The sequence below is a fragment of the Polyergus mexicanus genome, unplaced genomic scaffold (assembly GCF_030449975.1).
Source record: "Polyergus mexicanus isolate NDT 795.1 unplaced genomic scaffold, iyPolMexi1.0 SCAF_16, whole genome shotgun sequence".
NCBI classification, from domain to species: domain Eukaryota; kingdom Metazoa; phylum Arthropoda; class Insecta; order Hymenoptera; family Formicidae; genus Polyergus; species Polyergus mexicanus.
The window spans coordinates 1,800,208-2,299,298 of record NW_027223336.1 but is presented as its reverse complement, the minus strand read 5'-3'; the positions used below and the strand labels follow the sequence as shown (position 1 = coordinate 2,299,298).

General features: G+C 33.3%; 18 protein-coding genes, 1 long non-coding RNA gene and 1 other non-coding gene across 51 annotated transcripts; 12 read left to right on the top strand and 8 right to left on the bottom strand.

Moving 5' to 3' along the window:
* Positions 1–658: 658 nt before the first annotated feature.
* Positions 659–6,713, top strand: Fancm (FA complementation group M). Its single transcript, XM_070308873.1, has 13 exons — positions 659–1,166; positions 1,283–1,450; positions 1,554–1,726; positions 1,799–1,888; positions 1,991–2,215; positions 2,290–2,443; positions 2,610–2,725; positions 2,799–2,918; positions 3,063–3,228; positions 3,357–3,511; positions 3,580–3,829; positions 3,971–5,991; positions 6,109–6,713. The coding sequence occupies exons 1-13, from the start codon at positions 998–1,000 to the stop codon at positions 6,316–6,318; spliced, it is 4,017 nt and encodes a 1,338-aa protein (XP_070164974.1). The 5' UTR covers positions 659–997; the 3' UTR covers positions 6,319–6,713.
* Positions 6,714–7,464: 751 nt separating this feature from the next.
* On the top strand, positions 7,465–8,729 carry LOC138940328 (uncharacterized). Its single transcript, XM_070309146.1, has 2 exons — positions 7,465–7,935; positions 8,517–8,729. The coding sequence occupies exons 1-2, from the start codon at positions 7,465–7,467 to the stop codon at positions 8,727–8,729; spliced, it is 684 nt and encodes a 227-aa protein (XP_070165247.1).
* Positions 8,730–9,771: 1,042 nt separating this feature from the next.
* On the top strand, positions 9,772–20,687 carry LOC138940145 (serine protease inhibitor 2). 3 transcript variants are annotated; one of them, XM_070308716.1, is made up of 15 exons: positions 9,775–9,951; positions 11,232–11,410; positions 11,605–11,787; positions 11,924–12,137; positions 12,435–12,652; positions 12,715–12,900; positions 13,111–13,261; positions 13,687–13,896; positions 17,562–17,620; positions 17,977–18,132; positions 18,391–18,604; positions 18,769–18,983; positions 19,475–19,669; positions 19,917–20,055; positions 20,138–20,687. In XM_070308716.1, exons 1-15 carry the CDS (start codon positions 9,936–9,938, stop codon positions 20,278–20,280), a joined length of 2,478 nt encoding a protein of 825 aa, XP_070164817.1. In that variant the 5' UTR covers positions 9,775–9,935; the 3' UTR covers positions 20,281–20,687. The 3 variants fall into 3 exon arrangements, with proteins under 3 accessions (XP_070164818.1, XP_070164817.1, XP_070164816.1); XM_070308715.1 differs by having other exon boundaries at positions 9,776–9,951; positions 17,977–18,159; positions 20,138–20,685; XM_070308717.1 differs by lacking the exons at positions 19,917–20,055; positions 20,138–20,687 and having other exon boundaries at positions 9,772–9,951; positions 17,977–18,159; positions 19,413–19,503.
* Positions 20,565–21,335, bottom strand: Ox (ubiquinol-cytochrome C reductase complex subunit oxen). Its single transcript, XM_070308718.1, has 2 exons — positions 21,068–21,335; positions 20,565–20,703 (listed from the first exon to the last, which is right to left on the bottom strand). The coding sequence occupies exons 1-2, from the start codon at positions 21,206–21,208 to the stop codon at positions 20,665–20,667; spliced, it is 180 nt and encodes a 59-aa protein (XP_070164819.1). The 5' UTR covers positions 21,209–21,335; the 3' UTR covers positions 20,565–20,664.
* A 2,450-nt stretch (positions 21,336–23,785) lies between these two features.
* Positions 23,786–42,799, bottom strand: LOC138940217 (fatty acyl-CoA reductase wat). Of its 3 annotated transcripts, none has more exons than XM_070308861.1 (9): positions 42,510–42,799; positions 29,432–29,943; positions 28,645–28,893; positions 28,214–28,359; positions 28,020–28,129; positions 27,573–27,768; positions 26,930–27,181; positions 26,338–26,595; positions 23,786–25,980 (listed from the first exon to the last, which is right to left on the bottom strand). In XM_070308861.1, exons 2-9 carry the CDS (start codon positions 29,741–29,743, stop codon positions 25,878–25,880), a joined length of 1,626 nt encoding a protein of 541 aa, XP_070164962.1. In that variant the 5' UTR covers positions 29,744–29,943; positions 42,510–42,799; the 3' UTR covers positions 23,786–25,877. The 3 variants fall into 3 exon arrangements, with proteins under 3 accessions (XP_070164962.1, XP_070164964.1, XP_070164963.1); XM_070308863.1 differs by having other exon boundaries at positions 29,432–29,755; XM_070308862.1 differs by lacking the exon at positions 42,510–42,799 and adding an exon at positions 42,283–42,324.
* Trnai-aau (transfer RNA isoleucine (anticodon AAU)) lies at positions 24,160–24,233 on the top strand. Its single transcript has one exon. It is a non-coding gene; the product is annotated as a tRNA-Ile (tRNA).
* Positions 42,800–46,282: 3,483 nt separating the features above from the next.
* On the bottom strand, positions 46,283–58,849 carry LOC138940155 (5'-3' exonuclease PLD3). 7 transcript variants are annotated; one of them, XM_070308727.1, is made up of 15 exons: positions 58,829–58,844; positions 57,978–58,283; positions 56,782–57,545; positions 56,601–56,620; positions 54,511–54,783; positions 53,537–53,773; positions 52,535–52,656; positions 51,796–52,141; positions 51,572–51,706; positions 51,112–51,303; positions 50,871–50,999; positions 50,631–50,770; positions 50,252–50,417; positions 50,036–50,177; positions 46,283–49,865 (listed from the first exon to the last, which is right to left on the bottom strand). In XM_070308727.1, exons 5-15 carry the CDS (start codon positions 54,622–54,624, stop codon positions 49,681–49,683), a joined length of 1,908 nt encoding a protein of 635 aa, XP_070164828.1. In that variant the 5' UTR covers positions 54,625–54,783; positions 56,601–56,620; positions 56,782–57,545; positions 57,978–58,283; positions 58,829–58,844; the 3' UTR covers positions 46,283–49,680. The 7 variants fall into 7 exon arrangements, with proteins under 7 accessions (XP_070164828.1, XP_070164829.1, XP_070164830.1 ...); XM_070308728.1 differs by lacking the exon at positions 56,601–56,620 and having other exon boundaries at positions 58,831–58,849; XM_070308729.1 differs by lacking the exon at positions 56,601–56,620 and having other exon boundaries at positions 56,901–57,545; positions 58,831–58,849.
* Positions 58,850–59,031: 182 nt separating this feature from the next.
* Positions 59,032–77,520, top strand: LOC138940132 (uncharacterized). 2 transcript variants are annotated; one of them, XM_070308683.1, is made up of 13 exons: positions 59,032–59,568; positions 66,348–66,448; positions 70,487–70,616; positions 70,722–70,795; positions 70,989–71,249; positions 71,683–71,782; positions 72,247–72,377; positions 72,457–72,709; positions 72,795–72,862; positions 72,972–73,046; positions 73,192–73,446; positions 73,552–73,803; positions 74,169–77,520. In XM_070308683.1, the coding sequence occupies exons 2-13, from the start codon at positions 66,349–66,351 to the stop codon at positions 74,297–74,299; spliced, it is 1,830 nt and encodes a 609-aa protein (XP_070164784.1). In that variant the 5' UTR covers positions 59,032–59,568; position 66,348; the 3' UTR covers positions 74,300–77,520. The 2 variants fall into 2 exon arrangements, with proteins under 2 accessions (XP_070164784.1, XP_070164785.1); XM_070308684.1 differs by lacking the exon at positions 59,032–59,568 and adding an exon at positions 63,931–64,174.
* Positions 77,521–97,488: 19,968 nt separating this feature from the next.
* Positions 97,489–132,714, top strand: LOC138940375 (uncharacterized). Of its 4 annotated transcripts, none has more exons than XM_070309219.1 (11): positions 97,489–97,596; positions 97,876–98,184; positions 99,707–100,221; positions 100,920–101,242; positions 102,274–102,339; positions 105,759–105,960; positions 107,014–107,265; positions 110,185–110,408; positions 111,316–111,407; positions 117,503–117,695; positions 118,241–123,259. In XM_070309219.1, exons 2-11 carry the CDS (start codon positions 98,113–98,115, stop codon positions 118,564–118,566), a joined length of 2,265 nt encoding a protein of 754 aa, XP_070165320.1. In that variant the 5' UTR covers positions 97,489–97,596; positions 97,876–98,112; the 3' UTR covers positions 118,567–123,259. The 4 variants fall into 4 exon arrangements, 3 of the variants coding, with proteins under 3 accessions (XP_070165320.1, XP_070165318.1, XP_070165319.1); XR_011447985.1 differs by lacking the exon at positions 97,489–97,596 and adding an exon at positions 126,550–132,714 and having other exon boundaries at positions 98,020–98,184; positions 118,241–119,178; XM_070309217.1 differs by lacking the exon at positions 97,489–97,596 and having other exon boundaries at positions 98,020–98,184; positions 110,206–110,408.
* A 1,324-nt stretch (positions 132,715–134,038) lies between these two features.
* On the top strand, positions 134,039–138,232 carry LOC138940268 (methylmalonic aciduria and homocystinuria type D homolog, mitochondrial). 2 transcript variants are annotated; one of them, XM_070309005.1, is made up of 5 exons: positions 134,039–134,190; positions 134,256–134,400; positions 134,911–135,323; positions 135,423–135,639; positions 135,813–138,232. In XM_070309005.1, the coding sequence occupies exons 2-5, from the start codon at positions 134,256–134,258 to the stop codon at positions 135,887–135,889; spliced, it is 852 nt and encodes a 283-aa protein (XP_070165106.1). In that variant the 5' UTR covers positions 134,039–134,190; the 3' UTR covers positions 135,890–138,232. The 2 variants fall into 2 exon arrangements, with proteins under 2 accessions (XP_070165106.1, XP_070165107.1); XM_070309006.1 differs by having other exon boundaries at positions 134,052–134,164; positions 135,813–138,231.
* On the bottom strand, positions 137,248–143,066 carry LOC138940267 (clavesin-1). 5 transcript variants are annotated; one of them, XM_070309000.1, is made up of 6 exons: positions 142,769–143,066; positions 141,080–141,550; positions 138,456–138,852; positions 137,792–138,102; positions 137,623–137,716; positions 137,248–137,544 (listed from the first exon to the last, which is right to left on the bottom strand). In XM_070309000.1, the coding sequence occupies exons 3-6, from the start codon at positions 138,847–138,849 to the stop codon at positions 137,393–137,395; spliced, it is 951 nt and encodes a 316-aa protein (XP_070165101.1). In that variant the 5' UTR covers positions 138,850–138,852; positions 141,080–141,550; positions 142,769–143,066; the 3' UTR covers positions 137,248–137,392. The 5 variants fall into 5 exon arrangements, with proteins under 5 accessions (XP_070165101.1, XP_070165100.1, XP_070165102.1 ...); XM_070308999.1 differs by lacking the exon at positions 142,769–143,066 and having other exon boundaries at positions 141,080–141,610; XM_070309001.1 differs by lacking the exon at positions 142,769–143,066 and having other exon boundaries at positions 141,389–141,610.
* Positions 143,067–145,939: 2,873 nt separating this feature from the next.
* Rhp (GTP-Rho-binding protein rhophilin) lies at positions 145,940–175,666 on the bottom strand. Of its 2 annotated transcripts, none has more exons than XM_070308997.1 (12): positions 155,873–156,285; positions 154,840–154,955; positions 152,960–153,091; positions 152,804–152,879; positions 150,080–150,157; positions 149,411–149,794; positions 148,972–149,070; positions 148,620–148,890; positions 148,248–148,442; positions 147,861–148,090; positions 147,566–147,718; positions 145,940–147,271 (listed from the first exon to the last, which is right to left on the bottom strand). In XM_070308997.1, the coding sequence occupies exons 1-12, from the start codon at positions 156,086–156,088 to the stop codon at positions 147,068–147,070; spliced, it is 2,154 nt and encodes a 717-aa protein (XP_070165098.1). In that variant the 5' UTR covers positions 156,089–156,285; the 3' UTR covers positions 145,940–147,067. The 2 variants fall into 2 exon arrangements, with proteins under 2 accessions (XP_070165098.1, XP_070165099.1); XM_070308998.1 differs by lacking the exon at positions 155,873–156,285 and adding an exon at positions 175,038–175,666 and having other exon boundaries at positions 145,943–147,271.
* Positions 150,310–152,954, top strand: Tilb (touch insensitive larva B). Its single transcript, XM_070309007.1, is given in 4 exon segments — positions 150,310–150,712; positions 151,048–151,333; positions 151,694–152,007; positions 152,275–152,954. Coding segments are annotated over 4 exon segments (1,362 nt in total). The 5' UTR covers positions 150,310–150,383; the 3' UTR covers positions 152,708–152,954.
* A 1,863-nt stretch (positions 175,667–177,529) lies between the features above and the next one.
* On the top strand, positions 177,530–180,549 carry LOC138940270 (uncharacterized). The gene is made up of 3 exons (XR_011447971.1): positions 177,530–177,644; positions 178,315–178,486; positions 180,295–180,549. It is a non-coding gene; the product is annotated as an uncharacterized lncRNA (long non-coding RNA).
* Positions 179,130–200,650, bottom strand: Dia (diaphanous related formin 1). Of its 7 annotated transcripts, XM_070308996.1 has the most exons (17): positions 200,305–200,642; positions 199,466–199,534; positions 188,910–189,092; positions 188,347–188,645; positions 188,230–188,250; positions 187,595–187,904; positions 187,048–187,394; positions 186,647–186,932; positions 186,213–186,557; positions 185,952–186,094; positions 185,613–185,880; positions 185,288–185,527; positions 184,956–185,210; positions 184,685–184,849; positions 184,371–184,614; positions 181,846–181,927; positions 179,130–181,343 (listed from the first exon to the last, which is right to left on the bottom strand). In XM_070308996.1, the coding sequence occupies exons 2-17, from the start codon at positions 199,496–199,498 to the stop codon at positions 181,322–181,324; spliced, it is 3,243 nt and encodes a 1,080-aa protein (XP_070165097.1). In that variant the 5' UTR covers positions 199,499–199,534; positions 200,305–200,642; the 3' UTR covers positions 179,130–181,321. The 7 variants fall into 7 exon arrangements, with proteins under 7 accessions (XP_070165097.1, XP_070165091.1, XP_070165094.1 ...); XM_070308990.1 differs by lacking the exons at positions 179,130–181,343; positions 181,846–181,927 and having other exon boundaries at positions 182,538–184,614; positions 200,305–200,650; XM_070308993.1 differs by lacking the exons at positions 179,130–181,343; positions 181,846–181,927; positions 200,305–200,642 and adding an exon at positions 190,678–191,063 and having other exon boundaries at positions 182,538–184,614.
* Positions 200,651–201,096: 446 nt separating this feature from the next.
* On the top strand, positions 201,097–204,244 carry Rab2 (RAS oncogene family member Rab2). The gene is made up of 4 exons (XM_070308845.1): positions 201,097–201,264; positions 202,004–202,143; positions 202,488–202,844; positions 203,226–204,244. The coding sequence occupies exons 1-4, from the start codon at positions 201,219–201,221 to the stop codon at positions 203,325–203,327; spliced, it is 645 nt and encodes a 214-aa protein (XP_070164946.1). The 5' UTR covers positions 201,097–201,218; the 3' UTR covers positions 203,328–204,244.
* Positions 204,245–205,657: 1,413 nt separating this feature from the next.
* Positions 205,658–210,769, top strand: Snx6 (sorting nexin 6). Of its 3 annotated transcripts, XM_070308672.1 has the most exons (11): positions 205,658–205,980; positions 206,124–206,174; positions 206,330–206,545; positions 206,631–206,752; positions 206,849–206,985; positions 207,093–207,400; positions 207,492–207,674; positions 207,940–207,957; positions 208,604–208,667; positions 208,909–208,994; positions 209,096–210,769. In XM_070308672.1, the coding sequence occupies exons 1-11, from the start codon at positions 205,975–205,977 to the stop codon at positions 209,144–209,146; spliced, it is 1,242 nt and encodes a 413-aa protein (XP_070164773.1). In that variant the 5' UTR covers positions 205,658–205,974; the 3' UTR covers positions 209,147–210,769. The 3 variants fall into 3 exon arrangements, with proteins under 3 accessions (XP_070164773.1, XP_070164772.1, XP_070164774.1); XM_070308671.1 differs by lacking the exon at positions 205,658–205,980 and having other exon boundaries at positions 205,990–206,174; XM_070308673.1 differs by lacking the exons at positions 205,658–205,980; positions 207,940–207,957 and having other exon boundaries at positions 205,990–206,174.
* Positions 210,770–220,861: 10,092 nt separating this feature from the next.
* Dpr12 (defective proboscis extension response 12) lies at positions 220,862–452,921 on the bottom strand. Of its 4 annotated transcripts, XM_070308818.1 has the most exons (8): positions 452,780–452,921; positions 452,168–452,680; positions 334,439–334,536; positions 303,906–304,096; positions 293,385–293,546; positions 256,937–257,071; positions 231,156–231,366; positions 220,862–221,969 (listed from the first exon to the last, which is right to left on the bottom strand). In XM_070308818.1, exons 3-8 carry the CDS (start codon positions 334,512–334,514, stop codon positions 221,857–221,859), a joined length of 888 nt encoding a protein of 295 aa, XP_070164919.1. In that variant the 5' UTR covers positions 334,515–334,536; positions 452,168–452,680; positions 452,780–452,921; the 3' UTR covers positions 220,862–221,856. The 4 variants fall into 4 exon arrangements, with proteins under 4 accessions (XP_070164919.1, XP_070164920.1, XP_070164922.1 ...); XM_070308819.1 differs by lacking the exon at positions 452,780–452,921 and having other exon boundaries at positions 452,168–452,769; XM_070308821.1 differs by lacking the exons at positions 452,168–452,680; positions 452,780–452,921 and adding an exon at positions 441,286–441,318.
* Positions 452,922–461,205: 8,284 nt separating this feature from the next.
* Mrps11 (mitochondrial ribosomal protein S11) lies at positions 461,206–462,707 on the top strand. The gene is made up of 4 exons (XM_070308822.1): positions 461,206–461,706; positions 461,904–462,132; positions 462,259–462,324; positions 462,400–462,707. Exons 1-4 carry the CDS (start codon positions 461,465–461,467, stop codon positions 462,505–462,507), a joined length of 645 nt encoding a protein of 214 aa, XP_070164923.1. The 5' UTR covers positions 461,206–461,464; the 3' UTR covers positions 462,508–462,707.
* A 699-nt stretch (positions 462,708–463,406) lies between these two features.
* LOC138940327 (prostasin) lies at positions 463,407–480,490 on the bottom strand. The gene is made up of 5 exons (XM_070309145.1): positions 480,406–480,490; positions 472,977–473,154; positions 467,441–467,745; positions 465,872–466,023; positions 463,407–463,616 (listed from the first exon to the last, which is right to left on the bottom strand). The coding sequence occupies exons 1-5, from the start codon at positions 480,488–480,490 to the stop codon at positions 463,446–463,448; spliced, it is 891 nt and encodes a 296-aa protein (XP_070165246.1). The 3' UTR covers positions 463,407–463,445.
* Between the last annotated feature and the right edge of the window lie 18,601 nt (positions 480,491–499,091).

Sequence of the window (499,091 nt, the reverse complement as noted above, 5' to 3'; positions counted from 1 at the left end):
TATGCGGCGTCTACAATAGAGATTTTAAGCCCTAAGCCTTAAGAAATTGACCAATCACAATCAAGTATGAGAAAAATACTCGATTGTGATTGGTCAATTTCTTAAGGCTTATGGCTTAAAATCTCTATTGTAGACGCCGCATAAGGTCCTACTTTGTGCACTTCACTTGACATTACAGATGTTTCGAAGCCTTTGATTGGATGGTTTCTATTTAGACACAAGTTGACTCCGACTAACTTCAATTAACCTAATAAATATAATTGTTTATTAGATTGCAGAATAATCAATATTTCTATTATATTAAATGCAATAATTACATCTTTATAAATTTTAGTGATTGATTATTCTAATTAATTAATGATTAAATGGAAAGCAGACAGAAAGCACCCATTGACAAATCAGAACGAAGAAATCCTCATCCTGATTGGTCGAACAAATCGAAACGTTTTGAATGTAGTATATACTGTAGGGCGCGTTCCACTTAACGACTGCAACGCTCGCGAGCATCATATGTCTTTGTTTAATTTTCGGTGAACAACAAGGATGAAATGATACTGTGAACGTTACGGTCGTTAAATGGAACGCGCCCGTAGTGTAGTATGAATAAAATTTAATACTTATAGAGATAGAGAAGTTGCTTCGCAAAAATCATGTTCGAACGTGGAATTAAAAATTGAGAGACGTCTTTTTATTTTCCATAAAGAAATTGTCGAAAAATTAAATTAAATTGATGTATATATATGTATATCCTCTTATAATTATTTATTAATAGTAAAAAATATTATAACATCGATATATTTTGCAAAGTGATGTCCATGTGATTTGTGTATACAAGTGATTATGTACTCGAGAACGCGATATATATGGTGTCATAACTGCAATTCTGTCAAATAAAAATATCTTTTTTCAAATTCATATCGATTATGTTGAAGAATTATCACTGCCAATTTATCAAATTTGTCGCTGAAGTACAAAGTTTGTACAAAGTTCTGCCAAAATGGAATTGTTACAAAATAATGAAATTTCAAACGATCCGGAGACCAAGGGTTTTAGTTTATCAGCTGGAAATACTTGGATATATCCGGAAAATTATCCAATCCGCCAATACCAGTATAACATAGTTAAATCAGCTTTATATCAAAATACCTTGGTTTGTTTACCTACTGGTAAGAAAAGAAATATTTGTTATTAACAACATAAATCAATTGTGCATAACTGCAATATATTTACAGTAATATATGTTATTATTTATATAATATTTTTGTCTTTGTTCTTGTTGCAGGTTTGGGAAAGACTTTTATCGCCGCTGTTGTGATGTATAATTTCTGGAGATGGTATCCATTTGGAAAGATTGTGTTTTTAGCACCGACAAAACCTCTTGTTGCTCAACAAATTGATGCGTGTTATGAAGTAATGGGTATTCCAAGTATTGACATGATAGAGCTTACAGGTTTTAATATTTTATTATCATTACTTTAATAGCGCACATAGGTGCTTTAAATATGATATTTTATATGCATTTATGCTACATAAATGTGTTATTTAATTTACAGGTGCAGTTAATCAAAAGAATCGTGTAATTGCTTGGTGCAAGAAGAGAATAATATTTGCCACTCCACAAGTATTTCATAATGATCTGGAGAAAGCAATTGTTCCCAGTCATTTAGTCAAATGTGTTGTTGTAGATGAAGCTCATAAAGCTTTAGGCAAACATTCATACTGTGAGGTAAAGAAACATAGGAAATATATGAATTGCAAATTATTTCTGTAATAAATTAATAAGATTTATAATTTTTAGTGTATTAGGATTTTATACACACAGAATCAGTATTTTAGGATATTAGCACTTTCTGCTACACCTGGAAATAGAATGGATAATGTTCATGAGGTAAGCAAAAATTTTCTGCTATATATGAATATTTATTTTTATTAGAGATTGATTTTAAAAAAGCAATTATTTCATTATTCTAATATATGTTTTGTTATGTAGATAATACAAAATTTACGTATTTCCCATCTGGAGTTGAGAGACGAGACTTCAATTGACATAATGCCATATGTTAATAAAAGAAAAGTAGATATTATTTTAGTACCGCTTAGCCATGAATTAGCTGTATTCAAAGATAGATATATTGTTATTATGGATCGCCATGTTAAGTTTCTTATGCAATGTAATGTATTACGAGCACAAACTGCAAATATATCGAAAGGAAGGGTAATTAAATAACTTATAGAAATAATAATAATTTAATGATATATAGATTTTTGAATGTTAACTCTATTTTTCAGATATTCCATTTATTAAAAGAATTCAAAGAAAAGACAGACAAATCTGGAAATTATGGGCAGATTATGAAGACATTGAATATATTATTGACTATGTATCATGCTTATGAACTTATGATCAGACATGGATTGCGTGCCTTTTGTAAATTTTATGAAAGTATGTTATTTGCAGTCTACAAACTATTATAATTAATTCTATATAAATCATTTTTTAATAATATATAATTAATTCTATATAAAGCACACACATTTCATTTCACACAATTATATTTATGGGAATATTTATCAATATAAGTCAAAGTTAAAAAAATTTTATCTTGCAGCTCATTCTGATAAGTTTTGGATGCATAACGAAAATCAATTGAAAGGTTTACTTCATGACATAGAAATTTATCTTGGACCGTTTCCGGACATACTTCCTAATGGACACGTACCTGAAGTTTGTAAAAGATTCTAATAATATAGTACAAAACTTTATAAAACATATAGTTTATAAAAACATATTATTTTAGATATCAGCAGATCTTGTATTTGGGCATAATAAGTTTCACAAATTAAAAGAATTGCTTGAGCATCATTTTAAATGCAAAAATGATGATCGACAAGACACAAGAGCTATAGTTTTTGTTGAAGTTTGTATATCAATCTTTCATTCATTTTATACATAACATATAATATTGCTCTTATTTAATAATTGGAAATTACAATAAAAACAAACATGCATATACAAAGTATTTAATATCTGAAAAATTTAACATATTACTCTACAAATCTAGTACAGAGACATAGTCAATGAAGTCTATATTTTGCTCTTGAAATCAAAACCAATGATCAGGCCACAGATGTTTGTTGGTCAAGCTAGTCAGAAACAGAAGCAACAAATAAAAGCATTGGAGGATTTTCGAAGCAATCGTGTCAATGTGCTGATTTCAACAAGTATAGGTGGGTAAAAAAGTAATTATTACAATAATATGCAGATCGTAATGTCATCTTAGTTAATCTATCATATTTATATTCATAACTCCTATAAATCTTGAGTTTTATTAATTTCTTCGTAATACATGATATAGGTGAGGAAGGATTGGATGTAGGGGAAGTAGACCTCATAATATGTTTTGATGTATCACAACATTCTCCAATAAGACTAGTTCAAAGAATGGGTAGAACGGGACGTAAACGAGATGGTCATATAATTGTTCTTGTTACAGATGGAAAGGAGCATGAGGTAATTAAAATGTTATATACTTTTTTACATACTTTCTTGTATTCCAATGTTACTAAAATATTTTGCAGAATTTGAAATCTACGCTTTCTAAAAGAGATTCCTTGAACAGTAAAATATTAAACACAAGCAATATATTCTCTTCCTTATATGAGAATAATCCTAGGATGATACCAAATCAATTTACTCCAGAATGTTACAAGATGCATATTATTGCACCACCAAAGACGCCAAATGTAAAGGGTAAAAGAAAAAAAAAGAGAAACGAGAAAAAGGAAATCAGTAAGAAAAATGAAATATTCATCACAAAACAGAAAGAAAGTGAGTTTTTTCCGATTAATTTAATTCAATTAATTTTTTTATATTCTATTATATTTCTATATGATTAGCAGAATTGTCTAATATCTTTTTTGTGAAAAATGTTATGTTGTATATTTATGTCATTATATTTATTTTACACAGTCTCATCTATAAAAAAAGATACAAATCAATCATCGATGATGAAGTTTCTTACTAATAATAAATGCAATGAAAAGAATCAGAATAATACATGTAATATTCTTACTCAATCAACAACGCAGTGTAATAATCTGCAAAATACGATAAATCCTGATAATGTCAAACTGTTATCTGATGATAATGCAGGAGTTGATTTTCTTACATTATGCGCAGTAAAGAGATCAGAGGAAGAAATATCTTCCAAGACTGTACATAAAATGGATACAACTTATATTCCTATAGCACAGCCAGGAATTAAAGATTTGTTCAATTTTGTATTGCCTGACATAGCAGTTATTGATTGCTTTTTTACAAACTTTAAAGATATTTCAGCAGCAGAATGTAAAGGCTGTGAAGATGATGTACCAACACAAAATAAAAATAATGAAGATGAAAATATTCATAACAATGATTGCATTGATATTGATGATAATAATTTTTGGTGTACTATCCGAAATGAAAACAACATTGATAACAACGAAATAAGATTTGAAGATATACTTGATGAGAGTTCCGATTCAAGCAAAACAACAATTTTATATCTAGACAAACAAATTAAAGATATTGAGATAAATTCGAATAATATCAAAGTTTCTATATGTCATACAAAAGATGATAATGAAGCTATGATTGATATAGGAGTAGAAGTACCAAATAACACAGCAGGTCCAGAATCTAGTTTATTTGAAAACATTTTAAATGAGTCATTTAGTTCAATCGAAGATCATTTAGAAAAGAAAGATATGTCACGACAAAATACAGTATCTTCAAACTTTTCAAATATTTTTTCAAATTTAAAAAAAAATAACGTTACTGATGAAAATATTGTTAATACCTTACATGACAAAGATAATACTAAATCTGATTCAAATCTATTATTATTTATGGAACCTGCTAAACCTAATCAAACGAATAAATTTATAGACGAAATACAAAATTTTGATTTTAATAGTGATGATGATATAAATGAATTTGTTAGACATGAATCAAGTAGGAATAAATCTAAACATAATTCAAAGACGGAAGAGAGTATGTTATCTATAACTCAAGCTATTAATAACATAGCAAAAATAAAGAAAGATTTGAAAATATCGCCGAAATCTTCTATATGTGAGGAAGAGTCAATTAACGAGAATAGCATTGGCTGGATTTCAGTGAATACCAATAATGAAATTAAAATAAAAAAAAGAAACACGAGTTCGAGAATAGAAAAAAAGTTATCAAATCTTTGCAATTCTACTGCGAAATCATGTGCTATCAAACAGGATTTTGATTTCCCGGACGATTCCGATGAAGACTTCATGATCACAGAGGATAACGCAAGGAAATTTAATGAACTTGAAAGCTGTTATTTTCGCGATATGTCGAAAAACCGGGAGGATAAAAATAGTTGTTTGCCTAGTACGTCGAGAAATTCGGAAAATAAAACCAATTATTTTGATAATATATCGAAAGATTCGGAAGCTAAAAGCTACTATTACGATAATATGTCGAAAAATATGAAACCGTGTGGTACGTCAACGCCGACCAATAACAAACGTGCGGGATTGTCTTTGAAACGAAATAAGATCCAACTAGATAATAATAAGATAGACTTGAGTTTATTTGAAGCATATAATAGATACATGAATAATACAAAAAATAAAAGTACTTTGGAATCTAGTTCATCAAAGCAAATGTTTTCTTTGGATAAACACAAACGTAGAAACAATATTAAAAACGAGTTTATAGATGACGAAGCGGAAGTAGATTTTGATGCCAGTTCGGATGAAACCATTATTATAGATGAAGAGGATCTTGCAGATTTCGTGAGCTATACACAATATCAGCAAGATGAAGTTGACATGCAGGCGCATTATCTGCAAACTATTAAAAGTCCAATCAAACGACCGGGCGCCTTTCATTTCAGAAAACCACAGTCGCCTGATTTAAATACAGAGATTTATTCACAGCCGTTGTCACAAGAGCAAGATTCGTATCTTTATGTACGTAAGTTATTTGATATATCACAAATTTTGTGTTTATCTTATTGTTAGATTAGTGCATATAATCGATCTGATTTTTATATACAAGAGAAACTAAATATTTAATTTTAATTTCAGGATTCATTTTGCGTTAAAGAAGATATCGAGCCAAGTATGCTCGTCAATAACGATACAATATTAGAAAGAGCTGAAAGGGAATTAAAACGTCGACGAAGACGTCTCTGTTTGGATAAGAAGACGAGAAATGTCAAAAGGCAAAAGACAAATTATTCCGAGAGTAGTGAGGATGAGATCGAACAATTGCGCATACAAGTGCAAGAAGATTAAGTAAAAGAAGAAACAAAAATTGAATCGAACTGTGATGCGTCGATGATAATTATATGCAATAAGAAATTTATTTTTAAATATGTACAAAGCATGTGTAAATACATTCGTTAAAGATTCGTTATTATTTTTATATAGTAATATTTTCGTAATAAAATTGTGTCGAGCTATCTTTACAATCGGATAACATAATGATTTATGAATAACAGTGTATTTCTCGTCTCTTTTTCCCGCGAGATACGTGATTCCCCGTCTCGTCCAAAATCCGTGTTCTTTTCCCATTACTTACTCTAATGATATTTTTATGATTATCGTCATTTTTCAGCGACATATTTTCATAATTTATATCCGCTTTATATCGAAGCTTTATTTTATTTATTATAAAGTTTTATTTTTTATTTACCTACAATAAAATTATGAATTTACCAATACTGTCTGTTTTTAAAAGTTACGATAATCGATTGATTACTTTCAATAGTAATAGGCCTCTGAGACCTGAATAAAATAATTGAAACATTATAATAAGAAAGTTAATTGGAAATTGATGGAAATTTGATTATTTATTTACTTATCTAATATCTATCTCTTTTAATATACGAATATCATGTTTATTTTAAAATATTAGACTAATATACATATCAGTGATATAGGGCATTTTTTAGCAAGCTATTCTTTCGAATTATACCCAAGTAGCAAAAGTAATCTTTTTGACGTCATTTTCATCTAATTTGACATCAAAGTAACGTCAAACTGGCTACTTTTGCTACCTGGGTAACTACGGAATGTGTAAAGCCTTTTTTCAGGTATAAGGGACAAGTCATTAAAGATAGTTAAGAAGTTAAATGCAATAGGCATATATAAGGACTGAACGCAAACGTCTTGCGTCAGTTCCGAATTCTTGCCGAGCGAAATTACTTCATCTTTCGAGATTATTGAAAAAGCGACATTACTACTAATAATAACGCATAAGTGCGAATTTTTTCTATGAAATTAAGTTAATAATTAAAACTAAAGTGTTGTGTTATAATTTAATCATTATATAATTTCTATATGATATTGATAATTGAAAATTTTAAATGTTTTTTCCTTCCAGATAGAGAGACCTTGACATATCTTTAAAATTTTTGAAGCTTTTCATTTTATAAAATGATGAATTCTGTTGTGATTATTTTGGTTTTGATTAGTATCGCGTATGCAAGAACAATGGTACCATTGTATCTTGAGGGCAAGGAGGTGCCAAAAGAGCAATCGGTAAACGAACAATTAACTATCAATGGCTCGGCTCATTTTTCCGCGCAAAATAATAATCCTCCACCGTCTTCGCATCTCTATCCGACTTATCCGGAATATTTGAATAATAAGAACGGAATTTCACTGCGTACGGAATACGAAAGCTACATTATCCCGACAACGACGACTGTACAGAAAACTTCCGGATGGTCGTACGAAAATATCGTTTCCAGTTTACTACCTTTCGTCACTAGTCTGATTCTCTATGGTACTCGCGCTGGCACCTTCGTGCTGCGATTTTTGATGGTCATTCTTGTGGGTGTTGCTTCTACCAGTTTGATTTGCATACATACGTCGATTTGCAACATCAGTTTCCCGGGTAAAACCGAGGTAAGCCAAAACATTTTTGCAAATAGATGCCAGAATCTTCCTCGGTAATGAACATATATATGAGAACAATATATATATATATATATATATATATATACTTAAGAGTCAAACTTGAAATAAAATTATGTTAATACACATTAAACCTATTAAAGAATCCTTTTTTTGTTCTTTCTTTTTAAAAGATAATATAATATTTATTTATTGTAATTATTATAAGATTTATTTTTTGAATTATAAAATTTTTTAAATGATCTTTTCTTCTTAAATTTTATATTTAAAATAATAATAAGGATATAGTTGTACAACATACTACATTGCTTCCATTATATACATACACATTTGTTTTTACAAACTTTTAATTATTTAATCGGTTTATTTTTATATTTTTGTACATCATACTTATATTTTCCGATAATTTTAATTATAAAGAAAATATACTTGTAACGTGCTAGCGAATGGAAAGATAATGTCTATTACTTATAAGAATAATGAATATATATTCATTTATGTTTGTAAGTTTTTCATTTATTCAAGTAATTATTTATATTATTTGATTTAGCGATTTCATTGTTTGTGTATAGGTAAAGGAATTAGCCCGCACGTATGTTACGCCGGAAAATTTGGACTTCTTCACTATGATGATGACTAGAGCGCTCGATAAATACAGTTCTATGCAATACAATATAGATAAAGATGATAACAAGGAAGATAAAAAGTCAAACAAGATAAACAAACAAGATAAAAGTCAGGAGCAATATGCAAAAGAATTATTCGACAATACGAAGATTCAGTAATATATCATTCAATTATCGGAATTTTTTATTTACTTTAAAAACCGCAATTGTTTAAAACGTCTTCCATGTCAGATTAAATTTTATCAAATACAAAAATCTCTCTGTTAGATGTGCAAAATTCTAAGAATTCTGAAGTTAGAGGAAATATGAATGTCGTAAATTAACGCTATGTACGCTTCTCTTGCTTTATGTTTTTTCTCCAAATAGGAAATATATAGAAAATAGTAAGGAACCCATGCAACATTGATAATTAAATGTTTTAATTAGCCAATTCATTATTAACATTAATAACGTAATTATAACAACAACATAATTATATATGTAATGGTTCATATTTTGCGAATATATCTATAAGCATTAGCATTACATTTTTCATACCAATCACAATCACATTTTTTTTCGATAGAGAGAACTATTTTTTATATCTATTTCAAATGATATCTTTTAAATAGAAATCAGAATCTTTTAAATAAAAATTCCAAAAAATTAAAAATATTATTCTTCTTATAACATTAAATAAGTGCACGCATATATTTTCAACTAATAAATTATAATATAAATAATTTATAATAAATTTTTTATCATAATTATTTATATTATAAAATAAATTATATTGTCAATAATTTATTATAAATAAATTATTGTTTTCATTTATTTATTTACAACGAGAAATGATTATTCAAGTGTTGAAAATATATTCAGTTGTATTCTACTCTTATGATTGAGGTCACATTTTTATTACAATAATCTTTTGATTTATCTAACAATTTTAAAAGAATTTTCATTTTAATGATACGCAAGTATAAAATTTCCCATGCAAAGTCAACTCCTACCCGTACATAATTCTGTAAAAAATTTATATATATATATGTAAAACGTTATCGATAGTGAAATCTGACGATTCAATACGTACAAAATTGTTCACTCTTGAGTCATGCCACTGTTTCCTTCTCCTGCCAGAGATCTTTCCGCGTCTCTCCGCACTTACCACTACTCTTTCTCGCGAATAGACTCTATAATACGCCGGATTGTCAAGCGCTGACCGGTTTTAATCTTTATCGTATACCATAGTCACATATAGCGAGCGCGTCAGTTCGACTATCGTGAGTGCACGATAGCGCTTCGTGAAAGGCTGAAAATCACGCAAATTTATAAAGTCCTATACAAGACTAATAAATTCTGACAGTACGCAGCAATTCATCAATCATGCGGTTCAAATTGGGTAAATAATATTTTTCTTTCTAAACTTTTAAAAATTTTAAAGAGATAATAATAAAATAACAAGATCGAGACATAGATACAACTACTAAAACTATATTTTTTAAATATATTTTAATTATTTTAATTATTTCAATTATTTTTTAAATTATTTTTTAAGTATTATAAAACTATATTTTTAAGTAATTTAATTAAGCATTTCTTTTTTAATGTCATTGAAAAATATAAATGTTCCAAGTATTGTATATGATAAAATGATTCTAGTTTGTTATTAAATTTGTATATATCAAAAAATTTTTAATTCTCTAAAATCTGCAGAAAAAACGTAAAGAAGTAAAGAACAATGGTTAACGTTGAAACTGGATTGAAGGTCAATGTCGAAATCTGCGAAAATTTTTCTTTTCTTGTAGACTATAAAAAGTTCAAGATCCTGTTTGTCAAGTGAGGTTGCTGACCGGCAACAAAATCGTGATTTGTTCGAGATTTCCGTTCGGATTATATCTGTGTGGTCTACTATTATCGAATCATGCTATCCGGAAATGTTATTAGAATTATGCATTGTGAATTATACAAAAAACTTTTGAAACGGAAAATTTATTATTAGATACATAAATGTAGAAAACTCTTGGGAACAACATATTATTTCATTTATTCAAGCGTTTGTATTAGAGGATTATTAATGGAAAAAAAATTATATCACTGCGTAATAAATAATTTAGTATGAAAAAGAATTTCTTTAGAGTCATCTTTTTAAAGACAACATAAAATATAATTATTTGTTCTACATAAAACTCTATTGCCATTTATATATTTATCTTCAATTATAAATTTATTAACTAATTGTTTGATATCTTAATGAAGCTTTAATAATATCGTTATCTCTTTTTCTTTAAACTGTTTTTACCTTTTAAAATAATTTTCAATTGTTCTTAAAGTGTATTGGTCATGTTAAACATTAAAATTATATGTATACATAATATTTTATTAAAGTTTACGTTTGCAATTAACTGAAAAATATAATCACGCTTTATTATTTTATTTACATTGATATATATTAAAATTTCTTTGTTTTCAAGGATTCATAATAGAAATATAATGAGAAACATAATAGAAATGTAATTGCCTTAATCGTTTTGTTAAGTAAAAAACTTCAAATTAAAAGAGAAAATATTGTAATTGACGAATGAATAATTTATAAATAATATTTGTGATTGCGTGTATATGTGTATTCTGGTACATTTTCTCTTCTGAGAATATATATAAATAAAAAAATTTTAATTACAGAATATCTAGTGTGCCTCTCAATCATAGTAATTTTTATGAAAAGATGTGTGTGCGTCGTGGCGTCAAATCTTACACAGACGAACATTTCTTCACAAATTACTCCCCAAATTGAAGATGACGAAGATTTCGTACCCTATCATGGTGAACGCTTCACTATCTTCGATTGGATGTTATTCAGGGTATTTAAAGACTCGTATTGTATCTTAAAAATTTATTAATGACAATTATCTAATTTAAATATCTAAAAAATAAGACGGAAAACATGTAAAAGGAATCTTTTAACATTCTTTAGAGCTCTTTCAGATACTTTTTAAATTTTTATTTTGCCTGACTGAATATTGCTGTTGACACTCTGCCTTTAACATTTCTTTAGAATATGGCCAAGGCGAATGCAGGAAATCTATTACTGTCACCAATATCCATAAAATTAGCATTAGTGCTTCTTTTTGAAGGAGCTCAAGATCAAACTGCACGTGAACTTGCAGAAGTCATGCAACTTCCGCTTACTGTGCCGGCAACTCGAGAAAAATTTAACAATATCTTAAAATCTCTGCAAGTAATTAATTTATAAACATGTATAAATATTCTCATATTATTTTTTTTTTCAAAAGATTTTGTGTATAGAATATATATATATATATATATATATATATATATATATATATATAGTTACATGCTATTTTTATTGACAGGATTTGTCTTCTGCGTATACTTTAAATATCGGATCGCGTATTTACATCGATGATAATGTGCTGATCAGACAACGCTACGCAGCGACAGTAAAAGCCTTTTACAATACTGATGTGATCAACACCAATTTATCCGATACGCATGCAATTGCGACTAAAGTTAATTCTTGGGTCAGTAATATTACGAATGGATATATTAACAAAATGATAGATGACGGTAGGTTTGCTTGAAGTTATCTTGATTTAGCTAACTAATATCTCGTTTTATGTCCCAAGGTTGATGATATAATCTATGAAACATATAAAAGTGCCTCATATTCTTCAGTTAAAAAATTTTCTATGATTAATATTTCATAATTTGACATATAATTGTACAAATATAATATATAAGTGTACAACTTGAATTTTTTTTAAATGTTCGTAAAATGAAAAAAATACAGTTATATAAAATACTTTTTTATTTTAATTACTAAGATTTATACAGCTATTTATAAATATTAATTTGATATTTCAGAGAAAAGTTTGGAAAATTCGGTAATGCTGATCGTGAATGGACTATTCTTCAAAGGTGCTTGGCGTCACAAGTACTTTGCGCCCGAGAACACTCACGTTTCCAATTTTCACATCAACGTCAACGAGAGCGTAGATGTACCATACATGCATACCATAGGTCGATTTTATTACGCCGAATCATCAAAACTCGATGCGAAGATTCTTCGGATTCCGTATGACGTATGTGACCGTATAACTTTATCGAAGATAATTATAGAAATAACGAGGACAAAATTTTTCAGGGTTCTAAATTTGCTATGTATATTGTACTGCCGCGCATGTTAACCGGTCTGGATCATATTGTCAACCAGATTAATCCATTCACATTGGCGAGCGACATGTGGACCATGCAGGAATTGCCTCTCGACGTTTATATCCCGAAATTCAAATTCGAATTCACAAGTCATTTGGAAAATATTTTGCGCGAGGTAATTTATTTATATTTTCTATATAAAAAGAACATTATATGTTATTATATTCAACAAGTTTGCAGCAAAAATAGATTAACAATTCAATGACGATTTTTGCTATGTACAAAATTTATTTTTTACACAAACTTAAATATTTATTAAAATATGTTTATCCCTACGATGTAGCCGCGATGATTATTTTACAAATTTTTTTCTTTTCTGTAACAGCTTGGTATTCGCGATATCTTCGATGACACTGCGCTGTTGACAGGTATAGCAAAAGCAAAACGAACTTCCAAACATTTAAAGGTGTCTGACGTGATGCATAAAACTGGAATAGAAGTAAATGAAGAGGGGACAATTGCTTATGCTGCAACAGGTATGTTTTATATATAATAATATAATGAATTTTGTTGAAAAATACGAAATAAAGTAAGTAAAAATAAATATATGTACGTCAAATGTAATATTCATATAATATTTTCGTAATTTCCTAAATAAATTTTATATCTAATTGTATTATTAGAATTTATCTAATCTTTTGTTTTATAAAATCAGTACATAGATGTTGGTCATCTACACATTTACTATAATATAATCAAATTTATGAAAGGAAATATATATATAATTGAATTGTACTTATTTTATTTGAATATTTTAATAATAGTTTTTTTTTATTTCAGTTATTTTATATATTTGATTATTTATAATATTATATTAGAAGCAAAAAAATTACACATTTTTATTTGCGTTTAACAAGCCTTTTTCTTTCATGTTATGCTTATACTTTTTTCCTTAATACAGAGATACAGATTGGAAATAAGATAGAAGAGAGCACATTCCATGCCAATCAGCCGTTTGTGTTTTACATCGAGGACGAAACCACTGGTATCATTCTTTACATAGGCATAGTGCAAAATCCCCTGAATGCATCTGGGACTACAGGGAAAATAAAGCAAGAATTTCCATCACGAGTTAATCTGAATACAACAACAGTAACTCCTACCAATCCCGGTAAACCATCATAAATATATCTATATTAATCGAAGATGTGTGGGAAAGGGTGGTGGTGTCTTTTATGGTAGTAATGGCTACAAAATGTAATAATTGTTTTACTCTGGTGTAAAAATTTTTCTTTATCGAGTAAACTCTCTGATTGATATTTTAGCTGCGTTAAAAGTAGAACCAAAAAGTTATAAATATTAATAATTATATGCTATTAATATTTAAGTTTTCTCTTTATTAATAGTGGTTTGGTGTTGAATTGTACAGGGTGTTTAGCCTTAAATTCGTATCATTTTAAAAAAGAAAAAAAGAAAAAAGATAATATAGAAAATGAGCTCCTTTCTAGATTCTAGATATTCTTTTATCCAAAATGAGATACTGTTTACCTAGAATGATATTTTTATCTAGTATAATATATTGTTTCTTTATCTTTTCAAAGATAAAACTTGAGGTCAATATTTGAGGTAAAATACCCTGTTAGTAGAAAGGGTCTACTTTAGAAAAAGGAATTGCTGGATAAAATAATTAACATAGTATTAACGCATTGCATGTATATTACTCTACATATTTGTATTATAGTATATAATTATATTTTGATGTGGTCCGATAAGAATTTCTGATCAAATCAGTTTTTAAGTTTAAATTCCATTTATTTAAATCCGTTAAATATATAAACAACTATTTTCATTCAATTCAATATAAAAAAAATCTATATTTTTTTCTTTAGATAGTAAAATCGAATACTTTTTTTTTGGATACTATCTTGCTTTAAATTGTAGCGTTATTAAATATTCTGCAGAGATTGTATATATATGACATATTATAATCGTATATTACTATCGGGAATAAAATCTACTCTATTCCCAGCGTAATGTTAAATTCTCGCATCTAAATTTCACGTAAATCTATTTATCTATTTTAATGTTTGATGTGCCTTTATTGCAAATGCCAATGTACCAAAGATATAATTTATTTATACCAAATGGATTTATTATAAATTTTAATAAATTTTATTGCAATAAAAACTTAGCATGCGCATCTTAAGAAGCTGAGATTATTTTGATAATTTTATAAATTCTCTAACATTATTAATTATTAACACAATATGCTTGCAAATTTGCAGAAAATGTAGTTTCTTCATTTATTTATATTTTATCGCTAAATAAAATATGTTATTTTCAACAGCAATTTTATGTATCATTTTAGAAATATCGGTAAGTATGAAATCAAATTAAATTTTCTTAATCTACACACATATAAATTCAAATTTAATCAACTAATTATTAATAAAATTAGTTATTGTACTATTTATTCAAGAATTGATCGATAATACTTTTCGTAAGTTTTCTCTGTTCCATTATCTGTTAGATATAAATGACAAAGTTATTATCACGCATGATTATATGAATTATACATGGATGTTACAATTATCAATGTTATTATTGTAATATAATCATATAGTCTATTACTCCACATTCTTATCTTTATCGTTAATATTATGATTTTGTGCTTCTTGTTTGCATTTATTTTGACATTTATATAATAACAACAACAGGTTTAGAGTGGGAAAACTGGCTGATAAGAGCCAAGTGCGCGAACCTATTATTATTAAATTTTAGTAACAAATGTGCACTAAAAATGTATTTCGGACTGTTTTTTGGTCCATCTTCAGCACAGATGTAAATATATAAATTACATTGGAATTTAAAAATTTTAAAAATATGATAAATATAATGATCATTCATTATGGTCATCATTATATTGTAAACCACCGACAGGTATGCGTGTGGCGATGGCGTTTGGACGTTATCCACTAATTTATGCAGATTCTTACGCGGATTTTAGTGAACCTTTCTTTCTGATTATTAATTTTAATTGGAAATTGGACTGCAACAATAAATATTATGTATGTCAAATTTTAAAATTCCGTAATGTAATCATTATATATTTATATCGATGCTGTGAAGATAGACCAAAAACGGTCCAAAATGTACATTTTTAATCATTTTTACGTATATTTATTAAAATTTAAAAATTATAATAAGTTCACGCACCAATACCTGCTCTTATCTGCTAGTTTTCTTACTTAATTGACATTTATATCTTTATCGATGTCACTACAAATATTATAAATGAGTGGGACATCCCAAGATGACGTTTCATAGTGGACGGAAATTCCGAGACCTTTTCATTCATGTTTCTTATTGTTAGTTATGTCCATCAGTTATAATCTCTTGATATTCAGTTTCTGTTTGCTTTTCTCAACAACTTCTATATTTTGTAATAAACGTTTTTATTCGTAATTAATAATTTTAATTCGTAATTAATTCGCAATTTCGTCTTAAATCTTTGATCTGATAATAAGTTGAATCAGTGCCTAAATTAAATTTTTGCTCAAGAGAGCAGTATAATTTTGTCTTCTTTCTTCACTACTTCTTCAAACATTACGATTACATCATCTTTGCGCACCATGTGTGCAACTTCTTCTCATATATATAAGCGACGACGGCGTTGGAGCGTAATAGTGTTTATACCGCGGCGAAGGAGGTATATAATAAAAGAGGATCCACAGCGTTCGTAAAGTGGGGATGACTTCAAGCCGGAAGTTTAACTATTAACACCTGCAGACACCCGTGTTTCCGTTATTTATGTTTATCCGTTTGTCGAGAGTTAATATGCGAAATATACAATATTCGCGTGCGTCCAACTGCGTCGAGTTTCGAATTGCGAAAATGCCATTGGCTCTGTGGATCCTCTGCTGTGCTTTCGCAGGTATCATTTATAAACAATGTATACATCTAAGAGATACTTAAACGATGTTTTTTAAAGGAGTTGTTAAAGTTTAGAATGTCTTCGATGCCTCTTAGAGTTTCTTTAAGTGCTTGTATTACGTTTGGATTTTTATTGCCTATAGGTATTTATTATTGCATCAATCACCGAGAGATTTATTATAAATCTCATTGGAATTTTCAATCTTCGAGTCTTTACATAATCTTCCCGTTTACTCTAATCACCTTTAAAATTATTATTGAATTTTTTTACACTTTGTGTCTGACGTTCGCTAATAACAGATCAATATTCAATCGATCCTTATCTTGTGCTTCATCATAAATTAAAAATCCGCTATGCGGACAATGTTTTATATGATGACGTAACCACTTGCACAGTCATGCAACACTCGTTAAAATCACTCGGCGAAACTCACGATTAGTTCTCTATCGTTATCCTTCTTTAGTATCTTGGCTGTTATTTCGTTCAGCAGAAGATAGGAATTCTATTAGGCATTTGACTTAGTAAACGAGAGGAAAATCTTTCTCGGTACGCAGAGTCACGTAATAGTCGTTAGTCATTCTAGGTCTACAACTTTAATATCAATAAGTATTAATACACAATAAAGTTAGATTCTTAACTATTTTTAAAACTGGTAGTTACTCGGTGGCATACGTAGAAACAATCCGTGAAATTTACGTACGATTATCTCAATTACAGATTTTATTGCTAATTGAATAAATTATTATTAAAATTTAAATGCGCTATTTTACTCAATGATGCAATGATAGAAGGTGTGAATTGTATAAGCATCTCTTGTAGAAGCATTTTTATAAGATATACACAAATTTTGTTATTAATGTAAAATGTCCTAATGTAAAATTATAATTATTAATCTACAATAGTTCCAGTTGCAACCAGTACCGAAGACCGATATGCCTTTTTCAACATCGATCTCCTGCAGGTGAGGAATATTTTAGAAAAATATAACTAATGAAAAATAATATAATATAATATTTCACGCACATAAATTTCGCAAAAATAAATTACTTGAATGGAATTACTAGAAGTAAATTATAAATATATGGAATTATCAATTTTTAATTTTTGAGATGTGAGAGAAGTTGTTAACTTAAATTCTTTTATGTTAATTCAACATTTTTTTGTATTTGTTTATATTCACACTTCTATTTATTTTAATAATTACGCTATGAAATAAAAAATAATTATTAATAAAAAAATTGAGAAAAAAACGTAAAATAATTTTTATAATTTTATATCAAAAAAAGTATATTGTTTATGTTCATAAAAATTTCGCAGAGAGTAAACGAGGACATCGAGGGTAATCTAATACTGTCTCCCTCCAGCGCGAAAATCGCCCTTATGAGTCTGGTGGAAGGCACGGGCGGTCGAACACGTCAAGAATTGCTTGCAGCTTTGAGATTACCACCGGATGAATATACTATCAGAAGAATAGCAAGACGAACTCTCATGCCCCTAAAAGTATACTAAAGTTATTGATTTAAATTTATTAAGAAACCGGTACGATTTTGCTGGATATGCGAAAATAATCCTTATTTTCGTGACATTAGAATAAAATTAGCGTAGGATATATTTTGCCATATCTATAACGTAGAAAATTTAATGAAATTATATCGAATTCAATCTCTGATTCTTCTTCTCCATCGAAAATTAGTTTCATTTTTCTCTTCAGGCATTTTATATTTATTTCAGAGTCATCAAAATGGTACGGACATCGATGTAGCGAGTCAGCTATGGATCAATCCAGTTCTTACGACATCTCCTAATTATATGAGTGCCTTGCGTAATTATTATGGAACCGATATCCAGCAGTTAAATTTCGGAAATACAAATGTTGCGGCGAGCACGATCAATACTTGGGTTCGTCAACAAACACGGAATAACATCAAGTCTATCATTCAACCAGGTATTTAAATCCTTTAAGAATAATGGATTAAAACAAAGAATTTTCGATTTTTACTTATATAATTTGAAAATAATTGGATATATATACATACTCAACTCTCTTTCCCTCTTGTGTGACACTTAAACCGATTAAAGATATTTTATCAACATTTTATATTGTTCTAGGTGCTCTTCCTGCCGACACTCAGATACTGTTAACTTCGGCCTTGTACTTTAAAGGACAATGGTTGAAATCATTCGATAAGGATGCTACGCGTGCACGGTGCTTCCGTGTTCCCCAACGCGGTTGCCGAGATGTTCCTATGATGGAGAACACTTCCCGGTATCGATACGCCTATATAGCTCCTCTTGATGCTGATGTCGTGGAAATCCCGTACTCGGTAAGAAATGATTCTGACATCATTAATAAAAAAGCTTTGGTGCTTTTATGTGAAAGAAAATTCGTATAAGATAATTATCCAATGTATACTTATGAATTCAAAATGCTTTTCGGATTTTTAAAAATGCATTATTGAATATATTGTTGAAATTAATTCGAAAATGAACCGATACTTGATTTCGCATGAACATATTCCATAAAATCATTAATAAGTAAATTTCTCTGACATATCGTCAGGGAAACGTAATTATTTTTATCTAAAGAAGATAAGATTTAATAAAAAAGAATACAAGTTCTACGTAATATTATAATAGATTACAAATGCATGAATGTATATATGATATTATTTATCTTTTCTGAGATTTCCTTTTTTAAAGGGGAATATATTAACAAAAATACTAAAGTCTAGATATAATGGGATGTCTTTAAGGATATCTATTCTACGAAAAAGAATATCTATTTAAAAACTGACTGATGAAATTGTTATTTAAGAATGGTAGGACATCTATGCTGGTATTCCTTCCTTCTCACGAGGATAGCGATCCATACCTTCAAACCTTGTTCAAAGATCTTTCATATGTGCCAATGAGAACTTTGCTGACTAGTCTCAAAGAAACTGAACTAGTGCTTTCTATTCCGCGATTCAATATTGAGAACAAATTGGATTTACGTTCCTCTTTAATGCGCGTAAGTATCAAAACTTAATTAAACTAGAATATTTAATTACCATTGTTATTGTTACGTTACTATTATTAATTCCAGTTATCAACAACTTTTTGTTATATATATATATATATATATATATATATATATATATATGTGTGTGTGTGTGTATATAATTATTATTGTTAAGAATATTATTATAAATATTATATTCACATCGGAAGTTATTTAAAAAAAGGTGAAAATGTATAAATATATTACTTTGATTTAGATGGGTGTACTGGACATTTTCGGTACAGCAGCAAATTTTACAGGAATTGTATATAATGATCATTTGCGAATAGGAGGTATAATCCAGAATGCTAAGATAGAAGTCGATGAAGAGGGAACTATTGCTGCTGCTGTGACAGGTAATTATCGGCATAATTTATAAGATTTCTTTGAATATATTGGAGCCTATAGATTCTCACATTCGTATTAATTCAATTACAGAATTCATGGTTATACCGCTTATGGGTAATACAGCACCAGCTTTTATAGCAAACAGACCATTTATTTTTGCTATAGTTGATTTGGTAACAAGCGAAACTCTTTTTGCTGGTCGTGTCATGGATCCTTCTATGAGCAATTCCTAAAGTATTTAGAAATAAGCCTAATATACTCAGCTATAGCTGTTTTTATACTTAAAAAAACTTCAGAAGTGTAAAAAATTATCATTTATGTACATATTACTTTTTATAACGCATCTATGCTTATAGTTACAAAGTAATGATTGTTCATTCTCTTATACTCAAATAAATGACAAATGAAAATAAATGGAAGTATATTTGATACTTCTGCCTCATGAAATATATCGTAACAGTATGCAAAATAAAAACATGTGGAGACTGATAAAGAACTCGCCACCATCATACAAATATAAATCATTTAAATTGTTATTTATTTATACATTTATTTGAAGATAGAGCACATATCTATTAAATATAAAGCTAACACACATTGTCTCTAAAATACCTCATTCATTTCTCATATTTGTCCTTTATGTCTTTCCATAGTTTCTGGAAAAAGAGACAATATCTGTTATGCAATCAATGTTCTATTTCATACATACATCAGAATGTGAATTAGGTTTTATTTTTATATAATATGTCAATAAATTAATAATAAACTAAAATAAATTAGAAATATGCGATGCAAATTCTTTGCACACGCACATTATTCAATATTACTTGCCATAATTGGCAGCAAATATTATTATATTGTTATATATATCAAATATTTCGCAATGAGATTTAACCTCATTTTAATTTTTGATAATCTCACAATCGCAAAATTCAGAATTGACATTTGACACTCAAGTGCCGAACGTAATTTCAAATAAAATGCAAAACAGATATAAAATGTAGAGAAATGTATATTTACCCCTTTGTTAATAGTGTCGAAAATCTGATCAGCTGCCAAATCAAATGCCCTTTCGAAAACGAAGGCGGAAGCTATAACGACGACCGTAAAAGTAGATGTACGTCTAAGAAAGACATTGTACAAGGTGGCACCGATTCCCATTATTGATTTTATTTCTTACAACGTCTTCGCGTTTAAAAGACAGCCACGTAAAAATCGAAACAGGAGCAACAGAAGCTAACGAGATTACGAGATCCGAGCGGATCCGAATGATTTTTACGTCTATGGTAATGCAGGATTCACACTAGAAAACTTTCGTCTTTAGATCCCAAAATATTGCTAGTTAGAATCACTAGAAAACAAGCTCTTCTATTGGATATCAGGCTTTGTACGTTAAATATTGGCTGCGGTCAGGAAGACACTAGAAATGTTTCGAAGCATGCGTTAACCAATCAGAATAAATAAATCTTTACTCTTTTTGTCCTGATTGGTCAATCAAACGCTTCGAAGCATTTCTAGCATCTTCCCAACCGTAGCCATCGAATGCAGTGTGGATCCTGCATAAGATACTTCTTTCTGAAGTCAGAGAGAAGAGTACGCTATGCTACGTGCGAGCGAGAGAGAACGCAAGGGGCACGAAACAGAGTATGTCCTTTTCTACGTTCATCTTTACCCCCACTCCTTAAATAAAGGTAAACGCTCGGTCTAGATATACTGTATACTAGTCGACTAGTCTATAGAGAGAAGCCTGAGAGGAGGGGTCACGCCGTTATTTTTCGAAAGACGCTTTTTCTAGCTGGTACAGTAACATCAATTGGATCCATTTTAGAGCCGGTGAAACTACATGGCTAGATTCATTTTGCGATGCCACGATAAAACGTCCGATTACGTATCCGTACTAAATTCATAATCGTGGATAAAAAATACGGAAAAATATAGAAATTTATTGTTTTATTAGCAGCGCGTGATGTCTTGTTATTATAGTATAAACTATGGACAGCGATAATAAATTATTATTGAAATATTTATACATATATACGTATATATATATATATATATATATAATGAAATAAATTTTCTTCGATCAATTTCTTAATAATTTTTTTTTCTAATTTTTGAATTTAATGTGTAGAAGATTTACAATAAATCGCTTTTACTTTTTTCATATTCTTGAAACAACATTTATATAAGCATAAGCAGTATAATTAAAACAATAATTACAGTCTTTTGAAAATAAACAAAACAATAAATACGCTTCGCTTAAAGTTTTTTTCATTCGAAGAACAAGATTTTTCGTCCTCCTTTGTCCATTAAATGTTTCGGAGCGAAAATAGTGTCTAATGGAGCGCATGTATTTTATAAAATCTTTTACAAAATTTTTATATTTTGAACGTTATTTTATTTGATTAACAAGATTTTTGTAAATGGAATGACATAAAAAAACACAACATTATTCCGATAAATTTTAATTAGATACAAATTTAAAAATTAGATAACTTTTTTTTTTTATCTAATGTAAGTAAAAATTATTCGAATTATATCGGGTTTGAATTTTAATCGTAAAAATCTTATTAATCCATTAAAATTATTTTCAAAAAATGTTACTTTCTAAAATAAAACATAAATGTTTTAGTTTTTATTACATAAGATTTTTTAATATTATAGATAAATAAAGATCTCCGAGATATCATCGAGAGCGAGAGCAGAGAGAGGGAGAGAGAACGAGTAAATAAGAACAAGCGAGATGACGTATCGTTAAAGAGTTTCGAAGTCTTATACGCGAAGGGCTTACTCTTTTATATAGGTATAGTATTTCACGAGTATATATGTATCATATTATCATAGAAAATAAAACTTTTATATTATACCTGTTTAAAAATAATTTTAATGGATTAATGATTTTTTGTGATTAAAATGATATCAAACACGACATAAACGGACAATTTTTAGTTAAATTTGTGACCAAAATTTTTATTATTAGTTTAACTAAAAGTTATCTGATTTATATTGTGTTTGATGTTATTTTAGTCACAAAAATCTCATTAATCCATTAAAATTATTCTCTAACCGTGAGATAAAATGCAAATAAGAATCTTTTTTAAAATAAGAATCGAAGTGACGGAAATCTAAATTATAAATTATCGTTTTGTTGCAATTCTTACAAATAATAATTATTTTTCTATTGATACTTACAGTAAAGATATTTTGTTCTGTGCTCAAATTTAAATATAATTTGGATCAAAAACGCATAATTAAACAATAGCATCGCAGGATCGAGTAATTAGCATAACGAAAGACTTTGTGATACGTTAACCGTTAAATATATATATATATATATATATATATATATATATATTTAATTCGCTTTTCCTATGTTCGTACAAGAGCCAATTTACGTACATCACCATGATGTTATAATTCAAGTCATCGTTGATTAGCTATGTCAATATTCTTCAGTTATTCTTGACAGGTCAATAATCTTTTAACAAAACAAAATTAATTTATGACTGAATTTATTTAATTGATGTAAGTTAATAAGATATATTTTGTCGATTCACTGATAATATCATTATTTCTTGGGAATATCAGGTGAGAATAGAAATGAATAAATCACAATACGGATATATATTTATGTATATATATATATATATATATATATATATATATATATATATATATATATACGTATATGTATATACAACAATATTTATTATACAAAGAGTTATTGCTATATATAACAAAATGTAAAAGATAAAGTATTTGCAACAATAACGGCTACTTATTATATACTAAATATATATCATACTTTCGACGCTCACATATTTGCCATACATTTTATCCTTTTATATATCTATCATTATGTCTTTATACATTCATAATTTAAATTTTATATATTTAGAAAAAATAAGAAAAATACATAGAGACCAATTACTCTCATTCATTTTGTAATTTTTTTTTAGATAATTTGTTGAACATAAATAGATAGGAATGACAAATCAAATATAACCCGCGAAATATTTATATTTTATATATCGTATTCTTATACATTTATAATTTTTCAATTAAAGATCATAAACTGGTGAAAAATATTATTATGAGGTAGTTCGATGTGCGGCCCATTAGCTCAGTTGGTTAGAGCGTCGTGCTAATAACGCGAAGGTCGCGGGTTCGATCCCCTCATGGGCCACATTATTTTTTGATTTCTGATCTTTTGCGAATTAAAATGATATAATATTGTTTAATTTTGATATTGTTTAAAATATGAAACTAAATAAATAGAATTGTTAATGCAGGATGTATCAATATTTTTTAAATTTTAATAATGTAGAATATAGAAGACCATAAGAATATTAGAGATATCTGTACTGTGACTTCAATATCGATTATATAATTATGGATTGAATTCTATAATCATTGTTCTATCGATAAAATTGGGTCAAATATATGTAATACAAGTAAAAGAACCAAAAAATGGTCACGTTGTTTTTTAAATTTTAAGTCTCTCCGGTACATTTGCAACGAGAGAGCGTATGTTACTTAAATAACTATTGTATTTTGATATAATCATTATGTATTACCATATACCCGTACATTGTCAAATAAACAGCTATGTACATACACGGCATGTGTTATCGTGTTATCGTACATGTTTATGTAATATACGTCATATGTATGCCGTACAATTACGTCAACGAAATACGCTTTCTCTGTCTAAGAGAGCCCTTTGGTTCGCTCGTATTTTGTGTGTATACTTAATATCCAACTCAGTATAAAAACAAACCGATTATATTAAATATAAATTATAAATACGTTTTTTCACGGGACAAAAACTTTTTGTATTCGTTAAATATTTTTTCTTTATCGAAGTATCGGGCACGCGTTAAATGCTGATTCATGAAATAAGTATAAAAAATGACAGGTGAGCGTGATTGTTGTGAACTTAATTAGATTGCGCAAATTAAGAACTCGCTCATTTTGTGAATCACACAGTTCTGCCTTTGATTTAAATAAATTATTTTAATAACTTTCTTTTATCAAAAGTAAAAAATTATTTTTTATTTCTAACTAATTTCTTTCTTATTACGTGATCAATATTAAAATTATTAATAAATTCAATTTTAATATTGTAGAAATGCAAAACATTTTGTGATAATCAAACTATAATTTTAAAATGTTAAAATAAAATTCAGATTAAATAGACAGAACAACAATTTATATTATCTATTTACGTTTTTGATTTTTTTAGCTGTATTCATTAAAATATTTTTATTAAAAAAGATATATATATATATATATGTATATTAATAAAAATCTTTTTTTTAATCAGAATCATTTTCAAAGCACAATCAATCGCCGCTACAATATATAACGAATACTCTATCCATCCCACAATAATTTGCTTATAATATAGTACAATAAAGCGCTCTAAGGCACAGCTATTAAATTCTTCTTTTTGATATAACATCTACAAATCTACTTTGGAAAAATAGAATAACATATAATTCTATACTTACAGTTTATTTGCGGAGATCTCCGAAGCTAGAATAATACGATCAAATTGTTGTCATTCAAATTCTTTTCTGTTTCTATCACATCTGGTACATTATATTTGTATTACGTAAATGTCTTGTCACATTTTAACACAGAGAATTACGATGCGACAAATCCCCGTTAATTTTTCAATTGTTTTCTTCTCAAGTTTTTCTAAAATTGCACGCTTATTTTGCTTCTTTTTTAAATTAAACATAAGATGCCACTTTTCATCATTCATTTTTGCGTTTCTAGAACGTATATCCTAAATTTCAGGATTCTCCTTATTTACTTTTATTTGTCACACTTTGAAAAAGTTGAAAAGAGTAGATATGATCATCCAGGAGAACCTTAGAGCAGCATAGGCCAGTATAAGTTTTAGCACTTGATGGCTCCAATATAATCTGTAAGTTATTTGATCAAATTGGTGTTTTTATAATTAAATGATAAAGTTAAATATAAGATACTTTTTATATATAATAATATTTTTTATTTGAAATCACCCGCGATTAGATTTTTATAAATTCAAAGCGTTGAAATATTTAAACACTTAAGATGTAATAAAATAATAAAGAAAAAAAAAATTAATCAGATCATTATATATATATATATATATATATATATATATATATATATATCATTATATGTAGAATTAAACATACGTATATATAATTAATTAAAAGCAGATAAAAACTAATTAAATTTTTTTTATTGTTTTTGAAATACCAGAATGCAACGTTAAAGATATATCAATTTTTTACCTTTGCCATTTGACGCGTGCCTGCGGTAAGGTGTCCAAGGGATCCTTAATGAGATATACCCTTATTCCACTAATATACGTTTCGAAGTAAACGTTCCAATCGAGATCACGTATATCGCAGAAGAAATTTTTGCGATCTTTAGATGTGAGTTTCATCATCAGCGCGTGCAATCGATCATTGGTAAACTTCCACTCTTGTGTGGAAAAATAGTTTAATACGTCCATAAATTTATGTATCTTTTTATAAACCTTAAGTAATCTGCAACATATGTACACAATGTGTATTAAGCGGTGAATTACATAAACGTAAAATTATTAATATAAAGGTGTAACAAGGTAAAAAACAATTAATTTTTCTATATAGTTTAAATGTGTATATATATATATATACATTTTTTTTCAATTAATAATAGTATTATATATATATATATTATTAATTTTTAAAAAATATTAAAAAATATTATTTAGTTTTTTAAAAATTATATGTAAATATTCCAATGCATTTTTTAAAATGTTAACGCTTTTATAAATATTAATATAAATAAAATTCGCGTTCTTTTATTCTTTTTATGTAAAGTCTCCATTTATATTACCTCGGTTGTCTTCCCATACAGACAGTCGCAGTGTCGACCAACAAAGCCGGGAATAAATGGCAAAAGTACACAAAGAATAGATGAATTATCCTGTGTTTATTGTTTCTGAAGCTGTAATACCAGATTGCTCTGGTCGAGGGAGTTTCGAGACCATATTTCGATGACATTTCTTTCAGTTCATCATAAGTTATCGGATTATCCTTAGACACATAATTATAAATCGGAATGTCAGAATGCGATTTGTTATTTGATCTGAAACGATGATGCAACGTTATATGATGACATCTTCATGTTTAGAAATACCTCATGAAATTTTTAAAATTTTTGTAAACCTGACTTTGCATATATATATATATATATATACTGGAATTTACATTACATTAAACAATTATTCACACGAAAAAAAATCTAAAGTGTTAATAAATCAATTAGTTTGTCTCAAACTTTAATTTTTTACGTGTCGATAATATCAAAAAATTTTGCATTGTATTTTTAATTATATTCATTTTATACGATTAATTCGTAATTAATATTTGATATATGTGACAGGTGACGTTTATTGATGAAAAAAATTGAGATAAAAAAGGAAAAAGAGACAGAAAGTAAAAGAAAAGAAGAGAGGAAGAAAAACGAATGACAGTACCTTCGTATGTTCGCTATATCCCACGCGCACGCGATTAGAGCGTTAACAGATAAATCGGCAGGTACCACATTTGCGTGAACCGAACCATTGCAATGAATTGATCGCAACAATCCAGTTCCAGCTCCAGCAGCAACTCCCGTCGGTCCATATAAGTTGTCGATCCAACCCCGCAACGGTTCTTTATACGTTGATATTACTAGAGGTAAAAAGATCTCGAATATTATTTGTGAAATTAATTATAATTAATAATATATCTTCCAATTAATTATATTTATTATTTAAATAATTTAATAATTAAATTAATGTTTTTTATAAAGAAAGATTTCGAGATTTTCTTAAAAATTTTTAATGAATTTTGATTTATGTACTGTTTATTTTATGTACTGTTAAAATACTCTGACAGTTTTAAATGTTTTATTATGAATAAATGATGAGATTTATACTAACCAATGGCAGGACGAAAGATACCGATTGGCAAGTCACCAGCCTGTTTCTTAATCACATTCTCAGCAACTGCCTTCGTATAGGTATAGGTGTTTGGCCATTTTCCTAATAATCTGTAAATAGTGAAAAATAAGTTCTTCTTCTCGCACGTTCCCTCTTTGAGTGCTAAGAATTCAAATAGAGAAGAGTCCACGTACTGCGGAGTGATGTCTTCAGCCAACTTGTCTTCCACACATTCCATAAGCGCAATTAGTTTGTCAGAGTCCATTGGCGGATCGTAAAACTTCTCCTCGATCACTCTTTGTGGACAGTTCGCGTACGCAGTCGACACGTGCACAAAGGACTGAGGAAATTGCATAAAATAATAATGGCGCCGCTAAGTTAAACACACGGACGCTTACATGAGCAATCGTATGTTTAGTATGTCAAGATACCCGACTAATAATAATCTCTGACTCTGTTATTTAAATTTCTATGAATCAAGCGTGTAGAGACATCATAATTTTTCAGATAGAGCTTATCCGGTTGACCAAATAAACGAGTCATACGTTTTATGCATAGATAATCGTCGCGTGATTTTATCATTTTTTTTTTTTTTTTTTTTTTTTACTTTTGTATATTGGAATACCTTCAGATTTGGAATCTCCTTGCAAAGATTCAGAACATCTCTCGTACTTCTGACATTAATGGGTACCGCTAGTTTCAACTTTTCATCGAATCTGACCGTAGCCGCGACGTGAAAAACGATTGAAACCTCCCGAATAATGGTAGCTCGATCTTGAGAGGACATTCCGAGGTTCGGTTGACTGCAGTCTCCCGCTATAGCGACAATTTGATGCCGAAACTTTGGCTGCTCGTCTCTAAGTTTTGTAAATAGCTATGCAAGTTGGAATAATAATTAATTATTGATTAGTTAAATTAAGAACGACATTTATTATTTTGTTAATATTAACATTTTAGAGATAGTACTAAAACTAACAGTAAGTGTTAAAATTTTTAAATTTTTTTACATGAAAATACGACAATTTTTTTTATAAAAAGCAAAATATAATTAGATAAATAAAATTAATATAAAAGAATTGTAATTTTATTTAAAAAATAATCTCTGAAAGAAATTAAATGGAACGTTGACGTCAATGTTGACTGTTAATTGCTGACGTGCGATGCACATATTATAGACAATTACGCACATATTATAGACATATAATAGACATATATGTCAAACGGTATAAAAATACTAAAGTTTAGTGTTCGTATGATTTGTTACATCTAATTATTATTATTTACTTCAATATTAAAATATGGGAATCATATTAATCTTTTCATTAAAAGTTTAGAGAAACGTAGATAGAAAACAAAGCTCGAACATTAAATGAAGTTTATGGGATAGGATCTCTGCGATTCTAAAGACTTACCGGGTCATCAAAGATCTCTTCGGTGCGTTGATGCACGTCTTTGCCCTTCTTTGGACGAACTAGCAAATAGATTGAGGCCACTCCAGGACACGTTCTGAGAAACTTCTCGATCAGCAGCTTGCCCATGAAACCAGTACCACCGGTAAGAAAGATGCTTTGACCATAGTAGAACTCCTGAATCGGCGACAGCTTCTCGTTGATCGCCGACGAGTTCTCCGTCGGCGAGCATTTTGTCGGTGATTCTGGTATGCAGTTCGAGTCGACGATGGCAACCTCCTGGCCGTCGATACGATCCAAAAGCACCTCCACCATCGTTTGTCCGGGCTGCAACGACGAAAGCCGCGTTTTTTCACCGAACCGATTCTAACTAATTCGTATTCACAGCCCGGCGCGTTACGAGCCGCGTCGTGTCGAATTTAAAAGATGATTGCCTTTTTTTGCAAGCCTTTCGCCGTTCACCCGATTGATTAGCCAATTGACGTTGCGTCGAGTTTTGCTTTGCTTATTATCACCTGTACGTGGACAAAAGAAAATTCGCGAATCCTATCATCGTTCATGTAACAGATACGTGTCGGACAAAAATCAATATCGCAATATTATCATTTTCTCGTATATACTTGAAGGATATTTCTTTTCTTGTCAAATTTATCTTGAAAATGAAATTTGTTTCAATCGTAAGATATTACATATATTAAAAATAGATATGATTGATTTGTGACGCAAGATTGCATGTTCCAAGAGTATGTTTAAACGATGTATATTTATAATTGATTTAAAAAAAGGATATATATTTATATATATATATATATATTTATTCTTTATATATTTTTCTTTTTCTTTTTTTTGAGACAAATTTTTTACTAAATAAAATAAAAAATAAAAGAAGAGAGAAATATTCTTTGAGAATTACTCACAGATATATATGTAGCCTATTTTGCATATTGTTTTCATTAATGATAGTTATTTCGATATCGTGGATATTCGACCTAATATCACAAAGAGTTTGCGGTTCATATTTTTTGCCAATTATCGTAATTTATTATATTATATTCACATCCTATTTTTAAAATAAATATGTCTATTTTATCTTGCCGTATATATATATATATATATATATATATATATATATATATATATATATATATACACGATGTCCATACAAAAGAAATTATGTAAAAAAATTAATGTCATCCCTATGGAATATCATTTCACATATGTATATATACGCAAATTTTCTTTTTTTATTTATCGAAGAATTTTTAGCAATATTCAAATACCTTATATTCTATTTATTGTTCGCGAAAAATAAATATTTTGAAGAGAATTTTTTATTTGAGTAAAAAATATACATATTTTAGAATACGTCCAATTTTATTGGCAAATTGTTCATTTCAAAATTAATACGACATCTTTGAAAATCTTCTGTTGGCGTACAGAAATATTCATTTATTACAAAGACGACCTTTTCGTGCTTTCAAAATTTTTGGTTAACGTGCTTCAGAATACGAATTGAATTTCGTGAAAGGCGTTAATGAATGGGAATCTTATTGTTTCACTGTATAATTCTTATGCAACAAGCCATCGATACGTCCATTCTCCGAATGCATACTTCGTTGGTTGAAGAAAAACAAATATTGCATAGGTGTCAATACCACAGAGAAATAAAAATACTAACACACCTTTGTGCGGAGAATATTCCGTTAGGAGAATACGTCATTTATTAAATATCACGCCGAATGAAAAAAAGCAAATATGTCCTCTCCACGAAGGACATCGTTCTTCAAATTCTACAAAGGACGTAACATTTGAACAAGATTCATACCTCGTACTCTCGTCAAACGACAATACATTTACGCCATATGTACATTCTGTCTCCTCGTCGGAGCGATATTTGCTAAGGTGATTTTTAAGAGCTCTTTCCAATGCCTACGCAAGCGCGCATAAAGTCGGTTAAGTTGTTAAGTCATTACAACAATAATGCAACTATTATGTTATCCATAATTAGTGTTCGATAAACGAGCGTGGATGCCTATTACACAAAAAATTAACGGCGCGATATATGCGCGAAATGCACAAGGGCGTCGGTCTTCGTTGCGTTTTAAACAAGACGTATCGCGTACGAAGATAGGTTTTCACTTTTAGAACGGGACAGAAAGATTACTATGCTTGTACCATTAATCTCTCGTCCAGTCAATTCTCTTTCTTTCTTTCTCTCTTCAATAGCTTTCAGTTTCTTTTTTTTTTCATGATACTATCCACATTCATTCCTCGCGTGAATAATGCATAACCGAAGCGAGATGTTCTTTCTGCGGCGATCACTAGAATATCTTTCGCCTTAAAAAAATTTTATTAGAATAAAAAAATTTAATTCACGAAAGATAAAAAGGAAAAAAAAAATTATTTTGTCTTTCAGATTAATACATCGTATCTTTGTTAAAGGAGGATACAGATTTTTCTACGAATCATTAATTGAAATGTCATCAAGTATGTCTTTTGGGATTTTTTAGATTTTTTTTACAAGAAAACAATTGGATTCAAACACGGTATAACGATTTAATGATAGATAATGAGTCAAATATGCATGTTAGAGAAATTCATATATCATTGCTTCATTTATTATCGTATATCATTGCTTAAAAACGAGAAAAATTACACCATGATCATGCTCCGTTTCAGAATAATAACGCAAATTGTCGAGAAGAGAAAGATAATTTGCATAACCCTTTATGCTTGTTCTACGCCACAAATCATTTCATTTTGTAAGAGAACCATAATCGTGACATAGCAGTTACGGATTGTGCAATGTTTGCAGTAACTGAATATTTTATATCAGCACATTAAACTTTTTGTACGACGTTCGTCATTTACTCGCTGCACATTCAATGTATCATAGAAATTGTCAAAAGACTTTAATTTTTAATAATTTGTGATTATATACAAGTATGAGAGATTAGAGGAAGTACCACAAAAAAACAAAAACAAAAAGAAATACGAATTATGAGTAGATATCTAATACGGTAAATGTATAATTAATGAATTATAATTAACTCGAAATACATTGGCAAACAAATAGAATTATGGCAAAAATAGAAAATATTATTCAAATGTCATTATTTCATGCGTGTGTTTCAAATCGATTATTTTTGCTTTTATTTACTGCTTTTACTTATAACTCGAAATACGTTGACAAACAAATGCTTTATAGTAAAAGTAGAAAATTATTCAAATGTCGTTGCTTCATGCATGTGTTTCAAAACGATTATTTCTGCTTTTACTTTCTGCTTTTACTTAATCACGTTTCACTTTCGTTTCAAAGCAATTAACATAAAAAATATATTCTACTATCTCGACAATACATCAAAATCTGAATTATATAAATTATAATACTGCTATACTGTTACATAATGATATCGTTAATTTTTTTTATTAATCCTTGAGCATGAGTAATTAAAAATATGTTAATTGACGCAATGTCTAACAATTATAATAAACGAATCAAAAGTAGGCAATCCGTCATGTGAATCGTTACGCATACTAGAAGCGCGGCCTGGTGAAAGTCGATCGTGAACTTCGAGCGATCCTTCCTATGGAATAAAATTCTGAACAGGCAGTCGTCTTTAACAACAGTCAAGTCGCATAGACGTAATGATGAAATGAAAAGAAAGCTTAAGCAGATGAGAAAACATGCGCAGGAGCGTTTAAAAAGGGCGAACTAGGGGAGATGCTAGAAATTAGAAATCTTCCTTTTTCATACTAGATATATAAATGAGAAATATAAATAGTTCTATTCTAAAAATCAAGAAATATAAATAGTAATCTAGAAAATAATAAATAGAAATCTAGAAATATAAATATAAATAGTAGAGTCTTTTGAATCTTTCTTAAAGTATATTGCGTATTATATGTTATTTTTCTTTCGCACACAAAAATTGTCTTCATTAATAAGTAAATAGAATTTTATTTTGCATTTACTATGTTGCTTTAAACACAGAAATTTAAAATATAATTGTTAAATATATTCACCTGTGATATCTTAAAAAATGAAATAGATATATATATATATATATGTATAGAGAGAGAGAGAGAGAGAGAGAGAGAGAGAGGGTATGTTAAAAAATTATTATAATGGCCTTTTAGATACGTGGAAAGAGATACATACATTGAATATAAAATTTGCTAATTAATATTTGAATTGCATCAATAATCTATACGTTATGGTCATTATCGCACTATTTAGTCAAATGAGAAAACACGGTGTGTTTAATTAACGACTGGTTTTTCGGAAAAAAATGCGCGTCAGAATAGCGAAAAAGATATATGTCAGACTAAATCTTAAATGTTTATTTGTATCCTGATAGATAAATTGTATTCCTTTTTAATTATTTTTACACATGTAATAAATATAATCTTGTACATTTTCATTCGTCTTCAAGTTCGTATAATATACGCAGAATTTTTTACGAGAGGTATTAGAACTCTGATGTAGCATCCATATGTCTTGGCAGATCTAAACGCACAACTGATTACATCACATCTGGAATTGAAAGAGCTCGGGTGCGGATAATTTCGCCGGATACACGGCTCTTTACTTTCTCCGATCGGTTACAGCTATCGGACTCCCGGAATCCGGGATGAGAGAAAATTCAATCTTTTCTCACACACACACATATATATATATATATATATATATATATATATATATATATATATATTTACGTCGAACAGTATCGGCAAATGTATATAAAATAGTCTTTTGATATAATGTTTCAATGCTGTCGTCGTTATTCAAAATTATAGATATTAAATGTGGAATTAAGAATAACGCTATATTCGTCTTTATAATCCGTCGAAAATATAAAGAATACTTTAGAAATATAATCAATCTTAAAATTTTGTTTTTCAATTAATTTTAAATCAATTTTATTGTAATAAAATATCTGAGGCTTTTTTTTATAAAGATATTTAAAAATATATGTATTAAAAAGAGTTCTTAAAAAAATGATGTTTTATTATCTCAATTTCTGTTAGTTTGAAATTGAACAAGAAATTTTTATCTATGGCAATCGATATGTGAATTTTGTACTCAATAAATGTTAAAGCGAGTTCTTTATAATTTTGATGAACAGTTTTTTGCAAAAAACAAGTTGGCATGAATTATTTTTAAAAACTCCGTTTTTTTCTACTTGACTAAATAACACAATTCAGATGGTAAGTAGCGCATTTGATATTTAGATGTATGTACTCAACGTCTTTGAAAGGCCATTATAATAATTCTTTAATGTCTTTATCATTTTCTCTATTATATCTATTATATCTATATCTCTATTATATCTTTAAAAACATTACAGATTTAAATTAACAATTATACGTAAATCTCTGTGCTTAATGCAATGTAGTAAATGTAAATGAAAAGAAAATTTTACTTACTTATTAATGAAGATAATCTTTATGTGCGAAGTGAAAATAACATATAATACGCAATAGATTTTTAAAAAGATTAATTTGTTAGCTGTTATAGTTAAATATATGTGAAATCTGGATATTACTGATGTCTAGAAATTGTTCAAAAGTTTTTGTCTAGAACTGGTATATGGCAGTATATTCTTGTATTGATGAGCAAATATTGTAATTTGTTTTCTAGAATATTTAAAAAATATTAATAGATTTTCTTGTTTTTTATGTAAAATAGATTTTAAATGTCTAATATTAGAAACTTAAAGAACGAACAAATTATCCTTTTAATTATTTTTGTTTTTACGATAATATAAAATAATATAAATAAGAACCACGATCTCATACAACTTACATAGAATTTCTAAGAATTTCTAATTCTAAAATGCTTAAATGCAAATACAAAACTACAAAATTTTTTCACTTCCTATCAGTTTAATTAATAGAGATAACCTCGAGAAATAAAATATAATCTTACTGTCCTTCTGAATTTTAAGAATACATTTATGTTTATGATGAAAACTTCCTGATTTGCTAATTTATCTAAAAATAATAATTGAAATTTTTCAAAATCAAGAAATTTTATTAGACTTTTTTAGCTTATAAAAATTTATAAACGATATGTTATAATCAATTTATTATCATATTATAATCAAAGTTATAATCATATTATAATCAAATATAACATGCATACTTATAAACTTAATTGTTTTTTTCGTAAATATGTAACCTGTCTCTACTACAACCGTTTTACTAATTTCTCTCTCTTTTGCTATTACATAAATTATCTTAGAAAATATCAACTTTTTCCTTATAATAAATATTTCAAATCAAAGCGATGAGATACAGGAAATATAAAAGAAATATGCAAAAATACATATGTATGAAAAACAGTAATAAAATTGAAATAATCTACTGGGTCTGTGAAATGCGCAGCGCAAATTTGTTCGCGAGAAAGGAAGGAAGGAATATGCATAATTAATTGTCGCAAATATTAACATTTCAGCCTTAAAGACGACCTTATTCAATATGCGTATCCGAGATTCGCGGTACATTGATGGCGATTCTCTCATCGATCGATCTAGCAATTTGCTTTCCAAGTATGGAAGGAGGTCGCGTGCTTGACAGGATATCACCCAGTATATTTGTACAACATTTGAGCGCGCGAGAATGCTCAAGGAGAAAAAGAAGAGAAAAAAATTCTCATTTATTCGATCCCACTCAGGCGTCCACGTTTATGCTTTCCTTCCAAAAAATTTAATTGGCTTTCGTATACACGGGAGGGAAGAAGGAGAAGGATGGCTTGGAGTAGGCATACTTCCGCATCGAGGAGTGACTATTCTAATATAACTTAGGCGTCGAGCTCAATTACGAGCCAACACGGAAGACTCGACATGGTGCTAGTGGTAACGACAAGGCTCAAACATTACGCAAACGCCTGAGAAAGATTCCACTTGCACAACACGCAGCGCGTTATTACGCTCACGTAACTGTATAAGCAGCATACACAATGTTGCACGATGTTGATACACGCGTTACTTTTATAAACATATTGTTTTAATCGCTCGTTAAAGAGCCACAAATCTTTATCTCGCGGTCACGTCCTCACGGGACGCGTGAAGGTTGCTTTCGGGATGAAGACAATCACATACGTAGTATGAGCTACGTCGGCAATCCTGGATGATACTTTCAAGGCTCTGAAGAGAAATGAGCCGTTAGTTGAGAAACGGTGAGGTACGAGACAGTTAAATTAAATTTTAACATTCTTTTCGCGCTCGTATATACATATAGACGATCATTTAATGTTTTATATATATAATTTTATATATAAATTTTCCTCTGAAATATAAAAAAATTATATTTGAATATATATATATATATATATATATATATATATATATATATATATCAAAATTATAATTTTTTTGAAAATAAAATTATATAAAAATAGAACAATAATATCTTACTTTCATACTATACTTCTTGCTTAAGAAGAAAAGAAATAAATTGATATATATGCGTGTACGTGTGTGTGGTGTGTATTTATTGAAAAATTGTTATATAATATATTATACAAAGGTGAGGGAAGATAATTAAGAGTCAGCGCGGAAATTTGTGTGCAAATTTTATTGTAAAAAAATTAAATTATATTAACATAAAATAGCGATAAATTTGATAATACAAAAAGTACGTTTCGATTATCTTTTTTGATTATCCTCAATGCAATCACAAATTAAATAAAAAAAAGAAACTGAGCTGTTTAACGTATTTTATTAGTAAGTTTACCGCTACTTTATGTTAATATAATTTGATTATAATAAAATTTGTGCACAAATTGCGCTGGTTTTTAATTGACTTTTCTCATCCCTTTGTATGATACATTTATAAAAGCCTTTATTGTTTAATTTTAATTTTAATATAATATATATATATATATAATAAATACACGGTCTATTATAAAATTGAAACTGCATATAATAATTTTTTTTTATGCTGTAAAGATTGATTATTTAATATGCTGATTAGAGCAATCTTTCTTTGAAATCGCGAGATTAGTCACATTAGTAACATTAATAAAAATGAATACTTCAATCAATTATGCTTAGGTAACCGTGCTTTCGCTATGATCAATTAACATTGTTTTGGCCTTCAAGCCTAATGTTTCGATTATGCGCAACAATAGCTACGATTATTATTTACGATCATCTTTTATCTTGAACATGTATCACTCTCGCAATCGCTTTGATGAGCTTGAAGTAACCATTGTAATCAATAGCAACAATGTTAATACGTAATCCTAATTGGATATTGAACGTCCCTGGCTAAAAACAAGGTTCGTTAATTCGTTAAGTGTTTAATGACGATGTTTCGTCATACGATCATCTCAATAGATAAATCGTTCAACATTTCCGCGTTCAGTGTTCCATACTACATAAATATCCGCAACCTTGTAAGAAATAGATGCTACTTTACGTTATTCTACGCATTCATTTACATTAAACAGTGTTACGCTCGTTAAATCTTAATGACATAAACTGTTTTATATATATATATATATATATATATATATATATATATATATATATATATATATATATATATTATTTTTTTATAATATTTTCAAAAATAAAATTTCTTTGTGTGTTATGTTACGATAGTATATGCAGGGAATTAAATGCAGATTAAATCTTTTAAATGAATACTCGAACTGTTTATAAATAATTACTAGCAAATATTGCACATATATATAATATCGATAAAAATAAACTGAAAGGTAAGCAATATAGATTACGTTTAACTAGTAAATCCATAAATTACAGATATATAAGTATACTGACTTATTATTAGAGTTAAAGCGCTTCGAAAAATAAATATCATGTTTAAAATTTATTTCATAGTTTATAATTTTGTTGCAGAAAATTAAATTAAATTCTTTACAAAGACAAAATGAACTAAATTTATCGGTTTCTAAAAAATGTTGCTTGTTCTTTATCTCAATACTAAAAAAAAAAAATTGAAAGTCCATAAAAATTGCATTTTATTATAAGTCATACTGATAACATAACGGTACGAAACATGGATGCTGTAAATGTTCGTCGATGCCTTAACGGTGCCCTAACGGTGCGTTCCATTTTTCTTCTTGCACTACTTCCACATATTTGAATCATGTCATTCTCATGACTTCTCGAGAAGCCGAATGGCATGAAAGATTCGATTTAATAAAGTTTGTAAAAAATCAAACCGTGGTATGTGGTCAAAAGTACGTGAAAGTACAACCAAGTATTATTGCGTGCTGTCCCCTTAAATGTCGTATGTCCATTCTTGAATTACACGCTGAATTGTAGAGAATTATATAGATACAGGCTAACGTGAAAAAATCAATAATCTTGAAAGATTAAACAAAAATGCAATATATATATATATATATAAATGATTAATGAGATTTAATATCTTTTAAAATATTTTTAAGGGAGCTTCGAATTTTAAATAAATTAAAATTCGAAGCTGCAAATTATATGTCTTGAAGACTTTATGTTTTAATGGTACTAGTTGTATATCTTACGTAAAAATGTTCTAACTTTCACACGAACGATTAACATTTAATTCAAGATCTTAACGCTTGAATAAATCAATCTTGCTTTTTTATTAATCAATTTGAATCATAGACATATTCTTAATTTTATTCTCGTTTTAAAAACTACAAAAAATTAGATCTAAAATGAACGTATAAATACAAAATATGAATATGTAAATGCAAACATAAAATTTTAACATCATTTTCCCTAAATAATCTGATTTAATAATTTCTTCGGCATCTCGCAATTATAGTTGGAATTATTTAAGTGATTTAAGGTACATTTTTTGGTACTTTATATTAATGAATTGTTTTAATCAATGGCATTATAGAATCTTAAAGATTATCAATTCATTTGATGATTTGATTATTCCATTTTGATGCATTATCAATAAAAAATAAAATAAAATAGATTATAATCCTTTTATTAAAAATATAAATGCGTCAAGAGAGACGCGTATAGTGTCGTCGCAAGTCATGCGAAGCAAAGATCGTACATTTTTAATTTACTGCAGCGCATGATAAGATGATTTAACAAAAAATAATTTTATCTCAAGAACACAATATCTATAAAACAACAAGTTTATTAATTTTATCAATATGTAGTTTAATTATTATAATTAATTGACTTTAACTACCGATTTAAATACGGTTCGTTACCAGTAATTATCATTACATAATTGCATGGATACTTTAATAATATAAAAATTGAAACGTGAAATGTATAGTGCGCACAATTAGTACGGCGATGAATATCTGTATCCACTAGAAGCAACACAACTGTCTTGGATATCTCCTTATGTAAATCATGGAAGCCGGTCGATTTCTCGTTGCGTGAAGAAAGGAGAGAAAAAGGCATCGTAACATGTCGAACATGTCTTCTAAAGTAGGACTGTTATGATCGGTTTATTAAATTTTCTGTATCGCAAAAGGTATCGATTTCATTGTGTTTAAAATATACGAGATAATTACTCTCTTAAAGAGAAAGCTGATTTTTTGTAAAAATAAAATTCAAAATTATATTTTGATAAAAAACTAAAATTTGAAAACTAGAATTTAAAAACTACAATCTAAAAACTAAAATTTAAAAATTGAAATTTTTGAACATTTTTACCTTTTGAAACAAATAAGAGTAATGACAAGTAAGGGTATAATCATATCTTATGTTTCTTAATAATTGTACAATTATCTTTTTCTTCTGTTTTTTAATTACTAAAATAGTAGTGGTATAACAATTGATCTTTCCGTAAATTCTGTACAAAATGTATATCCTTTTGAATTTGTTTATGAATTTAGTGTTAATATTTACTAAATGAAGATTTTTATATATAATAAAAAGTATATATATAATAAAAAACTGTTTTTCACAAGTTATTAATCTTTAATATTAAACATCTTGACAATTATTTAATCTTTAGATATCTTTCTTGTTAAAATCATTGTTTAATATTTTTCCAACATAATAAAGCATTTGTTTACGCCGTTAAATTAAACACTCCGTATATTATATTAATATTACAATGTTATATGTTAATAAATAATCGGTAATCCTTAATTTTATAGGTAACGAATTCAATTGATTTAACTTTATAAATAACGAGGTATGCACAATTAGCACAACGATGCAATATTAAGCAATCGTTTGTAACGAATACCTTCTTATGTAGGGTATCTTACATTTAACATATGTCATTATACTGTTACTGTTATTAAAATTAAGCCAAGAAGACCATTTTAATATTGAGGTATAGAGGTATTGAGGATAGAGAAAGTTACGAAATGATTTATCTCAAAACATATTGTACATACGGTTAATCTCTAACACAAATAAGATTAAAATTACATTATTTAAAAGAAAAAACATATATATATATATATATATTTATGTCTTATATATATATATATATATATATATATATATATATATATATATAAAGTTTAATGTTTTGATATATTATTGCTTTGAAATTTATTGTTTGTCACAAAATAGAAAATACATAAAATAAAAAATAAATTTGTTGAAATCGTAAATTTTTAAGTAGCAACAAAAATGAGAAGATGAATCGAGTATAAGATTAAATTAGAAATTATTGAATTTTGGAGAGAGAATTATTGAATTTTAATCTATATCACGTGTAAACCATATCATGTTACTTTCCATAATTACTGTTTTTAATGCGTACTTGACATTAATTTATTTGTCATTTCTGTATCCCATAATTTTCGTGTTAAACAACTGTTACAGCGCTCGAGCAATCAGAACCGCCACGAGTCGTTTTCCTTATGCGAAAAATGACACTAATCGTTTGTCAAACGAAATATCAAATAAAAAATAACAGTTACGAATTCCCACAAAGAATCACAAAGATTCTGAAATACGTGACCAAACTTACGTGATAAAATTTTTAAAAACGAAAGAAGTTCCCTATCGCTATGCGTGATTCCGTAGAATCAAGCATTGATATCGGAATGATAATATTCATATGACGCGATTATTATTGCGTGTTTAATTTGCGATTAAAGTCGTGCAAATCGAGAAAATTATTAAAAATGTTAAATATTTTTACTGCACTTGTGCCAAAGTAAAAGTATTATCGTATGTCAGTTAATCTAACGGAAAATACTCATAGATTTTTGTCAATGATAGATGATGAAAATATATTTTAATTTTTTTAAATGATCACAACTTGTATTCGCGTGAATAAATTTGTTTTAAATTTTTAGAGTTTGAAATCTTATGTTCAAGAGAAAGAAAAAGGAGGAAAGAAAGAGAAAGAGCTTGAAAAATGTGGCCCGAATTGATTATCAATATATCAATATATAATATATATTATATTATATTTTAACTATCTATCTTTTATTAATTTCTTTTAAATTAATAATAAGATTAAAATTAATCAACATCAGCAATCGCAAATCTCAAAAGAAAAACAGAAACAAGAGGCGACAATGCCATCTCTTAGATCATGCATAAATACACTATAATGTTCTAGTATCTCCATCATATATAGTGAAAAAATATTGATTGAAATAACATAAAGGGAAATAAAAAATAATAGAAAATTTTATTTTTTTCTCAACTCAATTTTTGGTTAATTTTTGGTATGTATCAGATTTGGAATGTATCGGAATAAAAAAGGTAATTAAATATACGAAACATAAATTGACACATGATATTTAAATGAAAAGATATAATTTTTGAAAGATGAAATTTATCTTAGAAAACATTTATTTTCGCGAGATTTAATTTTTGAATTTCATAATTTATCGAATTTAAATAAAAGAAATAAGATTTAATCACGAAATATCTATTAAAAGGGTGTACTTATTTCAACGAGATTCACTTATACTTCTATCGGCAAAAACGTTTCACTACGTCCCGTACTCGCGAGTAGTAGAAGTCGACTGGAGATCAACTTAACCGAGACAATATGACAGAGTAACGAGTGATAAGTTATAACTATAGAAAGAAATGAGCATGGCAAATTCACCGCACACGTTACGTGCGGACGTGTTTTGCGAATCAATCGGTTATGTTAATCTTCCACTAACCTTAATGTCGAGAGATGATTAAAGAAGGAAATCCCCAGATCACAGCGGCAACGGTACCGGGTATAGACAGGCAGGTAGGCAGGCAACCAAGACGGATGATCGCGCTGGCTTAAATGCTCGAGCAAGTAGTCAGGTAGTCAGATAGTCAGGTAGAATACCGGGCAGATATGTATGTAATAACTTTCTCCTCGCACGCGTGGATCTATCGATCCTCTTTTCTGCTTCGTCGACTTTTGGCGAGTAAAGCAATCCGTATTTTGTCACTCTGGTTGAGCCCCGCAGTGGTCCCACTTTTCCCACACCTACTTCTTTATACCCCTTCCTGATCGAGTGGTGTATCCCTCCTTTTGTGTTTGTCTTCTTCCTCCGCTTCCACCACTTGTACCACTGTTTACGCAAATAACTAAAGAATGGTCAAAGATATATTCTATGGATATTTTCTAAAAATAAATGGTATCTCGGGGAGAACGTGAATACGAATATGTGCGAATCGAAACGATTTCTTCGGCAAATCATTAATCTTAGAATAGTAGCGCGAGATTGAAAAAGATGTCAGCATTTTATTGTGATATTTTTCATACTTTTTATAACAAAGAATATATATAAAGTAGATAGAGAAGAGAATGATAAAGTAAGAGAAGATTTATATTATATTACAAATATAATTTTTTTATACACTTAATAAAATATTACAGAGAAAATTTATTGTTTATTATCTGTTTAGAAACGAAAATTATTCTTGGTTTGGCATAAGATTAAATCACTTTATTATGTACTATAAGCAAAATTTTATAAATTCATGTCATTAAAATCTTTATATAAAATTAATATATGAAATTATGTTGCAAATTTCAGATAGCGAAGAACTAATTTACCTTCAAAATATATATTTTATTTCGCAATGCGGCGATAAAAAAAATTCTACTCATGTATATACATATGTATATTATTACAAATGATTCTTATAACAAATTAATTTGGTTAATTTTTTAAATAATGTTATTCTGCTTCGGGATATAGACTTGAATTCTGGTTTCTTAGAGGAGATTCGATGGAGACGATTCGCGCTGATTACTAATATAAATGAAATGCGAACAAGAAGGAATAGTTATGCTGCTGGTACCGCAATACCGACTTGATGAAAATTTTGATTGGTTAATAGCGGTTACCCGGATAAAACGTTACTGCGGATACTGACTGGAGTCCCGTTCACGAGCAGGTAAAGGTATCTTCGCACACTCAAGAATTGCCGCAGATGACCTAAATACGTTCCTAATTATTTGGGTCTGGTATCGCTTCTTTGGAAAGATACTGAGAAGTGTAACAGAGCAAAAAATATGGATAGCAATAAAATATATACATGTAATAAAAATATATAAAACATGTAATAAAAATATATATAATATATATAATATATATATAATAATTTAAAAAAAAAATTACAATTGTAACTATCATATACAGATATAGCGATTCTTTTTGATATTTAAAAATCAGTTTTAAATATTTTTAAATACGTGATTATGTCTCGGTTAAGATCAATTATACAGGTTATTGGTTCGGTTCTCTGCGAAAGTCATTATCATTAATTCGTCTCGGAAAACTTCTCATTTAGTTATCATAAATGAATATTATCAGTAACAAATAACAGTCCAAGTCACGAGTTCAAATGTAAATGGGTTTTCTCGCTGCGGAATCTCTCATCACTCGCGAACCACATCTAATCAAATCTTGTAATATCTTCTTTTTTCCTAAAGCATTACGTATTGTAATGTTGTGTAATTATTACCGATCAAACTAGCGTGTAAGATTTTGATTTTAAGGATATTAATAAAGTAGACACAGTATTTTTTGAATGAAAGCAAGTACGGTTCTTTTCGCGAACCCCCCTCTGCATCGCACCGACACCGGACGTTTCCGAGTTCTTTTTCAAACATTTGGTATACGGATTAAAGATAATTAATGATAATGACTTTCGCAGAGAACCGAACCGATGAGCAGTATAATTGATTTTAACCGAAAACCGCTAATCAGCCCGCCGTTGGCCGGTGCAAACTTCGAGACTTGTTTTCGCGACGGGTACTCACTGAGAGTATTTTTAACTTATACATAATACATACAAAGAATATCTGGCAATCATTTTAAATTTCTTGCAGGAACTAATTAAAATAAGAAGTACGATGAGAAGATAGATAGAGAATAGACGAGTACAATATATGCTTTATTAGCATATTCTTAAGCTTTAATAAAAAGAAGTTGTTCGTGTATTCTATATTTTAATCTTACATAACATAAAGACAATTAATAATTATATAAAGTACCATTTCTAAAAAAAGACACATGTTACACGCATGTTACATGCATTATTGCCTCTTTTCCGTAATGTTGAGTGGTTGTCTTATTAGTCTGATAGTTTATGAAAAAAATGAAATTAAAGAAAATGAAGTTAAAACAAGCTGAAAATTGTGCAAATTAGAAACTTGCACATTGCTTCCTCATCATTTTATCTCACAAAGTTTAAGCTCTTTAAAGCAAGCAAGTTTTTCAATTTTTGCTTTTTCATAGAGAAAGCTTTATAAGCGAAATAAAGAATAAAGAAGCAATATGCTATTTTCTAATTTACATACTTTTTTTATTTTTATATATATTTATTGCGAAAGTTACAATGTGTATAGACATCTCTTAAAAAATTCAAAATTTTATAATAGAATAAACTTTTTCCCCGATTCCCACCAAATCCAATATCAACCATCCTTTAATAATATTCTATCTATGTAAAAAAATTTAACTAGATATCTCAAAAATTGCGGAAGTTAGAGATTGCACAATATATTGCATACATATATTGCACACATACATTTGTTAGAAACATGATTTCTCGATGTTTTCGAACATTCTGAACACATTGGCATAAAAAACTCGAAAAAAATTTTGTCACAAAAACAGCTTCCTCTATAAGGAAGCAAAAGATAAAGAAAAGGCAAAAAAGAAAAGAGATAAAAATAGATAGATAGAGAGAGAGACCCAGAAACCTAAAAACTATTGCACCTAACATAATGAAAAAATTATGGGTGACTCAAAAAGGCTAGCACTACCTAGTTCCAATATTGATTGAGAGATAATGCAATTAATACGTATTCCAAAAAAAATCAATTTCGGAACTTTTTGAACGCACTGGGTATATGCAAAATATATAAATGTGCTAATATATGCATAAATTCGTCTGTTAAGACATTCCTGTTGTTGTGTGTATCTTATAGATTAAAATATGAATATCAAGAGTGTACATGTATAAAAATTTGCTCAAATTTTACGTGTAAACGATTTTAGTAATGATTTTTTTTAGTTAAAAGGAATAAATGTTTAATAAGCACAATCAAAAACACATTTTGTTGCGATAAAACAGGTTAGCATAGCGTCAGTTTTTCCATTAGGATAGTTAGTAAATACTAAGCCAGAATTCGTAATACAACTAAAAAAAGAGATGATTCTACGCCTCAAAGTAAATTAAAATAATTCAATAATTTTTCTTCGATTGAAGCTTCGTTTTCAAGAAAAGTGAATTTGAAAATCTACGTCGTGAATACGCGTACATTTGATTAAAATTATTAATAATTTAATGAATAAAGAAGGAAATATAATAGCAAACTGAATTTGTCGAATTTCAATAACAGCCATAAATGACACAAGTCATAACATACAAACGAGACAACTGATCAACCTCGCGGAGAAGAGGCAATAATGCAAATTACAAGTAACATACTTTCTTGTCGCTTTGTATTATATTGATAATTACACTTATTAAAGCAAGGCACAAATATGGCGGAGGAATATTTATATAATTTCTATATGTATTCTCTATGTTCGCAATATATTACGGTATATTTCGAAAAGCAGAAGTTTTTATTTTAAGAATATATAAGTTTTATATCTTGAATTCATACATTATTCTACGTTTTTTGTTCCAAATCAATTCCACAGATATAAAACATAGATCGCAGATTGTCGTGATATTAACATTTCCTTATCAATAATTCTTTAATAGAGTCGCTCGATATCGCTCGCTGTTTGATGTTTTTTTTTATTTAATAAAGTTAGCTCTTTACCCCAATACTTTAAACATTATTATATAAATAGTAAATATTGAAATAGTTCAAATAAAGACGATATTAATTTATTCATTTCTTTTTCGATTTTGTTTCTTTTTTTTGTGTGATACGATTTGAGTACAATATACTGAAAATTTTAAATTTAGGTAAATCATAAGCCGGTATTTACAGTCTATTCTTATATTCAAGATCGTCTTAAGTGTGGTCTTGGAGTTGGTCTCGTCTTTCATGAAAGATCCCATTCAATCAATGAAATGGCCACACAACATCTTAAGATCATATTTGAGATAATCTTAAATATAAAAACAGATTATGAATACCAACCAGTTTTCGCCAAGTTTTTGAACAGTAGTCTTTGTTAATTTTTATTGCTAATATTTGTATTACTTAAAGCTGCATAGAAAAATGGTCTATACAAAAGTATTTTGGCTCCTTATTAAATCACAAAACCTTCTTGTATATATCATTTTTCTTTCTTTCTTTTTCTATAGCATTATGTAATCTTAAATAATATACATAACAAAAAGGAATAATAACATACGCATACTGCTCAAGAAATTTCTATTTTAACGTATAATGTATTACACAGATTTGCATGATTTTGCGCTCTGAAAAAGAGTAGTTTCCTATAGTTTTTTGTGCGCTAAATGCAAATCTGTAAGGTAAAATGGCCTATATCGTCAGATTTTCGAGAAGAATGGAGTTGAAATCCACCAAAAATGTATTTTTACCATTTTTGAAAATTCGTAGCAAATAAACCCGATCTGCAAGAGACTTCAGAAATAACTCAAATAAGCAATCGTTATACTTGACACAACTTGCGACAATACGGATCCCTAAAAACAAAGCGCACCTAAGGTTCGATGGTACATGCGATAAAACATTCGATATTTTTATATAAAAACACAATGTTCAAGCTTGAGCTCTTTTTGAAGTCTTGCACATCGGATTCGTTTCTATTTTGTCTGGCGGATTTGGATTCAGCGCACAAAAAACTATAGGAAACTTCTCTTCTTTTCCAGACCGCAGAAAAAATGTAAAATAATGCACTTATTGATATAAACTGCGCAAACAATTATCGTTCTTAACTGATAATTTAGATTTAGATATCATCGTCTCTTTTTCCCATTGGTATTATTGAATACTATTACAATTATATATTTTATTAATTCTAATCTAATCTTTAAGCAGTGGCTTTTCTGGTCAAAACCGATCATTTCGATACTTAGATTATATAAGATGTCTCTAAAGTCCGTTCTTACCTCCTATATTTCGGAAACGGTACGAAATTACCGTGAAACACGTATTTAATCATTTCGAGAGACTTCCTTGCTCTTTTAAGAGGGTTGGAGAAGATTGCCTCCTTAAGGAGTTGTCTCAAGGAAACTCCAACTCAAAAATTTCAAATAGAATCCTCCTTATATCATAGTCTATCGTTTGAAAGGGCATAAAAGAAGAAGATTTTTGATGCAAACCGAAGGTTGATACATTGACTCGTTCGGAAGTTATTTGGGGTCAAAGTTCGAAAATGATCAATTTCACAAAATCTGTTTGTCTTCTTCTCTGTCGGTCCCTCTGAAACATTTCCTTAAGAGGGCAAGTCTCTCAATCCCCTTAAAAGAATAACTCCTCGAAATGATCAAAAAAAAGTTTCACAGTTTTTCGTAATTTTAAACTGTTTCCGAAATACAAGAGGTAGGAATAATGGACTTTAGAGACACCTTGTATGTATTAGTACTATAACAAAAGTATTATAACAAAAACTAAATTGATATAATTATCATCTCTTTTTCATAACAATATTCAATTTATGCACATAAGATATATGAACATAATTATACACGAAGATTAATACCATATGCAAATATCTTAATTATTCAATTACGCAATATTACTTAATCTTATCAATGTCTTGCACGATTTGCAAGACTTGTTGTAGCCTCTTAGTTGCCATTATAGTAGCTTTTATTTTTAATCGGGATAAGAACCATTCCAGAATGTTTTATTGTTTTTAATACTTATTAAAACACCGTTAATAATCAGGTCCCATTTTTTGTATATATATATATATATATATATATATATATATATATATATATACTACTAAACAGGCACACACACACACAATACAAATAACAATTAAATATGAGTTCACGGAGGTTATGGATTATATGGAAGAACGCAGAATCGATACATTTTTTAAATGTAGATTAATATTGCCATGCCTGTCAATAATTTTTGTAAGGCACGTTTTATCCTTTTTGTTAAATGATATGCTTGTTAGGCACACAAGTGTACTTGCAAACGCACGATATGGATTGTACGGTCAAGAGATAAAAAGAGACCAGTATGAAGGAAGAACTGATACCGTCTATCATTTTAATCGGCGGAAATATTAAAGAGAAATAAAGGTTTAAAAATAGATTCAGAATGTGGATTTTGAAAAAAGAATTTGAAAGAAAAACTCAATTACTAACACACAGATGTAAAAAGATTGCATATTAAATAAAAAGTATTTAAAGACTAAATAGACTATAAATCTATTAATCTTAAATTAAAACTCACGGTTATGATAACGAAATTATACTTTAAAAAATATTTTTATAAAAAATGTAATATTAATTTACATATTCCTAAATATAAGCCAACTTATGCCGCTAGAACAGCCTCTGTTAATGCTACAATATTTCATAATTTAATTTCTGAAAATCAGTAAAAAAAGTTTCACACGTTATGTCACGTGTATATATAACATATAAAATCTCACAAATAGACAGTAACATATACAACGATAAATCCAGATATTACAATGATTCACATACTGCGCACAACCATAAATTTCATGAAAATTTTTAAAAAAATCTAAGAATTATTATATATATACACATAAGTCGAGAACATAATAAAGAAAAAGGAATTTTGTTTGTTTCTGAGAAATGACATGAATTCTCTTTCTGCAAATCGATACGATAACATTTTTTACAATGAAAAATCGTGATCAAGGCGAGTATATATACACATACATATATATATATATCATTATAATATGTATGTATATAAGTTTAATATAACAAACGCTGATATGTATTTCTCGATAAACCCCATGAGTTTTCGAAACGCGTCTCACTTATATTATATAGCGGGAACGAATAGTTAGAATACCAATCGCGGTGAAAGATATTTTCCAGCTGTTGTCTTATGTTATCCCTATTTTGACGTCCAACGCTTTCGAATACGGTACCGATACCTGAATTTAAACATTTGCGTTAAAATAAATTTTTGTAGAAAAAAATGATGAAATAATTATTTTTATTTAATATTTTAAGTAATTTATAAAAACGGCACACGTGTAGAATTTTATTACTACTTTAATTTGTGTTATCTTCTTTTCGTAAAAACAGCGTTGCAATAACTTACCGGCTGTGTCAATAAAGTAATCACCCGACCAATTGCTCGTTCCTATATAAGCCGCTATATCGGTGACCATATATTTATTGTGGTTTACTCTCGCGAACGGTATTCTATCTACGTCCGGATAGGTGGGTACGATAAATCTTTTCTGTAAAAATTAAACAAATGCTCGTGATCGACAAATTGACCGTACTTATATATACATGTGAAGGATATACTTACTACTTCAATTTTGACATTGGTGTAAGAATGCGTCAGATCTTGCAACGATTTAAGAAAATACGATTCGGACGGTCTTGAATGTTTCCACCAGGAAATCAAAAGGCGCACGTCTATTTTACGTTCGATGGCTGCCGCTCTCAGAGCATTGTCTATTATAGGCCAGTATCTGTAAAATGAACGTGAAACTGTTATTAGTAGAAGAAACGAAATAACACTACAGAAAGATAATGCTATATCATATGAAAGACATTCTACGCATCATTTCAGCTACCATTTTAATTTAAACTATAATTTATACTTATTTTATAGTATTTTGTTTAGAAATTGAATTACACACACACACATATAAACATATATAATTTTTAATCTTTATACATACTTTATTTGTGCAGAATATATTGTTAATGGGAAATAATCCATCACAGAGATATAAATAAACTTTTCCGCTTTAGCGATACAGTGCAAGATCGCGTCTAGATCGTTGCTTCTACCTTTCGGCGAAAATGGTGGAGGTGAGTTCTACAATATTTTAGTATTTACATTTCTCATATTTTTTATGGCTAATTCTAAAAAATAATTTCTGCGTTTCGTAACGCATTTATTAACGAATGCTACTAACCGCGATAAATATTTTGTACTTATTTTCCATGTATGTAAAATTCATAGGATTATCTATATTTATCTTTGTGCTGAAAGAATCTGGCCACGTGGAAGGCACTTTACCATCTTCGCCTAACTTCCAATATACCTGTAAAGCAAAAGAAAAATCAATTCTAATTATATGAAATAATTTCTAACACTCAAACACAATAAACATTACAGCGTATTGTTTTCACAAATTTATATATATTCCTGCTTACATCAAATATTTTAGCGTAATCGTTCGCTAAACAGGAACAATTCAACGCCACCAAACCGAGTTCCTTTACTTGTGAAAGGGATCTCCAATCCATATTGGCTGAGCCAACGTATACATGAGTACGATCGATGAGCCACAATTTCGTATGAAGTACACCGCCGCCCAACAATCGAGCAAAATTTAAATCCCTCACCTGAATTCGAATAAAAGTATATGTTCGCGTTTATAATTATGCAAAAAAAAAAAAAAAAAGAAAAGAAAAACTGTGTCGATCGAATCTTAATGAATAAATAACAAAGTTGTCTCTTACTTATACTTATATATACGCACACATGGGATCGTATTATTAATTATATATAAACTACGATTGATTGTGAGATATAAAAAAATTTATCGTATAATTAATTTTTATTTCTTAAGTGACACATCCATCTCATTAAAATATATGTTTAAAAAATTACCACTGCGTTAGCTTTTCTGGCCAAAATTTGTGTATCAATATTCGGGGACAAGCGAGAAGGAAGATTCTGTGCAATTTTTAACACAATCTGTCTATCTCTTCCAGCTTCTAAGAGAGCCTGGAACACTTCCTCTCCCTGTGGTGAGTTGATTTATTAAGCAAACGATAGTCAATAAACCGCACTTGTCGATATCCCATGATACCACCATATTACGTATTACTTACTTCCTTAGCACTGTTATCGGGAAGCACATCTTCCCCTTTCATCGTCCAATAAAGCGACGCGATTTCAATGGTTTCCTGTGCCATTCCAATAAGATCCAGCCAAGAATCATAGATAGTCTTATGTCGCGCAGTATTATTACTGTAATTTAAGCCTATGGGTATAGTTTCCACCAAGGATATACTGCAATGATCCATGCATGTAGATTCTAAATCCAATGCGGTGGAATTTAACGTGTATTTGTCTGCCGCGTGGTCCAACAATGGCAAAAGTACGACCAGGACGATCAAAATTAATATGATCGTTATTGGTATGCAACTGGGTCTGCACCAATTCTGCGCGCCCCATCTTTGGCAGAATTATATAAATTCATCATGTGCGATTATCATGATAATATTTTTTTATGCAAGCTAAGGTTTTTATACTTCAAGTAAATGTGCACTAGTTTTTTTAATGCTTATTCTTTTTTATTTTGTAAGAAATAAAAATAACGAACTCTTTGTATACGTATGCTTGAAATAATAATTTGTTCGTCCAACAATTAAAAATGTAATTATTAAAAGAGTGATATCGTTCTTTTGTAAAATATATTATCTTTATACAATTAAAAGAGGCTATATATAAAAATGTTTAATATAAAAATATTATCTTTCTTAAGAATCGTTACTATATATTGCGCGAGTATAATTTAAGTTACGCTACTTCTAATCTTTATGTAAAATGTGAAAATATGATACGTACTTTGTATTCGTGAGAGGATCGTCCATATCGTTCCTTAACATAAATCCAGACTGGTCCCATAATTCAAAGTCGTCGTCGCCGCCTGGAGAGTTCACGTCCAATCGTGCATTTTCAGACACTGTCTGCAATAGAATACATATATCACGCGTGCAACATTGTTGCATGATTCGAACTCTTCGGAAGATCTGCCCTCGCGATTTGGTGTAAAGAGGAAATTCGCTTTGTTGTCTCTTACTGACATTTTTACGTCACATTTTCGAATAAAGATAACATTGGATTTTATCTCGTTAATATGATATGTAGCGCGCGGACTTTGTCATCCGCGACAAGAACGCGTGACCAGAAAGTTGATTCGCTCATGATTCATTAGGAAAATGAATGAACTTGATGCAAAATTAATCGGTATTTTTTCCAACATTACAAAGAAACGTCGAGAACAGAAAAAGATTTTTATTCAATGAGATCATCACAAATATATATACATATATGTATATACTACATATATTGTATATATTACATTTTTTTTAAGATATAAAAATATTAATAATAAAAATATTATTTTCCCATAATAATGTATGTATCATGTCCCATCTTTAATTTTTACAGAAATTTTCACAGTTTTATTCAAATATACATCTATTATTACTTAATTTCTTCTGAATAATAAGCACATAATAAGTTTCTCGTTGACGTTAACATTAAATATACAACTAGTAAAATTACTTTTTTAGATATCACAGTATTTTTGAAAAAAAAATTTTTTTTTTTATTATAAGTTAATTTTATAGAGGCGAATAGAGAAAAAGAAAGGAAGGACGTGTCAGAACAATATTGGAACAGATCAATATAAGTAAGATCCATTTAAAGTACGAAATTGTAAGTAAAGTAATCTTTATAAATTAGGTATACTTCTTTCTGAATTTTTTATATAACACCATCATCGTTGTAACATAGATTTTATGTAGCATTTATATCTTATTCCAGTAACATGAGAAGACTCACCGATAATTTGTGCTTAAGTCGCGGTGCTCTGTTCTTGCGGTGTGGCAACAATACAACCACATCTTGGTCTTTATCTCGAGGCTCCGCATACTTCGGGTAAGTTTTGTCGACGGTTGTCCCTTTCGTTGATAATGACGTTGTCGGAGCGGTCGAACCGCCGGCCGTGGAATATTTCGAATACGCGATATTATTCACATTATTGCTACCCCCATAAGAAACATTGTGCGTGTTATTCACCTTAACAAAAAAAAACGACGATATATTTTATCATTTTATTTAAACGATAAATTATTTATTATAGACAGAAGAAAAAATTAAAGATAATGTTATATACTTAAAAAAATATTGATTTATTACTTAAGTAAATTAAATTTCGAGGCTACACATATATAATAAAATTTTGTTTTTCAGATAATTTCAAGTAGATATACATATATTTTACATTAATAAAATTTTAATTTATAATAAGATTTAGCAAATTTTCAATTGAATTTACTAGTGTAAGTTAATCATATTTTTTATAGAAGTTTCTAAAATCGAATATTTTGGGCAATAATAAAATCAGCTACATTTGAATTTTTGCTGAGAATCGATTTTAAATTTGTATGCAATCTTGTAAATATACACGAAGAATTCGAGATATATCCTAAGGATTAAAAAAAAAAATCTCCCAATTGATGCGGACCTGATGGCGTGTGTCGTAATCGATTCTCACAAACATCTCATTTATCGTATATTTTTCTCGAGCAGAAATTTTTTTTTATTTTTCCAGCGGATATAAAAAATTTATAAATTATTCGCATATATACACACATGAGAGATATATAAAAGATATATTATTCTCGGTACTATTTTTAATTATATTCTTTGCCTCTTGAATATTATTTGAAATATTTTATTTATCGACTTTTTGTGTTTATAAAAATTTCAATACTATAATAACATCGCAGACGTTTTTCCAGAGGTCAACTTACTTGCACTAGGATATGGCAAGCTTGCGACGCGATCTGAAACAAACCGTCCTGCAAGTTACGACCGGTATGCTCGGAACCTCCATCGCCACCCATTTTCCGTCCGAAGAATGACATTCCGATTGCGTGTGATGCATCCACGGTCGTCTAATGCATCAAGGCCGTGGCAAACAATTCGCGGTCGATGAAACTCGCGTGCGTGCGGAGGCCGGCATCGTGGACGGCGCCGTTTCCGTTATCTGACTTTTGCACCATGTTCAACATTCTCATCAATATCTGTCGACAAGAGAAATGACATCCGCCTTATGACCGTAGTGTATGTACATGTGCATAGACAACATTGATTCCGCCGCACGTTTAATATTTCACACGCGCGAGGCTTGAGATAAACGTTATGGCAAAAGTTCTATAATACCTAGTCACTAGTAATAAGGTATGTATGTGCATTATCGCTGTTTTATTTTTATCGTTCGCTATCTTTTGAAGTTACAACCGATTTAGAACCCAATAGATACGAGAAAAATGAAAATTTTCTTCAAGTAGTGTAAAATAGGAGCGTAAAGAAGAAAATTTCTCTCCTGTTTTATTTCACTTTCATCTTTTTAAATTAAAAGACGATATTTGATAATATATATACATATATAACGTTAGAAATGAATAATAATCAAATAACATATTTTGCAGAACATTTTCTGAAAAAAATTTACTATATAATAATAATAATATATGTGTGCATTTCGAAAAATAATATTGACAGTTGTTTCGGTATATTATTTTTTTTTTTCTAGTGTTATCGAATTTTAATGGTTTTTATGTTTAAAATTTAGTTGTGAAAGAAATAGAAAAGATAAAAATAAACAAAATTAATTTTTATTAAGAAAAGAGTCTTTAAAGTCGCGCGAAAAATTTTCTTTGTTAAGATAACAAATTAGTCTCGCGATATAAAGCTTAAAACGAAGGAATCTCGCGTGTCTTTTATCGTTAATTTTCATTCCCGTCTTCAAACAGAAACCTTATGTTAATTCGAAAAAGTACAACACTAATTTATAACACGCTATTTAATTCAATTAGCTTTAACCCCATTCTATCTTTCTCTCGGCCAAATATCAAATTACATCCTTCTCCAAAAAAAAAAAAAAAAAAAAAAAAAAAAAAAAAAAAATGGAGGCGTTTACGCAATGTCATAAACTGGGAATAATCGATAATAAAATAATTAGATTCATTCGCTATTCATATTCCAATGGGTCTGCCTTGTTTAATTCGTCGCGTCGGTTTAAACCTGCGCAACAAGACCACACGCGTCGCTCTCTTTCTCTCTCTCTCTCCCTTTGTTTTTTCTCTCTTTTTTTTTTTATTAAGATCGATTTGATCGGCCTGTTGCCGAGACGACGACGACGATCTATTAGACATAGGGATGACAAATATCTTTTAACCGAAAGAGAACGATCGAATGGTCTCGCATGCCACGCTAGGCACCTGCGCAGAGAATGTCCTCGTGGCCTCGATAACGCTGCCAATTGATAAAAAGGATGCGATTAACCCACTTCCAATTCTCATATCGTTATACGCCAAGAGAAATATTTTTATAGATTCCTTAGATTATTTTTCAATACATAAAAATATTTAAAAAAATTTTTTTTTTTAAATTTCTTAGATATATTACTCTTGATATATTGTTTCATAATTATATTGATAATTGATTACAAGCTAAATGCGATAGAAGATTATATGTTGTAAGATTTATAAATTTCTTTTCGCAATAACTAGCATCTTTTATTTAAATATAAAAAGATAAAATTATAAAAAATAACGATAATGCATATGTTATATATTAAATTATTAATAATGTATGTGTGATTATATATGTTTTGTATATCTCCAACATGTATCCAGTTGCACTTAAAATATTTTATTCATATTCATATAGTTATTATTAAAAATTATTCGTATAGTGATTGATGAATTGGACAATGAATCATTGAATCTTAAGTTTAAAAAATTAGCTTACCTCCGCTCGGAATAACATGGCTAATTTTGTGAATTTGTATTTAAATATTATTCTCTAAATTACATTTAAAAAATTTGAATTATACCATTCGAGATACACTGTTTGCTTCGGTTTTCACTAAAAGCACCACATGAAGATCAAAATTTAAAACAATAATTACATTTTTACACAAAATGATATAATTTGCAATAATAAATACTAAATATGCGTATAATAATTCGATATCTTTAATTATTACACATAGATGAAAAAATTATATACAATACACAAGCTTGAGCGTCTACTTCGAACACGACTCGATTGAGACGATCGCGGAAACGAAGTATAAAAATGACAACGAATATATGTACATATTTGCAAGAAAAGAAAGAGATGTGTCAATTACACAATTCGTGACGAATCGTTGTCATATGTAAACGGAGATCGACCGCGCGCTCACCGAAACGTTTTCGACTTTCGACGGCGACTGCGTTCGTTCGATCTGTCATCGCACACATATGAGCGAGGAATATCCTCGGTCGTGCATGCGCGCGGAGCATCCCTTCGGTGGTCGGCGCGAATCCAGAGAGTGAAATATTTCGTCGATACACGTCTCCCCCCCCCCCCTCCGTTATCGATCACGTCGGAATCCCGGCGCGTACCCGCCGTAGCAACCTCGCACGTGGTGCTCTCATGTCCTTCGATTTCGAGAAAATTTTTTTTCGACGCCGCTCTATTGTATGACCTTTTTTTTTTATGTATCGCTTCTCTTTCTCCTCGTTTTATCCCGTTATTTTCTAATCTTCCGACTTAGTTCCAACTTTTGGGAGTTTTCGGAAAATTACCGTGCTCAGCAGTATTTTACACTGTCAGGTCGCGCAAATACAATAGGATTGTATCGTGTATACGGTGAATTATGGGTCTGTTTTTTTTTGCTTTCTACAGTAATTTTTTTTACAATTCTTTCCCTCGCTTTCCTCTTCTTCCATACTCGACGGCTAAACGTATGCTCAGTTCGTTTTAAATGTTGAATGTGTAAGCAAGAGCAGAGCTAAAAAGAAAATGGATCTTATGGCTGAGACGGGAAGTTACAAAAATAGAGCACGCAAGTAAGATTATAAATTTTAATTAAGATTGTATTATAGTAATACCGCATAAAAATGGAGCGCATGTATTTTTCGACACAATTCTCTGTTTTGTAATATATTTACAACAAAGTCAACTTCAATTTTCCATCGATTTTTCATTCAACGAAAATCTTTATTTTCTTTTAAAGTTATTATCTCCGATAAAAATATTTTACAATTTTTTTACGAAAGCGATATCTCTCTTATCTCTTTATTTTTAATTTTTTAATATATAATTTGTATTTTCGCACATAAATATGAAAATAAAAAACGCGCAAAACATTTTGTTCGCGCTGCGTCACATTGCAAGTTGCCCATTGAGACTCGAGAAAAACGTAAATATGATTCCTACATACCGTTTATATTGGAGCACATGCTTTATCGGTGCAAATACGTTTTATAACGCACTCGTATTCAAAGCCTGTCTCTTTCACTACCGTCCTCTCGAGGTCGGGCGATAGACAGCAAAGTATTCGATCAGACACGTCGGTACTCGAAAAACGTAGAGTTCCTTTATATTCCTTCGTATTGAACGTCGTTTTTCATTATAAAATCTATTGGAGAAATGTTGAATTCTTTTTTTTTTCGCGTGCTTGAAACTAAATTGATTGCGATAATTGATGAAAAGAAATAGGAAAATTATATTTTTTCTCACGTATAATCTAGAATAGAATAATAAAATGACTAAGATAATTGTAAAATATCTAAAAACAGATAATACTTTAGCGAGTAAAATATTAAAACTGTGCCAGTAGTTTTATTCAATATAATACAGCAGCAGGCCAAAAATGATGACAGGTTAGTGACAGAAATCAATCTATTTTCGTTTTATTTAAAAAACATGTGTTCTTAAAACATTTTGTTATTCAAAGCTGTTTAAATAGAACAATTGGAGCATTATCAGTTACAATTGTTTTGGAGTTCTGAAACTTTAATAAGACATGTAGACTGAGACACACTTCTTAATTTTGCAAAAAATTAATAGAGAAAAATTCCTCGTTATTTTAACCGAGAGAAGATGCATCGATGCAAAGGATCGAGGCGCGAAATATCCTTTTACGTATTATTAGCATCGGGTAGGAGTCTTGATAAATAAGTCTTATAAATAAATAATAATAAGAAATAGAATCTTTAATAAATAATATAATCTTTTCAGCCTCTTACGAGGCAAATGGCAAAGAAAATAAATTCGAATAAGAGTACACACACAACACGCAACTTTTGACACATCTGCTCCGCTCCGGTGCACGACCGGAAGCTGACTAAGGCGCGAAACGGAAGAGCATGAGTCGAACGGAACGGAGCCGACAACGTGTACAGTTGCCGCCTCGTCGCGACATCTAGCGGTTCTTTAGTCAACTAGTTATCTCCCTCTCCTCTCTGCGCACATCGTACGCCGCCATTGTTAACCTGCCTCGCTTTGCGCCGCTCCGCGCTCCGCCGCTGCCTGAGAGACGACGTCGACGTCGACGAGGACGAGGACGAGGACGAGGACGACGCACGGGCGTACCGCGGTGTCAGCGAACCCCATTTCGTCGCTCGTGCGTACTCGTCAACGGGCGTGTAGCCAAGTGTCGGGTTCGCGTACGTCGCGAGAATCGTTTCGTTACGCTTTTGTGCATCTCGGGGGCCCCGTCGGACGAAACACCTCCTCCAGAGGGTGGAAGCGAGACAGAGAAAAAGAAAGGGAGAAAGAGAGGAAGGGAGAGTGAGAGAGAGAGAGAGAGAGGCGCCCTGGCCACTCGCGAAGGATCGTCCTGTACGTTCCCTTCTGTCACCTTCGTGCCGAGACCGATACGGATCGCGCGGCGGCCTCTCGACCGATGCCCCGTCGACGGATTCAACCCGGTGACGGTACGACCGTGTTGTGCGTCCGTTGTTAGTGCATCATGTGATTGCTTCCCCAGGGTATTATCTACGCCACGGTGACGGATACCCCGTGTGAAGGTTAGTTGCGCCGAGTTAATCCTTACGTCCTTGGGGCGGTCGAGCGGTAATCGCGATCGCACGGACTCTCCTTGCAATTCTCTACAAAATCGTCGATTTTTTCATTAGAGCCAATCGACCCGCTCGCAACGATCGCATCGTTCAGCCTTTATCTCTAGTTGATGATTGCCCACCCTTTTCTTGATTGTATCCTTTACTAGAGATTTCTTTTATTTAATTGTCTTAATTGTATCTTTTCTCATTGTATCAACAATGAAACGAATATGTGGTTGTACAATATATATATATATGATTTAGAAAGAGAAAACGGCTGAAAAGATCAAATTTTAAAGCGTATTTTTATTATGATTTTTTTTTTACGTCATAACCTTTTAATTATACATTCACAATACATTCATCATTTTATATATATATACAATTAATCATTATTTAAATTTAATCATAATATCGATAGAAATGAAGATTTGTAGAATCGATCAGTTAACATGATTTAGCGAATTCGCGAATTAATAAACCTACGTATAACATAGATAAAGAAAGAGGAAACTCGAACAAATTAAGATGCATTCGAAAAAAATTAAAAATTTAATATTATCATTAAGTATGTAACATGATTATGTCTAAACAGCTGTTATAAGGAATGTACTCCGGATAGGATAATGTTTTTGAATTTTGAAGTAAGATTGAAGAAAACATTTTTTAATGCGCCGATAAAAAAAAGATACTATATAATATATAAATATATATAAATTTCATTTAAATATACATTTCGTCAATGTAACTCTATTCTGTTTCCCTTTCTCTTCTATTAATTACACTCACATTTTCCGCTTCATAAATATAATTAGTGTATAAGATATCTCATATTCTTCCTATAATTTATTTAGAATTTTTATTTAGAATTTTTACGGAAATTATCTAATTTGCAGTTTACATTTTGTTTACGAAAACGTCAAACGCTAATATTTTTCCAATTAGAGAAGCCATTGTAAAGTCTATAAAAATATTAAAAAAAATACAGATATAAAAATACATGACAAAACTTTCTTTTTTCTTCGTTTAAAGTATCAAATATATTAACAGAAATTTAATTTTTAAGATTTTATTTTAGAAACATATTTAATTAGTATTAAAGTAAACAAAGATAATTTAACCCAATTTTTATTGAAAAAGTCATTGAATTTGTAAAACTAGAGAAAATGAGGGAAAAAAATTATAGAGAAATATATAAAGAATTTAAAAAGAATTGATTGAAAAGAACAGATTTAAACTTATCGATTCTATTAGTATTAGATTTAATCTTGTGCATCATTGGCATACCTTTTTTGTCCACCCTTTCAAAAATAAAACAGATATACCTACATTCACACGCAAGAGAACAAGAATTGAGTTAAAGTATGACTGAAAAGAGCAGGTCTAATGTCTATACAAGCGACCCATGGGGTTGATCAACTGTATCAAGCTTTGATTGGCTATTCAATCGGCTAGCGATATCTTCTTCCCCTTATTACACACGATCCTCTGCATCATACAATCGTAGCCGTAATAAAGATACAGAGGAGAGATTAAAGGCTAACCGACGTTGGTGCAACCGACTCGACTTCGCGGTTGCCTTTTGTCCCATTCCGGATAGTAGCCGACAGTTTTCTCTTACCGACCTGTTCCTGAGTCATCCTCAGGGTACCCGGAGATACCTGAGATCATCAGCAGTTTCATCCTTGATTTATGTTTTTTTTTTTTTTTTTTTTTTATTTTATTGCATTGTAGAGCCTCAATATATTATAACTGAGAATATTACCTTGTACTGCAGGCATAATTTATCGTCCTATATTTAAAAATGTGTCAAATATAATCTAGGCTTAAATATCATCTATGAAATATATTTGACACGGTTTTTTTGCGAAATTCATCATTAATAATTAAGTTAATTGTATATCTGCAAAGTATTATAAGAGACAAACCATTACAATCGTTATGGCAGCAGCAAAAATAATTATTATTTCATTATAGTTTATTAACGTATTTCATTTTTTTTTTAAAGCTTGCCATTATGTGCTATTATTATTACAATTATCGTTTATTATTGCGTTATAAGTATTATTTTTGTTATAATATATAAATTATGTTTCTTAAAATACAAATTAACGAAGTATAACGATACGAATAGCATATTACATAAAAATGTCAAAAGTCATCATCCATCACATTCTAATTAGAATCTAATGTCTTCATGACTGAGAAGACCACACACATTTAATTTGATAAACGATCATCGTTATTATTTCTAGAATCGAAAGATCGATTCGAGCAGTAAATGTAGTATATTGAGAGCAATAACTGCGTACAAAGCGACTTTAATGATAAAATAATGTTTGTTTTTTCCAACAACGTGAATCAGTTCGTCTCGTTTGTCATCAAGATATAAAACTGCTAATCATTATCATCACTATTTGAATCGCGTTATAGTGATTCACAGTGTGAATAAACAATATTCTATTTGAAATAATCGTGAGCATTAGTTAGAAATTAGAACGGTGTATATATAGATGTATGTGTACATGTATATGTGTTGTCTATCTGGTATTTATTTATTTTAGTCTTTATTTATTCAGTATGCCGAGTTGCGGCAGCCTTGGAGATCAATAACCGGATCACATTTAAGATAAATGTAACGCAAATATATCGGTGATCTCGTTGAAGCAGAGATGAGAAAACTTGTTCTGCATGCGTTCACATATATCGCGAAATGTATAGATTTTGAAAAGATTTATCGATGGAGTATTTTATACGACGAATGTGTGTGTGAATTAATCTTTTGTGTGACCCAAGATATTTTTTCAGATACAAAATATTAAAAATATTTTATATTTATGAGACTATATCGCTTAATAACAGAATCAGAATATATATATATATATATATATATATATATATATATATATATATGTATGTATATAATATATTGTTAATTATAATTATTCAATTTAAGTTATTGATGTGGCACTTGTCTTAGTAAATTTATTTAGATACGGACACAAACTTTTTTTATTTTACATCGCATATAATACACCAACCTTTAATGCAGATTTTCCGAAATAGAACTATTTTTCTCGTTTCCAAAGATGTCAACATAATGATTTGCGATAACCCTTCTGTATTGCGAATAAACAAATATATATAATAGCGCTATATTTTCCTCGTTTCCAGAAATGTCAACATAATTATAGCGCATACTATTCGTTGATTTGTTTATTCGCAATAATATAAGAGGGGTGATCGCAATTATTATGTTGACATCTGGAAACGAGGAAAATAGGTCTATTTTGGAAATCTACATTAAAGATTGATGTATTATACGCGATATAAAATAAAAAATGTTTCTGTCCATATTTAAATAAATTTACTACGTTACTATGACAAGTGTTTAGTCACGTCAATAACTTCAATTGAATAATTATACCTAGTTAACGATATATTCTTTGCCCCTTTCAGAATTATAGTCCTAGCTATAATACAGGTTCTCCCACTGCTATCAAATGTCGTTTCAGCCACACAGTTGCTATAGGACAGACAAGAATAATGACGATCGCGGAATAATTCAATATTGAAAGAACATTATTGCAATATTATAAAGGATAGATCCTCAGAGAGAAATAATGAGGAATAGAAATTAAATTATCGTTTTTTGATCGATTTCAAATGAAACGTAAAAGTAAAATTGCAATTTTCTAGAGTATTTAAAAAGCGTTTTTTTTTTTTTTCGGAGGCGTCAAATCAACGTCTTTTTTTTTCTAAGATCAGATCATACCAGAAATATATTTTTCAAATGAAAAATTAAATTAAGCTTATAAATTAAGATCTAAAAATTTCTTTTCCGTAAAATAAATTAAATTACATTATTGTATAATATTCTTGCATTTTTATAAACGATTACATAAAACCCTCTTCTTTTAGTACATGCAAAAATTATAAAATATGTAAAGGTCAAAAAGATGTTACATACGAGATAGCTCTCGATAGTTATATTGTATAACTCGAAATACACTTGTGCGTGTCCAATGATGTTATTAATATCAAGTATGTTAGCGTTCGATCGAGATTGATCCTTCAGTGCGAAATGTCACGATCGATACTGCGTGACGGATGCGTAAAACGTGCGTGCGGATATGGGCTACGAGTGCTCTCGCGTCCGCGGAACGCGAGACAGAAGCATTTTACATCGGTGTCGCATTGCTAACGTAAGTCGTGACAAAGCAGAGCGGTACACGTGTATCTTGTTAAATAATGCATGCAGAATGTTCTTTCCATTCACGTGGCAATACATACGTGGACGTTCGTCGTCGCGTCTCGAACTTTATCGCCGGGTAACCACCGGGATGCTCTTTTCGCTCTATAGCCGATCGTCGCAACTCGCTCTTATTTCGATGTGATAGATAGTGGACAGTGTGTTTCGCGTCGCGAAAGCTCGCTGTCATTTATTATTTTTTCGCGAGATTCGCGATCGTGGCGTCGATCCTTGGCGAACGTTTCGACTGTCTGTTTTCGACAATCTATGGCGAGGTAGCGCGATATAAGTGGTCAACTTTTTTCTCGCGACATACGTAAGGTAAATCTTGGATCTTCGTGGAAACGAATTATATGTTATCTTCTTATCCTGTTTCTTTAGATTCTTTGAATATAGTATACGTGTGTATCACAGTGACAATAATTATAATTAATGTTTTTATAAAATTATCGCGATTTAACGGGGTATCACGGTTAAATAATAACTATATAATAAAAATTCGATATTGATATTATAAAAATTGGTGATATTATAAAAACAATGCAATTTATGTTTACTCTCATAAAATCATTGGTGATTAACTGAGAAGATGTTTGATCTTCTTACATTTATCAATTTTTCTTCATGGAAATTTTTGTATATAAGACATATGTCAAAAGGACATAGAATTTTTAATCTGCAAGTCATAGAAGAGAGTTATAAAGTTGTTCTCTTTTCAACATATTGATTTTATCGAACAATTGATCAAGTTTCGAGACACATGAGCATATAGCGTGACGTAGCGTCGACTTTACTGGCGATGAATATAAGGGAGGTTTCCGTGGAACGAGAACGATTGTACGGCGAGGAAATGTTGTACGTACACGACATTCGTTCCTTTCCACGTCATAGAAAGGGATTAGTCGTTCCTTTTTCAAGATATCAATTTTATCAAGTAAATAATTCACTTATGATACCCATGATGAAGGACATTACAGTCATATTTTCAATGTATTACGATGTCAACTTTTTCCATGTCTGTATTTTAGTGTCCAAATAAGTAAATTATTGCGTAAATTGGAACGCGAATAAATATTATACACGCGCACAGGATCTATTTCGCAAACATTTTTGTAGAATAGAATTAGGTTATTCTGATTTTAATCAAACAATATGTATCGATTAAATCGAACAAATTGTATTAGAGTTGAATCAACGAAATCAAATTAAATTTGAGCAAAAAAAAAATTTCGATGATTATGCTGTTGTAGGATCGAAATAAATAATATGATCAATAATTAAATATTTGATTAATAATCCTACTTGTTTTAAATAAAACTAATCTATTATTTTTGTATCTACCTCCGTCTATTAATTTAAGAAACATTACATCTTTTTTCCAGATTTATGTTCAAAATTTTTTCTTTAATACAAACTAAAAATTTTATTATATTTTATATTAATTTAATTAATTAATTTATATACTTAATTTGTTGTTATTACACTATAACAATCGTAGCAGAGAGATACTATATATACTTCAATATATATTATTTTGATATTATTTTTTAGTTCTCTTATATTTGCTTAAATCATTTTCTAGGTAAATAAACCAAGTCATCTATTTATCTAATTTTTTTATACGTTGAATTATATCTGTCACTTTTTTTCTATCCCCACTATTCATGTTTCACGTTTTATGGTCGGACACGTGGTTCGTGCTACTTTATGTTACTTTACGTACCGATCTACTTTTAATATTCGCGCACGATGTCATTCGCGATTATTATCTGATCGAGGTACGTTCTCTCTTCCGTTTTTTAATATTATTTTAATAACACAAGGATTATATATCATATAATCTATATATCTCCTACGATAGATTTTACGCAATTAGTTAGTTTACGATTGCAAAATAATTAGTTAATGAAAAAACTTGAACGTGTATTGTTAATTGACTGAATACAAACAAAATTATTAAGCTAAAAACTAAGAGAAGATTACAATTTACAATCTCACACACACACACACACACACACACACACACACACACACACACACACACACATTGTATTTTGATACAATTTATCAATAGTATTCATAATTTGTTTAAATTATGTATCTTTTTAAAAGAGTAAATTATTTCCTCTGAGAAACAAAATTTTTTGAATGGATTAATTATTATAATTAATGCTACGTAACTTTACAATATCATATCGAGTAATAATAATGTAATGATAATGTGACATGCTCGAATTTTAATTTAAAGGTATATCGATATTAAATATAATTAGAGATCTGATCTTGCAATTGTATACCATGTTATTTTACACCAATATAGCGTGTGTAATTTACGATTATATTTAATAACTCATAACTTCTCTCTGACATGATGGAAGAAAAATAAAATGCCTCTGGAAATATTCTCTGTATATGCGTCAGAAATTCGCGCACGAGATCGCCCTGCATATTTCAACGTGCGTATAATCAAAGAGTATGTGCGTATATTTTCCAGGATGCAGGAACCGTCGTTCCCGCGCCGAAAAGGGCTCCTCACCCCAGTGTCGGTGTTGGTGCTGCTGATACTACCATTGGTCGATCTACCCTCTGCAAACGGTGAGTCACTTATAAACGCGCCGGGTATAGATGCGCGCGCGCGCGCGCGCGCGTGTGTGTGTGTGTGTGTGTGTGTGCCGTGTGCAAATATGTATATCTCGATCTTGCCGAGCATACGCTCACCGTCTTCGATAATGCGCGAACAATGGAGTAATAGCAAATAATTACGTCTACTCGTCCCCATATACGCGCGTCCTTAAATACCACTTACGTAAAACGTCTTCTTTTCATATGCCGGCGTATCATGATGTTCGCTGTCATTTTAAGTCTTTAAAATCTATTGCATCAATGGTGTCAAGCGCAATGTTATCGAGTGAAGTCACCAAGTCGTTGCGATGTCAAATGACATCAATTTTTAACGTCTAAGGAAATTGCTACTATTTATTTTGCTATATGTACAGCTGCGCCTTTTTTTTTTAAATTATGTACTAAAGATAAAAGGACAACAAAAATTTTTCGTAAAATTTATGAAAGTTATTTTGATAATTATGTGTGTGTGTTAAATTGTTCTCTGCAATAAGTTTGTATTGATTTAAAATTTGGCATTTAAAGCTATAAAGCTTTTATTTATTGTTTTTTTTATATAAATAAATAAAATGCGATATTAATCACTGGAATTTTTTTATTAAATTTGATTGCACAAAATGTAACGGCAAATTTCATGGTATTCAGAAATAAATGCATATTTGATAAATACATAGAATGATATTCTTCATTGAGAGTTGAAATAATTTGTCCTCTATCAGAATTTGATTTGACGTTTGCAAAGCGAAATTTTTTTGTCATTTCAGTATTTTTTAAAATTGTAATAACAGGGTATGACTATGATTCAAATCAAGAATTTATTGAAGTTATCTTAAAATTAATTTCTAAAAAATAAATTTTCATCACTCATTTTCGTGCGGTATTTCCGGAAGAGAATAACACGCTAAGAACCCCTTTTTCTTAATGAGTTACCGTTCAAGAACTATTCATGTCTCGACATTGTCAAGGGAAAAGTCATTTCGGTCTCAGAAATATTACCACGTGGACAGCCGAATGCACCTAACGCACATTGTACGAAGAGGGCATATTTAAATGTAGACTCGAGAACACACCCTACTTCCGTTAAGAAGTCTATTCGTCATGTTTTCCTCGAGTTAAGTCGTCTGCTTATATACGTTTTCTCCTGTCTCTCGCAAGCCTCTTTCGTCCGATTTGGACTCTCATACACGCGAGATTCGTTCGCGCCGCGCACAGATGAGACTCCGCGCGCTCGTTAGCTCGTTAACGAGTCGTCTCCCCCGCTTTCTACGGCTTCGCGCCTCGCTCTCATCGGGCCTCTCTCAAAAGGAGCTGTTAACCGGGCGTTCGAGGAGAGACGCAAGACGCACAAAACCGCCGCCGCCGTCTGTCGAGCGGCTGTCCGCGCGTTCGCGGTATCTGTCGCCTGTCGCCGCTTCTTCTCATCGAAGACAAATACGACAGAGATAGAGAGAAAGAAAAAAAAAAGAGAGGGTCGGGAAGCGAAATGTTCTATCCCTCCCTCTGCCTCGGGCCGCGTCGAGATAAATGATGTTCCTCCGACGAAAGATGCGTGTCTAAAACGGTCGACGGCTCTTCCTCGCCCTTCTTCCTTTTCGCTCGCGTTCCACGTTGCTGGCTGCTCGGTTCGCCGCGCGCGATGCACGTGCGCACACTGTCCGACACATATAAGGTGTCTTTAGAACCTTCATTATACAATTGATTTTTTTCTAGATTGAATTATAGACAGATATCGAATACGGAATAATCTTCGAGTTATAAACGCGATCGAAGATGAGTCTGCTTTTTTCGTGAATTAAAAAAAGTAGGAGTGCCTCGAGAGGGCGAAATTTCATTGCTCATTTAAATTTAAGTAACCCCGCCGCTTTTCTGAATACTTTAGCGCTCTAATTAGAGATGATTAATGTCGGTTGTTACTTTAATGGCTTTTCCCACGAAATTTCCCCTCGGAAAACAGCGACTACATTTTCGCCGATGTGTCCGTCATTAATATTAAGGCCGGATCGGTTCTCTGCGACACCCCGTAGACGTTGTCGCGTGTGTATCCCATTTCCCTTCGCGCACCCACCCTCCGGTTCCTCCGCCCTCTCTTCCCCGGCTATTTCTGACATTCGCCACCGTTCGCGTCGCCGAGCAAGCAACCACCCCGAAATGTACGCGCGCGTTCGATCGAACGCACTAAACATCGCGCGCCGGTAAATATACGCATTGCCGAACATTTGGACCTTAACCCTTCGGCCAAGGGCGTTTATCGCTTATTCTCAAGGGACCACGGCCTATAAGATGCATATTTTATAAAAAAACCCCAAAGGATGGACCGATCGAAATGATTCCATTTCTCGAAATAGAAAAGGTCTTTAATTCATGAAAGTCGAGTTGATATCAACTTTGAAGTCCAAAGTTATTATACACGCGAAGCTAAATATGACAATCTGATTTTTCAGATAATATTGTAAGCAATCTTTATGTGAGATAAAAAAGTTTAGTTTTTTTTCGATGATAATTTATATATTACATGCTTTTATACTTTATTAGTTATATTCTAACGAAATTGCAATATATAATGTTTTCTCTTTTTTATTTTTTTTTTTTTATTTTTGGTGATAATAATATTGCAATAATAATGAGATTAATATATATTTTTCAGCACATTTTTCTTCGATCGAATAAAGAGCATTGTGTGTAATATCTTTCTCTCTCTTCTTTATAATGTAAAATATATTTTTTATATGTTTTCATATATTTATCTCACATAATTATTAGGAACTGCTATATTTATCAGAATATATATGTTGTTGATTTTGCCAAAATATCTTGGGAAATAATAAAGACTTACTTTATCGGGACGCATCTGGCGAAATGCCTCCAAGAGATTGAAGCGCCTAAAGAGCTTAACGATACTCTTCTGCCATTTGGAATCCTGAGAATGAAGACGTTCAATCATCCACGAGAGGCTTTGCTCTTTATAAACTAGCAATTCTGCTTCGTATATCTGAAAATATTCCCGCTAGAACGTTCATGTCCTCTTGTCTGACAACTTTTCACTAGATCATCCTAGGCGGCCAGTGACTAAGACAAACAGGCGACGAAGGCTGGAGAAATGACGAGCGAGTCATTAACTTTTTTTAACTCGCGCATTCCGCGCGTTGCATCTCGCTTCGCTACGCACACGCAATGCAATGCAACGCAACGGAACACGCTGGCCAGTCTCATTTCATCATTTCGAATCTCACGCTCCGACCGCAGCAATCGTGATATTGGGTCCGATAGCAATTTTCTAATCGTCCGCTCTCCTCTTAATGAAAGCCCCGACCACGTGGAGCCTCTTAATTCCCCCAATCAAGCGATCCTTCGCCTTTGGATTCTTCACCTGAATCAAATTAACGTAGAGTTTAATCAAGAAGGAAATAATCTGTTTCTAAAGTAGAAGGATCATTATATCCGACAAATCAACAATCAAAACATTTTCACGATTCATTATGCGTCTTGTGATGCGTGGAACAAAACTCGTTTGTAACATCTGACTTTAGGTTCATCCTGCACTCAGAAGTACATGAAATACAACTCATGTTTTATAATATATATATGTAATATATAAAATATTAAAATACTTTTGAATACTAATGGCGTATATTGCAAATTAAGTTTTATGTGATTATTATTATTATTATTATTATTATTATTATTATTTTGGATTTTAATTTAACCGAATTTTAATTTAAGAAAAGAGACAGATTTAGTTACAAAAATATATTTAAATTTGGAATATTTTTTCCTCGATTCTTTCCTTAAGAAAGTTTTTTTTTTTTTTCAGAGAAAAAAAATTTTTATTAAAAATTTAAGAGAACTTTATGAAAAAATTCAAAACTAAACGCTATTGGCATTCTATAATACTTTATTTGATTTATTATATTACTATATGATTGTGTAGGAATAATTGTATATCTGCTAGAATTAATACATTAAAACTTATCACGACGAAATGTCTTAATGAAAAGTTCCCTTATGTTTTAGGATCTTGTGTGTTTCCATCAAGTTGGACGGGAGAATGGTACCAGTATGGGAAACCCGTATTCGCTATAAATACAACCGTTCTCGGAGATAAAGTCTGCGTCGAAAGAACGGATGACAAATATGTCGTTCTGTAAGTATCCGCTCATCTAAATATCAGAAAAAATATTAAATTAATCGTGTCTTTTTTTATTATCAAATATTCGTTCAGGATTAACAACGGAAATTTTGCTTACAGTTATAACACCGACAAATGCTATCATTGTATAATTATCAACGGACGACATGAGAACGTTATTCAATATCGTGAAGGTACGTTCATCCTCTAAATTTATCGATATTGAGATTACATTTGAAACGCGATATCACAGGTTTTTTTGAAAAACTAGCCTTTTTATAACGCATCGAATCTTTCTGGTTAGCTTTTTGTAAAGAGGCTAAATTTATAAAGAATCTGCGACATATAGAAATAAGAGGTCGTTAAAACTAAAAATATTTTCTCCAGGCCAGTGGTGTAGCACGGAACGAACAAGTTTGGAAGAAATGTGCGGTATGATTACCTCGGATGATATGCTCTATTCGATGTTCCGCATGAACTCCAAACCGATACCCTGCCCATTCAGCGGGTCATCATTCACATTCACGTATAATCGAGGTTACGGCGAATGTACAATGCCTATAAGTCTCGCGGAGAAATGTACAGACGAGAGTAAGCTTCTCCTCAAGTACCAGGCCTGTCCGGACGTCGAAGGGACCGAGAGTAACAGTACGTTGATCGTTGCTAAAGTATTATCTGTTTTGCTATATTGTTATAAGCTTTGGAACGATTTAATTTACCGCATTAATACGTTACATCATACTATTATTGTATAGGTATAAAACACTTTGTCAAATCGTTTTCGGACGAGTATTATAAAAGTAATATCCACATAATGAGATAATTTCAATGTAGTCTGTTTAATAATATTTTTATAGTCTTTGAAGAAGTATTATAAGTTTCTTTTTCACTTTTATGCGAACATTATTATTCTGTTTTTTTATGATAGTTTTAAAAAAGTTAACACATGTATAATTAAATATTTTGAATATTTAATATAATATACATTTTTAATATATAATATATAAAATCAATTTTATTTTGCAATATGTACGTGTAAAGTTATTTTTATGTTATATAAAATATATTTGATTATTTGCAGCCGAGGAACTACAATGCCTTGCCGTTTGGAACGATGGCCGAAATAAATATCTGGTAGGAACCTTGAGAGGGAGAAGTGTTCTGAGTGCAAAGATGTACAGGTGAAACATGTCATTTTAATTCCATATAACGTATTATTTTCAAGTCCGTGACAGCAGCGGCTTTTCGCTGTTGCGACTTTGTCATAGCATACTGTATGCATCAAGTTGCTTATTTACATCCATTGCACCTGTACGCTAGATGTTTGTGTATTGCGGTTTCAGCAAGTCACATTTTAGCATGATGTTTATGGCATTAGAAGATTATAGCTGATATTAGAACAAGGTGAAAAGATGATTAACCGCTTATTTGTCATCTTTTACGTAGCCATTATTGTCCTTCTTATGTCATTTTATTACTTTCATAAGGCGTATATAAATATGTATGCTTATAAAAACGCGAACTATTAGGTGTACAACTTTGCTTCCGCCGTTTTTTTTCCGAAATTCGAATAAAAAAAAAAGAATAAAATATAGCCTATGAAAAATTTGAGAAATCGTTAAATAATATTTTTACAAATCCATAGGTGTTTTCTATACGAAGAAAAGCCTCATCATCAGGGAAAAATGATTTATTTGCTTGCCCAATCTGGCGATCCGACTTGCAATGGTTTAACCACCGTTTCTGAAGGTTCACCCACCATAAAGCTTACTAAAGGTAATTGTGCGAAATGAAAATATCTCCTTCAGAATCAACAAAAGTTTTTATTTAATCTTCTATATCTTTTTGTTAACAGTCGATAAAGAACACAGTAGATGTAAATATCCGTCCTGGGCAACTGAGTACCATGACTGGCACTCTCTCGACGGTACGAAGGATTATCACTTCACAAACAAGAATGCTACTCTGAAAATAAAGGCACAAGCGCAGGATGTCAATGGCGAAGCGTTCCATGAGGAAAAAATCGTTTGTCATAATTTAGAAAAATTGTATCCGAACGAAAGCATGGGGAATAAAGTGAAACTAGTCGCTCATGTCACCAGTGGCTGGTAAGTAATTTCTCAATTCTCCTGTAGTTTCTAAAACGTATTATTCAGTTTTGTCAACGGAATCTATTTTTACTTATGATTGCAGCGACATTGGTTACGTTTGCATGATATTCCATAAAAGAGACAGTCATATTATTGAGATACAGCAATCAGGTAAATATACTTTAAGTATGCATTGAATTAAATTAAATTAAATTGCTGTATTGAATTAAAAATCGACTGCGCGATGTATACAAAATATTTTTCTGTTTTTTCATTGCAGATCAAAAAGCGATTATGCCAGACGAGGCGTGCTCCATCTCCGATCCTTCCACGATGCCGTATACGACTTTAATAAGTAAGTGCTAATCCATGTTATATCGTCGCTTATGAATATTTATATAGGATTGCGTATCGCGCATTTCACATTGTTACGGATTCAATGGAGTTAGTGGGCGAACAGCAAAATGCATATGCAAATTACATCTGTTTTCATTCTACAGCCACGTCTTTGCATCAGAGAAAATGTCCTAATCCAGGACGATATGAAATTATGGATTTTGCTCCATCGGATATGTTATCAGCTCCCATGTCAAGGCGACAACGGCGTAGTGACTTATTGAGGACGACCAAAAGGCGAATTTGGCAGGACAACACTGAAGATGCGGAATGCAGGAGTACGGATATTCAAGTAGGCTGCTCTTCGTCGGATCAAACTGAAATGATAATCGCCAATACATGCGAACACGAAGAGATTGGTAAATATGAACAAATTTGCACGATCGCTTTTTATAATCTATTAGAGATATATCCATACACACATGGAAAAGCAAGAAAACTGAGGACTTGATATATTTTGGCAGCCTATTTTTGTCACGGCAGTTGGGAGGAGAAAGGAACGTGGTACACGATAGCGTCGCAACGGAATTCCGAACTCTCAGCCAGCCCAGGGCAAACGTTTTGTTTTTCTATGCGTCTTGAAGGTGTCAGAGACAGAGTCTTGGGAAGAGGTGGCAGGCAGAAGCAACAAGAGCAAGAATTATGGCTGTCTAGGCCATTGCGTACTTGTCAGAGAGAATCCAAGGAAGAAGATATGTATAGACTGTCAAATCGAGGTAATTATAAAGATATTTTTACATAATTTTTATAAAACAGCCAACAAATTATCAACGGTCTTATATAGGTTACTTAATCATGAATTATTTTAATTAAAATCTTTTACAAAACTCATAAAAGGCATTTTAAAAGATATTATTTCTAATATCGCAAATATTAGATAGATGAAAAAATTGTAATAAATAATAAATAGATAATATAATATATCTTACTGGAATAATTTACTCATTTCTATTGTAATGTTGAAAAACAGCAAAATAATTACAGTACTTTGTCATAGCTTTAAGATATATTGCGTTGAGTTTAAATGCTTGCGAACATCCTAGATAGGATATAAATATTCAACGTTTATATTATGTTACAGGGGTGTGTGAAGATTTAACAAAGGCAGCTACTAGCGCAGCGTTTGTTCCATCGCTGTCCCAGCCTTTGTTTACCTTAAGTACAGCAGCTTATGCCGCTATTAATACGCTACGTGTATTACTCTGGAGATGATCTGCAGCTATTACATAAGAACTTGAGGTACTACAATTTCCAGCACGACTTCTCAGGTATTGCGTGTTTCTGGAAGTGTATATAGCTTACATACAGTTTGATAGCTATTAAACGATCGACGAGCTGTCAGTATGTAAGAACGATGTGGGAAGCGTGCAGCTAATAATTATTATCGATATATTCATTTCCGTTTTGTTGAAACAACAGCCTAATCATGCAAATTAGTAGTCACGATTGTTCCCAACGAGACTATTTGTATGTGTTCGCGAGTTTTGTACACAATTATTTTTTATAACATAATTTATCGTAATTTATCGCGAACTGTGGTATTCTAAACATTTACTTTAGAATATAAAATTGTTTTAAAATACATAATACGAAATGGTATTTCGTACTTCAAACAAATTTATGTCGTACATATGCATTTGGAATATTCTATTCTATCTCTGATAATATTTTTGAGATTACGAAAGTGTGTAGTTTATACGACAGCCTCGAATCACGACCACTTCTGAATATCTAAACTCGAAGACTCACATGTATATTCTTAAGTACTACCGCGCTACTGTAAATACGACCAGGGTATAAGTAATCGAAATATTTCAATTGAGTTATTTTCAAGTGAGAATTGGGATATGCTATGTAATTACAATTTGACAGATTGAACTCGTATCTAATATAAAATAAAGCAAGAGACATAGGTTTTATCTTTTAGCTAGTATATACAATAATTGTACATAATATAATTGAAATATTGTATAAAGACTGTTTTTAAAAGAGTATAACAAGTATACCGCTCACAATATTGCATATTGTCACTGAAAAGTGTGTGCATTTTCATGAAGATTCTCGAGATCGGCCTCGCAATCGAAGATCCGCGTACGTATGACACTCGTGTTACATTATTGTTCATAAGTTCATGATTCGGAATAACTCAAAGAATAGATAAAATTTAGCAACTAAAGAAAAATTATTTTATGTCAGTTTCTATAAAAATCGAATATGCATCAATACGAAATTTATCAAAAAACTGGAACTAAACAAAATTTAAGCTTTAAGTTTACAATTCTGTTAAGACAATTGTGTTAAAAAATATCAATTTTTTAATTATTACTCGTATAACTCAAGATTTGTTCATTTATATGTAGTGCTTTTATTCTTTAATTTATTAGTTAAATTTATTCTTGTTTTTTAAATTTGATTATATTATATACTGACATCCGCGTTAATTGCTTTTGCTCTTTTTAATTTTTGTAATTTTGCTCTCTGGAGTTTTTCTATATTGTATCCAATATTTCCCTTGATACATTTTTCTCGGCGTTACCGAGTGATGACTCCGACAGGCGATGGATAATCCGATTTGACGGACACGGTTGATCCTAAAAATGGAAATTATTATTTTGTGATTCTAAAATTAATAGTTTTAAAGCATCTTTGGAAAGTTGAAGGTAAAAATCATTGCTTTATCGCATTCACAAACTTATCGAACGACGCTGTCGCATCGTCGAAGATTTTCGATAGGCCTAACATATAGATGACTGAGTGTGGTACATTTGCGGATGCATTAAAACACGTACTCGTCGCGTGTGAATATACATAATGCTTTTGCATTTCTGACACAGAGCTAGTGGATGTTGGAATAAATCAATCGCGAATTTCGCTATCTCCTATTTATCATTGACGTCATCATACACAATTCGGCATATGTATCGCAATTTAGATGTATGGCCTCTCCATCGGTTTACATCATCGTGCTCAAATATCGGCAAATTTCGATCCGCGCCACGCTGGATTCACACATCACGAGATATTTCCTTTTAAATACTCGGTGATATATTGTTTTGACAATTTAATACGTATATAATCTCTTGCAAACGTAACGTTGACTGTACAAATATCAACGAGTCATTTGTGTGCTTTTTTCTATTGCATTTTCGAAAATTAAGATAACGTACAATTCTCACTAACGATACTTACATATAATCTGAAAATTAATATTTACATCGTATATAAATCGGATAATCTCGAGAAATATAATTTATATGTTTATCGCGTATCTCTCTACATTTCTTATAATATATATGGATTTTTATATGGATGTTGCAACACTCATTGTTATTTTTTGATTGAAAATTTGATCTATTTCGTGTTTTAGAGTATTTTCATATTAGCGGCAGTGTGTGTGACAGTATTAATAATAAATCATAGATTTTCATTGCCAACATTTTAGCCGAAGAGATAATATGGCTGGGGTGATAAGATTTAAAAATACTAATTGGTATAGCGTTGACTAAACAACATCCTGGAATCTGTGAAATTTGTACTGATTCGAATATTAAACAAGAATAACATAATAATCTATACGATATTACGAACGAGGGAGGGAAGCCGAGAATACGGTCCATCACGTGAAGCTCAATAGTTTTTTATTTTTATCAAATGGCTCTTTCACATACATACTACACACACACACACACATCCACACACACTGCAACTGTACATATATAAAGTTTTATTGATCATATGCGTATATATGTACACACAGATATATATATATATATATATATATATATATATATCAGATATATATTGCATATATGAAACCACACGTGTTAACTATAGGGGAAGCGAAGAAGCGATAGAAGAAAAAAGTACATAGTGGAACTCATGGATACACATTTTAGTACGTATTTCATCATCCATTAACTCTGTGATATCAATCTCATATACGCGTAAATGTGACAGCCAAAAGAGAAACGAAACTGAACTCTAAAAACACATTTTTATTGTATATATCGTATATTTTCTAAATAATGGACTGTTCCGGAATTCAGGAGATTTGTTGAAGTAAGCGAAAGTGTATGGATTCGAATTATATTAAATATTTGAGCATTTAAATAACGAAGACAGATTCTTATTTTTATACAGATAAGATGGATTTATCGCGATGTCCTAATCTCCCTACACACACGAAACTTCACACGATAAGCGAAAACGTAGTCAAATATTATACATACGAATAGATATTTTACGTAAGTTTTGTAATTACTGCATTTATATCGTTAGCATCTCATCTCCGAAAGCAAGAAGCAATTCTCGACTGTAGATGCCTAGTTCATTGCCGTCGCAAACATTTTTTATTATAATTATTAATATTTTCTCAGTATATATATTATATTAATATTTTATTATATTTTTTGTACGACTCTATTGTTTTATATATATATTGTATATATATGTATACATATATATACTATTTTGAGAGACACGAGATATCTAATAATAGTGACACAGTACAGGCCTTGTTACTTTATGCGCGTTTGAAAATGCGAAACAGAAACGACAACCGATATGCCTTAAATATACAATTTCTAATGCCTTATGCGAATCACAAAAGTATGAACGGTCGGTTACTTTTACACACTGGAATAATCCCGTGTACGATTTTCTTTGGCAAAATTCCACAGGACTGATACACATTGCATGCGTGCGTATATTAACGATATTAAATTATCATATCTACACACAGCGTGAACGTACGATCCCCTCATATAGTCGATACGACTGTATTGAATTCCGGAAACAGATATTACACGATGTAACTTTAATACTTCTAAAGTAAGCTCTAATTTATAAGATGTGGAAATGAGTAATTGAGAAAATCGCGAGAGAAACGCTCGCGCGAAAATGAGAGGAAGAGACGCGAAAGAGAGATGATAATTCACGAGTTTTGTACATCCACATGCGCACACGTATATTTTGTTTATTGCTGTGATGAATTATGTAATTATAAATATTAGTGTATAAGGCGGTTTGAAAATGCGACTTTCCTTGCCATTCAAATATAATTGCAAGCATTCTCCCCTCCCCCGCTGTTCGAATGTAAGCCTCTTTGAAAAACCTTACGGTTACGGAACAAAACGACCTATTTATCCTCGATGTATTTAATTGTACGATATTTACGGCATACTTGTAAAGCGCCTTGGATAAATGACTCGTCCAGAAGGCGATTCGCCGCAACGACAATTTCGTACAGGAGAAAAAAGATCTGATTTATTTTGCTACACGCGTGCGGGAATTATGCGAGAACAAACTACGCCGAGTGTATATGTTTATCCTCGCGCGAAACTGACACGGTACTTACTCAACGATGCTAATATAACAGGGAGACTTTTCTTAATAAATAAAAAGATTATTGCCAACACTTCTTTCGTATGTGTCGATGAAGTTTCAAACTATTTCCTTCACTTCTTTGTTACTTGTAATCAATAGCGTTGTGCTACTATCGTCAAATTATTTCTCGATGAGTTACAATTTCATAACGATTAATATGAAACAATCAGGGGTCGGTGTCGCCGACTCTCTATCTCTTACGAGAGTAGATCTTTTTAATTTCTCAATATCGAGTAAAATAATTGTGTTTTGAAAGATATAAAAAGAAAAGTAAAATCGATTGATTTAAATGAAACTTGAGATTAAAAAGTATTGTTATAATATAAGATTATTGGACCATAACAACTGATACATTTAACCGGCGCGAAAGGATTGATATTAACTTATATATATTGATCACTTAGATTATAAAGAAACTTAAAAAGACATTATTTGCAAGCGTTTGCGTATATCTATGATGTGAGCAATTCTCAAGGAATAGATATCAGAAAAATGAAAAATAATCACGAAGTAAAATTACGATAGAGGAATGCGAAACGCAAGTATAATAGAATTGTAATAATAGCAGGTCGTATATATAAAAAGAAATATATTTCTATCATCATGCACATTTTAATGGGGGCTAATTTTTGCAGAGCTTGATTTATTTCGCGAAAGAAATAGTAACTCATTCGCTCAATCTCGGCATGTAACGACGATTCGCGTGACTGCAGCGAATTCATTTTCTTCGCGCATGCAAAATTCCGAATGATTTAAAGTCCGCCGGTTTAACAGCTGCAACACAATGTCGATTAACCCCGTTATAAATTAAACTTTTTTTAGATAAGTTATGTTAAACGGAGAATAATGTTTTTATGATTAACTAATTTACAATTTGTGTTAAGAGAAAAAATTCGTTTCGCATATTCAATTAATTTTACAATAAATATTATTAATTAATTTTATAACAACATTAATATATTTAATTAATTTTACATTCTGTGTTGAATTTATATTATAATTGTTTGGATTTATTTATCTGAAGATATTAACAATTTTTTTCCATTTATTATATTATTATTTTTGCAATATTTATTATTGCAAGAGCAATAATATATACAAATAATTAATCAAATTTTTCATGGAAAGTTTCTATAATGTATTATTTAATCATCACTAAGATTATATGATTATGAGAGCTAGGACAATAATATTTTAAAGAATTTGTGTACTATTCCAGAATATATACTAAGTATGAACAAAAAATATATTTCTGCGATGGAAAATCACTAGGGCACAGAACTTAAAAAGGGTATAATCGCGGTCAAGACTCGCGCAGACGCATTCCTTTGATTTTCTTCGCGATTTCTTCAGTTCAATCGCAAAGATAGTAGCACTACCATCGGTAGTTAAATACAAGAAGTAAAATCATCAGCACCGTCTTCGTATTATCAGAACAGTGATAGTCCGCTGTGCGAATTCTTCCCGTCCAATATCGGTATTTTATCATTAAGGATATTTATTTCGATGTTCTTTTATAAAAAAAAGATCGTATAAAATATATATGGAGTCATATCAATTTATTGCATCGTATCAAGTTTAATTTTTTACAATGATTAATAATATCGATATATTAGCAGGATATGCCGTAAATATTTCCACAGGACGTACTTTTATGTCTCAGCAAAATATGTTTATCCACATCATTCGAATCTCGGAGCGACCGGATTCTTATCGGCCCACTTAAAGCGCCGAGTGAACGGCTGGTGCTCCTCGCCACCCTTCCACGGCTTCCACCCTTGTGATAGGGCGTAGGGTCGCGCGCACACTGGCCTAGTCGAAGGCAGGCACCACGTGCTGCTGCCAGACGTATAATCGATAGTGCACCGTGCTCTCTGTGCCACCGGCGGTCAATCAACCCTCGCGCGTTTGGGGCCGGCCGGATGTGCGATGCGCTTTAACGCAACGTAAGGTGTGCGACGTGGTGTCGAGGAGAGATCGCGGTCATCGTCTGAAATGACAACGGTTGAGCGCGTTTATTCGTTCATCGCATTGACTTTGACGTAAGTCACATTCTCATCTCAAAAACATCACGATCATCACGTTTGCACCGCCAATTGCACATTTTCTTTTTCTTCATTATTTTCATTTATTTCTTTGGCAATCACTTTGGATGACTAATTATTCCATATGCGTTCACAGAGTTAAATTTTGTGAAAATATTGTATATATATATATATTTTTTTTTCTTTTTTTAAATTACAACATTAAATTTATTAAAGATTCTTATTAAATATGGAGATACAATACTTCGTGTATTATACAGGCTATAATCTATATTGCAGTTTGCGTTAGAAAGGGAATTGCTACAGTTGATTAAGCTAAGCTGTCAAAGCAACAGGCCCGTAATTACTCGGATAGCACGATGACGCTTTACTTGTTTCGAGCAATCGGGTGATACGCTTATCGTAAGTCGAAGATACACGACCATCGTTTCTCTGCCATTGCAATTAGTGCAATTGGAACGGCATAAAATGACCGGCTTTGCAACAGAAGCTTTTGAAATAATATTAAAATAATAGCGCGATTATATTTATATAATAAGAAAACATTTACATTGGCAACACTGTGTTATGAAAACGTACTTGGCATTTCATCAATTTCGATATATAGTAGAGTATTTAAAATGTGATTTTGTGATGCAGCACTTTTTTTTCTGCTTTTCTTTTTAATTCATTTTACGTGCAAGGCAACAGGATAACAAATTGAATAACATAGTTTGATTAGCAGTCGCGCCGAGCGACCCAGTGGATGGGTTGCATTACGTCGATGCAGGATGCAATTAAAAGAAAAGAGTACAGTCTCACGAAGTTATCTACTTTGTGGCAAAGTAATATCGCGTGATTTCTCAAGAAATGAATAGCCAAAGGTATGTACGTACGTCATATTTAAAGCCTTTCACCGCCTATCGAGTTTAAAGTTTTACTAACCGTCAATGCAAAGCGAATATTGCATTCACGCAATGAATTGAATTTTATACAATTGAATCGATGATTTCGAAAAAAGCGCGACTTAATTTTCACATTAAATTATAAAAAAGGCTACTGTGAAGTTATTAAAAGGTATATAATAAAAGAGGATTTTTTTGAACACCTCCCTCAATTTAGAAAAATTACATTATGAAAACTGCAAACAATTCTCATTGATTGACAAGTAAATATCTCTTGACTCATGCTTTTTTCAACGATTCATTTATGATTTATATTGACATATATGATATCGAGAGCGACAATAATATGTTGACAATATAACTAATATGTATACGCGTTCATAAAAAATTGCGATATTCCTCATTCAATTACTCTTTTATATCGTTTTCTATATATAAAAAAAAAACTTATTAACATAAATTATATAATAATATGAATTATTAGGTTGATTCTTTGATATAGATGAGATAATATTGTATTTTTAGAAAAATAAATAAAAAGACTAGTACAACTCAAATTATTCAAATTTCAGGAAAATCAAGATTAAACATTCTTTTTTTTTTTTGACAAATTTTTCATCCCGTATAGAATTATGAATCTTATTCTTTTCATTTTAATTCGATTATAGTACTAATTTCTTTTTCATTAGAATATAGATATATTCGCGGGAATAATACTTGGTAGGATCTTACTAATTCTTCGGAGTAAAATCCTGATTCTGTTATGGAGATGAACACGCGATAACCAATCGTTCGGAGTGCAAAGCTAATTCTTAAATCAAAATATTCTTTTTTCGGATTTAATAGGTAATTTATAGTTTTTTTTTTTTTTTAGATTGCGCGATAAATATAAATTTCTGTATATATAATATAATCGTTTTTGTGCGTGTTTAAATTAATTAATTAATTAATAAAAAATGGGTATCATATTTTATCAAGAATGACAAGAAGATAAATCAAGAAATCTGACGCTCTTTTAATAACATACAAGAATTTTTCCAATCTCTCGGGTTCTTTACTTAAGGCTTAAATATATGGGTCACACGCATGCATTTCACGAGTTGACGCATATTTTTCGACGCATCGAGCGGCGGATCAAAACAGCGCCCCGATGTAGGGCAGATCCGTCACGGGGTGAACGGCACAAGCTCTCTCGTGCTCGGTAAGACATCGCGCATCTGCGCAAACGTCGCGAGTGTTTGCCGGCGAAGCTCAATAATTTGCTGCTAACGGCAGCGAAACTTCTCTTGCGAGCTGCGCTTCGAACCGATCGAGATTGGAAGACGAGACGATCGCAAGCCATTAAGTCGTCGCTCGAGTAACAAAGTCAATTAACCTTCGAGCAGGAAACTCACGTGAATAGTACTATAAATTTACTAATGATGCAACCATACATCTCCGGATTTTCTCCCCTTCGTCGTATTTTTAACGCTAATACTTTAGGATGATCGATTATGATGTACTGTGTTCTTTTAATAACGAACAATAATATTCTTGAAATAATGCTTTATTAATATTTGCTTGTTAGATAATAATTTGCTTTATCATTTATTTATTTCTTTTACGTATTTTTTTATCTTTTTATCTCGAGTGTCTTAAGAAAACTTCTGTTTCATAATATTTCGTTCCGCTCTACCGTGATTAATAATTCTGGACATCGATCATCTATTAAACTTTAGGAACTACGCGAGAGCCGATCCATTTAATCTATCCTATTATTAAATCCATGTATTTCAAGAATATTAATCGGTTGCACGAAAATTCCGAATTAGTCTTATCGATTGCGGTCCGTACATACACGAGCACTTTCGAAGTCGATTCGCCTTGCTCTTCCATCGATAAGTCGGAAGTGTAACAGGGTGAAATAATTCATCACGAGAAGCGCAATCTAGGGATAACTCAGCTCGCGATCGTTGTATCTCGAAGAGTTTAATCCAACGTAATTGGATATTCCGTCGGAAAATACTGTTGTAAGCATACCGATATATTGAGAAACGTTACTGAGGAACATATCTTAAAACGACGAGATGACTTGCAAGAGGGTTTTCTGTATATCTTTATCGGAGATATATATTAAGCTTATATATATATTCTCGAAAGATGAAAGGGGAGCCGCGACGATCGCTCGCAATACCGCCTATGGTTTCTCAGCTGTTTAATTAACCAGTCGATCGTATTTTGCCATACGTTTAATGCGTATATAAAGCTTGACCGACAGGGAAAAAAAATAAGGGGTCGTGTGCGCGAAAGGAGGAATATCGGCAGCTTATCGATCCGGCGGATAATTATACGCGGTCGATGTTAAGAATCCCTTAGAGAGACATAATAGTATCTAATACGGACATTATACGGCACATTATACGGTACTGGGACAAAGCAATGTCATCACATCATCAGTGACAGATTTAACAAACGCCGAGCATTTGTCGAGCGCAAAAAGTCGATGGACAAAAGAAATTGCATTAAATGATGACGATATTAAACGAAAGATACATTTCTATACACAGCGTCGTTATTATCTCATTTATAATTGTTATAATAGATAATATAAATTATATTTGATAATCTATACTCGATTTTAGTCATTACATACACAGAAAGAAATATATTGTAAATTATGTATGAATAATAATGATTATATGCAAATATTATAAGAACATAATAATTAAAGTGAATAGAATATTATTATGATAATAATATCCATCGCAATCCTTTTATGAATAAATTCGTTATTTGTGCAGTTGTTTCGCGACGTGCACGTATTGCATGAAATTGTGCAGAAAATCAGCACTGTAAATGTCATTTTATACGATATATAAGTACGTAGAAAATATTGAAGGAAGAAAACATTGCGCGATCACAGATATTTGAATAGCTTTCGCGCGAAGGCTTTCATAAAATATAAAAGAAACAAATCGTCTTCCTTATAGGTAACCCGCAAAATCGACCTTTATACTTCAAAAAGTATATGTAATAATCGTTGAAAGACATGTAATGCGACATATGTTTTTCATTTTTGTCCGTGATATTAAGTCATAAATATTGTTAAGTATTATTAAATTTTTCAGAATTAACGTCATTTTGTATTGTTTTTTCCTTGCGTCCCAGACAGCACAAGAAGGCCAAAAGACATCTTAAAAATGTCTTAAAAAAAGGACAATAAGACGTCTTTAAATCCTTTTAGATATCTTTTAAGGACACGTACTGTCTGGGGTAGTTTTACGCCAATTTATCACTGACCCACAATCAGTTTAAACATACATATAAAATATTTACGTCATCATCATTTCTTTCGTCATGTTGAATCTTTCCCTCCGACATGGCACGCACGCACGAATGTTCATTATACATATATATGCGAAATAAAAAATACTTTGTATTATGTCCCACATTTTTACGCTACATTCGATTAAAGACGAAACTTGTTCAGAGCTTCGGTCAGCCATCTTTACCCCAAATACACTTTGCTGTCGATAGATGATAATGCGGGATCGTACGGGTAGTTTACACTTACATCCTGGCATTTAAGTGTGCTATGTTTGCGAGCTTTTTTCCCGAAATTCTCTGTTTAGAGAAGAATAATGCTATCCTAAGGAGTAAATTTTTACCGATAACATATTTTAATTGTCATTCAAATCTTATCTTTACTAGAATGTATTTCTTGAGAATAATGAGATAATTTCTTGGAAAGATGGACACTCACTTTTTAAACTATCTTACTTTTCAAGTTACAGTATTTATCATACATTCTATTTTTGTTTATCTGACATAAAATTTTGTAGAGAGTATTACATAAATAATGTTAATGCGATCGAGGTTTAATAATAAATTGGAATATCTATTTTAATTTTTACTACTGTCACATTTAATATATAAAAAGAAATATATTTTATTGAAAAGATGATGTATTCCTTATTAATATTTCTGTTTAATAACAAAATTAACATTTAAAATTCGATAATAGTTCTGATAAAGATCCCGTTTCTTTGCAAAATGTTCAGAAATTCTATAGTATTAAAAAAAAAAATTTCAGGGCGATTACATTAAAAAATAAAGTGCTTTATACATCACTTTACACATTAAGACCACTAATAGTTCTGAAGAGTTTATTAAATTTTTTTCTATAAATTTTAAAATTTTTTATTAAATTTCGACGCTGCAAATAAAAGACAAAAATTTGAGAATTGGATTTGATTGAGTATAATTTTGATAACAAATTATAATTTCTTTACATATACATTTAAGGATTTTTGATAGTATTCTTCTTACGATTTTTTTTTTTTAATATCAAATATAATCAAAAAGCTATTTAACTATTTTATGTTATATTACTTGTATCTAGTTGAGTTTCTTTCAACTTTTAAATCACAAGTGTATAAAAGTTACATGTCGTCAAAATTTTTCCGTCTCTCATAGTTTCCCTTTTTTTAAAATTTAAAGTAGAACATCGAAATCAGCTCACACTGTCTCTCTGTTCTTCGTTGAGAAGATTCAATGAGAGACGCCGAAATCATTCTCCGTCTCTCTCTCGCTGTAGCATTTTCATCCCCTCTTTCTCCTCGATTGCGTATCACGATCACCCTTATCTTGCTACGAGATATTAGGACGCGAAATCGAAACGGCGAATCGACCGATGGGGACGCGCAAGAGACAGAGAGAGAGAGGGAGAGAGAGAGACAGGTGGAGGCAGCAAGAACAACAGCGGGATTTAACTTTAACCCGCGAGAAGGAGGAGCAGAAGGTGGTGGAGAAGGTGAAGCGCAGGCGTTCGCACGTTCCTGCGCATCGTTACCGTTGCTGCTGTTGTACCGCGATGCGACAGTCATACGTGGGGCGCGAGAGCGGGTGGTGCTCTCTGTCTCTCTCTTTCCCTTTCTGTGTCTGTTTCTCTCCTTCTCTCATTCTCTCAGCCCTGTTTTTGGGAAAGCTTTAGGTATTTGCGTGCGAGACCGCGTCGCGCGATCGTTTCGCGTGTTTACATCCCTTAATAGCCGTACGAGACGATACGCTTCCCACGCTCGTGCATGTGCATGCGCGCGTAACACGTGTACACAATATACGTACGTGTGCCTGCTTGCGTGCGTGCGTGCGTGCGTGCGTGCGTGCGTGCGTGCCTGCGTATGTGTGTGTGTGTGCGTATGTGTACATATGCATGTGTGCGCGCGTGCCCGTGCGAATGCTCGTTATTACTCGCGTGGACCAACGCACAGCTCGTCGCGACGCCTCTCTCAGCATCCCCTGCGACTCTGAGACTTGTCAACTGTATCTCAGCATCTATGAAAATCTAGATTCCTCGAGCTCTCGCGTATTCTAAACTCGACCGAGGAAAGATGCGGAGGCAGACGCGGAGATACGCAGACGTTGGCGCGTGATCGTTCTCCTTCCGGCAAGACTGCAATAAGGGTGAGGATTGTTTTTCTAAGCACTCTCTCTCTCTCTCTCTCTCTCTCTCTCTCTTTCTCTCTTTCTCTCTCTACCTCGAGGGGCGAACGGGTCAGCGCGCTTTCCTCACCGCGACGCTTCGCGGATTCTCGCCCCTCGTGATCGCGTCGTGAATCGGTCGGTGCACCGTTCGTGCGTCAAGGGGTGCATCGCAGCATGCTGCGAATGACGTTTCTCGATCGTCGTGACGAACTGACGCGTTTGGTAGAAACAGGATTGAAACCGATAGAAAAGGTAGGAGTATATACGAGATAAAAGAGATAGAAATTTCAGCCACCGCGTCTCTTCCCAATCTTCTTTTAAAAATATAAAAAAAAAATATTAATGTATACATGATATAATTTATATCTCTGTTGTTACTAATATTATCTCAGTGATATATAAATATAAATTATGTAAATGGCAATGTGAAATTCTCTCAAAAATATAATGATATATACTTGATAAATAAATATCTCATATTTCTATCTTTGGCTCTATTAATCTCGGACGATTCAATTTTTCGCAAAGCTTAAAGGCATGAAACAATTTTAATGCTTACTCACGACAATCGGATTACGAAACGGATTTCGAAAGCTAAAATCCAAAGCTTCGAAAGTTGATATCACCCCGTTTACATTGGCTTTAATTCCCGGTTACTAACCGCGTGAGAGCAGCTTGTTGTTGAACACGGCGGCCGATCGAATGTAGGTCGGGGCGATGCGAAACGTGCCTCGAGAGACTCTCAACGAAGTCGAGTTTTAGCTTCGTCGCGATCGTTTCCTACCTTTTCTCTGGATCGGAACTCGGACTGGATATACAATTTCTTACGAGTTCGAGACCAAGATGCCACTCGTACAAACGTATTGTGTTCGACGTACCCAGAGGTTCGACGTTCCGACAATCTTTTCCCGAGAGTCGAATGACTCTGCGAACTTACGTTAGACGAATGTGAATTGTGTGTATAATGCATGAGATAAAAATGCGAAAACCAAATTGTAAATTCTGTCTTCGCAATACATTGAATCGATCGTTTCAAAGACGCGCTACATAAAAGCCATTTTAATTTTTATATTGAAATAAATGTGACAAGAAAATATTTTTCAATGATAAATCTTTAATAATGAATATAATTAAATTGCTAAGAGAGGAATAGTATTTGTTTGAGAATATTAATTCTAATAAAATTGTTAATTAATCTCATTAGAGAATCAGTCATATGATTGGAAAGTGTTGCGATATTGTTTTACTCCGATTTATTTTTATTAATTGTTATTTTATTATTTTTATTAATTGTTTTTTCATTTATTTTGAGGTGTAAACTTTATACTATTTAATATATATATATATATATATGCGTATTTTTTGGTGTAAAAGTCTTATTAATCAATTTATTTTATAATTAATTTTTTTAATGTTTAGAGAAACATCTATTTTAAATGAATATCAGAAGAAGAAATTTTCATTTTTTTTTAAATTTTCCAATAAATGTCATAATGCTTATTCAAAAGTTATGCATATACTGCTCGAATAGCGTTGTAAATATCTAAATAGAAATTTGAACACAATAGAAAAGTTAATCTCGATCGAACGTAACTATCATTCCCACTTTAATGGCATTAGAGACACATAAAATGAAAAGAGATGAAATGCATACAAAATCAAAATGCATGAGTTTCAATTTAGCGTATTTTTGAAACGATCTATTCGATTAATTCGATTCTCGGTTGATCTGCTTCTCAGCTTTTCACTTCCCCCCTCTCTCTCTCTCTCTCTCTCTCTCTCTCTCTCTCTCTCTCTCTCTTATTTACGTTCTCAATTGTACTTGCTTTAGTGCAAACCTATTTGACGTCCAATTTATATGCAATGCATTTCCGTTTGACGCTCGAAAAGGATTCGCTTTGCAGTGCATAATAATATTCATGCCACCTCTGTTTCCTTGTGCGATAAATATCCCTATCAATCCTTTCTCGCTCTGTTATATACACATTCCTTTGCTTATGTTCCGTTGATTCTCTAATAGATTCCTTTTTAATATAAGAGATGCTCTTCTCTTATGTTTTCATTCTCTTGTTGTGATGTAATTACGTGTGTTTGAGTCACAAACCGTGTTACATCACCTCTATAATTAATTAGCAACGAGCGTTTGTGTATTCAAAATATTTGAACTAGTTAATTCTGATACTTAAATGTATGTGATAGAGAAAGGTTCAATAACAATAGTAAATGAAGTAATATTGATATATTCAAATGCCCTATAGAAGTAAAATCAGAATAATAGGATTGTAAAATGCTCGATATAAATTTCATGATTTTTAGTATTTACCATAGATTTTTAATATATTCCCATCCCCCAAAAAAATGTAAAAAGAAAATCATAATTTTGTATTAGAATGTACATTTTTATAGTGAAAATTGGAAATTTCTACGTAATTTCGCTTTATCGTCTTTAAAGTTATCTGTTTTTGTAAGTAAATATCATGCAAATCAAGAATAATTTGCAATTATGAATAGATTATCACAAATGTTGACCAATTTAAATATGTTTATTTTAATCTTGTTGTAAATTTTCTGTCAATTATGCCATTCTATTATTTTCAAATTTTTATTTAGACATTTACAAGGATTGTCCGAAAAATGTCACTCGGCAAAAACAAATTTTCGGAGAACAGATTACACGTTCTTAAATTACTCGAAAAATAAATAGATTCTGTCTTTCAAATACATTTCATTTACCGGATGACGCATGATATGAGTCAGTCAAACTTCGCATTCGATTCAGGACACGAGACTTTATAACTCGTATAATGTAGAAGTACTGTCATTGAAGTCACTTAATACTTTCGAAGCGTCAGTCCCTTTCTATTTTGTTTTAGCAAAAATATTAACTATGTAATTTTAAATGAATATTAAAAAAGTGGAATAATGTGTTTATATTTAGCATTGGAAACAATAATTTTGCAAATTTTCCATTGCGACACAGATCGTTTAAAATTACAAATCGTATCTAATTTATTTAAATATAAAACAACACTCTGAACGCGCAAACGCTCGAAAAAAAATTCATGCCATTATACCGATGAATTATCAGAGTTATATTTACATTTGGGCAATGATAAGCTAGTGAGAACGGGATAGGTCGTTGTAACGATCGTCCATTTATTGGGCAGGAAGAATTGAAGCGTATAAAAGCATCGGAGCCGCGACCCGTTTTGATGGTAACGAATCACCGATTCACGGAAACGCGCATGTTGCTGTGCGTTTTGCTGAGTGGTCAATTAATAGGATAGTTTTAATACAATACTTTATGCATTTATATAACCGATTCGCTTATATAACCGATACGTTCAAATAGTCTGGCGCACAAAATAATTATGAATCATTATCATGGCAATTTTTAGCGCACTATTATAAAATAAAATTAGTTATAGTTAACTGGAAGAGTTAATGTCCTCAAAAGGGAAAGAAAAGAGGAGAAGGGGATAAATTAAAAAGTTGAGAGGCTAAAATGATGGACTATAATTATACAGTCGCGAGAGATTCGATGTGAACTCGGTATCTATAAAAAGTGAGCCGTACGAATTATTGACTTACTCTACTCACGCTGTAAATCTCTTCACTTAACTTTAACTAATGTGCACAGATACGGCTTCTAAAGGCGGTTATATCAATGTCACTTAAAATTAAACTTGGCTAAGTAAATTTCCTCTTTCTCTTTCCTCATTAAAGGTAATGTATAATAAAGGTATAAGATAAAGGTATAATCTAATAAAGTACAGCGAATTAATAATTGTAAGCTAAGCTTATTTAATTCATGCTTGTTGACACAGTAGCTTTAGATTCGCGTTATCATCCACATTGCATACATACGGCTTGACATGATACACAGCGTCTATGAACTCAAAACGATGAGGATTAAAACCGATGTAATTTCCATAAATTTAACTTTGGTGCTATAAAAATAAAAAAAAATAAAAAATCTGAATCTTACGCGCCAATCATTGTTGTATTACACGAATAAACGTAGAGATCGTTTTCACGTGTTTCCAGCATCACGATCTGAGCACGTCGAACTTGTAGCAATCTCAATCCCCGATCCGCAACACGTCGCGTTACAAAAAGTCTTCGTTTTTTTCTCGGTGCCAATCATCTCGCTCGAGCACCGTACTTCTCTTCGCGAGGATAGATGATCGCCTCGGCTCAGTGTAGCAGAAGCTGACTTGATCGTCCAAGTCGATGGCGCCAACATGCGCCGAGTTTTCCACCTGGCCGTTCTCCCTAGTCAGGTAGAGAGAGAGAGAGAGAGAGAGAGAGAGAGAGAGAGAGAGGTAAAGACTGCCGAGGAAAACAGGCTGAGAGAGAATCGGATAAAGTTTTCTTCTTTGTGACATGAGAACGCCAAACGGCCAGGAACGAGGAGAGTATGAAGATAAAGAGAGGAGCATCCTTTCTTCTTCTCTTTCTCTCTCTTTCCGTCTCTCGTTCTATGTAGGTTAACCAGGTCGATCGGCCTACGTTCCCTCGTACCTAGTCCTCCATCACCTCAACCTACCTTTCCCCCCATTCGTCGTCGTAACTTCTCTCCCGCATCCTCAACCCCGTTGTTGCCCTCTACTAGTAGCGGATTTATCAATATGCAATATATAAAACACTAACTTAGGTTCCGACTACTGCGTCGTGCACAGATCGTATTCTGACCATTTAGTGATGTTATAATGATTATTATTAATAATTTATAAAAATATTACAATGTATTGTATAATGCATTGTTATGATTAAAATTTTAGTATATGAACGAACATCTCATTAATGTTACGTACATATAATATTTATGAAAGATAATTTTTTCATCAATATTTAATTATTTAAATGTCAATATTTAATCTATATTTATTTTTGTGAGAAAAATAAGTTTGATAAAATTTAATAAAATATTTCGTTGTTTTATTTTCAAATTATCTATCGAAAGAAATTCTATTTTTAAAACGCGAATTATATGTATTTATATCTAATGTAAATTTTTACTCTCTTTCTCTCTTATATGTATTGTGATTATTATATTTATTTTATTATATTATATATTTTTTTCATTATTTAATTTATATTATATATATTTTTAGATTGATATTTAAAACAGACTTTTCAAACCCTTGAAAATCTAAAAATCATTTTCATTTATCGCAAATAGATATAAAAGCACTAGAAATTAATTAACTTGTTAGATCCTAAAAAATATTTCTATTGTGAAATGATAAATGTTTAAATTTGTTTAGACACTTTTAGCAACGATTTAAAAATATATGATTGAAATTGTCATGTCAACTGTATACCGTAAGCTTTTAATATGATGAATGCCGTTGTGATTAGCACTTATTCATCTGTCACATTGATATATATATATATATATATATATACGTGTAAAATATATGATTAACATTTCTAAAGAGTCTTATATAAATTACTAATAGAAAACTAATCAAAATGTAATAAATGTGTTCTATTTCTGTTACCGTGTAAGAGAGCATATACAATATTTAGTTAAGCTCTTGTAAAGTTAATCGAATCCATCATTCGCGGCTCCGAGATTGGCGATATATGTTCTGCCGTGACGTAATTTTCGTCGCGAGAACGATCGGTCCCGATATTAATCTGCCAATTAATCGTCGCCACCTACGGAAGTTAATAGCCAGATTTGTCACGTGCGACGTGCGCTCGCGTACGCTTACCATCCGGCGAAATCAGAGCGCTACGAGAGCGCTCGAATATAGGAAATTCGCATTTGAAAAATGGATCGTACCTCTTCCGACGAGCTAGCTTATCGAGATCCATTCGATCAACAAGTTCGAAAATTCAATCAGATATCTACAAGTACCGAATCCATCCATGCAATAGTTAACATATTTTCTATCGCGCCCTGCTTTCGTAAAGCACTGATTTTGAAATAATTAGTGAACTCTTAATCGCGATAAAAGTGAGATAAAATATGATTTTGCAATATTTTATAAATAATTATAGTCATACACACACACACACATTCGAAATTTATAATTAATTATGGTCAAAGATATAATTATAGTTAATTAAAGAGATCAATAAGTCTTTATAAATTCATTAAAAATTTATAAATGCACTTCATTAATCAACGTAAAATGATATATAAGCTAACAATGATAAATTTTATTATTGAAAAATATTGTATTGTTAAATTTATATAAATTGCCAGTAGAATTGTAATATATATTAATATATTGATTTGGCAGAAAAAAAAACTTTGATTAAAAACTCCGTTCGTTATCGTTATTTTCGATATGAAATTTTTGTAGTAATGTTTAAAATTTGATTTGAAAATTGTATAATATTGCTTTTTCGCGTATAATTTCGAATGGTTATAAATTTTAGTGAAATGCAAATGTCAAAGTTTACACACATATACTATTTCAATATTAACAAATTTTACAATATATCGAAATTTTATTGGAGTATTTCAGCGAGCGAGTTCTTTTTTTCATTTATGAGTCTTTTGACCAATTTGGAGTTCTGTGTGATTCCGTATAACTAACGAAATACTCGAATATATACGTATTATACTCTTGTGTGTATTATTATAAATATTATTTTTTTTTTGTTTTTTTTTTATCGATGATTTCACTATCGGCCATGCTTTCACGCATTATGAGGTGCGTAGAAAGCAACTTGTTAGTGTAAAACCGTCATCCTCGGGGGAATTGTTCAGAGAAACGAGCGGCCGTACTGTAATTAATCGATGCGTTTACTCGGACTCAGCTCGCCGGACATGAGAGTGTGATTGTGTGAATACGGGTACTGTGTCCCACAGTACGTAGTACTGTATCCACGTGACCGTAATATCCGGATAAGCTAATTTATCATTTATATGACAAATGGTACTGAAAATATTTCCACGCTCTCCGCACTAGCTGCCTCAATATGTTTTCAATATAAACTTAATAGATACAAAGCGAAAATCAACGTGGCTCGTTAATTCTATAAAATAGTTAGCACGGGAGAGTTAACTCTTTAGACGATCGAAAATATTTTGGACGATAAACGATTCGCTATTTTATATCGGCAATAAAAGCTTTAATATAAATATAAAACAATAGTCACTATAATTACCTCTATCCATTTTGAAAGTTCGCGCAAAGTGGTTTCCATATTGTTACGAACGAAATATATCGGGTATTTTTTTTTTTTTTTTGACATTAATATTGTTTGACACAATAAAATTAATCTTTATCGTTTGCAGTACAAAGTTTGAAAAATATCTATTTATTTTTGAAAATTTATATTCCACACATTTGGAGCTTTTACAAATATATGTGTGAAATTGTTGTCAGTCACTATGTCAGTTCTATTTCAATATACGATTGCGGGATATTTGCTTTTACGTACCGCTTCCTAGTTAAATTTTTTTAAACAAATATAAACGAAATGCAATATTCACGAGAGAAATCCAAATTTCGATCAAAAAATAGTATAATAATAAATCCGTGATTTCGAAAACTAGGGCGGAAGATAGATTCTATTATATTTTACTTTGAATATAAATTCGCAGATAGCTGTGCCCTCCATTCTCAATAGAGAGTTCATAGATAGATACATGTTTTCTCCAAATATATGAGCGTAATATTTTATATCCTGATTTATGAATACAATATTTTTCAAGAATCGCGCGCGTCACATCGGCCGATTTCATCTTCTCGACTTTTATGTGTCAGATATTCCGTAAATTTCTAAGACGGAAGTGAATTGAAATTAGAGTAGAAATTAGGCTCGTCGTTACAAGCGAAGACTCGTAAAACATAGAAATGAGTGTAAAGCACAAACGCGTTCCATTTTGTATCCTCTTATGCGTCTCCTCGTTTCGTCTCGTCTCGTCTGATCCCTTTGTGCTCTTCTTACAGACGTTCGGAATTTACGCAAAGCTGACAAGGGACGAAAGAAGTAACGATGTTTCGATACCACGGTGTTTCGCGACAGAGTAACGCGTCTTCGTGTATACCGAAGAGATTGATGGATGATATATAAGGTAATTGGCAAGAGTTCATGTAATAACTTGCAGCAAACAATAGCGTCTCAAGCCCGGTGCAAGTCAATTTTAAATTCTTTTGTTTATCGAAAACTATAGAGAACATATTTCATAAAAATAAAACTATAAATAATAAGGCTTTACTATTTTATAGGCTGTTTCGATTTAAGTTTAATAGCAACTTTAAACTCTTTTACTTATCTCTAAATTATAAAGACTGTATTTGTTAAAATGAAATTACAAATGATAACGTCTTTTTATTCTGACGATGAACTGCGCGTTTATTTGGTTAGAGAACTTATAAATAATACAAGAATAGTATTGTTAAGAAAAAGGAAAAATTGAAATAGATTAAAAAATTTAATTTCTTTTAATGCATCAACAAATATAGAGACGTTTCACAAATATTTAAAAAATATTTAAAATTTTACTTTTCTCTGCAAATGTCAAATACATCATAGTAAGAAATGTAAAAGATGATTCTATGAATCATTATGGGGATTTTTATTTTAATTTATTCAACTTTCATCGACAACTTTAATTGACGAACACTAATTATTATGACATTTTTAATATTAAAAAATCCTATAGAAAATTGTTAGAAATATTACTAAAAATGAGGTATATTGATTTGATGCATTTCGTGTGACAAGATGGAGTTTCGTGAAAAGAAATCTCAGAGAATTATAGGCTTTAATTGATCGTAGTTAAATTATCACTTGCCGTACACGCGACTTCGATGTTTATTTTATCCGCGGCACATTATTGCGAGAGATTGTTAATAGAAACTTTTTTCAACGGTCTGTTTCCGATATGGTAAGTAGTAAGGCCACGTCAAATCGCGTGTACAGTGATTGATGTAAATCTGCAATGAAAACAGCCACACGACAGTTTACATTTGTCTCGCGTCAAACATGGGAGCTTTACCGTTTACCATACCTGAAGCGCGATACTGCAAAAATTCTTGAATTTCGTGCAGGCGATACAGACAGTGTGAATTTCAATATTCGCTCGTCGCACGTGTTTCGAACAAGGCTCACTCGAGGCTTGGTCGACAGAAATTGTTATTATTCTAACAGCTTAATCGGGTGTCTTTCACGGAGAAAATTTTACAATACGAATGAGATACATAAAAAATACATTCTCTCTTACACTTATTGTAAAACTGTAATATAATGATATTAAGATATTTATTATTTTAAAAAAATTGGAAATTACGTATTGGTATATTATTGTTTGTTAACAAATATGCATTTGTTTGTGCATCCAAATATTTGAATAAATACAATACTCCTTTGTATTATAAAATATAATACGTACATAATATTATCGATAATGTCGCGTGATTTTTTTTATACGTTAGTAATGTTCCAAAAATTATTTTGTAATTTTTACTATAATATTTTCACCGTGTTTAGGCAAATATGTAATTATTTTTATGATTATTAATAATTAATTAATATTTTGTCGTTCAATATTTCATATATGAATAAAATATAAACGCACCTCTACCTCCTTGTCGTACTTCTAATTTATAATAAAATATTTAGCGGGAATCGTAGTCGATAAATTTTTGTGTATTTAAAAATATGTGGTTAAAATTTATTATACGCAGAAATATACATATATTGAATGTATGCCGTTAATACAATCATTATAATTAATGTAACCATTAATAAGCATTAATCAGATGATTTATTAATCATGAGGTACATATGTTTATAATTTGCAGTTATCAATCAGTAATTATTCAATGTAAAGGGAATTAATGTTTTCTCTTTTTATTAAATATTTTTATTCCATATACTTGATTGATATCCCGCAATAAAATATATTTTCATTACATGTAATAATACCATAAATATCGTCGAGAATTTAGTTTCATATATAACAAAAAATGATATAAAAATTATTAATATGAATCTAAAATGAGAATATTAAAAGTATAGAATTGACTTCTATACAATATATACTAATTTAAAATATTTTATTTGCAATTAATAAATATATATAAACTTTATGAAAAATCATTATTATTTCTTCAACAATATTTTGTTATATATAATTTATTGAATCAAATTATAATAAAAAAAAAAAAAAAAAAAATCGCATTATCCCACTTCTCTACTTAATGACTAACAGTTTAATCATAATCGACGATTATCTTAATTTTAATTATTTAATTAATCATCGATTTGAAAATTCAAAAATCAATGTTTGATAATGATTGATTTTATTACTTTGCCCAATTATGTCCTTAGGTAAATCAAAAGACGGACAAAGGAGTAAAAGGGGGAGTCGGATCGCATACGAGGGTTCAAGTGTGCGATGGTGAATGTAACGATTGATAAACGGCGCGCGGCACGATCAGTGGCACGTGGCAGCGGGTTGGCGAATCTCTCGACTCCCACGCGGGCCATCATCCCTGCGGTGAGCGACGGTGGGTGGATTTCGTGCATCCAGCTGAGAGATCGTAAAGAGAAGACGGGTTTCGCGAAAAGAGAGCAACGCGCAAGAAGGTGGATGAAAGAAGCGGCGACGCGGGGAACGCTGGCGAGGAAGCAATAAAATAGCCTCGTGACGGAGGGGCTTCGCACGGCCCTGGCGCGACTGCGGCACTGTACCCCCGCGGGGGGCTCGCTGCCGACCACACCGAATCCACCGTCCACCCCGGAACACAAATCCCAAGTGGGTTTTTTTTTTTTTAATTATTTAAATCTTGATTTTCTTCCCTTCTCTTATTTTCATTAATCATAATTATTCGATAATGACATTCGAATCAAAGCAAATCGAAACGAAAAGAAGTAGAAGGTCTTCTTTTCCCTATTTTTCTTTATCTCATTATTTTAACAAATCATTGAAATCCGATGTGCGTCGCGCTGATTCATTATCGCGCGATGAACAACGGACGGAGGGATTTCGATAGAAACGCGCGCGCGCGCGAATCCGTAATTCGATCTGTCACAGGGGTGCTCGAGGAATCGCGAGTCGGCAACCAGATGTGGCAGTTTGGGAAGTAACGCGTGTGATCAGGGGGATACATCGCAGTCGCAGCCATCGCGGGGACAACATGGGACTGACAATAGCAGCGGTGGCGGCGGCGGCGGACGAGACAGTGATCTTCTTTCGTCCGCGATTCGGCGGTTTAACTTCAAGGCGGCGGGCGGCAGCCGCAGCTGCCGGACGGTGCCGAAAGTCGTGGTCATGGGCTCCAGCACGGCGTCGGAGACAACGATCAACACGAGCACCGACAGCGCCAACACGATGCTCACTATGGTAGGATGACGAGCATACGAAATAGATAATTTTGCAAAATAACGTCGGCGTGTAAATTTGATTAATTTAAACCGTGGGCGGTAAATAAAATGACAAATGAACGTTGTAAATGTTATATATGTATTGTATAACACACGCCCTTTCCATAATTAAATATGTTATTATAATAAAATAAGAACTAAAAAATTAAAATTAACATTAAAATTAAAATCGAAATTAAAATCAAAGATTTAAAATCAGAATTAAAATTAAATTTATGTCTATTATTATGAAATCAAGATTTTGTCCTGGGCTATCAATTTTGATTTATGAAATGTATATTACTTATTATTACATTGATTCTATATATAATACTCGGACATATATATAAAGCGTAACATTAGGTTTTCGATACATTGACATCAGCAATGAGCTATTGCTTTTACAAAGTTAAAGTTTAACAAATTATGAGCGTGTTAGTAGTTGATATTATAAATATTATGATATCAAGTATCAATTAAGTATTATAATTAATGTAGCGCACGCGCTCTGATATTCCATCGAGGAATAAAGTTAGTAAACTGTATGTCGAAATCGATGTAACGTGCCTCTATGTATGCTGCCTAACGAATCCATATTAAGAAAAATATATTTTTTGCGTTGGGATTTAATAGGTACCTTTGCGTGCTTAGTATCCATATTTCAGTATGCAGTTAAGCACGAAAGCAAGGTGCGAACCTCATATAACGCCTTTCGCGCTCAGGGTGTGATATTTTAAATTAATTTTAAATGAATTAACAAATGTGTCCTTGTATGTGTTAAACGAAGAATTACCGAGAACCGCGTTTTTTCTTCATAAGACGCGATTAAAGGGAATGTGTATTCATGAATCTGGGTTCGCGAAGATACGAATAACAAGCAAATATCCCTAAAATGATTTGATATATTGAACAATTCGATTTTAGATTTCTATTTCTCCCTCCTTTTTTGTTTCAAAGATATTTTCCTAATTTCTATTTTCCGTTTAGTTCACATGCATTAAATAGCTTTTTTAATAGAGCTTAATAAGGAATTATCTCTTTTTAATTTCATGCAAAAAATCTTAAATATTGAGATGATTGATTATTTTTTTTTATTAGATACAATAAATACAATAAATCTAAAATATTCTAAAATCCAGATTTAGTTTATGAAATGTTTTGTTACTTGCAACTTTAAATTTAATGATAGATATCAAATTAACTAAAAATTATTTGTACATCTTTTTTTTCCTTTTTGCTCGAATTTCTTCTATGTCAAGAATTCGATTTATTTATTCTAACCGTTTACAATTCAAAACTATTAAGATTTGGATATATTTTCGGTAAGAAAAAAGTTATTTCAATTTCGAACATGAAATATCGCTCATCAAATTCTCTGTATACGTATTTATGTTTCTTTTTATAGATTTTTGAATTTACATAAAATATAAAAAAATCAGCAATAATAATGTACATCGATAACTCATAATATCGTGGACACACGATTTTTTGCCATTCTTCAGGTGACGACGACGGACGGGGAGCAGCCAGACGACAGCTTCGACCTAATCGACGTGCCGGTCGAAATGTCGCCTCCCGCTACAGCCCCGTCGCAATCACCTATCCATCTCGTTGGACATTCCGACGATATAGCCACGGGTAGCCGTACTTCGTCACCGGCATCGCCTACGTCGCCCATTTCCGTCGCGGCGCCGGCAAATCAAACTACACCGCCGTTGTCGCTTCCGGTAACGTCGCCGACGTCGTCGCTTCGCGCCTTCGACGAGACCGAGGTCGCAGGTCCGTCGACCCGTTGCTCCCGCTCGAAACTTGACGCGGATCAACCGGAGAGCAATGCCAAAGCGACGATTGGCACCTCCATCGGTCAGGGACACATGGCGGGTAACGGCGCCGAGAGCACGTCGGCTCTACCGCCACCCACGCCGATGATCGGGGTGCATCAGGAGACCAGATTCACCTTCGGCGGCAGCGGCAGAACCCCGCCTCTCCCGGATCTCAGAACCGCGGATTTCTTCAGGTACGTAACTCGGTCGATCTTATCGATAAACCGCGATCCCAAGCCGAAAGATGTATATGATTAAACGAGAGACAGCGGGTGATAAAAAAAGATTAGCATTTTAAGTGAGCGATGTTCTGCATATAAGATAGATGCGGATCGACGCTATAACGCGATAAAGAAAATTTAGAGTTCAGAATCAGAAATATTGATATCTCCCCACAAAGGATATATCATAAAAATATTTTAAAAAGTTCTGTGCGCGCGCAATGTTCTTTTATCTTAAAATGAAAAAAAAAAAAAAAAAAAAAAAAGTTGCGAAGATTTTATAGAGAGAAGAATATATAATTTTATCTATATAAAACTATCTGTCAGTTACACACATCAATCTTCTCCTGATTTTGAATCGCTATCACGTGCAATAATTTCCCGGTTCAAGAACTTCTTCTTTACTTTGGGCAAGACTGAGATTTCTTGAGAGAATCTTACGTGCTATCTACTCACGCTATCTTTTTCCCTCGGGGTGAGTACGAGAAGTTTACGGCTAAGCTGAATTCCAAGAGCAATTTCCGAATTGATCCCAGGTTCTAAATTTGATCCGAGTTTGGCAAACAAAATTTAAAAACATTTATGGCTCGATTGTGAACTTTGTCAATCACTGCCTCTCGTTCAATCGCGACAAGATTATTCGTACTCTATAGTCCTGTTTTACGTCTTAGTACTCCCGTGAGGGGCTCCGTGGATGCGGGCCAACCTGATTCGATCGACACGCGCTCCTCGATTCGGAACTTGGTGGCCGCCCAGGAAAGGCAGAACGCCAGGATGGCATATCAGATCGATTACATGACCAGCGGAAAGGTCAACTCGATTCAGGCGAATGCGCTCGAAAAGGGCATTGCCGATCACAAGCGGAGTCAGAAGAGGCCCAACATTAACGTGACGACCAATCCGCTCGATATATCGCTCATAGGTGCAACTCAACCGTGCAATACTCAGGGTTGTAATGCCCAGGGTAGCACGAAATCACGAGGACGATCAACGGGTGAGTCTCTCGATAATATCTTCTTACTCTCTGAAAAAATACCACGCTGGTACTCACGTATGTATTCTGGTCGCTTAAGAACGCGACGTTCGGCGAGGTTCGCCGAAACCGCGACAATAAGAATGAACCACGTCGCGCGACCCTCTCGTCGATGATAAAAACAGAGATTTTTCGAATTTTCGCCCCCCGGAATTTCGCGAGTGGCGCGAGTGTTCCTCTCTTTCTCTCACTCTCCCTCTTTTTCATTCCGGTCTCATCGCCTTATTCGTATCCATAGTAATTTACTTGATGAACCTGGATCCTGATGGAGATCGATCGCTCGCTCGTGGCTATCATTACAAATTGAAAGATGGAAAACCGGCAACCTCGGTTAACATTGACCGTGAATCGCTGATTTTATTCTTTAGCTATATGTTACTCAGCCGAGGCTGTCGATTACTAACCAGAGTTATTTAACCAAGGTTATCGACTGCCTCCGTAGTCGAGTTCTTTAAAGTATTATAATTTCAGTTAGCGATTCGCTGTCTCTAGATTGTGTGTAAGAAGAGAGATATTATAGTCTATGATATATTCAAAGTTTTTTTTTATCTATAGTATAGAGAAAGAGACTCTGGAAAAAAGTATTAATTGACAAAACTGACACAGGATTCTTTTTTATATTATTGTTAAAATTAAATAAAATCTACTAAAGTTGATTAAATTATTAAAATACTATTATCTCGATTATTATTATAATTATCTCATTTATCTGAAAATATTATTTTACTTTATTTTGCGCTTTACTTACGCTTTTCGATGTCAATTTTACGAGAAGTTTCAAAGACCTCGCACGTATGGAGGAAGTAAATAATTTCACTAATCAAAGTTAGAGCGTCAATCGATATCGGTGTAAATCAATCCTGTGCGTATATAGATGTACGCCATGTGCGTGTGCATACGTGTATGTATATGCATGAGGGAGAGGAAACGAGAGGAGACGAGAGAAATGGACGATAGCTCTAAGGAAATGAATTGATGTTCTTTTCTTTCAGAATCTCATCCACTCGTTTCAGCCATTCATTCATGGGTCAGGCTCTTTTTCCCGTTTTGCGCAATAGGTATTACATAGTCCGGCAAATAGACGATATAGTCATTTCCGCATATCCACACAGGACGGCCGTCGAAAGCGCATGAGACCTTTTGCAATGACTACGATGACGACGACGATAACGACAATGATAATGACAATGGTGTGAATGAGTGAGAGCGGCGGGACACGATCCTTCCCGCCTTTCGGCGGCCGTCCTTCTTGGTGTTACGTGGATACAGTACGGTAACACACGTATGCGACTATATGCGAATGCGCTTGGGCTTCTTCTCCTTTGTTCTCCATCTCTTCTTTTCGCTGCCTCTCTGTCCTCTTTCCGCGTTGTCAATCACGCTTGCGTCTCTTTCGCGCGGGTCTCGGACAACGACAACGAGCGGCGGCGACGACGACGTTTATCGGCCCCGCGAGAAAGGAAAAAGGCAGAAAAAAGAGCAACGAATATTACAATACATCCTTGACGAAACTCGTCCTCGCGAGACTCGGTTCTTATAAGACGCGATGTTGACGTTCTTAATGTTGCCACTCGTTGTCCCGCGAATTCTGCGATGGTAATCGACAATGCCGTAGCCGAAGGGAATAATATCGCAGTTGCTTTGATCGTTAATTGAAAAAATTCGTTGCGTGTACAAAACACATCGATTTTAGTGTTTTTTAGTGTGATTTTTGTCGCCATCGCGTATAAGAGACCGTTCGCATACATAATTAAATTAAAAGAGATTTAAATAATTCTTTTTCTAAAAACATGAACAAAAAAAAATTGATTAAATCTCCACTAACTTGATTTAATATTTATGAAGGCGGCCTACATGAAGGAGGAGATTGGAACTGGATTGAAATATATTCATTATGCCGTTGAGAGAGAGATTCATAAAATTAACACGTATAATTTTTTATAGTTTATTATCTATAAAAATATTCATGATGTATATTTCTTAAACTCTATACACGTTTACATATATTTGCAATTATGCATCATATTATTTATATTATTTAAAATTTATATATTTTGTAAAATTTAAAATCATATCTCGATCTTTTGACATTTACAGTTTCTACCTCTTTTGTATATTTGCTTTCTATGTGTATCGCAAAATTTGAATTTTGTCACTATATATAGATAAATAAATAGAAGTAGATTCAAGTAGATAGAGCAATATTACCGTGATGTTGATCGAATCGGTATAATTTTGTTAAGATCTCAATTTTTAACGTTACAGATATAGAAAAATGCTTAAGCATGTATCATTTTCAATACAAAAGATTTTAATCATACCGAATGCAATTAAGATCAGTTTTCACGAGTTTGATTTTGGATTATAAAATACAATTGCTAACCGATTTATATGTTAAAAGAGAGTACATAGTTCGTTTTATAATTAATCTATTTTATATTTAATTATATATGTGTACGTATTGACAGTATTTTATATATTTAATACACAATATAATCTCTCTCCCTTTATTTAAATTTTAGTTAATATTAATTTAAGAGTACATTTACTCGATTATAAATATTATTCAAAAAGAAAAAGACATCTCTCTCGAGAGAATTAATCTTAATTTCTTGTCCGATCAGAATCATGTAAATCGGGCACGTAAGGTGAGATCATTTCACGTGTCTGTAGCGTCGAAATCTAAAAACTCGTCGGGATTAAACCGGTTTTAATCCATGCGCGATATATCGATCTTTGCGACGCGATCGGCCTTCTTCGGCTACGTCGCATACTATATACGTTTAATAGCGCGAAAGAGAAAACTTGGGAATGCCGCTTGCGTCTCTTGCTATCGGATCACGCTTTGTCGTTACCTGTTTGTTTTTATTCACTAGTATACACACAGATACACACATATACACACACCATAATGTCCGTGGGATCGCCGTCCTCGCTATCCACAATCCTCGTTATTATTCCATCCGTTAGTGCCGGATGGAATCTCGGTAATTGCAATTGCGCGAGTTCGCAGATTGCAGAACTTTTGTTTAAACGAGGAGTTTGTTCGTCTCAAAGATCCTTGTCGACCTTCAGGCTGGGTTTAAAATTACACAGAGAACAATCTCGAATGAAAAAAGTTTACGTGCCACGACTCTCTACCGTCTACGTAGTAGGATCATGCTGTGATCATTATTGTTAGGATTGTGATCTCATAAATCTAATTTATCTCGAAAGATAATTACGAAAGTTGTTTAAAGCGTAAACTAGCGAATGTCCAATTATGGATTCTCACGCCGATTATACACAATTTGAATTTTTTCACATTTTAATTTTTATCATTTCAAATGGCGTATGTATCTTATTCGATCGAATGTTTTATGCAAAAATGTAATTACTGAAATTGGTGTGAAAATGTTCACCTTGCACTTCTAAAAGAGGATTGTTTAATTGATTCTAAACACAAATTGGCTCTTTTGAACGAAAACTTAATTGGATGCTGATTATATTATATATGCTGATATACGGTACAGAACTGAGCAACCAAGTTTGAACTTTAATTCCAAACTCATCAAAAAATTAAAATGAGTTCATTGTATTACGACGTATTATATATGTACATTGCGAAAGTGTATAATATGTATTTAAAATTCGACGCTTTTAGATTACATCAAATTTCGATATTAAATTCTTTCTTCAAGCGAGCCGTAGATTAATATTTCTTGTCAGAATTAACCACAGAACAAACTTCGCTTTTATATCTTATTTTCAACTCTTTCATTTTCAATCGTTTACATATTTGGGAAACTATTTATATTTCGGCATGTCTTTTGAGAGGGAAGATTGATTCTCTACACTTTGACAAAAGACTCCGTAAATGAAAGTTGCAGCGATCGATTTGACATACTTTGTATAAATGTCAAATAAATGTAAACGAGATAATATCAGAAAATTAGTATAAAATATTGCATAAACGGTAAACAAAAAAATTACTTTAATTAAATTTTATCCCTCTTATTCTTTATTCGATAACAAATATGCAAAATCTTTTGGGATAATAATTCCTGACCCGGTCTGTATATTCGCCTGTATATTCGATATTTACTATCGAAACTTCTTTCGCTGTGATTGATATCAACCCTATCAAAACTCTGCCGCTATATCGGAAGCGAAGCTTCATACTATCATTAGCGATAATATACGCGAATGACGGCGGTTCCGGCGGGATATAATGGCGAATATGTTGTCAGGCACGCATCTGGGGTAAACACATCCTCTTGGCGATCTCGCCGAGGAGGAGAATGAAAAAGGGCGAGCTTAAGAATTTCGAAAACGCGTTCCGTGCCGCGCTAGGGTGGAATATGAGGGGGAAGGGGAGTCACGAGGAAACGGGGACGGGAGGATGAACTCTTCCTCTCCTCCACCGATCCTTCGTGACCCGCAAAATCAACAAACCCGGATAGAGGATAACGGATGGTGAATTTTTCATACCCGAAAGGCGGAAGCGCCGGCGGCGCCGGTAAACGATCGACCCAGGCGACAATCGTCGTACAACAGCCATCCTTATCGCTGGACGCGCCCGCGGCGACAATTTTACTGCACCCGGATGCCGATGCCAGACGGCGTGAGGAGAACATGCGGCAGTTGCTAGACGTCGCCAACACTCTCACCCTACAGGAGATACACGATTTCGAGATGAGGTGAGTGAATGATATTGATCATCGCTGCGGCATCTGCGGCTTTTCCTCGGCGGTCCCCGTGAAACGACACGGTCGATCTCGGTGATATAGACTTTATAAAGATTTGAATGTTCTAGGGGAATGTGTAACTAATGGATGACATTTGGCGAAATATAGTCAGTCTATTTTGTAGTTATTAGTATGATTATATATCTCTTGACGAGTAGATTAAATATTATTTTAGATCCTTTACCGCATAATTAATACATAGTAATATCTTTGAAATTAAACATTTTGTTGATAACGTTCTCAATGATATAGATTAAAAGATATTGAAGCAAGATGTTAAGATATTTAAAATAATATTAAACAGCATTTCATTTCTCTAATGTAATGAATCTAACAAATATTAATCAGTAGTTATATATGTGTATGAAAGAAAAGCTTAATAAATATATCATCTCTTTTATATTTTAATTCGAAGTGTTCTCGCGATCGCGGTAAAAGGAAAAGTTTCCTCTGAAATCTTGTCGGAAGTTTTAACCGGGGATATTCAATATTTACGGACTTGTATAGGATGTCCCAGAAGGAAAAATGCATACTTTAGAAAAACATCAAGCATTACGAATAAAAATACATATTCGACGAACATGTATTCAATTATGAATAATTTAGGATTGTATTGATTTAAATTGAAAGATATATATAATATTGTAAACAATAAAAAAAATTATTGACCAACATTTTTTAATAGTAAAATTCAGCAGCTTCTTAAATATTCTAAAGAGTTCTCCAAAATTCCACACTTTTCTTATCTAATCTTAATAGATGTTGTTCGTAGTTTATTTATCACACATATTTATCAGCTTTTTGCTCACAATTGTTCGAATGGTTGAAATAATTTCGAAAAAATTTCAAAAGAATTATTTTTAAAAATATATAATATTACTTTGAAGATACTTTATAAAAATCGTCAACACTGTATCTCGTAAAGTATTGATTTTTCTTTTTGTGGACCATCCTGTGCATATATTCAATATATTCGGGTAACAATCGTGTTATCCTCTATCGCAGATATGGAAGTCCCCATCATAGTCGGTCGCAATCAGTCAAGGCCCCCGGCAGTCGTTCTTCCGGTCGACCGAATTATCTGTGTCTTCCGCAACAGAGATCACGCGTGGCGAGCATGCCCAACACCGGCGTGGAGGAGGAATATTACAGATTACGGCATTTCAGTATCACGGGTAAAGGAGTGGTGAATCGGGGCGACTCCCTCAAGAGCCGCAGATCGCGTTCTAATAACAGCGTCGCATCCAGCAATTCCAGGTGAGTTTGATCAACGCAATTGAGGCGATATAGATCCCTCAACATTCTTATTAGACGAATTTTCGAATATTAGGAATCTAATATTTTTGAATGGTACTATATTCAAAACACTTCTCCCTATTTAAATAAATTATAGAAATCGAGATTTAAGCTCGATTTCTCTATACTTAACTAACCACTCGTTATGAACTAGTCATATTAGCTATTAATAAAATCGACTCCCTTTCTTCGAGTTTTTTATCATCGTCTTCAAGAAGTAACGTTCTCTATCGCGAACTTATTTTTTTTTTATATTCACGCGGTATAAAGATATTTTAAGAGAAAATTGCAAATATTAAGTGTCGATAGCTGTAGCAATATCGACAGTTCTACTTATTACGCTCGGTCGGCGATATCTGCGATTGTATCACTTCGTCTGCTCCGCTCGAAAGGAGCGCGCCGTAGAATATCTTCGATTTCACCCTCTTCTTGTCGCAGGAGCGGGTCGGGCCCTCGCTCTAGATCGAACGCGTGAGTTTACGTGTGGCGTTGATGTGACGTAGACACGCGCGTTGGACCTTAGAGCGTGGTCCTCGAACACCAAGCAAATTTAATATATCGAGAGGCTCTGAATATAGTATCTCAAATAAATATTATGCAGTTGACGTAAACAAACAGAGATGTAAGATATTATTTCATATCTCTCGATTTCTGCAGCATATTTGTATTTCATATTTCAAAACAGTATGTTATATTTTTTCTATGTGAAATGTTACGCACCGAATATACTGCAACTTGTATTTTGTATTTGAAATACTATATTTACGATGGATGGTTCGTGTATAATATGTTGATGTTTACTGAACAAAAAATTAGAATCCCGTAAAATGATTTTAGTTTTAAATTTCATCTTCTCGCGGGGATATTTATTTTTGCTTTTTACGGATAATATTTGCAATTAATAATAACTCTTTAAAACAATCGCTTTAAAAAAAACAATATGTATAATATAATCGTATAACGTTATTAAATATACTTGCATATATACAAGTATATAACAGCGTACAATATCAAAATAAATTTAACGAAATGCAGAATATTAGTGACTCAGATAACTAATCCTGTCGTCACGAACATTGATCTTATTATTCAGGTTCTGTCGACCGAAGTGCGAAACGTTGAATATTCCCGCGAGATTGAATAAACTTATTACGATTCTTTCTCCCTTTCTAGATGCAACCGTATTGAGTTTGATATCAATATATAAAACGAGAAGTAAAACGTAGTTCCGATACAATATATATAAAATATTTCTTGAAGTTTATTCTTTAAATAATATATTGTATAAATATATATACACAAAATATTCCCTAAAGTTTAATTGCAGGAGTATATTTCGTGATAAAATCGGAGTTGACCTTTCCTCTGCGAAAATTTAAACCGTAGAACGTAATTATAGATGTGTTTAACAACAAAGGCTTAAAAGCTTCAGTAAATTAAGCCGTCGAGTTGCGGGGTCCTATTTCTCGGTTAATTTCAAGTGAAGTTTAGTGAAATCTTGATTTGGAATTCCGTTGCTTAAAATATTTGACTGAAAATTTCGAAATTATTATATGAAAAGGCAGCACACAGCCGAAGAAATTTCCGTCAAGATAAAATCATCTTATATCCTGGCAAAAATATATCTTCTCGAAGTTTGACGCAAAATCTTCGAGATGTACGATTATATATAAGGTTTTTATTATTTATTTAGGATATTGCAGAGGAAAGGTTTGTTATATAAGTACATTAAGACAAAAATATAGCTTGTTACTCAACGATTCACATGAGTACTAAAGTCTAAAAGGCTTTAGTAAATAAAGCCCTAGAGCTGCAGAGTTCTATTTCTCAGGCATCTATTAAAGTAGTAAATTGGACTAAAATAGACGCTATATTTCTCAAAAAGTATTGTTGTTTATTTAAAAAGGAATACACACATACTCTATATAAGAGGAAAAAGAGATAGAAAGAGAAAAACAAGGTGTGTGTGTGTGTATGACATAATATATGAAATATAAAAATTTTTATAGATTGCTTCAAAAAGACGGATTTTCTCTTCATCCGTCTTAGATAACTTGTGCCATAAAACTAAATAATTTTCAGAAGATTTTCAGATTTATATTTTCTCGCCCGTTGATAAATATTTTCTTACGAGAGACAATTTATCTGATAACATTTCGCAGTCAAATGAAGACTCTCTCCCCTGTATTTTATTTTATGTCTTAACGTGCCCTTTTTCATCTTATTTTAAATATGTTTAAAAATGTGATAAGATGAATCAAAAGTGTAATAAAAATTTGAATCCATTTTCAACTAATGAACATTGAAAGAGAGAAGTATAACGTTTATTACTTTAAACTACATTTTTATTATAATGCAAATCACTTTTTATCGCAATCTTTTTTTTTTTAAATGTGCCTAGTCAAATAGTTTTTCAAATTCATTTTTATGATTGACAATCATTTTCTTTAAAATGAGATACTATAGCGTACGAAAAAATATTACGGTTTTCACATTTTCCTTACAATATTTTCTATAAAATGCATGCATTTATGTGGACATATGTAATAAATAAAAACATATAAAAGTACTTTTTTAATTTTTTTAGTAAAACACATTTTTCATTTTACGCGGTTATAACATTAACATAATTTTAAAAAGTTGTGGTATTCTCAAGTTAAATGTGCGTGGCAACCGTCTATTTTTTTCTAATGCATTTAAATAACTCGTGCTTCTTCAAAATTGTCAGTGGGAAATCTACAAAATAAAAGTACAATTTTTTTTTTTCCCCCGAAAATTCCCAGTAAATTGATTTCCCTTTTCGGGGGACCCCTTGTCCATCTCGAATATATAAATTCGACGGTACAGCCATGTCCCATGCTAATCTCGATACGCGCCTAGCCTTTCTTCTATTCGACGCAGCACGGAACACCTGACCGCCTCATATCCAGGATCGGCACGGAATTCGGCGGCGGGCTCGTTGGCGAGCTCGAGGGAGAGCAGCGCGTCCCAAGGTCCGGCACCGTATCGCGTCCTTATGCTAGGCGCCCCTGCCGTCGGCAAGAGCTCGCTGGTGTCCCAATTTATGACTTCCGAGTACCTGCACGCCTACGATACTTCGATCGGTGAGTCGACCGTGTTACGGCCGTAAAATCCATGGCCTTCTCCGTCCCCGGTCACAATGTGCCATCATGATCGATCGAGAATGCGACACGCGATCTTCGTGTAGATGAAAAAAATCATAAAAGTCAATTGAATGAATCGGAACGAAAACAGGCAGACCGTATTACTCTTTATCCGGTATAAAGTGTGATGCAATTATCTCACCTGGACAGACACGAAAAAATTGTACGTGCGCGTGCGATACGATGCAGTCCGGAATGGCACGCGATATTTCCGGATCCCTGAACATATTTCCGAATATAGATTCGTATGTACGCGAGCAGTTCCGCTTTCAAATCCGTTTTGAATACGGATACTCGTTTATTTCGTATCTCATTTAAAGGTTTATATGGTACATGCGAAAAGTTTACAACAAAATAAATAAAGAAAATAAATCTTTATTCTTTTTAATTTTACATTTTTCACATTTGTAATTGCAATATTCAAAATCGTTGCGGATAATGTCGGGAGTAATATGCTTGTCATTTAGGATTATTCCACTTCATCGGATAATCAAGTTTGTCTTGAAATCAATGAAAAAACTTCTTCGAATTCTATATTTTATGAATATCTCTAGTATTTGGAATGAATTAAAAACGGAAAGCATTTCACAGAGTGATTATTCGATTCGAGTATCTTCATATCTTTATAAGATTAGATCGTTTCAATTTTTTTTATGAATAAATTATTTAGTTTATTTTTACATTTTAATGAGAAATATATATCAAGTTTTATTATTAACATAACATTTCTTTTTAGTTATTATATTTTTTTAATATAATGAGAAAGTTTTACTTGTTTATGATATTATTTTAGAATTGATATGTTTAAAAATTTAACTATATTTTTGATACTCTTTATTCATTACAGACGACGAGTCTGGCGAAAAGACTGTCAGCGTGCTATTGGCCGGCGAAGAATCGGAATTGACTTTTATCGATCATTCCTGCGCCGAAATGACGGTGAGTTAATAGCTTTAGTGTCAAAAGTTATCAGGTTATCGCATACTATAAGTACCAGATAAAGACCGTGTATATTCTTAATTTTTGACATTTTTCTAAGATAAAAATCACAATATATTATGCGAATTATTATGCTTTGCAATAATGTTAAGAATATTCATTTCGATATAACCCGTAATATGAATTTCTATTCGATAAAAATTCCGATAAATTCCTTACGCTAAATACGAAAAGGAAGAAAAAGGAGATAAAAGTATACCCATACATACGCGCGCACACAATTGACGAGGAACAGGATAGTAAAATTGATCTCCGACAGAATTTTCCTCAGTCAATTGATTACCGATGTGCACGTCGTTAATTTTCCGTGCCCCTGAACTAATCATTTCTGCCGCAAAATCGCGATCTCACGCCAGCTCGTCTCCTCTCATTTTCGTCGAACAAACGGATAGGGAATCGCGCGCCTTGAACCTTCGACCAAGTACTCTCACGACGACAGGGACGGTATAATCGAGTTAATATAGAGAAGGGGAGAATTGAAAGGAAGGCTGCATGAGAGAGAGAGAGAGAGAGAGAGAGGTACGCGGAGTGTGTGCTTTTGTATCGCGAGAATTAAATTAAAATCCATTTTCCATGGCGAGCTGATGCGCTATTGCGGCGATACCCGCGCGCGCTGTCAATGTGGAGGAGTCTCGGCCGCGATGCACATACGTAGAGGTCTACGTTTTGGAGGGGAGGAAGGGATGAATGAGGAGGATTGGAGAAAGAGAGGAACGGGGTAGAACTGCCGCCACGCTTCGCCAGACAATTTCAATCGAATTTACCCTTTAATTAAAACGTATATACGTTCGCAGAAACGTATAACGCGGCTGATGTATACCGCGCGATCGCCACCGATCTCGCGTGCGTCGGCAAAATGATAAACGATTGCTACATCGTTGGGGTGCGATGATGATCGAACTTGGAGTTGTGAATTTCCCGAATTTCGGCAACCGAAGGCCGTGCCCGGTACGACTCGCTCGCCGCCGTTATTCTTGGTATTACCGAAAGTCAAGGCTGATCGCTAATCACGTTAAGCCGCGAGGCCGAGATCCTGATTTCCGTTGATAGTCCCGGGATTGTATTAGGAATTAGGTCTATTAAGTTAATGCGTATTTATTACGTAAAGATAAGCTCGCGGTGATGGCAATTTCTAACACAGATGAGGTAAAAAAGTTATCGATATTTTTTTAAGAAAAATTTTAAAACATTAAGATAAATTTTTGACAACAAAAGAATATATTATCATAATTACAAAAATACATTATTACTTAAATTTTTACTTATTTCGTTTCCATATTTTTTTTAAATATACGTCATTTTATGGCATGACTTTTGATATTCGCGCGCTAAGATTCGATATAAATTCAGATTACGCTATATATGATATTCGAGTCAATTTTTATCAATTCATCCTTCGATAAATCAATATAAAATAACTTTTGTCTTCACAACTGGAGCAATCGATAATAATTTTTGTACAATAAGCAGTAAGGAACGGACAAATCTTGATTATTTAAAAAACAAAAAAATATATATATAAGAATAAAAAAACTAGATTTATGCAATGTTAAACTTTAATGATGATAAAATTAATTGATGAAATAATTTGCAACATCTTTACTTGAAATTGGCAATTAAAAAATTGTAAGACAAAAAAGAGCGCCCTATACAATTTTTCGTGAAAATTAATTCTGTATTTTAATCAAAGAATCTGTAAACGAATAGTTTTATCGATAATTATGGAGGAATCTATATAATTTAAAGTATTAAAGATTCAACTAGAAATTACAGCATTGTTATTTCGTAAAATATAACATGTAAACAGAGCTGTAATAGTATACCTATAAAGATAAATTACCTAAAAATGAGTATATATTAGTGAAATAATATCGCGTACAAGCTATAATAAGCAGTTTGCGGCAATTCATAGTTATATACATGCATTATTTATAATATTTAACATACATTTATAATATTAACTATATAGCCACTATTAAACGTGTGGTTAATTCGACAATATATATAATATTAAAATGTATGCCCCATAACGCGCTTCTACAGAGCTAATTTTAAATTTAATAAATTAATTTTGTTGCTCGATTAACTTTAATTCCAAATGGATTTTATTTTAACGACATTTTAACTTGCAATCTAGTTACCGTAATGATTGAGGTTGAAGATGGAAAAGCTACAAAGAAAGAAAGCACGTCATGGCCGTATTTCAAAATTCACTGCCAGTACTGAAAATCTATATAATTCAATATATAGTATTATAGATTCAACGTATATCATAACGTATATTATAGATTTTCAGTATTGGCAGTGAATTTTGAAACACGGCCTTTATCTCCAAATTTTCATTAAAGAAGATTGATTAAATTAAATAATAAGTAGATGAGAGCAATGATAATATGTTTCGCTTATTTAAAAATACAACTCATAAAGAGAGAAAGTTGAAGAGAGAGAGAGAGAGAGAGAGAGAGAGAGAGAGAGAGAAAGTGAAAAGAAAGCTCTATGAAAGAAACTTATGATCAAATCTTGAGGAAACATTGACTATAAATTTAAAAAAGCGAGAAAGAAAAAAAAGGGGGAAAAAAAAGAGGAGAAGAGGGAATTTAGAATACTCTCGTATTTATTTCGCAGTTATGTGAATTCGTTAGCGAGGTATATCAACAAAGTTAAAGCGTAAATGGGTCAGTGCTTGACCATACGTTGTGGTTTTAGAGTCGAACTTCCGCGTGCTTTATTTAATCATCGTAAATACGTTAACGAGTGACGTGTCCGAGAGCATCGATGTTCTCTTTTATACGCAGTTTCTTATCATATCGTTGTAATTGCGTTTTTTATCGCACGCGTCGGAACTTGTAAAATAAACGAGATGAACACGCAAGCATTGATTTTCTGTATACTATTAATATAATCTTTTTTCTTCATAACTAGAAAATGTAATTAGTAGATTGAGAAATGTAATTTTGTACGTGTTAAAAAAGAAAAAATATCTATGTAAAAAGATGAAAAATCTTGTTTTACACAAATTTATCTTTTTCAAAAACAGGAGAAGTCATAATGCAAAAACAATTGTAAAAGGATAATACTTAATAAAAATAATCTTTAAGATTAAATAATCATATAATATATATCTTCAAATTATTTATAATAATCATAAAATATACATGAATATTAAGTCAAATAAAATATATATATATAAGAGGGAGAAAACAAGTTGAATTAAAAATTCCCAACATGTTCCTTTTTTAAAACCAGTGTCACGATTAACTTGACCGACATTACTTTTCACATTAACGGCGCGAGTACGTTGTGCGAAAACTGCCATTTAGAGCAATATTATCTAAGCTTGTGGTCGCCGTCTGGCATCCAAATGCGTCGTGACAGTTCGATTTGCGGTCTGTGTGTAACCAGCCAAGTAAGAATTATCGCGTGACGAGCTAACTGCAAGCTCTGCCGCGTGAATCTCAGAGGGGTAAGAAAAAGGACCCCGAGGGTGTAACGAAGCGTTCCTCTTTCTCTTCTGCCTTCGTTCAACCAGGCGTGCTCCGTGTCATTGACGAGCATCGAGCCATACCGTGCGTTCGACCGTTAAGAGCGGTCGATCCCGTAGATATATTCGATATCACGAGACGAGCCGCGCCTTTGATACGGTTCAAGATAATTCTTTCGTATAATCGTTCGAAAAATCGCAGAACCCGCTCTCGTTGCGATCTTAACCTTTAACGGTTGGCTGCGTTAATGTGGTTTAGCGCTAACCCCGATTAACCTCCTTAGTCGAACACATGCCGGACTTCTATTTTTGCTAATAATAAAAAAAAAGAGAGAGAGAGCAATTGAATTTATTTATATTTTCAATGTGTCTGCGAAAGATTTTCATATTCTTATGTATATTTTATGATCATTATTTTATGAATTGTTTAAAAGTATTTCTATAAATATTTTAAGTGTTAAATATTCCAGCGAACGTCGTTTGCGTTTATACAAGAAGAAAGATTTAAACAAACGTTACGTAATTTTTTTGTCTCTGTTTATATTAAACCGATATTTAAGTTAGAAAGAGATATGGCGAATTACTAAGGCAAATTTAGACAGCCAAGATAATCGTTCCAAATTAATCTGAATATTATTCTCGATTTTACTTTTGCAAAGCTCCACGGAAATATAATTTATACCCCTTACAGTAGTTTGAAGCTGGTCTCGTTTCCGTTTCTAAATCTCGTTTTAGCTGGACTTCGTTACAAACACCAATTATAGAATATATCAGCGAAAAATATTGTCCAGAGATTATTATTTATACCCTATAACATCCTGAGTGGGTGTCGCAATTACGCTGCGATTGCAATTATATGTTCCAGGAACTTTTGCGCCACTCGAGTAGGCAATGATGACCGGCAAAATTCAATTGCATTTTGAACAAGAAAAACATTTTAAATGAAGAAATAGATATCGCTTTTTAAACCATTTGGTCTTGCTTATATGATACCGTAATAGTGTCCTAATGATCTCAAATTTAATTAAAACGATGTAATTTACGCATCAATAATTACGCGCTTTCTCGGCAATAATGCAGAATAATAATTATTTAAAATAAATATTTTTTTTAATATCTTAATTAAATGTCAACTAATTATATTGGCTCTCTAGTAAAAACTGAAAAGTATGAAAGCCAATATTTTCGAACGGAGAATATAATAAATATAAAATGCAAAAATTAAAGAATTAACTTTATTTACGTATTGATTGCAAAAAATCAATCGAGTTACTCAATATCTGTAATGAATAACGAATTGCTTTTACCGATCCCTTAATTTTTTTTTCTTTTCTTTTTGGTCTAATTAATTTCAATTGAATATATATTTATATTACATTTTATGCGATGATTTATAAGAATATTTGTATCTTTCAATTTTTACATTATTAACAATAAGAACATCGAGATCGTAATTTAAAGTATTCGGAAATATGAAATCACAGTTTTATAATACAAAGCAGATTTAAACTTTTCACAATATTTTTCGATTTTTGTTCCATAACTATAAACATAACTATAAACACGTATTATCATAACTATAAACACGTTACAATGAATCTGTATATATTCCTTTTGTAGAAGTTTCGCCTGTAGCACAATGGCAAACTGTTCAAGCTTGCTTTTATATAATATTTCTATATAGAAGTTTTCTTTTATAATATTTATATAAAAGAAATGCGCTTCTTTATAATAAATCTAGCCAAAAAAAATCTCGTTGAATTAAAAAGAAATGAAAAATATAATGCATGTGAGCTTTTATCGGATTTGAAAAAATTCAATGGAAAAAATGCCTGAGATATTTCGAAAGAATATATTTCTTACAAAGATCTTACACATACTTTGAAAATAAATACAATAACAAATAAACGATAAAAAGATTTTAAAACTTTTTACAATAAAGAAAATATGTATATTTATTTATTTATTTATATTACAGAATTATAAATACTTTTTTTGTTTCTGAAAATATGTATACTTTAACCAAAATAAGATATCCCAATTAGATATTAATCAATTTCTTTAGAAATTATCAAAGTTTGTTATGAAATGATCATTTTATGCGTGACAAACGACAAATAAATCTCATAAATTGGAGATAGACTGCTAAGTTCCATTATATCATCATTAATGTTTAATATTTCTGTCATAATTAATGCTCGGAGCCAAGTGTATTGTGTGTATGAATATTTAAGAAAATATGCTTTTTTATATAACATTAGAACACTATTTTACATATTTTAAGATAAAAAATAAAAACATTTAGAAAAATTTTTATATCAAAATAAGATCTTAAAATTACTTTTCTACTATACAAAAAAACATACGACTAAAATGTCATTTTGGATGTATATTTAATTTTGTGTAAGATTTATTCGAAGATTACCGATATGAAACAATTGTGTTGTATACATAATGATCAATTAATGAGCTTCATAAATCGGAGATTGCCAGACTCGATGGACGGTCATTATTTAGTATTAATAAAAAAATCTGTCATTATTAATGCTTGCAGGCGGAGAATTGCATCGCGACGTACGAGCCGCACGCGTATTGCGTTGTTTATTCTACGACTGATCGCGCGTCAGTGCGTGTCGCCGAGGAGGTTCTCCAATCTTTATGGAGGAGCGATCACATGTCCGCGAGGGCGGTCATTCTCGTAGGGAACAAGGTCGACCTGGTTCGCAGTCGACTGGTATCGACCGAAGGTAGGGAATTTTTTCTCAGTCTGACCCCGATAATCGACGTTCCCCTCGCGATATCGTTTGTTTGGATGGTTTGCGAGGACACGCGAGAATGGAAATTCGTACGTGTATTCGACAAACGAGGAGTCTATCTATCATCGACCTGGCATTTAACGTGAAACGCTGATAAAGCGATCGCAGATAACGCAATGTATGTATCTAAATGTACTGACGCAGCATCTTGCTGTGTCCTTGATGCAAATTCTCCGAGGGTAGCGGAGCGAAGGAAAACCATTTAAATCCTCTGGCGAACGCGTCGATGCATAAAATATATCGTTTCTATACGATTAAACATGTTTAAATTAGTAGCATCTGCCTTGTAATTAAGCTTTATTTCTATGATAAATCATCATTTATTATATACTATTATATTATATGTACATATATATCGTATACATTTATATTTATATATGCAATTTATATTTGCAAAAGAAGGAGAGAGAAGAATAGTCGACAATTAGCATTCATCCTCTTTAACTTTGTAATAAATGATTTCAATGCCGTTACAGAGGGTAAATCCATGGCGACATCTTACGATTGCAAGTTCATCGAGACATCCGTTGGCATCAATCATAACGTCGACGAGCTACTAGTCGGCCTGCTCACGCAAATTCGTCTGAAGCTAGAGAACCCCGAGAGGACTAGAGAAATGTTTCGGAAAAGATCGCGGAAAAATCGCAGCAAGTCGCCGCTGGGTTCGTGTTCGGAGAACAACTCGCCTAAAAAGTATCGCGGCAGTCGGACCAGCACCAGCCTGAAAGTGCGCAATTTGCTCGACAAAGTCTGGGCACGCGATAGTAAGTCGAAAAGTTGCGAGAATCTTCACGTTCTATAAAACTCGAGGATCGATCGCTTCGATTCGGAAGAATAATCTAGCAAGTCTGGCGAGTTGCAACGGACTTCCATTGAAACGTCTTACGCTTCGAAATTGTCTTCGAGTACGAGGGAGGTCAACGAGGCCGACCCTTGGCGAAGAAGAGGACAAGTATTGACCGCTCGATATTCCCGACTTGGCGGAAAAAGAGGAGAAGACACGTGCGTATCGCTTTGTAGCGACCTTTCCGGCCGCGTTTCACGACATCGCATGTCGTGAGCCCTCTGTGGATGATGCAAACTTTTGTTGCTTCTGTGAAACGAAGCACATGCAGAATCCGATTATCGAAATGACTAATCTAGAAAAATAATTTTTATTTTCTTCTCATGACTTTAAGAGCATTAACAGTAAATCCCGATTAGGATATTTTATTTTGTAGCATATCGTGACATTTCCATTACGTCCTAAATACGCGCTCGAAACTACACCCGTCAACTTAGATTTTCTTTCATTTTTTTGATTTAATCAAATTTTTGAAGGAAATTAATCTCCCTCTTTCTCTCTCTTATTGAACTTTTCACAGCTGCTATAAACTACAAGCCAGTGAGAAAACGCCCCTAATACCGAAATCTGGTAAGTGTACAATTTTTATGATTACCGTAAAATGTAAATATAGGCCACAGGGGATTGTGTTCTAAGCGCATATTCTGCGAGGTGCGTCGTTACTGCGAAGAGTACGTTCGCGAAAGAGAAAGTCGTAAAATAAAATACCCGTAAAGTAAAGTGAAAGGTAACACCGAAGGCAGCAATCATCGTAGATTACTATGGACGGACTCGTTATCGGTCGCGCATAACCCCGAGATTATTACGGGAAGGAAATCGCATCGATTCTTATCGCGTCCGCTCGAACGGAATCGTAATGGTTTTCTTTATCGCAGCGTATAAATGCAAGCGACAAAGAAGCTTTGCAATATAAGAAAAATTCGCTAACAATAAGTAAAGGTACGGCATTGCTTTGCACTGCTTGCATATTTACAAAACGCGACAGAAATCGCCGATTGTGTGTTAGCAATGGTTTGTTGACCTTTTCGCGCTCAGCAATCTTGACTGAAATCCAATGTAGACAAATTCCGGAATAGATAGCAATACGGATAGAGAGATAGCTTCCAATTGCGGTTCCTAATCTATCGCCGTAGCAATGATTCCCGAATCTTTTTCGCTGATAATACGGCGGTATTGCGCGAGAAATCACGACGCATCCAACTTTTAAATTGAAGAACAATTCAAAGTTATATATCAAAGCACAGAAAAAGTTTACTCTTAAATTAAACTAAAGAAGAAGAAATAAAAGACTTAATAATGAATCGGAGAAATTCGAGATTTAAAAAATATAAAACAATAAAGACTCTTATCTAATGTATCATACAAACGTGAGGGAAGGCAATTAAGAGCCAGCGCGGTAATTTGTGCGCAAATTTTATTACAATCGAATTATATTAACATAACAAAGTAGCGCGATAGGCTTAAAATTGCCTTCTCTCATCTTCGTATGTTAAAAGATATGGTTTTAATTTATTTTGCAAAAGTAGAGACATCCTTCATTAACTTGCCAAACTATATGTATATTTTAAATCTCAAATATCCGATCTATCTCTTATTTCTTCTTCTTTAGTTTAGTTTAAATGATTTTCTTTGCTTTGATATATAACTTTGAATTGTTCTTCAATTTAAAAGTTGAACGTGTCGTGACTCCTCGCGCAATATCACCGTGAATATATGAGTCTATATAATTTTTTGCGCTTTTTTGTTGCTGGAATGCATAAAAAAAATTCTAATCTATACATTTAATTTATTATGTTTTTAATCTATGTTGTAGCAGATAGCTACAATAGCTATTGGAGAAAGAGTAAAAAATAAAATAGATATTTCATTTTTATATCTCTTAAATGCTATACGTAAGGTTTTTGTAAATCTCCTGCATATTTACAATTTTGTAGTATAATGTATAAGAATCACTGCAATGTATAATGTAGTTGCGTAGTTAATAGAATAGTTGTAGTTGAATATTGAAATTATTGCTCTCTGTTTGAATTTATTAGAGAGAAACATTAGCAATTATATTTTAAACCTTTTCACAATTCTAGCAATTATTTTTAAAATTTTTATATTCTATTCTATTCTATTTAAAAAAATATGATCATTTATTTTGGAATAATTTTATTTTATATTTATTGCATTGCAAGCTATTTTACTTATTGTTAGTTCAAGATATTGAAGTACCTCTTACAATTCTTTTTTATCGGTTAACGACCGGCATAGCTTTAAAGGAAAATTGAGCATATCTCTGATCATCGTGAATTTGGGTCAAAGAAATTAGCATATATAAGATAAAACGAATTCAATTCTAACCAGAGTTACAGAAAGATTTGTTTCTAATAAAAGGCATAAATCATTAACAAGGCGATTTAAGGGATGAGATCAAATGCAACGATTAATATAAGCGTTCATCTATATGTCATATAGCCGGAAATCTTTTAATCTTTCGACAAATCCGGCGAATGAGAATATCTTATATTTAATAACAAATATGAGCGCAAGATCCGTTATTTGAAAAAATTGATTTCGCATCGAAAACGCGTTCTTTCATTATATTTTCATAACGTAAGGATTTATATCTCACGATATATATCGTTTTCTCGATCGATCGCGAGATGCGAAAATGCTCTGTCGGATATGGTTGAACGATGCAACGTTTACGCATCGTGAAATACGCGAAAGATAAGGTTCGCCCAACCATACATTGCGATTGCCGTTCCTTGAATTAAAGAGTCCCGTTATCAGCAAAAAATGCAAAAGTAACACAACAACGTCAGCTGGCGAATCGAATCTGTTGCCGCGAAAGGTCGTCTTTTGCGACAAACAATTAATTTCCTAACGATCTCGATGCTCGGTCGACCGATTCATCTCGGAACTCACTGCACGCTGAATATGTGTTTGCGAACCGGATTCGAAAACGAGAAATCTTTCAACGGAAGACTCACACGGATATCATCAGTTCCATTAGCGTCGCGTGTGTATGTGAATGACGGCTCGTATGAGAGATGTTAAATTTCGAACCATCGATATATATTACATAAGACATATTTAAGATCGCAAATTTTTTCTCAATTACAAAAATTTCACATTTTCACACTTCTTTTTCTCTATTACAATCTTAAATTTACATTATATAAAAAAATTAAACTTCAGAAAACGTAAAAGTTTAAATTCATTGGCTAAAGATAAGATCGAGTGGTTGATATTACAGCTTGTGGGTTATATAAAAAAAATACAAAAATAAAAGATTTGATATTATATAATTGAAATGAGACATTGTGATATTTTGACAGATAAAAAAAGATATAAAAAATTGTTCATTAATTTTTCTGTTTTACGTTTGATACCTATAGTTCAGAACATGTGCAAAACATGTGCAATAATGTGAAAAACAAACTGCGAAATAATACAGTTATTGCTTTTTTCTGCATTCCGCGTAAATCCTCTGGCGTCGTTGCCCACTTTAATTAGCTAAATTACACGAGGATATAAGGTGCGCCTAGTCACCGAGCTGCATATATGTCGCATGTCACGTAATCCGTTACGTTGAAATTCTCGCAACTGCATGATTATGCTCCATTTTACAATCTTGCGACTATTCGATCTCTACGTGTGTTGGGTGTGTATGTACGTGTGCGCTCTTCAGCTGATCCCATTTACAATATATTATTCTGAATTCGATTTCTTTCTAGCCTTATCCTTGTTTCTCTCTTTGCTTTCTCCTTTTCTTCGAGCCCTTTAATGCTATGCACGTAGACATACACGTACTCTAACGCAACACAAAAGCTTAAAAGTTCTACTGAAAATGGCTAGAAGGAAAACATTTAGAAAAGAATACAACGGAATAAGATCATTGGATTGGCTTGACGTCGTAGGTTTATTATGAGAGAGAAATCAAGTGGCACGTCGTGTTCAGAAATATAATTTCCATTTGGATAATTTTTCTTATAAGACATAATTTGAATATTTATTGCGATACGGAAAAGAATAAATTTTTGGTATCTATGGAGTAAATTTGTTACGCGTTATATCTTTCTATACTTTTATTGGATTTTTAGCTTCTATAAATTTTAATTTTATACTGCATATTAATGCATATTTTATTATTCTACGAATGATAAAATACGCAATATAAGACGAAACATATTTTTTTAACATATTTTTTCACACATCGCTATTTCCCACATAAAATATATACCTAATATCTCTTTAAACATTTAATGATAATATTTTTTTGCGATAACTAAATGCAATTACAACTACTGGAAAGTATTATATACTTTCATATCGTTCATCATACATAGTTCAGAAACAACAAACTATTATATTGACGTAACCACGTAACGTATCGAAAACGCCTGGAAAAATAAACTTTATAATATAAATAATTATAATATAAATATAATGCAAAAAAATCATGATATAATGAAAAAAGTTTTGAAAAAACAATTTTGTAGGTTTCTGATTAGAACACTGTGGGAAGTTTTAATATTGCTTCTCTTTGTAATATCAAAAACGATTATATAAACATGTTTAGATAATAGGTAATATAGCATAATCTGAATTTATTAAATTTATTTAAAGCATCTAATTATCTAATTATCACAATCACAAAATATGTCGAAATAATGTTAAGAATTTATGTAATATATATTTTTCTTTTCTCTTCATTACTTACTTATATTCACCATGCATTACTTGCTGGTATTATAATTTGATATCATTATTTAAAATATTCAGATTTATATCTGTATTAATTAAATTTTAATATATTTTTGAAACTTTCTTTATAAAAAAACTTTTTTTTTTTTTTTTTTTTTTTTTTATGAGTGATTAGGAAGAAAGATCAAATTTAACCAAATAAAAGTGAATAGAAAGTATACCTTTCCGTAAAGGATACTTCCACAGATTTCTTATAGAAAAACGAAGAATGCAAAATTCTAAAGCGCATCCCGCGAGATCACCACGCATTATCATTATTATCAGTTATTATACTTATTCTTGAAAAAGCAACCTGAATGTTTGTGGGCAGCAGTTGCGAGAAATTCGAACGTTACAAACTTCTGCTCCATTTTCCAACTTGACCGATACGAAATTATGGCGCCGAAAATAGGAACTTTTCACTTTAGCATATTTTCGATGCAACAAAAGATAATTATGTCAAATTATATATATGGATGTTTATTCAAAATACGATATTGCAGAAATTTTCCATTTTGAGCGCGCGCGATACCATCTTTTAAATATCGCGAACAAAAAAATTATTTCAAACCGATGAATGATAATGTAAACGTAAAATAAAAATTAACAGTTTATCGTTGTCATAACTAACGTTGAACATTTCTCGTATTCCGAGTACGACATTGCAAAAACAACTTTTACGAAATAATTCTAATTCAATTACATCCGAACGATTATGAAAGTCGGTCGATTGATAGTCGAAAAAGAAAATCATGTTCATGTTCGCTGTCGACACCGGGGAAATTGGGGCCAATTTGTCGATCGTCTTTATTCTCTCACTAATTGACAGACGATGTAACTATTGACGCGTGAAATTCGCGGATAACTTTCTTGTTTCTATGCTAACTAAACACGCAATTTCTGCGGTATTATTTTGAACTAAGCACGAAGTCGCGCGTTTCTCATTCAATGTATATTAACATGTAGATTAACAGTTGGTGACATGCTTGCAAAAACGGTCGGAAACGTCATTTATTTAAATAGGAAAATAAAGTTTATTAAAATAAATAATATAATCTTCTCTCTCTCTCTCTCTCTCTCTCTCTCTCTCTCTCTCTCTCTCTCTCTCTCTCTCTTTCTCGATATTATTCATTTTTCAAATTTTGGAAATTAATTGGCTTTTAGATGTCTTCCATCAAATGTGAGTTATTGAAAAACGGATATATATCGTAATTCAAGAATGTTTATAGTATGCTATAATAAAATTATTAAATATTATCTTCGATAAAAATATCGAAAAAAACATGAACCGGATGATGATAAAAGTTTAGATCCATACTTAAGAGGCTTTCTTGTTAAAAGAATCGTGAACTTTAGAGTCTTCTTCGATGGCGAGGTGTGATAGTGCACCATTGCCGGCTTCTCGGCAATTTAACAGCCATGGCGATATCAAGTAAGGTGCGCGTGGCTAGCTTAAGGTTAATAATTTAATACGAGCGCGTTATCTCACGCGAGTCGGTTCATAATAGCGTAATATATCGCTCGTAGTATCGCGCTCGGATCTTCTTCTAGAATAGTAGTTAAAAGATTCGATGATATTCTTATATTCGTTTTCCTGCTCCGTTCGCTCATCAACATCAGAGAGAATTCAAGAGAGCGGCGGTTCGATTACACCGGTTCCTCATAATTTAGCTACAGTGGCTAGTTTTATCTTTGCAATGAGATCTTTTTATCTCGTAGTCGCGTAATAATCGTAATTAATATTCTTAATTATATTTATAATCGCGATCTCTCGCGGGAATTCATTTCTAATCGGATCGCGTTGCCGGGCGTTCATCATGCATCGTGCAACATCGTTCAACGACATGTTTTTTTTCCCAATGACACATCTTTTATCGGAAAAAGAATGCAAAGCACAATAACCATCAAACGAAAAATATTTATCGCAAATATTGTCACGAAAAGGTAGTCAAAATATGGAAAAATATATTTCAAGCACAGAAGAAACTGTCGAAAATATGGTTTAAAACGCCAATTGTTCTCTGGACAATTTAAAGCGGTATAAAATAGAATACTATTTTACATTTTTTAAATCAAATATTTATGTCAAAGACACATATTTGAAAGATTGCACTACGATGGAAAGTATACTTTTTACATTATTATTCATTAAAAGAGAAAGAGGGAGAGAAAGATAAATATTTTAGAGTCTGCGTTTTACACGTTCGTGCGTACGTACATAAATATAAAAATATATATTATTTATTTTGCGATTTTTTATCTCGCTCGTTTAAAAATGCAAATATGAAGATTTTACACGTAGCGAGGATTTCCGACCGACGTAGCACGTCGCACGTCGGAATTTGTTCAATCGCACGCTGACCTTAATTCCTTAATGCCAGTATAATCTTTTTGCCAAGATACAAAGAGAAATAAACGATCAATATAAATTATTCGTTATCGATCAACAGGGATAAAGCTATATCAAAAATCTTATCCGAATACGTTAACTAATACTGAACTAGTGCTGGATTTGAATTGGAGAATGATTGGAGAATCATGAGAATGATTGGATATTGATTCGCTGATGTTTGATAAAATCCTAGCGATTGAGTAAATTTAGGACATGTACGTCCTTACAGAGTTTATTTATATTCGCAATTTATGCGCGTTAAAATTTACGATGACAAATCGTTTATCTCGCATCTAATTGCTCGATTTTATCCTGCTATAGATTAAAGATGAAGTACTCAAGTAGAGTTTCTTAATCGCGAGATCTTTGCTCCGACTAATGGGGATTAAAACACGTTGAAACTGATACAATATTCCCGATGAATGCAGTCGAGTAAAATGATTTCCGTATTTACGCACGACAATGGAAACGCGATAGTTGATGCGAAACGTATTTTGCCGCGGGCACGAGAAGCTACTTATTCGTCAAAGTAACATCGGTTTCAATCTCTACCCGCTAGCGATATATTAACATGCTTACGTGTAGTGTGCGTACAATTTACGATTGATACACGATAGCTCGTTAGCGAATTCCGATTGTCTATTTAGGACGTACGTACATCTCTCTCTCTCTCTCTCTCTCTCTCTCTCTCTCTCTCTCTCTCTCTCTCTCTCTCTCTCTCTCTCTCTCTCTCTCTCTCTCTCTCTCTCTCTCTCTCTCTCTCTCTCTCTCTCTCTATCTATCTATCTATCTCTCTTTCATTTTCTCTCTCGCAGAGCAGAGAAGAGAATTGTGGCATATTGCCCGAAACTATTGATTGCCATTTGCCATTGGAATATCGTCATGTATTAAGAGACGGTGAGTGGATCAAATAGCACGTACACCTTATTAATTTGAAGCCCCGCGCACGAGAACGACGCATACATACATGCGACACACATTTATTTTTATAAAATGCGAGAGAACTCGTACGATATATACATATATATATTTCCTTCCTAAGCTACGTCGCGTTATCTTGATGTCTGTTCACGTTTATTCGCATCGTTCTTATATTTGGTTTTGCATAGTCGAGTTTATTTTCGTCTGATCCGCGATTTGCCGTACTTTTCCGTGACGAACGAACGATAAGCCGCGTTCCTCGACCAGATAAAACGGAAATAAAACCGCGACTCGATTTAGCGAAAAGAGTTCGCATTAGCCGTTAATTCAAAATTTTCCAATCAAATTACGATTGCTTATACAAGCAAAGCGTTGCATTCTCGAATGTGTTTCCCTTTTATTTTTATATTTTCTTGCACGGTAAATTGTTGGAATAATTGCAAAGCATATAGTTAAATCAATTTCCACTTATGAAACTTATTATGTAATTTGATATAACGATATAAATTTTTGGGACTATGATGTCAATGCGCAGATTCGAAAAGAGAGAAGGATACATTTGGGGAGATTTGCTATTGGAATAAATTTCAAAGCACGGTTTCGCGGAATTTTGCGTAATAATTCACGACTGACGTGGATCGATGCGTTTAAACGTATTTTGTTTCGCCACCGGATTTCGTCAATGCTATCACTAATTTTGATAGGAAATGCATCGATGGTGTCGCAACTACCGACCTGGTCATTAATCGATATCAGCGTTAAGCCCGACACAGCTTAACATTTAATGTCGGCGTTATTTTAGGTAGCTTTGAAGGATAGCCGTTCTTGCCATCGAGCTGATATGTTTATACTAAGCTGTTTATTAAACGAGATATGCGAGTGTGCCGGAATGTAATGGAATATTCGCGATAAATTATCGAATGCAATGAATGTCTAACATTTGCTATAATATCGCATTGATGAGAAAATTACAATAATGTGAAGCAATAATAGAATATAGCATATGAGAATTTACGAGATGGCATTTAAGCGGGGAAAAAGGGATCGGTGTAATAAAGGAGATAATTAAAGAGCATATGGTATATGAGTGAAGCGCTGAAGCGATTCAGCGAGTACGACGAAAATTCGTTAAATGCATGTCGCTCGATTCCCCAACGGCGATTTATTATCTACGTGATATTATGGGTGCTTTTTTATGGGAACGTGCGTTGCATATCACTGCGAAATATGCGAGGATTTTCAATCTTACTCTCAATGGTTAATTAAAACAAGGTTAAGTAAAACAAGTTGGTTTAATAAGAAAAAAAAAAAGATCGTGTAAATTTCTTTTTAAATTAATTTACGATAAGACAATATATATTGATGCATAGTAAAAAGCGAAGAAATTTTGAAATAATTTCTACTTGAGCACTCGAGCAAATTGTGAGGAATCTTATATTAATAGAGGTGCTAGATATGTAGAAATATTCAAATACGTTTCTTTTTTTAATATTTTCTGGAGAATTGAGGAGAATTAAATCCTCTTATTAACGACCGCGAAGAAGGGAAAATCGCACTTTTGTGAAAATGCGCGAATAATGAGACCACGGTGCGCGGGGCTTTATAAATATATAAGTAGAGCACGTTTTAACGAAGTAAGCGATTAGTCAAGTAATATGTCCAAAATGCGCATGACTGATTGTTAAAAATCGACCTTGGGCACACGCTAGGATATCACTTGAGATACGCCAATTCGCCAAGAGATATTTACGCGACCGTCGTCGTTAAATTGCCAGTGATTACAAGATCAGTGATGCTCACTATCAATATACCTGCACGCTATGATAAGCACGTAACTTTGTTGTATCGTTATCGCGTAACGATGTACGATAAGCTATCGAAAAATTTCAATAAGCATTTTTTTGATGAAAACGAGCTGAATCACTCTGAAAACAATTAGGAAACTTAGGAAAAAAATATTGTACTGATGAAAAAGATGATACTGGTGAAAAATAAATAAGGATATATATTAATATACGAATTTGATATATCTAAAATTATTTTATTGGGTCTTTTTACAATTGCGCAATTTCAAAATTTCAAAATTATTTATAAGGATATATATATTTAATAGCGCAGATATTTATAACTATGATTATATATTTTTTTTCTTTATTTTCTTCTATATTAATGTAAAGACAAAGACCTGTAATGCGCGGAAACCAATTTCTTTTATATAAATCAATTTATTTTTAAGCCTCGCAGTTAAGCCTCGATTCAGCTCGTTTCACTCAAGAGTGCTGAACAATATTTTATATGAGAATACATGAGCATGATAAAATATGTCATCCCGAAAATACTTTCAGTCGGTGTTGTAAAAATTTTAATGAAGATTTAATTTAAAAAAAAAAAATGTAACGGATGTTTTATAAGAGGCCCGATTGCCTTGTAAATTTTAAATAAAAAGAATTCTTAAACTCGTAAGAATCGATCATCCGTAGGAGAAACAATAATCAAGAATAATCCTCATTGTTTGATCCTTGTTCTATTATTCTCTATTAATTAAAGATTGTAGATAGTGCTAAATGATTTTAATTTTAGCTTAAAATATGTCGGTATAAATGATAATTATAAAAGTGAGATTAGGAAAGATGAAGGAAAGGCGTTTTCGTCATATAGAACTGCGCACATGAAAGAGTATTAATTTCAAAATAATAAATCAATTTTTATGCCATTAATGCTATTAATATTATTATAATTGATGGAAACATATGGGAAATAACATCTTAATATTCGTGAAATATATTTGGCGGCGAGAAACAGGGATAAAAAAACGATGCGTTTGGGAAATAAAGCACTTAACAAGGTAATCGTAAACAATGATTTTCCGTCCATCTTGAAACGCACGATTTTAATGAAGACAATGTTTCGCAATGCGAACGATCACATTTTCGCAAAATTGTGCACGAGCATTGTATGTATGCGTACTCGATGTATCCTTTCTATCGACTTCTCCATCAGAGGATATCCCGGCAAAATGCTGCGTATCAAGGTATGACGACAAAAAATGTAATTGCCACGCATGATGACCCTTGCATCGCGATATCGTTTCGCACGGCTTTTTATTTCGGGAAATAAGTATTTTATGTAGGACGATGATGTTTTACCAATTAAAATATGCAAATATCTTTCTGATTTTGCTTATAATTTTATACAGACTGAATCAATTAATTATACAATCAGGAATAATTTTTCTAATTTTTACTAAAAAGATTGTTAAGTATTTATTGTATGTATATATGTATATAATAAATTATCTTATGATTTATATATTCATGTTTTGCGAAATAAAGCAACGAATGTAGCGAATATTTCTCAACAAATTGAACATTTCATATAACAATTTCATAATAAATTAATATTTTATGATAATCTAGTTTGAAAGAGTTAATATAAATCTGTTACGATTGCATTAACTATAATGGATTTTCAATACTATAGATAAAATTTAATATTAGCTAAATATATTTTTAATTTTATGCATGTATGCGTGTTTCTTTTTCTTTAAATATTATATAATTATAAAATAATACTCTATAGACATTAATTACATTTTATACAACAAAGACTTTCACTAATTAATATTATAAAGAATTACTATGTGTGTGTGTGTATAATCAGAATGGAATAAATATTATAATTATTCGTAATAAATGTAAACACCGTCAGGTGCTATTTCAATCATACGTATATAATTATATTTATAGCTGTCGGTAATTACGTATAATTATCATAATTATCATCGTCCTCGTTCTGCATGAATAATCGGAAATTTACGCCCATAAAATCCGCTCGATTCGCTTTCGGGCGGAGTCGGAGATAATATCGTAGCCGATAGGGGACGATTGAAGACGCAAGGGACGTCTCGTGCACGAATTACCTATAGATTTAGGTTTAGGATGCTGATTGCCAGGTACGTGCCTTACGTTAATCCAAAATGCCACGGAGACAAGCTGGTATATATATTTGGCGCGTACCTAAGCATTGACGAATACATTGCGGACCATAGCCTAGCGATTAGGCGATTTCACACAAATCGATGTTATATATCCGTACCTGTATATGTAAGGGAAGTTAAAAGAAAAAGAAAAAAAAAGAAAAATAACAATACGACACCAGACTCAGAGTCGGCCGAGAATTTTCTTGTCTCTTTCTGTGAATGTATCGTACTTATATCAATATTTCGACAACACATAGTGATTAACTAATATAATACCGATCAAAAGTGGGAAATGGCGTCGGTATTCTGTCGTTTTTCGGTTAAGGCAATGATTTGCAAGGTTCCACATATTTTTATTCCTTTAAAAAAAAAATTAAAAAGTTCGTGAATTTTCTACGGATTTTCCACGAATTTTTCTATTTACGCGAACAATCTCACTTTCTCTTTTTCATGAAACAATTTACGCAAATACTTATCATAGTACTTTTTTTATACTCTACACGACTAATCATTGCTATCCGAGAGTATTTCCCTATGGCTTTTGCCTCTGGGAAACAAAATATCGCTTTTTGGAAAATGCTGACTTAGAACGACTTTTAGACGTGCGGCTAAAAGGGACTGTTTCGTGTCGGAAAGTTTTTGGGATCGATAAACCATTGACACACCGTCCCTATCATTCTCGTGATTTACTTTTGAAAACGATTCGTGGACATATTGCCTTGTCGTATGTTAATGATAAATACGTGAGAAAAGTTCTCGGCGTACATAATAAAACAAATTATGAAAGTGACGAACATCACGATCAATTATAATATTGTACGAATGAGATCATCGATAGAATTTGCGAGCGAATTGATAAATGTCCAAATATCATGAAATACTTAATTAATGTTCACACTTATTTAATGTTCAATGTTTACCATGCGGTGTAATTTATATGTAATATGTAAAAAGAATTTTCATAGAGGAAATCAAAAATAGTATATATAGTATATCATATAAAGAAAAGCATAATTTTTTTTGTTCGTTATAGAATGCGAGAGAAAATATTGAAATATTTAAAAATGTATATCTCTTTTATACTCTATTAAAACATTTCAAATTATTATTTTATATAAAAACTTTATATTTTTTATGATTTTATAAATCTATTACAAGATTTTTTTTTTCCACAAAAAAGAATTTTTTTTTTTTTTTGTTTTAACTACAGAAGTTTTATATACACATATTAATATCTAAGTTTATTATTATTATTAATTTTAAAAAATTCCTAAGCTCCATTTAAATACATACGCCCTTAATTATTTTTGTGCATTAAAATTATTTTTGGGTGAATTAAAATTTTTTCTTTTTGCCATGTATATGCGGTCATGTCCATTTTAGGTGTAACTTTCTATAACTTACCGTCTTCTCGTTCTCTCATATACATCCGGTCGAGATGTCCACGAATCGGACGCATGCGGAAGCTCTGTTGTAACCTATCGTCCTTTCTGTCTTCGTTAAAACGATGAATCGAATTCGAAGCCTGCAAAATGTTGCATGAAAAAACGATTATTCGTTCGGCAATAGAAATGAAAAAAGAAATTATTCCGACATTGCTCGGTTATTGCATATTTTACCGAATGTTTGAGAGACGCGGAAGGTTTAATATGCGGATACACCAAGTGGAGGACGTCCACGTGATTCCATTGACGACGAGAAATAATTCGACGTATTAGTTTCTTACAATGTTTTTATCCCGTGTATTATATATAGACATCTTTATATATATACATATATACATATATATCGTACCCGCGACATCGTCGACACTCGATCGTAGAAACGATCGTGAAGTGTCCATACACACATACACACATACATCCACACTTTCACATGCACGAGCTACATTCCCTCTTATAGCGTGTAACGTAACATATATTTATGTGAATTTTGTCATATAAAATTAAAATTTATTATAATACTGCATACAGTATAATTCCGGCGCTTGGCGTTTTATTTCACGAGATACCAAACTTTTTCAGATTATCACGACCCAGTAAAAGATGTAACTGTAAAATGTAATCAATAAAGAATTTTGCCTAATATATTCGGGAGCAGTTTTCTCACCAAACATTAATTATAATCGATTTTTGCGACATTTCAATAGCGCTCCTTAATTTACATAAAAAAAAAAAAAAAAAAAAAATCCAAGACCCATTGTTGATAATATCACAATGATAGGCATGCGCTGATTCAGATTTAGTTATAAAAAAATATAATTTTCCTATATTATGGAATAATTATAAAAATTTATGAAGGCAATATAATAAATAGATAAAAAAATGTTGATATAATTCGAGAAAAATATTATTTACAGATATGAAAATTAACAGAATAATTTGCTAATATAATATATGACAAAAGTCTGATTCTCAATAATAAAATAAAATAGTATTAATTCAGCTATGTATATATAGTTATGAAACAAAGATATATGTATACACACACCTAACGAAATGATTTCGCTGCATTTCGGCGAGAAGATAACCGTGCGATACGTGCAACCGAAATGATAACGAAATCTTGATATCGGCGTATCGCGGTTATAACATTTACTACATTACAATTAACGGCCGATATACTTGACGAGACACACTCGCGATAATTCTTCGCGCGCGAAATTTACTTTTAAATAGCAACGATAACGCGAAATGTATTGACAATGAGCGATTCGAATGCGACTCCTTCATTTGCGACACGTTCAGTGAATGACCGCGAAAGGTCTATCGGAAAATCTTTTGCGATTTTCAAAATATCAAAGGAGTGAAGTCATCGCAATAATTAGATAAGTTCGTGTAGTTGCACTTTTTCGCATTTAATAATATAAAAAATATATATATATATATATGTGTATATACATTTTTAATCTTTTCGGAAGAGAAAAGAAAATAAATACACGAAGTGCAATTAAATAAAACTATATTATTTAAAATGGATGTAAAATTCGAAATATTTTAATAAATGGTCGAAATAATAAATTATTATAGAAACGTGTAATTAATTCTGCGAATATTACATCGTAAAATAGTGACGTATTTTTTTCAAAAAAGGACAGAATAAATTTTTCAATTTACCTAGACCAGCAATCTTTACTGCTCTCTCACCGATGCTTGATGGAATAATGTTGATACGTAATAAATTATGCGTGAAAAAAATAAGAATAAGGGACGAGATTACTCCATGAATACCGTACACCGTACATTCCCTCAACGGTTTTTTCGACGATGGCAGCACCTGTCAAGTGGCACGAATAGAGTGCGTTCGAAAATCCTACGGACTAAAGTAGCCTTTAATTGACCAATCAGGACAGTTCAATGCTAGTTCCACGAGTAGGATTTTCGAACGCACTTTAATATGCTGCGCGATGTATTATAAATAAAGAATATAGATATAGTTTTAATCAAGTGTGCGCAAATATATTGTTTTCATTAAGTGATCTAAATTTATTATGTAAATTGCGTTCTAACGATGTATTGTTACTCGTCACGGTAAAGGATAATGCTCATCTGTGAGAGTACGAAGTGATGGTTTCTCAGATGATTGATTTATGAATGTAACCTACAAAAACAATACTTCCAGATGCTCTGTATAAGAAACGGGAGAAAGCGCGGTATTTCGTGGCTATTTAATTTGGTACCGAGAGTTCTCTATTCACGTCGCAGTGACAGAAGTACCAGTATCTCCTTACACAAAATCGTCAAGTCTAATGGTGATTCCTTAGATGGTGAGTGATCTCTTTATTTCATAATGTTACCAATGAAAAAGCCAACGTCATTGACCTATAAGGTCACATCTAAAATCTGTTTTCTTCAAGGTCATTATGATCATTAAAAACTTACTTATATAAATGAAGTTATTATTATTTTATGTCTCTTTAAAACAATAATATTGATCTGCAAAAAGATTATATAGATTTTATACATATTTTTGCAGTAATATGTATTAATTGTAATTAAATGCATATTAAAAATTCTTATATTAAAGAATTATATGTGCTGGAGTTGATATTAATCACATGAAAAATGATACAATGATCTCTAGCTTAATTATATCATAATTGATTATAATTTCTTGCTATCTTATTGAATCTTATATTTGCTGTGAAATCTTTATATTAAAACTGCTTTTATTAACTGTAGAGTTGCCAATTTTTTTATTTCATATAAACTATCGAAATCCAAATATATTTCTCATTTAAATAGTATTTGTTATTATGAATGTTTTACAAAACAAGGAGATATTGACAACAGCGCATGGGATACCAATTCTAATTGGAAATTGTTAACACCGAGAGGCTTTCGATTTTATCTTCCTGGAAGTGTAGGCCCCGCTTGGTTAGATGCTAAAACTACTGCCCAAGTTAAGACTTACTTTGTTGAGCCATCTAATGAAGAAGAGTTTGTAGAATCTTTAAATGATAAAAATGAATATCAAAGAAATAAAGAAAATTGGAAAGTCATGCAGCCAATGTTGGATTATATGGCACAGGAATGCCCTGTTCTTTTGCGAAAAAGCATAGAAGAACTGTTTCCAGAATGCTTGGATGTGACCTCATCGCAACTCACCATTATAACTATTCGTCAAGAGGCAAATCTTAACTCAATGAAATGGCGTAAAGAAGCGGAAACAGAGAAACTTGCCAAATATGTGAGCTAAATATATATTGTAAAGTAATATATGACAATTGTATGAATAAAATTCAAAAATAGAAAATATCTATGAAATACATATATATTAGTCTATTAGTTTGTTCTAGCAGCCTGGAATATATGCACCAAGCTCAAAATGGCTGGTTATTGGGCAGACTTTATTAATCCCTTTAGTGGACAACCCCACTTGAGTTCACGAAAGAGCGTCAACTTATATGAAACCGATCAACGATTTCGCTGTATAGGATTTAAAGTAAAACAAAGAAACAATTGCAAAATTATTACATTTGACAATAGTCTACAAAATTTTATTGGTATGTAAATAGCTGTACATAATAATGATAATAGTCTGCAGTATTTTCAAGATACGGATATATTTGCAGTTTTATAATAACGTTTTACTTACTTTTTTGCTTATGACTACGAAGATTTTCGAATAATATTCAGTTTGTATTGATGCATTACGATTTTCCCCTGTCGATTTTAGGAAGCCTTTATACTACAGCGCCGCCAAACACTGAGTTATTAGAACAAATAATTAACGATGGTGATGAGGATCAATAAAAATATTTACGTGTACATTATATATATAAAAAAATGTTTAGTTTACTTATATTGATAGATCCTCTATCCTTAAAATTATAAAAATTATTACACATTTCTACATATGCATCAACGATTGAAAAACATGATGGAACAAACAATGATTCGTTGAATTCTGATTGTATATTTTGTCGATATACTCTTGATCAATGCATTAGTGGAGTACGCCTTACATCGTCTCGTAAACGATCCACATTTATTTAGTGAAATACTGTAATTAAAGTTTTAAATTATAGGTTTTATTGGTCTTATTTTATTGGTCTTATTTGGAAAAATCCTTTCAGTAATTATGGATAATAATATATTTTTTTATTTATATAATATATGCATAAAAATTACAAAACTGCTTATAAAACTATTTATATTTCTATCACACACCGTTATTCTTTTTAAGATAATGAATATTAAATAAATTATGTTCAAATTGTAAGAGTCTGTATATATTCGGCACAAAATGTGACCGTCCGATATCTGTTTTGTATTAATTTGTAAATTTTCATGTTAGAAAAGTCAAATCAGAATTATATATCACATTTTTCATTCAGTGGGTGTGAAATATCAGTAAAAATATGTGGGCCATATAATTGAAATTTAGTCACAATTTGAGTATAATTAGAGTAACTAACAATGACTAAATAATCACAAGATTGCAATTATACATTACAAACCCACAAGAAAATTTCTTATCAAACATCCCAGAGTTTTATTTTATTCACTAAAAACTTCAATGAAAATTCACAAACTCTAAAGTTATATATATATGCTTAAGCTAAGGGAAGCTGTTATGCTTTAACTCAAATATAAGTATATAAAAAATATCCGCTAATTAAAACGATGCGAGTGCGCGTTTCATAATTGCAACAACAAAGGAACGGTAGGATTGTGTCAAGTCACAATTTGTTTTAAGATATAGTCAAGATAATGACTTATAAAGGTCATAGGTAACTTGGTACCACCGGCGGAACGAATATTAACTCGCTCGTATACGCTAGTGAATCTTAATTGTTACATGAGAGAGACTTATTGCGTTTAGATTATAAGTTAATGGATTACTATTCACACAATGCTTTATGAGGGGTATAGCACATAAAAATATAAATTCCTTTATACTTATTTCATATACAGATCCGATTGTACCAATGTTACTTAACGCTAAACATTTAAAATTTAACATTAAAATATTTTTTTCGTTTAATATAAATAGAATCTAGAAAGAAAAGGACTATGTAAATAGCATTAAAACCAGTTAGTTAAGATTCTTGAGATATTTATAATTTGTATGTCACAATATAATGACATATTTCTATATATAAATGATCATTTTGCGTTAAAAAAAGATAATAATAAAGTATCTCAATTTTTATCAAAACGACTGCTCCTTGATACATGAGATGCAATCACACGAAAATAATTATTAAAATTAGATGCTATTAATATGAGATTGAAATAGAAATAAATTAGCCCTCAATCGACTTCTAACTTTCGAAACGAACCGCATATTCCGCCCAGCTCTTCGTTATTAGCCGCGTGATAATCTTTTAATGAAAACTCGATGTACATATTGTCTAGAGCCTTGAGTTGTTCTCTCTTCTCTTTCAGATCCTTTTTGAATTCAGCTGAAAGATAGACATTGTGAAGGAAAAAGTAAAACAATATAAAAACCTATCCAAAATTCAAAAGAAATCTCTCCATACCGATCATTTCCGAGAGTGGAATTTCTCCTCCGTATTCCTTCGGTAGTATTTTCGGATCTATCGCTTCTCTCAGTTCCTCTATATCCTTGTGTATCTGCCAAGATACGTTAGAAACGTTATTTATCAGTCATGTAAATTTCCATACGGAGTCATAATTCGTGATGTTTACCATAACGCGAGACTTGAGCTTATCATTAAGCAGCGAAATGGCGAACTCAATGATCTTCGCTACGCTGCCAGGAATATTGATCAAGTGCGTCTCCTTGTGACGCATCGGGGTGCTATTCTGTATGCATCTCAACATATTGCGAATGTCCGTGAAGGACCACGCGCTGAGATGGCTCATGGTCAATCCAGACTCGTCGTTGAGATGTGTATAACCGCGGATCTGATTCTCCTCGTCGTCCATCAGAGTCTCAACCACCATGCTATGGACTCGCGCCATATGTACCGACGAGAATTTGCAAGGATCGAAACGTCCTTAAAAACAGAAAAATAAAGTAAAGCAGATATCTAATCTATTCGGAGAATAATATCATAAAATTATAAAACAGAAAAGATGCTGTATTAATAATAATTTAAAATACGATCTAAGAGAATTATGAAGTTCAAGAAACAAAATATATTATGATTGTATAATCAACAATATTATACAGTAAACTTAAATCTAAAGTTTAAAAATCTTTGTAGAAATAAAAAGAAAAATGAATTGATTTTCAAAATCAATATTACCTATTAGAAAGATTAGAATTATATATATAATTTTGAAAATATCGTTTTTTTAACTGAATTTTAAACTAATCTTTGGCTCTTTGCATTTTCAGGATCATTACCTGCACACGACAGTATCACTTTTCGACCATGCCGATCCCGTTTCGGTAAAGGTACCAGGTAGCCGCTGTCGATGATGGCCTCGAGCTCCGGGTCATCGATGTCGAGCTTCTGAAACCAGTCGGGATAGAGTTGTCTGATGGTGAGATAGCGTTCGAGCATCTCTTGTGCCATCGGCAGACTGAATTTCTTCGTTCTGAGGAATCTCAATAGGAATAGCGAATCGGTCCTACACTTTTTGATCGCGGGATGCTTTTGGATCCAATGACGGAACTGCTCCAAAGCCTGTTCCCTCGTATTGTCATCCTCGCGAAGCTCCAATCTGGCCGCTTCCAGCGTGTCTACATCCAACGTGCTCTTGTACTCGTACTCTTCTTGCTGCCCCTCCGTCACCATTGTCTGAAAAGTAATTCGAGCTTGACATTCTATCCCAATGGATCCTGTGTCCCGATCGAACAACGTTATCCCGTTATCCGCTATATCTTTCGAGAAACAGGAGCCGTGTAAGGTACATTCGGATATATATTTAAATTGATCGAACTAACTAAATACTAATTTTTTTAGGAAATTAAAATATCGTCAATTAATTTCATTTAATTTATAATACTGAATTAACAACACAAAACGAGGTAACAATGTCTATAATTATCACTAAAGATGTAAAAAAATCATATTAATGAAACGAGAAAATCGAATTAGGATTCTTGGTCAAATTATATTTTCTAGGAGCTGTTAATACGATATGGAGCGTAAAGAGAAAGCAGACGAAGTATTGAGATATTACAGTGTACAGTCTGTAATAGAGAATTGTATTAGTATAGCGAAGATATAACGAAGATAAAAAATTTACATAAAGCATTTGATTTTTGATATTAAAAATTTGTGTAACGATATATAAATAACATTTTTTTCTTTAAGTTTACTTTTATTCTTATATTTATAAAATTGAATTTCACAATCAAAATACACATTCAATTATTAATAAAAATGTTATTGTTTATAAATTTTAGATAAAATAAAGAAGTAAATATAATATGTTATTTCTTCTACTCTTTTCATATTTAAAACTAAATTTTTAAATATAATTCTTTTATATATCACGATAATTTTAATATTTAATTAAATAATTGGATATTTAATTAATAATTTTTTGTTGTAAAAATAATTCTAATGCAAGCGCATATGTCTGATATCACGCAAACAATTTTAAATTAACAGTGCCGAGATTTTCCATTTCATTATTTTTTTTGAGAAACTATATCCAATGTGAGAGAAATTATTTTTATAATTCTGCACGTGTATACGAAGCTTAAACAACTTGCGGAATGAAAGTGAGACATCGAAAGGAAGTAGTATACGAAGGGGCCTCAACAGCTATGCATAACGAGAACACACATATACACACACGTTTCGCGATGTATCCAACTTTCTATCGCGGCATCCGAAGCGCAATACCGTAAACCAACGTGCACCAACGCAATATTGTTTCAACCCGAAAGTTAGGTATATTCAATATTTTTATCCATTAAAATAATTTAGATTTAAATATTTAAATTTAAATAATGTGATTTTGAATTGCTGCTATCAACGTTCGCAAAAGGCCGTATGAAATGATCGTATGCAAACGATCTTATAAGATGCGTAATAAATAAGAAAACAGCATATATTTAGCATTATATAATATTTTATTTGTGTTTCAATTTTAAAAAATGCTGCTGAAGTCATAAAAATAATTTCTTCGATTTTAGCGACGGTATAATGAATTCTAAAATATGTAAGAAATGATATAAAAATGATGTAAAAAATTTCATTGATGGACTTTGATTTGAGAGATCAACCACATTCCGGTTAGAAGCTTGAAAATTTTTGTCTCGCGTTTAAATTAGAGAAATGACGTAAGGACATTAAAAATAGCGAAAATTATTTTAATATAATTAAAAAATTATGCGTGTTCTTCTATTCTAATAATAAATAAATCTTAATTTTTGTTTAAAAAGCATCGAATTAATTTGCTCACTTAATATATCGAAAAAATAGCAATCTCGAAATATCTTAAATATCTATCGAATATATATTATTATAAAAGATTATTGCGAAAGAAGAATTGCTACTATATCAATGGAAAAGACAATGTAGATAGTGAGAAAATTATCGCGCAAACTCGATGGACGAGTTATATTGATGCACTTTTACTACTTACGTTCGCTGAACGCTTTTATCTATCCGCGAAAGAAACTTTAAATTGAATGGCTTGTTAGAAACTTTAATTCGATTTTTCGATTAATCGGTCGATTTAACAGTTCCGATTTCTTGCTCTTAAATTTTTCAACTTCCGCGTTTTTCTTATCCTTGTTTTCCTTTCGTATATTCTTTCAATTCCGCATAAAGCTTAATTTATATTTGTATGGATATTATTCTTTATCTAATTGGTTAAAAAGAGAATTATTTTATTTTATTTGTCTTTTGAAAAATGCCTTGTTAACAGGTACTTTTAATAATTTATTTAGATATCTAAGAAGCCTCGTTTTTAATTATTATATTTATTCAGATCCGTAGATACTCATTATTCATACGTATAATTCCATATATAAAAGGTGGTTTTAATTATATCAAATATTTTACTCACACGCACTTGATAGATCAATGTATAATTAATATTTGATTAATATTTGATTAATTTTTTTCAGTAAAATTAATTTTTTCTTCCTTCTTCGAGATAATTTCCTTTTTCTTCTTCTTCTCTTTACGTTTCTTCAAGAAATTTTAATTGTTGCTGGATTCTATCAAATCGAAATCATATAATCGATTGAGATTTTCAGTCGATGTTTCACTACTTAATTCCACTTAATGTTTCGGTTTGGAGAACACATTTATCCGCGACGCGGAACGAAAATCCGACTTAACACACAGTATGAAACGAGAAATAGATGTTAACTGTCGAGCGATGTACACCAAAGTAATCCGGCTGCTCGATCGGCTGGTCAATTTAAAGCGGGATTGTCGTGGTGGTGCTGACTCTCCAACATGAACGGACTTTCAGGACCTTCACCTACATCTTGTCAACGTTCTCCATCTCTCGCTCACACTCACGCGATATCTACAAGATATGTGCGTCTATTATATACCACACAGGTATGTTGGTACTTTACAATATTAATTAAAAACAGAATATGTATATATAATAGTGCCAATATATATTGTCAATATATTGTATGTACGTAAAGAGAAAAAAATCCTTTATACATATATATAGAAGAACCAAGTATATCTGTATTTACTAATTCCATCATGGATAAATAACTAATCAATTTAAATGATTTTAATGTATGAAATTAGAATCTATGTCTTTTTAAGACTTATTAATAATTTTTTACATAAATATTGATTTTTGATTTCTAAATTAAATTCGATCATGTAGTCTTTTTCAATATTGTGTATAGGACATAAATTTTGAATAAGTTACAATATGTGTGTGTGTGTGTGTGTGTGTTCTGTTTTTATTTTAATCCATGGAGAGATATTTTAATATTATTTATGAAAAGTTTCTCTAATTTACAATTAGCGAAACTTATTAAATTTTCTAAAATTCTTGCTTCAATTTTATGACCCGCCCATATATAAGATTAATATTTTTTCTGAAAAGAATTCTTATTAAATGATTTAATTTATTGCAAATGGTGGAATTTATTTGCAATAATCATTAACGTAGAAAGAATCTATGACAGTTAATATCCTGTCACATAATATTCACATTTAAAGCTGAGTTGGCTGTTACTCATTTGCATTAACAAATGCGAATTATCAAGTGGAATAACTAGTATTTATGTAATGCTGAATTCATCTGTTCCCATCGAATATAATCTTAAAATTAAATGAAAGAAAACATAATTTTGTAGACCGCTATAATCTAATGTTGTAAAGATAGTAATAAAAATATAAATGTTGTTATTTTATATAAGCTCTTATACTTACGTATATATATATATATATATATATATATATATGTGCAGTTTAGTCACATAAAAATATAAAACATGTAATCTTTGCATAAATACAATCTGTTCATACTTTCACAAAAGAATCTAAAAATAATTCATATTTCGTGCAATAATTTCTCTTACTTTCTTATATGTATTATTGTAAAAGTCTAAAGCAATTTAGGTCACATAAAAGAGAAGAAGCACGTTTCGTTAATCGTTATATCAAGTGAGAAAAAGATTGTTGCAAAATTTTTGTTGATATATAGTAATTGGTCACGTATATACAAATTAAAGTATCATATTACTTTCGTATTAAAAGCACCAAAGAAGCTCACCATTCTTGAATGCCAACATTGCTGAACGATTCACTTTCTTTTATAATTTTTCATTTTACTTTCACTCGCTCATTCGAGCGATGATTACCGAGCCTTCTGATGAATATCAAGATTATTTTTTCACTTCATATCTAGGAGCATACAGATCTATATCATTACTCTTCGCGCAACACGATCAATTTTGTCGAAAAATTGATAAATTTGATGCAATTCTCTTTAATTCGGTTTTCTCGTATTTCCCTAATGCAAAATATGAAATATAGAGAATACTTCTCTTGTCGTATATTGAAATACAAGAGGAAATATTTAGAGAGAGAGAGAGAGAGAGAGAGAAAGAAAGAAAATCTCAAATTAATGAAATTTATTATGTAATATTACAATTTAATATATACATTACGCAGAGATATTTTAATATTTAAAAATATATATATTTGGCTATATATTGTATATTAAATAATAAATTAATTTGACAGCGTGGTTGACGTTACTATAAATTATCTTTATAAATCAGAATAAATACCGTTATAAGCCAAAGTTTAAAAATTATGCATAAAGATAATGACATAAAATTATTTATCTTGTGAGACAGATAAAACTTGTTAACAGATAAATAATAATTAATTATTACCGTAACTTTTTTTAGATTTTAAGCATGACGTATTTGCAAATGAAATCACGTATTTATAACGATTGCGGAAAATGGAATCATTTGACTTCTTAACATTAATTATTGTTAGTTATTTAGCATACGAAGAGTCTTGTCAAGCATCTTGGAAAGAGATTCATGTCTCTAAACCTGAACAATAACGGCTTATTCGTTAAATGTTTCAAACTTATTGAATATTGAGATTCGGTTTTAGAATAACAAATTTACTGTTCATGTTTGCATTTGCGATTACCGAGTAAGTCTGACAAGAAACATTGAAAGAAATGCTAAGAATAATTTCGTCCTCTATAGACTAAATGACTAGAACTTTCCAGACAGCACACGTCTTTAAAAGATGTCTAAAAGGTAACTTAAAGACATCTTTAAGATATTTATCTTTTGGCTTTCCTGTACTGGGTTATGATTATACAAGAACTTTGCGGTTCAATGTTTCTTTTTTCCATATAAAGTAGCCTCGTTATTCAATTTGCCTAAATGCGAGATGAAAATCGAATCTGTCTCTCCAGCTTACTAATTTTGGTGTACATATAACGAAAATTGTAGCAAAATTGTAGCGTCTAATTAATAAAAACAAAGATAAAGACTCTAAACTCGAATAAACAGAAATTCTTTCTACAAATTATAATAAAAATTTATTTTTTTTATCCTTTTTTTTCGTGAAAACATGCAAGGAAACACGGATGTCTAGAAAGCGAGGAAAAGCTTCTCTCATCAACTCGGTTAGACCCGTTTGGATAATCAGGCGCTTTATTCCGCTTTTTGTTCTGTGAAATTTAACCGCAAATGCTACAACCGGACGTACCGCATGCCTGTTTACCGTTATGGCTGCGTAAATTATTGCGTAATATCCATCGTTGGCACAGTACAACGTTTCTTGACAACGCGTCGGTGAAAGTCACAATATACGTTTATATCAAAGAATATGCCTTTCTATTTCTCTCTGCATTTTTCGATATTAGAATTCGATAAGTATTTCTCAAAGTTTCCTCTGCTTTGCGATGTTACTAATGTGTGGATTAAAAAAGCGATTAATGTGGTTGAGTGTGAGCACAACGCGAGTCACATAAGTTTATAAAACAAGTTTCATACTGTAAGCAAAAATTATCAGATAATCGAATCAATTGTCAGATAAAACTGTTAGATTGTCGAAAGCTACATTAATTTCAAAACCATACGGTGATCATTTGAGAGTCACAGTAAAAATATTATAAAAATTTCCTTAAATTATAAAGTTACATTAAATATTTATATATAATTTAAATATAATTATATTTTTAAATTATATATCTTTTATTTTGCGAGAATTGAATCTTCATATTCGTATCAAAAATTTTTTTTAATTTTTATTTTTTATATTTGAATTATATTGTATCTTTTTTAATCACATATAAAATTCTTCAACAGCGTCGGATCCAAGAAAGTAGAAATCTCGACGGAATTGTTTTATAACCGTAACAAAACTTCGAGGCCAATTATGTATTGACTCTTAAGTGAGGTTCTTAAATCAATGCGTATCCATCAATCCAGCGGTGAAATTCATATGCAATTTATTGTGCCCACAGTGCGAAAAATAGGATAAAGAGAGAAAATTCGCGGCATGTAATATTCATAGACATATATACTTGCACATTGATAAATGGTATAAATAAAATGATTAAAGATAATAAAAATGTAATATGTATATATGTAGGAAATATAGAATATCATTTTATATACATTGTTAAAATATTTTATGTACTGTCGTCTTTTTAAACGACATATTTATTATTATCCTTATGTTGCATTTTATTTGCACTAGAATCAACTTATCTAGCAGTATATATGAAAGAATAATTTTTTTACGAATATCATTTTATATACATAATATTAATCCGTTTTTTTTTTTAAGATTTTATTATCTTCAATGTTTTTACTAATAAAGTAAAAAATATTGTTTCTATGTTTTTTAGCGAATTGAATAAAGAATGACGACTGATAGCTTATCATTTTGAAAAGCATCCGAAATATTTTCATAACATTTATTATACATTTGTATATATTTGTGTGCAGATGCAAAATATTATGAAATTTTGATCAAATTAATGTGATTATTATTGAACATATGATCATCGTACAAGTTTGAAAGTTTTGTATCATCTGAGTGGCTGACAACAGGTTCCAAGAATGCTTCAGCCGCTGCACTTTCTCCGACGACCCTAAAAGCCGGCGATGCTCATTGAAACGAAAGTGCAACGATCTCGGTTCGATCTTAACGAGACAGTCTTATACTATTAATAAAATCCAGAATACGGGTATATGTCGAATTAGCAATGCAGCTTGATATTTATATTATCACTTTTTCAATAATTAAAACAATGATAAAACCTAAAGAAATTTAATCTTAAAAAGAAACTTTGCCTTTATATGTAAGGATAAAATTTAAAGGTAATAATGTAATATCATAATGTGAATATATATACATATTACGATAGATCAAAATCATCTATCGTAAAACGTCATCGAATAATATGAAAAACTACATGTTTCGTCTCGATTGCTACACTTAATAAGAAACTTCGCGACGACACATTTGTTGTTATAGCTTCCAATATAACAACTCGCTTTTTCGCAAAGAATTTTGCAATCACGTTACGACTCATTCACGATCCACGTAATTATAATAATAAGACAGATTTGGGGCATTTGGAAAAATTAAAATAAAAATCATTTCCCTCGAGAAGAAATTGGATATAATTTCTCTTTCTCTCTCTCTCTCTCATTTTGTGATATACATATATATTTATATAAAATAAAAAGCTGTGTACATACGCCTCTACCGATGCTACATCTATGTATAAATGTACAGATGTGCGACTACGCTCGCATAAACACCCGATTCATATTAATTCGCTTAACGATTTAACGAAACTTTAAGTATAAAGCGTATTAATCGCAAAACTCCTTGCATCCCGTGTCGCTACGCGATTATTTATCAGAACATTTATATATGCGTTTCCGTTTCATTTTACCGTTGTAAACGAACTTATAAATAAACGATCTGACAAAAAAATCATAATTCAATTCAGTCGTATAAAAAGATGCCCATTGATATACACGGTAATGGGCGATTTTCTTGTATTTTTATGGTTGATTTTTTACACTGTGTGTTGGCACTATTATTCATAAAAATATTAGCAAAAAATCTATAATATTAATGATTGAGAGAAATTTTATATTGTTAATATTTAGAATAATTATGAACTTGTTGAATGTAGATCTGAATATAATATGCTTGCTTTGAAAAGATGTAACAATTGCCCAAATAAAGAATTTTATCGACAAAAAAAATGTTAAATGTCGAAAATTTTGCGGCATAAATATGGATCATTATTTGCGCAACGAATTGACAAGATCGTGTAATATCTATGCATATACATATATTTGTCGCATATAATACATATAATATACGTATACGATATTAACGATATCAATATAAAATTTGCATGGCTTTCGATTGTTATTCATGCCGAATAATATTCAATTTTGGGAATTAATAATCAATTTTTGCAAGTCTTATTTCAGATATGAGTAGATCAACTCTTCGTTGCAATCTACTTTAAATCCGAACAGCATCTAGACTTTTAGCCCGGTAATCATCTGAGAATAACATTGTCGAAAGTTAGGTCTCTGTTCTCGCGTTGGATGCCGGATTTTTTGAATGGATTCCATGGAAGCCTCCTAACTACGTGCGCCGTAGTAACAGATCCCGCCGGGCTCGGCTGACCGGAAGACACTCCAGAAGAACTACTCGCCGAAACGCTGCCCTTATCGTGGTGATTGTTGGGTTTCCCTGGTTTCTAAAATAATTATATAGTTCCTACCGTCGTATTTTTTCATATTCATTCAAATGACTTTTCGAAAGAGTGCTCTAATTGTGATTATCATTTTGATCAAGAAGAAAATAATATGGCGGCAATAGACAAATAGAAAAGCTGAGTATCTGATTAATAGTATCGCTGTGCATGCTCTTAAAAATATTTCTTTCTAATAATTCTCTAATTTTCTAATAATTAAAATACCGCCCGTATCACGCATTACACTATATGTATTTCCTTTATTAGAGTGTATCAATTATAGATTTTATCATTCACCTTTAAATAATTTCTGTCCATTGGTGTGACCAACTTCAAATTTATAAAGTCACCGCATTGTTTTATCATCCGCACAACTTGTTCGTGAGATGCCCACTTGACGTCTTTGTCGCCAATGCCGACTATGAAATCGCCCTCCTTCATTCCGCCAACCTGAAATGAAAAATAATTCTCTCGTTATTAATCACTGTCATAGTTATTATTAAAAAAAAGCAAATTAAGGAGAATTGTACTGTTAGATTATAAATTTAATTAATTATAACGGATGAAAGTTCGTTAACAAATATATTCTTACATCAGCCAGCGAATTATGATCGACGGCAGCTATTATTACCGGAGCGTCACCGCGTACACTAAATCCAAACCCTTCGCCGTCAGGACCTCTTTGAAGCTGCACCAATCGCGGCGCGGTCCAGTGTCGTTTGGCCGAAAATATTGCTACGGGTCCCAACGATCTGAAAAGATCATCCACTCCGTGCTGTCCGAAATCCGGATGAGTAATGCTAAGTTGAAATTTCGTGGAAGCTATTTGCAAATAGAAAATAATAAATTGAAAATTTTTATATTTTCATATTACCTTTTTAATATTTGTTTTTTTTTTGTTTTTTTATCGAAATACAGGAAACAAAATTAAATTATAACAATTGATATATTTTTCGTATTTGTTTGAAAAATATCGTACCAATTATATCTGGCGGATCCAACAGTTCTCGAAAATCATCTTCGTTACCGAATCTGTTATAACTGTCGAGTGTTGCTTCTTGTGCTTTTTTCAAAACTCTCGCCAATGCTTGTTTACCCTTCAGATCGCGGCACATTCTCTGCAGTCGTTGACTCTCATCGTGCAAAACAAGAGCTTCTCTGAGATGAGCTTTGCCTGCGATGAATGATTCTTTTCGTGATATATGTATTCGTTCTTTGTACTTATAAAGAATTGTTAATATTAGAATGAATAAAAAACTTTGAAGATATAAAAAAAAACAATATTGTATATATAATAAACAAAATGAATAAGTAGATATGAACATTAAACAAAATAGTGAGAGTTCAATACCCAATAATTTCCTTTCGTTGTCATCTCTGGGAACAATTATATCCAATTGAGTCTTCCCATCGCTTTTTTGAATGTGTTCCAATGTGAGCCTAGTTTCTACACGAAACTCGACAATCGATCTGTCCAGCAGACCAACCGCGAGATGTTTGTGAGCAAGGGCGAGATGATGTTCGCGTTTCACCAGTATTAGTGAAATCCAAGTCTCTGGGACATAGTCACGAACCGGCTCGCGCGATATCAATCCGTGGACATCATTGTATATTGCCGCAACCTAGATTAATTATCTCAATGATTCACTCAAATTTATTGCACCGATAATCGTAAAACAGTTAATTATAGGATTTTTTTTTACCTGTGCAGCTTCTTGAGCAAGATCCAAACAAACATCGATACTTCTACCATCTCTAGATTGAAGCTCTAACTTTTCAAAGAGACACTCTCTTGCCTGAGCCTAAAAACATGAGAACATGAAATGAATTAATCGTTAATAGCAAAATATAAGCACATACAATGCAATAAAAAATTCTTAATTGTAAAATATTTTTTATTTAAACTTCAGAAGAACAATTTTATAAGTAAAAATATATATATAAATAAAAAGTATGTATATTAAAAATAAAGTATATTATTAAAAATTCTCTGTAAATGTATATATAATGTATAACAAATTAAATATATATATATATAATATATACATAATTGGAAAAAGAGGTAAAAAAGATAAGTCAAGAAAAGAATTTGATTTCAAAAAGTAACAAACGGCTGATTACGAGGCGAGAATAAAAATTTACCAGCATCAGTTGTACGAGCATTTCCAACATATCTGGACCCAAATCCATACTTGGTGCATTTGTGAAATTTTCATGGATATACCGAAAAGTACCGGCTGCCCGCAGGAAAGCATCGACCGCCTGATCGAGTCCTCGAGCGGTCAAGCGATCCTGCTTAGCGGCCAATTGTGTGTAGAGTGCACCGGCATTAAAGAGAATCGAAGCCTTCTCGAAGGCGACGGTTCGCTGGCAACTCGGCACTCCTGTTAAGGAATCGAACCATTCGAAGTAGATGCCGAGACTTCTCTCGGGTGGAAAGAATCGCCTCTCTATGAAGTAGAGCTGATTGTAATAACGCAGGAGCAACGCGATGCCTGCCGAGTCTCTAGTCGGTGTCCTCGTAGCCTATGAGTGTACGGATTAAAATTTTTTAAGATTTATATACTTGCGATATACTATCAAAATTAAACTTAACTTAAATTTTTCCACATTTTTAAGATGATATTCAAATCATTATGATGTATTAAAATTAGACGGACAATTGAAAAATTTATGTAAAATCCTCCAATAAGAAATTTCTTCTTATTTTAAATAAGATAGGATAAAAGAGATCTTTTTTATATATTTTTACAAATTCATTTTCACAAATTTTTATTACTATATGAGAAAAGAGATATATTATTTATATACCTGTCTAGTTTCCATTAAATCTGCTATAGCTTCTTCGTAGTTTTCGCCATCTTCGCTATAATGCTCCAAGATAAAGTCCTAAATGAGAAAAAAAGATCGTTTACGCAGCGCAATCGATATACGTGCATGTAGAACATGGAATCGCAGCACGTGACTAACAATATTAAATCGATGTCTTCATAGCAACTATAAGACTCTTCCAGTTAATGTGTGTTTGCGCGTTCCTTCTTGAGATGTGCTTGCGAATTTTCTTCTCGTATTATTAATAATTCTCGTTAAAGTTCGAAACTAACAAAAAACAAAAATGGTAAAAATCACTCTCGAATTAATACGAAAACGCTCGGAGCACAACGAGGGTGAAATATCGACGTTGGAAGAGATAGCTTTGCACCAAGAAAATATTGATAAAATCCAACTAATAGATAGACATTGCCGGCATCTCAAGATCCTCTTGTTACAGAATAATCTTATATCAAAAATAGAAAATCTGAGTATGCTTAAGAGATTGGAATACTTGAATTTGGCTCTTAATAACATCGAGGTTATCGAGAATCTGGAGGGATTAGAAAGCTTAAAGAAATTAGATCTCACCGTCAATTTCATCGGTAATTTACAGAGCGTAAAAAATCTTAGGTATGTTGTTTCATAAATAATATTTATCGTCAATATATATATATATATATATTTGATTGAAAAGCACAGCTCCTTGATGTTTTGTCAAATTATATGTGTAAAGTAACGAATAATATATTTATAATATTATTCTCTCTCATAACATATCAATAAAAAATATATAATAAATTTTTCAATAAAAAAGTTAATATAAAAATATTTTCTATTTGCATATTTTCTAAATATTTATGCTCTAAATATTAAATAATAAACAAAAATAATTAACAATTTAAATAAAATAATTAATAATCTAAATATATTGCCGACTCAACACGCATATCTCGTGTTTCCTTTAGATGCAATGAGAATCTGGAACAACTAATTTTAATGGGAAACCCGTGCGCGGATTACGAATATTACAGACAATACATTGTGGCGATTTTGCCGCAATTGAGAGAGCTTGACATGCAAGAAATCGAAAGATCAGAGCGTATCAAGGCGTTACAGATTTACACGCGAGCGCGAGACGATGTTATCGAGAATTATCGACGTTACGAAAAAACCAGGATACTCGAACGGATACGTCGTAATGCTGCATTTGAAATGACAGAGATAAAGACGGTAATTTTTTCTCAATGACGTGTATGAGTGATAGTCGTCGTGACGATAATTGAATTGCTGGATACAGATCAGCTTTTTTATCCAGTAATTATTTAAATATTATTGAAGTGTATTCTACTTGTATTTAATATACAAGGTCGTAACAATTAGCATAAATCTTTATGTTAATTTATTAAAGAAGTTTCTCAGAACAGTTTGATTTGAATTGCAAAAGGCTTTAAAGAAGGCTACAAAAATTTGTTTTTTTAGCTCAGCTATATATTTGAGTAAACATTTTTTAAACAATCTGTTAGCACGTGAGCAGTTACATTGCGGGCTCATTTAAGTAAGAAAAATGCAAATAAGAACAAACGTTATCTCCTTTAGAATACTATAGGAGAGGAAGAGGAAAATGTAAAGAATGAACAAAGCGGGAACGCAAATACGGAAGAGGATGACGAAGCGGAGAACGAACGTTTCTGGAAACAGCCTAGTTATCATACGCCGGAAGATAGAGTTGCCATCGCTGAACGATCCTTGAAGAAACTAGAGATGAGAAATCGCTCTTCAGATAAGAACAATGATCGTCCAAAACGCGTGCTAAAATTGTTTGCCCCAAACGGAAGAGCTTATAATATAAATCAAGCGAAAATGTCATTCAAATTGAACGATGAAGATGATCCCGACTTTGTTGTTCTCGAAGTCTCCGTTTACAGGTAGTCATTGACGTAATATGCATTGTGCTAAATAACAACATGTATTATATCCATGCAATAGATAATTAGGTGAATAAGTATAGAAAAATATACATCGCGACAGCTTATTTCGTAAAAAATTTATTAGCGCGTTTCAAGATCAAATATACAACTTCTAATGCATCCATAATTATATCCGAATAATTATTAATATAATTTTGTGTTTTAACAAATTTATTAAAACTTACTAAGAATATTCAGTCTATTCTTTCTTTCTCAAATTTATAGACACTTAGATACTTCTTACGTCGACGTCGATGTAAACCCGACTTACGTGCGAGTTACCATAAAAGGAAAGATTCTGCAGTTGACTCTGCCTTGCGAAGTATCAGTCGAGAAAAGTAATGTTCGACGGAATACAATTACCGGAAACTTGGTGATCAATATGGCCCGTTTGAACCCGTGCAAAACAATCGTAAAAAAGGATAAATCGATGAAAAAAGAAGAATCCAAACGCGAAAGAAAGATCCTTAGAGTTCGAGCGCCTGTAATATCTCGGCGAGCATTTCTCGAAATCGGTCCTTCCTCGGATATTCACGATTTTCTGATGGTAACCAAAGATCCCACGAAACGAGCTCAAACGAATGAGAAAGATCTCGTGAAGGAAGAGAAAAACGTCGAAAATTTCGAAGACAATCCGGACGTGCCGCCTCTCGAATAAACAGAGATAACAAGAACAATTGTGACGAATGAAAAATCATAATTATAAGTATCACGATGATCTGAAAATTGATCATCGCATTGAATCAGGACTTACCTTGAACGGATCCTGAAAGTCGATATCTTTGGTTTCTTTCAGTCCCAGTGGTATCATCGGCATGATAGGCTCAATGCTGAAAGAAGAAACAGTTCGATGAAATATCTACATCTCGTTACATATGTCGGTAAAGCTCATAATTCTCGCTAAACTTACCCGTCGACATTTTGATACAATTCCACCGAGCTGTTTAATTCGGCGAGCTGTTCTTTCAACAGTTGCAGATTTGAATTGACGAAGCTTAATTCCAAGGCGACGGTCTCCTTCAGTTTTCTGTTTGTAGTTGCTCTGTAACAAAATTAACAAAAAGTAAATGCAAATGTAAATGCGTTATCCATTTTTAGTTGTACAGTGTAAGTCTATAGTAAAATAGTACATATAGTACAGTACAGTAAAATCTCATTTTATATGACATTTTTTTATTTGTATGATCGTAATTGTGATTATTAATTTAGGATTTATATTTAAAATTTATACAAGGTGTCCCAAAATAACCGAATGTCCTTTTAATAGCAGATTCTTTGGCTAATTTGGCGGTGATTTTTTCTTAGCAAAAATATCGAAGAAATATAAATAAATTTCTTTATAATTGTATTTTCTTTCTGCTTCGTTAACGGAGATTTTACATTTCAAAAAATTGGTCGATCATCGTATATTTCGTAATATTAGCGGCTGTTTGAGCGCGAAAGTTATTTTGACAGTTTTGAAGAAGATAGTTTCTCAAACGTGTATAATTGTATTTTATTTGTTCTTAATACGTATAAATATATATTAGTAATAATAATCGTTATGCGCGCGTATACTATAGTATATCATTATAGTACATAAAATTTCCGCATCAAAATAATAATAACACGCGGTGCTCGGTTTTTGCGACATATAACGCGCTAATGTTTACGTGCCTCGACTCTGTTATCATTCGCGGGATAACACTTGAGCAGGAAAGTAACGTGCGGAGACGCTCCGTTTCTTTTCTAAATCGCGATCGCGACCAATATCGGGAAATTATTTGCTATTATAATATAATTATTAATTAATTAACATTTATAAATAATATGTAAATACATACATACATATCACGATCATACATACATATATATTACAATAAGTTTCAATGCGTATATTTCGTTATAATTAATTCATTTAATCAAGTAAAACTCGAAGTAATAGAAAATCAAATTATAAATTATTTTGTTTTGTTGCGATCTTTAGAGACAATAATTATTTCCTTAATACAACATAGAATCAAATCTTACTTTGTCCGCGATGCTTTATCATTTAACACTTTTCAACAATCTAAATATAATTCTGATTAAATGCGTGAAATAAAACAATCAAATCGCAAGTAATCGCGAGTAATTAACATAATGACAAACTCCGTAATACATCAATCGTTTAATAAATAATTGATAAAAAAAAATTAAAATATTTATATAATTTCTATAAAATATTAATAATTTATATAATTTATATAAATATCATCAATAACATGATATTGGCCTTGGCGACGTAATAGCGCTCTATTGTTTATGTTTATATTGTTTATATGTTACAGCCTTGTTATCATTCGTACGCCGATATATGAACAGTAATGAGTAGTGTGTGAGACGTTCTGTTTCAAATTCCTTTTTTAAACGCAATCGCGACAAGTATCGGGAGATATTGATACTGTATATCTCGTTGCTCCGTTTAACGCAATATTTACCCGGGAGATGTGAATAGTGAGCAGTGAACAGACATTTTTTATTAAGAAAAAATTTATTCCAAAATTGCCCAGAGAATCTGTTACTAAAAGGACATGCGATGGTTTTGTGTTGTGTGGGATATTTCTTAAAATTATATAAATCATAGAACGCCCGTGCTCACGCATTTTGCATTTTTACTGTATTCAATTACATTTATTTAATATAATAATTTATACAATCATAAAATTACGTATATATATATATATATATATATATATATATATATATATATATATATATATATTTAAACAATTAAATATTAATATAAGAAATATACGTAAGAACACTTACTTGAAAAGATTCTCGGCACCTGCTCGTAGCCGCAGCTCCTTGTTGATCTCTTGGTTGAGCTTACTCCGCTTGTTTTGCAGCTTTCCTCTGCAGGTCGCTACCCTCGGATCCGAACCCTGCGAACCATGAAACGCATAGTTAGCGATACCTTCGACGCATCATATATAGCCCGTAATCATATAATCCGCAAGGATTGCCGCAACGATAAAGACCAGTTCCGCTAATCACCTTGATCAACCTAACTCTGCCCAGCGATTATTTTTTTTTTTTTTTCCAGATCATAGTTTAAACCAGTCTATAGGTGAGAACAGAAAATTTTCTTTGTTAGGTCTATATTGAAATGTATGATGTGAATTCCATACAAAAATTCTAGAAAGCTTTTTTTCCATGATATCTATCGAGAGTATATTTAAGGATTCTAACATCAATTGAATTTAATATATCCTGATCATTCATTCAATTATCTCTTTCTGTTTATATTTGCCATTTAAATACCCCCCCCCCCATTTTTAATACTAATTTAATTTTCTACATAACACACATATATACAGAAAGAAGAAATACCATAGAATACAATTTATAATTACACACTTATGATAATTATTCATAGTTATAAAAAAGATTATGAGATGATTATGCCTTTGATATCATCCAATGTAATAGCTTTGAAAAGAAGTTATTTCAGATTATGGACAACATATATCATAAAAATTAATATATTACCTGATAATTAATACCAGGATATCACAAAATTAATATACAAATTATAGAAGTTTATTTTTTATATCAACATTTGAAACTATGTATATATAAAAGATGAATGCATAAATAGACGTTCACAGAGATTCAGAGAATAAACGCTTAGTAGATATAATACTTAAAGACGCCAAAATAATCAATCTGCCAAAGCGGGGGAAAAAAAAAAGAAAAGAAAAAGAAATACGGTTTTTCATGGCTGTTAACACGAAGCCGCGTCGACCTCGAGACCGCCGTGTGCAGCCGACTGTCAAGTTCGACTTCCTTTGCTCCTTACCCCGAACCGGAAGCATCTCCTCATGATAGAGTCCGGCGTGGTGATTTTCGCATTTCGCGCACTCCGCACCGTGCCACCGCTATCCTTTCTTCTGTCGGTCGCCCTTCTCCCGTCCTTCTCGTCCCTCGTGATCTCGCCCGGAACGACCATCTTCGCATCCGAGGACGCGATCACACGATCTCTCGGTAACGGGCAGTAGTGCACCCACTTCAGCATGATCGCGAATGCGCTGATTTATTCGGTAATCTCGATCGTATCATCGGAGATACTGTTCTGAGACGCGGGCAAAGATACGGTATTTCCTAATGGCCGACTATTATTACGTCAACGAAGTGGAATATGAAGAAGATGAGACATCCAGAAAATCTGACGTACGAAATTTGAATTAACGTTGCCGATTAGTAATCTTCGCGCTTCATTATTACAGAATTTTGTAATGTTTATATGAAACGATAAAAAGTTTATATTTTAACAAATTTGGAGGTAATCTTTTCCCTGTGGGAGTTTGAAACAAAATATTACTACCGCATTTTTTATTACAGCTAATTAAAGGCTTGCAAAATAAATTTTTCATTAATGCGGTAAGAAATATCATTCCTTACTTAATGTCAAGTTATTCTAACAGAATTTTTTATTGACACTGAGTTATAAATATTTTGTGTATTTATATAGTTTCTCTTTTTATATTCTGTATAAGTTCTTCAAAAATACTAAAAGTTAAAAAGTAGTTAACTAGCCATCAATTCTCATTAAAAAAATACTCGATATCACATTATTAATTAAAAAGGAAATAAATATTACTTCTATATCACCTATTTATTTAGAAAAATAATATCCGATTTGGTTTGCCAGTTATTCCACATTTGGCTTTATCCTTTTATCCTGTCGGGTACATTTTGCTGGTCTAAAAAATGCGGCAGCATTGAACTTGTCAGGAAGATGCAAAAGAGTTATATAATTTATAATTTCAAAAGCAATAATTTAAAATAGAGAACACTTTGGTTTCTCCCCAAAAGAAACACAAATTCTTTTGGAAATCGTCATCGCAATTTAGCATGCATTTATCATCTCGCAGAATGCGATTGTTAAAGATTAAAGTAAAAAATCTTGATGTAATTTATTTTTCGGCTCTTTCTTTTTTTTTGTATAATTTAAGCTAAATGAATGCGCAGTATGATACTAAGGTCCACTTGTATCGTATGTACTTGCTTTCACTACAAAAATGCAATAAAAATGCGGTTTACCACAAATGTCAGAGGATTATTGCGTCGCGTAAATTTAAGTGCGAATGATTTGCATCGTCGAAACGATTTGGCACGATGGTCGTCAATCTCTAGTCGTGTCTTATCGTCTTAAATAAAATACGGCTCTCTCTCTCTCTCTTCTCTTCTTTCTTTTTCTTTGAAAAGATATATTATGCGATGACACGGCTAATGTTCGCACAGTGAAATTTCCGCAAAAAGAAGGCGCCAAAAGTAGATTAATGCAATTCGTATTGTGTTTTATCGATAAGGTGAGAATAAATTCTGCTAACATTTCAAATTTTTGATAAGACCCCATAATCTTCGTTAATTCAACACAAACTATAAAATAGTTACAGATCGCAAGGAAAATCTGGATGGAGAAGTAGGTTATTTAGTTATTCTTATAGAGATACATAATCCGTAACTATCCAGCAAATCATAGCTCTCTAATATTACTCTAATTTTATACCGAAAAATGTATTGAAATAAATAAAATATTTGTTTTCAATTAAAGCAACGTTCTTTTTAATATTTAATTTATATAATGTATTAATTTAATTTAATTAAAAACATATATATATATAATAAACATAAGACTTTTTTTGCACCTGCATCCTCAATTATCTAAGATTTGCATAAGATGGAGAAATGCTATGCAGTTAGTAATGTCTTTAATTAAACGTTATTAAATGATAGCGTAGTCAACAATTCTCGGTTGAATTACGAAAGTAATAAAAATAGAGAGGAGAATCATAAAGTGTAAGCAATTTAGCCTTTCGACGTAACGGCGGACTAGGTGTTCGCGTTACCGTAATTCCGTTCCACTCTACTTAATAAGCCATTTCGCTAACGCGATAAGCGCGATTCGAAGGTAACGATAGATTATCCATAACTGTCGTTCAAGCCAACCAATGTAAAATTCAAAAGGCGCGTCCCGAACACTCCATTACCCTTGGATACAGTTTCGGAGTTACGAATTGTGTGCAATACCGTATTCGCGACTTCATTATAATTTCATAACGTCGTGCAGTACCAAGTAAACGAATCGTCAGTTACGGGAATTCTTTTTTACATAATCGAAGGACGCGGTAAGGACTCGTCTCACAATGTTCGCGCATTGGTCGTCGTAAAAAATCTTTTTTTTTTTTTTCTTTTACGCAAAGATAAAATGAGATATTGTTTTATAATCTTCTATAATTTTTGTCTTGTGCGAAGATAAGGCAGAATATTACCTTATAAAAATCTTGCGATCTCTCTTTTCTAATCCTTTGATTGTACCAATGTAGACTTAAAAGCGTAAACGTTTATTATATTTGTTACATAAGCTGTGCAGATTAAATTTTATTTCGTATATATGTACGTTTTACGTTGATTAATTCATGAAAACTGACTTTTTCTTAATGCAATTATAGCAATTTGTTCAACCGCGAGAGAACAACGGCACATGTTATACTTTGTGAGGAAAAAATATGGATTAAATAAGATATACAATAGTTAAGTCGGTCAAATTAGAAAAGTTACAAGATCAGTATTCCTCGTTCTACAGAAAATTGTAACATCGAGTTTTTTATGATATAAATATTGGTAGTTTAAATATAAATATATATATATATATACGAAATTTTAGAAAAAATATACAATTTTTATGTATGCAAATATTATGCCTGCATTACTAATAAATATATTATGATACGTTGATATCTTTATTATAAAAAATTCGATGTTACAATTTCCTGTAGAACGAGAAATACTGATCTTGTAACTTTTACATATATAAAGAGAGAGAGAGAGAGAGAGAGAGAGAGAGAGAGAGAGAGAGAGAGAGAATAAATAGAGATACAAAGAGCTGAACAAATTCTGAATCAATAGATATCGAATTATAATGATGTATATAATTGCATATTGACATATAAAATAAAATTAAGTGTTTTATATAATGATTAATTATTGATAAATTAATTTGATCGATTATCAAAACCGAGATTATCAAATTATATAAATTTCGCTCTACGTATTAATATCAAAAAGAAAAAAAAAAAGAATTTAATCACGAAAGAAATTTGTCCCATCGAATCTCCATTGAGAAAGAATTGATCGTTAATTCGAACTATCGAACGATCTTCAATCGAAAGGAGATTCAAGAGTTTCGAGACACTGGATGTGTCGCGGCGCGGATGCATATGCGACGTTAACGACTTTGCCGGATGTTATCGCGCGCGCTAAATCTACCGTAACTCGCGCGTTATTAAACCTTGCGGCCCAGTAGCTGGTCGGTCGCGTAACTGTTCGCCAAGCGAATCGAAGACGAGGCCGATCAGAATTGATATCGATGGACTATATAAATCGACATTGAGAGTCCGTGCGTAAAGAGCAACTTCCATCGTCAAACAGCTGAATCGTCAAAAACCCGCACGTATCACCTACGGAATGTTCAATTAAATTTCGGAATCCGGGCGCGGATAATGTTTCATTAAATCACCATCAGCATGATATAATGATATAATATCAAACATTTCTTTTTAGATTACGTATAAAATAATAATTTAGATATTATTCTCTTTTCACATATAGAGATCATCCCTAGTAAATATATTATATATAAATAATAAGTTTTATTAAACATATTATCGAAATATTCAATTATGCAATAAAAAAACAACTCTTTTATTACATCATTAAATAATATTATTTATTTATAGTAAGACAGTGGGTGTGTGTTATCATAAATAGATAATTTTTAAATGCGATAATGTAGTAAATAAAATAATATGGCTGTGAATATATAAGATATGCGAATTATTATTTAATATTGCAATCTAAATGAACCAATACAATATATGAATAAATCGTATCATGTAAAACTCAATACTAAAATAAAAATCAATACTTTGTAATGTATATTGTTATGTGCGAAATTAAAACGGGAGAAATTCAATTTAAATATTAAATCTTTAAAATTTTCTAAAACTGTAACGTCCTCGCTCTCATTTTTTTAAGAATTTTAAGACAGTCCCGCGTGTGACTTAAAGGTGGGTATACACTTAGCGAACGAACAGCGAATGCGAAACGTTTTGAACGTTTTTCTCGCACGAATTGTCTTTGATGTACCGCCTGATGAGGGAATCGAGTCGAATGCGAATCGAACGTTCTGTTTGCATTCGCTTCGGCGTATAATATATCTGCTGAATGATAATAACGAACGTTCGCATACGCTGTTCGTACGCTAAATGTATATCCACCTTAAGAAATTCATTATTACATAATACCGCCCATGTTCGACACGTAGGACGCGTACAAATACCCAATGTCCCTAATTTGTCAACGCTTAATTTATACGACCTCGATAAACGACCTCGTCCAATGTAAATTTATGAAATAAAAAGTATTATTCGAAAAATGTGTGTTGGAAATATTTTATACGCAAACGCGTTTCTTTTATTATTTATTTGTTATGCACTATGCATCGCGAACAAATAAGAATACATATTTAACGATCATGCTCTTTATTAATGGTAATTTACGTAATTTGTGATGCAGCGTTGTTGGCGATTAGCAAATAAATCTGTCTGTAGAAAACAGTATATATTTGAGAATCGTAAATGATATTATGATTTATTATCTTCCATGTTGACGATCTCATGGTCAAACGGCATCACGGTGTGTTTACGCTTAACCACCGTAATTTTTAACGGAACTACACGGGAATTTAACGTAGCGTTTTTTTTTTTCAAACAGTTACCGAAACGTGCATCTGTCACGGGAAAATATGAATGTATATTTTCGAAATTTGTAAATTATAATATATCATTATTATTATATTACGTGTATCATGTTTTACCCAAGTCAATCGTCGCAAGTAAACTGTTCACACTTTTAATTGTGATGACTTTTAACGCGATTCTGACGAAATTTATTCGACGATCTATTCTCTCAATTCTTTGTTCGCAACTTGTCGACTTGTGACCGGCCACTGTCGTATCTTCCCGGCGACTAATCGCGAGAGGTGAGGTCGCCGGAATATGGGTCCCGCAGACGTACTTCGACGCTCGGTGAAAGGAGAGAAACTCTGTAAATAATATAGTGGGGATGGGCTATAACGATGATTTTTTTTTTTCCCCCGTTATGCCGCGCTCCTCCTCGTACGCATTCACGGTCGCACATATACGCATGATTTCGACGAAACGCACGCCCGTAAAAGCGGCACGATGAGGCGCCGATATAGGTGATAAGGCTCTTCTCTCTCTTCAGATGGTCGTACATATAGTTATTAGTCGCGATACACCTCGACATACGGGATTTTCACGCGGTCGATGGCCCGCATTCTCGTTTGCTAATGCGATTTTAAGTTTATTTTTAAACGAACGTCTCCCTCTCTTTTCTCTCTTCAGCTTTCCTCAGTCGCTTATACGAGTTACTCATTTGTAAAATAATGTAAATCAGGTATTTTAGAAAGGAAAAATTTTTGGCTTACATCGCTGTTGAAGATGCATAATACGTAATATGTTACGTATATGCATACAGTAAGACTTGAAAACAGACAATTTAGTATTTTAGTATGAATTTTTTCCATTTATCTATACTATATCATTTCCCTCCTATCATTTTTTATTATGAAAATTTTATATCATAAATTTTTCTAGATTTGTGTATATTATTTTGATAAATAATATTGTCGTTTGTTTAAGTCAAAATCTTTCTTACATAAAACATATATTTTTTAGAGAAATAGATATAAAAAAACTATCGTATCATTATTGAATTATTCATCTCATTGTGTCCGAAATGCCTAATATATTGTATAATCTCCGTATAAAAAATTTGACGCCGATCCGCAAGCAAAATTCGCAAGTATTTTAATAGATAAATAAGCATAAATTTTTTATACACACTTTATTTCAACGATAATTATTCATAATATTGATCGCAATTGTAATGATACGGATGTTGATATTAGTGTGAAGTAATTTCATTATTTTCCGTGAAAGAAAGAGTAAGAAAATGAAATAAAAATCACAACAAAGAGAGGAAATGTCAAAGGAAGCGTTTGCAGACTAGTGCAATCCCGCTTGTGGTCCAGGTACTCAGAGTGCAAGGAGATGCTGGGATCGCGCAGAAGGAGCTCGGTAACGGTATTCGCCGCGAATGATCCCCACCCTTTCGAATACCATAGACGTAGTCGAACGGACTCAGAAGAAGAAGAAGAAGAAGAAGAAGACGAACGGGAAATAAGATACGTCCACATTTTACGCGGCCTCGTAACACGCACCTGTCGCCAACGTCGCGCATCGCAGTGGGAAACGAGCGATTATACATCGTAATTCTGAGGTATACGCCTATCGACCTCATGTCGCCGCTTTATTCAATCTTCTCATTTCCAATACATTACATGAGGCACGTAAAATATGGCAATAACGACGGTAAACTTGCTGAAATTTATGAATTACACATTACACGAAGGTACTTCAAGAAAATAAACGATCGAACAGAATATATTTATTATTCATACTCTCGACGATGTACGTATGTTAATATATGCAACACTTATTTGATAATAATTCAAAATTTCTTTTTACAAGAATAACTTGGCTGTTTTATCCTTAAAATATTTTTTTTTTTAAATCAGTATTTGTACGAGTTTTAATATCACGTATAAGGGAAAGTCGAAGACATGATTAGGTATGACATAGCTAAAATCCTGCATTTTCCGGTAAAGTCGTGACGGGATAATATATTACGGGCAGAGCCAGATTCCACCGTGGTTTTCCCTGGCTGCATACTGTGCCGAACGAATAACTACTTTTACCACATGTATGGCAGGAATGTCTAATTGTGCACGCGTTTCTGATTGGGACCCACTTTCCTCTTCCGGTAGCAGCAAGAGCACGATTATTTACGGGGCAAAGTTTCACGGGACTTAAATTACATTTGTTTTATATATTTGTAATATATTTTATTAATATATAGATATTAATTATATGTCAATATAAAATTTATAAAATTAATGTCCTCTCTTCAATGTCGCAATTTAATCAAGTTTCTTAAAGAAGATAAATCGTCGGACTGTTCGGTATGTTTAAGACTTTTATATATTCAGGACCTTGGCTCTATCTACGTCATATATGATAAAATGGTCTGGTTATGGTCTGGTAAAGACTAAAATTTTACAACTGGCAATTATCGCGCTTGTTTGTCAGCCTTCATCCTTCGTTATTCCCGATGACTAGACATCCTGATTTTCGAGGACGTGTCATTTTTCTCAAGATGTCCCCGTACATCGATCAATCTCATAGTTCTGCTTTCATATTTGCGATACTTGATTGAAAAGTTGTATTGCTTTATTATATTAAAACTTTGAAAAATTTCGTAATAATATATCAATAATGTCAATTAGCAAATAATATATAAAAAAATATAAATATAAATAAAATTGTTAAAATCAGTATCATTAATAAAAGAAAAAAAAATATAAACATTTTCTTCTGTCCCGTTGAAAATTGCAAATATAATTTTCTTCCAGACTCCCTTATAATCGTACGTAAAAAAAAAAAAATCTCACTTCAAGTAATAAGAAATTGTACCCACCTTACCCCCCCCCCTCCCCCTCCTCCCTCCATCACGGTTAATACAGTGAGATGGCAGAGGTATCGAGATACCTGCTCGTTCAATTCGCTAATCTGCCAGCAAGGGCGTCGCCCTTCGCGCTCGTCTTAACGTGGCGTAACAGAGAAGCCGATACTGACAAGCGGCACGCAGCAGGAAACGCAACCAAGTACATCCGACAAGCGCCGCGTCGCTGCTCCGCGTCGAGGCGTTTCACGCGCATTTTTAGTCGGTCGATGACTCCCAAGTTGTATTAAACACCGGCTATACGCCGTAATTGAAATTACGTATTTAGTACTGGTGCTGGATATGCCCGGCTGGGGTCGAGCGCGCGATTTACTTGGCCGCCTCGAAGTAGCATCGAGATCACAGATGGAAAAAAATACAGGGTGTACGCATATATCGCGCGGCAATACTTCACGAATCGAGAATCTATTTGAATTTCGTAATTTCTGCATCGATAATGCGCTCAATAACAAATGAATTATTGTCACTCTTTATAACTCTTTTCAGCTCTATTTATAGCTATTTATTAATAATTACGATCATCAACAATTCTTAAGCAACTCGATTATTTTGCCATTATTAATTAATAAATTAAATCGCGAAATCATATCAATATCGATCGATTAATCAGAATTTCGAATCCGTCTTAAAAATTCGCGAGTGTAAAAGCGGAGAAGAAGGAAGATGATTTATTATGGGGAGGGGAGAACACGATCGTGTCGATTTACATCGATCTAATTAGAAATGTCATGTTTCTGACAGCTTCAAGGCTATCGTGTCCTTCGTGATCATCGCATGCTCGACATATTACCACACGAGAAGAAGCCAAGGGAGAAAGGCAATGTATGGCGAAAGAGTGCGTGTATGTATGTAGGTGCGTATACCTGTAATACGTCCGGGGAATTGTATGGAGAATGCACTGAGCGCGCATTTAACTCGCTAGTGGTAAAGGTTGGTTCTGTTAGATCCCGCGTGTTCCGCAATTCGTCCTAATTCGTACCATTGTTATTCGCATATAATTCAATTTAAAATGTACGTATATCCGGGTATAATCACTCAACCGATATAAACAACTCGGCGTTTTATACGAATCAGCTGATTATAACAACTTAAATAAATCTGAGAATTTTATTCTGTAAACTGCCTTAAAATTACATTTGTAAAAATAGAGATTACGTATACACGTTAGAAAATTATTGAATATTATGAACTGAAAATGAGCTCGAATGTTTCACATAAGTTTTTTTTATTTTTTATATAAGAATATATATCTAAAATATTTTTGTGAAGATACGAGTTTCAAATCTCTCATTAGACTTTTTATTATAAAATCTTGAGTTTCGGATTTTTTCGTAAGGAGCATTTGCTTCGCTTCATTGTAAAGGACTTCATTCCACTTTCTCTTTCGGAGTATATAACAATTAATGACTCCAATTGTCACGAACGTTAGGATTGTTCACCCTGCGAACCGTTCGCGAGTGCTTTCAAATCCGCAAGGTGCTCTAGTGAATTAAAGAGATGATAAAGTTTCATTTTGTGAAAGTTATAGATTTCTAATATATATTTTCGGTGTATATATATATATATATATATATATATTAAATTTGAAATTTTTTAGTTCTAATAATTTATGGGAAATAATGATAAATTTAAATATGAGTTTATGAGATTGTAGATGCTCGATTTTACAAAAATATTATTCTTTTTCAATTCATATTAATTTATATGTTTTTTACGAGGGCTAAGACTTCCAAATGTTACAAATATCTAAAGAATGTCAAAAGGACATCTAGAAGATTCTAGATCTTCAATTAATCTTCTGAACGTCTGTAACAGTTTTACGTAGCGATGATTTTTACCTGAAGTTTTATATCCGGAAGTATCAGCATCGTTCGCGCGTCCGTTCGCCAGGGCGAACCGCGATTATCCGAGTTCACCGTTCGATCCGTGTCCTTGCTTTCCCAAATCGTTTCTTCGCGCACTTTCTCGCGTATCCCTTCGCGAGAGAGGAGTGACACGCGACTGCCTCTTCGTCGTACTCGTCAGATATCTCTGGAGCGTTGCGGGGGTTTCCGTGGAGTGCTCTCGGTCGCGTCGTTCGCACGGTCGACCGGAAGTGCGAGGGGCTCTTCTCGACGAGTATACCGATATTCGGCGAATACTTAATCCGCGAGATACTCCGACGATTCACGAACGCTCCCGCGAATAATGAAAATCGCGCACTGTCTACGTGCCTAATAGTCGCGATATCCCGAAGACGTAAGAGCGTTACCGAACGGAAGACAGCAGCGGTGTTCTTTCTTTTCGCGTAACGCTCGGAGAATTAGAGAAAACTGGAGAACTCGCGTGGGAAAACAGAACGTCGGATATGGAGAACGGACATCTTGTCGTCGTAAGGACGAGATTGAGGAAGTCTTAAAATATTTCCGAATTTCAAAGCGCGTTGGAAGACAACGATGCGATCGACGCGATGGCGTACGCGACTTTCCGATCGACGTAGACGACGATCTATCAGCGGCAACCTAGAGCTCGGCTGGGATCGTTTGTGATCGGCATCGTTCGGCGAAAGGGAAAAAGGAAAGGGTGAGCAGAAAAAGGAGTAGGGATGGGGCCCGATCGTGAGGATGGGTCTGCTATGCGGCCTACCGTGGAACATTCATGGTATAAGAAGGTGGAAGAGAGGAAGGGGAAATATACCGCGAGATTATGATAAATTTCTTCATGTCAGAAATCTTCCCAAACTTTCGACATCCTTCAAAGAAGTTGTGGTCAATACATACGTGTGATTTTGTATATACTGAGATAATTCAGCTATTTCATAGAAAATGTTATCTGGTAATATCATATCTTTTTACGAAAATCATAATAAATATTTTATCTATCGTAAACTTTATATCATTTTCTTAAAGTATCATTTATTAAAAAAAAAAATATTAATAGCTTCATTGATGTAATTATATGTATAACACTACTATTATATGTTTCATGTATGTGATAAATATTAATAATATTATTATAAATCTTTTTATAAGATTATACGTATAAAATTATTAAAAACAAGAGATATGGGCGAGAGATATTTGTTTATCTTTAATAATCATCTCAGAAAATATAATCATTAGAAACTAATCGATTTTATCGATAGAAAAAATTAATTTATTGTAATATTTACTTTTTATTATTACAATAATTAAAAAGTCGTAAAACTAAGCAAATCTCAATTTTCGTTAAAATATCAATCATTATGTTGTTCAGCAAAGTAGTCCAATTGTTGACACAATGTAATTTTCTGTTATTATGAGATAAATTAATACGATGATTGCATTAAATGTCGACCGCAGAGTTTTATTATCGAAAACCTTTCTCATTGTCAGTGAACTAAAAAATACTAACTAAATATTTTTTTTTTTTTTTTTGCTTATCATCAAAAACTATTCCTGGTAACTAAATGTAAAATATTATAATATTATAATATTTTCTTATAACATTAAAATTATGTTCATAGTAAGATTTAATTACCAAAAATAATACCCAAGGATTAAACTCTCAAATTAACGTTTTTGTGATACTTGAGAATAATATAATATGTTCTTGTAGAAAAGTATACGGTGATAATGCTATTTTTTGATTGCTATCTTTTCATCATATGGTACTGATCAGAGTCACGATAAAAATACATATTCGTCGTTAGTGTTATATTATCGTGATTGCAAATGTCATGTGAACGTGAACTATTCTTGAAATTACATATAGGGAGATCTTAGAGTAATTTTAGACAAAGATATGGCCAACATATTCGAAAATATTGAAATGTATAATTAAATGTATAATTAATAATTCTTCTTTCATAATAAAAACAAATAATAATTATTTATTATTCATAATTTTATTATGCATAAAATGCTAAATAATCATTTTTATGACGAACAATACTCTCTTTTGCATTATTTATTCAAATAATACTCAGAAGACTTTGTAACAAATCCTGCTTTTAGTTACACAAGTTTGCGATCTCGCATATTTATTCAACCGCTGCGATGATTGAGTTGGATGCAACAGATGGTTGCAAGACCTTTTCTTCAGAGGTAGTTCTGTAGAAGTATTTATTTGCACTTCGATATTTCAAGCCGATGAGACTAGAATGTCATCACTTTATATATGTATGTATTACGAAGCCAGAATAACTTGGAATTTTAACGCCAAATCTGTTTGTGAAAAGAAACGAATTGCTACGTAAAATATCAGTAATTAATATCATTTTAATTAATTATATAAGTTTATTAAAATATATACTTTAATTAAATATATAGCTAGTAATATACTACAATTAAATTGAGTAAATGTCATACTATATATATATATATATATGATTTTAACTTAACATCTATCTGTCTTTAATTTTTCTTATTTAATTTCGTATTATTGATTAAATTGTAATTTACTAAAATTTTCTCATTTTTACAATAATGCGAGTTTATTTATTCGTGATCTAAATTCGTTATGTGTTAGAGAGCATCAATGGCAGCAATCGAACTTTCATTCGCATCCGGGGTTGGGTTTCCGATTGCGACACACCTTCACATGGATTTACATGGAAATTATGCGGTTTAAAATGGACATAAATTTGGAGAATGCAAAATGTAAAATCTATTCAACGTTGCAAATCGAAAGTCGCGTAATGGAAAGCCGACGTCGTTACTGAAAGAACGGTGATGAGAGAAAGGCGCTCGCGATGATTAATTCACTCGGAAACAGCGATTTTTCCGTCATCCGTTAATGGGACGTGAATTCTAAGATTCGGCGAATATCAAGATCGTAAAAATTTTTGACTTTCAAAAAAAAAAAAAAATGCTTGCCCCGTTTTCATATTATGTAATCGATTGCGAAAGAATCGATCGATTTCCGCCTGTCTGATAAAACAATGAAATATATTCGTGCATAAAACTCGAATGCGCTCTAAACGACGATTTGCGACGATGGTGAAATATCAAGCTCGACGTCGAGATCGAATTGCAATTTACGACGCGCTGCATGATTATTGTATTTTTTCATATCAGCAATCTCGCGTTATGGTAGTTTAACGCGATGCATGCAAACTAGTGCACCTGTGCACGATTTCATTTCTTTTTATATGAAGCGTGTCCTGCTCATTTATAGCGGCATAGCTAGTTTATAATGGTCGCTTATCTTTCCTTATGGCTGCAAATGAAAATATTCATTAAAAAACCCGATTTTAGACACAAGTGTCATAGTTAACTTGATACAGTTATCAATCGCGATCATAGTTATCTAATGTATTTCTCATGTTACCTACAAAAGTTGATATCAGTAATATATAGATATATTGATAATTTTTTTGGCACGTTATCAAACTTAAACTGGTAATAAATCAAGTCTTTCTCTGAAAAAAAAAAAAAAAAAAAAAAAAACCGGATGAACTGATTAAATATAACGAACAAAATTTAATATTTTATAAATATGATATTATAATCATAAAAATTGTAACTTTAATCAAAATGTTTGAAAGGTCCAACAATGATTTCAGTTTCAATCGCATGCCGGATAGGAACCGCTGTCTATTAACCTCCGTTAATGACATAACGTCGTTGTTTTCGAGCATCTTAAGTACGCAATAAAATCGAGCACCGTGGCAAGGTTAACGAGTGACCACGACGCGAATCGTGTTTTGCATTTGGAGGCACGAAAACGCACCGCGTGTCGACGGCGCGTGCGATTACGCGGTGTGACGTGACTCACGCAAGACACATTGCTTGCGCGGCATCAACCGAGGAAGAGGAAAACGCGAAGAAGCAGCTTCTTCGTCGTTTGGGAGCACCGGAAGGGGCGACAGCTGCGCCAGCGTGACTCACGCGAGCACACCGCTGGCATACGTTATTAAAGCGCTCAATCGAGTATCGTATCGAGTTGTCTCGCTTTCTATTCTACTCACCGTATATTGTCTTGCAATAAACAAAACCAGCGATATAAAATATGAATCAAGGAATGTCATTACAAATTTTTGAACATTCTGCATATATATTCAACAAAAAATTCGAAGTTTACTTCAAATCGTTTAATTCGATTCTAAATTTACAAAAGTATAATACTAATAAATAATATTATTAATTTTATAAAAGTTTAATAATTAATTATTACAATTTCATTTTTTAATGTTTCTTTCATCTAAATTCTAATTTTACTAAATTTCTTTTTTTTTTTTTTTTTATTTTAACGCTGTATAATAAACACATACAGAAAAATATATGATAAATCGAAGTAGCGGGTTAAATTGTTATACGTGGTTTAACGTCCTTACATGATTTTTACCTCGTTGTCGTTCAGACGATAAAGGGAAAAAGAGGCGAAATAAAATTGCAAGGAAAAGGAAATACAGCTGAATACGACAGATTTTAGATTATCCCTCGAGGAACATGTTAGTCACTTGTTCAGGGGAAGCACGTGCCAGCTCATCGATTTGTAATTGCAGTCGCGACGCGTCCCTTGCCCCATTGATGACTTGGTGCCAGACGACAACATACGGTAGGCGCCAGATAACAAAGAACGTGCCCTAGCCGGTCTTTTTCTCTAGGCAATATCAACCTGTACACGCGATTGTGAATAATCCTTTTCGATTTTCAATCTTTTACATTTACTTTTATTCCAACATGACCCTGTTGTAATAAAATTTTATTTTTATATTTATTACTTTCACTCCCTTTCTTTCTTCTCTTGTTAATTATAAAGTTGCAAGTTTTTAATTTTTAAACTTAATCAGAAATCAGAAATTTTTAAACTTTATCAGAAATTCTTCACGATATATAAAGTATTTTTGCCAAATAATAAAGGATGACTGTAATTTAGTGACATTGTGAGAATAAAAAAAAAAAAAAAAAAAAAAAAATTTATTTTATAAAATATTTATTCAAAGAATGTAATCTCTGCAAGCGCAATATAAAAGTTATTATCTTCTTGCTGAGATAAGATTCGGATAATGTAAATGTATGTTATATGAATCATTTGATTATAAATTTCTGATTACATATTTATTTTCTTGGATATAAGAAAGGGTTATTTCTTACGTCTGTTTCTATATTCGTAGCATGAGAAAGCAACTCATACCGCAGATTCCTCGATGCAAACTACATTTCGAGAATTCCATAGTGGATGATTTCATGGATAACTAGAATTTACTCGTGTACCGCAATGCAATTCCACGTTGTATTCCTCTATTTACATCTCTATAATACAGAAAAATTGGTATATTAACGTATCGTACCTAACGATTTCTTTATATTCTTATATCACTTGTGACACTAATAAATAATAAAAATAGTAAATATATAAATAGTTTCTTACGAAAACAAAAATTAGGAGATCAAAAAATCCGAAGCGAAAAAATTCAGATATTCAAACGTAATATTCTGATTAACAGATATATCTTTGTAACATAATAATTAGAAAAAGTAACAGTAGCAGTAGTAACTTTAATTAATATATCTATCCGATTGTTACAATATAGTAAATAGAAAATATAATAATTATACCATCCTATAGGAAATTAAATATCCTATGAGAGAGAAAGAAAAAGAGAGAGAGACAAAACCTATTACTTATCAGTAAAATCAGATGTGCGACAATAATTCATATTTATTAATTTAAATAATACTGTTAATATTAAAATAATAATATAAATATAAATATATACTCTTAAAAGAATATTTCAATTATCTAATTATTTGTATATACATATTGATAGGTCAATTAAAATTATGTAATCAAATTAAGATGTTTGTTTAAAGCACAAGAGTATTACACGTATGATAGATATGAGAGATAGGAAAAAAAAAAACAGGTGTACGTTACGCATCTCGCGACTTCCGGTACGGTAGGCTAAGATACGGCGCGGGCGCGGCAAAGGACGGAGCGTATTTCGATCGCGGTCGGAGATAGCGCGAAAATTTACTCCCGTTCTTCTCAATACGGTGACGGAGCGGTGACAATACGGGCACGTTCGCTGTCGTGCGACGCGAGCCGAGAGCACGAAGAAGCGACGTACGTAAGCGAGACACGCGGCGGCCGGTCGGCTGGGTCGCCGTCGACCTTGCGCGCGTTACTCCACTTTCGAACGAGGCTAACCGCGAGGTGAACGTTACATCGTTTTGCCTTCGTGCGCATTTAGCAGATATGCGAGCGACATTTAACCCTTTCATTCGTGATACTTCCATTCTCGTAATCGAATGTAACTATGTTATGATAATTTTTATTACGAAAGAAAAATCTGCGAACGCAATTTTTTGGGAAGGGAGAAAAATATTTCTTTCTGATAAAGATAATTTTTTATTAACTCGAGTGATAATTTATAATCGTCTGTCTGATTCGCAAAGGATACGCTTACAAATACTTTTGTTTGCATATAGTTGACTAAAATATATTAAAAGAATATTATAAATATAAAAAGCTATTAAAAAAAAAAAAAAAAATTTTTAAATAGATAATAAAGTTATGATACTTCGCGTGAGAAAGTTTCTTCTACAAACAATGTAACTTGTGTTAGATATTTCTAAGAAGAATCTCTATCGTGGTGTCTCTCACGGTGACACAGATAACGTCGTTTGGATGCGCGATAAAACATTTCACATCTTAATAATCAGTAAGCACTTGTTCAGTAAATGCATCATTAATGTATATCTATGGAATTTGCCACTAGAATATTATATATAACCGTTTCCCGCACCGTAAAGTTTTTCAATTTATTTTTTATGACGTAAATATGACGTAAGTTCCGTGAAGAGAAAGATTACAATTTATAATGATCTGGATATTCGCATATAGATCAGCATGGCATACACGAGACACGATTAAGGCGATTTATAATTTTACATTTAATTAGCTTAATTAGCAACAAAATATTACAATAAATATGAATCCCGCTACATTGCCAGATAATCAACAATTTTTTGGCAAAACAATGTTTAATATTTCTTGGATTTTATCTTGATAATATTATCGCGTTCTATTTATATAGAAGAGATATTTATAGATTCTAACGAAAAGAAAGATTTATAAAAAAAAATTGATCTATAATTTTTCAATTGAGAAAAAAGTTCAGACTATATTGATAATATTATCACGTTCTATTTATATAGAATAAATATTTACAGATAACAAAAAAAAAAAAAAAAAAAGATTCATAAAAAAATTGGTCTATAATTTTTCAATTGAGAAATATGGCGACCTAAAATTTAAACGATCATTTCAGTTTTGAGTATATGTTGGAATTTAAGAAGCTCAGACTAAACGAGCATTTCTATGGCTATCAAAATTGTGTGGTATTTGATCGAAAAGTAATTACGTCTACGCGAGTACGATTTTATCGCTTATATTTAGGAGTCGAGTGGGAAGATACGGATTCTTACGAAGGCGGGATAACAATGGCAGACACGTGCTATTTCACGATGTACATCTTGTTAAAGCAATTACGCGAATCGGATGAAGCCTAAGTATGCAAGAGCCGCGGGGTGTAAAAAACACGACACGTTCTCCTATTCTTATCAAGATACAAAAATTTATTGTAATATTTATTCCTTTATCTGTTTTAAAATTAGCACAGCTTTTTCTGAAAGTATACATTATACATAGATTAAGTTTAACGAACGCTTGTTATACGCGATAAAACGGTCTTAAACTTGGACATTATATTCTCATATCTATAAATAAAATTATCGAATTCCAATTTTTATAAAAAATATTTTTACTAGATATTCAATAGTACGAGACATACAATGAACGCAATAATGTGTAAATTAAAAATAATATTCTAATGTAAAATAATTGAATATAACGTGATATTAATGAGTATACGATTGATATAAAAAGTTTCTGCTTTGTAGTTATTTGAGTGGCAGGTGTCGTTATCTTTTTTCCACGATGATAACAGTAATAGTATATCGTAGTTTCATAGAATTTTCGTAGAATTTCCCGTGGATTAAAAACATGCGACTGCACTTGATATCTCGCGATTCATTTATGCAGTTTAAGTATCTGAAGTTTACGTATATAAAGTGTACGTAATATCTGACAAGAAATAACGAAAGAAATATCCGTATTACTTTCATTAATTTTATCATATATTCTCTCGTATTTACGAAGAAATAAAAACATTTCATGAAAAAAAAATTATCACAAATTTAAATAATCGCGGGCTAGTAAGAGTCATCCCCATACGCGGATGATGAAAAAAAAAATTATATTTCGAGCAGCTGTTTTTTTCGCGTATTATCAGATGCAATATTACCTTGTTTACGTTTCCTGACGATTTGTTAAATAACACAAGAAAAGGAAGCTACATAATTTCACGCACAAGATTCTTGTTTCGAAGTAATTTTTGACTTCTTATAATAGATTATCCTTTCGTGTATGACTTTAAAAACAAAAAAATATCCAGAATATTTTATTTCGGAGAAAAATGTTGTCCGAAGTATATATATAAAAAAAAAAAACTTAAGAAATTGAGAAGAATGCTAATTTTTTCGACAAGGCGATTCATAATTTCTTATTATTAATTTGTTAAATTTGCTTTTTATGGTTTGAAATTATTATGCGCGACCACGAGTTTTATACTATAATATAATTCTATTCGGATGTTCGTCGCGATGAAACTTTAAGATATGCATGCGACGCACGTGTGTTTAATATGTCGTACGTTTCTTTGCACAGTGATATCGCATCTGTGCTCGAAGAATGCTCATTATTTATGAGCGTAGTGTTACAAATAAATCTTTAACTTCTTAAAATTTTTCTCTTCGTTTTATCGTCGTAGTTGTCTGATATAAATTTGGCAAAATTATATTAAATTTATTTTCTATAAATAATTTACTTTCCATAGGTAAATTGCCTTTTCTTCCTCGTCTTGCGTGTTCGAGAGACTCGAGTTTATTTTTATCTTAAATATCGGATATAATTATCGCTAAATACGACGTATCAAGGAAACTCAGGCAAAATTGATTTCAGTAACAGACGGTAGCGTTTAGCGGTAAACGCGACCCTGAATGCATCGTTACATAGAAACGAAAGTGAAAGTGAAACACGGGTCTTTGACAGCGATCATCCGGCAGATCGATGAAAATATATAGACACGCACCATGGGTCATCACATCCGCACAATTTCCACGACGTATTAATTTCGCGTCATTAAAAGCGAAATTTAACGATCATCCTTGAGGCGTTGAAAGACGCGCGATAGCTTTGCCAATTCAAAATCACGAGACCGTGAAATTCGATAGAAATACAGCGTAGTAATATACATGTCAACTTACCCGAACGAATCGCGGCCGGTTGAAGCCGCCATCGTCGACGATGTCCCCTGCCACGATCGGAATATTCATTGTGGCATTATTTCGTCCCTATCGATCAAGAACTCCGAACACTATCCGAGAACACTAATAGATTCGCGTGTACCAAGCATCATTCGTAACACTTTGACGAATAATCGAACGTGACGCGCCGGCTAATAACTCGCGAGGGTTTCAGGCCGCGACGAATTTGAATCGTGGTGTAACCGTCGCGATCCTCGTGCACTCGTCCGTTCGCGTGACTCCTCTTCCCGACCACGTTGCTTCGAAAGCGAAGTAAAACTGTACCGCGCGCGACTCTCGATTTCGTCGATCGGCCGGGAAAATCGAAGCGCGGGTCGATATCGAGCGAGGGGGAAGAGGGGATCAACGATGAAACCGCCGCGGGGAGGTTAACAATAATTGGCGCGAAACAACGCTGCGCCTCCTCGGCGACTGCTCCGGCATCGCGCTCGGCTCGGCAGGACTCGCGCTATGTTCACGTTGCTCGGACACAGTGGGTAATCCCGATCGCGAGCCGAACGTCAAATCCGTGCATCAATCGTACGTAACGGAGGCGCGTGATACGCGGCGAGACGACGAGACGCGTACCACGCGACCGCTCGTGTTGAACTGTCGCGCACTCTCGGAGCGCTGGCGACGCAGCGGCGCGCCCCTGCAGTACCGCACACGTACACACGTACACATACCAACCTTCGCATCGATGCGAGCCCATTGCAAGTCCCCATGTACAATGCACCATGCTAACCAATGGCCATTGGTCGCGTTATTTACTGTCGATCTTATTGTCAGAGAGTTTCCGATAATCGCGTGTCGGTTAATCCTTTTTTTCAGGAATGTTTGTATAGGTTCTTTTTGAAAATGCTTTTCCTATTTTCCGCCCTTCCGGTATATTCTATTTCAGTTTTTCGCAGATGCTCTTAAATCCTCCTTACCGGGTAGCCGATAATATACGTTGTTGCTAATAATTCGTGTCATCGATCATTTAAATCGTCTAAACTGTCAGAATTCTCGCAGCAACCGTTATTAACAAATAAAAGATTCGCGACTGTCGACTCGGATTAAAGCCGAGCAACGTGGATTAGCGCGCGCGCCCCGATTAACTAGAAATTATAGTGCAATTATGCATTTTAGCGACACAGCTGCATTAAAATCTGTCGCGCAGATATTGACATGAAAATGAAAGCATAAAAATATAAAGGACTCTCAGCGTGACTCACCGTATTTATTTTGAACAATTCATTGGAATTTATACCTAGCCATAAAAGCTCTTCCCACTATATATATATGTACAATGTACCTACTTCTGAGAAATCCAGCTTTCAAATTACTTTGTCCTTATACTTTTCAAACAGATGTGCGACAGAAAGGCGCTTTATCGCACGCTATGATTTTACTGTGAAAGCTAAATGTGTAAAAGATCTCTAAAAATGTTGTAAGAATTTCTTGTTTGCACTGCTAACGAAGATTCTTTTCACAGCGCGAAAAAAGAACTAGTGGCGCGATTTTGGTGAAATTATATAGTACACTGGATGCCAGAACTGATTTAACATGAAATTAACAACATTTCGGGACACATTTAAACTATACGCATATGCTTCTAAATATTTGTGTATCGTGACTCAGAATTTTATCAAACAATGAGTTGGACATCTATAATCATTTGATACATGTAAAAGATTAAAAGATAAATGATAGCTCATTTAAACAATTGATTTAATCGACAAAAATAGCTTTCAATAGCTTCTCAATCAATGGTTATAATATACAAATATCATAGAGTTTGAAAATACATGTCCCGATCGTGTTTAATTTTATTTAATATATTATATTATATTATATATTATATTATCTTAAATTATATCATATTATATTATATTATATTATATTATATTATATATTATATTTATATAATATAATATATTATATTATATTAAATTAAGTAAATAGTAAGAGACTTCTCTAAAATACAGTGCTCTTTTGTATATATATTGTCACATTTTTTTGAAAAATGTTAAGACTTCTTTACAGAAGGATTCCTAGGTATTTTATATTCGAGAAGAATATTTGTCACACCTAACTCTGTTTCAAACATTATACTTCTTATATAGTGTATATCATTGATTGTTTTAACACATTACTCTTTAAATTTTTTAATGCGCGTGCGCAGTCTCAATATATATATAAGTCTATGGTCGTAAAAATTTAAATTAGTTAAGCACCTACATTCAGGATATAAAGTATCCACACTTTCTTTGCAATGCGAATTCTACCGTTGAAAATAACACGAAGAACATTTTTACACCGTTGCTCCTTTCGCGGAATTTTGACGAGGTATGTGTCCGTAGAGGTATACCCTGACATACTATGCCGCGGGCACCCCGCAGTGGCGTAATCGCGGGGGGGGGGGGCGACGACGGTCATCGTCTAGAAAGATCGAGGCGGCCTTTCGCGCTCTGTGGAATGCGACGAAGAAATCATCTTCGATGGCGCATCGACGAGTACTCGATGAACATTCGAAGCCGGACGTTATCGCGGTAACAACACGTGGTACATTTTCCTCGAAACCGAGTATGTACCTACGATCGAATTTGGTGAAAGGACGGGCGCGTTTTCGAAAGTCGGGGCGCGTCGTTAAATATGCATTAATGCTATCGAGCACGAGGCGATCGATTGTTGCCGACAGGCAAGTTTACGCAACGTCATTAAAACAATTATTAAAAAGTTCGCGGCGGAGAAAGGACGCGAGATGAACATTAGACAAATTTTTGTGATCATTGCTTGAAAAGAGGGTCGTAGATAGTTAGATAATATTGAAACTCGCGCCTTGCCATTCGAAGATTATATCAGATTGCGCCGTAATTTTATATGTCGTAATTTAAATCCACTTTTCTGGTATAAATAAGACATTTATTATCGCCGGTTACACGTAGCAATAGCTATCTTATAATTATTACGACTATTGCATCCAGGTCACGATATCACGATATTGAGAATATTACACCATCATGGTCATTAATGACGTTGTTTATAACATTTGTTTTTACTATTGCAATATGTATAGCATCATTTAGATCAATTTTTTACAGTAGAATAGAGAGAGCGTATGGAAAATTATTAAAATATTTCAAATTTTTACAAGTTACATAATATACATATATATGTATATATATATATTTAAATAACTTTGAAACTAACAATAAATGCAAAGCTGTTGTTATTTTATATGTTTTAATTTCAGGTTTAATAAATATTGCAACTACAAAACATTTACACTAAATGTAAATCATGATGGAGTTGGGAGGATTATGCAAGTATATAAGAAAAACTGGATAGCATCCTCGTCTTTAGAAATGAAGAAAAAAAAATGATAAGATGGGAGAACTTCGGCGTAAAACAGGTGAACGATCAAGGTATGTTTCTCATGTTAAATATGATCGATCGATATCACGTGTAATGCACGCGTGATTGCGTGTCATAGCAGCTCGCAACCGACAATTTCGCTCACGTTCCCTCGATTTCTCTTGATATTCATGGCTTTAATACGTTCGATGCGATGGATTTTGACTGTGCGAGAATCGAGGATTATCTAACGATGAAATAAACAGATTTCGTTTCTTTCGTTACGAATTTGTTATTTTTATTTGCTTTCCATTGATATACGCATTTTTATATGCGTAATCAGCCGCATTTTATGCTTATTTAATTAAATATAGGTATAATGCCATTCGTAAATTATTGGATTCGACATAACACTCTCTTTCTCGTGACGTGTTTAAATAAACATCTTTAAAATAAATATCATATATATATATATAATATATACACAATGAAATATAAATTTTTTATCCTTAGAAGGAAATAAAATGGAAATACATTTAATTATCATTATAAATATTATTTAGCTTCAAATTGAAGAGCGTGTGTAAACTTATAAACACAATGTATGACATAATGTCATTGACGATTTCTATTTTCATCGGATGTTGAATCAGTGAATCACGATGACACGATGCTGAAGAATGTTGAGAAATAACAGATACACAATATAGATAATAATAATAATATTTATAATATTATTTATAAATCCGCGTATTCACAGTATAGATACAGAAATGGATACTTAATATAAATTCTAAAATTAAGTATTTGACTATAATATTAACAAATAGTTCATTCATTACGAGATTCGATTTATAGACAATGTGATTTCAATTTCCGCCGTATTTCCTACAGATACGTATAATTATTTCGGGGAAATACAGGCGACGTGCGCGCTTTCTCTCTTTATCTTCTTTTCACGAATATCGTTCGATATATATAAAAGCTATGTTGGAATATATATGTACGCGTTTAAGATGGCCCACGTAACGCTTTTCGTTTTCACCGATAATGTATAAAAGAATGTGCACGCGGAACGAGTTCGAAAATCGCGCTGCGCAGAGAATGCGACGTCGTGGAGATACTTCCGCGATTTTTGCGGCTTGAGGAACCGGCTCGTTACGTCGCCTTTCGCTAGACATTTCGAACGTGCCTGGCATAGTTATCCCACCGCGTGGCACACAGTTACTAACTAACTAAACGATACGATTTCGCTCTCTTATTCAAATAGTAAAATTTTTCAAGCGCGCGAGATTGATATTTTCCACGTTGCATTTGGAATTATTTTTTACTTGCATTTCGCTTGTGATGTTATGATACGCATTAGCCTATTTAAATACCTATCACCCGTTGTCGAAGATGATAATCAATTTTTTGTCAACATTGCGAATCCAGCGTGCATGTAAAACGTGAGCGAATTGCAATCTGTTTCTGTTATTTTATAATTTACATCGATTAATTTCTCGCACGACTTTAACTTTTTGATATTGCTATCTTTTTTCATTTATATAAACGTGATAATAGACAACATAATTGTATATTATGTCGCATGTTACCTATTGCCATAATCGGATCCGTAATGTTCACATATCCGTTTTCCAAGATTTCTATTTCTCTCCCTCTCTCTCCCTTCCTGAGTTTATTTCGTCGCTATCAAAAGTATCGATAAATATCAAATATCGCGAACCTGTGTTACCAAGCATTAATTATCACAAAATGCAAACGTTGCGTTGAATTAGCTATTTATCTTAAAAGTAGTTTCAGTTTTTTTGCTTGTAGATAAATGTGTATCAGTAGTGAAATACTTGCACTGTAAAATATGCAAATGTGTTCTTTTCAGAACGAGTAAAAACTATTATTAAAATTTGTCGCTGAATTATGCGTCATTTCAGTGTACAAAACAGCAAAATATTTTAAATATATATTATTATTGAAAATATCTTTATATATTGAGGATTATATGTGTGCAATGAATGACGCAAACGTCAAATTATGCTTTGCAGTCGTTTTATCGGGCCAGAGAAGGAATAATTATAGATAGATCATCAACTGTTTTCATTTCATAATGTCGAAATAAGATAATTACGACCCTCATCCTCATGCAACAATTTCTGATTGCATGCAAAATATTATTACGCCAAAAAAGGCGTATTTTTGTTACATTACTATTTTCTGTAGTAAACGAAAAGTTATTACAAAGGTAAATAATCTTTATACAAATACATCTCATAGTGTCGTATAATTTCGAATCGCGACAACTCTCGAGATGAGAAATATATATATATATATATATTTACAGTACGTACATAAATAAATGCAAATCTATCGCCTGACTCGTCGAAAGATACTAATAAAAAAAATGCTAAAGTTTCGATAAGGAAATCTATCTGTACATCGCGCCGACAAGCAATTTAAAAAAATTGCCAATTCGTCGCTAGTTTTTACGTATGCATATTTACAAGTGCGCTTTACTGGCGCTAAATATATTTCATACCGTTTCTCCGAAATAAATCTTTGCGCACTTTTTTATCGAGTATTGACGCAAGTATCGCTACGTCATATAAATGTGTTAATTATATTTTTGTACAATATACCTATATTTGAATGTTTAAATATGTAAGGAAGACACACTCGCGAATGTTTGTTACACTCGCGATTCGAACTTAATGCAAAATCTCGCAAATACAAAAATTTAATTTACGCCGGAGAATCACTAAAACGTAGAGTTTTGCTCTTCTTCATTTTCCTCTTTATGATATTGATTCATCGTGCCACATGATATTCCCCATTTGTCGTTCCAACGATATACGAGGTGTAAAATCATCACAGCAACGAGTTAGGACGGAAACGGGATACTTTCCAGTACGTTATGCCGAACTTAAAAGCTCTCTGCAACAACAATGGATGAAGATACGGAGATGAGTATATTTACACGCGTAGATATTAAAAAAACTTAAATGTCAACAAACACTAGCTGTTAGACGAAAAATGCGTGAGTCAATTGTAGCACTTAATATTTTCAGAAACATATTTTTTGTTTTATTATTATATTAGAAATCGCATTGGAGACTTGTCATTTATTTATCATAAACGCGTGCCATATTATTTGCGAGATAAAAAAAAATATATAAATTAGTAAAATTAAAATTATATTATATGATTCTGTACTTTTTGGTAATGTGTGCGGGTATAACTTTCATATAAATAATAGATGTATTTGGCGCTACCGCGTTTCTTGATACTCGAAATTATATTAGCGACGATTATATTATTGTCTACTTTCCGGATATATTTCTAAAGCGCATGTAATATACATGTAAGAAACCAAGCATGCGATTCAAGCGTGCCTTGTTTGCCCAGAAAGCATTACTTTTACATTAATAATACTTACGTCGAAAGTTCTCTTCCTAGTAAACCAGATCCGACTAATCCGGTACGTGATCGACTCCTATTTAGCTGCGCTCTCCTTTCCGCTGCAAAATAAAAACAGGATTGGAACTCATTACAGTAGGCTTGATACTGTTCAAAGATAGTAGGATTTATGTACCATATTAGAACGGGTAATATTTTGAGAAAAAATTATTCGCTTTATAAAAAAGTTAGATTCTATACAATTATGGCAAAATAGGAATGGAAGATTATTCTCTATATATTGTTCTTATCTCGCATCTTACAGAACCATGCATGCTAAATGGTATACTATACAAACATTGAATATATTGAGGAAAACAATATGAAGGCAAGCAAAAGTAACTCGTTATTGCATTTAATTACATATATATATATGTTTTTATACAAAATAGTCTGTAATACATTATTTGTCAAAAACTTGATTGTTTTATGTCATATTTAAAATTGGAAATTAAGAAAAAAGATTTACATTACATTAACAATTATAAAAATATGAACTTTTTTTACAAACCAAGATATAAGGAAAAATAGAAAATTTATTTTAATATCGCAATACATTACTCAGTAATAATATAAGAAAAATTTGTAAAATTACATCTAAATCTTATTGAACTTTGTAGTCTAGATACGGAAATAATTAAAATAACATAATAGAAACCTTCTCATAATATTATTATTGCATTTTCATATTTTCTGGTTTTTTTCATCAATATATTTGCATATATCAAATATGTATATAAAACTCAAAACTAAAAATATCTTTTTTCATTATATTATAATATTCATTCTTGTTTGTCTGAGATATTTGATATATTCAAATAAAATACTAAATATATTACAAGTTCTCAAATTACAGTATGTATCACAATTGTCAGTCTTGAATAGCTGGTAGGGCATATCGTTTAGATGTAATTACATATCCACAGATAAGCAAGAGTCATTTATATTGTGCATCCTATTAAAAACTAATATAGAGTTTTGTTATTTTAAACATAAATAAAGCGTAAAACAATCTCAAATTAATATAATTAGTGGAAGATAATTATTCTCTTACATTGTATTCTAAAATTATTATTAATTATAATGTGAAAATATCATTGCAACAAATATCATAGACATGGTTTTCAAATAAGTTATTGCATTGTATATTTTGAAAAATTGATGAAAAAATCAGATAATGATTTCTAGAATATGTTAGCGTTTTTTGGAGTATATCTTCGTAATATTGGAGCTAAAAATATATTTTTTTCTTTCATCAGTCTTCTTACATTTTTAATATCAGTCTTGTCCAGTTTTAATATAATGTGTAATTATATTATATAGTGTTTATGTTATTAGATGTCTGCCAAAATTTCCATTTCTTTTTCCATAATCTATCCTTTGGTTTTTTCATTTTATTAAGATTATTTTTTGCATTTGGACTACTTGCTTTCAGAACAAATGGCTCGTACGTGTTTGCGAGTTTTCCAAAAGTTTTCCCAGACATACTCAGATTGTTCTTAGCAGTATGAATAGGATTTGGTTTTATTAAATGCAATGGACTATTTTCCGATAATAACGTAATTCCACTCATTTCAATCAATAATGGCGATTGTGTGTTAGTTATCTGGTCGGTACTTGAAAACTGTGTAGATATGCTGGAGTTTAAAGATCTATTTTTCATATCTAATATGCTTTGAGTTTCGTCTTTATGTCGCGTTAGATTTTCAAAATTTTTCGATCTTAAAAGTTTTATCGGAGTACGTGCTGCTTTAAGTATTTTAGTGTGAAGACCGTCAATTGATCTTGACATTTTTGCACTTTGTGCGGAATTCAAACTGATAATTGACGAGTTCATGACCGGTGGTACAGTACTACTCATATTAGGTGGACTTTGCAAGGAATTGTGCAATCTACAGCATTTTGCAATTTTATTGCTCGCGTGTATACGTTTACGATTTAATATAGCGCGGCGCACAATGCTATTTCTCTTGCGTATCTTATTGACTACAACGCGTCTCTGTTTAACCGGACTAATTATATGTGCTCGTTTAATAGAAATGTTTTCACTGATTAACGGGCTTAATTCCCAATCAGTATTAATGCATCTAGACTCAAAATTCGTAACGGTTTTTAACAAAATATCTCTTTTTGGTGTTTCATCAAATACTGGCATCGCTGTATAATACGGAAGATTACAACGGCTGCATTGTCTCTTTTTCTGAAAGAATGTGACTCTAGATGAATGCTTTATCTGCTTAGGTGTTTTTTTTGCCTCGTCTAGCAACATTCGCTTGTAGAGCTCCTGATTTTCTTCCGGTGTAAAGAAATTCGTCGAATCATCCGTCGTACATAATTTAGTCATAATCCTGTTCGAAATCATATTGCGGCGCACAGTCTCAGTTGGAGTTACGTTTTTATATTCGTGCATTAGCTTAGTAGATAAAGTATTAGTAAACATATACGGTTGAACTGCTTGGTCTCTCTTCACCATTCGCTTCCAGATGTATGTCCTATAGAACTTACCACCAGCTACACGCGTCTGCCGTTTGCGTCGTTGATCCGGTCGACTGAAGGCCGATCCAGTCTGTAATGCTTCCATCAAACTATCCATAACGCCTTCTTGCGTTTCATGTGCGTTCATATCGACTAATGCACGTTTGCGAGCGGCTCGGGCCGCCTTTTCCACTTCCGCTTTTTCGCGCGCTTCTCTTGCCCGTCTCTGCTTCTCCTCGCCTTCCTTCAGTTTAATTATCTCCTTCTGTGATTGCTACGGTGAGAACATAGACGCGTTAAGTACCAATTCAATAATGGTGCAGTCCGAATTCACGCGTATTTACCAAGAAATCATCTTTGAACGTCTTGATATCGCCGAAGAATTCCTCTATAGTGTATTTTTGTTTGTCGAAGGAGAAGAATTCGGAAATGTCCGTATATAAGGTATCCATATTTTTAAACATGTTCTGCAAGACTTCGTAAGATTCCCTGGCTTTCTTGGCAAATGGCTACAAAGTCGTTTCGTTAAGGAAATATTTGTAATATCTGATCAATTCAGTATCTAAAGTTTAAGACATTAATAATTATTATTAACAAAGAAACAATAAAGGATACTTTCATGACATCTATAAAGAAATCCTCATCACATTGTGGAACTTTGGCATTCGAAAGATCCTGTTCGAGATTACGAATATTGATTTCCATTTGACGTAATGTTCGTTGAACATTTTCCAAAGATACTCGGCTAGCGCGATCTACGTGTGCTAATTCTTCAATAAAGTTGAGACATTCCGGGAATTTTCTCTCTATCGTATCCACCAAATAATGCATAAGAGTTTGTTTGTTATCAATATCTTTAGTACTAGTTAACTGAAAAAAGAACTATTATTATAAAACAATTTGCATCAAGGATGAGCAATTTGTATGAAATATATTATGAAATAAACCTTTGTAAGGAAGCTAATTTCAAATCCAAATGCTTGACCATTTTTGGAACCAGAATTCATATAATTGCCGAGTAACAATATTAATTCGAGTATCCGTGCAAACTTTTTGCTATTCTTCACTTCTTCACATGCTGCTGTAGCCGCTACTATGTCAGGTTTCACATCTTGTACCAGCTCTTCATATCGCAACATAAAGCTTAATGATCTTAATCTGGGCAGTAATCTTTTTATTGTGGATATCTATAACATCATATTTATCAATTTTATATTTAGTATAATAAATCCAAATATAGTAATTTGTATTTAAAAAATCAAGCAGAATTACTGTAACACAGAATTGCTCTGCTTCAGTCAAATCATTGTACTGATCCTTGTACATCTGTAACTTCGATAATTGATCCGGTGGTGGTAAATATTGAATTAATCCTTGTAATATATTGTCAGAGATAACTGGTCCCTCGCATCTAAATAAACACCTTTTCACTTCTATGTAAGGCATGTGCTTCAGAGTGCCACCAAGAAGTATACATATATTTTGAGCCACTTTACTGTCCAAAACTTTGAGATCTTTTACTTTCTTCGTTGTAGCTGACCTACGTACATAGTAAGATTTATTGATTTTCTATATTAAAATAAAAATGATAATCGATAAGATGAAATTTACTTATCAACTACATCGTCCATTTTTTTCCCACTTGGTTTTGATGCAAATTTTTGCGCAAGACCATCCAATATTTCTGGACTAGCTAATCTATCTTCTTGTACTTTTGTCCAAAATGATTTTTCTGTTAATCTATGAGGCAAAATCTGTGAAATGCATAAAGATTTACTTAACAGAGAAAATATGTTTAAGAAATAATTCAAATCAATGTCGTATCTTCTATCATAACAATTTAATCAAATAATGTAAGTTAATCACACGTACCGCTTTCCAGTTCGCTCTTTTTAGTGGTCCGTCTACTTCCCATTTCTTTTTCGGTTTTAGCCCAGGAGGCAAAACCTGTATTGGAGTCGATGGAGATAATACTCCCATCATTGGTGGCGGTGGAGGGCCCATTCCTGGCATTGGTGGTGGCGGAGGTCCTCCCTTTCCAGGCATAGGTGGAGGTGGAGGTCCTTTCGAGCCGGGCATAGGTGGCGGAGGTGGACATGTCATTCCGGGCATTGGTGGTGGAGGTGGACCAACACTGCCAGGGAGAGGAGGAGGTGGCGGTGGCAGTGAGCCGCCTGTGCCGGGCATAGGTGGTGGAGGCGGACATACAGCAGTTCTCTATAGTCATGACATTGAAATTGATATAAGAGAGACTATGAATATCTAAAAAAAAGATTTAATATATCAATATGGATATATATACTTACAGAGTTGCCAGACTTTGCTGTTCCTTGTTCCAGTTCCTTGATCTTGTTTTCTGCATGCTGAAGCTTCGCTTCGGCTTCTTGTCTACTAGCTATAGCTTCCTCTAGCTTCTGCGTTACTTCTACCAGCCGGCGTTCCTCCTCAGCCCGTGATTTCTCGACTAAGGTATCGATTAACGGTTGTACATCAATCTGGAAACGCTTTGTCGCGCTGAAATCCGGATCACAGCCTGAACGATGCAATACGATTTGCGATATACATTCCTCGATAAGTTTATAATACGCCGTTCTAAAAAATAAGCAAAATAAATAAGCGTCATTATAAAGAAGATAAATAAATTTGAGTATAATGATTCGTTGATAAGATCGCGAAAGTGAAAGTAAATATACAATTGTCTACTTACCGAACAAGAGCATCATCTCGAATAAATAAAAGATGTTGAAGTATAGATAAAAAATATGGCTCAGCAGTAGTATCCATTACCATATTTTTAACTACTTCAAAGCAGTCGTTAACATCGTCTAATTCTAAGCGTACATTGTCAAATCTTTGTACAAATTCCTCATAATCCTCCTCTTTATGATCATTAAAAATTTTTAAATGAGTCGCCAAATCTTCCGACTCGTCTTTTTCTAACATTTCTAGAATGTCAGCTAAACCGACTCGCATTACTTCATTTCTGAGGTGTAAGCGAAAATCTAGATCTTCAGCGGACGATATTATCGAGTTTATGAGTTGAAGACATACCACCTACGACATAATATCCTATTTGTAATGAACAAATAAACGTTTTTTAAACAAATATAAAAATAAAAGAGAAACATAATGGCTTGCTAAAAATTTTCGCGCGTATATAATGACATTGTAGTGATTCATCATTAAATTATTAAACACGAATTTCATAAATCTTTAAATTAATTTGATAAATTGTACAAATAAACAAAACGTACCCTTAAATTTTCATTCTTTTTATTCATCAACCCTTGTACGATCGGCAAAAATCTTTCCCGACCTTTGAATTCGCCGTTCATAGTAATTGCATCTAAAACTTTTTTATGACTATCGCTCGATATGAGGCACACCGCGCCGAGTAACTTTACAGCTTCGGACATTACGGACGGTTTCGTTGGCTCCAGTGATCTGGCTACGATCGTAAGAGCTTCGTGATGGGCCAACATTTCCTTTATACCAACGGTATTATTCATAATAGCCTTTAAACAACGAATACATTCGTACTGTATTCGTTCGTAACGGTTGTCACTGAGGAAAAACAAATTATTTTTTTATTAATAAAGGATCACATAGATTTCGTAATATAATTGTCATAAGCAGGATGCGTATCATGCAAAACTAAAATAAAATGATTGAATAAAAATTAGAAATATTTTTTGCTGAATGGCGCAAATAAAGTAATTAAACTATTTCATAATTATGGAGATCTTGCGTTTTTTGAAAATTAATCACTTTTTCGTTATTACTGGCAACATTTCGTTCTCATTAGATGTAACATAGGCGATTAAAAAATATTAACGTAACAAACAGTATCGCAAAACATTCAAGCAAATAGTACTTTTACATGAATTACCTATCATAATATATGAAGGCACTGGAATAGAGAGAACAATATCGATCGTTAGAGAATTAATTCAACGACTGATTTAAACGCTACAGAACATCTTTTTCGAGAGTGTGTAAAACTCACTTTCGATAACACTCATTAAGAGTAGCCAAAACTTGCTTGAGCCCTTTAGTACCAAACTCTTGCACCCAGCTGAGCGGATTGTTGGTGAGCGCGATTCTAAGGGATTCGATGCAATTATAGATCTTGTTGACACTTAAATCGGGTTGCGCCAAATATTGTATATAGTCTGCCGGCTTGTCGAATTTTGATCGGTTCTCCTGTATACTGCCTTTATAGTGCAATACCAACATTTCTTTCTTCTTCGATTCCGATTGTTGTCGCAAGGGTTCTTTCTTCTCCTCGGTTAGATTCATGTTGGCCTAAGCAGAAAGATAGCAACGATTTTTATTTTTTGTTCTTTTAAAATATTATTTGATATTTTCGATACAGTTAAGAAATATCTTATTATTAAATAATTACTGAGTACATTATTTACATGCTATCGGAAGTGTGCATAAAATTTAGGAATAAGAAATTAATTATGCGTGTTGTCTAGAATTTGAGTCAGAAGAAAAGATATGTCTATAAAATTAATTATTAAAGTACATATGTATGTGTAAAATATGTCCCATGTGCACACTCACCAGCATTTCCTCGAATCTGTCGTTCACTGTCTCCTCATCCATCCTCTCGATGATGCAACGCTGTTGTTCGATCTCGTTGATGTCGTCGCCGGAATGTGGCCTGGGTATGGTGTTGCTGCCCGAATAGCCACGTGTTCCACTCCCGCGACCGGCCTTTTTCGGTCGACCGAACCATGTGTCCAACTGCAACAGTAATTTTATGCCGACATTTTATAGAAAGTGTTTATTATTGATTTATTAAAAATTCACTTACTTAATAGTACCATAATCAGTTCTCCGCGTTTTCAATTTAACAAAGAGAAAGCTATCTCCAATGGAGCAATTTCGCTTTACTATCATTATGCTGTACATATCATTATCAAGATTTTATTTATTCTTTATTTATTCCTTCAGATAGTAATAAACGCATAATAAGATAAAAATTTTGATAACGAATAATATTTATGCATTGTGAGAGATGGAATATTCATAGAGCTGAGTATATGTAAATCTAACGATTTGTGAAAACGAATATCTTATAAAGTAACTCTAGGAATTTATACAAGATTCTCTTCGGAAATCAGGATCTATATAAGCAATGAATCGCAAAGATTTCAAATGGATCTGAGAGATTTGAAGCCTCGAATCGAACGTCAATTCGATCGGCTCGCAAGAACGTTTTTGATAAACGACATTCCGATAGCCCAGTTCATTTGTAAATGTTTTCATTTTGCGGTAACGCGTGCGCGACTCGAGTTTGCATTTTACGATGACATAATCGTTCAAGCGACACACAATTCGCGCTCGCATGTAATTTAGTAACATGCTTGGAAGTATGTTGAATTTATTGCGGGATGACACGAAATCGCACGCCGGAGATGGAAACAATTAATCCATCCACTTACCGCGAAATAACTGGACACGCGTTTGCACGATACGCAACGCATTTGATGCGTAAAGGTGTTAAGGAAGAAGCGACCGGAAAATATTTGCCACGTCGTGTCCTGCCGGCTATTAAGCCGACTTGCCGCAATTTTATTAAACTCTAAAGAATATTTCGCATCGAAATCGAAGCTTGATCGGAGAAGCTACGAATTATAATAAGCATGCGAACGTGACGAAAAGTGACACGTGTGTCAAATTAACTACCGCTATTATACATTCTTCGATTGCTGGGTAATACAGTTGAAGAACGATCGGCTATATACGTGCATAAGCCATCATACTGTAAAATTTTTTCTCCATAGCGTCTTTTCGCTACGATAAATGCTGCACATCCACAATAAATGATAACAGAATTGTCTCGTATCAACTTTAATGTTTGATTAAAAAACGGCATTGCGAAAGCTCTAGAACATTTTATCCGATAATTATTAACTCTGCATCAGTGATGCAACTTATAATAGATATCTAGCATGACGTTTCTTTCGATCTCACGGATTCGCGAAAGTTGTCATAATATACAGAATGACATAGCAGCCTCTAATACAATAAAATTAATAGCCGACTAATAGTTATTATTTATATACGAATCTAAATAAAACGCCGAGCAAATTATTCTATGCAATTTATACATATCTCAAATTTTCTTTCACTAAATTAAAGAAATTCTTTTTTCATTTTTTAACGGCTACCAAACATATTTACAAATTCAGAAGACTCAAAAATTATTTTAAATGTATCGCAATAAAACTTAGGCTATTTTTAACTTTTAATTTGATTACGTAGCTGTAAGAACTGCCAGTATTTTTTAATATCAAATTAATGTCGTATTAAAACGAAAGCTTACCCAATCCGTGATCATTGCGACGCGTGTGTTCGCGATGACACTTCAAAGATAATTGATTCTTCGACGAATGGCGACGAATGACTCACATCAGACACGCGCGTAAGGTCGCAGGTCCAAGCTGATTCGAGAGACGTGACGGACGCACTTTTATTTTTAGGCAAACCCACACCCGACACTTATTCACGTATTTTTTTGTAATTTTTTTTATTGGGGACGACGATGCTTTGAAATGTCACGAAGTGGAAAGGAACAATTTTTTTCAGCTCACATTGTGCCAGCAGAGCTGGCTTTTATCGGCTTTCGCGCATCCAGTAGCTTCGAACGTACGTTATTCCTTATGGCGGAAACACCGGTTGACGTTTCCGTGCACACGTCTATGACAATCACTGTAAAACACCATAGCCATGCATATGTACTCGCGAATACGAATAATTTAATCGCTCGGATTAAAACAGACCGGTTACACGTACGTTTTAATAATGCCAGGAAAATGAAAAAGAGACATATGTACAGGTGTGTCGCAACTGATTGGCTGAGCAAATTAACGCAGACCAAATAAATATAAAATAATGATTGTAGTAGATGAAACTCTCTGATGTTAGACCGATAAATTATAAGAGAAAGATTTCGAAAGATTGAAAAAAATATTCATCCTATCAAAACAATCATCAGGATTAATAATAAATAATGTATCAACGGAGTATATTAATCAATAATAATCATTAATAATAACGTGAAATTATTAATATTCACGAAAATATTTCAAACAAATTTTTGCTTAAGAACGCGATTTTTTTCCACCTCTGGAAGACTCGTGTTATTTGCGATACTTTTTAAATATTGCAACATTGTGTGTTCAATACTAATTATCACTGTTATTTCTTTATTCGAAGTATTCTTACGATAACAATTTTCAAACGTAATATTTCCAATTATACAATCATTACACTCACAAACTGTCAAAGAGGAATTTGAATGATTTAACGAAAGAAGACTCGACCGAAAAGAACCGCACGTGGAGAAGAACAGCGACAGACTGACTGGAGATTGCATGCCGGTCCACGACGTTTGAATGCACGCGATACTCATCCCTTCCCTGGCATTTTTCTTTACGAATCCGAATCATTCATTACATTATTATCTGAGACACACAGCTTGACCCAATCCACAAAAAGTAATAAAAATAAACTAGCCATGATATTTCCTTATATTAGAGAGACTATGTATAGAATGTGGCCAGACAATCTTCTCACTTTCCTCCATTAGCTTAATTAACATATTAGCATCGCAGTTACATAAAGCTTCAATTTTACTTTTTTTCAAAACAAGCCTTGATGATAGTACTTTTATTTTGCTGAAAATTATTTATATACACAAGTAATATCAGTTATTTTTTTTTGTATATTTGGTAATTTTCATAAATTAGAATCTGCAATCAAAAATAAAATTTTATTTTTTATTTAATTGAAAATAAAATATTTATTTTTTATTATTATTTCCCCCTTATTAAACTCATTATTTTAATTTCATGTCAATTTTAATTCATTATTATCTTCTCCTAGAGAGATAAGGGTGTAAATAGTAGTCTCATCGTAGTTATCCTAAACGATTAGAAGTAAAATTATTTCTGAGATAGATATTTTGCAAATCTTCGCACATTGCATAAAAATACATTTAAAAAAATATAAGAGCAATGATCGTAGCAGCACATTTACGGTTAAATCTGACATGACAGATCGATTCGCAATCCGGAATTATCGCTATTATAGAAAGTTCGTTCGCTAATTCAAACGACAGATTTTCGAACTATTACAGCTGTCTTCATGCTCGTAATTCACTTTATATATTTATTTCACATTTAATATATGTATTTCTCTGTATATAAACACAAATATCCCAAGTTTCATAATTTTTTTTTGTCTAACGATTCTTGCGTCAAATTACAATCAATTTTTCTTCGCAAAAATTTGATTCGATTTCATAATTTCAATATTAAAGTTTATATAAAAATTCTTCCAATATTAAAGTTAATATAAAAAAATTCAATTAATAGTATTAAATATTTATATAAAAAATATCTAAATAAAAAGAAAATGTATTTAAAATTAAAATTATTAAATTTGAAATAGATTGTTAAATTTTTAATTGTAATTATTACTCGGAAACAATTTTTTGTATTTCTTTAAAAAAAAAAAAAAAAATATCAAGTTAAAAAAAACTGCTGATTAAAAGAGCGTCTATGACGCTGTATGTTATCTGTATCCAACCGATATCTTGTAGTTGAGGGGAATAAAAGAATCAAAGAGAAAAAGAAAAATTAAAGAAATATCCAATCAATTTATTATTGTGCCAAATTTTGCAATTTCATAATAGCTGATCGGTTACTCCGATTCGTTCGTATGTAAAAGTGCGCTTGTATACTATGAGCATGCATATATACGTATATATAAAGTCGGTACAGTTAGACCGTAACGTAAGATTAACATAACGGCATCGTGTGGTGGAATTAAAGAAACCAAAAGATCGCGTCGTCCCAGCGCGTATTCTTACGGTACGCTGGTATCGCGGAACCGTATCTTCTCTACGGTGACCGCTTATCAAAAACAAGCTTACCGGACCTGAAATTTATAAGAAGTGTGCTAACTTAAAAAGCTGACTCCTTTTCCGCGCGTGCATATTTAGATCATTGTCGGCCAACAATGAGCCGCGTGTAAATTACGTAAGCCAAAGAGGATTAGAATCAGGATCGTAATATCCTCTCGTGTGTGAACTATCTTCTTACATCTTGATATCAGCATCGAGAAAATCAATTATAAAGTCTCTGACAATTTAAATTTAAATAAACAATTTTGTCATTGAGAGCCAATTAAAATTACATCACTTATAAAATATGATAAAATTTTGTTATCCAAATATATCACATTTATGTTGCTTTAGTAATATGTAAAATAATTTCTTGAAAATGTAATCAATTCAAACCTATTATAAAATCAAGGGTTGTTTAATTTCTTAATGAATTTATACATATAGTTATTTTCTCTTCCTTTCACTATTCTTCTCATATACATATATAATTATAGAATAAATATTAATTTTTTCATTAAGAAATCATATTGTTCTATTTATGTTTAAGTTGAGGTTTCAATCTTTAAAGAATTAAATTTAAACCTTTTTATTATACTTAATTATGCCACTCGACTTTACATTTTCATTGTTTTGCGCCGTTTTAATAAGTGTAGTTTCACACTTATTCATACAAATGTCCTAGTTTTCTATAGTTCATTCTTTTTTCAACGAAGCTCCCGCGATAGTAAGTTTACATCGAATATGTGACATTTCTATCGACGGAAGATTATTTTTCTCGCATAAGTTATAAGAGACTTTCTCCTTTATTTGCTTCTAACGTTATAATTCCAGACGGTAGGTTATTCTTGCGCCGCTGACATCATGCCGTCAATAAATATCCCTGATCCTTGAAAGATTTTTCGATTCTTTTGTTTTGATAGGAAAGCTTTTACTCGAAGAAAACGAATTTAAGGATTATTTTATCACAATATTGTCGCTTGCTACAAAAGATATTTTATCTTAACCGTTCCACTTCGATTACTCCTGTTCTACTTCAAAAGCACTAAAAATAGCTTTATAACTCAATAATAATTACTATTTTCTTTTTTCTTATATTAAATTTCAAGTTATTCATTATATACGCCCGCGCTCTCCGTCTCCTTTTATGCCGATTATGTAGATGACCCCGAGCAAAAGGATAAATCGCTGTCGTGAATCACGTGGATCCTTGCGTATCGCGAAATGCGCCCGATCGACTACGTCACTGCTCCGAATAGACCAAGGTTTCGGCAAGTTCGATAAAAAACACTGTGTTTATCATTGATCAAATGGTTTTGGAAGAACAAAACGGTTATTATAAGCAGAAATTTACAAGAGATTTACTCTTAATGACAATTTTAAAGATATTTCGATATTTTGATAGCAATATTGAATATATCGTTAATAGCGATATTTTAATATTATTTTAATATTAAAGAAGATATTTTGGAGATAACGTCCGTAAAACGTTTCGTTATAGAAATATGAAAAAAGTTTTATTTCTTGTAGGATATTTTACTCTCTCTTTTTCTGTACACAATATTGTAATTGTATTACAAAATATAATTTAAAATTAAAATTATATCATTTAGTATGTTTTTTTTAGAAATTATAATAATAATGGATTTTTATATATTTATTTTACAAGTATAAATTTAATTTAGCGTTTTTTGTCATAATTTTATTTTTCTCATAGATAATTGTAAAAAAAATTTATTCGTTATTTATATAACTGATTAATGTGTATTTTGATACGGTAAATATTCGAAAGGTTGATGTCCCGAGGTTATTCTCGATGTTGATATAGTCTCTCTGTGTCGCGATCGATATACATGGTTTCTTGATCTCAATCGAGACCATGCTCGATGTAAACTTGACACGAATTCGATGTCTTGAGATTTAACACGAAAAGACCTCAAATGTTGTCTTTAGCATGGCGTGTATTTTACAGATAGGCGTAAGTGTTCAATAAGAAACTTGATCAATCTTTGACATTAAGTATTATCTGTCTTTTGCAAAATGTTACATATTTGCACGAGCGAATAGTCCAGATTAACAAAAACGAAATTGATTATGTTAATCTCGTTTAGAGTTTCGGTTTCGTTATGTTATTTACATCATGATACATATATATAAAGGATAGATACATAGAAAATGTTACATAATTTGTTACGTAAAGAGCAGAGAAGAAACAAATATACCATATAGTGCAACGACCGTGAGGAAAAGATAAATAAATAAATATTTATATATGTCAGAAGTAATTTAGTTTTAAATTGAATATTAAAAATAACGTTTACAAGAGAGAATCCCAATAAAATATTGAGAAATGAAAGAATGAAGAAATTCTAATGCGAATTTTGCAATTTCTGCATTCAATATCTTGAAATGCTACTATCGTGCTGCATTTCGGCGTGGCGTCACATTACGTAACGCTCTATATACGAACATAAACGGCCACCTGTTCTATCGCGTCGTCGTTAAACGGCTATAATACTGCAAATAGTGGGATTAATAAAAATTCTGTTTACCAGACCAATTCATTGAGAAGAAATAAATATAAAATAATTTAAGTTAAAAAAATATATTTTTTAATTATTTAATTATTTCAGTATTTTAAAAATTTCTTCGATTTAATTTTAATTCAATCTACTTTAAAAGAAGATTATAAATTAGACATATTTTAGAACTATTTTTTAAATAGAACATTTAAAAAAATTAAAGAAAAAAAAATTATTGACAAAAGAAGTATGAAATCTTATTTGCGCTATCTAGTTATGCATTATATATATATATATATATATATGGTACACATAAAAAATTTTTTTATTTGATTATTATTATAAAAATAACCGTAATAATTAAAATAAAAGAAAGAAATAAGCACTGTCTGGCTTAAATATTTGCAGAAAATAATTCTTTAACTTGAATCGTAGTTTAATTAATGCTGTTCTATTTAGGATTATAACTATAAATAAAAAGAGACAAAATATTACTTAAATTGAGAATAAAATCATAAATATCGCAATCCATATACATATATATATATAAAATTAATTTATTATACATATATAGTATTACACGCGCGCGCGCGCGCGCGCACACACACACACACACACACACACACACATATATATCCTATAATTGAGAAAAATTTAAAGACTGGCAAATAAGATATAAGTTTATCATATTTGTTAGATCGAAAGCTCTTCAACAGATATATTGTAAAAGAAATAAAGATTATAAAGTATAATGTAGTGAACTATCACATGATATTATTTGCACGGTAGAATACAGCTCAATTATTTTCCCATCAATTTTTATTCATATCACCTCAATTCCATGAGTGTGTACTTCTTCACGAGTACTGCACATGAGCAATGCACAACGCTTTTCACGCGCTTCTCAGGAATTAACCGGTGGTTTTAATTATTTCTGATTAACCGGAAAAAAAATTACGCGCGGCTACACGGATGATCTCACTTGTGCGAACAGCCGAGCGATGACGCCAACAGCCCGAGCGGCCTTCTCTTGTACGAGAGCAAGAGAGATCGAAACGGTGTCACGCGAAATTCCAATAGGCACACATACATACGAAGATCGAATGCGTAAGCCGATTTTTTTTCGACCTACGCATCTCTTGCCCAGAAGATGATCTTCATGTCTGAAAGCTGCGCCTTTGTCTTCGCGCGAGAACGTCAGGCCGCTTGTCGGTTAGCACTTTTGCGTCTGTACGCATGTTTAACGCTGCATGCATCTGTCAGATTTTGAAATTTACCTACTTCTGCAATGTATGATGTCACAATCGTATATATAAAGAATTAGATAATCTCAGTTTGATTTTAACATATCTATGATATATATTATATATCTTAATCCTCAAAGACTCTAATAATACACGAATTATAATTATAAAGATAGTGGAGAAAAAAAATAATAACACTATAGTTCACTACGGAATATTTCGTTAATGTCACATTTTTGTGACTATAGGATATTTTATGTATCATTACGAAATATAATATCGAAAAAAATTACAAAACGATATACGCATACGATAGATTCCATTTACAAAAAGCATAACTATATAAAGAATTTGTATCTAGGATTGTATTGTGGCTGTTGCGATGAAATTGATAAAATGCAATTTTCTTTACGCATTTTACTTATACATATCTGGCTATTGCATCAACTGTTGTCACTATTCACTGAACACTAAATGCTACTGATAATGTTGTACTGACAGATGTAGTTATGTGGTTTTCGCTGTCAGAGACTTTCAACATACCATCGACATCGCGTAAAAACTACATATTATTAAAAATTATTTAAAGACCGTCAACGATAAAATTACTAAGCGTAACTGTGTGACATAACATTGACAATTTATATTAGGTAGACATTCGATATATAAAATGCAAATTATAATGCAGCTTGAATTTCTGCTGCGCCTAAGGTCGATACCATATGTACGTCTAGTGTATTCGTGCGTGTGTCATCAAGGCATACGCATATCGTTCTTTACTGAAGATTGCATTAAACCACAAAAGAATGGTTCTCAATTTTCTTCCATTTTATCTGGCAGATGAAATTTGCCAGTATTAATTATGTACATTATTTTTAAATAATCTTACGCAATTTAAGAGACAAAAGAGAAAGAAAGAGAGCACGTACTTTTATTTTTACTATTTTTCAAAATAACATGAAACTTCTATTGCATATTTTTTTATGAAACATCGTTTGAGAATCACTGAACAAGATATTGCGATAACAGGTTTAATATCACAAAGATAATCGAGTTGTAAATCGAACAATGCCTATCATCGTGAAGGAAATTTTTGTGTGATGTGTGTATAAATTAGCGTTTAAAACAAAAATTAAAAGAGCAAAAGATGAAGTGTAGAAATAAGTGTGGTAATCGGAAAGTAGAGCGACTCTTTTTATGTAAACGATAGTAGTATGTTAAATGCTTCCACTGCAATGATACAAAGAGCGACAGATACGATAACATAACAGGAAACTCTGCGTATGCTCACATATATATCACCGTAGAAATCCTACATTGCACGTTTTATCATTTTCCGTGCTTCGCGCGCACATCATTTTCATATATACGTACATACATTACGTTTCCCAAGAACAAATTTCACTTATTAATAAATATTAAAAATATATCTATTTCAAGATTACTACAATTTATTATTGCGATATAAAATTATATATTACGCATCTTCTATTTTTAAATACAGATATGTATCTAAAATTTAATATTACGCGAATCTTCTTTAAAATCGATTGATTTTGAAAATTTAATAATTTTATCAAGATTGGTATTCGAAAATCGAGAGATTTAAATAAATTATTTCACATTTTCGATGCCAACCTCGGCTTTATGATACCAAGTTTTTCTTCTTTGGATTCTTTGGAATCCAGACATTTTTCACTCTTTCTTTCGCGTTCAATTTATAATATTATTGATTCGAGTACTTATTATTTTACGTATTCGCAACGTTATCGCTGTATCAAGAAATCACCGCACAAATAACGTTGATTAACTGATAGAATCGATAATACACATTAGTAGCATTCGATCTTGCTTTGGCGTTAATGACAATATGACTGTCGTAAATGGTAAAGCGTTGATGACGTTACGGAATTTGCTGATAAGAATTGCAAAAAGGTATATGTTAAAATATATTGACTAAAGATGTTAGAATTGATTGATATATTAAAATTAAATAGATATTTAAAATTAGAGATAATACAGATTTGTCTAAATTTATTTAAAGACACTATTATATTGTATTTTTGTGTATACAATTTCAAAATAATTTAATTGTATTGTATATTAAAGCAAGATGTAGTTAAATTTTAGAATAAGTATTATTTTTAATTTTAATCACAATAAACTTCAGAGACTTTGATATTTTAAATAGAATAGTGTATTATCTTTCTACTTTCTATCTATATTCTAGTGTATTATATTTCTTTTATCTTTATATATTACCTAAATTATTTTAATAATTTTGATAATAATAATTTTCTTTTATAAAACTGATTTATGACACTATTATTATAGAGTTTACTGCATTGTACTTTTATAAAATCTTTATTTCTTCCAGAATAATCCTTTATTAAAAAATTAATTAACATTCTGGTATTAATGTTTAATAATTTTACTCACAAAGCCAGCAGGTTTGTCCCTTCTGTTCGCCATGATTTCCAGATTTGTTATCTTCTTCCATGCATCACTCTAGAACAAAAAATTACAAAATAGTTATTTACAAATAAAAATATGTTTTCTAAATAAATAAATCCTAATATAATATAAATATTTTAAGAATACTACATTTAATTAATAAATAACTCATATTTCTTAACTTATTCTATTCTGAAGACGTAATGTAACAGGTGGTTTGCTTGTATTGGACTCCTTTTATCAAAGATATAAGGTATATTGTACTTGAAAGTTATCATTGCACAAATACACTGTGAGTTCATAAGCTAATCATCAAAGAAAACGACATTTTTTTTTTATAGAATATAAAAATATTAAATATATATTCCATCAATAAATGTTAATTCTCTTATTCTTTATATTATTCATATACTTCGATAACTATAAACAGAAATTATTGCTTCGTTACAATTCAATAGCTTAATGTCATTTTTGTTTAAACGTGCATTCAAGAGAATAAGATCACACGAAGTATATGTACATAAAATATATGTACAGTTGAGAAAGGTTAGTTTTTAGAAATAGATTTAAAGTTTATAAAATAACGATATATTTGTCTCTCTTAACGACTGCCAATATTGACAAGTAGCTTCTCGAGCGAGAAAAAAATCGGCCTCGAGCTACAATAGAATTTTAACTGAATCTGACAAGGAGGCGTTTGTTAAACAAAGCAACGTTACGCGCGCGTTAGATAGGTTAACGTTCGACGGCATCGAACGTTATCGTTCCCGAACGAGTCGATTTTTTTTCCCCGTCTCGAGAAAGACGTTAGTACTTCGCATTACCTGAATTTGTCGAGACCTTTCTCTCGCTCGGATTTGCGCGCTTTTACGTAGTCGGGCACTTTGCTGATTTATTCCACAGCGTCGTCGGTATTTTCAACGAAACAGCGGAGAATTGGCAGCGGTTGGCGCGTGTTCGCGAATTGACGCACGTCGATGCTCACGCGACACCCCTCCGATGAGAATTCCACTGATCTTTCTAAAGAGATACGTGAAAAATGTCCGTTACTATATACACGCCGTATTTGTTGCAACAATTCCGAATTGCGCGACCGACGCAACGTGCGAGCGCCAACGGTAGCGCGGAGAGGGAGGAAACACTGCCGCCAATAGAGAAATCCAAAATTGACGTAGATCGTTGCACGAAAAATACAATTATGATTTTTATTATAGAATATGTATGTAATTTTATTATATACATACCGGAAGAGACGAATTCTGTTCGTTATCAAATAACAGCTGATTTTAAATTGCTTTCAAGACAGTTGACCTCAGTGATCACTTTTTTCTCAAGCCCGATTTTCATGAACTCATATTTTATGTGCATGTCATATGCGTGAAATCACTGAGCAGTTTTCAATCTATATATTATATAAATTTCGCGCTTATATATTTTTATTGAAAATATATATACAATACTCTTATGAAATATAAAATTAAATATAAAGCGATATATATATCTCAATACTCTGCCACGCGCAACCAATCAACGGGCGACGTCGCGACGACGTGTCCATGCGAGTGACAGTGACGGGATATCGGAAAAGTCGAAGGCGATCCGAGCCGCGCCGAAGTCTGCCGAAGTCTTCTGACGTCATGTTGGAGCAGAAGAGATAAGACAGTCAGAAGAAGGGTATTCTGTTTTCTGGTGTATATTGTGGAGCTACAATTACTCGCGCGTCTCATCAGTTTCGAAAATGTCGTACGCGTATTTGTTCAAGTATATCATTATCGGAGACACAGGTAAATAAACGATGCACGTTACGCACGAGACACCTCGACACGAAACTGGACCTTCGTCCCGTGGCTTTCTACGTCATCTTTGACAGGGCCCCTTTGTTTTCGTTCTCGCGTGGCGTGCGATATCGCTGATTTGCAAATGCGAGAGTAATCCCAGTTTTTTTTTTTCTTTTGGAAACATCTACTGATGAGGAAATTCTCTTATCTTAAAAGCGCATTTGTTCCTTTTAAATATATACGTCGCGTGTATTTTTCGATAAATTTTATATATGTTTTGCTTTGTAGCTTGGTTTGTTGTTATTGCGCGTCGTTTGAGTTTTATAAGATTTGATAAATTGTTTTGCTGATTTTAATGATGACAGCTGTAAAACTAGCTTGTATTTTATGACGAAATTATTCATACTACAATTAAATACACATGTATATTTTGTACATATGTATATATGTTTATTATTATAAATGCAAATATTTCTATAATTTTATTTTGTAATACTATTGATGAATTTGTTGCATGCACGTGATTATTATATTTTAAACAATACATGAAAAATAAAATAAAATAAATGTAATATTATAAATATATTACATAAGAATTTGATATTAAATAGATATTAAAATAAGACAAGTATCAAACAGTTTTTTAGTTTGTATACATATATGTTCAATTGAATAATAAGAATATTTTTTACTAGGATTTTACAATCAAAGATTGTGATTTAAAAACCATGATATTTTTATATAGGAGTTGGAAAGTCCTGTCTCCTTCTTCAATTTACGGATAAGAGATTTCAGCCAGTCCATGACTTGACAATAGGTGTCGAGTTTGGTGCACGTATGATTACCATTGATAGCAAGCAAATTAAATTGCAGATTTGGGATACTGTAATTATTTTTAATAATTCTATACATATCGTCACATTTTATATTACTAATGTTTATTAGGCAGAAGTTTATAATTTGCAAGAGATATGTTAATAATTAATATCCAAATTAATATACACACACATTTTATTGTTCATATAAAGAAACTTGTATAAATTTTAATTCTTATTGAAGAAAATATATTTAATCATTCTTTATGAAACTTTATATTTTTTTATTTTAATGTTACCAAGATATATACATAAAATTTTGAAAATATATATATATATATATATATATATATATTATTATTTAGGTAGTAGATATTAATCGTTAATTATTTTTATGATTCATGCTTTATATAGGCAGGTCAAGAGGCATTCCGTTCTATAACAAGATCATATTATCGTGGAGCAGCTGGAGCTCTATTGGTATATGACATTACACGTAGGGAAACCTTTAATCATCTTACAACATGGCTGGAAGATGCAAGGCAACATTCAAATTCCAATATGGTTATCATGTTAATTGGAAACAAAAGTGATTTGGATAGCCGAAGAGAAGTAAGGAGAGAGGAAGGCGAAGCTTTTGCACGCGAGCATGGTCTTGTCTTTATGGAGACTAGTGCTAAGACTGCAGCCAATGTAGAAGAAGCGTTTATCAATACTGCAAAAGAAATATATGAAAAGATACAGGAGGGAGTCTTTGACATCAATAATGAGGTATGACAACATTAATGTCTAATTAATTACACTAATGTCTAATTATAATTACTTTTTATAAAATTTCATATTCTTATCATATTATTTGTATTAACATTTTAATTTATTATTATTTAATAATATTAAAGAATATATATTTATATCTATATAAATCATAAAATGGATGCATGTTTGATTCATATCAATGTGAGATAAAGATGCAGTGAAATATGTGTATAATTACTCATTTTTTTATATCATTTTTTTTTTTTACATTATAATTGCATTCATATTATTTTTTGAAAATATCATAAAAATATCTTTTATGTAAGATAAAAACTTATATACATATATAATATGCAAAATAATCTTTCCAAACTGTATGACAATTGAATTGCATAGGCAAACGGTATTAAGATTGGACCACAACATTCACCAACAAGTCCTGGAGGTTTAACAGGAACTGGTGGACAAGGTAGTGCGCAGGGTGGTGGGTGCTGCTAGGGGCTGGGGCTTATCTGTCCACCGCTTCATCCTTCTCCGATCTGAATTGACCTTACTCCTGCTCTTTATTTTAATCTGAACACACTTTGTACAATTTAATTCTGCGCATGCCGTGTCATGAGGTAACAAGCAACAATTGATGTATTTATTAATTGAAATAATCTTATTCACATAACAAGAAATAGATAGAATTATTGTAAGACGAAAATGTTATAATTACTAAAATCATGAAACATTAAGTAGTAATAAAGTCTTTATTTACAAATTCTCCTAAAGATATGAAAATGAAGTTATGTCATTTTTTAATATATTTTTGATGAATTTAATTCTAGAACAAGCAGATATTTTTTTCAATTTAATATATAATCATTTATGTTCTCGCACATCGCATAATAATTTTATCTTTTAACATGAGATATTATTTTGAATCGAGATTTATTTAATTTTTATTTAGAAAATTACGTTTATTTAAGAACGCATAATATAATTTAACTTTAATTACATTGGAAAATCTGACAGCCTTGTCGCACATCACGTAATAATTTTATCTTTTAACATGAGATATTATTTTGAATCGAGATTTATTTAATTTTTATTTAGAAAATTACGTTTATTTAAGAACGCATAATATAATTTAACTTTAATTACATTGGAAAGTCTGGCAGACTTGTCTCCCACTTTATATAGCATGACTTATAAATAATTGTATTAAGTAATATTAATTATTTGGGAATGATAAAGCAGGAGAGGACAGGTGTTTCTATTTAATGTTTTATATATTCGTTTAATACATATTGTGTACTGTAATGTAATGTGCACTAATGATCAAAATTCTATTCTATTGATAGTGGCTCATGGACAATGATATATGTATCAATTAAACCAATTGGACATTTACACATAATTATCTAAAATAACTATATATATATATGTATATATATGTGTATATATATATATATATATATATATATATATATATATATATATATATTATGTATGTATTGATGTATAAGATGATGATTATAAAACATATATTAATCAATGCTATTAGGAGGCCTATATTCAATTACAGATTTATATTCTATATAATAGTTACAAGAAATCTGATTGCATCTGTTATAACAATTGGTATCATTATTTATGGTAATTTCTGAAAATAAAGGCATTATTAGTAATATAAGTAAATCAAAAATACATTTTTACTATTTATATTATAACTATAATAAAATTTCCAATAACAACAGCGTAACACAAAAGCCATAATTAAAGCATAGATAAAGATACCGATATGAGTATAGCAGTGATATAATTTTATCTATATTTCATCAAAGCCCAAAAATGATTCCATTTTAACAAATGTTCCTGCCTTTGTTTCAAGATTTATCATGAATATTTCAGAATCTGAAAAGACATGAGACACGAAAAATATTTAAGTATATGATGAATAAGAGATAAGCTCTAGTAGTGCATTAAAAGATTTGTCAGGTGGCAAGAAAATTATACATTAAGATTAATATTTCTTAATGAAGTTACGAGGAAACGTATCTATAAGCATAAACATACTATATCTAATTAGTACAAAATTGGTTTCTTAAATATTACTGTAATCAAATGTTATTTATAAAACTTAAATTACAAGCTTATATCTAATTGTTATACCAAAGAATGTCAGCATTGTATCTCTCTTTTGCGCTTGTACACTGTAATGATTAAATGATGTACATTGGCTTCATGAAATTATGTTCGATACATTTAATTTATTATAATCTAGCGATAATTCTACACTGTCAAAATTAATTGACAGCTGTATTTTGTATGTATGCTTTGGGCATATCTTTTCAATTGGAAAATATATATGTGCACATTACTTATCGGTCTTGATCCTAAGATATATCATATAATGAAAAAATACAAACTTTTAAATTTTTCAGGATTGAATAAATATATGAAAAATATGAATAAATATATATTTACGAGCACAATTGCCCTGCAAAAGAGACAAGACTGCAAGTTTTAATTAAAATAAAAAATGATTATAAATCATATTTAATATTATACTATACTTGCTTAAGTTACATATTTCATAATGGTGTATTTATTTAAATGACTACAGAAATTTATTTACAAAAATGGTTTGGACATAATATTGTTAAATGCAAATTTAACAGAAGAATTTTAACAACTTACGTACAAATTTAATACTATGTAAATATATAATTTCAATTTTTACGTTTATACTATGCTTCGAATAAAATATACATTTAAAGTCGTTTCAAATATCGCGCGCGCGACACGAATACATCGTGATGTGTACTTTTCTCTACAGCTGATTTGTCGATATGTGTCGCGCCACGGCCAGATGAATCGAATCGTGTTCGAGTCCGGTCGAGTCGATTGTCGCGCTGCATCTCGGAGATATGCCGTGACTGTATCTCGGATCTCCTTTACCAACGGAATTGCTATCCTGCCATCATCAGTCGGCCCCGGCAACGGGTTCGCGCGTAGCGTGTCCGAGATCTGAGACCCGAGATTATCAGTTTGCTCTTGCCATACGACAGTGATACGTGTATATTATTCGGTGTGACGGTCCTATTAATCGGACTGCTGTCAAACACGGTGTGGCGAGGAGACGACGCCAGTGGACGCCATGATGGTAGGTGGAACCTATTATCAATCGGTGGCCGGCGATCCGTTCGCTTGACGCGTTCGATCGGCGCAATTCTTTCGCAAAGTCCGCTCCCCTTCGCGCGAACACTCTCGTCTTGCAGTCTCTAATCTATGCGAAAAATGTTGCAGGATGGTATATGTGACACTGCCGACATCTTAAACAGTGTGCCTCCGAAGAAGGTATTTATGATATTGTTTCTCTATCTTTCTTTCTCTTGCGCAAGCTTATATTTATCTAATTGATATAATATATATTTATCATAATTATCGTAATGCGCCTGACTTTCCGTTCTCGCGTTGTCCAACGACAATTTTATTCTAATCTTTTCTTTTAGACAATCCATGCTGATACCATAGATCTCTCGGATAAGTCCTTGCAAGTGGACATTTCGGATGCTCTCAGTGAAAAGGATAAAGTAAAGTTTACTGTACATACGAAAACTACTTTACCTGAATTCCAAAAACCGGACAATCTAGTTGTGAGGCAACATGAAGAGTTTGTATGGCTCCATGATCGATTCGAGGAAAATGAAGAGTATGCTGGTTACATTGTAAGTACAAATCTTTGTCTTTAATCATATATTTAACTCCCACATTTTACTTTTCAATATTAATATTGTGATGTTATTATCATAGATTCCACCGTGTCCACCAAGACCAGACTTTGATGCATCGCGCGAAAAGTTACAAAAACTTGGCGAAGGTGAGGGAAATATGACTCGCGAAGAGTTTAATAAGATGAAGCAAGAATTGGAAGCGTAAGTTTTTTATATATATGGATTTATCCTATATTTATTATTACATTTTGACTGTAAAGATCTAATAAAGTCTACTCGTAATATATTTATTTGCAGGGAATACTTAGCCACTTTTAAAAAAACTGTTGCTATGCACGAAATGTTTTTGACCAGATTGGCACATCATCCAGTTTTTCGGAATGATCATAATCTAAGGGTATTCTTAGAATATGATCAAGATCTTTGCGTACGAGGTAATGTTCTTGATATACAATGATAAAATGCAAATACAAAATGGAAATACAAAATGGAAATAGATGTAGAAAATATAATCTAAAATATATTTTGTTTATTTTTGCAGGAAAGAATAAAATGGAAATGTTTGGTGGTTTAGTAAAGTCGTTTTCCAAAACTACCGATGAATATTATTTATCGGCTACAGTGAAAGATGTAAATGATTTTTTTGATCAAGAAATGACATTCCTTCAAACTTATCACCATAACCTAAAAGAAGCAACAAGGTTAGCTGACCGTCAAACAGCCAAACATAAAGATGTAGCAGATTCATATATAAAGATTTCCACTAATCTTTTACAATTAGCTACAACAGATACTGGAAAACTTGAAAGATTTTTAACTAAAATTGCTGAGACTTTTGAGAAATTACGAGTAAGAATATTTTATAGAATCCAATTAAAATTTCTATTCAATTTTAAATCCGCTATCATTATTTATTTGAATACTTTTTTCTTTTTTGTAGAAAGTTGAAGGACGTGTAGCATCAGATGAAGATTTAAAATTATCAGACACTCTTCGTTATTATATGAGAGATACAGCTGCAGCTAAAAGGCTTCTTTTTAGAAGACTGAAAGCTTTACACGAATATGAATCTGCGAATCGTACTCTTGAAAAAGCTCGTGCCAAAAATAAGGATGTTCATGCCGTAAGTTCATATTTTCCTATAATTTGCAAATTGATATTCATGCAATATTATAGTGTGATACTGTCACATACAATTAAATAATCGCTTATAGGGATAGGGCAAACAAAACTAAAATATAATACAAATGAATACACATATTAGTTTTTAAGATCATATTTATTAATATTGCAGCAATTAAACTGAAACTGCAATTATTAGATATTATAATCAAGTGATGTCCATGAATAGCATCTAATCAGAACTTTAATTTTTCTTGCTTTTCAAGGCACTGGAGGTTGCTGAGGTGTGTCATTGTTTGTGTCATATATTTTTTTGCGGTAGTGCTTAAAAATTAGATCCTGTTTAAATCAGCTCCTCCCCTTCTACCTTTTTTTTAAATATATAAAATGCCAAAAGTAATTCGATTGAGATTTATTTGTCATTTTACATAAAAGCATTTTAAAGGAATACTAAACTTTATGATATTATATATATAATATAGTATAAATTTATTACTAAAAATAATATTAGGAAAATATTGATTTCATAATTTCTCTATCTAAAAACCATATATTTGTACTTTTTCTCATATATAGACAATTAATATGCAAAACATATAATGATCATGAAATAATCGTGAAATAATGACATGAAATAATTTTAAATAGAAAAATAAATCTGCACAAATTAATTACTGCAGCACAGAAGTTGTCGTCAAATATTATGCATGATTGACATTTGCATGCACTTGAACATTATCACAATAATTTATATCATTTATGATGTGGTTATAATATTTTTACAATAGAGATATGTTACTATGAGTTTTGCTGATGGATATGCTAAATATTACATTATATAAAATTGCATCTTGAAAGTTTTAAAACAATGAACAAAATGCATATTTAATATTTTGTGATATTTTAAATTTGTATTTGTATTATATCAAGGCGGAACAAGCGCAGACCGAAGCATGTGAGAAATTTGAACAGATGTCTGATAAAGGAAAAGAAGGTAAGTAAAATTAGAAAAAGAAAATAAGTAGAAATAGATAAATTATTTACTTAGAAATAACGTGATCAATATCATTTTGTAAGAGAATAGTTGTAGGGAGATAGAATGAAAGGCAGGTTGCAATTTGTTTATTACTTTCTATCATAAAAATACACAATGTTTTTTTACTTAAGTTACAAAATGGTATTGATTATTTAAATTGTTTAAAGCATTATTATTAATACTTGTAATAACTTTTTAGAATTATTAGATTTCAAGACTAGGCGAGTAGCAGCATTTAAAAAGAATCTCATTGAATTAACAGAGCTGGAAATAAAACATGCTAAAGTGAGTGTAGATATTATATTTTTTTAAGCTGAAATAATAATACGTTACGAAAATATTACAGACATATATCTCGAGAATATATTTACGTTAAATGTTCACAGTCACACGCGGAATTGCTCAAGAAATGTTTATCCGTGCTTCGGGAAGAGTGATCTAGTTTTAGTGTTGCCATGGATAAACCTACATGCATGCATCCTGTATGCAGATAACAGTTTATTTAAAATATGATAATGGTACTGTAAAATATTATATATATTTTTTGTTAACTAAATTTATTAGATCTATCTTACATGGGAAATAAACTATTGTATTAATAGCTGCAAAGTGACTGCGAAAAACGAATATTTACTATCTTTGAGCTGTAAAAAGCTATGCAAATGCTGCTATCAGCTTCTGCTTCATAAATATTAAGTAAGCAATTTTATAAGAGTTTGGATAATACATGTATTTAAAAAAAAAATAACACGTATTGTAAAAAATTAGATGTTATCGAGTCCCTTTGCAGCTTTGAATTAAGAGCCTGTTACATTTATAAAGGTTCTCTATATAAACAAATATATATATATAGAAAAGAGAGAGATATATATATCTATATATATACATATATGTATAAATAAGAATATATCCATATGGAGCATGTTATTATTATAATATTTAAGTATAGGATAAATTTGTGAAGGAGGAATCGTTAGTATAAAAGCTCAGGATGATTAAAGTTAATATAAACAATTAGATTTTCATAAATGAACTTTCCAGATTTTTACGATACACTAGTAATTATTCTGACAAATAATTATTCATAATTGCGTTCGTTTTAAGATTAGGAAGCAAAGCAATGCGGCAATGATTAAAGGGACCTTGAAACAATTTATAATAAAGTGCAATTATACTTTTCATTGTAGCGTTGTAAAGCCATATTTATATTTTTATGTTCTTTTGTTATGCATTTCATCGCTATTTTCGTTTGTCGTATAAATTACATTAGATACTTTATTATTACTCATCTCATATAAACTAGAAAAAAAAGAGAAGCATGCTTTATAATCATTCAATTATACAATTCCGGTGAGATTGCTTTTTCATCAGAGATGAATAAGTGCACACAAATATTTTCGTAAGTTTTTATTGAATCGAATCATTTTTCTTTTCTATAATACATGATTGCAGACATATACTGAGAAATTCATTAAGTTGCAAGTTTATCGTTTAATTCTTTAAGAATTAATTCGAAATCCACCGTAATGTACCGTACATTATCGTCTTATCCTTAATATCAGTAGATCCTATGAATATCCTATGAGTGAGTGCAGATAAACGCGCTGCGATGCGGACAACGTCGTATCCCGTTTATCGTACGCCGGTCTTAATTAATTTGGTATTATTACACCGTACAGTTAATATAATCTTAATAATAATAAACAGTAAAGACGACGCAATAATTTTTTTTTTTTTTTTTTTTTTTGGTACGCAAAAGTCACGCTGCAAAACGTCTCGCTCTTTCAACACCATTTCTATTTCTTATTTTGTTTTTTATTCTCGCTTATATACTTTCAATCACTATTTTACAATATCAAATTCCGACAAGCCAGATATATATTTTTGAGAACAATAATTAATACACGCACTTCCAGTTTAACAGTATTGCTTTTATTACATCTGTGTCACTTGTGTGAACAAAATTCGTGAAAATATGAGTTTATCTATGTAATTCTCTTAGCACATTTTGATAAGCAAGTTATGTGTGTGTGTGTGTGTGTGTGTGTGTGTGTGTGTGTGTGTGTGTGTTACAAATAATTACAATTATTCATTATTGACATGACGAATTGATGGTACTCTCTCTTCAGTAGTATATAAAAAATATCCTATAAAAAGGTATGGTTAAAAAGACATGAGTGATTTTATTCTACTTACGAAAATAATTAATTAAATCCATTAATTAACTCACAATATTTTCGGTAATATTTTTGTTTTCTGATATTAGGATTGACATTTTTCAAAAAACTTAATCAAAAAATTAAAAAAGATAAAATAAAATATCTCTACACGAGATGCACTTTTCTCGAGATACGCCATAAATATTTCACCTACATTCGTTCGAAATTATCGATCAAAGTTTCTAACTCTAACAAATCATATTTCGGATTAAAATTCTAAGAGTAATCTATATATACATAGGTGCTACACTTATGCGAAGTATAATCCCACGGGTCTGTTAACAATTGTAATTTCATTGTGTAGGTATGGAACAATGGATGCGGCCCATATTATATTTTAATTCGACTTTATTTCGCTCGTTAGCATTATCGTCGGACCATATTCCGGCATTGCGGAAGCGTTCATTTTGGAGAATTTATCGTTCTCACGCGGTACAAACGCGGTTGGTTATCGGGAATGCACAATCGTTGTTAATAACACGGCAAGTAATTATCGATTCTCATTGATCAACGAATAGGAGCATTCGCCGGTAAATTATGCTCGTCCGCGACGATGATGAATTTTTTACAAACAATGGACGTTTAAACGCGAATAGCTCTTTTATCTTACGATTGTTAAACTGAGTAGCTCTTTTATCTTACGATTGATATCCTGCGTAGAATGAAAAATGTAGAGATTAAATTCGTGAACATCTCACGAATAAAAGCAAATCAGTGAATGTATTGTATTATAGTCCCGCGATTTTATTCCATTTGTCAAAAGTATAAGCCCGTACTCAATTTCGTATATTTCAATTATTTTTATATTATTCGTGTATTCTAAAAAAATTATTTGATACAATACGTAGAGAAAAAAAAATATATTTTTTGCAATATTTGTCACCAGAACTGTCTTAAAAAGAGATCGAAGTTGCTTTTGAAGTTACAGGAATTTTCATGCAAAATATATAAACTTCATCTTTATCCTAAAAAGTTTTGTATGATTAAGAAATTTTATTTAATATTGGAAGAGGATTTTTATTTGAAGTTTTAAAGGCGCGTCACACTTCAAATTAGACGGCAAAACGTGTTAACAATATAATTATATTAATACTATAACGTTTAGTCATATGTCACGAGACACGAACACTCGGATATCCGTTAAACGCCCTGGACATCGCTAGTGAGTGCTTGGTTCAAGTCATTTTAAAGTTTTATCAGCTGTCACGGAACGGAAACACGGTTCTATTAATATCCAAGTAACTGAGAACAATAGAGTCTTATAGAAAATACCTATTTGCACATTTATGCTGGTATTTATGCGGGTAAACAAGCCTGAGAGAGATACTCAATGTGTTATATTTCGAATCTCTCGATATACGTCTCACGTTAATTTACCCTTTACTTTTCACGCGATCGTGTTAAGATTTTCTCTCTCTAGATGTAATATTCAATTTTTTGCCCATTTATGTTTAAATTTAATTTATATTTAAATATATGCGAAATATATGATCATAAATCTCTCTCCAATTTTTTTTCCAAACATACGATGTAGGCATGCCATATACAAGTTCGCTGTCAAAATTAATTAAAATTTTCGTATGATTAGTCTCACCGTCAATCTTAACTTTTATCGATCCTTAATCCGGAACGGTAATTTTTTAAATAAAATATAATGTAGTCACTAAGCTCGTCGGTCTTTTACACTTAGAATCAAATTTACATTCCGTAACGCTATGTATATACATGGTCAACGATATATCAAGATTTTTTTATATTCACTGGAATCCGTAAATCGACAAAGTCGACCTATTTACTGCCGGTGGCGTAAAAGCCACAGTTAGATTTCGCGTTTAAACGTAAACCGTGCGTACCGGCACGTAAAATATCGTACTCGATAAACGCCGCGCATTAATTTATTCCGAGATACCAGCGTATGATTTCTCTTTGGTCGTCGCGAAAATACAATGATGAAGAATGCACAGACTCGAGACCAAGCGGGAGGAGGGAGGAGAGGTTGGTGGACGAGGGAAGCGTAACAATATATATCTACGCGGTTGTGCGGGAGATTTCGAGCAGATTTATGATAACGGTATGCATCTGGGTCGGCCAATCAGTCTTCCGCCCGCTGGGCTGCAATCCTGGGCTCTCGTTCGCACCTGTACTCTCGTTCGCGTTCGAATCTCGAATCAAATTCAAATCTGGTCAGTCTAATTGTCTACGATGTCTGGAAACTCGAAATAGATTAGCTTCGATTATCCCTTCGCCCGCCGTATGAATCTCAAATGAAATTCGATCGCTGAATCGTGATAAGAATTTCTTTGTTTCGTTCGAATACGTTTCTGTTTTTGTTGGGATCGTTCGTTTTAAAATTATGCGATTGTTCTCGAATGCATTTTTTTTCACTTTTTCTTTGATTCTGGTAGAAACGTCAAGGGATGAAAACATTGTAGAGGATCATTTCGTTCCGTGTCGATTAGAATACCTGTGTTATTGCCATAATCGTTGATGCGATGATCAATGACAGATTACAAACATATTATCGTAATCACTGTTTTTTGTCGCACGCTTAACACACTCGCTGCATTATTGTCGCGTGTTATCATTCGCGCATTATTTGTACTTATCAAATCATGCGTAAAATCGTTTGTAATACGAATATTGTATCGATCGCAAATTTGTTACGATTGATATCAATAATTTATTAGATATTTGCGGCGAACGAGAGGCGCGTGCATTGCAAGATCGAATTAATAAACTCCGAGTAATTATGATCCTTTATGAATGGGAAGTGTTAAAATTTTATGCGGAAACAATGTGATCGAGCGGCATGTCGTAAAATTACTAATAAAATTTCTCCTCGAATATATATGTAATTTACGACACGCGCTTTTTCCTATGAAACATCTTCAAGCTGTCGGTCTCTCTTTTCTTTTTCTATTTTATATGGTATTTGTATAGTATAAGTACAATTCTTGTATGTTGTCTTATATAATATGTTAAAAATAACGTCATTAAACGTTAAATTAAAAATAACGTCGTACGGTATCGTTTACACGCGACCTGTTTTTATTCGGAATGAACATGATATTTCTATCGTAATAAACATCTATTCTCTTTTTTCTTTCTCTTCTCTTTGTATATTATACGTTTTAATAATCCTATAATTATAGGATTCACAAGGTGGCATGAAATAGGCTTGCATGAAAATATTTTAAAGAATCATCGTAGTGGAATTCGCGTGCCGAATGCTGGATCTCGCGAATCAAAGATGTCGAGTTAAATATAAAGTATAATAGAGTTTTTGTGCAAAAATATAGAACGAAATATATTCCAATCAAACATATTTGGAGCAGTATCAAAAAGAAAAAAATGTAAGAATAATTAGATATCAATGGTAAGCGATTACTGATAATTCAAAAATTTTTATATTGCAAATTTTATAAGACATTTTGATTATTATTTTTACATATGAAAGAATTTGAATTTATTTTTTAAATAAATATATATATGTATAAACAGAAAAAACCAAACATATAGACTATCCTGTATACCAGTGTAAAGAAAACATCAGTTTTGCAATACTATTATTGATAATAAATAAGATATAAGTATTTTAATATTTTTTGCATTCAATCGTCAATTAAAAAAAACTTTATAAAAATATAAAAATAAATAATATAAAGAGGATTTAATATCGACATTCGATAAAATTTCCGATTATCAGATCGATTTCCGAGCTAGCTGGATAACCGGAAACGACTAAAGGAATAAGGAATTACGAACGCGAAAGAATGACAGTATCGGCATAAGAAACAAAAGATACGTACATGTAGCTTCCGGGAGTCTCGAGAGCATTCTCGATTTAATTCCGCGAGGATTTCCGTTTTCTATCGATATCTTTGCAAGGATCGCTACTCCGCCGATTGCGACGCCGGGGGACACGAGGGGGATAAAGAACGCGAGATGGATCCCGCTGCGCCGGAGGCAAAATAAACCCCCGTATGTGACCCTTTCTTGGCGGCGTTTTTTTCCCTTCTCCCGGTTCCGCTCTCTTCCACTATCGAGCCACAGATAACGACGGATACATAATACACGGGTGACTGCACGCGATTTCACGAAATTCGCGAAAACCATCTTCACGCTTCGCTGATCAAACGTTACTTCGCGCAGTTTTTTTTTCTTTTTTTCGCTTCTTCTTTCTTTTCCGACCTGTCAGGACGATTCGGACAGTGCGCGTCGCTATCGATCGTACCCGCTGCAAAGGGAACTCATTAAAAGCCATTGTACGAAGAAAGCGAGACAGTGCGTCCCATCGCTTCCAAGATTCGCGGATGGAAGCGTTGTGGAAGCCGAGAAATAAATGTTGAATCGATGATAATTATTGCGTTCGTTGTATCTTCTTGTGTATCCATCTATGCATCTGCCTAGTACGTTTCTATCGCAAAATTTCGTCGACCGTTTCGTTAGATAGATCGTAATCAACGCCCCCCGAGCAGCTTTGCCGTGAAAAAATATCGCGTATCGACAAAGATTCGTTAGAAAAATTTGTTTGAAAATATCGAGAGCTCACGCTGCGACGATTCGTTTAAAAGTTAGAAAAAAATGTCTTTCATGCTTTGATAAAAATTCTAAACTGTAAAAAATATTAAGAACAATATTTTATAATAGTTCAAATATAATAATAGCAATAATTAATAATAGTTACTGTATAACTATTATTATCGTTTTCATTAATGTTAATGAATAATATAAGCAGTAATAGAGAGAAACAAATTTTGTTGTGCATGTTTTGGATAAAAATATTTGCAAGTCAACGAGTTACCCCGAGAGAGATGATTACGCACGCGTGTTCATATTTATATACGTGTATGTATGTATATTTTATGATTTTATTTTATTAACCAATATACGAATATCCCAATTTGAAACACCAATCGATAACACGATATGTAACATTGCGCTCGCGATAATAATTGATTTAATCCCGATGTAATCGTAAGCACGTACGAGCGACGACTTTTACGAGAACGAACGAGACTTCGAAGAAACGCGCGGGCGCACGTCGGATTATTTCCATTGGATTACTCATTTTTAATTAAATTAATTAAAGAATCGGTGCGCTAATTCATGGAATTCGCGTTAGTAGTTGCTTCAGCATGACGTCCGTACACTATTGCAGAATTCCGTGAGGTTGGTAAATATTCGAGGAGCGCCGCATTGTTCTCATTACGGCGTATCGCGCCCTGCTATTCCCCGATAACTCCATCAGCTGGTATTCGACATCGAAATATCCGTACTGCAAGGTAGGAATTTCGCTTCACGCGTAGATATATAAATAAATATACGCGTGAACGTTATTAGCCATTAGTCATGGGACAGCTTGAACCTGTAATCGAAAATACAAGCATCTATATTCAAAGGAATATAGATAGCTGCATCTTTCTCGCTCTCTATCGTTTTTTTTGAAATTGCAAAAGAGAATCTATTAAAAATTCCTGTTTTATTAATTATAACCGTAATGAATAATTTATCGTTGAGAGGTCTGATCTTTTCTTTGTACAAAGTATTGACCGCAGGCATTTTTCTTCAGAGTGAAATTCTTGCGATTTTTTGTTGCGTTGAAGCTTGCTAAGAAAATTACATTGTTAAGAGATTATTTTTTAATTGGTTTTATACGTACCATCTTTCTGAAAATTTTTAGTGAAAAAGATACAATGTATGAATGCAAAAATATTTTAAGAGATAATCTAGTTAAGATCGAAATATATATGTAAACACATTTTGTTTGCAATCAAATATTTTGAAATTAATGTTGAATATATACTTCGTCATATATTAATTAAAATATGAAATATTCCCACGATCGTAACTGATAAGTTAATAATTAATTGATGTAGAAAGTCATACTAGAATAGAATAGACTTAAAATAAATAGCGTGCAAATGAAAAAATCTCTAAATGAATGTAAAATCTATCATGTACATATTTCCTTTTCTTTCTTTCTCTCTCTCTCTCTCTCTCTCTTTCTTTTTCATACAATATACGCAAGCGAGATTTGGTTCTAGCAGAACGATCTAAGTAATATACGTAAAGGATGAGCTATTAACTTATAGCAACGAAGAGATTGGAAGAGACGATTAGGAATTGTCGGAAAGGTCGTAAAATTTGTTGAATTCTGTAACCACTTTGTAGACTGTTTGAATTTCAAATAACGTGAGCGATAAAGCTGTAACTGTAAATTTATCACGATTAGACGATCAAGAATTCCGGGCGTTATCAAAGGAAATCATTTGATAGCAATGGCTAATCTTTTGCAAAATCGTTTCGTAAAATTCCGAGTAGGATATCGCGTTCCATATTTCGATTTCCTATATTAATAAAGCATAATGAATAATGAATACAGATTAGCACTGTCTAACATATACACAATATATTACATAGCACGAAACATATTTCTCAACGTACGATATCATCTTTATAAATATGGATAGAAGGTCGCCCGCGAGACTGAAATATCTAACGATACGTTCATTTTCGTAACATCGAATTAAATCTTCCGATATATGCTTATATAATGACGAATATATGCTGGCATGCGATCTAATATTGGTTGAGCTTGAATTCCATGACATTTCAAATATGTCGAAAAACAATTTTTTTTCTTTTCTATCCAGGATAATTTCATTAAAATTTTAGATTCAGAGGATGTATAGATAGAAATTCCACAAATTCTATGCACGATTTATACGAGTTTTCATGCACGTGGGTCTATATAATACGCTTATGTCCAGAAGTATAGTTCTCGTTGAAATTATGATATTATGTGTTACATTTATTTGCGCGTGTATTAAAAGCGTGTAAATTTTAAACAAATTTTTGAACGCACATTCTTGAAATATTACGCTTTCGTATATTGTTATTTTTACCATGGGAATTATAAAAGCCATTAGAGCATGAACCGTTACTTTGTAAAACTAATAGCCGCTTTCGATGTAACTGATTTAAGCAACTCGAGAAAAGTGACGAGTTTATCAAAAAATAAATAAAATACTCGATAAAGACAAGAACTCTGAGAAAAATCCAATTAGTAATTTCATGAATAACGATTATTCGAATGTTCGTTTTTGGCAGATTTTTTCACGATTTCCATAAATAAAGATAATTCAAATCTTAAGATTAATACGTACCTTTCCTAACTTCTGAATGCTAAATTAGTATCAAATATCCATATCAAGAAGTCAATTAAACCTCAAGTGAATGTAATTATTACGATGAATATCTCTGTCAATATCAACAACAATAAATCTTTTTATCGTTGTATCTTTTATTGTTGTTTCTTCGCAACGCACCATCGCGTTGCGAAGAATAAAAATTTGGTTGCAAGATTTTTTAAATCGCATATTATATTTTTACTATAATAAATCGCTATGATATAGATTGCGTCACATAAAGATCGTGCTCAAGAACATAATATCGGTAACGCAACGTACGTGACTTTTGGCAAAATAGATTGAATATCAAATCCACAAAGTTTTATTAAATGTGAGATTTCGCGTCTAAAATAAACTTTGAAGAATTCGGATTCGCGTTTCACATTTTAATTGCGCGCGTTATCCTATATCTCTCGTTTTCTCGTTGGTTTACAACGAATCGTTCAGATTTCACCGTAGTTACATATACATCAAGGATTAAACACGTGCGCGTTATATATCCTTGGATAATTTTATCCATTTGCAAGCTTTCCTTGAGATATTTCTCCTTTGCGCATGGAAAGGGCAAGACGTTTTCAGGAAACGCTTCTCGAGACGCATGTCGTCTGAATAACGCATATGTATAACGAAGATAACGCGGAGAAAGAATTCGATTCCCGACAAAAAATACCGTTTATCCTACAGTTTTCTATATTTTCTTTCGTATCTTTGCACGTGAATCTTGCCTTAAATTAGGATATACAGAAAGAACCGTTGAATATCGCCTTACTTGCTACGTGTATCCGATGTTGTGTACAGTATTTCAGGCGAGAAAAAACGATGCTACGCGATAGTTTCGTAGGCCCTCAAAAGAAACGATGGGGGCCCCTTTAACGTTTCTGCCGCCGCTCGGTGAGCCTACGAGTCAAGCCTGTCCAACTTGTACGTTCTATTTAATGCTCAATGACGATACTCAGCTTGTAATTAATTCGATAAACGCGCCTCGCGACGATGGGTACTTAGTTCGCTCTGAAAAGATTTTATAAAAACATGTAAATACGGATAAAATTGATCGCAGGTCTGATGTTTTTTTTACGAAAAATAATGTGAAGAACATATATGCATACACACACATGTCTCAATTTTATATAATTAAGGTTATTAAAAAAAAAAAAAAAAAAAAAAAAAAAAAAAAAATCCGGAAAAGTACAAAAGAGATTCATTGTAATAGTCTGATTGTGTCTCGAATTCTTTAATACTGCTATTTCGATGAATTTAGATATTTTGATATTTTTGCAAGTGATCTCAATTGTTATCTTCATATAAGTCGGTAATGTAATAATAGATGAGTCGGGAAATAAAAGAGAAAAGAACATGCACCGTGAAACTATATTCTTCCTTGAGATGTTTACTTGGCGTAGTTCAGCTCAATGATAAGGGAGACGGTGTCATACTCGTGTGCAACTTTAAGATCAGAGCTACACGTGGCTCGAAAGAACGGCCGTTGCGACATACATCACGATGTTGGTTGTTCAACATTCTGAAAAGTGGCACACACATGTATGTGTGTGGATACCACTTGTTTAACTTTTCTTATGTAGGACGTTCTAAAATTCACGCGCACGTTTCGCGCAAGGACGCGGAATTGCAATCATATATAAAGTAATATTCAGCTTCAGCGGCGCACGTGGTGACGTTATTTTCATGGTACAGTGTGTGCGCGACTTTATATTCTTTACTTGTATTATCAAAGTGGAGAGGAGCATTTGTTTTATCTCCTCTGTGTAATATAAGAAAATTTGTTTATTTTTTTCATTATTAATAAAAATATAAAAATTGTAGTATGTGTGTGCAATCGATTTATGATTTCTGTCGTTACATAATAGGATCTTTTTAAAAGATATTAGTAACTAAAATAAAGATTTATAATATTAAGGACAGATATGCGATTTTACGTGGATACAGATAAATAGTTATATATAATAGAATATACCTTGATATTGCCGGGGGTTTAAACTTGCGACAATTGCTAACGTACTTAATACCACGTCGCAACCACGAGATGGTAGGGATCTTCTCTCTTCTCTCACTTTCTCGATGTTTCCTGGATATAACGACGAGCAGATGATCCATCTAGTAGTATAAGCTGTAATAACGCAGCCGCGAGGTGCCTTAATGACGTGCCGCGCTCGCTCTATCCGCATATTGCAATCCTATGCGCGCTTTGTTCGCGTTTGTTTCACGTGCAATAAACGCGTGTGACGTCGTGTTTTGCAATAAACGTGTTTCCGCGTTTGTGACACGCTGCGATCTCCGTCTTGCAACGCTATCATAATAATGTAAGAGGCGGACGACTTCATCGAGCTGAACTCGCACGCTTGTAAAGCGAGCAATTTTTCGTAACAATTTTTACAGAAACGAGAAATACAAGATTGTAGCGCGAGCAGAGACCTATGCTTTGCATTTCGATCTAAATGCGGGGATTTCCACGTATATGTTTTCTCTTTTCATTTTTATTCGCAAATATGAGACTCCAGACTTTGGAAATGTGTTATTTAAGCAGATTTAAGAAAAGATTGTATATATAATTGATTCGAAATATCTGTAAAGTAATTGTTTTAATCGTGAAAATTAAATATCATAACTATTCTTGTAATAATCCTAATAACTGCTATTAGGATCAATTTAAGAAATTGCACAGAGCTGAAATAGATATTCTTGAATTAACTCGAGATAGCAGATATTCGCCGCAAATAAATGTATCCAATTAAGTTGCTATTTAATGTGTAATATTTTTATCGTGGTATATGGTAAAATCGAATTTAACTAAAGATCTATTCATATTATATACTCTATACTACGATAATATTTCGGCTTTTTTAAATATTATATTACTTTATAATTAAAATTGTCATTTATATTATTGTAAAGTCTTATAATTCTTGATTTATCCAAAGAGGATCTTAATCATTTAAGCAGCACGTTTCCAAAATCCATCAAATTTCCTTAATGTAAATTATTCACATTTGATATTATCCTGAAAAATACAAGTACAAGAAATAAAATTGTAACTTGCAACAATAACAATTGTAAAGTAAAAATGTTATTTTTAAACGAAACAATATTTACGCTTGCGTCATTTTCACACACACATACATACGTTAAAGATTTCTGTTTTTCCATCTCCTTATCACGATTTTGGAAAAATATGGTCTCACCTTGTTAACGCGATCGATCCGTTTGTACTAAGCAAACAAGTTTTCCATTCGTCTGATCTGAATCTGGCGAGAGTGAACGATCGGCAGTGTACCCGGAAGTTGGACAGGCCTGGCCTACGTAATCCGCGTCGTCGTGGCATATTCGACCCGGCGAGTATTTACATAATTCGAGTCGCATGCGCGTCGCGCGTAATGACTTGGAGCAGGCAATCGCGCAATCTTCCGCGAAAATCTCGCGTATCTAAGTAGTCCAGCCGGCGGCAACCTCAACTAAGGTAAATAAGGGATGTACGGGGGACGAGCGAAGAAAGAGGGGATAGAGGAGGAAGATGGAATGGAAGACGGGAAACTAGGCAGGAAAGGAGAAAGAAGACCCGCGGGGGGATGGACGGGGAAGAGCGAGAACAGGCGAGGTTGGGATACGGGTGGTGAAAAAGGAGGAGGGCGGGCGGACTCTGTATAGTCCCGGGAGTAATATCCTATCTATCACAAACGGAAGTAATGGTGTAATAGTTATGGACATTTCGAAGTGAAACGCTTATCGCGCTAAAACGACGCCCGCTACGATGAGTAACGCCGGCAACAGCACGCCCGCCCGATTCCTCTTCACTGCCGACGTTTTGCGACGTTGTATCGCTGCCATCTTGTCACCTGAAAAGGCAAGAGAGACAGGTGGGTCCGTTAGTGAATAATGGCTGAAATCAATCGGCCGTTTCGTCGTGCCCCCGTTATCGAGGTAATCGACTACACATCGACACAAGGGGCCGCGACGACGGGACGCCCCCGTTGTGAAAACGGGTGGCGTGTCTCTTGTAAGTTAACTCGAGCGTAAGTTATTTCCGCCGTGGCGCACCGCGTGTTCGTCGTCGTCAGTGCGAAGTTTAAGTTAAAGCCGAGAGAATAGAAACGGGAACTGGGGGGACGGCAAAGAGCGCGCACACGCGCTTATGCCGCTTGCTATATTTCGCCCGTTATTCAATAATTACATCTTCCGTCACGCGCGAACGAGAGAGCGATCGGAGAAGACGACTTACACAGATTACGGCAGATTAAATCCGTATACGTAAACAGCGAATTCGTGGCACGTTCCGCTAAACGGCCGATTTGATTCGAATTCATTATTCATATTGAACATGATACGCTGTACGTATGTTAGACGAGCAAAAGTTAAGATCGAATTTCGAAATATTTCCATTTGTTTTTCCATTTAATTAATTTTCATATTTTGTAATGTACATGTATATTTTTATTGGTCGTTGCGATCAGCAATGTTGAATATACGAAAGAATTAAAAAAATGTCAACGATCTTACACACAGAGATGCTTTTTTATTATAAAAATAGAATGCAGTACCTTTCTGTGTAAAGGAAAGGGATTGCACATTTTTTGTATAATGCTCGTTTTGCATTCAAGCCCCGATTTAAGCGGTGTCGAGTAACGACGGTTGCGGTTTTTACTCGATAAAGCCTTCTTTTTTTAGTGTAACGTAACACTGTTTTCGTTAAAGACCCGCTGTTGTAACGCGGATTCCTCCTTTCGATCGGATTAGCGACCCTGGAAGATCCGAAATAAATTCCGGACGTAGATTTCCATTATAATTTCCAATTGAAATTGTGGACTCCCACGGACTCGCCCGACGCGTTGCATACAAAATTACTTCCAGCGCTCTCTGACGCATCGTGCCGGCCTTATATTCGGTGAAACTGCACAGAATGTGCTGTGGATTACTGAGCTAATTACTGTCGTAGTTACTCACACTGTGCGTTGTAGCTATCGCGGGGAATAATTAATGTTGATAATATACATACATATATTGCGTATTATAAATCGTATTATATATATAGTATCCCGTGCACTTCGTAACTTGCAAATGTTAATTTGTCGTTACGGATTAAAGATATATAATCGATAGGTATCGATTATATATTGTTTCCAATGATTGAGTTTTCTACTTTCGACCTCATGTTCGTGCGATGTAAGAAATTCAACTTGAGTATGATTATACATTTAAAAGGGACGATCTATAATAATAACATTTTGTGGCAAACACCATTTATGCATAAATATGTGTATGTGTATACATCATGATTTTGATAATTTACTTTTTATAGAGCAAATTAGAAAATTAATTTTCCAATTTAGTTGAAAATTGATTTCTCAATTTAGAACTTCGAACAAAACACTGCATATAATTTGATTGGCTCAATTAAATCTACAATCTAATTTCCGAGGATAATGCTAAAGAATTGGTATGACTGAAATATATCTGTCTGTTTTTATTCGATTATTATTTCTTATTTAATTATCTCTTTTTTAGTGTGTTAAAATATGTCTCTTTCAGTAATCGAATAAATAAACGTCGATGTATATCGAATAGTATTTGTAAGAACACTTAATAAATATCAAACGAAGATGAGAGATGCGAAAATAGGAATCAGTTAATGATCGAAGACGAAATGACTTGATATACATTGTTCCTCGCAAATCTCTCTCTCTCTCTCTCTCTCTCTCTCTCTCTGTATCTCTCTTAATGAAGAAATATTTACTTTATCAAAAGCCATTATTTGTGAGCGATTTGATATTAATATGTATATAGTTGTAATTGAGAAATATGAGAATTGCAAAGAATCGATTATTACGATGTTATGCTATAGCAAATTTTTGCTCTGCCCCAATTTTTCCTATAACATTTTTTATTTAAAAATAATATGACAATTAAATCAATATTTCATCGTCAGTAAAATAAATTACATTCACTTAGCGGGGCTAAGTCAATGTATATTGAAGTAGGTTACAATATATAAAACTACGAATTGTAGTTAAACTACAAAGTGTGCCACAGTACACCGAACAAAACTTTTGTTGATACACATTCAAGTTTTCTACAGGTTTGTTTCTGAATTTAAAGTTTAAGCTAAACGGTTCAATTGGGAAAATATCTTTTAATTTAATGTTGTATATTTAAAACGATAAGCGAGAATTTTTCTTAAAATTTTCTCTAAAAAAAAAAAAAAAAAAAAAAAAAAGTTTTAAATTACACGGAGAATTTATCATTAAGGATGGTATTCTGGTACCGTATTATATCGTATACGGTTTCTGGAAATCATATTGTATTACTTTAATTTTATAAGAGCGTAAATGGAAACAGTGAAAATTCTATAATTTATAGTATGTTCATTTTTACACATTACCGATAATCAATAAATATTATACTTTTTTTATAAAATATACTTTGGATATGTCCATTTTTCCTTTCTAACGAATTTTTCCGATTTGGCCATTTTCCTCGTGTCATTGATACGGAGCACGAGATACGTGCACGCTTTACCCCATTATGCGATTTGCGTGCCTATTATAACGTGCCTGTGATACAACTCGTTTGCGGCTAATTAACAATGTTTGTGCCGGCTTGCACTTCTGGCCCGAAAGACCGTTATAATTTCTCTTTTCATGCGAAATGAAGGTATTCATTATAAATGGTACGCTTTCACCTATTCGCTTATAAGAGATACTTGACCTTTGCATTTGTTTCCGAAAATGTATTGTATTTCGTACCATCATCATATTGAAACGCGCGTATTCGCGTTTATCACGACTATCGGTATCAAAGGAACAAATGTCATGCAAAGCCGTGAAAAACCTCTCTCATATGTATAAGAAAATACATCATTTTTATAAATTACGCATGAAATTAATATTTAACAGTACATTTTCTTTAAATATGATAAGTTTATCTTTTTATAAGCCTTGTAATATGTAAAGCGAATATTGAGACAATATAATATACAGATGCAAAGACATTTTATTTATTATTTCGAGAAAAAAATGAAAAAAATATAAAGTTGAGCTATAATTGAAACAATTTATGATTTGTGGAAAAGTATAAAATAAATTTTGTGTCATAAGCTTAAATTTACATAAATTAAATATATAAATTATTTAATTTTGATATGAAACCACGATCGTGTAAGCCGTGCAACATATATAGACAATGTCTAAAGGAAATGGTGAAGTAAAATACATTCGGAAAGATAAAAAAAATTAAATCATTTGAGCTGAAAGCGGCGTCATATTTCTTTTCTCGCATGTCTGTCTCTAGCTTCGAATAAATTTATTCGAAGCTATTGATCGTGTATACTATCTTTTATTTCGTATTCTGAATGTACAGAGTTGGGGGATCACTTCCGCTGATTAAACTTCCGCGGTTAATTAACCACAGGCCGATATTTGCTCCGGTTTTGCGCCAATCCTGGAAAGACCGTGATGATGTTTCCTCTCAAATAGAATCATAGTGACCCGCCGTTAAACGGAGTTATTCCCCATACTCGTCAAACCGCAAATACGAGCTACTCGACTAGGGTGGTTAACGCCGTAAACATCGTTATGTTTCGCTTGCGGCCAATGTGCCTTTTGTTCTTTTATATTTTCGCCGCATTCTGTCCTAACGAATTTATCTTGATGATAAGAAAAAAAAATTGTCGTACCGCGATATTAACACGCCGTAATAGCAAAGTATGTTTATCGCAGTTTTAAATAATTTTTGCTCTGGACAAGATTCGAACTCCCAGAAGATAGAGAATTTTAAGATCTTTTTTTATACGCGTTATTTCTTCTACGTAAAAGGAAAATATAGAAGCTGCTTCTTATTGCTAGTTAATACAGATAAAATATCGCGAATTCCGGGAGAACTTTCCGAATATTTTTCTGAAGAAGATAAAACGATGGTTTTATTTATAATGCATCTAGTTGTTTTGTAGATTATTTTTGTGTGTGTCGTAACTTTGCGTTCTTGACTAACAATGACAGAGCCTGACTCATCTACCAGAGCCATAGTATTGATTGCGGAAACTGAATAGCTCTCAGGTCTGAATAAGATTCTGCACAAACTTTGTCAATTAAATCGAAGTGCATTCAAACATTTACAGAATACACGCATTGATTGCGAAGTCTAATGACTCCTGCTCATGTATTTACTTTTTAAATGCTTTTCAATTTATTCCAAAATATCTGCAAATGTAAGATTATAAAAAATTTTTATATATACACTTAATTCTATATATGTTTATTATTTGATTTATATATATAAAACTCTATAAAAATATATTATATATATAATATATAAGAGAAAGAAAAAATTTAAAAAAATTATATAAATTATCGTATCTATTTTAATTCTAATTTCTATTAAGTATTACAAATTTCTAATTAATCGTATCAGCAAATTGCGAGAAAATGATATATATACATATATTATATAATCGGACTGTATCAAAATAATGTTAAATATTCACTGAATCGCGTAGCATGTTCATAAAAGTAACACGACGCTTCGGATGCATGATCCAGAATCTACGTGAGAATCGTGATTTGGGTCAGAGTGCATTTCAGCATTTACGGCCTACGTGCATCGGTTATAAAGACGCTCTCAAAACCTAATGACAAACAGCTGGCACAATCCAGGAGGATTTAATGCTCCGATCGCCTCGTGCGAGAACCGTTTAATAAGAATTTTCCGATTGGCTCATAAATTTTCCATGATAAAACGAAACGGCTCTATCAACTGAAAGAATGAAGATGGATAAATATTATCTGTCTGCGGATATTATTGTCTTTTTTTTTTTTGCTTTATAAGCAGGCTCTCGAGAAAAGATTTTATTTTGCATCTTGCGAGAAACCAGATTTATCTTCTCGTTATATCGCGAATTTCGATAATTCCTCGAAAATGTTTCTGAAAGAATTAATCGGTTCTTATTTTTAAGAAGAGATTCTTAGATAAGAAAAAGCACATTCGGGCATTGGCAGAGAACGAACACACGCCTAATGTTTTTAAAATTACTTTCATAAATTTGCCACAATCGAATATCGCGAAGTTAATTTAATACTGTTGTTACGGACGATAAAGTCGTTTTAGACGCAGCAGTTTTTTGCAAGCCTATTCTCTATATCGATATCAGTTTTTTTTATTATTTCTTTGTATTATTAATAATATTGAGAATATTCTCTCACGATGCTGTACGTCTTTCTCCTCTCATAATATTACACATTTTGTTCTTGTTTTCCATATATTTTCAATTTCTTTTTATTTCAATCTTTCTTTATTCGTAACCGAGTTGCTTTTATTAATTACTATACCATTCATAAACTGCGCTCGTAAGAAAATTTAATCAGCATCCGAGAGGCGTGTTCATATAAAAATTGGACAATCTACTCGCTACGTTTATGGCGCTTTTACTGTCCGAACAACTATTACATCGTTGCCGTAGAAATCCTGACGACAAAGTGGGCCATTCGTACGCGCTATAATTGGCGCAAAAGCGCCAAATAAGAATTTACGAGCAATTCTCGCGGTTATTCGACAGAAGATAAAGGTCGCAATATATGCGCATTAGATGCAAACATCCGTTTACGATCTGATTACAACTGGTTCGGAGAGGCCGGTCGGATTTTTGCGAGGCTTCTCGTCGTCAAGTTTAAAAGCTCGCTCAAACGCATCGTCTTTCACGACACGGGATGATGCGTTCCCCAATCTAAGTATCGCCGTGCTAAGCCAATTTACCCCGGGCGTTGTGCTTAGATAATTTATCGCGACACCAAGACTTCATCCCCTCCGTATCCCTCGCTCTTCGTCGCCCACGCGAAGCTCGCGGAATTTGCCGGATAAAGCGGCTGTCTCAAGTTCTGCAATATTCATTAAGGGTTTTGCGGCGTTTCCCTCGCACTAGCAGGTCAGAATAACGGAGAACGGATGAAACAGCGCGTTAACCAACCCAGAAATAACTAACCGGTAGTTACGACGATCTATCATTAAACCCGCGCGCCGTCAAGCAACGCGATAATTTCGCGGAGAATATTTAGAAACATAATCGTATCATCCGTACCGAGAGACTGTAACCGAATAGTTCATACTTGAGAGAAGCTACATGAATTTTTAATAGCGATATGCATTCGTTAGAATCTACCCTTGTTCTTCCCGCGATGACGGAGTCAAAAATCTCGGTCAAAAGACAATGTCATCAACGTGTGCTGCAACTCACAGAGATATTTCATCTCTTTATCTCGTACGCGTAATAATTAATTCTCTATCTTTCGAGCGAGAGCAAAGCAGATATGTGTTGATGTTACACGCGCTTCTCGCTACGATGAGAGACACACATGTTAAACGGGCACGCGTAATTTTCAACATGAATTTTGCGTCAAGAGAATTCTGTATTCCGCATGAGAACTAAAAAATCCCCTCAAGCCGAGAAAAATAAAATTTTACCTTTATTAATTTCTACACTCTCTTTTATCCTCTTCAAGTTTATTTTATCGGAACGTAACATTCAATTCGTTTAACTTTAAATGATCCTGCAATTAAGTCTCTATAATTGTACGGCAAAAAAAAAAAAAGAGAATCGTTTCGCGATATCTCGTGCAATCACGCGCAAACGCTCGCTGAATATACGGCATTAATATCAAGCGCTAGCAGACTTGACGTCCGCACGACGTCACGGCGCCTTCGGTGACGATCGCATTTGTCCCCGGCCGGATATTACGTCACCGATCGTCATTAATAATATCGCGGGCCGCCTTGATCCGGCCTATCGATATATCACCGTACCCGATCGCGCGCGCGCGCGCACATGCACACAGCCCTCCGCTATGATATAATCCCATCGTAAATTTACCGCTGGGGAAAAAGCAGCGGCGAGCGCGAGAAAGAGAGAGAGAGGGAGAGAGAGAGAGAGAGTGCGCGGATACTTCTTCCCGTCTACCAAATATCAAAATTCATGGTGCGGTCTCGCCAGATTTGCAACATTCATCGGCGATACGTGTCTCTTTCGAAATGCGGGCGCATGCACACTTTTACCATAATTTACGGCGCGAGGCATTGCCCCATATGTTCCCGGGGCTGTGAATTACGTACCGCGTCGTACGCGTCAGTGTGCGAATGGTACGCGAACGTATATAGACGACCGCGTGTCTACGTAAACGCGAATACACACGCGGAATTCTGCGTCGCGTGTGCGGCGCTTGACAATGGAGTCCATATCTTCAAAATTTAACCCGAAAGCTTAGTACATTCGCGAAACACAGAAGGGACGCTCGTATAACAGTTTATCACGCATGCGGATGGATTCTTGTTGCTCCGAGCACGCTGGCGCTTTGTATACATATATACACGTGCTATTGATCGGTCAAGAGGATGGCCGTAGATACCGATTTTATGGTATGGATTTCTCGTTTGATCGTTCGCGAAAATCAACCTATCTTGTCGTATACAGAAAAAGAATCTACATTTAATGCTTAAACGTCTATTTAAATGTATTATATGTATGGCGATTGTTCCTGTTTTTAACTTATGATATTTTACTATTATTAAATTACTCTTTTTATTACCGCATCGGAAACAAATAATGCCCTTTGTTTAATCTTATTAATTAAATTCTACGATATTACTTGAATGTATATTTCGCCAACAGAACACGTTATGATATCCACTGCCTATCTGACGTAATTAGAACGTAATATCTCATGTTTAATCGCAGCTGTTACCGCGAGAGATCCACTTGCTTCTTCGCAAATGGCGACATGCATGTATCAAAGGCCCGGGAAAACGCGTTTACCTCGACGAGACAAGAGAGAAGCGCGCCTCTCTCTTTCCATATGTCCGTATAATAAATCTTCTGGTCGATCGAGTTTCTCGTAATCCAATTAAGATTTTCGCGACTCTGTTCTCATCCTTTCGCATCAATTACGGTAAACCTGACGGTTGCCTAAAATTGCGAGCGATTTGCCGTTAAAGTCGTCGCGCGCAGGTTTGTCCACGACAATGTGGAGCCGACGAGGACCGCTTCTTGCTGGAAGAGCCTTGGGTTTCTTCGTCAATCATGGCCCTTGCTAGAAAGGGGTTAAATCGCGCTATATATATACATCGGAGAGGGTTATCGGCGGCGACGAATGATCGATCGTCCAAGGACCGGGGAGGTTCACACGCATGTGTGTACGTACATATACGTATAGATACGATACGACGCCACGTATACTCTCTACGCAATCTACGTGCGCAAAATGTGGAAATAACAGAAACGATCGTATCGAAAATGGGGAAGTGTGTCCTGAAGCGGAATCGAATGTTGCCGGTAAATGGATGTATTTCTTGTTTAGTCGAGGACATTAGATAATTTTGAGAGATGTTGTTTTGTCGTTCTCTGTATACACAATGTGATTATTATTGTAATCTTTATCATGATCTTTAATGACTATGAATATATTATCAGACTGCTTTCCACGCGTGCATCTCTTAAAATTAAAATATTGTCAGACTCAATTTTTTTTTTTTAATATTTTTATCTTTTCATTCTATACACATTTATTTATGTACGGACGTCAAATAGCTGACATATTATAGAGAAAACATTGGATATGTAGCGAGAGAAAGAAATGACACTTCGATACTGATATAATTTAGGAGATGCTAAATTTATGCGATTTAAAAGTTTATATGAAAAATCACGTATTTTCTTTTAATGAAATCGCTTCTCCGAGAATTTCGAAGCTTTGTCTTTATTGATATTGACATATCTAATCTTTCTTCGTAGTATCAACGATTTCAATATTAAATATCTTGATAATTAAAAATCTATTCGAATATCTAAAGATAAGTTCATCATGGTTTATTAATTATCTGTGAATGTGTATTCCGATTGAAACAAATATTTTACATTCAATCTTAGTATCTTACTGGTATTTGTTCGGAGAAGATAGTTAAGGGACCCCGAGGATAACCTCGTCGGGGTTTGTATTGATTAAGGGAGCGTCTGTGTGCTCTGTAGAAAACACATTGCTTATACTTGCCTTCGGTGACGAAGACGAAGATCGATGCCGGCTTGGTGTTGGAGGCGCTGCACGTGTAATTGCCCGTGTCGGATTCCACCGCCTGGCGAATCGTCAACCGGCTCTGAGTTGGTCCTGGATCGGTTTGTACGGTGACGCTGCCGCGCGTGGTATCGTAGTTTATCATCCGGTTATTGTGATACCAGAACACGTATTGCGGCGGCGTTGGGCTCTGAAGCAGATAGAAGAAGAATGGCGCCGGTTGACAAGCATGAGATTTAACGCGCGGATTTTTCCGAGCACAAAGGGCAGAATCGCGGGGTCCGCGGACCGTCACACTCGTTATGAGAATTTCATTCGGCGGGATAATGCGCCTTTGTGCTGGTAGCCATATAAAACGCCGACGGGGTTTCTCTTTGCGCGATCTTGATAATGTTCTCGTTCGCTTATTTTTCAACAAATATTCGAAAAGACTTTAGAGTCGTTTTCGTATAAAGTCAATGTTCATTATACATTTACATTTGATATTAATTTACATTTGATTAATTTTTATAAAATTTAATTAATATTCATCAATTATTTTATAATACTTTATTCCGCACGTTTTATTCGTGTTAATTAAAAATGCAATGCGAAAATACAAAAGCGTAGAGAACAAATATGTAAAATCCTTTTGCAAAATCCTTACGGCATTTTAAAATTAGATCACAATGAATGCACAATCATTAACAATTATTCAGATATAAGGAGACGAATCGGTAAATCTTTCGATGAATTTTGGCGAGAGAAATTAAAAAAAAAATCTTGATATATTGTACTTTAATTAATATCAGATGATGCGGAAACAGTCCATGTTAATATTAAAAAGCGTCCCTAATCAAATCTAATCAAATTTTTATGGAGAAAAACAAATCTATTGTACTTTGTACGCTCTCTCTCTCTTAAATGTCTTTAGTATATTTTCAAGTAATTAAATATTAATTTGTGAAAGATTAATATCTGCTTTTGCGAGGAGAAAAGGTTGGCGAAACGTGCTAGAGAAACTGGTTGCAAAATCGTGAATTTACATAATACGTAGGGTTAAATGAGCGCACGCAATTTAGCTGTACGTTACGAGCGATGGAGGTCCATCAACTGTTTGTTATAACCCCGGATACACCATTTACAACCGTTTCCTGTTGTGCCGCAGAATATAGGAAGGATGGATGCGTGAAATAGTGCGTTGTTAAGGCAGGATACTCGCAAGCTTTACCGTCGTCAAGAAATTTGCAATATGCCGAGCTATGAAATAAGAGGGTAGCCCCAAAGAGACTACCCGCTTTAACATAACTTATTTATGAGACATTTGCCAACATCGTTGTTTCTTCCTAAAATATTATTTTAGAAATATTTCGCGTGCAATTATTTTAAGAATCTATCAGAATGTGCTGTTAAAAAATAAATAAACATATATATATATATTTCATCGAGATTTAAAAAAAATCACGTTATATGAACATAATTATAAACATCATAAATACATCACGTTAATAAAATAAAAGTCTTGTTTTTACGTTGATTTTGGAAAAAAATCGTGAAATGTACAAATGTTTTTGACATTTAATTGGCAATATTTAATTATATTTGAACGCATATTAAACGTAAGATTTTTTTTTTTTCTTTCACGAATTAGTGTATGTATGCGGTACGTCAAATTTAGCGTGTGCGTCTTATAGCGCATAAATTTCCGTGCAATGTAGCCGCGGGATCAGATATGCGGGATGTTGCTCGTCATCCGTTTATTATAACGCCGGATACGCGTATATTGTGGCAACGGCGTCAAGCCGCAAAGCGGACGAAGAATAGACGCGCGAAACCGTATGCAGCGAAGTGCGGGATACCCGAGGATTTTCAGCTTCATGGGTTTCGCACGGTAAAGCGAGGTCGAAAAGGTCACGCATTCCTCTATGCTAAATGCTCGTTCTTTCGTTCCGTTTAATATTCCCTAAACCGTCAGTAAATACTCACCGTCCCGCGATGCGCTGGATTATCTCTATAAAGATAAGTATCCATCGGAAAAACCATCGTCATATTTCTTTATTATCGCTGCATCATCAGTAGAAGCAAAATATAATTCTAAAAAAAAATCTCTCTTAGTGTTAGAATAAAATAGAATTTACAGCGATATATTAAATTATACATATTCGAAGAAGTTTCGTTATGTGCGTTTGTCAATTTTTTGAAAATAATTTATGGGATTATAGATTTCTACTTTTTTTTTATTTTAAACGTATAATATATATAATACCTATCAAAGATTTTTTTTCCTTCTTGCAAGAGATATTTCAACGAATTATTGTGTAATTAACTCAGTAATGTTGAATGTTGCGAGTTTTTTGAAACATTATCGTCGATTTTACGCCGCTAGAGACGAATAAATCCTTCCCGAAGCGTTGTATGCAATTCACTTTGTCCTTTTAGGGATTCATATAAATTACTTCATTGTTCTCGCGAGACGACAAAGTGGAGTTTCAACGAGGTAATGCGAATTATACGGCAGAAGAAAGAGAATTGTATCAAACAAGTAATATTGTACAAACTATTAACACAACGCTAATTACGCCGCTACTTATCCTGTTAGTAGTATGCATAAAGCGCGCATGCATAATGTAAGAAGGACGATAGTTCTGTTATATGAATGAGAATTACGATGTTCATAAAACCATCCCAAACACTTGACCGTAAGCAAATCCGCCTTTGCATAAATTTGCATTACATCACAATAATATAACAAGTATGATTTGTAAACAGTAAACAGACTGAAATTTATCAATACTACATTAACTAGAAAGAAATATCTGTACACACACATACACACACACATACACATATATATAATTGCATATGGTATGCGAGATAAATAATATACATGTGTCTATAGCAAAATCAACATACATACACACACGCACACACACACGAATGCCGAATAGACTTATACGTGTCATATTGTGAGAATAATAATCATATATATAATGCTATGGCAATTGGCGAAAAATAAATTGACGATATTCATATTCAATATTTTATATTAAATATAATGTTTTAAAAATTATTTGCTGTTTTTATATACAGTTGCCCTTTTATATTTTATTAGACTAGTGACGTTGCGAGAATTATGTAGCTCATTAAGCTTGGAAAGCTCGAAGGCGAAGACGCAAAGTAGAAACGGACGAATTACGGCAGACATAATCTTGACAAAATTTGCGACTATTGAATCGCACTCACATCGAGCATTCTTCGCCACAATGTTTTAAAAGGACTTCATCCTTCTTCTCGTGAGTGGTCGCATGGTTTTTATATCGTTCAAAGCGAATTGACGATGTTGCAGGAATTACGTCACTCAGGAACAGGCTACAACCTAAGGAAAGAGACACTCGAAGACACATAACGCCGAGCATCCGATACAAAGTAGAAACGGACGGCAGGCAAGTAGCACGAAATGTAACAGGCGCATCTAGCTCTTTCCATTTTCTCTTGAGATGACGAAGTTTAGGTTCTTCTGTCGTTTTGCGTCAACGTCTGCAGACGTGGAATGCGTAGGTAACGAACGAGCTCTATGATGCTCGTTAGATCGACGCGATGCAAATCCGAGCAGTAGCGTCTACTTTCATCGTCTCAATTTAATTTTGCAGCTAATTGCACCGGATTTGCAACCGAATTCGATTTCTGCATGCCTGTTGCGATGCTCGGATCGTAAAAGGAGTTTTTATGTCCTTCTATCATTCGCAATAAATCATTTCAATTTCACATCTACGATTAAAAGAGGTTGATATTCCATTCCGCTCTGCTGAAAAAAAAAAAACTTTCACTGTCATCGTTTTGCATTTCAAATCGTAAAAAATTTTGCATCACCCATCTGTTTCCATAATGTCTCGAAGGAGATTAATTGTCGCTTTGAAGGTGGCATCTTAAAAAGACATACCATCGCAATTGATGAACTTCATGTTCCGGTGCTGTTTTTATATTGGAAACGGATAAATAAACGTTCTTTTTATATATATACGCAAACACACATACACATACACGCACGATCTATGACCTGTCTCGAGAGAATTCTTACGGAAAGAAATATCTTAGACGTATTTCGGATCTTGTGACATTTATGGAAAAAAGTAATGGGTATGCATGTCACAAGTCGTGAATCGTTATAACGTACAAATAAATAAATGCTTCTTATTTAAAAGTGTTGTTTTTTTAAAAATTTTCAGAATGCGATATATGCGCTGAATATTTTTGAAGAAAGTTATTTCTTCTCGTCCAAGCGGGTTAATTTAATATGATCTATGTAATATGAACTAAGATAGAAATCTCTGACGGTATATGTATCGCAACATATTTTCCGTAAAATACTTGATCTTTTTTTCGATACCGAAAATATGAAAAAAAACAGATACGCAATCAGCAGATACAGACGATAATTGTGATAGTGAAATAAAATCTAACAGACCGCAATATATTGTTCAACAATTCATATATAATCATCATTTTTTTATAACTGTACAATATCTATCATGATGTGTATGATATATATTTTATCTATTCAATGAATATTTATGCTTTTGCGAAATTTTTTATAACGATTCTTAGATTACTGGAAAATGCTTCAGTGCTTTATTTACGTCATTCCTGTTCTTTGATTGATTTTATAGCATTTACAAAACTTGGCAAATTGATTTCGATGCAAATACAATTTCTAGATAAATCGGCGAAATGTAAAGAAAAATGTTACTATACATATGTATATCTTTATGAAATAAATATACTGTACGGTAATTTCGAATATCCAATTATATTTAAGGATTCTAAGGCATTCGGGAAACTCGAGAGGCTGATACAGAATTTTAATCAAAGGAACATTTCAAGCAATGTGATCAAATTAACTCGATCTAACAGCACTCGAAATTTCCTTTTATGCGAATCAAATGTTAAAATGCTATTAAACGGACTGATCAATGAAAATTTAATATATAATATTTTAAGAATATAAATTTCTTTTTTCGCTTCTTTTCTTTTTTTGTTGTCGAAACAAAGCGTTTTTTATATTTCGCCAATAACGAAGGTCTCATTCACAGTTAAGGGCCGCTTAAGGTATATAGAGCTTCGAATTTCCAAGTACACGGATTCTAAACAATCCACGTGAGTCAATGCGGAGTTAATTGCTAGGCTGCATGATGCGCATGTCGACGATGCAATTGACACTAGCTTGTCACGTTGTTACGAGCGGACAGCATGAACTCTGTGTTTTCGAGATAAATAGAGTAACACGACGCGCACAAAGCTTTATTAATGAAATATCTCTGTTCGTCCTCTATCTTTTACATCGTTCAATGAACCCTCTATTTTTCGCGGATATTCGACATTCGAACCTTAAAGTTTTTCACTTCTTCGTATAATTTCCACGATTTTTAACAATTCTTTACATAATGCATATCTTTTCAATTTCTATAAGAAAAGAACTATATTGTAATAAAATATATTTATATCAATGTATAAGAATTATATTGTATAAGATATATTTATGTTTATTGAATTAGAAAAGTGTGTTATAAAAAAATAATGCGAGATCTTTTGTCGCTTTATTTTCGTCATAGTCTATTGAATTTTGAAAACAAAAACCGTGTCATTAGCAGGTGCTCTTCAGCGCTGACAGTGTTATTATTTATGATTCGTTACGGCGAAATAACGCGTTCATTCCGAGATAATTCGCGCCTAGCGTCATTTAGGTGTCAAGTGTATTCACTCGTGGTATAATTGTCATTACTACGCCTCGTCACCGAGTCCGACCGTCTCGACTCGTTTGCAAGGGAAACACTGTGATATAACACAGCATTTGGCATTCATTAAGAAGATAATGCACGGCGGCGCTTTGAGCGCACGGAGAAATGCAAATATCGTATACACCGGATTAATATCCAGCACGATATCTTGATGTAGCCGCTGGCCGCGAAAATAATACAATTTGTCACGCATTATTCGCTCCTCCACTCAACGAAATATCCCTTGGGAGAAATAGCAATAAATGTCATTTATTACGCGTCATCGTTTACGCAATTTTTACTAATATTATCGACAAGATTGACGTAAAATCGATGCTATCCTATTTCCAGTATGAATACATTGTTTTCATTGTAAATAGCAATTTTACCGTAAAAATATTTTATTAGAATATTACGCATCTTCTCCGTCATCACCCATATTAATTCTCACATATGTTAAAAATTTAATAAAATTTATTTTATAATACTTAAGCGCGACTTCTTCGAAAAATGGAACGCAAGAGTAAACATCTTTGAAATTGTATTACAGCTTTCAAATAATGCAAAAATGATAACAATGTTCTAATCCGAGGCGAGTATGGTTTTTGCAAATTTTACCGCAACGTTTCCCGCATCGCGTTATCTGACGACTTTTTGAGTTTACGAACGTAAACGCAACGGCCGTTTCACCGGCACACGCTGTTTCTCGTTTCTGTAAATCTCTTCTCTTGAGAAAGTGAAAAGAGATGTTTGCCCGGCGAATGCGACGCGCGGTCGGTCTCTCGACGCGATCGTAAAACTCGTCAACGGACGCTGATCCCTCGGCTAAAGATAAACCGAGTTACTTACGGAGTGCGCGTGTAGACATCCCTTTTGCGATACTCCCGCATCCGCTATGTACATCTCGATCGTATACACATAGGGCGAGTCATGGCCGGGCTTATATACGTCACCATGAACGGTCCCTGTGTGCTCCATCGGGCATGCACATCGACGTAAGTTTGTCAAGCTATGCGCAGTGTGGTTGTTTTGCAAGCTCGAGGGGCTTCTGGATTGAATCCGTGTACGGAGGAGGACGAGAGAGCGGCTTTTAACTCCTGGCATCTCACGCGAAGAACGACCTCGAGCGACGCGCAGAATTAATATATGGTTCAGCTGTCTCCGATATCTCCTCGAATAAGGTTGATAACTTGCGACGTCTCTTCGTCGTTCGCAAGTTTTTAAGACTGATACGATTGTACGCGCAGAGATATGCGAGGAGATTGAGAGAACTTTCCTTCCGATACGGTTGTCACGTATTCGCGATTGATGTTCGGATCGATACATTTTTCTACGATAATCATCGCGTTTTTATTTTTGTACGGAGATAATAGTGAAGTTAATTATTATTCGATGAGATTTCATCATTTTATATTTTTCTTAATTCATAATAAATTTTTATATATTTACATTAAATTTGCATACTATCTCGATAGTATGCTAATTTTATCAGGAGTTATTTTTATGATAATCTAACTAAGAATGGCAAACATTTGCCTTTGCATCTGTCGCCATTATTCTCGCGGACAAAAAGGAGCAGTTGACATTTCAAGTGCTGCATTCGCCTATTCGCAGACGCAACGCAATTTCGAAATACACGCGCTTCTGACAGATCATAATTTATGCGTTCCTTACGTAGTATATATTAAAAACTGAATATTTTCTCTTCACGTGATGTTTAAATACGCTGAATATACTGATATTTACATAAGCTGAGTAAAAAACAAATTTAAAAGAATTTTATTAATTTTATCATCGATTTACCTATAGATTCAAAATCGCAAATAGAAAAAAAAATTTTAAACGTGAATAAAGCACAAGTTGTTTTCGTTTTAACAGAGAGAAAATTTACTCTTTTCAATAAAATTTTAATATAATTTCCAATTATTAAAATACATATATCATATTAAATGCTAACTCCTATTTTCAAATTCAAATGAAATATTACCATAAAATAACGTATTAAAGATTTTTTTTTGCCTTTTTATATAAATATTTCTTCTCTTCCTTCTTGCATACAGAAATTACGCCGCATGAAAAAGAGATAGATAGATAGATAGATAGATAGATAGGTAGGTAGATAGAGAAGAGGAAATTCGCACGTTAAAAATTAAATATAACAACATGTACAAAGGATAAAAATAGAAATAGAGACAGCAAGAATCTGCCGCTATTCTATCTTTCATCACGAAATGCAGCGAAATACCAAGTATGGCCGAAATGAAGTTGCGAGAGCGCGGCAGCGGAATGGAGTAATTGTCCATACCACCTCTGTATAGCTGCTCATAGCCCGACGTGCTGGGGGATTTTTTCTTCCTTTCCTCCTACTCTCGTAACACACACGCCCACAATTTCGTAATTCCGGTAGTAGCGATGCAGCAGTTCAAGGGTAAACCGACGCGCAATTGCGACGTAATGTCCTCGCTAATTAGCGAAACATACCATCGCGAGGTGTTTTCGCCTCTTTGGTTTCGCGAGACGAAGCGAAAGCGCCATGGCGTTACAGCGGCGGTAGTCTGCTAATTTACCGTTACAAATGGGATGCCAGCGGAATTATTCCGCGGTTATTTATGACTCGCCGTGCTATTGTGGACGGTATTCGGAGAGAGACGGCGCGAAGTTAAGCCCCGTCTCGCTATCGCTTTTGGTGGCACAGTGCGATAATAAAAAGCGCAGCTTCTCTCTCCTCCGAGTGCGATCGATACGACTGCGGGGGATCGCGTTTGTTTAAACCACCGGGGAATTACCGCGTTACCTTCAAAGGGATCCGGATTCTTTCGCTTTATTTAACCCTTCGCGCAAAGATAGGCTCCTCCAAGCCTTTCTCGCGCTTCGAACTCAAGAGAATCGGTTGCCACGCAAGGCTATGCTTTTACGTTCTCACGATAAGAACCTTAACAGACTTTGCATCGTTTCGAAATTCAGAAATTTTAAAAATTTTCTACCGTTCTACGATAAACGGTTTAACTAATACACATCGATATGATCCGAGGCGAGATCAATACACTTTTCCGATAAAATCATGCTCTTATGAGTATCTTAAATGTCATTTTACTTTTCATTATGTAAAGATTGGATGAGGTGACTTCTTATTTTTACTTTGGGACGATATGTATGCACGAGCGCTATCGTAGACGCCGTAATCGAACTGCTTTTTCAAAGCGACAGACACGCGACGCTATTTGAAAACTCCGGCAAGCCGCATCTGCACACTTTATTAAACGCTCCTTTGTGACAACAGCGAAAAACTAGGGCGGCACACTGCTAACACACACGATTCGAGAACGATCGTAGATATTTTCTATTTTCGCTCTATTGTGAGGTGTCTTGTGCGTGAGATTTTTTTTTCTAGTCGAAAACCCGCTGCGCTATGGAATTAATTTCACTATCCTTCCTATAGTCTCTTCGCTTTTTTATATGAGAATGGCTTATTTTTTTCCAAAACTCTTTTTCCAATTAAATATACACGATCTATCAATAAAGATATAAATAAGTACAAAATCAAAATAAGTACATATGTCGCTTTCAAATTTTGATTTCGGATATACATATGAAAAAGATATAGGAAAAGAAGGCGCTATGAGAATAAATTATTATACCTTTTTAGGAGTTATTGTAGCATGTAAGATTCAATTATATAAATTGTTCAGTCTGCCCGCGGGCTATGGAATAGATGAGATTTGAAACGTTATTATTCTTTAATATATAAAAAGCGGAGTGCTTTTGTAAATTTCTATGGCAGGATAAAAAAACAAGTATTTACATAACGAAGAAATGCAACGGAATAGTTTCGTATAATAGCGTATTCCAAGTCATTTCTCCGTTATACTACGAGCGACACCATGTTATTTTTTTCATATTCATTTAATCTACTTGATATTCATGTGATAACAGTAATGCATTTTCGATTAAATGATCTTCTTTTTTGATCTGATTTTTGTAATTATGTAATTTTTTTCATGTAACAAGCAAATTTCAAATTTTTTATATTTGAAAAGCTTTCTTTAATTCTGTATAGAAATTTTTACTTACGATCATAGATCTCATTTAAGTTAAATTTCACACATGTCGTGTATTTGCGATTTTAGAGAGAGATAAAATTATCTCATGCGTGTACAAGTGTTCCAAAAAAGTGAATGTATTTTGTTTGTTTAATTATTGAATACACGAGCACAAATTAATGCACAGGATATATATTAATGTCACTGACAATGAACGATAAACCGATATAATGTTAGATTAATACTTTATAGTCGCAATTAACGTGTAGAGTACTTTTTGATCGAAAAATTAATAATAGCTTTCAAATTTGACGTTGGAGAAATCGATTTTTCACTATCAAAAGCTCGAATCCAAATGCTTCCAGCTTTTTGATATTTGCCTGCTATGAAGCATTCATGGACATTTCGTTGTAACTATTATATTCAATTTCGAGTTATTCTCGGTTTTAGCATGACCTATCGCCAACAACTTCACATTTGATATTAAACGTTCTCTACTTGCAAGGGACGAGCTTGTTATTTTAGGAAATTACACAGTGTTACGACCGCGCGAGACATTTCTCCTTTCAACCTTCTGATAACCGACGAGCAGATGTTGATTTTTCAAAGTAAAGCTAATAATGCGTTAGAGTTTCCGTAGCGGGAGTAGAATCGGGTAGGGAGTTGTTAAGGAAAATGTCGAGTGTCCCTTCCTACTTTACGCAATAAATATGAGAGAGAGAGAGAGAAAAAAAAAAGAAAAAATAAATAGATATTCTCTGTTTGTGTAAATAATCTTCAAAATATCTTTCGCGATACAGCAATGTTTTTTTGAACAACAATTCGCGCGGATTCTTCCCTGCCGATGAGTTTTTGAGACACAAACGAATTCGCTCAACGAAACCCGACGTAATTGATAGGAGATTGCAGGTGCAGATGTCTCTGAGGAAAAAGCTGATGCCTGCCTGGCTGCTAGGCATGAACGGTGCAATCGGTATGAACAGAGGCAATCTTTCGGATGATTGGCGTTTATTAGCTGTCCCGCGGACATGCGAACGTCGGACACGCTCGAAACAAGGGACGCCAATGCGCCCGTCGTGCAACGTTGCAACTTGATGCAGCAGCAGACAAGGGGATGGGTGTGACGGCACTGGTATACCCCGGCGGCGGTTGTTAAGCGGCTTGAAAAACGGCCTGGTTTTCCATCTCACCCCCGTACCTCCATATATATGTCCCGGTGTCTCTCTCTCTCTCTCTCTCTCTCTCTCTCTCTCTCTCTCTTCCTCCCCAGTTTCCGCTGTTTTGCTGCATACCTCCTGCATCCAACGTCCGCGAACAATTCGTGAGATGGAAAAAGCGCTAGTTAGGGAAGCGGGCGAAATCGGTCGACATGCTATGTCGGGATCTATTTCTACGGCAGCTTGTCGAATATCGCGGAACAAAACTAGATACGTAGATATATCTCAAGTGTTATGTAAGAAATCATCGTCTAGTTTTTTATTTTTCTGAAAGAAAGATCCTATACACACGCGAGAAAAAAATTTAGATTCCGTCTCGTTTCGTCAGAATTCGTTATGAACAAATAATAGAATTTTATAATTTAAAAACCAAAAACTATGTATAATGTACGGTTACCATTTTATTTCAAATCTTTATATCTGTGTGATTAATATTATAATTTTTTTTTTTTACATATATACGATTATATGGAAAAATATAGTTAAATTGAACCAAGCACGCATGTATGTCTTTTTTTGGTAAATGTTCATCTTCATTTACATAGCAGCAAAATATTTTAGCAGTAAATTTTATGTGTAAAATTTACGTATAACATACATATAAAATAACTGTAAGGTTAATATAAGGGAGATTGATACGTGATAACTCTGTGATTAATATAAAACGAAATAAGATTTAGATTGCTTGTCGCGGATTACGCGCTCCGGACGGGTTTAGGGTGAAGAAGGATTAAGCTTCCGTGGACGTTCAGTAAATCAGTATGACGGACAGGGGAAAGACGAGAGGACGTCGCGTCTGGTAGATTTTTCGCGCCGGGACATATCAGCGGCCACGGGGGGCCGATGAGGACGACGAGCGCAGCGGGATTACGGTAGGTATGGCAGGTACGTAGGTAGGTAGGTATCGGGTGCCAAACTGTCCCCCAAGTCCGAAAGGAAATTCGATCTTCTCCGTATATGCCGCGCCCTCGTCGCCGGTCGCGACACCCACTTAACTGGATTTCCGTTCGTTGAGTTTAGCGAAGATTAGCAATTCGACGCCCTGATAAGAGAGGGTCGTCATCGTCGTCGTCGTCTCTCGGGACGGGGCAGAGCCGACCCCGATGTACCCGGGTCTGCACACGATTACTCGCGCAGACTTCCCCGAGATTACGGCGGCGTCTACAGTGAGGGGCGCCTATAGAGACACTTCTGATCATTGAGGGTGACCCGAGATCGATGTACTTATTGGGTCCCTTATATGTCTGCCTAGTAAGTACTATATTTATCATGCATGCCATCAAGGATAGATTTATATATACGTCGATGTGTATCCGAAATGATAAAAAGTTTCAATATACATCTATTTAAAAAAAAAAAAATATATATATATATATATATGTATGTATGTATGTATGTATATTTGTATTGATGTAAGAATATTGAGAAATATATATCTGCAATATAATTATGTAAATTTCTTTTTCTTACAATAATTGTCTGTAAAAATATACATGTATAATTTATATTATTAATCTTATTATACACCATAATAGCCTTATTAACATAAATACTGAGATTCCGTTGTGATTCTATTATCTATGACTTCGTAACTTTGCTGACGCGCACTGAATTCAACTTGATCTTCGAATTACGATTTTATGGAGTTACGTGGTATTATCATCACGTAAGAAAGTAGGAGTAGCGACCCGGTAACTCGCGCATTCGGAATCAATGAAGCAAATGGAGATTTAATGGCGCTTCTCGCGCGAGCGTCTTTCAAAAATTACAAAGACTAGAAAAACTTCATTCCGATTCCGCTTGATCGATCGTATCATATCAGCGATAGCATGTGACGAGGAGAAGTTCCTCCAATCCCTTAATGGCACGTTGTCACCGATCTTTCTTCTTTAATGTTGCATACATTCGAGGAAGCGTGCTGATAAATCGAGTTATCGTAGAATTGAGTTTCCATGTCAAGTTTACCGATACCAACACGATGGTGTCAAAAGGATGCGTTCAAAAAATGGATTCGACGCACGAAATTCGGTTTAATCGATACCTCGGTTGTACAAAATACACGCGCGATAATTTATAATCGAGTTACAACCTCGAGCACGTTAACGAGAACAGATTTCGACGTCGATAGCGCACAAAATGTCATAGCCATCGATTCAGCAAGCAAGCGAACATAGTACCTTCAACGAAAATCAGATTTATCTAATATTATTTTTATGTCTCGTTTCACACAAACTATATTTCTTGTCTCGATAACACAATGTGCATTTTTTAATTAAAAATTGATCATTTAATTAAAATCGATTATTGTGTGTATGTGTGTGTGTAAGATTATTAATTATTAATTTAAATTAATATCGATAATATCGAAAAATAATACCGATTATTGATACTTGATTGCAATATTAAAATAAAGATAGATTAAAAATTAATTATGTAATTAGAGCTCATAAAATGTGTACACGTATGCGCAAATTATTTGACTTTTTTTTTTTTTTTTTGTAAAACAAAGTATGCTGTATATAATAATCGATATATCATAATCATAAATTAGCACTAATTAAAAGCTATCATAATTCGTTGCATATATTTAATTTTCTAATATATATATATATATGAATTTTCGAATGTATTGATGAATGAAACTGTATTTTGTTATTTGACATTATAAGTTGCAATCTACGAGAAAAATACTGACATATTTATTCTATAATATGCCATTCCATTAGCGTAATAAAAATATAAATATTTTAGTTACGAACTAAGAAAGATTCGCTTGGGGCTATGTATTCTTCATTGCGTTTGATTCATCTCGTAAATATGCTAGTCTCGCAGAATTTTATAATAGGAATATAAACGAAAACTATGCCTGCAGTAATAACAGATTTCGCGTGCAATCCGCGTGCACATTAACGCACAAATGATTGCCTGATGAATTTCACGAAATTGCAAAAGAGTGCTCGTTCGATATTGATGTTAACATATCGATTCAGAGATGTATAGGGTGTTAAGAAAACTCAATTTCACACCATTTCTTTTTGTCACTTTAGCGAGGAGAACTATTCGACCGCAATGACAAATAATATCTTTTATAGAAGAATAGAAGAGAATAAAAATGTGTGAAATAAAAAAAACGCATATACGTGTAAATCTTTTCCCCTTTTTTCCTCTGTGCGATAATTATTAAATAAAGAAATGAAAAATTTTACTTCAGCGATATTTACAAGATAATAAATACGAAAAATTACTAATATTTCTCATATGCGCATATTTGCGTATTATATTTGTGTCAATCGGATTAAACTAAATGCGAAAACTGGAGATTAAAAAAAATCCTATTTACACACGTACATTTTACAATAAATGAAGCTATATTTATTGAATGCACGTTTGAGTTAGTTCGAGTTGTACATAACATGAATTGCGCGAATAAAAGTATCACATACTCGAATATATATATATATATATATATATATATATATATATATATATATATATATATATATATACAGGATGGGGCATTTAATATTGAGACATCTAAATATCTAAAAAATAAAGCAAGATAGAAAGAAATGTTTTAGACAAAAGTTGTTCGGTTCTAAGAGGGTCATAAGATGGTGCCATTAGTTTGACCTTGGGTGGAGGCGCTTCGGAGATTTATATATATATATATATATATATATATATATATGAAATGATCGGAATCCCTTCTGATCATTTTTACGACAATTTAAAAACAGCTGAAGAAAGCTATTTAATTTATTTTTGTCAATGACATTTGAAGCGATAAATTGAATTGACCTGACCTGAGAATAAGTTCTGCAGATATTACCGATTATGTTCAAACACATTTTTTTGAAATGCGAATAAATGTTCCGACTAGTCCGCTAATAAATATGACACGGGCGAAGAAATACACGTGGATATATACAAATACAGATTGCACTAAATAACATAGTTTATGCATAATCGCATAGAATAAATCGCGGATTATCAGGATTTTGGTGTACAAAAATGTATGGTAAATGGTCGCGATCGTCCGAAAATCCAGCGAGAACAATTTTACATCACCGAGTCAAATGCCTATTGTGGCCTTCCATCGCCTGCTGTTTGCTGTCGATCCACTTTCGGTTGCGGGTCGAAAAGTTGCGAGAGTTCGCTCGTCTCGAGATTCTCCGTTCGGGAAACGAAGCGGAGAAACGCGGACGACGGTATGCGCCGTTTTGTTTACCGTTAAACAGGAGGTGCCGTAATTAGCCCCGGTACCGGTACGACGAACGTCAGATGCAGCCGGTGCGTCGTGTAGAAATGTACGTCGCGAACAGCTCCGGGAATCGCGCCGCGCGCTTCTGCATGCTTTATTATCGTCAAGAAGTCGTTTTCAAAAGGCAGGATGCTGTTTAACTAGCAATCCTCTCTTTAATGAAGCTCACTAATTAGTATCCTTGATTTTCAATTCTGTCAAATCTCAGAAGAAGCTGGACTTTGAAATTAATAGTAGTAGTAATTCTATAAAAGATGATTACGTGTTATATAATATGACGTGCGATTATTTTTTAACATCCAACATTATGTGAAATTTGATAGAAAATAATATACATCTCTTTCTTTTTGGATATTCATTGTAAAAGTATATTCGAAAATTAGAGAAATATGTGGAAAAAATAAGAATTATCATTGTTTCTTAATTTTTGATATTTATTATATATTTTATTAATAGTATTTTATTGAAGAATTCTATTTGTGAAGAAAGTGCGGTAGGACTGATTCTAATTAAACCTCGATAGTTTCTCGAGCCTTGCCATCATTTCGATTTCACTAACGCCAAAAGAGAGCAACGATCGTGTAAACGTCAGTTCATTAGACGTCGAAAACGGATGCTGGCAAATTTCTTAAGTGCAGTTGCGCATGTTATCGACGTCAAACGAGCCTCGAGATTAATTAATTAAGTATGTAGTTAATTAACGTGAAGCTTATTAATGGAGCACATAATCGCGCAGTGGAAATTTGGCGGTGCGCTTATTGGAGCATGCAACTTGGTTAGCAAATTAATGGCAAAACGCTGACGAATTACAAGGTACGTTAGATATTGCCCAACGTAAACTCGACGAGACTATGTATCCTCTCGTTAAAACATCTTTAGCGAGATGTCACGTGATTGTTTGTAGAAAAACGAACGTTACATATTACTATATTACATCAGAGTTAAGTTAAGATTAATATCGAAAGACAATAAAAATACGCGAGTAAATTTTTAAATTATATTCTTGTCTCTCTCTCGACGAATTATAAAGCAAAACTTCGTTTACAAAAACGTTCATTGCTTTCTTTACTCTTTTTTTTTTTCCCACAAAAACTCATCATTTCTTCTTAATATTTATTCTCCCTAATAAATATCCTTCCCCAATACGTCCGACTTATATTAATCATTATTTTTTGCCGGAAGCACTTTTACCGGAGAGACTGTCAATTTTTCGAGGGCTTAGCGTTACGTAATTTCTTTACTCTCATCTCGCGTTGCGGGAATCGAAGAACGACAGCGCATTCTCTGAGATAAGTGCAGATTAGCGGTCAGTCTTTTTGCCAGTAGGACTTCCTGCTGCCTGCAGGATTATTAGGAAAGAAAAGGATATATCCGCCACCGCCTGTGTGTGCTCGGTCATCCATCGCGTCCGGAACGAAGCTTACGACCGACAAAGAGCTTAATATCAGAGGCTTTCTCTCGCCTGGGCTGACTCAGCTGAAAGTTCAAGTACTATCTCGAGGTTTAAGGCTAATACTTCTGGACGGATCAGACGTTGAAAAACTGATGTGTGCGTCGGCGTACATTTTCGTTTATAAAGAGCGGATGATGATTTTGCTAATAGAACGTCAAGGTTCTCGATGATATGATATTTTAATTCGTAGAAACAAGGAATATTTTCAACGATCAATATCTTTCGCGTGATAAATATATGGATGCGTATTATATATATCTCACGATATTATAAAAACGGGGAAAAAATCCGGTATGTAAAAAATATTTTCCACTATCATATAAAACTCACAAAAATTCTTGTGTACCGTAAAATTTCGATACGAAATGTGCTTTGTTATTGAGTACTGGTTATTTTAAAATTTAACGCAATACCAGGAAAAATGTTGAACGCTTTTGTCGCGATTAAATTTAAACATGGTTATATCTCTTTAAAATAGTTAAATATAATCATAATTTACTGTGTATTCCTCAAGAATTTACATGTCAAAATTACAGAGGTCCGACGTTAATCCTCTTATTGTTAGAGGGACGACGAAGGGCGTTTATTGTACAAAACATTTTATCTCCTTGTTAAAAGTACTGATGGAACGCAAAATTGAATTTGAAACTTACTTCCTCGTCTTACTATGGTGGTCGTACCAAAGAAATTTTAAGTAAAATTTGTTAAACGATGTTTTCAAGTTGCTAATTTTAATTATAATTGTTAATATAATTTAATATAATTGTTGTATATACCACGCACAGAAATCGCAAAATATATTTCAATGTTATCTTTTACAAATTTAGAATGATTGCATACATTTTCACACATATAAACACACAAAAATATGATTATATATTCTTCTAAAAATCCTCTGTATGTGTGTGTGTGTGTATGTTGTTAAATCGAATTTATAAATTATTTCCAATTCAAACGATGTCTTCGTAAGCTCTTCAATAAAACAAGATAAAGTGAATTGAACGGGTGATTTTAATATTCTACTGACAATGTATTTACATGCTGCTATTCCAAACATTTCATTGCAAAAATCAATGCATCAAAATAAAATTATCAATAATTATAATTAAATTAAGTCAAAAAAAATGAAATCTTGATAAAATATTAAAGACACTTAATTTCTATTTGAAAGTTTAGCGATTGTGATTTCAATTACAAATCTGTTTTCAATCATTATAAGTCATCGCTAAATTTTCCCAAGGTGCGCATGTTAATTAATGCTGTAAATTGCGATTATGCGGATGCACGTACATAATGTCTACGGTCGAAGAATTATAATTACGGCGTAACGCTGGCGGGTGTAAAAGGCGAGGATAGATCGCTCCCTTTTTCTTTGGGCTTTTGAAGCGCTTTCATTGGAAACTGCGAAAATTAATGCTCGGTTTTACCGCCCTTTCACATCTTCTCTCAATTATTATACGTACAATAGCACAGTATTGTATATGTTACGATTTCCGCAAACGACCTGCTCTTTACCATGCAATTCTAATAGCCTGTCGTGAGAGACCGCACATGCAGCTAACAACAGAAGTCTGCCCTTTGTTTCAAAAGAAGAATTAATTTTGAAGAATATCAGCCTCTCGGATCATCTTTTGCTTTAACGAAGGATTCTTCTTATCCTCGTCTTATTTTTTAACAGCCAAAGGTTGCGAGTCAATGTTTACTTCGTAAATGGAACTGAAATATCTTATCTTTTGAATATCTGTGACGTGAACATCTGTGATATCAACATTGACGATAATCGCGAATATTAAATACAAATAATAATAAATGATAATTCGTTTTTCTATAACCTGCCAATTTTTTTCGAATTTATTAGAGTATTTCGTAAGAATAAAGTGTATTGAACACTTGTCGTTCTCTTTGTCATTCCCTGATTTAATAAAAGAAGTTACAAAAGGGATTCCGTCGTTTGTGCTATCTAATAAGACATTAGATGTTCTCTTCTACAAAATTAATTTTCGGTCTCGTCAAACGACTATTTGTATTATGACATCACGTTATTCGGCAAGTATTGTTACGTCAATATATATATATATATATATATATATATATTCTCATCTTTCATCGATATTGTAAGCGCTTTTATTTAAGCATTTTACTTGAGTTCACTTTTATGTATTCGTCTTCTGCACGCAAATCTATGAATTATGATCATAATAACGAACACGGAGCCGACAATAGTTCCACTTTATTTTTATTATCACTTTGCTTGTAGAGAAATTCGTTTCATAGACGATACTTTTTGATGGAAACCGGGAACTCGTGAATCGATATTTTTAACGAGAAAACCTGGTAGGTTTTCGTGAAATGCAATAATTTCAGCCGTGAGGCTTCCGCATGGCCGCTAATGAGAATCTTGCCGAAAGTTTAATTGGCTCTATCATAATTCTATACGACGTACCGTCGTAGTTTAATCAAACCGCCCGTCCTTCATTACTACAAGATTCATGTCTATATTCGTCATTCTGAATTTACTTTCTCGCCTTTCTGATTCATTATCTATAAATGACGACGACGGCGCCAATTATCCACAGTTTAATTTTGCCGAACATTCACCTCATGCTAATTATATGATAACGATCATTAGCAAAAAATATACAATTTATTTCTTATCATTTGCTCTCTCTTTCTCTTTGCGCGAATATTATGTATGTAATATGTTCAATATATCTAAAAAAATATATAACGGTTCATTGACCTTATTCCTCGCAGCTTGATATTATTTTATATCAACATTTTATAATCGTCAATAGTTGAAAAAGAGATTTATCCACTGTGATATTTTCTAACTTTATAATCCTTTAATTCTTTAATAAAATGAAATAAGTGTAAACATCCATTCGCATGAACATAATTCTATACGAATTGTTACGTGGATGCAATCGGTTCGCATTCGTTGCAATATCCGGCACTTGAAACGATTAAAAAATTCTACCTATTGGCTTATGGCAAGCATATGGATTTTTATCCAATCGGCAAATGGAAATATCCTGTAGGTGCTTATCTGTAAGCGGCTTTTACGCGATTCTAAAAATAGAACGTGGCAGATGGAAATAAGATAAACTGATATCTTTATTGTACTCTGGTAGTACGCGGAAAGGCATTGTTCTTTCAGTTTCTCTATCGGAAAATTGAGGATGGTTCGATTATCGTTTACGTGTTACATACCGCACATATATATTCTAAAGTTTTTCCATTTACGAGAAATGGAAATAGGCGAGGCGCTCTTATTGATCGTGCTCAAGCATATCAAATAATTTCGAGTCGACATAAAATATAATTAGCAAGATGTTTTACATATTTCGCTTTCTATAATACTATTAATATTACGTTACATATAATGTTGTGTTGATATTATAAAATATATGTTTCATCTATATTTATATAATCAAAATAATGTATAATTTTGTTTTAATTTCTTACAAATATAGACATTTGTAAGAAAGAACAAAAGTAGACTTGAATTAAAAAATTTATTCCTAGACACTTGACAGTTAATTCATTCCCTATTTGATAATCTGTCAAAGAAACGTAAAATTAACTCGGAAGTGTTAAGTTAAAGAGCATAATTAGGCTTATATATGTATAATCGAAACTACACAAATAAAATTATTCAAAATAAGTTATATAAATATGTAAGTTTTATGGAAATGCAATTTAAATGTGCATTATTGGATGTTCTATTTTTAAATATGTACGCATTAGGAAAAAAATTATAAAATTTTATTAAAAAACACGATATTAAAATTAAACAATTACAGAATTGAAAAATATATTTTTTGCATTTTTTATCATGTTTTAATAAGTAAATATCGTTTTGTGTGTGTCAGACAAGTACTATTTTTAAAAAATATTTTCTCTGAAAGAGAATTTGAATTTTTATATTAAAATTTAAGAGATTAAATCTAATCCTAGATAAAATTATCAGAGGAAAAAACCACGCAGAGAAAAAGAGAGGAGTGTAAACTTGTGGCTATAAGTGGTACTAATCTTCTAATTTTTATTTTGGGGGAGTGAGCGGATTTATAAATTTAAAAAGATTAAAACTTTTCTCCATATAGTGATTAATATTCCCTTCTATCTAAACATTTTTCATTCCATTAGATATTATCATGTCTATCAAAATCCTATCTTGATAAAAAATGAGCGTGCATAAATTATCATATATAATTTACCTTTAGGGGATGTATCTTTTATTTACTTACATATTCTTTCTTTTGGTCGAATATGCAAACGTTTTACAAATTATAAAGCTTTACACAAACATACTAAAGTTATCACTAATAATTAGAACAAAGTTGAAGTTATAATTAAAAAATCAAAATGCATAAAATATAATTTGCTGAAAGTAGAAGTTTGCAAGCTACAGTATTAAAAATCTGAACATTAATGGCACGGAAATTTTATACGTGTGCTTGTCTCTCAATTGCGCCGATATAATCAAGAAACTTTGTTACGATTTAGCACGATTTGACGAAGGAAGAGAAGATGACTATCCTGATCATGCTCTTACAATAATCATAATTTGATATTTCTGAAAAATTCAGACATTAAGTTCATAGTTAAATGACATTTGTTCTAATTTCATTATCTTTTCGACGAAAGAAATTCCGCAAGAAAAACAAGTTTCTTTTTCTCGCAAGAGATAATAATAATCGTCATAATTAAATTTTCATAAGTAAAAGTGCATACGTATAAGTTTTGTATATGTTTAAACCGTAAAAGTTCCTATTATTTTACGAATAAAATAAACTTGTGTGTGTGTTAATGTCAAATTTATATTAGTAAAGATAATACAATATTCAATTATACTTAAATAGCAGTAATAAAATATGTGTTTTGTTAATAAATAAATATTTTGCATTATGTCCCGACAAATGCATTGACATCGCGATATCATCAATCAATATCATTCAATAATACGATATCAAAATGGAAAAAATTTCATGCGCACGTATTTGAATATATTTATATACATGAGAAAATTATTCGTCCATTTTTCACATTAGAAAACGCGATATTTAATATTTTAGTTCCAAGATAGCGAAGGTATATTTTGGAACTAAATTCAAAATTATATCTTGACGAGGTTAAAAGCGCAACGCACAGAATATTAACCATTTTTCAAGATTTATATGTGCGTTATTCGTGAGTGAAAAAATATTACGCTTTAAAAAGAATTCAGTGCAGGGTAATCGTTCGCCATTCGCGGCAACTTTTATCTACGTTATACTTGAGTGGCCCACTGAAATCTTTCTTCTAATACAAGGATAAGAAAAAGCTTTATCTCTTGCTTTAAAGTTCAAAGCTTCGTCTGTGGTGGCAATCCCAAAATTTCCTCTTTAAGCTCGGATGGAGCGAATGCAAGCGTACCCGTATCGATCGATAGTTTCTCTCATGCTTCCTCTTTCTCTATCACTTCCACCTTCTCTCTTTCTCTCTCTGTCTCTGCTTTTTCGTCTCTTTACTATTTCTCTCTCTCTTTCTGGAATGCGGCAATTGTGTATAGCACAACGTAACCAATGACGTAAAGCTATAACACGCATGCATAACATGAAATTAAATGATGACGTGCGATGAATGCCGGTTTCTCATGGAGATATCTAATTTTTATCAGTCCGATAATATGTCATTGCGACAGTTCGCCTCGACATTATATTGTATATATAGGGTCAAAATGATTTACTATTCTTGTAATCTCGTTCTTTCGATTTCTCTTTTTCTTTCTTTCTTTTTTTTTTAATAAATAAGTCATGCGTTAAAGTGCGTCGAGTTCTTACTACAGAAATTGCTTTTCGCGCAATCGCGTGATGTTTCGCTATAATTTACGCTAATCTTATTTCATTAGAAAGAAAAAAAAAAATATATTCGCCGAGACATATTGCAGTTTATGCGTATATTTTTAAACATGCAAACGACATCCGCGAGATCAGCGAGATCTGAAATACGCAGGAAAAATCACAATTCTCATAAAGGGAAAAGCACGGCACGAATAAGTATTTTCCCTTTTTTTTTTTTCTGTGATTTGTATTGTATTATATATTTTACAGATCATGATCACAAATCGATTCGCGCAAGAGTTCGATATATTATTTTTATAATTTTAGTTAAATTGCACACATCGCGATACGTGAATTATATTATTCAATGAAGCATGAATTATGTCGGCGGTAACAAACAAAATACGCAACATTAATTAACACATCGGTGCGATTTGAATCTGCATATCGCTTATTGTTTTTGAGCTTACTTTGCGAAAATATTGCAAAAAAAAAAAAAAATGGACATGTATGGTAAATCTCGCGCATGTTACACAGTATGCAACGTCATGCACTTTTTTCGAATGCGGTTCGTCGACCATTCGTTTCACCAGACGATAATCGTGCTCGGTGAAAAAAGAAAGAGCGACAGAGAGAGAGAGTTAACTGCTGTGGTCGCGTGCCGAAGTAAGATTACAGGCGCGGTTGCGTTTCGAAGTTAAGCCGACCCGATTGTACTTGCCAAAGTTAAACCGCCCACATTTCACTCGCCCTTATTTAGCCAGCGGCATTCTGATGCGCGCCGCCTGTGCATCCTACCACTGAAAAGTTCGTCGCGATGCACTTTACTTTTTGCGCGAGTGTATATTTGTAAAAGGAAATAAAAAGAGCATTTCGTAAACTCGACACACGATCCGGCTCGCGTTTTTCAATACGTTCCCGTCGACTGTAAAGAGTTTGCGCAGAGTAGTTGCGTGTTAGTAACGTATGTGCACACATATGAGTATACATTTCCATATATAAATCTGCTATGTACATGTTTGCGCGCTCGATTCTGCGCGCGATCAATTTTTAGCTACTCTGTACCGTGACACTTTTAATTTATCAGTTTAATTAGCGGTGTCTATATGGCTGCTCGTCAATTACTACGAAATCAGCATCACGGTGCGTTACGCATTTTCTATATGAGCACGCCTATTTCTCTGAGAGCATTAATAACGCCGTTATTACTTGTGTATGTAAAAGTTGATGATGAAGCGGACATTATGCAACGAATAAAAATAATGAACGAACGAGAAGCTTGATCTCGATATCTTTCAATATTTAATGAAAATTCATCCAACGCTTGGCCAAGTCGATAATGTAACGACAGATTCTGCTAGCTCTCAACCTTATTTTTCGAATAATAGAGAATGCTTAATTTGATCGTATATGCTGATACACATGTCACATTTATTTATGTAATTCAAATATATAATCTACAACAATATAATTGTTTAGATGAAGGTTTTTTTTAGCATTGAAGGAACGTTCGTATTCATGCAATGTAATGTGCAATACTATGGAGTATACAAAATATATAAGAAACATAAACAAGACTTGTATTCCTGCATCGTACCATTCGTATTTCACTTAACGAATTCAGAATAACAATGCTTTACCGATCACACGGAATTAATAAGATATTGTATATATATTCATCATGAATAGAGAATCATGTTACCATCGGTTACAGATATGTTGAGAAAGAGTATTTTTGCATCAATATATATATATACACACAGACACACACACACACACACACAAATTGTAAAGCGGTCTAAAAATTAAGTGACTCAACGGTATCTTGTCAATAGAGAATGGTGGATGGATCGGCGCGCATGTTAGTCGAAACACGAATTTAATCAATTTCCAGCCGCATTGCAACGACGCGATGCGGCGCGGCACAGCGATTTTAATTTATCAGTTTAATTAATGGATATCTGGTGTACAGAGTTACCAATTAAAACAGAATCAACGTCATGGGGTTTCACGATTTCTTCGCCGGCGTCGCCGTGGCCGCGCGTGAATATCGAATAAGGCCGGAAACGAGCAGCCGCCGCGCTTGCATATTGCGGAATCCGCAGACAAGCGGCAGAATCCGATAAAATAACTGAAATATTGCGAATGGGAGAATGGAACCAAAGCAAACGTCTACGACGAGAAATGCTCCGGTGCATCGAAAGCGCGTATCGTGGCAACAAATAATCGCGCACAAGTTTCGGAAACGTTAATAATCTAACGATATAGATCAAAAGTATGTTACAATGGCGATGAGAGAATACTATGCATCGTGCACGAATTATTTCTGTTAATCGTAATATCGTATTGTTGTGTAACGTATGAGAGCGAAGGTATTAATACATTCTGGTGAGATATAATTAATCCTGTACGCGAACGAGTGTCTCGAGAGAGATATATTTTTTTGCGTATCGCAATTTTCTTTATAGATCATAAAAATTGCATCGTATCGTAAATCTCGTTCGGCATACTCGTCGAATTTCATTTACGTGTTGAAAATTCATGTAATCGACTTAATGTCAAGTGAAATATTATTATTACTTTCAGAGAATAATATTAAGCTTAAAACTTGAAGATAATTTTTCGTAGAGATATTACCTGTTTTGATTCTTTTCAAGAGAATGTTAATTCTAAATTGCGTTGCGAAGAATAAAAAAAAAAAAAAAAAAAAAAAAAAAAAAAAAAAATGTTCTGCATATTAATGTCAATATTACGTGCACATTATTCTCGAGATTAGATAGCTGTATTAATAACAATATGATAATAATTTTAATAATGAAAATCCTGTCGAATTGATTACTTTTCGATCTATTCCGTGATAAAAAAATTATTTTTCTATATTTTAATTATTTGTTTACAAAATATGGTATTTTATACACAATGTAGATCGACTTGAACTTTGTGTAAACGTATTAAAAATAAAAACGATCAATATCACCAAATATAGCGAATATAAAATTGTTGATATTGGTTAATATCCGTACAGCGTATATGATATAATGTAATAGCTCTTGTTACAATATAAACGCGTAAAACGTCGAAAAAGATCAATTAAGAGAAAACTGCGCTGCCGCGGCGTTTATTGCAAAATTTTAGTAATTTACATTTATAAACTGATTCACTCGTGTTTCTATAAAGTAAATGTCTCACGAATGCAACATGCAATGCATCTTACCTTCTCTATTATGCATACGAGGTTTATGATAGAGCCTACATCGACGTGATGCTCCTCGCCTCCTAATATAAACGCCTCTGGTATCACTATATTTAGATTGACAAAATGTGACAGTATCCCTGTACTTCTCGAGACCTGAAAAATAAAAGATGTAATCAGATATGAATCGTTTTGCGCAGAATTAGACATAATGATTGACATAATACAAATGATATAACAAAAAGAATTTTAACGTGAAAAGAAACAGATGGTAAAATTTTTTAATTTGATGTAAATACGATAAAATAAAATTATTCAACAGGAAATATGTCTAAAATAATATTTAAAAGTAGAAAATTTCGAGCGTATTATCTATTTTTTAAATCCGTGGAGGATAATAATGCACAGTTGGTTCAAAATAATTTATAAAGATAAAAATGTTTCACCGTCATATATCGGAAAACTTTGACGTATTATTAGCTATCTCAAAAGCTTCTATAATAAATGCAACAGAATATAATAAATATTATTTTGATGACAATTATAAAAAAAAAATATTGAATAATTATAAATGATACGCGTTATTACCGTAGTTATTAGCCGTTTGTTTATAAATGTTTTTATCTCGTTTTATTGCATGTATAGCAAAGATAAGTAAATGATATTTGTATTATAACGTTTACAATTTTGATTGAAAATAGGGAACATTTTTAAAAATTGCCCTAATGTTCAATATATGCGATAACTTTTAAAAAGGTTTACTATTAATCATATATTCATACAATTTTAATTTTTATGTAATAATTACTTTAATTTTTCACGACTTAAAAATATATTATACTTTTAATCGTATATACGCGTTTCAAAGTATGTAAACGCGCAATACGAAAGCTAGGCAAGCTTTAATTCATCGGGTTTCGAATACATAGAAATCGGCTTATCGACAACTTCGTCCAGAAACATTGTAACTTGAAATACTGGGTTTTCAGTATAGTCCATTAAATATTTCAACGTGAAACTGAGTGCTCTTTCCTGGAAGTTTCCATCTTTTTTAACAAAACAAAAAAAAAAATCTTCAAATAGACGGGTACGCGATATATGTCCGCGCTTTATATCTAACATTCGTCAACAACATCGGTAACAAGAATTTAGATTATATACTCCATCAATTAATAATGTTTAAAATTTTATCTTTTTTAATTTCTTTTTTACAATCTCGTTACACTGATCACGTTTAATGCATGGCATTGTGTGACAAACACTATTATAACAAATTCGTGGGAAGTAAAATTTAATAATTACAATGAAAAGAAATATTATATCGATCGCTAAGAACCTTCTTAGCGTACGAGATATGAAAATGAAAAAGGATTACCTCGTCGTTTCGCGAAACATGATTGCAATTATAATTTTAATTTAAAACATTACAAAGATTCTATTTCAGAAATTTTACCTCTATTATATAACTTAAACGAACACGAGGATTGCGAGTAAAATTATCGTTGCCAAGCCGTTCTTTTCTTCCTTATAACCTACTTCTTCGTAGTCGCAAAACAATGAGCAATTGTTTTTCAGCTGCATTTACTCGAAAAACCATCTTTCTATTCCGAACACCGTCAGATGTCATCAAATATTGTATATGCATATACAAGAATAGTTTTTGTAGTAAGCCAAGCTGTGCAGAGTGTGCAGCATGGAACTCCGCTAGTCGCTAGGAAAGTTTGCCGTAGAACAATGGTGTCCATAGATAGATAGGTATGTAAGTAGGTAGGTAGGTACGCCGCGCGCATAAAAAAGCATTATGCGAGTTTGAAAAGTGTATCGTTTCCGCCGGCAACTTGGAGGAGTGCCCGTCGGCGGAACTTTCTTCTCTTCTCGGCTCCCATCGTGAACAGTGTGCCTGTGAGGTCTGTATACACCCTCGAGGATGCATCCCCGCATCGTGTGTTCGTATGGATAATACGTCGCGGTAAAAATGTCACCGTGAATAAATATACAGTCGGATGCTACTAACTCTGATGTTATTTTTTTCTCTCTCTCTATTTTTTTTAAACGCTACACGCGCGCGCCTTCTGGCCGCGTATAACGTCGTGGTTATGAAACGTCATGAAACGCCTGGCTGCTCTCGGCCGCGCTTCTCCGTTGCTCTTCTCCATTCTTCTTCTTTTTTTTTCTTTTTCGTTTTCAAAGAGATATGCACGGCGGAGAGAGTCTCGGGGCTCGTTGTACGCGCTCACCCGCCATTGTCGCGCGCGGGTGTATAATCGCATTAATAAAACGATATATTCTATGGACGCGTTATAATAGCGGCACGAAACCTTGTGTGCTTTTGCATGACAAAGGAGAAAATTGACAAGCATGCTGATGCTTTTGTTGTCGGTGGATGGTTGGCGGTGGATGGGTCACTCGCGCAGTACAAAAGAACTGCGAATAGGAGAGACGAGAGTTCAGTTAATTAAATCCCTATGCGTTTAAATGTCTTGAAAAATTTGTTATCCAGCAAAACGGCGTTATTTCTGTCGGCAATAAACTCGGACGATGAGCAATAACGCGTAATTGTTATCCCCCACGGCTAAAGACCTGAAATAATTTTAACCCACCATTTCAATCGTCCGACACAAAGTATAACAGTATTGTTTTAATTAAACAATCTCTCGACTGATTTTGCTATTATCGCGTCTTACGATTCATTTCTCATCTTAATGCGCTTCGATTAAAAATATCACATTTATTTCTTTCTACTTGAAAAATTTTTAAGACCATGCTCTGATGAACTCAAAGAAAATTAATTCTATAATAATTATATAATTATATTATCATATATAATATATAATTATTACTGTCTATTTTAACGATGTAAAATAATTTAATTTACAGTTCTAACTATATTGGAAAAAGAGAGAGAAAAATCTGTGTGAATATATTTTAATAGCATAATTATTCAATAATTCATATTTTTGTTACAATGGAAAGATCGATCTCAAATTGATCGAGGAATTTTTCTATCGTATGAAATGTAATGGGCGCGAATTTGTGGCTACCAGATGCGCATTCGCAATGATATACTCGCTCATTTCGTCCGATGAACGCTATAAATACGAACACAACTACGTATTACCTTACTCGCGGTCTCTCGGCGTCAAATGATCAGCGTCGCCGGCAACGCGCATACAAAACGACGCGAATTAGAAATATGTGCGTTCTGATTAATCGGCTGACGAGTACCGGTCGCCGCTCGTGTTTATTGTCGCCTCCTCGATCGTATGCGGAGCGAGCTGAGCATTGCCACTCCGAGTGACGTTTATTTTCATCGCGGTTGAATAACGGTAGATAAATTTACGAAGAAAATATTACTGCGCGCGTGCTTCTCTCACGAAATTTTATCTTGCCGCGACAGAGATACAACTATAACTGTTACGTCATGAATTTTTCGTACGGCGGACGACGAGCTTTTTTGCCGGCTTTTCAAAATAAAATCGCGGACCATCTGGCGCGGATACGCGTTTACAATTACCGCATCGCCGCGAATTGCCTATATAAATAGCATTTCTCGCATTCGCGTTTTGAATTGAATCGCGTTTTTTTTTCCCCGTGATTAATACACGCAATCATCGCGTCCTGCTAACACAGAATACTCCTTCGGCGGGATTATCGACCCCATGTATCGTTCGTTCTCCGCATCCTCCATCTTTTTTTTTTATCCGTCAGTGCCTCCGGAATGCGCGGATACTCTTATCTGACGTGGCGGGGATAAAAAATGACGTCTGTCATGGATCGGACGAAAATCTCCCAATTGTACGAAGGAAAGCCGAGCGTCCCGGATTTTCAGGGGTAAGGCTCGAGCATATATCAGCCGGGCTTCTCGTTTCCCCTGCGAAATGCTCCGCGAAAATACGCTCTTTGCGTCGGTCGTTTGACCCTAGCGAAAATATATGAGAAAGGTATCTTATGCGCGCGTCCTACGCGTCGATGTGTGTGTGACAATCGAGATTATCGTGATGTTGACTTTCCCGTAATAATGCATTTCCTCATTCGATTCTCTTATTTCACTTAGCATTTACACGAAAATTATAATAAATGTAATTTGCGATGTACAATTGTTTATTTAATATGTTTTTTTGCACGCATGGTATTTCCTCTTTACATCGTTATTTCGTTAATTCACTTAAGATTGATTATTTTGTATCATTGTCATCCGTATTTAATCTGTTTATATGCTATTTTTTAATCTTCGTTCAGTTAATTTTTCTTATGGAATAAACATTTTAACTTGGATTATATTGGACTAATCACTACAGCATATAGTGAGCTAAATTAAGGGCTCAAAATAAAAAATATATGCAAAACTTGTGTGTGTGTTTATATATTGTATATATAAAATTAAAAGTTCGCTAATATGTATAGAGATATATCTCTTTGTATTTATATTATTTTTGCATCATTTCACACATTTTATCTTCTCATTGCACATATTAATAATTAAAAATATATATCATACAAAAAGAAATTTTTCATACAATTCAATAATCGCGCATTTCGCGATTACTTTCGGTTGTAAAAATTTCATAATCATGGAAATCCATAAATATATTTTTCTTATCGATGTTTTTATCCATCGCTTATTCCCTCTTTCCGTACGTTGATTAAAAATTTCCATGCGTTTGCAGTATCGTATTATTTCGCGTATTTGGAATAAAGTATGCCTGGAAATAGTAGTAAATCTTACATGTTTTTTTTTTTATCGCAAGATTCACTTGATGCTACATAAAACTTTGTGCCAACCATATCGCGCTGTCACACACAGTCGTAATTAAATTAATGTAATCCAGTTTAATCAGTCGGAATATTACCTTTTACAGTATATTAATTATTTGCTTGTAGTTCTGAATGAAAATATCGTTAAATAATTCCGCATTTATTAATGAGTGTATTCTCGTATAATATTTCTCGTATTTAATCAGAATCATATGTGCTTCAAATTTTCCGTTTCCTTGTTAATGCGATTAAGTATGCAATGATAATCACGTAAATTACTGAAAATTGAAATATTTCTGGAGCGATGAACTAAATTTAAAATGCATTCATATCTTTTCTTAAATCGCATTTTTACTTGTTATGTTTAAATCCATTGAGCACAATGTGGTAATTTTTCTACAAAAGAAGTTTTTTTTCTTATAAAATTGTTATTACTTTCAAACTAAGCTGTCGATGAATAATATTTCTGAGGTTAGAAATAATAATATGTGGGAATTGAAAGCACATTTTTTCCTAATGTTTTTAATTTCGTAGCATACTGTTTATATTTTCGCAATAAAATTTATTTTGTTTATCTTAGGCGGTTTTTTCATATTCATTTTCGTGCATTTGATAACGTAACATCATAACTAGATAATTCCTGGGCTCAAAGGACGCTTCTCTGGTTCATGAATGCACAGTAAAAGATGTAGAAATATTTTGATAAAAATCTTCTCGTTAAAGAAGAATAAAATCGAAACTCGTTCTTGTCTTTTGATTCAATTACAGTGTTCTCTCATCCAGATGTCGATCCAATTAAAGCGTGATTTTAATTTCTCAGGTAACTTCAGTTTTTAGTAGTTTATGAAAGAATTTTAAATGTGATAAAGCTAATTTCAGCATTTATTGATCGAATTCTTCGCGATATGACTTGTGGCTTGTGACTTCCTTGTTGCCATGTGTTAGTTTCTACTCGAAAGCGACGTAAAATGTGTTCAACGGCAGATACAATGGCAAAAATACGCTTTCATATGTTATTAAATTTTCGCAAAACAGCCGACTGTGAGCAGGGAGAAGCGATAGGAAAAAACTTGAGCTTGTGAAGGATCAGCATCGTGTGTTTAAGTCATTTCTTTCTCTCGTCAAATACACGGGCGAACATTTGCCGCAAGATACGATATGTATACATTGAAAATTGAAATATTATTTGCACGAACCGGTTTAACCGATGCTTATCGCGTAAACAAGCACGCGTCAATCCCATATTGACTCTTTAGCTTAGAATTGTTTTCAAACTATAATCGTGTTTATGTGAGTCATATTTAGTAGCAAAATAGTATAAAAATAATATTGTCTGAAAACTTTATAAAACGCTCGCTCATTAGTCGTATGTGCACTCTCGTATAAAAAATGATTTTAACTATCTCAATTTTTAATTTTGGTTATTTTAAGCTATGAATGGTTTGAACAAATCTTTATGCCTTAGAAATATTTATTTAAGAATTAAATACCCTATCCATCTTTTGCAACAATTTAAAGAGCACCGTACAAATATCTGTCCAATGTGTGTTGGTCATTTGCAATGATATACTTTTAAGGATATCTGATACTAAGGTACACAATAATTTCTTATTAAAAAAAAAAAAAGAACAATATTTTAATTGATATAAAAAATTATAATAATCTATTAATGAAATGTTCACAAGCACACATTTCAACCAAAATAATAAAATGTAATAAATGTAAACACATATCATGCAATGATTATTTTATTATATAGGCGTCAATTCAAATAATAAAATGTAACGTTTTTAATATACATAGATAAAGCAGTAAGAGCAATTAAAGCAAGAAACGAAGTTAAAGCAGAAACATTTATCTTTAACTATAAATACCAAATCATTCTCTTATTATGTTTTCTGCTACATCATTAAACGTCTGCCTCGATCGTGCTTACGCTGAAGCTTTCCGCAGGACGTAAAGCTATAACTCGAGACGCGACGTGCTATGGTCTGTTCGTGGCCGATGATATACGTAATGACGCTCGATGACATGTCAAACGGTGCGTGGACGATAGCTTCGTGGACATAGAGCTGTTTCGGGGAGCCAAGCCAATGTGAATAGCGTCAATAGGACATGCGCGCGCGCACATACATATGCACACACACATACACATCTAGTAACTTGCTAATTTGTATGAAGTTCAGGGAAGGAATTTTGGGGAAAATCGTGATATGCGGGAGAAATTTTCGCGTACCATCGCTTCTAATTCTGATACGGGCGCTAAATTGTCCCTTCCGTAGGTTTGCCTTTCCTCCCCTATGTATGCCCATATAGCGAAATGGTTGCTGACGTAATGACGGGTAATGACTGGACGGCATAAAGTGGGGAGAGAGATTCTAAGAAAGCGAAAGCTGTGTCGACGTTTGCGATAAGTAATGGGTGTATAGCGTCTACTAATGTTGATGTTATCGCTTGTTATTATCGTTCATATTTAATGCTTAGATATTATTTTTCTCTTTCCTTGTGATTTAATAATACCAATTTATTATATATTAAATAAAATTTGTTCATTTTTCTTTAATTGCGATCATTCTGATTATCGCAAATTCTAAGAACTTTTTTTGTTACATAGAATCGGATAAAAGAGTAGAATATATAATCTTGTATAGCAAAAATCTCTAATATACGTATATATACATATATTAGAGTAATTAATAATTTTATTATATATATATAGAGAGCGTACAAAATTATACATTATATATATATATGAAACATCTATAATATCAATTCAGAAAAAAATATTAATTAATTTCATTATTAGATATATAATAAATACACTTTCAAAAAATAGAGACAGATTTAATAGAACTGCACATTAAACACAGATCACTATGTCATTGACCGTTACGTTAATAATTTATTCTGACCGCTTCGCTGATATATATATATATATAATATATAAAAAACGTCAGAGCGATGTCGATCGATGTTATCGTAAGTTCTTTCGGAGGGAAGAGCTCAACGAGGATATATTTCAGGCTATTAATTACAGGAACGTCAGGACCAGGAGGGTCAAGTTGTCTCGAGATAGATCAGACGCGAAAGATCCTCCGCGCAAATGCTACGCGACGACCGGCTTAATCTTTTTTATCTTTAGATTGCGGCGGAGAGCGCCTTCCTTACGCTATTTATAATCCATAGGTACTTCTGGGAATTGGTCTGGGCAGGCATCTGTGCTTCAAGGTGTGACACGTGAGCCCTAGAAAAAGGCAGCGCGCGCGAGACAGGCGTACGTTTCATCTAACGTACCATCTGTATTACTCGACCTCGTACTTCCTTTCTTCTGAAACGATGCAATACCCCCGCGACCAACGCGAACGTGACAGACGACAGATTGGCCGGGATACTTACGTCGATAAGAGAAAACCGTAGCTGTGCACGGGAGTGCGAAACGTTCTGCAAATACGCGCTGCCGCTGTTGCAAGATGAGAAAAAATATCACGCGTTTTATGTGCCTCCAAGCGGGAAGACACGTGTATTTTCTTGCCATCTGTCATAACATATCTCGCATCCCCCGTGTGCGTAATGACATGACATTTTTCAACTGAATATAGTCGAGCATTATCGCGATAGTAGCATAAAGATCTAATTATATAATCTATCCGCGTGTATATCTACAATACCTTGTGCTGTCTCGATTTGCTATATCTCCATCTGCGTAACAATTCAAGAAAGGAGTTAGAGGCGCGTATTATGAGCGTATTTATCATACGCTTGGATTTCTTTTTTCTTTTTATAGATATTTTACGGTTGATTATATATCTCTTACGCGAATATATACAGCGATTCTTACACGAATACCATTGAGAAGTGCGAGAAAATTGTCAGCCGTTCGTGAGAAACGGGCAGCATTCGGCTAGAAAATATAGCGGCCAACGTGGCGTTAATCAATTACCGTCGTAACATTAATAAATCCTGCGCAACATGATTATAACAACAACGAGCGTTTTAAAGAAACCCTTGAGGGAAAAATCTATTATAAAAATCTCTCTTAGCCATTCAAGATGCCGGCCGGCGGTATAGCCATTAATTACTGACGTCCTATTAACACGTATTTCAGCTTCAGAATAACTAGCGGTGACGGCCACAATATTCTGCTTTTTATGTCGCATCGCCGTTGGCTCTTCTCGTCACGCGGGAATGCGGACGAGCGAAGGGACGAGGAGAATCAACCCGTCTGGTTCATGAAGGCGTCCCTCGAAATTCCGCGAAAACTACACACCTACAAATACATACACACATTCACACACACAGATGCGAGGTTCTGGCTGGGACTGTTTAGAACGGGGCGACTCGCTCAAGAAGAAGGACCTCAACGCGGCATAAAAGCTCCGGCCATAATGAGTTCTTTCCGCCGCCTCCGTGCTTTCGCTTCGCAAGTGAAACGCCGTCGTTTTTCGCACGCATAAGTCTCGAAGTAAGCCGCGTCGACGTGGAAATGTATAACGGAGTGCTGATGGATACAGAGAATAGAGCGGGAAGATATATGTATACATATATATATATATATATATATATATATATATATATCCTCCCGTATATATCGATATATATTGTATATATATGTATAAGTATGCATATAAGAGAGTAGTCGTGACAGTTGGCTGGCTCGACTTATTCGTCACTTTTGTCGCGATGGGCAACCCATTGTAAAGCGCCTCTCTATTATTGTGACACTGCAACAACGGCAGGGAATTGCTGCTGGCGTGTGTCGATGATGTCGTGTAGCGCGCACCACGTGTTGGGCGTTCGATTATGTCGCGCCGCCGACGCGAACCAGGTCCTGATTTATTTTTAATCGAGAGGGGAAGAGAGAGGAGAGGAAAACGTGGGAGAACGCGCGTCCTGCTCTCGTGATTAACGCGCTCCAGATTCGCCGACCTGAGGAATCGTGCTCGGCAGGCGTGCGCGTCCGACGAACGTGCTCGTCGATCGAAACGAGGAAGTAGAATGAGTCAACGTATCTTCCAACGTGGGTAAAACGGACGAGTGCGCTTCGAATTTCGAAATTCTTTACTACCATGAAAGACAAAAACACGTTTCGTCAATCAGAATCATTGCGACATCGAGCTAAATAACGATGACAAACAATTTTTCAATGATATAAACGAAAATTATTATACTGTTTGATATAATTTTATAAAACGCGTTTATAATCGATATTCTTTCTCTTTCATTTTTCTATTCTTTGTAATTCTTACTCGTGACAGCTTTAACGAGACTCGTGCGTTTATTGCTTCGCTTTTTGCATGATAAATTCGATTTAGTTGTTCTCGATAAAATTGTTCACACACAGACACTTCGAAAAGTAATATATCCCATCAATGAATCTGATCGGTTATTGAAAGTTTGACTCGGGCGAGACACGGACGATGATGGATAAAGAAACATCATGTTAACGTGTTATTAAAATATTTTAGCGACGGCTGTACAGTGATTTATCTTAGCTATCGCTTTTCAGAATGGAGGACACAGGGGATAAAAAAAAAACGTCTTTAGCTCTTGTCACTTGCGTGAAAGTCCTTGGTGTCGCACGGGTCACTGGCATATAGGGCATGTGTCAGACTCGTTACAAAGTCCGTTGTAATACTCTTAATACATACCAATGACATCGTTAACGGGAAAAGGGATTGAACTTGCGGCAATTTGAAGTGATTCGAAGATGAAACGAACAGCGAAACATTTTCATTTCCCCGCAGGGTTCTGGACGATATCGCGCCAGTGGACTCTGGTCGTTCTCTCTCTTGTTAGTCCAGTTAAATCCGAGATAGAGTTAATTCGGTTTGTTCCACGGTTCAGGATCTAGAACCTATCTACTGTTGAACTTTGCTTTACGTGACTGACCATTTTGACAGTATAATTTCGTAGCGAATACGAACGGCGAGAAAGTCATCGCAAATATTTTGATGCCATCGTATTATGCACGAGATTAACTTGCGAGGGTAATTTTAATATAGTGCACATTTTGAATTATGCGAGCGAAAATTTATTACGAAAGATTTTTATTGCCACGCATATATGCGCAATGTTTGTTCGTAACGCGAAAATCGAAGCGCTGCGCATGTGCGGTACATGCTGGCAAACACGTTAATTGAATACGTGTATATAATCAATATTGTTACTTACAAAGCGTATTATTAATACGAGAATGTACGAATCTAATCGCTCTCGTTATCGCGGCTTTCGACAGCAACATTCACCAGGATAGCTGAAATAGCTAGAGGAGATCTAATCATGTCTAATTACGAACAATGATGTAATGCTGTCGTCACTTATCACCCGCATCGACACGATGATAGTACGTGTACGATAGTACGAGATCGAATGTCGCCAGAAACAGAGGCAACACGAGTATTCGGTTACGTCTGAGATCGCGGGCAATAAGGTGGTTTCTGGACCATCGAGGAATTAATCCAACAAGTAAGCCCTGCTTGTATCGACTCCCTGCTCATTAGTAAATCGACACGAAGTTCATGAAGTTACGAAATGCATCATTGGAAAAGTGAATCTAACAAGGTTCCGCCGTACTTAGAAGAGGCTGTAGAAAGACGCAGCGAAGACTACGTCATATCAAGTCCTGTCTTTGTTAAAATAAAATAAAAAAAAAAAAAAAAAAAAAGATGTATGCATGCATTGATAATTTATCGCGAGATGTAACTGCGGCAGCTATTTTTCTTTTAATGTTATTCGAAAAAAAAATATATTTTTTTATCGATAAATGAACATATATTTTACTTATCCTGATTATGAATATAAATTCAACAATTCGTTCTGCTCGCGATAAAAAATTTCATTATAAATAAGGTCTAGACAGAGATTCAAGATTAATCAAATTAGTTAAATATATCGTTTAAAGAAAAAGAGAAAAGAATTAAGATGAATAATAAATAAATATCACTTTTTAAAAATAATGCTTTCAAAAATGAAACATATATTATTTTAAATCTTATGTTTTCAATTTTCATTTCAGTTAATTATTATTTTCAAATCACAATTACACTCTTGCACTTAAGTGTTTCAAAATATATTTTAAAATATATTTCGAAAATAAATTGTAATACATTTCGTGAATGCGAATATTCCAGTTTAGATATACGTATTGTGACGAAGCAGTACAGTGCAATGATCTTATATTTCCGTTTATTGAAACTAGTTGTAAAAATTCATCGGAATTATATGATCGGCAAGTTGTTTAATATTAAACAGAACGGCTATTCGATACGCCGATTTTCTCCGGATTAACGTTGGAAAATGGAAAAAGTATTCCGTGTACCTCTTTATAAAAATGTTTACATATCGAAATAGCCTGCCTAACTGTGAAAAATATATGCGACATTGATTCATTATTTATTACACACATTATTATATACACGATGATGATAAATCTGTTCGGTAATTGAAACATAAGTATTTCCGAGAAATTAATTATTGTAGTCATATAAAAAAAATCTATTGACAGTCTTTCCTTTAATTATTGAAAACCAAATAGTTTCTCTTTGAGGAAAACTATTTGTTCGAAAGAAGATCTTCTTGCGAGAGACGAGAAGAGGATTTTTTTTTTTTTCACGTACATATGAAATAATTTCTTTTTGCGAGAGCGCGCGCTTTCGTGCGGGAAGATATCATGTGACATATATATGTCATGGAGAACGACTCGGCAGGACTCTATGTGAAAAGTGAGGTCCCTTCGAGAGTGTTGCGATCCTATCACAGTTGCTCACGAAGTGTGTACGTGGTCTCCGTCCAGTATAGACGGATGAGAAAATTCGATTTGAGCCGTCGTCAGCCTGTATCACATATCCGTGGAAATGTTCGTTTTTGCTCGAAATAAATTTCGCCGACGTAAAAGGCGGGTGTCGAACAGAGCACCTATCTGCCGGCAACACGCACCACCGTTCTTCCTACCTCTCTCTAACCCCGTTTTCACGTGGGGGTGCGCGGCACCCTCCGCCCTTCGGATATTACGTCGAGCTTCCTCTTTCTTTGACTCTCTTGGGAGACTTTAAAGATTCCAAGTTATAACCGTCCGGCGGGAGGAATGCTATCCTCAGAAAATTGCATTCCCATGACTAGAATCTTTCGCCGCCATAATGTATCACTCTGACCCTGCCTCGACCGGACTCTGAAGATCCTATTTTCGCCTCATCTGGTATTTGTGGCTATTGGTTCGAGGATATTCGAGGATATTAGTTACCGTTAACTATGTAGTTAAATAATTCAATAAAATCAGGAAAGAAATATCAGAAAGAATAACTTTGCCAATTCTTTTTATTTACTTATTCATTTATTATTTTAATATAATATTAATATATTATTCACGATATCCTATGTTAATGAGAATATAAATGTAAGAAAATATATTTTAAACATTAAAAGATTGCTAGTTATTTAGATGCAAAAATAGATATTGGTATTATAACTTTCTAAGAAATTATTCGAAATTATTAATAACGATACACTGAGATGCTGATCTTTTTCTTTAGAATATTACAAGAATCATCTTTTGAAATAATTATGATTAAAGTAAATTTATTTAACTTTATTAAACTAAAATTTCAATAAATTAAATAGTTTTTTGTAAATTGTTAGAAAATATTAAGTAGTGCTTTCTAATTCCTGTTTCAAATTTTTATTTTATTTTTATTATCATTAATTGTGTAAAATTTTTTAATATATTAGTTCATGTCCTTGGAATAAAAACAGAATTAATTAAAATAAAATTACATGTCCCCATACTTTCTATGATATTTGATCGCGTTTTATATATATATATATATATACTCCAAAAATCTATATATATAGAAATACAGGGAGCCGAAATAACATTCCGATCAGGTTTTCATATTGCGCGATAGAAAATGCTATAATCTTTTTATGACGCCGCCGATTCCGCTGGTGCTTTGAACGAGAAACCGCAATTTCCACTTGTGCACCCGGTATTTCCAGTTTCGCATATGCGTGCGCATATCTTTACACACCGACGTTATTCCACACACACACACACACACACACACGGTATACGACATCCAATCCCAGCTTTACATCGATCAGCTATCAGATCGTATCTATTCGTGAGAGAATCCTTACCATTTATGAAAATAAGTCGATTCCCTTATAATCTCCATCTCTAAAATATTTTAAGACATTTCGTGTTTTTTATGAAATTCGCCCGTAATATCGATACTACTCTGGCTCGCATATATGAAAAATGTATATGAAAAATTGCAATTTGCGTTTGTATTCCGAAGATAAAAGATACACGATCGCGAGGCATCTCTTGTTATTTGCAAACAATCTTACTAACATTCAAATATGAGAAAACTCAAATTCGTTTCAACGTAATCAAATTTTCTATATATTTTATTTAACGAGTTAACAGATTTATGTATAAGCGTTGTATATATATTATTTTATTTATATTTATTTATTTTTCACAAGTGAGATATTTTTGTACTTCTACGTACGTTTATTTGTGCAGAAATTACGAGAGCTATTTGATGCACGAAAATTCTACGTATTTGCCGAAAATCCTATTTAATTCTAACAGACAAAATGCTACGTTTTCCAAATCCTCTTTTCCTCGTGCCGCAATGGCTATAAATGTGGTAATCAGCATTGGCTAACGGATTCCGGCGGTTCTTTGAGCTAGGGAAATCGCAATTTCTGTCCGCGCATAGGCACTCAGTTGCAATTACGAGAGTGCGTGCACGCAACTTACACCGCGCGTACATGAGCCCGACATCCAAAGAGGGGGACAAAAGAGAGTTAGTCGCGAGCCGACAGAGAAACGCGGAAAAGCGATTTCCCCTTTTCCGGCGTTTGGCGCAATTGCTCTTCCGGCTGCGACTCGGACTGCCTGAAATTGCACGTTGGTTCGGTTATCTCGGCATAAGCTTCTGAGCGATTCTTTCTATCTTACTCTGTCTATCTATTTTAGTCCTTCTTTAGTCTCTCTTTCTTTCCCTCTTTTGCTCTCTCCCGTTATTCTCCTCGTTCTCGCGAGCAGTTTCGTCGACAGCTCACCGTAAATTGGACGCCTATTATTTCACGCATTGCCGTAGTTTCCGTCTTTCGCCATTACGTTCTCTTTTTCTTTCTCTCTTTCTGAAGTTCAGTACACGAATCTACCATGTATTTGTTTCTCACTCTCATCCACGCTTTATTTCTATCGCGTTCACTAGTTTACACGCATTTTCCAACTCTCCGCTCTTATCTCATCCGTTTTCATTAGCTTTTATCGCCGATCGGATTAACCGTTTCTTTTATTTTCGGTAGGATTCTTTGATCGCGTTTCAAATAATGGTTTAATTTCCTTATAGTTCTCTCTCTTTTTCCGTGTTGCATTTATAGTATTACTATGTTGAACGTTACGCATCCTTCTTCTTCCCGTTGTTATTGCGTTTCGCTATTATTCTCAAGAACGTAATTGTTATTTGCCATAGTTTAACAAAGGAATCTTAACAAAGGAATCTAACACATCTATTCTAAAGCTCCCGTGCAATTCCATTTCATTAATGAATTTTCCCGTTAATGTCTCTTTTCTAATCTCCTATGCCTCGTTTCTATAAATAGTCTCTAAAAACATAACATATAAACATACAAGATGTCTTTTTAGGACTTTAAGTTTTTCTAGGATTCCTCAAACATCGTCAAAGAGTGTTTCTCTCCGTGTCTTTTCTCGCTTTGTTTCTATTTGTCTATTTGTCTTTCGAATTCCGCGCTTGCGTTTCTTCATCCCCTCTCCCTTTCTCCTATGTGTGCTATAGTTCTTTGTATATTGTCGGACTTTCTTCTACATATCTTTTTTACCTGCTGACTTCTTCTTTCAACTTACTTTCCCATTTTCTTGTTTATCCTTATGCACACATACATATATTTCAAAGAAAATGCTATATCTCTGTAAAATAGGCATTTCTACTTGGCTACTTATTCTCTGTACATCGTCGAATGAGTTAGTCGTTTCATTTCCAATAGTAGCTATATAAATCATAAAAGGTCTCGGCGCTCAAGCTTTGCTGTTCTCCGCAGTTGGCTCAAACAGATTTTTCTTTCTTGATATATCTCGTTCATTCTCTTTCATGTAGAGGCTATCTTTTATTATTTTCATCCTTTATATGATTTCTTGTTGTTTTTTCGATATAAAAAATATCCATTTCCTTTGTGTGTGTGTGTGTGTTTTTTTTTCCAAATTATGGGAATATCTTTCTAGTATATTTCGATGATTATATAAATTGAAATGTATATTGAAAGAGAAAGAACGCGCATAAGACATCATTAAAAAAAATTTGATAGATAAAGTATAGTAATAAAAAAGGTAAGTAATAAAAAAAGATTCTTGCAGTTAATTATTATTGACTCTATCTTTATCTCTTTCTCTTCTGTTTTATCACATTTATTATATAAATGGAATATAATATTCTCTCTTGGCAAATATATATTTTTACGATTCATATATCTGTTTAAAAAAAAAATAAAATAAAATAAATAAATAAATAAATTCTCCCACTTACCCGTCGGTTATAATATCCTCTTTGCAATAACCGTTCAAATTCTTTCGAAGTACATACGCACGTTCAATGGAGTTTTCAAGTGTATAGTTATCATTTGATGCGACTACTACAATACATCCGATTTGTACAGAAATCCGTACATGCTTTTTACATTATTTTGTGTTGAGGGGATATAGTCCCGGAGCGCCTAATATAAATGTATCTCTTTCTTCGCTCTTCGCTTTTTTTCCTTCACGGGAGAGAGAGAGGGGGGGAGAGAGTGAGAGACTCGGTTTCTCATTTTCTTCGTTCCTTTTTCAATTTCAACCCCAGCCGTAGAATTTTGTCTCTTCTATCGCGTACACGCGCGCCCATTGCGTTTTCCTCCATTTTACCTCTCGCGGGGACTTTTCTTCTTGTCTTCAACGGATGTGTCCGCGTATATAGCCGAGCGGAGACGCATTAACTCGCAAGTACTCTCGGATACTATCATGAGAATAACGGCCTCCTGTGTTTCTTTTCTAGCGGCGGCGGTGGCACGGCACCGGCACAAGTGGGTGAGCGTTCCGTGCCATTTCGAGGAGACTTAAGGACGGGAAAGCGGAGAGGGATGGCGCAGGTTGAGGCTGTTTTGCGCCCTGGTCTCGCAGTTTAACGACCATCCACTTGAATCGAGTCAGTAATATCACGCGCGCGCTCGCGCGCGATGTACTATCCGCCAACCCAGCAACAACGGAATAAGGAAGCGTCCCTGCACACGGGAACTTATGCAACATTCAAGTGTCTCCTTCCGTCTTTCGGAGAAGGTACGTTCGTTGCATTTCTATATTCATCGCGCTTGGGATAGTCACAAAACTAACGTATTTTCGACACAGAGTTTTACATAATCCTCGAAGACACATCCTTTCATGTATTTATCTTTTCTTATTCAACATTTTTTATTATTTAATTTATATAATATGATTGCAATACAATGTGAAATTTAAAAATATTTATGTTTTTATAGCATTCGATTATAGATTAAACTTTTTTTTCACGACTTTATCTCTTGTCGGATTAAAACCTTAAACATTTATAATGTAGAGTTGCAATTCTTGGAGGGTATGAGTTACAAATGAAATTTGCGTATATAAAGGAAATTCATATATATAAATTTATATAATATGATTGCGATACAATATGAAATTTTTAAAAATATTTATATTTTCACAATTAAGAATTATAAATTTTTAAGGTTTTAATCTCCGACAAAATAAAGTTATGAAAAAAAAGTTTAATCTATAATCGAATGCTATAAAAACATGAATATTTTTAAATTTTATATTGTATCGCAATCATATTATATAAATTTATATATATGAATTTCCTTTATACACGCAAATTTCATTTGTAACCCATATTCTCGAAGAATTGCAACTCTCTAGCAACATTAGGCATGTTGATCTGCCGAAAATATAATGGCATTGATGCATCTGTTGTCGTTGTATACAAAGACATACATCGTCATCCAAAGGTTGTTGCGTGATAGTCTCGTTTTGAGTACCTTCCGCGGGGTCGGTGGCTCTACTCATCAAAGAGTATCTATATTAATGAGATAGCGTGCAACGTCACGCTACAGCGCCGACCGTCCTTATTACGCGCGAGTGGATGATTTTCGGTGCGCCATACGGGAGCGGTTGACAAGGTGCTGTACGCGAGTATATTATCAAAATTCATGAGAAGTCTGTTTCGAGTACCGGCCAGACAGTTGATGATTCAACGGTGAGTTTAATCTGCGCGCGATCATTTCCATCGTAAGATATAATATTATTTTTTATGGCATTACTATGATGACGGTAAAATCAAAATACATACTATTTAAAATATGCTACTGATTTATTATAATTATGGTTATCTTTTTTTTTTTTGCCTAACCATTCTATATATTCAAGTCAAAACTAAAAAAATTAACGAAATTTTTTTATAGAAAATAAGTATCGATTTATTTAAAACGATATTAAAAATCGTATCATGAGAATCTGTTACTTTTGCGATAGATTGTCGATAGATATACTATATATTTTGATTCTATAATTATGACTTATGAGGGTAATGCTATAAAAAAATGTAATTTCTTATGATCTGTTAAATATGTATCGAGAGAACTAAAGTAGTACGTTTGTTATCTGATTATCTGATATGTAATTTAATATAATTGACACAGTTTTTCTGTATCTGTTAATTGCAAAGGAATGTAGAAGAACAAATATATGACAAAAATTTAATGCGCGTTTTATATTTCTTTCGAATAAATGAGCGTTTGAGGATACACAAAACGATCTTCGAGACGTATTAAACGAGCGCGAAATATTATTATATTATCGGTATTGTTATTAAGTATGAATAAATTGTTTAGTTAAATTAATCGCGCAAATACCTACTTGCGAAGTACGTCCGCGAAATGTAGCTCGTTTAGCACTCGAATCACGTAATGTGCAGTAAGCATTTCTCGTCTGTCGATTATCTATAAAACGCGTCCTCATCTCGATAGCTTCGAACATAATCCAAAGTGCTGCGAGCACCCATCTCGCAAAACAATGCTCTCCCTTTCTGTTGTCATCCATGAACGACTGTTCGGGCACATCCTACGAGACCCCGTGCTACTCATTTTATTTAGAATCCGCTAGGTAGCTTCGATTACTCCCCCAAGGCTGCGTCGATTTTCGAAGCTCGTTGCGCATTGCACGGGGCGTTGGGTCGCGCAAGAACGAAAGAGGACGAAGCTGGCGAGGGAAAGGGAGATGAGGGAGGGAATGCAATCGATGCACTATGCCGTAGGAAAAGTCGGCGAGCTTGTCTGTGAAGAAATTCTCGGTATGAATCGCGAATGGAGTTCAGTTAGTTTCGGCGAATATCTTGCTACTTGTAACACAGATACGTGTGTATGGTGTGTACAATTTTTGCGGCTGTTGTTGACTCTTTCGAAATCATTTCTATATATATGCGAGCGAGATACTTAAAGCTCTCTCATCTCGCTTTAGCTATTTAACGCGTGTATTTATTTCTACCCTCGGTCGATGGCATTGCGCGAAACTTGCAGCGCGTTTAATAACTCGAGAATTTCAACGCCTGCGCAAAGAAGAGTGCGTAAAGTCGATGCGACTTCCAAGCTAATACACCAGTTAAATATCCCGAAGATAGTTCCGTTATAAGAGAGAGCTTATACACGGAGTAAGTTCTAAATAGATTTAAGACGACATTGTGCGCGAACATTTGCATGAGAGAAATTTGTATGAACTTGATATTAATAAATTTCAATGTATATATTTATAATTAATAAAAATGCTTTAAATATATATTTCTAACATTTAAAGATTACTGTTATCGCTATAATCTCGCTTCAATCTCTTCTACTTCCGTCAATCATTTCTATTTTCCGTATATCCTTTTTATTTTTATTAATGACCTACCTCTCTCTGGAAAATCTCAAAAATGCATTTCCCTAAAAGCGTATAATAATCTGCCGAGAGAGAAACTCGTTATTTCATTAAGTAACAATTCGGCAGCGCATAAAAAGTAACCGCGTTACTTTCGCATCTCAATTTTCCTCGTGTCTACAAAGACGCTCTCGGCAGGAGGGTCTCAAGCAGAGCAACAGAATGAAGCCATACTCCGAGCAACCATTTCCATTTTCACGCGGTTGAAAATATCCACGCGAGATTCAAAGTGTCGGACCGCGGTTTTAAAGCAAACCGCAGCCTATTTCTCTGGTTAAAGAAGAAACGAGGGAGGAGAGAAAAAAGCTGAAGAAGGCGGAAGCGTCGAGGCGGAGCTCGCAGATACTTTAGCCCCCCCATCGTCTTCTTCGTCGCCGGTCCTCGTCCTCGTCGTCGCTGTCGTTGTAAGCGACATCGACGTCGTTTCGTGAAAGAAAGAGAGAAATCGATTTTATCAGTGCCCCGGAGAGACGTCGCCGACATCGCGCGCGCAGAAAAACAGAAACAACTGTTGAAGCCGTTCTTCGTAGCCGAGAAACGGCGAAAGAAGAAGCGCGTCGGGACGAGGGTATAAGGAATCGATGCGGGATAAAACCCAGATTGCACGCGATTGTACGAATCGCTCGTGTCGGGAGTGATTCTTATAAGGCGAGAGAAAACTGATGCGATTCTCCGCGAAATCGTGTTGCGGCACGCCGACACGGTTCGCGGAGCAAAATTATATTATTTATGTAATAACGGCGATCGATGATTCATTCTGGATGAATTGCCGATAATTCTTCTCTCTCTCTCTCTCTCTCTCTCTCTTTGCGATGGAGCGAATTGCGTTTGTGGTGGCAGCTTTAGAATGATTATCGGAGCGCGGTACAAATACAATGACTATTTTTTTTTGACTTTTCCAGAGCGCTAGAATTTTTTATCTCTCTCAGACGTTTTATAAAGCGTGCAAAGCCACGCGATGCAACGAAACGTAATGCTCTTGTTCTACATGATCGAAAATCACAAAACAAAGTAAATATAAACTTCACTCTGAGAAAAAAAAGAATGATAATTTATGCGCAAAAGTAGAAGCTATTTGAAAAGTTTCGCGTCTCAAATATCACAGTCAGAGATATCGGTGATTCAGTGATATCATAGTCTGTGAAAGAGAGTCAGATTTTAGAATAAAGCGTATCTTCGCTCTTTTTTTTTTTTTTTTTTTTACGGATGTAAAATATATTTGTCGTTTGTTATCCTGGCCTACGCTAAATTAATCTTGCTACGTTGCGAGATTATCGGCGAGAATGTATTGTCTCTCATAGCGCGTTACCGGTATAGGCGATCGGACGCGGTGATTTACGATAAAGAAAATGTCGCGCCAGGCGCAACGTGAAATATCGTTTCACGTGGCGCAATAAGATCGCCGTACCGATGTGTCGGTGTCTTTTCTCGATGTTACAGCGAAGATCAAGGATCCGCCCGTTTGAAAAGTTTCTGTTCGCTTAAAACCTCGACGGGAGAATATATAAAATTGACCTCGTGACAAGAGAGAGAAAGGCGAGCTTCCGGAGCGGATAAAAGAAAGATCTGTGAGAGAACTTGTCGATACTAAGGGACGGAAGAGATGCAAGGAGTGTCTTTCGAAGAAGCTCGACGCGAATTCGAAAAGCTATCCTGATGTCGTCCTGAAATACAATCCCAGACAGCACGCAACTGTATTATGCCTGTCTGTCGTGAATATATATCGACGCAGAACGAATGCGAATGTAGTCTAACAGTAATCCTTAAGACACGTATCATTCTGCTCTTGAATCGTGCCAGGAAATAGAGTGTCTTTCAAGCGCATATGTACATGGCGCGTATCCCCTCCGATATCCTCGCTAACACAATATTTGCTCTACGCGAACGCTACATGTGCAGCGAGACACATTTTTCTTTAATGCGATGAGAAATATCGTATATAATTTATGACATCGTTCATAGACAGCTGCGCGTTTTCCGCGCTCTATTCTTATAAAACATTTTTTCTCCTTTCATCGATAGTTTCCTCAGTCACATTTTTGAGATGTAATCCGATTCATCGGTTTGATCGAGGCGAGAGACGTTTCGAATTATCTTGCAACTGCAATATCGCTGTACAGACTGTATCCGACTAAGACGAGAGAGTCACGTTCAGGAATTTGTTGATAGGAGCAAAAGAAAGGCGGCAGAAGATGTTACAGAAGGAAAAGCATTGGCCCGGGATATAACGTGGATTGCAAAGAATGCGTAGTTCGTATTTGAAAGCACGTATATGTTGCTGAATTGTATACCTATTGTAAAAGAAATTGTCTTCTGTTTTTAAGTCTTAGTAGGTGCTCTTTTGTGCCGCGTATTTTTCCGCATGTATTGCTTTAAGTCAGTCTCCTTATAAAACAAACAATATTCAGATATTTCGTGGTTTACTTGCTGAAGAAAAATATTATATATCTTGATGTTATATTGTATATATTTATATATATTTATAAAAAAGATGGAGTGAAAAATGTAAGAAGCGAAACGTGTATATACGTATATACACGTTTCGCTTCTTACATTTTTCACTCCATATTTTTTTAAAATCATAATTAATTAATTTCACACACACATATACAAGGGGAGAAATATATCTTTCCTAATATATTAAAAATAACATTTTAAAAACTAACTATTATTTTCTTGAATCACAAATATTTCTTTAATTAAGAAAATCACTATTATTAAACGGAAATTGAGACTAATTTTTATTAAACAATTTATTAAATAAATGTTATTTGTAAATAGTGTTGCTACCACAAGTCATTATTGCATAACGTGTAATCAACGTGCGCAGATTGTGCCATACACTATTTCACATGCATCCAAACTCGAGGGGAAGTTCCCTCAAAGATTGCTGATGGCAAGTCCGCGGTTGCACCCGGATTTACGGTCGACTAACTTGCTCCGTAGCTTGTAGATCTCACACTGCCTGAATTTCCCGGCGTAGTTCCGTCTTAACTCAGCCATATTACATTCAAATGGCCGGATTGCTACATTTAATGACGAGACATTATCGTTCCGAATGTCTCGCGAAGAAATTCAACAGAACGAGATTGGCTACGTTTATCAAGTAATATGCGTTGGTACGATTTCTGGCTATGTATAATATAAACGGTGTGTACGTGAGACTGTAATTCGTAAGTTAAATATATTTCACGGGAAACAAGTAGTAAAATTGAACTAGATCTCGTTATTGACGATCGAAAAAACTTTGCCAATTAGTATTGTACGGCGAATTTCAACTTTTTTTACCGGCTGAACAATGCGCGCCCATTGTTCATTGATCCAATGATGCTAATTGTAAATTTGCCAACGAACGTTGCGCTACGTTTTAATCGAATAAGTAACAAAGGAGATTTAATGTATAGGAATCGCCACTAATTTTAATTTATAACAATGAAAAACTCTCAATATCGAAATTATAAATCTGACGTTGAATATCTTTACGGTATTTTAATATGTTGTCAATAAAATAATATATATATAATTTCTCTCGTATATAAAATAATAATAAATTTTTTAATTAGATTTATTTAATAAAATAATATATTTAGAAATTAATAAATTGGTTGAACTATTTTCTCCATTTATATCATTCGGATAAATCCGTATAAAATGCCATCAGTATTTCATTTTACAATTGTTGCAGTCTCTATCGTCTTTTATCTTTCATTGCTCGATGATAACCAGCAACTTTTACGATACGGTAAAAGACTAAAATGTTATTCCCCAAGATACTTTGCTAGGAGACTCGTTTAACAACCAACTCGTTCGTCGACTTCATCATCAACAATAATTTCTTTCTTTCTCAAGAAATACGACGGGACACATTATCCCGTTGCTCTAGCGCGCGTTATTCAATCTACGTACTTTAAATTGCGGAATAATGTTACGTGGGAACTCTCGTGTGTTTCATACGCGTCTCGTAACGAGGGGTGTAAAGGCCGCGCCAACGGACGGAACTTCTATCATCAGAGTGGCGTTACACGCTCGTCGCTGGCGAAGACGGAAGCTGCGGGCAGATGGAAAGATGGCATGAGATGAAGAGAAGTCATCCGGTGACTTGTGTTTGAGCGTCAAATACAGAGGCACTTCGGCCCTTTGAAGCTTCGAAAGTTTCCCCGGAGGCGTCATGAATATATACACGTACCCTTACATATCCATCCGCCATACGTATTATAATACAGCAGCAGCTGGACTAGAAGAAGCAACGATGGAAGGACGTAACTTTGTATGTTTGATAATCAAAGAAATTTTGCCTCGGGCTTTGGCCTGGGGTTTCAAGGTAATGCCGAAAGTGCCTCCGGTCGATTTATTGAAAATCTTCAACATCGACCTCGTTTCATTCCGAGGATCGATATTATCAATTTCGCCCTATAGATGTGAGTAACGACCAGGAGCGTACCTATCGTGCTCTCTTTTTCACAAATATTTTTTTCTACGATACATCGTTATCATTGCGAAGAGATTAGGGTATTGTAACAATTGCGAGATATTAACATCTTCGAAAATTAACTAATAAATATGGTTCGAACAGATAGTATATGACAAATTACTAAAATATTATAAATCGTGCAAAAACCACTTAAGTGATTTTTGTCGATAGCGTTTCGCTTTCCCGAGAAAGAATAAAGACGAGAATAACGGGATTCGTTGCATCGCACGACAAAGGGTCAACCTTTGCCGGTTAGATTTTGCTCGTCGCTGAGTTATCGTCTTAAAAAGTAAGTCGCAGCGACATCGCGGAATATTGCATCACCGGTTCAGGCCCTTTACCACGAGTCCCAAGCGAACCAGGAACAGAACATGGACGATTAAGGATATTTCGCTAGCTTGGAAGATTCTCTCTCAAGACATTACAAAATCTCTCGTCGGAGACTTGTTAAGGTTAATTTCGCTGTGCAATTCGTGACGAGATGTACTTTTATAAAATTGAATCGTTCAATATCTTTTAATACCCTAAGTTTTCTCCTTACTTTTTATTAAATATCTTCTAATATGACTTTTGCCATTTTTCTTCTTATGTCGTGGTAATTAAAATCTAACGAGGTGCAGCCAGATAATAAAAAAAAAAAAAAAAAAAAACTATGAATAATATTAAATTAATTTTTGCTGATTTTAAATATTAAACGATTCTCTTGTCCTTTTTTTGTCCTCTGCAGATAAGATACGTTCTGTCGACTCATTATTCTTTCATCGTAGCGTTACTTCCGTCACGAAACGATAATGTGTACTCACGGAAATTAAAGAATCTCTTTTACATCTCATACACGCACGCTATTATCAACGCCTAACTAATCTAATTATTATCGTAATAGAATTTATGAAGCATAAATTTTGCCGTGATAAAATTTTGTTGTCAGCTAATGTTATTAAATTCAGCTTGTGTCGGAATCCGTCCGTCGTAACGAAATGAAAGTAATTCAGTTCTTATGTAAGCCATTTATGTTAAGCTAAATTCAAAAGCAATAAATATTTGAAATATCAATTTTTGTAATAAAGCAATTCGTTTCTTGAATATAATTCCGACGATATAATTATTGAATATCATACAAGAATATCAAAACAAAATTTTTAGGAACTAGAAATGCGTTCGTAGTAAGACATTGTATATCGTATTTGCATCTCTCGTAAGAAAATCTTATATAAATTAAAATAATCTTAAAGAAACAACAAAAAAGAAATTATATACGTAAACATTCACTTTTAACAAAACAACGCAAACAAAATTATTTTGACAAGTCAAGTTATTCTATCTTGATAGATGTAAATGAATGATTTCCAACTACTTTATTTCAAATCAGATCAGAAAAATAGCTAGTATTTTAGCTCATATTTCTTGGATATCTGTGTTAAAATAAACATGAATGTATTCCATAGGGAATTAAAGCAACAATCGACACAATCTGTGATCGACAGGTCTTTTATAATCGCCCAATGTCTCGCAGAGACATTCTATTGATCGATCAAACAGTGATATATTTTTCTCTTGCAATGTAAAGCATTTTAATCTGCCAAGAAAGCAGGACAAGATCGAGAAATGAGATTAATCGATAATAATTCTTCATATTAATTCAATATATATATTTCGGAAAATAATAATTTTCCATTTATCGTCGGCGACTTTCAGTACATTATCGTTTTATAGTGTCACAATTGCGCCCAATCTCGAAAGCGCAAAACTGTTAATTCTGTTACGAGGTAAGGAAATGTCTGGAACTATTTATGTCCAACGAGATTCTTCGTGCTTCGAAGACTCGCAAACTCTGCATCGCAGAGTCTGATGGGAATATTATAAAATTCAAATGATGTAGTAACTAGTCATAATTCCAAATTCTGAATATTACGAACCTTTAATGCGCGCTAATATTATATTAAACAACCAAAAAAAGATCAGACCAAAGTCAAAGAGCAAAATAGGTGGGGAATTAGTTATTCATTATTCATTACGACGTTAAAACTCGGCGAACTTTGCTGCTTTCTCGCGATAATAAGTCGCACGGAAAATTAATCATTCATTTTACGTGCAAGAGCCAGTGCGTGATGGTTATTATTGCTATGCGTGTTATTTGCGGAAGCGATAAACGTTTCTGTGGCGAACTTTTACTCTTTATCAATTATTGCATAAATTCATAAGATAAAAGATCTAAAAAATAATAATTCTCAACAGTAAATTAGCAATTCTTATTATCATGGGAATTATATATATAAAATCATTAAAATAAAGAAAAAAAAATCATTATTTAAATTATGTAATCGAAATAATACAGTATATTCCAAATTCGTTAGATCTTTATAAAAATAAAATATAATATCTCTCTTGTGTAATTATAAGTTAACAATATTACATTTTATGTGTGAGCAAGATAAAACTGTATATAGAATAATCTTACAAATTTAAATATTATACAAATCTCGCAAAAAAACAATTTCTTGAGAATCATGTTATCAAATAAAGATATAGAAATGCTACATTACGTTATATTAAGATTAAGATAAATATTAAGTAATTTTTAACTAATTAAAATACAAGAAAAAGTCTTTTAAAATATTCATTTCAATATTTATTAACGAGCATTGCACATCTGCAGTAAAGTCAACTGCTTCGACATGATAAGCATTCTGCCGAAACGTATCGTTCACGCCTAATTCACAATTAATTATTCCACGAATCGCTTGTTAAAGATGTCGAAATTATCGTGGCGCGTATAACGAGGTAGACCGATTGAAAAGTTTAAATTGGCGGTGAGCATGAAAGATCGTCGTGTCGCGGCTACCCTATAATTTCAAGTTCGTTCGCCATTTTTCGTCCGTGTTCCCTTTATCACTTTTATCGCACGCGTCTCGCAATTGAATCACAAGCGGATTTAATCAGTAACCTTCTACAATCTCGTTTTCCCTCATTAGAGTACAATAAATTTGCGAACGGTTCTATAATTTCATTAATTTTCGTAAATTAATATACCGAAGCGAAATATAAATGTATTTGCATTATCTTTGATTCCGTTATGTCTGTAAAGGCTATAATCGGCTATAGTGTCGCGTAGATGAAAATATCTTCGAAGTTTAATTTCACATACAATAATGAGTAAAAAAATATGAGTTTAAGTGGAGAATATGGATTTCATAAACGTAGAACGTTTCATCTTATATATCTTTCCAATACTCTTGATATTTAAAATCAATTCACGAGTATCGCGTCTTCTTTCGCATTAAAGTTCTTATGGAATAATTCTAAAATACTATCTCTCGTAAAAATAAATGATATTTTTCAAGAATCAATATTCTTAATTTAAAATCTTCAAAGAGGATGATAATTGATCATAATCAAATTTTGACTTAATGCTTTCTCCTTATTAACTTCGTTGTAATATTTCAATTCCCAAAATCAATTTTATTGATGATTCTCAACTTCAAATTTTGTTATAATATAGTTAGACTCTGCATTTTAATGAACTGTGAGAGAAGAGAATGGCATCGCTTCGCTAATAAGATAAGGTTCTATGTCGCTTTTATCGATCTCGAAACGTTATGTAGCGTTTCAATTTGCATTGCCTGCTCTTGATTAAATCTTCCTTCACACAAACAGACTATTCCCAATGACGACTTATCGCTATTACTCTTCGAATCGATAACGTACATATACTTATAAATTTTTTAGTGATATTTTCAATTCGTACTGATAATAAGGGGCGTAGAAGGGAACGCATCGACAAGAGAGTGTCGCGCCGAAGTACGAAGAGTCGAGGGTGCGTCGACGCTCGGGGGCGTCGGGTATTCACAAAAGGTCCGCAAACTCGGAGGAAATTGCTTTCCCTCCTCACTTAACTCAATTATTCGTTACTTTCGCCCCGTTAAAGCGCATATCGCGAAAGTTATCCTCTCTCCTCTCTAACCCCGCCGTATCGTCGTTTCCGCGTCCGAAACGCGGCTAAAATGCGTTATCGTGGATATAATCCTTAATTCCAATCGAGGAAACTCGACCCTATCCCTCCCCTCTTCTCCGTTAGGATCTTTCGCCCAACACCACTTTCGAGAGGTCATCCAGTAAACTCTCATTCCCTTGTCTCGTGTCGCAATGCGTTTGCGTTACTTAAGTTAGTTATGCCAGTAATTGCTTGCAGATTAATGCAACAAACGACAAGCGAGTTACGCTAAAAGAAGTTTCTATCGTTTATGCTAATACGTTGCAATTTTATGCCGGCAGTATAAATAACAACATGGCGAATAAAGTAACGTTTTGCAAAATGCAACACTATTACAATATCGACATGTACCATTTAGTTATCGTATACGTTTAGCGTAAAATATTGCGCAGTAAAATACTGATGTTAAACTCGATCGAGGACAATAACTATATAATGTAAATTTTACATCGATGTAAGTTATAAATGGGAAAAATGATTGTAATTATTATTTTACAATTATGGCTTATAAAAAAGATGTCATTTTTCTACGAATGGAAATTGACTATCTGCTTCGCATTGGATTTATTATTTTTAAAATGCAGCTTTAATATAACACTACATATCATACTGCTTACAAATTATTTCCATCTTGTTTTCGAAAAGCTGTCTCATCGGTCTACGGTTATCCGCTTTTACATTATCGTGTTATTTAGGTTACTCAAGCGCGCTAAGTTGTTTACTGGCAGATGTAATGAAGATTGAAGTCAAAATTAGAAGAAAGTTAAATGCTCGTTCGTTATTTATGTTAATTCGCTTAGTGGTTGTATACTATTCTGTTTTTATGTTGTCGTTCCGATCGCTGAATATTATAAAAAAAAAGTTAAATATTCTTTTTAAATTGCATTAGAAGAAACGACATCAAATATATTTTATAAACCAAATTTTTACTTGCTCGCTTTTTCAAATGAAATTAATATATTTTATACTTTGTAAATTGATTTATAAATTTAAAATATTAAATAATAATATTTGTATATTTCTGTCTGGTTATTTTGACAACCCGATAAAAACAGATCATAGTAATCATTTGTAAACTAATGTCCGTCCGTTAATTTTCATCCGACGTATAATATTTCTCAGCTGATTTCCCGTCCGTCGTACACGAATTTCCGAGCGTTTATTCCAATTCTAGCGAAATCGCGATCTATGCGTAATATACTGTACGTAGTTATGTCATATGTGCTCCAGCTGGCGTATATAGGGTGCATAAAAATTCTCTCTCTTGGCGAACAGTAAAAATTGGCGTCGTGCTTTAGCGGAGACCCTGGAAACCCTGCCGATCGAAAGTGCGATCAAATTAGATTTTTTTTTCTTTCCGAGGGCGACGCGATCCACCGATCGTTACACACCATACGGATATAGATTTATTTCTTTCACCATTCCGTTATATGCCTCGAATGTTGATGGGATCCGAAAAACGCGAACGCGTCGGTTTTACAACCGAGTGTGAGTTAGTATCGTTTTGTCGTAAATAAGTTACATCAACTGCAAACACAATATTCGCAGCATCCATTTCGATTGTGTCGTCGTATAGAATAATATGTATAATTACAAGAATTGCTTGAAAAAAAAATCGCTGTCTTTTAACTCACGCTACGTAACTGATGTTTAATAAAGATCGAATGATTTTTAATGATCTCTCTGTTAATAGAATTGTATAATTAAACATGTATAACGCTTATAAATTTCGTTTATGTGCAAATATTGCAAGGATAATTAGAATATATTAAAGTATATAAATAGATTCTTGTTAGATCATACATCGTGTGTCATTGTATTTCGGGTGCGTAAATCTTTAAAATTTGCGGTATATATAGACATGATAGGTTTCATATTAAATATTACGAAGTCTATTTGTTTTATTAATAGCTAAAAACGTTCTGAATATTTATTAAATATATATTCACATAATCAAGCAAAATCTATCTTCAATACATTATAAATGCAATAAAAATTGACAAGTCGATGTATTGTGTATCAACAAATCATAAAAGGTTACGCGACTAATAATTTATTCAAGCGTTATGTAACTCGGTGAATTGTTTTGCAAGTATAAATTCGACAATATTTTTTTTTTTGCCCGTACATTGTAAAATAAATCAAACAACCACCCTAACGTTTCTCTCGAAAAACCAGCATGTGAAAGAACATTCCATTTTGGAATTTTCACCGTCACGCTTTTTTTACCTATCCACATACCAGAACGCAGCATGTATTTTAATTACTCTGTTACGATATTCGCGTATAGACGGAATTCATAAGCGCGCATAGTTTGACTGTATAATTCTATTGACATTGAGATCAGTATTCGAGCCTTGTTAAATATCAGTCATGTTGCGATCGACAGTATTGCCTTTTGACATTCATGATTGTATTTGGATCTTTTGTCATAACTTTTTAATATTTGGCTTTAGTCTTTAACACCTTTTAACTATAATTTTTTAATTTAAAATTCTCCATTAAAATAAAACTAAATCACGAATATAGTTGTGTTATTTATTTGCGAACTCAAACACATATTTCATAAAATCCCTTTAAAAGTTACGTAGATTTTTAATTTCGTTTAAAACTCCAACAATATTTTGAAGTATCAGAAAATACACTTTGCAAAAACATATGGTAATTACTGATGGTTTAAAATATTGCCAAGTCATCGTTTCATACGCAAAATGAATATCATATATTGAACTACAAATAATTTTAACTTTTGTGTTCAATTTTCATAAAATATCGCCTTGCTTTCAATTTCAAATATATAGAGCTCCTTTATGTTTCATAGTGCATCTACTTTATTAGCAAAATTATTATGCGTGCACTCGCTCGCTTGAACACGACTAGCTCCACACAACTACACTCTTCCTATTATAAATTTTCAGCACGTAGCAGTCCGCGCATGTGTGTTCTCCGTACGCGCCGAAAGTTCCTACTGCGAAAATATGCAATGGTGGTACGAGCTTAATTAAACTCGGCACGTTAACCGAACCATTAATTTTCTGTTAACGCAAGAACCTCTAGGTTGCGTACAGATACTAGATACTGCGTCGCCGGACTAGAAATGAAGATAGTGGATTAATTTTTACGAATAAGTATCGGGTGTAAGTCAGATTGAATGAGCCACGAACAAGTTGAGCATTGAAAGCTTAATGAGCTTTCTCGAAGCTTAATGATGTTGCCAAGTTACTTCCACAACCCTCATTTCCAAGAGATTTATTTCGTTATATCGTTATAAAAAATCGTATGATGATGGTTTTGAAAGCATTAGCGTACGTTGAAATTGAAAGAAATTAATAACGTAGAGATAATTAAAGATTGAAAAATCCGATTTATACAGCTTGAAAATAATACATTAACCGAATTATAAGCAATTATAAAATTGAACATTAAAGCACAATAGTATTTTTTATGCATTCTGCTCTATTTATATTTAATATTTCTGTTACTCAATTAATTTTACAAAATAATAATCAAATTCGTAATTGTAAATAATATTCTCTAATATTGCAATAATTAAAGCATAATAATAGAGTCTTATGAGAGAGAAAGAGAAAAAGATGTGTAATTCATATAAACAATAATTAAAATTAATTAATCCTTCAGTCGTCGCATGGGATCTTTAAATGTTTAGTAAAATGCATTTTTTCATAATAAAATAAAATTTCGCCCTTTAATCTTTCAGTACTTTTTCTTTTTCTTAACATTAAAAATATAAATTGTTTCTTTTATATTGGGATCGTTTTAACAGGGTTAAAGTCTGATTAGTTTATGGGGAAACAGCTTATATAGAAATATATCTAAATTCTTACATAATTGACGATCGATATAGACTTACGGATTAACGAACATGACAAGCGGTCGTATTTTAATCTCGATGAAAGTAAGATATCGCCGGCCGTAAATCCCTTAGGTTCGCCCGAGATTAACTGCCAAATTTGACCTCCATCAAGGAATATCAGAATCTCGGTTTAGCCCAGCGTTTCGTAGCGCGGATGAGCGGGTAGAAACTTAACCCGAAAGCTTAACGAGACTCACGATCGGCTACGTGCATTTCGACACAGGCCGGGGTGAGAAAGTACTTATCTTCAGCGCCAAAGGGTCTCTTCTCTCGTGCTGTGTCTCATAAGCGACCCACTTTCTGTGTATAAATGTAGGTAATAGGTAGATATTATAAACCAATCCCAGTCGCGCTCAACCAGCTGCGGCTAAGACGGAGTTTGCGATAAGCGCGAAACGAGCTTTCCATTACTTCTCCGAAGGCGCATAAAAAGTTAAGCACCTTGACTTACGTACTATGTAACAACTTAAGATTCGCCTTAATTAATTTCTTTTTACAATCGTAGCAAGGCTGCCGGACGCGTAATTAAACCTGGCATTTAATACCGCCGCTACGCTCTCAACTTGTATATTGTCGATATAATCGCAATAAAGATAGCTTTCCGACGTTGAACAGTATTTTTCGGCCGCTTTATCCCACGATAAGCAAGAAGCTTCACGTGTTGTACGCAATCGTTAAATGCGAAATTGATGGAGATTTAAAGCTAAAATACGTCTCGATGTATCTTTCCGGTAAATATATATCTCGCAACAAAATAACGATGAGAGAACTGCAAAAAAGCATTTGCATTTACAGGAGCAGTAATGTTTTCAGGGACGCTTTAATTATATTTTAAACATTATGATTAAACATGATTCATTTGCGTGAAATAGTACAAAAGTGAGCGAAATTGAAATTTGTTGTATTTCGTATATGAAATGATTTCTGGTGTGATATAAAATTTATATAATCCATATAAAATTTTAAATATATTTTTATAATCTTCCTCTTGTTTTTAAAAAAATTAATTTATTACCATTGCCCCGTAAAAAAAAAAAAAAAAAAAATCTAGATTCCCCAAAAATTTTATAGTAATAACAAAAGTTTCATGTATACAACACACAAAAGTTTCTAAATTTTTCAAAAATTTTTTATATTTTCTTTTCAGATATTTATTCATAAAATATGTATATCATTACCTTCATCACAAGATTTTCCGCAACACTTTTGCGAATAGCACGACTGAGTCTAATACACGGCGACGCGAGAAAATGTTTCGTAAGGTAAAACCGAAACTGATTGTCAAGAAGGTTTTCACATAAATGCACCCGCTCACATATACACACGTATACATTATCCGTTCCCTCACTTTTACCACAGACATTGCTGCAGCAAGCTTTCGATTACTCGTAAAGCTTTCCAACGTTCCGTCTTCAATTACACTTAATCGTGGTCGCCATGCTCGCAATAAAACGGTCACCGCAGTATATCTGTCGTTCGCGATAGCTGTACTCGATGCCTTTCGCGCTAAAATGTTTTCTACGACAAAAATAGTGGGAATCACGAGAGAGCTTCCTATTTCTTTGCGCTGCTCTCTTTTTCTTTATTACAAGGTCCATCTTGATTTACACAATCTTAAAAAGATTATTCAAGAGTAATTGCTGTTGCAAAGATGATTCATAAAGTATAAGAAACATAAAATGTACTAAATGCAATAATACAATATGAATACAATATCCAATGATGTTCGTGTAATGAATCAAAGATTTTTCTAAAAAACGTATGTTCCCACAAGAACTTGATTGACAGCAACCAAACTATCAAAGTTCTGTAAATGTGACAAAATTCCAGGACGAACTTCGAAAATGTAATTGCTTCATTTGCTATGTCTTGTATTTCCTCTATCATGATTTTATTTTACTCTATTTATGTGCAAAATTTATTTGCACAAATCTTGTGATTTACTCACGTAATAGATTTATTCGCACAAATCTTGGATATTACGACAATCTGATTTATATATAATGTATGTTTTTTTTTATGTCAGTTTTTAAATAATTTGATATTTAAATACAAAAACTATGCGATATTGAAGAACGCAAACCACTATAATTTACCATATATGGAACAATGGAACTAGAATTATTACGTTAGAATTATGGATAATTTGTAAAGTTGGACAACAAATTTATCATCTATGAGACGGGCGATCGCTTCAGATGTTTCATTGTATCTCTGATGATTTCTAATTAGAATCCACATGAATTATAGCGAGGCCGTTAACGGGCGCCACTCATCTCGCGCGTTATATATTGGTCGGAAAGTGATCTCCATGCTTAATGCATAATGAAGTGTCTAGAGTTGCATTACGGTCATACAACCACACCAATTTATCTACATTCGTTCTCCTCTTTCTCTCGTCGCGATCTAATAAATAGGACATCGTCATGCAGTCGTTGAATACAATTGAACAGTCATCGATCTTTTTTCGAATCACAATTCCTCGTGTATCGTGCAGCTGTTATACGATTCGATATCGTGAGTCATAACAGAAAAATCGATTGTGCTGTAAAATTGATTGTCTGCTGTAAATCGCCATATATAAAATGAAAAAAAAGAAGTATTAAAAATATTAAAATAATTTATAAAACAATATTCTGAAAGAAAATTTAAGCTTCATACCCAAGAGCGGTTAAATTACCTATTTTGATTAATTTATTATTATATAAGTGTAACTAGCCATTTTATTTTGCTACGTTCATTCGCGCTTCGATATAATTATTAAATTACAAAGGTACAATCTAGATTTCAATGCTGTAATCGGCTTTTGATATTATGTTATATACATTGAATATTTATTAATATCCATTATTGTATTCTCGTTTAATAATCATGTATTTTCGTTATTTTATAATAAATTAAATTTTGTCGTTAATTATTCTACGTATCATTTCATTCTTCTAATGCATTAAACATAATACTTATATCTATATCATCAGAAATATTTTATTCTGTTTTACAAATCTGAATAAAATTTTACGAACTTTGTAATAATAAACTTGATTATCGGTTCCTCTGCAATTTTTTTTTTTTGATTGATATTATTAATTTTCATAAAATGTGCAGTGCGCAAAGAATACTGTCGTGTCTCTCATAGTCACTAAATTTACTTACGATTAAATTTTCGTGAAGTTTACTGGATCTGACGGACAACGATCCGAAGATGCTCTTTGAAGCAAGAGATCGGGGAAAGTAAGCAACGCGGAAACGAAAAGTTACATAAGTTCACCGGCGAAAGTTTCGCGACGGCACCGTATTCGCGCCCGAAATTAACATAAGAGAGAAGCCGCCACCTTTACCACCCAGAACTTGATTCTTCAGTAGTCGAAACTTTGGAAGGGTCAGAGATTACCGTAGGTTTCCGTGGTTTACTCCACGGCAGCGCAAGCTCGGCGTCGCGTCTCGTTATTCACGCTGTCCGATTTCTTTCGAGCTTTCACACGTACTCGCCGCGGACTCGTGTTTGCCGTTCCATTAGCCGGAAAAATGTATGAATATGCAGGAAAAACGTACGGCTTATCCGTACTGCTCACGGATTCACGTGTTAGTACCGTCACGTTTAATTATGCCACCTAGTGATATAACTAAAAAATTCTCTATCTTTTTTTCTAGGTAATCAGATATAAAATTATTTCACGTCTCCTCTTGTAAAGCAGATTTTATAGCATTTTCGCGATATCCCTTTCCGTTTCAGCATTAAATGCTGAAATATGTTGTATAAGAGAGTAATATCTCGTATTATCAAAATTGTTTTCCTTAATAATTATTGATATTAAATATCCGTTATGTGATAAAAGAATATTAAATATTATATATTGCATATTATATAATGCATTAGGTATCGAATATACATTGACATTTAATGCCAAATTGATAATGCGTACATTGCGGTGTACATAATCAGTAATGTTCGGAATTATTGATAGAAGGATTTATTATTCTCGTTGCACATATCCCACATAAATCATCGATCACCTTCATACAACGCGTATTATCGAAATATACATCTCCAATTTAAAGATACCAATTTTCATGTTGTAATATAAAGGCGTATTTCCTGATCGCGTTGCGATCAACGGAAAAATAATAAACTACATAGTTAGAATAAATACGAATTGTCAATTAACGATTCATCGAACGATTTGTCAATTTCATTAAAAGATTAAGAAGGAAAAAAATCAACGACCAATGAAGAGGTAAATAAAATGGAAAGGCGAGCACAAGTAGTGTACGAGATAAAAGTTAGAAAAAATATTCATCAAATAAATTGAATTAATTAACAATTAATTAATCCGTAACAAAGCTGTTCGTGTGCTGGGTTTACATTACCTGACACTCGTATGTCCCGTTATCTCTGTCCTGGACATATTTTATTTGAAGAGTCCAATCGTCCGAGCCTTCGGGATGCAGAACTTGAAATCGCTCGTCGTTCGTGTATGTGAACATGGAGCTTGTTAAGACGTGAAAATCACGTCGCCGGATCCACGATATCTGAAACATAATAATCGATTGATGGTTAGTAAATATTAATATATATATAAAAGAAATTTAATAATCAGTTTTATAGTGACAAGTCAAAACCGAGTGAAAACTATGTGGGAAAAAAAGTTTGATGCAGCAAATTAAAGCGTAAACGGATAATCAATTTAATTTGACAGACGTATTTCATCATAACAGAAAATACGATAGACATATATCGAATTTTAATTGAAACAAATATTAAGTTAACGTCGAGCTGCCAGATCTACATTTGCGCTTACATAAATTAGGTTAACATAACCAATTGGATTTCATTTGATGAAAATTATGTGTCAAGCGTTTTTAATGGGCTCTCGACGAATATACAAAATAATTACATCCGTATAGATATAAAAAAAAGTCATAATAAAATACATGATACACAACATTGCTTTCACGTATACATACAATAAAGAATAAATGATAGTAATCTAATATTGCGTAAAACAGAAGAGCAATTCAATATAGCAATGTTAGATTAAAATTATTCTATTAAATATATTGGCGGATTGTGTAATTAAAGAGAGAAAAATAAACGTATTATATCATATGAATGTATTTTACTTTATGAAACAATTGTAAAAAATTTCAAAATAAAATACGATCTGTCTCTCTTTTTCTCTCTCGGCTATATGTATATACAATAGTTTGAAGGTAGAAACTTCTTTTAATTAAATAATAAATTAAATAATAGAATTAAATAATAGAAAAGTGCAATTACGTCATGCGTTACGTAAACATTTCAAAAATTTCATTAAATTCAATTACAACCGATTAGTAAGGTACTTTATTATATATAACCTTAAATAAAGATAAAAATTTATCGCTATGAGTTCTAATGAGTTTTTTGTCCTATTCTGTTCTATATGTGTGCCGATACATTTTCATGTATAAATTAAATATAAAAAAAATTATTTATTAATATACACTATTAGCATAAAATACACAGTATCAATTTTTTTAGAATATTTTTCTTTGAAAATATATAAACGAAAAGAAGTAATAAAAAATAAACACTGGTTGCTTCCTCAATATATAAATATTAAAATAGTAGAAATCAAATATTTTTGCAGCGTACAAAATAATGAAAATATAAATATTTTAAAGTAAAATAATTATTCGTATTTCTCGCAATCATCATTTCAATATTTATTTTCATATCGCGATCATGATCATTAATGCTTATCAAACGAGAGAGAATTTACAGAGCGTGAGGGGAACTGTTTTTCGCGGTACTTAGTAACTTCGCTCCTATTCAAATGTTACAATCTATCTTGCGACCCGGAGAGAGTGAGCACGATATTGCATAAATACTAAAATTGTGAGAGCCGGAAATACGATTCCGATCTCTGGAGGAATGCGACCGCCCTTCCTCCTCCTCCTCCCATTCTCCTCAGACGAGCTTCTTGCTTCCTCTTCCCCAGTTGATGCTTTAAGATCATTGTAGAAAGAAAATGCATAAAACATAAGATATGAACCAATCACGATCTTTGTATCGAATTGCCGCGTATGAAATGTATAAATAGTACGATATTAGATTACATATAATAAATTTTTATATTTCTATTTCGATAATAAATAATTGTGCAAAAACAAAATTTTAACTTCTTAACTTACTTCATGTTAATTTAATTGTGCTTCTCTTAACAAATGTGCCAAAATCGGATTTAATACGCTTTGAACAGCATGTCAAATATTTTATAGGAATAATAACTTATTGCTATAATTGCCATTTTATATATGCAAATAGAAAAAATGTGTTGACCAAATTGCTTGTGATATTTAAGTATAATATATATTACTCTCGTTCCTGGATATGCAGTTTTAATTTTAAATAGCATATAAAAATAGCGTAAGCATTTGTAAAGTCGCATTTACGCGAATAATGCCGGCGTAAATATGCTAATTTCTGTTATAGCATTATGTTTATATAATTGTATTAATTTGTTAGACTTTTCGCGAGCGCTGGCAAACACGGCAGATGCTCGGAAAATCCAAGTAGCGAAACTTTACCGCAGCATGATTGCCAGCCAGCTCTTGGCTATAGAATCAAGTGCTTCAATGTTTCTGGGCATTCGGAAGAGATCGGTTTGTCTGAAAGCATTAAACCACTCGAAGCACTTCGATCGGCTTCAAACTTTAAATTGATGTGAAATTTGCCGATAGATTAATTATTATGGATTTCCTTCTGCGATTTGTGTAAAAGGTAGTTGAACTTATTTCAATGCGTCTTTAAAAAGATTATCGAGAAATGCGAAGGAACGGCAGCCTAAGATTTAAAACGATCTCTTCGATGCAATCTTTCTTTAGACAGATGAACATTGAAATTTTTATTATTTCAATTGTACAGAAACCACTTCGAAGCGATCTAGAATTCAGGCTCTCGAGTTAAATCGTTTACTTTTGTCATATATCTTAATAATTTCTGAGTCTGCAAATATCTGTCGTTGATATATTTAAGCACTTTTCCACTTACTTCGAGTTTCTTTTACGGCAGCAAGATTAAACTTGGAATCGTGACTAAAGGCAACCCTTTTTTTCTCTTTTTCTTCAAAGCCGAAAGTGGTCGTAGTCTCATTCAGTGCTGATTTAGAAAGGAGAGTTTGTTCCGACGACTCTGGAGATCCGATGAGAGTTTCGGACGAAAGGCATAGCTGGCGTCGGAAGTTTACAACGTTGAAATTTCGGCGGAACAACGGACGAGGTCGATTCTATTGCCGTGTAGAGTGCAGCGGTCTGTATGATGTATATAGGTCAGCGTCTCCCGACCTTTCACGTGCGGTGGACCGTTGGTGCATCAATTGAAAGAAGCATGTCGCGATACATCGTAGTGTATATATTTGAAAAAGTGCCAGACGCGCGGACGGATGAAAATATGTTGGCTTGCGTATAAACGCGCGTGACACATGTATGCAAAAATCTTTTAAATATGTATTTTTCTTTGTCCTCTATCGTTGAATCCTTAAACAGTTGTATGTACATATATTTCAATATTGGATATTGAACCCGATAGCACGAAATAATTTTATAAGATCTTCTTTCATTGGCATTTCTATCGATGTATCTTGCGCATATTGTGTAGTTATTTCCTTCTTTCGTTGTAATAATTGTGCAATATTTAATAAAAATAAAAAAATTAGTACTCGATTTCTCTTCTCTTTATTTCGCTGCTTTACATAGTGAGTTAGAATTTTGGAAGCAGATTTGTGTGATGGATACAATGAGTAACGTTAGGTTCGTGTAACCTCTACGGATGACTGACCGCAACCAGTGCTTGGTTATCTCGCTAAAGGGTTAGGTCAGGTGTATCCTGTCTGGCTTTTCAGTTTCTGTTTCACGCTACGCGAACAGTATGAAACGTTATGGCTGCGGTATTTGCCATGCAAAGTTTTGCGTGTGACCACAAATGTTATTTTCGAACAGCGCACTAGTTTGTCATAATACTACACGTTTCGATTTTGGTCGAAATATTTGCAAAGCAAATTAATTTGTAGTCAGATAGGCAATAATAAAGTTATTTCATAGATAGATATGCATCAAATTCAACATCAGCCATGTTAGCGTTTGTTCGTATCGACAATGTTGTTGAAACATGATTAAATGTATCATTACTATGTTACTAATAAATCTAATTTGAAATGTGTTCAAGTTTCTATTTCTCTTTCAATCTGAAATAATAGAGACAATTCTAAATAGAAGCGATTAATCATAAAAACGTTACAGAATCAATATTGCAGCTTTATATTTTTTTTTTTTAAATCAAATATCCAATTTTTTCATTCAAAAGATAAAGCGTATTACACATACAATATATTACGCTATCTCTCTTCATATCTTCGCCAATATCTTAACGCACTATAAAATTTCTGATCTCAATAATAAAAGGATAAATCGTCTCTTCTCTGTTTATCTTAGAGAAAAGAAGCATAATCCTCTTATACTATACAGGTCAGATTGCACATTATTCGAGCATCGCAATATCTTAGGGTTATCGATGTGTGTTATCGATGAGATCGCGTAATACGCAACGCAGTATCAGACAGTCCGGAAACGACCGGATCGCGACGAAATTGTTTCGGCTATCACGGGGCGATCGCGCGAGATTGTGAACAATAGAAAAAAAAATAGGGGAAAAACAGAGGAAAGAATACACGACATACATACGAGAGAGAAAGAGAGAAGGAGAACGATGTATACGGGGAGGAGAGTCTCAACGTTGCGTGCCGGCTCGTTTCGTATCACCGTTCGAACGGAACGAAGCGTGATTGCCCGGCGCGCTATCTCGGGACACGCGAGATCGCCCGGTATACGAGAGCGGCGATCCGGCGATAACCCATCGCCGATTGTTAACGCGTTAATGGAGTTACTAAATGCGAACGTGCGCGTTCTCGCGTCCCTCGATACTGCGGCGCGGCTCTTCGCCTTCTCCCGATCGAAACAACCCGATAAAATTAACGAGCCTAGACAGATTAGCACGTCGCGAGCGAAACGTTGCTGCACGTTGCGACAATGAACCTTTCGCATAATCCCAATCCATATATAACACACCTTCCGATGCACTTCGCGAGTTAAATTGAGAGAGGTAGGTATAATTTATTTTTACGAGATACAATATATACAGGATGTCCCAAATTTAAATGGCAAAACTTCAGGAGCGTGTAGGGGACCGAAAAGCTGAGACGGAAAGTCCTTTAGAGGTTTGCTCGTTTTTGCTCCATTTTGGAGAAAATCACGAAAAAAGAAACAAAACAAGTTTTCGTTTTTTTACTTATTTATTTATATTTTATTTATGTTATCATCTATTCTATTTAATGCGGATATTGTTCAAAATGTTGCCCTCTTGACCTCATTAACTGCAGCTAGACATTGTTCTGTTGATATTTGATGCACTGCATCTATGTTTCGGTCTCTTAATTGCTCTCTTGAATTGATTGGCACCGTAAAGGATAACATCAAGTGTTTATATATGTAAGGAACCTTGAAGCAGAAAGCTTATTCGGTGCCAATCGACTCAAGAGAGCAACTGACAATGACAGATTGAATTTTTGCGATTTTCTCTAAAATGAAGGAAAAACGAGCAAACCTCTAAAGAACTTCTTGTCTTAGTCTCCTATACGCTCTTGAAATTTTGCCATTTAAATTGGGGACACTCTGTATATACGAAAATATGGCGCGTATATAATATTCTTCGAAACAAATGCAAATCGTAAAAGATACTATGTAGTCTGGATGTAATTTTATGTCATTTTATAGCTGTGCTGAAAATGATCTCTAAGATGGTGGGATAAGAATAAAGTATTAAATAAATAAAAATAATATTTAATATTATACGAAAATATCAATATACTTTTTAAGCGCCTATTTTCTTCGGCATTATCCAAATAAATCCTAAGCATTGCTACGCCGGCCTTCGAAATTCGCCATAAATAGTTCAATAAAATTAATAGCAGATTAGCCACGATGGCAGGTGACGCGTTTACTTAGCCTACTAGAACCAGGAGACAATGGACCGACCTGTCGGATAACCCAAATCTGTCGGCCGACTCCGGACCACTGGTGCCCGTTGCCAAGATGAGTGGTCGGCACGAGTCCATCGTTGGGAATTCTGAGGTAGGGATGTGTAGTTTCGGCTCAATAAATGATTGCGTTTATGCTGCTTTCCGCATACAATTGTAATGAGAAATGTTTTCCCGGGAGGCTACAAATCAATACCTCGAAATCGATGCCAGTTCGCATTTTGCAGATAGAAGGAAAAATAATTGCGCGTGTGCGCGCGTGTGTCTGTGTACCTGAATACGCGAGATTTCCTTCTTTATCATTTCATGCCAGAGAATTGCATTCAGAATCTCTCGATTCCAAAACATCTATATATTCTAAATTTGAATGGATAATTTATTGAAGTCTGAGATATATTGCGGAATCTCGATAGTACTCATTCGATTATACTTCCGACAGTCGCCATTCTAATAACCGCTATAATTTTATCATGTAAACCGGTCTCTCACATAAATCACTAATACCTGCATATATTTTCATTCATCCGCTTTAGTAAGATAAGCGACTTGCGCGAGTCTGTCGTTTAAAGTCACGATTTAAATTTAAGCAACGTGGTCGACTTTATGAACACATCGATATCCAAAATACGATTTTTAATGCCGTGATATATTATTGGCTGCGTGGAATCTGGTCAGGTTAATCGTGAAATATTACAGCGCAAAAATCATATCCATAGCAAACAAAGAAAAATGAAAATAACGTTAAATGTGTCTAACGAAAAGGAAGATATATGAAGCGGCGAAACCCGTATGCATTATATCGTGTCTATCGGCGAAGAAAATTGTTTCACGAAATTACTGATCGTTCGGCGGAATGGCAGATATCTCTCTCATTAAGACATTAATCTTTCACGAGATTCCTCTTATTGCGGTTATCGATTTATCGAACGACGCACGCAAGCGCGCGGTTGAAATTAATGTCCGAAGGCGGAAGTGGACCATTACGTCGACCAAATCCATGGCTTCGATTCAACCGCGACGGTCGTCAAGACAAAGGGACCCTTGTCCCTCAAAGACGCCAAGTCAGATATCCTGCTGGGTTTCCTTCTCCCCGCATCTGTGTTCAACGTTGAACCACATTTCATATTAATTACGCTAGTTTACAAAACCACATATTTCACGCTTCCTTCATATAATCCTATCGTATGCTTCGAGAAAATCATAGCAGGGATATAAGGACTTTATAATTTTAAAAGTCTCCGAGAAAATCATAAAAAAATAATTATTAAAAGTAATTAATTTATAATTAAAATGGCTTTTATGTACATTCTAATCACACGGACAAACATAAATAATATTCATTTATATATTATTCAATTATATATTTAAAATATTCTCGAAAGAATAAAAATTGCCCCAGGATCCACTATATTTCATATTTTTAACTTCTCCTCTCTGCTTGATTTTATATTTATCCACTTTTATATTTTTGTTCGCCTTTTTTAAAATAAATTTTTAAAATTGTTATTGCATTCTTTATCCTTTCTGGATTACTGATGACAGTTAAATTTTTTTTTTTCGATTTTAGTTAAATAATATATCGGTGTGTTTCGCAAACGCAAATACTATCGTATTTAAAAATTGATTAACAAATAAAGCAATTCCAAATAAATCAAATACCAGTCCTTCTTTAATTGAATTTATGTACTAACCGATTTCGAAATACTTTTTCACACGGGCCTCGTGAACTTATCTGGTCTTCTTCCCAATTCAAGTTTTATCTCGGCACGAAATGGCTTTTCCGATCCAATAAAGTGTGTCGCGTTAATTATCGGAATTTCTAGAGGTAATTCATTAATATCGCTTTCTGGCGATGCTACACGAATCGATATCGTCGCCGAGATAAAGAAAGGGAAGGAGGGTCGAGGAGGAAAAAGAGAGAAAAAACAGAGAAACAGAACGCTTCCCTCTCCCTTCCAATAAAAAATCTCCAATTAAATATTAATATATAATCAACTGTATTTCACGGTGTCTTCCGCAATGCGATTTCGTGTATCATCGACATCAGTGAACAGGAGAAAAATTCTCTCGGACGACATACTGATGTGCGGCTTCACGGAGAACACGTCGGCACACACACTCTCTCTCTCTCTCTCGCTCGGCCGCTCTATCAAAATTACTTCGCGGCGTTCGACTTTTCGTCGCCATCAATCTTTCCCGGTTTGACTGCTAACGCGATAATGCAGTTACGCCGCGTGCCGAGTTAGGTAGATACGGACACCTCGGCCGGCCCGTCGAATTCGTCATACATAATTGAATTAAAAGCAACGACGTGAGATAAGTGGATTTGCGGATCACCCAACTGGTAGAACCTCCGAGTAACGCTGATTCACGATAGCCTCGCTCGCGATACCGGAGATTTCATAGGGAATTCACGTGAATCCGCGGAATGACCACTCTCTCGAGGATATTGTGCTGTCCGGAAATCTCGTTCTCTGATTTTTTCATTACCTCTGATTTATGCCCAACGGAGATTGTTACGAATATGTTGTACGTATAATGCACTCTTTGCATTATGTTTAAAAGATAACACCAATGCAAATAAATTGGCTCGCAAGTTCTCATAAAAACTTTTCTGTACTATAATCTCTTTCAATTTATAACTTTTAATTTTGTTTTTTTATTGTTTTTTTTTTCCTGTAAAAAGTCTATTTTTTTGTTGCGTTAAAAATAAATATTCCGTAATATAAAGCTTTAGTATTGTGAGATATTCAGTTTCACGAAATAAATGTATTGTTTTGAAAAGATTTGTAATTTTAGAATCGTAAAATATAATATCATTTTTTTCTCTTCAAAACTGTTGAAACTAAAATCGATAAGCCACATAAAACTTTAAGCTGACGTTTTCTCGCTTTATTAGCGCAATATGTAAATTACTTAATGATCGAGTAACATTCATTAGCAATATAATTTTGTTATTTTATGATATATCAATTAAACATTAAACATTAAAATTGAGAGAACGCCGAGGTACATTTTGTAAATACAATAGTTGTTTTATGCCGAAACACGCAAAATTTCGTGACGCTAGCGCGATATCTTCTCGCTCGCATTATAATTTAGAAACAGCAATTAAATAAAATAACGATTAAATTATACAAAGTAATAGCAAGCGAATTAATTAGTCGCTTCAATAAACATGATGAAAATTGGGAATCCAAATAAACACAAATACACCATTAGCAATGTAAAAGCGAATCGTAAAGCTCTCTTTCTCTCTCCCATTTCCCTTCTCTTTCTTTATCTAACATCTAACTCAATATAAATTCTGATATATTAAATATAAAATAAAATGCGTTAATCGTGTGAAAAATTTTGAAGAACTATATGAGTTTTAGTTTTATACTAGTCTATTCATATTAAACTCGGTTATTAAAAGTTCGAAATTCAAAAACACTATTTTACGATTCAACAACTTTAAATAATTTTAATGATTAATTTTCGATTGCTGACAAAATTTTGATAATGACGACAAAAACTATGATGATTGGCATTGTATGAATTTAATAATTCGCAGTTTCTACGCAAAAGTTTCTAAGATCTCGCACCAACAATAAAGTCACGGACCCGCTGTAAAGATATCTTATAGAATTGGGACGTATTTGTCGCGGTCATCGGGGCATTTTGCCGGCATCAATTTTGTTTGCTCCAATGAGCGATTTAGATAAAGATAGACCAAACTATCGAACAAAGAATAAAGAATGACGCATAATAGAAATATCTTTAACAGTTTATTCTTTATTTCCTCATCTTGTTATAAAATATCGACGGTCGATCGAAACGCGGAGACGATGAGGAATAAAATCAACGTCCCTAAGGAAAAATCGAAGGCTTGATAAGAACAGCGAGCGCTATTGTTGCGTTTATCCGTATCCAATACCTATTCAATAGCTCATCGTTTTCGTGTAATCGCATACCGATTCTCTCACCAGAATACGTCGCGATCATCGATCGTTTTACCAGTTCGAAGCATCATGGTAATTGTATGAAAGGAGGTCATTACGCTCGTGCATATGAATAAATTTATACAGTTGTTCCATGGTTATACGGACAAGATTAATCATGTACTATATTCGTGTCGCCATTGCGTAGGCACATTAGTATAGCTTCTCATAACATGCATTATTCCTACATGAAGAGAAATAATTTTCTCTTTATTCAGTAAAGAAATATTTTTTTCTTAAAACGCTAGTATTTTTTGTATTACATAAAAGTAATAATAATTCGTATTGTATTATCTAAAAACACAATCCATTGTTTACTAAGAAGTATTCGTAGCGAAAGTAATCATTTGTCTGCCGAATTGTTACGATATTTTACTATTATTTTTTAGATGCGATATGAGAGAGAGATAAAAAAAATTAATATGAGAAAAAAAAACTAAAGAGTGATTATACAATATGGTTTGTTAACACAATCAATGCAATTTAATCAATAAAGATTCATATAAATGTAAAAATTATTCTAGATAAATTTTAACATAACTGGAAGTATCCGTATATAAATATGTTATCGTAGATTATATTATCTGCCAGGATCGTCGCGCGCAGATATAAATTTTACGTCACTCTTTTTTTACGAAACATGTAAAAATGTACGATAACAACTTGGAGAAGAGAATCGAACCCACGAAAAGGGGGTACACGATAATCATCGGAGAAATCGGTACTTGCAAAGTTCCGATTGCGATTCGATTGTCATTCGTCGAAAATCGGTCGCTTCTTTTAAGAGTTTTCTTTTCCGCGGGAACGTAGAGGTTACATAGCTGCTTTCTTACCTCGGCATCGGAAACGGTCCTCTCCGCCAAATTGCGAACTTTGCAGTGGAGGAAGGCGGTGCCACCCAATTGCACTGTGACGTTGGAAACGGTGTTGTTGTCGTTCGCATCGTTAACTCTCTGCAGCTCGTCGAGATTGCTGAACCAGAGGGCTTTCCAATCCGACGGTATGTTGTAGGGTACGCGTCGATCTGAGAAAAGAAAGATGACCAGCGGGTATAATTACGGTAATTTAATTAAGTTGATTGTCTTTGGGGAGAGAAACTCGACGAACGACGCCGCAATTACCAGCGAGGCTCTATCGTCGGCTCGACTACCGGCAGCGAAACTTTTTTATCAGGACAAAGAAAAATAGAAGTTATATAAAGGTACGACGGGAGAGTGCCAGGAGAAAACAAACGCGGAACGAGCCTCAACTCCGCTTGTTTTATCCCGGCCCTCGTGAATTAGAAACTACTTTCCGCGCTCGGACCCTTCTAAATTACCTTGTTATTAAATTTTTTAAGAAGACGACCTGTATTCCCGCGCGCACCACTCATTTCTTTCGATGTAAATCACTGGGGAGGTGTTCCGTAGAAGTTATGAGACAGTTTGCACATCGCCGTAACGATGTCTTGCAGCATTATTTGAACATCGCGTACAGGTGTACAAAATATACTGTATCCCGACAAAGTTTAAGCACGTGGGAGCAATATTATTATCAGGCTTGTTATCGGTGTCATATCATGTAACTAATGGTTTGAAATAGTTAATAATAGTGTAAAATTTTGTTCTTTTATCAATCTTATTGGAAATCCTCAGAAACTATTTTTTAAATTTCTGACTTACAAAAAATAAAAACTCCATAACATAATTTTATTTACTCGATCATAATAAATGGCGAATATTCGCGATATAAAAAAAAAATCCGATAAAACGTTTCACTAATTGCAACGTTCTGCATCGCTCGAATTTGATCGCAGGCTTTGTCGGATAAAATTTCCAGTATCGCAAGATTCGCGATAACGCCGAGTAAGAATAAAAGATGCGAAAGAATTTTTTTTCCCCGACGTGTACGCGCACTTTGTTAAAATTTTCATGAATACGACCTATTTCCGGGCGCGGCGCAGGTGATTTAGGATGTTTGCCCTCGACGGCAGATTACGATTCAAGGAGACTGCGTTGCCGATGCGGCTTGCTCGAATGTACCTGCGCCTCGTCCTGACCTCATTTGAATAATCCATGGATACGTAGCGGACGTACATACCTTTTACGCGCCGTGCGAACGCGTTAAAAAGAAAAAGAGATGCGCCTGGCGGGGCGCATTCGCGATGCTCTCTCAAAAACGCGACGACCCTGTTTCGCGTTACACTTGCAAAACTTCATTCAGATCATGTTGCTTTCGAAATTACCGCGGACCAAATCTTTTAACAGTCGTGACTTTGTGCAAGAAGAAAATTTATCAAGTTTCCTATGAAAAAGAGAGACGCGCCGTGAGAAGTTTTATCGCAATAAAATGTGTATTCGTTCTTTTGTGACAATTCTTCTTCTTTATCGTGAAAGAAGGGCAAAAACGCAACATAATAATATATGTAATATAATATATAATATATGATAAAATGTGTGTTCCATATATGCACTCAAATAACTCAAATTATATGAAATGTACTGTTATTTTTATTTTATATTATTTGTTTATATTATATTTATATTAAAATTTAATAAGTTCGATTAAATCCTACATTTAGTTTAAGAATGAAGAGATCTTTTTTTTTTTTTTTTTTTTGGACCAAATAGTTCGGGTAACGACATTTCCTGTTCCGCGAGAAATCCGATGTAACTGTGTCTATAAATAAATTATTAGTCTCAGACTGCTAAAATTACATTACACGAGAAAGAGATAATATGTCTATGAATGGAAGGAATTATGAATGAGAAAGCATTGAATTTCAATGCGATTCACCTTGTTTAATTGAATAATGCAGGATGAGATATAAATCATGCATACATTTTTGCGTATTTTTCTGTCAAATCATTTTTATTCTTTTTTTTTGTTCCATCTGTTATATGCATATTACATTTATTTTTATCATCATTTACATATTATCATCGGTAGAAAATCACTAAATGCTTTCAGTATATGGAGTAAGATGTGCATCGCACATAAAGTATCAATGTAAACATATTTAATTCACAAAAGTGAGGATCTTGCGAGAGAAAAGTTTAGTTCGCGTGATCTCTGAGCAAAGGGAAGCATCCACCTATTTCTTTCGAAGGGGGAGGGGGGGGCTTCCTTTCATCGGGGATTCGATTCGGCCGCGGAAAAGTTCGGCATTCTAAACGCCTCGACTCTATCTTGTACATAGGTGGTGGCGGCAAATCGAGTTTGAAAGCCTGAAAGTAGCGAGCGTGTTTGGCCGCTACTCGTATTCATCAAAGCATCGAGGCAAAACTGAAATACGGGGGCTTCGATGGCTTCGCCAAATTCTGAAAAGTCTTTTAACCGTTCGTAAAAGGAAATGGCTTAACGCGGGAAATGAACGGGAAATTTAATCTCTCCGCGCATAAAGCTATAACTGAGGGAAATTAATACGGAAATTTTTCATGATTGTTCAATATTATTTAATCAGAAGCGAGAGAAGTTTTTTTTTTTTCCAGGAAAATATTATATATTTCGCGCCATATTGTGTCGATAAATAGAAAATATAAATTGTTTTTTCTTTCGTATAGATCGTACGAATACATAAAATCGGCATACCAATGCTAATCTCGTTCTAAACAACATACAATGTTTGTTAACGGACTTTCACTGTTATTCTGCATATCACGTCAGTTGTTTTCGGACGCATTGAATTTTGCGTCTGTTTCGCGATAACGAAGTTTCAACAGTTTATTTAACTAGAAACAGCGCGAATTATTTAGATCGAAGCATCAAGTATTCTCTACTATGAATTTTCACTAGTGTAACGTTGTATTGTCTAATTTAATGCTAGCAAACATCATTGTACGCGTATATAATGAATGAAAATAATTAATTACAGTGCTACGCTAATGCAAAGTGCATGATTGTTGTAGACTCCATGTTTCATATATTCATCGTGTAATAATCACCGTGGCAAATTATCAGATAAATTATAGAATACAAATCTAAGTATGTGTTCGTGTGTCGAGCATCAAGAGTTCCGCTTTTCATTTCGAACATTTCAAAGTTTCGAGATGATGAAACCTGGTTCTATTACTACGCTGTCAAACTTTGCCTTTTTTTTTGGATTGAAATTTTTCTATTAATTTTATGTGATTTAAACTGTCTATTGTAAATGCTGGACCTCTCGAAAGCAATATTTCAAAAAACTTGTACTCGAAAAGGTGCGTTTCTATATTTATGGTAAAAAACAAACTTTTTCCAAATGGTCGTCTATCGTTGGTTATCTCATTGCTTTAATATTTTGACATAAGCAAGTAAATGCGTTAATTGATGATTGCTCAAATAAATATTGATATTGCTTACCGAAAAACTTTTAGATTGCAAAAGAGAGAATCATCTAAATATTCTATATATAATCCGATAAAACTCAATAATATTTAATTAATTACAAGAAATTAATAATAATAATATTTCGGATTACATAAATCTTTTAACGAGCTTCAATTATATAAATAGACCGAAAAAAAAAAAAATTGACTGACAACTAAACGAAGAACAAATAGAATAAGATAAAATATTTCTGTAGCAATATTTAAAAAAAGATGAGAGAAATTAGAAGTAGAAAGTTTTAGTTCCCATTTTACTTATCCATTGTGCGATATTGCACGCAATTTGACTTGCCAGTCGGTTATCCGTGTTTGAAAGCATAATGGAGGCCTTTAGAAAACAAAGGGACGCGCGTTCTGCCATAGTAAAGGGGTAAGTGGGCCGCGCGCGCGCGTGTGCGTACTCGCGCTCACTGGATGCACATACGCAGACAGAAGCAATCGCGGTTCTCCCAAATGCGCGAGTTCCTGAAAAACACGTTCGCTCGACTGCGGACAAAGGATCCGCCCGCGTGCGGCTGAGCGCTTCACGGGCACGCTTTGTGCGCACTCGTGCTTATTTTATCGAACGTGTAATTTAGCCCTGCTGACTTCGTATACGCACATGTCTGTCTCTCTCTTTCTCTCTCTCTCCGAAAGTGAGAGAGATCAGACGAGTCCAATTTATTAGTGCTCATTCGATTCTAGCATCCACGTCGTCCCGAAGAAAATGAAACGCGAGGTCATTCTTCTCCCGAAGCCTCATTAAATCTTCAATACAGGCCGAAAAAAAGAAACGTACACGTCTCGAAAATACGATATAAAACGAGAAAATAAAGATGATAAAAAAATTGAATCTCAGGAAAATTTATGTTTGATTTTTCCATCGTCAAGGTTGTATCCGAGTTAGAATTTAAATATGAACCCTGCCTCGTCGTAAGCTCTTGCTCCCTAAGAGATCAATAAACGATTATGTGCATTTGACAGAGTATTCTTCTTGCTTCGTTCAATTCGATATTTCATCATTAGAATAAGATAGCGATGCGAAAGAGATCGAATGACAAAACAAGAAAGAGAGATCAAGCGTGAAAATGCAACGGGCTAAACGAACGTAAAAATAGCGAGTCGAGAAACGAGCGAGCAGATAAGGCGAAAGGGGTTAGTATCGTCGTGGATACGAGTCGGGGAAACTGGAGCGCGAGGACGTTGAAAGGAAATGAGAACAGGCAAGTGAGAGAGGTGAAGTGACGACGTTCGGGTCGACGACGAGGAACCGTATGTATAACAGTAACCAAAATACTAGCCTGCATCAAGGCATTACGCCTGCCTATCCGCCGTCACCGCCGCCTTAAACGTGTAGCGCAACGCCACTACCTGCATATATACATGTAGTTTGCATAGAAATGGCACATGTCATCCCGCAACGCGCGGTGGTCTCTGCTTTATAAGGCAGCGTGCAGATTACTATTCACCAGGTCTCTCTCGTCTATCCCGGCTATGAAGTGACCGTCGAGCATTCGAGATAGTATTCTTCGAAGCTGTCCACAGGGCATCCGTTCCCTCTCTCTCTCTCTCTCTCTCTCTCTTTCTCTCTCCCTTGATGTGGCCTTTCCGTTTCGGTCGTTTGCGACAAGTGATTTTCGAAGCGATGTCGATTTCGCATCGCATTCCTATCACGCGACGTTATTTCAAATCTTCCTTCGGCTTACGCGATTGTAAATGAATGATTGAAATAGAACTTCCGGATGGATGGTTAAATATTAGGACGCGGTGATCTTTCGAGTTTCGAGATGACACACACTATTTTTACGACGACTTAATGTGAGATTGAAAGAACAAGTAAGTTTGCACTAGCATGATCAAAGTTAGCTTTCTAATTCTCTTAAATTAATGATGAGATTTATTTTCGGATCAAATAAAGCAGGGAGATGCCTATTCAAGATTGTATCTGCTTGCGTAAACTGTATTTTTTTTTTTTTTTTTTTTTTTTATATGGAGAGAGAAAAAAAATTCAATATAATTTTAATAAATTTATATATACGGGAAATATTTTGCATTTTCCTTTTCTATTTTTTTCCGTCTTATCTTGTATATAATATTAAAAATATCAAAATAATAGCATTGCGTAAAAAACTGTATCTGCATCAGTTATAATTTAATACGTTTACGTGACGGGTAAAGATTGTGGACGTGACAACGCACTTTAGCGGGACATTTTCTCGCTTCTTCTTTTCTTCAGTTCAAAGGTGCGACGAACGAGATAGCCGAAGAAAAATGCGATGTTCTTCCGAAGCATACGGCATATGAACAAGACCCGTCTGTAGAAGACGCGACGGTGTATACGTGAGTCTGTGTTTTTCATCCGCCTTCGCGATTGCGTTCGAGGATGAATGAGGCATATAAAACATACAGTAGATACGGGCTGTTCTGGTCAGACTAAGTAAAAGTGATTCACCACTACCGTCGCAAACCGATAAATTAATCTTTCCGAAACTATAACCGAGTATAACGATTCTTCCGGCTAATTTTGGAGTACCAACGCCATTATTTCGAAAGTTCTGTAATTTTTTCTTTTATTTTAATCCGGTAGCAATAATTATGTCATCTCGAAATAATACGGTTTAATATATCGTTAAGTTCTATAACTATATTACAGAATAAAATAATATTAATAATATAATGTTTTTCCTTTATATTATTTTTTATTAAATTACATAAGTTTTTAGTTTCAATTTTTGTAAAAGTTTGTGCATTGAATAATTTTTAAAAAATACATTACACATTTTCTCGTTCAAATACAATTTTTAGCGGTATTATATGGCATTATATGAATAAAAAGAAGATATACAGGTTTACGAGAAAAGTTGCGTTGTTCACTAATATGATTTTTAAACAATTTTAAGCAAAGAGCTAAAATTTACATGGAATATATGGACTTTGAAAAGTAGTTCTTGACGACGTCCTCTACTTTCGAGCTTAGAAAAGGATTTATTCTGAACAGAAATTTCTACATGGACTTTAGCGACGAACATAGTACGTATTTCAACGACGCAGTAGTTTGCTCGAATAGAAATGCGCATCAAATCGTGTAATACTTTCTTAAGTAGAAAATATCCATTGTCCGGAGAAAGAATAGTAATGTTTTCGATAAAGCGTATAAAATTGTAATAAATTTTAAATAAATTGAACGCAATATGCGCTAATAAAAATCCGTTCAATTATTGAATTGATGATTTACTCTAATCAATTTCTTCCACTTGTACTTTGTTAGAGGGAAATCACGAATTAAAACGAATTGTTTTCGTCGTTCAATGAACGCGAAATTCTTTATCCCAATCAACATGGGAACTTGATGATGAAGATGTGTCGACACGCGCACGCTGTCCGCTAGTACAATCATTTCGTTTGTCAAAATATATAAAAGGAAAGGAAAGAAAAGATTTCACTATAAAACTGGACAATGCCTGTTCCGTTTGTAAATTCAACGAATTCAAAAGGACCGCATTTGTATGACGAAAAATTTACCATATTGTCACATGCAATTACAATATTGTCATATCGTCATATGTTCCTTCAACCACACAATACGACATTTGCATTGATTCGATAAATTTATCGAGTAAATGTATTCTTTGGAATCTTCTTTTTATATTTTTTTACTTTTTTAGAAAAAGATTTATCAACCGTTACACTGTATTTTTTTTATTATAATTCGTTTGTAAAATTAATTCTCTAGAAATTAATGCAGGAAGGAGTTTACTAAAAATTATATATAATATGCGTAATATAATTTAAAATTATTTTTACGGATATGCATGCATGAATGAGTATTTGATCTCCTCTCTTCGACTGAAACCTCAAAAAGAAGAAGAAAATCATTTTAAATATTGTGAATTTTAATCAAATATTACGACGCAATCATATTTTTTCCTTATTAGAAATAATAGAGAGAAATTCAATATGTACAAAGAGAAGAAGGTTTAGATTAAAAATGTCCTGTACTTTTATCTATGATGTAAAAAGAAATAAACGCTTCCATTGTTGGATATTACTTATTGTTAGTAATCAATCGTTTCTAGCAAGTATGCAGATAGATTCAATGTTCAATAGGCTTTCTCTTCTTATCAGACAGGTATATCCGTATGTTCTAGATGCAGGTATATGTTCATGAATGCCGCGACTGGATCATGGATTACAAAGCAAGCGTGATAACCGCAACAATGCACGGGCGCGGGCGCGCATTTCTCTGTCCTTTCGTTTCGCGGTTGTGCCATCATTGTCCATGGCATGATATAGCTAACGTTCATATGTCAGATAATCCTACGGATAAGCTATCAACTCCTTATACTTGAAAGTAAGAGACTTAAAGCTAATAAAGCTCTCTCTAAACACAGACGTTTTATCCTGATTGCGAAGTAAGATACGAAAATAAATACAAAGTAGAATGTATCAATGATAAAAACGACACGACTGTCGCAAGCTAAAAATCTCTCTTATTGATGTAACACTCTATCGTTTTTACTATCATTTTTTCAAGCAATTTATTGAAAGTAATAAAAGATATTAAAAGTTTCTTTATCGAAGTAACGCAAGGCATCTCCATTAAAAAATTTACTGTATTATTAATTAATACCGTGCTCGAAATATCGACTGCTAAAGTTAGAAAGTTCATTGAAGAGTAAAGGCATCATAGATATGTAACTTAATATCGATTATCATTACGTAGGTTGCAAGGTTTTCGTAGTCGAGGAAAGTTGATCTTTTACTTACGGCCGTTGGACAGACGAGGCAAGTATACAAGTGGAACCTTAATTAAGGACTTCGCGACAACGATAATGAATACTCGTAAACACGAATGCCTGTTATAAGTACTCCGTGGCAACTGTGCTCAATGTGAAATACGAACCGCGCCCTCTCATAAAGCGAATGTCGCTATAATCTTATATTTTTCTCTTTGCCGTGTCAACGATAAGTATCGCGCGCACACGCGAACAATGATTTATCGCGAATGACGTTAACTAACGCGATCCGCGAATGCTATAATTATCGCGACGCGATGATAACGAGACGGTAATCGAAGCGCGATAATGTAATAAAGTTTCGCTCACGCGGGGGTCTCGTTTTACGATGCATGTTGTATTTGACGAACGGGTCTTTTAATATCGCGCCGGAGTGAAGGACAGCGCGCTCCGGGGAAATGTTGAATTCGAAACCCGGCGAAATGGATGGATAAGCGGGCATACCAGTTGTATGGAAATTAAATTTTCCCCTTGTATTATCGCCGCGCCTCTGATATCGGGCTATTCGATTTTTCAAGTATCACGTTTTTCGCGCAAGTACGTAAATAACGGCTTCTATTTATCCTACGGCGAATCGAAATCAGCGAACGGAAAATTTGTATTGTCTGAACGGCGTAATTCCATGAATGGAAATACATAAGTGAGACGAGAATAATAGCTGCATAATGCGTATCGCGAATGCTTAAATAAGTAAATATTAAAGTCGTAATATATGTATGTACGAATCTGTGTTTATTGAATATTATACTTATTCCGTATTATTATTTTCCGTATTTAAAATAGCAACGGTTCGAATAATCTCGCAATTTTGTCCATCAATCAAAATTTGAGATATTTCGTTATCACGTCTTTAAAATCGTAACATTTTTCAATTATTTAATGCGATTCTAATATTTCTGACGCTATCATCACGGCATCGTCGCTTTATGATAATGTGAGAAACTTTATTAAATTCGTCAACTGCGCTCCAGATTTAATCAAGAATTTTTCCGACGAGCTGACGATCCTTCTTTGTCTGGCTTAGCACGAGTAGACGACGTAGCGTGATCCATTAGACGCTAAAAGTAATGAATAGTAACGAGATCCGGCTAAGCCGCAGAGAGGCAACGACTCAAGCAACGCGATTTCGCATTGTGCGCACGCAGCTTCTCGATCTTGTCGTCATGATATGAAAAATGAAATCTCAACAATCTGTATTAATATATTTCTTTATTTTACGCTCTGAATTTAATTTTGAAATATTAATACGCAATTGCAAAACACCATATTATACCTCAAATCGCGACAATTTATGAAATATTTCATTAAATATTTATTATATATGTGTGTATCTTTTCTTATATGTTTTATTAAAGCGAAATTCTAAGAAAAAGAATATTGAAAAAATATATATTAAGATATAACTAATTTCACAAAAAAAAAAAAAAAAAAAAAAAAAAAAAAAAAAAAACCAGTTCAATGTTCATTACATATTTCAAAAAATGTTTCGATTGTATTGAAAGACGATGTTTCACTTGTCTTGGAAAATATTTAAATAAAATTGTATTTATTAATTCTTTGGGAAAAAATCTCGCAATATTTCTCCGAACGACAATGTGAGAAAAAAGAAGACTTTGACATGGCGACACGAAACTTTATCGACAAGAATTTTCGCCGGGAAACAAGTACGAGAACACGATGAGAGAACCAAGGCAAGACGGAGTTATAAGAACGAACGGAATAAGAGGAATCGGAGAGAAAGATGAAGTCGAGAGTTAGACCGAGTTACAATGCGGGAGAATATACGAGGGAAGAGATGGAAAGACAAAGAATGGCGTGCAGGTGGAAAAGAGAGCGCGAAAGAAGAGAAGGGTTGTCACAGTTCGAAAGGGAAATGATAAAGAGTTAGCGAATGAAAATGAAGGAGAGTGAAGTAACAGAAGCGAGCAAAAGAAGAAGGACGACACATGGACGGCGGTTGAGAGAATAAAACGGGAGGAGCACTTGAGACTGAACTTTGTGTGGGGTATAAGCTACCTGTCTTTTGTTTCCGCGAGACAATACCAGAGCTTATACAAGCATGGATGATGAGTGGCGATAGAGGAGGAAAAGGGACAAGGGCCGCAGAGAACGGACTCTCCTCTTTCCATTTCGCCTAGTTTAGCCAGACAGGCTTGTGTATTCTTTTCTCGAGCCTTCGACTATATATTCTCCGATGCGCGGCCACTTTTCAGAAAAGAGGATACGCAAGCCACACTTCTCGTGCGATCGGAGACTTTTTCGAAAGTCATTCTCCTATTCTAAGCAGCTTCCGTGTTTCCTCTCCAGCTACCTTATCGCAAGCAAAGCTTTTCGCTACATTTCGATATATTTGAAGCATATCGCAATTGGATCTTTTCCTAAAAGCGAATTTTTTCTCTCAACATATAAATTTGTTATTGATTATTTTATTTAGTTGACTTTATCTTACTTAAACTCGTATTTTTATTAGGTCTAAAAGTTTTGTCCTATTTCTTGTGTGTGTGTGTGTGAGCTTATAATAGTCTTTTAAATTTCTTTCGAACTTCTTAGATTTCCGCTGGGGCGCGATATGTGAAGCACTATATACTCACATGACCTACAAAAGTAAACGCGAATGTAACATTTAATTTTATACTAAAAAAAAAAAGAGTATATTTTTTGTGTGTTATAGTTTCAATTAATATATATTTTTTTTTATACTTCAAATCATTTAAATAAAATGAAAGAACGCGCTAAACAAAAATAACAAACACAAATTCGCAAAATTAGTAAAATTTGTGTCCTATATCTTGAATATTAAAAATTACCTCAAATTTCGAAGATATAACAGAAAATTATCGGACATCTTATATGCCTGCCGATGACCATTAACGTTTCTTAAGCCACCCTCGACATCGTTACATATAGAAAGACAAATAATCGAAATAACAAGCACGAGAAGAGGGCGAGAAGGGCCAAAGGTAAGCGTAACCAACGCTCTAATTGGGACAACAACTCGCATCAAACGTCGACGACGGGGCTTTGCGTTGTCAGGAAGCGCGATAAATATGGAGAGTGAAATGCTTGTGATTACATAGTCGAGTGATGCCGGCCGGCTCCCCCAGCACAAGCGACCATCAAATCCTCTTTCAGACGGTAAAGTAGTAAATCCTCTTTAATAACATGTATACGGATGCTCGCACTAGCAGCCAGACACGAAAGAACATGGCCAACGAAAGTGGACACAGTCTTGCCAGATTGTACAATTACATTCACGTAATTGTTGTTATTCCTCGTGTACGAAAAAACATTTTCGACTTTTATTTTGGAGCGGCAATTGTGTCTACAATAAGCCGCGAGTGCCTATGTATAATGAGATCGTATATGTCAATTAATAACTCAACGGATGAAGTTCTTTAACATGCGATGAACATGAAAATATAGTCGTGGATGTACCTTATTACTTTTTTTTTTAACCGACGTGAAAATGATATAAAAATCTGTACAACACTGATAACGGAAATAAGTTAACAACTATCGATGAAAATATAATCGATCCCACTATTTAATGCTACAATTAATGTAGTAATAAAAACGATAGTACTTAATTGAAAGTCCACGTATCAAAAGCATCACGCAACGCATTTGCATAGTAGATTAAATGTGTTTCTCTCTCATAGAATTTTTAATTTCATAAAATAAAATTTCACTTTTATTTTTTCCCCTGCTCGTCCGTCTACGCTGCCCAAAAGTTTGAATTTACTCAACGGTTGTGCGTGATGTTCGCGTATCCAAGTTTTTTTTTTCCCCATCAATAGATAGCTATATTTTGTATTTTATTTCGAGATATGCGTAGGATAAAAGGAAAAATTCGAAAAAGGATTTTCTATGGACTGGACACTACCAAGATAATCCACGAATCGATACCGATCTCGTAAAGCGTGCGCTCGTTTGGCAGGTAGAATATTTTTGCGTATACCTGTCGTATTTGAAAGGAATAAAACAAACGTTAAGCGTGGTGCATACCGGAAGAACGTGAAATACGGCGAGCGCGGTACAAACAGATTAAACATTCTCATTGCTTCCAACAGCTATTTGCGTGCGCGAACAATCCTCGATGAGTAATTAACGAGCGACTAAACTTTTTAACTTTTATACAATATGTATAGCGAAAATGTGATTTTTACATTTTAACACGTAGAGATGAATTTTGATAACTTTGTTATAAATGTGTATGCGCTCTTTTTGCTATGATATTAATAATTAATCAAAATTTGAAGAACTGTGAAAGTAAAAAATATTGTAAATAAAACAACAAAATGAAAAGATCAAATTAAATTCGTAAAGTCGTAAAGCTATTATCATGTGTATATATATATATCCATTAATGTTTTCAAGATTAATAATGTAACAACAAATTTGATAGAATCAACCAGTGTTTGTTTGATTATATTGATTATTGTATTGACCATAATTAAATGAAGGAACCTAAATAAAGAAACGAGATTAAATTGATATTAATATAATATTTATCTGATATATATTTATTTTTATATATTAACTTCCAAAAGATTTTATTATTTCACGCAATTCGCAAAACTATATAAAGTAATATTTTATTTTAATATTACTATATACTTCAAATGTATACAAGAGTTTTTAGAAAGCTCGTGATCGCGTGATTAGTTCTATGAAAATAAAATCTCTAGGGATATCTCTTTGTGTCTTATACCTAAAAGACGTAACTGCAGCGAGGACGGGATGGAGCACCGCAATAAATCATACCAACATTTTTCAATATCGGTGGCCGTGTTGACTGAGCTTAAGGCATAGTGTCCTACTTGCATTCGCCATCTCGGTTTTCCGTGATATAAAAGATATTTTGCGGAGATGTAAATATAACTGTGTGACGGCATAATTTTAATACATTATAATGCGCATTGGCTTTATTTCATTCAATATTATCGAAATCATTTATTTATCTTGTGCTAAAAGTTGCTATATACATATTAAGATAATGATATGAAAGAAATATTTAATATTTTATCTTATATTTAATTATATCGATATCTCTCACTATAATACTAAAATTTCTTGTAAATGTGAAAATGATATATTATAACTTTGATAAGTTTCCGATGAAAATGTATTCTTGGGAATAACATCTGTATAAGGAGTAAAAGGAATATTTGCGGTACGCGATATTCTTATAAACATATAATCGTTTCAGCCATCCAGTAGCATATTTTTCCGTTCACAATCCGATTTAAAATCCGATTTTATAAAACCATATTTGCGAGAATATTCAAACCGAGCGCTATGATAAGCAATCGCGTATCTTCTTTTCATATGTCCCGTCCGTCGTTTATACGACTGACATAGGAAAGAAGAAACGTTTTCCTAGAACGGTTTTGTCGATATTCCCCCAGGTTATCGCCAAGGAATTCGTCTCCCGAGATCGTCGTTTCTTCGGCCGTGCGTTATACCGTAGTTAAAATAAAACATACCGAGTTTACGATTATAACCATCGGCTATCAAGACTCTATCCTAAGCTCGAGGTTCGGTCTGAGAGGCAGTTAGGGTAAGTATCACGAACTCACCGACGACATTATTAAGCCGGTCAATATACGTGAGATCATTATACGGGACAACGCTATATTTTGGTCTTTACCGTATATACAATATACCGAAACCATTGCTACGGTACAGAAAAAGAAATCGCGATAGCGGTCAGCGCGTTGAGCTACACGTCACGGCCAGATTATTGCATACGCGGCTAAAAAGCATAGCGGGTTCGCGAAAATGGAATTGCGAAATGTAATTTTATTTTTTTCGATGCCGAAATATCAGTGCAGTGTTATCCGATGTTACAGAAGCTAATTGGACATGTGACGGTGCAAATTAATGAAACGTAATGTAAGATAATTGAAGTTTAAAGTGATTATAATTTTTGCAAATTTTCGGTATTTATACGTGTAGGAGAAAAATAAAAATTTTCTAAATAAGATTAGCTTGATACAAGTGATGCGAGAACAGTTTTCCGCGCGATAAAAATTTTCCTTATAGATTTAAACCTACTTTCGATATTTCGCGCGATAATTGCGAATTATATCGCATATTACTGGAGCGAGTATTCCAATATATGCGATGATAACGAGATTTCTCGCGCAACTTAATACAAAGTTGTAAACATCAATAGATAAATATTATATTTCTCCGTAACCACTAGCCAGAGCAAAAACAAATTTTCCTTTAGAATATCGCCCGAGATAATCTTTGATAATTGTGATAAAGCCTTAGCGTTCTATTGTTAATTTTTTTCGCGGGAAACGTGGCTTGTCTACGATAAAACAAGTTACAAATTGTATCGATTTTCATGCTTAAACTGTTGATTTATAGCTCAATATATATGCAATTCTTCGAATTATACGCGTGATTGGGCCGAATCGTTGAGTGTACGTGACTACGAAGCTCCACCCATGGGATTATGATCGCGACTTTCTTCTCGGCACGAAATCACGAACCGTAGATATCGCGATAAATAATCCCTCGATGGATAAAATTTATTTTACGGATATCTTTTATACGATCGGTTTTATGGACGGCAAATAAACCTGTCCCGAGGAACAGATCAGCTTCTAGTTGCACGCCACCGAAGCTTAGAGAGAACGTTTTGACGAGGGAAGGAGTTTGTGATACGAGTCACGAGATAGTCGTTTATAAAGATAGCGAAAAAATATACGTTTATATTTATCAAATATTGAACTAATATAAAATATAAATGTCGGACGCGTTTTAAAGCGAAATTTTATTTCATCATAAGATATAGGTACCGATAGATACCAGAGAGTAACGGGATGTACAAAGATTTGAACACTGATTATTATCTAATTAGACGTTATTTAGCAGAAAAATTTAATTACAAAACACCATTTCTCATTATTCGTCAATATATTTATCTAACGATTTATCTAATCAATTGAACGACTTTAAATTTAATATATGTGATTAGTAAATAAATCTCGAAGCAAATAATACATTCTTTTTAAAATTATAATAATAAAATTTACTGCGTGAGTACGACACGCTTGCATATTATTTATTTTATTCCAACATTCGACGAATAAATACATCATTCAATGTCAGATTGTGATCATTCATACTTGATAAATGCCGATCATGCGCCAGTATCGTTTGGAATCTGTTTAAAATAAAGATGTGTACTCGTTTCGGTCAAGTTGGGATTCACGATAGGGTAAGTACAGGCTAGATCCGTGACAGAGGGAGAAGCCAATCTCGTAAATTCATCAGCGCTCGCTTACTTGCATCGCCGTAGATTTTTTGGCATGCGGAATTATACGACAGACGTGTATTTTATCAAGTAACGCTAAAGGAGTTTCTATGCATTTTTCATAGTGTAATTTGAATGTATGCGCGTGATATTAAACGACACAGAACTGAATTTATAACAACGGGATAAATGTCGAGCGTTTAACGCCTGCGCCTGTGTGATGATTGATTTTTTATTAAAATTTAATAGCTCTCGGTACTCTGCGCGAATTTTCACAACTTTTTAATTTATCGAGAGATAAGTAAGAATTATGCCGTGCGATGTAGCGAAACAGCCTCTTGCAAAATCTATTTTATATTATCGAAGTAACGTCCAAACGCTGATATTACTTGCTCCAAAATTAGATGCCTTTAATTTATTAAAGCGTTTATATATTTTTATCAATCCGTATCTATTTCTATCAATCAGTATCTATTATCGAATATTCGACGCAAAAAAAAATAATTTCTTTTTTATAATTTGAATTATATATTGTATTTCATCAAAACAAGAGCCATGTATTTGAGAAACGATAGATAGTAAATAAACGATAGACAATGAATGGTATTACAAGTAGTATCTCTCCGAGTTTGAAAAACGAAAAATTGACTCTAGATATCATAAAAAATCATGTCATCATATAAATTTTACTCCCATCGATCTTGTTCGTAAAATATAAGACGAGAAGAGAATAAAAATATGAGATAAAATAGAATGTTGAGATAAAATGAGAGAGTGAGAGAGATTGTAAATCTCGTAAAAAATATATACAACTTTTTTTATCGATAATATATATGTCACGTCATTGGCATACACATAAAATTCCTTACACATTTAATCTTATGTGATGCGTTTCTTTCGAGATTTATTAGAGGAAAGTAATGTATAAGCATAATCTCTCGTCAAGAAAAATCGTTATTTCATCATATCATTAAGATTTGGATCGCATCTGGAATTTCATTTAGCAAATGTGCGCTATAAAAGGCCACGTGATAAAGATAACATCTTGCATGACATACATGATGTAGAGACCATATCGACGTGCGACGCAAAATAAAGTAAAGTCTCGTAAAGCGCGTCAAGTCTCGGACTTTCGCGGTATTCGCCATTTCCGCGGATAGTTAAAGTTTGGTCGATAGCCTAAAAGCTATCTACGAATGTGCTCTCTAACGGGTAATGGCGGTTCGATCGTGTACCAGGTGCGCTCCCGTCCTCGCTCTTCTAACGGTCGCTTCCGTAAAAGTACAGCTTTTGACAGAAATTTAATAACTTTTATGAAGCTCGGCGGTGGCCCATTAACGCTTATCGTGGCTTACCAGCATTCGCCTTTTTCCAAGCGGGTGGTCTCCGTAAAAATGCATCACTGCACGCCCTCTTCGCGACCTCGGAGTTTTTTCACGGAAAGTCTCGGATCGTTGCAAGCGTTGTTTCCAACTCCAGGAAGGTATGGCAAAATGTTATTCTGCGCGTGTCTACATTAAATGACCGTAATAGCAATAATTATAATATATTTATCGCGAATACAAAGAGTGCGGCTCCTTTGCAGACTAGTGTGCGACAATTACTATTATAATACATATACACGCATACATAGTTATAATGTTCTTACAAATTTTCTGGGTCAATTTAATAGAGCCTTAGAAAAAATTAATTTGTACAAGTAGCTATCGATATTTTTTAAAATCATGTCAATACGATGAGCGTCGATGTTTCTCGATTGAGAAATCGAAACTTCGAAAAACACGTATTGGTAAAAAAAAAAATCAAGAGCGAGCTTGGTCAGCGTTTTAACATACACGGAGTCTTGCTTCGGCAAATACTGTCAAATCTGCTGACCAGCAGTTGTGTGTACTATATCGAGATACGTTCGTACGTGTAGCGCAAAATACAGAGTACGTATATGTATACAGCATAGAAATTACGTCTTAAAATTTTGTAACCTTCCGAGAATTCCAAAACTTGCGTGCGTTATGTATTTTTCAGAAAATAATTTCTCACAATTAATATTACTAATAAAAAATAGTTAAGAAAGAATGAATGACAAAAAATTGAGTTTGTAAATAAATACGTCGTTCCATCTGATGAATGAAATGTGATATGTTACTCTCCCCCCCCCCCTCCCCAATCATTAACACATACGTCTCTGCATGCAATGTTTTGATGAAAATATCGAAACAGTTAATAAAAATGTACTCGAGATTGTATTGCGACAAATGAAATTAACTATAGTTGCACTGCATATTGGATGTATAATGTCAATGACATAGTGTACTGTCTTCTGTCATTTGATAGCGTTACGTAACTGAATAACAGGATAATTCATCCTCGTCCTAGTAAAGTTGCGCTATTCATTTGTAAGTCGATCCAGAGACGCGTGTATGTTATTGATAAATTCTGATAATTGTAACAGTTATAAAACAAATGTGATATTATGAAAAATAAAACGTAGCGAAAACACATATTGCTTTATATTGATGTAAAATATTATTTCATTTTACTGTTTATAAAAAAATATATACAGCAGTGTGTTATATAAAATATCGCATATCTATATGTCAAATTAATCATATATTAATTATTTGTATATATTTCTCTCTATCGTATTTATATACATATAGACATATATAATATTGTTTAATTTCTAATATGTGTATGAGGATTGAAAAATATAAATAAATCATGCTAATATTATATACAATGTATGTATCATCTTTTCTTATATCGGATGAGAAATTTTATTTTTACCGTTCCAGTATACTCAAATCTTTATTTAGAATATATCCTCTGTTTTGAATTGTGTTTATGATCGACGTATATCATCAAAATTATATTTGCTTATAAAGACTTTCTTATGCTTCTATAGAATTAGAAGATGTTACTATCGCTGTATAAATTATTAACAAATATTTATATTTCACAATTGTGCAAATAAATGATAATAAAATTATGATATTCATTTCCCTTTTGTATACGATTACGCTCTGAATAATTGCATTGTTCCGACTGTGTTCTAATCATTAAATAATTTTTATTTTAAACAAAAGATATATGTATAAATTACTCTTTTATATTTTTCCGAGAAAACGTTGGAATCCGATATCTTCGTTTAATCGGATATGGAACATCGTTTAAAATCTATACGGCATTAATCTTGGAAAGTAGTAACGATAATAGAACACGCTACGGTTACCTGGTAACGAAAACACATTAGTACTTAATGTTCACATTTGTAGTCTGTCCTCGAAGAAGGAAGTGAAAACTCTTAGGGATGTATTCCTTATTGGCCACAGCGATAAATAACGGCCTCTAGTCCTACAAAAGCGTGAGAAGGTCTTTTCCTTTCGCCAAATGTATTATTCATTAAGAAACTCGTAAAAGAATTATCCGCCCCCGATAATATAATTGCAATATTGTCCGTTGCCTTAATAGAGTTCACTCGTCTTTTATACTTTACGATTAAATATATATGTATCGTTACAATGTGAGGAAATTTTTAAAAAGACAAATTATTTATCAAAATAATATTTTACTAAATAAATATACAATAGTAACAATAATATTGTCGGTAACTCAATTAAGGAAAATTAAAGATAAATGGTATCTTGGATCCTTATGTGTATGTTATTTATCAAAATTTTATTATATACAATAATATTAATTTATATTAAATGATTTTGATTTGTAAAGAGAGAGAGAGAGAGAGAGAGAGAAAATTTAGTAATTTTCCAAAGTGAAATGAACATATTATCAACTCGTTTATTTGTCGAAAGGTTAATAACTGTGTGACTATACGTACATACAATATATTACGTTCGTATCAAATACGTGTGGTCGAAGTTTAATATAGCGTATATCTCATGCCGTGTTCCACCACCCTTGCTCTGATAAGCGGCCAACAAACACATAGGGCATACATTCCTATCGTTTCCAATCGACAGAGGTGTCAAGCAGTATCACAATATATTGTATTCGTATCATGCATACGAAGAGATGCAAGCGCATAAATGCGCGACATTCGCGTGGGTCAACGACATCGTGTCGGCGAAGGTAAATATCGAGACAAATATGATATAAAATATAGTTGCCGATATTTTATATCGTGTTGCAATATTTCTTGTAATCTTACGATAGTCGCTTTTATCGCGCGCCGCGATCATGCATGACCGCGACGATTTGGTCGATTTACATTTACTCACGAACTATAGTATATATATGTATATCATGTGAACTGTAATGTGAATTTGCATGTATAATATTTTCGTTCACAGATATTTTCAAATTAAAAAATATTAGAATTCTTGAAAAAGAATTTAATATCATTTTTTTTTATATTTTTTTATTTAAGATTATAAAAATAAATTAAAAAATTAGAAAAAATAAATTTACGTTCTTTATATTATACTATAGTAAGGAATGAAAGCTTTTCTTGCATCTTTAATATTATTTTTCTTATATATATACAATATATATATATATATTTATGTAGTAAAAAAATTTTATTATGAAATATATCTTTGAATATTTTTATTTTTAGATAAATAAAATATATTTCGATACAGCCAGAGAAAAAAATGCATGTGTCGTAATTGGTCAAATATCATAGTTAAAAAGAAAGCTTATTGTTAGATATATCTTGATATATAATTTTTGCTAGTATTCCACCAAAGTTTAGCAAAAACAGTTCATATATTCGCGAATTAATCAGACAGAGACTCTAATACGCGCACACTTAACGTAAAATACATTGCTCGTATATAGTAATTACGTATACCACAATGGAAAATATATCGCCGACGGCTATGCGTGTAATCTAGATACCCGACATTTTCAAATAATTCTATCTATGGTAACCCATATACGGTGCAATTAATTCCCTCTTAACACTCTTACCACGAAACATGCATAGTTGTCTCGCAATTAATTCCATTTCATAGAAAGAGATTCCGCTTCGCAAAGCTTTGTCTCGATATCTTCGAATTTGTAGAATTTTACCCACAGATATGCATCTCTATCAGATATGTCATCTAGTCTACAGTTGAAAAGTAAAAACGTCTGAATTAAATTAAAAGATGGAAATTTGGAGGAGAAAATAATTTTGCAAAGTGGTAACATATCTTATTCTCACGATAACTACTATCATACGTTAATTCTTTACTTTTCCTTCATGCCCAATTTTATATAATTATACAAAATTTCATATAACTATACATAAATCACTAACTATGTAAACGTAATTACACATCTATATTTATGCACAATTTAAACAGATCACAAAATTTTATTTCTTACTACAAATTTGTAAATGTATTAATCCATACGTATATTCAATTAATCGATTTTCGGGCCGTTCAACTATCATAAATATAGATGCCTCATAACGGTTCTATCATTTTAATCGCGTAATATTTGGCGAAAGTCAAATTCTCCACGGTCAAAAGGGAAGAATCCAAGATCCATGAACGCTATCAGTGTTCTCGCTTTCCAATATCATCTGACCTGACAGAAGTAAGAAGAGCGGATATGGGTAGGAATAGATTTGCATCGTTTGCATATCGCAGGTACAAACCACCGGTCATGTATCCACCAATGACCAACACGAGAGATTGCCGCGATCTCCAATAATATTGCATTACCAACCTCGCGTCGTCATCGTCATAGAGACGGTACGGCTAGTAAGGCCAGCGCGAAAAGCGAGCTGAGAGCTTATCTCGCCGGTACATATGCGGGAAAGGCGGTTGGTTCACCCTTGGGGGTAAGCGTATATATATATATAATATACATATAATACATATAGATGTCCCAACACACGCTCACCAAGGACACGAAAAATATTCTCGCCCATAGAGAGGGATCTCGCTTTATATAGAATCGCATCGCGCGTTTATGTCTGCGCGTCTCAACGATTGTCGAAGTGTCGGATGAATATATAGCGAAATCTGCACAGAGATGCGTGCTGTCAGTAACTGTCGTCTCTCTTTTCTTTTATGTACAGTTCCTTTGAAAAATTTGAAATCGATTTCCTCTCGTTACTACATAATTATAGTAGCAATAGATTTCAATTTATAAGTAATTTGGCAAAGACATTTTATGGTGAAAAGTAAATTGCGAGAAATAAATGAAATTATTTTTTGACAATTTTCAGTCGAAAATTTGAAGTGAAAGTTTAAAGATATCTTAGAATTTTTATCGTTGTATATTAAATTTCTTGTAGTTGTATATATGTTTACAAACTATTCTATGATAGTTGGAATGTTTTGTGAATTACTACGTTCATACAATGTACTGTTGAAATGGACTTAAATCGTTGATGTGGGACATAACTAAACTCAAAACTGTGGTTATATTAGAAACTGTAATATGTCATCGGAGGATTGCAGATGTTGATACAACCAATAGACCGTAATAAGAAAGTATAAATAGCTTCCGAGATTTGCCGAAAAGGTATTTAATTTACGCAATGGTCCTTTTAACCGTAAATATTTTAAAGCTTTTATATAACTTGTGACGATTATAAATAAAAACATAAAAAAAATTTTAGTACATTACTAATTTTAAGAAATTAACTAAAGACATTTTAAGAAATTAATCAAATTAGTTATATAATAATAAAGATAATATCTTTGTTATATATAGAGGGGAGAGAGAAAATTCTGCAGATATAAGATAAAGAAGATATCAAGATGGGAGTGAGGACAGAGAGATACGACTCTTCCAACTTTCGTTGATGCTGCTAAAACTCGGGCAGTGAAATTTATCTTATTTTCAGATCACATCAAGTACTGACAGCACACAACCGCTTTTACAGCAAGGCACTTGTTCGACGAATTGTTTAAGCCGAACAGATCCGAGGGAGTAAGAAAGACATGTTTCTCGTTCACCGGCGAATATTCTCGAAACGCGAGAGCTATATATACACTTTTAGTCATCTTGCCTGCTTTCCTCGCGCTAGAATTTTATTCTCTTCGTGACAACGTAGACGCGAGGACCGAGCGTATAAAATGTCCGGATTTGACAGCTTTGCATAAATTACATGCGCGTAACATGCGTTGTACGCGCGTGTGTATCGCATGAAAGAGAGAAGAGATGTTTACTCACACGTGGAACGGATGCATCGCGGCTGACGAGTAAAGAGGGGGAAGGGGAAATGGCGAGAAGGAGTTACGAAACGGCGGAGTGCATCGCTGTATAGATTCAGTTTTTCACTTTTTCGTTGCGATAAAACTAATAGCATCTCTTCCAGATAATGCGGAAGCTTTTATAATCTTGTAGAAAATGCCTGTCTTATTCGGAAAACTCGATTCAATCATTGAATTTTTATGCAGAGAAGAGATGTAGTTCGATGGCTAAAATCATTTCGCGTCGAATGACGATTTTTTATTACGATCATGTTGGATTAATCGGTTTTTACGATATTTTGCGACGTTATTTATTGAATTTCTACAAGAAGATGAAATTCCGAAATAAATCTATTTCAGTAAGAGATTTATATATATGTTATTTCATGAAGTATTATTTATTGCATGATGTTATATCTCCGCAATATAGTTATACAATATATACAAATGGAAACTGGAACGAATTTAAAGCAGCTTATGAAAGCTAAAAAGTTACTCACAGCACACATCTTGTAATACTCATGTTGATCTCCGCAAATTGCTCCGTGTATAAATGGCATTTCTAATCAATCTACACTCACGTCCTTCTCAAACAAAGGTTGGTAATCGACTGATTAAAACCTCGACCTTCTCACGCAGCGTGTAATACGATCCAATACATTGTGTTGATAATATATCCGATGATCGAGTGTTGTCTTGTTTCGAGAATACAATCACATTATTTTATAAATAAACTTTTAAATACATTTTCCAAGATATGCGTGGTCTAGTATTTCCGTATTTTGTGAGTAAGATATATTTCAATCTTTCATTTATTTTTCTATATGCAGCGCGATTTCTGAAATTAGATATTAATAATATGCGATCCGAAATTTTATCGATCAAAATCATGTTTGCAAAATGTGATCTATAAAAGGACTGAATGCTAGAATATATTCTAATAAATATTCTGTTATAGAGAGCAACATAAATATTACAAGAAATGTATTTTATTGTACGGATACTTGTGCTTAACAACATACATTGGCTTTGATATTATTATTAGAATTTTTCTAAGAAAACAAGCTACAATTGATCATTTATTAAAAAATTAGTTTAATAATCTTTTATTATGCGTAAAAATATTAATGTATAATGATGACTTTTTTACGCTGTTTTCTTTCGCATACAATAATATTGCATAATATCTTTTATGCATATAAAAGGAAAAGGAATAAAAAAATATGTTTCTTATGCAAAAATGCATAATATATACTATATAGCGACAAATTTACGAATCAAAATATTTTTTTTTGTATAATAATTGTTTTACCCATTTTGCTAATAGTTTATCTTTTGTACTTTTATACAATAAAACTTTCTGATAACTCGATAATTGTTTAATACTGCAATGTTTAAACTTCATTAGCTTGCACTAATACGCCCGATTAATAAGCCCGCTTGAAAATCAATCTCAAAGTTTGAAAGGTTGTCTATATATGCAAAAGATTGGCGGCTATATATGTAATAAAAATGGATAAAATCTATATATACGTAAATAATATAATACGAAACAAGCGTTTAACTATTCAAAGTTGTGAATATTTAATTTGTCGAGAATATGTGATTTACATACGAAAACGTTAATAAAGTTTAAAAATAAGCGAAAATAAGCGAACTTGAAATCTTGAAGAAATGTAAAATCCCAAAAATATCTAGATAATTTATGATCTAGAATATTCACGAGTTCTAAAATAAGTTGCAAAAAATTTGCCATTTAAGAAACTAAGGATTCTAGAACAGGAGAGACGAAAATAAGAAACCTAGAATCTAAGATGTCTTGAATCAGATAAATCGAGATTGCAGTTTTCAAGAAAGCAAGGAGGGACGATGATGACTCTCGAGCACATTTTTAGCAATCGCATCAATGTAGCACAATTTTCCTTATATTTTTACGAAAAGTAATTGTACTTCCCGAATTACCCGGCGGTTGTTCACGTCAGATGAGATCGTTTAAGAATCGATGATACGCCGTTGAAAAGAATAGCGACTTTTCACAAGCAGACGTCGTGCAGACTACCGATACAAGTATCTCTTAGAAATATATCTTGCATAGAAACAATATTTAAAGCTCAAAAGTTTCTATTAAAATTTATAATTTAATTTCGATCTAATGATTTTTTTAAAAGGAATTATCGTTTTCGCTCGATAAACAGATATACGAAAAGAAGAAAAATTACTTATGAGTGTATTAACTATCACTCTAGCCATCGAAAAGAAAAGATAAAAGTTGCATAAACAATGTTCATTGCGTTATCTTATTTCTTTTATCACATTTAGCTAATATAATAAACGGTCCATTAATATTAATATATAATATTAATGATAATATATAATTTCGAATTACTCGATATAATTCAAAGGACTTTATAATAGCGCATAATTGACAGATTATACAATACAATACCAGAAATAAATCAAATATAAAATATTAATTGACTTTTGTAATTGACATAAATTTTTCTTACGATAATTAAATATATAAGAGCAAAAAAGAAAATATTTAATAATAATTCCTTTCTTTCTCTGTTAACGTATAAATTTAGATTTAATAGATTTCCTGCTTTAAATCCTGCGCGAGTGTCTCTTGAATTATACCGCAAAACGGGAGATGTAATTTCCCCATGTAATGAGGTGGAATTTCAAGATCCACAGTACGCAAGTACGCCTTTTATGCTGTTAAATATCGGCTGTGAGAAAGACCCGAATTAACTTCTCGCAACGCCTTTATAGAATTTCCGATACTTAAATATGGATGCTGGCGTAACGATTCTAGGAAAGCCGCCTAAATGCGCTCGACGCGATTTCAATTTCAAAGAGGGGAAAGCCCTTTTAAAGCGGCACGCCGATTCCACGCGATTAAGCTATCAAGAGACAATTCTTGCCTGTATTACTCGAGAGTGGGAAATATTTTACACAATGCTTATAGTGAAAAATCTCAATTTTCGGCAGACGTATTAAATACACTTGAAAAGTTATTGTAAATTTAGCAATAATAATCAATATTAATAATTATATATTTATTTTAACAGATTATCATAATCTTCTATAAAAATAATAATATAGTATCACATCTTTTGGCAAAGTCTTTTAGTAATTTTCTTAAGTAATAGTATATAAGAGTTGATAGTAAAATATCAACAACAAAATTCCTTTGTTACAAATGTACGATTTTATTTTTGCGATAATAAACGCATTTTATTAAAAATTATGAATTTCTAATATATAATAATATTCGCAATATATGCAATAATGGCAAACAAAACTTTTATCGTTGCGATAGAAATACTGTCCTGTTATAATCACTAATACAAAAAAAAGCCAAGCTATTCTTAGCGTGTCCCTTTTAAATGGCTATCACATACACGTATAGTCTTAAGAATATTTCCTCTTTGGATAGTGGGTAGCCATTTGCACGCACGAAAAATCCTTTTTATTGCGGTAGGTAGTTGCATGTCTACAAGACTATAAGACTGCGTTCTCTACCCTGCTGATTATCGCATGCTCATTATTTATTCTTTCTCTTTCTTCCGCTTGTTTTTATTCACCCTTATACGTTTCTAAGAAAGTCGATATAGAGTTGTCGAGCAACGCGAGTAAAATTGCGTCGTGAAAAAAACCTTCCCGATTAGAAACGATCGTAACAGAATGTTTGACAGTACAGTTCTCCGAAATAAGATTTCGTAATGATATATAACGGTGTTTCATAATGATATATCTCTCCGCGCTATATGTCATGGTGTAACATGATAAAAATTTTAAGAACTGATTGTCTAATATTTTCTTATCAATAAAGTAGACATTTTCATATAAATTTGCAGAAATTGTAATTACATAATTTTTTTACCGTTATATCAACAAAATTTGATAAACTAAAAGGCAAATAAAAAGGCGTGTAAATACTCGGATAACTCTTTATAAGTAACGTATCTAAAATTAGAATTCTCTTTGTTATTTGCTATATATAATTTAAAAAAGATTTAAAGCAGATTACGCGAATGATAAAATCGGATAAATAGTAAAGCGAAAAATAATGTACTTTCTTTCCTAATTTCAAGCATCCATTGAATTCTCTCTCGCATACCATACGTTGACAATTATGCGTGTCTACAAGCGAGGTATGGGAACAATTCCGTGGATTTTGATAAAGAATACGCGTGCAATTACAGATACGATCAGGATACGGATTATTATTGTTGCGCATTAAAACGCGTTCTTATTTAAAAGGCGCTTTTTTTTTGATCCAATATAAATCACTGTATTCGATTGTGCGTTGTATGTAACAATACGGTAGATCGATCGGCGTTAAACTCTTTAATCATCGTCCATTTGGTACGATGCGAAACGTGCGGTGATAAAATTTTAGGCAACACCGGTTTTTATTCGTTTCATCATTGTCTCGCGATGTAACGACGCAACTAACGCTCGCGACAACGATTTCAACAACGCGTTTCGTTTTCAAAAATATTTCGCATTTAGGCGCGAATATTTTTCTTCTTCAAGAAACTTGACTGTTGCCTGCAGGGGTAAAAAAGAAAAGTAATTTCGCGCGCTTTAATGCAGCGCACAAACGTAACTAATAATTTCTTACAAATAATCAACTTTTTTTCACTCTTTCTCCGTAAAAGATGTGTATAAATAAATATGTAACAAAAGCAATAGCATAAAAAGCAGCTCCCCCTCCCGCCGCATAACTTTATAACATATCATATATCCCTATTTCTTTTCTCCATTTTGCAAGGATGCTAAAAATAATGACAATGCATATTAGCAAAAAATATTCGTACGCGAAGCATTTGAATAAAAGAAAAAGTAGCAGAAGTAGAAATGTGTACCGTAAATTTATTGCACAACTGCATTGCTTTTGCGGCATTATAGTGTGCACATGTCACTATCTAGCATAAATATTTAAAAGTGTTTTATATTCTTTACATTCAAACATTCGTTTTATCATTTTTACAGATTTTTCGTTTCGTTTTTCTTTTTCGTTCCTCAACCGACCCGAAAGAGTCCGTTCTTTATATTGTACATAGTAGAATGTATCTACTTGCATTACCATCGCGTGCGTTTTTTTCTATCGTGCCCCGACTGCCTTCTCCCTCATCACTGGTGGTTGACCAGGCGAATCTACGTTCACTTTTTTGACATGGCTTGAGCGCGCGGTAACATTGATGAAAATCTCACTTCGGACACCATCGCGCATCATGTTTTAACGAGCGGCAGACTGAAAAATGCATGATGTTATTTTTACGCATATCTCGCATCTTTCATGCATTTCCATATTTCCACCGCGAAGCTTTCTCTTATACTCCTTTCTCTTTCTCACCGCTAATGACTCGGTGGTTGTATATATGCGTACGAACCTGTATACGTGAGCTTGGGATAAACGATCCATGTTGTACTTGAAGATTGATCGACTGATGCTGAGAATTTTAATTACAAGCACTTTCATCGTGTTTACCGCCGTAAATCAAATGCCTGTTAAAAACTTTAATACAAGTGCATACCTGTATTGTTTCTCTCACGTTTTCTTTTTATATAGTACGTATTAAATAATAAAATTTTTACTATTTTAGCCCATTTAAGAGTATCGTGAAAATACATACCATAATGTGATACAGATAAATAATCGAACGTAGTACAACGTGTTGTCGATAAAAGTTGGTTTGTAAATCACACAAAAATGATAAATATTGCAATAAGTTTAAATAATATTAAAAGATACATTTTTAAAAAATACAAGCTTTAATAGAATTTTTTATGTAATTTGCTATTTTCATTATATTCAATTTTTATTTAAAAAAAAAAAATTATGCTTTAAATAAATATATTATATAATAAAAAAAAATTTATATATATATATATATATATTAATTTAAAAACTAACTAAATTGATATATATATTTTTCATTGATATATCTATCTGCAAGCAAGCGCTAGCGCTTAATTTATTTTTGCTATAATGTTTTCTTGATAGCAGAAAAAAATGTTCTCTCTGCTTTTTTGCTTTGCTTAAAAATGTGTTAAAAAGGATTTGCCATAAAAAAAATATATCCACCCACCATTGCGAGCTATTTCTCTGCAAAAGTATAAACGAAAAGGAATAATATTTCTAGTTGCGAGTTTTCTATTTTGCCGTCCGTCTGCCACTGTTTTCCGGGCATTACAAAGCATGCATGCATATCTTTATGCGCGCGCATCCTTATTTTCTACTGACCTTCTTTAGAAGTCATCACCTTTATCACGAGCAAAGAATTATTTACTTAATGCTGTTTATCTAGTACGAGTTGGCGTATATACTTTCTGCAGTAAGTAAGCATTTTTGTAAGAAACATATTTACAGCGCCAGTATTTCGTTAATGCTAAATTGATTAATTATGATTAATATATTAAATTTTAATTAATAAAATTTTCTGAATCTCTGAATCTATGAGTATTGATTAATCTCACTTTTATTAAAAAATTGATTTAAAAGATTATTTATCAAACTATTATCTTTCCTTCTTCGACTTTTTTTAGCAATCTAAATATAAGTTTATTTTAATTATAACCATATATGAAATTTTTTATAATGTCGATGAGTACGAACTAGATCAGAGTAATTATATGCAATTAATATAAAAAAAAAAAACGAGTAAAAATTTTCAATCTTCGGCAGCAATGCATAAGAACGCAATAAGATTGCGCACAAAACGTGTTCTCTACTTCGATAATTACTACAAAAGTGATTATATATGAGGAAAACGCTCGCGAGATCGCCCTCTTTAGATGGGTTTAATACTTCATGAACGTAATGCACCTTAATGCGACCTGTACCGCGAAATGTAAATTCGAGCGTTAACTTTTCGAGCGCTTCATTCAAGTTTCACCTGCGATTAACCCCCGAGCTTTTACGCTAAGAGCACTGCGAGAGATATATATTTTTTTTTCAACTAACATTTTTCCAATTTTATGTGATAAATATATATTTTGTTAATATATAAAAGAGTGCATATTTTAAAATATTAACATACATTACAAATTAGTACAATTACGCCGTAATCTATAAGGCATTATTATTAAAGTCTCTTTCATAGTTACGCCAAGAAAACATGCTTCGCAGACTTCTATGCCAATTGCAAATAAAAGCTTTGAATTTATACTTTATTTGATATATAAGCGGCATTTTAATCATTTCACAATATTTGAAAGACTTTCTTTGTGTACCGCGCAGTGGAGCGGTTATAATGCTTCATAGTTCAATACACAGAAAGGGGCGTCCTTTTGCATTTTTTAACGATACAAACTCCGTGTTTCCGTGCATTATTATGCCGCTCACGAGACGAGATATATCTCGCGAAATAATCTTATTTAATCTAATGTATGCGTTAATTATTATTTAGTATTTTTCATCTTTTTTGCATGATGGCGGAAATTAATTGCTGACTATGATGACGATAAAACTCAACTTGCCATTTTATTCAACTCGGTACAAAGAATTATTTATCCAATGTTTTTTTTTTCAAATTTCATTGGCATTTTAATGATATAAAAAATATTCTGCATAATTGTTATCTTTGTACATATTTCAAACAATGAAAAATGTTAAATGTATTAAATTGCATAAATGGCAATGACTTTTGCTCTTTTTTGCAAACACTATATAAGTATATAATATATAAATATATAAATAAAGGTCACAAAATTAGTATTTAATGGATAATCTATTGTAGTTCTTATTTGCATAAGTTTGACATAAAAAAAAAACATGCTACAAAAAAGAAGTTGTTATTCTTTACTCACCCTTATCGAGCGACCTGGCCAAGAGGATTGTCGGCAGGATCAGGAAGACCATGTACCACGAGAGCCGGTCCCGCATCTTCGCGAGGTTCCAAGTCCTCCTGGAAAAGAAACATTCGGTTTATGTCGCAGCATCCGATTTACGACGCACTATACACTATACATACACGCTTTTACTATGTCAATGCGTTTACGATGTATCTAGTAGTAGAACTTCATTCGCGCGTAGAAAACTTCGTTTATCATATACCGAAAACTCGGTCGGCAAATGTGAGCACCGCGAAAGGAACACGATGGAGGAAACAAGATTTTCGTTCCTCTCTGAAAGAGGAGTATATAAAAACGTACGCGCAATCTAATCTGCAGTTAAATTTTGCAGTTAAATGAGCTTTGCGGGACATTGGTATGTTCGTTGAATTTAACAAATTTTTATCATGACATTTATATTTTATATGTATTTTATGACGCGAATTCTTTGATCATATTATTTTTCCAATTTTAATTGCAGAAATGTGATAAAATATCAATATCAAGCTTATTGATATTGATCTTTTTACTTATTGTATTTAAATATGTAAAGTGTTAATTTTAGTAGAGTATTTATCGAGAAAACCTAAAATGTATAATATCAATAAAAAATTAAATATAATTATTTTCTATAAGCATTAATCTAACTAAAGTGTCTACCAGTTAATACTAAAGAATTGCTAAATAAAATATTAAATTTTGAAGAAAACGATATCAATAGATATCGAATAATAAATCATATTGAGATTTATTATAAATAAAAAAATTTAATCAAATAATACAAGAGATGTAAATTAAAGATTAAACTAGAGCTACACTAGTAATCCGAGATACACAAACAAATTTCGTTATTCGCGTGTACACGGGATATATGTATATTTTATTTAATTCATTGAAGTCGCGAATTTCGTTGTGAACGAAACGCATACGTGAATCACGTGGTATTTGTTCGAGCGCTGTTTGATACAGCAGCGTTGTTTGGTGCGATGCATCAGATGAGCGCGATACCGCACGTTTTTCGAAGCGCAAAACAATTTTGGTGCGACGTAGGGTGCCGTCCGGACCAGCGAAAAGCTCGACGTTACACGAGCGATATATTCACGTCATGGAAGGTGGTGAAAATGAGAGACGTATCACCGTTGGAAAACGGAAACGGAGAATCGCTGACGCGCCGCCGCTAATTTCGCGTTGTTCGTAACGTCAAAGTATGTCGTCAGCACTTCGATTCTCGCGATGGAACTTTCGACAACGGCATTACGCAATGATTTAAAATTATTCAGGATCGATAAATTTCACACGCGTTACTACCCACGGTCAATGTAATCATGGAGAATGTAAACATTGGAGAGATTCACAAATAAGACTGTTCGTTTCAACGTTGGAACTTTCAAACACGATTGATGCTTTTCAGTTGTGACTGAAAAATTAAACAGCTATGATGTGAGAGAATTAATGTTCAGAGGCATAAGACAACAAAACCTTCTTTTTCATGCAATTTCACAATATTCAACTTTTTAACAATATTTCAAAAAGATTTTATATAATGACATTTTACACACAAGTTACTATACTAGCAATATCGAAGCAACGAGACGTGATGTTACCTACACCGTTGTAAAATTCTTTTTCAAACTCGTATAATATGGATATGTGTGTGATTAAATATCTTAGAAAATTATACACTTTTTCACAGAACTTTCCACTCTCAAATGATTCTTCATCAAAGTTCAAAAATGGGGAAGGTGAGATTAATGGATGGCAGCGTTATTCGACGACATTAGCGAGTCGAGATTACGTAAGTCACCGTTTCTTTAAGAATTAATGCCTTATATTTCGTGATGAACGAGAAGGAGAGAAATTTGTATCAATTCCTATAACACTCTTGTCTGCCGGAGAATTGCGTAACGCACAATTATATAGTCTGCTCGTGCTGATTAAACGGTACGCGGAATCTGTGAAAACGCGTGCGTATCTTCCAACTATTATTCTGCTTGATTCTAGTCGTGTTAATTGGAGCGTTAAAGTTTCGTTCGCAGTGTCATGTGGAAACGCCAAATGGAAGATAACCCCAATAGATTATCGCGATAAATTGTATCAGAGAATTGTTGCGCAAGAATTATTTGCATTATGTCAGTTGCTCATATGTTTTTCTCTGCTTGCATATGTTAACTGAACGAGATATAATTAACGCAACATCAAACGTATAAGTTGTTTGTAATATTTGCCATTAATGCGATCAGTAAGAAATAAATAGAAAGTATTTACATCTTTCATAATGTAAATATATTTTTTATATTCTTTTTTTTTCACATACTATTTTCAATTTGATTGTGAAATAAAGTTTAGTAAGCAGAGTTTACCTAATATTTTTTCGCATACAATTTTACCATGTTATTTTTAAAAATATCGGACTGTTTACGCCAGTTTTATGAACAACATAAAATATATAAATTCTCCCAGATTTTGATTCGAGAGCAATCAGCATTGCACGTTGTTTCGACAGCAATTATTATTTATATTAAATCCTCCAGATTAAATAAACAAACATTACTGATAACGTTAATTGAAAATCTTTTTTATTTACCTCGTAAATGCATAACAGAAAAAAAAACAATATATAATGATAGAATTGCTGACTGAATCATTGCAGATACAGATATTTATTTGATACTATATTTCACTTGACTATATTATTTATATGACTTATGATGTGTATATGTGATATTCCATTGTAATACTTTTATAAAAAATATTTACACATTTTAAATATTTATACATTTCTATTCGTTTATACAATAGACATGGAAATTATTTTAGCATATATTTCAGAGAGCAAAAATATGTAAAATTGGTAAACATATTATTGACTATTTAGATAATTGCAATAATTGCATATATAAATTAATTTTTACAAATTTATATATTATTCCTAAGATAAATATTAATAAACTCGAAAACTACAATAATTAAAAATTCATTAATTATGTAAAAATGTATCTTTATTCATTGTGAGATATTTAAATAAATGTATATCACATATACATATTATACATTTCATACTAAACATTTAATTTGAATATTAATCACTATAATGTTACTATAATATTTTTAATTGAGACAAATGTGATAAAATATTTTATATCGTAATGACATAATGTTAATTTAACAAAAGCATTAAATAAGAGAATAACAATTGATTTTATTATATCATCTATTTGACCTTCGTAATTCTTTTCTAGCTTTTTAGATTTTGCAATTTTCTCTTGCTGAAAGAAGCTGAGAGGAACTTGACACATATTGGAATGTTGTTTTGTTTGATACGCGCTCTCATTTAAAACTGTAATTATAATGAATAAGCTATTTATCCGAGTAATCGTATTGCATGCAATGCAAATGCCGGACAAGTTTCATTTGGCGCGCGGAAATTTGCTTTACGCTCTCCGCGAATAAAAGTTTAAAATATTCTGCTATCTCCAATTTACTCATCGACTTCGCTCGACACAATAAACGAATAAATTTTTATTCTAAACGATTAAATTTCCCAGCGAACACGAAGGTTGAATCGTGCTAACGTTGCTATTCCTGTACTGTAAGCGATGCGCGCCAAAACTTTCGACGTTTCGAATCTGGGCTGATTAACCAGTCCATCTGCTGACATTCTCGTCACCGAGATCGCTCGGACCCGAATCATTAATACGCTTACTTTTAGAATTTGATTTACATCAGACCTGAATCATTAATATGCTTACTTCTAGAATTGTCTTGGCTCGAAAAATTCCTGTCGCGCGACAAATAATTTTATTCGTGCTAGAGCTCGCTCGCGCTTTCAATTTAAAAAAACTCGAGCTTCGGAAAAAGTTTCCCGAGAGTCAGTCAGTAGCGCCGATACGTATTCACAGGACGATAGAGCACGTAGAAGTTCGTGAGGCTTTCGCGCGGCAAGAATGCAAGAATGTGATCGAATAAGCCAGAAATTATTGTGCTCGTTTCTAAACGTTCCCTTGAGTAAAATCTTGTTTAATGGAATAATAGATCACGGTTTGCAGTATTAATGCTACGTCAATATTAGCGAACGGATGTAACTAACGCCCGTTTGTTGACACGTGGATACGAGCTTCAACGATAATTCGCGATTTGCGTCTGATTCTTGTTGCAAGAACAGGACACGACCACTGCTTCGTCGCATTTAATCTTGCTGACGCTTGTTGAGTTGTCGTGATACGATTGACGGTCGTGTACGGCCAAGAGATATTCTTGACCTTCTATCTTAATCCAAGAACAACATACGAGATATCGCTGTAAACTTGAGTGATTTTATTTATACACCAAGCTGAAATTTATAGATATAGATTTAGATTATGCATGCGCAATGATTATTAGAACGAATATACTGCGTTAGAATAAAATTGAAATCTTTAAACCGGGTAATTTTCAATACAATGTGCGATTATTTCAGAATATGTCAACAAGTGTTGAAATATTTCTAATAATCGTTGTAGGAGAGGCGTTCTGGTATGAATTGTGAATAGTCGCGAAATACATACTGTAACTTTTAATTAATTAAGAGACAAGTCGAAAGTGAACTCCGAGCGTGAAGCGCGAGAGAGGTATTTGTAACAGTGCGGAATTTATTGTCCGAGTTAGAGAATTCTGGCCGTGCTACTTATTTATCGAGCTCGTGCTTTATGTACTTAGTTTAAACCTCGTTCCGTTGCGAAAGTTCTCGGGGATCGAAACTACTTCTCCCAGGATACGACCGGAGTCACTCATAGTATTTTCGTTTGTAAAGGTAAATTTTTTTGAATTATTGTATCCAATTAAATATTCAAAGATGGCAACGATGTTATAGATCGCAAAGTGTTTTCGAATCACTGCGCGCTATAAAGCACTCGACACACTAATGGTATTCCGTTTTTACCCGGCAAATGTTTACTCCCAAGCCTCTCTTGATTGGCTGTTGCGTTAATGGAAGCAGCGAATTCTCGTTAGGAGAGATCTCTTTGATCCTTTCCTCTCTTAAACCGAGAGTCAGACAAGCGATGCAGGGTCGGCTTCTGCTGACGCGTTTCACCGTTGCCTAGGCAGATTTCCTAAAATCACGCCCAACGATTAAGTCACTAGACTGTATATACTCGCGTCAATGGTTGACTTAATGTTGCTTCGAGAATCACGGATGTTGCTCTTTAATTTTATTTCGACATATAAAAGGAAACTTGGTACACGCACCGTTTGTTCCATTTTCAACCATTCTGTAAATCAGACATCAGATTCGGCCATCCGCTTTTACCCTCGCAACAAACTTGTCCGCCCTGGGAGAGTTTGCATCAATTATACGCTTTTGTTCTACCAAAGTAGTTTAAAACCTTTCACTTGCTACAGTTTCAGAATTTGAAGAGTTATTCTCATTTTCTTTCTTACTTTCTCTCTCTCTCTCTCTCTTCTTCTTCTCTTTCTTCTCAAAACTATATTTAAGCAATATTTATACGTTGTAAAACAAAACAGAGCTTATTTAGATTCCAGAAAAATAGCTTTAATAATTTTCGGATTAACAAATGTTTTATTTATAATTTTTAAAAAGCAAAAGAATATTTAATAAATTTTTTATTTTAAACAGAATCCAATAAATGTGCAAATCAAATTTGTGCCTTTAATATAAGTAAAGATAAATAGCTATAAGCAAAAATTGTATTATGCCGAAGCGATAAAAAATATTCCATGATTATTAGAAAGTAATGAATTACTAGAAAAAGTCAAAATTAAAAAAAAAATGCACTCTGAATAATAAATCATTAAAATGTTTATGGTAGACATCAATATACGAATCTAAATCTCAAGAAACTAAAAATTCTTCATTTTTGCATGGAAACTTTCGTGTTCAATAACTCGTGTCCCGTATTTGAGGACTTTTTAATCAAGAAACTTTTCAAAGGGCTTTTAATCAGTTTCCGAGAGCTGCTTTGGCAAGTAAACTCTTCCGGCAAAAACAAGAGAATGAGCCACAACTGCCTTGCCTTTCTGCTTCTAACCCAACGAACGCTAATCGTTATTGTTAATTGTTATGCTTCTATTTACGATTCTACTCGATTCTTTTTTTTTTTTTTTTTTTTCATATCACTTTAAATGTGTTCGGGTATTTACTATAAAACCAGAACGATATATTCTAAAAACTGTATGTATTTATGCACGAAAACGGTAGCAATTGTATATAAATTAATTTTTTTCCTATTATCTATTTTTTCATAACATAATAATTATTTATAAAATAAACAAATATATTTTTAAAATGTTTTTATATGTTTTTAATTCTATAAAAATGACGATATGGCATGGTTCTCGGGTATCACACATACAATTTTACGAAGAAATTTTAAAAAATTATGACTTTGTATGAATAAGAGATCACTTTTGAGCAGCCGCATCAAATTACAAAGAATACTCGGACAATAAAGATTCTCTTTGCGAAAGAACTAAAAGATTACCGAAATGGAAAGCAAGATCCGTTTGTTGGCGTTTCATCCCAAGCGGATAACGAAGGTGGCGTTTCTCGTTAAGAGAAAAACGAGCTCCGAGCCTGTATCGAGGAACGGCGTCATTATTTCGTTGCTACCTTCTCTCGACCCGGTGGTGGAAATGAAACGAGCTCCGAGATAACCCCGTGCGGCACCAGCAAGTCCCGCGGCAGACATTTACTCGTCGCACGTTAGAGACAAACGTCTAGCGATAATAACGCGCATGAATCCATCGCGGATTCGATAGAGCACAAGCCACTCGGCCTAATTGGGGATTCTCATACGGCGTGGAAGATGGCGAATCTAACGTGATTCGCGTTGGCTTCAGACAAAGTTCAAAGGCAACAGAGAAGCTGAACAAGTAGTTTGTTACTTGATTCGTCTTTCTACTGGCTTCGTGTATTCGCGGCGAAACGACGAGTTTATGCGAAGCCGATAGGGAAGCGAGTCAAATAGCAAGTTACGCGTTTTCGACAAAACGTAACAAGAAAAGTATTCAAATAACTTACGATTTGACTTATTTCTATTACCTTCGCGTATTTGTGCTGTAACGATAATGACACAATGAAATATCGAAATAAAATAAATTAGAAGCAAGAGAATGAGATGCAGGCAATATTATCAATGCATAAAAAGATATAATGATGATGTTATCAGCACATAAAAAGAATAAAAACGATTAAAATATATTGCTAAATTAAAATAGGAAAACTAAAAATTTAACAGAGTTTATCGATACACTTTTCTAATCATCGATCCTAATTAAGTTTTATAAAATGAGATCACATAGAAACAAATGACATTTAGATAGTATATTGATATATTATTTTTTGAAAATTCAAGTTTAAAAAAAATATTCTTTCTTCATTATTATACCTCACTTTACATTTTATTACATCTCGGCTTTAAGAGAGAAAAGACGAAGCGTTGCGCGACCCCCGAGGGATGAGATAGGGAGAACAGAAATAATCTTATCCCTAACTTTAATTCCAGTTAGAATTGTGACAAATTATACTAATTTTATAAAGGGCATGTTGCATAAAAACAGATAGGGTTTCAATGTGAAAGCGAGAAAGTCGTCAGAGTAAAATGGGAAGAAAAAGAGAGAGAAAACGAGAAAGAAAGAGAGAAAGAAGATAAAGCTTGTTGTAGGCAGATCGAAACGCCTCTTTGACTATCTTGCGGTTCAAAGTTAAGCTTGGAAAAGTCTCTTAATCGTGCTCATCAAGGGATTCAATAACGCGGTGCAGAAGGTTTCTCGAACGTGCGCAAGCCAGAGGTTGTTTCTTCGGCTATAGTGACGGTACGTACAACTAATTCTCAACTAAATAGCTATGATTCGTTGGTAAATTATTTCAAAAAGAGAAAAAATATTTATCGTAAAAGATATCGTGAAATATTTATCAAATTATTTTACGAGATAATCCTTGCAAAGTATTAAGATCGTAATATATAAAGTAATAAAATAAATATGATTTTGGTTTGGTTTTAGATTAATCTTAAAAGTAAACAGAAATCGTGATTCGTGTAAAAGATCTTTTTTGCACAAAAAAAAAAAAAAAAAAAAAAACTCGTGACATCTACACGCAATACGAGAAATAAATTTTCTTGATATTTTCGAAAAATTGATTTTAATTTTAACTAGACAAATAACATTTAATGACATCATCGAGTTATATATGTTTGCTTACCTTTTTTTTTCTCGTTCTCATAATTCATTATAATGGGAAAAACAGTATCCATAATGTATAAGGCACACAAGACAATTGATTAAAATTGCATTATTGACGCGCGAACGAACAAAGGAGTTTTTACATCAGCAGAATGCGACTAATAGATGTCGATACTAAAAATACGAAGAAATTGTGAGAAACCCAAGAAGGTAACGAAATACTTTTCCCGTCCCTTATATCCCAGGGGATCGTTATTCCTCAATTTCCGCGGAATACCCTTTCCCTTTGCTACCACTCTCTGTTCTTTCTCTATCTTTTGTATTCGATTCGAGACGACCTCAATCTCGTGGACGAATCGGTCTTGTAAGCCGTCACAACCGAGCTCTAAGAAATTATTCTTTATTACGATAATGAGCGGCACGAAGAAGAAATACAGAAAAAGGAACAGGCGAAGGACGCAGATAGGGGAAACTGAAGGAAAGTTGGAAACTAAAGAGAGTGTTTCTGATTCAGATCGCAGTGGAATGAATAATCGCGAAATTAAAGACCAATAGCGCGTAGTGCTTTAACGTCTTGTTTGTCGAGGCGATTGTTCATCCTAATCGATGATTCCTTCAAGAACGTCGACAATACCGCGATGTTAAATTTTAGTGTTAGAATCCAAAATCAAGGCAATCTCAAACCAAAGTTAAGTAAAGAAGTATTTTAGAAAAAATTAATATTATCGTTAAACAATCTACAATTAAAAAAAAAAAAAAAAAACGCGTGGATACATATTATAATATATTTAACGTATTACTGTCCCTGTGCCAACTATCTGAAAATTCAGTACTTTTAAATTTATGCCACAGAATTTAATTTTTGTCCGAGAAATATGGACGGTATGTCGACATGGAGCGCATTAAAAGTTAGGTAAAACCCTTCGTATTCATTTCCATGAATTTTTTAGTTCTTGTTCATCCTTGCCATAACTCCTAATTATTGCAGTAAAGAAATTTCAAACACGCTAAAGCCAGAGAAATATTTTCTCCCAGCACTGAATAAGAAATTGGAAATTTATCGAGATTCATCTGAAAATTATTATATATAGTTCTTTAAATTAATATGATTAAAAATGAAATGGCTAATGTAGTCGAATTATTGATCTGGAATTTAATTCGACATTTCAATGCTGTAATATCTATAATACCGCATTAAATATACCGACTAATAATATTATTAGAAGCTAATGAACTCGGTGAACTACGAATGGGAGATTGGAGTGAGACAAGACGGCAGGGTAAGAACAAGGGAAAGTTGGAAAGGTCTCCCACGCTTCTCTTATATCTTCCTTCCTGGCGTCGATTGCCTACTTCCGCCGTTCCAATGAACGCCGACGCCTACCATTTATTTAATTAATTCCATGCAATGGAATCCTCGTCCCCTTTGGACTTCGATGAGACTAAAAAAACGACGCTTACGTCGTTGCGGATGCGAGGGCGGAATTCGTGAGCGAGGAAACCTTTCTGAGCATCCTGAATATCCTTACTCGTTAACCCTCGAACGGGAAAGTACGACTCATCGAGAATGCATGGTTTAGCGAACAAAGTATCGCCTGAACAACATTCTCTACCATGCCTGTGGAGGAAGCGCTTTACTTTTAATTAAACTCATTATTTAATCGAAACATTTCGTGAATCGATCAGGCTTAATAACAAATTTGAATAAATACATTTACAATAATAAAATTTTTGTTTGTATCATAAAAATTTGTTAGACGATGTTTTTTTTTAATTAATGTTATTATATATTATTTTAAAGTATGCTCTTATTAATTGTACAAAGAAATAAAATAAAAAGATTCGTATAAATAGATGACGTTCTTAAAATTGACTTTTGAAGGCAATTATTAAATAACTATTATATGAGTTAGCTGTTAGCTGTGTGTGCGTACACAGTATATACTATTTTATATAAATAATATTTCTCTAATTTTGCCGCAATTTCCAAGGATAAAGATAATAAACTGAGTGTTTAGGGATGCACACACACACAGCTGTGTCTATATTTACGCGGTAGAAGCGCAATGTTATGCCGATCAAATTAACACGATGATCAAAGGATTAAACTAATCTTGAAACTGTGTTGACGTTATCACGTTTCGACGCCGGTTCGATAGTTTGATTTGACAATCAGCGATAAATGTTACGCGTTTTTGTCAGGACCTCGGTAATTTCTCTCCCAATGGAGGGATGATTTTTCATAGAAACGCTCGTTACATATTCAGTATAATCCGTATCCGGAAACACAATGCACATTAGTTATGGCTATGCGGGAGAATGGAAATTTAACCAAATCTAACCGAACGCTGTATTCGATAACGCGCGTGCTTCGTATAACCGACTTGCGGATAAATACATGTACGGCCGATCAAATTTGGTAATTTCATTAAAAGTAGCGTCGTTATGCGCGTGCGCTTAGTGCGCACTATTACGCTCATAGTATAATGTAATGAAATCCAGGATATACATGCGAGATCGGAAGGATAATCGGTACAACCAATTATCGCGAGGATTCACGAATTTTGCGACGCGCAAGTTTCGGCTTCAACGCCCGTTTGTATGAAAATGTGATTATTATACACGACAAATTCATCATTTTAAACCAAAATTTCGAGCAAAATTTACTAACCAATCAAGCTGTAATTCCTCCTTCTCGATATATGTGTGCTCTATGTATATTAAACAATTAAACTCTATCATAAATCAATATTTTTTCAATTTGTCGTAAACTCAAATATATTGATTTTTTTATTTCTTTATATCAATTAATATAAAAAAATAAAAAGATCAGTGAATATCAGTTGAATATAAATATATATATATATATATATATATATATATATATATATACGGTTCATAAATTCTCTTAAAATAATTAAATATTAATTTCGATTTATTTTCTATTGCATATTTTGAAAATTAATTATTATCATCAATGAGGGCGTTTTATTAAAAGCTGTTTTAATATTGACCTTGATATACAATGCTTTTTTATCTTAGAAAATCAAAGTCGATAGCTTGGAATTTCTTGCGACACGAGCTCTACATAATTTCGCAACACGAAAGTAATATGAATAGCTGATAAGATACTTGCGCTTATTTTCTATCAAATTTCCATAAATGACCCGAATACCATACCTTTTGGTATGTTACACGTATATGCATGAGCATAATCGCCATACCAGCGCTCCAAAGAGACGAGAGCCATGCCACTACATACGGCATGCCTGCTATGTAATAATCCCAGTCGATAACGCGCATAAAAACGTAATTTCCGGCTCGAGTGCTTTGATAATTCGTTGCAGTTTCAATAGAAACTTTTGACGAAATTTCCCTAATCTCTGTGAATTTATTTTAATATGCCGTAATAAAAGGAAATTTTTTTCTTTTAATCTCACATACTTGTATTTGCTCATTTTTTAACAAAAAAATTTTTAAATACAAATTTGATTATGTTGTTTGATATAATTACGATATAATTTATATGTCATAAAAAAAGTTTTACCTGTAGCAATATCATCAAAGACATCCGTTAAAAACATAATCGTAACGATAGATTTTAAGTTTAATTTATTTTTAACTTACATTGTACAGTATATAATAATTGCTGCAAAATGCAAATGCCCTTTATAAAATTATCAATAGCGTATATAGCGTTGAGAGTGTGTTAATATTGCCTCTCCGCATGACTTGGATATAAAGCTCTCTGTTACATCAAAGAAAAATAGAGCAAGTAGATATGCCCTGTTTCATTTACTTTATTTACATGCCCATTTGTGCTTTACGTTTGTATTATCGTATTTTTATATAGAAGAATATTTTCGCGCATATATCGATACTATACTGGCGACGATTACAAGTTATATACGCCACCCCTAACTAACTTAACTAGAGTGCATTCTCTGCTTCCACGTACGAATTCCAGACGTAACTTCCGCAAGTCGAACACCGATGAATGGAATGATGATTCGTGGAATGAGTACTCCGCGTGATACGCACTGTTACATTCCACTTACATCAAGTGCATCTGCCGCTTCAAGGCATTACGTTGCGAATTACAATGCGGGGGGTTTATAAAGATGCCTGACTTCTCGACATGCAAATTGTACGCGTTCTATATTACAGGACAAGATCTTATCTATTGCAATTATTTAAATGATAGGCCAGATTGCATAATAGAGGAATTAAGCGCATGAAATTGGTAATAAATGGATATAAAAGATTTATGAAGTATATAAGGATACAAGGCTCTCTAAAGAATTGAAGTTTACATAAATAAAAGACTGCATTATATTTTAAAAAGACATTGCGGTTTATATCATAATCAATACAATAGATATAAACAGATATGTCAAGATAAATCAAGATAAAATTATACAAAAATAATGTAAATCATAAAGAGTAAGATTTAAATAAATACAGAAACAAGATTTTTCATTTTTATGTTCAAGAAAATAATTATAATTCAAAAAAATAATTTTCTATTCGATTTATATCGCTATATTATTAGCAAAAGTAAAAAAAAAAAAAAAAAAAATATTGGATAATAGATTCATTTTATTTAGCCAGTTATATGGATCTATATGTCACCTAAGTGCTTTGCATATCCGCAAGTTTTTTATTTATCAGATCGTTCGTATACTGAAAATACGTGCGATGGACGCTGATAAGCGGAACAATCGGCTTGATGGATATGGAAGGTGTTTATTAAAGCAATCCTGCAAATCCTTGCGGCAACGAAGCATAGCAGGTGTCGCGGTCGGAAAAATCTGTCGCTTTAACTACTGCTGCTTGCCATCCGAACGCGGAGCAGATTTCAAAAGATTGAATTACAAGTATTCTTTCACGTGTATCGATAACTGGTGAAGCTTTAAAAACCGTTCGCTATCGAGAGCAACTTCAAAAACAGCGCGTTTCTCTTTCCGAGAACGACCGTCAGGAAAGTACCCGTTAATTGTATGCCACGAAGCGTTCACGCGCGGCTTCCTGGCTTTCGAGTGAAAATCGCGGTTCTGGAGTGCTAATTAATAGAACGAAATTAGGTTGAACGTATATAGCAACATAATGTAAAGAAAAATTTCTATGCGATGTTATATCGAATAGTCTTTAATGCGGCAACGTTCCAAAATGGGCGTACGCTGAACTGTAAATTGCATATTTCAGCAAGATGATATACAAATAAAAAATTAAAACGAACAAAAAAATTGTTTTGTGAAGTCCGCCTTATATATATATATATATATTTTGCTATATCAGTAAAGTTTCCTTGTGTATATACATATAGAAAGATTATATTTAATTTATATAAAATTTATTTGTTTATTGATTTTTTTATTTAAAAATGCAATAAAGATAACATCAATATATAATCAATATTTTATATAAATTTCAAGTAAATATTTTATATCTTTATGTCTTTCATTATGATTTTTTAAATATTATACAGGGTGTCCCCAATTTAAATGGCGAAACTTCAGGAGCGTGTAGGGGACCGAAAAGCTAAGACGAGAAGTCCTTTAAAGATTTGCTCGTTTTGCGAGCGTAAACGCATACACGATCTTGAAGTTTCGCCATTTAAATTGGGGATACCCCGTATATTGCAACATATTAATAGTTCGAGACATCTCGGAATATGCGGCAATTTATGCGGAAACTTGATTAGGAAATTCTCGTGATAATAATTTTGAATGTCATGTTTAATTTGCTTCGTTAATAGCATGTTATCTCATTAAGATGTCGATGAATATAGTCAAATACAATTCACGAAGTATCCTTCAGCCGGAATAATCGAGAAACGGATATCCAGTTATAAGGCTGAAATTATATACCATAGATGCGTCACGGAAATGGATCGATGTCTGTGCGGGTGGATAGTAGAATCTCTTGTATGCAGCCTCCTCTTATTGGACGAGATATCTATGTCATCGCGATATCGACCGTTGACGCGTGAATTTTAAAGCGCAATGTGCGACTGCATCGGATAGAATCGACCATTCGCTACTGAAAAGATCGCAAAAATCGCGCGATGATTTCGCACATATGTAACATGTGACAGAAAAGGAGATGCGTTTTATCTTTGGAGAACGTATCGACTTTCTTAAAAAAATTCAAACAATCCACAAAAATTGAAAAATTAATTATTTTTCCTACAATATTATATATATTTGATGCTATTCAAAGAGAAATTTTTACGATAATTTATATATATTAATGCACCCTCAACTATCATTCATACATTTGTTATTTATTATCTAAAATATCGCTTCTTCGTCTGTTTTTCGCCCTAAGAAAAAAAAATTTATTATAAAAATATATTTTTTTATCGACCAATGTACTTTTTATAGTAATGTATATACTTTGTACATTAGACGTAATTAAATAATAAAACAAATGGAATAATGCAATTTAATAATAGAAGGAATAATAAAACATGAATGTGGTTATGTAATGCAAAACAATGCATGTAAAAAGAAATACACAAAAGCGTAGATTGTTTAAGTGTCTTAAAATATAAAATTAATATCGTGAAATTCAATAAAACGCGACGGAAAGACGTGATAAATACGTCGTCCTTTCACAAATATACTTAGATTCATTGTGAGAATAGCGCACGAATATTCCTCGAGAAGCTCTAACTGCCGCTTCAGTGAATTTATCGCCGTCTCCAGGGGATAATAAACAGTTAATTTGACGCGACGCGTATACACGGGCGAATTATTTATTCGTGAGAACGACGGAAAAAAGGCGGGGCATGTTTGCGCTGCCGGTGCGATGGTCGGCGACAGCGCCTTGATAGAACGTGCACCTTATTTTCGACGATATAAAGAGATGGGTAGGTAAGTGTGCAGAGCGGCTCATTCGTATACCCGGTGTTAGCAAAAAAGATATATGCGAAAAAATACACGAGCGTGCACGCGCGCGCGCGCGCGCGAGTACACGGATGCGAAGGACGAGTAATAAAAGTCGGCGCACTTTTCACACTTCCTTCCGTCAACCTTCTACACGGTCGCCTCTTTATAATTCTCGTTTTCGCAGAGATTTTTCTTATCTCGCTCTCTACTTTTTTCTTATCTCTTGTCGCTCCTTGCTTTCTTTCGCTTGCGCACTCTTTGTGCGCGTAGACTATCCTCTTCGTACACATCATATCTCATGTTATTCCTTGCACAATTCTTTCAATTATTTTATCGTGTGAAATCTAATGCGTATATACATTATATGAGAGAATATATAATATATGCTATTGCTAATAGAGTCGCGCATAAATATTTCGCGGAAATATTTCAATTAACAAAATAAAAAATTTGAAAAACCGATATATCAAAGGTTTGCGTTTTTTAAACAAAAATACATATTTTTAATCCCGCGAAATATTCGCGATAAATAAATATAATTTTTAAAATAAAAGTTTTTTTCTATGAAATATGAAATGTATATTTCGTTCTACTTATATGAATGACAGTGTTACATGATTTCTTCAGGAACAATAAGAATGTGACTGATCAATTTAATTCTCCAAAAACGAGATTTTGATTTCTTATCTCTTTTTTTAAATAAAGAATGTTTATAAACTTTATAAATTATAAAGAAACATATAAAAAATTAATGTGTTTAGAAATGGTTTACAAATTGTATGGGAAATTTACAACAAATTAATCAATTAATATATTGCTCCTAGTGAATTCTTTATGCTTCATTTCGATGATAAGTCGCAAAGAATTTTTTTTTTTTTTTTTTTTAATATTACAAAGCTTTTAATCTAGTAAATATAAACATACTATATATACGTATAATATTGCCATAAAATTTTAATTTGGCATAATCGACTTTTCACTTTAGAAGCTGTAAGATTCCAAATGGAATCTATTGTGTAGATAAACAAGCAGGAAGAATACTTACGTAGATATTTGCATTTTAACGATCAATTTTATCAATATAAAATGTCTTTTATTTATAGAATCATATATTATGAAGAAATCTCTTTTAGTATCTTCTTCCAATATAAAAATAATTCTTTGAAAAATTTATTCAACTTTCTAAGCGTGTAAATGTATATCTACCTCCCATAAAAAAGTATATGAATTTACATTTACAACAATTAGAAGATAATGATAAATAATCTCCGTTTTAAAAAATAGAGTGAAAAAACATATTTATCAAAATACTTTTCAAACATATACGTGTACACGCTATATCTACGTGTTGAATATCATATAATAAATAAAAATAACAAGAAATGTGATTGCGATTTGCGTGCAAGGAAGATCTGTGTGAGAAACACGCGATTTTGGCAGAATTTCTGAAATTTTCAACGCATTTTATGCCTTCGTGTCAACTACTTTATATGCGCGGCATATTATATGTCGCAACGCGAGAGGCGAAAGAGAGGAAAGAAGAAAAAGTGCGTATCCCATTTTACTACACCGCATAACGCCTAGGGCAATAAAGTCCATTGCACCTATTATTTAGCGAGAGAAGTGAAAACGCATTTTTCGCATCGCATTCTCGCCGTTTTACTTTGGAGCGATTTTGAGCTGCGCGATATTTTTCTACGCTACTTTCTTTAGTTTAATAAATTTATATGTCGTAACATGCGCGCAGCGCACTGAATCGAATATTTCACTGAAACAAATATCGTTTGGTTACGTTATCCATTGTTGGATCGTACATATGGTATTCGAACTCCGTGAGGTCTGAGTATTTAAAATTCTTAAAAAGAGATAACGTAATAGCGTTGTTGCATTGTAATACTTCTAATCCATAGTAATAATTTGACACATCTCGTCACAGTGACATATATATTAACCTATTTAATTTCCGTAAAATAAATATTCATATAAATTCTATGTTCCTCGCGACTATGAATATAGCTGACAAATTTGTACGATTCTGATGCATAATATTCGCGGTGTGTTTTTAATTAATTTTCAGTATCCGGTGGAGAAAATGCCCCGAGAAAATATTTCGTAAAAATCGGCGGGAGATTCGCCGTCATCGCCGCCAGCGCTGCCCGTCCTTTGCCACTTAATTTTTATTCCGTAACTTTATTGATATCTCGCGACACGATACGTCCACTCGATCAGGAATAAATTCTCGCTGATACGAGAACAATAACGGGATTGACGTAGATCGAGCCGGTCAACAAAACGGGTTCAAGAACCGTTTTTCGTCCGTTGCAAACGTGCTTGCGCACGCGTGCGTTGCATCGATATAAAAGCGAAAATGCGCAGATTTAATGCATATGCGTGAGCTGCATTATATATAGATTCATCGTATGTGGTATACAATGCACAATAGACGTACATCGTTGTATGTTGTAGGCAGCAAGGTAAGTAAATGCCCAGATACACGTTTGTACGCGGCTCCGCGATAGCGATTGGCCGGCTACAATAGGCAGAGCTCCCGGTACAAACGTGGTAAATGCACATCGTCGCAATGTGTGCAGCACGTATAGGAACGCCTTGGTACGCCGCTAATGGAAAGCTTTCCGTTGGCATGGAATCGATAAATGGAACGTTTGTAGAGGGCACATCGTGCTTGCGCCCGTTTGGCGACGCTTCTTATGTATGCATTAGATCCACGAAGCTCCCGGGAGAGTAACTATAGTCCTCGTTCTTGCATAAAATTAACGCTAACCGCCGATCGATATATTCCTATCTCACTGTAAGATCGATAGATTTCTGCTCGTTAGGTTTCTTTCAATGAAAACTTTTTTTCCTTTCACACGCACAAAAACTATCTCATCTAAATATTTTTCGCAATATTTATTGTTATCTTTTCTTTTTAGAAAAATTAATTTTGCATTGAATTTATCTAACGTAATACATGTTTCGTTATATCGAGAGAAACGCACTAATTTTTTAGATATACAATGTGTTATATATTTTATTGTGTAAAATATATTAATACTAATATTATTATTCCACATTCCCTCCATAAAAAAGTATAGAATCAAGAGAGAAATGATATGAGAAAATAAAATATTTTAAAATAAATGTATAATAACAGTTTTAGTATTAAAAGAATATGATAACGTTATCATGTGGCTGTAAGCAACAAGAGCCTCGGAAAGGAAAACTGGGAGAGGAGAGATGGCGAGGGAGGAAAGTAAACAACATCAATAGTTAGCGCGTGATGCACAAAGGCATACGCGAGAGTTACGGTCAGATAGTAGATTCCATGATAAATGCGATGACATATTCTTCATAAATATGTAAGGCGAGAAGTAATTTGTAACGCAATTCTGAGGTGTCTGTTCGACCGAGCGAGAAAATTTATTTAAAGAAGAAGCTGTCGCACACTCGAACGAGAAGATACCTGGGAATGTAACCAAGGTTACATTCATCCGATGAAGCTTCTTACGTATGCATTAGATCGACGCGAGAGCTCGTCCGAGTTTGCCGCAGGCATAATCTTTGTCACCTTCAGATTAAGGATTGAACTGTAGTTACGCGATCCTGGAAAATATCGACAGGTTAAGCTGCTCTCAGAATTTCCGGATGCGTAATGGTATTTGCGCAAACTCTATTACGAGATGCGGCGGAAGTTCCGGGGGAACACGACTTTTAACTTATATTTTAAACGATTTTCACGATATTTGACATTAACCGAGAGTTTGCGCGCCTGAACTTTTGCCGTACTCCTACTCGTAGGGCATGTCGAAGGCAAAACTACCGCGCTCATTGCAACGTAAATATCTTCGTACACGCGAATATATATTTATATACCGGGATGCGCGACGTGAAGTATTCAGTTCGCTGATTAACGTGCAATAAAACGCGGAAAAACGATCGCTTGTTTAATACCGCGCGCGTGACACCACGACGTAATGCATGACAAGTATCGTCAGCTCGAATCTAAATATTGTGTACATATGATTAAGATGAGATCGGTGCGCGAGCCGAGGGATAATCGGCGGATTGTGAGTCGCTGCATACGATGATCAGGTATGCGAAATTAGTTAGTAGCAGGTCAAGTTAATGACATCCTCTCTGATGTCGGTAATCCGATTTCGATGTCGGCGAATAATCACCTCTATTAAGCTAGCAGGACCAAATCAGCAGAATCAAACTGGACCTATCAGATTATTTAGTACCCATTTTGTACTAATTTGTACCAATAATAATAATTTTGTACCTCGTGCCATTTTCAAAAAAACCGTGGCGATGCTACCATCAAATTAAGCTAGCAGGACCAAACTAAAACAAAACAAAAAAATAAAAATAAGACCAGAAATAGAAAGGGCTGAATTTGTACTAATTTGTACCACCCAAATAAACTCAATATATTTAGCCCTTATGCTTAAAACAACCCCCAATTGAATTTAGCCCTATTAAGCTCAAGAGTAAAGTACTCTTTCCAATCAGCAGAATCAATCGCTACTTACACACTGGACGCGGCATAATTTGTACCGCCAAAATGTGAAGTTTCAAATTTTGTACCCCCGCCGTTCCTTCGAAAACTACCCCCGACCCATCTCAGTCTCAAGAGTAAAATACCTATCGCCACGAGTAGAATCAATCGCTACTTGTACACACAACGCGACATAATTCGTACCATCAAAATCTAAAGTTTCAGATTTTGTACCCTGTTTTTTTTTTATTATGTTTTTCAGTAATGAATTTATTCTAAATTTTTTTAATGATTCTACGTATAAAGGTATTGAAATAAACATACGTACTTGCATGTATACGGGTATGCATGAGGATGTGTATGTATGTGTTTGTGAACGAAAAACTACATGAAAAACATAATAAAAAAAAAAACGGGGTACAAAATCTGAAACTTTAGATTTTGATGGTACGAATTATGTCGCGTTGTGTGTACAAGTAGTGATTGATTCTGCTCGTCGCGAAGGGTACTTTACTTTTGAGACAGATAGAAGTCGGGGGTAGTTTTCGAAGGAACGGCGGGGGTACAAAATTTGAAACTTCACATTTTGGCGGTACAAATTATGCCGCGTCCAGTGTGTAAGTAGCGATTGATTCTGCTGATTGGAAAGAGTACTTTACTCTTGAGCTTAATTGGGCTAAATTCAATTGGGGGTTGTTTTAAGCATAAGGGCTAAATATATTGAGTTTATTTGAGTGGTACAAATTAGTACAAATTCAGCCCTTTCTATTTCTGGTCTTATTTTTATTTTTTTGTTTTGTTTTAGTTTGGTCCTGCTAGCTTAATTTGATGGTAGCAGCGCCACGGTTTTTTTGAAAATGGCACAAGGTACAAAATTATTATTATTGGTACAAATTAGTACAAAATGGGTACTAAATAATCTGATAGGTCCAGTTTGATTCTGCTGATTTGGTCCTGCTAGCTTAATAGAGGTCGAATAATCCGACAGATATTTCAGCGTCGCTTGCAGCTATTGGAACTGCCTCTAAGGTTCGCAAACTGGCGACGACGTTTAATAGTCTCCACCTGTAGTACATCGCAACGGGTATTTTCAAGACGCAAACATGAGATCGTATAGATCAGGGATATGCAGAATGCCGTGTATATCGTAGCTTTCCTAATGTATTTCGAGATTATAATGCAGAATGCATGTATATCAACTTTGAAAGTGGTGAACGTCGTAACTAGCGAGATTTTCTCACGAGGCGAGGCCGCGTATACGATATTCTTGCATTATTTCCCGGATTAAATCACATTCCGCGGATGATCTTATGGATGTGATGAAGAAAGTGTGCCAGAGCCACCTTGGCTTTTTACCACCTATTTTTCAGTAAACTTTATAAGTCTAATTGTATATTATTAGCAGGCAAACCCCTCTGTGTGTAGCGTGACAATATTTTTTATTTTTCTCTTTTGTATAATTATTAAATAAAAATCTTTATGTTTGTTATCTTAAGTAATGTATGCCAGCCAAATATTATATTCTGTTGTTTGAACAAGTAAAGACACTCGTAATTTACTATCGTAAATTGCAAAGAAATTGATAAATCTATCGACATGTACATATTGATTACAATATAACTTCGCGATTTCAATATTCATGTGATATTTATAAGCGAAAAATTATGTTAAGATCGCCAATTGCAAGATCTTTTATTACAAATTCTTCATTGAATAATATATGCATAAACAGATATTATTAAATATTTACGGAAAAATGTATTCCGTGAGAAAAGTAGCGCAAGATGAAAAAAAGACAACTGAAATAGAATAGCATATTCTACGAAGAGCGTTTCACAATGCATTTTTTATTAAAAGAATGATTTTTCACAAAGAATCACGTTTCTTTGATGAAAATTATGCGAAACGTAGCAATTTATCTTTAAATCTTACTTTGGAGTCTTAATTTGTCTTTTACGTTGCGACTCCTTGAAAACGGATATCGGACTTTTTAATGTTACAAGAAGAGTAAATATATCGAGATAAAACCGTTCGTTTTATGTATAAATAAATCTTGCATATCCTTTCTTTTTCGATTTTCCAAAAATTCACCATTGATTTCTCTTATTCTTGATATTAGCAATATAATTAAAATGTGATAAAATTTAAAACGCGAAAGCGTTAGCTTTAAAATCTCTTTTGTTCATATCTCTAATATCAAGAATATTTATTTGTGTTTTCTTAACATGACTCCTATACTAAGTTTCGAGTTTACTTTACATACTGTTTCTAGATATGTATTTGTACTTGTGCAATATCCTCTGTTTTACTTATCAGGACCATAAAGTAATATTAATTCAATTTCTCAGTTATTAACAACTCTCAAAATTTGCCCAAATTTTTAAGATCTTAAAAATTCTCTGTTACATACAAGTAAAATTTTGTGCAAAAATTGAAAGAGAAACTTAATAAGCGAAAAAGTCAAACGTTTTGGTGACTTAATAAAAAATTATCGACTCTGTGTCAATGATTTATGTAATTCCAAAATAATTATATATTATAAAAAATGTGAGATGTACGTTAAACTCTTATTTTTAATAACTTATTATTTTAAGCGACTTCAGGTTGAAATCGCTCTTGCGAGGACCAACGAGATGTTAAATTTTCTCTCTCTACCCGATCTCTGAAATAACTATGACTTTGCCCGAGCACGTAAGAGAAAGAAGAAGATTGTTTTCACGTCGAATGTGGCTAGTTGGCAAGGGGAGGAGAATATAACGTGCGCGCGAGTCTTCCATCTTCTTTCGCGCGTCCCTTACCGTGCTCGCAAACACGCTCCCCTATCCGCAAGTCGACACTCGCAATCTGTTGGAACACGTACGAACGTATATATACGATGATAATGCCATTTAAACATGCGGAGTCACGCGCGATACAACCGCTGTTCCGCCGATATCGCGTTTGGCGATGTTCGCTTTTATTTCCTTCCGTCGTCGTCGTCGTCGTCGGCGAGGACGTCCGACTGTGAGATTTAAAACCGCTCGCGTACACGAACTCGAGAAGCTATTATGCAGCAGAAGCGTAGAAACCTTTAATTCCCTTAATTTGACAATAACAAATTTTAAAGTTCGATTCTCGAGAGATTTATTTATTTTTTATTCATTTATTATAATTGTGTAATCGTTAGACATTCTTATCTTTATAAGCTTCTTTAATCATTTCAACTTTCAAATCCATAAAAATATAAATTAATTTTATTGTACTATATATTGTCTACTAATATTTATAATATATTAAAAAAAAAAATTATATTATTATTATAGACTTAAATGAGATTTATATAGACGTGTATGATACATAAGATTTTTGACAACATAAAAATTTAAAGAGATCAAGAAGACAAAATCTTCTACAAGAATAAATGGATGAAAAGAAAAATATGTAATTAAAGTCATTTTATCTATTAGCCGAATATTTAAAGAAAATCGAGCTACAGCGGTTCTCCGAGACATTCGTAGATACGTGCTGCGGAAAAGAGAAGAGCGCTTTTACCGTAAAAAGTTCGTCGGATGATTTCCTCGTCGAACCGAGATTAGTTGCGTAAATCTCGAACAACTTCCTTTCGAGAACGGCATAATCAAAGTTTGATCATGTTAAAACGCACTTAGTTTATAACATGCCGTGAATATCAGATTAAACGCGCATTTTAATTTCCTTTTATATTATTCCGCGGAAACTGTGTCAAAAGAACTGTGTCATTTCGATGAATGTGCTTGGGCTTGTTGCACACAATTATTGTTCAATAATTCTGTTTACTCATTTTATGATATTTCAGTTTGTATGCATTTCATGATTAATCATACCATTATCATTTATTCATATCATCGTATTATAACTACATGCGCATACGGTGTAAAGTAATAAATTAACACTGGTATAATAAAAATTAATAATGTGACCGACATATTAATATTCCGATATTGATTGATTTAAATATATTTAATATGTAAAGTAATTTTATGTATATATATATATAAATTTAGTTACTTCATAGATAAATATATATAAATATAAAATATTGTTATTTAATATAAATTAATATTTTCCTTTACTATGAATATAACTTCGTTGTAATTTTGGCAAAATAATCATGTAAATATGCAGTTATTATTAATTACATTTATAAATAATCTTGATCAAAACTGTATAATGTTTTATTTTTATTCACAATCAAGAGAAATATATTTTTTAAAGCACTGATATATCTTTTCTCAGAGATAAATAAGCATGTATTATGTTACTATGCTCTTTTAGTCAAGTGAGATTGAATTTTCCATTCACTCGAAGGAAATGACTTTGGAAATGTTAACGAATATATATTTTCCACGGAAATTGAAATTCAGTAACAGCTTGTTAAGAATATGACAGTTATGTAATATAAAAAGTCGCAAGACACCCTGCTTGGAAATAATTCTGATTTTCATACGGAAAATATACACATTTAATTTTTCTATTCAAATATATAAAAAAATATACAGTCGGCACTCATTATTAAAAAAACTTCATTAATATAATAAATGTATAATTGTATGAAATTGCTTTTTATATTACAATTGCATTTTTTTAGAGCATCGTACCTTTTAATCTCTAATTAAATGTCAAAAAAGATTATTAAAACAGGTTCTCTCATAATATGCCGGTAAGTTTTATATTAAAAATATCTTTCTAAGAATTTTCGCAATATTTATATCTGAGAGAAGTTTTCTCTTATATTTGATATTTTTTCTTTTCACACTTCCCAAGATTTATAAGTACGCTCCGCTGTGTAATGCATGTGGGGTCTCGCTAAGCCCTTTGCCAAAGCGTCCGTAAAGATTGAGATGTAAGAGAGTTTTCAAGCAAAAACGAAGTGACGCCTCTCCTCGGTACAAGTTTCCGAGGTCGATCGTCTCTCGTTAGTCAAACGACCGGATCGATCTACTCGGCATTAATGAAGTTTCGAGGGCATCGTCGTGCCGCGTTTAAATGTTCGTACCGACCGACGACATCGAATTCCGAAGTCGATGGCTGAGGATGACAATGCCGGTGTCCCGATTCTCAAGTTAACTTACAAGCTATCCGTCCCCCTCACGGGAACCGAAGTTACACGGACGGCGGAATTCGAAGTTGACAAACCGCGCTGCGCTCGACGATCCGTCGTTCGAGTTCCATTTGATGTAACGGACTTACCGCCAGGAACGACAGGTGACATTCGCCGCAGCAGGAGAGCATTACCGTCGACGGTAGATGATAGAGTGCGCAAGAAATATCTCTCGGTTTAGACGCGGTACCGATAGAGACATCCGTTAACAAGAAGATTTAATATCGCGTCAAGGCACTTGGCTCTTGGAGACAATTAGATGACTCGCGCAGCCAGGAGTAAAAGCTTTAATCTCGCTGACGCGCAACAGTATCAATATTTAACCGCGAGTGCACGGCTTTCTGTTGGGACATCGTTAACGCTAGCTTCGGGAAAAGGAAGAAATTCTAGCTTTGCAACGTGTACTTTTTTATTTATATTTTTAGTGAAATATATCTTTTTGCGGAAAAATTTCAAAAGAATATAATTGCTCTTATCGCAATATTTTAATCTCAACACATTAAATGTCATTGTATAACTAAAACATATGAGCTAAAATTTAAAAATGTGTAATTCAATTCAGCGATAAATCCTGTTATTTTCTCGTTAATTTATCGTCATTAGTATTTTTGACATTTTTTAGTCATAGAAAAAAACAACTTTAAACTTATTAAAGCATCTGTTATTAAAATTTAGGTCAGGACTTTTGAGACATTTTATATATTCATATTTTTACATACTTTTAAAAATACTCGTTGCATGTTTTATTTCCTTGTATTATTTATTATACTTTTTACGCACAACTGCTTTTCTTCAAGAATATTTCTTATCTTTAAATAATATCTTTCAAGAATATTTGTCTTAACCGATACCTAAATCCCTCTTTTAAAATATTTCACGTTTGAACGGTTGTTCTGTGCTGTCGCGTTAAAGAGATATTTAAGATGCGACAGTAAATCAAAGTCCTGTGAAAATACTTACAGCGGAAGACCAAAGTTCGAACACACAGCTGTAAGAATCACGGCTTTTCTCGCAAAGCGATAGGCAACTGCAGTCGAAGGTGTTTACTAAAAACTTCTTCGCCTGCGTGCTCGGTTTTATCGCGGAAAATTATTTTTGTGCTCCGTCAGAGACCGACTTTTAGTACGCCCTGTGCGCTGAAGAAAACTCCAAAGTCGACTTAAAAGTCGCTCGGGGCTGCCCTGCTCGCTCGTGTGTCACGAACGTTATTCTATGATATGCATGTCGTCGGATGCGATAACGTCGGATTAAAGAAGAGTGAACGAATTAAGACTCGCGCAACTTTAATGATTTAAAAGAGAAAGACGATGGAAACGCATAGTAATTTTCCAAAGTGCTAGCATTCCTCGATAACACAGACGCACACACTTTGCAATTTCGCATAATCGTACGTTGCGTCAGTTTTACGCTTAGTTAAATCTTATCTATTACATCAACGAAAGACCGACGGTCTAAGTTATTATTAGGTGCGTTCGAATTGGAGATGCGTGAATTATTTTAATCTTACTTCTCAGTTATTTACATAACCATTTCTTTTCATACTACAAATACTACTCACGATTGCCCATTGAAATTCTATTCTATATGATCGCGCAATTATATAATTAATTCAATAATTTTCAGTTCGCCATAGTATGTTAGGTTACTCTCAAAGTTTCGATGATATATTAATTAAGTTTCAATTACTTTCATGCCAAGCACAACGTACTGCGATTTAAAAGCAAACGCATGATTCAATCTTTTTCGAGCCCTTTTATTACACTTTTTACTTGCACAGAGACGATTAAAATGTTCTCATTAAAATGCTTGTAATTATTCGATACTCGGGTTATAAAGTGACGATCGAAATCATCAGATACATAATGTAACAAGATAGAGCCCAATTGCTAATTAGAAACCCGCTTAACGAGAGATACGATATAGTGAATTGGAATGCGATACACGAATGAGATATTATCAGTGGCATATGAAACATCGTATATTGGCTTATCACAAGGAACAAACGGCGTTTGTTCGATAATGTCGATCTTGATCGACTTTTGTGATACCATTATATATATTCATGCCGATCAAAATTGATGTTAGAGTGAAAAGACATAGTTATGGACCGATTAAATGTAGGATCCATAGATTCTGACATTTCGTACATACATGCTATTAGATCTATATGAATGATTAAATTACGAATAAAAATATTTAAACGAATATTTAAACGAATTCTTTAATTAGCGGAATGTCAAAGTTGGATAATTGCGTTGCGATAAAACTTATACGACAATGTAATTGCATTTTAAAGTTATAGACATAAAGTTTTTATCGTTTATCTCCGCAAAGTACTGTCGCATCTGGATTGTTATAATAAGTTAATTGCCCTCGTTCCTAAATTGGGTTAATCGTTAATTATTGCATGCTACGCTTTTCATTGACATAGAACGGTTGATCGAACATGATGGTGCAACTAATTGCATTACCATATTCCATATGGCTAAATGTAGCGAGCGGATCAGTATTACTGAACACCCGCGTTATGTTTGTATTTCCTAATGCTGTGATTGATAGGAACGTGTGCACTGCTATTTATGCTCGATAGAGAGAAAAGGGACGAGCTTGCAAGATAATTTAAATGGAAACTCTCATATTTTTGTAATAATACGTAAAGGAAATCGTCAAAACAACTCTATCAATATTTTATATATAAGCGATATATAATTATTTATTAATCGTTGAAATATAAAAGAATTTTTTCTGTATCAGTGGAAATAATAATGTCATTATAAATTAATAAACATTTACACAATTATTTACCTGGCACAGCATTCGCGTATTCATCAAAGCTTTCTGATTATTTTGAGAGAGAAAAAAAAAAATAAAGCAAGCTTCATTAGATTGCATATATTTTCATTTCATGCATTTATAAAAATAATATTTGGCTACAATTAAGTAAACTTTCGCGTCTATTGTTAAATTTATTTCCAATATCCATTGTTTCCCGCAGTTTCCTGAAAGATTGGTTTTACAAAACATGCGCGATCAACCGATCGAGCGAACCATTATCGAAGAGCAGTTTAATAGGAAACCCAATACCCTTATCGCCGAGAGGTAAACTGATCGAACGTCACAATTGAAATAATGCTACGGGCATTTGACACGTAACGATGCGCAATTAAATAACGACCAATGGAATTCTAAAATCTTAATAAACTAAATAAATAGATATACTTAAAAATTTGAATTGTGCGATTAGAAAAAGATAAAAAATGTTATCTATTATAAAATTATATACAGTTTGATATTCAGCAAGATCATGTTTAAAGTATATAAGTTTTAGTTAATATTGATTATGTAATTCATTTATTTAACATTTTATTTATTATGTATTTCCTCGGTATATTTACGCGAATGATATGTTTAGATTATAAATGATAAATTTAACGGGAAAAAATGCACAAATCAATTAAATTTAACGCCTGTTTACTATTTTAATAATGGATTGATTTATATCAGAGAATCTGGAATCTAATAGAAAAGCTGATATTCTTGTTGGCGAAAAATGGACGGCAAATATATAGGTAAATATTTAGATATATGATAAGTGACTCTTCAATATCCTCTTCTAATATGCAGGTCATGCTGCGGCGTGACCGCTGTTAAATGTTCAATAAGCGAATTGCGGCTTCTATAATGAAGGGAGAATAGTAGTTATTAACCAAATTCCGTATTTGTCGATAATCACTTCTCGCCGTAATTATCTGATATGATAGTTTCTTTTTTTAAGCTCACACGTCGTTTCGAACTTTCATGCAATTTTAACTCATCAATCGGCTCATTCTTTCATTCTTCAAGATTATAATGTTGCAAATCGGAAAGCCTTAACGATCAAATTTTGTTTATCTGATATGTTATCTGCAGTTTTTATTTGGGATATCAAACAATTAAAATTTATATTTATTCGGTATAACATAATAAATATCGCAGAAAGAATAAAAGTAGAGACATATATAACAAGTTAACATTTATATCCATATATTATCTAAAAATCTCATGCAAAGATATAAAACAATGAAATCAGAGCCGAAAAAAATATTTAAACGGCTCATAAATATCATTAAAAGTAGCTTCTAAATATTTATTAAGATAAAAGGATATTTGATAATTTTAAACTCTCATACATGTCAGTTCACCTCTGATTGCGTTTCTATAATAATTTCTTATATTATTGACCCCTTTTATAATAAAAATTTTGCATTTCAATCAGAGCTGTTAATGTATACAATAATAGTTATTAAACAAACATTTTGAAAAGTTATTTGCCAAACGTAGTTAACGAATATGTTGGAGAGTTATTTGCTAAGCGTAAACTTTTCTCATTTATTTAGAATATTTCTGCAAACAAAAAATAAATTTTCACACAAGATTATCGTCTTTTATATTTTATCTTTTACTAACAAAAAGTTTATATTTTATATAAATATATTTTATTATGTTTTAATAGCTATATCGTTATTATAAAAAAATAACAGTAGAATAATAATTATTTAAAAATTGTGCACGCTCCTTTTAAAGAATGATTATCTATAATTCTATATCGTGGTTTTGAATAAAATAAAATTTTTAATCTAAACAATTATAAACATCATTAAAATTTATTTATATTATCTATAATTTTTTGCACAATCAAAGTTGATTTTAAAATGTAGCATTCTTCACCTCTTTTAATTTTTATATCGATATACAGAAGTATTAATATAAAATAACTGATTACACAAAAAATACAAATATTTGCAATAGCGTTGTATATTGGAAACAGGATTATATGTGATAGCATAACGAAATAGGAAATTATTCTCGTACATTGTTATTAAAGCATATATGCGTTTTACAATTAAGCGCTGCCGATCGTAATCATATGTTCTATCGCAACCGCGCAAGTTACATACAGAGCATGATGATCCCGTATTTCGATGAAAACTGACTCTATCTCTGCTAACGTGTTCAAGTAGTTATTAACGTAGATTCGCATGAAATGACAATATAATTTGTCCCTTTTACCAAAAACGAAATATGGACGAATAATATAATCCCGCTCGAATGTGTATGTATTTTCAAAACGTTTCATTACATAAATTATACCATAATTCAATATCTCGCAATTCGATATCTGAAAATTGCTTGATTTCAAAATTTAAATGATATCAATTGGGCATTGTTTATTAACTGATACTCATCGATTGCATTTTAATTTGTACGTTTTTGCAGCAGTCTAATCTAGCTTTTATTATTTCTTGGATTAACGTCAATTATTAATAGTAGTGGTTAATAATAGAAGCGTGTGTGGAGGATAGGACTTCTACTGATCAGAGTAGTACTTTAAATCTTCCCATAATTATTTTACATACAACAATCAATATTTTCAAATGATGACATAATTGATCTAATTTTTTAACAAATTTTCTTTATTTTTATATAATAAATATTCGGGATATCAGATATCTTCTCGGTAATAAAAATCAAAATATCACATTAGGCCTGGTTATTAGTCTGTGTTAATCAGTTTAACAAATGACTAATGAAATTAATTACACTGGATGATAAATGTTATTTGGTCTCGGCCAAATCAAGATATGGTACACATGGTCACACATTTCTCGTTTCAAAACTTGGATGATTTATCACTTGTGTATTATATTATGGAATATTATTTGAATCTCATTGGTCTAGAATAGATCTACCCTGAATATAGCTTAAATCCAGCCTACAGTGATTGTACAAGATCAAATTTAATGGCAAATATTTATCATATCGAATGAAAATTTACTCAACTTTTAGTAAATGTATGATAATATGTAGATTCTTTTATTTAGTTTATTAAATATTTGCATACATGTAATAAAAAAATTAATTAATACGACGTTGATTATTAATAGATATTCATAACTAACCCACCTAATTTCCAGCGGATAAATTGTATATCGAGTATATTGATCCGCATCATTAATTTTTCAATTAATTGGTTTCCGTAAGTATTGACTGATCGATTACCTAATAATGACGATTATCATCTGTAAGGGCATTTAACCAGTAATGAAGCGCGCTCATTACACTATATGTATATTGTAACAATATACCCACGCTTTGCGTAAATAAGCTTCGACTCTAAAGATAGACAGTGCGCGTGGGCATATCTATATTACTCGATATGTAACATTTATAATAGAGAAGACCGCCTTCACATTATAGGTATATAATCCGCTACAGTTTCTCTATCGGCATTTAACTTGCCGTAAATTCTAAAATGTTGCCGTTAAGCTTTTACGAGACTCGACTTTTTTTTAAGTAATATTGGCTAAGTAATTCTCTTTAACAATTTCAAGTTGTTGATGATACTTTATTTTTTCTTACGTAAAGCAAGCGAGAAAAGAGCGAGCTTCTCAACCGAAGCGGTGCTTTTAAGAAAATTATTCCATGCCTTAAAGATATTCCCGTGTAATTGACGGCAACATTATTTTCGATGCTTCTTATTAAAAAAAGAGCTTTGTGAACTTTGTCTTTAAGACTTTTAATGGAATATATTTTGTCCTATTTTTTAGGCCATATGTCGTACAAAGTACAGACCATGATTAAATCTCATCTCATGATTATAATACATTGATTTTTTTCAGCATTTAAACAGAATAAGTAAATAATTTAGAAAAATATACACGTATAGATGTTTTTGAAGAGAGAAATAAGAGTTTCAATAATTACATAATAATAAATAACAATCAAAAAAGAGAATTTACGTGAAGAGAAAATAATATTTTATCTTAACATAATGCAAAACGTTATTTTTTCGATTTCAAAAACAAATATTAAATACAAATGTAAGGTAAATGTTATCGATTTATCTTTGTTATAATATTGTAATATTTTTACATTACACGAATCTATAAATGCTTTGAATAAAATTACTTCGTTTTAGACTCGCTTTTATTCCATCAACCATTCGCAATGTTTATCAAATGTCGATGACGGGTAATTTTGTAATTATTTCACGATGCGGATCCTCGTATTAGAAAACTCGCTTTAAGATAACACAGCTTTAAAGTCCTTTCACAAAAATATCATCTTTCCTTTTAATTTGCATCCCGTGTACTACAAGACACAACGGGGCTTTATCGAGCTTCTTTGTGATCTTTTCAGTAGGTATCTTGTCGGTTGATAAAAAATACCGCGCCCTCCTTTTCCGAGGTGAGCTTAGCTCGGCTCCAGATCGTTCGACTGATGACTCAGGACATTAAAGAGTCCTTCAGATAAGTTATCATGGAATGATTTTCCTCGCTTTATCTCGTCCTAGTTTTAAGAATCAGAATTGGATCGGATTATATTGATTGTATTCGCTTTGCGTATAATTCACTATGGCAATGAACGCGATATCACGCGTTGGAAAGTGATAATAGAATTAGTTGTTCGGAGTGATCAACTTGCTAATGTAATTAATGTTAATGTTCGCGAAACGATTCTGAGAATATTCCAATCTGAATATTTTACTGGAAAATTTATTTTTGTCTCTTTAATTGTCATACGCGATAACACTATTATTATTAATTCATATTCGCGCATAATAATCCGACTGCCATTTAATTGCCGCTGCGGATTTATTTTCATTGACATTCGTGGCAAGCATATCAATAGCATGAGGTCTTTAGAATAGTAAGGAATTAAATTACACTATATCGATTTCTCTCCGTCCTCTTCTAATTATATCTAGGTAAGAATATTTTTTGATCAATTCAACAAATGCACGGCTTATTTGTTTGAGATGAGATATATATAAAATAATATCATTACTCAAGCAAGCATTGATTTACCAGCTACAAACATGATTATTAATAGACTCGCCTTTTATCGTTTATGATTGCCAGACCAAAGAATTTTTTTTTTTTTTTTTTTTTTTTTTTAGTGAACACCCATTCCCTCCTTTTTTGCTTTGCGCGATTTTTCCCGCCATAATGCGCGTTTTAAGTTCCCTCTCTGAGATGGAGGATTGAACGACTCCTCCTCAATATCGATCCACTAGCTTGGCTTCGGACCGCACTGTCATATACCGGGTGTGCATGCGGAAGCGACGATATCTGGAAGCTTACGCCGTTCCCGCCGGTTGTAGATATCGCGATATGGGAAAATTGAAATTTTACGACGACACCACGGACGATTGTATGTGCCCTCTGCAGAGAACGTATGTTTCACGAATGGGAGATACCCTTATCCCTCCGTTGGAATTCGTTTCCTGACATTGGTTTAAACTTTCGTGCTCGTCCTTACTTGCACTGCACGTGCGAGCGAAATGGCTATCGTATTCTTCTACGTATACGGCATCCTCACGAGCGCTTTTCACCTGATTTTTTATGCGCATAGGTCGACGATTTGCAAAAAGCAAACAGCAGCTGATTCGATTCTGCGAGAAAAGTATCTTTCGGAACGCGGAACTTTATCCAAAGACGCCGTCGTTTCTTGCCGGCACAAAAGTCAAATAACTTAAATATACTAGAGACTTATTCAGGGACATACATACATATATATATCCAATACAAGCAAAATTCATATTTTACATAGCTGCTTAATTTTTAAATTAAAATGTATCTCCTCCCAAAAAAATTTTTGAACGTACATTCATTTTTTCTCGATTTATTTTTGACGGAGACTTTACATTACCAGAAATTTTTATTTTGTTTGCATAAGTATGAATGGAAATTGAAAAGTTCATCGTGTTAGATTCAACAGTTAATACATATCGTTTAAAAGCAGACTTTTAAATCTCTCTGGAAAAACGTTTAATCTGGCACATAAGTGTAGTCCGTAAAGATAAGATACAATCTCGTGCTTCAACGTTCCGCAAAGATTTGCCTCTTAGTTAATGAACAAGGGCTGCTCTGTCAGCGATCAGTAATGTAAAAAATAGTGGACACGTATTATCATCAGACCGTACGTCATCGATTGCGCCTTTTTTCCACTCAATTTTCGCGCAGGCGCGCGTTAATCTCTCAAGGATAATCAACGAGATGAAACAATGCATTTTATGATATGTACAGTATATTCCTATATGCAATATCTGCTACAGAATTGGACAATTTGATATCGCATTCAATGAACTGTTACAACAAATAATTATATAAAGACCGTGCGCGATGAGTTTGTCCCTTGATTGTTGTTATAAAGCAATTATAACGTCACAATTAAATTAGTAATAATATGTTGCAGTTCATAGAACAATAATTGCTGCTAATTTCAATACTTTTACACAGCAATACATGTCATATATGACTTGGAAAATGTTTCAATATTATTGCAAAGATATTTGCGTAAACAGATATGCATATTATAATAAAATAATCATTAAATAATTATCTAAAGGTATGTAATCTTATTAATAAAGTATACTAATAAAGTATTACAATTACAGAATTATTTGAAGTGTTGAAATTGAATTACGATTTTAAAAATATAAAAATGCGATAGCAATCTTAGAATATACAATACATCGAGTTCTCATGTATATTTTTTTTACACGTTCTTTTATGCAAGCCATTATTCTTTCTGTCATGAGAAAATTAAAAAAAGAACGGAGTGCATGTAAACTCAGCAAATAGTCGACAAAGCAAGACTAATTAACGCAACACCGACAATGGCGTATATGATGTCTTATATTTACGGACAGTTTCTCGGCATATGAGCAAAATAACTACTTAACGATCTAGCCGCCTACCTATGAGGCTAAGCATGATGGAAAAGTTAGGTATCTCAGTGAAAACGAGGCGCTTCTATCGTAAAGCCGCCTTAACAAATGCCACGTACAAAACTTTTCCTCCCTCGTTGCGAGCTTCGTGTATACGGTCATTTTCCGAGAGAGGAAACTTCGTGTTATCTTGACTTCGCCGCTGACCTCGATACACCCTGGCTGCCCGGCTAAAATCGGCGCCCACATCGTAAAGAATACAATTAAACTTGTAAAATTTGCTTTAAAACAATTTAACGAACGCTCTACATTAAACATTGAAACCGATGGTTTCTTGCCCACCTGTGACTTGAAACTCTAATTTTATCGAGTAGATAGCTCTAATCGATGACGATAGAGAGAAAGTTATCGAACACGAATTGTTGAAGATCGATTTTATTCTTTATTTCGCGTTTCCCTTATCGCAAACGATTCATTGTTTGAACTGAAAAATCATTCTACTGGGTCGAACGGAAAGTTCGTGCCATTTTTTTGGTCATCATCTTTTAAAAAATCTCGTAAAAAAATGGCACGAACTTTCCGTTCAACCCAATACAATTTGATCTTATTTGGAAGATAATTTAATTCTCTACAATTTTTGTTTCGGTACTTTTTGTCAAAAGACGCATACTTTCCCTGATATTTGTGAAAATGTAAAAAATAATCGTGATTTCAGAAGATTTTGGGCACTAACTTTTTAAGGAAGCATTTTTCGACCTATATTAATAGGAAACTTTTTGTTCGCTATTAAATTATCTCTTTCAAATGAGATCAAAATGATTGTAGTTCGCTCCATAGGTTTTGAAATAAACCAGTTAATAAACAATTTCATATGTACCGAAAAGTGTTTTTTCGCCAATTGACGGTTCTTCGAAAACCTATGGAACGAACTACAATTATTTCATTTACTATTTCATATACTATACTTTGCATTTTTTTATAAATTTAATCAATGCGTTTTATTGAAAGAAAAATATATATGAAAATACAACTTTTTGCTTTTTCTATTCATAAATAAAGACATAAATTGTATCTATGTAATTCGTTAAATTAACAATTTCATGCTATTTAAATGTATTAAAAATACAGATGAAAACTCGATGTATATTCAATATTAATAGCAATAAACGTACAATCTAGAATATATTGCGCGATAAAAGTAGATAAAGGAACCAGAGAGTGAATAATATTTTTATGAAATTGCCACAGTATAAAACTGAAAAGGAGTATTAAGGTGAGTATAAAAACGAACATTAATTTTGCATCATGTGTTGAAAAGCCGCGGCAATATACTTACCGCAAAAATCTTTGTTTATAAAAATATAGAAATTAATAATAATTTGTGTGGCTTTTGATAAATTGTGTGGAGGTCCCGCAATGTGCACAACACATCACAAATACTGACAAAATGAATTAAAGCTTTTAATAAGTAAAAGAATATCGCGCGCGCTACTCACACAAATATATAAATACACGCCATATACGTCTATCATAAAATGTAAAATGCATAGTCGCTATGATTATGATATCGCGTGGACTCCGAATATTGACGATGAGCGCATTGCCGAAGCGGATCGCGGTGATTGATATCGCAAACATTTGCCAGCATTCTTCAGCAGTTACGCCGTGGCGGCTTGCTTGGTCAAAATGTGTCGGATTAATCTTGCCCCGCAAGATTAATGGATATTTAACATTTAGCCCGAGTTTAGCGCGAATTTCCATGGCGCCGGTGATATATTCGACTTTACGTTAGCGGTATTTGTATGTATGTATTTGTCTGTGTGTGTGTGTGTGTGCGTGTGTGTGTGAAGCCCTTTCCCTCTCACCGTCAAACTTTTTTAACGAGGCGCGCGCGACAGCCAGGACGGCGGCGAGTTTAACGGAAGTTGTCCTTAAGCAGGTCGTGACGCGAACGAAATTTGCAAGCTCGACAGCGAATGAAAACTGCGGCATCAATTACCCGTTGTTGAAAATGCCCGCGACGCGGAACGAAATTTCGCGGACAGCGAACAGGCAGCTTCGGGACGCCCCGCGGTATCAATTACGCACCGTTAAAACTGTCGCACGGTGACGAGTGACCGGCTAATTGAAAAGTTTGTCCCTTAAAACGCTAAAGCGCGACCTGGCGCGGTGAAATATCGCGGCCGAGCCAGTTTGAATCACGTTCGAATCTGCGATTCGTCAAAATGTTAACGCACCCGTGCGCATTTCGTTGCCGAATAAAAATACGATTAAAAGCCGGCTCCCAACCCGCGTCACGTCGTCCGGACTTTATGCAGATTACGATCGATTGTGTTGCGGGATGAAATATATTAAAAATACGCGATGATATACCTCGGTTAATATATCGCAACTATGAATTAACAGTTAAATCGCGCACAATGAACAGCTATGTTACGCTAATGAAAAGAATTATTCATTTTTTCAGAATAATACACGCGACAGCGCGGTAAGATTCGCGAATGAAATTAATACGGCATTTCAATGATATTTTATCAACAATACATGTGTATATAGAGAATAGATGCATCAGTAATTAATTTTTTATCTAAATAAAAACATTTTAGTCTCATCGCACATTTATTTCTTAGATGTAAGATTCAAAGATTTTCTGGTGCTATCAAGCTCGTACGATAAGTGTATTATTCAAAATTACGCATCAGATTTATTCTTTTATATAAATATATCGATTGCGAGCGAAATTTTTTGGATGCGCAATCCAACAAATAAAAATGAATAATTTTACCATGCATTGCGACGAATGGCCGAGAAAAAATACATATGAAGAAATGCGAGATGTAACGAGGCAGCAGTTGAGAAATTTTAATGGTAGAGATAAAATACTGGCGCGAAATAGACAAGCGCATACAACGCATCGGGGCGCCGTAAAGTACAATGAACTCGCGATCAGATTGCTAATGACAAAAAGTCCCACAATGCGAAATTCGTTGCTTGCTGCATACATTTCGCGTCCGAGAGCCGCGTTTATTGCTAACACCGGAGTTGAGTTTATCGACGCGATTTTCCGCGCACGGTTACTTGCGCGCACATGAATATCGCTTCACACGATGTTCCGCTTGAGATGGGCAAACGGGTAGATTACGATGTTGAATCAACGATACGCGAGGCAAGCATCACGTGTTCGCTACTATTTCGACTACGGAATGAAAGAACAAGTACTAATACAATTTTCTGTCATATTTTTAATTATCATCGATATTTTCTCTCGCGAGAATCATAATGTTGAGTGCTAAATCTGTCAATATTTTAATCACAATTAAGTGACACGTTAATATATTTTAGTATCGATAATTTGGTATGTATTCTCGAAATTTATTACGATAACATAGTGCGCTCAGTTTGATTAAAATAATCTAATTTAAAAAAGAAGTCGGTTTTTTTTTTTTAATAAGCTTACGATATAACATTTATATATGCAAGTATTTTATATTAATAATTAAAAAAAAAAGCGAAAGAAATACATATTTAAATCTTCATCGAAGAATTTATTTTTAAAAACCCATGCCGATCGGAACAGCCTATATACAATTTTGATAGAAAATGAGTTTTTATTCATCGGGATTTATAAGCGAGTCACTTTTTAAAAAGCATTTCAATGCACGTAAATCTCATATTTATCACTAAAATGCCTGATGGAGTTTATCGACGCGATTTCGTGCCGTGCTTCCAATGACGCGCGTATCGTCCTCTGCGGTTTTACCTAGCTGAGATAGAGAGGGGGTGGGATAGATAGATTAGGAGGTTAAATTAGTTCAATCAGGAGACCCGCCTGCGCAACGATGTGTAATTATGCGCCGTTACAATCACGCGCTCGCGGATTCCATGCACATGTTCTCCCAGATCACTGATGTCGGAAAGCAATTGCAGCAACCGCAACTAAGCGGAGCGGAATATGCGTAACCCATTTTTATCGCGAAATGTAGAATAGTTAGATCCAATAATTGCTGGATAATTTGCATATATTTTTGTGTACGTTCGTCTATGTCGATATGATTGATAACGTACGAATGTGCAGATTAATGGATGATATAATATCAATGAAAATTATCATTTCATTTCTTTTATATTATTGCATCAATATTTTTTTTACGTGCTGAATACTTCCACAATATATACTAATTGCTTGTTCGATTTTTTTAAATAAAAACTACGGTCTGTTCTTAATAACTCTAAAATTTCAAAGAAAAACTTACACAGCCATGTTATTAAAAATATTCATAAATCATAAAAACTATTTCGATAAATTCGTTTACTATTTGCTATTAACCTAGTTCGCCTAGTTCATCGATACGATTTCCAATAGATTATCGACGTCGTGTGTGCTTCTTCTCACGGTACTCTACCATCGGGATAGACAGACGGCGGTGGAGACGCAGCCGTATTAAGGAATCGATAAGAGGTTTCAGGATGTCTGAAGCTCCGAGATCCTGCCAACATTTATCTCGTATAATACTTAAGACTTTTTGCTTGAAAAACTCGGTAAATATTAAAGCATTCTGTGAAACCGTACAATTTCAAAAAGAAGTATTTAACTTAATCTATAGATTTAGAATCCAAAATAGAAATCCTTTGCACGCGAATACATTTTATTCTCTCTGCAATCATTCGCAATTCATACCAAATAATATATTATGATGATTTTATAGCTGTATTTTTCATATAATTAAAATAATATTTTATTATTGCTCTAATTATTGTTATTATTATTGCGAGGATATTTTGCAAATGTGATTAATTCCGTTTAGCGTTCTATGAAAAGAAAAAAAAAAACTTTAAATAAATAACCATGCGTCCTCTTTTAAATGCAACTATTATTAATCCATAAATTTACCATTCTTACATACATACATGCTGTCAATTCGCATGTCACAATTATTAGTTTTGAACTAGTTGTAGATCATATCGACGTAATCCTGATTACATGTCCAACAATGTCAGCGGTTTCTTCGACATTGCCTTGACACGGAATACACGCATGGACGTATACGTCACATTGGCACATCGCAAACTCGGGATTTCAAGATTTTAGAATAACGGAGACAATGAAGAACGACATTATGAAAACCGGTAAACATTTTATATTATGTACAATGTGGCCCGTAGGTACTTCATTGCCCGAAACCAATTACCGCGCTATAATGCACGTCTCTCTGCCTCCCAGCTAGCGCTTGCTTAGGTCATCACTAACATCGCTAACAACTCCGGCGAGCATAAATGTTTGCCGAGTGTGTTGTGCTTTATGAACATGGATTTCACCGTTGCATTGTAACGAATTTGAGGATCGCATGCGCGTATGTGTTTGTTTGTATAAGCGCGATTAGATCGCTACTATCAGAGACATTATAATTCTAAATGGGATATACACTAGAATTTAATTCGCGACGAGCAATCGCGAAATTGCGGTAATCAAAATTTCGTTGCTCTGTGTCGTAGGACGTGCGCGACATAATTGCCAGAAACTGAGATCTGGCAATAGATATGCCGATTCGACCGCCTATAATTGCGGTGATGCAGAACGTGCGTGGTTTATAACTTATCGATCGCGCGATATGCGTAATACGCCACAGCAAAACAATGGAATATTATTTACGAGTATTAATAGACTGCTAAATACAACATTATGGTGAAAAGATCTTGATTATATGTATGAATCACTTGAAGTATTGATCTTTTATTCGTTCAAAAAAAATATTATTCAGCTGAAATATTATGTACAACTACTACTTTTTGATATAGATAAAAAGGGACATTTTTTTTATTATTCGTCTGCAAAAACGATCCTTATTCATTTAAAAATATAGTAAAAATAGAAAAAGCGATATTGAAAAGAAACATCTTAAAAATAAGTGCGTTTCTTAAACTTTGCTGATCAAAAGATATTGAGAGGAGAAAGAGAAGAAAATAAACAATGTAAGTTGAGATACTTTTATAATATAATAAAATATATATTAATAAATATTATTTTATTTTTTTATGAGAGTTAAACAAGCAGTTATCTCATAACTTCTTTTATGTTCTTTATAATAATTAGAGAAAAAATTATTATAAAGTTATAAATAATAAAAATTAATTAGTTTGAGAGATAATAATAAAAATAATTAACTGCGAAATATATATTTATTAATGTCGGTAAGAATTTTCATTGAATATAATTTCTACGACTAATTAGCATACGATATTCTAACGTAATAGGTAAATCGCGAATAATTTTATTTGTCTACTGTAATCTGCTCGTAGAATTTCATAAACGATGGGTAAACATCGATCTCGGGACTTCATCTACCATATGTCGTCCTAGATCTGCGAAACGACATGTGGCGCGACACGTCTCTGTTCGAGTATTCACGTTATTCGACGCTTTGTTGATGCCATTTGTTCCGGACAGTGCATAGTCCCGATTTTATCGGCGACGAGCTACGAATACACCTGCTTCCGATATGTATCGCGCCGGTGCAATTTGCGCTGACCGCACGTTGATAAGACATTGCTTGGAACTGCTTTCCCGGATCTCTAATATGCGCATATGATTGCTCCAAAACATAATGCGTATATGTAAACGACAGATACATTCTGAGAATCCATCGAAATAAAAATATCACGTTAAATATTTGATTTTCGCTACAGAAATATTAAGCAAAATTATTCAATAAATTAAAATAAAGATAAAATAAACCGTAAATAAAAGGATCTTTACAAAATATTTATAAATTAAAAAATACAACAAATTTGTAGAAAAGAACACTAGATAAATACTAGAATATCTTTCTAATTATGATAAACATAGCATTATAATAAATGTATTGTGCATTATAATATATGTTAAGATAAAAATATAATTTTTTTTTATTTCCTCTATATTATCTTATTTTTAGATTATAGAAAGAGACATTGCTTATTCTTATTCGTTTTTAGCGTACGTCATTAACGTTTACAAACTAGCCTCGGGATCACCCTATACATTTGGCAGACGGTATGGAGCTCGTAATGGATTTACGGAGCAGCCCACCTTCCTCTTCCGCCAGAGAAGAGATGGATATGGGAATGGGCGTAGAAGGACGCAAGAGGTGGAGAAAAGGAATGAGAATCTCGGGGTAATGGCGGCATAGAAATCAGTGGCAGAAATGACTCGGCTTATTTCTCCGGAGGATATACACCGCCAATATATATTGTCAGTGAGGGAGATTGGGGAAACGACGGGGTATTCGTGCGAGAGCGACGAAGACGAGGAAGGCGTTGGCTGCTGTCGAAAACAAATTGGGAGGCTTTAAAAATTTCACAGCCTCGGCCCGGTTCTCCATCGCATTCGTTGCTGCTTTTTTCCCATTTCTCTCTAACGCGCCCGTGCCTTTATCACTCTGCGTCGCTCGCTCTTTCTCCTTCTCGCAGGATGCTATCCCATTTGTGTTCGTTGCTACCTCGTTTATTTCATAATAATACTCCTCCGACAATTACGTGGTCTCGTTCAACGTCTCTGCCTCTAGACGCATCGTGACCGTATTTTACTCCGATAGTAAATACTTCGTCGGGACATAGCCTGTTTTTTTTTCCGTTCCCGTTATACTTCCTTTATCCCGCACGATCTAATAGCACCCACGTCTACCCCATTCTCTGTATTATCGTTCTTGATTGATATTAATACTTCGAATAATTAATCGTTCAAGTTTGCCGTGTCTCGAGCCGCCGATATTGTTTTCTTCCCAGGACTTCCAATGGAGCCGGATATATGATAAATAGTTTCCGAGAACTAATTATATTTTCAATTCATAATAAATAGATTTAATTTATACGAATCATTTTTCTTCCTTTTTGTACTATGATATCTCAATTTTTTTTATATTGCGAATAATATTTCAAATAATTTGTGATTGCTGCCAAAGTATTTTTATTTTGTTATAAAAATATTTTGGCAGCAAAAATGATATAAAAATAAAAATATAAAATTGATAAAGCATCACTTAATGTCAATATATTTCTTTTTGTTATCTACGTTCTTTGTGTCAAATATTTTTCAATGTAAAAAGAAAGAAAGTATTATGTACTTGGCTAATCTCTTTCCTGCTTTTAGCTCCTTTACTTCTCGGCAACGATAAAACTCATTTAGATTTCTCTGCTAGTAATCCTCGGACTATTTCAAGCCGTACCTCGCTCTTAACTCGTTTGATCGTAACTCAATCCTTTTGAAAATAACAAATAGCTCGATTTGCCCGAAACTTTCGCAAGAATTCGATTCGTTATTTTCTCTAGGTTGCCTTCAGATGCAACGCATCGTAGGCATTGACATTTTTTTGTAGATATAAATGATTCAGCAGTTCAACATATCGAGAAGAGATCGAGATTTCCTTTAGGCTTCTGGTTGATATTGTTTTCACGCAGCTACAATTGTTACTTGTTTATATGGAGAATAAGCGAAATTCATCAAAGTTGTAAGATATCAAAAACAGTTATATTAAAACATAATTAAAGTGATTAATTAAATCACATAATTAAAAAGATTAATTAAATAAATGTCATCCGATTAAATTTTCTAGTCTTAATAGATTTGCGTGATTTTTGCGGCCATTTGACAAGTAGCTTTTGAAAATTTCAATCTCTATCATCACATAGGCTCTCGATCGCATCGCTTCATATCCCAACGAAATTTAATGCTTTATTCGTTCATTCCACGACGATTGGTTGTGCCAATTGAGCTCTCGAATTTTATATCAAACTATAACGATCGCTACATTAAATGTGATCGAGCATTTTTAAAGAAAATGCACGAGTGTTCAAACGTTAATTTTATAAGTTTTATAATTGTCTAGTGATTAATATAGAATGTTATAAAAAATAAAATATTATTTCATAGATTTATATTAAGCCTTACGATTTGTAATAACCCTTACAATCGTAATTTAAATATTTCTTTCGATAATATCTCAATTTTTCGCGTTGCATATTTTATGCTTATTCGGTGACGAAGGAAATATATATATATATATATATATATATATATATATATATATATTCTGAAAAAACGCAAAAATATCAGTCAATTTGCTTGTGCAAATTTCAGAAAATATATTGTATGAAATATGTGTAGATAACAGAAAATACACATATCGCGACAGCTGAATTAATCACATGGTGACAAATATTTAAGAAAGATTCATGTTATTCAGAAAACGTGATTGTTAATTTTCTATCTTTAAGAAAATGGAAAGTAAAATCATTGAAGAGAACATCATAATTAAATTTACATGAATGAAAACAATTTCAATTCTTTATAGTATAGACTATATATGATAAGTTTCCTTTCCACAAACTTGTACAATTTATTAATGTTATACAAAAAAGAACAAGCATATACATCGGAGTTTGGCGATCAGCCAGAACTGAGGGACTAAGAAATATCGCCAGTGGTGAATTAGAACTTCGGCTACACTAAATGTGTTTAAGCATTCTTCTAAATACCTTCTAGCGGTATATTAAAATTGCGCTTGTGAATTAACATGCAAAAGTTCGCAACGTGAAACACGCGAAACATGAATTTAAGCTATAATATCATCATATAAGATAACTTTAATTCTCACATTTCCTTTTATTCGCAGATTCTTTGATTAATATGAATTAATATGGAATATATTAATTTTATTTAAAAAATTAAAACATTTATAGTTTTTGAATTACAAGCATTTTTTAAAAATATAAAATTTTCCAGTTTTAGAAAGTTAATCAAATAAACATAAATTTGTAAATATTATAATTATATAATTTCGTTGAAAAATGTGATTATATTTAATTAGATAAAGTTAATGTCACATTTAATACGACAAAAAATAAATCAATTTTTTATAGAGATTGGTACAAAAATAAATAACAATCTTATACTCCATTTAATTTTAATTAAAATTTTATTTTACAAAATTTTAATTTTAATGCTAATTTAAAAAGATAGATTTGAATTGTGGAATAAAAGACTTAAATTTGTAAGAATCGAGAATTTGTAAAAAAAGGATGTCATTTATGTATGTATGTGCCTCTATATTGAATTAAGTTTTTATTCAAAAAATATATTCTACGTTAATCAAAAAGAATTATTTTATATATTTGTATAAAAAATAAAATTTATATTTATTCACAGAGAAAAGTATGCGATTCGCTTAAACGTATATCCAACTCTTTTATATTTTATTATTTATTACTTATTATCTTATTTATTATTATTTATTATTTAAGTGTAAGTGTTTAATTGAAAGTGCAAATAACAATGCGATAACATATATAATATAAAAATATAAAAAATGCCTGTATTATTGAGTTTATTTATAATTTCGAAATTTAAATGCGCATAAATGATTTAATGCGAAATATTGATCATTTACAATACACCGAGGCACCGAGTTTCTTCGCGGTGGACTCTCGGCGAGCAACGGGATGCAGTAAGTATATCCACCCCAGAACAGGACGGAGAGAATACCGTAGCAGGAAGTAGAATAGGGATTACGAAGAGCTGAATATTTCATTACGGAGAGCCTGCATGGAAATTTGCGGAATGATAATACTTTATCAGGACAAACCCGTCTGCGGTTTTCCTATCCTACTATTCTGCCCCTTTCTACTTTTCTCCTCCTTTCGGTAGGGAAGACGGATTATTCTTAACGGAAGAGAGAGAGACTATTTTGCGCTTTTCAGCGTGACCATTGCCGTAATCGCAATAATGAGCAAGTATAATGAAAATGGCATATTTAATAGATTCGTCTATTTCCATTGCTAAAGTAAAATATTTATTGATATTATCACTCTCTAGTGTCGAAAATTAATTTAATCTATTATTAATGTTATGTAAAAATTTAAATGTATAACTGCTGATATGTTTTTTCTCACTTTTAGAACAATTTCTACAATTCATAAAAAATTGACTCCTTTTTTATTCTCTCTTTTACATAAATCCAATAGTAAAATTATAATTATAAAGTTTAATATTCTTTAATTTAAACAATAAAGTTTTTATTTATGTGAATTTCTCTCATCTTCTTTATGAGAATATTTTCCTGATAAAAATTTTGACTATAATTCGTAACTAAATAAATATGTTCATAGATATACATCTTTTTCGCGCAATATTTGCTTCTCGATCTGTGGTAACTCATGGAACGATAATATTTACGATTGAAGTAAATATTTTAACGCTAATCTTTGAACAATTGAATCTATCGGAATAAATTCGCGCAAAATTAATGCAGAATTTCCCATAGTTTTCTTCCCTTGATACAACTGCGCATACGCTTCCACGATTGTGCAAATACAAGATTTTCTCATTCTTCGTTAGCATAGAAAATACTTGCGACTGATAGGAATGGCGCTCGCGACCGAATCGCGAATTAATGACACAATCCCGGGGGAACGATACTCGGCCGTATGCTATATCGCGCCATCCTGTATCCTTACCCGATGCGACAGTCTAAGAGTAACAGAAGAAAAAAAGAATAGAATGAAAAAAGTATACTCTGTGCGGAAGAAGCGTCTCTCAATGCGAGGCGGATTGCTCTCCGAGATGGAATTGCTCGACAGAGACCTTTCGCAATAACTGGTCGTGGCTCCTTTTTTGCCCGGTCAGACGGTCGCACACTCCGCTCGTTGCTTTTGATAACTTTATCCGACACGGTTCGCCGTACATACGTACATACCATCCTACACCAATGGCGTATATCGTCCTGTCACGATTTATCATTGATCCGCGTATATAGCGATACTTGAACAAGCGTACCGGCAATAGGGGAGACACGTGCGCGCAGGACGAAACGAACGGAAGCAACTTTCTCTACGGACCGCGAACTACCGCGGCAACTTGCCGAAACCGATAGTAACTCGAACGTTCAAATTGCACGAAATTATTTTCCACGGTGTACAATACGGCACGTAGGTAGTGTGCACGAACTATGTGCACAAACTGAAATCAATCAAGAAAACGTGTTTTAATTTCTGCAGATGTAAACGCACATTTGTACTCTATCTTTTCCGTGTAGAGTATATAATGTCTGATCGACGTGTATGCGAATGAAGAGAAAAATATTAGAAAAAAAAATGTAATTCTATGTATGACATAGCATTAATTTACTAAAAATCCTACAAAAAGATTAAATGTTTATTATTATACAATAGTATTTAAAGATTCATATATTTATTAGGGAAATTAAGTAGAGAAATTCATAAAAATATTTTTTTTGCAATCGTTTATATAATTATAATCAATTTATACACGCAGAGTACATAATCAATCAGTCGTGTATATTCTACTCTCGGAAACGCTCGCTTTCGAGGCTCTGCTTTCGCGACTCGTTTTTCCACGGAGAATCATTCTGCCAACGAAGTTGCACTGCCGTTTCGACCACAGCCAGTACATACATTTTACAAGATGGAAGTTACTACAGAGGTAAGTGGCATTCCGTGTTTCAAATGACTCGCCCCTATACCTGGCAAAGACATACAACCCAAGTGGTCCGCACCTTCATTCGTCTCCGTTCAAGAGCCCGCCAATCCGCCATGGCCGCTGCGGCAGCGACGCAATCCTTTAATCCGACCCTAAGACCTTTTCTGTATTCCCGCGCGAAACCAACCTGTGGGATGTCGAAACTTCCACTTTGTCGCTGGCTCGCCGAATAATATCCGACCAACGCGTTCCGAGAGCCGCCACTTAGCGTATTCCTTAAACGTGAGAGAGGATCGAGCACTTCTATTCAAGTTTGCAAATCGCGGGAAATGCAAATTCGACTTCTTCAAAGCACATCGTCTAGGTATCCGTTTTGTTAGAGTCACTCGCGACAAAACGGGCATGCATTTGAAGAGGTACTGACTCGGTTACTTAAATGATTCGCATGCAAAGTGATAAAAAAAATATTATATATAACTTATTAATTTGAAATAATTTTATTATATGTATACAAAAAAATTTGAATTTATGCAATATTTAAATTTAAAAAATTCTGTGCGTAACATTTTATACTTAAATTTATTTATTTATTTATATAAAATCGTCTGTATTATATGGTTGCATCTCTGCATGTATGATAGTAATTCACGCCGTTGCGTATATGCGTGAATCCGATTATAATAGTCGATTCAACATTTTCGATATTTATTCACATTATGCTCATACCCGTACAAAAGAGATCCACCCCGCTGCGGATTACAAGAAGAAAGTAACCATAGAAGCAACTCGCAAAACTCGAAAAGAACGACTTTCTGGCATTGCGCCAGAAAGGAGATCCGATGCTGAAACTGCTCAGCTAATTTTTTTTTTCTCTTCATAAATTCGACCTGTTAGTGATTGGAAGATGACCTAATTGTACGTTATTTGCGATATTCACAAACGAGCGCTATGACAAACATACGAAAATAATGATAAATTATAATTTTATAGAAATAATAAGGTGTAAAAATGTAACGATCTCTTGTCATTCTGACTAGAGATCATAATTTTTTTTTTTTACAATTTATTAAAAATACAATGTTATTTAAAAATGCAATATATATCAAAATAGTAGAGATTGAAAAATCGTACGTAATATTTTTTTTTTTTAAACGCTTGTTATTTTTACTAGTTTTTCAAGTTTTTACTGATTTGAAATAAATTTTTCCTCGACAATAATTTTAGAATATCCTACATTTACAGAGAAATATCAAATACGAAATAGTATTTAATTGTTTCATTGTGTTATCTTGTCATGTTTATTTACACAACACAAGTCAAATAAAAATAGTCATCTAAAATAATTTCATCCATTTATTTTGATAGATTAGAATTCTCGTAACAGAGTTTGATATTACGTGACAGATTTGTTTGTCATGTTTGAAAAATATCGCGGTTATTGCTGACACGTAAAAAAATATTTTGACATTTTTCATAAAAAAAAACCTATCAGTAATCTATTCTTTTTTAGTCAAACCAAACTTGTCGAATCTATCAACTGGTCAAACTGTTGTCCATTCTCTATTGTCGATAGTTGTAAAAATTATATACAACTTTGAAGATTCGCTTAATCACGCGATGGCGTGGACACGGAGATAAGTCACTTTTGACGCAAACACGATTAAGAGTAGATGTATCATTAATATTGTCTGAGGAAAAGTTTATACATTTGAGTTTTGTTAATTATCCATGTAAATATGATGTATTAATAACGAGTGACACGCAGTCGCTCATAAATCGGAATCCTGTGTGATTTACATTAATTTGTCATTTCACAGACATTAATTTGTCATTTTCACAACATATGTACGAATGAAGACAAAGATAAATTAGATACGGGTAGAAATAATTTTGATGTTTAATACGCATATAGTAATCAATGTAAACAAAGGATCTAAATAAAGTTTAGTAAAATCTGCAGATATTTTCATTACACATCGTTTCCATACATTACGGTATCCATAATTAAAACTAAAATACTACAAGAAAATTTTAAAACAAACTTGCCGTAGCATAATGAAAGCATAATGTGTACTGCAAGATATTATCTTCCCTCAAACTTGTCTTAAAATAAGATAGGCATATTTACTTTAATGGAGTATGAGTGCTATCTTAGGATGATAGCACAAGAACAAGTCTTACGTGTAACTTTCGCCAAGTAAGATTTCGTTTCGTCGAAATAATAAAATTAAGAACAATTATATATAAATAAATTTCTCAAAAAATATGAGGCATATTCTCATAGTCGTATTAAATTTCGATTTCGTGAATAAGATTCTCAATTCTAGTTCTACATTTCATAAAACGAGAACTTTTTGTGAGCTTGGCCATAAGGTAATCGTAAGATAAGCTTAGTTACAACTTAGTGAAAACTTAATATTATCTTGAAAGAACTTTAAATTGCTTCTCTGCAAACCTGATTAAAAAAAAAAAAAAAAAAAATTCACTTTGGACAATTCTTTGAGAAAATAAGATTTTTCGATATTTTATAATAGCACAAAAATATATATAATAATATAAAAATATTAATATATAAATAAAGCAAGCTTAAATGTAAAAAGCGTGACCGAGCAAACGCTAGGAAATAAAATAAAATTGAAAATGATAAAAAAACAATAAGATCAGCTTTAGAAATCTTGCTCTCAAATCTTTCTCTTAAGCCTTGATTAAAATATTGATAAAAGCTTTCCCAAGAAATAAAAATATTAATTATCGTTTCACAGGATATAATCACAAAGTAAACTGTAGTAAGATATTCGACGTCATTTCGGACTCGATAGACAGCCTGATAAATGCAACATCTCCATCAAACAAGCGAATAATTCCAAACCCCGAGCGTCGAATATTTTTTTTCGACCTGGAAGCGAGCGGTTACCTCGAATAACGCGACAATATCCCCGACGCGATAGACGCAATCTGTCTTCAGTCGTCTCGCGCCCTTAGGGCGCGCGATACATTACCTTCCGTCATTCGGTGGGTAAGGCAACCGACCCTCGCAAGAAGACGGACGTCGGAATAGGGTGAGGATGGCGCGACACGCAATTTGGCTCATCGTAAATGCACTCCCGCTGTGACGCGCACTTTCCATTTCGCTTCCTCATACGAGTCTTGATTACCTCTCCGTCGTAGCTAAACAGAGATTCTTTCGCGAGGAATCGAGGAAAAGAGAAAAAGAGAGAGGACGCATCGCCTACGGCAGCGTGTGATGTTAATTTTCAAGTTCACGCTATGGCAAAGTCAACCGCTTAAAATCTCGACCTTACCTTTCGCTTTGTACTCTCTATGAAAGTCATTTTCTCAGTTCTTGCCAGAGGAAGCAACAAAGTTCTGTTTTAAAGAGCGAAAACACAACGTTTAAAATAGACACTCTGATAAATATTTCGAATATAACATAGTAAGGTAATTTAACAAGTTTTTAGTACGAATAATTTTTCTGCTTAAATAACAACTTGGATATTTTAACTTCAAAACTGGTTACGCTTCGTAACCTTATAGCTAATTAATTAATGACTTAATAAATAAAATGATACGAATCACAATTTGATTGAATTTTGCCTTTTGTTTATACTGCCATTACTTATACCGAAACCTAACATCCTTTAAGCTCTATTATTTTCATTAATTGTATAGATCGTAATATTTTCGACGATATTATAGGATATAATCCCAAGCCTCGGCAAAACTTCCCCAATGATGTACGGAACAAAAATGGGCTATTCTTTAACTTGGAAAAGTAACATTTCTCAAGCCGAACCCTCCCTCACTCTCAACGAACGGAGGTTCGAACGGGTTAGGTGCGCCAGACACGTATCCTTCCCTTCCCTTAGTCAACTCGAGATGATGAACGGCGTCGCCCATAAAAAACCAATTTCAGGATCAGCTGCGTCTAGAACAAGTGATTACCGGGGGTCCGGTTGCAATTCGTCGAAAAGATTTGAGAAAGAGTATGTGGAAAAGAGTGCCGCGATCTATCGACGTTCCATTATTCCCGTGGGAGGCATACGGATCTCGCATAGATCTCCTCCCCTCCCCCTTCCACCACTTCCCGTTCTCGCTTCTTTTCCTCCCTTTATCTTTCCCCCCTTTACCTTTCCCCTTGCGATACGTGACCAGAGAGAAAGAAGCTTTCTGCAATATTCCTAAGTTATCAAAAAGCAAAGTGACTCCGCTGAAAAAAAAATCAGTCCTAGTATTTTACAAATCCTTGAATGGTTCACTTAAGCAATCGATCATCCATCAAATTTATTCGTCGTAACAAAATGCAAAAACAGAAAAATAATATGTTCGATAACATTCGTGTGCAACTGAGAGAAATATTTTTTTAAAATTTTTTCATGTTTTTATTTTCACAAATCTCCCTACATCGGAGGGAAAAAGAAAATTTTCTCTTTTTTTACAATAAAAAAAAGTCGATTGTTATCTTTCCTCTATAGCTGATAAAGTTCATGATTCAGAATTGATTAGATTAGAAGAGACTCAAACGTGAGTTGCGAAGTAGAAAATGCTATCCTAACAAAATCATTACATTCTTGAACAGCTTGAAACGTGAGAAAATCTTGTTTCACATGAGGTATAAAGAGCAAACATAGTTTATCACAAACAAGATCGATCTTTCAAACAGTTCCAAAATTTTGTTTAAAAGTAGTAGATATAGAGAGATAATTTAGCATTAAAAACAATTTATATATATTATTTTTATATATAATAGAATTTTTTTTTAATTTTATAAAAAAAATCGATGAATGTAAATTACAAAGAAATTTTTTTATTTAAGTAATGAGTACTTATTATAAAAAAAAAAATTGTAATATCAATAGCAATATTATTTGTATAAGCAATTTATTGTTTTTTTACGCTAATTATATAGAAAAGAGATGTTTATTTTTATCAAAAAGATATATAAAAATATGTCGTGTTTTTATGCACATATTGCTATGTGTGTGTGTAGATAATATACGATATCAGAAATTATTATTGAATTCTGTTGCGTACCAACAAAACTGTTTTGTATAGTCATAATAATCAAATAAAAAATCGGCTTATTTCCTCTTACTCGCCTTATTTTTACCTTGAAAAGTACATGACCAGAGCTTGTAATTACGTTTGAATAGCAAATGGGAGAGTTCTTGTTCTAAATTGTATCATATGATTATAGAGAGATAATTATAAGTCTCCTGTTTGTTTTCTCATATCATATCGCAATGTCTCACAATGTTTACATATTGTACGATGTTTTTAACCATAATAAAATATATCATGTATATTTACATGTTTAAAATCTATAATATAAAAAAATATATTTTTTAAATATTATTATCTATAAGCCGATTAAATAGTTTGTACAATGTTAAAATATTAATGCACAAAACTTTTTTACAAAATTCTCAAAAATTCTCTGAGATTTGCATCGCGAAAATACATAGAAAAATACGAGAATTGAATTTATTTAGATCGATTAAAATTATGTTACTGTTCTTAAGTGTCATTAAGTTAAACGTTTATACTCAAATACAGAAAGGTATCTTTGATCCGACCATCGGGGGAAATCGGGAGAGGCTACGCGGAAACTCAGATAAGTCCCATTGACTAATGCCGATAGGTCATTCGCGTATCCGCTCACCGCCATTAATCCCGTATATAGTGCACGCAATTTAGAGTGTATGCACTATGCACCCCCGTGGGCCAGGACCGTACCTATTTACGCAACCGGATGCACGCGTCCAGCCAGAACCGTGCTCTCCCGGTTTACGAGCAGCTCGTGCCTGTCGCTCCGTTGTTAACGCTCCGACGAACGGACGTTGTTACACAATCATTCCGAAATGAAATAAAGAGAAAGAGAGAGAGAGTATGCGCGTATATACAGGATTGTTCAGAGACGATGGTATGACGAAATATGACGTTGTGCAAAACGGAGCGGCGCGGGCGCGCCATGTTACGTTCCACGACACGAGGGACGGCTGACGACACAAAAACGGACAGCAGAGGAATTTACAAGGGCCGAATAGCGTCCGGAGAATAGATAATACGTGGGAGATAAGACTACAGCGAGGATGTCACCATACGTAATAAATGTTTCGGCGCAAAAACGCTGTAATATCCTCTTGATAATCTTCTTATAACTAATTATTCGAGTATTAAATGTTCAATCGCTGATAGTAACTAATTAATAACCGGCTGTATTATTAATCATTAATAATAAGGCTGATTATTAGCCATTCACTATTAATAATTATATATTTAATACTAGATTTATATTAAAGTATAATATATGTATAATGATTAAAGTTAAATTTTAAATAATTATTTAAAAAAAAAACAGATATTATATTTGAAATATATAATATATCGTACGATTAAAAACACATTTATTTCAATTATAAAAAATACATTAATAATATAAATATTTTCTTGTTTAACTATGCTATTAATCAGTATATCTCTTTGTAAGTTAGATAATATGTCAAGTTAATCCTGACATACATCATTTTACTCGACTTCCATATTTTATACGGTATCACTCTTTCACGATTATAATTCCAAATATATTATTGTTCGACATTCTTGTGCCGTCTGTCAATATATCATAAGTTTGCAATGATAGAATTTTTGCTAAAATGTCATCTCACCAATATACATAAAATAATTATTAACTGGAATAGTTAGATTACGTAAGACGTAATCTATATAAGCTTTTACGTTTAACATGATTGAATAGCGCTGCAAATGCGGCAAATACACGTCAGACATTCGTAATGGCGAAAGCTCGAAAAATTCTCGATAATAGTAATAACTGTCGACGGCGGTTTTAGAAGAAGACAATGCCTGTCACGTCGACGTTCGTACTCACCAACGTCCATATGAAAGCTGCGCAAGTAAATGCAATGCGTTCGTTTCTCGCCTCGAGAGCTTTACGCATACATATATATACAGCCGGAGCCTCCGCGTCGAATACGATTGATCCATCGAGTGGATCCGTATCGAACGGCGATAGCGAAAATTCCTCATTGACTCCCATCGGAGAACGAGACTTGAAAACTCAACTAAAATTGGATTCCGTCGACTTCGCGAAATCTTCGGGAAACGTATCAGTTCGAAGTCGCGATTGGAATATCACGCGCAAGTCTCATTCTTGAGTTTTTCTCCGCAAACTTACCGAAACTATCGATATCGAACGGTATGCGATGCGATTCAATTGTTGAAAACTTTATTCGGATTAATGAGATTAAAAAATTAATCGGTACAAAATATCATTCAAAAATATGAATTCTATCAGAAAACTGTACAATGTTCAGTGCGCAGCAAAATCTATGAGGGAATCTCTTCGTAAGTCTGGTCTTATAACCAAGGAAAATACTTGTACGCTGGTACATACTGAATCCTTAGCTTGTCTTGTTAGAAATTGGTATCGATATGTCATGTTCGATGGTAGCTTGGCACCCAAGCTCGCGGAAGGGATTTGGGACTCTTCAATTTACGGAAGTGCCGTCGCTATAATATGTCGGCCGACTAAAAGTGGAGCAAAGTGTGACGATGTCGGACCAATACCAGCCAAGGTACGGATAGATATATGGGAAAAAGGTAGAAAGACGCGAGTCACCCGAATATTCGAAAGCCATTCGTTTTTACGATCGAATTGTTGCCCAAAGTCTTACTACCATCGTTGTAGAGATATATCTCTAACAGTTTAAGAGAGAAAAAGAATGAAATAAAGATAATAGGATCCTTTTTTTTCCTATAATTTCAAATTTTATTCTAACGTCACTTTGACGTCCGCTTGATGAGAATTGTCTAGATTTATTTTTAAAAAACTCATTCCTATAATAGAACAACGGATTTAATTCTAATAAATTATTAATTTAGTCACTAAAACCACGAGCTCTAAAAATCCATTTAATGTAACAGACATATAATAAAAAGCTAAGTAATTTTATACAAACTTTCTAAAATACACATCTTATATGAAAAGATTAAACAAATTTGAACGAAAATTTAATTATGCTAGTAGTTTGCTATATTTTTTTAAATATTGAATAATTACGTTACTACTCCGTCTACCTTAATTTACAAGTGTCTCCAGCGATTCTAACTCGTTGATATTTCATCAGGATATTGCTATTAAAAAGATATTTCCATACACGTTACTATAATATTATCGCATACCGATATAATGTATATATTATAGCGATACTAATACATTACGTATAGATATAAGAGATATTACGTGAGATTATCCTTATAAAATTATATATTGTAGGATCATTATATGTATGTATATACGCGTATCACTTTAATTAATTTAAGCACGAATGCGTATTGCTACTTATTTGTTCCAATTGATTGGAAATTGTATATTATTTTATTTATATACTTTTCTGATAGGATGACAATATAAATAAATGTCCCTCCATTTCGAAATTATTATCCACAATAGCAATTTACGTAACGCGAATAACATTTTATATCAAGTATTAAACTCGATAATGATTATTTGCATATAATAACCATAAACGATCAGCTTTACGCAGGCAATCATCGAAAATACGGCAGTTATCGTTAATCATTACGTATTTTACTAATTACTTCAATAATGACGTTCAACGTGTATGTATATATGTGTGTGTGCGTGTGTGTATATATATATATATATATATATATATACATATACACACATACGCGTGTGCGTGTATTTGTGATGTAAATTTTGCGTGTATAATAAACTTAATATTTGGTAATATAAAATATACATTGTATTCTATATCATGGTGATAATATCGCATAACATGATATACAGCATAATAATTAATAATTCTACCTAAAAAAATATTATTCCGAAAAATAATACGTCATCAATTTTATATATGATTTCTCTATAATATACGCATTTTTTTGATTAATCGTATTTTCAATTATATTTCGATTTTTCTTTTTTTCTTTTTTTTTTTGTCGGAGAACTTGTGACATAAACTGTACATTAATGATTTCTAAATGGGACGCAAAAAAAATTATCGTCACGTCGTTGCGCGAAGAAATGTCACAAGTTGCAATTATCCAAATATAGCGCATCATATTGATCTCGATAGAGGAATGATAACGACGGACAAGGGAAAACGTTTGTGCATTTCTCTTAGGTGTCATGCACTAGTGCGGCTTGTCCGTTTCGAGTCAGGTGGCTGCATTGCACATGGCTGTCGACGCATCGAGGGCTGTTACAGTCATTAGAAGATAAGTGTCTCGTTCTGTCAGTATCGATCGTCGCCGTCCAACGTACGCTACGTTTCTCGTTATGGCAAGTGAGGAACAAATAGGAGGACATTAGAATGGCTTTCCGTCGCGTGTGTTACCGCGCGCGTTACGTATGCTTTCAAGCATATTACTCTCTTTAACCTAGGCGACCGACGAGCAATTACGCGTCAATCCGGCACGGCGGACTTGACAGAGCGATAATTTTACGCGATATAAAGTTTACGTTGAATTTTTATCGAGCCACGGCGCCGTAGTCTAATGTCCGATATAATTTTAATGTGTTCTGCGCCAACCTAATCTTCCGTCGTTTCCTTCGATACGTAATCTTTTATCGCATTTATATATATAGGCAACTAAAGGCGACGCGTATCATTTCATTAAAATATATTATATTAGATAAAAATCAGCATTATTCAAAATTTCTACAAAATATAGAATTATAGAGAATTAAAGAAAATAGAGGTTTTACCGATCTAATTGCCTATATTTGCACATTAAAAATATGATCGTTAATTGTAATATTTCGGCTCATTAGACATGAGTCCGCGTAACTCTAGCAATCTTGCAAATAACTTTAAGACATTTTGCAGGCGTCAGAAGCGAATGGGATTACTCTTGCCTTCCATTTTTGCCCGACATTTTTGTAATTTCTTATCTCCGGCGACCATGGCGCGCTCCATTAGACGACAAAAATGATTACCCGCAAACTTTCTACTTAGAGCAATATTCCAAAAATAACGAAAAACTCAACCATTCACGAATCCGGAGGTTTTCTCTTTTCAAGTCGTCAACTGTCCAAACGGAAAACATGACGCACAGGAGAAATCAATAGAAATCTTTTATTCCAGACATCGTCGCGATGCATATGGAGCATAAAAGAGAATATTTTTAAGAACGGGATCACGATAGGAGAGACTTAGTTTATGTAAATGGAACATGCGAGCTGCAAATAGCTCCTTGTGGAGATGTGAATGTTTTCTTCGCGAGTGTCTTTCTCCCGGTGCTATTACATTTATTTTTGCAATTTAGATCAATTTGCGGCAAGCATCGATATCTATCTCAGCGCACAAATATAAAGCATCGTGACATAAATTATGTTAGTAATCGGCGATCGTCTAACGTTGCAGTTCTGAAAAATTACCGTGAGAAGTTGACGAGACGCGTAACTTCTCAATTTAACGCATGGTATCGCCGCGCTTGACACTCGTTTATAACGAGATAAAATTCTATCTTGCTGGTACAGAATTTTATCTCGACGTTTCGACACGTATCGCGTTAACGAGAAAACACGATGATAAATTCTTATACATATATAAATCTTATAGATAGGCACGATTATTCGTCGAGAACGACTCGCAAAAAAAGTGGATTATTAAATCATTATTTATATTTCGCAATAAAATCGTTAATGATTAACTTTATAAAATTATACTAACAATATTTGTATATAATTGAAAAAAAAAAAAAAAATTTTTTTTCTACCGCTCTCTCGCTTTTATCTTGGAAAAAAAAAGTCATTCCACTCCATGTTCAAGTAAATTAATATAATATCACACACTAAAAAAAAAAAAAGTTGTTAACTTGACTAAATGCGTTCAACTGATTATCATTTTTTAAATTGAAATATTTAAGTACTTAAGTCAAATACGTCATGTTAGATTTAAAGTATCGTATTTAATCTAAATACTTAAATATTTCAATTAAAAGAATAGTGATCAGTTAACAGCTTTTTTTTCTCAGTGCAGTAATACTAAAATGGTATTTTGATTTTACATATAATTTAGAACAATAATTATATCTGCAAAACTCTTAATAACTATTAATGTAATAATTAATGCGCAGCGCGCGAGTCGATTAACGTAATTTACTTTGTCATCACTTTCCCAATTATTGTTACGTCGACGAACAGTACTACCGTTTTACCAGTTTTAGCTCGTGCTAAAACTGTTTTACGACTTAATAATAATTAGCCACGCGAACACAGAGGTGTCTGGCAAGAGAATATTTCTCAATTTATGGCACGGGAAAATTCGTTATATGACCGCAGCGTTCGGCGCTTAATTAAATTTCGCGAACGGGCGAACGTGACGAGGGTTCGCGCAAAAAAATTCATTCGCTCTCTCTCTCTCTCTTTCGGGTGAGTGATTAGAACTCGATGAAGGGAACATTTCGAGAGCGCGTTTTTGAATTATTATACGATGTTTTCTCGCAAATTTTCCGCGACGAGCTTTCTCATTCATATTCCGCCGAGAAACGGGACGCGGGATGTCTACAACCATCCGCTTAGAGTGTGTCATCTTATATGCAAGCTTCATGTATGCGCGAGCGCGCGCACGTGCGTACATATATATATGTATATATATATATACACGGGAATACGTAAACGAAGACGCGCGTACATCCGTACGTATTCACAAAGACCGTCTTCTCGTCGTAAATCTCGCTGTGAAATCATAATGCAGAAAATGCACCGGGAGGATTACGATCTTATTTGTCGCGCGTGAAAGCAGTTGGTAAGTTTGGAAGAAGGGTTCCTCGTAAGCCTTCGAAATTTCCGTCTGCTGCGCGACTGTGTCTACGTTCAGTATTTTATCATGCGAAGCAAGAATGAAATGACGAAATGACAAAAAGACGCGTGTATTCTTACCTGAAATGTTCAATTTGCGTCCTGAAGATGCAAAGGTACATATATTTTCGTATGATCAAAATTTGAATGAAAAACAGCATAAAAGTAAATCGAATATGGTTAAATTCAAAGTTTTGCAGATCGATAATCAATAGAACGTGCTATATTTTACCGTTATATTATCGCCGAAGCAATCGTGAATATTTAACACTGCTTCATTATTATATATTAAATAAATAACTTTTAATTAATGCTAGCAGCGTAAATTCGATATAAAACTAAACCTGCTGGTATTTAATTTCCTAATTTAAGAATTCATCCATTAATATCATTCTTTTAATGTATATTAAAAGCTGAGCATTTTTTCTTACCCACCCAAAAATATCAATGTCTATAAAAATAATATTCAAAACTTTTCTAAAAGCTTGGTATTAAAATTAAGAGATATTTATTAACCAATCAAAATATTCTACTATGATAAATTTAATTACATAATTTTAGTTATAATTAAAATGTTTAATTGTAATGAAATGTGGCATTTAAATTCTGTCAGTAAATTTAACGCTAAATAACAATATTTTCCAACGGTTTGTTTGTCGAATTTATATCTTATTATCGTAAAATATTAGTAAAATTTATGAATGTCTGATTTGACGGGTCCTAATATATTTTTCTGAAAATAAAGAAATACACGCGCCACCGTTGCAGTCGTCAGAAAACCAAAGTGCTTTCATTTAATACTGAAACGAAAACGAAGGCGCCGGCAATGTCGTTCCTAAGGGCGCCGTCTAGATCGGGAATTTATCGCCGCACAAAAATCTCGAGGCGGCAATCTGAAGATCGGCGTCCTTTATCGCGTGAGCTTTTTAACAAGCTCCCGCGAAAAGGCACTACGTTCTAGCTGGTGGCGTGGTTCGCGGTCGAAACGTGACGTGAATTCGCGACCGGACGGGAGAACGCCCGTTCGTTCCGCTCATGTTTGCCAATTAAGACGGAAACCGGTAATTGGCGGGTCATCGATTGATTACGCAATGACCGAATTAAACAAAGGGCTACATCCCTTTGCGCGATCATATATGTGCAGGCGTGTTTGCATCGCCGCTAGTCATCGATGTAAATCTGTACCATACAGATTATAAACTGACGGCGTATTAACGAGAAAAGATATCGGTGTGGAGGGATTTGTAATACGTTATTATTGAAAGTTCGATCGTTATTTTTCGTCGATGTGATTGAATCCATCGCTTCAGGAAAAGAACACGATTGGCTTTTTCAAATACGTCGGAAAGGATATTTTTATCCTAAAAAAGCATTGCACGTGCCAAACATAAAAATACAATTTTTCAGGTTAATAAATCATTTATCTTTTAGAGAATTTAAATTCGTATAAATTCTAAACTCTAATCCGTGATTTCTCGTGAACCCTACGCTATAAAACAATCCTGTTAAGAAGAGACATATATTCGCGACGCGATTAAATTATGTTGCGCTGTGGATTAACAATATAGTCATGCACAGTTGAGTTCGTATCTAAAATTGAAGTAATTAATAGTTGGTCAGAAGCGTTTATCGATTATATCGATTTATGTAATAGTTCACACTGCTTTAAATTTGTTAATTATAAGCATAAAAGAAATAGTTTTCGTAAATATTGTTTATATATAGATTTGATTCCGTTACAAGTTATTGAATTAATGATGAACGATAAAAAAGTATATATAAAAGTGATTTATAAAGTATAATAATAAAGTAAAAATTGCTTAAGTGTCAAATATTAATGTTTAAAGACTGGGAATTTAAATTTATGCGAGATTATTTTTCTGCCTGTCAGTTTTTATTAGCTTACAAATTTATACCGAGATATTTAGCGTTTGTTAGGTAAAAATAAAATAAAAGCGATTTGTACAATACTTATAAATGACAATGAACAAGTTTCGTTATTTTCACATTTGTATACCAGTTTGTGTAGAAATCTAATATTCATATTTTCAATTTTCGCGTATATATTCGATATATTAATATATATTATATCTTGTTGTCAAATCATTTGTCAACAATAGTTGAATACGGTATGAATAAAATCGTAGTCCAATAAATATTGCGGTGCGAAAACGATGATGCAAAAAATCAATCGTCAATCTCTGACGTTATATAACTCGGGCATGCTTTCTTCAGTTCGTTGATATCCTGAAAAAAGGTACGTTGCACACCTGCATTTGGCGTACCGACAATAACTCTCAGCATATAGAGCACGTTAAACGGAGAACTATTGTCCCGGTGCCAAGTGCAGGTGCGACAGGACTCTTTCGTTTTCACGTATGACGCGTACCTCGCGGCTACCGCAATTCGATGATGATCGGTTTTATGACGACGGCATAATATCGTGATATTTTTATCGGCGCTTAAGAGTCGAGTTTATTCGCAATTTATATTTAATAATAAGTAGTATAGCTGAAACGCCGCGTTACAACGATCACGATTATCGTCCAGAATTAATCGTCCACAGTTGTGGCGAATTGGTTTAACACGTTAACTGTCGGTGGGAGGTACATGCAACTCACTTGTATCCGTTTAATGCGTCTTGAGATACAACGTCCGGCGCCACGTATGCCAGACAAAGTTTCGCTACGAGAGCATCATACCGGGTATCACATATACTGAGCGATGAAAGATCATTTATTCTCGTTGAAAGACGACGCGTTCAAGATTTATATCTGTACCACCATCGCGAGCATTTATTCTTTTATACGGCAAGTGTGCATACGAGGTAAGCGCACAGAAAAAAATCGAATAATATCTTAGATTTTCATGTTTAATATAAAATATTTAAATATTTTATATATATCAAATTATTTTTGCAATTATGTTTGCACTTTATTTTTTTATTAAAATAATTACATAAATAAAACTTGGAAAACGATAAAGCAATTTAAAAATGTTCAAAAAATAATTCTTTTAAGATTCCCAGAAGTATGTTTGACAGAGTTAATTAAAAAACCCACATTTATCTCTATAATATTTTATTATTTTATTCTATTATTAATTTGATAATATAGTACGTATAATATTATATACATAAAGACAAACATTTATAAATATGTGAAAATATAATAATGCCATATAAATATGATATATCCTTCTTCATACACTTATTACGATTGATGATTGATTATATTTTTTAATAACGAGACAGATTTATATTTTTTCATTAATCAAAAAAATTAATACTCTATCATTTTTATTATCATTTAATAATGTAGCGATAAAATGTAACTATTATCGTCAACCGTTTAAGAGTGGAACATTTAAGGGATTACGAACACGACTCTCCTCAATCGGCTTTTGTGTGAGAGATTCGAGCTTGCTATCTTACTAAAGTATGTCTACCCGATCCGCTTACATGCTCTCCCCACTTTAATTGCATCTAATTGCTCGGTGATTTAGATTTGGCTTAATTTTTCATTAAGGAAATTTGATCGCGAATCGTCTTAAAAATTATACATAGGGATATATCAATTTTTAAATATTTCTTTACTTCATAATTGATGGGGGAAAAAAAAAATTTTTTTATTTTGACAAAAAAATTTTAAAATTTTTTATCAGTAATTTTGATTATCAATAATTTCTATATCGCGGATATTAATCCAAATTATGTCTTCGAGACAATTAACCTGAAATTCACTTGGAAATATGATATTTTTCTAGGATCTCAGAAAAAGCCTTAGGCGATTATAAAGACAGTCGCAGAATGTGAGAAGAATGTAGGAAGTAAAAAATGCTCGAAGATAGAGATTCAGGATTCAGGTTTCTAAGACTTTAGAAAGATCGGAACGTGTGCGATGCTCTCATACGACGGGAAAATAAGATAATGCACGCGGTGCAAAGTTCCGAAGGAATAAAAAGACAGATTCGCGCCTCCTTTCGAGATGGAGAAGCGAGAGAAACTTTAAGCGCGTCGATAACCAGCAGGTAGATAAGGATGCGAAACGTCGAAATTTATGGCGCTGCGAGATAGCCACATCCACGCTCTCGCTCGCCAAATCTGTCGGCGTATGATGATGTTCGGGGGAAAAAAAAAAAATCGATGGGGAAACCGGGACATCCCTGTTTACGAAAACATTACGCATTTCTCCGCAGCCGGCAAAACGCGCGGGCTTATCATCCTCGACATCCGGAATTTATTACTCGCGACTCTGCGCGCAAAGTACTCTTTTCTCGCGCGCGTTTCCGATTATTATTTTCCAAAATTATGAATAAATAGATACGTTTCGATTGATTATTATCGCGGCGGTCTGAACGGCGCGTTGTAAGAAGAAACGTGATTGCGCGTATGATTTAGTCAAGATGTATCGTTGTGTTAGAAACAGCCACGTTCGAAATACGTCATCGCGATCTATCGCGGACACGTAGCGTGGAGTGCAACGAGCTGTCTGAACGCCCAGTCGGCTGGAATATAAAGCAGCTCGAGCCGCCGCTATCCCTGTAAATGGTGCCGCGGCGGTTATTGCTACTTTCCTGCTATCACGCCGCTATGATTTGTTTGGATATGGTTTTCTAGGCCAAAAACGAATGAAAGTTTTCTGGCACGATCGACGGCTATGTCACGCGAATTACATTTTGCGCGCTATGAAAAGAACAGAATTCAGAATTGAGAAAAAAATTTATAAATTATTACTTGTCAATTTTCTGACAAATAAAGAGTAAAAATCAAATGTCATTTGCATGTTAGAAGTTTATTATATTCGAACGTCTCGTCTTGAGATATTTCTTTAATAAATGAAAATATACATTGATTAATAATTTGTCAAAAATATTCATCAACTATAACCTGACTATCCTATGATTTACAAATCTTACAACGATCTACCCAATCCCCTGAATGTATTTTAGATGTATACTAGTGTAATAATAGGAACATTGAATACGAATTATTCATTTCATTTGGCATGGAGAACATCGGATATTCAATATCCTGTCTCTGGTTGCTCTGACGAACGGTAGTCCTTAATCGATTATTTGCAAATTCCGCATAAATATCAAATTTCGCATAAATTTAGACGCCGTCACAATTGACCGCCGCAGGAAACGTGCCATTGAAATATTTATTATCATTATTAGATCACCTAATAATATTTTACCGATTTGTACCGTACAATGATACGTTGCAATTAACGGTTATCATATGAATTACAAAACATATTGGCCAACAGCTACTTACGCCAACCATTAATTATTACGTTTTGTACACCTACGTACTCGTAGAGAATTCTTGGATGGCAAAAAATTTATCGCGCTGCTTCACATGCACAACGCAACATAAAAGATTCGCGCGTGTATCGTGTGTACTAAACCATAAACACGGAGAGTATCGGCAAACGTATTATACTTTTGCGCCAGGAATGTCTGAGCTGTAATGGTGTTGTACAATGGTGTGTACACCGAAGCGGAACTTATCCACGATCGATCGCATCATTGGAAACTAGGAATTAAGCTATATATAATGGGAGAGGGAGAGGAAAGATCGCTTACAATGACAACAAAGATTGATTATCCATATATTAGTAATGATAGTAAAGAGTCAAAGAAACTTTGCAACACTAATGCATATTAATGCTTGCACTTAAAGTTATATATAAACATTTTATTATATAACTTTATTTGTTAAGTCGATCATATTATTGCACAGCTACAGTTTTAATCACATTATTTTATATGAAATATTTGCGCGATAAAGATGATATATATAAAATACCATTTATATTATTGAGAATAGCTAATTATGAATTAAACAATTTATGAAAAGACTTAATATCTTGTCAAAATTACAGTGATATTATCAGTTTAAGTTTAAATTAACAACGATTGTCGTTGAAATCAAATTTGATGATTTCTTGTTACGGGAAGTTATTCGGAAAATTTATGTTTATTTTCTTAGTATATCAAATTAAACATTTGGCTGTATAATGATATTACGAGATCGAATTACATTATGAAATCTAACAAGAATCTGCGTTGTTTCGTAATTACCATTGCGAATGCAGAATGTGTTGCTTTAATGGGAACTCTCTTGCGGAACCCATATGTAAAACTGATTTTCAATATTGTTCGAACAAGGGAATATGCGGTTGCAATGCTATTTGCAAAATCATGTGCAAACACCTATAAATAAGATACAAAGCGTAAGCGATATTCCAGAACGAGACAAAACAACTATTGGAAAAATAGAAGCATTAAGGAAAAATTATGAGAGACGATTGCATCTAGAAATATAGAATTATAAAAGCGCTTTACTTAATATCGATTAATAACATTCTGACATTTACAAGGAAAGAGTTTTTTTATGCAAAAAAAAGAAAAGCATAATTTAAAAAGCTTAATAAATTCCGCAATATATAAATTTTTCATTAAAAAGGCCATTTCATTTTTATGTATTTTAATTCTTTTCCTTTTTCCTTCCGATATCTATAGTAAAATATCTTTTATAAAAGCTTATAGTTTAATTAAGGATATCATAAAAGACAGTGACGCTTGAAAATACTCGAGCACACCAAGTATTGTTACATTGTTTCGTAGCGCGAACATTTCCCAGTTAAGGAAATTAATCTGAGAACAGTAAGACGAAAAGTATTTAAACCGGTGAAATTGAATTCGCTATATACGAGAAACTTATTGAATACAACACGATTAACATATCTTGTTAATATATAGATATTAAATCTAATATTTTATTTAATAAGTTTCTCGTGCTTCGCTAATTCAACCTCACAAAATGTCGTTGAAATATTAATAATTCCTTTCCCTATAACGCGAAGATTGCATTTAAATATGTACACAGTAATCCCAAAATTGTCTACAGATTGTTTAATTATTTGAAAGTCAGATCAATTTTTCTTCGACGAAAAACTGATCTACACGTTGTAAATGTTATACATCATATACCATACATCGACATTTTCAAAACTTTTAATTCATCGAAACTTTATTAAATTCCAATAATTATAATTCAAAACTTATTAAGATATCAATATAAATATTTTCGTTATTAAAATTTGGATTAAATCGTAGAAATAATTCTTAGGTAAAAAGTGTAATGTAATTACGTTCTCTAGAGCAGCTCGTATATACATTTCCATACGCACATACTTGTGTACGATACTTTGTATACGTCACGACTCGAATGGCCGTTAGCCGTCATCTGTTAAGAGCGCGTAAAGGAGCCGCGCGCAGGAACGAACGATTTATCACTGCAGTCATCCGTAACGAGGCTAACCGATATGCTAATAGAATGATAAGTTAAGAGAACATCCCCCAACAACCCCCCCCCACGTTCTCCAACCTCTCTACCACCGTCCTCTTTACCGGTTGAAAGAGATACGTTGCGTGGCGTACGGTTAATCCGCTAATGTCCAAGCGATGTGTACCATGTGCATAGATAATTCGCGCACGCTAACAGTCGTGCACGATCTCGTGCCCGGGGACCGGTAATGATATCAATCACTTGTTACAACCAATCAGCCGTACGTTTCGTTATCCCAAACCGATGCGCGACGCGGTGCATTCCCGCCCATTTCCAGTAAATCGCATTTAATACACGCTATATGCGCGCTTGCCGTGCCGCTCGAGATTGCACCGACAGGAAATTACATCGAGGCGTTCCTCGCGTTCGTCCGCGAAGAAAGGGATGCGGCGACGGGTTGCGAATCCTATCCGCGCGCAAGCTTTTCCCTCCAATTCTCATCAGTTCGAACCGTCATTTCCGTATTCGGCGCCGTTCGAGCTGCTCGCGTCGATGAATGAACCGTATCCGCCTCAAACGACGAAGCGAAGACGAATTTTCGTCATTAAACCGCATGAAATCACTTCTCCATCTAGTTTCCCATCGAAACACGATCGGACGGATAAAACTTGTTTGTCGGAACGTGCCAGGTTCTCTCCCCTTCGATCGCGTAATTTCTTTGAATAAAGGATATCTGTCGATAAAAGGGCAATCGGCGAATATGGGATAACGTGCTTTCTGTGTCTCGCAGAGTCATTATTATCGGAACAGTTTAATGAAAAATATTTTTGTTATCCGACCGACGTGAATGTCTAGAAGCGTGTATGGCACATGTCTGTGTGTGTATATATATATGTCGAGATCTATCCGAATTTATTTCTCTTACGATTAAATGAAACTTTTTTCTATTAGCTTTCGTAAAAGTTGGGCGAAGTTATACGCGGCCATTTGTCAGTGTGTACGATGATCGGCGTTTTCGATGGTTTTTCATTTAGTTTCCGCCGAAAATATATAGTACGTAGTATATAGTACACGGAGGCAAAAACAATGGTAAAAAATGGCAGAGAGAAAAAGAATACCGGCTCGGAGACGAGGAATATAACGGAAAGATAAAGAAATGCGCCATTTCTTCCGCGAAAGCGAATAAAAGGGGCGCGACGGGATGGAAAATATGGTCCGACTGGTACAAGAGAGGAAGGAACGTTAATATCACCGGAGTCCCGCCCGGTATTTGTATCACTTATATTTGCATCGAACACCCGGTATAAAGGCGCTTGTTCTCTACAGAGCATTCCGTGCGATCCGACGTGATTAAAAAGTCGCTCTGCTCTCCCCGCACCGGCCAGCACCAACATCGGATTCTGAATAATTCAATAAACGCGCGTTAATTCGCATATACACGCTGTGGCACGATCGTCTCTCACGGACGTGCAAATCCCACGAAAGAGACCGAAACTTTGAATTGTTAATCGTACCGGGTCGACCACCTCCGGATATTCGCAGAATGACTTGGAGCGCGTACGCGGACGAACATACCAATATTTTTGTGATTGTATGTTATATTATATAAAAATATGTATTCAAATATAAATTTTAATAATCATTAATTTAAGTTATATTTAAGTTATAAAAGCAAACAGATCAAAATTAAAATCGCGCATATATCTTTCTCTCTTTCTAATAATATATGAATAAATTAAAAGTAGTTTAATAATAGATATTCTTGCGATTATTGATACATTCTTGCGAGAATAGAAAATTTCAATCAAATAATATACTTAATAATATTATTAAAAATATGGTTAATATTGTTTTCGCAAATACTTGCTAAAAATTATACTTTTTCTCATATTATGCCTCCACGCGTAAAATAATTTCGACAAATAGATTACAAATTAATAAGCGCGTTAAAAATCAAAAGAAATTCAGAAGAATGTTACTGACGGGAGCGGCGGACATAGAATAATTATACGTGTACACATTAATAATTATACGTAATCATTCATAAGCAATTATGATCCATTCTGTCAAATCGGGTATCGAATTTGTTTCAATTAATTTATATTTGCGCAAGCAAATTTCGGAGCGAGACAAGCTTTCAATGATTAACTGGCGTTACAAGTGATGCGCGTTAATTCCCATATAATGAATCATTTATGTCAAACTATAGAGGCGATTGTACACCGTCGAAATGTAGAGATTTGAATTAATATATTAATACCAGAGAAGGTTGCAAATTATGTCGTCGTCGTCCCGAGACGTCACGCGAGCCGATGTCCTCGTTTATGTCGACAATCTTAACGTCACAGATTCGACCGAAACAGCAAATATAATATCCGTAATGACTTTCAATGGTACAGCGCAAACGATTCTGAACGCCGCTGTCGTTTTGACTGATTCGCATTTGTATCGTTTGCGCGGAATTCCAGGCGAAATGAGTTTCCGCGAATTCACGATTGTGCTATGTTAACATACGCACATCGCACACGCACCGTTAATAGCTGACACGGCTGAAATTACGGAAACTCTTAATTGTTAATCGCCTCCCATTGTACGATTTCAATTTATCTCGTCACTCGTGCTGCCACACACAAATTAATGCTTAATTTGATTGAGCGAATCCGTTTTGAACGCGGCAAATGGCAAGAGTTGAAAGTTGTACGAAATATATAGAAATGAAAGAATATTCTATATAATGTAGCAATTATAAAGTAATAAATAAAAATTACGCGTTTATACAAAATATATCCTTATTGTATTACTTTTCATTACAATTTATGTATTGAACAAACTTGAATACTTTATTTAAAAAAAGAATCTTTTTCTAGATTAAGATACACTAATGCAAATAAAATATTTAAGAAATATTCAAAACCGAGAAACGAATATTGTTTCATTGATACGCGTATGTAATAAAAAATTAATAAAAAAAGATAATTCTATATTCAAAAAATAAAAAATAATTATTTATTTAATCAAACATCGAACATCGAAACAAATGTAGTTTTTTTTTTTTTTTTTTCCCTCTAGAAGAAATTCGTTTATTCCGATTAAGGGCACGTAATTTCAAAAGCAATAACATTTTTGCGTTTAATCGCTATGGCAGCTCGTTTCGAATCATTATGCGATATTGCGTATACTACATATAAAGGCAAATGTTAACGTAGGACCATATATTCGCATATTCCTGAAAAGTTTTGACGCCATACTCAACGGGAAAACACGATGCCGGACATCGTTTTAATATCTCCATGGTACGCATAATTACTCGTAATATTCGCCGTTCAACTGATTCACGCTCGTCGCATTCGGAATTTGTAATAGACCAAATTGCGACAAAGTTCGCGATTACCGGACATTAATTCGCGCACAATCGTATATATATGCAACATCACAGATTTAACTGCACAAAACTTTCAATTGTTAATCGCGTCCTGTTCCTGTTTCGTAAGAACTTCGCATGACATAATTCGAAATATGTTCATTATTCATACTTGTTCGACGCTATGAAGTTTTAATATTCAAGTCATTTCATTGTATCACGCATCGATAAAATAACAAATTTTTTGAATATATTCACAATGGTTTAATATACCCATGTGCGAGCGTGTCGTGTGTGTGAAATAATTATATAAAAAAAAATAGTTTAGAAAATATTAAATTACAGGTGCTTTATCATTTATAATAGTCATAGAGTTATGAATATTTAATGTCAATAGAATGAAGAAAATTTTCAAAATATTATTTTATGTATGTAAAAAAACTCTTTATAATAGTTAGACAAATAACTATTTCGCAAGATAAAATATTTGAAAATGTCAGATTGGTTTCATTCGATTTGTGGTCACCCAGAGATATAAAAATAAAATATATTAAATATTATATATTAGAGAATACATATTATCACAATATGTTTGGAGATTTGGAGACTATTCGCACAAATAATAAATTCATGAATATAAAATATTTGAGAAAAAAATCACGAACACACACACACACACACACATTTACATAAAATATAACGACACATTTTTCTGCTTCGTTTTATATTTTTAAGTATTCTTTCATAAAATATGTGTTTCAGTATCCATTTTTTTTTTTTAACACAATATTAAATTTTATCCTTTCTCTATATTATTAAGTTCTATTTTTCAAATTTTTGCAAAAGTTTTCTAAAATTGCCAATAGTGTTATTTCATATCATCGATATATTTACATTTTCGAAACTTTCCCGATGACCACGATTAACGCCGAAAGATTCTTCTATGGATCATTCAGAACTCTATATTGGAACAGGGCAAATTTGTACGCAGCACAAAGTCAACGTGTGTTGACTCGTACACAACGGCTCGTTACGCCGAAACAGAGAACAGGTAAGTACTGTAGAAGTGGTAAAACTTTGAAATGTTAATTAACTATATAGTACTTTGAATTTTGACTCTCTCGGTCTCGAAGGAGATATGTAACACGTATTTAACGTACCGTATACACTACTTTTATATTCTTGTTAAAATCCGTATTCTTATATGCGCTATTCTACAAAGCAAATTGTTATCTCAACTATATTTCATATTCATGATCGTATCTTACTTTGCTTAATATAAGATTTATAGGTTATTATGAAAATGAAATTATTAAAAAATATTCTCATTTAATAATCTCTTTGTTGTAACATAATCCTATATTTTTACAAAACAATATTTTAGTAAGAAAAGAAAAACAAACTTGTGAATTTGATACAAGATATATTTTTTCTCTCGGTTTTCTTTTGTAATTATAAAAGATAAGAGAGAGTTACTATATACATATATATAAAAGATTGAATAAAATATTTAGATTAAAATATTCAATGAAATTATTAAAAAATATTCTCATTTAATAATCTCTTTGTTGTAATATAATCCTATATTTTTACAAAGCAATATTTTATTAAGAAAAGAAAAACAAACTTGTGAATTTGATACAAGATATATTTTTTCTCTCGGTTTTCTTTTGTAATTATAAAAGACAAGAGAGTTACTATATACAATACATATATATATATAGGATTGAATAAAATATTTAGATTAAAATATTCAAGCCAAAGATTCAAGAATTGTTAGACTAATCAAATACAAATTCGATTATAAAAGTCGATAATTCAGCGTTGCACTTGTGAAAAATTAAACATTAAATTTATATCTATCATTTAAAATTTAAACAGCGCTCAAAATTCGCTTCGTCGATAGTCGCCTACTATTCGTTCTCGTCGTCATTCGGCTTTAAATTTTATCGAAACATGCTGAGCGCGCGGCAGAATGTCCTGTAAATTTCGTCGTTCGCGCGAAATCGGTATAGCCAGAAATTTTTCCACGGACGACGCGATGGAAATCAAATCCGCGTTAATGCCGCTTCGTGCGTAGCATCGAGCTATCCTGAAGAATAAAACGAGACCCGGATCGAACAAGTGACCGCGTTTTTCAACGACCGTTCAGCGAATCGATGAGATATATATCCATCGTTGATGGCCCTGACACTACCGAACCTTCGATCAAACTTTCAATCTACTACATCAGAACATTGCCGGATAGTCCTCGCCATTTAACTAGGTTATGACTTTCACGACTAATAAGCAAATTAGGAGAGACCATCGTAATATATATATTCATAGTCATATTCGTTCGATAAAGTTCGAATGTAGCCGATCAATTACGATTTTCGTACTCGATATCTGCCGAATCAGAGCTTTTATTTTATAGCTATATATTTATGTATATTATAAATAAAAATATGAAATCAAATATTAATCTACATTAATAAGACATACAAATCAATTTATCATATAAAATTTCTATAAAATATCTATAAAAAAATATTTAAAAAATTTTATCAAAATTCTTAGATATATGTATATAAATTATAATAAAAAAATTAAATGAGTTTAATAACATTTTAATAATATTAATAAACACAGTAACTCTAACCGCTATGAAAAACAATTAAAAATTGTAAATATTTATGAATATAAATAATAATATGTTATTTTGCTTAGATATAAAGAAATATTATAAGCATTTTAATATTTCGTAATTCTTTAATCAAGCTTTTATTTTTCTTTCGTAATTATATTCTATTATATTTTAATATATATTATTATATAAAACTAGCGTATCAAAATTTATGTAAATTCATAAGTAATTAAAAATTCTAACATTATTTTCAATAGTTTTATAATTTTAATTAATAATTATCTTAATGTAAACAAATAATTCTGATCGTTAAACCCAAAAGATGTCCCAGAAAAATGTCGGGCAAAAAAAATTATAATGAACATCTTTTAATATTGCTTGTAATTAAATCTTTTTAGAAAACATATATACATATATGCACAAAAATATATGAGAGCTATATGCAATATATTTTAAAATAAATAGAACTTTCGACATTCGGCTCATACATGTGCGCGTTTGCTCGTGTGATTTTTTTGTTTTTAAAAAGTAGAACTCTTGTTAGAACTTAGCTATAACTCTGATGAAAAATGAAAAGGAAAGGTATCTCCTAGGACAAAATGAGACGTTGCGTGAACTTGAGATTTCAGTTTGTCCTGAGGCATTTTCTTTGGTTTAACAATCAGAACCATTTATCTAAACTATCAAGAAAAATCGTTGTAAATAAAGTCAGATCTCCAAATTATTTATAAATCCCCATAAAATGATACATCAGCTTTACACATACCGTTACTGCAAATTTCTATTTACGACTTTAGAAAAACAAAGAACGCAATTCTATTTTCTAATCTAAATATTTTTATAAAAGAAGAAAAAATTAAATTGTGTTATCTTAAAACTTTTAATATACATACGTGCAAGTTAAAAAATAAAAAAAAGAGCGAGATAATTTTTTATTAAAGCAACTATACTTTCTAGCGAATATGACTATTTAATTACCGCGATATGCGATTGCGTATTGGAAAATAACGATATTTCGTGATTTGTTCGTTCACGGCGTTACCAAGCAAAATTGGGAGACTGCGTTTTATTAACGAGCGGCGATATACGATCACAACGACCTCGAGATACATCATTTCTCGTTGGTTATGGTTATTGTCGTTTATCAAACTGTAAACTATGAAGGATTTTATGGAAAGTCGTATTAAGAGAAAATATCGTATGATGAATGATCAATATCGCGCGCGAGACAATGCGAAATGATTGACAGATCGATGTATTTGTTTAATTTATCAGCTGCAATTTTGAAAATCATTATCGCGGTTTGTTCCTGCAAATTATTCACGGTATATTCCGCCGGGACGTCATTCCTCTTTTTATTACGGCGATAGTTAACGTCGACCAAATACATAACAGCTAGCGGACAGCCAAACGTTAATTTGTTCGCTTGTTAATTTGAACAAGTTTTGAGGAAGCGATAGAGCGAATAATCGAAAGTAACGCCATTTGCAAGTGTAATTTATTACTCTGGCAATGAATAGCCATTCGTGCGTAATGCTCTTTCATATTTCATATCGCGACGATCAGCATTCGTATTATTATACAGGATAATCTCAATCGCTGATTAAATTTTATGTACCGCAAGCTAAACTAATTAAAAAAAATATATTATTGATCGTTTAACAATATATTTGCTACGTGACTTTGTTTTAATCCGTTTATTTAAAATTATATCGCTAATAAATTTTATAGACAAAAATACGCGTGTGTTCGTATAAATAAAAATATGTACCATATTCTTATAGAAAATTAATTATTCTCAAAACACGAAGAAAATTATTTCCTCATAGTATTATTTTATTATTTACGCATTTATTATTAATGCAAAAATATATATTACATTCGCTAACAATAAGATAAATGATACTTTTGTAATAAATAACTACGCTGTAAATTTAACTTTAGATCCTAAAAATAATAATAAAATAGAAAACTAATAAAAATAATAAATTACAAACTAAATTAAATAAAAAAAATTAGAAGATTAAATGATCACTTGATCTTACGTATAGTTATTCAAAAAGAATTTGATTAATATACAACAAGTTATTATATAATAAATATATTGTTAAAATGCCTCATCAAATTATATATATAAAAGCTAAAATAAAAAATCGAAATATATATGTAAAAACAAATATAATACTTTTATTGATTCCAGATATAAAAGGTATGGCATTTAAAATTAAATTTATAATTCATCTCTCTCTCTCTCTCTCTCTCTCTCGAAAACTGTGGCTGTATTTTTTATAATTTAATTTTGTAACTTTAGTTATATTTTATTGATCATGCGATATGCGAATCATGCGTGACTAACGATGCGTGATGCATCGTTGTGGAAATATTGCAATGAGCGATGATTAATTTACATGTTTCATGAAATAGAGAAAAGTATCTTTAATATGTTGTAATTTTTGTGTATTTATGGTATCGTACCGGTACGTGATTTCTCTCCTGTTGTTGTTTTTTTTTTTATTTTTTTTATTGGTACGCGTATTACGATATGAAATATCTATAATTATAACATTAGCTATAATTATTATTTCAGCATAACACTGTTGGTTATTAATTATACGTATAATTACATTAAACCGTGCATTATAATAATATTCATTTGTGCTACTTAAAATCTACTTCGTTAAAAAAAAAACGTTGAATTTCATCGCTCGTTATATTAATATTCATATTAATTAGAATTAATTAATTAAAATCATACGAATTAGAGATAACGCATCGATGCGAAATATGTATCAAAGCATATGGATGATTAATACAACAACGTCGCTGAGATAAAATGAGCAAATGATCGATCACGCGAATATAACGATTGGATTCGCTCACCAACTAATTCGCCGTCTTCTTCTCGCCGGATGTTTCACGACTCGAAATATTTCCTCGCCTCAAGTCACTACTGGTTTTCTCACTAACCGCCATCGTTTCTCCGACTCGTATTATTCGCGTCAACGTAAATCGATCGCAAGAACACGATCGATTGCCACTGATTATCCGACAGTCCCGTGGATTAAACCGCGCGCACGACATACTACGGACGAATTAATAACGCGAATAAAGACATACGTTTTTTTTTGTTTTTTTTTTCGCACGGCACTCCCGACATCGACCAAGTCGCGCGATATAAAGGGGAAGGATTCAGAGACACGCAGCGGCGACTTCACGCCGAACTAGCGAACCGCAACGCCCTCGTCAAGCGACGGACAATCGCGAATATTCGCACTTTGCGAATCGAGCGATAATAGTATCTTAATTCCCCGATCCGCGTCATATATGTATATCTCCAATGTTCGATCGCACGATTCGTGACGCCGTATCCCGGACAAACGATACGGAAATACGAGATGCGATATCTCTCCCGTTTGCTGCCGCGATGCAGCGGATGATGGGAGAGGGAGGAGGAGGGGGGGAGGGGGGAAGAGGCAGAGTTGAGAATATCGAAAGACGCTACGCATCGCGGTCGTGCGCGATAATAGATACTGCACGGCGATCGTACGTCGTTGGATTCGACACTCCCGACACTCGTTCGATACCGGATCTCATTCCCGATCGGAAAAATATCGCGCGAAACGCGGAGCGAGCGAAGGACCCACCGAACCGCGCGACGAGTACCGTGAGACTGTGACCTGTGACGTATACACAGCCAAGAAGGACGACTAGGCGAGTAAATAAAAGAACTAGGGTCGCGCGTTAACGGCCGGCGATACCGCGCGAGGTGAAAGTCGAAGAGCAAAACAAATCTGTTGTTTATACTGTTACCACTTTTAGAAATCTGATATTAAAACTGATCGTGCGAAATTATGTTCATATATACATTAATACTCTACGAAAATATAATATAATCGTACCGATATATTTCGTACTACGCGAGTCGTTAAAAGAAACTAGCGCCCGCTCGACTACGCCATAGATATATAACGAACATAGACAGACGACCCAACAAAATGGATAGCGATACTTATTGTTACTGAACTATGTCTTTCTCTCTTTATCAATGTGAAAAGAATTTCGGAAATTATATATATAATAAAATAATTTGTATAATTTAAAGTAATATATATATATATATATATATATATCATTTACTATATTAAATTGGTTTAATCTAAATTTCATTATCATTTAATTTAATACTTTAAATTATATAAATTATTTTCGAAGGCTAAAATTGTAATAACAATATAATATTTAATTTAATATTTTAAATTATATAAATTATTAAATTAAATTATAATGAAATTTAGATTAAACTAATTTAATATAGTAAATGATATATATATATATATATATATATATATATATATATATTACTTTAAATTATATAAATTATTTTATTACAAATATATATATATATATATATAATTTCCGAAATTCTTTTTACGTTGATAGAGAGAGAAAGATGTAGTTTTTTAGTTTTAAACTGTAATAACAATTTTAGCCTTCGACTCATCGAAAGCGCGACGAATGTCGTTTACATCGATATTTTGTTTTGACTAGCGTAGTCACCTCTCACAGCATTGCGTAGTTCTTTACCGTTCGAGGTCACGGCAAAATCGCTCCGCATACATTACTCCGCTCGCACTTATTTCGTATGTCGAGAATAATTTTCGCATGTTTCACAAGTGTCGGAAACGTTAAATCGAGCGACGAACAAGCGGAGATCTTGGATTAATTAAGATAGGTGAGAGTAAAATTAGCCATTACTTCTCGCGTCGTGAATCAAAAAGTTTTACGTAGCGGTCCGAAGTTGACGCTTGAACATCGTACGTTTGAATTCTTCGTCGGGTGTGTCGTGCGAAATATCGGATCGATAGAGCAAAGATACATTATCGTCGTGTTTCGCGTTATTTACTCGTCTTGAGTGCGATAAGTACGTATCGGGAGTGCGTATACGATTACACGACGCGCCATTATTTGTTGCGAAGGATTTTAATCGCGTTATCTGTCAATTAACCGGGTAATCCGCAAGGAGTGTCCGGTGGCAAAATCGACGAGGAGGCAACGGTCTTTACAATCTCTCAAACATCGACTAGTGTAGTGAGTAAATTCATTTAATATCATATATGGATGAATAATTATTTGGTTCGTTGCGCGTTTTGATTTTATGACGTCACAATAATGGCCCCGCCTAATATTTGGCACATTCCATTTTCTACTTTCTACTACGATGATTTATTTTATTCGAAAAGAGTTGAGTCGAGTTTCAGCTGCCCTGTTGATTTTTTCGCCGTGAATCGTCGCTATTTTTATGAGAAAAGCACGGCAACGTAATCTGACTGCAAAACTCGTTTCATGGGACGCTGCATTTTTTTTTAACGATCACGCGATACCCTCGTAATGCGTAAGCTTTGTTGCAACAACATCGGTCTTCAATCGTGCTCTTCAATCTGTGCAGAAAATCGCGAATATTGCGAATATTTATCACGTTTCAGCAGATATTGATTTATATAAGGTTCAATTTCGATAAATTTTTACTTATGTCAGGATTATGTCCAAAAGCATTTTTATATCCGGTTAAAAAAAAAAGAGATGTTTTTTTCAACTACAAGCACTGAACAGAGAGAACTATAAAGATTGAAGCAGAGCTCAGCTGCTTTTTTTTTCATATACGGAGATAATATTATAATAAAAATTATAATATAATTTTTCTGTGACTGTGAAACATTTTCATGAGAAATTACGGGCGCGATATATTTTTATTTAATAATATTATATAGTATTATATATATTTTACAAAGAAATTTTGTAATTAAATTCAAATATATTGATGCACAAACAAATATATAATTGTTAAAAACAATGGAAAAATGCATTTACAGCTTTTATCGTATAATCTTAATGATAAATAATTTAATGCCGTTATATTCCAGCATCGCAATAAATATAAAAGGAAATATATTTTTCATGTAATCCGTGAAACTTTCTCCGTATATGGATTTTTTAGATCTCAGTAATTATTATAGAAATAGATGCGTGATAAAAAAATTTTCATAAACATTCGATCTCTTTATTAAAAACTGTTCTTTTTCAATCAATTATATACTGCTAATATTCTTTTTTCTGAAGAAACTATTTATTTTTTATAAATTCTAACAAAACCGATTATTATTCGACTCATTTACAAGTTGCTTGCAAAATATGCATGAACTTCTCTAGAACCGAAATGTCCGGAATTTGTAAATTAATGTTTTGGGTTCTTCATCAAATTTTGAATGACGTTCCGTAAGAACGATTCTCGCGGTGCATTCGCGCTGCGGCTTCCGGTGAAATTCGTTTACAACATTTGTTAAATCCAATCAGTTATCCCGGCGCCAAGTGAACATTGCGAGCGTTGCATCGTCGTGTCGTCGTCGTCGACGGCGGCGTCGGTAGCGACGCCGCGATGCACCGTCGTCGAGTTCGTTTTCGCGTTTTCCGCGCGAATCGCGGAGAAAATCGCCGGCCACCGAATACGAAACGAAATATTGGATTAGGTAGATAAAGGCAGCACGAACCGTAATATGTAAGTCTCGCGGACTGTTTGCACGCGATGCGGGACGCGGAGAATCGTCGCGGCGCGACAGGAAGGCCGAAACGCGCGATACACGGGGAGAGATAAGGCTGAAATTGCGTTATGGTCGGTAACCTGGTTTGCGAGTCGATGCGTTTTATCGCCTTCCGCGCGATATTGCACTCAAATTTGTCAATCTCCTGCGTATGAAAGCGATGATTAATTAGATAGTTTGTTAGGTTGAATGAGTTCTGTGGATGTATTCGTGACCGTATTTGTGTCAAAGGCTCGTAATAAATGTTAAGATTTCATGAAGATCTCTATAACGTGAATCTCTTTAATAAAGATTTATGACATCAAGTTTTACGTTATTGCATTTTTTTGATTCTCAAATCTCGGCGGAGTAGGGTATCGACATTATATAAAATTACGTAATAATTTCCCAATTATTGTTTATAAGAATAAATATCTATAAAATAATTTGATATCAAGGAAAAATTAATTTTCGTGCATTTGAACGTCATCGAAGTTAGCTTTATCCATAAAAACACTTTGTGCACGGGCAAACATTACAAAGCTCGGCATGGCTGCGTCAATTTTTAACAATACGATATCACGACGCACTTTATCCTAGTTGAGCGTAAAAGCGTTTTTTTTTTTTTTTTTTCACAAAATCTGACAGGAGCGAATGCGTCCGTAAAAAGCGAAAAATTCGGTGGCAGTTTTCGCAGAAAGCGGAAACGCACATACAGAAAGAGAGAGAGAGAGAGAGAGAGAGAGAGAGAGAGAGAGAAAGAGTGCGATGAGAGAAAAAAAGAGGAATGTTTTTGAGAAGGCTGGTCTTTGGTGCGCAAAGCAATCAAACGCCATCGCGGATTATACGTTAATTATTCCGTCTGGCTTCTCTCTCTTATCATCCGCGCGTCTATTGTCGGCGTTATCCGATAACTCTCCGTCAACGTCATGACAAACACCGCTGCACGGCGTCGCGTCACATCGAGTTATCCTTCACGATATCGTTTCTCGCGCTCTCTCGGCCGTTTACCGAGGTGAGGAATCACGATTTCCACGCGATCCTTTCCGCCTTTCATGCGGGGCTTCCCCGGTTAGGGTGTCGCTCGCGAAATCATGATCGACGTTTCCGTTCTTCCGTACCATCATCGATCACCGCGATTCCGGGTTAAAAAGGAGTGCCTCGTTAAAAAGGCATATACCGTCGAAGGCGCCAAAGTCGCTATCGGGGAATTTGTCGAGAGAGCCGGTGCGAGTGGCATGTCGGGGATTTGATCGACGTTCCTCATCGAGACTCTAAGGGCCCCCTCTCTTTGATGGAAGCCTACACGACGAGGGGCCGCCAGTCTGTTAAAAGTATATGTATTTCGTCGACCGGCTCATTGGGAGTAATTGCGCACGTATTGCGTAGCCCTCTTTCCGTCAGTAAAAATATCGTCATTCCACCGACATTTCGTAAGATTTATATGGAAATCTACCGAGGGTACACGTGCCATTGTATGATTGCGTGTAAAATTATTCTTCCTAGGAGGATTGTATCTCCCCCTCTCGCTTTCTGACTTTGAATTCGTGTCTCTCGTGACTGATAGCGCAAACGAAAATCGTTACTTGGCAAAGAATATCGAAATTTTTCTTCACTATCCGCGTTTCGTGAAAATATATCTGGCAGCAAAATATGCATGGAATTTTTCGCGTATTAAAGATCGGTGATTCACCAAATGGTTATATAGTGTAACTGCGAGGTTACCGTTTCCCGTGAAATTTTAAAAAATGGAAAGGAAAGAGATGCAAAAGTGAAAGAGATGCGTTTAAAATTAGACGTGTATGCTTTATAAAAATATTTATCATATATATTATTTACGTGGTTTTGCCACGTGATATTTTACGGGTCGCGTGGTTTATTGTTTTGTATTTCTTTCAATCTATTCTTAATAATTAGGTCGTCCGTGTAATAATATTGCAGTGAAGAAATGATTATTGAAAATTATAATTTAAATTTCTCATTTAATGACTTTTATATATATATATATATATATATATATATCTAAATGTTTAAAATTAAATAGAACATTTTTATTTCTATAATTTGTCAACTTTTGTATCTTTTTCTCAAATTATTAATAAAGTTTGTAAATTATATGCAATCAGAATACATAATATTATTGGAAAGTGTGCGTAAAATATGATAGATGATAAAACACTTGAAAAAAAGTGCATAGCAAATACTTTTTCAGCCATGACGCCGTTATTGTGTTAGTTCAACACCAGTTTCCTGTTATGCTATGTTGCCTATCAATACTATGTCAAACGTGACACACTAACAACTATGTAATGCTTCGTGAAAATGTAAAAAAAAATGATTTCCCTATAGTCGGGCGAAAGAAGTTTTGCAAATTCATTCCCTTCGTAGTGATTTATCATTTGTTCCGACGTCATATTTCATTGAAACTATGTGTGCGTGTTGTGTTATATTCCTTCTTTTATGTATTTCTATATACCATATCATACATATCTCTTTTCAAAAAACTGCACTCTTGACAGTTATTTGAGAATAATAGGATTGATAGAGAACGTCACGTTATAGTATCTCATGAAAGTTCTGAAAATGTCAGATGATTAAAGTCATTTGAAAATGTCAAATATGTCTTGTTGATTTATATATAAATTCGGTAATTTATCCTTATGTAGGGCAAATAGCGATTAACTTTCTGTGAAAATTGCACGGGATGCTTGAGCACTTGGTTTAAATTAACGATTCATGCACTTACGTACTGCTTCTCGATCGTAATCTTTCTATTCAAGGCCCAAACAATAAGAAATGCTTCCTGAGGGAACCGCCCTTTCTGAAGGAGCGGAAATGAATGCCGTGATAAGTTAAAAAGTAAGCAATGCATTATTCAGTTTTATTAAATCCTAGCGGAAGAAAGGAGTTTCGTATAATTCGACTCTATCTTTAATTGGATACCTTTCTCTCCTTTCTTTGATATTAATAACGTGACGTAAAAGAAATGAAAGAACAAGAAAACAAATTTTCGATTTGTATTTATTATATAAAGACATAAAGCTTTCAATATAATTTTTGATACCTTTATGCGCGTTTGTAGAGGTAGCGCGTATTGTGCTATATACATATATATATATATAGCACAGAGAGCGTATATGTATAGTATATATACACACATATAGTGCATTTCTCAATTTGAGTAAACCTATCGACGATTTTATTACGTTGAATAGATAGGAGAAACATTGAAAAGTTAATTGTTTTAAAGTTACAAAGGAACAGCTAACAGAAAATAGTGATTGGATAAAGAAGAATATATATATATATATATATATATATATATATATATATTTGCTTTCTGGCGATTAAAATAATTACTAGAATAAATAAAAAAAACATAAGCTTTTAATTTAAAGTTTATTTCACTTAAATTAACATTTATTGCTTTTTATCCTTTTTCAATTTAGAAACATACTACAAGATGTAATTATTTATTTAAAAATCAAGCTTTAATGTTTAATGGATGAGAGAGAGAGAGAGAGATTAACGAATATTCCGTCCCTGAAAGCTTGCCGTTATAAGCTTGCTTTCTTTTATTTATGCGAAAATACACCTTTGCTTGTGTGACGTTGGCATATCTGTAATGAGAATCAGTCGCGAGCGCAAATCGCCGTCGGCAATGCTTTTAAACGGTGCTACTTAAAATTATTGGACGAATGGTGAAAAAAAAAAAAACATTTGCGTGCTACCGTGGTATTGATCTTACGCAATGGAACACGCGAGATGTTTGCGACTTCGTATCGTTTCGAGCGGCGCGCAACGCGCGGATTACATCTGTTTCGTTTCTCGAACATGACGTTTCAGTGACACGTGTTTTCCGCTTGTGTTTGCTTTCGGAGTCTTGGTCGAATCCAATGGCTATGGATATATATACACGACAAATTTAATTAAAGTAAGTAACGGCGAAGCTGGTGTGCGGTAAATGGAGAGCACGAGGCTGAAATGTAACGCGAGATGACGTGCGATATTTTATATGGAATATGTTTCAGTTGTGTTGGGATATTCGGTCATTTATTTCCACTCTTGTAATTGCAAAATCGAATTTGAAACATAAATTTACAGTTTGATCCAATATTTTTTAAAATTTTTCTGTAAGATTTCGAAAAAGATTTTTCTTTTACAATTAATATAATTTATATATTTTTTTATATAATTAAATTATGATAAAAATATTTAGCATTTTACTTCCTTTATTCTTTATTTATTCAAGATTTGATTAAACATGTTTATATATGATAAAAGTTAATTAATTAATTTTTTTATTTAATTACATTAAACTTTGATTAAAATTCAAATATGTCATCAATGTTTAATACATATACTGAAAATCAGTAAATATGGATATCTTTTAATCTTTTGTGTAAAACAGGTGCATTTAAAGGTGTGATTATTAAATATATTTTTTGTGTAAATATATGGACTTTATTAAATATTATATATGAAAAATACTACAAGAGAGAGGAAGTAATAACTTATGTGAACGTGTATAAAATATATTTATATTTAAACGATGATATTTAATGCTGCAAAACAAACATTATTTTAAAAATATATAAAATTTGTTCTTTATAAAATATTTTATGAACAGTTTCAAAAATTAATTAATTTTTCATAAATTTAAACTTTATATATTGTAGAGTTTTAAATTATATTTTTTTATAAAATTTTGTGTATTCTCAACATGAGTTTGAATTCTATTTCTAAAAGTAGGTAAAGAGAGTTTTGTAAAGTAGGAATAATGCTTATCTTGAATAATGATAAAACTTTTGAAAGATCTTATAATAGAATCTTTCACAAGTTTATGCATTTCTTAATTCAAGATTAATTGAATTTCGTACTTTAACTGTTAATGTGGAAACTGCAAGAAAAAGTATTAATTATAGCGATAAGTTAATGTCTTTTTTTAACAAGCAAATTTCAGAATTTCTTAATATTATTCAGGATCACCTATTCTACTATATCTTCTTTTTTTTTTCTTTTTCTTTGCTTAGAACATATTACCGATAGGATGTAAAGTATGTATGTGTGTATGTATGTATGTGTGTGCGCGTGGCAAGTTTTTCGAGACACTAGATCTAGCTAAGCTTCTAGATGTATTACATAATTGTAATGTACAAAACATACGACCAAGATTTTTCACTAGAGTTACACTCTGTTACCTGCGTTATAAATAATGTATAGCAGAAAATGAGGGAGCGAGAGAAGGAAGTATAACCGGAATTTTTATGGGTGAGTTAACTTCTAGAGGACTTTGCATTGCAAATGGAGCAAGTTTCATAATGCATGCTAAAAATTTATAGAACAATTTCGATGACAGTCAGTTAGAAATCTCTAGCTGTGAATGGGGTTTCAAATTTTTCGAATAATGACACATATCTCTATATTCGAGCCAACCACAGTAACGTATGATTCATGCATCTTGAAGAAAAAAAAATAAGTTTAGTATAAAAGAAAATCAAGTCATTGTCAGTTCTAACAATGGCGAGTATTTTCAAAACGTATAAATAATCGCAATCAAGTCTTAATTAAAGTCCTCAAATTTTTTATTTTGCGATACGCATTTACATTTAAATCTTACGTAACACCGATTGGTAAGGGTTTGTAGAATAAAATATTAATAACTTGTTGAAATATGTTGTATTATTCTTACGATATTTAACCAGAATAAATTGCGTGCATTTATAGACGTTTATTCGGATTATAATATCTACTATAATGACCCCTTACAAACATGTCTCTCACTGTCACTGTGAAAGTTTTAACATTGCAAAATGTATTAAGGCGCGAGCGTTATTGATTGGATTGTTAAATTTTGAGTACAAAGGTGTGTTAAGCGTTTGTTAGAGAATATACATATATATATATATATATATATATATATATATATATATATATATCGCGTTTTATACAAAATTCATTGAGCGTGCATAAAGCGTATGAGGAAGTAATCAATGCGTAACATATAGTTTTTGATTCTCGAAATTATACAAAAATCATTTGTAACGTATCGTATTAAGTGAAATTGCATACTGTAATTAAAAAATATTACACGCTTAAATTTAATATATTTAATCAGAAAATTGAATATAGTTAAATCAATTATTTTACATATCTCTTATAAATATCTTTTGTTTATAAACATTTATATTTGTTTAAATTGAAAATTGAATTGCATTATAAATATCTTAATTTCAAAATAAATACTTAAATAATAGATAAAATAATTAAAAAGAATAATCGAGCGAGAAGAGATGCGGGATATAATCCTGCGACGATAATCGATGCTATTCGTTTATACATAAGCAGTTATAGGTGCAATGAATACCTCCGGGAATGACGTCGATAGATCGGTTATATGGACGCAGACGGTGCATTAATAACGGAACGATATTTGCATTGCATGCACATACAACCGCAATTAACCAATTTCCGGTTATCAAGAAGTATCAATATTATAATTTGTTTGCGCGCGAATAAATCGAAAATATGTCTCGTGTTATCGTGTTGAAAGAGAAAAAAGTTTATTAATAGATATAAGACTTTTGATCCGGAAGAAAGAACGCCTTATAATGATCATTTTTTTAAACGATATTTCCTTTCGCTCTCATTTCTTTTATTGTTTCTCTTTCTCCTATTCTTTTCCTCCTTTTCTCTCCTCTTTCGCATTCTCTTCTCCATTTTTTTTCTCTTGTTGACGACCGAAATCGCTGCAGTAGAAGCTGTACAATCTGTTATACGAGTCGCGTTTAGACGGTATGCACCGACTGTTTCGTTTGTGCCATGAAATCGACGTTTCTCGTTGCAATTGCCAGATCCATAACTACACGCTCATCGTTTGCTTATAACCGATTTTATCTATCGGGATATCAATGTCATAATTTGCAACGACGTTACGCGACGTGATACTATAGATCGCTTAAAGATACCTCGATAAACAGCGTTTTGTTTTCGCAAGAAAAAGTGTTTGACGCGTTATTTTGCGGTTGCACATCGTGAGATGCATTACGGCTTGCAAGAATTTATCATTTGAACTGCAGAAAGAATCGATCACTTCGATGCACACAAGAAACCGAGACGGGAGTGGAAAAAAGACGTAACGCGAGCGCGAAACCATATATCCGCGTGCTGCGAAAGCCAAACATCGTAGTTATTCCGAAGGATCAAATCCACTTTTTTTTTTATTCGAGAAAACCGATTGCCCCGAAGCATTTCTCAAGACATAAAACAACACGCAGTAACAATCTTTCTTATGAATAAATGGTAACAGATATTCTAAGGATTATTTGCTTAGCACGATATAAAAGCAGAGATAAAACGCATTTCGTCACAATTCTCTCTGAAACGATGAGAATGATAAGAATCACTATTTTATTTCGCATCAGTTTATCATAATTCTGCAAGATGTCGAGATAAAAATTCATAATAGTTGTGCATACAAACAGGAAATAGTTTACATGGAAAAATAAATATGTGGATGATAGCTATAAAGGTTTTTTATAACTGATAATTTTTAAAAACTTATTCTTGTACCGCTTTCAAAATAAGTAATACATATATACATTATACGAAATTATTTGTACATATCAAGCATGTATCAAAATAAATCTTTATTATTTACAACGCACGCGTGCATATATTCTCGAAATTCTCAGTCAATTTATGACACGAGAATTTATGTTTGACGATGCAGTGTTCGATTACGAGCGGATTTACCGGAAGCATGTTATCGATTTCGGCGGAGATTTATTTACAATCGATTTTAACAATCGTTGAATCGCGCCGTTATGAAACCGTAGCTGCGAATTCATTCTTTTGATGGAACAATATCGTTACAAGCTGGCCTATTAAGCTCGGTTCAGCGCGGCGTACTTGGCAGACCATTAGGTTAATTACGAGCAAACGTGTAATGTGCCGACGAGCGTCGAACTCTGCAGTCGACACGGTGGCGATGTCAACGAGATACTTATTGTCTGGTAACGCACCCGCGCCCCCGTAACTATCGCTCTCACCGCCTCTTCGTGAAAGCGAAGAAATTACCGGATAACGACGCGAATTTGCCGTCGCTAAACTTGTTGCTCGCCGTTTGCGACTCAGTTTCAAGAGATACAGAGAGAAAGAGGAAAACGTGATGAATATAAAATACGATTATAAAAACCGTCGACGCGCGCGGACAGAGCGGATGCTTGTGCGCTTGGAAAAATTTGTCCCTCGTTAATTTTGGGCATAAAAGCATCGGACAGAACGCGCGCGCAAAGAAAAAAATAAAATAAAATAAAATTTTTTGTCCAAAATTGTAGATTGTGGTTGAGTTTATACGTAGTTGTAATAATTATTCGTTTGTAATGCGCACGTATTATATGTATAGTTGCGCTTTTACAACGGTAATGTTGCGTCAAATCCATCTCGTGAAGAAATATCTGTTTTTTAAAATTGAAATATTATAATGTGATTTTTATGATTCTAAGTTTACTTCATATTTTATTGTAATTGTGGCAATGCAAATAAAATTGCAGTTATTACAATAAACATGAGATATTTTCGATATTTCTGTGCATAGCAAACTGTCAAGACCTCGTATCTGCGATCTATCTCAGGGATGGTGATAAGTAACTGACGAAATTGTAGCGACTCGTGATTACCGATAATTTGTACATGTCAGCCGGCAAGATTTTGACTAGGTGTCTTTCGGTAAATAGCTCGAGAGAGCCTAACATCTCAAGTAATGATGGAGAATTAGAAACTCAATTATACATCCTCGGAGTATGCTTTTAAGTGCAATAGCTTTGCAATTTTCCCTGCGGGATAATCTGGCGTATTCTGTTTGCTCTGCCAGTCACGGCACATTGCCTCGTTTCTTACTTGCATCACTTGGCATTTTTACAATCTCTCTCAATTATACATGCTTTTGTGTACAAGTAAATAATATATTATATTAAAATGAATGCGCAGGCACAGCAGCAAATATCTTTTTTCTCTGGTTCTGTTTCTCGCCATTCCTATTTAAATTATTTGTTTTGTAACGTTTTTCGACCGTTTCAATATTTTGTTCGAGATGCAATTAAAATTAAAAATATTTGTATATAAAATATTAAAATAGTGTATTATTATTATTATTCATATCTGTAATTTTGTATAGTGAGATTGTTTTATTTATCTAGGTTTTAATTATTATGTTTTGATGTGCTTAATAATACTTTAATTAATTCCAATATAATCGAAAAATGCTCTTCAATATTAATGCAAAATAAATAATTTAATTTAAAACAGAATTAACTTTGTTAAATTACACATTAATTTTTGAGAAGTACAAGTGTGTGTCATGTGATTTGTGAGGGGCCCAAAACGATAAATGCGATTTGCATACCATTTGGACGAATATTTTGAACGAATACGAATAAAATTGAAATTCAATACAATTGCCAATTGATAAAATAGATACAAGCGATTTTACTTCCACACGAGAACAATTCCGTAAATATAAAAATTTTTAAATTGCATCTTTAGAGAATTTAGTTATATTGAAAAGCAATATATCTTATAACTTGTTGTAAAAGTAATGCTAATATATTGTTCGTAATTTTTTCTATACAATATATATATATATATATATATATATATATATATATATATATATAGTATTATTGTGTACATATTTACCCGATATACAGAGTGTTAACACAGATAACAAGCAGTAATGGGCAATAATGCTGATTTTTTGATCATGCAATCAAAATTAATATAATTATCAAAATTTATTTTCTAAAACCAAAAATAGCAGATGTAATCAAATTTTTAAATAAAATCAATCTTTTGGGTCGCGTAATTTTCTATCATTTAACACTTTGAATTATGATATCACATTCATTTTATATTTAATTACAGACTGCAGTTTTAAATTGTCTTTAGATTTCGATGTGTCGCGTATAACAGGATACTTAATGGAATTTTCGAAAATCATCGTGTCAAAGCAAAATCGTATTGTAATCTAATCTATCAGCTATTGTGGCGTGATTCCGCAGAAAATTCGATTGTTAATTGATCCATTAAACAACAGCGCGAGTAATTTTAAGCAAAAATGTTTTTCTATGGAAATGACAAATCAACAATAAAGCAATCTAAGAATTAATAACATGCCTGCATACCATAAATCGCATCGTTAAGGGAAGTATTAATCTCAAGACTGTGATTTTAACTTGCCCTATAATTTTAAAAACTTACAAGTAACAAGAATAATTTTGTTTTATTGCATCAAACTTTTGTAAATATATGCCTTACAATGTAATATATCTTTATAATGCACGGTGTGACATGTATCATTGGATTATATATTTCATATAATCAGATAATTAAAATAAAATTAATGTTTTCATATTCAGATTTTATGATTATCAAAAATAATAATTAAAAGTTATATTCTTTACAAAGAAAAGAGAATGAAATTTGGTATAAATTGTTTTTTGTAGAACTGCAGGAGACAATATGCCTGCATGGTTTCCCTGTTAAAAACAATACGAGTAGAGCCCCGAAGCATTAAAAACCATTGTTGATTCGATTTGGCGAAAAATGTGACTCGTATTTTTTTTTAAATAAATGATTCGATTAATTTAAAATGAAACAATTTTCGCATTAAATGGAATTGAATTGTTCATATCGAAGCTGATTAAAGATAATGGAAAATCTAAAATCAGCAATCATATATATTTACATAGATTATTCTGTTTAAAAATTATTTAGTTTATGCGTGGAGATGTTTTTTTTTGCTTTACATACCATTGAGCTTAAAATTATAAAGCATAATTGTAAATGTAAAGTATTGAAAAGCAGAGTTGGGAACGTTACTTTATAAAAGTAACTCGTTATCGTTACCGTTACTTTCTCTGAAAAATAACTCGTTATCGTTACCGTTACTCAAAAACTAATGAATCTTTACTATTCCCGTTACTTTGTTTATAATATATTAATTCGATATTATATAATATATTAATATTAAATTAGTATATTATAATTAATACTAATATAATACTTGAATTCGTAATATTAATATAGAAATACCAATTTTACATGTTTATACTTTTTTTTATTAATTCATAATATATATAAACCATAAACTATATAATAATATAAATTGTTAATTAATAATATAAATTCTTAATCTTTAGGTTTAGGTAAATCACAATCTTTCTTTTATCAAATACATTTTACCAAAATATTTTATTTATTTTTAAAAGAAGTTGATGCTCCACGGTATCATCATTTAGATAACATCTTTGCGGCTTTAATATAAGGAGATGATTGATTGGCCACGGCATTCTTATCATGCGTAACGCGTTGACGCGTTCTATGTTCCAGAGCCATTAGTCAAAAACAAAATAACGATAAAATTAACTGTTAAAATCGTTAGTGAAAAAATGTAACGGCGTTACCGTTACCATTACAGACGACGAAAAGTAACGCCGTTATCAATTCGTTACCAAAGAAAAGTAACTGCAACGGTAACGGCGTTACAAGTAACGCGTTACTTCCCAATCCTGTTGAAAAGTATTATTGATGGATAAAGGTATCCAGTGATGTCAAAGACATAAATGTTCCATCGCATGCTGAATCGGTTTTATTAATTTTGGTCTTAATTTGCGAGATTCATGTGTATTGCGTAAATGAAATAAATTAAAACAAACAAATAAAAAAATACAAGTTTTTAGTGTAAAAAAAATGTTACAAAAAATATATGCAACAGTTTGATCCGTGCTACTGAAATCACATGTATCTGAAAACAGTATCGCGTTACTTTTGATCCGTCTATGTTAGTCGCAGATCGAAATGTCAGATTTGTCGTCTTACCTGCCTCTCGTAAACGAAGCGGTACGATCGATAATTGAATAAAGAGTTACACGAAATTGTGTCATTATACCGAAAGGAGCGAAAGTGGCAATTCACTCGTTTGCGCGGCAAACTAGTTGCTCTATATGTAAATTGCTTGTTCTATATGGAAATGTCCGCCTTTCTGTGTAAATGCTGCGATGTTACAACGTGCTAGTAATATGCCGCCGAAATCGCGAAGGTTCGCTAGAGAGTCGTCGCGCGAGTGACAGATGTTCGCGATCGCAATTCACAAATCGCGATTATTTGGGCGAGGGCTGAAGGGCAACGATTGTTTTGTGAATAATTCACGAGACGGTTTGATATAATGCACCGGATTGGCGGATATTAATTGTTTTTATATTGATATTGAGACGCCTGTTCTCCCTTCCCACATTTTCATCCTATCCCTTCGACCGTTCTTGCTGCGCGCCCTCGTCGATTAAGCGATGTCGCGCGTTATTCCCCGACAATAATAGAAGTAATTAACGCGGGTTGTGAAAATCCCGATGCGTGCTCGAGCTAAAAGAGTGACGAGATTTTAAAAGCGGTCATAGCGCGAGGGATGCGGGCGCGGCATTAATCGAATGCGGGGATGGTGGTGGAAACGCGCGCGCGTTATTTCGAGAGGTCGTCGATCTATTTCCATTATTCCTCGTCCGGCGACGAAATCGAGTGCACTGGATATATCGGAGAGACGTGATTTACGACGAGCATTGTTTGCGGACGTTTATCTGATTCCATAAGTCGTCCTTACGTGAAACAAGTTTCTTGATTGGAGTTTACCTTCGTACGGCCAAGAGACGGTATCCTTTTTCACGATCGGATGTAATCGAGCGGAGTTTGGAGATGCGTTTAAAATTTAACGCAAAAACGTGGTAATAAAATTGTTGTTAAAAAGATTGAAAGAGAGAAGAGAGGGGGAGGGGGAGGGAAAAAGAGAGATGTAATATTCTCGAAAATTAAAATAAAATTTTAAGTAAGACTAGATAATGGACGTATAACTGCTTGATCGTGTGATGCATATTTAAAAGAACTGATGAATATATTCATTACGCATAAAATATTAAAATAAAAAATTATAGTGACCGAACAAAAAATAGATTTTTCAGAGTTTTAGCGATTTATTTAATTTTTATATTGTGCTATTAAAGCGTTAATAAATGATATCTTAATGTTAAATTTAAAATAATATCGATTTTTTTTATGTCCGAGTTGCTCATCATTCTGACAATTTCATAGCGTACACAATCACGTTGCCTGAGAAGCTAAAGCTGACGAGAAATTTGTTTGCCATACTTTATCCGAGTAGAGAGAAGGTAGGCAATAAAATTCTAAATGAGACCGACGAGGCATTGCATTTAACCTCGAGGATCTCTCGTCGCGCATAACCGTTCCTCCGGCAGATGGAAAAGCGAGTTCTAATCCGATCAGACTTTCTTTCTAGCCGTCGACGAATTGAATGCAATCACCAGAAGCTAGCTTCCTCCTCCTCAGCGTTATAAGAGCATTTCACCTATGCAAATACGCGCGTGCAAGATTTACCGAGAACTTTGCCAACTTGGCAGCAAACTTATGCGCGGTGTTCGATCTCCGGTGCCGAAGGAGATATGTAAAGATAGGCGGTAAGCGAAAGCTGGCTAGAGTCGAGAAAACGAGCTAGATAGAGCGCTGTCGCCGGGAATGGCTCCAGAACGATGGAAATGAGGGAGGTGGCGGAGGACTCGACAAATGACGGTGCTTTTGTTTCGCGTAAATAATAATCATTCTCGGGAAGAGAGAAGAAGATGGGTGTAGGACGTCGGTGATGGTAGGTCGGGGAAACCAAATCCCCGGTGAATAAGCGCGCGGACGTACGTAATCCCGTTATTGCCGCATTAACGATATGAAAGGAATATTGACTTACTGTTTCTGGAGTACGCGGCCCACGTAATGGAGATTTACCGGTGAGAGGTTTAGTTGACGACGACGACGACGATGAAAACGATGTCGACGTCGCCATCGTTCTCGTTCTTTAATATCGCGCGTTCGATAATATATTTTATGCTTGTATAAGAAGACGTCGGGTGCTTGCTGAAGAGAAACTTTGTTAATCGTGTCTATCCTTTGCCTTTAGTCGAGCGCGCAAAAACGACTTCACTTAGGATTACTAGCTCTGCTAACGGCGGATAGATTTCTTGTACTTTTTCATTATTCATGGGATTCGTAAATATTAAACGGGAGAGAAAAATGCGTGCTGCTCGTTATTAATGTTCGTCTTTGTTTCGCATGAACATTCTCCAGACGACGAGATAGTGCTGTTTGGTGAAAAAACACGAATCGCGGGTAATGGCGAGGATGCCGCGGAAATTTAAATTACCGCACTCTGATGTGCGAAGCGTGCCGCAAATTTACATGAGATAGCCTCGTCAGAGCCATCTTGAACCAGCTCTCTCACGTCCTGGGCTAACAAAATTTATTGCCGTCGTGGGATAAAAGATATATGTAAAAGAGGGAACTCTTATGTTTGATGTACGACAGACGTATCATAAAAATAAACCGTACAATTTAAAAAAAAAGCGTTTTTGAAAAATGAACCGATAACATTTATAGAGATAATATAACTATCCATATATTATCGAATCATTCAATTTATTTAATTACGAAAATATAATTACAATATTTTTAAATTTAATGACGTTTAGCTTATACACACGCACACATAAATAAAGATTTAAATATCTAATTAATTATTAATCTAAAGATTCGAAAATTATAAATATTTAAAAAGTAAATTTCAACTCTTTTAATCTTAAGTTGATTCAAGAGGTGTAGATATATTAATATATTCATCAAATCTTTAATAATGACTTGTTATTTTATCCCTAGAGTCAATAGTGTACACACCCTAGAGTATTATATAATACACAGCAAGTCAAGTAGGCTGTGTAATTAATCCGTGAATGTTTATCAGTTAGTCGGCGATACCTGTTTAAGCAGGCATCTATATTCAGACGCGTTTCTAGATGATATTACTGAAATATATAGGAGATTGCTTTATCATGATCACGAGATTGTATCTGCGCGTCCACCTGTTCGCGTATACGTGAAGTATATATGTCGAATACTTCGGTCGTCGACCAGCAATCACACCTTTTCCAAGTACAATATTTATATCACGTGCTGGAGGCTGTACGTTAGCATTTGGCAGCGATCCGACATTCCGTGGATATTGAAACATGCCAAGAATCGTCGGAAGCTAGGAATTGGACTTCTTTGTATTCCGCGCTTTAAAATAAAGACGGCGATTGACATCATCGCCAAGAATCGGTTATGTAACACTATCGAATAATAACAGAGATTGTCTCACATTCGCGAAAATAATTTTTCATACGAGCAAAAGGATAACGAGACCTTCGGAAATTGAGAATCTCGAATCAAATAGCCTGTTGCGTATCTGTCTTTTTCGAATACTTTAAATCACGGATTAGTATTTGTGCGCAATCCTGTTGCATCAGTGTATCATGAACGGCTACAAATTTTATTCAGATGGATCTAGAAGTCACTACAATTCATATTCATGTATGAAGTGACTCGTATATGCATGTGGGACTTTTTTGATTTCAAATATTGTATAATGTAAAAGAGGAAAAAAGAAATAAAAAAAATATTGTTATATACTTTAAAAAATATATAAAACTATTATAATATCAGCTTATAACTTGACATAATATAAAAATATAAATAGTGTATATTAATATATATAAATTTATATAAATGGACTATTTTAAATTATACAAATATCATATATCTTTTTAAATCATTCATAAAAATAAATATATTAGAAAAAGTGCAATAATAAATACAAGCTGAGTCGGAAAAATGTATGTATATAAATATATAAATGTATGTAATATTCCGTCAAAGTAACATGTAATAACAGTTATTTAAATATTATACGTGACGCGAAAAGATGAAGAGTTCAACGTAAATTTTCTGGGTTTGCGCGCGATGAACTTATTTCTTACCAAGAAAATAAACTACCAACGGTTATATTAGTCTGTTGAACAAGCGCCTATTTAAGAAACGATGCAAATCTGCAGAATGTTCCTGGAACAGCGGTATTCGTCTCAAAGCATATGCTCGTGTCTGTCGCCGCATTTGGCACGAATTTCTACATTCCTAAACGGTAGAATACGGGGTGAGAGCATCGCAGACTGGATCTGTCTCTTTGTTTCCATGATGGAAACTTCATTATCTCGAGTTGTTACGACGCACCAGTCAACATAGCTACTCTACTCGGCCATAATTACAATTTAAATGTACTCGGCATGCGAAAAGTTTCGAACTTTGCGAGCGGTGAAAAGAGCTGCGATGTAAGGCTCGTTAAATGTTCTTACGCACGATCCAAATATCGCGAATATCGACGTAATCACTCGGGCGCATTATCGTTACATTCATTACATCGATTTATAATTGTAACTAGTAGATATGTCCTTCCCCACGCAAGTTACGCGCATCGGCAATTACATTTAACTTTAGTACGTCTACAGGACGATTATGATCATCCCGCAGGAGCTCTAGCGCGTGCTCCACATTCCTGAAGGATATAACGCGTGAGGCTTGTCACGAACCGGTACTTGTCTCTCTGTGCGCAACCACGAGATAAACCTGATTACGCTATGACAGCGGCACAGAGTGGACCGGGGGTACCGTTAGCCCATAGACACGTGGGCACATTCTCTCGTTTGTGGCCGGGTTACATATGTCGGCAATGCGAGCTCGTTTACACCATACTAATGAAGGATACAACCGTCTCTGGAGCAAATCACTAACGACTTATCCCGCGACGATTCTGCTCATTCGTATGCAACACTTGTCATCTGGCTCATCATCAACATCTGGCTCTCTCTCTCTCTCTCTCTCTCTCTCTCTCTCTCTCTCTCTCTCTCTCTCTCTCTCTCTCTATATATATATATATATATATATATATATATATATATATATATTTTTTTTTTTTTTTTTTTCTACAAGCAAGATGATGCAATATGTATCGTAATTGATAGTTTCTGCTTTTCCTTAAATCTAATCATTGAGGTACAAGCGCGCTTGAGTTTTTCGATTGCAAAATGTATGAAAAGAGATTTATTTACTCTTTTTGCACATTTGCAAATGCAAAAATATTCTTCGTAAAGACACTAGGAATTATGGAGCATCAATTACCGTTATTACATTTATATGATTTATTTCGAATTTTTTTTTTTTTTTACGATAAACATACGCAAAATATTTTATATAAAAATAATTATATGATAAACATTTTATAGGAAAGTATTATAGATATATATGTTTGTGAAACGTAATGCGTCAAGATGAAATTTTAGTCTGGCAATTATGAACTCGTCTTAATTAACTCGTTTCGACATAAGGGACTGGTCTGCATACCAACGTCTCATAAGCATGTGGCAGATATTCGCCTATTCATCAGCGGTATATACGTATAAGACAACGAAGAACTCTTTTCTCGGTACTAATAGATTTGGAGGTGTATCTTGCAAGTAATTAACTGCGCAGTTTATCTTGCTATACGAATCTTCTAGGTTAATAAACTACTTCATATCAATATTTGGATTATGTATACGATGAACTAATTAACAATTGTATATATATATATATACATACTATGAATCATCTACGATGAACAGAGATCAGAGAAATTTTATATGTCCAAATGTGTAATCTAATAAAAATCATTGACATAAATAATCAAAGAAGCTAAATAACTCAAATTATTTTATAGCAATTAATCATGATTGGAATTAATTTGAACATACCTAATTATTGCTAATTAACGCCCGTATCAACTAGAATAATACGAATCTCTATTTTAGAGTAATATAATAAAATAAGAATAATATAATAGAAACTATAAAATAAGAATAATATAATAAAAACTATATATTTTTAGATAGCATTTACTAAAAAACGTCCTCATTTAAATTTTATCCGTAACTAGGTAGACATAAGGAAGCGAACAATTTTTTTTTAAATTCACGATATATCGAATGTAATAGCATTTAACATTCATAGCCAGAAGTGAAGTAAATTTGTCTAGTATTTCTTTGGAAATTACGAATATCGACGAACGTATCTCAGCGTACTATAGCGATCTGAACGTGTGTATGTGTGTGAGATATTCTTCTAATTTTTAAATAGGTTTCTACGCAGTGAATGTGTGCGCTTGTTTGTATCGAATTAATAGCTCTGGTCATTTATTCCGCAAGTAGTAAATGACTCGTAATGCAACCGCGGTAGTTTCTTTTGTATACGTATAAATACTCTCAATTTTGTAGAAAAAATAAATTCCCTTATATCGATACACATATATACATACAATATAATATGTGATAAGTATAGTAGTTATGTCATCTGCAATATTTTGTTGTATTGTAAATAAGCTATTAAAGCGATCTCTATTATCTTGTATGCTATCTTGCATTCAAAAGGCAGAAATTGATGTTTTTCAATAATTTTTTTAGTTATATTGATATTATATTCTTTCTGATTGACATCCACGATTTCACAATTCAAATTTGTAATTAATTATCTACATCACAATAGAACTTTGGTCCGCAATATGATATTGTAAGATATAAATCATGAAAGTAATTTGATATTTCTAAAATTTATTGTTATGATTTTATTAGATAAATTTAAAAAATAATTAGATTTATCTGATACAATCAATAACAATGACAGCAATGTGGCACAATAGACTAGAAACAAAATTAAAAACTTTTTATTCGCAAATAAGTAGTTATAAATCGTATTGACTTATCGAAGCAAAAATTGGATGTACTTACATCTAACAATCTGGGGGTTAATCCAATTTTTTTCTGACATTCTCACCAAATTTACAGATATTGTAAGCGTGTTAATGCATATAATAATAGCTATATATATATGTATATAGCAGGCTTTCCGTAAGAGATACGTTCTATGAAGATCTCAGTCACTTTGCGAAAAGCCAGCAAATGCGAGTAGGATTTTCGTGAAATGCCGCGTCAGTAAGATCTTCATAGAACATCGTATTTTACAATAAGCCTTCGATATATACGAAGAGGTATACAGGGTGATACATGTAAAATATTTAAATATTTTTTCAGAAACTATTAGGAATAACAATAAAATTCTTATTTGACATTTTGATAGCATTGGTATTTTTTATGGGAAAATGGAATATTATTTCCAGATTTTTTAAAAGAACAAAAGAGCAATTCTTTTTGTTTTTAAAAAATGTATGGTTTTTTTTCTGTAAAATATTGATTCTTCTTTATTTTAGATCTTGCAAAATTATTTAGGTAAAAGTCTTGCAAAGACGATATAACATATTATTTTTTGTATACTTAGAAAAAAAATTTAGAAATAGATGAAATTAAAAAATTTTTTAAAACGAGAGAAACTTGTTACTCGTGTTTAATCGAAAATCTATATAACATTTAATGTTTCAATATTTAAGAGTTGAAAGATAGAATTAAAGCTGGCGATGATTCGTTAATCAAAATGTTGTAATATTTCTGATAAAAATTCTTCAATTTAATTAATCGCATTAAAAAATATACATACATACAATCGCAAATGTATTACATTTTCAGATTAAACCCAGAGTAACAAAACGACCACTCTGTTATTCTCTATAACATAGAGCATAAACATCTTCGTAATTATCGCCACGGTTTCTTCCACATCGAATCAGCAATACAATTACAATGTAGAGCTGGCGCAATAGCGTCGACGGTTATCGCAAAGAGAAAATCGGAAAATTTCACGGCGCGCAGCGATACACGAAAGTAACTCTGATTAACCCGAGGTAGCAGAAATTCCCGGTCCCATGTGTGAGTACTCGGCGGCTTATAGGCAGCGATCTCTCCAACTCGTGACTTGGGTTGTACAGGCTTCCAACGAGTGCCCCGTTTACACGAACTAATGGATTTCGTCGGCTACACGCGAGTGGGTAACGACGCGTCGTGTAACGATCCTGTCGGTTTCTTTCGTACAACGGCGAATGATCGACCTAGATCGAAATAAAGGAACGACTAACGAGGGAGCGCTTTTCCAACGCTCGCGTTTCCTCTCGCGTCTCGTCCACGTTACTTTATACACCGCCTGGAACGTGACGAGTATTTCTAACAGTGTCTTTTTTTTTCTTCTCCTCGGTTGGCGTCGATATTCGCTGGTAAACCGCTCTCTTCCTGTTTCTAGCTGGCGGAAGCAACAGATCTTTTTAAGCGAGCGAATTTTCTTGAAGTGGAGGGTGCAATAAGTCGAGGTTGGCTTCGGTAAACTGGGTTGTCTTTCGCGTGTCTCGATTCCATTTCGTTACCGTCCAATAAAGCGCCTCGAATAGGCAAGATTCACGATTTGTGCCAGAGAGAGTTTCATAATCGCACTGAAAGTACTTTAAGGCATTTCATTGCACCAGATCCGCTCAGTAAAATGCAATTGGAATAATTCCGCGCTGAAATGTCCCGCATTTTCGTAATGACCGTGCGATAGTTGAGGATTTTTTGAATCCCAAGTTGCCGTTGCAATTTCAAACACGCAATAGCGTACATTAATAGCGAAATATTTTATTTATTTCGTATATGAAAAATGTATAGTTTTAATCTATAAAATATATTATTTCTTTTGCATCAACTTGCATTAACTTTAAAGATTAAAAATTAAAAAACGCTACAATATAAACAATAAACTATCATAAAATTTTTTTTCTATAACAACGAATCGGCTTGAAATTTGTCAGAGAATCTATTGTATTATTAAAATTTGATTCGTTCATATTGCGCAGCAGCTTGTATGTTTAATATAAATGTTACATAAGAAAAGTCGGAAGAAAGAGGTGATCACGCGGAATATTTAACTTCCGATGTAAGTGCGCATTGAAAGTTTTCTAGTGAAAACTTCGATGTATATACATATTTTACTTTCTACGCCTTGCATCCTTTTAAGTCTTCAGTATTTCCTGTTTTATTACCTCGAAAATTTTCATGAAATGTGTGCTACGGCGCGAAACATGAAATAGCGTGATCAGCACGAAATGCCAATTTTACGGTCGACCACACCATATTAGTACACAGTCATAACATAAAGCTCGAGTGTGCTATTCTCACGTTCAAAAGCTTAAGTATCATATTGGCCTCCGAGGATTTCCTCTATGTTCGCCATACATGTACAAGAAACTCTTTAGAAATTCGATATTTGCTCGATACGGCAAACAATTCGATATATAAGAGATAACATGTATGATTCCACAAATTAAATTGCCAATAATTGCTCGCACAAATAATATATCAAGACTTTTGCAGTTCTCCAGCTATTTTAAAGAGTTCGTTACGATTTTTTATCTGCTAAGAATGTCGAAGTTTAGTAATACATAATGCGGAATTTTCTCGGAATTTATTGAGAAAATATAAATACAATACAATATAAATGTACTTTATCTTATTGTTAGTATAATTACACAACGGACATCAGCTAGAAAGAAAGAAAGGGAAAGATTGATCAATAAAATTAACAAATGTCAATATGTTTGCTCACATATTATGTGAAACATTACTCCCATTTGTACATAGCATTCCTAAAAAATTAAATTCATACTCAGGTTAAATTAGCATGTAACGGAATTAACAATTATAGTAATGCTAGCTCTGTAAACATTACATATTTATGAACGATTATTTTAGCAGCGCAATATTATCATAATGTAATTTCCAATTAATTTCTTAATATTAATACAATCACGTAAAAGATTATCAAGTATATTAATTTATCAGAGAAGAGAGAAAGATAAGATATATTCCAAAACTATAAAAATCTAATTAACTATATGAAATATATTATTGATACATGTAAAAAAATATTAATGGAAAATTAGTTTCAAATTTATTAAGCCAATTAAGCTGTAGATAAAAAGAAATGCAATGACATCGCGTACGCTCGCGTAGCTTTTCGAGACAGAGTTGCATACGTCTCTATTCTGCCTATCAACGCGTGAGTCGTTCCAGTTACGCTCTCATACAAGGCGAGTTTAAAAAAAAAAAAAACGCAAAGCCGAGGTATCATCGGCTGTTCGAATATAATGTCTATTGTCGTTTAATCACATGCGGCAATCGCGCGGACAACAGCGGGCGGATAGGTATACGCACGCATCGCAGTCGGAGTATTATCGTGACGACGTTATAGCACAATCGCGCGAGGGGAGTAGAATGACGCGGTGCGGTGCGGGTGCGATCCCGCGGCGTTTTCAATTGCATTTGCAGCAGGCGTGACGGGTCTGTACGGCAAAGTTGGCGGACTAAACGCGCGCCCGAGCCGCAGCACGAACTGGGGCAAACCTGGGGCGAGCCGCCCGTAAACGGGGGGATGTATGAATGTCGGCGGTGTGTGCGGTTCGCGTAGGTGGGGCTCGTGGTTTCGCCATGTGTGACGCTTTGCAAAATCCGCTCGATTCCATGGAAAGCAGCGAACGCGCGGGACATAAGCTTTCGGAATCGAGCCGCCGGAGCTATCCGCCGGCGATTTATGCTACACTCACGCGCGCCGAAAGCTATCCGCGATCGGTTAACCGACCTGCCTTTCTCCCTCCGTATGCATACACAGTCCGCTGCTGATTGCCGGTACGTAACGTACGTATGCGAAGTCGCCGTATTTAATTCGCGGCCCCGAGTGTATTCGCGTGCTCGATTACGCAGCTTGATCCGTTGCGTCGATAACAAATGTTTAGTAAAATTTTAGTCGATTAATCTATGCACGCGCTTGCTAACTTTACGATAACTTGCGATTACTTTGCGATATTTTGCGTACTCGCGTGACTGAAGTTATGGGGTACATTGATATCACATTGTATCGATTATAAGAAAAAGAATTATATATACTTCGACACACAAAATATTTTGCATATAATATCTTATATACTTCTAATATCTTTTTTCTATTTATTAAATATTTTTTTAATCGATAATTATGTAATATATGCAAAATATATTATGCAAAATTTATCAGTATTTCTCAGAAAATAAAAAGATGGTATTGACAATAGCTATATAATACCATATAACGATACTGTTAAATTTGTTAGAAAGATTTACGTTATTTTCAGAGTACAATATTACTTAATATATATTAATTAGTTTAGGAGATCTTATAGAAGTAGTAACGCTTTTCGTATTTCTTATCGTTTTTTATACGAATCATGTACATTGTCGAAGCTTAAGCATAAATGATTTTCATAGGGAATTTAAAGATTGATTACTATATCGATATATTTTATTTCGCTGATATACTCGAATTATGTTAAGCGAAGATTGAATTGAGCCCTGATGAATTGTAGAAGATCCTAGCACATTTAATCACATTTATTACACACATATATATACATACATGTGTACGTAATAACATATGCACACATATATATAGCAAGATAAACGAAGTAGTAAACTAATCAATTGCCAATTGTTTCAGCTCTCGTGAAACAGATGGGCAAAACCCAACATTGGAGTCGCGTCATTTTCACAAATAAAATGGATGAGATATACGGAGCGTTGTAATCATGTTTTCTTTGTTCGAAGGTTTCTGTCGTTGAGACTGCGAAACTTTTATCACGCTGATTGGATATCTCGTTGAGCCGCAATATTTAGGTCAAACAAAAATCACATTATCGATATAGCTTGGTAACGAAGTCTCAGGAGTGACATTAGAAATGCATATTATTCAACTGTTTTCTGTTGACACGATTCCGTTCTTATTTTACTTATGATATTTTTATTTCATTAATTTTAAAAATTTATCGAAGATCTATATACTGTAAATATCCTAATGTCATCAAAGAACGATGTACTATTCATTTTGTCTCGTAATTCGTAGCGGCAAACTAAACATGTTTCATCGATCCGATTTTGCTAATTCTCTACCACGTTCTGTTACTCTATGATATTCCAACTTTCTTACTTAGTTAAATTGTAAATAATTATATTTTGCGATAAATACCCAGTCGTTAGCCAGCAGCTGGCGTCTAGTGTTAAATCGAATCTCATCGTTTACGATATCATCTTTCGAGCGCTCGAGAAACTTATCCGCTGTAATAAGCGATCGTTCCACTCGTACCTATCCGTGCGGTAAAGCATATTGCGACTCCCGCGTGTTATATAGCCGCGTATGCTTTCGCGAGAATTAACGCGGGCCAATAGCGCGTCAGAAATTTCGCAAACGCGCCGGAAATGAGTGACGTGAAAGCGCCGCGTATGCAAATCGCGAGGGCTCATCGTCTCAGACTCGTCGACTAAGATAGCATCTCGCGATCGATCGATGCAGATCGTTACAGCCGCGCAGTAGTAAACGCACTTCGACCCAACGACCTTCTCTACGCGAACGGCATATTGCATCATTACCCGCATTCGCACCCGAATACTGTCTGTCGGAATTCCACGAGATGCTTAAGGCTCGTCAGCTCTCGGTCTATTATTCGTTCCACTTCTCTACAGTCTCACCTCAAGTGTCTACCCACTAGCACATCGTTTACACGACTCCGTTTGCTCCTTACGACACCGCTCGACCCTTGTATTCTTCCATTCTCTCGTACGGCTTCCAACGACCCCTCATGACCTTGTGATTCGTCATTATTGCTCTTCCTATGCGATAACATTCTCTGTTTCGTAACCAAAACGCGCTGGAGACTCCGGAATTCCATTCCGCAGAAACATCTCGCCGCGTTTATGGCATATTTGGGATTGTGAACGAAGCAATCGCGTTGCTATTTTCGCTTTTTCTCTGACGTCTTGAAGTGTGCACGTCATTACGAAAAAAATACGAGTATTATAAATAATTTAACAACGGATTGTGTTTTCTTTGAGCTTGCTTTAAACTTTACGATTCAAATCGAATTAATACCATCCTTGATTGCTGAATTGACAATTATTAGCGATTTAATAAAGTTTACAGAAACCAAATTTTTGTGTGGCTGCGTTATTAAATAATTTAATAAGTATAGATAATAAAATCATAATTAATATCAAAACTCATGATGTAATTGTACGATTGAGTTATTAAATAATACAATGAGTATGTTATCGGTGTAAATATAAAATCTTACTTAATGTCAAAACTCGAGATGTAACATGCTGTCCTTTAGAGTTTGTTAAATTAAATATTATCTCATTAATATCGCGGTTGGATTGTTCCTCTTCCCAGAAAACATTAATACCGAACGATCAAACTAAACGTATCAAAGATTCACGGAGTAATATTAAGTTTAGTGTTCACACAGTAATATTAAGCGTCTGATTAATTGTTTGCTTTTTCACTTACAAGTGTATCTTGAGTAATTTAAATCGGATTGTAAGCTTCGAAAATAAAAAAGCTTTATAGATCTTCTCACGTCTGTGCACGATACATCGAATATATCGATATATATCTCTGTTAGAAACCATTTACGCAATAAAAGGTACTATCAGATGCGATATTCAAAACGAATATTTTTTCTCTTATTTGAGACCATTCATAAAGTAGCCCCGCCAACAGGCGGGAATCGTCGCACCGTTGCTTTACTCCGAACGTTCGATCGAATGTTCGTAGACAAATGGAGATTTAACTGCAGTAAAGAATAGAGATCTTTGCGGTCTGTAAATCCCATCTAGATTTCAATTTCTGACATTCGTTCGAATCGAACGAATAATTTTGGGCGTTTCGCAGGTAACATTTAAAAACTAAAACTAAAATATATTAAATTGAGATTCCGCTTGGTGAGAAACTTTGAAGAAGTTCTATTTCCAACATCTACATTATTAATAAAAACATAGATTTCTGAAATTTGCTATGTTTGTAATCTTCTTTTGTTATAAAAATTTACATTTTTTAGATTGAAGTACAATAAAATTATATAAGTATACAATAGTTTTTCATTAAAATTTACTAAGGAAAGTTCTGATTTGTATTACGTTTAGTATGCGAGCGATAATGTAAACAAGAATAATGTGCATGTTTAAAAAAGAGCTGAAGTAAGTCGATGGATATAGTCATGATATGTAAGGTGTTGATATCCAGACACAACATGTGCGTGTTTAAAAGAATGGTGTCTCACTTCTATTTAAATTGCAAATATAATTACAGTATCTTGAATATTTTATATTCTTTAGTATCTAGAAAAGAGTTCTCATTTTTGTAAAATAGAAAAATATTACAGAATACCGTAATATAAAAAGAACAGTATTAAAGTCAAAAAGAAATTTACTTGGCAGCAAAAATAGTAGATTAAATAAATTGACGCAAAATTCTCTTAAAATTTCGCAAAATATAAAGTCAAAATTAACAAATAAAAGTAAAAACGTAATTTGATAATGATCATGATTTATCTCATTGTTCGAATTGCGCGAAAAATAAAAAAAAATAAAAAAACATTTGGAATCAAGAGTGAGAATTCGGGCTAGAAGCATTAATGCCACTTGCCTATCTAGAGTCCTCCAACACGCTACTTGCAGAAAGACGAGATATACCGAGAAACAAGATAGCGGTACGGAGGTAGGATAGCACTGAAGTAGTCCTATCGGGACATCCCGAGAGGGGAGGGGGCGCCGGCGGCCGGCGGCCGGCGGCCGGCGGGCACACACCCTCTCCGGAAAGTGCCACCTAAAACTTTGAATCTCGCATCTCCCGCCTACGAGGCTGCGTCCTTAAATCTCTCGTCTGGTCTCATCTTCTCGCGTTTGAACCTCGCCTTTTCTCGTTCTCTCGCGTTTCCATCTCTTCTGCGTAGCGATTTTCAAAGTTACATTTACTTGCGAATTCCTATCGCATTGTGTTACTCGACGGTCGTCGGTAACTTGCAATCGTAAAGCATCAGATTTTGTAATGAAATGTTTGTATAATAAAAAGAACTTTACGCGCGAAAGTAATTGAACATTAGAAGAGCCAAATAAAAAAATATTATATCATATTTATCTAAAAACGAGATTTATGTTTATACATAAACATGTATGTTACGTCAAAAAAGGTTTTTCTCTTTTGTATAAAGAAAATACTTTTTTACAAATTGCCATTAAAAATTTATGCGGTTGCTTTTGTAAGATTATTTTAAACAAACGAACGTTTAATATTATGTCTTTGCAGAGAAAAATTTTAATAGTAATAGTTTTTTCGATTTGATTTTTTTTACGAATATCTCTTTTATCGGAAAGATTTCTTCAGGTAAGGTCGGTTTAAATTCACGATCTAGTATTGTATTTTGGTTATTGCCAATCAAATTTGTCCTCAAGAAGGAAATCAAGTATCCAGCTCGAGTATGATAGATACGCAAGATAAAAAGAGGTTGCCGACTTTTCTTTGGCCATGCTCCAGGATTTCTCGCGTTTCCACTTCGCGATCTACGATTTACCTAGCGTGAGTTTCGCCGCGCTATGTATTGTACCAGGGCGTTGTTTCCGCGTTTATGGAATCTGCTTACTCTGTCGGGTTTCGCTTTACTGCCTCGTGCCAGGCCATTAGCCGCCGCTTGGAGAACATGAGATCGTCGCGGTGGCTGAATGAATTTGCGATGTTCCCGACTAATACTTCGTAATAATTATTCCGAAAGTGGGGCGATGTCCGATACGACATTCAAATTATTACGGCTCGCCGTTGAAATTATTGCATCTCGCCTCAATAAGCAGCGAGTTCGTGAATTTCTCACGAAACGATATTTCAATCGTATCGTACATATATAAGAAGAAGTGAAAAATAGAAGCGATGATTATAATTATTATTTTACATACCGATATAAATATATTTTTGCAAACATTTTATGATTTATTGATCCTCAACTTCCTACGAATAGTCTACATGTATCGGAATGTTATTTTATTTTTGGCTAATTTGAATGTTATGTATTTATTTAATAAATTTATTAAACAAATAAATAATATTCAAATTAATTTTATTAATTATTGTATTATTTCAATATAATAATACGAGTTAATTTTTGTCAGAAAAATAAAAATTTTTATCATAAATAGAAATGTTTCAAATTTTTACGAAAAAATTATACACAATAGCAACGAGGCGATATGCGCGACGGGAATCGCAGGAAATTGTATTCTATAGTCATTATCACCTCAGGACACGGCGGGGCCCTTTCATCATTAAACCCATCAAACGATTCGCACGAACGCTCGCGTGAAACCGGTCGAAAATGTGGTGCGTTGGGGCCGTTAAATGTAGTCGCGCACAATCGTTACCCTCCACATATTCACTCGAACGCCCAATTTCTATGTCCCTTCATAATCACGTCGAAATTACGCGGTCCTTTTAATGAACGCGGAGGTATTACATATCCTACGTACCCTTTACGAATCTCTCTTAAAGTGGGCGGATGGGTTGGACTATTTACAAGCGTTTCCATATTCTCAAGCTTCACAATATTTCCGCTATAAAAAAAAGAGACTGATATAAATTCCCTGGAATTTATCAGAGAAACAGCGAGAGAGAAAAAGAGAGAGAAGGAGCGTCTACAAAATTTTACACGGCAAGATGCACGAGTGCTTTAGCTAAAGTTTTTTTTTTTGTATTTAATGGAATTATGTGTGAATGGATTTGTTTGAATAGTCTTACTATGAAATTTATGCTTGATATTAACGTTAATTAAATAACGTGGGATGTGATATATCCGGTGATAACCGAATTATTTCTGTCTGCCCTTTTATACAGAATTAAATCGATAGTACTTCCGTTACTTTTCATATTAATTAGAAAAGTTTGCGCTTTATTTCGTAATAAAATCTTCGAAATTTATAATGTATTATACTAATAGAAGACCAATTTTTTTAAAAGATATTTTAAAATCTTTATAAATAATTTTACTTGATACAAATTTTCTTTATACATTTTAACAGCATACGTGATATATATTTATATGTCACATGACATAAAATGATTCGAGTAACATTGATTTACGAATGAATTCATCAAAATTGTAAAGTTGAAAACGGTATACTTTTGATTTGTATTTTATATTTAACTAGAACAACACGGGCGCGCGCTTTTATTTATGATCATTTTCCAATTTTTTTAACTTTTCTTTCCTAACTTTAACTTTTTCTTTCACGAATTGTCAAACTGTCAAAATTCACCGCATAATTTGACAGTTGCAAATAACACGAATGAAGCAAATCGCAGCGCACAAGCGAGACAGCCAATCAGCATCGCGGAAAAGAGGCTTCAACGCTTCGATATATTCGAGTTCGAGGTTTTATGCTTTTTTTTAGAAAGGGAAACTTTTTCTTCTTCCGTTCAAAAGTGCAAGAAATGTATTCTATCTTTTCGAATCCTCAAACTCATATGATGCTATGCATGTACATGCGTTCTGTCAAACCGGCATGTTAAAAAATCGTTTATAACAGCAACGATTCTTTTGTTCTAAGTAGATAATACCTCACATATCCTACGAGCGAGCAATTGCTCATTGCTAGTGAACGACAGAGGAAAATAGAGGACGGTTGGACTGGTTTGGGAGTAAAGAGGAAAAAGAAAAGCGCGCTATACAACGACGATTGTTACCTCGAGCGATAAACTCTGGCGGAGTGATCCTCGGGGAAATAAAGTTCTGGGATGGTAGCAAAGAGGTGCTCTATCTTTGCCGTTGCGGCCGGTCCTCCTTTGCTTGACCTCCGGCAAATTGCGTGAGGAGCGTCGACCTTGTTGGCTTTCTTTTACATCGCGATTACAAGCGACGTTTGTACAAGCATTAGTACGACAAGACTTGACTTGTATGTTAGAATCAAGAGAAAAATATATTGTAGAAAAATGTATATATATACTGAGCATGGTGAATTGTGGCGATTAAATAAGGTGAATTTTTGAAGGAAATGTTATGGTGGGGAATATTGATCTTAAAAAATTCAGAATATATATATATATATATTCTATTTTAAATTTGAGAATGGTAATGTATATTTATTAGAGAGTTATATAGATTTCTTTGAGAATCAAATTTATTCTTCTGCAATACATCCTCATTAATTTCTCGCGGCTACGAATTTAAAACAATAAATAATTCTTTCTTTAAAAAGACATATTTATTTGAAATTGTCGTTTCATCTCTTATAACGAAGAATTCGAATGGGCTAAGAAACAATTGTGTAAATTTTAATTAACCCTTGATAAAGTACATCTTCTCAATGAAAATTTGTGACAATTAAAAGCAACTCAGATCATCGTCTCATAGATCTTTGTACCTGTCGAGAGTAAGGAAAAGTTAATAATGTCTTGTATAATTAAATATGATTTTACGCTCAACGTATTTCCCCGTTGTCAAAGATATTTCTAAATGAGTCCTAAAGCGCTTTCTGAGTCTTTATTTTGGTATTGAATCAAATTCAAAATTGAAGTCTCAAAATTAAAGGCAGTTCTATCATTTTAATTACGAATAAAATGAATACCGTCAAACTTTTGAATTGAATCGACTTGAGCGGTGAAAACTGTACGAATATCATAGTCAGGATTGTAAAACTGATTTGGGTAAACGTGCGCGCGTGCAAAGAATTAATAAATTTTCGATATCTTTATAATTGGGAAAGATTACGATCCCGAAGGGTCAATCTCGATCAATCCAAGAGAGATTTCCGGGCTCATTGGCGTTATTCCTTTATAGCTTCATCTCCGTTGTGTTCGTTGAGGCGGAAAAGATTCTAAAGAAGCAACGTTCTGTCTTAGAGACGGGAGGTCTCGTCCTCTATCCATTTCGACCCTCCGTGATGCAAAATAGAACTCAAATGAAAAATCACGGAGCCGGAGAAAATGCGATTCGTCGGGGGGAAATTCGTCGCGCTGATTCCTCGTCGCGAAGATATTTGCGGACACGAGCGAATCAAGATCTGGATGCGAAAATTAGACGAATACATTTATTCAAATATTGCAAAAAAAAAACATAATAATTTTACGGGACGAAAATATTTTATTTTATACTCTGAGAGAAAGTACAATAAATAATATAAAGAGTACTCTATCCGAATCGATTTGTATACAAATTCCCCATAATAATAGTACTTTTATTAAATCGTGATTTCTCATGCTAACATATTCTGACATATCAGGTCGTTAGTAAAATACGAATGAATAATTTGTAAAATGCATTCTGGCATATAATTGTATCAAGCGTTCAAAGCATTTTTCTTTTTTTTTTTTAAATTGCCATAAGGACTAATTTATTACGTTCATGTCTTCAAGCCTTATCATACGAGAAGTTAAGCAACCTTATTTACGCGATACTGTTGCACGCGCATTATTTAGAAGTTAATGAATATATTTGGTATGAAAATTACAACGGTAAGCCATAAAGTCGCGCTATTCATTATCTCCGTCGCTTATCTAGACGCAGTGATGTATTCCACGAGCGCTATCGGCTAATGAATATCCCATACCAAAGTGGACGCGGCATGCTATATTAATTACTACTCATCGAATTAATATTCCGCGTTTATGGCGCCGCGCGAGAAATCGGCGACTTTCTTCTCCGCGCTCGTTTTCGCACTCACGCTCGTGTAGTTAAAACGCGACTCATTACGGCTGCAACACCGGCAGCACTAGGCTCTTATATCAAAACGAGGAGGCCACTTGTATATAATTCATCCGAAGCGCGCGCGTGGCCCGCGCGATGTTTCTCGGTCGCTATGTTTTTACGGCACGCAATAAAAACAAAACGACCTGCTGCCGCACGATATCCCCGGAATTTGCATAAGGCGTCGAGAGGCCAAACGAAAGAGAGCCGCGTCAAATAAATCCTTGTGATTTATGCGCCCCTGACGCGCGACGTGTCCTTGAAATGGACGGACGCGAGAGAGAAATGTCCGCGTAAGGTGGATCCACTCAGAAAAATTCCCGGCTGCTTATCAGCGCACTTTCTCGGGGATTCCTTATGCTATATCCTTATCAATCACTGTCCGTTACTGTACCGATGTCAAGACGAGGATATTATCCTTATTTATATGATCCGACGGTCCTCGGATGTCGTGGCCGGACGGAATTGAATATTCGAGACGCGCGGGAACAGAGATAAGAAGGATCGAAAAGCGGAAGGAACCGAGAAAAGTGGAATAAGAGCACGAGAAAATTCATTTATAATTACGGCTTTTGCGGGTAGAAGTTAAAAGCGTTAGTTTTCCGAGAAATATTGAAGACGATGGGAAGAGGATGGGAAAGTTGTAGTCAAAGCTGAGAGAGAGAGAGAGAGACATATCATTTTCTTATCTAACTTGAAAGATATCTTACGATGAACTTTTTTTTATATAAAGTTTGTATATATATATCGTCAAACGGATAAGATAACGCTGCAGTTATAAATATTCTTCGACATTATTAAAATTTTATATAATTTGCAATTTTTATCGTTACATTTAAATTTGCTGTTCGCGAAAGGAAGCTGCCAATATTCAAAATAAACGAAAGTAGATAGCGTCATTCTCGGTGGGTCGTTGAACGACCCTTGTTTAGGTCCGAGGTGGATCTGGATTTAAAGTCAGAGAAGTGTGAAAGAATAGATAGAGAGGAGACGAGGGAATTCATACGTATTATATACCCCGCCTGGGAAGAGAGTGTGTCAGACGGAAAGATATGTGCGATAAGGAAGACAAACGACGAACGATAAAACGGCGGATGGCACCCCGGGAATCGTCCCATGCGCGCCGGAGTCTGATCGTTATTAATGAGCGAGGTGTGTCGTTATAGGCTTATTATCCGGCCGTTCTAATTAAATTGGATTAGTGCAATGAAGCGTACTATGAAATTCTCGGTAAATGGTCCCGCTACGATCCTGCTGCTACGCCCTGCGCCACCCGACCCGACGACGATGTCGCCGACGACACGCGGTGTCGACGACCGCGATAACATCCTTTTGACGAATTCGATTACGTATATGTAACGCGCGATTATTACGTACGCCTCTTTCATTTAGCGCGTTCGGATTAATTTTTTCGCGCACGAATTGTCAGAGATGTTATTACTCGCCGCTATTAGCGAAATTATTGTACGAGTAGAATACGAGACGTATATTAAAGCGTACATTTGCATAAACATATTACATATGTGGTAATTTTACAGTCCATCTTCGAAGATGGAAGTCACCCACAATTATGAAATCTTAACTATCCTCCAATTGCTAATCTCTTCTTCAGTTTCTCGGAAGCTCTAATCGTGGAGTTTCCATAACTTTTATGATCGATCGGTTTAAATCGATGTCGTGCGCCAGCTGTTCACTCTATTCGCTTATTAATCTGAAGGAGAGAACAACGTTCTGCGGAGAACAACTCCCGAAGCGTTAATGGAATTTGCAATTCGACGCATACGTATAAATGCGCGTCGTTCCAAATTAATGATCAAACAAGAATATGGCTAATTGAATCGAACTTTTGTAAATAGATTAAATATATCTGGTGCATAAAACATACACGATGCAAGAAAGGACGATCATCGATCAAGAAACATGAGCGGTTGGATTTAATTAAAACGTTCTAGACGTCTCTTTGGCTGATAAGTCGGCAAATCGCTACCTCCGTCGACTCTCATCCGTCCTTAATTATTCAGACCGGCTATAATTCACATTTTAAGTGTGTCAGAAGTGATAATTGGTGTGAAACTAATGTAAAATTGGATCGTCGTCATCGGTCTCTCGTATGTAGGTCGTTTTATAGGTAATATCTATCTGCATATCTATTTACACAATTCACGAGTGCGCTTAATGCGTTATCAAAATGTTCGATAGAGAAAACAAACAGAATGATAAAGAGATATTTTCTTGTTAAGGTCGCGACAATGACCGAGAGAAATGCCGGGGATTAAATCTTGGAAGAAGCGACGCGCATTTATCTCCGTAACTTTTCCTTTTAATTAAGCCGAGGAAGTTATCCGGTGTTTTGCGCACCGTTGTATTAACTCCGATATATTAATATCTCCGTGCATTCGAGACGACGAGCCATAGTTGATCCGAGTGGTTAATTAATATCCGCGATTTCAGTCGACTTTATACCCCGCGTTACTCACCGATTTTCGTGACGCGATTAAATCCCGTTATTTTCGCAGCAACCGAAAGACGGAAAAGAGGAAAAGGAAAAAAAAAATTCTCTAATTCTCACCGGATTGCGAAATAATCGTGTTGAATCTAATCGTAAGTACGCTACAGTAGAATCAACGATGACAATAAATGTTAAGCGTGACGAGCGTCACCGTCGAGCTGAGAGAGCAATATTGTATATTTAGCGTTGCATTTATACAATGACTATAGCCAGGCAACGTCATTAATGCATTTCGTTGATGCACTGATCATTAACCTCGGATGGATCAGCACGATCACAATTTATCTCTATTTAGTTGCGACAGCAATGTTCCATTTTTACGTACAAAACGATTTATTTGATCCTATATATGGTCTGTTTTCTCCATTATCACGATACCATTAATCAATCTAATGAAAGTTGTATTAAAAACTGGTATATTGCAAAATATTTTGCTCACTACGTTTCTCACGAATAATGAAACGATATGAAACTATCAAACATTATTAAGTACACACTATATACATATTTGTGCGTGAATAATAATAATAATAGGGAAAATCTCTCTCTTAATATAACATTATTGTTAAACTTTAAATATACGCGTGATTAATCAATAAATAATTGAATCGCTAAATTTAAATATGGAACGTTCTATAATTCACAGGTTTATTCTTAATGTAAAAAAGATTTCTACTTTATAACTATCAGAATTATTTATTGTTTTCAAGATTTTAGTTAAATGACGTTAAATTCAATGATTCTTATGAAGTTTTATTTTACAATTATAATATATCTAATCGTAAGTATAAATTGAAAATATAAAAGAATATTTTACATATAATGGCACGCGTAGAGGGAAATTGCCATTTTTTAGTCGCAAAATTGCAACATACATCATCTTATTGCGCCCTGATTGACACAAGATTCAGAATTATTGCTGCAATTGCAAAAACATTCTCAATATACGGGCGATATTTTCTCATTCCCCGTCCGCTTGTTCTCGCCGTAATAACGCTCTAGCATCGTCAATTTCAATCTCGGAGCTCATCTTTCGACGCTCTTAACTCATAACTTCTCGTGACGCAGTTTTCATGTTCGCCGCAGACCGTACCTCGATGAAAGACCCCTATTCTAGGATTATCCCGGCACACCATCTCCACTCTCTTTAACAATTTCGCTTCTCGGGCAGGAAACATCTCATGCGACAAACACCTTTGTAGCCTGGATAAAACGCGTGTTAATTGTGCTACTCGTGAGCAAACAACCATAGAGTTGACTGCAATTAAGATTCCGAACTTGCTAGTCGACGTTAATGGATATCTAATTTGCTCTCGTTCGACTTGCGGTCGAAAGACAATGAGGGGTCACGGAATTAAGACAAAGAGATACGGGGAAGGAGCGGAGAGACTGCTCTCGGGTAAGAAGGAACGGGAAAGGAAGAGGAACGGACGATGGAGGTAGTGATGTTCATTGTCCTGTCGCGCGAGAGTTAAGTTTTGGTAGGAATGACAGGTTGATACCGTGAGCAAAAACGTAAGACAGGAGGGGCGACAGGAGTGTGCTGTAGACAAGAGGTTCTTGTCTACGTTTCCGAGAGTGGCTTGCGCAACTACGTAAAGTATACGTATTATGTAAAGGCGAAGTAGGAACAGCGTGTAAGTATTGGCAACGGAAATTGGAAACTCGTAAGTACATGACGCAAAGATTACGCAACGGGGGTAGATTTAATCTCAGGATGACAGTGACAATTTCCATCGACATATCGGTCGAGAAATTATATGTATCTGCGTGATGCGTTATTTTCATACGTTAATAAATAGCTATCGCGTACATCTTTATCTCTCTGTGTGTATACTGCATATCAATATCAAAAGTATATATTCAAATATAATATGAATAATAAATATTTTCTATAGCTTCCATATGCTTTCTATTATATCACAAAATGATATAATAAAACAGAAGGTGAAAGATAAATTAAATGATATGTTACACTAATAATATAATTTATTATATATCATACACATAAGTATATATGTAGAGAACATGCATATGTGACGTGTATATATAATATAATTGATGCAAATAAATATATTAGCAGAAAGATTATCTGTCATGGAATGTTATAGGAGAGAAGAGGAAAACGCGATTATATATTTATAAAGTATTCTGAAATAATCAAAAAGAGAAGATATGTATATATATATATATATATACATACATGACAAAAGTATTCTAAAAGACATGTAAACACACATTAAAGAAAATTACGGATTATAAAAAGTGGTGATCTCTTTTTAAGTAAACATATTGTCTGTGGTATATTATATTGATTAACAGAGTCAAGTTGAGGTACGTATGAAATATTCGGTTGAAGAACAAAGTGAGAGAAAGAGAGAGAGAGAGAGAGAGAGAAAGAGAGAGAGACGTAGAAGAAGAGGAGATCACTTGTCGACATACCGCCGCACGTAATTTCCTGACGACGTTGCCTAGAAGAGCAAAACGCCGAGGGGGTGGAAAACTAGGGCGGCTCGTAAAATTAACGTAACTACGTCGAAGAGCCTCAAGCTCTCAAGCTCTACGCGACGAGCTACGTGTCTACGCTATGATCAATGGCGTATCACACAGCGGTACGAAAGCTTACTCTGCTCGTAGGGCCGAAATTTATAGTGACCTGATTCACGAGGCGCTATACCTGGAAACTCTACACAATCGTGACAGATAGTATAATAAATTAAATTAAGAACATAGGGCGCATCAAAGGACGATGCGGTTAAGTCGAGCAGCCGAAGTGAATTCCTTTCGTAACGCACGTCTTGCGCCACTCGTATATTTGTTCGTAGACATTTCGAGCTTAGATATTGTCCGCAGAATCTTAACGACTTGCACTGAATAATATGAAAGAAATAATAAAGCAAATATGTATTTTAAATCTGCAAGGGGTTATTTTTCATAATTTAAGATTTACGGAAAGCTGTGTGATATTAGTAGTTTTGCAACATTAATTAAAATATATTTTATGTTTCAAAGTTTTATTTTCGAAATGATATAGCATACAAATCACATGTGTAATACCAAGTTTATAATACTATTATATAGCCTTCTACATGTGAGTTTTGATTTTAATTATAATACATTTTATAGAAACACAGAAATGGCAAAAAATATTATATTTCTAATTTATGAAAATGTCAAAATAGCTGACATATAATTTATTAAGATGTTCTATCCGAAGAGTGTAAACGGTAGCTAAAATATTGGATTAAAACGTGAATTTTTGCAACGATGTAAAAAATAGGTTTGCCCCAAAAATAAATAACACGCATACGTATTGTTATTTGTTTTCGAATTATTTTAGATAAATTGTTCTATTGTAGAGAAGAAACAATCAGTTATAATCGGTCGGAGACTAATAATCGTATTGCTTATCTCGCCGCGTCATGTGCGCGCATATCGGATTAATAACAGTAAAATCAACGCAACACCAGGGAAACATTAAGACTTTAACCACGCGAGCAATGTCAGTACGATGATCAATGGCACGTCATGCGCCGTGTTAGAGGCTTATCCACACTCGTATAGTCAAGATTTATAGTAATTTAAGTGGCCTTGACTTTTGAGAAATAAACGAGCTTTTCACACAAATCTATATCTTATATAATTTACATATCATGTGTTTGTGCTAATTAAAATTATATATATATAATCTAATTGTATATATATATTTAAACAAGACATAAGAAATGAAACCTTTGACGCGAAAACTGTAAAAAATTATTGCATCCGTTTAAATAACAATAACACTGAATGTCGATAATCTGGCATTGACAATCGAAGAGATTCACGTCTACAATTCGATGTATTTCACGATACAAAAACGACTGATGTGATTGGAGAAGCTTTGAGAATGCAACGCGCATCGACAGAAAGCTTTGTAATTCGCCGATGCTCGGGGATCTGTACAGAGTCTAGAGTTTGATCGGGTTTGTAGTGACCCGAATTGGACACGATAGAAATTCCTTTCAAGATTTTAATCGTGACAAATCGTTCTGCAAAGCGGATAAGGGTGTCGAGGACTTTTTAACGGGGAGTGGACAAGTGGCAAAGATCTAATGTGCTTATGATTGAATAACCGCAACTTTTGAAACATTTTACGCGATTACGAGTTTTATATGAAATGTCGTGGCATTAGATGGTTCCCGAGGCTTAATAGTTTTACGATGAAATCGCGAATGATAAAATTTCTTACGGTACCATGGAAGTTAACGAAATTCGCTTAACGGTTGAAATAGAACTGAAATTGATGGCTCTTGGCTTTACATCGATTAAAGATTAATATCTGTTGAAATTAGTTTTCACAATTTCGTTATGCTCACTTTATCACTTGTACTTACTTTAAATATATACAGAAAACATGTATGTCTCTCTCTTATTTCTATTATTTCTTACGGGAAAACCGCGTATAATACTTTTTTTATATCATGCATTATTATAGTTTATTTTATCGAAATGAATTAATACTTTTACATTGGTTATATATATATATATATATTTTTTAATGATCAAAATAAAAAATTGCAATGTTGGGAAAATATTTTTCTTTTAGATATATCACATCCAAGAATAATGATATGCGGTATTTTAAAATTATCGCCATTATATATCTACATATGTGTATATCCTTTAATGGATTTGAAGAGTTGACTCTTTCTTTATAAAAAAATAAAAAAATTTATAAAATCACAGTTTGTTTAATTTTAATCGTACACGATTCTGAAACTATTTGTGCTTTAATATTTTTGTTCCACAAAAAGCGATTTCAAATTGATAGAAACAAATATAATTTTCTACGCTCTATGGAAAAGGATCTGATTCGTCAATTTACTAAATTTAATGAAAGAAATAACACAAAATTTAACACAAAATATTCTGACCTATATGCGAATTTCACGTAAATGTGACAAGTACTATGAAAAATTGATAGAAATATTGTGTGAACGGTATTATGCGAATCTATTTATTTGATAGCTCTCGAGATTTCCATCAATTTCATTTCTCTTCAGCATGTAACTACCGACTTGATGAATCCGTAATCGCGTAATTCAAATAGGAGAGGCAAGAGGCATAATATGCTACGTTGCTATCGAGAATCGTGAAAATGCAGTGAATTAGGACTCACTTGCAGCGCGGGAATGTGGTACACGGTTGATCCTCGGCGAGATCACCTCGCGTCACGGCAGGGATGTTCTCGGGCGGACGATCACCGACGAGCACGTCGTGCACAACACCCGCGGCCGTGTCGGCCGATCGCGCGACACCGAAATCGGCGATTCAACCCTCTAACGAGGGCTGCAATCGGGGACACATGATGTCCCTCGCATCGGTTTGATCTTCCGGATGGTCTCTAATGATCGTGCGATACAGCGGCAAGACCACTCGTCGTAGGCCAGTCACTACGCACTTCGCGATCGCGCTAGCTAATGCCGCATATGACAAAAACGACGCGAGTCTTTGATCACACCTGCTATTATCGGTCACTTCACCCGACGATGATACACTGGCATGTCACACTCGTAAAACTCTCCTACCCTCGCAGATTGTCGCGTACACTCGAGAATAATCACACTATCCTCCTCGGAGATAAATCACACAGTTTGCTTCCGCAGCCAGCAGCTCACCGATGAGAGTTTTTCTTCTCTCACGAAAACAAAAATATGTCACTTAAGGAAGTAGCCGCGCGATCAAACCGTCACTACGGCGTATTCCGATGAAGGAACGCAATCCGAGTTACCGATTCGCGCGCCGCGGATGGTCTTTCTTCCCGAATTGTCGATGAGAGGGTCGCGACGAGGCGCAGAGGGAAAAGGCAATCGCCCGAGGCAATAAAAATATTGGCGATACGTCACGAATCCATGCACGTATACAGGCGTATATGTATATATGTATATACATATATATATATATATGCACGTGTATATATATGTATATATATATATATATATATATGTGTGTGTGTGCGTGTGTGTGTTTTGTATGTATGTGTGCGTGCGTGGGTGCGTACGCGCGCGCGGTTATCAATTTTTCGCGCTCGCAGGACGCACACGCGAGGGGGCACAACCGACACGCATCAGCCCTAGGAGAGACCCTTAGGCTGGATCCGCGGAGTTTCCTTTCACCTCGATTTTCGGTCCCTCGCCACCCCCGCGTTGCACAGGCGCGAGCCGCTTTCAGAATTTCCGAGGGTCGGGCGACGCGCACGAGGGAGGGAGTGACAGTGAGGGGGAGCGTTGTCGTCGGGGGTGGGAGTACCGAGGGACAGTACTGGAAGTGGAAAGGACGGAGTACCGGGTGGTAAAAGTAAATCGCAAGGTGGCGGGCCTTGCCCTACGCTCGAGAGAAGAATAGACTCTCGACACACAACCGGTTACACCGGTACGACCAGACTACCGCCGGGCTACACGCCAGCGCTGCAGCACCGGCGTAGGAAGTAGGGTGCCTTGTAGTTTATACTGATGGCGATATCGTGATTGTGATAGTGCTGTGTTACCGCTGCTGCTGCTGCTGGTGTTGCTGCTGCCGCCGCAGCCGCCGCCGCCGCTGCTGCTGGGTGGCACGGACGTGGAAGGGATGATAGGAAGGAATGGAGGGATATAGAGAAGGAGGGTTAGTAGCGCAGGCGTTTTGGTGCACCGACGCATTGATCCCTGGAATTCGTGGGGACGACGACGAGGGTCGAGCGTGTGTCCACCCTTCGCGAGGAAAAGAGAGAAAAAGAGCGAGCGACAGGATGGGTGGTAGAGAACGTCGACTGTTCCACTGGTAGCCAATGTCCACACCTGCAGGTCGTGGACAAAGCCAGGATTTGATAGTAGAAGCGAGGTGTCATTGATTGACAATCGTAGATCACTCGATTGGTCCCTGGATCAATTGACATGAGAGAGCTGATATCTAGATCGATATTCGTAAATCAAAGAGATTTTTTCAATAAACGCGATTAGATCTGTAAAGAATTTTACTAGAATATTACGAATTATATGTTATATTATGTTAAATATAGAGAAACCCACACATACACGAATAAAAATTCCCGATATATTTTTATCTCGAAATATTTTGTAAAATAAAATAGGAATGTTAGTGAAAGAAATAATAAATGAAACTAGCAAGCATGCGATAAATAATTATAAAAAAATTGAAATGGCTGATTCAAAGTATGCAAAATTTTTATATTGTTGATATTTACAGAATGCAGATATAGTATTTTTATATATTCATTTTTATGTATATTAAATGTTAATGATAACCTAACAAAAATTATGTAGATATATATATGTATGTATGTATATTTACATATATATTTTTATACTAATTTTATGAACTTCCTTTGTAAAATAAATAGGCGTCTAATTTTTAAATATCGAGCTTGTCTCGTAAGAGTATGAAAGTATTATGTGGCAGACCGATATTTTCTCAATGAATATTTTAAACATAGAATACACAAATTCTGCTGAGAAATATATGCATGTTACAAACAAAAGATAAAAAAAAGAAAAAAATGTTACGCAATAGAAAATCGAAAATTTGACACAAAACTGTTATTGGATTTGTCAAATTTAAATTTCTTTAAAACATTAATACACATGTAAAATATTTTGCACGTGTTTGTGTGTTTATAAAATATCGCTAGTAAACCTTTTTTGAGGGTTATTATTTCTTCTACGATTTATAGAATTGCAATAAATTGGTGATCGATATACTTTATCAATTTTGACGAAATACTTGAATACTTCGAAGAATTATGTATTTTTTATTTATTTTATCAGATATATTTTTTATAAAGAAATTGTGTCATTATAACATTTTTTTTATGTAAGACAACATATAAGAAAAAAAACACTAATTTTATTTCTAAATCATCTTTTTCCTATGTTAGATCATAGATTTTTGTGTAAAATTACATACCTTTTTTAATCAATTTTACAACAAAAGTTGATTTTATTTTATAATATTATTATTTTATAATTATTTATTTATATAATTGTTTACAATTGGTTTTTTGAAATGTTTAATATTAAAATTAAAGTATTGCTTTATAAGAAGTAAGCAACGTTAAGTAAGTCATAAAATATAACATCCAATGCGGCGTACTATTATTCACGACTCACAATATACGTCAAAATACATATATATGTCCAATTTGTGTATACGCACACATCTGCCGGCAAATAAAAGAGGTATCTCGTCTTGGCTAGCCGCGATTACTCCTTAATAAAAGAACATGGGAGAAGATGGAGTAAAAAAAGGGCGAATCATATGGCAAGAAAACAGAATTAAAGCTACGCAAGTAAATTGCTCTGAGATTTTATTGATTTTATAATTTTTCTATCTTAAGACTCTTTTGTTTTATCTTATTGTAAAAACATTCGTTAATAGACTGCACAAATTAAATTGTTAAAATTTTTAATGATCTAAAAATTTATACTTGAATTCATCGTTAAACTCTCGGAGATTGAGAACATTTCGTAATATATAAATTTTTTCTCTCAAATTTTTTTTCTAATAAAAATAATTATAATGTGAGGGTTAAAATTAGAATAGACAATCAATTTTTGAAATCGTACTTGAAAATAGAAACATTTATATATATATATATATATATATATATATATATATATGTGTGTGTGTGTGTGTGTGTGTGTGTGTGTGTGTGTGTGTATGTGTATTAATGTAACTATATATTATATCTTCCTATATGTTATATCTTCCTACTTTCAAACAATAAAAATACATTAATCCCTTTTATTTCAAAATATGGAAATCATCTGCTTTATACAGAAATAGAAATGTTTTTTAATATATGTACCAAAGCAGCTCTATTATCTTTTATCAGCTCTATAAATAATTAATGTTGAAAAAATGGATACATCAATAGTCATTTATAAAATTAGATTAATGAGATTTATGTTTGTTATACTTGTCAAAGACCTTACAATCTGACAAGGGAAAATTATATCTGACAATTGTTTTTTCTAACTTTCGTCCAACTTTCCTCTCCTTTTCTCTGTCCAGCTTTTGTTATACAGTATTAACTAAAAGCGAGAATTCAGTATGACAAGAGGCTTTGATACATCCCCAGAAATTTTTACGATCAGAACGATCGTCAAATGCGAATCGTGATACCTTAGATAGCGACACACGTATATGTAACATCGCTCCCATGAAATATTCAGACTCAGTCTGCGTGCAGATATATGTAGCATCGTTGAATAAATAACGAAGAAGGTAGGGAATCCCGATTGGTTCATAACTCCCTTTCATCCTGGATTCTTTTGGTAGTCCTAGTAACGAAATCCATGCATCCAAGGAACATAAGAGAATCGGAAGGGGGATCAGACAATTTACCTTTTTAAAAAGTTATAAATTTAAAACTTTTTTATGGATACATAAAAATTCGTTTCTTTCAAGATCTTATTATTATTATTATTAATTTATATAACCGTTTAATTCTTACATTCTATATACTTACTTTTATATATATATATATATATAATGATTGAGATGATTCATTTTATTAATAGGGAAAATAGAGAAAGAAGAACAAAATGAGTTGTTTTGTTTCGAACTAATTGTAAGTTTGTTACAGGAACTATACAGACTGATATCTTTTATACACGCAACTGCTTTCAAATCATGTTCATTCTATTGATTTAGAAAAAGACAATAAAGAGAAAGAAAAAGAGAAAGAAAGAGAAAGGAGAGGGAGATCTGAAATTTGAAGATACAAACGGGTAAATAAAATCTCAGTCAGCGACGACTTCGGAAACTACAAGCTTTCCAGTCGTGTTGTTTCTTTCAAAGAAACGGAATAATAATTTTAACATTTTTCAAAACAGAGTCGCTCTTTTATTCTATCGCATCCTATTCAGGAAAGGCGATGAAATATGCAATAACAAAAGCGGAACGTTAAATAAACTGCAAATAACAGATACCCATTTATTTATCGAGAATTGTCTCGCTTCATTCGAACGGAAGAAAGCAATGTATACCAATTGTAGATAGTTATTTCTAACAATACTTTGAATGTAGCTGTCATTCAATTATATTATCTATCTTGTTGATTTTTTTCACAAGAGTGACTGCACTTATATATATATATATTTTAACAATACTTTGAATGTGTGTGTAGCTACCATTCAATTATATCTACTTTGTTGATTATGTTTACAAGTAACTTTTACAAGTATGTGTGTGTGCGTGTGCTTTCTCTTTCTCTCTTTCTTGTATATTATATTTAAAATAGAATTAGAGCGGAATAAATGAGATGCGAAACTTGCATTTTTGTAATGTCTTCTTCGCAACGACATGATAATAGAAATCTTGGTTTTAGAGATTAAAATAACGTTCTAGATCTCTTTGTGTTTAAAGATTAGAGAGCAGCTATTTCTAATTTCATTAATTTTGTATCTTATGAAATAAATTATAATGATTAGTTAACTTATCACGAAACTTGGAAAATCATTAAATATATGTTTTTTCGATCATGTTAATTTCAAAAGTATATAATTGAATAATGAGTATTACTTGCATTTTTGTAATGTCTTCTTCGCAACGACATGATAATAGAAATCTTGGTTTTAGAGATTAAAATAACGTTCTAGATCTCTTTGTGTTTAAAGATTAGAGAGCAGCTATTTCTAATTTCATTAATTTTGTATCTTATGAAATAAATTATAATGATTAGTTAACTTATCACGAAACTTGGAAAATCATTAAATATATGTTTTTTGGATCATGTTAATTTCAAAAGTATATAATTGAATAATGAGTATTCTATTGTGAGACATTGTATTATTTCACATCGGCCAATATTTTAATATTGAAAATAGTGAATATGAAATGCAGGATGTGCACGTAAATGCGAGCCCGTCTTCGAGAACTGCGCTTTCGAGTCGTGTTGTTTCCTTCGAATTGTCGGAAACCTTATGATATATGTGAGGGAAACTCGGAAAAGTAGCCGTATAAAACGTGTACACAGGATCTATCGTGGTAGCGATCGTTTTAAGAAATATCGGGGAAACTCTGCGGGTCCTCAAAGAATAGAATACCCCGGCTACGCTTAAACGGGGAGAACGGGTACAGCAGATACTCGATACAGTTCCTCTGGATAAACTGAGCTTGAGTGCTGTGAATGCTTGCTGACTTTCCCAAAGCTATCCCCCCCGTTTCGCTCGCGACGCGTTTGCTGTTCCTGCGAAGGCTCGTTTTGTATTGAAAACCAAATTTCGCTCGTCGACGCCGCCGTCGCCGATGACGTTAAATCCGATATAAAACCTTTCGCTTCGACACATGAAGCAGGAGATAAGTAGAATATGCGAGCGAGATGCTCGAGAGGAAATTTCATTTTTGTACATCAGTTTTTCGTAATCGCTCGAGGCAAAACAAAAATATTCACGTGTTGAACGAAATACAAAAGTCGAAGCAAATGGACTGGAGATAATAATGTTATTTAACAGGAATTAAATTATAGACAATGAACAATGAATGTTATGTATTCGGTACTGTATGCATTAATTTTCGCAACGACATTCGTAATATAATCGAGGAATGCGTATATAATTCTCATTAAAGTTTACGACTTAAATATGTATAATTTTTGCGAGATATTACTGCATAATTTTATTCGCGTAAAAGTAAGCCGTTTGTAAATTTTACAAAGCATTAATAATAAAATAAAATATTGTAAAGTATGTTTCTATGCCTATCGTCAAATTTTATATTGAATTTTGTATTGAATGGTCTTATCTGCATCTCTCTCTTTTTCCTTAAAAAATGATGGTGTTTCTTTGGTGGATAGTTTATTTTAATATTTATATAGGATATCGATAAAAGTGAATAAACGTTTATACAGGCGAAATTATCGATACATGAAAAAGCTATGGGCTAGACGCGCGTGCAAACGTACAGGCGTAAGCAGCTTCCCGAAGCTCTCCCAGCGTAATTCAGTAATGATTTTAGGGTAAGATTCATAATAACTGTGTAAATGAGAAGGGTCCCGTAATTAATTCGAGCATACTCGTAAATGGAAAGAGACAGAGAGACGGAGAGAGAAAGAGCGCACGCCCCGTGCCAACCTCGTCGTATACGAAGTAGATTCTACTTTGAAAGCTTCCTTACAAAGCCACTAAATCAGGATCGTTGATTTGTTAAATATAAGGCAAACCGTTTTGTTCTATGCATGTATTCGATACAACACAATTACAACATCGTAGATTTATTCTTTGTGTAATAATAATTTGCAATTTGCGTGTAATACGCTAATTGAGCAATTAAAAACCTATAAAAATTTGAATATTCGTCTCCGATAAAATATTGCAATTATTATCTCTACAAATATATTTTTTAATATTCTTTCAACTTTGCACATTGGGAAAGAAAAAAAAATATTGTTTATTAATATATATAAAATTTTTTAAATTTTATATTTGACATAACATTATACTTTCTAAAACAGCAAAAATGGAAATATATTTCCGAAAACATGTTTAGAAATGTACATTTAAAATTTGCGCATTAAAATGCATAAAATATGTATAATTTGAATGCTTAACAAAGTATTAAATTTTGCTTGATAAGATCGATTTAATTGTCGATTAAAATGTTAATGAGAATTTCGATTATTTAAGTAATTACATTTTTTGTAATGATATATAATATGCAATAATATATTTTCTTTTTATTAAATTATTTAATTTAGTTATTTATTAATAATACGTTATGCTATTATTGATATATGGTAATATGATATATACGTTATATTTAAATTTACAATGATTGTATGTACGATATCTCATTTGGATTTATCGTTTTCAAATTTTCTTAACTAATCGAATTGGTCGACATCAAGAGTTACGTACTTGCGCAAACACAATACTATCGCGGCAACATTATTCATGTGTTATTATAGGCGAACCAGAAATGGCTCGTAAGGGAAATGCGGTATAACACAATCTATCTGATGATAACTAATACGTAATTCCGCACTATTGAAATCATATGCATTGTTTCGAACATTCGAGCGGTAATGCTAATGAAAGAAATTGAGAACCGTAGCAATATAGATTGGATATTTTAAACATAAATGAAATTAAGCAGCAAATTCTTATCAAATTCCTGCCCAATAAAATAAAGTGAATAATTCAGAACAAAATATTTGAAAGAAAATGTAAACAAAGAAAACAAATAAGTCATTACAACTTTTACTACTTTTATGATAAGGTATAATTGTATATTATTATACGTTAAAATGAAATAAAGAAGTGGTATCTTAATTTCTTTCATTAATAACATTTTAATAACATATCTATTTTTAATATATACAGTTTTAAGCTTTTAGGAAAGATTATATTCATTTACATGTAAATAATATGTAAATAGATAGGATAAACGATAAAAGATATGTAATTATATTATGTAATGAATTTTAAGCATGGAAATATCGTATACCTATATTGTGTGTTTATAATAATAGAAGTTTGTTTTCTATTTTTAGGCGATTAGTCTGAAACTCAATCATTGCTAATTTACACTATAAATATACACATATAAATCAAAACGAATATGTTATCTGTATCAATTTAATGTGGCGCTTAATATCACATCATTCGCGATTAAAAAGTGTTAGTAAAACTAATTGCACGCTAATTCATTATCATCATTTATAACAGTATATCTCTTATAATAATTAGCAAAATTAAAAATATATGTCTGAAAAATGCAGTACTCATTACATAAAAGAGAATTATTTATTTATTCAAGATATGAATAACAAAATTATTGATATATTATAATGATGTGCGCATATTAAAAGCATATTATATTATATCATATAGGAACAATATTTTTTAATTAATAATATATATCAATATTTCTTTTCTTCTTTCATTTTACAACTAATAAAATTATAAAGATTGTAATGTAAAATAATCAGATTTAAAGAGATTACATAGTAGTTTATCATATATAAAAAAAATTTTGAGATAAATATATACTTATACGCAATTAAAAATTAATAAATAGTTTTAATTCATTTAATTAATAATAAGATAAATAATAAATAAAATTTTAATATAAAAATTATGAAATAAATATAAATATTGAACAAAAATAATTCGAATATTTTGGAATTAACCAGCTCGATGCATAAAAATTGCTTGCTAGATTCGGGAGGTTCAAAAGTACCGACTGGTTCTGTCAAACATCTAGACTGCTTGCGAGAGGTCGCCAGTAACTGATCAATCAGCTGTGCAAAGCTGTACCATGCCGGTAAAAGTTTCTTTCTTCACAATGTTGCAAGAACCATAGAGATGGCAATAGCGACACCATTGTTTACATATAAATCTTTATTCCGTTTGCTCTTCGTTTTCTCAAACAGTATTTTTTATAAAATATTAAGATATCATTGAATTAATAAATTAAAATGATTAAATCTGCTTTACGTATGACGAAATTCCCTGTATTAACGGGAAGCGTGTCAGCTGATGGTCGATTAACTTCGTTGTTGGCCCATTTAAATATTATAACCTCGAGAAACATTTGCACTACCACATTATGTAGCAAGGAGATTCGTTCCCAAAACGAAAAAGTGAAGGTGGGCAAAGGTTCAAAATATGGATTAATAGAAGGAGAAACTACAATCGAAACATTGAATGTTAATCAACAGTAAGTACTAATTACACTTGTACAACCATCTTCATGCCTAACTATCTGTGATTATGTTAAATGTAGACGATAATCTTTATTGTAGCTATAATATGAATGAAAAAGAAAATTTAATGCATAGTTATTTCGTCATACTTTATTGGTTTATCTCATTATTGATTAGAAACTAATTTTTATTTTTACTATTTTTCTTGTAGGGAACATCTATTTCCTGATGCAGATACACCAAATCGACTCTTTAATGGTGTACCATTTAAAGAATTGCATATTATTAATATAAAATCAACTCCTAATAATACAATTTTGAACTTTACTGATGCTAATGGTAAAGCAATAATGCTGCATACAGCTGGTATAGAAGGTTTTAAGAATGCTAAGAAAGGAACAAATATTGCTGGTCAACAAGCAGCTATAACACTTGCTAATGTAAGTATATATTACATATGTTCTGTAAAAATTAAATGTATAGAATATGATGTATTAAACATACATGTATTATAGACATAGAATATATATATTTATTTTTTAAATCTGTATATATTTGTTATTCAGCGTATTCGTGAGTATGGTATAAATACAGTGAGAATACGGGTACAAGGTATTGGACCAGGTAGAATGGTGTGTATTTAACAACAAATTTATTACTTGTTTCTCTCAACAGATAATATATTTTAATATTGAAAATTTTTTCAGTCTTCTATAAAAGGTCTTCAAATGTCAGGGTTAAACATTATATCAATTACGGATGCTACTAGAGTAAGTTGGTGTCCACCCAGACCACGAAAACAAAGAAGAGTATGATTATTATATGTTATAATATATTATTAATTGTGAATATATTATTGGATATATATTAATAGATCTTATAAAAATTCCAGAAGATACATTTTATTTTGTATTTTCAAGTAATTAAACCTTACATAACTCTATTAAAATTTTATTATTTTAAATTTAAGTCAACAAAATACAAATTTTTGACTGACATTTTTATTGAAGTACATAATAGGAATGTGTTATCAATTTATCATAAATTATTTTTATTTTTCTACTTTTATTTTCAATAAATAGATAATTGCTATTCTATAAACATTTTTATAAATAAACGTTCTAGGAATATATACAATATATATAACACAAAAATATTATTAATATTGTGTGTGTGGGGGGGGGGGATATATAATATTATAAAAGGTAATATAATACATATATATTATACTAGGTATATATTATGTGAGGTATAATTGACTAGATTAAATATAATCTTGAATAAGGTCGACTGTTTTTATACATATTTTTCTTCATCCAATATTTGTTATCATAATCATCTTTTATATAAATAATCACTTCCCACTTTTTTTTTTAATCAATCCGACGTATATCAATACAATATTCTATACTGGCTGTAAATGGATTTTTCGAATTTATAACATTTCGCTCTCAAGTATTTATTTGAAATAGATAATCATTTAATATTGTAATTATGTGCTTAATCGACTTGCTTTTTCTATATTACAGTTGTAATTAGACGTATATCTAAAAGATGTTTCGAAAACATTTTGAAAACTTCTTATATCTTTTAAACATCTTCAAAACATCTTAATATTATCAGATTATAAATTTAGAAATATTAATGTTGTATTGAAATAGGAAAAAAATTTCAAGTTTAATTTTAGGAAAAAATTTTGTTCTTAGATGGAATTAGGCACCGAGATAAAAGCTCGTGTTTGTACTTTTTTCCATCATCGGCCGGCTTGTATCACTTGCGTAATATAAGAAACGTAGTCCGAAACTCTCGTATAAATGCCAGGAAGTCGTGGTTTGCTGCAGCCTATGCCAGTCGAGACCACCCCGATTACCATCAACGGTCCGGCAGGACGACTTCTGACCATCAAGGGCCCGCCGCTGTCAGCCTGGAATAAAATACAGAATGTGTGCAATGTCGTCTCCGCACATCCTGTAAGCTTCTGCGGTTCAACGGCGCAATGCAAATCCCATATGCTCTAATATGAACTGTAGGATTGCAAAAGTATTCATTACAGTAAATTTCGGTATCGTTTTACACAATCATAAATAATCATAAATCTCGTCGCTGAAAATTTGTAAGATGAAAATCACGTCTTACTATAGGCATAACATTTATTGTTATTGGATTGTGTATTAAGTTTACTTCGCGCATTGAGATTCGAATAATTGTAAATTATTTTTTTTCTTTTTTAAAAATTTAAAAAAATTTAATTGCCCTTGAGATCTCGCCAAATTTTTGTTGATGAAAAATAATTTTAGATGTAGTAAAAAATATTTTTCTTTTGCTCGCTAAAATACTCTTGTCGAGAATGACTAATAGAATATAATTCTGATTCTATCCCTATATCCCAATTTTTTTCAAAATAAAATTAATAAAAATGATTGTATAATATATAATTATATCTCGCAGCAAATATATTAAAACAATATCAACATATAAACATTAGAGAAGTAATTGTTATTTTTAGATGGACTTGGAAACATATTATAGAATCGTTTATAATTCCAATCGCGCTGCGTTCGATATAGAAATCAATTTTTATAACTGTCAGTCCTAGTTTTCGCGCAAACGAGATAAACAAGAAATCTAGCACATCTCAATTCCCATTGGAACCCTCAGCCATATTGTACTTTTCTCTCTTCGATATATTCTGAAGCAATATATCTGTTCTCGATTGTTTTCCCGGGAATATCTTCGTCTAGAAGAAATAGAAATTGCTGATAAGAACGCGACAGAGGCACGGAGAAAACTTATCGGAAACAATGGGAATCAGTATTCTTATTTTTGTTCCTATAGACATAGACGCCGACTTGATAATGCTACGGTAGAATTTCCGTGGAAAATGATTTTCCTTCGCACAGAAACTACTATCTTAATTGACAACGTGACTTTAACATTCGCGTGACAGAGCAAATGCATTGTCCATCTCCATGAGAGAGGACGTGATATAAAAAAAATTGAAAAGAAATCAAGATTGATTTGCAAATTATCATGACATGATTACAGTGTAATATAATATTCCTTTCTGTCTTTTTAAATGTAAAGAAAAAAAGCATGATTTTTAGATGAGTGTTTAGCACATGCATGTATACATATGTCTGCATTGATGATAATCATCATTAATATTTTTGCAATATCAAAAGCATATAAGCGCAATATTGACTTCATTTCAATTTATACTAATAATTCATTCCATAGGTTTTCGAATAACCGTCAATAGTCGAAAAAACACTATTCGGTATATTTGAAATCGGTTATAAATTGGTTTCTTTCAAAACCCATGGAGCGAACTACAATCATTCTGATCTCATTTGAAAAATAATTTAATACCGAATAAAAAGTTTCCTATAAACATGGATCGAAAAATGTTTTCTTAAAAAGTTAGCGCCCAAAAACCTCTGAAATCACGGTTATTGTTTACATTTTTACAAATATCAGGGAAAGCATGCGTCTTTTTACCAAAAAGTACCGAAACAAAAGTTAGAGAATTAAATTATCTTCCAAATGAGATCAAAGTTATTGTACAATACATTGATTTCTACTAACAAGAAATTTTTCTAAATTTAGCTAAATATAAATCTTATTAATCGTCTATATAAAAAAAAAATAGCGTTTTTCTTGCTACACATGACAAGTACTTCATGTACAACGCATCATCATTAAATATTAATTATATAAAATTTTTTTTAAAGTTCTTTTAATCGATGTTCTTCATATATCTCGTTGCATGTGAATAATGAAGGCGATAATATAGAAAGCTCGTACAATTTTTGTTCTTTTAGTAAACGTTATCACTTTTTTTAATCCCTGTCCCAATTTTGCATAAATATCAGCCCACGTTAGAGATCCGCGGAGCGAGGCCGATGCAATTATATACGATCCAATTATCGGGGACCGGTATCATTCGGCATGGTCGGCTATCATGCCCGAACAGCATTGTATGCGCATTACCACGGTATCGTGGGTATTTATTGAAATTTGCGTCGCACCCGTCCGACGAACCATGAATTCCGTGATCGGGCGATTGACAAGCGGCGCCGAGCGAGCAACGATGCGCGAATGCAAAAAAATGTGAATGCACACGCGGACATTTTGCATCCAAAAAGATGAATTGTGGCGATAGAGTGCCTTTTTACTCACCCAACAAGAATCTTTCCCGCCTTCCTCCCAACCGGCACACATCTGCTTTGATTCCACGCGGATCGACTTGCCCTGACTCGCATACCATTCGCTGCAAACAGTGTTTGCTACCACGCGAACCTGTACTTTCTGCAGCACGTCTGCTCTCTTGTCTGGAACATAATGTAATCGTTTTAGTATACGCAGCAACTTTCTCATAAGACAAAAATTATCTCATATTTCGAGACAAAATTTGTTTTAAATCGCTAACAGTTTGAACTTGTTAATTTTAATTTAATTGAAATGTGAATTTTGAATGTTATTAATAGTTGTGTCAATAAGGGCTATTTGTGCCGACGATGCTTAATTAGATGTTTAATTAGATAACTTTGATTCCTTCTATGAGTAGAACGATAATAATAATAAATATAAATAACACAAATTGCTAAGCTAAATCTGCTTAAACTCTATTCTACTAGCTCTAATATATCCAAGAAAACTTATATGTAATCACATATAAAATTTCTATAATTTTTTCTATTATATATTTAATTCTGAGGGAGGGAGAGAGAGAGAGAGATACATTGGTTGAAAATTTAAAAAACTTTCCCAGAAATAGCGCAATTCTTGGTGATTTTTGTCTTATGTCAAAATAATCTTGTCCACTTTATCGATTTAAATTGGCGTATCTACAGGATTTCGACGCTTGCAGAAACTTTGGTGATTATGGAAACTTTGATGCGTGTTTCGTCGTTTCGATCATTATCATGTTAAGAGTTATCGAAACTTCAGACTTAGGATGTATCTCAAATATTTATAAACATCTTGAACGTAACTTGAATAACACGATCGAGAATCTTCACACATTCTAATACCCATTACACACATTTTAGCAAGAATTTATTTACCACTCGTGAATTATGTTGCAAAATGCAATTATAAAATATCAACATATTGTGTATTTTGGAGAATGCCGATTACTAGTAATTGACAAAAATGGCAAAAGCATTTGAGAGCGTTTGAATACTGTTAATGAATACCGTTCAATTCTGATAGGAAGTTTCGCAAAAGTTATGTTAGAATATTTATTTATAAAAACTTCTTTAATTAGAGTATAAGAGTCAGTAAAAGACAAGTATATGATATAGTTAAATAAAATATAGTTAAATTTATGAACACATTTATACATTACTGTATTTATTATATCGCTATTTATGAAATAATAGAAAAAAAGTTAGTTCCATTATTTACAAAATAATAGAGCAGAGAGAATTCAATTTGATTACTTTGTAACATTTTTCTTTAATTTCTCTAATATTTGTCCAACAAATGAAATACTTTGATCTGATAATCACGTAGACGTAGCATTATATGTATATCACAAAGTATATAAAAAAAAAAATTTTTATTGGATAATAGAAAAAGAATGAAAAAATCCATCACAATAGTTTTAAACGATATCATATAATGACATTATACTTGAAGGCATCAAAATCTGTCGAAATAGTTGATGTAATGACAGCTAATTCCGTGATACAATCGTTCCGTAATCATAATTGGTATCGAAAGGAATATCAATTATTTACTCACATTTGCTTTTATCTTCTCCGAGCCAGCCCCATCCGGCTACTATCGCGTTCATATCGCTGAAAATGCTATATCCTGGTGTTCCTGTGGCCACAGGTAAACATGCGGGTTTCACGCTTTCCGACCAGCTGATCGGTCTAGCAAGTTCCAGCAGGGCAATATCGTCTACATATTTGCCGCATCTGTGATTAGGATGCAACACCACGTTTATGACACTCTCATGTCTCGCGGCTGGAATTTCTGGAGCCCTTAAATTGTGCTCGCCTAGCGTGACGCGCAATTGTCCCACCGGAATCTTGTTCGTGCCGCTGAAATTTAAGTGAAGACGGATTCAATTTAGCAATGATACGGCGTATTTTATCAACTAGTACTTGATTATATAACCATAATTTTTATTACCATAATTAAATCATATTTTCTACCATAATTTTATCGAAACAGATTTTTTTTATTCTCTCTGTTTTTCTCCGGAAAAAAATATATGCTTTACAGAATGTACAAAATATTAATTACATTAGAAAAACGTAGTATTATTGATATTAAATAATATTATAGAGATATGCCCGTACGATAAATAAAATCCATGCGTTCAATTTATGTTTTTATTTTTTAGGAAGCAATGCAATGATTCAAAAAGTAAACTATAATAACACGAGTAATAAGGAGTATTTCATATAATCTACATGCGTTATGTAAAATCATTGCTAATTTCTCGCAATTATCACTTGAGAAAAATTATGAAGATAAAAATGCACGAATAACTGCGGCGTATAAAAATTTGACTATAAAAATTCGAGATGATGTCTTTCATTCGCAAAATCTCGAAACATTCGATTTGTCACTTGCACGTTCATAATAAAAATAACAAATGAGAAAACCTTATGAATATTGATACTTGCATTTTAAAGCGATTCAAGAACGCGACAACAACGTTTTTATCGCTTCGTTATTTATTTAATTTGCAACAATTCCAAATCATATGCATTTTGGAAGCACAAAAAATTATTTCCCTACCACTCGCTCCCGTTCACGACCCCCTCAATTGCTCCAACGAATTCCGATTCCCTCTCGCAGTTTCTTTTCCTAGAACGTCGGTAATTATTTAACCGGGATTTTTATGCCGCTCGAACAACGCGTCCGCGTTTGCAAAGCTCTCTCTTAAATACCTGACCCGGCCGGAGTGGCTTCAGTTAATTAATCGGCCTACGGTGCCTCTGAATAATTAACAAAATTACGACACCCCCTTCATCAGAACTATTCGTTGTACCTGCCCCTGCCCCATCTCCCTTCTCCGTCCGACGTTCCTTCACTATGTTTCACAAACGCCCTCTTACTGTTCCACTTTCGTCAAGCAACCCCTTCCTTCCTTACCTTCCCTTCCTCAAAAGTTTATCGTAGAGCGTTTTCTAAGTTTCCAGGCCCTGTTTTGCCGCCGCTCTTTATAAAGCCGCTTTAATGGACCTTTCCATCGTCGTCGAGTCTCCGCTATTGTCTCGCGGCTCGCGGATTATACGGTTTACTTTCAATGCATCCCCTTCTCTTCGTAACGCTGTACCCTTCCAATTAAAATACGCTCACAGGCGTTGCATTGAGGAACATAACGATTGCAGCAATGCGATTTGTTTAGGCAAACCAGCGTTGACGTAAATGTTTGCTTCAAATAGACCGATATTTTGTTAACCAAAAATCAATTTCCAATATATTGCAAAATTAGCATAGAGATTACGATCAATATACATTATTATTCAAAGACGCGATTGTATCTCGATTCAAGTAATGACAGTCATTACTGTTATGCCGGTTTGTGTTTTGTCATTAATAATGACATACCGGCATGTTCAAAGACTTTTTATACACCATGTATTTTTCATGTACATTTTTTTTAGTAAAATTGTTTCTAGAAGTTATTTTATATCTACGCAATGTATATATATGTATATTGTCTGTTGATAATATCTCATAATTATCAAAATAAGATGTGTATTAGTATTATATGTTATTTGTTGCAAACCGAATTGCATTTTGTTTCTTGTGATTTTCTACATCTTTATATAAAATTTACCTATATAATGATGAGTGAAACACACGCAAATCCAAATGCGAAATGCAATTCGATTGGCAACAAATGAGATATTAATACGTGTTAATTAACTATTAAATATTTCACAATGTCTAAATATAGAGGTGTACGAAATTAGTTTGCTTCAATCTCAGATCAATATATATAATGAGATTAAACTTAATTCTAGTATGATACATATACATACACGCATCTAATTTAAACTTATTTTTTCAGTCTTCATGTTTTTACGTTCTTGTTTTTCATTTATTTACAAAAGATAAGTAATGAAAAAATAGAATTGTGTGTGACGTCGCTTTTTCATTTATTAAAATAAATTTAAACGAAGCTTAATTGTTCAGTGTACACTGTCGCAATTAAATTGCATATGTTCGTTCTTCTTTTATTGTACGAGAACAATGTTTGCTATCCGGGAATGCGACAGCGTATCTATTCTTTTCTATATACTAATGGCCTCGTTAAAAATTAATTGAATGCTGAATCGATAAATCGATTGGAATTAATTTCGGTCCGGCTCGTTAAATATCGTGCGGCTCTTCTGGCACCGCTATATCGACATTGGGACGCAGCCGTGAATTACGCAACGTTGCACGGAGAATGACGTTAGCAATAAGGTACCGTTGAACATTAATTTACCGTACGATATCGTCGAACGAGAAATATCGGCTTTGCGTCGCTAGGCTGCCAGTTCTTGTATCACCATACGGGTATAATTCATACTTGCTCGCATGACGATTAATCAACCATATTATTCATAGCGGGCATTGTATTAATAATAATTGGTCGCCGCGCCATCAGTTTGATAGAACAACGCGTGATAATTTGTTTAGGTTATTCACTAATTCAATGAATTCTATTTTGTACAGCTAGTTTGATCGGAGCTGTACGTGCTATTTTGGATCGTGTCAAAATTTTTTTCGGATTTAATAGAAAATACTTTCTCTGCGTGTCTGCATATCTTTGTGGTAATTTATATAATCAGTTTTTGACAGTTGACAAAACCATTCGGAGATTTAAATTCTGCGACAAAGATAATTATATGCTTTTAATATATTTATTTATATTAAAAGAATTTTTAATTATATATAGCATAAACTTATTATTCATCGCTGTATTACTGAAATGTGTAAAAAGATTAAAAAGCAAATCATAACGAACTTTATTCTGTAATCTTTCTTTCACGACAGAGACGATAATGAAAAATCATCAAGAATCTAATCACCATAAATTTCACGCAGTGAGTGTTAGGTATTATCGATGCACGTCAGAAATCGTCTTGTTTTTGTATAAGAGTTACAGAAGGGAAACGGAGAAGAAAAAGAGATAGCTAGAAGGCAAAGGAGAGAAGGTTTAAATAAAATATGACATAAATAGACAGTCGCCTTCAATTTTATATTCCCTTGCCACGCGTCTTATTCCAGCATGTTTCGTGCGTTTTGCATGGTTGCTAGCAATTACTGAGTGGTCTGTAATCTACACGCAATCATGGTTTACAACGCCAAAGCTCGGCGCTGAATTCTCTCTACGGTCTCTCGCTACCTCCGAACGGCCTCTATATCTCGCCCTCTCCATCCCGTTCCTCTGTAATCTGTCCAGTAACCGAAAGGGATACGCAATATCTGCACGTTTTGTTGCTCACCACCCAGCTATAGGTCTGCTCTCGCCCGTTTAATTATATCTACACGAAAGGTGTCCCGCATATATCACCGCAGCTGCGTAGTAAACTCATCTTCTACGCAGTAATAGTGATTGTTATCCGTTTAATGCTCGGCATAATCATTTGTACTTATTATTGCATTCGCTTGCTTTGGCAAATCGTTATCCAAAGATAGGTGTCGTAAGATTTTCAATGATACATAATAATCGTTTTGCTGATAACATGATACATATAGAAAATAGAATATTTAATTTCACTATAGTTGGAAAAATATATTATAACATATATGTGAAGATAAAATATCTTTTTTATTTTTCACCGAATAGTTATTGTTCCATTTATATGCACATGCTAAATATAAAATTAATCTTGTAGAATTTAATTTCGATATTCTCATTTGTTATTATTTATTTTACGCTAGAGATTATTTTGTAAAATTTTTTTCAATGCTGATCTTAAATTCGGATGATTATATTTAATCAGTTATAATTTTATATTTAAATAAGATTTACAATATTTTTATCGTGTCTATGTACATATGTTTATCTATGTACCTCTCTGTCTCTGTCTATTTATCTGTTCTCTCTCTCTCTCTCTCTCTCTCTCTCTCTCTCTCTCTCTCTCTCTCTCTCTCTCTCTCTCTGTTTCTCTCTTTTTCACCAATATTGCATGTATTTTATTAGGAACAATTTGTACTTATTGATTAATTAGTAGCAATACATTATGAAAAAAGAAATTATAAGGACATACTGCTTGCTGTGAAAGATTTGTTTGTTTTTATTTAAACTTGATATACTAACACGATCAAAATCGTATGCGGATGCGCACAGTTGCATCTCTATCTGCTATATGTATAACAGATGGAACGCTTCTGCGACGTAGCTTAAATTTTACAGTGACATTTACGTTGACCATAATTTTTGTATATGCATTTTAAATTCTTTTCTATTCGCAAAATGTTTTTTCGTGCATGCTTTTTCCGTGCACAATTGTGAATTTTTGAAAAGATTGATCGTTAATTTTGCGAATAAAATAAAGTCGAACAAATCTCACAATAATAATAGATTTGAATAATCATTGACAATATTCGATATGTAAATATAATTAACAATATTTGAAACATATTCACATAATTATTATAATAATTACAAAAAAAAAAAAATATTGCTGAATTATTACAATGAGAATTATTATAAATTTTGGAATTAATTTTTCTTTAAAAGATATCTAATATAAGTTTCCTCTAACATGTTAAACACCTAAACATCTCAAACATTACTCGACTAAAACTCTAATCAAAATACTATTAAAGTCACAAAATTTGGAATATGCCAAATTTGGAATATACCAAAATGTAATAAAATATTTTCGATGAAGTCAGATGGAACACTTTATATATAAATAATTTCTGAGATAATAATTAGATATCACAATCTATAGCGGATCGAATTTATCGAGATTTAATATGCGCGTATCCCATTAAAAGTTGTCAAGAAATTAAATAAGTTTCCGATCGACTGTTGAAATTAAAGCTTACTTTGTAGTAGGCCGTAAAGGACTTAGTCTTCATAGTCTACGTACTCTGTTAATGAAGAGATGCCTCTTTTGAGAATTTGTTGCGAAAATATAAGCAAAATTAGAAACATGATATTTTGTATTTTATATTTGGTATATCATACACAAACACATGCACATACATACACATACTTTTTCTTTTTCTACTATTCACTCCATTTTTGCATATATAACTTTAATCGAAAAAAAAAAAAAAATTATATTATAATATAACACATATTACTTACGAACATAAACAATGTGCGGCACTCAGTATAAATCTGGAATTGAGGATGGCACCCCCACAAAAATGTCCACCCTTTCTGGTTATGCTCACGAGCCAAGGAAATTCACCTTGCGCTGCATCCTGACCTCCAACAATTCTAGCTTCTCGTATTCCGCTTATACCGCATGGAACATCTGCCACTAGTATCAAATACGGATTTCCTCGTTAATGCTTGATAACGATTAATTGCCTCGGTGATCTTGTTGCAAGATCTGGCGCCATATATAAAGCTATCAATGTCGCATCGATCGATAGCGACATGATCTTAGGTGTTGATTTCTTTTTCTTTTTATTGCGCGAACGAGACAAAAATGAGTATCGACACATTGAAAGTGTCCAGAGAGTCGCCAAATTGGATGACGCGCTGTATAATTTAATAATACTTTCAATGTTTTATCTTGTCAGTGAATGTCGCTCTCTTTCTAACTTATTATAAAAATTATCTTATTATAAACTTTTACAAGATTAAGAATCCTCCTTATAATAATATTTTTTCTGTATTTTTATCTTTTGTATATTTTTATGTAAAAGTTTATTGCCATCTACGAATTTTTTCATTACGAATATATGAAAAAGATTACGAATATATGAAAGAGAGAAATTTCGAAAACTAGTGGACTCGCATTTGCTATTGGATACTGATAATATCGTCACATTATGTTTTGATTATTCCAGACCGTATGGAGTTATCATTTGTACTCTTGTTGATGAGAACATATTGACAGCTTATTGATCGTTTCTAGCATTTGATGACTAATATTTGTGATATGGCCTCAATGGATAGAGCGACTTCTGCGTTTAATAGAAATCTTGACAGACATTGAATGACATTGTGACCAATTTTAAGGATGAATATAATAGATTTTAATAGTGTAAAATTTGCTGATAATAAATTAATTTGATGATAAAATTTCATGGAAGATCGAATCTGCTTTTTAATCCGTTTCACTTATACCTGAATTGTTATTGTCATCAAAATATTTAATTAAATATTGCAAAATAAGGAAAGCTGCATCAATATCTTGAGATCAAAGAAATTCAAAGAAATATAAACTGAGAAAATATAAATTTAATATCTATTAAAAAGAAAGGATATAATCATTTCATTTTAAGATGTAAATGAATATTACGATTAATGCGATAGATGCAGTCAAAATGCAATGAAAATAAATTTGGTTGCAATCGACGATTATAAACTGTTATCATTATCGCGGGCAATAATCATAAATTGTTATCATTATTAATTCGTATGCACCAATTAATTAGTATGCACAATTAATTTGTATCAATTACACCAAATCGTAATGGACTCGGTCATTGTAGAAGGAACATAGAAGTCTTTATAATAGCGTTTATCATAAAATTTTTGACTCATACAAATTGTTATATATAAAATACAATGTAATTTTTGAATTATGACGATAGTTATAAATTAGTTTTAATAACTGCTATATATATACAAATGTTTCCATAAAAAATACTTTCTCCAAAAAAATATGCCTGATTTGCTGATGGAAAAATTAAGAGATTCGTACAACTATAACCGATTCAATCGTATTTTTGCAAAGGAAACAAACAATTGGCTCGATTAGTATTTGAAGTATATTCGACGAGAAGCATCCTCCTAATAATAACGTATTATTAATCCCTTTTCATTTTTTTGAATAAATTCGTAGAAGTCAGTAAAATTACGTTCTTAAAATCTGCCCCGATGCGGTGCGACGGCGTCTGTTAACGGCGTTGCGTTTAATTGAAACCCGAATCGCTGCGTTACCGGAATGTTAACCGATTCGAATGAATTCTCTCTGGTACGGCGTTGGCGTCGCGCGAATTTAATGCCCCGAGCAGATAGGGACAGATACGGTGGATCTGTCACTACAATCCCTGCGACGCCCCTGCTCTGCGTCCCGATTCCCTCTTCTCCCCTACCCTTCTCCCTCTTAAACCACCCTCCCCCCGGAATCAACCCTCTCCCCACTCGTTTCACGCCCCGACTGATTAATTGGACCTCTACGCCGGCACCACCGCGTTTCCCATCCCCGTCGCTCTTCCACAACGGACGAGGAAAGGACGTCAAAGCGGCCAGGATGGAGAGAGGGCGAATGGCATAGAATTCGAAGTCGCCTCTATTCCGAAACGCGTAATAGATATGTCAAAACCAGTCCGGGGACGCGATCATGATAATACGAGCCGATGCCTCGGTTTGGTGGCCGGGTTGAACGCGGAGCCGCCCCGTTTATCCTTCCTGGCCGGAACGAATTGTGCTCAGGGAGCGTCGAAAAAAGACCTCTCTCTTTTCGCGTGTTTTCGGGAAAATCTGACCGTGGCTGTAAATCGGCGGTATCTTGGCAGCCGAAGTCACAGTACGCTTATGTTTTATTGGCAATCTGGTTTCTATGCGCGAGGTTTCTATCGCCATGTTGGTTGATCGCTTTTATAACTAATAGGGATGATTGATAGAGGAAAATTTGAATGGTATACTATTTTTCTTAATTCTACAAATTTTTCTGCTAACGACTTTGTGTTCGTAATATTCTTCTTCTATCTCTCTTGTATATCTTAGATGCGAATAAGATTAAATTCTGCTCGATATTGATTCTCTGTCAAAGATAAGATAAATCTGGAGGCAAACATGGACATCCGTCGAAACAATTTCATGCTTAATATCTCATCAGAAAAATTAATCGAGATGAAAGTTGCTATATTTGAAGATTATTCTCTAATTATATTAAGTTTTTCTTTGTGTTAATTTGAATTGTTAGAAATCGAAAATTTGCATTGTAATGCACGTGACATTGTTAAATGCGTTAAAAGCAAAATTTTATAATTTTACTATTTATTCCGAAGTAAAAACAACGTAATTACATTTCACCAATAATTCGATATCTATCCAATAAACTCCATAAATTCGATATTTTTTCTATACTCATAATGTACAAATTTTCTAATAAACGTATGTAATATCGAAAATTTATTATTTTCACGACATTCGGCAATTATAGAACAGAAGAATAGGAAATAAAATAAAAACTTGAGACAATTGTAAACCTTTTCAGAAAAATTAAATAAATTTTGCACACATGCATAAAAGAGTCTCCATAATTTTTATATTGATATCACTGAAACACACGAGTAATAAATATTCCAATCTTTTTCTATCGATAAATCGTAGATTTACTGATATTAGAAGTTTACAGAGCCTTCTCTTGATCTCGTGCGGGTTAAGAACCTTCCTGATATCGTTCGTCACGATTTTGACATTGAAACAATCGCTTGCAAAATATGGAGAATTACCGAGCTACGCCAAGGTCGTGTACTTGCCAACTTTCGGCCTTCAGTGAGGCTATCCACATCTATTCTTCTATTCTGTACGCACCCACCTTTCGCCTACATAAGAACGGGTCTCAATATTCCGAAAACGCGACTGACTTTTCAAATAATTCTTCAACTACTTGCACTTATTATTTAAGCAAATATATTTCTTCAGTTGCAAGCTCATTGTAAGTTGCGCATTGCCATAAAAAGTACCATTACTTCTTTTTATGGTAAATTCCATTTTTTTTTTTCGATTTTCAATACGTTTATATAACGGCCGTATATGCAAACGATCGTAGCAGGCGAAGTAACAGTAATGTACAATAATTTACACGGTAACATAATTTGTTTATCGAACGAAATAACGATTCGACCCGCGAGTCCAATATAGTCCATGTGAGGAATATTTTTCCATGTAATACTGATTATCTTTTATTTATAAATCGTTGGATTTATAAAACGAGTCATCCGTGTTTCTGAATTTTCGGGAAAATATTTTAATAATATTCAGGATAAATATTTGCGTAAATAAATAAAACGCGCGGAATTCCGGGCATAGAATTTCAAACAATGATATAATTTGTTTAATGGGCGCCAGATGCTGATTACGATCTGTCGAGTGATAATAATTATCAAAATTTTATTCAGTAAGCGACAATATGAAAGATTAATTATTTTAAATGTTGTACCATTCCCCTTCCCCACCTCATAACCTCGCGCTTGATTACTCAGTCGCGAAGCGTAAAATTAATGCCCATAACGATCAGTGTAATTGTTCAGTGAAGGAATAGTTGGTAGGCAGCTGTCGATGTGATGAATAAACCACATTGCTTCGCTTTCACATAATATAGTACTTAAATATTTGATGGAAATGACCGTTTTATTGGCGGTAAAACAAATAATTAGCTTTATTAAATTCACCCAGTCGACACTCTGTCTGATATTTCGCGTCAAAGAGTGAATTGTAAACGAGATAATGACACTCTATACAATCTACATTATGCACCAGGATGTGTTATTCAAATAATCTATCAACGTGCTGTCCCTGGCACGAGGGCTTTTTAGGACGTAAATCAACATGGGAGACAGTTTTTTGCGGCTCGTTAATTCAATCATTTTTTCCAAGCGCATGCATTTTATTCCGATCGTTCGGCCGGTTGGCCGATGAATTCTGACGCGCGGAATGAAATATTTACCCGTTCTTGTATCTATCTGTTTGAATAAGTGAAAATTTCATCGATATTAAAAGATACTGTTATAACTGATGGCGAAAATATATTGAGAAATATATTTCGTATGTAAAAGACTATCTCCAAAAGGAACTATCGTTAAAGGAATTATTTTTAAAATTTATCTACAATTATATACTTGTTAGTAATTCTGATCCATACGAATATGTAAAAATTTTTCTCTAATAATCTGGAAGCTTTAACTTTGTCACGATAGAATGCATGGAAAATCAAACTAAATTTAAAATTTATTTAAATAAGTAATAAAAAATATATAATGTATCTACAGCCAATTAAAGTATTGTATAAATAAGATTATATTATATAATTCTAAATGATAAGCAAGCTCTACTAATCATAGTAGATCAATAGATGTAGCATTCTTGGCATATATATTAGTGCTTAGCCGTTTAATTGTCCTCTGATGTATCAAATATTTAAACTCTAATAAAAGCGTAACCTTGCAAAATATTTCTTCGGATGTTATCTTATTAATTGAAGATAAATAGTAAGAAAGAGAGTTTTACACTTCGTTCGACCAAACTGTAATTTATCAATGTAATTGATATTATTAGTGATACTGCAATATATTAACCGAGGAAAATTCAATTTAAATTATATGAAACGAACATCTCCTATTGTATTATTACATCTACTATTACTAACATTACTTGATTAAAGCGTGCGCGCGAAATAATCAACATTATATTCAACAAATATTTCTTGAAAATATATTAGAAACATCGAACCATACACATCCCCGATATACATAATTGATTAGTAGATAGTTTCTCCCGCTTTACATCCCCTTTTATTCTCTTATTTAGTCTTCCTCGTTACGTTATTCCCGGGGTATTGGTTGGAAAGCAGCAACGGAGCGAATACTAAAACCGAACACTAAATTCGGTTTATTAACTTCCGATGTTGCAGCGTAATCTGCAAGCTTGTATTCCAAATTCTCCATTGACTTCCGCTCACCGTCTAATGCCTCCACTTCGGTTAAATGGACGCCATCCTACAGAGAAACACGGGAGCGGTCGTCGTAGCGGGTTAAGCTTGTCGTCGAGAAACGACGGCAACGAGCCAGTTCATAAAATGCACGTAATATTATGCATCCGCTATTCCAATTGCCGGAAAATACATTTCTATATTTCCTGAGCCGATTTTTGAAATGAGAATTGTCGATTTGCAACACGCAAGCCGCTTACGCATTTATGTTTCGTTATCCATGTACTTGTGCCAGCTACCATTGTGGCGCTATTTAAGCTTTATTATAATACTTTTTTTCCTTTTACATCTAAATCGACATATGAATGTAATCGTCGAATGGTACGTGCATGCTAAAGTCAAAGAATAATTGATCTGCTGCGACATCTCGCCTCATCTTAGTTTCTTTCTCTTATAAGTAATCTGATGATCTTATCATTGATCGAATCGGTTATAAAAATATGAAAAATAGAATTACGTTTGAATAAACGATTCTACAATTTAGCTTTAATACGCATGTTTTATCTGTTGCGATAGATTCGTGCTTCATATTGTTTTCTATAAAGGTATTTAAAATCCTAATAGTATTTTAATATGTTAGTTTTGTTCGATACAAAGATTTTTCTTACTAATTTCACTTTATTTATATTCTATATTTTGCGAGTTAATATTTTTCATATTGCATGTGATATTGTATGTTTAATTATTTATTACGAATAAAAATATGAATTATGGAATCGTGCAAATCAGTTTGACAGATTACGAAATCTCAACATTCGTTAAATGACATGCAAGTTAAGAATAAGTTGTAATGAACAATAATTGAAAAAAAAAATAGTTATTAGGTTTTAAAAGATAATTATCTGAAAAAACTCTACTAAAAAAATCGTGAAAAAATCACAGAGTCATTTTGATTTAAAGATAGATTTTTGATATCTATGTAATGGAAACACAACTGATGTATTTGAAATTAAGATTACACAATTACACGAATTTCCTGGAATAATATCGAAATGAAGTATGTTGCATAATACACCACGTAGTAAACAAGTTCTCGAAAAATTAATTGCAACAGGAATAGTTGACGAGCTGCTCAGAGTTTCGAGGAAGCTGACTAATACAGAATTTACTATAGATGTTGTAGTTTGATAAAGTAAGTTTACTATCTAAACTTTGAGAACCACGAAAGAGGCCTTAGGTTTCCACTTTACGGATAGCTACGAAAATAAGTACGCAGGAGTACCTTTTGCGTGTAGTAGTACATGCTTTATGTACATTTCGTTATTACTATTACAGCGCGTAATAAGACACAATACGCGGCATCATATTTCGAGTTGCATGCCGCAGCGAGAAATAATATTCGCATAATTGGAAAATAAGAAATGTAATACACGGGATTAAAAAAATAATCGTCGTTATTAAAATGATTATTTCACTAAAAATAAATTTTTCGTGAAATTAGATCTCCAGTAATAACGTATTAGTTGTGTACATCAAGAATTGTTAGAAGCTATTAAAAATGACTTTTTTATAAGTTGTGAAGTTCCAAATGAGTTAAACATTTTTTTTTTATTTAATATTACAGAAGTAATGTGTTATATTTATTACTTTGCTTTTGTGTAAGAGCACGTATTTTTTACAATATTAAAAATACTCTTAGAAGTTGAAGAAAATAATTAAAAAAACAATTTTCTCTCTTTCTTTCTTTTTCTCCATGGATATTAAATTTTTTAAAGTACTTTCATATAGACATTAATCATATTCAGATATATTCTTTTCTTTTATCATGAAATTACTCTTGCAGAAGCATAACAATGGTGATACGATAAAAATATATTAATATATTCGGAATTTACTCACGATTAATATATTCGGCTTGAATCCGTGCGAAAATGCCAAAGAGTAGAGCGAGCGCCAACGCTCCCGAATACGCTGGGCCAGTCATCTCGTTTCAGATCCGCTGCGCCTTTGTCGGAGAACAATCAAAAAGTGTCGTAGTCTCGTCGATGCCGGTGCTTCTTTATACATCATGCAACCACAATCGTATCTCTTCTCGCCTCGATTTCTTTCTCTGTCACTGTGTTTAACCGCCGCCCCCGCCAACGCCCTTGCCGCCGCTTTTCGTGCGTGATGCGTGACGTTGATAAGACCGTGAACTTCGCCTTCAATTCGTGGCCATTGATACACGCGGTATCACCCGCGTGCCGTCGATAAAACCCGACGCAACCCTGACGTGACTTTCAAGGCGAAAGTCTATATGAGAGATCGAAAGTTTATGTGAAAAACGGCAAACTGGTCAAAGATTGAAGGGCCAATAATCAGATTTGTAGAAGTGCATTAATACACGTGCGAGTTCTTAATTACATAATATGTGGGTATAATATGTGGTCGAAAGCACAAAACTGATTATTTTCCACCGATTGTTACCGATTGTATCAAGATTTGCCGTCGTAATTTTCTAAATTTTGTTACATTTATCATGTGCCATATAAAGTTGAATATTGATTTTAAATGTGTTACACAGCATAATTACAATTAATGAAACATATCAAAATCTCTCCTTTTTCAAAGACAGATGTATATACAGTATAAATTCTCTTTCTAAAAAAATCTCGAAAATTTGAAATAAAATTTGGAATATATTTGTTCACGAAATATTTATATTTATATTTATATATTATAAAATAAAAAGAGATTTTAAATATATAAAGAAAGATTTTATGTGTATAATACGTTCAAAAGGATATTATATATGACATGAGGAGAACTATCTGGCATATTCAATTGCAACACGTGTGCATTGGTTAAGTTTAATGTGCTTTCTACATCTATAATTTTGCGTGATGCGTTTGATGATGCTTTTAGGCACGAGATATATGCTGCGTATCGTAGCGTTCGACAGCATCGGAGATCGTGATTGCAATCGTGAACTTGTATATATTGCCATTACGGATGAAATGCACGTACATCGCGGTTCCAGATCTTCGGATGGTCAAGCGCCGGTTACAGCGGCGAATAAACATGATCATCGTGTGTAATCTTGCACGTGCATACGTTCTGTACGGCGTCGCCTGTCATCGGCAAACGGCGATCGGATTATGTATCTACGAGTAATCACTGTGACAGGTGGGCAGGATAATCAGGGAACGGGAACCGTCGTTCACGAGAGAGTTTCTGTTAGTTAGCACAGCAACAGAATAGCGTAATTATACCCAGCAGGAAATTTCCATTTCTAATGCTCCTACCTTTGCAGTGATATGCAGCCATGTATATATCGGGAGTTCTATAATACAGTCATATATTGTTGTCACACTTCGTCAAAGAAGTACCGCTAGCAAAAATCTATATAATCGTAAATAAAAGATATATTTGAGCTGTGTATCATTCTTCTCGCATATTGTAACGTTACAACTATAGTTGAAAAAAATTAAATTCTGTGCTTTTGTATTCGAATTAATGATCGCATTATATGTATAAGGTGGAATATGTGGAGATATTCTAGTTAATAAACTTTTTTGGCATAAAAATACTAAAAAAGTACTATTTAAAAAGCTTCTGTAAAATAATAATTCTTATGCAAAAATTTAAATGAAGAGAATGCTGCTTGAATTAAAATTATTTACAATTATAATTGGAATATTTCGCCCATTTTTTATAATTTTAAAAGACATTATTTACACGAGTTGTATTTTTTGTTATTGTACATCGCGTATACGAATTTAAAAGTCCAAAAACACGAGTAGAGTAAGATATTGTGTCAAGTGGAATTAGGCATGGTTAATACGGTGTATGTATTGTATATGAGGGGAACAAAACTCGTCGGTATATTAAAATTTATCTCGTGCCCATCTCTCGCTAGCAGAAACCTTCGGCTTCTTGCTTCGGTCCACCTATTGGACTTCCAAGGACGAATCCGTGACTTTGCGAAGGCCGATGCGACTCTAGAAGAAACTATTTCCGACTCTTATCTCCCGCGGTACCAGCGATATCCAATGAATGTCAATGAAAAAAAAAAAAAAAAAAAAAAAGATTGCCCGCACGGTAGAGATCAATTAGGAAAATGTGGAACGCTGCGTACTTGAATAAATGACGGAATCGATACGTATCTTTTTTTACCTCGCCGTAATATCTTTAAATCTCAGCCTCCTCGGCTCTCTTTCCAGGGCGAAAGGAAAAAGAATTCATCTGTCAGAATTCATCTGTCAAGATAACGACGGAATAAAGATGCTTCAAATGTGCGCGGTGAAAAATGTAAAAATGAAGAAAGCACTTTTCTATAAGAACACTCTCCATATTATTAAATTCGAGATAAGCTTTGAAGAATTTGATGATCGTATAAATCGTATTTAATAGTTACTTTCAAGTTCGAGATCTTACATTGACGAATGAAAAATGAATATTTCTCCTAAGCAGTATACATAATTATCTTATTAATCTTTTTTTTGTCCTATCGAATTCTTCGAATTCTCTCCGTTCCATTGCGGAGAGAAAAAATGCAAAGCGAATTAATAATGTAACATCTATTGTCGAGAGAAAAGATGCGAAGCAAATTAATGATGTAATTGATTTCAACAGATATCAGTATTTAAGCAATTGCGCCAAAATTTTTTTGCTATTTTATATATAAATCAACAGAGAAGATTTCTTAATATGAAGAGATATATCTCGCGTGGGCATACACGCGCCGCAAATGTTTGCTCGTGCAAGTACATATATGTGCGATCCATAGGCTTGCGGGGGATATGAAAGTGAGAGTTCGCTGTTACTCTATCCACATTCTACTAAACTTGACCCACTCTTTGTCTCTCATGATATGGCATCTATAATAACGCCGCGGGCCTTCGCATCATCTCACCTCCTTCTTCATCGACGCCCACGCGGCGGGCTGTCACATGAGTTACCTGCACTCAGCGCAGATAACGTGACATATTCCTGCAGCTAGGTAACTAGGTCAAGTTCGTTCCGAGATACGTAGACGAGATAATATAGTAGACACACACGGAAGTCTCTTTTCGTCACGCTCACAATCGCGTGTTGGAAAGTTATATAATATTTCCGCTGAGTTTAAATAGGGAGTTAAGATAGAGAGATATTTATCGTGTTTCTAATTAGAATTTTTTTTTATATAAAATTTATTATTAGTAAAATTTATTATGATATCGAGTTAATGTCATAAATGTATGCGCATGAATATGTATAATTTATCTCTATAACAGAATATGCAGGATGGTTTTTTATGGTAGATATAAGACGTTACCATTTGAGAGATTTATTATATATTACGTTTTATTAATAATGAATCAAAGAAATAAAGGATCTTATATAAAGTTAAGAAATGTCAAAATAATAATTTTTTAAGAAAATTGTTTTCCAAGATTATTGAAAGCGCAGCTACAAAATACATACACACAGCTTAATATTCTTATCTCTTTTTGTTTGCTAATTTTTAAATTACATCTTTGTAAGCGTAAAGCCAGTTTCGAGGTCATTAGAAGAATTAGAGAATTTGCTTTTTGGCAGTGTGGCATTGCTTACTGATGAACATGACTCAGTGAGGTCATAAACATTAAGTGTCACGAAATACTAGGAGTCACTGACACCGCGAGGCCGAGTAGACAAAAGTCTAACTCAGTGCACTTGAGGTAGGCGAACCTTGACGGCCCACACGTCAGTTCCGAAAACGATTACCTCGTATTTGTCCCCGAATGATGTGGTTGTTCCATTCAAATATAGCGTTTGCGCGTAATTGTTCTTAAACGATAAGCAAATGGAATACACGAGTTTATTTATTAATTTTTTTTTTGTATTTTTAATATTATTCCATACACTTCGATATTATTTTTATATTGCAACCACATTGCGTATTGCGGTTAAACCACCCATCACAACGTTTTTCTGTGCCTTATCGAAAGAATTTCTAACTTAAAGCAATATGACATAATTTGCACTGAGTTTTATATATATTAAACTAGAATAAGCGCACGCTATACACGTACGCCATTTATTTTGTATGTATGTATGTATAATTACTTACACAGACATATTACCTCTAGTTTTTTCAAAACAAATTAAATAAAAATTATACATACATTTAATATTTGAACTGTCAAATGCGTCGCTCAATTATGACAGACTTTTATTGATATAAAGTAATACACGGTGCAGCATCGAGATAATCAATCAGCATCGCGAAGGGAAAAGAGATAACAATACTTGCAAGAGTATTGATTTAAGATATCTTTTTAAAAGTGAATATCTTGATGAGAACTGTGTGTTTACGGCATATTATTACAATATTATATGCGTACATATGTATTATATAAAATATTATAAAATCCGTCATTTAATTTTTATAAATAATAATAGATAAAAATGATTAAAAAATCGAGATATCTCTTGCAATATTGGTTTGAGCATAAAAATGTTAAAAGTTTCTTTTATATGTGGGATGCTACCCAGAACTCTAAATAAAAAGCCCGAAATGCGAAAAAATCTACCCTTCCTAATACTTGGATATATCTTTATATGACACATGAAAAATTGTTATTTCTAAAACACGGAAATATATTCTATTATAATTATTATGTTTTCCTATTAGTTTTAATCGTGTTCTTTCGAATTCGAAGAAGAAGCTTTAATTTCATTAACAGCGTTAATTAATTCTTTCACGTTTGTATGATCGTCCGATGATAGGTATAATATTGCCAGGTTTTCGCAAAATATCATACGAAAAACGGTGATATTTTTTGCGATATTTGTTGGAGTGTAAAAATATTAAGAGTTTCTTTTATATCTTGTAGGATGCTACCCAGAACTCTAAATAAAAAACCGGAATTGCAAAAAAATTCACCTTTAAAATATTTAAAATTAATTAAAAATTAGCGAGCTATTGTTTACGCCGACTTACGAGACGCTCCGTCGAATTCCTTTTGTAAACGCGATCGCGACAAGTATCGGGAAATAATTTGACATGATAAATATTAATTATCTTTTAATACTTTAAATAATAAGTAATTATATCGCAATGATAAATTTCGAGGCATGTATTTCGCGCGCGTGACGTATACACATATAATGAAAATTCGAAGTGATAGGAGTCAAAATTATAAATTATTGTATTGTCGCGATCTTTCTCTTCTTTTATAAATAATAATTATTTCTTTAAAAATACTTAAAGTTCAATTATATTTCATCCGATGTTTTATCGTTTGACTTTTTGATGATTTAAATCTGATTCGGATTGACAAGGCGCAATAAAATAGTCGAATCGCAGGTCCGAATAATTAACATAACGATAATTTTTAGTGATATTTTAATCGTTTATAAAATAATTGATCTATAATTTAAAATACTTGTATAATTTAATATTTTGCTTGTATATACCTCATAATACCGCAAAGTAATTTCGGCTGCGAATTATTAATAACATGGTATGCGGCATTTGACGGCGTAAACAATAGCGCGCTATTGTTTACGTGTTACGGCCTTAATATTATTCGCACGGCGATACTTTAATAATATTGTATATAGTAATAGCGGGGAAGACGCTCCGTCGAATTCCTTTCCTATTCCCACTTCTTATTTCTTATTATTCGTAGGACGACACTTGAACAGTGATATAATAGTTCGAGATGCTCCGTCAAATTTCTTTTTTAAACGCGATCGCAACAAATATCAGGAAATAATTTGATATGATTAATATGATTAATAATTAATTATCCTTTATATAATGTTAGATTTTATATATGTTAGATATAATTTAATATTTCGCGTATATACATATTTTATAGTACATAAAATATTTCGGCAGTGACAATACCTAACATGGTATGTGGCCTCGGCGGCGTAAACATTGGCGCGCGTAAACATTGTTTATGTATCACGGCTTTGTTATCATTTATACATAGACACTTGAATAGAACTGTAGTGGGGCGAGACTCTCAAATTCCTTTCATACGTGTTATCATTCGCGCGGCGATACTCGAGCAATAAAGTAGCAGTGCGTCGTCGGTGCCGTCATCGTGCCGCGGACGGCTTTCGCGTCTTCCGCGTCGCGTGTCGACACAGCATTGCCACGAGTCGCACAATGGCTCTTATGTGGCACGCGCATTCGTGCGTTGAACGCACATTAGTGCGTCGTCGTTGCCGTCATCGTGCCGTACGAGCAACGATGCGTCGCGTTGTCGCGATATCGCGTTTTCGCGTCGTCGCGTCTTCGCGTTGGACTTTTATCTCGTTTTCACGATTGTCATCGAGAATCATACTTCGTTGCCGGCTAAATGGGATGTCTCTCAGCATTGCAATCTTTAATATATTAATACCTATTAATATAATTAATTTTATATCAATATCAATTAATATTAATACTATATTAATATTATATATTATATAAATATTTATGTATTAATAAATTTAATATATTAATGCAGGCGCAATGTTAAAACGCCTCAGTATCGCGGCTGAGGTGAATGCCGGCCGCGTAGCAACGTATGTTCGTGCATAGTATAGATGCATGTTCGCGCGGTTAATCTTGAACTTCGGTTCGAGAATCGGCTGTTGAGGGCACGTTCTGCTCCGACGAACGGTTCGGCCCGAATCGGTTAGAGTTCGGTCGATCGCTTTGGAATCGTCGTTAATGGGTCCCTTCTCTTGTACCGTCTAACAGCACATTGTAGAAATACTAACATGTTTGGCATCTGAGGAGTCGGCTGTTCTAATTAGGTTCGATTTTCGCTCGCTAGAGAAGTTGATCTCCCGCTTTCGAAATGCTAGATTGTTAGCACGTAGAAGGTGGGTATCTTCATTCTCGACCCGTCTATCAGCCTTACGATAAACCCGGCTCAGTCTGTATGATAGAGACTTGGTGGTTCGTATGAAATCGTTCCTAACGATGTTCTAGTCGGCCCTCGATGGGAGCAGGCGCGGGTCAAGAGTCGAGCGAACCCCATTCGCGATTATCCCATCGATCGATTTCGTCTTCTTCCGCTTCCGCTTAACCTTTGCTCGAAGTAATCGGTGAATTCCCGACTTGTCGACTCGAAGTGTGATTCTCACGTGAAGCGGGATTCGATCGTACCGAAATTCGAAAGTGCGGGAGTGTCTTTAAAAGTATCGCGCGTACAAGTGCGGAAGTAATCTTTTAATAAAAGTGCGAGAGTGCCGTTTAAGTATCGCGCGTGTGAATCAACCTGAGAGGAGGAGGAGGCCTAGGAGAGGCATGGGGCACCGATGGAACAACCCCGTGGTAAGTACAATAATTTGTTATTTGTATATTAATTATTTATTAATTGCACACGTACAATTTAATTTAAATAATTAATCGCGTAATTTGGCTTTTTATTTATATGATTTAGACAAGAGAGAATTAGAGAAAAAGATTTTTATATGAATGCTATAATCTTATAAAAGTTTTTACTTTTAGATTATAGCTTATGTATGGAATTATTAGTAGTAGTGTTTTTTTCAAAATTTATAAAATTGTTTTATTCATCTACGTATTATTATATCCATCGAATGTAAAATTCAATGTGTATAATAAATTTTTTTAAATATTAATTATTTTGAGTATTGCTACAATTTGCATCTTCTATTTGTATGTTACAGATCAACGTAGTGACCCTGACATTCTGAGAGGAGGAGGAGGCCTAGGAAAGGCATCGGGCACCGATGGAACAATCCTGTCGTAAGTAATTTTTTATTTGTATATTAATTATTTATTAATTGCGTACGTGCAATTTAAATTAAGCAATTAATCGCGTAATAGCAATTTCATTTTTTATTTATATGATTTAGACAAGAGAGAATTAGAGAAAAAGATTTTATATTAAAGCTATAATTTTGTAAAAGTTTCTACTTTTAGATTATGGCTTTATTTGGAATTATTAGAGTTATTAGTAGTTTTTCTCAAAATTTATAAAATTTCTTTATTTATCTACTTATTATTATATGCATCAAATATAAAATTCAATGCGTATAATAAATTTTGTGAAATATTAATTATTTTGAGCGTCACTACAATTTGAATCTTCTATTTGTATGTTACAGATCAACGTAGCGACTCTGACACTCTGAGAGGAGGAGGAGGCCTAGGAGAGGCATCCTGCACCGGCGGAGCAACCTTAGGGTAGGTATCTATTATTTGTATATCAGTTGTTGAAAATCGCGTACGCGCATTAATTCGATCTTTTTATTTGATTAAATTAAACAAGAGAAAATTAAAAAGAAAGACTTTTATATAAATCCTATAAAAGTTTCTGTTTGAAAAAAAAGTCTTTTTATAGTTTATAAAATTGTTCTATATTTATATAGAGCTTCTTAGTATTATACGCATCGGATATAAAATATTATGAAATATTAATTATATTTTGGACGCTGCTATAATTTGGACTTTATATCTGTATGTTACAGGCAACGTAGACTTCAAGCCCAACAACTCCGCTGTTGCGCATCAGTGCCGGTGAGTGATGAACTTTATTTTATTTTGAGGTAACGGATTCATAGATTTGTAGATTGTAGATGTGAATGCAGATTGTAGATTGCAGATAGATCCGTTGCCTCAAAACGGATGGGCTAGATTAAATAAAATAACTTTCACTAGATTTTTCAATATGCATTAAAATATATTACGCTTTAGGATATAAATAAAAATAAAAATTTGAAAAGAATATAAAATATTTTTTTCAATCGATAAATTTTATTTAATTTGTTTAATGAAGAAGGCGTTACTAATTTTATTAACTGTATAAAATAGTAATAATTTATTTTCATGTTGCGCCGATTTTATCTTAATTTTTCATAGCCCATTCATCTATATTATCATATCAATTAAAGTTTTACTTTAATTAATACAAAGCCAAATTATTGATCTATTAAATTATATAAAAAATAACTGTTTTATCAATTTTATTTTAATATAAATTATATATTATTATCAATAATATTAATACATTATTATATAAGAATTTCAATCAATTAATTTTGATTGATAATTTGGCATTATATTAATTAAAGTAAAATTATATTAAAACGATGCATGATAGACGGTCGTACTCTCTCACGATCGTAAACGAGCGTAAAATTACGCTCGTGTACCGGCGATAATAATTAGCCGGCAACGGAAGGAATTTTTTTCCTTCATTGCACTCTAATAGAGAAAGCTACATCTCTGGCTAGATGTAGTCAAAATGAATATGGCCAGGATCAATGAAAGGTAGGTCTGACTGGCCCAACGGAAGCAATATAGTTGACCAACATCGTGGTCATAAGCCGCAAAAATACACATGTCGGGCAATACATGTGTTTGCGCATTTCTACGTGCAATGGCACGTAATCAAAAATGCTACCGGTGCATTCTGTTAGAGCACATGAGTAGGACACGTGAATAGGGCACGCGAATGGGGCACGCGAATAGGACACGCAAGTAGGACACGCGAGTAGGGTACGCGATTAGGATACGCGATTACACACTTCCCCAAATTTCAATAATTCCGAATTCTCGCTGGCTGAGCCAGCAAAAGTAGGATTGTTAGGAACATTTATTAGGTTTATCTTAACTTAAGATAGTCATTTAATTCCTTTTTAGGATTCTTAGGGAAACTAAAAAGTAGGATTCATGTTAGGAAAACTAAAATATGAAAATTAATTATAAAAAGATTGTAGAAATATTAAAATTATTACATTTATTACATATTTACAATTTAAATTAGAAATTAAGTAATAAAAAAATGAAAAATAATTTTAAAAAATTTCAAAAGTAACATATATACACATATTACAACGTTTGTTATAAATTAGAAATGTATATTTATAAAAAAGAGAAAATTCTATCGATTATTATCGAAATTTTGAAAATGAGGTGTCAATTTCAAAATAATGCAAAAATTCTTGCGAAAATTAAATTGCAAAAGAAGAGAGTATGGAAGTTCAATAAGGATATCAATAGACTGCACAGGTTTTGTCACGAATCTGGTTATGACCGAAAGCGAGCAAAGTGGCCAGCAAAACTTGTTCGGCGTGCGGCTATTGAGAAGAAATAGCCAATCACAGTCCAATTCATGAAAAGAAAAATTAAATTTCGTTCGAAGCGGGTTCGCAAACTGACATCGTAATGTCGATTACGTGTGCAATATACATACATACATATACACGGGCCGTTATTTTTTTCAGAAACTAATTCGATATTTATGAAATGAAGCAGTTTTTCGGATAAGAGTGGTACTATAATGTCGACGCGAATCGAAATTGGTAGAATCGTAATATCTTTTCAACGGTCAACAATATATTTCTAACACAGGAAATTATAGAATATGGTAAATGACAGTTAACTTAAATAAATAGAATGTTTTTACAATTTTGGTATTTTCTATGGAACTTGAAATTTTTATTTCTTATACAAAGCGCTGCGTGTATATTACCAGCAATATTTGTATCTAAATGGAAGTAAATGAAATCAAACAATTATTTGCTTATACTGCGTCGAATTAGTTCGACAAGCAAACTGGTTTGACGGAAATTGAGATCGATATCGCCTCTTGTCTTGAATCGATTGCATAGTAGCCGGACTTGTCACGCCGGAAATAAGCAAATTTATAAACAGCAATCTGAAGTTTTACTTATACGCATACAACGAAAGTTTTTCTGCGTCAAATATTGATTTATCCAAAAATTTTTTAATCTACATTAATAAAACTAAATGTATATAATACAGCTCGATTCACGATTGTTTACGGGCGCCCGTCCTATATGACGGATGCGTTGATTTATATTCGTGTCTGATATATGCGTCGCTAAATTAATCTCCGGTAATTAATATATTTCAAAAGTTTAATGCCATTAAAGCAATTTTAGCTTCGTTTCGATCTATTTAATATATAGGTGGAAGATTAATTGCATTGAGATACGCCTGTAGCCGAAATGCGGTGTTTTATGTAAATATAAAACTTGTTAAAGGATAATCACAAATCTCCATTAACTTCAATAAAGTATTTAAGGGAACGTTAATGGAACTTCACCGTTGGTGTACCGCGGCAACAAAATATTGTAATAAGTCGCGTGCGTCGGTCGGCAATATAATGCCCGATATTCGTTTAACAATTTAAGCGATGCCGAGGAGCGGCATCATTTAGCGCATTCAATCGCATTTATAGACAAAAAAAAGATGTGATTAAGCAGCTTTATATTTGGCCCTTATGTATACTTTGATACTCTCGTGATTACGCGATATATCCATTGATTTTGATGGACAATAAGAAAACTTTTTGCGCCAACGTTATTGGAATTTATGAAAGTTTGCACAGTATTGCATTTTCTGTGAAAATCGTACATAAACCTGTGGATATTCAACCATATAAGTTTCTGTACGACTTTCATTTGTATTGACAAAGTGAACTTGAAGAGTATGATATTATTTGTTATATAATAATAATGTAATTTTGGAAATTTTAGTCTCTTCATAATAATAATAGCAATCTCTTTGATATGGTTGAGATATCTGGGAAAAATAATTAAAAAAAGAATCTAAGAAAGAATTAATGTATAAATTTAATTTTTCTTCAAGAATACGATTATTGATAGATATCGTAACACAAATACTTGCTATATCGCGATATAAATATATTACACATGTACATATATCAAATGCGATGCGGTGCTTATTTGTGTTACATATATCTCAATGAAATTTGTTGAATGCAATTTTGATTAAGCTCTACACATTCGGAACGAATTATATCGTTTTTCAGAATTTATGATCCTTTCTCTATGCATTTTTGTTGGGCAATTAATCTCGTGCAATAACTTACAACGACGACGATTTATATAATATTTATACAAAATGTATCACTAGTTAGAAATATTCAAAATGTAAATGGACGCTTTTGCAATTTTTTTAACATGTAATAATGATGTATATTTATCTATTTTAGAGTAAGTATATTTTAAATAAAAATTGAAATTAAAGTTTCCTTTAAAATAAATGCATGGAAAGAGTCTGACTGATCTATTTTTGTGATTTTTTAAGTTTATATATTTCCTAGAATTCTTTAATTTTTAATTACTTTGGGTGCAAATTCTTATACACTCTATATGTGTGCGTCCAATGAGAAAGGATCGGTGCATAGAATGTTTCGATATAGGAATAATATTGTAACATTGGCGTGGCAGCGCAATTACAACTTCAGTGTCACCAAGATAAACTGCAAACCCAGTTTGACATCGACCTAGTCCCCCTGGCCTGGAAAGACGATCGCGTAATCGGCATCGTCGACTCGTATTCTTATCTGCATGACAAACGAGAATGGAGGATACTGATGCGTTGAGAGGTGCGGCGAGAAAACCGAGTGCATAATAGAATATCTACATACACCATGAGATATCTATTTGCAAGGTTGAGCAGTGTTTTGTCGCTGATAAGAGTAGACGAAAAGAATGTAAAATTATAAAACTACGGATTATTAATGAAAATTTTGAGTGACAATTTTTTTATTTAAGCGGTAATTCCAAAAAATTATTTTATTAATTATTTTTGCTCCGAGACAAATATCCGCGGATCGATGCAAATAATCAGCTCTAATATCGATAATATTAACCACGGTCTAACCGCGTTCAAGAATTGCGTGTAATGCAAACAATGATGTCGATACATTAACGAAATTAATATCGAATACGATATATGCAGCGAATCATGCTCTACTATCGAAAATATTTGCACGTCGAATTAATTGGATCGGAAGTCTGTTCGTCCGCGGGAACTGTCATCTGTCATAGCGTATTATTATGATTTTCTGAAACCGCATCGAAATCGCGAGATTGCCGTCAACTCGCTTTTTAGAGTTACAGAAGTATAAGCGAGATTACACGAAAAGGTACTCGGAGAGTGTTTCAAATGCAAACGAAACTAAGAAAAAGTGCACGTGGTTGAGAGCGAAGAAAGAGAATGGGGAGGGGGAGGAGTATGTATCTCGCAGTATGTAACTCGTATCCAGGCCAACGCCCAAGGAATACAGTATGCGGAATGGATTATGCCTCCGCAAAGTCAAATAAGCTTATATTGCCCGAATAGTGCTGCCGAAGCGGCAGCGATCTCATCGAGTGAGCTTTATTCCGAGCTTTCGTGCCCCGGCGTGCCCTCGCATCTTTACCCGGATGCTATATACCCTCGCGTATATTCGCGTGCGTGCGCATGCACGCGCATATACGTCGCCCGACCTCCGAATCACGGACGAATAGATTAAAGAAACGTGCCGGGATTGCACGCGCCGCTATTATTACGTCGCCCTCTTTCATCTTGAGCGGAATTGAAATGTATGGTGGATCGCACAAACGCATTCCTCGATATCGAGCAACGCGATTTGCAATTGAAACGTAATAGATGTAGGAGGCTTTCGATATTGTTGTAGAGATGATTATACAGGGTATCCCCAATTTAAATGGCAAAACTTCAGGAGTGTGTAGGGGACCGAAAAGCTAAGACAGAAAGTTCTTTAGAGGTTTGCTCGTTTTTGCTCCATTTTGATGAAAATCATAAAAAAAGAAACAAAACAAGTTTTTGTCTTTTTACTTATTTATTTACATTTTATTTATGTTATCATCTATTTAATGCAGATATTGTTCAAAATGTTGCGCTCTTGCAGCAATGCAAACATTACATCTAGCACTGACCTCATTAACTGCAGCTAGATATTGTTCTAGTGATATTTGGTGCACTGCATCTATAATTCGGTCTCTTAATTGCTCTGTTGAATTGATTGGCACCGTAAAGGATAACATCAAGTGTTTACATATGTAAGGAATCTTGAAGCAGAAAATTTATTTGGTGTCAATCGAATCAAGAGAGCAACTGACAATGAGAGATTGAATTTTTGCGATTTTCTCTAAAATGGAGCAAAAACGAGCAAACCTCTAAAGGACTTCTTGTCTTAGTTTTTCGGCCCCCACGCTCTTGAAGTTTTGCCATTTAAATTGAGGACGCCCTGTATAAGTGAACGACAATCTCTTCCTCGGATGTGAGTTATATTAATTTTTTGAATTATATTAATTTTATTGTATAATTTTCGCTAACAATGTTTCTATAACGTGAAAAATATTTTAAGCTTGCAATTAGTGGAAAACAAAAGAATTAATGGATGTTTTTTATACAATATATTTATTCTAAATCTAATTGAAACAAAACGATTCAGTAGACTTTTGAAATTTAATTCATGAAAATGTAATTCAGAAACTTACGATATGAAAAACATTCTTTTTTATCTTATATTTTTGAAACTGCCAGATAAGTGTGAATCTTTTGACACACATCCATGAAAGACATATGTAATTGAATCGGAGTAACTGCCTCGACATTTCCTAATGTTTTTGGGAGTCGCGCCATACAATTGCCGTAAGCGGCATTTGCGCGCTTGCACATGCTCGTTAATTAAATGTGCACGCGAATGTAAAATGTCGATGCAACTATAAGCGTAAACGGATGAGAGTATGTAATTTCGACACATACGAATCTCGGCGTTAAGTGTGTATGATAGCGCGTTCACGCTTCTCGATTTCCATCGAGCGATGCTATCAGTCGAGTACAAAGTTCCTCTTTGTGCGTTCGCGCATTGTTCGCCCGTCGAGGCGTCGAAGTATCCAAGGCGCGTTCGATACCGGCTCCTCGACAAAAGGAGTCGCGAAACTTTCGCGGATAACTTTAACGAGAGATAAATAAATAAATCATACGAGTCTGTCGTCTTCGAGGAGCAATCTCGTCGTTGGCCCTAGCAGTCGTAAAGATTTATGCCCCCTTCCTTTATCTGAGCTTTCTCTCTCTCTCTCTCTCTCTCGCATAGAATCGCACCCCACTGTGTGTATGTTGAACCATAAATCCGCGAGCGTCAATTCGGATCGGATCGGATCGCACGGTTCGAGGCCTCCGCGCCCCTTATCGTTTCAAGATACGAAAGCTTATCTTGGGAAATTATGACGCCTGCGAAATATTGCTTCGGATTAGAATATCGTCGGGACCGGTCGCCAGAGAAACAGAACTTACCTTCGGCAACTTATTCTACACTTCGTCGAACAGATCGAGGCGTAGATGATAAATGAGATGCGGATGAGAACCGTGCAAGAGTTTGTGATTCGATATCTTCGGCTCTCTCTCTTTCTCGATGTCAGCATAACTACGTATCTATAAATTTCCTTCATCCGATTCATATTTTCTCGTTTATCTCTAATTGCGTGCGATTATCAAGATTGTAGCTGCGAATCGCGTAAAAAGGAAACACTTTGATAAAGAAATAACTTTCATGAAAATTGGGAGAAGGATCACGAATAAACGTGATTGAACATATAGCCTACATGTTTTTGTTTCGTGCTTTTTATTTGTTTTTATTTTACATATGGGGACTATAGTTTTGCTTTCTAACTGCAAAGTCAAATAGCAAATCGGGGCAGCTATCATCTTTTATACAAGCTGCTGGGCGATCGCGGTCTCGCGAACGATCTCGAAAAAAACGAGAAACGTACGAAATGTATATATAAATACGGGTGCAACCCCGTTGCGAGTCGAAAAATAACAGACAGGCGTGTAGTTTAGTTACCGCCATGGGAGAGCTGTAGCGTTTATTGCAAACGAATAAAGCACACCGGCGAACGTGTTATATTCATTGGTATGTCCGAGTCCGCGAGCTCTTTTTCCGACGCCGGTGTAGCCAGGCAGCGCGTCGAATCGAAATTAAACGGACTCACCCCTGTACGGACGGGTGCAACGGATAAGCGCAGCGACGCGCTTTCCGCGTGCGTTCCATTACGATCGTTTCCACCAATTTTGTCCGGCACGTTGCGTTTGTACGAGTAATAGCGGTTGTTGGGCGTGGGTTTTATAGGACGCCACCGCGCCGGATTATCGATGCGTTAAGGCAGCGACTACCGATTTTCAAAGAATTTTTAATTCCGCTCGTAATCCCCGCGCGCAACCTCAAGGATATCGTGTCCCACATAGCTCGCTATTTCAATGGTTTCATTAGTTTTTGAATAATGTTACACAAAGTGTGTCGCGATATATAATCCAAAAGTATCGTAGAAACGCAATATCTTTTCAATGCGTTGAAACTGGACATCGTATTTTATAATGTAATTCAAATTCAAATTATTAAATTATTGACTGGCGTCGGTTGCATCGCGCTAAAAAAAGTGAATTTTATACTTCGTTTATAAATTATTTTATTATTTAGCGTGTATTTTGTATACGTCACCAGGTATTTTCTGTTATCAGAGAGATTTGCGTAGTATCATGATGATAATGTAATTTGCTTATTTAACCGAAAAGTTGGATATATCGATAAACTCCGATAAATTCGAACGAAATGACGAAAATATCTTTCCGATTTCGATTTGTTGAGGTGTAAATTGCATGTCTCACGCGCGTCAGTTTTTTTGAACATTTATCGCATTATTTATGTACGCGTATGCTCATTTAGCTGTCTCTTGAATTGAAAGGAATTATTTCGCTTGTATCGCTACGGCAAATTGGTAAAGTTTCCGCGTTTTAACGCTAGCGAGTTATCATACCAACGTTATCACGTATAATTTGATATTCCGAGCGACACGGTTGAGCCACCTTTCATATCCCTCTCTCGCATCTGAAGCCCGATACGGAAGGACGAATTTTCAGCGGATGGTCTTGCAACGTAAAGGTCCTTCACAGATTTCACGAGACGAGCCAAGAAAATGGACGAATTAGCATTTAGAACGCGATTTTACCGTTTACTCACAGGCGCTATTTCCACCATCGCTGCTCTTATGAAGACGTGAGTTTAAGGAGATACGGATATGAGCTAGAGAAGTTAGGCTTATCTACACTTTGAAATATGATATAGATCTTGTTATTAAATATATTTAATTAGCTGAATATATTCAAAGTATTTCGTGAAATCTTAATACAATCTTTTGAGAATTTTTGCAGATAAAAAAAAGGGGTTGAGATGCATGTTATTAAAGATTTATTAACGGATTATTTAATAAAAGATGATTTTCAAAATAAATTTGATAGAAAAATAGTATGATGTAAAAGAAAATTGTACAATAAATCTTACATAAATCTTACTTTGAATTTATCAAAAAATGCGCTTAATATAAATAGTTAATATTTTATCAAATAATATCACCCAACATCAAAATTTATCGTGGTACGCAGAATTAGCACAAGCTCATACATATGACATAGAATTTATGTATAAAAAAAAGATATAATAATAATTTACATTCTCCATTGACTATACTTTTTAGAAAACCAATACGTATGCCAATATATTGTATTACTCTCCGAGATAAGGGTAAAAGTAAAACTCTGTGTATCTCTTTCTTAACAATTATAAATAGATACAAAAATCTAGTAAATCTATTTATTTGATTTCAAAATAAATCTGCTAAAAGTTTGGTGGTCTTTGAATATTTTTTATATATCATCACTTCATTATTATCTTATTATTCATTATTCGTTATTAAATTTTTTAATTTTGTTTTTTATATTAAGTATCATAAATTTTTTATGCTTTTGACTTTAAGAAATATCGATTCTTACCTCGATCACAATCGAACACAATCTTCAATTCACCTTTGAATCTTTCTATGTCATTTTACGCTCTGTTTTCTCGACTAATTATCTTGCGAATGTCAGATGCAGCGACATGAACGATCCATGACATGCGGCAGCGCGTGTACTCTCGATCACGTGTGTCCTCGGGTATATCTTCCGCGCTTTCTGACATGCACGTCCCGGTGGGAAGCGGGAAAATAAATAAATGACGAGCGATTCCCGCGGGTGGCTGCCAGCCCGGACGAGGCAAGGAGCAATTTCTGTGTAGATAGCGCGAGAATTATGGCCCCTCGCGAGGCGACGGAGGTTTAAGCCCTCCCTGGGTGTTCCTCTAGCCTTACAACTCCGTAATTTTTACCCTCCGAGAAGTTAAGAGTAATTTACTGGCTCTACGTAGGCATTATTCGGTCCTCCTCGAGGACGAAGGCGTCGCTGCAGAGCGTTTCGGTAGCTTCGTCCGTGTTAATTGTCTACCCTTGATGAACTTGATTTTCAGCGGAGAGACAGAACGTTGTAGTAAGATAGATACCGGCAATATCGTACAACAAAGATAGCTATTCGTTCCCGACTCTCGACTAAGATGTGTTTAATTATGAATGGCAATGAACTTTTGAGAAAATAAATACAATAACCGGATGTATATACATAGTTTGATAACGATAACATAGAACAATGAATGATATAACGATATTTAAATGGGCAGAGAACTATCTTGAAAGCATAATTGATGCGACGTAATGTGTGGCAATTTAATAGAAAAAGAATAATTTCCTTGAAACAAGCAGTTCATACAAAGCCAAGACTAAATGACATAATAATAAATTTAGTCAACGCGTAGGACTTGTCTATACTTTTTCTTCTAGATCTTTCTACTAGATCTTTTGGTATTAAACTGTACTTAGATTTAACTATAAAATAATATTTTATGATGGAGGATATAAAATATTTCAGGATTTATGGAACAAGTTGCAAGCATGTT

Excerpts from the sequence above, each read along its gene's own strand:
- LOC138940132 (XM_070308683.1), top strand. The coding sequence starts at position 66,349 with ATGCAGGAACCGTCGTTCCCGCGCCGAAAAGGGCTCCTCACCCCAGTG. Across the intron at positions 71,250-71,682 it reads CGAAGGGACCGAGAGTAACA|CCGAGGAACTACAATGCCTT; the intron begins GTACGTTGATCG and ends GATTATTTGCAG. Across the intron at positions 72,378-72,456 it reads CACCATAAAGCTTACTAAAG|TCGATAAAGAACACAGTAGA; the intron begins GTAATTGTGCGA and ends TTTTGTTAACAG.
- Fancm (XM_070308873.1), top strand. The coding sequence starts at position 998 with ATGGAATTGTTACAAAATAATGAAATTTCAAACGATCCGGAGACCAAG. Across the intron at positions 2,726-2,798 it reads CTAATGGACACGTACCTGAA|ATATCAGCAGATCTTGTATT; the intron begins GTTTGTAAAAGA and ends ATATTATTTTAG. Across the intron at positions 3,830-3,970 it reads CATCACAAAACAGAAAGAAA|TCTCATCTATAAAAAAAGAT; the intron begins GTGAGTTTTTTC and ends TATTTTACACAG.
- Rab2 (XM_070308845.1), top strand. The coding sequence starts at position 201,219 with ATGTCGTACGCGTATTTGTTCAAGTATATCATTATCGGAGACACAG. Across the intron at positions 201,265-202,003 it reads TATCATTATCGGAGACACAG|GAGTTGGAAAGTCCTGTCTC; the intron begins GTAAATAAACGA and ends ATTTTTATATAG. Across the intron at positions 202,144-202,487 it reads AATTGCAGATTTGGGATACT|GCAGGTCAAGAGGCATTCCG; the intron begins GTAATTATTTTT and ends TGCTTTATATAG.
- LOC138940375 (XM_070309219.1), top strand. The coding sequence starts at position 98,113 with ATGGGCTCCAGCACGGCGTCGGAGACAACGATCAACACGAGCACCGAC. Across the intron at positions 100,222-100,919 it reads AGAACCGCGGATTTCTTCAG|TACTCCCGTGAGGGGCTCCG; the intron begins GTACGTAACTCG and ends TTTACGTCTTAG. Across the intron at positions 117,696-118,240 it reads TCGACTGGTATCGACCGAAG|AGGGTAAATCCATGGCGACA; the intron begins GTAGGGAATTTT and ends ATGCCGTTACAG.
- LOC138940145 (XM_070308715.1), top strand. Across the intron at positions 11,788-11,923 it reads ATATCTTAAAATCTCTGCAA|GATTTGTCTTCTGCGTATAC; the intron begins GTAATTAATTTA and ends TTTTATTGACAG. Across the intron at positions 12,138-12,434 it reads TAACAAAATGATAGATGACG|AGAAAAGTTTGGAAAATTCG; the intron begins GTAGGTTTGCTT and ends TTGATATTTCAG.
- Rhp (XM_070308997.1), bottom strand. The coding sequence starts at position 156,088 with ATGCTGAAGTGGGTGCACTACTGCCCGTTACCGAGAGATCGTGTGATC. Across the intron at positions 148,091-148,247 it reads GGATCCGCCAGATATAATTG|CTTCCACGAAATTTCAACTT; the intron begins GTACGATATTTT and ends ATTTGCAAATAG. Across the intron at positions 147,719-147,860 it reads ATCATAATTCGCTGGCTGAT|GTTGGCGGAATGAAGGAGGG; the intron begins GTAAGAATATAT and ends TTTTCATTTCAG.
- Snx6 (XM_070308671.1), top strand. The coding sequence starts at position 206,106 with ATGCGAAAAATGTTGCAGGATGGTATATGTGACACTGCCGACATCTTA. Across the intron at positions 206,753-206,848 it reads ATGAAGCAAGAATTGGAAGC|GGAATACTTAGCCACTTTTA; the intron begins GTAAGTTTTTTA and ends ATTTATTTGCAG. Across the intron at positions 208,668-208,908 it reads GTCTGATAAAGGAAAAGAAG|AATTATTAGATTTCAAGACT; the intron begins GTAAGTAAAATT and ends ATAACTTTTTAG.
- LOC138940328 (XM_070309146.1), top strand. The coding sequence starts at position 7,465 with ATGAATTCTGTTGTGATTATTTTGGTTTTGATTAGTATCGCGTATGCA. Across the intron at positions 7,936-8,516 it reads GTTTCCCGGGTAAAACCGAG|GTAAAGGAATTAGCCCGCAC; the intron begins GTAAGCCAAAAC and ends GTTTGTGTATAG.
- Dia (XM_070308990.1), bottom strand. The coding sequence starts at position 199,498 with ATGGCGAACAGAAGGGACAAACCTGCTGGCTTT. Across the intron at positions 187,395-187,594 it reads AAAAGAATGAAAATTTAAGG|GTGGTATGTCTTCAACTCAT; the intron begins GTACGTTTTGTT and ends ATTATGTCGTAG. Across the intron at positions 186,095-186,212 it reads AAAGAGCGAACTGGAAAGCG|ATTTTGCCTCATAGATTAAC; the intron begins GTACGTGTGATT and ends TGCATTTCACAG.
- LOC138940327 (XM_070309145.1), bottom strand. The coding sequence starts at position 480,490 with ATGACTGGCCCAGCGTATTCGGGAGCGTTGGCGCTCGCTCTACTCTTT. Across the intron at positions 473,155-480,405 it reads TCAAGCCGAATATATTAATC|TGGCAGATGTTCCATGCGGT; the intron begins GTGAGTAAATTC and ends ATTTGATACTAG. Across the intron at positions 466,024-467,440 it reads CGGAGAAGATAAAAGCAAAT|ACAAGAGAGCAGACGTGCTG; the intron begins GTGAGTAAATAA and ends ATTATGTTCCAG.
- LOC138940217 (XM_070308861.1), bottom strand. The coding sequence starts at position 29,743 with ATGGTGGAGGTGCTTTTGGATCGTATCGACGGCCAGGAGGTTGCCATC. Across the intron at positions 28,360-28,644 it reads AGGAGATTCCAAATCTGAAG|TCCTTTGTGCACGTGTCGAC; the intron begins GTATTCCAATAT and ends CAATTTCCTCAG. Across the intron at positions 26,596-26,929 it reads TGTATGGGAAGACAACCGAG|ATTACTTAAGGTTTATAAAA; the intron begins GTAATATAAATG and ends CATATGTTGCAG.
- LOC138940267 (XM_070309000.1), bottom strand. The coding sequence starts at position 138,849 with ATGGTGACGGAGGGGCAGCAAGAAGAGTACGAGTACAAGAGCACGTTG. Across the intron at positions 138,103-138,455 it reads AGTGATACTGTCGTGTGCAG|GACGTTTCGATCCTTGCAAA; the intron begins GTAATGATCCTG and ends TCTGTTTTTAAG. Across the intron at positions 137,717-137,791 it reads AGCTCAAGTCTCGCGTTATG|ATACACAAGGATATAGAGGA; the intron begins GTAAACATCACG and ends GTATCTTGGCAG.
- Mrps11 (XM_070308822.1), top strand. The coding sequence starts at position 461,465 with ATGATTAAATCTGCTTTACGTATGACGAAATTCCCTGTATTAACGGGA. Across the intron at positions 461,707-461,903 it reads ACATTGAATGTTAATCAACA|GGAACATCTATTTCCTGATG; the intron begins GTAAGTACTAAT and ends TTTTTCTTGTAG. Across the intron at positions 462,133-462,258 it reads CAGCTATAACACTTGCTAAT|CGTATTCGTGAGTATGGTAT; the intron begins GTAAGTATATAT and ends TTTGTTATTCAG.
- LOC138940155 (XM_070308728.1), bottom strand. The coding sequence starts at position 54,624 with ATGTCATTCTTCGGACGGAAAATGGGTGGCGATGGAGGTTCCGAGCAT. Across the intron at positions 50,178-50,251 it reads CCAATGTCAAAATTGAAGTA|AAAAGATTTATCGTACCCAC; the intron begins GTAAGTATATCC and ends TAATTTTTACAG. Across the intron at positions 49,866-50,035 it reads TTACTTTATTGACACAGCCG|GTATCGGTACCGTATTCGAA; the intron begins GTAAGTTATTGC and ends GTTTAAATTCAG.
- LOC138940268 (XM_070309005.1), top strand. The coding sequence starts at position 134,256 with ATGCTCTGTATAAGAAACGGGAGAAAGCGCGGTATTTCGTGGCTATTT. Across the intron at positions 135,324-135,422 it reads CAGAGAAACTTGCCAAATAT|TTTGTTCTAGCAGCCTGGAA; the intron begins GTGAGCTAAATA and ends TTAGTCTATTAG. Across the intron at positions 135,640-135,812 it reads TAGTCTACAAAATTTTATTG|GAAGCCTTTATACTACAGCG; the intron begins GTATGTAAATAG and ends TGTCGATTTTAG.
- Dpr12 (XM_070308818.1), bottom strand. The coding sequence starts at position 334,514 with ATGCGGGACCGGCTCTCGTGGTACATGGTCTTCCTGATCCTGCCGACA. Across the intron at positions 304,097-334,438 it reads GGCCAGGTCGCTCGATAAGG|ATCGACGCGTACCCTACAAC; the intron begins GTGAGTAAAGAA and ends TTCTTTTCTCAG. Across the intron at positions 221,970-231,155 it reads CTTCGTCTTCGTCACCGAAG|GTGACAAGATGGCAGCGATA; the intron begins GCAAGTATAAGC and ends TTGCCTTTTCAG.
- Ox (XM_070308718.1), bottom strand. The coding sequence starts at position 21,208 with ATGGGAATCGGTGCCACCTTGTACAATGTCTTTCTTAGACGTACATCT. Across the intron at positions 20,704-21,067 it reads TCGACACTATTAACAAAGGG|AAACTATGGAAAGACATAAA; the intron begins GTAAATATACAT and ends CTCTTTTTCCAG.